This window comes from Vidua chalybeata, chromosome 13 (genome assembly GCF_026979565.1).
Source record: "Vidua chalybeata isolate OUT-0048 chromosome 13, bVidCha1 merged haplotype, whole genome shotgun sequence".
Taxonomy (NCBI): Eukaryota; Metazoa; Chordata; class Aves; order Passeriformes; family Viduidae; genus Vidua; species Vidua chalybeata.
Window position 1 is genome coordinate 11,298,250 of NC_071542.1, and position 576,716 is coordinate 11,874,965.

The 576,716-nt window shown below is 39.6% G+C and overlaps 7 protein-coding genes and 2 long non-coding RNA genes across 19 annotated transcripts; 5 read left to right on the plus strand and 4 right to left on the minus strand.

Moving 5' to 3' along the window:
* The first annotated feature begins 48,301 nt into the window (after window positions 1-48,301).
* Window positions 48,302-59,465, plus strand: LOC128794669 (uncharacterized). 5 transcript variants are annotated; one of them, XR_008433226.1, is made up of 6 exons: window positions 48,302-48,476; window positions 49,103-49,217; window positions 50,663-51,168; window positions 51,918-52,143; window positions 54,527-54,746; window positions 59,391-59,465. It is a non-coding gene; the product is annotated as an uncharacterized LOC128794669 (long non-coding RNA). The 5 variants fall into 5 exon arrangements; XR_008433225.1 differs by lacking the exon at window positions 59,391-59,465 and having other exon boundaries at window positions 54,527-54,821; XR_008433229.1 differs by lacking the exon at window positions 59,391-59,465 and having other exon boundaries at window positions 50,663-50,819; window positions 54,527-54,821.
* Window positions 59,466-79,605: 20,140 nt separating this feature from the next.
* Window positions 79,606-91,809, minus strand: LOC128794962 (uncharacterized). The gene is made up of 9 exons (XR_008433335.1): window positions 91,631-91,809; window positions 90,419-90,581; window positions 89,875-89,982; window positions 88,257-88,450; window positions 87,885-87,933; window positions 87,209-87,306; window positions 85,302-85,403; window positions 84,976-85,047; window positions 79,606-79,808 (listed from the first exon to the last, which is right to left on the minus strand). It is a non-coding gene; the product is annotated as an uncharacterized LOC128794962 (long non-coding RNA).
* Window positions 91,810-93,267: 1,458 nt separating this feature from the next.
* On the minus strand, window positions 93,268-94,002 carry LOC128794775 (basic proline-rich protein-like). Its single transcript, XM_053954977.1, has one exon. It carries the CDS (start codon window positions 94,000-94,002, stop codon window positions 93,268-93,270), a length of 735 nt encoding a protein of 244 aa, XP_053810952.1.
* On the plus strand, window positions 93,936-135,574 carry SH3GL3 (SH3 domain containing GRB2 like 3, endophilin A3). Of its 2 annotated transcripts, none has more exons than XM_053955304.1 (9): window positions 93,936-94,045; window positions 121,212-121,280; window positions 121,900-121,972; window positions 122,453-122,596; window positions 123,270-123,403; window positions 124,780-124,938; window positions 127,716-127,819; window positions 129,032-129,159; window positions 134,774-135,574. In XM_053955304.1, exons 1-9 carry the CDS (start codon window positions 94,001-94,003, stop codon window positions 134,977-134,979), a joined length of 1,062 nt encoding a protein of 353 aa, XP_053811279.1. In that variant the 5' UTR covers window positions 93,936-94,000; the 3' UTR covers window positions 134,980-135,574. The 2 variants fall into 2 exon arrangements, with proteins under 2 accessions (XP_053811279.1, XP_053811280.1); XM_053955305.1 differs by lacking the exon at window positions 93,936-94,045 and adding an exon at window positions 109,024-109,042.
* Window positions 135,575-137,335: 1,761 nt separating this feature from the next.
* On the minus strand, window positions 137,336-150,796 carry LOC128794960 (lamin-L(III)-like). 4 transcript variants are annotated; one of them, XM_053955299.1, is made up of 12 exons: window positions 150,417-150,796; window positions 146,255-146,411; window positions 145,397-145,522; window positions 144,325-144,495; window positions 143,281-143,406; window positions 142,945-143,165; window positions 142,059-142,284; window positions 141,132-141,239; window positions 140,173-140,289; window positions 139,975-140,076; window positions 139,774-139,844; window positions 137,336-137,961 (listed from the first exon to the last, which is right to left on the minus strand). In XM_053955299.1, the coding sequence occupies exons 1-11, from the start codon at window positions 150,779-150,781 to the stop codon at window positions 139,803-139,805; spliced, it is 1,761 nt and encodes a 586-aa protein (XP_053811274.1). In that variant the 5' UTR covers window positions 150,782-150,796; the 3' UTR covers window positions 137,336-137,961; window positions 139,774-139,802. The 4 variants fall into 4 exon arrangements, with proteins under 4 accessions (XP_053811274.1, XP_053811276.1, XP_053811277.1 ...); XM_053955301.1 differs by lacking the exon at window positions 150,417-150,796 and adding an exon at window positions 146,599-146,826; XM_053955302.1 differs by lacking the exon at window positions 150,417-150,796 and adding an exon at window positions 146,583-146,664.
* An 8,628-nt stretch (window positions 150,797-159,424) lies between these two features.
* On the plus strand, window positions 159,425-330,523 carry ADAMTSL3 (ADAMTS like 3). The gene is made up of 31 exons (XM_053955298.1): window positions 159,425-159,487; window positions 160,713-160,804; window positions 188,530-188,649; window positions 234,291-234,418; window positions 236,793-236,838; window positions 243,560-243,796; window positions 256,820-256,946; window positions 265,383-265,457; window positions 270,698-270,855; window positions 271,834-271,945; window positions 274,575-274,713; window positions 276,269-276,319; window positions 280,338-280,542; window positions 281,381-281,528; window positions 282,199-282,283; window positions 288,884-289,170; window positions 295,889-296,018; window positions 297,077-297,269; window positions 297,759-297,938; window positions 298,700-298,853; window positions 302,979-304,059; window positions 306,082-306,209; window positions 306,580-306,708; window positions 317,563-317,745; window positions 319,816-319,935; window positions 320,584-320,796; window positions 322,963-323,146; window positions 325,546-325,750; window positions 327,165-327,274; window positions 327,831-328,045; window positions 328,566-330,523. The coding sequence occupies exons 2-31, from the start codon at window positions 160,724-160,726 to the stop codon at window positions 328,673-328,675; spliced, it is 5,334 nt and encodes a 1,777-aa protein (XP_053811273.1). The 5' UTR covers window positions 159,425-159,487; window positions 160,713-160,723; the 3' UTR covers window positions 328,676-330,523.
* Window positions 330,524-333,381: 2,858 nt separating this feature from the next.
* SAXO2 (stabilizer of axonemal microtubules 2) lies at window positions 333,382-342,585 on the minus strand. The gene is made up of 4 exons (XM_053955240.1): window positions 342,502-342,585; window positions 336,585-336,764; window positions 335,284-335,486; window positions 333,382-334,546 (listed from the first exon to the last, which is right to left on the minus strand). Exons 1-4 carry the CDS (start codon window positions 342,540-342,542, stop codon window positions 333,573-333,575), a joined length of 1,398 nt encoding a protein of 465 aa, XP_053811215.1. The 5' UTR covers window positions 342,543-342,585; the 3' UTR covers window positions 333,382-333,572.
* Window positions 342,586-342,653: 68 nt separating this feature from the next.
* EFL1 (elongation factor like GTPase 1) lies at window positions 342,654-407,437 on the plus strand. Of its 2 annotated transcripts, XM_053955122.1 has the most exons (20): window positions 342,654-342,711; window positions 342,978-343,232; window positions 343,862-343,929; window positions 344,124-344,208; window positions 344,737-344,870; window positions 345,467-345,604; window positions 346,316-346,530; window positions 348,404-348,527; window positions 349,343-349,419; window positions 349,556-349,692; window positions 350,485-350,607; window positions 352,004-352,103; window positions 360,525-360,676; window positions 361,385-361,563; window positions 362,221-362,356; window positions 386,584-386,715; window positions 389,145-389,292; window positions 392,968-393,971; window positions 396,481-396,665; window positions 406,886-407,437. In XM_053955122.1, the coding sequence occupies exons 2-20, from the start codon at window positions 343,142-343,144 to the stop codon at window positions 407,072-407,074; spliced, it is 3,417 nt and encodes a 1,138-aa protein (XP_053811097.1). In that variant the 5' UTR covers window positions 342,654-342,711; window positions 342,978-343,141; the 3' UTR covers window positions 407,075-407,437. The 2 variants fall into 2 exon arrangements, with proteins under 2 accessions (XP_053811097.1, XP_053811096.1); XM_053955121.1 differs by lacking the exon at window positions 342,654-342,711 and having other exon boundaries at window positions 342,823-343,232.
* A 37,918-nt stretch (window positions 407,438-445,355) lies between these two features.
* MEX3B (mex-3 RNA binding family member B) lies at window positions 445,356-450,055 on the plus strand. 2 transcript variants are annotated; one of them, XM_053955159.1, is made up of 3 exons: window positions 445,356-445,523; window positions 446,321-446,557; window positions 447,523-450,055. In XM_053955159.1, exons 2-3 carry the CDS (start codon window positions 446,323-446,325, stop codon window positions 448,935-448,937), a joined length of 1,650 nt encoding a protein of 549 aa, XP_053811134.1. In that variant the 5' UTR covers window positions 445,356-445,523; window positions 446,321-446,322; the 3' UTR covers window positions 448,938-450,055. The 2 variants fall into 2 exon arrangements, with proteins under 2 accessions (XP_053811134.1, XP_053811133.1); XM_053955158.1 differs by lacking the exon at window positions 445,356-445,523 and having other exon boundaries at window positions 445,723-446,557.
* Window positions 450,056-576,716: the final 126,661 nt, after the last annotated feature.

The following is a 576,716-nucleotide window of genomic DNA, read 5'->3' on the forward strand; positions in this document are numbered from 1 at the left end:
CTCCAAATTAGGTTTATTAAATAGTTTTGGAGAGTATGCACTAAAGGACTCTTTTTGCTTTGCTCCTTCCTCCCACTACCCTCCACCCTGGGCTGAGATAGAAAACCAGCTAACTATTGGTTCTGTTCTCTACAGTTCTAAACATTTTTACCTACAATGACATGCAGCTTCTGTCTAAGCAGATGGCAAAAGACTGCATCATTTTTCCATATACAATGTCATATACATGTACATCTACACCCAGCTAGAAATAGGGCTATAAAGAGTGAGATGGGAATGCTGCACCAAGAACACCCCCAAAGGTTCCCGGCAGCTCTGCCCACCCTTCTTTGCACAATCAGTCTAGTTTGGGGTGGGTTTGCATGAAAGTGCTAGCAAAAAATAATAATTTGCAAAGTTTAGTTCTTTGAGAACTTCCCAAAGATGAGAAAGGCATTAGCAAGCAAAACACAGTTCTCCAATTTTATCCCATAACCAAATAATAATGGGAGTTGAAGTTTTTCACTGCCAGGGATTAAGGTGGGTGCTGTATTGGCTACACATGTCCCTTTCTGCACAAGTCTACCAACTGCCCTCTAATCTTGCAAGTCCTGTGAAGAGTTTAAAACATTTAATTGCTAACTCTGTTATTAAGGCATCTACCCTGTCAGAATGCAGCTCCTAACAACGTTAAGTCTCTTAGAGCAAATCAGTTTTGATACTGATGTTTCTCAGAGGTGCAGCATTTAATCCTCAAATTACAACACAAGTTTTAACAGGCAGTTTCTGCCTTTCACCAAGATTTAGTAATTGACAAAAAAATTCAAACCCTTTTCTAACACTAATGGTTTATCAAAAGAATACCAGTAATTTCAGTCAAGCCATTCTGATGAACCAGGCAGAAATACAATGGGGAGACAGACATGTTTATGCTATCTGATTGAAAGGGCTGAGACAGAATTCCAGAGACTTGGTGTTGTCATAAGAGGAACAGTCAGGAACCACCACTGTGCCCTGGGGCCAAAGGGTGTGACATTGGGCCAGAGGTGTGTCAAAGACAGAATAAAATGCCTGCCATAAAACTGGTACCCACTCATATTCACATGGTTAAAGAAAGGAGAGTTGGCAATATAATACCTGAAACAGTAATGTTCTTTGTTCCCTTTTTTCCCCAAAGATGATGAATCCTACCAATACAGGAGATCCTTCACCTACTCTATGGAGCTTTGTATTTATTTTCACAGCCTCCAGCCTCTTCCTTCCTTTTGGTTATGGCTTTGTTTTTTATTTTCTCCTCTTTTTTTTCTGTCCTTCTTGTTCTGTAATACCAGGTAGTGGTTTTTAACCGTTTAAACCATGGCATATAATAACTGATGAGTAACACAGCAGTAATACCAGTGGTGGCAATTTTGCTTTGTTTCATGGGAGTGTTAGAGTATTAGAGAGATGACTAGGACATGTCTCAGTGGCAGACTGATAAAATGAAAGATGAATTTTCCCTGCCTACAACTCTTGCCAAGTTTTAATCATAAACATCAAACAAGTTACAGGACATGTTTTTCCCAGGCAATGAAATAAAAAGCAAATAGTCTGTATTTTTAAAACAAATGTTGGATGAAGAATTAGTGCAAAAAATGTACTAATTTATCTACTGAAGATTCTTTCATAAGCTACACATTTCTGACCAAATGGTTGAGTTTCACAACTATACTTAAAGTATTGTCACTTCTTTGACAATCAATGCTTGTCATAGAGGCTTATTTACCAGGTCTCCCACTCTGCTGAAGACTTTTCTTACAGCTTCATGCTTTAACCAAAACCTTAATTCTCAGTTCTCTCCCCATCTAAATACTCTTCTAATTGATTGGGGGAAAATTTCAGTTTTAGAGTGACATTCTAAAAAAGCTTCCTTGAAAGCATCACCCATCCTCCATTAGTAGATTTCTTCAAAGCTGCCTCTTTTACTTACTCCAGACATGTGCCTGTTCTTTTTAGGTCTAGAATATGTGTTAAACTTCTGAAGTTTACCCAGGAGTGAAAGCAGGGCATAGCAATGTCCTGGAGTAGCATCTGACTACCCCCTCCGACCGGGATAGCACATCAATACCAGGACGGTTTGCAGTGAGCTGTTTTTAATGGACAGCTCCCAGGTGACAGCAGACACTGCTGCAGCAGCAGCCGCAATATCATACATCCTTGATTGAACTTTGATTAATTTTCCAGACTTTCAGAGCCTGTGGCAAAAGGATCCACAGCGGTAGCCGCAGCCATTAACTCCATCTTTTGTGATTTCTCCTTCTTCATTATGTTTGGGTCTTGATTGAACTTTGTTCCAAGTTAGTAGCTTTTGGCTATGGACAAGGGAGATAAGACTTCAGAAACAGAGTGCACAAGGATAATATGTGAGAAACCTGCAGTGAAAGCTGCCTGGCTGCTTGGTGGTAGCTTTGGACATACCTTGGTGATGTGAGTGGCATTAACAAAGATGTTGGAAATCTGGCTACAACAAAGCATCACTTTATGCAGTCACAGTCCAAATGTCTTCCAACACTCGTGCATAGCAGATGCTATTTTATTAAGCTGAACAAGTTCAAAATTACTGTGTTCACATATTGAATAAAATTACCATTCGTGGTCAAAGCTATAACTTTACAGAAGCACTTGTTAAAATAAATTAACAGTTCCAGTAGCCTCCAAATATTATTTACAGAGTTTGCTGCTAAATTGTGCAAGCAACTATCCCATTATTGGTATGTTCAATAGAACAACTCTATACTGTACAGTCAACCTAGTGTCTGTAAGATTATCATATCCAAAAAAACAGCTTAGCAACAAACAGCTAGGATAATTCCTACTATTACTGGGGAAAAAACAAAACTGACAATACTTAACTGAAAATATTACACCAAGTTTTTCCAAAAGATCCTTCAGTGTTTTCAAGACATTTCTGCCTCCTTCATTTTTGGTCACAGAATGTCTAAATACTTTGCTAGCAAAGGGACATTTCACTTCTAAGATTACATCACAAAAAAAGAAAAATTCTCATTTTCCTACTCTTTTTACAGTTACTATTCAAATCTACCACTGTGATACATCTTCAGAATCACTTATATCTAGTTTTTTGCCTACTGTTGGTATTTGCCAATGGTGGTATATAGAAATTGTATGCAAAGGTGGCTGTAGTGATCTACAGAAATTTTTGCCTGAACCTAGAAAAGTCCTTTCAAAGCCCCTTTCAAAACATGAAAACTGAAACTTACTGATGGTAAAAAATATTAAACTATTAAGGGTGATTCAAAATCCTCTATAAATCAAAGATACACATGATGTTTCCATAACATCTGACACAATGGGGCTTTGTCCCTACAAGAGGCCTCTGGGCATTCCTGTGATATAAGCTATAATAGATTTGTCTCTGTGAAGCTTTGAGTTATTGTGGCACCTCCAATAGAGGCAGCATCTGAAATAATTTAAAATCTGGACATAAGAGAAAACTTTTAAAAATAAAATACATATATACATATACATACACACACATATATAAATAAATAAACGTTTCCTTGCTTTAAGCTTTATATTCGACGCCAAGAATAGCTGGCTGAGGAATTGGCATCTGCCATGAGCTCTCATTTATTTTCCGATGCTGCCTTGCCCCATTGCCCAGGCAGCCTCCGCAGTTCCCCTCCTCTCATCTCCTCACCACTTTGCCTTCCTCTGAACCCAGAGCAGAGTTCCAGCACAGAGCCCTTCTCTGCTTACAGGCTTTCCAGCCCCCTTCCTCCTTTTTCCAATCCCTGTTTCAGCTTTCTGACAGGACACTGTACAGAAAAAACAGAACCTCTCCTACCCGGTATTTAGGCAGTATTAAAAACAGACTTGCATACTAGAAATTATCAGCTTAAATGTGTTCAGACTAGAGCTAAACCGTCAGCTCAAGCTGTATCTATCTGGGTGATCTGGACACTTGACTTGGTTAAAGTGGCTGGGATACCACAGACAGCTAGCAACTTTGGGAAGTAAATAACTTGTGGGAATGTTTGAGTGGTGCAACAGAGAAAAGCAATTCAAGAAACACAAAGCTGATGTGAATGAAATATTGTATTGGCTACTGAGTCCCTTAAATTTTATCACTGATGCTTCTTGAAATGCACTTGAGCAAGCACAAACCTATTTTAGGGTGAAACCAGAGCTGCCCTGTTAATAGCTTTGAAGCCCTGGACTGGTTACCTGGGCTTTCCTTCCATTAATACTGTGGTTTAAAATAATAGGGAAGTATGCATAGCATGAAAAGTGGAAAAGAAGAAAAGTGCTTAATGACCAACCAACTTTTTAGTGCACGTTTGGGAACTGCTTGGAGGAGTGCCAGGGCTAGAACAAGGTGTGAAATCATACAATCATAAGAAGGGTGGCAGGTGTAAAACAGAAGTCTCTTATGGAGCAGTGGTTTGGGGTAAAATATCTGCAGGAAGCTGACCGCCAGACCGACACAGAAGTGATTGAAGGAGGAGGCCTGGCAGGATTAGCACAAGGAAGTAACGAGCCTTCAGGTACACTAAACACACACACCGTTTGTGTGTCTTTTCACAAACCTCCTTTTCTCTTTTATGTTGTCCCAGTATTAAAATAAACCATACAGTGGCAGTAAGAAGGAGCCTGGGGCTCCTAGAGAGATTTTGTCGCTGAATGGTCACTGCCCTATAGGATGTAAAGGCCGCTAACCCTGCAACAGCCCATGCTGGAGCAGCAGGGGGTTAATGGCAGATCAGGATTACTTTTGATGCCATTTTCAATGGCTGGGACAGGTGTCCCCTCCTGCTGAGGGTGTCCACAAGCTGAAAGACTTTATCCTGCCTTTGCACAGCCATCGTGACTTGTGTCGCTCGCTTCCAGGGAAGCGGGACCAAGCCCTCCAGCAGTAACTGTGAGACGTTTTTATTAGTCCAGCCACATACTTTGCTCCAATGCCCCCAGCTTGTCATAAATTTTTCTGTGTTAAACTCTTCACCCAGATATGGCTCTAACATAAGCTCCTTGTCCAACAGAATATTTAGAGACTATTATTTTTGAACTGTCTCTTCCACAAACAGGAGATGCAGCTGACATCCAGCGTCTGTGACTTCTGATTAAAGGAGCACTAAAACTCCACAGACAAAAACCTGAAGAGGGAAGAAACACTAAATTCAGCCTGAGCATTTAGCACTATCTTCTTCTCAAATCCCTCATGGTAAAATGAAGCTGTGGTATTGTCAGCAAAACCTCGATTAAAAAACTGTTGCAATTTCAAATAGAAATTAAATACTTGGTGTGATCTTTAGTTTTCCCTAGAGTAAAGAAGGACTACTAAAAAGGCACCCTTTTATACTCTGAATACATTAAAATTCTCATTGCTATAAATCTGTTTAGTTCCCAGAAATACAATTTATACCAGATCTGTAATAAACTCCATATACCTCTGGCACCTTTCTTTTCAAGTAATTTCAACACATTTTATTAAAAAAAACCCACAAATAAAACATCACAACCCTCATTGAAACCATTATCTCCCTTGATCAATCTGGTAAATTTGTAATTTACCCAAAATTATACAGTAAACCTGGGACAGAGACAGCCTGTCATTCAGTCAGTTTTGTGGCTTCATCCTCTTCCCCAAGAACAGCACTTTCTCCTGAGCTCCATTTTAGGACGCGAGTGGCAACTGCTGCTTATAAAACCAGCAGAGTACAGTACAGTCCCAATTACCTTTACAAACTCTTCCTCTATACACTTAGAAAAAGATGTCTTTGTGCTGAACCATCATTTTATACTGGCCAGTAAAGAGAAATAGAAGAGCCTTTGCAATAGGTCTATTTAAAAAAATAGGCTTCTTTAGAAAGCTCTAAAAACTCATTTCTAGCCATAGAAATTTCATATTCTGTTTATCAAGATACTTTCTCCAAACTACACTGCCTGGGATGACATTCATTGTGAAGCATCTGCCTCACAGAATGAGAAACACATGTTTGCAAGCTACATTCATACACAGATTTTGTGATGTAAATAAGTAGCTGGAAAGCCATTTTGTGACAATGCCAGTATTTGGAGCTTCTTTAGTCTAATTAGAAACTGCTCTATATATAGTCCAGCCATTAGCAGTGGAACACGCTGCTTATTTTATGTACCAATTAAAGTGCTGCATCACACCTAGCCAGTTATAATCAGAAAAACTGGCCCAAGGAGCCTATGTAAAGAACATTGGTGACAAGGAGTACAGCAAATACCTGCTTTATTATCTCTCTACTAAATAAATGTAGTTTGAAACATGTGTTTACCAAAGAGCTGCAGTTTGCAAATCTCAGGTGTCTAACAATCATATCCAGGACTGGAAATTACCAAGCTCTGAACACTCAGCTGAACTTTGAAACACGACTGACAAATGAATGAGCCAATAAAGGAACCATGATCTTGGGCAAAGAAAGACATCCACAGTAAAGAGCATTTGCTCCTCCTCTCTGAAGTCAAACACTTCTTCACCAGGAAGCACAAGCATCACTCAAGCACACGTGTAGAGAACATGGAGGGGACACCAGGTCCAGCATCCTGCTGTGCTGCCTTAGGCAAAACCACACCAAATTAGCAATGCCAGTACCTGGCCCCAAGCAGCTGTGGCAGGAGTGGCATGAGCACTGATCTCCTTTTAACTAGCCTATCAGCATTTCAGAATTTTAAAATACATATATGTAATAATTGTGTTTTTAAGAACAATGAACTAGACTTTCACTTAATATTAACAGCAAAAACATGGACAAGTTATTTTTCAATTACAGTTTGGAAAAAGTATTTGAGCAGCTCTTCACAAATTTATTTTGGTTCAAACTGCTTAGTCCTTGTCAAAAATATTTTATTTCAGATTCAAATGGTTTCTTTGAAGTTAAATTTAAGCATAAACAGATTGTTAACATTTTTTAAATACTTAAGTGATTTGTGTGCCACTTTTAAACTTTTTTCACTTTACAGAAAACTGCACGAAGGATGCCACTTAATCTGCAATTAAAACCCAGCTGAACGAACCTGAATCATATGAAATCTTCCTCTATTCCTTACGAAAAATTCTCTGGCTACTCATACGACAAAATCCACAGGGCCTATGATAGCACAAGCAGATAATTAAAATTATGTCTTATTTTAGCTATTGAGAAAAGGCATCACACAGACACCTGAGGGGCCTGCACACAGTGTGTGCTTTCCCACCCTGTCCCATCAACCACCCAAATCTAGCCCTGGAGAAATCAATTGCAGAAAAACATGTTTTCTTTTCACAGTTCACTCAAATCCTTGCTTTCCATGATCCTGTTGAATATGATTCCATTTATCAGGAAAAAAAATACAAAGAAAAGATGCCAGTTTTAGCGATGTGAGAACTAAACTGAATCCATATGGGAACTAAACTGAGACCAGCCATCATTACTGAGGTTAAAGCAAGGCAGTAATCCATCCCATTTTAGAGTCACCTGCACTATGTTTTTGCAAAATTCATTCTGCTGTGCAATGATCTCATGCAGAAGAGTGATGAGCCACAGGTTCTCTGTGGAACGACAATGGTTCTTATTTGAAGAAGATATATTTCATCTCTATGTATTGCAGCACCAATACGCTATTGGAACAACTGTTTCATGGTTGTACACTAATATAGCCATGCAAGTGATTTTAGGCACTTCTTTCTATTACACCTGGATTGCCAATAATCTATAAAGAATAGGTGAGAACAACAGGAGGGTGAACTTGAAAGTGAAGCAAGGCAGGTTTTGATGAACATTTGTGCTTGTGCTCACTCACTTTACTGTCAGTGAAATACTCCCATCAGTAACATGGTGAGAACATCAGCTCTTTAATGTCTGGGGACAATAACTGACACTGAGTAGAGAAGTACACTGGAAAAGAGACACAAAGCACTGAAGGAAAGGAATTACACCAGTGATGAATTTGACTTGCAAGTTTGCCTCATTTATTTGGGGGGTTTATTTCTTGGGGTTTTTTTGGTAGTTCACTTCCTGGATGCCTCAGCCCAAGCTCTTTTTGGTTTTATGTATATGCAAAACCACACACAGACAGACAGACACACACACACTCTCCTTTTAAAATGGATGTATGTGCTCCAAAGCCCACCCCTGGGCAGCTGTTTGTACCCCAGCAGAGCCTGCATTCCTCTGACCTCCCTATAGTGTCTGTTAAAGGCTACTGGAAGGTGTGGGCACCTATTTTGATCTCCAGTGTCACGTTAACAGACAGAAAATGTGCAACCACAGATCCATTCCTCAGTGCCTGACAAGGACAGGGGACTTGATGAAACAATCTGACTGCGACTCGTTTCAGGTTAGCCAGAAGAGATTGGGGTTTTTGGCTGGAGAAGTATTTGGAGGATGAGCAGGAGCAGTGCCTGCTATACATATGTACTGCCTATTCTTGGCTTGAGGGTTTATATACAGCAGTGCTCATCCAGAGAGCTGCCTGTGCATGGCTGGGGAAGAGACCCTGCCGATTCACCTTGCCTTGGTCACCTCTGTACAAGATTAATGCAGTGCATTCCTCTGAGCTGGGCTGAAAGTAGAGCAGGTGCAGAAAAGCATCTGTTTTCCCCGGAGCAGAGAGAACCTCTGTGAGCAGGCAACACCTGCACGCTGCCCGGTTGCCGGGCTCGGGTGGCTTCCTGGAGCCATTCACTGTGTTACAAAAGTTTCTTCCAAGTCCCGGGTAGTCCTAGACTCGCTCCTAAGTGATATCCTCGCACTCAAAGTACTGTCACAGCTATTAAGATCTGCCAGGAAGCTCTTGCTCTAAGACTGAGGTAAGACCTCCTGGGACTGGCAGGCTCTCAGCTAATAGTCTCGGTCTTTGAAATTCATTCCCTTTGGCAGCTTCCCAAAGCCAGATGCTAATGACCTTAGGCATGATGCAAGACCTTTTTATTGGTGCAATTTAAATTTTTTTCTTTTTATTAGTTTCTGAAGCAGCAATGAATCTAGACATGTCTTCTTTTTTGAGCAAATGTCCATTTTAGTACTGCAAGTAACCACCTAACTTTTGCAGAAACATTGTCTGAATCCATCTTACATGTGAAAATGTAATTCAGCTCAGCAGCAGTCAACTACAAAATTTTGGAATGTTTCTCTACATAAAAAGGGAAGAATTTCTAATGCAAGTTTAAGCTCAAATACCTTTGGATTTATATCTATTTATTAGATAGTTTTCCAAAGAATTTGGCCTAATGGGCTGAATGCTGACTTTGGACCATATTCCTAACCTTCTGCCAGGCAACTGTGTGACTACAGGCAGGGATACCTCTCTCTCCACCTTACTGCCTGTGCAGGGATCTGCCCTATTGCAGAAGCAAGAAATACCTTGGGCTGCACTAAGAGCTCTTTCAGAGCCAGCCAGCCTCGTGCTGTTGTGCCATTACTTAACTGCTTGTCAAGTTTTGAAAAGTATACATTCAAATGAATGCAACTTGAGTAAGCTTTTTTTAGGACAACATTTCCTGACTTCTTTAGCAATTAGTAAGCATCAGCAGAGAATATTCTGAAAGTTTATTCTGTCCAGGCTTCCTCTGTCTTCAGGGCAGAGGGAGAGGCTCCTTCTCTGGGTGTTTCAAAGCAGGAGCCTAAAGCAGATATTCTGCCTAGTTCTGCACAGGACTACAGAAATGTTGATACATGGAGACTAGGAAGATTAGCTTCAGTAAGCATCATCTTTTCTCCCTTCCTTCTCTCTTGCCTCCAGACATACTGAAGAAAACACTACCAGATCAAGACAATAGCATAAAACTTCAGATTCCTTAAAGTCCCTTTCAAAATTATTTAAAATTAGCTCCAAGTATGTTATCAGTGGTAAAAGCAGCAAGAGTGACTGCGCACCTGCACAAAGACACAGTAAGTAATAATAAGACAGTGTTATTTTGTGGTAAATTTTAGTTTGAGACTTAAATCCTGACTGTTTTCTTGGGTGGGTATTTTATATCAAGTCCACAAATGCTATAAACCTTAGAAATGAGTTCTATCTCTGCATTTAAATCAACTGCCATAAATGTAACAAAAGCACATGACTCACTTTCACAAGAAAACAGGCACAATAAACAGTTTTTTTCTCCTATTGCAGGGACTTCCAGCTTCTAAACAGACTGACCACCAAGCTAATGTAGAATAGACAATGAAAGACTCGCCTATGTCTAAAACAACTCTGCAATTCTAATCAGAAATAAATTCAGACATTTTGCTTTAAGTTTAAAACTGAAGAACAGCAAATTATTATTTTTGGGGTTCTTTGTTTAGCTTAAACATCTCAGCACTAGGTCATCAGTACACAAACACTCAGTGGCAGAGTTACAAAGATGCTGCAGCGCTAATAGGTGAGCACAGGCAAGAGGAGTGCTGCACACTGCTCCTGCAATCAGGAAATCACTTTCAAGACCAAAGGGGAGGAATAAAATATGTTTACAAAGCTTCATCTTTAGAGATTTGCACCTGTTGACAAATCTGTGGTTTTCTTTTTTGAATAGGCAAATAATTCATTCAGCAACTTCTCTCTAAAATTCAGTGGGCTGAATCTGCTCCTCTCCTCCAGGAACCTACACAGGTACCAACATTGGAAAAACAGCCACCACATTAGCTGTTATCTGGAAATGAGGTAAGATCACGAGCTCTGCAGCTGGAGCCAAAGGATGGAGCCTCCCGCTGCATTCCAGCAGCAGGCTCATGATCTCTGTGCATTAAAGAAATGTAACCTCAGCTGAGCACTGGGGTTATACTGGACTTCCTGTACTTGACTATGAGAAGTACCCGGCACAGTTTGCCACACTAATGGTATTTAAGCTCTTTGCAGAGGTTGGTCCCCAAAGACATGACCGGGGACTTTTCCCACCCTGCTTTTATGCTGGCTGGAGGAGCTGATGTTGCAGAGGAAGGCAAGCACTCGCTGTTAAATATTCTCTCCCTGACAGGCGCTGCTGCAGCACTCAGTAGGATTCTGATCAGTCACACTGCTTTTACAGTTCAGTTGTGGATACTTTCAGAGTATTTCTAATGATCTATTATTAATTGCCAAGAATTACATTCCAGTCTTAAATTCAGAGAACGTGCAACTTTCAGCTGTCAAGGACAGTAATTCAGAACTTAAATTGAAAGTGTCAAAAGCTGTAAGTGGACTGATTTATACTAATTTGAACAACCTTGTTCATCTAGATGAAATACTGAAACAAAAGCAAGGAAAAGGCATTTGAGTAACTGATGTCACTAAACCAGCATGCAAGTGACTAACACAATGAAGTGTGCTGGTGTCAGTATTTTAGTGAGAAGTCAGGGTTACAAGCTAACCACAAAGTGTAAAGAAAATGTATTTAGAAACAGTCAAATAAAGGGAAAAATACAGATTTAAAAGCCAGATCCTTAGTACACCTCAGAGTGATATAATACTACTGAAGTTAGTTAAACCATGCTGTTTCCCACTGAGTGGAGGTTTTGTCCTGCGTTTGTGCAAAAGAAAATGACAATGTCAACTAATTTGTAGAGTAAAACCCTGGCAGATCTGCAAAACACTCTGCTGCTTGACTCTTTGGGTAGGGTATGTATTCCACGGCTGTATAAAGAAAAGGGGAAAAAAAAGGAAAGGAGAAAAAAAAAAAGAGGACTGGAAACTCCACCTGGATGCTATCAGTCTTGCCCAAGTAAACAGTACTGACATTAGTGCTAGCCTGCTGAGTGGTACAGGTTAGAAAGGGTCACAAAGGCAAAATGGTGACCAAACGTGCCTTGAGGTAGAGATGCTCTGGAATCTGTCACAAAAGGAGAGAGCTGAAAGCTCATTTTATCTAGAAGTCATTTCATTTTAGAGTTCAAAACAATTAAAAGACATTGAAAGAATTGTACAAACATGGATTATAGCAAGACAGAAACAATCTCCTTTTTCATATAAACATGCCCTCAACTACACACATACAATGTGATGTGTATTGTTCTTGAGATAACAGTGCAGCACACCATAAAATAACAAGGGAATGGGTAAGAGGGATAGCAAAAAAAAAAAAAATTGTAAATAGTTTTCCTCATAATATTAAACAAATACTCATACCCATAACATAATTAAAAGATTTTGTCTAAAGGAAAGAAAAGAAAGCAAGCAAATGCCGAAGAATTTATTTGTGATGTCCCAATGAAGTTTTTTGCTGAAGTCCCTTGAAATAAACTTTTCGATACTCAACTTGTTAAGTTGCAACTAAATTTGCAAACCAGAGAAATATCTATTAGTATATAATAATCAATGAGTTGTAATAACTATTTCATGAGGATTTTTTTCATGTAGCTTTAAATTCACTTCAAAATGTTAAGGGAAACAACCTACAATAATTACTTGAATTTTCTAGTTTGTTTTCTTTCTCTTTTGTCTGCAAAAGCAACCCTGAAACCACATCTGGAAGTCCCAACTCCTGAAAAATAGATTTTACCAGTAATATTTTTGTAAGAAAAGCTACATAAATGAAGGATTTTTTTTAAGGTCACTTCCAGTTATCTCTCAATGTTTTAGTCCATACCAAGGAAACAGAACAAAGCATGAGAGATATTTTCACATGGCATTAAGCAACAAGACTTAGCGTTCACAGATTTTGACAACTGTCCAAGTCTACAACCAGGCTGAGAGGCTATGGCACACTCAGAAATGAAATGGTTAATAAATCTTAAACGCTGATCCTTTTCCAGGCATGTTCAAATAGCACAGGAAAAAAAAAAAAGCCGCAACAGAAAAGTGAAGTTCTGAACTAATTTTACTTCTCCTACAGCATGCCAGGAAGTGTATTACATGCCATTGGCGAGATACCAAACCTGTGACTCTGGGGGGATGACTGAAGGAATCCTCACAATTCTACATCTTGGAAATAAATTCTGTGCTAGAAGGAAAAGCTCTGTAACGCATGCCATCTGGTACCCTTTGCCTTCTTTTTATGAAAAGGGAGAGAAGAGAGAAAGGCTGCTTCCTCATGTATAGACCAAGACACAGTGGGCCAAAATCAGCTTGTGGTAAGAGCAGCAGAAACAGCAACTCAGCAGGTGCTGTTCTCTCCCTGCTGCATCTCTGCAGAACATAGCATTTCCATAAGTCTCAGTATCAATCTCAGTTATCTCCGATTCATATCGGGAAGTTTATTATAGTAAGTGGGAGTATCATTTGGCCCATTAATTGTGGGAGAATAGCACCTAATTGCATTGTAAATGCAAATGGTTATGCTGAAGCCACTATACTGCACTGAACTCAGCTCTCAACTATTGCATGATTTGTCCTTTAAAATATAATTTGTAATGTGTCTTAAGCAAAACCCAAAACTATGCTCAAAATTTAAAATCAACTATTTTATTTAATCATAGAATAAATAAATAAAAGCTCAACTGAAATCAACATTATATCATATTCTGAGAATCCAGATGAAGAGAAATTACTGCTTCAGGATTAAATTACCAAAAGGATAGTTCAGTAATTCTTTGAGAAAAACTTTCTTTAAGTAGCAGAGAAAAATTCAAATACAGGCAAGACTCATATCCAGACAGGTAAAGAACTGTCTACCATTAATTCTCAGTGCCCCAATAAGCTGTTCTAACTCTTCTTTACCCTGCTAGGAGTTAAAGTAGAAATGGCTATGAGCCAGTGTGAGTTAGCCCCAAGGGAATTCCTGCAGAGTAGCAGGAGGCATACTGGGGACTGGCTTGAGCATTTCTGCATTCCAGCTCTCTCCAGTGGCTGGAATGACCCAGCGGGGCCATCTGCAGCCACAATTCAGTTTGGGCAACACCCAGGCTGCTCGAACCTGGGGAATGGGCTGAAGTACCTCATCTGGCTGAGGAAACAGGCACCGAAGGGATACAAAGCTCCTTTCCATGTATATGAACTCTGCACTGATAGAGTGATTTATTTGGGTCATTCATTAAACTCTTGTAGGACTTGTCCCATATAAGTTAAAGTTAGTGTTCAAATCTCATGAGACAAAGAATGTGGTAGGAAATCACCAGCATAATAAAAATCAATGTATATTGTAAGAACTTGCAATACTATTGTAACAGTTTGTTGCACAATAAGGCAGTAAAAGCTATTAAACAAACAGTGCTTATTTATATTATGTAATATAAGCAGTTTGTATCATATCTGGGGTCTATTTTCTTCTGAGTGCAAATATTTAACTCCCATTAATGTTAACAAGAGGTTACCTAGCATGTATTTTGGCAAGAGAATAAAACCTGATTTTTAACATTAATCTTAAGCAAGCTTTCAACTTGAAAGAATCTTGCGAGTACCTTGTATTAACACTATCTTAATTGCCCTGAAATCTGGATTTTGCGAGAAGCATATAGACAGATAAAACTAACTTGTGTTAACTTTAAATTGCACATTTTGGGATAATGGGAAATAACTGTGTCACCTTTCTGTAAACTGCATAGCTTGCACTGTGAAGGCACTGTTAGCAGAGACAGTGATAACATCTTTGAAGAATTCTCTCCATTTCAAAGAACATTTTTTCCCTAGCAGAAAATTAACTCACACTATTTTTCACAGTAAGAATAGTAGGGGGAATTCCTACTACATTTTCTAATGAAACAATTTTTCGGCATTCTCTGTTTACAGTTTGGGGAATCTCCTTGTTCACATTCACACTCTCAGTGAGGACAGTGAAGTAGCAGAGATACATAGCACAAGTAGAATCTGGCCCTTTTCATTTTGTGAAACTGCTTTGATCATGATTCTCGCAAGACATTATTTTAAACTCGAATGCAATTGACCGCTATTGCACCATATGTTCCTTATGTGTGAGCTCTGTCTTGTTCATTAATTTTTATGCCACTACTGTTGGAATTCAGCCAGTGTAATGTGGAGGCAATTAGCAATGTCAGAGTGTTCATGCCAGCATATAATGAGAGAGAGAAAGAGAGAAACGGGGAGATTATGCTTCCTGCTACAGGCAAGGGTACTTTTCAGAGGTTTTTTTAAAAAAATGTTATTTGAAAACTAAAATATCTAATAGAAGCAAGTGACAAGAAATAAAAGTCTTGTTACAGAAGTAAAATTTACTCACTTATAAAAACTCTCCTTCAACTTTTTAATATGTTCACCTATTTTCAGAGGATGAAACTGAAGATGCCCTGTGGCCTGATGACCTTGTCTTTTAATCTTACAAACACTGTGGCCTGCTAAAGCTCTGTATCAAAATGTTCAATGTTAGCCTGCAAAAAAAGATGCATGCATATACTAGAACAGAAGTGTGCATTAAATAATATGTGTTCCAATGACATGACCAAATCTGTGGCTTCTTGTTTTCTTACAAAACCCCTACTACTGCAAATCTTGCAATCTGAGATTTATGCCATTTCCCATTCTTGTTGCTATTTGTGTTCTTGAAGCTTACAAGACAAAAAAGTATGACATACGTCTGAAGTTCCACGGAGTACTGGAGACCTTGCTGAAGTGGCCACCTCATCCCATCCTCAGTGTCACACACACAGACACCCCCAACTTTCCTTCCAGTGGGCCAGTTTCAGAATACAGTTTTTGTCTGATCTCAGAATACAAATGCAGCTAACAAAAACTACAAAAACTCTGCAGCATTAGAAATCTTGGGCCCATACATCCAGAAGAAGGACTCCACTAGAATTCTCTCTCACAATAACTTCCCATTGAACTTCATATTATTCTTCCATGAAAGCAATGATAAAAACCACTATATACACAGAAGCCCCTTTATAGTGCAAGACTTGATGGAAACTTGTTGTTCTTGTGTAAGCATCTACAGGTATATATTTACAAAGCAAATAACTCAAAAACCTGACTAATCAGGAGAATGCTCAAGTTAAAATCTAGACTCATATTCTCTAATGGTTCCTTCCACTTCACATTGTGATTCAGACCCAGGCTTGGCTTTTACAGTCCATTAGGAAGACAGACAACTTTGAAGTTCACTAGGGACATGGTTCTTGGTTCTATAGCGTTTAATGGTTTAATTATCTATTTGCATGTGAAGTCATTAAGCAGCTCATACTAATATGGTTATTAAGAGGCATGTCCCACTGAAATAATTTAAAAAACAGTTACAGTAGCATGGTGCTGCATGTGGTAAGGGTCTTGTGGCTTAGTGGCAGCCTTTCACTTCTGAAAGCTTGGCAACTGTATAAAGGTAGTTTGACTAATCCACCTTAATTCGTCCCAGATATTTACCCTCATCACAAAAATCACAGCATCTGGCCAGCTTCGTAGTGTACAGCCATCTTTACAGAACCCCATTCAGAGTTTTGCAAAGGCTTTGCTGCCCTGAATTAAGACACATAAAGAGCCTGCTCCAAAGCCCACGGAGGTCCAAGTCACAGCTTATTGGGCTCAGAAGACATTTATGCCATTTGGCAACATGGCCTGCCTAGGATCCAGCTACTGTCATTTGTTCAAACTTCATGAGCAATAGAATTCTGTAATTTAGAATTACAGAAACTTTTCAGTAAGTTTCTAAAGCAGGTCACAGAAGTAACAAAAACTTTCTAAACGGCAAGAATTTTAGTGGAACTTAGTCTAAACCAAATGTTTTAGCAGCATGACATCAGGCAGCCTTATTGAAAAGTTAGAATTAATCACTTAGCTTGAATGGAAGTTTTGTTTTGAAAGCCCCTTTTCTCCCCCAGTTAATTTGGACTTTTAACTTATATATTATATTTCATTCTGAGAAATAATTGTGGCAGAAACCTGGAAACTTCCAGAAAGGAAAGATTTCTGTAGCTTAGCAGCTTCCACATACCTGTTTGTGTCTTCAGTAGATGTAGCAAAGAGACCTGCATGGCTATTTAGAACAAGAGCAAGCCACATCTTTATGTCAGTGACAAACAAAATTAGATCTATTCATTACTAAGCCTTTATCAATTCTACTAGTAAGAGGAAAAAAAACGTGCTATCATAAGTTCAATGAAGTCAACTAAATTATCAAAGCAATACAGTTCAGTTAACAGGAGTGAGCAAAGCAGTGACATTTGAAAAGTAGGTTCTTCTCTTACTTCCATGTTATTTACAGTAATAATACAGGAGAGTTTAATTGCATGTTAAGAATAGAAAAGGAAGGGGAAAGCTTAGAGAGCAGTCATGAGGCAATAGGATTAAGAAACAAACCCAAGCACTACTGAATAGCAGGGTAATTCTTCAGTCAAATGTTATTAGAACAATTCATGGAGTCCCTCTACTGCAAACTAATCCAGTGATTTCAGTTTCCTCTGTTAAGATTTTTTAAGTTGGTATGCTTACATGTTGCATGCAAGACCAATTTAGACAAAAAAAAACTTTTATAGCTTCACAGCAATCTCACATTAGTAGCTAAATTTAACTGATATATCATATTCGCCAATGGTGTGTCTCAGGCATGTCCACCACAGTCTTAACAAGGTGTCCTCCAAGAGGAGCAACAGCTAACTCTGCTCACAAGGCTGTGCAGCTGTGTGCCTGTGGCTTTCCCTCTCTGGCACTCGCTGCCAAAGCCCTCCTCCCCTCAGTGTTCCTAATGTGCTAAGACACCCGGGATGCAGGGAGAGGCTGTGCATTCAGCACATGGCATGACAGAAATGCCAGCTACAGTCACAAACTTGCCCCAACCAATTCTGCTTCCGATACAAATTGTGCAGCAGACACAGAGTTGGCAGAAGGCAGTTTCATAGGGAAATGGCAACAAGGACAGCAGAATTTTATTTCTGAAGCAAATCTCTATTTCTTCCTGTATTTGTGAATTCTTTGGCTTTGGAAAGAGGTCTAGACACAGGATGAAAGACAAACTCCAGTTTTTTTGCTTCAAAATCTAAGGAATGTGCTGCATGCTGCAAAACTGCAAGTGAGCAGAAATGGTGCAAAGCGTCTCTGTTTTGTGGAGACCCAGGCACAGATAACATTTGGTTGTTGAAAAGACACCTCCTAACACGTAATGTATAATCCTCCCAAAACATGCATACAACGTGACCCTGGCACTTAAAGTTGGGACAGTAGAGTCTTCCCAAGCTCATCCTTATGGGTATTTGATACTTAACTGAGGATTCCTTTCTAGCTGTAGATTTGTCAGCAGGGCCTCCTTTGTCCTTTCTGAGAGCTGGACTCACACAGGCACAGCAGATACAGGGTATCTGTTCAGACAGGCTGCCTGAATTCTGGCCACTTCTTCCCACTGCTGGATTTCGTAAATCAAGCCCTCAGTAGCACTGGACACTGCCAGCAGCACACTGAGCAGTGCAGGTATGTTCCAGGGCTACTGCCTATGAATCGCTGCTATGGAAACTACCATGCCTTCCAAATCTATACTCAGGATGCATTTTCAAACTTTCCCCCTCAAAGCAAAGACCAGAAGGACACTCAATTCAGAATATGAGCTGAAATTCAGAGATAATCAATCAATTTCAAAAGAAGTACAAGGCACAAACGGATCTAGTTGCACCTTAATGTGATTCACGGAAGCAGCTGGCAGAAGAAAAGAAATCCAGAAGTCATCCTTTTGCCCACGGATTTCAGAGGAAGGAACTGTGGTATTTACCTTCTATCTTAGTTCTGAAATTCATCTGCTATGCACTTTTGAGCACACCATCTAAAATTTCCATACTTTCCTTTTCTCATATCAAAAATAATAGATATTACCTATCACTGATCAGGTTGGATTTATTTTTTGTGGAGAACTTCAGATCCTTTGGGATAAAGTACTGTATATGTGAAAACTATTACTACTCTATTCTTGTAATAGCTCCAGGACAGGTAAGGGAGTCAAACAGCACAGCTGTCCCACTAAACACAAAAACAGCTTCACAAGAAGTAAAATTTAAAATAATAAAATCTGGACATTCAGGAGAATTAAATAAGAGACCAGCTTGTAGTTTTCAAGTGCAGTCATCTGAGTCAGCTCTCTAAGGAGTGCCAAGGGCTAAATTCATCCCTGAGCTATGCTGGCTTCTGCCAATGTAAACCAGGACACGCGGCCTCTGCCAGCAAAGCAGGGAGAGGCAGCAGCAGTGGAAAGCACCCAGTGCCTTCCTCTTTGTTGGGGGTCTAAATGCAGTGGCAGCAGCACCAGGAGAGGCCTGGCAAGGCAGGTTCACAGCTGTGGCAGCCTGAGGTGTCATGGTGTGCACGTGGGAACGTCTTTTACTCTGGGCTCTGTTACAGAGGTTTAAGGAGATTTTAAAGCAGTCTTTGGCAGAGCCTACTGTATCCAAACCTTTTGCAAATCAAGGCAGCGGCTTATAAGGGAAGTGTCACTGACACAAAGAAGAGTAGACCCTTCAGAGGAATGGGATTTTGTCCATCTTCAGATTCCTCTGTGCAGTTTGTATCAATGGACAAGTTTGCCAGTCTGTGTTGCATAACATAACTTAATGTACAGTGAGATTGAGTCTGTGATTTAACTGGGAAACAGCTGTATGACTCAGATGTTTTAAGGGAAAGGCAGAATACTGTGTACAGAAAACTGTCCTCATTCCCCCGTGAACAAAGAGTGGCAAAAACACAGGCAGTTCCACTATGCCAGCTGCAGTGTAGCAGTCCTCACTTGGCAAGATATAAAAAAGAAGATTAACAAGTATAATAGCATTTTACTGTGCTCTTTAGAGTGAAAAATCATTTGTATGTTACCACTACTGATGGTCCAAAACCACAATGCTGAAACTAAACAGAGAATACAGATTTGAACCTTCATCCAAACCCCACCCTCAGTTCTTTGTTAGATCCAAGACTGGAAGGTACCTATTTTCTCTCTTCTGAGAGGCTGGTGTTTTGCAAGGCCCCAAATTCATATGCTTCACAGCTGAAAACCTTGAGAGAATCTCAATTTTGATAGCCACAAACCAGACTTGCCAACCTAACTGGTAAGCCCCAAACTAAGCCTCAACCCAAAGCATTCACCACTGCCCAGTCTCTCCCAGGCTGGAGCTTTGCCAGCAGATGAGGCCAGAAGCCGCCCAGGTATACCTTACATTATGAGGATGGCTCCAAGTATAATCCAGGGGAATACACAAAGATTTGGCTTTCTGTAAAGGCTAAGTTGTGACTGAGTGTCTCATCTTGGTCCCCGTTGGAGCGGAGCCCAAAACCACCACACGCTTTGGCACTGTTTGTTGTACTTGGCAATCCTCGCTCAAGCTAGGTGGGTGCATTGGCAGCACTTGTGAGGAACCCCTCCTCTTTAATTGGTGGGAATGTACCTGTAAGGCTGAGCTGTGTTTGGTAAGGCTAAGTGTTCCCGCAAGGGAAAACGACTTGAGACAATGCAGTTGGTGTTTAGAGTAACAAGACAGAGGATGACTGAGGCACTCTTTCATGTTACCTGGAGGGCCCTGTTAAGCTCTTACTGCTTTCTGTTGTTTCACCAAGAAACCGTGTCCCTTGCTTTAGTTAAAGGGAAAGCTGATGAAATAGTGAGACAGGCCAAAAGAGTTTTTCCCCAGTAATTGAGAGAGGCCTGGATCACATTTAGCTTCAGTCACTATTTTGTTCCATGTCAGAGGTTAAAAAAAACAAATACAGTTTTTGTCTTGAACTGTCTAAAGCAAAGAAATTAAGAGTTACAACTGCTCCTCTTTTTAATTTATTAAAATAATTTCTTACAAACTGAAACATTACATGAAAATTAAACTATGTTCTACTTGCAGGCTGCCTAGCACTTTGTTTTGGCTTATTCTATGTAAAAAAAGTTGGTGACATTTCCTAAAGCTAGGCATACATTGCGTGCATTGACTTGAGAGCTATTAATTCGACATGTGCAGGGTATAAGGAGTTTAAAAGGTGTTGCGATTTGAACAGCAGTAGGAGTGTTTTCTCCAGCTCCACGCCTTTGCATTACATGACAGAAGGCTGTATATCACTTCCTGCAAAAAATTAAAGATGTCCAGAAGTACGTGACCTCTACTGTCTGTTCTAATGGAGGCTCAGACACCTCAAGACTGAAATTATTACAGAAGCAGAGAGCTGAAAAACCATCTCTCGTATTCTATTCAGTAGAGGGCAGCGGCAGATAAAAGCCATGTACCTATTAACCTGTGTAAAGTCCTGTCTCCAAGCTAGTTGGCTGCCATGAATCTAATGGCAGCAAACACACCAGGCAGGCAGAAAGAAAATGGTGGATTCAGTGCTTTTGGTCACGATCCTTCACTCAATTCTCTCCCATCTCCCCCCTGCCCTCATCCTCTCCACTTTTTTTTTTCCATTCTGCAATGAGTGTTATCATCACGGCCAAATGCCTTCTACAAGGTGTTCCCCCTGAAAAGCCAGCAGGAAATAAAAATGCTCAGAACCTTACGGGATCAAGTTCTTAATGGCTCTAAATGAGAGTAAAATAAACACATGCACATGTGCATGCATGCACACACACACCCAGCACCTATTTGTCAGACCTTTTTAGCAGACAAGAGCACAAGCTGGAAAAAGACTGTTGCCTAGTGGCAAAGGCACTCAGAGACATGGGGGAGTATGTTTTAGCACAGTCCTTGCACTTAGCATATTAATCAATTCATTGTTATGGTTACAATTAAATACAACTGCCAAGAAATACGGCAAGAATGTTACATTTTGCTCCATTACCTCACAATTACACATCCACAAACACTCATTTCTCAACCTGTGCAACTGAGTAAGAAAAAGAAGCATACATTCATTGTTAATAGCATGTGGTGTTGGACATCTAAATTTACACACATGAATATATATGAAAAACTGTATATATCCCAACTTTCCTAATCTAAAGTACCTTACCTTGACCATCTTAAAGCATACAAGAAAAGAAGGAAAGCCCTGTTGCATAACAGAGATTTCAAGTTTTGAATGTAAGACCAAAAAAACAGAAGCTGGTCAGGAACACCGGAACAACTCTATTTGTTTTCAGAGAAAAAAGTGCAGTTCTATTTCTTTTATTTCAGGCTGGAACAATTCTGCCACAATGGAGTATATCTCTATGACTTACTACAATTATCTCAAACAGAATTACTGTTGAATGAATGCAAGAAGCACAGTGCTTGTACATCTTTACATTCTTGTGTAAGCTGCTAAATGCTGACTGGCAAAAAATACTGACTCATTTAAAAAAAATTCCCCTGCACCATAACTGGTGGGGGAGGGGGGAAGGCAATTACTACTATATGGACAGACTGCCATAAGTGCAAGTCACTGCAGCATTTCTAAAGATCAAACAGTTTTACCTGCCTGGCTGCAGAGTGGACAAGAGAGGCAAGTGGCACTCGAGTCAGACTGCCAAGTGCTGTCCTGTCAGGCTTTGCCTCAGCATGCCTGCACCTGCATCCCCTCCTGGGCTCCCTCTGGCCTACAGCCTTTGCAGAGACCTATCTGCAACTGCCAGCCTTTCCAACTGCCGAATGACACTTCCTATCAGCAGCTACTTAATGAAAGAGGCTTTCCAAGAGAAGGATCAAGTGTCAGCCAACTTCATCCTTCTCTTCTGGAAAACCATACAAGTCGAAATGAGAGCCTCTTTAGCTGCCCTGCCACAGGACTCTACCACAGTGCTTTACATGTGGCCCAGTTGCATCACTGGGCCATTAACTCTTCAGATGGAATGGATTTGCTGGGGGAAAGCACAACAGCCTTTCCTCCCACCCCACAGCACTGCTGAGGGCACTGCTTGCATTTGGGCTGTCGTGGAAAAGTCACAGCTAAGTAGCTCTGCCAACCCCTATCCAAATGATGGTTGCATCTAGTCCTGCTCTTCAGGGCTAGATGCCCCATCCCAATGCCTTCACCAACAGAGTTTATGAATCAGAAACATGTTTGGGAAAAATCCCAAGTGTGTAATGACTTCCTGAAAAAAAAAAAAAAAAAAAAAAAAAAGGCAGATTGTGTTTCACTATCCAAACAGTGAAGTACAGCTTTATTCTGTTCTCATTTCAAGCATTCAATATTTTGAGCTAAATTTAGCTGCAGAACTTTATTTGCATTGAGAAACAAACCCCATATTTATTATGCTGAATGATGCCATTCTTACATATGTACTTGTATATAAGCAATAACATCATTCACTTTTTATCTCCAATAGGCTTTGAAAGAAAAAAAATCACAAAATGAACAAATGCACACTGGTGCAATCTACTGAAGCATACACTGAAATAAAGTCCCTGTGAGATAGGTAAAGAGATAAAAAGGCATGAAAACAACACTGAACAAGTAAAATTAAACCTTTGGGTTTTAGCAAGGTATGACCATCAGAGCCCTTTCTCTTTAGCAAGCTGGGCAAGTTGGCAGGATTTGAAGTATTATATCCTGATTAAATTGATAGCTGGTATTCATTGCAATCATCTGAGGATACCTTAGAATCCTATGCAATTTTAATTTCTCCATAAAAATATCTGTAAGGAAGCCTTTCAGGCTAACATTGACTCAGCTACTTGGTGACCAGCTGCTTTGCTGTGGTAGCAGTAAACTACAAAGTCTTGTACTTACAGAACACACTAAACACCAAACCTTTGTTAAGTGCAGAAACAACACACTCAGCAACTATGTATTTGCTACCTTGTCTCTCTGGGAAAAGCCCTGCAACTTTCTCATAGCCTGCCTAGCAAAAGCTCTGCATGGACTTTGTTCTACATGACACATGGGAACCTACTGCTTTCTCAGGAAAAGCCATCACCCAGATTTGTACATCCAGACATGGGGCTGGGGCTTGGCAGTGGTCAGTAGGCAAAATGCTCCCACACGCCTAACCTCAGGGGGAAAATTCATAGAGAATCCACCCTGTGTAGCCAGCAGAGGCAAAGCACAGCTGTCTGCAACCATCCAACCGTCTCAGCCTTGGTCATCTTGATCTTTTTAATGACCCTGCGTATCAGCAGAACACAGGCATCTGTTCAAAAGAACCTCGCAGCTCCTGACAGAGCAGAGCACACATCAAAGTCGAGTGGGTCAGATTCTGCCCTCACTAGATAGATTAATTCAGAATAACTCAAATGAAATCAACAGAATTACTCATCATTAACACTACAGTAACCAATAACTAAATTTGCATTGTTGTCTTTGTATTGTAACTTACACAGATGTGCTAGTTTTTGTACTTCAAATTAGCTATATGCTTTTTAGCCTAAGTATTTTTCACTTTCTTCTGGCAAAATTAAGTGTAGTTTCTAAAGAAGACAAGAGACTGATGATATTTCTATAAGAACTTTTTGTTGCTGGCAATACTGAAATGGCAGCAAATGCAACAGATCTGTAACACATCTCAGGGTACAAAGAGTTAATCTCCTTTCTTACAGATCATCTGTATCAGTCCAGATGCTTGGTTGGAAGCAAATATAACCCAAGTGCCTGGTCCAGTACAGCAGACTAAAGAATAAAAATATTTTTATGTTCTGTGCTTATAAAATATTCTATTTGCTGTGTAGTACCAGTTATGTTTAGAACCTTCCTTCAAAGATTTTCTTTTCATATTGAGAAAAATAGATCCATACACTCCTTGTTAAAAAACACCTCTGCCTAAATGTCTAACCTCCACTGTGAAAACTGATCCTTTGGTGTTGGTCTGCATCTTTACTCTGCTTTCAAACTTAAATGTTAAAATAAAACCAAGACAATAGAAATCACAGTAAAGTGCCACTTAAAGTCAATGTAAAGTTTATAATCCTATGCAGTCCATTCTTCTATTATGCTGATGACAAGTTAATTTGGCTGGTAAAAGGCAAACAAAAGCAAGGAAGTAATCCTGTTTTACAGAATATTATTCAAACAATAATAACTTCCTTTGCATAACACTTATTTCATTCCATCATTACTACTATTATTACTGCTATCTTAAGCTATGACAGATTGTGAAGGGTCAGAGATAATTTTTATCAATCAGCCTCCCTTTGTCTTTGGCAGGTTTAATCATGTCACTTGGAATGTAGCATGAGGGGCCTGATGAAATTGGAAAAGCATGTGAAGATAAAAATCACTCTCAGATGAATTCAGACACTTCCTGCCACTCTGCAGATGCCACAGTGCTGCAAGCCACCCTCCCAGGAGAGATGATTCACCTGGAAGGAGGGCCAGGCTCTGCCAGATGTGTAGGAGGCTGCCTGAGACCCACATGCTAACACTGTCTCAATTGTATGAAGCATATGCTTTCAGTCAAGGGTGAAAAATGCAGGCACCAGCACATGCCAAAAGTCTTTCAAGCATGGCCCACCAGTCAGCCTGAAGCTTAATGCACTGATCCATCGAGTCAGCAGATGTGTGTCACCACAGTACAAGTTGAAGCTGGTTAAAGCTATAAAAGAGTGAAGTGACCTAATCCAGACATTCAAATCTCACAAAGAAAACCATATTGTTGTCACTTTGGGGGCCTTAATGTGGGACTTTAAGCACAAACACTGAAAGCCTTCTTGGAGTAAAAAGGTATGTTGCTGCAAAAACATAAATCCCAACCCTAAGCTACACTTGTACTGATTTCAAGTTGATCTGATAAAAGCATAGCACAGCTTTCCTTTTTAGTACTGCACATACAAAAAGGAACATCTGCAGAATTTTATTGCTAGAGCTATAAATGCTCCTTATCCACTTGGTTTGAGGCAGAAGTCCAAAAATACCTTGATAGAAAGTTTATTTGCAGAGTACCACGACGTACTTGGTAGAGCCAGTGAGTTATACAACATATTCTTCCACTCCTGGCTAAGTGCTGTCGGTGTCAGCTAGGAGTCCAGCTGTAGAACCTGGCTCCATATTGCCTGGGAACTCCTGCCTCCTTTCCATTTAATAATCATTTAGTGGGTACAGTATTTCCCTACACACTCAAAGTCAAAGCACACTTTACAAAAATATTCACCTTGTTCACATGCAGAATGATTTGTTTAAAGAAACCAGATCTCCTTAGCACTCAGAGATCAACCCAACACTGGATGTGTGCAAACCCACTTCACTGTCAACACAGTTGCTTCAAACAGCTTGTTCAGAGGTGGGTGATAAGATGCAGTTCTCACTGGGCAAACACAATTAGGCAGACAAAGATTTTTCTTGAAGTCTTTTCTGTCTATCAACTGCAATCCAGTCTACAGATCTTTCTTAAGTATTCCTGTCTGTAACAGCCAGGTCTCTGGAAGAATACTGATGTTTCACAATGACCTCATTGTGCTTTGACATAGCTTTCCTGAGCTGTGGCCTGTGGCAAACACACACCTGCTCTATTTATGCCCAAGAGGCCAAAAAAAAAACCAACCCAACTTCAAATAATATTCAAGTTCAAACAACAAGCAGGGTTCTTCTGCCTCAAGAAAAGTCCACCTTGCAATCCACTCTGCAAAACATGATAGCTGGTCATTTAAAAGTTAACTCTTAGGAACCACTATAGATAAGAGCTACGAAAACTCATGCTAGCTTAAAGGGGGCAAACACCCACAGTGCATCTGAAGTTTTGTCATGTCCCCACCATTTCTCCATTTACAAGTGTTGATTATTACCACTGATTCATAGCAGAGGCTTCCCATAACCTAAGATCAGAACTAAGCCTGAGACTGCACCAGGATCAAATATCTGCATCACAAAACCAAGGTCACAAAACCAAAATCTATGTAAGTACAGGATGAAAGGCAACAAGAGAGACAGGACACAGATAGCAATGCCAGGAACAGAAGTAAAAAGCAAAAAAAAAAAAAAAAAAAAAAAAAAAAACCACCATAAATACACACACACATACTTATGCCCCCTGTATTGATCCTACACAGATAATGAAAAATGTTTTAAATTATGTTTATAAAAAAGGTTTTTAATTAATTGGGTTGGGGTTTGGGGTTCTTTCAGTTTCCTGATTTTTTCATTGCCATGCTCACCTGGAAGTTACACTGAGCTAAAAAAGACTTCTGGCAACTAACCTTACACCAAATACCTTCTGCATGTCAGCTTTGCAATAATACTTTGCATCATCCATAGCCTTCATTAGCAAATTTGCCCTTTCACCTCAATAGCACCCATCTGACATTTCCACAGCTTCAGAGGCTTTTCTTCCTCCACACAAAGCACATTTTGGAGTGGTTTCAGGGCAAATTCTTTGATTCTAGTGCTAGAGCATTAGTAAGAAAAAAAAAGTAAAATAGGAGAGAACAGTTGAATGTTCCAAGACAAAATGAATAAGACAAAAGCAGAGCTCCAGAACGACAGTTTTTCACAACTCCTTTTCTGATGCCTTTGTAAAAAAATTGCTGAATGCTAGTTTCCCTACTCAAAAAGCTTTTATTCCTCAGAGGAATAAATAATGTGCTATGACTCCTATGGAAGAGTAACTAGACACTAATAAGAGGAATGAAAGTGAAGGGTGCTCAAGACATCCCTGGTGGTGCTTGAAGGTTTTGCCTTTGGCTGTTGGGGTAAGACTGGACTCCACAGGAGCCAAAATAACAATATCAATACTTGTGCAACCTAACAAAAGTGTAAACAGAGGAAGGAAAAGACAGCAGTGAAACAACAAAACACAAAGAAATAGCAGCTATCAAGCTGAGTTTTCTTTTAGTCTAAGACAAACTATACTTCTGCACCTAAATACCACTGAAAGCTCACATGATAGCATTTGTTTTCATGGTTTATATAAAACCATGCATGCTGCCTCTTATAAAGCATATTAAACCATATTAAAACCCCATATAAAATCATATTTTAAAACCCACATAAAACCATATAAAGCCATGTAAAACCATATTCTACCTTCAGTATTAGCCAGGGTAAAATTAACTTATTATTCATTCATAATCTATTCATAGCTTTTCTGTACTATGTGCTGTCGCAACAGCCACTACTCATTTCTTTTTTGGTGCTAATATGGAGAGAATAAACTAGAGCTCTTCAGGCTTTACCACTTCTTTCTTCCCAGGTGAGTGAGCACCACAGATGTACTGCTATGACCCTGCTATCAGCTCATGCTCCTGAAGAGCTTAAGAAAGAAATTCTACAGAACAAAAAAAGTGTATTGATTGAGATATTTTCATGCTTTTTTTTTTCCAAAATGACTGTTATTAAAGAGTTAAGCCACTCTATGTGTGGGCGAACCACTTTTTGTAATTGCTATCTACCTACAGATCTTGAGAGAGATGTTGATCTTCTGAAATGAAGGGTGCAGACGCAAGTCTTTTTAAACCAATAAAAATACCAACATTTAAGTGTTTTTTTTTTTTTTTTTTGGCCATAGATCCTTTGTATGCAAATCATGCATATCAGATAGATAGAGAATTAAAGACTTCTCCTTGGACAAAACATTGTCATTTGAACTTGGGAAAATAGATGGCTGCCAAAAGAAATCTAAACTGTATTTGACAAAGTTCTTCACTTTCCCATCACAGTTTCACTATATGATTTTTATTTGCAATGTACACATATTAATATAAAAAAATAATCACGGCTATAATTTTTCTGCTTCTTCAGAATAAGCCATTCTGTAGAACTCTGTATGTTATATCCACCACCAAAATCCTCTAGCTCTGCAGTGCAAGAAACTTCTCTCCATCCATCAGAAAAAAAGAGTCCTTTCAAAACTTGTTCTCTTGCATCCCAGTCAAAACCTGGTGATATGTGTACACAACTCTGCATTATTTCAGAGGGCTCTGAAATATACCAAAAAACTATTTTTAAGAGCCTGTCCCACTTGTGGATGTAAAACAGTATTTCTACATGGCAATGGAACAGCTATGTAGAAAGAGGTTAAAGATTGAAATTAGACGCAACTGCTGCCAGTGTTGGAACCTCTCAGTGCTCTGTTTTCTGGAGCTTTCCTTCTGTAATGCCATATTCATTTAGTGTAATACATACACCCTTCGTAGCTTACATTCAGCGTGACCACACATTTTCCTGGTTTTGGGCTTGATCCTGCCACGTCTTCTTCCATGAGTAACCTCTGCTCACAAAAGGCGTATCATGGAGGTCTGCACTCACACAGGAACAATGCTTCTGAGGATGGAATTAGAGCACAAGTGTCAAGCAAACAGCTGGTGGGATTACTCCTGCAAAATAGCTCCTGGCCCACGGTCTCCACATAAATGTTGGCTCATGTCAAAAGTGCATAGCAGTGCACGGGGCAGACTGCTGACTCACACAGCAAGATTTCACAGAGCTCTGCAGACCTTTCTGCAGGTATCAGTTGAAGCCTGGAAGCAGTAAAGTCACATTTGCATTGAGTCTTCCTCATAGGGTTTAAGCCAGGACAAAACTATGCAAGGGTAGCTATGCCACTTCCCCAAAGCAAATCAGCCCCAAACTGGTTCAGGCAGCGCCAAATATCAAGGAGCAGTATATTGGTATTCAAATTAAGATTTTATCTATATATAACTGTGCAGAATTTTGTAACTTTGCTGCAAGTGGTCCTTCTACATGCCAGAACATAAAGTAGATTTGGCATCTTTGGATATAGACTGGTGCCTGCAGCTTGCAATTCCACAGTTTGCTTTGAAGCTTCAGCTTTTTCCCTTGCAGTGGTTTGACAATGGTCACGATTCAGCATATTCAATATGCTTAGATCAAGATGGCTTTTCCTTTAACATTTGGAACGGAAAGGAAACAACAAGGACTTTTTTTATGTCCTTGTCACATTAACGGACCAGTTACGATTTTACAGCCCTTGCACTCTTCTGAGGACACAAACTAATTCCTGCTCCTTCCTTGCAGCCCAAGAGGAGTGGCACAATCAGATGATAAATACATCTAATTTTTCATCCCACCAGAACTACAAAAGTAGACTGAAGATGGAGCAACACTTGTGCTTCCCAGGAATGTCAGACAGTATTCAAACAACACTCAGCAGAACCACCCTGAGGTGCTTTGCTCCATATTGTTCCCAGCACCAGACAGGCCCCCAAATGAACTGTGATCCATTATTTCATTCAATGTGACCATGAGGTCAGTGGGAGTTGTCAGGACCAGCCTTCCTACATTTGTGGAAGGAAATATTTCCTTTTCTTTAATACTTCTTATCTATCTTACCTGTATACATAACATCTGTAACAGGATCAATTAATTAATTAGAGTATTTATCTTAAAACGCACATTAACTCACTGACTGGAATTTACTGATTTTCCAAATACTTTACATGTTACTCTTTAGATTTTAATGTGTGTTACTGTTTAGATTTTTTTATTCCTGCACAATGATCTGGATGTGCTTTGTAGTTTTCTGACAATAATTCACTCAACATAGGGCACACTCTCTCAGAGTGTGATTAATGACGACTTGATTTGTGTGCAAATAGTCTACTACAGACTATTGGATTCTTTCACTTCCAACAGTCACAACTACAAAGAAGATGAACACACTGCATATTTCAGAAAGGACTGTTTACACCACAGTACATAAGTTGCATTAATTCCTATGAAAGAAGCTGTGACCTCACAAGGTTATTTTAGGGGAACCTTCTACACTTGTGAATGCGAGGGCTGCACTTAGGCCCAATATATATATTCCAGTATTTCTAATAAATTATTTGCCTCCTTATATACATACTGCTCGCTCAGAAGGTCAGAATTGCATTTTAGGCAACAAGAAACTGTCCTGCTGCCTTAGACGTGCTCTTGTAACTAGAAAGAATCTATGGAAGGAAACAAATGGAGTAGATAATGGTTTGGGGGCTCTTACAGTGGCCTTAGGGATCAGTGTTTCAGTTTGACTTGCATTTCACTTAAGCCTTTGCAGTGTCCTTCATGACCCAAGCGCAAACTGAGTCCTCACATTTACACTGGTCCCACAGCCAAGTAAGCTATCTCAGCTTTGAGAGAAAAGTCATTTTTTCCTCACATACATGATGAGGTACAAGTTTTGAAGTCAAAGCATTATTACAGAGATGCCAAAATTGACTTCACTCCCAGCTGAATGCCGACCCTCCAGGTACATTCAGCAACTGCTATAACTAAATGCAACTGGCCACAGTTGGCATGCCCTGATACTGCATTTGTTCAAACAGATATTCCACATAGACTGATGCCAGAACTCATGCGTGTTCCAACAGTGAAGGCTGTGAAACATCAGGTTGTGACAGCTGGCTTTAAAATAAAAACTGTCCAATGAAATATATGAAAACATAAACAAGAGGACTCTTGTTAGCCCAGGGAATTCAGTCATTTTCTCAAGACTAGCTTTAAATTTACTACATTTATCAAATGTATGCTTTTAATGCATACATAGTTCCACCTACTTATAAAGTGAACAGCTGAATACAAAATGAGGAGTACCTTTTGTGCAGAGAAATAAAAGATAGCATCTCTCAGCTTCCTCATTACTTTAACCACTATAACCTGCAGAAAGCAAGTAAGAGGTCATCATAATGCTGTGGCAGTGCTCCATTTTCATGTTGCAAATTCAGAATCAGGAACTTCAAGGTCAAAGTGTTTGCTGTATTTTGGCTTTTCTCATAGATATCTCCTTGCACAAACCAGAGAAAGTACAAGACGTACAGTCATCTACAATTTTAGAACCACAAGACACTAAGGCAGCAATTAAGAGTTGCAATTTCTAGAAACAGATCACCTGCAGACAACCTAGAGTGTAACTGCTCCTCTGATGCAGAAGGATCCACAAGTCCAGTTGCTTTCACTCTAGAAACCTCTTCTATTTACTAATCAGAAGAAGGCAGATAGGTTGAAAGTTCTGCCAGAGCAATCATGACTACAGTTAGGAAACCCATGACACTGCTTCAAAGCTCTTTAGGAAAAGAGGGCTCCAGTTTTCCAAGGATCTCATTTCAGCCTCTGACAATGAATTGGGTCCTTCCAGGGGATACCTACACAGCATTTCTTAATTTTGAAGTATCTTCCTTGGTATTTAATAATTCAGAATCACTTTAAAAGTAAGGCTCTAATTTCCATTTGATGCCAAAACCACTTTAAAGTTTTTCTCTGTAACATAATATTTCCTGTGCACCTTGTAAACCATTGAGTGCTGTAAAAATCGCCAAACATGCTCTTCCCTGGGGTGTAAAAAACCAAAGGGAAAAAACCCACCAAATATCCTTTCCTCTTAGAATTAATAATAATTGCAAAATGACACGCTTAGGTTTATGAGGAACAGTAGATTCAAGGGATAATTTTATATAAATTACAGTCTTTTAATGATTATTTTTGTCTAAAGGTGGAGCTCCTCTAGCAAGGAGGATTCGTTAAACGAATCAGGTGATCATTAAAGGAAGAATTGAGAGAAAACTCTGCATAACCACTTTTTCTGTCTTATAAGCCCCTTTAGTACTCATTTTTCCAGTCATGAAATGTCTATTTGATCTTTTTTTCATGTGACATGCAAGAGTGCTTTTTCTTGCCTAACAGCATCATTCTAAATAAACCACCAACCACTATTTGATTTTTCACCTTAAACAAGAAACATCTGCATCTCAGACTTCTTCAGCCTACCAACAAAACCTCATCACATAGTATCCTGCTAAAGTTGATCCAGAGAAAGTCAGTATCTCCTGTCTTGTCCCATGTCAGTTATTGCTACTTCCCTACTGTCATCTCCTCCACTTATATTCTGAAAACAAATATCTAGTTTAGGAGCCTTTTTTTTTTTTTTTTTTTTTGGTAGAGAATCTTGAGAGAAAACTTCAGGAGGAACCTAAAAGGAAAACCTATTGCTTGTGAGTTTTAATAAGGTTCAGTCACACAAACTCTCAGTTTGAAGCATATAAATGGTTTAGATTTTTGGAAGGAAACAAAGAAGGAAACAAACCCATTATGTCCTAAGAAACAGTTTACTGAATGAATTGATCTGAAATTATGATATTTTCATTAAGTGTTAAAATTTCTTCAAATATAAATTTTACTAGATTGCAAACTCTGTTTTGTATACACAGTCAAGTGTTACACCTGTATCCTGTAGGTACAATAGTCTACTGGAAAATATGCAGGTTATGGTTAGAAAGATACAGGTTATGGTTCCTTCCCAGAGAAAAATGCACCTGCAACTCTGACTGTACTGGGGGGTATGAACAGGGTAAATGGTCAGGGTTAACTTATCCACTTAATAGACTTGAGGGCAAATGTTTTCTGTTTGGTCCAAGCCTACAACAGGTTGTTTTCACTGGCAAAGTGGACTGCTCTGGATCAGTTGTAAGAGGGACTGAGGCAGGCTGCTAAGCTGCCCTTCCCTTTCGGGTGCTAAAGTCACCTGGAAAGGCACATAGAGCAGAGGAGGGATGCAATATTGCCTGAGGAATACTGCAGCCCACAGAAAGCCCTGTGTGAGGCATCCAGGTGGTAAGAGTCCCCTACAGAGTCCCCTTCTACAGCTGCAAAAGATTTAGTCCACATCTGAAAAGCCTTCACTGCAATGAAGCACTGGGATACAGCAATCCCTATCCCTGATTTACATCAATACAGCTTTGATGACAATGGAGATACTTGGGCTTCAAAACTGAGTGCTTTGACACAAGACCTCTACTAGAAGCACTAAGATAGATTTTATGTATGTTTTATGCTCTTCTGTACAGCACATTCACTAAACAGTACACTTAGAAAACCTAGTTCAAAAAAGGCTTTTCTAACTTTGTAGTACCAATTACACCATAAAAATGTACTTATGTTACAAACTGTAATAATTTTTTAGACAATATTTGTTAATATGTATTTTAGAATAGCCAATATTTTTATAAATATTTAAATTACATCAGACATCACACAGTCCTTACATTTTATGCTTTGAACTGCACAGCCATGGAATGCTTTTGTCATTGTTACAGCAGAGTGAGTCTGGTATTTCAGATCAAACATGGTATGTAGTCCAGATGTGCTAGCTGTCACTCTGTGAGTAAACATGTCTGATGGACAGTGTGTTAACAACAGATTATTACTCATGATGTTGCATGATGGTCACAAAAAGTTAGCCTGAGTGTCAGAGATAACACCAGTGAGAACTGCTGGTGGAAGTGATGCAGACTGGTATGTTTACAGTCATTTTTGTCATGTGCATCTCTCATTTACTCTTCAAGGGAGAACCAAATATGGTTTGAGCAATTCCCCATGGGGACTCTGGGTAAATACAGAGCTATTTGATCTGAGGGGCAGGACTCTTACTGCATAACTATCAAGAATGTTAAGCAATGCAATATAAAATTCATAATTGTACAATTAAACTATTAAATACATGCAGATTTGCCCGAAGTGCTAAGCACATTAATTTATATTGTCATTTACGTGCCCTTTTAAGAGGATACTTGCAGGGTGTCTTAGAGTGACAGATGTTAAATGACAAAATGTTTATCAGTCCCTATAACAAAAGTAGTACAAGCAATAGTATCTGCAATTTAAGTTTCTCTTTGCACAGGCAGACCTCAGTCTGGGTCAAAAGAGACTCCTCCAAGTCAGGGTCACCATTTATCTTCTAAAACACTCACCCATCAGCTTCCCTTCTGTCACAGGGAGAAGGGGTGTCCAACTGCTAACACAGTATTGTGCCTTTGTGTCTCTGGCACAGCTCTGGAAAAACAGGAAGGATGGTTGGGACATGGCCTGGAGAGCTGCACATTGCAGCAACTGTGCAGTGGGCACCTCCTGCCGTGCCCTTACAGCCTGAACACAGCCAGCTCTGCTGGACCTGTGCTGCCTTCACGTGGGGCCAGGCTGGGAGCGTCTGCACCTTCTCCTCACACTGGACCAGTGGCAGCACAAGTTTGCTGGCAGGGGCAAAGAAGGTTTATAGTGACAGAAGTGCAAGGCAAAGTTCAGTAACCCTGGAAAGGTGTGAAACGTGTTTTTTCTAGTCTGGTTAGACCTCAGCTAATTGAGAACTGTTAGCAGAGATCCCTAAATTGTCCTCACAGCCGTGACTTCTGGCTGTAGAGCTGAACACAAGCCATTTCAAAGTACTTTTTCATCCTCCCACTTGTTAAGATATGACTGTTTTGATACTCTGCTCCACTTGTCACTCCTGACAACTGAAAGTAACAGGCAGTATCTAATGGGCAATTATGTGCCTGCCAAGGACCTGGAGTCCCAAGGCTAGATGTGTTACACCACAGAGAATTACAGGTGATTATATAAAGAATTGCACATTCATATGCTAACAAGTATTATGAGACATGCATGAGAAGAGAAGATGACACTGGTCTGTTCTCCTCACCCAAATCTGTCACTATACAATGCAAAATGTTACTGGCAGGATATCATGTCCTTGGGACCACCCAGCAGCTCAGGCCCCTTAGGTCTGATGTAAGATTACAGAACATTTTTATTTTTCTTCAACAATTCACAGAAAGGATAAGTTGTGCATGAAATGTGGTTAAGGAAGCAGCTCTTTTTTTTACTGAAAACATGTTTCCTAGTACAAAATGTGACTGGAAATTTCAAGACACTTTCAGTATTATTGTACACAAAAAAAAGTCCCCAAAACATATAAAAATACTCAGCTATTCCACCTGAGAAAACACAAGCTTCCTACATGTTACACACTTTTAAAATTTATTATGCTACTCTGTCACCTCAGGCTAATCTACACAGTATCACTGCCTCCAATTGAATCACACTGCCTTATGCCAATTGTAGGTAGTCCATCCTCAATGCAACAATTCGTAATTTTCAGATTTCTCTAAAATTGCAGAAAAATGCAGGAAGCATAAAGTCCACTGCCTAACATACTAGGGCTTATTTTTATTCTTAAAAATGGTAGCAATATATGCTTTTAGTTGTGGAGGTGTGCCAGTAGTGCTACAATTAGGGTTTTGCTGTCACTTCAATTATAAACCTGACTTCCTGAGGGTTTACAAAAACTCCAGATTAAACAGAAAAGCTTGCTGCAGGCTGAAATATTTTGTATAAGATCTCAGCCAGGGGACAACTTGTTTCCAACATTCTGAAAAAATTAATCAGGTGCTTCAAATGTTAGAATTTAAATGTGCTTAAAGAAGCAAAATACTAAAAAAGAACATTTAGTTATGAATTCTCAGTGCAGAGCAAGTTGCTTCCCAGTTCCTATCAGAAATACTATGCAGAAGTACGTCTGCAGATTCGGCAAGTTGAGAAGATGAATGCAGAGAACAAAATCCCAAATGTTTGGAGGTGCTTTTGTACTGTTTGGGTTTTTCTTCTTTTTTTTTTAACAATCAACAAGCAACTGGGATTAGCTTGATCAAAAAGAGACTGATCTATGCAATTTTAAGGATGGAGGTAAAACCTTTTAGAAATGAAAAGTAGGACGAGGACCACAAGGACAACACAGGCTTCCCTCAGTGGAATGAGGGATGAGACACAGGTGTGACAGTTCTCACACGTGCACACTGCAATTGGCAGTGAGTGTCAACACTCCTCAGACTAGGCTTAAACCAAAAATAACATAGTGGAAGATGCACAAAGCTGAGTGTGGGCTGCAAAATTCAAGTGAGCAGGCAGATTTATAGTGACAAGATTATCTTGCCATGACTATCTGAAAACATTTTATCTGTGTAATGCAGTTCTTTAAAGCCATCCCTGTTAAATTTGCATCCCTGCTCTCGACTGCAGTCAGGGCACACTGTCCCAGGCTGAAGGCCGTTAGTTAAACACAAATGGTATCACACATTGCACAGTCGAGGTCTCCCCATGCTGCATTTGCTCTCTTCTACAAACACCTCTTACAGAGAAGGGATATCTTTTGCCCTGAAAATTTATTCCTTGATCTATCATGCTGGCAGGCTGGTGACACTGACACCTCTTTACTATTCAAGTACTATAAAACACATTCATGCAATACAAACAGACCCTTGTTTCTGCATCTCCTGCAGTTTAGAAAGTTCCAGGTCCCACACATTCATTTTTGCCAAATTGGCAGTTGCTAGGAAGCAAAAGAAAAATGCTGGCAATGGTTCTGTGGAACTGGGGAACATGCAGGCAGTTTTCCTGCAGCACAGGAAAACAGACACGAATTTTCAAGTGACTTCTCAGGCTTGAGACATCCAGGGATATCTACTAACAAGAAAAGCAAAGTAACTTCAAGGGATGATGGTAATGAGCTAAACAATAATCATGCAGGTTTTGTAATGAATTTAAATGAATTTAAATTGTACACTTGGATTCACTTACCTACTGTAGTTGAAGTGTCTATAGAGGCAGAGAAGTTACTTAAATACTAGCAGCCTGCACATTTACACTGCACAGCAGAAACAAGTTTTTGAATAGAAAGTAGTCAGCCAGAGCAGAAATACAAAAAGATAATTTGCAACCAATAACTTTAATTAAAGACTCTCTTAATAAATGAGAAACAGTATTAAAAATGTTCAGAAAATAAAGTAACACTACTGCTGCTATACTAACAGTAACTTCTCTTTTTAAAGAGTGTAAAAGTGGGACGAAGCAGAGACTGTTAGAAACCTGCAAGGTTAAAGGTATACCAATAAGTGGAGAGGTCAAAAACCTATTTTTACAGAGCATCATGCCTAGCTATTTATTGCTTTGTACTTTTGGGAGAGGGGGTTGTGAAAAAAAATAAAAATCTGATACCAAGACACAAGACCAAGTAACTGTATTGACTGCTTTCCCAAAATATTCTTTTCATACAATAATGAAAAATTGCATGGGCAACTGCACTGGGGAGCAAATGAAGTCCAATGGGTTTCTGCCCACTGAAGCTCACTGCAGTGTATCACAGAGGTGAAGTCTTGTAATTTAAAATATATGGCTTAAACATAGAAAAAATATTCTAAGTTCACATTACATATGCTGTATGTAATATACTTTTATCTTTGATCAGACCATAGAGTAATTTATTATACCCAGCCCTCTACCAGCGAGAGCCTTCATTCCAGCTGCTTGATTCTTGTAAGAAGGTCCATCAGAGCTTCACACTCTGCAACAGCTGAGATTTTGCTCAGGGTGTTTAAGGTCTGCAGAATTATTTTTTCCCCCGCTCCACTTCCTCCACAGTGCTCATTTATAGTAAAATAGGGAAAATGCTGTTGGCAAGAAGATATAAGAATGATTTCCTTCTCTTGCTACTTTGATGATTCCCCTTAGGGAACACAGAACAAAGAAAATCAACATTGGCGGTAGCGGGAAGATCCAAAAGTCTTTTAGGGCAAAGGACACAGGTTGTGAAACAGTTCCCTTCTTCTGGATCTATTCAATACAATCCAATTGTCAACTCCATGCACCTCCTTTTATGATGCCACAGTGCCTGATGCCTCATGCAACAGGGCACTACACAACCTCTACTTCTGACAGACAACACAAGAGAAAATAAAGAATACCCCCCACCCCCACAAGCAGAGTTAACTACAGAATTTGGGAATTTTCTTCCTTCAACAAATACCAGTATTTTCTTAAATTCAGGGATGTTTGCAGAAATTCACAAAGAATTGCTGTCTCCAGTGAAACTTTACATTTTAACACTGCAAGCATTGAGTATCTTTCTTAATCCAGGCTTAAACTGACTAGTATATACAAGTCATACAGGTCATTTTGCAAAAAGCAGCAAATATCTGAAGTGCACATTGTTTTCTTGTTAGTTCTTGACTAGAAGACACTGCCTAACACGTAACACATGGCAAGCTCATCAGGAAAGCAGAGTGATTCATGACACCTCCAATCTCAGAATTCTGGATTTGCCACACTTCAGGAAATCTACAGCCTGGAAGGTCAGGAAGACTGCCTGCTGGACTTTCAGCTCTGTGACCTGTATACAGAAATAGTGTACCACAGCTGACTTCTGAAACCTGTGATTATTTACTAGATACACTGCACAGCAACAAGCCCCTGACAAAAAGATAAGAAAAAAATAGTTTGTTAATTGTCAGCTATTTAATTTTGAGCACCAACACAACTCTCAATCAACCTGCACCAGGAAAAGCCAGGCTGAGGTGAATTATGCTGCACAGTTCCTGATTCCTTCTGGTCCTCAGTGTGATACCCTGGGGTAATTAAAACTGGGTCTTCATAAGGTCAAAAATGGGCAAAGTATTTCTTAATTTTCAAAATCAAAGATGCCTGATCCAAGACAAGTTTTGAGACAAAGCAAAGCTAACTGAAAATCTGATCGATACAACAGCATTGAGTCAGACACCCCACTTAATTTAGAGTGCTATAAACGCAGGATGAATAATTTAACTGGGAAACTCATGCCCTTATGTCTGTTTGTGTGCACACACGTATACACAAGCATGTTTACACACATCAAAAATGAGTCCAAGACATAGGGCTACTTGACAAACAAAAGAATATTCATGTTTTGGCAAAATACTACTTTGCTTTTACTGGCATGTAAACCCAGGCTGCACTAGGCATATTTTAGCAATAATGATCAAAGCAAAGGCTTTCCCTGAAGATTAATGACTGGCTAAGAGGATAGTTTGAGGTCTGTTTACCCCAGCTGGTCCTTAATTCCCAGGAAAAGCATCTGCAAGGCTTATTGTTGCTATAAACTTAAGATGGAGGGAGGGGTTATGCTGTTTCAAATGATATGTACAATGACTTTTTAGAGACTTAATGTCTTGCATATTAGCCAGAATGTTTAACCCATCTCTTAAAGAACTATTCATCTTGCAAGTAAATAACTTCAAACTTCCGTAGCAGCACACTTCATGTAAGCACTGCAAACTCCTCTACAAGCAATTCATTACCCCCCTGCCCGCCTCCATGGCAAGTGAGGGAAGAGATACACAAGGATCATTTCCCTCTCCATTGAAAAACAGCTACATCTGGGTGGAGAACCAGAGCTTTTTAACAGCAGACAGAACTCCTGTGTAATATTTAGGACAGAAAGCAAAGAATATCGCCTTTAAACCGAGGAGGATTTAGCTACAGAGAAAGCATTAGCTTCTGCTTGACCAAACAGAAGCTAATGTGTAACACTCTTGGAAAATATGCATGTGGTTTTTCAGACAGATTGTGAATCTCTTATCCACACTCCTGAACAGCTACTCAAAGGAATAATTTCCCTGATTTAATGGAGGAACAGTTCCAGTTTGAGTAAGTAGTTTCCAATCTGAATCATATTTATCACAGTGGTCATGAACATCATGGCTCACCAGAAGATCCCAAATGCCCGCACTTAAGTTCAAAGTGTTATTGCTTGAAATAACACTTGGAATTCTCAGTTATGGTGAAGTTGCATCTTAAAATACAAAACCCCCTAAAACCCAAAGATAATATGCTCACAAATTCACAGCACATTCTGTGCTGTGCACATTCTGGATTATTAATAGTAACTGGCCCAGGAAAGGTCTATGGATTTTAGGTTATTGTAATGTGGCAACTGACAGACAGGTTAGATTCAAATCTTGAAGGTGTTTCATTTCACTGTATATATGTTTGAAATCATGTTTAGACTTGAAGTAGGCTATATACTATACTTTCCTGTATACTTTCCCACAGACATACTCTAAACAACAACAAAACAAGTTGTTTTTAGCATCATTATGAAAAAAAAATAACTGGATGTTCCAAATTAACCATGTGATTCAAACAGTCTCTTTGAAAAAGGATGAATAAACCAAACAGGATTAATTTCTTAAGACTCAAATGATCGAAAGCCTATTCACAGCCAGCAATAATACTCATGATCTCGAATGGGATTTGCAGGAGAAAAACCTGTGGTCTAAAAAAAGTTACCTTTCCTTGCACAAATAAAGCTGCTTTGCTAAGTAGAGCAAAATTCAGAGATGTGTGCAATATTTTTGCAAATGAAAAACTCTTCTGAGATGCCATCCTTCTGAAGTTTTCTGTACGAAGATAGGTGCAAGAATTAAGACACCCTCACTTTAGGTTTGTAGAATCTTCATTACCAGTTTGTAAGACAGTGAATGGACTGAGTAAACAAAAACAACTCAGTGAAAGATGAAGCAAAAACGCATTTCTCATAATCTGAAACTAAGCTCTTAATAAATGCACAAAACTTCCTCAAGTGGTGTATTCACTTTGGAAACATGATTTTGAAAAGATCCAAAGACTTGGGAAACCTATTTCCAACATAATTGAATTTCTGTGTGTGCCTAGATCCTTTCCTATAATTAAAAGGGCTTTTCAAACCGTGAGCCCATGGACTTTCTGTACCGATTAAGAACAATCCTTCTCTCTATGACAACTTTTGGTTTGTTTCAACATATCTCCTAAATGAAGGCATCTGTAAGTGGAAAAGCAGCTGATCTCATTTTTGCAGGTAGGTACGATGCAAAACAGCAGAGAAGCCTGCTTGTTGGAAACCCATACCTGTATTTACCAGGAAAACTCTCTTTGGACATTAAACAGGGCAACTGACTGATTATGACAAGCCATGAGTAACAACTTGTGTCTGATACACAGTAGTGCCATTCATACAAAAAACTGTGGAGACAAGGAAGCAGAAGACTCTGCTGGTACAGGGTTTCTCAAACCTTTTACTTTCATGCAGACAGCAGGATATCAAAACTAAGGCTTTTGTTTCCGAAAAATGCCGATCTTCCTGTTTTTATCAACATCCTATGTTTATGAGGGATGCTGGGTAGGCTGACATTTATTAGCACATCTTTGTCTGATCTTACAGATCATAACTGTGTTCATTTCTTGGTTTATGCATATATAATGAATCCATGTAGCTGCCTTTTATATTTTCATTTAGCCTTGTATAGCTGAGCAATTTTCTCTGGCTTCAAACTCCCTCCAGATATCCTGACTAGTCCAAACATACATTATTTTGAGAGAATACCCGCAATTTTGTGATCCTACTTTTTTTGTTATTGGTTTTTCTTTTTTTTTTTAGTACCAGTATATTGTTCTAACAAAATCTTACTGGCTCCATATTCCACTATTCCAGACTTCTTTAGACAGTTACAGCTGATGAGGACAGATGGTACTACATGACAACACAAGAAGGCAAAGATAAGATTATACAAAGATCCCAACACTATAACTGAAACAAAATGACCTGGTAATCCAAACAAGATTCAGACTGCAGAGATATTCAGAAAGATAACCCACTGAGTAACACATATTTGATAGCTAAGTCTTCACTGTCCCTCAGCTTCTATTGCATCAGCTGTACCACCTAGATCTGTGCAAAGGTAATATAAAACAATGCCAAGACAGACTCCAATGTATAAAGGTATCAGAAAAGCAGCTACTTCCTGCTTTGAAGCAGGTTAATGTGGAATCCCAGTACAATTCCAGCTGTGGAACTTCTTAGGGAACATAATGTCAGCAATGTTTCAAACACAATCCTACTCCAAAACTCAGAAAATCTTGCAAATTTCTTAACACATTTGATAAAGCACATCTAAAACCAGCAGTTTCACATGTATTCCTGAATGTATAAACTGATCTGTAGTGTTTTCCTCATACATCCAGGTGCATTGTGATGAAAACAACTTCCCAGCTCTCTCTGGCAAAGACCCAACCAATTTAAAATACCTCATTAACAGCACAACACTACTTCTGTCCTTTAAAAAACTGCAAACTCAACAAATCAGATGACAAAACCCACAAACTACAAAAAAAAAAAAAGGAAAAAACCATAAATATGGCTTTAAACAACATATTGTTTTATATGTTACATGTAGTACTTTAAAAACCTAATTCATTTTTTCCTCAGTAGAAGTTTAGCACTGCTTTTGCTCCTCAGAACAAATACCCTCTATTCCTTTAGTCATTCACACCTGAATCCACCAAAATGCATCTCCAAATCTGGAACTTACTTATTATTAATTTCTGCATCAACTGGCTAAATTACAGCTTCTTCAAGCATAGATTTTACATTATGCTCTTAGAGACTTTTCAAGAAAGTGCTGTTTCAGAAACTGTATTGTAGAGAGCAGTTTAATTCAAAATTCACTACATTTATTGATAAAAATGGAATTATCATCCAACCAAATAATATGTGTATGTCCAAAAGAAAAGAACTTCACCCATGAGACTTTATATACATCACGCTGTATCAGAAAACATTTTACCCACTAGATATGATTAGTTGATACTTGTAAGTTGATACTTAAGTATTAATTAACAGCTTCTATGACTAAGATATCTGTATTCCACCATCATGAAAGCACAGTCCTATTCATCATTATGCTTTGATAAATTGAAAAACAAAAACAATTTTATGCAATAAACTCATTTCAGTTGGTTAACATTTATTATATTGGGATACTCTGACAAAAAAAATCCTCACTTTGATCCAACTACTGTAATTACAGAAAACTGTGTCAGGATAGAAGAAATTAAATAACAAAATCAATTTCATTATTTTAATTTCAAAAATCTGCATGTAAATTTATACTAAAACATAGCTTCTTATTGATGTCAGATTCAAAAACAGGCCAAACCATGAACACAGTATTCTTATATTTGAGCTCTATTAATTTATCAGTTACTTATCAAAAATGTCTTTACTAAAGACAGTTAATTGCTTGTTTTTTCATCTACTGTTCCCGTTATATTTATTTGCAAATGAAGGACCAGAAAGTACATTTATTTAAATGTTATTTACAAGCACCTTCAATGTGTTTCCAATGTAATATATCATCAGCGCAGCCTTTGATTTAATTGTTGCCGTCACTCATTTTTGTGCACTAACACATGTAGGAGTTCCAAAAGCCAAAATATTCTTGCCTTTCTTTTTTGTGCTACATACCAGATTTTGTAACCTGTGTCAAGCTACCTCCGATGCTTACAACTTGTGAACAGAGGCCAACAATGAGCCTCCCCAGACACTAAATCATAATCTTCATGTTTTTCGTATTTCACATTCTAGCCACAGTTTCAACATCCATACCCCGTGACATTAGGGAAGGATAAATCAAGGAGGATGACAGCTCCCTTGTAGAGACTGGTACGGCCCTGGGATCTGCCACACCCAACACCCACAGCTCCTGCCAGATGTCTCCAAGAGTCTTGCTGCATTAACCCCTTCAGGAGTAACTGAGGGCTTTGTGCTGAACCTTTTTAAAGTAATTGCTCTATTTTTTTTTTTTTTTTTTTTTAGAGGGGTGGGGGGTAGACGGACAGAAAAAATACAAGACACTCTTCTTCCAGAAACTTTGACTAACTAAAGCACAGACAGTGGGCTATCAGTGACAATTAGTAAATCCACCCTTGTATTTCCTTAAAGACAGGAATTAGAAGTTAAGGGTTAGCATCAGACAACATTTCTTTTTTCATACCATGCTATGGTCCCATACCTAAAATGACGCAGTAAAAACTACTTTACAGTTTTATGTTCATGTCTGCAGACCCAGGACACTGCTTTACCCTCTTGCAATCAGAACACCCATTAACTACCCTTCAGCCAAACAGACTATTCAGGCCTTAAATCAACAGGATTTCTAATCCAAAAGCCGTCCAGCAAACTCCACAACTCTTTCTCTGGGTCTGATCTGGCCCCAGGGACAAAAATTTGCATGCAACTTCTAAGTTTGTGAAGAGTCCCTGGGCTTAAAGTTGCACATGTGTTTAAGCACTTTGTTCAGTCTGAGTCTAAACCAGCTACTTTAAAATAAAAACAGCAGCCATTCAAAGAATAACATTGTTAAAAATATTTTTCCTCTGTAAATATGGTACCAAAGGAAAAAAAATGCAACAAAATAAACATACTGATTCCTAGAAGCACATACTGACCTAACAATAGTTAAACAGCAGCTAAAAAGCCATCAACAAATATAAATGCATGCCACTTCATACAAAAAGGCAAAATCAATTTTATTTCAAAAGAATAGCAGTAGTAGATGTGAAGTGTATCAAAGACTCTTTGTACACTATTGCAGGTAAAAGCATCTGTAGCTATAAACAGCAAGCAAATAGTCACAGCTCTTAGAGTAAGACTGGCCCCTATTCTTCACCAGGTTTATTTTGTGGATCTAAAAGCAGACATCTAGGCAATTTCGTTTGTTTCTCCGGTGCAAAATGTGTTCAAATTTCTAGTTTGTGTGTGGGTTTTCATAAAAAAGTAAAGCAGAAAAAAATAAGGCAAGGCTTGCACTATCAACAAATGTACTTATTAATATTGCACTTCCTAAAACTACTTCCAATTTGCTTTCCAGTAGGCTAGGATTCAAGTTGAGCATCAGGATTTTTTTAACAGTTTAAAGAAGACACTTTAGGTTTCCATCTGTGGAAGAAATCATACTGAAAGTAATACAGTTATTGCAGCTCTTGTTGAAAACAAACATACAATAATCAAGCTTGGACTTGGGCAGAAAGACACTAACATGCCTGCAACTATTTTTCATTCAGGGAACATGCCACTAATAACCTTAAAAACCTTGAAATAACTATCCACAGTTCACAAGAAAGAAATTCAGATGCAGTTTTTATAATTTAAATCAATTGCTCATACATACCAGCACTGATAGGCTGAGTGTTTGTTCTCATATACAACATCTCAAGATAGAGAATTACTATTTCTTCTTGAGAAGGATTTTTTTTTCCTTCAGTTTGTTCTTCATACACGTGCTCACTAAGTTAAAGGGTTAAGTAACCATTATATTCTAAAGAGCAAACTGTTTGCCTTAGGGCCATCTCCTCCTTACTCCTGATGAATTGCCTGACACTTCATGTATCATACATTACTTTTCACTAGGAAGCAGCATTTGTTTCCAGTCATGGTGTAAGAACTGACTTTGGAAGTATGAAGCAATGTGGGATAGACCAAAAAAACTGAATTACATCATCATCTACTAAATAGTCTATACCAAAATAGCGATACATATATTTACAAATATGCTTGTATTTAAAAAATAGGCACAGAAGTATATATAAAAAAATTCTATGCATACTAAGATGAATAAGAGACCAACTGTGAGAATCAATATTCTGAGTGACAAGACACTTTTCTGGACTAGAATGAAAGAAATGCAAATGTAATTGAGTGCTTTGCACTAGAAGTGTTTGTTAGATGTAAGCTGAAGACATAGTTCCAAGCCCCTGGCCCAGTTCCCTCTGTGATCTTAGAAAAAATTGTAAGACACCAGGGGTTTCATGTGCAGGTCCTGCCAGTGCTTCACACCTCTGAATCATCAGTGCACTTTCCTCCCTCTCTTCCCTGTGTGGGAAAATGAATGCCTCCTTACCACAGTGGTACAGCAAGGGTTAAGTCATAAACATTTATAAAGGAGTTGAGACTGCAGAAGCTCTGGACTGCTGGGTATGCTACAACTGAACATAAATTTTAATCAAAATACTTCTACTAGCTGAAGGAAACAGCCAGTGTAACAACAGGTACCAGAACAGAGAGGAGAATGAATGTCTTTACACAACGTATTCAAAACATTCAGATGGTGTCAAAGAAGAAAAATAAAATTCCTTCTGCAAGTTCCCACCTTCCTGGGGAACAGAGGACAAGAAACATACTTAGGTGACAGATTTGCAAGGAGATAGGAAGGACAAGAACAGATGGGGGCCAATGCAAAAGGGTAAAGAGCTCAGGAATAGAGATTTCTCAAACAAGTTGTCAGCAAACAGCTACAAAATCCATTTACAAAACAGAAGTCTGCTCTCTCCCCAGTTATCCTTTTAGTAGTCTGTTTTTTGTTACCAATAAGCCCAGTGAAACGAAGATCCAAAGTGTGATGTTCCTTCAACAGGCTCTGCCCTTTGAATCCTATCATATTGCCAAGGAGCATGGTTCTATGAGTTTTACTGAAGTTTTTTTGCTTGCATGAAAAATAACATCAAAATACATATTGAAAACCCCCCACAAAACAGGCTGCAAAATTGAACCTTCCCATTAAGAAATGCCAAGGGACTTGCATGTAAGTGTGTACCACAGTTCAGTTTTATGTCTTACAGTATGATTATCTGATTATTCCATTACAGAGAGCAAAAGACAAACCAAAGATCCCCAGTAAGTCAGCGTTATCCTTTTATGTGAGATGAGCAAACCATGTGCCTGGAAAAGCACGTAATGAGAAAACATTAAATGAATTCCATAATACACAAGGTAACAGACTCAAGATTGCCCAGGCAAACACCATTTCTAGCTTGAGAACTTGATTTTGTAGCCTTTTGCCTTCCCTCAAGCAAAACTTTCTGCATTAGCATGATGGTCACATATTTGGAATGGTCTGTGGCATTCAAAATGCTCAAAACTTACATCCAGTCTTCTATCCCACCTAAGAATTCCCTTCATTGAAGGCTTTCAAAGCTATCTTTGGCATTCTGACTTTGAAAAATGGAGTTTTGTGATTTATCTGTCATAGGTTCTTGTCCAGTTGTAAGTTTGCACATAAGGCTGTCAAACTGCTCTGTTACCTAAAATAATTAAATCCTGCACATGTTTGTATTTTTTGTTTGCTATCCCAACTGGAATGAATACCATCACTCTTTATCTAATTGCAATGGTTTAAAAATAACAAAAAATGAAAAAAAAAAAAATAGAATGAGGACAGCCATTATACACACCAACAGCTACTTAAATATATTTTAGGGTTTTCCCCCCTTATTTTAATGGAAGCATCCAGCATCCCTGAAGGCTTAAAAAAAAACACTATTTCAAAATTGTCCTTCAAAGCAAACACACAGCAACTGAAGAACTGTCCAACAGAAACACACGTCAAATGAAATGGTATAATTAAGACAATCTATTTCATAGATAAGCAGCTTATTTTTTTTTTGAAAGTAACATGTTACCCTCAACTGGACCACAAGTAGAATTACAGAGAACATTCTAAGAGCAAATGTATTAGGATGTAAAGGAAAAAAGGAGTTAACACATTTTTGTGCATCCTTTAGAGCTGCCTTTTTGTAGGCATCTTTATACACGAGAAAAAGTCACATTCACCTGTAAGTAATGAGCATTACAAGAATGCTTACTTTCAGCAGCTCTATTGTGTCCCTCTTGGTAGTTGAAAAACCAAAGGCACTGCCAAAACCCAAGCTGGTATGTTTGAATAGAGGAGGAAATCAACCTTAAAATGTTAACTCAAATGACATAAAAACACAGTTTGCGTAACTCACTTAAAATTCAAGAAACAAAGCTAAATGTGAGAATTTACCCTAAATAGCGGAACAAGTAAAATGAAACCAGAGGGTCTTCCAGGAGGCTTCAGAGGATGTTGTGATGCTGCTGTCAATTTCTCAGCGGTCTTGTAAACATACTTGTATATTTCAGTAAGTTATGACCACAGAAATACTTCCCCGACTGCTATCAAAAGCTTTACAAGGTAGCAATTAACCATCACCAAAACGCGCAACGCCCAAGCTTGCTAACAGAAAGGGCAAAAAATCGTGCCCTCTGGCCGGCACGAAGAAAAGCAAAAACACATACACACAAAAACAAGTCCAAAAGTTAAGGCCAAAAGCCGCCCCGTCCCTGCTGGGACTCGGGCAGGTGCCGTTCCCGTGAGGCGCCGCTCCCCGCGGTCACTCTCCCGGGGCCGGGGCCGCTCCGTGCCCGCCGCCCCGCGAAGCCTCCTCGGCGTCGGGCGCCGCCACGTGCGGCGGGCGGGGAGCGGGGAAGGCCGCGGGGCGCGGCCCGGTCCGGCCCTGCCGCACGGCCCCCCCTGGAGCCCGGCAGCGGGCGGCCTCCCGCAAGGCGCCGTTCCAGCCGCCGGCCCGGCCCCGAGGCTCCAGCGGGGCTGGCCCTCATCCCGACACCTCGTAACGCCGAGGTCCCGAAGCCGCCCGCCGGGAAGGTACTCACAGGTTCCATGTCTGACGGCACCACAGGCACGCGGCGCTGGGACCAGCCCTGAGGCGACCCGAACCGACGGCGGCGGCCCCTGCGCTGCGGGGAGGGCGGCTCTGCCCCCTCGCTATTTAACGCTCGCCGCCCCGGCCGGGGGCAGGTCCCAGGTGTGGCTGTCGCAGGTGTGGCTGTCGCAGGTGTGGCTGTCGCAGGTGGGGCTGTCTCAGGTGGGGCTGTCACAGGTGGGATGTCACCTGCCGGCTGTGACCCCACTCCGCGCTTTGCAGCGTCCCGGGTCCGCCCCGTCCCTCGGTGCCGCCCGCAGCGCCGGCTGAGGGGCAGGAGCCGGGCCCGGGGAGCCCCGCCAGGCTTGGGGAGCCGCGCCGCACATGGGCAGCGCTCCGGCCGTGGAGGAGGCCACAGCTCGGACACCGTGAGGAGCGCAGTCCTTGAGTGCTCCGAGAGGCCAAGAGGTGGCCTTTGCCGTCAGCCAGCATAGCAAGAGTTCGATGGAAAGTCTGAATTGGACTTCTGACACGGTGGAAAGGGGAAGTGATCCCACAGCAATGTGCAAAGCTACATCGGTGTACAGCTTGGGAAAGTGACAAGAAAATTTTCCTTCTCTTTTTCTAGAAGCTTCTACAACTAAGAAGAACTACCTGTGACAGAAACAAAAAACTGAATAGTTGTCTGAATTTGACTTATCTTCCCAAGAAGATAAACTCATTTAAAAAATAGTGACTCAAAGGTGGGGATCCTACGAATCACTGTATGAAAAAGAGAATATGGTGTATTCATTGTGCAACATACACAAGCTGTATTTGTGCATCTTGTATAGGCAGAACACAGGGGAAAAATACCTTAGCGCCTTTTTTGCCAAAATAACTAATTAATATCTTTTTACTCAGGCTAAAAGGTTGTTACACAGTTATGAAGATCAGTTTGAATAGGTGTGGTTACAGCTTTACAGTTCTTTTATTACCACTGTATATGATTTCATACAGCAACAAGCAAATACAATTTGATTCTTATATGATGTATAGAACTTAAACCCTTTAATCACTCTGTGCCCTTTGCAATCTCATTGAGTGTTAGTGGAAACAGTAACTAATGTCAACCAACTGTCCACACTTAATCACTTAAGAAACTGTGTACAGAACCAACTTATTAATCAGACAAAAATGTTCAAATAATTAAATGAAGCATATTACAGCAGGCAGTCTGAGAACATAGTATGAGGTTTTTGGTATGTATAATTTCTATGCTGAAATTCTTTAATGCCAAGTGTTATAACTCTTCAGAAAGGAAGCAGCTTGGGTAAAAAAAACATCATATTGATTTAATGCTATGCATGAACTTATTACCGATACTCTTTATTTGGTCTTGCAATAAAAATGTGGGAAATACAAACAGAAAAAGGTCTCTTAAATGGATCTTTTGTAAATGTGTAGCATACAATTACCAGAATATTGAAGTTCACTAAGCTGCTTCAAGTAAATGGATCTTTTCAAATTCAGAAGGTTGAAAATGCATGTGAATAATAGAGATCTTACAGACAACTCATTTTAGACACAGCTCTCCTGTTTTATGTCATGATCATCATGATTTTGAAACAGAATCAAAGAATCTTCAATTCCATAAACAGGAATTTAAAGACACATTACTTTCCTCTTTGAAATGCGTCGATGCTCTAAAAGCATAGTGCTGAAAGGCTGCCAAGCTAATAGGCCAGTGAGCACTAGGAAGAGATTAATTTTATACCTGGAATGAGTGTATACAGTTTCCATGCTATTTAGTGAAAGGGCTGGAATGTGAACTAGAGTTTCCTTCATGGTGCACGGTAATGTTAAACCCTGGAGTTACGAGCTTGCCTCTACAACAGAGAGTCTCAATTCAGCACTGGGACCACCTACAGATGTTAGTCCACAAGAAAGTAAATCAAAATGGGATGTTTGATATGCTTACTTGTATTTTTTTCCCCCAGTGTTCTGTTGAATACTGTTGCTCGTAGGCCAAAATCAGTGTGAATATTTGGGAATTCAAATATGTTATGAGCATTTCTGTTTATTTCAAAACATGCATATATTAAAATGGTGAGGTGTGTGCTAGCAACCACAATCCCCTCACTAGAGAGCTCTGCCTGAGGTGTAGTCACAGTTGGAATCTCAATCTTTGTTCTTTCTACTTTTCAAGGGATCCTGATGAATAAAAAGACACAAAGTGAAGGCAAGGCAATGGATTGACTTCCACAAGCTTCATTAGCCAGCAGTGATTAGGAGAGGACACTCAAGAATTCCAGACCAATTTTGAAAACTCTTTCTTTAAAGGTTTCCAGAAAAGTTGTATTAAGGTGGCTTTTGTTTTCCTGTAGCTCACTGTTGACTGTTCAGAATGGATTTCTGGAAAAGAAAAAAAAAAAAAAATGAAAGCAAGCAAGCAAACAAAACCCCGGCCTTTTTATTATTGATCACTTTAAGGTATTTGGTTCAGTATATTGGATGGTACTACCAGAATCTGTATATTGGGTCATCCTACTCGGATAATTCTGATTTATCATTCATTGTGAAGAGGATGACATCTCCATACCTTTTCTGGGGCAGCTGAAAAAGAAGCTAAAAACTTCTGGTGTGCCAGGTTCTTTCTAGATTACTAAGCAGGAAAAACAATGATGAAGGAGGAACTTTTTCCTAAGCAAAACTGTGAGTAAATTATATTCCTGAAAAAACGTCACTTCCTAACTGATGTTCTTAGTCAGAAGTAGCTGGCATGGGATACCGTGAATATTTGGAATGTGAAAGAATGGTTAGAAAGAGCACTATACAAGTTGTTCTTTTATGCTGCATGTCACGAGAGTTTGCTATTCCAGACAGAAACACACTGAATTAGGTGACCACACCTTGAATTCATGTGAGAAGGGGCATTGAGTCATCCATTTTGTCCAAGAAAATATCCACAGGCAACAGTTACAGCTGTTGATATAACATGGTCATACACCTAGAGACGTGCACAAGTAAACAGTTTGACTGCTAAATCAGTAAATTGGTAAGCCAAAGAAAGCCCATTTAAAATTATTTGAGAGAACAGCTGGGCCTAGCGGAGTGCTTAATATAACACTCAATATCAAATAAATAACCAAACTTCACGGTTCATTTTTATATTTGGCTGAGGAAGAAATGTGAGGAACTATACTCAAAGTTTCATCAATAATCACTTGGAACTTTTCTCAGTCATGTAGAGATTCAAATTACACAATACTAAATACAATCTTGGATAAAGTAATTCTTTATTTTTTGGGGTCTTTGAACTCTAAGTGTGACTAAATATGACTTTGAAGTACAAATACATAGATATATAAAACCTAGGCCAGACGTATCATTCGTTTGTATTGTTCGACTTCAAGAGCATTACCTTTTATTCTCACTCTTGTGTTTAATTCATTCATACTCAGCCACGGCAGACCCCAGCAGCCAAGGAAACCTTCTGGACCCTGGAACAGATAATTTTCTGACTCCCTTCAACCTCAGGTTATTTCCTGTTCTCCAGCTGTGATGATTTCACTCAATCATAGTCACTCAGACGCTATTGCCTACTACATATGGGAGAAGCAACATTTGTCCAGCAGTTCAGAACTGCTTTAGAAAAAAGAAGAGCTGTACTTCTCAGAAGAATAAAAGGTACAGGGAACTGTATCTGGTACTGATTCTGTTGGGAATCAGTTAGCCTTGTTATGTAATAATTACTGTATTGTAACTTTATTATGAAATTCAGCTATAGAATTTGATAAGCAAAGTTGTAAATTATTTGTGTTCTAGAATCTTTGGAAAATGCATTTAAAAGTAATCACAGTTCTAACCACTAGGGAAAAAAATCATGTGATGTGTGCCAGCTGCATGTTTTTGTTCAGCCACTGAAGAGTCTCCCTGAATGAATCTTTGGTTGAGGTTGGATTTTTATCATCTATCAGTATATAAATTCAAGAGAATGAACAGCATGTCTTTCTTTTTCTTCAGTAAAAAAATTGACTAATGCCACAGTGACCTCATACAGCTATGTTTTATGCTTTTGGCATTTTGGCTCAGCACAGTGAGAAGATAAGAAGGATACATGTCCAGCTGTAAAGAAATAAGCAATCTAATCATATTGCTGAAAATTATATAGTTCTGTTTCACTTCTGGTTCATCTTGTTTCCTCTTGTACTTCTGTTAAGGAGTGAACATGTCAGGCTATGATATCATTCATTAGGACGGCCATGCCAGCTACAGAGTCTCTGTCTTGAGCTAGCTGAGAGGTTCTTGTGGGGAGTGGCAGTGGTGAAATTGGAATTGCAGGAACACAAATTTTTGGTTTGTCATTCAGTGGTTGGCAGATGGAATACTGCATCCTACAGTGGACCATGTAAATTGCAGACAAAAGTTGGCATAACAAGAAAGTATGAATGAAGGGTACTTTTCATTAAGGTTTATGAATATATGCTTTTAAGTGATATTAATTTGATTTGGGTAATGTCAATAGTGTGTCAGTCCAGAGGAGCAGAAGGCATTTTGCATTTAAGCTGCTGACTCTACTGATCAGTTTGGGGGGAAACAGGTCCACGGCCCTTTTCCTTTCTAGTGGCTATCTCTGTAACAAATGTAGTGAAAAGGAGTACTCTGGAATACTGCTTTCTTCAAGTTATATAAAATAATTGAGATTCCTTGAGGGCTCCTCTCTGCCCAGGCAGTCAGAGGGCTCCTTTGAAGGTGGCTGGGAGTCATCGTAACTCCGGTGTTTAAAAAGACAGAAGAAAGTTTGAGTCATCATGACATGATAACTCAGGAAACACTTTCTGAGGCAAATGAGGACTTTTCTGACTATTACAGCTCCACAAGCAGTGTATGTCAAGCCCTCACAAATTTAATGCTCTTCCCTATTATTACTTTGTCTCACTTTGAGCTTTCTTTAATAAAGATCTTACCATGTGGCATTAGACCAGTTAGGCTAATTTCATGTGTAGGAATGACATTTGAAAGAATTTTAATAGATTAGGGGAAGGAGTATCTTGTAAAAGCATCCTTCAGCCTGATTAGTTGTATACACATGGTTTAGGAAAAAAAAAAAAAAAAAAGTCATGCTTCACTAGCCTTCTGGAACTCTTTGAAGATAACACTGCCAAGATAGGGTGTAGCATGGACATTATATTTTTAGATTTTCAGGAGTCATTTGACAATGTTTTACTCAAGAGATTAATGCTTAAAGAGAGGGGAGTTAAGGGGCAAGAGAAAAGTTTGCTCATTAAATTGAAAAGTAGCTCTAAGCAAGAGCAATGAGGAGCTAGAAGTGTCATTTTTACAGATGGGGAGAAGTAGAATTTGTAAGGTTGCAGCACTTCTGTGTATCAAATTAACTTATTTACATAAATGGTGTGGATGGATGTATTCTTCTGAAACTAAAACAGGCTCATTATTATTCATTTATTGCACTAAGAAACTCTTGAGTTTGGAATCCCAGTATGCTGAATGCTGTATTTTTTGAGACTATTTTTTGACCCTTCTAGACACTGTGGAACAAAAGCAGAAGGCAAGTGTTGTTTTCCTGATTACACAGAGGAGGTTCTGAGGCCTGGACCAAGTCTGTCCAGGAAGGAAAATCAGTAGATCTGGTGAGTGAATATGTTTTCTTAGTCATGAGATGAGATTTCTGAGTGGAAGAGGATACTTCACAGGAAACAACAGTAAATTCCAATAATCAGTGAAGTGCTGAAAAGCAAATATTGCCCGGTCAACAAATGTGAAATGCATCTCCAAATAAATATACACTCTAATTAGAAAAGAAATTTAACTTTTATTGTAAAATGTATCTTTTAGCATAACTTAGGTATCTGTAAGAAATACAATTTTATATAGAATTTACAATTTTATATAGAAATTACTTCAAAGAAGTAGTACTTAGAAGAGTTCGCTCTCCATGATTTATAAAAAAATCCTTTAAAAATGGTGCAACATTCCTTATTAAAATTTCTTTAGTTCAAATATAACATTCTAAATTGTTATCTTGTGTCTTAATTTCTATTTATTACAGAAAAAGAACTAAGCAGAAAGGAGCACTTATTTTGGCCCACACATGTATGTAATGGTGCGACGGTGACAAATGGAGTGTGAGCACCACGGTGTCTACAACTTGGGTTTGAAATAATAATCTTAGCAAGATGTGAACATGACCACACACATCAAAAGGATGTTCCAAGATGCTGCTTGCCTCTTTCTGTGCATCCACTTCCCAGCATGCTAAGCATAAAATTGTAAGTGATAGATGAAATTTTCGAAGGAACTACCTATACTGTAAAAAAATTAAAATTCTCTTTTTAGATTAGGAATGTGTCTTGCATTTTTATATGTCTTTCTCCAGGTTTAAATATCCTCTTTCAAAAAACCAAGACCCTACCCTTCCCTTCTGCTTTGTTTTTGAGTTCCTAGGAATCCTGCCTGACTACACTTCCAATACAAGATCTGAATTTACTCTTGCAAAGGAGGCTTCATAAGACTCCAGCATAGATAATACTAATTTACCCAGCTGTGAAATGGAACAGATTGAACTTTTAAGGACTTCATCTTAAAAATATCTCATCTCTCTTCCCATTCTGCTTATCTCCTTCAAACTTTACTGAGAGTTCTTGGAACTACTCAGGGCTCTTCTCTGTCTGTGTATAGACCCTTGCTTTGTGCATATACTTAACTAGACTAGACACTTAACTAGAATGTAGCTGTAGGAACAAATTCCTGTGAGGCAGGTTAGGGTAGTAGTTTGTATTATTTGATACTGCATTCTTAATAATTAGCAGATGTGCTTTTACATCTTGGTAAACATAAGGTAAGTTTAGGTACTTTGATGGTCAATGAAAGTGGGCTAATCAACCTTGTACCCACCACAGGAAAACAATGTGTGCATGAATAGCTGCCATGGATTATGTAATGCACTGTAATTTTTACCTCCTCTTACTTCACAGTTTATGCCTGGAAATAACTCGTTCTGGTTGCTGTATCTGACTTGTTGAATGACTGAGTGATTGTAGGAATTAATCCATGCATTACCTATAAAATCTCTTCCTTAGCTGGAGCTGTGCATGCTAAGGATCTTTATCTAAATAACAAAGACTCTAATCCCAGTTCCTTATCAATGTTATTAATGTAATTATGTATGTTTGCATATTCTTTGTGCAGGATGGCTGTGGTAGGGTATTTTATGCTAAAGCTCCAATACAGGCTTTACCCATGCCTAGGTTGGAAGTGCCACACCTCTTAGATGGCATAAAGAGGTATCTAAGTTAGAAAAGCTGCTCAGTGTGCTGTTATTGCTTGTGTTATGTCCTAAAGGAACATGAGTCAATCAATAATTAAGCCACAAAGTACTGCCTGTTGACATGGCAACATGTTCACAGATGTGACGTGAACTTAATGTCCTTCTTTCATGTCTCCTGTGAAAGTAAGAGTCTCCTAAACTCAGCAACAAAGAATTGGAGCAGACATTGCCAGGGGAAAAGAAGAAAATATAAAAAACTAGATGATTTATTTTATAAAAATGGATGCCTTGGAACCCTTTCTCTCTCAAATCTACTGTAATAAATGGTCTCTCTCTTTTTTTAGTACAAGGACCTTTTCCTGATCAAAAAATCCTCAATTGCTTATTGCCAAACCCTTTTAGAAGCATGAAATGAACTTCCTTATGGATCGCTTTCATGATTACTTCTTTCCCATGTATTTCACCCCACCCACATTTTTTAATGGAGCTGAAGTGAACACAGTCTTTTAGGTTACTGCTATTTAGGCAAGACCTGTCTAGCTCCAAGAATAACATTAACTGCTGCAGCACAGATTAAGGGTTGGCATGAAGGTCCAAATGTGACTTTGTCATCATTGGTTGGTGCCTGTTGTTCTGAAGACAAAAGAAGCACGAGCTTGTGTGACATCAGCTTCCGTACGTTGGGATCATTTTTCCTGGCTGTTTCTGCAGTTTCCCTGCACGTGCTCCCACTCTCACACTCTCTCTGCTTGCCAGTTACCCTATTCTCCGCTTGGCTTGTGTGTCTTTCTTCCAAGCTTTCTGCAGCAGATGTTAATGGGTCTCACCAACATGTTTTGTTTGCCACATGTGTTGCTACTTGTGTCACAATGGGAGAGGGTAATTTTTCTTTTTTTCCAGGGCATCTTTTTACTTCTGCCTGAGTTGGTCTCTTGATCTTTCACACATTAAAAGTTTACTGCACGTTCTTTCCTTTGGGAGCTTGGTGTCCTCCATGCAAAGGACATGTCCAGTCCAGCAGAAATACGCTTTTATAAGATTGCTTCAACACTGTTTGTGCAACCACTTTGCAGAACTTTGTTATTCATGATTTTATCTTGCCACTTGATATGCATAATAGCTTGAAGGTGCCGTTGATTAAATTTTTCCAATGCTTTGATGTACCAGTGCTAGCATTTCCATGTTTCTCAGCTCTAGAGTGAGGTAAAATTTAGAACACTACAGTAAAGCCAAGGTTTCATCTTATGTCTAATAATGTACTAATTCCAGATTTATTGGATGTAATTCTCCATCTCAATATACAAAGACTAATTGATGTATAAAAGCCAAATGTTTTGAAACTCACGTAAGGGAAAGACATTAGAAGCAGGGTTTAAAATTGTGTGTATTCCTTGCCGTTTAACAAATCAGGTAACAGTTTTGATAGCATAAATTTTATAAAAGTACAAATCTCAGCTGCAGACTACTGTGCAGCTGGGCAGTCTGAATGTTTGGTGGATCCTACACCCTTCAACAAATATTAATCCTAACCTTTCAGACATAAAATATGTGGAAAAGTTATACCTAAGTACAGTGATAAAAAGAGACAGACACGATTGCTGAGACAGCAGGGTGACCTCATACTTTATGAAATACATCCCTTCATTTCTCCTTGGCTGCTTATTTTAATGCTTTTCTTCAGCATCCTATGTGAGCTCAGATCTCTGAGCAGATGAAATTTTATTTTTAAACAAGAAACTTATTTTTACTTATATCACTTTTCAGATCAATTTTGATTAAAAAGTGTACTCTAGCAATGTATTTTGATAGGATGAGGAGCAATTCAAGAATTTAAGATCTGCAGCAGCATCTTTGTGTTTAGATTTGGGCAAAGTGTACAGCTGAATGACATGTTTGCTGTGCCCTTAATAAATAAATTGCTCACTGGCTGTGCTGCTTGCAAACAGACAGCCTTTGGGCAATGCCCATTTTTCCTTTGTAATATTTGAAAGGCAGGTTCAGTTGAGCTGGAGAAAGGGGCCCAAATCTCCATTTTAAAATACTGACATGCTATTTTCATTTACTGAAAAATAATACTCTAAGGCTCTTGACTTGGAATCCTTCTGTGAATTTTTAACACACAAATCAGTTCATAAGCCTTACGATACATATAATTTACAAACAAAAGCTAGACATTTAATGGGATTTCTGCAGGCACATTATAATTATACATGAACAATAGTCAACGGGGAAGGGAGTGATGGTAGCACCATTAGGAAAAGAGAAGGATGACTGCTACCTCTGCAAGACTTAACTTGATGGGAACTCAGCTATTCCCATGGCAATTCAAAACACTGAAATTATGCTGATTTAGTACCTGATGTGCATTTATGACACGGGGTTTTTTGGTTTTTTTTTTTGGTTTTTTTTTGGTTTTTTTTTTTAATCTTACCTTAAAAGTGTCACATTGATATAAGTGGGCCTCATCACACGCAATGAAATTCCACCCATTCAAAAGAAATTAATATGCACAATACCTTTGGTTCACTGTCCAGCACATGTACATGTTGGAAAAAAATACAGTAAATTATTGTACCATTGAATGCATTTGGATCTCTTTTAAGCTGTAAAGTATACTTTATTCTGACCTTTAGTACTCAGAGACTTTCATTAATTTTGCAAATTACAGTGTTTATCTGGTTCATTCCTGTGACTTTAATAGCCCCATCTGCTGGCTGAGCACCAGGTACGAGAACGAGCATGTACCTTTGAAAGCCTCTTGTTGTAACAGGGCTTCCATTAACTTGCTACTGAAATCTTCTGGTTTTTTCCTAAGTGAGACAAAAGAGAGAAAATTGGGAAACTGCATTTTATAGATGCATATTATCTCACAGTGCTGTGGAGTTAATTTTGTGTTTGCAAAGTTCTTCATTTCTGCCAGTGTCAGTCTGCTTTGCTAATGATAAAGATGGACTTTTGTTGTTGTAGGAACTTAATTTCCTAAAACAATTTACAGTTTGCTAAAATGAAAAGCTGTGAAACTGTTGAAACTGGAAGAAAACATAAGATTAAATGTAAACGGAAATGCTCACTGAGAAAGGAACTAAGCAATGATTTGCCCTCAGATGCAGGACATCAGTAGCATTGAGAATGTGTTGTGTTCTGGAGTTTGTCTCATTGCTACTCTTCCCTAGGCATCCATTTGTGTACAAGGTAGGATACAGGGCAGGAGAGACTCTTGATGTGGCTCAGTAGGCTCATTTTCATGTTCTAGTGTTCTTTTAATGGAAATAGATGTGACAGATCTCCCAGAAATAATGAGGGAGGCTTGATTCATCCCCTCATTTTTTAAATGGAACTACTCTGTACTGCTTTTTGAGGGAAAGCTTTTGATGTTATGTGTATAGCCATGGTACTACTTGTTCTACAGGGATATAAAGAAAAGTAGCTTACAAGATAGCTAAAGAATATTGAGCACATGTTTCTTGTACATCACTGAAACGGAACACATATTTGATGTTGCATTTGCAGATTGTCCTAAAAAAGTACTGTTACTATAAACCTGTGATTTATCTATTAATACGGCAAAATCCCTTTAATAAATTTCAATGATATTTTAAAATATCTTACATATAAAAATATATTCTCTACAAAATCTGTCAAACAGCCTTAGAAAGGAAAATCCTGAAAAAAACAATGTTGGGGGAGGATGCATGTTGGAGGAGTATACCAGACATCTGATTGTGGTCACTATGAAGAAACAAAAACTTGAGGAGGAAGGGAAAATGGCTAATGAAGGTACAGTGAATAAGAGCCTAAACTGTATTATAATTTGTGATGCTGTCCATTGCAATAAAGATCACCTTAATTCTTTTGCAACTTTCAGTAAAGAAAACTATGCTGAATAAGAAAGAGCACTTTGTCTTTTCCCAAAGTTTAATCCAGTCACTGAAGACAGAATGATTTAACAGAGCTTAAACAAGCACTAACAGAAAAATAAGTTACTACAGCTATCCTATTAATCAGTGAATTCTGATCTGATAAGATATTTGGGTGTTTTTTAGGGCAGTGAAATGTACAAGACAAGTCAAAATCACTTATTATATGGTGGTATCAGCAATACAGGAATTCAATTTTCTTATGACTGAAGACTTTCAGTAAGTCCTTGCAAGGAAATCACAGTGAAAGTATTACTGTCTTAGTAAATTAATGTTTACAAATCCTTGTGAACTCAAATTGTTAAGTAAAAGTTATCTTTGCTTATAGACTGGTCTAAAATACAGAGGGATTGAGTATCAAAAATAAGTCAAATATTTATTTTATAAAGATTAAGTACAGGATTGTGTTCATATTATTTTGAAAGCTTTTTCAAAACTCAGTTGGTGAAATTTTCAAAATATTTAAATATTGCAGGTGAGTTTTACTGAAAGTCAAAAGAGCTCATGGTCCTCATTCACATAATTGCTTGGGAAAATATCAGCTGCTATCCTAGTTCTATAATAAATAGCACATGGCTTAGGAGACCAAAGGAGAGCCTCCTGCTGAAGATCGTGCACAAATACTAGCATACCATGGAAACCTTTCTGGTGGCGTCAGTGCAGAAGATACAACACAGGATGCCTCTAAGTGCATTAAAAGAACACAGATGATTTTAAAAGGAAACCTGGGAAATACATTGATCATATGTTCAAGATCAACATTTTCCAGTTAGTAGGAGTGTTCCTGTAATATCTTTCTACTTGTGCTCTTTTGCCTTCCAAATGCATTTAGCACAGTGATCCAAGGAAATCCACCCTGCTGCAGCTTTCCCAGCCTCTGTTCTGCTCCTCTCCTGCAGAGGTGTTCTTTAATGAGCACATGTTTCTCGGTCACAGGTAGTCCACGTTATGCCTGACTGCATTTCTTTACAGCCTTTAAAACCCTAAGCCTGAAGGCACAAGTGCCATATGTACTCTGGGTGGAAGCCTGATCCTTCAGTGGACAGCTCAAGTGATTATTAATTACTCACTTGTGAAATCCTGGAGTGATATAAACAAAAGGACTGGTGAATCATTAAAAAAACCTGATTTCTGTCTTAAAAACAATTTAGTTCATTTAATAATAAAGTTTAAAAGTTAGCTGAAAGATTTCTAACCAGTTATCCTGTATACCATGAGAAAAAAAAATGTATATACAGAGCTTACATAAATAATTGTTACCTTTTAAGTACCACATAAAGACATGTAGAGAGGTAACCATCAAAGGAAGTGTTACAAACAGCAGACCCTAAACTTTGTTTTGGTAGGATTGGCAGCTAACACTGACTATTTCTGCTCAGCAAATATCTGGATTTGTCTTTTCCTAAGACCAGCTAATCCATCCTCTCTTCTTCAGGAACTACACTCACATCTTTTTGTATTCACTTGAAGAACAGGTGGCTCAGATCAGCCAAACCTTAATCCTAGCAGACCTTGAACTTACTGGAACACTATTGCTCTTCCAGTGGGCTTAGAAGTTTTCTTTTTTTTCCCTGCCATTACTATGATTAATAATGATCTTGACGCGCAGACACAGATACACTCATATATACACTAATAAACACAAATAGGAAACAGAATAGGTTAAGATGTTTAAACCAGAAAGCAGTCAGGAAGGCTGACCAGCAGGTTTTTTTTAATGTGACAGGGAAAAAAAATCATATTTTTATTAAACAAAAAATTAGTATTTTAGATAGTCTTACAAGTGAGAGACAAATGCTCTTCATTATCCATTGATTAAAGGAAAGGTGGTTTTCTATTCTACATTAATTTACTGAACAGCTGGACAAATCTCCAAAACTTAAAAAAGATTATTACCAAATGTTTCGAAGTATATTGTGCTTTGCCTGTCCTAAATCTGAATGTTGTACAGTTTGATGATCTGAGATAACCAATTTGTACTCAGAGTAGTACAGAGCCCATGACAGCACACCTCTTGTGATTGTCTGTACTTAGTAACCGTTTCTAAAATCCTAAAATGTCCACTGTGAGCTCGGAGTACTGAGACCACTTACAGACACTTTTCCAAATTATGACTCATTATGTTAAGCCTTCTTTTCATGAAACTCTGCTTAACTGTGCATGTGCTGATTGTTTTCTTTGTCATCTGACTTTCAGACTAGTTACTGATCTCCTTTGATATACTGTACATGACATCCTAACAAAACCAAGTCTTTAATCAAAATGATGAGGATTCAAATGTGTGCCACTGTCAGACAGCAGGGTAAGGCTAACATGCAGCAGATGTGTACTTGCAGGTCAGATGGAATGAATGGATTTAAGACATACAGTTGGTACAATCTTTAGTTTAACCCTAGATCTGATTTTAAAATCCAGGCAAAACATTTTCACAATGAGCTATGTTAGTTTGAACTGCCAGCTGGCACAAATATTTTATACATAGGATAGTCCTGACAAGCCCTGATTGTCACAATCTAGAAAGCAACAGGAATTCATTGCAGAGAAAGAGATCGATGACCCTTGATGACAAAAAACCACTTTATGACAAAAATCACTTACATTAGTAGTTCTGTGTCAATATTTTCTCTTTCATGCTAATAATCTACAAGATCAAGATGTAGAAAAGCAAAAGGCAGGTGATTACTTCTAACAGCTTTCATTAATGCAAACCTAAAACACTGAGATTGCATAAATGAAATCTGCAGCTGTGTATCAAAAATAACACTCAAGGATCAGGAAGCACAAAGAGCAAATATGTCAGAATATGATCTGCTTTAATACAGTCTAGAAAAGAGCCTGCAAATTTAAACATTTATTTTTGAGCTGAACTTTTTGAGCTGAACTTTTCTCAAGAAAACAATATATAAGCTGTGGGTGGGTTAGACTGATCTATTTTTCTCCTACACATACACAAAAGTTTTAAAACCGTGCCAGCCTTACTGAGCTCAGTGGGAGTTGTGGTGCTTCATACTTTGAGGAGATGCTTTTGCTGCAAACCAGTTCTGAAGTGACCAATGCCACTATTTTTAAAGCTATAGCATGATTAGTTTTCTCCAGTTTGCTACAGGCATTGAATTTATTGTAGTAAAGACTGTTGTGGGCACTGTTACTTATTAGGGAAAGTGTTACCAGATAATTATTATAGGAAAGTACAGTAAATATAACTTATTGGACTATAAAAAGAAACAGGTAGGTTATGCTTTTTGTTCTGCTCTGGAAAAATATAGATTTTTGTGCACTGTAGTGATATTTGTTTAATGTTGACTTTGAACTGTTCCCCATTGCTATTGGTATATGCCAAGATTTTGTGGATTCAAGCTGAGGACTGGTTAATTGTAAATTCACTGAAAGATCTGTGAGAAATGCTGATGGCAATAATAATGCTCAACTGAATAAGCAGTTAAGCACTTCTGAACAAGTTATCTTGTTGATGAACCCAGTAGAAATACTGAGATGGATAAATTAATCAGGGGCTAATTCCTGCTCAAGAGCCCTGAGCAGAATGTGCTGTTCCAGGGGTCCAAAGGACCAGAGAGTTTGTAGGTACCTCCAGATGTTGATTCCTCTTGTATAAGAATTTTTCCTATACTGCATTTCCAGCAGTGTCACTGCTGTGCATGGCTGTTGACCTCCAGCTGGAGCATCAGTCCTTTGATGGTTATAGGTAGAGGGATTGAATTCACAGCAACCCTAGCGGCACTCTAATATATACCAGACAATGAAATGGATTTTGTCAGCCACGACTTTGGGGAAATGTTACCATTTGTAGACTAATCTTTCACTGAGAATATTTTTTACTCTGAAAACAGAGGTGAATGAGTCCACTGAGGTTAATGAATTCGTGAACATGAGTCAGAGATGTAGATCAAAACTCCTGCCTTTATTCTCTTACCGTATGATGAAGTATTTGTACAGTCATTTCTTTACTTCTACATGGAGAAAATAGCACGATGACAACTTTTTTAAGTCATCATAAGAAAATTATCCCCATTGTTTAATCATGTAGTATAATGGGTCTACCAAAGTATGACGTGTATCAAAAATGTTTGTCAAGAGCACTCAGAGACTACAGCACCCAGTTTTGTACTTGGGTGCCCCACTCAAAATCAGTAGAACTATTTTCAGAAGAAACCCCGTGCACGACCATTTCCTTTATGATGGCTCTGTTCTTCATATTGCAGTTCATCTGCATCCCGAGATCTCTGGGCAAGGAAAAGAATACATTTCTAAAATTTTCCTTATTCTATTGGGAAACATTTTGTTGAAACTTTGGATGAGAAAGGGTAACAACTGTTCAGCACACTGAACACTAACTAGAGGTCATGATAAGAATATCCACAGTTGTCAGAGAATAAAGAATAATATGAACATGCACAGTGCTTTAATAGTTGAGGAGGGGAATTAATTTTTCTCTTTGTGACCCCTGTATTTAGTTTGTACAACAAATACCTTAATAAGTCACATATTGATGAAGAGCTATTATGTTCCATAGTGTTTATATCTATATTATCACAGAACATTATGGCTCTGTGATCTTCAGGTAGACTCTGTTTGATTCTCTTAAAATACCCGGATAGGTGGTTTACTGTAGCTTCAAGCATCTGTTTAACCTAGAAGGTAACTTATGCCACCTGTGTATATGATGTCCAACACAGTGAATGCCAGTGGAAAGTCCCTATTTTGCAGTTGCAAAATGTTCTAAACCCCAGTCCTGTTCTTGGTGACCTCTTTCCTGTGGTACAGTTTGTAACAGGGTTGACATAGCATGGCCAGTGCAGGATTTGCCTGTGAAGTGCAACATGGAAAATCCTGGTTTAGGCTATAAATGTTTTGTGGAGGGTATTGTCTTAGCTCTCACTCGTTCCATCTTTGGTTTCTGCAGTTGGATATTGATGCACTGACTTCTGACTGAGCATTTAACAGATCTGATTTTCAGATATGCATTCTTGTCTTAACAATCAAAAAGGAAGAGTTGCACGTTATTGATAAGCACCAACTACACACCTTCCTGGTGATGAGGAATGTTGTCATGAGTCAACGCCTACAGTTTTGTCTTTCAATCTTATGTGTCTGTAAGGCTGCACAATAGTAATGTCAGCTGCTTCCTCTCATGTACCTTATGATTCTTCTGTCCAGGACCTCAAATATTCCACCTGTGCTTTCTTGTCCTCTCTTGCTGTCCATACACAGTATCCTGAGGTCTCATTGCTGTACCTAATTATTTGCTGGGCAAGAGGCAGCATGTCCTGTGGCTGCTTGTGTGTTGATTGTCCAGCTGGTGAGCCAGACAAAACAGAACTTTTAAGTTCACGTTGCAGTTTTTCTCTTAATGAGGCCAGTCATCTATCTAGTCATCAGTTTTCATGTAGCTGGGTAGAACTTAATATCTCTGAGATCACTGCTCTTCTATCGAATTTATTTGAGATTGGCCAATAGATTCAAAAGTTAATGGGAAAGACAGAAAACACAGTTGCATAAGTTTGGGATGATCAAGTTAGGAACAAAGTAATGCTTTCTGAGTGCCAGACTAGACTAGTGCACTGTTTAGGTGTGTACTCACTAGACTGAAGGAGACAAACAGATTCAGAGATCAGATAGTTTCCTAAACGCTGTAAATAATGCTATCCCAGGAATGGGTCAAGGAGACCTGCTTGTGTCAGCATATTCACATTGCCTCTCCTTCCACATTCTGCATCATGGAAATAACTTTGAATCTGGAACAGTCTTTAAGGCTAATTACACCAGCATCCAGGGGAAAATTTTGACATTGTGGAGATGTGCAGTGGAATCCTTATAGGCAGATCACAAACTTGTAGGTGCTTATATTGAACTCATGGGAAGTCTCTGAGATTTCATGCATCTATTCCTTCAGTTTAGTTTATGTAGAGGCAAAATCATCCAAATTGTGTGAAATTTAGATTCAGAGTTCACAGACTGTCCTTTACAGAAGAAATACAATGAGATCTCTGAATAATCCAAGAAATCACACTTATTATAATTATGTTATCTATTATTATATTATAATAACCCAAATAATCATACTAGATTCAGGATGTGCTACTGCTACTGTATTCCTGCAGGACCAAACTCACTGGGCCATTAATTTTCATTTGCATCACTTCCTCAACACAAAGCAGGCTTGATGCTACATTAACTGGCAGCCCAGAGGTTCACAGTGTGCTGGGGAGTCCAGGTGGTGCAGCTCTGGAGAAAAGGCTCGTGTAGTCCCTGCCTTGCAGTTCTAGTGTAGATCTTGAGCAACAGAAGGTGGGCAAAAGCAGGAGCAGATGAACTTCTCAGTATAATTTTCTTCTTTAACTCACAGCTTCCAAAATTCTGTGGTTAGGTAAGAATCTCCGCTTTCATTTAAAAATTAAATTTCAGAAGCCATAAAGTAAATCAAAAGAAAAACAAACAGATATTAATCTTGTGATGTTTGATCCAATTTTGTGTTTTGGGAACTGTCTTCTGGTTTTTGAACACCTGGATTTGGCAAGGCTACTATCATGCCTGGAACAAGACTCACAAAGAGTTTTCTTACTATCACTATTCCCCTCCCACTCCCTTTCAGGCAAATGAACTAATTTGGACACAATATTTCAACACATTTTTTGCATTGAAGGTGGCTAATAGCCTGCTACAGAAGGAATATATCTAAAAGCTCAAATAAATAGATGAATAATGTGCAATTCATGAACCAAATGATGCAAATCTATAGTAAGCTAAAATATTAAAAATTAATTTCTCTACTTACATACCAAGCCTGAGTTTAGGATTAGTATTTCAAAAAATACAGGGGTAGCATAACTGCTATGCTAGGGGCTATGAGTTCTCCTACTTTAACGAGTATCTTGTCAACTTTAGGACATTTACATTAGAAATATTTTATATGGTAGTACAGATAACGTGGGAAAGAACTTAAGAGTTCATGATTTTGTACTATTTATCATCTTAAGGAAAGTAAAGAGCCGAGTGTATACATTTATTTAAATTAGTTAGGCTTTAAAGACCTCGAATTCCTAGATCTGTTAGAACTAAATCCTAAAATGTGTTCTGGCAATCAGCAGTTTAACTGAATTGAAGCATGCATTTGCAATTTCTTTGCTGGATCACTATCACATTAAAGGTATCCTGCAGATTTGAGTCCTTTCTGTCTAAATATCCTGCGACTTTACAACAGTTACTTACAATCCCAAAATAGAAAACAAAAATATTGCACAAGAACCTGAAATGGGGGAAAATAATTTAGAATTCCATTTTTGAATAATGGGATCCTATTTTGATATTTGCAAATGCACTTCATTAATGTCTTAGGATTTAAGAAAAAGAAATGTCTTTAAACTTTACAGCTTGTCTTGGTATGAGTTAATGAAGACTTTGAAATGCCTTTTCTTCTGTGAAATCTGTGAATCTTTTTTATTTACTGAGGCACTTTTGTGAAACTTTTTTATTTACTGAGCACACCAGAGTGACTCACTCAGAAAAGTTAGGGGCTATCAAGTAAAAACGTATTTAGGGATTCCTCTAAATGTCTGTTATTCATTCAACAGACTGGAGGTGCTTCTCTAGCATACTAATTCCTAGTTGACAGTTTTTTAGCTGTTTTGAATAAGAAGGTATCTATGTGCTGAAAATGCATGATCAGATTGTGAGTGGAAGAATTTCACTCACTGGCGTTTAATGTGGTCATATACCACACATGCATTTTACTGAAATACCTGGCTTCGTTTCCTGATTTTTTTTTTTTTTTTGATTTTTTTTTTGATTTTTTTTTTTTTTTTTTTTTTTTTTTTATTTAAAAACCTAAACACAGTGGTCAGAGCGACTGGAGAGCTCAGAATGTTAGTAATGAGATATGGAGCCCTTTTCTCCTAGGTCACTGGCATGAATTTGACCCTGGTTAGTAATAACTGAGAGTTGTTATCAGCTGGTGGCTGTTTGGTGGCCTAAGACACACAAGCTGGTGGTTTCACTTTGTGTAATGACCCATGGCTGCATACACAGACACACAACCTTCAGTTAAAACATGTGCAAATAGCTTGGGAAATACCATATAGCTCATGACTGAACTTCAGAACCCAGGCTGAAAGGTCGTCTGTAGTGGCAATTAAGAGTGACAGGCTTTATACCCTGTCAGCTACAGAGAACAAGGTGCTCACCAGTATTCACACAGGTCATTTGCTCCTGCTTGGACAGTAGAACTCACACATTTAAAGCAGAATAACACAAAATAATGGATAAGTACTAAATTAATTCTGTACAAGACAAAGTGACAAAGCAAAGTCCTTATAAGATCTGGAGTCTGCAAGCAAAAGGAGAGAAGCAGAAAATAAAGGGGAAGAAAACCTGAGGGGAAAAAAGTAGTGGAAAAGGGAAGATATGTATTATTAAAATAGAGAATGTAGAGAAATGACAGCAAATACAGTGATGGCCCATGCTTCACAGAACACCTCCTTTACAGAGTTAATCTACTTCCTGTGAAAAAATGGTTTGTTATATAAGATCAAAAATACAGCAGAGTATTTAGGCACATCCTTCACTTCTAGCATGTGCTGCTTGTTTCAGCAGAGTGCCTGTTGTTTCTTACAGTAGGTATTTGCTTATCTACCTTACCAAAGTGAAGGTTTATAATTAAGCTGTGTAGACTCAGCTAAAGGGTTTGGTTGTGATGATGGATGTCGCTTTACTACATCAGCAGCAAGGAGCATGATGACCAGGAAATTAGTAAGGAGTAACATAGAAATAAGATCTCCACTGATGTGACAGGAACTTCAGAGAGGGTTGGGAGGGCTTTTGGAGCAAATGCATGCTGGGTCAGGATTTTCCACAAACTTGTTCATCCATCTCTACAGTTACTGTTAAATATCTGTGACATACGTGTGTTGATTCAATGGTGAAAGGCTTAAAGATCAGGCTGGGTTGACATTTCTTCTTGTAAGGCTCAATATCATGAAAACATTTGAAGTGTAAAGAGCTGCAGAACTGGCTAGTTTCACATGTCATACTGATGCTGTGTGGCTTTGTAAAAGAACTGATACACTTTGACGCTCTAGGCCTGAAGCAAATACAAAGCATAGGACTTCTGAGCATGGCAAGAGACCGTGAAGCAGCAGCACAGAGCACCAGGTAAGATCAAATTCCTGGCTATCTTCCATTTCCCTGTCACACCATGTATGCTTAATAAACTGCTTTTACAATAGTGATAGGATCTGACTGCCACCTGCATGGTGTGTAATGTGTATCCTCTGCAGAAAGAACATTTTGCAGCTGCAAGAGGTAAGTACTTTGAGCCTAGAATACCTGAATGTTCTAAGGTGAGCTCACTGCTTTCTAAGCTGCAAAAATGCTTAATCCCTGTGTCACTTTATATTATTTTGTAGTTAATGTTGTCAGTAGGTTGACAAAGGCACATAACCAGGGGCAGAATCTGGCCTATCATATTTATTAGGATGTGATTCCTCAACTAGACACTACAGCCTCATAAGGGCACATCCTCTGCTTTGTTTTTACATCTGAAATGTGAGGGAGTAGAACTTGTGTTACAAAGCAATAATTGCCAACTCTGTGACAATTCTATGTGAACTGAGTGCTGATAACCTGCAGATGCTAAGACCAGTTTGATTTAAGAACTTTAAACAAACCCTACTGACCACTTAGCAATATATTTTTTGTCTGACTCTTTTGACTGACACTTAGACAGAAAGCTCTTTGGAGCAGGAAATCATCTCTTTATTTGATAATTATACGAGGCCCTGTTCCTAACTAACGTTCTACTGAAAATTTATTACAAAAACTCTTCACAGCTTATATTAAGTTCTGAGGCTTATTAATTGTTGTTTATAAATACCTTTCTTCTCTCTAATCCTCTTCTTGTCTATAGTCACTCTTCTTTCATCTTCAGTTATTTTGCCTCATTAACTTTTTCTTCTTTTGCAGAAGCAGTAGATTCTGCTCTGCTCAAAGGCAAAACTTTCTGGTGTAGTTAGCAGGGGACTGTTGGTATGTAGGTCTTCACTTCCTGCTCATTGTGTCTTTTGGTGCTTCTTGCAATAAACTAAGGATTATTATATTCTTTGGTCAACTTTGTTTTTGTCTTTTGCAGTCTATCATTGCTAAATAAGAAAGCCAAGATTCTTTCACAAGCTCAAGAAGCATATTGCTGCTTTCCAATAGGTAACCACAGATACTTCATACGTAACCATTGATTTTCTATCCAGGGATATGTAGGAAGTCTTACAAAGAGCATGAGTAAGGACGCATCTAATAACATGTCAGAATTTTCCTGTTTCCACACTTGAATGCTCAGTCCAGAATACTGATCCCCGCACCAGAGAACAACCACAGTTTACAAAGTCAATATATACTGTATGAAGTAGCTGTATAGTTATGATAGTTACCACAGGGAATGAAACCTAAAATTTTTAGATGCAAGCAGAGGGCATAGGCAGGATCTGACTTTTCTCTGAAGTAGGCTCAGCTAGAGGAAAAATATTGATTTTCACCACAGCCATCCTTCCTTCAGAAGTTATTTCATGTTTGAAAGGAATGCATGAGGCTATAGAGAAAAAGAAAAAGGGTGGTATTTTATCTTAATTTATAATTTTATTTTATTTACAGGGTTCAGTTATTTTATGTGTTTTCTTCCTGAAATAAAAGCAAATAAACCAGAAGATTTTCTTTAAATGCAGTGTTTGATGTATACTGCATTGGAAGTTATTAATTAGTATCAGTGCTCAGTCTTGACAATCATGATTTCTTCCAAGCAGGTAGTGCAGAACTCAAACAAAAAAAAGTAAAAAATAAATTAAACTTGAGACTTCTATTTGTGTAAGTACCCAAATGTTAACAAATTTCCCTGAACCAACTGCTGACTTAAATCTCTAAAGTCTGAAACCAGATTTTCTAAGACTGATGGAAACTGCCAGCTTCAGCTCAGGAGGTCTTTGCAGATTGAAATCAATTGCTTGGCTTCAAAACCCTGTAGTCAATACAGGCTTTTCTGGCTGCTGGGCTTGGTGGGACACTGCTCAGATGCACAAGGAGGTTGCTGTTGGGGTTGGGTGGGGTTTGGTAGAACAAATTTATGCTGAAATGCAGGTGCTCCTTTCAGATGGGTCAAAGGAAAAAGTGGAAGAGGGCACTGGGCAAGTAGACATACAGATTACATTCTCTAAGTCCCCTGAAAAATCGAGTTTTGCCTGTGTTCTTACACTCATTTTTTCAATGTACACAATTGACAGCTTGATCATCATGAGCAGTATGAAAAAAAACCCCCAAATCAGTTCTAAGCCAGTATTGTATGTTTTTCTCATGTTGTGGCATTTACTTGAGATAATTTTAATGAAAGCAGAATTGCACAGTGTACCCTAATGAAAATATACTTGCATTTCAGTACATACATATATGAACTCTGGTATTATTTAGATCCTTTTTAAAAACAACAAAAAAAAGGTAACTCTTTTTTAAAAGAAATTTAAAGTTTTCCTTCATGTTCTTTTTTCTCATTCTTCTGAAGAATTTCTGCCTGAAGCACAGGTACATTACACTCATAAAACATATCAAGGTATCAGCATTCTCCGGGACTGCAACCATTCCAATCACTGCTGTGTGAACAGCTGCAAGTGCATTTTTTTAATATTTGCAACTAAAAATACTTCTGTGCTTAAAAGTGTCTAGTGCTGCAAGCCTTTCTTGGCCAGGACACTTCTCAAATATTCAGTGAAATTCTAAACCCAGTAGGACTCCAGACTGAAAATCAAAATCTTGGGAATGTACTTAAGGGGGTAAAAAAACCAAGCAATAAATAAACTTTGAAAAAAAATTCCTTTTTGGTTAAGAAAGCAAAAAAACCCAAGTTCTTAAAAAAATGGACTCTCAAAACACAGCTCTGTATTTCTGAGAGAGTAATTCCTCATGCAGGAAATACCTGTGTAATTAACGTTTACTAAAGCAAAAGCTCAAACCTGCATTCTGCCCATTCCAAACTACTGCTGACTTCATGCAAACAAAGGTGTTCTAAAGTGTCCTACTTTCTTACAAAGAACAAATGTGGATTTTATAATACTGTAAGGAAGCATAAATCTTACTAATTCAATACTCATATAAAATTACTAATAATTGTGTTAGCATGGATAGTATGAAATAAGCAACAAAAGATATTAACAGAAATTCCAGTGTGATTGCATTGATGGACCATGGCACATTTTGCTAAAGATGTCTGGCTGCAAAGCCAAGGAGTCCAGCAGAGGCAATTAGGTGAACTTAAGGCAAGGTTATTCATTCCTCAGTGAAATAATTCTGCATGATCTGAATGTACCAGGGTTTTCAGTCACTGATACTTAGAACACTTAATATTTAAAATACTAAATATTTGCATGTTATTAGGTGAGTGAATAGTTTTCTGCTTATTCAGCTGCTAATAGTAATTACAGACCATTAGACACAAATATGCTACACCTATCAATAGAGGAATATATACTGAGATTGTAAGGCACAAAGCACTGTCACAGTATGAGGTACACAAAGCACTGTCACAGTATGAGGTACATAAATAGTGATTTGATACCTCAATTGTAATTTTGAGCATGGCAGTTTGTTAATCCTAAAATTGGGTAAAAATGAATGCAACAGTAAAGAGAATATCTAGATATTTAATTAACTCATAATTTGAAATGGTTTTTGTTATTATTAGTTCAATTTATAAAAGCACCACGTTTGAATTAGGTGGGTTTATGTGTAGTTCTTCTCTAGTTACTATACCTACTTAGTAACACAAGAGATTTTTAAAAGATAATGAGAACAAGGTTTCCCCTTCGTTCTCAGCTAATTTTGTTTTGGGATTACCATGGCAGTTTCGTTTGAACTGACAGGTTCATAGGTTGTAAGGTATGAGGTATAGAATGAGATTTTATATTTTCTACAGCACCCTACAGCCAATTAAAGCCCTAAATCGTTTATGAAAGAAAAGAACTCAGTTACTCTTGTCACAGCACATAGGGTAAAAAATTGGTTTGAAAATTTTTAGATCTTTGTATTTGTTTTCAGTTCTTGAGGCATTAATCTAGCCGGGTGCAAAAATGACAGGAGAATGAGCCTTTAAATTGAAGTCTTAATTCTTTGGAGAAGTTCACAATATTGTGATACATCAGCAACAGAGCCCAAGTGTGTGTTATTTCTTGTCTACTCAGTTATTCATTCCTCCAACAAATCTACGCCATTTCACTTGTTTCAGTAGCTCCAGTATTTAAGACAGACCAAAAGATGTAGTTATTCAGGGTTTTATAGTTCCATCCTGAAAATGGCTCACAAAACACCTCTGACTATGTCTCATCTATCAAACAGCAAACAATGAAAATCCACAGCATGAAATTGCACCTTGTGGAGCTTCTTGTTGAAGGCAAAGAACGATAAAAGGAGGGGAAACGAGCAGTTTCATTATCGAAACAATTGGAGTAACTAGTCTAAAGATACTCCGTCTACTCTTAAAATACTGTTTCTATTCCAGCATAAAATGTAACCCCCCCACTGCTCTAGGAGTAAATCTGTTCCAGATTCACATGGCAAGCAGTGCTGTGTTCAGTTGTAGAGTAGGTTTCTAAGCCACAGTAATTTCAATGCCACAAGGAGCACAGACTATTAAGTAAGTTGTAGAACCTGGCTAATTCACATCAGTAGTTCAAAGCACCAATGTCTATTACTAAAATTTGTAAATTAGTAAGTTATCAACCAGCATAGCCCATTTTCATGATTTTCCCATGAGCATTAATGATATTTGATGTTTTCCTAAAGTCTGCTCCTGCAGGCTAGTGAGTAGATGCAAACTTTAGCTTCCATCAAAAAAGAGTTCTCGCCTTTATGGTTAGAGATAAAACATGAAAACATGAGCCAGCTGAACCCTGGAGTATCAAAAACCAGAAGGCAAATAAGCAGAGCCCAAAATTTATTTATTTATTTTTTGAAGATTTGGCAAGCATAAGCTAATCTTTTGATATTTGATGGACCACTTTATGCTTTTTAAACACCTGTAGTTAGCAATATTGAACTGGCACAGTATGAAACAGAAGTTCTCTCCAAATACCATTGTACCAGGTCCTGATTTTGCAAGTCGATAAACACCATCCAGTGGGAGCTTACGGCACTGTGCAAGTTTGAACCTTTATTTAATAGATGCAGGTTAATATTAATTATTTATTAAAATATAGTGTAAAATATTCTTTTTTTCCTGTATAGAATTAAAGTAATCCTTGTAATATGAAACCTTAGCACAGCTCTCTAATTTAGCATAGCACATAATTATGGAGTTAAGCACGTGTGAAAACGCTGATTCAGCTTTCTTCTTCTGTGTGGTGCTGAGAACTAGTGAAGAATCTCCAATTATTTAAAGTTTTATTTTATTATTCATTTAAGAACAAAACATGACAAAAATGAAAAGGACATTGAAAGTATTGGAGGCACAAATCTTATGACTTACTTTCTTTCATGTGAGAGATGGTCAAGTACAGTCAAGCTCCTCTGAATGCATCCATGAACAAAATTATGAAATGTGTTTCTGTGTGTAGATTCCAATTTTTGCAAATGATGAAGTAATGTTTGTAACAGATTTGTCTTTCTGAGTCTTGTTGACCTAGTGGAATATGGCTCATTTTCCTTCAGGATCACTGCAGTAATCTCAGCTAAAACCTTACATCTGCCAGAATAGAGGATTAGACAAATTGGCAGGTGGTAATAGATTCAGAAGTTAAAAGGAAACAAACTGAGCAGCAGGATAAAATCATGGCAAGGTAATTAACATTCTGTTTATATTTTCAGAGAAGAAACAACAGGAAAAGAACAGATGCCGGTTCAGATTTGTGGACACTCCCAGGAATTTTTTGCTTTAGGTAAAACAGTAAGAACTGCCCAGAACCTGTGGGACTCAACTGGCCACTCTGGTGAAAGAGGTCAGATTGCGCTGTGACACAAGTCCCACAGAAGGGTGTCATTTAATACACATGGTTGCTTCCTGCACAGAACTGCTTCTCAGCTCCAGATGTGCTTGTGGGAAAAAAAAAGGTCACAAGGGAACAACTAGAATTTAGAAATTATAATATAAATTAAAAGTGATATCAGAGCTATTGGGAGTTTGTTTAAGGCAAATTTTAGTCTGGCATTGTACCATGGGTACCTTAACACACCTGAAGATATATAGCCCAAGAGCTACAAGGGAAAACAGAACAATCATGCAGCAATCAGTCATTTTTTAAAATACCACATGGGCATATGGCAGAGAACAAAGATTATTCTGTGCATAGTACCTACTGCCAATGCAGTATTCTTTGAGGGGCTGATTGAGAAGTCAGATGATGCAGAAGGGACTGGGTTTATATGAAAATATGTAAGGTTTTGAGGACCTTACCAAAGAAATGAGAAATCATAAAAATGCTGGCCCTGGTGAGGGCTATTATAAAATTCCCAGCTGCCCAAGGTGGATCAGATTGTTCAGTAATGATTGTGTCCCTGCAGCTTTGCAGAAGTTGAATACCTTCATTTTCACCCTGTTGGTCACAGACTTGATCTAGTTAGAGCTGAATTTTTATTAGTTTTTTTTTTTTTATAATCTCAGACTGCTTTAAAACATACACCCATCTGCAGCCTTTCACCTGTAGTGAGCAGAAGAACTACATGTGCATCTGATTTTCGTGTTTATACAAGCAACATTAAAATAATTTTACCAGTTTGTTTGAAATATATCAGTAGTTTTATTTAGGCCTGTAAGTATATAGTGGTTGTATCTGAATATCCAAGCAGAGGTGATTTCAAGCAGAGAGAAAGAGAAATTACTGCTTTTCTCCTGTGTAGCAATTTATATTGAAGTAGAATTTTCTTCCCTTCTAGGGAAAAGATAAAAAAAGTCTAAATATCAGTGAAAGGAATTTTGAGGCAAGATGCCTTACAAAATTGTATCTGAAGATTCAAAAAGTGAGAATTTTACCTGTGATTTCACATGTATTTAGGGTGAAACTCCCAACAAAACAGTACTGTGACACCCTGTCAGTGAGGTGTGGTCTGAACACCAGGCAGGGACAAAGCATTTGGCTAAGGCACAGCTGTGGAGTCTGAGAGAGGTGTTCAGTACCTGTTTCTGAAGAATTTTCTAGGTGAAACCCTTTAACCAGTCTGTATCTCAATCCCTTCACTGGTAAGATATGGATCATATTCCCCAACTACACGATGAGTTAAATACCACATCACCCTTAACACTTGTAGTGCTTGTAATCATTCACTGTGAGATCACAGAGTCTTGCAAGGTAAAACATAATCCAAATACAAGGTAATCCATGCCAAAGCCTTCCATGAAGTAGGAATACACAGTATTACTCATTGGGAATAAATTTCCATTCCAGCCTATTTCAAATGTCCTTGCAATGCTACTGTCATGCCATCTGAAATTTCTTATGGGAGTATGAATTTCTTTGCAATAGATTTTAGCATGGAGCTACAAGGAATTCTTGCCTAGAAGAGGCAACTTGTTGTTTTTCATTTCTATTAATCCAGTGTAGGACTCATTGCATGGGTTTATTTTACATGAACAGATTTGGTTAAGGCAGCAGGGTGTGTTTGCTGTTGTTTTTCTGTGTTGTTGTTTTATGTTAGGTGGTGAACCATAAAATATTTCAGGACTTTTAGCTATATATTTTAAAGTTTAACTGAATCTTTTATAGTAAGCTAATTTTTCTGTAAGATGTCATTACATTAATTTTTGAAGTCTTCAAATTTTCCTCTTTTTTTAATAAGAAACATAAAGGGAGATTAAAAGCAAATTTAATTTGTACTTTTTAAATGTATTGTTTCTCTGTAGTGCTCTTGCAGAGCCTAGATATATACATTTTGTATATTATGTCCTTGTAGAATTCCCACTGTATAGTACATAGAAGAAGTAGGGCATACAGGACAGATTTACATTCCTACCCCTTTATTTGCTAAGAATTTAACTTGCTTTTAGCTGCAGTGTGCATAACTCCATGCTATATAATATCAGAAACATATTATTGAAATCAAGTTCCTCTAGTTGTCTAGCATACTAAATTAGAAAGACAGTAATTTTTCTTTTGCTAACACAGTTCTTTCTAACCCAGTGACCCATATCCCAGTGAGTTTCCTTAAGCTCAGAAATATGATTTCACAGAACAGTCTGTACATTGGTACTAGTTCTACATTTTAAAATTGTATTCTTTATGGATGGTATTTTCATCTGTTTGGCTGTATATTCTTTCTGTTTGTTTCAAAGCAAAGCTAAGATAATAATAATTCCTAATTCATCAGCACAGTGCTGATTGATTTCTCATCATCCTTTTACTAAACTTTTCAAGTGAATTTAGAAATAAATTTGTTATTGAAAAGTGATTTCAGGGCATCATCCTACAGCATAAGAACTAGATTTAAAGGACATTTACCCAACTTAAATAAGCAGAATAACAACAGGCAGAAGATATTTCACTGTAAATTGGAAGGAAATCAGTAGGAACTAATTGATTTATAACATAAATGATTGGAATGGTTTTTAAATAAATTATGAGCAGGTATACTAGAGCTTATAAATAAACTCCATACCCCTCTAGATAGTTCCAACCGGCTAATCTTAGGAAACTAAGTATCAGTAAATCAGAGCAAGGATGCTGTAACTTACCAGATGTTATTTCATGTATGGAAACTAAATTTCGGCACAGAGAGCACTGCACTTTGCATATTGACAAAATGCTCAATGTGCCATTCCAAAAAGGATGTGTTTTTAGACTTCCAGGGAAACTGCAATAAGCCTCCCACTCGCTGGAGGTCAGGGAATCTAAAGCTCATGGAAGTGCTACAAGTTTTGTATTGAAGCATCTTTTCCAGAAAAGTTGGAACAGGAGGAGGTGTCAGGGAGATCTGAATAACCCCTTTAAATCAAATTCTACTGGATACATTTGCCAAACAAATTGTCACCAGTTTCTCTGGAATTCTGTGGATTGATTTGAGTTACGCTCCAGTAGATGTTCAACATGGCTTCAATGGCTGAGTGAGTTTACATTTAGGGTTGCTCAGTTTAGTAGCAGGCAGAGCTTCTAATCCCTGTGGAGCTGCTGTTAGCCATTGGTTGACCTGAAGTTCACAGGAGCTGGCTTTAATTCAGAGCCTGGTTTGCTCTGCCTGGTTTGCTGCTTTGGGTGGGTTTTGTTTCAATTTGGACCAGTCAGTTAAACTGCTTTATCCTGAGTTTTTCTTCTTACTCTTGAGAAAATCTGGTTTTAACCGTACTTTCAAGCACTCCTCCACGATCATGCTGTTTCTTGGGCTGATTGTCTTTAGGATTTGGCCAGAGCAGTAGGGAGGGCCAGGGACAAGAGGATGGGCAGGGGGAAGCAAGGGTGTGCTTTCAGTGTGGCCTCTAACATCAGCATGTTTTGTTCCTTGCCTAAGAGGAATACTCTGAGTGTCCAGGCAGTGTGCAATTAAATTCCAAAGGTACTGGAGGGAACATTCCATGTGTTTTTAATAAAGACCCATAGAAATTTAATGTGACCTTTTTTTGTAGTATCATTTGGGATCTGGCAGTCTAACTTTTGATTAGGTTGCAGAAGGGTTGCGTTTTGTATCAGAAAAAAAAAAATGTCTGTATTTGGCTTGCAGAAAAGTATTTGAAATCTGTGTGCAGTCCTCAGCAAAGAAAAGTTTTCTTTTATGAATGCAATGTTTAACAAGCAAATACATTTCATCTGCTTTTTAACAAGGAGAATATTGCTGTGATTTAAAAGTCTGAGATATTTTCTGGGAGTATTTCTCTATGTTCTTACTGCAGATTTCTCTGTATTTATCTTAGTGACAACTACTAGTTGATGGGACAAAATGTGATTGCAGGATCTTTTAGCTTTAGAAGGTCCTATTCAGTATTCTCCATGTGTGAAAATCTCACTAGCTGGCATTACAAGGGCAGAATCTTAATGCACTTCTTTGGGTTTGTTCTGTAGAGCGTTGGTTTGATGTGGCCTCTGCCTTTTCACTGGCTAATCGAGGTCCGCTGGGACTGGAGATGGGTAAGGAGCTATTTCACTTATCTTGTACATGTCCATATACAAAGATACATGGTTACTTACCACGGAGATGGACAGGAAATAACAGCGAGGGGGGAGATCTTTACCTCATTAGTAACATTACATTTCCTATAGTGCATATTTTTCATATATTAAAAGTTAATAAGATGGTGTTAGCTTACAAGACTTAAAGATAGACGTGATCATAGTAAATATGTCCAGAGCTTCAGAAAATATTACTAAGGTATTTTAAAGCATTTCCTTCATATTCTTTCTATGTCAAACAGTAGTATTTTTTTATTCCTTGTTTAAAGTTTATGCCTGCAGCTACCATAATAAAATTAATGTTTCATATTATGTTGGATATAACAGTTACAGTTTGAGCCCCCAATCTTGACTAGGGCTGTGGAGTAGCAGGGGTGGAGCAACACCTGTAGCAGGGTAGCTCCTCTAGAAGATATTGAAATGTGCCTGGACAAGACTCAGAGAAGTCCTGATGCATCCCTTTTATAGATAAGGAATTGATAGATTAAATTATACACTAAATTAATAACTAAGTTACAACAGAAGGGAACAAAATCTTTCTTTGGAGAAAGCTCTGTTTATCATTCCTATGGGTATTGTGTATGTTTTGCAGTGGGCACACTGTCAACCAAAGCTAAGTTTAACTCACACATAAAAGGTACTTTGCTGGCATCTTTTCATTGCCATTATATCAAAATTACTGTAGCTCAGATGCTGTGGCTTCAAATTGCATCTTCCATATATGAACAGAGAGCTGCTTGTAAGAACAGATAAGAACCAAGAATATAGTTGGCACTAAATAAATAATACTTAATATTTTCATCCTTTTATTTATAACTCCCTTGCATTCTTCTCTCAAGTTTACACACATACCTGGATGGGATTCTGTTTAACATAGATATTTTTTCCATTGTTTAGAGAAAAGATATCGAGGGGAGAACTTTTCAATTAAGTGCACATACTCCAAGAGTTAGAAAGGTCAGTCACTTCTCAGGAAGCTTTGGAACTCCTGTAATATGCTTCCATGTATTTAGGTATCTGAAAATATGAAGCAAAAAATAGATTAACAAAAATGTTGAGAAAGAGGATTACTCAGAGAGTAAAAATATAAGGAAAATCCCCATCATGGAAGTAACTGGCATCATCTCAAGCCTAGCTGGGCGTGGGAGACTCCCAGCCTTTGCACACCGACTGCATTGCTGATTCCCTTTGTGCAAAAGGTAATTTTTGAGGAAGTTTTGGAGAAAAATCCAGTAAGCTGCAATAGCCTTTGTGTTATATTCAGGGTATGAACAGCTAATACTGGTTATTTTTGTTAGTGCTTAGCATGAAGCACACTTCTTGAAACTACCTGGACTGAGCTCCTTGCCCAGCATCCAGCTGTGCAGTCAGCAGCTGGAATTGCTGTGAGGGTGGAGATGACACTACTCTCCTTACTGTCTCTCTTGCATAGAACATGGAGCACAGACTAAAATTCATCTCTAGTTTTGTGGGTGACTTTAGGTAGTTGGTCATAGAGGTGATAGAGCCAATTTCTGCAAAATTTCAGCAGGCAGAAAAGTCCCCTGATGAGATTTCTGATAAGATTTAAAATATCTTCTGTAGCCTGTAGAAATGCTACTTTCACAGTTCTGTGATAGATCTAGAAATTTTTGATTTTGCTGAAATGTTTTTAATACTGAACTGAAGAAAGCTCTAAACTGATTTACTGAAAAAATGCTTTCTTATGCAGTACCCATTAAATTTACAAGGACTCTAACTTAACCTTTTCTTCTTAGTGTTGACATTGTATCTTGCCTTATTTTTACACAGTTCAGTGGAAGTTATGCTTGCAGCAGAATGCAGGCTCTTTCTGCATGTCAGTTTTGAAACATTTTCAATAGGCAAAGCAGTTTGAGTCCCAAGAATAGGAGATATGGGCTCACTACCAGAGTAGTTTTACACAAACATTTAATTTGTTACTTTTCTGTTCTTTCTCTTTATTTTTTTAACTTCATTTATAGTCACTGTATTTGGTCTGCAGAAAAGTGCAGAAGTAATCAGAATGTTTATTTTATCACCAAGTTTGTATGACATTTGCTATAAACTAATTTTTTTAGGTTCCAAGAGAGTACAATTGATTAGATGCATATTTTCTGAATTATACAACAGATCACACCCAGCTGAACAGCTTTTCTCAGGTAAGTGAGCTATTATATATTCCCCTTTTTCCTCCCTTCCCCAACTTCCCTAATTAATAAGGAAAACCAGACATCTATCTGCATGAGGCTTGTTTTAAAGTCAGTACATACATCCATGGAAAATAAATATCTAGTTACTAGGATTTATCCACTGGGGCCAGCTCTAATAATGAATTTGAAATAGGATTTTCTTACTACAGAAAAAAAAAAAATCCTCAGACTCAAAGATAAATCAAAGGAAAGTGGCACCCCGGTGGACCAGACAACCCATTGGCAGCACAGTCACATGAAAGCCTCAGAGGTCACTACCTCAGTATCAGCCAAGCTATTTGTAGAGCTCACTGTGGAGTTTCACATCCTGGCTAAATCAGAATACTTAATAACCTGGCACCCAAATTTCACATGTTGCCAGCCTCAGTCCTTATGTGAGCCTTCCTTTCACTGCTTTGGAAGCTTCCCCTTTGAGCTGGAAAATATGGATACACAGTCCTATGTTTTGACAACTCAAAAAAAATTAATTTAGAACCAGCATTAAGAGACTTACTGTGTGGATGTACAGGTAGGTGAATTTTATTGCAAAAAGCATGCTGGCTATATCTACAGCAGATATGCTGAATTGAGAAAGACAAGATAACTCTAATGAAATTGTAGATATGTGCTTTTCTTCCAGTCTATGATACAACTAGGGCCATTACAGGATTTTCTTCAGAAGCCAGCATTTTTAGATCATTAACTGTTTATGAGTAAAGTATCTGCTTTGCATGGTTTTTTGGATTTTTTTTTTAAGATGTTTTGGTTTCTTTTGGGGGAATGGAAATGTAGGTCAGACCCTTGAAGCCATTCCCACACACATTCTCTTTTCTACCCATCCATTAATTTTGATTTTGAAAAGTTGCAATGGGATTTTCTGAAATTTCTGATTTTGTGTCTCATGTCCCTGTTCTAATGTAAGACGAGTCTCCCCATCCAACTTGTATCTCCCAGAAGCCAAAAATGCTGGAGTGATGGCCTGTCCTCACTTTGAAAAGAGACTGTGGTGCACTGCAGGAGATGTAGTTCGACAGGAATGTTCAATCTATACAGCAGATCAGGAGCCAAGAAATACTTGAACAGAGCTCCCACGGCTAAGCAGGGCTCTGAGCACCTCACTTAATCTGCAGTGTGACCACTCCCCACCTGTAAATTGACACACACTTCCTTGTTTCACAAAGGCTTCAAGAGGATAAAAATCTGTGAAAGTTATGAGATTCTCAGATACTGTGATAAGTCCCAGGATAAACAAATGTTGAATGCAAAACAGCAGCTTGCATGGTACATATTCAAGGGCATGTGGAATGAATTAGAAAGATGAAGAGAGGGAGCAAAAGCATGAGGATGGGAAGAAGCAGAAGGGAGGAAGGGTAGACAGAAACACTGCAAGTCAGGCAGTGTCACTGGAAGCAGTGGGAGAATTACACTGAGTCCTGCACACTTTGAGTTCAAACTGCAAATATTCTTGGAAGTGTATATAAAGCAAACTGAGCCAACAGCTTACTAAATGATGTTTTTTTGCAAAATTCCAATGTTGACATTTTTGTGAAGCGACCAAAGGTAACTCCCAAAGAAGGGGTCTTACTGTGTGCATTTAGAGCATGAGTAGAGATATTAAACCTAGGTTTTGTTTAATATCTCACAATAATCTTTTTTGGAGGGAGAAAAATAGAAGTGGGTTAAGATAATTAATTTTCCATACTGTGCCCTGCCAGTGGTGTGAGGGAAAAGGCAAGTTTGGATATAGACATTATAGACATGTGTGGATCTGTAAATAATAGGCAATAAGGCCATACACAATTCCTTAGCTGCCCTTTTTTTTTTTTTTTTTTGTTCAGAGTGCATATTGTGAAACTACATACTGGGAACAGATTATTGGATTATTTTTCAGACAATGGAATATAAAGATTAACCATTCACTCATTAAAAAAACAAATTCATTTTTAGAACTGCAAGTTTAGTAATATGACAAATCAGTTAGAGAAGCTGCTGCTGCTTGTCAAAGAACTGAAGAGGAAAAGCCATTTGGCATGGCAAGAAAGAGGTGACAAAACTCAGAGGAGAAAATGTAGGATTCATGTATAGAAAGCTTTAATGCAGTGATGCCATGTAGATGGTTTTATCTTAGTGGAAAGTGTGGAAAGCCTGCCATTAGGATGGGAAGTGTGTGTCCTTTTTGCTCCAGAACATACTGGATGTCATACATTCCTGTGCAGCAGGACAAAACCCCCAGCTAAGCTTTCCAAAAAGGATTTAGGCAATGCACAGTAATTTATGCTGGCTTTCTGCACTAGAGGTCAAAATTGCCACTGGTCATACTAATGACAAGCCTCTGCTCGACTGCAGTGAAACAACAGTGGCTGCAGATGAGCTGTGCTGATATTGCAAAACCTCTTTCAGCAGCAAGGAATGAACCTTAGTGTTGAATGGAAGGAGCTGAAACAGATAGCTGCTCGTGATTTGCTGAGGAATGTCTCAAAGTCACTCTAAGGTATCTAACGCTCATACCATTTACACTAGGCAGGGCTGCCTTAGAAGCAGATTTATATTTGGGTTTTTTTTTCTCTTTGCAGTGATTCACTTTGTACTAAAAACAATGGCTCTTAAGAAATAACTGGCTTAGGTACTTCTCTGTGTCCACTTTGCATATACATGCATTGGAGGCATCTTCAGCCTCGCAATACCCAAAATCTCCTTGATATTTATAAACTTCAGAAGCAGATTTTAAAATGCTATTTAGTGGTGTTTGAAATCCTATTAGGCTCCTCATCTGCATTTCTGTGTCTAGATTCCATTTAAAATCTGATGCTAGAAGCCCATGTGACACTTGAAACAGAACTTCAAAAATGTAGTTTTTATAGTCTGATCTTAATGAAAAGTATTATATTTTGAATTTCTTCAGGCAAAACTTTAAGATAAAAACAATCTACAACTGAAAATAGTGACTTTATGTTGTATTTTGAAGGTTCTCTCTGCCGGTCACCAAGCATGGTAGATTTTGTGAGGCAAGATCATAAGCCTAAAGAAATTAATAAAAACTCTTTGTTTTCAGTGATCTTCATATCACACCCTTCACTGAAGTATATCCAGATAAACATACACACTGTTTACTGCATTTTATTTGAATGAAAGTGAAAACTAGTGCAAGTGTCAAGAGAAAAACAGCTAAAAATTAAATGGGTAATAGAGCTGCTGAACAACTGATGAAGGAGGTAGCTAAGTACCCAGAGGGCTTTGGAAGGAAAACAGCAGGTATTATTTGAATAAACATGTTTAAAATTATGAAATGTGTCTAATGTGCGTACAAGAAGTCCAGAAAGCCAACAAAGGGTTTTAATGATAGATAAATTTCAAAACACAATATTCTGAAATTTGTTGTCAAAATCCTTTGGTACAGAAATTATAGATTCTAAATGGCCTGACACATCTTCTCGTCACGCGAATGAAATACAATAAGACATATACTTTCCCATACCTTATGACTTCTCTTCCTCACATCTGTTTTTCACAGTGGTTTTTAATTTTAGGATTTCACCACCACCATTCCCCCTTTCCTCCTGAAGCAGGCAGTGGGAGATCACTGCCATCTACAGATAGGAGATAGTATCACTAATATTAGAGCAAACTGTTGAACCAGTTTCATGCTGGAACATTTTTCTCTTTTTCCCTTGAGCACTTGTCTCCTCAATCCTGCCTTCCTCTTAAAAAACCCCCACAAAGTCACCCAACACACGCTGTCATTTCTTTGGCACCCTGACCATAATCACTCTCATTAAAGAAAAAGCATGGTACTTTAAGAATCTTAGAAGCCCTGTAATGTTTCAAGTCAAAGTTGAAAGAAAAAACCTAAAAAACAGGATTCACAAATGTGCTTTCCATTACTTATTATATTTGTCAAAATTTAGTATACATGTCAAAATTATAAATGACTTCTTTCTCAGAAGGCAGCTGAGAGAAATTCTGTGGATGTTTGTGTAGATGGATTAAGTGGGTACCTGCTTTCCACGTTCCACTGCCTGGGTCATAGTTTCAAAGTGACACATCAGGAAAGACAAGCAAGTATGGCACTGTAGGAACAGCAGAGATACAGCTTAATCTCAATTTAATCTCTGTCTTCTATTTTCTTCCTCCAAAGAAGGGATTAAGAAAATTTATAAAGCGTCATATTATTTTTATTATAGAAGAACCACACATCTGCAGCCTATCAAAACTCATTACAATTAATATAACTTTAAAAAGCAAAAAGAATAAAATCAGTGATTTCCATCCTGTATCTTCTGTATTTATATAGAAAGTTATTAATTGTAACAAAAATGCTTACCAAACATGTCAGATATCCATCACTAAGACACGACGGCATTCACCATTTTTTAACCTTTTCCAATAGGTGCTGTTCCACTGAATTCTTGAAATTACTGCCTATCTGAAAACATTAAAAAATATTAGAATCACAGATTTGGAAAATTAAAAGCAGTCCAGTGTCCCCATTAAGGGTAAGTGATTTGGCAGCTTGCATTTCCATTTCTGCCATGTTATACTTGACACAGTAAAGAAACTGATGGGCAGAACCAAAAAGAACCTATTTCCCTCTGAACTATCTAAATATAGGATTGGGCTCATAGAAATTATTTTTAACCTATGAACTTGAGAATTTAAGTCTGCAAGAGATCACATAGCTGTGAAAAAAGGCAGAAGCTAAATACAGTAGAGTTAATGTAATCTGTAATTGCAGGGGCTTTCATTTGCTGTCTGCCCAAATAGTCTCCTTCATGCACTGGAGAAATGCTTCTTATTTGCTTTTCAGGTGAGAGAATTTCCCTGGCTTGTTTGTCCTACTGTCTGTCCATCATCCTAGCAGCCAGAGTACAATTTTTTCTGCTTTGATTTGGGAGCCCATTGCAGCGTGATTACATGATTGCTTCAAGGAACATATTATTATACTAGCAACACCAAACAAGTGTATTTTTGGACAAGTTCAAGGTATAAAAGCAACAGTTAATCTGGTCTGATCATAGGGAAGGAGAGATCTCTGACTCTGAAAACCTTTACCATCATTGTTTTGCACAGCCAGTTTCCCTTTGATAATCCTGTGCCCACTGAATTGCAGAAGGTATGTCTGGTTTCCTTCAAAACTTCTGACAATTTGAACCCAGCTCATAAGAGCAACTTTCAAAAAATACAGGCTGAAAGTTTAGGCCCCACTGAAGTCAGAGGCAAAAGTCCTGTCAGCTTCAGTAAGGTCAGATTTTCATTTGTGATATTGATTCAGCTGCTACCTTTAAATACAACAGCTTTAAGGCTGTTTCTACAGAAAGTCAGTGTCAGGTGTGTTTATTATTTTAAGCCACACAATTTTTTTAGGAAAGTAAATATCTGAGTATCTTTACATTTCAACGAGCAAGTTAGGAAGTCTGACAGGAGGCATGCCTGTGTTTCACATATTTTTAACATCTATTTAATTGAAATGGTTTTATGGAAACTACAGAATGAAAGCTGCTTTTTTCCCCCCTCTCTCTCAAAGGGTGTTTCTATATGTAGCCAGGAGGTGGCATTCCTGGGTTACAGTTAAAGGAATTCGTATACACAATTTCTCTTTTGCATATGAGAGAGAAAAAGGTTTCTTACTATAGTGGTAGTTAGTCAATTAACTGAGGTTTAAACTAATGCAATAAATTTGCTTTATATATTCTTTGTTTTACGAGAAGTGGCAGAGTTATCCAGTAGTAGACATTAATCTTCATAATGAGACAGCAGGGATCTGGCAAGTTGCATCCATCTTCCTGTAAAGTATTTGATAGTAAAAGTCCTTGTCTTCAGTTCCGTCGTTTTGTTCCTCCAAATAAGCCAGTTTGCAATAATTAATTGACCACAATACTACCCACTATAATACTGTTATAAGAACAGTTAGGAAATCTGAGGGGGAAAAAAACCCAGTTGAATTTTATCCAGTCAATGAATCTTAATCAGATTTTTCAAAGTCTGATCATTGCCATTTGTGATCCAGTTGGTCTATGGAGTATTGCCATATTTAACATCTGTGTCACATCATGCCTTTCCTGTTGCCTCATTGATCAACAGACAACATGTGATGTTTCCCAGATGTTCAAACACGGCGGATCCCAAAAGACCTATTAAATTACACTGAAAGCAAAACAACATCTATGTTGTAGAGGTTTTGTTAAATTCATGTATGCCTGAATATTCACAAACTTGCTACAAGATACTTACTGATATTCAAATTGCTTTTACAAATCAGTCCAACTCTGAAATGTCCACATTGTGTATTATATAAGGACTCTGTCACAGAATTGATAAATTTTTCAGTTCTGCAATATAAAGCAAGTTAAAATAGAATTAAGCATCTACTTACACATGGAGAAGATAAACCACTGGATTTTTTACTTCATGTTACTATTTGTCTCTTCTCACTACAGGCAATCTGTGCCCTTGCAGATTTTTACTCAGATTTATTGATAATTATATATTTTTTCTCAGATGAAGCTGAATAAATAATGATTTTTAACAGCCTGTGCATTGCATTCGCTAAGCAAGTCAAGGCAGTATGTGCTATTCTTCAGTGTGGCCTTTTTCCACTGAAAAACATCATTATAAAGATCAAGACTTACAAAGATGTTACTTAAACCTTTGTTCTGTACCTGAATAACAGTGGCATGAAATTCTAGATGGGATTTCAGACAGCATATATGATCCAGCTTACACCAGCATGGTACAACAGCATGATACGGTAATTTTAACATTACTATGAATATCCTTCACACCTTTCTGAAGCTAGTGCTACTCTTATAGCAACATTTCAACTCCATATTTTGTGCTGGCATTTTCAGCCATGAGAGTCTCAGCATTTTCTGATGAACACAGGCAGTTGTGTGCAGAAAATCACTACCTTTATTTTGTTGCCTGCGAATCAGCAGCACAGAGAACTCAGGTGCAATCTGTTTAAAACAAAGCAACATATCTCCACATTACTACAATGACTCATCAAAAGTTTATTTTGCCTTACTCTTTAATAAGAAGGAACATAGCTACTTTAAAAGGCCATCTCAAAGAGAGGTGTTTCTTCTGTGCTTATTGATGATACCATCAACATTTGTTTTTCTCTTAAATCAAATAGGTTTTACAATAGGTTGCTTCTTCTTTCCCAGGAAAGAGGTGAAGAAATTTCAATTCAGAAATGGCCCTATATTTATTTTTGGTGTTTTCCAATAGAAAAAAGGGGTTTTTTTCCCAACCCAGCCTTTCCTGGTGGATTTGTTACCTTGCTGTAGCTCCACGAAGCAGCTCCCCCTGGACCCAGGTGCTCGGTTCCGCTGCTGTGCTCAGCCCGCGGCTCCCACGCTGCTCCGGAGCAGCGCCACGCAGGGATCTGCTCTGGGGGATGCAGGCCCTGGAGGCAGCACTTCCACAGAGGGATTAAGCAGCCAGAGCAGCTGCTCGTGGGAAGTGATGCTGCTGCACTGACAACAATGAGATTCAAAGTTTAAGTGATGTTTTTTTCCGATTTGGTCAGAAAATAGAAATGCTTCCATTTACGGAAACAGACTTATTCAAAAGAAAACATCTTACAATGGTTTGCCAAGTTGAAAACTCCAAGTTAGGAGGAAATAAAAATTAGTAATACTGGATTAGTAATATTCCAGTATTTTCAGGTTTGTCTCCACTGTGCAGTAATTTTGGACAGTCACATCTTTACTTCAATTTACACACATAGCTAATTTTTGGTGAGCAGTCTAGCTGCTTGTCTGAGAGCACTGAGTGCCCAGGTGTATGTTAATTACAAAACCTTTTTTGTTTTAGTGATACCAGGAGCAACATAGGCACCTAAAAGTTACAAGATCTCAAAGTTGGAGCTGTCCAGGAGTCTATCCACATGGTATAATTTGCAAGATTAGGACTGCTAATTTTCAGAGACTTCGGAATGACAGAGCTGCATACAAAAAAAAAGTAGGTTGTTGCGTTTTTAAAATTAGAGAATCTACTTATGGTATGGACATATGTAACTTAAAAAAATTCTCTGTTTAGATTTTGAACTCACCTGAATTGTTTATATCTCTTTTTAAAATAAACACATAATTAGAACCATCTTTATTAATGGCATAAGACCTAACAAACTTTTGTTTCGTTATTGACACTTGCAGAGCTCACCTGAATTGTTTATATGTCTTTTAAAAATAAACACATAATTAGAATCGTCTTTATTAATGGCATAAGACCTAACACACTTTTGTTTTGTTATTGACACTTGCAGAACAACAGCCAGAGATTTAGCAAAGTGCTGACAGAAGGTATGTGCAGTATCACGGAGAAGCATGTGGAATACAAACACAGGAAGGAGACAAGAAAAGCAAGGATCTGCATAATGGTAAAGCAACACATATGGAAAGTCAGCTTGAGAAGAACAGTCACATATGCCAAAAATAATTCACTAGCTACATTTAGTTAGAAGATCTGGGGAGCAAACATAAGCATCCTAAACAACTGCAGTAGGTTAGCCAGAGTGTCTGCTGGCCCCAGGGTCACATATTCCTGCTCTAACTGCCAGCAGCGTCCCTTTGGAATGAGGAGCTTTCCAAGTGCTGGCCAGTGCTGGCTGTGGAGGGAAAACTGTCTGTTCTTTTCCGTTTCTCATGATTTCTTATGAAATGTATACTGCAATGTAAAGCCCTTTCAGAAATACCTGAGCCAGTTGATCTGTGCAGAATGTGCTGATCTGCAGAATTGCTTGGTTATGTTCTAGAAACAAAAATGTAGTGTTGGCCTGCTCCTGCAGGATGAATGCATCTTTGTGTGACCAATTCTTTTTGTTTCATTATAAATAATTCTTTCATTTGAATATATAGAAAGGCTGCTAAAACAGCCACATGAGATAACCCTACCGTCCTGGCCATATTTTGCAGAAGGATTTTCTTCTGTTCTTGTTATTGGGGTAATTTGCTGTTGGCATTGCTTTCATATTGTCAGCTCCCAAGTTTGTTGTGTGACAGCTGTAAAATAATGAAATGGATGATATTTGGGACTGGTTTCACCGAGTGTTCTACTCCTTTGGATCTCACTCTGGAAGACTATGTTTTATATTACTTCATTTGCTTGGGTCAAAACTTAAGAATCGGTGTCACTTGAGTTTAGTAATCCCCTCTTTTTTCTAGAATTGTCAAACTAGGTGAATCTGAGCCTGCTTTATTTTGAAGGCTTTCTACAAGTTTGCTCTTGTAGAGTGGGTTATTGGCCAACTGTTCTTTCAAATGGCATCATTTTCCTAGAGGATCATCTTTTCCAAATGCTCATTTTCTAAGTAACAATTTTCAAGTATACTCTCTTCCTGTGACCAAAACCACAGCCTATTGCCACAATTTTGATGACTAACATGAAAACTGACTAGGTAATCTGCACTGTCATTACATACAGATAATCCTTACAGACCATTAATGGATATCACACCACGTCTGAGAGTCTTGGTCACTGTTGTTTGTAGTTGCTCTTGCCCTGGATCAGGTGAGTACATCCAAAGGCTCCTTCTAATGCCTTGTGTTGAAATGCATTGCATGATAAGCTGATGCACAGTAATTTATCTTTTCTTTAAGTTCTAAATATTAAAAAAAAAAAAAAGCTTTAATAATGTAGTCAGCATGACCCAGAATCAAATACAATAGAATTTCATTGGAAACTCATTTTTCCTCCCTTTTTTGATGTTTTCTTTTATGGCAGTAACCACCAAAGACCCAGACTATATTTCAATGACAGTTTTCATTATTTTTAAGAGACATTCAAATGAATGTGAATGTAGTTGGTTTCAAATACCAAGTAAATTCCAATGCTAAGGTGCCTCTATATAATTTAAAAAATACCTCTAGTTTTCATTTTGCTGGAAACCTAATACTTCACGTGGCTGCTACTGCAATTTCAGCTGTTACAAGTAGGATGATTTGTTCATTGAAAACCAATCACCTATGAGATTATTTGTCATATCTTTAGATTGAGTTTCTAATAACAGTGTTTTTCCCATAGTATTAGCCACACTGAAATGCAAGTGAATTACAAATTTAACCTTTTAGTCAAGATTCTCTCTTGTTTGAATTTCACAGGACCAATTTTCAAGCACAGTTCTCCCATGTGAGCAGGCAGTGCATATTTTCTAGTCACTACCTTGATCTGAGCCCAGTTAGGAGTTCTCAGTTTGTGCAAATTCCATTGTCCATTTTAGCACACCTGATTCAGTAACATGTTGGAGCCATTATGAATTCCTCTCATGCACTTTAATGTTTCCTGAGTAGTGGAAGTGTAATTGTTGTTTGAATACCCAGACATCTAGAACTTTTGCCCTGAAGGTCTCCTCTGTGAAGCATTTTTCACTCTGCCCTAGCCTGTCTTCCACTTCTAACAACTTTATTAGAAGCTTTTTTTCCATCATGTCAGCATTTACCTGAACCTCTTTCCAAATTTTTGGTAGTATTTCTCATTTCTCTCATTTTATAGACTAAACTAACTTTGCATAAATCTTAAGGATTATCACCCAGCAAATTACAATATTTTTTTTTCCCATGAGGTAAAACTATGTGATTATAAAGCCTTCTAGACATTCCTTAGCCACTGTGTATTGCTGGCTACAAGCTATAACTTTTACTTGTTACTGACCTGAATACCAGTGTCTTTCAGGGTGCCGCCACCAAGTCATCAGTACCTGGACTACACAGTTTGGCTCATTAAACAGGTTTTCACCTTGTCTGTATCACTGAGCAATTAGGCTATGAAGTGAAATTCCCACAGGGCATTTCCCACTTGCAAATTCTTGTACCCCTTCAGCAGAGACAACATGGCTGCTATCCTTGGGCTACAAAAAGGAGTTTAAAAAAAAAAAAAAAAGAAGTTGTAGACATGCAGCCTTACTAAAGTTCTTTATCTAATCCAATTTTACAGCTAACACCCACAGCAACTCCATAATCCATTCATTCCCCTCCACAGAGATTTATTTCAAGCTCCTTCCTTCTTTGCTCTGGTCCAGCCGTTCCTAAAGCTGAAGATTAGCCAAAGCTGCCTAGTCTCCCTAATTCCATAGTACAGTAAGAGCTTGCTTTAATTCCTTTTATGGAGCTCCAATATCCTAGTTTAGGCCTTATTTCCTCACCTGAGGTGTCTACAGACGTGTCACTAATTTAAGGCATAACTTATTTGGCCCTGACAGTTAACATCTTGCTGCCAGTGTCAATTAGGGAGGAGAAACAACTGCTGAAATCAGGTGTCTGTGGTGTAATCATGTTTACTCGTAAGGAGGCCAAAAATGCTCTTTCCCTAGACACAGGTGGCCCCAGATAACATGGTGATGGCAGGCTTGTTTCAAACATTTCCAAATCCCTGACGGACTTCCCCAAACAGTTTGTCTTCCAGAGTAAATGTTGATTGATGCTCTCCTCTTTGCTTTCTCTCCTGCCTCTCCTCTACAGAGAGTCCTTTGTCAAGTAACAGCCAGATCTTCAACTCATTAATGTGTTTGTCTTTACACTTTATTTCTTAGTCATATAATATTTTTTTCTAAGAAGTGGGAACAGCGATTCCTTTCTCCCAAATTGCAGTGTGACAACCAGTATGAAAGTTCTTGTATTTTTTCTTCTTTGCTATTCTAAAGAAGTAACTCTATCATACTCTGAAAATGTTTTTCTCTACTAACCCAAGCAAAATGCAGTGAGCATGACAGTGAGTAACACAGAGCTCTGCTGCAGCCAGCAAAGCTTATCTCTGAACTGCTCCCCATGTCTCTGCATAAGTTTCAGCTGAATCACAACTCCCAAGTATCCTTACAGCTGGGATCAAGCAGCATTATCACAGAGCTTATCTTCCCCAGAATGTAACCATCGCTTGGAATTGCTGTACCATAAAGGCAGAACCACATCTCTAATTTATATCAGCACATTCCTGATACACAGTCATATTTCAGTATATAATCTGTAAATCCCTCACATAACAACCAACCAAACAGCTAAAACATCCTTTCAGCAGAGCTCTTTTTAGTCTGTCTGCTCTTCTGAGTGAGAGACTGTGCCCTTTGGAACCCTGAGCAGCATCACTGCCGCTATGGAGTCACACTACCAAGTGGATTTTTTCTGGTGCACAGCACCAGCCAGGTGTGTTCTGGACTGCTGCAAGAGCTTTCATGTTTTAAGAGCTATAATTAAATTACCACCTACAATGATGGACCTGAGGTTAATGAGCTCAGACAGAGATGCTACGTTGAACCACAAGAAATGTGACAGACCCATAATGAGACATTTTCAGCCTTATTCGAAATAAGACAGATGAAACCAGGCAGCTGACTGGCCTTTTGGTGCCGGGGCTGTGCTCTCCACCAGCGGGTACCCAGGCGGTGCTCCCCGCGGACAGAGTGCTCTGTGGGTGCTCTGTGGGTGCTGTGTGGGTGCTGTGTGGGTGCCCGGGCGGTGCTCCCCGCAGGAGGGGTGCTCTGTGGGTGCTGTGTGGGTGCTGTGTGGGTGCCCGGGCGGTGCTCCCCGCAGGAGGGGTGCTCTGTGGGTGCTCTGTGGGTGCTGTGTGGGTGCTGTGTGGGTGCCCGGGCGGTGCTCCCCGCAGGCGGGGTGCTCTGTGGGTGCTGTGTGGGTGCTGTGTGGGTGCCCGGGCGGTGCTCCCCGCAGGAGGGGTGCTCTGTGGGTGCTGTGTGGGTGCCCGGGCGGTGCTCCCCGGCGCCGCCGTGCCCTCGCCGGCCCAGCGAAGCCCCCGCCCGGCTCCCGCCGCTGTCTCCATGCGACAGCGGAGCATGGGCGTCTCCCAGCGCTCTCATTTGCATAGCCCGGCGAACGGCCAATGGGCGGGCGGCGCTGCCGCCACATTTGCATGTGGCCGGGCGGCGGCCAATGGGGCGGCGGCGGCCGGGCGCGCGGAGGGCGATGCTCCCGGCGGCGCGCGGGCGGCGCTGCGCGAGGCCGGGCCGGGCGCGGGGACCTGCCGGGCGCGGGCGGCCCTGGGCCCGGGCGGCCGCGGGGCAGCGGCGGCGGGACCATGTCGGTGGCGGGGCTCAAGAAGCAGTTCCACAAAGCCAGCCAGGTATGGGGGCCGCGGCGGGGCCCGGGCGAGCTGTGCTGTTGATGAGCGGGTCGCCGAGCGCCCGCTCCCGCACGGGCGGCGGGTCTCTCCTCCGTCTGTGGCAGCATCACCCTGGCACCTCCGGGGAGTGTTTCCTTCAGCGTTACCTCCGGGCCCTGCGCTCGTGTTTCTGCCTGTCAGCTTCCTGTGCTGTTCTCACAGGAGAAGGTTGCCCCTTCCAATTCTTTTGCTTGGGGCTTCAGGTCTTTCCGTTAGTTATTAATATTTCTATTTGTTGGTGGATTCGGGTTCGTGTTTTGAGGCCTCAGTTAAAGCTACAGCCTGTATGGTAGCAGCTTTCCCCTGAAGAGTTCATTGTTTTGATATGCCGCGAATTGCTGGTTTATTTTCCTACCTGGAATGCCATGTATTTGTCCTGTAGAGGGTATCAGATGTTTCTAGAGTTTTCCCTCCTTTTCTAGATGCTGTACTCTTCTCTAAAGTGAATCTTCATCTTCTTCTGACCCCTTTATTTCTTCTCTCTTTTATATGTGCTTTATTTTAATAGTTTAGCTGGTTTCTTTAAAGAGAGGAGCACCTTTCTTCCAAGCAGGAAGACTGGTTGAATTCCATGGCAGGATGGTGCCAGTGCCAAACCCTGCATTGATGCAGGGGCTTCAGGATGTGGCTGTAGTGGGATTCTTCCACTGAGGGTTTTTGGTCTCGGCTGCTTTGCTTGCTCATTCCAAGTCAAAGAGATCTGTATTTCTGCTGGTTGTCATTAATGATAATGGTAATATTGAAATTAGTGTCTGTAACCTGTTCAGTAAAATCTGACAGCTGCTTTTGTCTTGGGGAGAAGTGAGGAACATAAAGGTTCATTGAGTGCTTGGCTGTCATCTTGCTAGGTCTTCCTTCAGCTATGTAGCTTGTCAGCAACCCAAGTACAGAATCTGCACTTTATTTGGATACAGAGATGCTAAATATTTGTATCTAATGTTTCAGTAGTGTGCTCTCTTTCATGGAATGTACTGATCCTGAAAAATGTTCTGAATTGGTATCTTTTAGTTAACTTTCACTGTTTCTTTGAGAAAATGCTGGACCTGTAGAGTAAACAAATCCAAGGACAATTTATTAAAGATTTTGGCTTGTTTTGCATCTGATATTCTGGTAAGTGGTGCAGCCTTTGCTGTAGTGAGCTTGTAACTCAGGAAGCTGAAGATACTTCAGTGAGGAAGTTTGAGAGGTAACCACAGGAAGAACTCTCTTGTCTAGCAATGGGTAACAGTGCAGGTTACTTAATCCTGCTCAGATGTCAGTAAACAAGCAAACAAAAGGATGGGTGGGATCTGATAAAGGTAGTAGTAATGGCAGAAAGGAGCTGTAAAATATATTGAATTTGACTGCATCTATTGGAAAGTTGTGGTATGACTTCCAATATTCAATACAGTAAGGAACTGCAATGCATAACTCATAAGAATATTCTTCTTCTCAGGGTGGGTCAAAGGTAAAAGTTTCAAGTTATTTTCAAATGAACTGAGGAAGAAACATTAAATCAGTTGATTGAAAAAGTCTGTAGTTATGGAAATGTATTTCCTAGGAAATTAAAGTTCAGGAATAAGATACTGGATTTTTTTTTTTTTTTTTGGTACTAAGGTAATAGGAGACACTTCTTAAAAGCTCATTCTGTAACAATTCAGGTAAGATGTTGGGCAAAATAGTAGTGAGAAAATAACAGAAGAAATAGCATATATATGTAGTGGATCAGAACAGCCATGTCTGAACAATGAAACTGCTTATCTCTGACACACAGAGACACAGTCATGCCTAGATGTATAAACTTGTTGAACTAACAAAAATAAGGTGGGACATGAAAAATGGAAATATTGAGATTCCATCTTTTAGAAGAATTATTTACAAAATGCTAAAACAAGCAAATGCAGAGCATGAGAGGTATTTCTCTACAGAAGGTTTGTTAAATTTCCAAGTACTGTGGGATCACTTAAGGAGACAGAGACCTTTGTGTATTGAGTGGATGAAAGATGCCAATGGTAACTGTTAACAGCAGAGACAGGCATTGCTTGGGGAAAGAATGAAATTAATTCCTTTAGTGTTCCCAAAGGAGAATGGGGGCAGATGACAAAAACTGGCAAATGTCCCAGAGGACATTGAGGAATACTGGAGGGAATGAGACTACTGTCAGGACATGTGATTAAGGAAAAATAATAATATTTGAAAGCTGACAGAACCTAAGGACAAAACATCTGAAGGCTGAAGCAAGTGTATTAAGACAATCTGTATTTAACAGTTCATTCAGAAATGTGAATAAATATCCAAAAAATGACAAGATCCATATATACTATTTCCATGCTGAAATAGACTTCTGTTGAATGGAAATAAATTACAATTCTAAATTAAATATAGAGTAGTATAGATACATAGTTATAAAAGTAAAATAAATAGAGTTATTCTAAATGCTGCTTGCTCTTATTGAACCACTGACTTTTTTGCAAAAAACTGCATTTCAGTTTTGTGCTTGTAAAAAGCCTGTGTGTCTTTATGTAAAGATTTTGTTGACTAGTGGTGATCACCTTTGTGTGTAGGCTTAAATTCTAAGTGCAGGAGTCCAGGAAAACAAAAATTACTTATGATTTTATACATGCAGTTGAGGTTTCTGGGATATTTGTCTGATGCTTGTCAGCTTGGTTTGTCTGAAGTTACACTTAAGTAAATGAGTGTTTGCTTTATGAAAGGTCAACAGCTAACTTTTTATGGTTACTAATGCCCTTGCCAAAATCAGGCATGACAAGCTATTGCAAACTTGGCTGGTGTAGTAAAAAGTCACCATGGGTCTGTCTGTAATCCAGTAATTCAGTGGAATTACTGGATTGTTTGGGTGGTTTTCCCTTAGAATTTCTTACCCAATTGTATTTTTTTTCCACTGAAAGTTGCATGTTTGTTGGTTTTCACTGAAGTGTCAGGCAGTGAGATCTAGACAGCTCTTGTGTTATGGTGTCAAAATTTACTGCAGTGAGGTCTGTACCCCAGAGGGAGTAGAGTTTTGCTGGTTTTCTGTACATTCCAATATATAAAGCTGCAGTGCTACTCCGTTATCTGTCCCCTAATGATTGCTTGCCCTGGTGTCATGGAATGGATAGACCTGAAGCTGGGATGGATCTCAAAATTTCGGTGTCTGTTACGAAGTGATAACGCCCTTCGTGTTATTTGAATTTTCTTTACTATGCCTTCTACTTAGGTTATAAGTTTATATTGAAGTTCTTTAATTGAAAGTGTACTGCAGTGAGGGTCTCTTTCATTCTCCTCATTAAATATCAGTGATGATTCCTTGAGTGTAACTCATTTAACTCATGAAATACTAAGCAGAACCTGTGAAGTGTCTTACCACCTCTCACTGGCTGATAAGCAAGGGCAGGTTCTTTCTCAGGGCTGATTAATTCATGTGCAACTCCCATGAAATTCAGCTTTTAAAAAAAAAATTATTATTCTATTTTTTAAAATTAAGTTTTGTGGAGTTTTATTTGCAGTGAGAGTTTGTGTCCTGTCGCTTTCAGCCTCTGCCAGATCGGATCTGTTTTGCTGTTTTCAGTTTGAAAGCTTTTGATGTAGGTGTGTTTATCTGCCTGCTGCTTCTGCAGGCCTGGTTCTTGTGGTGGTTGTGCATGTGGGATAACCCAGGTGGTGGGAGGACTGCATCTTCTGGTGTGTACTGGGAATATTTTTAGAGTTTAGAAAAGCAGGAAGCACTGAGACTGAATAAGAAAGCGTTAATATGTGTCAGATGCATTTCTAATTTCTGCTGTGCTCTAAAACCACAGCCAGGCTAGGATCCCTATGTAAAGATGTGTGATTTTTCAAAGTGTTTGGAGGCTGGTGAGCTCAGAACCTCACTTCCTTAAGGTGTTTTGAAATCTCAGCCATGGTACTGCCATAGGAAATCTGTTGATTTTGAATTCGCACTTTTTAAATGTAGTTTCTAAATTAATTGTAGCTGAAGGCTGTGTATGGAAGCACTTTCACTTTCTACAGCTTATTCGTGTTGTATTTCTTAGGCTTAGGTTCTCAGAGGTAGTGGAAAGTAATGCTTTTCTGAGGAAATACATCTGCCAATATTCACAATTATTGTCATATTTGTAAGGTGGTCATCAACAGCTACTGTAGCCTCTGCAGACTGAAGGTTCTTAAACCTTCTCCTATTGTCACTGAAGGAAGAGAGGCTCCAAGAGAGTGTGAACCAGGAGCTGGTTCTGTTGTCTATAGATAGAGCCTAAGGGGAAGCAGATTTCCTAACCAAAACAACCAAAATCTGTTACAGCTATTTTGCTTTCTGAAAGTGATTTAACCTAGTGTAATAAATATATAAATAATATGTTCTGTGTTTTAATTTCTTATGTATCCTGAATGGCATTTGTCTTTTCAAATACTGCAATTTTTTTAGCAATTTTTAAATGGCCTTTTACTAATTTTTAAATATTTTTTGAACTTTCAGCTATCACCAACAGTTGCAGGGATGCTGCTTCATATATCCCAGATTTCTTCTTCTTCTCCATTGATTTATGTGGCATTTTGATCCCATCTTTTGGAGTGAAGACCAAATCAGAATCAAGACCACCTTGTTCCCCAGACAGAATAAGTTGTGTGATTGGATTTTGTTGTTATTAGGGGTGATGGTGGTTTTGGTGATTTTTTTTTTTTTTTTTGTTCACTTGACTATTTTTCTTTTCTGTTATGTTGTAGATACTAGCCTAGACATAATATTTAAGCCTTTTTTAAATTCCATGTTGACATTGAGTTAATACGCAAAAAGCTTCAATTACACAAGTGCTTGATAGCAAAGGAAGTACTTTGGCAAACTTTATACAAAGACAGCCTGAACTTGACAGTGGGACATGAAAGGAAACTTTATTGCCTACATCCAGCTATATTTATTTCCTAGGACTATAAGCTGTTATCATACAGTCTGTTGGAGATACTATCCTTTCATATCCATTGTGAATTGGGCATGATAAATCCATGACAGTAGTGCAGAGAAAGCTTCTGTCCTCTTCCTAGTTTTTATGAGATAGTTGGATTTACTTTTCTTCAAATCTTACAGAATTGTGGAAGAAGGACAGTGGTGAAAAGGACAATAGAATTTAGTTTCTTGTCTGATACATTTTAAAATAAATAACTGTGCTTCTGCAGTTGTATCTATCAGCTGCTAAGGTAGCCTGGCAGTAAGGCAGAAGTGTAGCACAAGGAAGCTGTGAGTGCTTCAGCTGGCATAGTACAAGCTAGCAGAAGGTAGAGGTCATGTGCTCTGCAGCCTTTAACAATGCAGCTCCCAAAGCCTGCAAGAGGGGGATCATAATGCAGTAACTCAGAAATCCAGCAGAGATGCAGCTGCTATTTGGAAGCAGGTTATTTATATTTTTCACATAAAATATTTATATATAAAAGTCTAAATGGCATTGCAAAAGAATAGAGAGTGGCATAATAGAGGAGAGAGCTGAAGTTTCTCCTTGAATTCATCTCCTTTTATAGCTTGGCTTTGCTGTAGAGTTTTGCATAGGCATCCTGAAAGTTGGAGTGAGAGCTGGCACTCCATCCCAAGCTCCTGCTGCTGCCTGAGTCACTGCGGCACATGCTGGGTAATACATTGCAGTGCAGGCTCCTGGGAATCCTGCAATGCTGAGAAACCAACAGCCAAGTGAAGCCCAGCAGCAGCACTGCATTGGGATTTTCTTTAGCAGCACTTGGAGTTGCAGTGCACCTGCACTTTCTGTAAACATACATGTAAATAAAATATAAAATGCATCCCATTCTTCATAGCTTCTGTAAAAAGCATATAAAACCTAGACTTGGTTTTGTAATTATATTGTTAAGATCAAAGTGCTTCTGTTTATGTTGATCCCACTTTCACCCCAATTTATTGCCATAGTCTAATTCTATATTGTGCTGAGTTCTCAATGTTGGTCTCTTTTCTGTTCATGGAGAGGAAGGCCCTGCTGGAGTTTTATGACTAGTTGAGAGTTGAACCCGTAGGTTTTAACAATGCTTTTCAGAAATCAAAAAGAGCTATTCAAATGTAAGGTTGCACCTTCAATTTTATTTTCTAGAGCCCTAGTGTCCTTTCACTGTGTACATGTTTCTGTTATCAAAGTTACTAAGAGTTTTATGCATTGATAGGAGAATATACCAGTTAATTTCCTGCAGCATCTCAGACAGCAGCAGCTGTGCACGTGAAACACAAAAATAACTTGGCCATACATACTTGCTATTCAAAGGACAATGCCAAGCCTCTGAGGAGAATCAATTCTGTTTCCCTACCACCCTAATTAAGGTGTATTTTTGATACTGTACTTGTGTTTAATGAACTGTAATGACGACAATGGAATTAGTCTGGTTAAGAACTGAACATGACTTAAGAATCCAGGACTGAAAGGAAATTAAGGGGGTCTAAAATTCTGTTTTCTATGATTGCCAGTGTTTCTGTTCTTATGCAGTCAGGTTACAGACCTGCTGTTACTTACCTTTAAGATTAACTGTTTATCATTTTATGAATTTAGCTTCTGAATAATCCCTACTTGCTTTTTTTCCCCTCTATGTTGTAGCAACTACCAAGGATCCAAAAGGCCATATCTACTGCTTTGTTTTGTATGGAGAATGCAAGAATTATGGCGTTTTCATTGTGAGTTTGATGATTAAGAGTTTCCCTTCAGTGATCTCTTCAGCTGTGGTTAAAGGTTTCTGTTTCATGGGACTTGGCTTGTTTTGCTATTGATGGATGTACTGCCTTTTTTGTAGGAATTTCTTGCTGCAAAGCCATGTGCCCCCCCAGAGGAGGACAAAGCCTTTTGACCTCCTTTGCACTAGTGCTTTATAGCTCGTTGGGGAATTCTGGAGGGCTCTGTACTTGGAAATTATTTCAGTTTTCTCTGTCACTTGTTTAATTTGATAACAGTAGAAGTCAATTCTGTGTGAGTGCTGTGGGAAGTTTTTTTCAGTCCCATGGATGAAGTCAGTGGTGCATTTCTGCAGTGCTGCTCTTACTACTAGAAAGAATTGTGCCTTGAGGAGATTGAGGACAGTGTGTGTCTTTCTTAGAAAAGGAGCTGAGGAGCCCTATTATCCCCAATTGCATTTGAGTTTGTGGTGTTGTGTGTACCAATGTCTTGCTGCCTAAAACCACTGGCAGGTTTTGAAATAGAGTTACGAAAATAAGGCAAAAATGTACAGTGACTTCCTTTTCAAACTGATGAAATGATTGTGGGATTTTTCCTTCACTTTTCACTGTGATACATGGAGGTTTTCTATGAAGTGAATGAAAGGAGCATGGATTATTGCAAACTTTCTGATACAAGAAAGTGCTTGTGACTTGTTTGTTCCCGTTAGGTTTCCCAACTGATGATGAGCACAGGTTGCATTAGCAAAGAATAAGATCTTAAGTTCTTTCTTTTTTCCCATGGGTAGTGTTTCTAAGGGCCTCCATGGATCCTAGCTAAGTCAGCAGTGCTGCTAGGAGCACACTGATGGATTTTTCAAAATATTTGAGGAATGTGACTTTTAAGACCATTAAAAATTCAGTTGCATTTGTAGTAGATCCAAGAACTGGAAGCACATTACTTCACAGTGCTCTGATGCTGGATATGAACTTAGACTTGGGAAAGCTGTGAACTAAAATGCCTTAAAAAAAAAAAAAAAAGAATCAAACAAACAAGAAACCTCTCAAGTAGCACAGACAATATGCTTGCTGATTCATAGGGAATGTGTGCAATCCTTGTACAGCAGAACCAGGTAGATTGCCTTGAGTATCAAGAAGTGGGAGCTGACTGTGTGGCAGAAGAATGTGGGTGTTTCACACTGTACCAAAAGCACAGGAAGCTACAGGACTGGCAGCTCAGATAAGTAGGAATGATGCCATTTAAATCAAAATAATGTGCAGTAAAAAGTGAGGGTATGAGAAGGAGTTCTCAGTCCATTTTATAGTGATTTAAAATTCACACAGCTTGTCTTAAGTGCTAAAACATGTAAGCAGCAGTTTAATAACATTGAAGGACAAATTTCTAACTTGATAATGTGGAATGGGATTCTGTAAGAATTACTGTCTGGAAAATAGTTTCTGAAAGAGCAATAAACAGATTATTTGTCACTTTTCATGTGTGAAAAGTAGACTTGCTGATAAACATCCAGACGTGGTGATGAGAAAGAGCATGCTAATGTGAGGAGAAATTAATTCTAAAGCAATCAACTTAAAATTTTTGACTGTTGGTGTATCTGGCTGTGTACCGCTTCTGTTGACAGTCTTGTTCTGCTTCCTCTGCACAGCTTGCCTGGGGCTCTGTAGGGAATGATCTTGACCACATTTTTGCTGGTAATGGATTCACTAAAACTGTCACTTTAACCTATGGCCCTGCCAAGGAACTTTTTACTTTAGATAAATATGTAGTTGTATAGTAACTTTTAAAACTAATACTCCTAAGTATTTGCAACATATATTTTAGTGCTAGCAGCTCTTGAACTTTGACACATTTAAAAATATTTGGCTCAAATACATAAGCTTTGAGCTTAAAGCTGTAAGTTGCTGTTAAAAATGCCCACATCTTGTCTGTGTTATTTCTCCTGTAGTTAGTTTGTACTGGTGCTTAAAAGTATTTGCCAAGGAATTACTAAGATTCAAATAAACTGTTTTGGTGTTGAATGTGAATGAATAGGTGTGACTTCAGCAAAGGTTATGTGAATATATTCTGGCTTTACAGAAACTGCATTAGATTGTCCATGACATTTTCCTGCTCTTTGACAGGGCTCTCTGACATCAGTTGTGTGTAAGTGATCTTTCTAACTGTGCATGTGAGCATTGAAGATGTGTAAGTGCTTGGTGTCCTAATAAGGTGGCCCAAGGTAGCCTTAAAAAAAAAAAAATGAACTTTTAGATCAGCTGATTTGTATTTAAATGGATTTTCAGTAAAGCTGTCGAATAAGTAGAAATCTCTGGTGGTGAAAATGCAGGAGGGCAATTGGGTAGTCATGAATTATGCAGTGCAGTTACATGTTTTAAGAAGAAAAAATATTTACATGTTTTAAAGATTTTAATTTCTTGTTCTGCATATGCAGGCTATGATCTTTGTGTTGCTTGATCCTCTCCTATTTGACAAACTAGGACTTTTTTTTGTTTTGTTTTGAAAGGTGTAAAAGAAATACCAACATCAGCATGTTACTTTCACAGAAAAATGGTGCAATTGGCTGTTCTACAGCAATTCTAACCTAGTCAGACTTCATGCAGGACCCAGCTACAGGGTGCCACACTGGGTTATGGTTACAGTAAGGTGTAAAATCCTTGTACAGCTTTACAGCCATGGGTAGGTCTGTGACTCTTGACGTGCTGAAAGCTGGCTAGACCCTCCTGAGTTCAGGCCTGTGCTACAATCAGTGATATATTTAGAGTTAACTTTTGCACAAGCCAGTGGGAGCCATCTCCCTGAATAAGCTAGGTAGTTTAACCTGAGAAAAGAGTGAAGGGTCCAGTTTTTGGGTTTAATTCCAGGGCATTGTGCTGGAACTGGTCACATAATGTTCTGGGAACACGAAGTGTATTCAATTCCTCTTAGGAGCTATGAATCAGAGTAGTGCTCTCTTCCAGAACTGTGACTGACAATATGCCAACATTCCCTAGAAGAAGGCAGAGCATAGATTTTCACTACAGTGGTGGCAATTGCAGCTGTCATGAAGTGAGCAGAAATGAAGAGGTATTGAATGGTAAGGCAAAGTGTGCTTATTTGGGGCAGAGAGGTCATTAAAGAAGTCAGACCCCCTCACTGTACACACACCTCTGCACTGCATGTGCAGGAACAATGTTTGTGCAGTCACCTTTAACAGCTGCATGCTGTCAGATGCAGCATAAAATTCCATGGCAACTTGCATCACCCTAAATCTAGGCTGTGGTTGCCTTGCTCTGCCTTCAGGGTAAGGTCCTGTCCCATCTCCTTGAGTCAGCTCTGGATGCTTGTGTGATCACACACACTAAGCTGTTAGAGGCAGCTTATCCATCTCAAAATCAACCCAACTCCAGTGTGTGAGCAGCTTTCAGGTGGATTAACCCACTGAAGAGCTTGCAGCACACAAGAGTTGCTGCTACCAGTGTAAGGGAAATGGAGGGAATATCTCGATGGGGATGGAAAGGACTTAGAGAAGGCTAAGCAGCTGTGGAAAAGTACCTTAATGATTATTAGAATGTTTTGTTCAGAGAGTAGAATAAATTCTGCTTTGTGAGGGATTTGTATCTCACTGAAGTTCTGAATGATGAGCCCACAAGGAATCTCTGCTACCAGCTCACCCTGGGTTAATGGTGAATGTCGTGATTATGATAATATATCATGTGTGAGCAAAAAGATCTATCCCTAACCCAGCAAGCCTGGAATCCAAACAGGACAGTTGAGTGGTTTACGTGAAATGGTGATCAGCCTGGATGTAGGTAAAAGCAATTTTTCTGATGAAAGCAGCACCTCAGGCTATGTGAGGGCTTACACAGTGAGATCTGAGAGGCTTCAGCAGGACTCCAGCAAAAGACTGAGAATGCTGTTGAAGGAGAGAGGGAGCACATTTCCTAAGTGGAGGAAGGAGTGCCTTTATTTCAGTTGAGAGTAGAGTCTGGGGAAGGAAGTTCTCAGAGTAAGTACTAGTGGGGCAAATGGTATACAACAGAGACACAAGTTAGGATGATGTTGTTAAAGGCAGCAAGAGGCAAGATAATCAATAAAAAATGTGGTGTAACTTCTCCTGTTCTGTCAATACTCTGGGCAAAACAGAATGTTTTAAGGGACTTCTTTCACAGTTACTTATTAGCATTTGTAAAAGCAATTTTTAAATATAGTCATGAGAGACATCTAATATAGAGACATCTTAAATCACACAGATTACACAGGAGTAATAAGATAATATGAAAGGTTCTCATATTACTTGGAAAGGAAGTGTGTAAAGGGGTTATTTAAATCTCTGATTTCAAGGATTTTGTTTTATAGTACAATCACCCTTTCTCATCTTTGCAGTGGTAGGTCAAAAGGAAGCCACACCTTCCTTATAAGCACAGGGAACAACTTCAGAAAGGGGGATTGTTTTAAGGCCAAATCAGAATGGTATTACTGCCAAGTGAAATTTTGCACTTGGAACCTGTGGAGGGAGGAAGAAGTGTTAATGTGGTAAACAGCCCGTGGAATGCACGCAGTGTGTAACTTGTCATTCACAGCTCCAACTACTCTCCATGCAGAGGAAACAGAATGAAATATTGCCCAGTTGTACCTGAAACAAGATGCTGGAAGAGAGGTAGAAAATGGTTCTGACAGGCACTGAGGTGCTGCTTGTCCTGGTCACCCTGAGGAGGATGGGCTGTCTCTCTGGGATGCACCCACTAACTCTACTTGTCTGCAGTGCTCATGCTCATTCTGTCTCATTATGTAGGCTGGACAAGCAACTGCCAACATAATGAGACAGAAGACCCCCAAATTCTACTTTTCAAAGAAATTCAGAATGTTTTTTTAAGCATGAGTTTGGAACTAAGTGAGAAATCAGTGAAATTAAAAAGTGAGGAAGGATAATCACTATGAGTGTCTTTTTGCAGCCCTTTGATGGCTTTACATTTCTCTTTTTAGGGTATGCTCATTTTCACAAACAAGATTTCAAACAGATTAGGGAACAGTATTTTAGATTTGCGTAATGAAATATGGAAGTAAAAGTGTGGAGCATGGAGATTCATGGTTTCCGGTTCCTCATTGTTCTAAGCTATTTAAAGTCTTACATCAATAATTTAAATTACTGTCAGAGACTTTAATATAATCAGGTTTTCTCATTAAAAGCACCTGTATCTTTTCTTCTGAAAAGTGGGCAGTCTTGAGTCTGACACTGTTACATTTTTTTAAGTAGGCTTGCAGAGCAAATAATGTGTCTGTGTCCAAAAATTTAGATTGGTTAATTTATTACAGTTGAATTCTTACAAAGATGTTTTCCCTTAGAGATGTGTACAATAATGATGACTTTGAATTTCTAGATTTATAAATGCATATGTAAGCATCACTATTGAGTTCTTTAGGAAACAGTGGAGGTTTGTCAGGAAGAGTTCAAGGTTTTGCAGTACAAAGTAGTTTTTGTTGTACAATGCATGTGCTAAAGAATAGCTGTAGCAGACAAGTTGGACTAAAATGCTCAGTAATAGTGTGATGTGTCACTGCCTGGTGCGAAATTAGTCACTCTCTATAGAAATGCAAAATCACATTATAGAGTCTAGAGTCTTGTACTTTATTCATATATGGACAAGACTGTCCTTTGTCCATGATACTGGTTTTCTTCAATATCTGTGTGCATCTAATTTAAGCCCTTAGACAGCATTGCATTGGTGTATGTACCATCTCATGCTAATGACCTGTTTGATTGGTGCCACTTGCCTCCATTTTCTCAGGGTTTAGTATCTTACTCTTTTTTTCTATACTTTTTTAGATTTGATTAAAGACTAAGTACAGTTGTCAAACTGGAGTGGCTGTTTTGTCATATGTAGAAATACTGGCCTCAGAGCTGTATTCATTTGGGCTTGCTTCAGAACAACTTTTTATGTTCTGACTGAACAGTTGCAGTAAGTAGGAAAGATCATTTAGTGCTGCTTGGAAGAACCACCTTTGAAGTCATCACAGGGCAGTGGGAAATCTTTCTGTGCAGAGAATTGGAACAGGTCTGGAGAAAGCATGAGAGAGAGGTGCTGGAGCTCCATGGTTTATGCAATGGCATAGAGATGAAGGTTTTATTTAGGAATATTATTTTTGTTGCTGAAATGTGTCTTGATTTTGCCACAAATTGCATCTATAGGCAAGGAGGAGTAGATGTTGTGTAGGTAACTTGAAAAACTGAGTTTGCCATGAGGTGGACGCAGTTTCTGGAGGGTACTTCTCAGTGTTTTTGCTGCCTCCAAAGTTCAGTAGCTACCAAAGGCATCAAGTGTAAAAGCACTGTGGTTTAAAAGTGCCTTTGTGAAGCCTGTGTTTCTTACTTTTTCATCCCACTGCTGTGGTCAAACAGTTAAAGTGAAAATTGCAGTGTTAGTGGGTGCACTCAGAAGGCAAGCCAGTGTAGTTACCTGGGAAGGATGCCAAGTCTGATAGGTATTTCAAGTTTAAAGCATTTAAGACTTTAGACAATCACTATGTGTCTCAGAATTACAGACCTAGAAGCAGGGGCTCTGCCCCAGTTCAGCTGGTTTAAGATCCTATAGAACCCAGAGGTAAAAGTCCAATTTCAGGATAATGATATTGCTGCAGCAGATTGTCTGGGTAAGTTAATAACAAGTTCCATTAATCACTGGGTGGTCCAGCTCATTTGTAAAAAGACCATGGGGGAGCAGAGGGGAAGGAATTGTGCTTGAATTGTTCTTTATTGGAGCAAGCACTGGGCCACTGCCATTGAGGTGTTGTTCTAGGTCTCTGTGGCTGGCATTGAGTGTCTGCTTTGTGACAGCTGCTCTTCTTTCCCTTAAATGTACAACACATTTCCTTTCACATGGTTCAGTGGCTAATGTTTAAAGCACTTTGTGCTAGTGGTTAAAAAGAATAAGGAATGTGTGTATTAGGAAGTGGAGAAAGCTGCTCTGTGTTATGGGAAAGAAATAAAAAACACTTTTTACAACTACAGTTGAGGGTCCTGCCATAATTTTCTGCATGCGATTACTGATTGCTTAATATTTTTTCTATCAAAAAACTTTGTTAAGAAAATTATCTCAAAACAAATACTGTATGCATTATAAGAGAAAGAACTTAGCCTTTCCGGTTTATTAAGTGGTAGACTACATTCCTTTAAACATTTTCTGCTACAATTTTACATTAAACTTAACATTACCTGGTAGAGCTGTAGGCCTCACCTGAAACTTAAATCAAAAAGTGTTCTGTTGCTGACAGGTCTGAAGGTAGGAGGAGACTCAAGTCCCATTTAAAAAATGAAGGGTAAAACACATGCTGATGATATTTTGTCTTAGTGACAGATTTCCAGTCAAAAGCCTTTACTCTTGCAGGTGATTTAGAACCAAGGTGTACTGCATTTTTGAGCCTGGCACTCAGTCCTTTATAAGCCATTTGGACAGAGTTCACAGTCAGTGCAAGTGTGATGCTTATCTGTTGTGTTCTTAAGTTCAGGTGTCAGGGCATCTGAGGGAAAGTGCTGTTACAACTTAAAGCCAGAAGGTCAAATGTAATGAAATGTGGAGTCATAAAAGGTGCATATCTATGTCATAGGAAGCAAAGGTGATAAAAGGTGGGTTTTCAAGGAAAGGTTTCTTGCAACCCTCCTTGAAAGCAAAGGTAGTTTTTATCTCTTTCTGGCTGTTTTCTTCCTGCTCCTTTTGTTATTTTACGTTTCTCAAAATAACAGCAAGTACATGATCCTCTCTGGGCTGTTCTCTACAGTATTTCTGTCCTAGGAGTCTTTATTCTTTTAACCTTGAGTTGAAATTATAAGTTGCCAGGATAAACCAGTCTTGTACTTTGATAAAATAACTTGAGAGTGTACCAATAAATGACTCCTGAACAGAACACTGAAGAGAACATAAGTATATGCATCTCTTGATGGAAACAGAAAAGAGACACTAGCAGGAAAATGGGAAGGAGGAGCTGGCTTGTGAGAGAGAATATTTAGGATGGAAAGTTGAATGAATTTTTATCATCCTTAGATGCACAAAGTAACTGGTCATTCTAAAATGTTTCATTTCCTGCCTAAGTATCATTTCTCTGGACAATTTATCAAGCCACTGCTCCTAGCTGTGGGAACATGCTTTTTGACACTTATGTAACAAAAATGGAGCAACAGCTGAACAATTCTTGGTACCTCTGAGTTGGGCTGAGCATTGGATCGAACATCATGATTAGACCTTCTGGAAAAAGTGTGTGTGTGCATGAAGTTTGCTTTGGTTTTGAACAGGCCCTACATCCAGCAGAGGTGGAGAGAAGTGTTAGAACAAAATGGAAACTGAAAGAAACCTAAGGCAAAAAATAGGTAAGTGATAATGAGGGGTGAGGCAACTGAAAGAAAAACAAACTAAATGGAAGCAGTGCTAGTGAAAAGAGACTAAAAGAAAAAAAGACAGGTGCTAAGGTACCATGATGAGTAAATGAAGAGAAAATAACATTTCTCAGGATGCACAACCTCTCTGTGAGAGAGAAAACTTCAAAAGCTTAGTAGAAATACTCAAGAGATGGGTGAGAGTGACAGCCTTGCACTCCTGTGCTGCAGGGTGAGGTGAGCACACCCAGGGCACTGCCAGGAGAGCCTGGTGCAGGAGGTGAGTGCCTGAACAGAGCTGAGTGCCCTGGCACAGAGCTGTGGCTAATACAGTCAGTGTCAGTGGCAAAGTGATTTCCTTGCTCTACCCTTCCCTCCTTCTTGTTTCAGTTTTTGAGCACCGAGCCAAACTCTTTCTCAATCTCAGAGATGATTGATACCCTAACAAAGAGCAGGCTTTGTCCTGATAGTTGAACCTGTGGCATTGATTTAACCTTGATGGGACAGAGGAGCGTCACTATCGCTGCCTCTCTCCCAGGGAGGCAAGCAGTGTTTGTACTTCAGCCTTGTACAGGAACTTCAGCAGTCTAAATTGTCACTGGGACCCTGGGAACTCAGCTGGTAGTGGCTGCTTAGGGAATGCTCTGAATTGCTACATCCCTTCTTGCCAGGGGCATGTTCCATTCCTGCAGGTCTTCTCCAGTGTCTGAGCTGTGATGGTTGGTACAGCTTCAGGCCATCAGAGGCTCTGAAACTGGGATCCTCAGGCTAAAAGAAGAAATTGTAGAAAATCTCTTTATAGGAATTCAAAGTGCTAATGTTTTGAATAGGACTCAGAATTAAATTATTATGGAGCATTAAATATGCTGCCCTTTCAAAAGCAGTAATATCTGCCATGGTTTTCTTTAAAACTTCATTTTTGCAAACTCTGGCATTGGTCATACTTGTAAGAGAAGTGCCAGCTTGAACTAATTTTGCAATTGCAGAAAACTGGGATTTGAGAAATAAGAAAAGGAGGCATATAGTGGACTCCAGGAAGAAATCAGTGCATTCATTGCAGAAAAAAGAATACTGCAAAAATGGAACTTCTGTGTATAATTTAGTATTATTACATGTGCCTTTTGGATAGGTAGGATTGCCATTGCTTTGCAAATAATCATGCAGTGTTTCTTTGCAAAAGTTATCTTTTTATTTACACTGGCAGAGTGCTGCCAGGCCAGGAGCCATCAGTCTGAGCTTTGCTGTACAAGTCTGCCTTCTTTCTAGAGTATTCAACTTCTTGTGTACTTTTTAACCATTTAGATTATTTTTGTGAAGAAAGTATTTGCTGATGGTCAGAATTCTTAATCCTGTTTGAAATGTGTTAGGCCACAGTGCTGAGGATCTTGCCATATACTTTGTAGTTTGCAAGGAGGTGATGGGTCCAAACATGTACAGGTAACTCCACAGCAATAGTTTAAATATTGGCAATTTCTGTAGTGTTCTCTTTGTAATAACTGCTGACCATACACAGAGGCTGCCCCAAACTGCATGTGTCCTATGGCATACTGATGGCTCCATGATTTGGATGTATAGACTAAGAAAATACCCACAACCTATCTAGCAATTATTTTTGAATGTAAATAACAGAAGCATTTGCTCTGCTGTGCCAGATGAAACTCAAGGACAAAATATTTCCTCAAAAGAAGGCATTAAGTAACAGTAATGCAGTAGTAGTAATTTAGCTGCTCTCAGCTGTTTGTGACTAAAATCTGAAATGAAACAGAGCTCATATCTTGGCAGTGTTGAGTCCTGTGTGCTTCTCTGATGAGTCTCTTGGGTTAGACTCTTAAGAAGTATTTACATGCCTAGAGATTTAGATAAGCACTTGGTGGGGTGTTCAAAAGCATCCAGGTCTCTAATACCTCTTGGCTTACTTAAGGGAATGTGGGAGTGTGTATATGCACATGTGCGTGTGTGTAAAAGCTGTTGATTAATTCTATTATTTTGAAGAAAAATCATATAAAATTCAACAGGAAATAGCATTCCAGCCACTGAGTTATTTCACAAATACAACTATGCTTGTATCTTTTTTTTCCTGTAATTTTCTTGTTTTATTCTTGTTTTTTGCTATTTGCCTCTATTTGTTGAAGCAAAAACAAAAAAAAAGTTGTTAATCCTTGGGCCTTCTGATCTGCATGGAAAAAAATGTCCTTTGTGTCCTTTGACACATCATATTGCAGAATTTAATGTTATCACTCAAAATTTGAAAACTTGAAACCATCTAGTCATAGCTATTTTAACATGAAAAATAGATATAAACACTTTTCTACAGACTCTGTACAGTAAAATCTCTTGTGTAGATTGTACATTCATCTCCTAATTTTTGCAACAAAATCTGGAATTACATTCTCATAATAAATAAATTGTATTCCAATAATAAATAAATTGTGCAACTCACAATTTGTGTCCCATAAACATAACTTCCCCTTGTTTTGCCTGCTCAGAAATACAGATAGAATATTTTATTTAAGACTGCATTCCTCAGGGCAGATAGTGAAGGTCTGGGACTCTGGCATTCTCATTTCAAAGTTAACAGTTGTTTACTGTGTGGCCAAGGACAAGTCAGTTTAACCCAAATTCAAGCATTTAGTCTTGTAGTTCCTCCCCTGCATTCATGTTGGAGCTTGGATGTGTGGTTTCAGCCTGTATGAATTTGTTCCCCATGTTTTCTGAAGCATCTAAAGGGCTAAAGAGTAGCTCTTGCTGAAAGCAGAAAGTCTGGAATCCAGACATGTGGAAAAGCAACATGGGTAGCATGGGCTTGCTTTTAATGAGACACTCGAGACCTTTGGAGTGTCACAGAAAGGGTAAAACTGTCCATTACATCGTGAGGATAAAATATTCTGAAATATGCTAAGACCTTTCAAAGGACATGCTTGCTTAGAGCAAGAGACAGCACCCTTCTCAATGTGCAGACTTTCTTTGTAAGTCTAGATTACACAGTCTGTATTTACACATACTTTGGCTGGATTTGGTTAATAAGGTTAATTTAAAAGGCTGCATGATTGTGTGCAGACTAGATCAGCTGGGTACAGGATTTTGAGTGTTGACTACGGAACATCAAGGGCCCAGCATTCCTGACCCTACTTAAAATTCTCTTTCTGGCATAGACTTACTTGTAGAACAACTTCAAGCGGTATCAGAGCTAGAATTCAATGTCTGATGTTTCTGTTAATAAATTAATTAAAAAAAAAAAAAACACCCAAGCCAAGCCATATCTAATTTTGTGCTTAATTCTTGCAAAAGATTACATCCAAGAAATACACTAGGAAGAGCACAGGAATCATATGTGGTAAGTTCTCAGATCACTGTCAAAGAAACGAGATTAATTTTTTTTTAAACAGATGTAGCAAATGTCAAACTAATTAATAAATCTTTCACTAGGTGTTATTTACTTTCTTAAAATGCAGGACCATATCTGGCATATTGGCCTGTTTTTACAGATGACTAGTTGTTTAATGCCAGATACTTCATCTTACCTAATCAATTGTAGACCTTTCCTGAGACCAAGAGGTGTTACTGTATCTTTTGCTGCTTTCTTGAGAGATGATGAGATTCTAAAGCACATGCACAGAATTTTTCAATCTCTTAAGACCTTTAATATACTCGGGTCTGTTTCCTTTTTGTTTTCTTTCTTTTTCTTGAAAAAGCAGGAATCAAAAACTATTTGATGCATCCTGGAGTTCCTGTCAGCAGAAAGAATTGCAAAGATGCTGGGAACTGGGAGCTCTGGTCAGACACCCACTCACAGACATTGTGTAGCAGATCTTTGTGTAAAACCCTCATTAGTGTGGTTAAAATGGCTCCCTTCTCCCTAGAAAAATTTCTGTTGTGATAATCTTCCCACATGGCAGAATCTTTTGTTTAGACTACATGAAATCAGGCTGTTCGACAAATAACACTCTATCTTCTTATGTCTTTTTTTTTTGGATTGTGTAAGTCCTTCCTCAAGAAAAGGCACAGTCCTCAACCAGTAACCTCATTTGTCATGTTCTTGGGCTTTGTGCCTTTTCCGTTTTCTTTGATGGGGTTTCCCAAGCAAAGGCTGTTAAGTTGATTAAATACATTGACACATACCCGGGTGTCTTCTGCAGTCCTTATTTATAGAAGTTGATCTAAGTTAGGAGAGTCCACACTAAATGGTACAGCACAACTGTTTATAAAAGAGTTGAAAGCAGCAACTTGTCTGCATAGGTGTGAGTATCTCACACAATCAGTGGGAAAGCAGAACCTCCAGCTGATGGGTTGGTGGGGGAATTTTGCATCTTGGATTGTGAGGTGTATCTGGATTGCCTGCTGAAACTCCTCCATCAGTGGGGAGTGCTGTCATCGCTCAGTCTCCCTAGGTGTACCAGTGCTTGTCAGGGCTTTCTCGATCCCAGAACACGTGGATTGCACTATTGGAGCTTCCTTTCTGAGCAGAACTAAGCTGCCACTTGTGAGCTTTTGCCAGAGCTGTGCTGTGGCACTCGACAGCTGCGGCTGTTCATGGATTCCACACGGGAGCTGCAGGCCTGATGCTCCCTGTGTCCATGAGCACTTCTCTCTGCAGGAGCACATGGGGAGCTTTGATGGACTGGGTCTATTCCTGTTGACTGTAGAGGTCTCAGCTGATTGCCTGGCTGGGCTTCTCTACACTTTGGGTCGTGCTCAGCTGTGAAGAGTTTGCTCCATGTGTAAACTGGAGCGAAGTAGATTGGATAATAATGCTTGGCATAGATCTGCACGGGACCTTTCAACAGTGACGTGCTCAATGCTGAGCTCGTGTTCCCCTGGCAGCTCCCAGAACATCTCCACATGGGAAAGAGCTGTTTGGGGGTACCCTTGGATCCCCCTTCCCAGGCAAGCCGTGTCACAAACACCTTTCTCTTCTATTCCTCTCTAGGGGGCATATCCTTGTGTAACTCAGTTCATCTGTCTTCCTAAAAATAATCTTCTGTGATCTTGTTGCTCCTGTTTGCCTGAGAAGTTACAAGTAATAAAGTAGTGGGTTCATAAATATTAGTGAGACAGGAATGTTCTTCATGAATATAAACACTGTGGCGGTACTCTCATGCATTTTTTTAACTTTGTTTGTATGATTCAGAGATCTCTTGGTAGAAAAGGTATGTTTTCCTTCTTGGAAAACAGGCCCTTGAGATTGAGATTCCTGGTGTCCTTTAGATGGCCTGGGGGTTTTTTGGGTTTGTATTTTTTGGTTTTTTTTGTGTGTGTAAAGGAATTTCCTACCAGAAACTGGGCTTTGAAAAATTAGATGGGGCTCAGATTTTATATTTCATAAGTTGTATGAAATTTTTAACATTAGAAAATATTAAAAAAAAATTAATATTAATCTTGGTGTGTCTTTAAATGTAGCACATTTTTCTACATATATTTTAAATCCTTCATATTTTACAAAAATAGTAATATTTTTGGTATTTTTGTTTTGTTGGCTGCAGGGACAAGATTTGCTACTGGGTCCATCAGAAATCCCTAAGGAAGTTGATATTGTGAGCATAGTCATGATTTGTCTTTGAAGTACAAGCATGTCCTACGGTTCTTTATGTTTCTACTTTAAATATCTGAGAATAGACATCTTCAGTGAAACATTAGGATGTGAATTCCTCTAGCCATGGATGTAGTTTTCTGGAGTTCTGGTTCAGCTGCTTGTTGTAGGTAGTGAAAGATGGGTGAATCATCCAATTTTATGAAGTACTTCTTTGTTTCCATGAATTTCTGTAGAGGTGTACTCTGCCATGGGTACTGACAGAATGCTGCTTGAATTTTGTATCCTCAATGTGATTATAATTTTTAATGTGTTCATGTCTCACATAAATTTCAATATGTTATTATGTTTTATAATTATGTATGAACCGTTACCAAAAGAGAAAACTGCACTTTCTTAAATACCTTTGTACATGCATTGTTAAATTCAGAGATATTTTATAGCACTTATGCAGCCATGGGAGTAATAACAAGTATTTGACTTCTAGGGCACAGCTTCTTGCACACCATAATTTTGATTAAATAGCAGTAGAACCCAATTCAGCTGCTTGATTAATTAAAAAAAAAAACAAACCAGTTCCTGCTGCTGCTGTCAGAAATCATTTCTACCATTTCACCAAATGCTTTGGGGAAATCTGTGCCACTGTTAGCTGAAAGTTTAGTTGAAGAAAAGGTTACAAAATGCTTCATGTAAAGGTGATGACCCCCTGAGCTTGACACTGTGAGGTGCTGAGCACTCAGGGCTCCATCCAGAAAAGCACTTTAGCACCTACTGAGGATGAACTTAAATGATTTGCTGGGGGTGAGCCAGAGTGCTCTGTATCTGTGTGACAGAAACATCTGCACTTTGTAGTAGACCCTCGATTTATTTTGGAGGGTAGAATAAATCTTTTTTCTTTGAAGTACATCAGAGCAAGAGAATTTTTGTTTCCTTTGAAAACACAAGGTACTGAGGTGACTCCAGAGTTCCTGCCGTTGTTGAGTGCTTAACGTCTAAAATGAGGGATTTGTATTTTCTCCAAAGCATTAGGATAGAATGAGCTATTCAGCTCAATTAAAAGAAGAGGTCCAAGTATCAGTACACTTGCATAGTTTGGTTTTTTCTTTATTGTTGTATTTTAGGAGAAAATATCTATTTAGGTATATATTACCATTTTCATTTGCAGATGATTTTGTACCCAAGAGACAAGTACTGTGTTTCTTTAGTCTTTTGTTTAGATCTGAATTTGAGAATGTGCATCTTAGTTCAGTTCCTCAGCATGGGGCACTGCTTTTTCTTCTGAGCATCCAGACCTTTAGAAAATCTCTAGAAATCAATCACAGGGATGCCTAATAGCTGCCCAATCACCTAGTTAGTAAAGAAGAATATTTTATTCTTTTTTCAAGGAATATTTTTCTATCATGGTGGTAAGCTTTGTGGAGCTGGCTCTGCCAGTGTGCATTCCTTTAAATGTTTACTAAGTTGCAAGACATTAAACTGTGTTGTAGGTCAAGATCTTGGTGGTCTGCAATACATGAACTAGTGGTAACCTTTTTTTTTTTTTTTTTGAGTGTGGGAGATAGCAGTTTATATGAAATACAACAATCAGGAAAGAAGAAAAACAAGTAATATGCATAGCATTGTAGTAGAACTTGGAAGCACAAAACAGGGAATTACAGATATTTGAGGTTAAACTACTTTTGATCTAGAAAGGAGGCTGGAATCTGTCTCTAATCTGATAGAGCATACTGGAAGAGGACAAAGAAGAAAATCTCTCCCTCCCCTCAGGATCTGAATACTGCAAGGAGATTTGACTTTGTCCTGCCAGCCACCTTATTCTTCTCTTTGTTTATTACAGGCTTAAATAAGATCCTTGAGAAAGCTGTTAGTATTGTCACATTGCATTAAACCAAATCAAACACTTACATGGCTGCAGGGAAATCGCTGGAACTTTGGATGATTTATTAAGAGGAGCATAACTATTGTGTGTTAACCATACTGGAATGTAGTATTTTGTACTAAGTACTGTATTTAAAATGTATTTAATGCATTTGTGCAGTTTGGCCCAGTTCTGTTTCTATGGGAAATGTAGCCATGCAGTTACATTATTTCCTGGCTCTCTGTGTGTTAACTTTGGGATGAATCTATCCATTTTCCCAGTTGATTGCTTGCTTCCTTTTTAGAGAGAGAGGGAAATAAATTTAAAATCTTTTCATAGCCTTGGCTTTTTTGTCAGAATAAAAAAAAAAAATCTAGGTTTTGCCTCATGGGTTTGACAGTGTGCATATTTATGACAAATGTAGGAATTTTCTATCCATTAAAATTTCAACAGATAATTTCAGCAGCTAGTCCTTCAGAACAAAATAAATGCTGTAACTTGGTAAAGAGTCATTAAAAGCTCTTAAGCCTTTAATAGAATATGATACCTTTTGTTCAGCCTTTAAATAGCATGAGCTGATTTCTTGGCCAGGTATGTACAAGAGAGTTTTGCTGGCCAGCCACTTCTTTCAACAGTAGCTGAATAACAACAAAAGAACTGTGATGGTTCAATCCTAGTTAGAGTGTTGCAAAAGAAGGGCAAAACAAGTGAAACAGAAGGTCAGAGCATGTGTGCGAGTATTGGTGGAAGAATCCCACTGACTTGTATTATAAAATACCCAGTGGATATATTAAAAAAAAAATAGGGTAATTGTTTTGAGAGTTTTATCAGCTCTCTGTAGATCTGGGATATTTTTGGCAGCTTCTTATATTCAGTAACCTTCTACAGTGGAATATGAAAACCTAGTGTAATTCAGTGGATATGCTGTACAAAACATTAGTAAGATATGGCATTTTTCTGAAGCTTGTTTGTATATAATCCATATAACAATGGGGAAATGTACTATTCTGTGCAATAGGGATAAATCTTAATATTTTTAACATAATTTTTCAGTATTTTTATTTTATATCTTGTGATGTTTTTAGTTTAGAGTTTTGGTGAGCTGTAGATTTTACTTTAAAGTATGGATAGCTCATGTGCTGTGTTCATGAAATCATAGAGTGGCAAGGGGCTGGAATGGACCTTAAAGATCATCCAGTCCCAAAACCCCCTGCCACGGACAGGGATACTTCCTCCTAGACCAGATTACTCAAGGCCTTCTCCAGGTTTTGAACTCTGCCAGGGTTGAGGCAATGCTTCATCATAACAAAGCACATCAAGCAGAAAATTATATTACCTGAAAAAAAAAATAGAATAACAAAGAAGTATCCTGAGAAAAAGAATCTGAATATTAGATTTTTAGAAAAATCTTTTTCTCAGAGAATTTATTGGAATATAAATGCCTTATCAGATAAATATTTAGTCTTTTAAGAATGTAACGAAATTGCAGGTTGCATTTGGAATTGTAGCTGGATATACATAACTAAAACAGAAATCGTAATATCTGGAGGGGTTTCTTTCAAAGCCTATTTGTTTTATTGCACTTTTTTTTTCATATAAAATTCTACATAAGCTCACCAGAGACTTTCAGATTGTTTATAATACAGCGTCATATTTAATTTTTCAATTTAAAAAAACCAGTAGGATCTAGCAAGAAGTAACAAACAAGGAGCATTTGTGTACAAACTGCAATGTTTCTTCAGGCAAAAAGGTCTTATATAGAGCATCCACGTTTTACCATTGAAGGTAGTTTGCTATCATGTGTAACTTCAAATGAGAGGTGATAATACAAATGGCTGATTTGAAAGTATTTTCGTGTTCATAATTAAGCTTTGTTGCTTTTTTTCTTTCTCTCACTATAACTCTAACATATGTGATGGAGGGAGTTGAACAGACACCAGAGAGGAAGAAATCTTTCCTAATGCAGAGCTGTTCTCTGAGTGTAGGTTTTGATCCAGAGGAAGGCTAGTTATCTTCACCAGAAACAGGACTAATGAAAGGCTTTGGCTTCTGACCTGCAGTGGAGCAGTCAAGGGGTGCTGGCTTCCCTGGTGGGAGCTGGTTTTTTTCACAGACATGAATTGTGGTCCTGTCTAGTCAAATGGTGCTGAATCCATGTTGCCCAGGTTCTGAATTTGGAGGTGAAGGATTCTTCCTGTAGAAGAAATTCCAAGCTCCCTCGGAGTACATGCCTTGTGTGATGGCAGCAGTTCTGTCTTTGATGAGGTGGCTCGTAAAGCCTGATAGATATTGCCATGTACCTACACAGCCTCTCAGCTGGGCATCCTCTATTTATGTTCAAAGCATTTTGCAGCTTGATATAAAGCATGTAAATGATGCTCAGCAAATAGTCAGGGAACTAAAACTCAGCAGCTATCTCCTTTGTGCATCCATTTTCAATAATTAATTGGGTATCCTGTGACTTTTAATTGTGAGAAGGGTGATGCTAGTTTTACAACTCCTAAATTCAGTATGATCAGAACAAAAGCTTTTTTGTCCCTAAATGGGAGAGTAGTACAGCTATTCCCAATTATACTAATATGAAATAAACTGTAGAGATGTAAAATTTAATTACAACCATTAGAACTTTATACCAGTTTTTACAGACTTTAAGGAATCATTCTTTATGGAGTGTCGTTTTTCAAAGGCTATTAGAGCTCAGGGTAAATACCACTGAAGAAGTGTGTCCTTGGGCTACAAATTGCAGTATCATTAATGTCTGAATAGAACTGGGAAAGCTTTTTAACAAAATTGTTTTTCTTATGATCAGTACTTTTTTCCCCAGGTGTAGGTGTGTATTAGGTTGTCTTCAGAGTCTATATGAAACAGTGTCTGCAGATCCCATGGCTGGCTCTGAGGAGTTGCGTCCACAAGTCACTATAAAATAGTAAAGTAAAATAGATTTAGTAAAATATATATATATTGATTACACTTTGACAGTCAAACAATCATGTTACTTCATTAGGTTTATTTTTCACCAGCATATAAATGGATTATCTGTAATGGGACAGCTATGGGCTGCTACTGAATGTGGGTTTTGCAACTTAAGCCTGAGAAGGGTAATTCCCCCACTGTACTCAGCCTTTGAAAAGGGTTTTTGGAAATCACAGATCTCTTCCTTGCCTGCTGGAGACAAAAGACATGTGTGAGGCTGTGGAAAATGGCATTGATTATTTCTGGAATTAACAGTGAAAGGTGACAGAAACTGTTATTGTGGAGGAGCTGCAGAACTCCTGAGAGGAATTGTTGCTTTTCATGCAGCCTTGTCATGTACCTTTCTCTGTCTGCTCAAGGACTCAGACATTCCTGCAGAGACCAGGGCAGTGTCCTGCTCTGTGTGTAACCTCAGGTCACTCCTCTGCTGTCATGTCTTACAGCAGCAAGATGATGACCTACAGGAACTCACTGGTACTTGGGCTTTTCCATCTGTTTTGTCTGCTTTTGTGTTTGTTCTGTCAGTGCTCTGGAAGAGAAATGATCCTGACAAGTGTGTGTGCTGCTTGGCATATTAAGCATGAAGATTGCGAGTGCTGCTGTAAAGCCAGTAGAAATAATTAGCTGTGTGTCTCTCTTTGAACTCATATTTTCCCTTAAGCAGGACTGCTCTCTGTGTGGTAGCAGTGATATTGATGCAAGGTCAGCCACTGCTGAGCTCCCAGCTCTGCTTTATCAGCTCCTTGCTGGTTTTTGGCAGGGCAGTGTCCTCCCCCCACACCTGTGCCGTGCAGGCAGTGACCGAGAACAGGGAACCATTGCACTGCTGAGAGCCCTGACCCATTTTCAGGTTATGCAAGTCCCCAAGGCCCTTCTAATTCAGTGAGATGAATTCCGTTTTAGAAGGCGCTGAGGACAAACAAAACACTTTACTGGGGACAGGTTTGGGGACCAGCAGCAGTCAGTGAGCTAGGCCTGGATTTCATATTATGCTGTTACAGTTTCAGTAATAAAAGGTAATTAAAACAGAGAACTGTTAGGTATTTTAGAAGGAATTTAATGTTGAATATGTGTTAAATCACTGTCGTAGTGGAGGGATGCTTTCAAAAGCTGTTTCACACTGGGTGAGGATCTGGCTTTCCTGGCCATGATTTACTCAGTGAGGACCACAGTCAGGTGTGACAGCCTGGAGATTTTAGACAAAAGTTGGTTAACTTTTAGCTTTTCAGAAGGTTTACTGAAATAGATCTGAAACTGCTGCTTTGAGTTTTTGAAGGACACCTGGCATTCTTGTTTTGATCATAAAGGTGCTCAGTCTCACAGGTGAGTCACAGTGAAGCATTTTTCACAAGTCTGTTCCTTCCACAGAATTGCACACAACTCCAGCAGCAGGAATGGGAGTTACATCCCTGAACTGACTGGCACACAGGGCCAGAAGGCACTCAGAAGTACAGAGCTGCAGAGACACACTTGAAAAGGTTACTGTGGATTTACCTGCAGTCAGACTCTGGTCCCTGTGCTGAAATCTGCAGTGTAGGTCATGCCTGTGGAGTACAAACTCTTCAAGCATGAGAAACTATTTCTTTGTTTGCTTGTTCTAAACTTGTCTCTCTTGAAAGGAGGGCTTCATTTCTAAGACTGTTCAATTTTGTCCTGCATAGTCACCTCAAATGGATGCTGGCTATTTTCTGATCTGGAGTAAATTCCTGTAACTCTCAGGGTAACAAGTAAATTCCTGTAACAAGTCAATTCCTGTAATTAAATAGCGATACCTTTTTTTGTGTATTAAATTTATCTTTTTACAGCTATTCAGTGAAAAAATAAGTGGAGCAGAAGGAACAAAATTAGATGAGGAATTTCAAGAGATGGAAAGGGTAAGAAAAGTCACATTATGTTTTTCAATATTAAGTTACTGCAGAATCAAAAATATTTCATGTTTCAAGTGGTTGAATGGTATTGTCGATTTACCTGGGGGAGGAAACCCTATAATGTGCTTCCAAACAGAAAGATAAAAGGATAAATGCAAATTTGTCCTTGAGCCTTGTCAGCTCAGCCAAGGGAGAAGAGACATCCACAAAGGCTGTTTGAGCAGAGGATCAGGTTCCACTGACACCTCTCGACAGTGAAGAGAAATTACTCCAAGAAGGGTGCAGAGCATCAGGAGGAGCCTTCCCCTGGCTGTGTGGGAGTTTAGAGAAGTCTGTGGTGTTAGTGAGGCTTTTCACAAAGCCTTTGTATCTGATAAAATTAATGATAAAAATCTGTCTACTTGGGCCATATTTTCTCCTGGTAAAAGATTATATCTTTTAGTTTAAATCCATGTTCTGAAATGTACATGAAATTGACATGTTTGCTATCCATGGATGAGTTGTGTTGCAAATCAATGTTTGTGCCAGTTTCTGCTTTTACAATTGGTATGTGGGGTTTCTTTAATTGCCCTTGTCTTTCTGTGTATTTTTTAATGTTCATAGTAGACTTACTTTTCTTTTTCAGAAAATTGATGTTACTAATAAAGCTGTAACAGAGCTTCTGTCCAAATCCACAGAGTATCTTCAGCCAAATCCAGGTAGGATAGGAACAATAGGTGTTGGATTTTGATGAACGTTGTTTTATTACTTGGAAATTAATTTTAGGTAAATAAAAGCTAATTAGTTCATCATTGTGAGGTTTCTGTGTGGAGTTCTGAAAAGTTCTTCTAAGCAAGAGGGAGAGGCTTTGGCTGTGTTTGTATCCTGCATTTGCTTTCTGCAGTATTTCGAATCAAGGCGCTCACAACCAGGACTATTCAAAGGAATGTGAGTGTTGGTGAATATTTGCCTGGGAAATGACACTTTTTTAGTTGGGAATAAAAACTAGTTTCATATGACCCATATTGTTGAATGGAATCTTATTTCAACTTTGAACTATGAGGTACTGACAATACAAAAATCACCAGTCTGAGATGAGCTTCGTGGCTTTGCTTGTGAAATAATTTATTGCTTTAAATAGTTTAAAAACCGATTTTATCAATCTTTAAATTTTTTTTCTTTTTCTATGTCCCTCTTAGCATACAGGGCCAAGCTGGGAATGCTGAACACTATGTCAAAGATCAGAGGACAAGTTAAAACCACAGGCTACCCCCAGACAGAGGGACTCCTGGGAGACTGCATGATACGGTATGGCAGAGAGCTGGGCGATGATTCTATGTTTGGTGAGTTGGTGCATCTCCTCTGCCAATATTTCAGCATAAAGTCCTTTGCAAAGTATTACTCACTGACATAACCTGTGTAGTTGGCCACTGCAGGTAAGAGGGAAGGTTAAATGCAGGCATCCAGGGGATGGTTGATACAGCTCAGAAACAGAATGCTCCTGCACATTTGTCTGCCTCTGTTGCAGGTGGGTTTGGTAACACTGTTACTGATGCTGTCTGATCATCCTTATTATTAAGCATTTTAGTTCTTAGTCAACAAACCTAAATAATTTAGGATGATCCTTAAAGGCAGTTTATTGTTTTTAACTTTTATATAAAGATGGCTCTAATCAATTTGAGAAGTAAACTAAGGGAAAAATTCTTGTAGAAAGAAATAAACAGTAACACTGGATGATTTTTTTTTTTTTTTAGTAATGACCTATGTACAGTAGGGAGAAAAAAAATTTCCCCCTGATATCTGTTGGGGAAAAACAAAAACCCAAAATGTAATTCAGAGCAAAAATTTTCTAGTTCCAGTTTTGTATAGAGAACAAGCATAACTTGCATTATTTTCTTTTTTGCTCTTCAGGGGACTGCAGCAGATACAAAGATACCTATTTGAAATGTCTGGTTTAAAAGACAAATTTTCTGCTTTTACATATCTTGAGATATAAGAGCCTATTCTTTACCGCAGGTCTTGCACTACTGGATGCTGGTGAGAGCATGAAGCAAATGGCAGAAGTGAAGGACTCTCTTGATATTAATGTCAAACAAAATTTTATTGATCCTCTACAGTTATTGCAGGACAAAGATTTAAAAGAGATTGGGGTAAGTTTTCCAGGGTAGAGCTTCACTTAGCAATAATCAGAGTCAAATCAACCCTAGTTCCCTGAGATATTTTTATTGAAAGCAATAGGGTAAATAAATTTTGTTGTAATAGATTTTCTCTCCAGCAAAACAGTGACAAAATCTGCTTAGAATCAATGCCAGACTATTTCTCCCTTGTCTAACTTACTCAATTTGCTATATTGCTTGTACAGTCGGTACAAGCATAGTGAAGAGAAATATATTCTTTATTTTTCTGCTGTTTTATTTTAGTGAACATTTTTATTAATGCTTATGAACATGTGAGTGGGCTGTGATTTACTGCTATGATTATCCTATCTTACCATCTCTGTCAGCCTAAAGCTGTTTATAATGGAGAATGAATATAGCTGTTAAAAAAGGGCAAGCACAGAATGATCTGAATAGCATCATAAAATGTTGAAGTGTCATATGCCACTATAGGAAAAAATACAGGACACTAAGGAACACATTTTTAACCTTTAGTGTTAAGTTTTTCAGTGTTTTTGTTTACAATGTGACAATTCAAAGAAATCCAGGCAGTCTTTGTCTGAGTTTGTCGATTTCAATGGGTTTGGGTAATAAGCAAGTTAAAACCCTGATGAAATGCAGAAATGAAAGTTATTTTATTTGTTTACACATAAATGAATGTGGAAAGCATAGCAAAGAGATAGCAGTAATGTCTGTGGCTGTCTCCTTTGAAGCATAGCTGTTTTCACTTGTGTTCTTCTGAGTTGATGAAAGGAAATTGTTTGATGTTAGTTTTAATGAGCATTTTGTACTGTCACTTTGAGTCCATTCTGTGAGTCTGTCAGTCCCAGGATTTTTGGCAACAGAAAAGCTTGTGTAGATTTATCAGCTAGAAGTGTCAAGTTGATACCTAACAAGGACAGGAAGAATACAGGATTTGTTGGAGCACTGCTTTATGAGGGGAATAGAGCCCTTTAACTTTTAGTTGTCATATTGCAGATAATTCAAGATGTAAAATTGAATTACATGTAGAATATGGTGACACACAAATATTTAAGTTGGATCCTGCTTCTCTCCACAGCTCAGAGAATCAGTACTGTTGCATATTTAGTGAAGTCCATGAGGTGGGTGTCTAAAATAGGCAAATCAAGGCTGCCAGTACCCCAAGTGCTACCAAAGGCCTCTTTATTTAAAATTTCATTCATTTATGTGGCCCTACACTTACCTGGTGCTGCCTTGGGTCAAAAGGATGGACTGTACAAGTCTCTGAGCCTTGTATTGCTTTAAGTCTGCATATATTTGCATCCATCACTGATATTTCCTGAGATCACAATGTGTTTGTTTGGGCATATCCCATTTGGTCCTTTTCATAAATGTTCTGTCTCTTTTAGCATCACTTGAAGAAACTGGAAGGGCGCCGCTTGGATTATGATTATAAAAAGAAGCGTTTTGGAAAGATACCGGATGAAGAAGTTAAACAAGCAGTAGAAAAATTTGAAGAGTCAAAGGAACTGGCTGAAAGAAGCATGTTCAATTTCTTAGAAAATGATGTAAGTCTGTGCTGCATCTTTGTTTGCTGCAGTACATCCTTAAGGGGCAAATGTGTGGGATTGGTTAAAGCCAGTCCCATGCTTGACAGGAGGTAAGGTCTGAAAGCAGAAACTCTGCCTCTTCACACTTTTAAATCCCCTGTCAGAGATGAACATAATGCACAGCAGAGAATGGGATAACTCAGGAATTTCTTTTGGAGATACAGTGACTGAGACAAGATGGCCACAGAGTAGCCAAGCAGGACTAGGTGAGAGTAAAATGCAGTTTGGTCAGTGAGAGGGTGAAGGTTGGGAAATAGGTGTAGTCGAGACCTGCTGCTGAAAATATAAGCAAGGGCATGTACTCTCTGAGGTTTCTGAATTTTAGCTCACTTACAGTCAAAACTTCCCTGCTGGTGTGGAGTCTCTGAATGATTTTACCTCGGAAAATCATTACTATTACTCTTTGGCTCTGCAAAGTCCATAGAGTGAGTCTGTGGCTTGAGCTCAGATATGTGGACTTTGGCTCAGAGTCCAAGTCCATCATGAAATTATGTCTAAATAAGGAGCAGCTGTGGCCAGTCAGGATAATCCTCTCTTCTGTCCACACACAGAGGAATAGCGGGATGTGCTTTCTCCTGTGTAATCATGGAAATGTAAGAAAAGAGAGCTGGACCTATTTGGGTCTATTCCACAGTTTTGTCTTCTCCTGTAGATGCAGCATCACAGAAAAGACACAGAGTAAAAAAGTGTGCTGTCTTCTGTGAGCAAACTACAACAGTGGGGAGCTGTGAAGTGGGAAGATTTAACTGCAAGCAACTTGTCTCTCTATGCACACCCAGTTATAAACCAGCCTGTAGCTCCTGAACTGTTTGTAAGTGGGACACGTTTGTTACAGCAGTGTATAGTGTAAGGCAGTTACACCTCTTGCTGTTTTACCAGTGTAAGTTAATGAGGGCAGCAAAAGCTGGAAGATGCTCTTATCAGCAATTTCAGCACTGTTCCACTGTTGGCTCTACCAGTTGCCTGGTTGCAGTGGATGTGTGTTTAGTAATTCTGTCTTGCATGGGCAGCTGAGAAGTGTTTCAGGTACTGTTTATCATTAGTCAGAGCACCAAACTAAAGATAAAAGAGTGCAGGAATTCAACTGGTTTAGCTCAGCCGCTAGAAAACAGATGAATTATGCATTCTAGTGTAAGTAATTCTGCCTTTGGGAGAGGGTGAACTGGATATCCTTCTGAAGTTTTTTTTGGTACCCATTTCCTGTTTTTTCTGTTTAAATAAAACTGTGCTTTTCCCCTTCCAGACCCAGTCTGTCTGTCCTCCCAAAACTTCTCATTACAGCCTTGTTGTCTAGCCCCAAATGGTCTCACTGTGTTTGTGGAGATCTTAGCTTTGCAATCACTTCCTTCTGATCCTTTCCAGTTCCCCACGTCTCCCTCTCTTGGTCTTCTTGCCCTGAAGTCTGTTCTCTGAGCTCTGGTTCCCAGCCATCTTGCCAGGTGCCTTTCCCAGGCTCAATCCTGATCCCCACCTTTCTCAGGTTTTTGCACAGCCAGCTCCAGACCTCCCACATTGACACTGTTGCATGCACTTCTTATCAGATCCATTCCCACACAGCCAGTCCCAGGTTCATCTTCCTAAGCAGCTTTTAGTCTTTAAGTTTCTCTGGCTCTTTCCCAGTCTCTCTTTCTCTTCTCCTAATCCACAGCTCCATATTTCTCCGAGCTCTTAGTTGTCTTGTTTGGACAGTCCTTTATTCTCTGACCACGCATCCAGACCCCAGGCACTTTGTGTGTTGTCCTCAGCTGTTTATATTACTCTCTTCTGACTGTGGTGGGATTGTCTCAGCTGATGGTTTGGTTCTTTGCATTTCATTTCTTTGTGCTGTGTGACAGTGTTTGGCTCTCTTGTAGTCCTGGCAAAATTTTTAATGATCTTTTTAGCTGAGTAAAAGCAGACAAAGTATAACACAAAACTGCCATGGGTCCATAAAACATTTGTAGAAAGTTTACTCAGATATTTTCTTATGATCCAATGTCTGAAGACATCATGATGGAATGGAAAGATGTCAGACTTCTTGGGGTCTGGCTTCTTAATGTTGTCTTGAATAAGACAAATATATGTTACTGCTCCATACCCCATACAGCTTGAACTTTTCAGCTTGTGTTAGGGGAATGAGATTATTTGTTACTTCATGAATAAAAATATTTTTTCTTTCTTTCTCCTTCACATTCTCCCTTTCCTCATCATTCATATTTTTGAATGATTGGCTAATATGTTTTAAATCCAAGTAGATAAATCATTTTTCATTTATCAGTTTATAAATGCTGCCATCTAGTGAGGTAAATCCAGATAATTTCAGAACTGCACTTTGTAAACATTGATAATAAACACTAATGGGTCTGAGTCATCAGAGCTGTCACAGGGTAATTTCTTCCAACATTGATCAGAAAAGCTCCACTTTCACCTGCTGAGGGGTCATGTCCTATTAAATGGTTTGTGCTTGGGTGTTGACAGACAGCTGGCTTGGAAGTTGAAAGCAGAAGGGATTTGCACATTGTGAAAGGAAATGACTCAAGGACCCAGCCCTGAGTTAGTGAACTGAAGTTACACCTCAGTTTTTTCAGTTTCCAACTGGCAATTTCTTTGATAGAATCATATGTGCTCTTTTCCAATAACCTCTACAAGGTACTGTGGTCTTTTGAGATACCAGCTCTGTTTTTAATGATCTATTTGTTTATCCTTCTGCTGAATGTACTGCAGAGCCCTTACAACTATTTTCCTCTGTCTTTCAGGTAGAACAAGTCAGCCAGTTGGCCGTGTTTGTAGAAGCAGCACTAGATTACCATAAACAATCCACAGAAATTTTGGAGGACCTGCAGAGCAAGCTGCAAAACCGGTAAGACAGAACCCCTCAGAAAATGCTGAACCTCTTTTGCAGCCGAGGTTCAACGTTGGAAAGTCACTGAAGCAAGAGATCTTGTTAGCACCACCTCCCAGATGCACATTTGCTGTGCTTTGTGCCAGACTGAGCTCCATGGCTTTAAACCCCTGCCACCTGGCAGCTTCTTGCTGTGCTGGGAGACTTTAATGTAACACAGGATCTGCCCAGGGAGCTCCGAGTGTGTGCAGTCTCTCCCATCTGTGGTGGTTAATGGGGACAGCCTCCCTTTGTTTAGAGGTTTATTTCAACTTGCATACTTTGAGTTGTGTTTTGGAGGATTTGCTTGGAAGTTGGCCTGTTTTTATTGAGATTGAGGGATATAACAAATTTCTACAGCACAGTAAGGAGCCAGCCAGCTGGCCAGGAACAGAGCTGTGCTTAACACACGTGTGAAAGGCCCAGGTACTTTGTGTCAGCCTAAGGAAAGGGAGAAGTGCTGCTGTCACTGAGTCACTAAAGAACCAGAGCCCTGAGTGACTCTCTGGTGTAGGCAGGGTCAGGAGAACTGCTTGGGGCTTTCAGCTCAGGGTGGCTGTGGGGGCTGTGAGCATTGCCATGAGGGCAGCTGTGTCTGCAGACACCCTGTGCCATCCCAGCTGGAGGGGCCAGGGGGACAAGGAGCTCTTAGCTGGGGCACACACAGCAAGAGGTACTAGACAGTTTTGCTGGTGAAATGTTTTTTTCCTGTATTCCCTAATAAAAAGGCCATGTGTGAGATGCAGTCCCTGGGCCTCTGTCCTGGATGTGTTTCTCCATATGTCATTTGTAGCTGAGCTCCTATCTTTCTGCAACTTGTGCTGAACTCAGTGGCAGCTGTGGGTGCTCATCACTTCTCAAACTCAGGCTGTTAAGCTTTATGCCTTTGTCAGCAGGACCCAAAGTATTAAATAAATTAGGGATTTGTTGAAATTCAGGTATTGCATGAGAATTGAGCAGCTTTTAGTAAAAACACACACTCCCCCCAAAACAAACCAACCAACCAAAAAACCCAACACCGTAAAACCAAAACCCAAACCAACCAAAAGAAGCCTAAAACCAGAACCAACAGAAGATTTTCTTACTTCACCTTTCAAACAGCAGAGCACTTAACCTGAGCTTAACTTCTCTAAGTATTTCTTCCTTCTTTCTTCCTAAGTAAATCTCTTGCTGCTCCTCTCTGTGTTACAGAATAAATGTAGCATCTAGTCGGCCTAAGCGTGAATTTAAGCCAAAGCCTGTAATAACTACAACTCTGGAAATTGGTGATAATCAGCAGCACAATGGGATTGCCTATAGTTCTTCCATAAAATCATCAGGTGAGTCTGTCACCACAGAATTAACGTGTCTCTAGATGTTTTGCCAGACTGTTGCTTGAGATATTTCTTGTATCATGAGAACAATGGATCCATCAGGCGTCAGTATCTGTGCATCTGACTCCAGATTGTTTCCCACATTTCAAAACAGAACTGTGAATCAGGGTTCCTCTCAACAGACTCTTATCCATCTGAAATTTAGGTGTGGCATTCTCCTTGGTCTTTTAGGTCTCTGAATTGCCACTGAGGATGGGAGGAGAGAGAGGGAGAGGCACTTGCAGAAAACAGTTCATTTCTTGCAATGACAGATGCCTACAGTGGGTGTGTTTGATCACAGTCTGGAGTATCTCCAGGTGCTATTTTTTCTCTGCAGTCTCAGAGCATAAATGATCTGTTCAGGATCTCAAATATTAGCTCTGTGAAATCCAGAGAGATGACTCCCACCCTTCTGGTTTTAAGATCTTCTAACTTTACTGTCCCCTAAATTATGTACCAAAGTATGAACTGAAGTCCTTTAGGTACCTGGTGGTGGGGGCTTAGGACCCTTTCCTTTGATAAGACCCTGATTTCACAAAAAAAGACAGCTTTTGAAAGTTGTGTGAATAGTAATAATCAGTAATGTTACACATTGAAATAGCTTTTCCTCATCTCATGAATAAAATTTTGTCCTATCTCCTTAATAACTACATTGTATGATGAGATGAGCCCATTAAAAAAAACAAACTAATAAAACCCCAAACAAAACCCAAATGACAATATGCAAAGAAATGAGAATTAAAAAGCCTGAGATTTTTCTATAGACATTATTTGAAAGGAAAATAGAGAAGTAGTAAGCCAAAGGTTCCTTTCTCTACTTGGCATGGCATCCAGGATCTTCTCCTGAAGGTTTGTTGGTTTGGTTTTTATTTCCTGACTGTCCAATTTCTTCTTCCCTCCAGTCTTGTTCCTTTTTAAAGGTTGTTGGGAGAGAAATAAGAGAACTAAAAGTGAAAGAATAAAGCTTGGAGCTGTAACTTCATGCTCCTTCTAATGTCTCTTTAATTTTCTTGCACTGTGCTACAAGAGGAAACCATTATGCAATGCACACTGAAGGGGATTTGCAGCAGTTTGGCAGCATAAATCCACCCAGCGAGATCTGATTCCTCAATTTGTTTGAAGCTCCTTGTGCTGCCTGAATGCTGAGTTTTTGTGTTGCTGTAAATTGTGGGATGGAGGGAGACAACCCGCTCTGTGCATTATCTCAGGTTCCTAAGACCTGTGATACAAAGACATATTTCATGCAAAGTACTGGAGGTGTTTGCAGGGATCTGTAACTTCCCTTGTATTTTCACAGCACATCTGGATGAAAGTAGCAAAAACATAGCAACTTTATTAAAAATCACCATAAAATGTTTTGGCAATATCAGCTACTTACCAAGTCATATAGGATTTTTTTTTTTTTTTTTGCCTGTTTTGCATGTGCAGGAGAGAAAGGAGATTCAGATTCAGCATCTATATATAAGCTAGTGTGTCAAACTGCATTACAGTGGTTTATCATTGCCATCCAGCAGTTGTTCCAAGATGTCCTTTAAGGATAATCAATCCTGCCTTTGGGAGAAAGACAGATGATGACTTCTCCAGGTTGTTTCCAGTGCACTTAGTTAAAGAAAAATCTCAGTTTTAATGAGCTGAAATTCAGTGAAAACTGGAAAATAAATGACCTCTGATCACTAAGACAGGGAAGGAGTGAGGCACTTCCATTCACTGACTCCATCCATGGGTTGTTGCACCAACTGTTTGCATATCACTGCATGAGGAGTTGTCATTCCTTCACTTGCTTAGTGCTGTCAGAATGGAATGAAATAAAACCACCATAAAAGAGGAGAAATAGGATATATGAGATAATTGTTGCCATACTTATCTGCTAATAACATTAGAAAGACCATGTATGCTGGTTTTTTCCTCCTGAAGAAGCTGTGGATGCTGTGCTTACCTCCCCAGCAGGTACAAATTGTCACTGAAATATCTGTTCATTCTCTTTTGTTTTCCTATTCCTACTCAAACGTTGTGTATGGAGTTCTGTGAACTGCAGTGGGCTCAATATGCCCTGCTTATAAATGGGAAAGCCTTTCTGTCCCTTTTTAAAATTGGAATCATGAAACAGATAAGATTTTTTTATGATCTGTGATTTAGAAATGAGAACCAGGCAGTTCTAAGCAAAACTAATAAATGTCTTAAAGTCTCCATGAGATGGGGAAATAGTTTCCTAAACAAAAAGAAGGTGATTACAATGCTGGCCTCCCCATCCTACTCCAACAAGTCCTTCCATGATTCATTTTCCCCACTTCCATATTGATAGGATGTTCCATATCCTATCAAAATGCAGATCTTTAATTTCTCTGGTACTGTCCCTCAGGGTAAGTAGTGTCTTGGTATTCAGCGAAGCCATGGAGATCTGCAGGGCAGTTCAGAGTGATGTGACACATCCAGCACAGCTGCCATGGTACAGTTCTGAGCATGGAAATGACTTTTCCCATGTTCCACATTAGTTTTTCAACTATAAGCTTATTGGAGCAGAAATACTGTTTTCCTATGTATAGTCTCTTAACATGTGAGGATTATTTACTACTTATGACTTGCACACTTTTGCAGGGCTAGATTCACATAAACTTAATTTTTATGTTGCTGTGAGTTATTTGGCTGCTTTGAGTAAATGCAGATAAAAAAATCTCTAGTTCTAATTCATTGTTATCCTCATTAATGAGCTGCAGCTGTGAGCATCATCTGACTCATTTTAGAGCTCTTTAATTGCTGTATTACATCATGCCTTTCACTCAGTTTGTTTATCAAGTTTGACTATGATATGAAATATATGGATCTGGTTGCCACATGCTGGAATTTAACATAAGCATCTAAGTGTTTATTCACTTCAGCTATGAGGGAGACTGGGATTAATTATTTTAGCAAGGTGCCAGTTTGTGATTATAAAAGTACAGTGTTGCTACCTGATGTATACAGCATGGTGTAGAAGGCAGAGTAGATGCAAGTACAGGTAGTAAGACCCTCCCATAGGGGACAACAAACAAAAAAACCAAACCATCATTGAAAGGCATTTTGGTTTCATCCTATAGCACTCCAGGAATCACAGACAGCTTCTTGCTTACCCTGATTTTGTGCTGTCCAGATCTGAGTGGTCTGGAAATTAATGACTGTTCTTTTTTAACTGTGACAGGGATGTAAACTGGAGAAATTAAAGAGGTGCATATGGAGTTGCAAATTAACATAAACCCTATTGGCAGAAATAGAAGAGTGCAATTTATTTAGTTGAAACCTCTGCAACATTTGTGCAAGTCAACAGCAAAAGGCTGGAGTGGTGCCAGCAGTTCTGTGATGTTAAGCAGTGTGTGTTGCAGAGTGTCAGGCAGTGCTGCCCGCTTACCTTTGTCAGGGAAGCTTTGTCTCACTGGATTATACAGTAGCAGCAGCTGCCTGACTCTAATGAAGACTTTGACTGATCCTACAGCCTGGAGTGAAACTAGTTGTGCTGTCTGTGGCCATTATTTAAAAACCTTTCCAGGCTGCCAGACGTTTCTTTGCAGTTCTTTGGAGCTTAAAATGAACCAAATGTGGTCCATCTCTGATCAGGTAGCTCACTGTCAGGAATTAACTGGCCTGCAGTAACAAATTAGCCCCGTTGGAGCAGCCGGTGAAGGTGAGGAATGCTGTCAATTACTGCGATCACCACCTTCTGCTGCTGACAGCTCCAGAGAGCTGGTACCTTGGCAAAAGCTGAAAATAACTCAGCTATTTTTAAACACAATCAGTCCATTTTTGGTTTTAAACATAAGTCCATTTTTGCTGGGCAACTGGCTCATCATCTCTTTCTGCATGGAGTCCTTCAGCAAATACATGACAAACAAGCTTTCAGCTGTACCAGTGTATTAGAGTAGCTCTAATTTAGTTGCTTCTTGTAGTACTTTGTCACTACCCTGAGCCTTCCGGAGGATGAGCCTGGCATCATGACAGTGCTGCTCTGGGAAGGTTTGCTTAGTCTCTGTTGGCACTTCTCTTCCATTGTTATAAATAAAAGCTCTCTTCTGTTGCTATCAAGGGTAAAATATACCCAAGAAAGAGAAAAGCAATTCCTACTTTCCAGTTTTAACACCAGGTATCGCCCCCAATTGTATTATTGTCAATTAAAAAGATGCTTTCACCTGTCTGTTTTCTCTGAGTGATCACCACTGGCTCTTAGCTGGTTTCCTTTAGAGACTTCTCTTAATTCCTTTACCTAGAAAATGCCCGAGCAGTTACTCTTTAATAGTTTCTTATGTGTTACCATGATTAACAGGTTAAAATGCATTTTTGCCATTTTAGCTGTTACATCTGTATTGCATTACCAGTTGTATGCAGGTTTACCCAGTAAAAAAGGATAGCTGGGAGACTCAAGACTGGAATATTTGAGTATTGCTGCAATGTTCCCAGTAAGACAACCTGAATAAGTTAAATATAAGTACTAGTGTTTTAGAGGTGTCATGTCCTTTACAAGGCAGCAGAATTAAGTCTTTTCTCCTATTCTTCATTTTTAAATGTATTTCAAATTACCAGACTTTTACTTGGATACATTACATATGTTGTTAAAAAATCTGTTATGGCTGAACTACAGTTGAACCATGGACTAGTCCTTGACCACAGAGTTGAGCTTTACAATTTGAACATAATTATTCTAATAAAATGTATTCTAATTATTCATAAATATGAATATTACATATATATTGGTACCACCAATCCAAGCTAATTAGTACTCCTCCATAAGAATATCTTTAAAAGAGATATTTACTGCATTAACAAGTTAACTTTTTTTTTAATGTTTAAGGGTGATTTGAAATGAAGATCTTTTTAGGATAAACATTGCAAATCATGAGAACAGCCAGATACTGTATCAGAAAACAGTTTTCATCCCTAAAGTAATTTGACAGGTGAGGTGCCTTTGTTCCTACCATAGCCTTTGCCTTAGCTCAGATGGAGGATGTGTAAAATAAAGGACTGGAGCACAGGAGCTCAGGGAGCAGTAACCCAGAACTGTCACTGCTCAGGTGAGGGTGGAACCTCACTCATGCCATGGCATGTGTGCTGTGAAAATCCAGGGGTCTGCCTCAGGCTGCAGGGCTGTGTTTGTAGGACAGACCAGGAGCCCCTGCCCCCTGGTAGGTGCTCCCACACGATCAGTGTGCTGCAGTGCCATTTGTTTAAAGGCTTTCTTGTCATTTCCCCTGTTGACTTTTCTGCTTCCTCAACTCCTGCCCTTCCGATTCCTCTGGCAGCTGCTCCACAGAGAGCACATGGCTTTTGACAACTGATTACTCAAACCCTCAGCTGGAGATAAACATCCTTTTGAGAGGGAAGGCAACTAGGAATGAAAGAGGAGTAGCATCTGAACTTAAGGAACAATTATGCTTTCAACTTATATCACTAATCTCATATTTTATATGTAGAAACACCAGATGTTAATGAATAAAAGCAATGGAAAAGCTGTTGCTGACAGCAGGGCTACATTTTTGACCCCTTGCTTTGTGCTTAGTGGCTGGTGGGATGCTGTGAAGCTCAATTAATGTGGTTGTTTTTTCTGTCACTGGGGCAGGTTCTTCAGTGCACATGGATCAGCCTTGCTGCCAAGCTCTCTATGACTTTGAGCCAGAAAATGAAGGCGAGCTTGGATTTAAGGAAGGGGACATCATAACTTTGACCAATCAGATTGATGAGAATTGGTATGAGGGGATGTTAAATGGAGAGTCTGGCTTCTTCCCCATTAATTATGTTGAAGTGATAGTTCCCTTGCCTCAGTGATTGTGTCATTCGAGCTGTGAACATGATTTCATGACTGAAATGGATTCACAAATGTTCTGTCAGTGTGGCATTCTGTGAAAGCCTTGCTATTTGACTGACTTACTGACTTTTGTATGCGTCTTTTTAAAATGTATTTATTTTATATTCAAAAAAATTTCACCTTCCCTGATTTGTCAACCTGCAAAAAAACCCATACCCAGTTTTTTTGCTTTGTGCCTTGAAGATCACTGTATGAAGTGTTTACTGGTAGCTCACTGTTGCTCCAAAAATGCATTTCCTTGCTATTATTGTATGTGGGTTTTTTTTTTATCTTTGGCTGCAATGATTTTACTATTGAAAACCATTTTAAAAAATACTGTTAGTGAAGCTAACTGTAACCAGTTCCTAAGTTACTGATGTCCTTGAGCTGTTTTCATCTATCACACCATAATTTATTGTGAACAAGTTAATTCATCTTTTGCATTGTATGTTGACAAAAGGCAAAGTGGTTGTTGTCAATATTAAGATGATGTTGTACTAAGTACAAGTTCTCAGCATTGAAAGTTGGTATAATTTACTGACCAAACTGAATAAATATTTCTGTGGGACAAGAAAAGTGGTTGCTGCTTCTGTACTGATGGTTCTGGCACTTGTTTGAGCAGGAATCCACTTTTGCTGAACAGATCAGCTTTCAGTGACAAAACCAAGGCATGAATAAAGAAGGTATTAGTTTTATGACACCACTGCACTGTAATTTTAATAATCTTGCTACTTCTCTGTTGGTTGTTTAGCATTTATGTCTGTTAAGATCTTTTTCTAGCAGAAGGAAAAGAGAGAAGTGCCTTGGAACTAAGTACAAACTGCTCCCAGTTCCATAGGGTTTGTATAGAGCTCCAGTGAGAGAAAGGGGTGAGTAGCACTGGTGCCTACTGCACACAAATGAGAAGTTAATACATTTCTCTTTCTTATATTTAGTTGAAAGGGATGGAAAGGAGGAGAAAGAGAATAGGCAGTGATGGAAAGACATGTAATAACTAAAAATATAACAAAAGCCTCAAAATTAAGGAAGAAGTCTGGCATCAGAAGTACTTACCTAAATGCAGATAGAATCACTTTTTTTTTGTCCATCTCCTGCTTTGCTTAGTAATGTAGTAGTGACCAAACAAAGTGAGTAGCCCTAGAGGAAGATGTAGTTTTTTGTCAGTTGCTCTCCATACAAGACAAATTTATGAGAAGAGAGCTGAATTCTTTACAGGGAAGCTGTCTACTGAAGATTCCTCTTCAGCTCGTAGCAGTTCAGCTCTAGTTGAAGTAAGTGATAAACAGGAGAGCAGAGTGCATTGCCTAAGCTTCCTCACTCTGCAGTCCCAAAAATCACCAGTTTTATTACTTCAAAATGTTTTGAACCACTCAACAGAAATCATTGAACAAACAGACCTTTATTATTTAATCTGCAAATATTTAAATCCAAGACTGCTTTTATATACATGAAAAATATCTTTAATAGTTAAAAAAGTTATAAGAAATAAAGATAAATACAGCAAAGTTAGAGCAGCATCTATTTCTATTGTTTGAGATGGAACAAGAATTTGGATCTGCTAAAATCCAAGTCTTAAACCAGCATCTACTCTTGATGTCTCAAAATTAGAATTTTTAAATAATGTAAGAGTTTAAGTTAGCGTAAGAAAACCTCACTTTAGCACCTGCATCCTAACACAAAGCAGGTCTTGAATTTGCAACTGAGCACTCTGGCAAGGTAAAAGATGGTGAAAACACTACTCCAGCATTGAGAGAAATCTGCAGGCTCAGCTGCTCTCCTCCCCTCCTGCTCTCAGGTGGAAGTTTACTTCATGTGGCTCAAAGCCCTTCCTTTCCCCCAGGGCCAGCAGGGGAGCAGTTTGGAGGAGAGACAGAGTGACTGCAGTGCCCTCGAGGCTGACTGTTCCCTCCTGAGGGTTACAGGACAGCATTCCATGGAGCACAGAGCTACCAGAGTGACAGGGAGCTGCACACTGGCCCATAACCAGTTTTCAGGCTGCAGCCTGAATGGAGATTAGAGATAAGGGCTCCAAGAGCAGTGACTTTGTTGTGTTTTTCACTACAGTTAGGGCTTTCTAGTTTTGATTTTTGACTTAGCATATTTTTCTCTCTAGCCCCTTAGAAAGCTGTTGGGACCAAACAAACAGTGCCAGCAGCACAGGTCACAGTATCTGCTCTGTCTGAATGAGATGCTTTTTCACATTTTCAGGATACAGTTGTCTAAGTTAAGGCTGGCACAGCTCTGCTGTGATACACTGTACCTAAGAACATACAATACTGAAATAGGGACTTCCAGGTGCTAGACTATAGAAACAGTACACTTAATAACAGGCAGGAATATTTTTGACAACTTGCTTTTAATTCTGAAGTGCTTCAACTCTAGGAACTGATCCAGACCAGTTTTATGTATCTCTGCATCAGGCTCTGAGCAGGAAACATTTCAGACCACTCATCACTCTTCAGGACAGTGTTTTACTGCAGACTTGCTCAAGGTGCAAGGGTGTGATCAGTCACATGTTTCCCGCTCAGGCTGGAAAGAGAAATTACCTTTGGAGAACTCCATGTCAGAATATTGAGAAAGTTGAGGCAGCCTCATGTTCATTGTCAAGTATTTAACATCCTTCTAGGGCACATGTTTAGAAGCTTTGTAAACTCTGTACCCTTCTCTGTTTCAGCAGGTCACAGAAACCAGATCCTTGCATAAAAGTAAAAAACTTCACATGGAGCTTGTATTCTACTTTGTATCAGTGAATCCAAGGCCAGGGTCCAGTACCAGAAGGGAGGAAATTCCATTGTGTTATGGACAGTGCTTCTCACAAAGACATCAGATGAAATACGTGAGTTCCAAATTCCAGATATGACAGAAGATAGCAACATAGATACAGTCTGTGTCACCTGGGACTGAGAGATGTTTTCAGATGATTGTCCACATTACATGACAGAACAGCTGGGATCTTCATTTTGCTGCAGAGAGAAAACATTAGGCTGATTACTTTGTGTACAAACTTAGTATTCCTTGCTGGTTACCTACTTGATCCTCATATAGGGTTTTTAGCACTTTGTAGATTTTGTTACTTATTAATAAAGCAAAGCAGAAGAGGCAGTACATGAACTGTGCTACACAAGTCTTAAATCCATGCAATACACAACTCTGTGCCTTCCTTAATGAAAGGCTGTCAAACTGCCCATCACTACCTCTCTTCCCAATCATCAGAAGCTACATGACGTGCAGATACATGCTGCTCTTGTTAGGATGGTAAAAGCAGAAGCAAAACATGGAAACACTGCCTTCCTTTAAAGCACAGCATGCATTCTTCCCATTATTTTACTGTGTGCAACCAGTGAACTTCTGTTTACTAAGCAGCCATTTCTGTACTACCAAGGCAGCAGAAGCATATAGGTACTAATGTCAAAAGTTTGACAGGAATTCAGCAAACAGGAATGACATTAAAATTTGATTGGAAGTATTAGAATTGATTCTTACCATAAATGGCACACAACTGTATTGTAAAGTTGCTGATAAAACAGATTAGAAGTGTAAGGAAAAAAGTTACTTTTGCTTTCTATCACTTATTGTTAAACAAGTGATATAAGTAAATTCAAAAAATGCCTTTTAAAATAAAAAGAAGCCATCCTTGAGGAGAGGCTCTACTGAGTATGAAAAGAAGCTTGCATCACTAAGAGCCCAAAGGGCAGAACAGCATTATAGACCTTCTCAATAGCCTATTTAACAGGGCCTCACCATCCTTCATTGAGACTGAAAATATTACAAGAACGTGCATGCAAGTCAGGAGATTGATTAACATCCTTTAAGCCAAATGATATTGTAGTAACAGATATATACCCAGATTTTCTGTTTGAAAGGACAAAAAAACCAAAATAAAAAACCTGCAGGCAGTAACTGCCTGTATAGGTACAATTTTTTTAGAAAGACAGTAGTAAGGTACTTTTAAGTTAGTTTTCAGACAGATACTTTTTGAAAATATCTAGGAATTGGTAGTGGGAGCTCTAACCTAGTGCAGTAAGATGCAACTCCTTGTAACTGTGTAGGATCAGTTTTAGGAAGAGCTGCAGTAGCTGAACATTTGCCAGCAGGAAGGAGAGGTTTTAGCTAAGCATCCCCTTGCTCTCAGGCTTTGAAGTTTGTACCATAGTACTGTTTCAGGTCAAGACACAAACTAACTTGAATCAAACACAGTCTATAACTGTTTGGTTAGGACCAACTTAAAGCGCTCAGTTGGTTTAGACTATTTCAGCAATTGAAGATAGCTAATAATATATCAAAGTACAGTAGGAGCATCCAAAATGTATCAGTTCAGACTTGTATTATGGTCAGTCAAGAGCCATTTGAAGGGGCTGGATAGTCTTGCACAGGATATTACACCATGCAAGTTGGTAGCCGAAAGTTTCTAAGTATTTTGACCTTAAGTTCACACTGAAATTGTCTTGAAAGCAATCTAGGAACGCTGGAGTGTCAAGTCACTTCATCCCACAGAAGTAGTTAGTGTTTGCATTCTGTTCTTGGGATAACAGCTTTAATTCACAGTCAGATATTTAGATGAAATGGACATTAAAGGTTGTATTTTCAGTGTGTCAGCAATAAGATAGCAAACAACTAATGCTACTGTTTGGTCATACTCAGAGAATAAGCAAAACTTCAGTTGCATTTCTGATGCAAAGCCATGCAAGCTACATCCTACACGGGACAAGAGACTGCAGCACTACTGATGAAGCAAGTTTTCTATGAGGTGACAAGCATGATTCTCACCATCTCACCTGCTTAAGGAAGCTCACAGGAACCACTATCATGAAACCAAACAACATTTCTTTTTTCTTCTTCTTTTGGTCTGACATCAAGAAAAACATTAAGAGTTGCAGGATATGAATACTTGAAGAAGTATTTTAATTTAGTAAGGAAAAGAAATTGCCATTGAATGACTCTGCGGACAGCATATATTTAAACTTTAGACAGCTTACCTGAGATGCAAACTCTGCTTCACTTCCAGTTATTTCTTCATAATCATCATCTTGCTCACTTTCTTCTCTGGGTACAAGCATTATCTTCCTCTCTGCAAGTTCCTACAATACAATTGAATTGCCACCAAGACCCCGCAGGAATTAAGCACAAACAAGTTTAGCATTAGGACAGTAGAAGCATTTTATTATTTCACTTACCTCACCATCATCTGTAATGAGTGTAACACCAATATTATCTCCAGTTCCCCAAGACTTTTGAGACTTCCAGACCAAATCACTAGGACCTGGGCTTACACCAGCAGCTGCACCCCAGATCTGCAACAGATTTACAGTGAGCATCTGAAGAATCTTTTTCTATAGTTAGATTATGATACTTAATAATTATATATGTTAGACTGTATTTTAATACCAAAGACATCCAGTAGGACAAACTGAACCACTGTAATCGCTGGCAAGTTAGTTCTTTTCAGGACTACCAAGAATGGTTGGTAAAGGCTGTTAACCTTTAACAGCAGAAAAGGCTGTTAACAGCTTCTAGCCAATGTAGAGGTAGCCCTGCTTGACCACTCAGAACATTTGAGTAACAGAGCCAAGCCACAGTCACAGACATGCTCAGGGCAGCAACTGTGTGTGCAAGAGCCTCTCGCCTGGAGTCACGTGCTGATCTGTTGAACAAACTCCTCCACAGTTTGGAGTAGCAAGTGCAGAGTTCAGCTCTTTGCTCACCATCTACATGTACTTAGACTATGGTTTTAGAGCTATTATTTCTCTTAGTACTACAAATCATGACCTTAGCATTGCTGACCCAGAGTAGGCTAAAGATTTTAGCAAGAGTCTGAGTCTCCGAACAACTTTAATCAAGTCACAGGAGTATGGGAAACACTAAAAATACCTAGAATACAATGATTCTGTTTACAATTAGAGCACACTCCAGTCTGAGATAATCCAAGTTCAGTCCAAGCTTTAAAGGAAATGTAATTAGCATTTCAGATCAAGTTGCTTCAAGGATTTTCCCCCTATCTATCTACACAGAAAATAAGAGCTTTAGTTCTTTAGACACTTGGAGTATCTATTTAGTTTTCCATATTACAGGAATCTCTACTGACATCTAACATAAGAACAGAGCTCTGAGGAAGTTTTACAAACCCAATACCTACTGTAACTTCTTGGCCTGCCTGAAGAGTGAACCTTGAAGGAAACTTGTAAGTAACATCTGCCACACTTCCAATACGTCGTCTCAACACCCAGCCATGTAGAGATTGATCCTGTGGGACAAGAAATTTCTCTCAGCATTACAGACCAACACCATATAATTCAAGCACAAGGTTCTTTCCAGACTCATGGGCCAGTTTTAATCCCACTCATGTAGCATACAAATATCTGACAATTTTGAGGAAGCAGCCACATTTCCATTAAAGCTTCCTTATGTTTTCTCACTGTACTTTAGGGTTAATCTTCATCAAGTTAAGCCACACCTGTTCTTACCTTCCATTAATGGGAGGGTCATGATAGTCTTTATCAGGGAGATTCTCATAAATGAAGTTTGCCATGGCCACCTACCAACTATATATATATATATATATATATAAACACCTTAAAACTTCATGGGTCATTCTGTATTTCAGGCTGAAATGGCTAAACTACAAGCTGTATGTTTGAAGTCCTGATGATGAATTCTAATAGTTCTGGATTTGTAAACTAAACTAGTGGAAGAACTAGCTAATTGGCCAGATAAACCCTCTGCATAGATTAGATATCACCAACTCTATTCAACCTTTTAGCTGTTTTAAGTATTTTCGACTAATGTGAAGCCATCTTTATCCAATTTACTAGAGCACCCTATTTAGTTCATCACGGGTGAGTAATACTTCTGGTAGTGCTACCCTGAATCTGATGACAAACAGCTGAAGGTGTTTGATTTCTGCATAATAGAGGCTCCTGCACCTCCACCCAAAAAGCACCTCCCAGACAGCCCTGGGAACAGAGCACCTGCAGTACCAAAAGGTCAGTCTCTAGTCTGTCACTAAGCTAAAGCCATCCCCGAGCAGTCATACATTGCAATGCAGACTCGAAAATGGAAGTACCTCATCAGAGTGGTTTTTAAGCCTGACAAATTTCCCATCTGCATCGATCTCTTCAATAGATATATTTCCAGTAGCGGAAACATGCTGAATAGTCTTAAGTGCAGCACTATGCTCCCTCTTTCTGGTTTCTTTGATTTTTCTTTTCTTCCCATGCAGGTATCGTCGCCCCTGACTTGCTGCTTGAGTTGCTGTGCTGTGTGAAGATGGACTGGGTGACAGCTTTAGCCTAGAAGAGAGTCAGATAACATTCACCTGAGCATCTAATGTGCTTTGTTTCTTCTCATGCCTACCCTCCCACTACATCCAAGCTTTCCATGGGGTCTTGCATACAAAATTTTACTTCTATTGGCAAGAGTAGCTAAGTGGTTTGTTTAGTTTGGAAGACAGCCCCAGAGTTCAGAGCAAGCTTATATTGATAAGAGAAGATTCACAACTGCACTAAGTATTCCTTTAAAGTCTCAACAGACAATCTTTAGTGAAAGTAATTTTAAGTTTTTGACCCTTCCTAGCATGTATTTGAGAGTTCATGTTCTCACCATGCATGCAAGATACCATGTCTGCATAGACAGGAGTTGATCCAAGTTCATTCATGGAACTTGAATGCTCTTTAAGATGTAGCACGAAACTTTGAGTGAGTTGAGGAATGATTAATAGACCTTTGAATTTTATCAGCTGGATTTATGACATTACTTCATCTTACTATACCACATGGTAGATGCAGGATATAAATGCCATTTACAGAAGATGATGCTTCAGTAACTGAATTACTATATTAATGACATGCTTAAAGTTTGTTTCTTGTCCCCCTGCATTTGAAGGATAAAGAGTTGGTGTAGAGGTCTTGAATGAAGCAAGTTCTCATAATGAAGATCTTGTCATAGCCTACCTCTGTTCCTCTCCTTCCAACATCTTTCTGTATGCATTTATTTCCAAGTCTAGAGCCAGTTTCACATCTAAGAGATGCTCATACTCTTCCAGCTGTGCTTGTGCCTGCTTCTGAGCTTGTGCCATTTCTTCCTCCTTTTCAGCCATACGCCTTCGATGGAGATCACGATCGTAATCCAGCAAATTCTGTAGCTCCATTATTCTGCTCTCCAAAGCAACATTCTAAAATTAAGGCGAGGGGGAAATAACAAAACCATAAGTGAAGATTACAGAGAAGAGAATTTTAAATTGAGAGTAAATTAAAATAATTATAAGGTTATACAAATAAAGACAGAACCTGGCTTTGATATTGATTAACTTGAGATATCAGAGTATCAACTCTCTTCTGTGTTTCCATCAGCTCCTCTCGAGCAGCATTGGCAAACTCACTGTTCCTTGCTGCAGTTAGCTGGGCATTCTCCACCTGTGGATAAGTCACTGTTAGTCCTGGGTTGCACATTAGCATGTATTATAAACAAGGAAGGAACACCAAATAATTTTCACCTGTTACACCTGGAAATAGTTATCTTTTATTAAAGTGTGCAGATACCAATAAAGTCCAGGTCAGAAAGTTCTGTATTGCTTTCCAGGGAGGTTAACACAAGTTTGACATTTATATCAGAAAAAGTCAGCGATAATCAGATAGTGAAAAATTCTGGATTAGGATATTTCAGTTAGTAATGTATGAATACTTTCTATGGATATTAAGTAAATTGATTCTCCAGAAGACCAATGGAGAATATGTTTAGGAGCGGCTTGTCAAAGCATAGAGCTGCAGGATATTGGGTATACAAATCAAACTATTATCACTCTTCCCCAAAAGGTCTGTTATTAAAGAGTTCCTGCATCTTTACAAGCAGCATTGAATTGCTCTACCGATACCTCAACCTTGAGATATCCCACGAAAGGATAAAGTGCTCCTTCAAGAGGCACTTACAGAATTTTCAGTGGAAACAAACACAGGCATCCAAAGGAATTTCCTGGCTTGGCATGCAAGTTGGTGTGTAGGAAAAGTTAGGTTTTATTCAAGACTGAAATTGCTTCATACAAACATGGTCCTGAACAAACCTTGGTCCTGAATCTGTCAGAAGCCTGAAATATGATCAACTTCTAATCCCTCCCTCTATTTATGCTTGAACCAGTTTTGTTTGGGATCAAATGTTTGCAGAAATCCTACTGTCAAATTTGACACTGCTTTGAAATTCCATAACTACTTATTCCAAGAAGCTGTGCAGTGAATGCAGGGGCTCCATCTATCAGCTGTCTTTGCCAGTGTGACCTTAATTATGTCAAGGTGCAGAGAACTTCAGTTTTGTTTTACTGTCTTCTTTTCCAAACTCACCTTTGCACTGAATGTTCGTTCCATCTCGTCTTTGTAGCCTTGAATTTGTTCTTCATGCTGTTTTCTGAGCCCCTGCAGAGCATCTGAGAGCTTACTCTCAAATTCTCTTTGACGGCCAGATTCTACTTCTGCTATCCTGCTCTCATGGACTCTTTTTGTCTCCTTGAGCTCCTAGAAGAAATTTCTCAGAGAATAAACAAGCCAATACAGTTTGAAACTGGATTTAGTGTTCCAGCTTCACAAATCCATCCCTGTTGAAGCAGATTTATCATTGAGTACACAGTAATTCATCTTTATGTGTATCTTACTCATCCATTAAGACTGCCACATCCACCTTGCTGCCTCACTATTTTTTTTCCCACCTCACTGCCAACATTGCTTAAACTAAAATGTAGTAAATATTTAATTTGCAAGACAAATTCTTTGAACTAGATAGATTCTGTTTGGTTTTTTTTTAACTTAAAATACATACATATACAGTTCAGTTTCTTTAAGCACTGTTATTTCACCTATTCTTGTTTTATTCAAAAAGTAACAGCAGTTAGAAAAATTAGAATTCTCTATCAAACCATACACTTTGAGATTCCTACCAATAGGAAGGAAGCTGGTTTACATTCATATATAAATTATTCATTTAGTTGTATGTACTGACTTCTCTCACAAAGGTTACCAGACACCTCTGAGAAGTGCTAAGAAAGTTGGGAACACAAGTTGCTTAAAGGAGATTTAACTTCTCTTACTTTAGGCTTCAAGTAAACATCTGGAATCATTTAACAGTAACTAATATATGCACTGTCACTTACACAAAGTAATATTTCAGATTTCAGTTCTCTTTAGAAGAGCAGCCTAAGAAATTTCTCATATCCCAGATACCTATTGGTACTATCCCAGTCAACACGAGGTTAAGTACTTTCTTGAGCCTTCCTATTTAGATGGAGGTTATGAGCTGATGGGCTGCCATAGGTTGCTAGTTACCTTTTTAGAGAAAAAAAGCAATGTTAAGATGGGCTTTAAGTGTATCCAAGGATCATGGACACCTAAAAAGATGCCTTGTTAATAAGCTAAAACATACATCTTCATGAAGGCGCTTCTGAAACGTCATTTCTTCCTGCAAAGTTTTCATATGGTTTTCTAGGTCCACCCTCCTCAACATTTCACTGTGGAGATGCTTTTTAGTATCCTCCAGTGACAGATTCAGCTAGAAAAGACAGACAACAGGGTTATCAAAATTAAGAGGTATTTTTTCAAATAAGGCAGCCAAATTGTTACAGGTCATTCAACTTAATTACTCCAGCAATCAAAACTGGTTGAGTGAAGTGGGTTACTCTGTGTAAGGTCTTATGTCAGTGGAATCCAAATATCAGCAACAGATAGAATCCTATTTAGTTTTTATGTAGACTAGATTTCCCACAAGGCAAATATAGAACAGCCCTTAATCCCACCAGCTAAATGTGACTCCTCAAAGTAGACTTCTGATGAATCAATTGTACTATCCATATATATTCTTCCCCTTTAAAACTGTAAATATTCCAAACTTCTTCCTACTAACATAATTTTTTGACACTTAATCCTCCAAATACAGCCTATGTTGACAAATTAATATACATTTTCAGTATTATACATTTCCCTCATGTGTCAGAGAAATCTCCAGGGACTATAGCAGAACATTTCATCTTGCTTTGACTTTGGAACAAGACACATTATATCCTATGGTCATAGAATTAAAGGTACCTACAACAGGTGGAAGTTTTAAGGAAACCACCATCAGTAGCATTTGCTGTCAGCAAGGGTGTAGAAATCTTTTTGTCTACCTGTCACTGTCATAGTTACCAGGCCTTCTCTGCTTTTAAATATCAAAAACTAATTGAGGAAAATGAAGCAAAAACTGCAGGAGCAAAAGCAAAGTTTAGATTCCAACAGCAAGCCTTACACTGAGTACTTGATCCTTTAATTCACGGAGCTCATTCTCCAGAGTCCGGTTCTCATTCAGGGCTGTCGCTAGATCAGCTTCCTTTGCATTTAGCTGGGCATCGAGGTCTCTCACACGAGCCTGGGCCAGGTTTAAATCACTTTCCTTTTTGGAATTCCTACAGGAGAGAGTTTTACACTGTTAAGTGCAGCTAGTGAGGGCAACTTTGTCCTCAACTTGTTTCCCTTCAGAGGGGCCTGTGGTTAAAAACAGGAAAGGTTTGTCAGGCTCACGGCGAGAGCAGAAAACAAACCAGACAGGGCCCTCCGACAAGCATCATCTGTTATACCGGAGAGATTCCTGACCCATTTTCCAGCTCGTTCAGTGCGAAGCCCAAGCGGAAGCCAGCTATTTTCCACGGCATTCCCAACGGGAGAGGGAAGGGACGGACGGCACAGGCCCCCGGCTCCACGGGGAGAGCTGGGCACGCTCAGCGACCGGGGCCGGACAATCCTTCAGGGACACCCCCGCAGCAAAGGCGGCCCCAGCCCCGCAGGAAGCGCCTCAGGGCCCCGGGCCCCGCAGTCCCCGGCCGGGCCGGGCCGTGAGGGCAGCTCGGGGCCGGCTGGTGCCGCGCGGGGCGGAGCGCGGCTGAGGCTGCCGGCGGTGCCGCTCCTCCTCCCGCAGCACACAGGCAGCTTTGTCCCCGGAGGCCACCGGCCAGCCCGGGGAGCGGCCCCGCCGGGGCTTTGCCTCCTGCAGCCCCTCAGCCACCGCCGCGAGGGACTCCCTCCCGTCCCTCACACCGCAGAGCAGGTACAGGGAGAGGGGAGCTTTGCTTTCAGAGAAGAGACCATGGTCCAGAGCAATGCCCAGGCGGTGGAACCGCAGGTACCACCTGGATGGCCAATACTCTTCAGCTGCCATCGGCACCACAGTGAAGTGTGAGAAGGGCCCACAACGAGCTCCTGTCAGGGAAGAACACTGTCATAATTCCCCACACTGCTCCAACTTTTAGAATCCTTCCAGTTGCCTGCCTACTATCCAGAGTCAGAGTCCCTGCTCAAAACTCGTATTTGAGATTACAAAGAGTAAAGGAAGTCCTCAATTTATTTTGGCAACACCAGTTCTGCCAAGTGGCAAAGTTGTGTCAACTCATACAATGAGTTTTCCAGTGGATAACTGAGAGCAGTTGGCAAAAGTCCAAAGTAATTCTGCAGGATTGATCAGCTTTAGAAAGCTTAAACTGCAAGGAAAGATTGGAAAATACTAAAGGTTGTTTAGTCTAGAGAAGAGAATAGTGACAAGAGACAGAACAATTTTTAAATACATGAAGAACCGTTACATAGAGTTAGGGAATCTGTTTTCCATGTCTATTGTGGAAAAGACAGGAAGCTCTGGGCTTAAATTGCAGGGAGAAATACGTGGGTTAGATGTTAGGGAGAGGAAACTGGCAGTTCACCACTGGAGCACACTGCCTGGGGGGATATTCTGGGATCTCCATCAGCTGGAATTTAAAATAAGGGTTACACAAAATCTGCTGGAAGAGATGCAGGTATGGTGGTTCCAGCACAGGCCTGGGGCATGTGGCTACATCAGGTGCTCGCTCAAGGCCTTTTCTAGCCCTGCTCTTCAGAGGCATTTGTTGACTGTGTTGTGCTAGAAGTTATTTACTCTTTACTCAGACTCTAGGAGAAACATAGCTCTACTAACAGTGAAAAATAAGATAACATGCTGTAGTTTCAGGTTTCTTTCTTTTCTAGGTATTAATTATTCACCTTCCTTTTGGGGTCTCTGCTACCACTACCACTTAATGTATTACATATGACATTAAGTATGTCAGTAAGTCAGTAACACTATGTAATACTGACTGTTTCATCCTACAAAAATATAAATTTCATTCTGCAATCAAAGTGTGTGCAAAACTGAAATTCTATTAGTATCTGCTTTAACAGTTCACTTTCCAATGTAAGCATCTGACAGCCAGGCTCAGGTTTTCTGGATTCTTTCCTGAAAATATTATTTTCAAAGAACCCTGGAGTGAGACATTTAATCTTTAAGAACAACAATTTAACAAGTCTGACTTTGACAAGAGCATTTACTACCCTTTTAATCCAAGTTTGGGGTTCAGAACACCACTTTCCACCCCTATGCAGCAAGCACTGACAGTTACAGTACTCTACAACATTCCAACTACCAACCATTCCAGAGCTAAGTGTGGCCTACAGACTATCAATTACAAGCAAAAACTTTGAGGCACTGCCAATCACATTTCTTATAAATCAGGATGTCACATAGGCTTGATCTGGAGAATTTAAATAATTTTACCAAAAGATTTCAGGTGTGTTTGAAACAGACTCCAGTTTGTCAAGACCAGATGATGTTAGCAGCAGGTACAGAATTCATTCTTACAACCTCACCTGCTACACTGTGTTTATTCAGGAGCAAAACGCACATCCATATTCTCTGGTGCAGAAAGGAACTGCTCTTGTCTTTCTCTGCTGTTTTTCTGCAGTTGCTTTGACCTTCCTGAGGCTCTGAATTCAACCAATATGCTTATCTACAATTCCTCCTCCCCAAACATCTTTGGCCTGCTTCCAGTCACCATTGTTTAAGTAGCAAGAAAAAACCAAATGGAATCAATTTATTGTTGTCAAAAACCTTGAGTCTCTTAATCAGTGAATAATGCTGTTGGGAAATTATCTGGTGACATTTCATTCTATAAGAGTTAAACAGCCACCAGGTTATTTAAAGGGTGTATATATCTAAGGACACGATACCCTCAAAGTTTGTTCCAAGTCATCTGAGACATTTGCAGTTAGGCAGCCCAGATACAACACACATTAATATTAGGACTCCAGTCTAGTCCCTTCAAAAACCAATATGCACCACGTATCATTTCCCACGGGCTGTAAATTTAACCACTTCTAAGACCTAGTTACTGTAAAGGGAAAAAACCCAACCCAACAGTCTAGAGAACTGCATATCTGCCAAGTCTAAAGCTTTACAAACAAAACTAGAGTTCTACAAACACAAAGAGCAGCAGAAAAATCTTAGAACAGGCATTACCCCTCTCCTCACTGTCCATTCAAGCAGCTGGTCAGATTTATGAAACAGATCTGTGAGCCAAAACCCAGCATGACAGAGACAAGCCCAACAACTATGGAGCTGAAAACAGAAGCTTACAGTAAAAACATGTTTTATTCCCAACTAGAACAGCTACTTGAATCCTACTGAGTCTATGAGGAGGCAATACTTCCTCTAGGCATTAAAAGAAGAAGCTGGTGCCTAAATTTGCTCTGATACAGGTTTATAACAAGATCTAAGGTGACTGTGGACATTCAAATTATTACAAGTCTATAACTGATATGGGGGTACAACAGGCATTACAGTAACTAGCTAGCAGGCTGCATATTTCTATAGAGGAAGCTTTTTGGGATTGGACACTTGTTCACACACCTCTTCCTCTTCCTGGAGGATGGGACAGCATTTATATTACCTTTGTTCAGGCTTGGTGAGCCTAGTTCAAGATGATGATTCCAGTCTCAGGATACACAGCTTACAAGAAAGTCAAGCTAAAACAGCAGGCAGCTCATCTCAGACTTAAAAGCAACTAGGAAAACTTTTAAGCAGAACCAACCTGGTCCAGGTAAGCCATACTGCTCCCAAAACTATCTTCTACCTGTATTCCCCTCTGGGCAAAGTCTGAGCTAAACAGCCCAAAAAAGATGCGCTCTGACTCCATACAAACACTCCTTCCACTGCTCCATAACTTTCTAGATACCTGCCCTCATTTTCAGTGTTTGTAAACAGGTATAGTGCCAAACCCAAGCAGCTATGCATTCATAGCCCAGAAGGGCAGCCAGCACCCCACGTTCTGCAGGAGCCCCATGCCCATCTCAGGCAGGTGCTGATGTGACCCCACAGCACCAGAGGTACCAGCAGCGTCGCCCCAGCACGCCTTCGGAACAGGCATCCAGACGTCTCCTAACCCCAGAGCACAACACCTTCGGGATTATCACGCCTGCACGACCTGGACATGAACCATCACCGCGCACTCCTCCCACAACCCACGGGCTGCTGCCAGAAGCATCCCCTTCCCCTCATCCCGCAGGAGCCCCGAAGAGGCGGCTCACCGGGGTGTCCCCGCGCAGGGAGGCCTGCTCGGGGCCGGAGCACCGACCTGACGTGCAGTTGCCGGTGCTCCTCGCCAATCTTGCCCAGCTCCACCTGCAGCGTGGCCCGCTCGATGGCGATGTCGTCCAGCGCCCGGCGGGCGTCGGCCAGCTCCGTCTCATAGCGGAGCCGCAGGCAGCCCAGCTCCCGGTCGCTGCCCGCCTGGTGCTCGCTCAGCCGCTGCTGCAGCGCCGACTTGTCGGCCTCCAGCGCCCGCACCCGCTCGATGTAGGCGGCCAGGCGGTCATTGAGCTGCCGCAGCTCCTCCTTCTCCTGCAGCCGGCTCAGCCGCGCCGGGCTCAGCGGGGACTCGGCGGCGCGGCTGACGGAGCGGCTCCCGCCGGCCGGCGTGGGGGGCAGCGCCGTGGCCATGGCAGCCTCCGCTCCGGGCCCCGCCGCCGCCGGGACCGCCCCGCGCAGGACACCCAGCGCCCGCCGCCGCCCCGGTATAAATAGCCTCCAGCTGCCGCCGGCCCGCGCCGAGGGTGGGCAGCTTAAAGGGCTCAGGCTGCGCCCTGCGGCCGCCCTGGCCCGGCCGAGCCCTGTAGAAAACTTTTTTTTCTTCTCCCCCCCCTCCCCCGCGCTTTATCTTTCACATGTGCCTTGCTGCATTTTATCAATCCGATGGTGCTGCCCGGAGAAGGCGGGGAAGGAAAAACCTACCGCAGTCCTGCGTTCTCACAGATCGGTGCAAGGGGTCGGGACGAAACCAAAATCCCAGCTTTAGGAAGATGCATGACAGCTGCAGTGATGCTCACACTCCAGCATGCTGCTGCGTCAGTGCTCTGCCTGTTGTGTCTGGGATTCTTTTTGCAAATTGTTCAGCTGATGAAAATAACCGTTCTGCTCTTTGTGGGCGTTTTAGCTTTCCTGTCAGCCATCCCACTTATATAGTGTTCTGCTTAAAAGCTGATGCGTGAGCAAAAGGAAGAACGGATGTAGAATGAGACCCTGCATGAAGACAAACGTGTGAAGCAGTCTGTAAACTTTTCACTAATTATATTTAATAAAAATCAGTGTTTAGTAAGAAGGTTGCTTCAGCCCTCCTTTAGTAGTGATGAGAACAGTGATAATTGTCAGTTTTCCCCCCCAGCTAATTAATTTACCCTTTTTTACTTCCACTTTTGAGAGCAGATGCTGTAGGAAACTCACTCAGTATGAGCATAAATATCTCTGAACATTACTATAACTGTAAATTACAGTGTTTGTTGTAGCAGTTACAAGAAATGTCAATTAAGATCTTAGTTTAAGCTGTTATTTTCTATGCAGAAAAATAATCCTGGCATCCTCTCAGAATTCTTTAAATATAGATTTTTATGAAGAGTGTAGGCATAAATTCAAACTCATGTTTATAGGTGGACAGGCAGGTAACATAGGAGAACAACACAGTTTGCCCCAAGAGTGTAGCTGGGGAGCTTGGGATTAAGTCACTTACACCTATGGATATGAAGGTACAGTACAGATAAGGACACAGATGAAGGTGTGAATCCACAACAAGGATTTTTTTTCTTTCTGAGCATCTTTACACGTTTTTATAAAAACCCAAAACATAATTTCAAGATTTGAAAACTATGTACAGCATGGGAGTGACATAGAGCCAGATTAAGCTCCTCTGCTTCTTGTCTGAGCAACACTACCAGGAAATTCTTTCCTGCAGAGCTGTTCCAGCATTTTATTTTGATATAATGAGTACTTGTTTGTTCTTCATTGCCAATAGAGAGTTCAATTCAAGAAAAAGAAAAAGGGTAGTTTTAATCTGAACATCTACCTCTAAGACCAAGATGTGTACATCTGAGGGTTTATTTCAGCTTTGAAACCTCAGTCCTCTACAAAGAACACTGTGATCGTGTGTCATTGCCATACTTGATCATTGCATGTTACTGGCCAGCTGTTCAAATACATTGTACAGTTTTGGAACAGATGCAGGACAAAGCAAGAAATCTGCTATTCTAAGAATATTTTTCCTTTTATGCCAAGGCTTTGTAATAATGCAAACAAAAACAGCTGAAAGAAACAGTTCAAAAATAGTCCAGTTAGTTTTATCGTTTGTATTCTTTACCTACTCTCCCTGTGCGAGACCAGAAGGAGGCAGCTTAAGAAAAGCATAATGGAAGTCTGTTGCTGATTCTTTTCTTTGTGTAATTTTTTTTCTGACTTCTTCTTTGATAGTCTGTATTGCTTTGACCACAAATATAGCTGAGGAATTCCTGCAGAGATAAGCCTGTGCCATCCTTTCCTACTGTTTCAAGTTTAAAGATATTAGGAATGTTCCAGGATTAAGAGATGAGGGGGGAGGGGGGGTGGAAGGGGGGAGGAACTATGAGAAAAGGAAAATACACATCCCAGACTAAATCACAGCAAAAATATTATACAAATAGTCCTTTTACAGTAAAATATAGATATGGGAGATTTGGATGGTATTAGCAGATGTAATAAAAGTTGGAATAAAAAACATTGTGGATTTTTTCAAGTATCTTAATAAGCCCTTGATCTTGAGTTGGTAAAATTAGGTGAAAAAAAGAAAACAGCACTGAAGTAATACAATAAAAAGGAGGAAGGGAAAAAAAATCAAGTAAACTTTTTGTTATCCTTTTCTATAGGTATCTTCTAACAAATTCCAGCCAGGTGTAAGCAATGTGTGTTTGTCCCAAAATGTTGTCAGGGCTCCTGGTGCACTAACAGCCATCGTGACCTTGACCAGCCTCAGCTGAGGCTTCTGCCCACGCTGTGCCCAGGGCTGCTGGAGCTCCATTTAAGCTCTGGCCTGGCCCTCAACCCCACCTTTTATTCTCTCTTGTGGTTTTGCTGAGCTGTGAGCTCTGCTGGCCCGTGGACTGATTTTCTGGCCTGGTTTGTGCCTGCCTGGTTATTGTAACTTTGCCTGTGCTCTCTGCACACCTGGCTGTTCCCTTACCCCCTGCATATCTCACCCAGGAGCAATGGGAGAGGGCCACAGCCTGTGTGGCTCCTGCCCACCTGTCTGGGCTACTCCTTGGATGAAAGTTTGTTAGAGCCATGTCTGCTGCATACTTTTGGTAAGGTGAAGTTTCTTGATAATAATATCTCTTTTTAGAATTCATTTTTTGTGACCCAATAGAAAATGCTTGAATTCATATCTACTTTTCAAGGGTTAAACTCAGTCCAGGCTGTACATAGAAAGCAGTCAGGCTTGACTATTGTGACAATTTTGTGCTGAAAATTATAGGTATAAACGCAGAATCAGCATAAACAATGGAAAATTGTGTAGCATTTTGGTGTTCTTCTCTGGATGTTATTCTGCTCTGTAATTTACCGGAGTCTTTTCCTAAATGCCCCCTGGAAATAAATGAACGTATCACTGGACAGTGTAACACCTTAAGGAGCTGCTATGCATAGCAGTTATACTGTTTCAAAGGATATTGCTCTGAGGTGTTGGACTGTAGCAATAAATGTCTTCCAAAGCAGTCTGTTACAGAGAGCTGTTAGTGACTCCCACGTGACCAGAGCTAATGAGGACAAATTGGGTTTTGTTGGCCTGATAATGGTTGCTACAATACCAGAGGAGGTACTTTTCCCTGAGAAAAATAGAGATCCGCCTCCAGAAAGGTTAAAGGGCTGTTTCCGTGTCATTGGTGGTAGTACACAGAGATGGGAAGGGCCTTTGAAGAACACATCACTGCACAAGTGATCCTCCTCTGCAGGACTCCAGCCTATGCCTCTATTTGTATGGTTAAATTAAGCAGTACAAGTCAGTTGGCTTATAGTGGCTTTTGTCTGCTATGGAAGAACAGCCTTCTAGAAATTGGTAACAGGGGAAAAAATAATTTTTTTGTGACCTTACCAGATACAGAAGTAAACAATAGATTTTGTTTGGTAGAATATGAAATGTAGGCAATACACCAAATAATAGCCTTTTGTAGGTGACACCGGGCAAGTTCCTTGTTTAGGTGTCCTGGTTTCCAGGTGTCAGTGATCAAACCCTGCTCTCAGCTGCACACACAGAAGCTGTTGCTGTGCATAGTCTGTACTGGCACTGTTGTGCCCAGCACCTGGCTCGCTGTGTGAAGGCGCACGGTAAAGTGCGTATTCATCTCCTCTTTTCGTAGCCTCACTCTGTGTGTCACTGGTATTCATCCCAATGATGTATCGTGTTTCTTCCAACCCTTTAATTTTTTTATTCCTTCTCCCTGTTTGCTCCTTCTTATGTTCTCTACCATTTCCATATTGGTGTGCTTCGTGGTGGATGCTCATGCAGTGACATGCACAAGTCATCTTGTGGCACACAGGCTGCCTGCTTTGCTCTTGCTCTTCCCCAGTGAGCCATTACAGCAAGGGCAGGTCCTGCTGACCTTTGTCCATTGCTCATGACTTGCAATATAATTGATTTCCTCAGAGCCCCTGTTTATTCACCAAATACTGCCTCTTCCACATAGCTCTCAATAACATCTTGTTTTGCACAATCACAGAAGTGAGGGCCATCGCAGAATGAGGAAACCAGGTCGCTGTTGCATGAGAAGAAAATGGTAGACAAGCTCAGGAATTCAATATGCCATATCCATAGTCTCAGTGGGGATATGTTATTTTGCAAGCTAGAAAGACTATCTGTTAACACATAGCTATGTGTAGATAAACTGAAACTATTTTACCTCTGCAATGAATTTTTCATTTTGCTTTATCTGCATTCAGCCTTTATCAATACAAATTCATATTTTCTAATTATGCTCAACATAATCACCTAAATCCTTTCTAAAATATATTTTGCAAACCCACAAAATGATCATATAAGTATGTTATAAGTTTATCTCAAAATGTTTATTATAACATTTATTATTTAAGGCTGTGAACTGTGAGCTAGGATAACAAGTTTGTACCATTTGAGTGTTTGTTTTGCTCTTACTGTATAGGATCATAAATATGAAAATGAGCTGTAAGTTGTTTTGCTTAAGAACCAAAAGGAATTTGAAAGACAAGAAAGGACAAATATTTCTTCAAATACTTGAAATAGTGACCATTTGACTATATTGTTTAGGTAATTCTAGAGTCCTTTGAACACAAAGTGAGAGGAAGACAGTAGTTTTCTTCTACAGTGTTTAGGTCTTTACATAAGCAGTTTTTCTTTCTGAAAGCCTCAATTTTTTTTTTTTCTACTTACTGTTTTGATGGAGCTGTTTCCAAAGCCCAGGATGATGATCTACATGGAAGGCAATGGGTTCCATAACACTGTGACATGAAAGACAGAGTGCTGTGGCTGACCTTTGTACCTTTTTACTAATAGAGGCTTTACTCTTGATAGGGTATAACATACTTGTGAAGGGTGACAGTGTGTGACTGTTCTCTGCCCTGGAGGGCTTGTTATTTCAGAGTAAACAAGAACCCTGTGCATATACAGTGCAGGGCCAAAGAACTGATTAGACTGTGTCAGGGTTCTCATTACCCTAGCTACAGGAAATTTAACATTTTGCTTTCATTAATCAATCAGGTGCAGCTCTGTTACTGATAACTTTGAGATGTTGAACCAAAATGCAGTTTCTGCATGGGGCCTCTGCAGGATACTTCCAATTTTGCTATATGTTATTCAGAATACTGATTTACGAGCCAAATGTTGTTCTGCACTGTTTCAATGGATTTTAAATTTGTAGTTTAGCCAAACATATTTTCTCTTGAGTAGTAAAGACTTCTGTTGTGATGAAAGAATGGCCTCCATGATCATCAGATTTGTGTAGTTGAACTTGGTTTGGGGAAATAATTATATATAAGTGGAATCTGTTGAAGAGGTATGTCTACCTTCATTTCAGGACAAAGATAAGTAGAGAAGTGTTGCGTTTCTTATTTAAATATGACTGTTTTCATTAATGTTCAAAGAGTGAAATTTGGTGGTTATCATGTGATTTAACAAAGGGGTTTTTTTTGCCAGACCAGAGATTGAAGTTTTTTTCAGTTTGGCCATTTGGCAGCTATATCTTGCAGAATCTTTTTTTCTCTGCTACATATTCCAATTTCAACTGTAAGTTGAAATTTTCTATTGCAATTGACCAAAAAACAAGAAATTACAAACTATTTCATAGTTATGTTTGATAGTGAAGACACATGGTCTTAAGTCTGTGTAAAATGAAGGATAAGACCATTGTATTTCCAACCCTCATCCTCATTAGAGCCCATGGCAGCTGTACGGATGGATGAGATTGCTGTTACGTGTTCAATGAAATAGTAAGTGCAAGCGTCCATATTTTGCAATTTTATGAACAGCAAAGGCTTTAGAATTGTCATTTTCCATGTAATTTAAATGATGTATATTTTAGAGACCAGGAAAAATGAAGCAAATGTGAAATAAAAAATGCTAAAAGCAAGAAACAAACACATCTCAACTGAGTATTAAAAGCATTGCTATAGTTGGTTACTCAAAAATCTTACACTGACTCTGCTGGGCTAATGTGGCATGAGTGGGAATTAAGACTGTGGTGAAAACTGCTACGAAGGTGATGCCTAAAGCACTTGACACTGGACTAGGGATGTGCAAACATAATGTAATAGGCAAAGAACAGAAGTTCTGCCTTGAAGAGTCTGCCATCTGTACAAAACAGGGTAAGTAAAAAGGAAGTCAAATACTTTTTAAGAGAATGATGTTTTATTTGAAACTCTAGTGGTTAATTAGCTTTTGCAAAATTGCTGACAAACTTCCCCAGGTGTGAAAATGAGGTGACCAGAACCTTTAATTGATGTCCCTTTTAACTTTAGGGTGTGTGTTAAGGAGTTTGCTATGGAACTGCAGGTGCTGTGGATTTTGAAGTGCTTGTTTTCAATCACCTCTTGCCTGGACACCTGAGTTTCATTCAGTTTTTGCTTGGCTCAGCAGAAGAGGTTATGAAGACCTCCAACAGGAGTCAAAATTTCAAAGCTTCCAGATTCACTTTGAGCTTAGAGAGAAAAGAGTAAAGTGGCAGGAGTGTGTAATGAGGTTGAGGTGAAGAAATTAAATTGGATAAATTGAGAACAAAAATCAGCATTCAGTGAGAATGAGATTCACATAGGAAAGTGCTGTCCAAAACCCTGTGTAGTTTCTAGTAGTGGGCTAAGGCTATTTTTATGCTTCAAATACTGTTATTTTCTGGGTGCTCATCTTCCTTGCAAAAAGGATGATTTCAATGTAATGTAACCAGAGCTATGGATTATGGGGGAGAATGGAATTAACAACACTTAAGTCATTTCAGCAGCTGGGGTAGGACCTTCCTGAGCTCTACTTTCCAACGCAGGTACCACAAGGTACTTGTGTTGTTTACTGTAATGCTGCTTTCTGAAATCTCCCTGGGGGCTAATGCTTGTGGGTGCTTATCTCCATTTTCTCCTGTGCTGTAAAAATTGAGACAGACAATGTCTAACCTGGGGCCAGGATCACGTGAGGAATTAGGTGTGTGTGTGTAAACAGCAGCCTGGCTTGAGTTGCTGAATCTGATGTGAGCTAATCTAGGCTGCTTTCTACTACACAATTTTTCTACACTTAAATTTATTGCAGATGAACAAATGTTTATAACACTTCCATATATTAATTATAAGAGAATAGATATTCTAAGTAAGGTTGGTGCCAGCTGGGAACATTCTAAGAAGATGGTAGGTCTTGAGGGTCAGCTTCATCTCCATGGTTTGGGCAAAGGAAAATGTACTTTCTACATTAGATGATCTAATGGCTAAATTCTGCCTTTAAAATCAAGTGGTCAAGTCTGAAGTGTTTGCTACCTGCATGGGTATATAATTTTGGAAGATAATAATTGCAGATTATAACTGATGTCATAGTGAAATGACTGTTTAAGTAACAGTGGCAACTGGAATGGATGGAAAGCCAGGCTTTCCCGGGAGCTGATACACTTTCAGCTGAGGGGTATTAGAAAAATGGGAGATTGGGTCCTTAGCAGCACTCTTGCCTTTTACACAGCCTATTATCATCACGTACAGACTGGGAAGAACAGCTTGCCTCAGGTGTCTGGGCTGAGACAGACCTGGAACAGAGCAGCCTGTGAGTTCCAGTGGCACGGAGGAGGCAGCCGGGCAGCGCTGGTGTCGCTGCGGGGTCCCCGTGCGGCTCTGCCGGCGGCTGCCGGTCCCGGGCTCTGCGGGCTGGTTTCAGCAGAGGGCACTCTGTTCCTAACGATAGAGGAGGCGCCTTCCCTTGCTGGTGAGAAACCTAAACAGATTGGAAAAGTTTCCAGTGCAACATATTTGAACAAACTCTTCATCGGTTATGTTTAGTTCACTGGAGCATATTTTTAACTTCAGTGGCAGGGATCAGAGCCCTTTCTCTACGTGCTGCTCTTAGCGGACTCGACGAAAGCTTGGAACATCAGTGGAAGCCGTAGCGTAAAGGTACAGGATTTTGGCGTTCCTGTTCAGCCGCTCGAAGCTCAGAGGGAGAACGAGAGCAAAGCTGTCGTACGAGACATATTCGCCAGATTTACAGTAGGAAACCTAAAATTATTGTAGAGGGCAGCATGATTAAAGACCTACTCGGTGTGCGAGCAGATTTGTAGCTGTATAGTGAGAGTTACTTGCAGATGAGACACAGGATGGTTGTGGTTTTGGAAGCTGCTTTGCATCAGATTCGGGGGCTGACTTCACGGTAGCTTTTGCCCCTCGGGGAAAGACGAACCACTTGGTCCCGGGCTGCCGGGGTCTCGGCCCCCGACATCGGAGCGTCGCCAGTGCCTCCGGGGGCGGAGCGGGGGGGTGGGGAACGGGTTCGCTTGGCCGCCCGCCCGCTCTCGCTGGCCGGGGAGGCAGAGGCTGCGCGGGGGGTGCCGAGCGAGCCGCGGAGCGGGAGCCGGGCCGGGCCGGGCCCCGCGCCGCAGGTGGAGGCGCCCGGGCGCCTCTGGCCGGGGCCGGGCTGCGGCGGGCGGGCGGGGGCGGCCCGCTGCCAGCAGCCTGTAGGACCTTGGCTGAGGCGCGGCGGTGGGCTGGAGCCCGGCGTGAGGGAGGGGCCGCCGCTCGCGGGGCAGGATGCTGCATCCCCGGTGCCGTGACAGGCGCTGCTCTCCCGTGCGCCGGCGGTGCCCGGCCCGCTCCCCGCCGCCCTCCCGGCCCCGCTGCGCGCTGCCCGGCGCGCCGCACCAGGTGGGTGAGCTCGGCGGCCGCCCGGGGCAGGGCAGGGCAGCCCCCGACCCTCTGCCCCGAGCGGGCTCCCTCGGCGAGGGGAGGGCGGCGGCCGCGGTGCTGGGCGAGGGGCGCTCCGGAGGAGTCTCCGGGAGGGCACGGCGGAGCGGGAGCTCCGGGAGCACAGCACCGGCACCTGGGAAATACCAGAGCCTGTGCGCTCGGCCGCTTGGGGCTCTCGGCAACGCCTGGACACGGGGGAAAAATAAGTCTTCTTTCTTTTATTGTCATAGCTGATACTTCTGAACGACAAAAGCATCCAGGAGTGCTAATGATTTTAGGACGGAGGGGAACTTTACGATGTTTTTGGAGGGAGGGAATAAAATGCTTCTTTCTGTAAGGAATCTTAATTATGTTCGGTTGAACAGGTGCAAGAGCTGTTTGGATAGATGGTTTTCCTTTGGGATGCCTGCTTTTTTAGAAAGGAGTACTTTATTTGAAGGAGAAGTTTGTAGTAACTGTGTGACTTGGCAAACCTGTGGGGTGGTGGCTGAGGGGAAGGAGGGCTGTTTGTGTGTGTATTGGGGGTACATAAAACTTGCACTGTTTTGGGATCACTCTGGTAGTGTATAGTCTAAGGCAAGAAGGTGCATTGGCACAAGAAATTAACAGAATCAGTAATATTACTGCATGATGCGGTTTTTGGCAATTTTAAATTGACAAGCCCATGCTGGCCTTGTAATTTTGATGATCACTAAATGGATGGATTTTTTTTTTTCCTGAACTCTTATTAAGCCCTGATTGTTCAGTCTCTGAGCTTTCAAAGGCAGTGCAAATGACTGCTGAAATCCCAGGGCTGGGCTTTCATCTTTGAATGGTGGAAGTGCTGGAAAGTACATCAGGAGTTCCATGCTCCTTGGATTTTACATTTGAGAGATGAAGGTGGGAGGGATTCCCAATTTGATAAATTCTCCTCCGTGCAGGAAATAATCAAGCTTGTCCACTGTTGCCAGCTTCCCCGACCCTCTCACTGTGGTCCTTTTCTGTGCCCTAATTGGAGCTGCCTCACCCTGCAGGCTGTGCTCATGGCATGTGCTGCGCGCCTGCCGCTCTGGCCAGCGCAGCGCTGCGGTGTTTGCATTGCACTGCTTCCAGCGGCCGGCCCGCTTTGCTTTGCTTTAGTCATTGAAATTCTGGCGGAGCCCACTTGATTTTGTTTGTAACTTGAAACAATTTCTCTCGGCAGAGCCCCAAGGCATGAGGATGGCCAGCCCTAAAGCCACTGGGCTGTCCTGGGAGATCACCTGGTTTGCTTTTGCTCTCTATGCTCACCTACAGGTAGGTAATGAACTTGTTGCTATTGTCATTTCTGGTCCTGTATCAGGTGATCTTGCTGCACACTTTGCATTACTGTTTTAAACCAGAAAACTGCTGAAGGAGCTGCTCTGTAATTAAAAGCTTCCCAATGAGATCATTTTCCTTTCACCAGTCTTTCAAAGATATTCATGTGGGAAATGAATATTCTCTCTCCTGCTTAATATACTCTAGCTGACTTTACCGAAGGGTGACCAAAGGGAGATCTGTCCAGATGTGTAATGCCATGGGTCTTTCTGTGCAGCACAGCTGTTCTTTGCCCCCAGGAGTTTAAGCAGCTGATAAATGTTAAGGTGCTGTAAGTGACAAGGGTTATAGAAATACCTTAGTAGAAACATCTAAAGCATTTGGAAGTGGGAAGGCAGGGAAGGTGGCCCAAAAAGGTCTTTGCTCCAAGTGTTCAATGAGTACCATGGAGGAAAAACCATAGCTATTATCTGATCTATTGCCTGACACGTGAGCCTAATCAGTTCCAAGAGGTGAGTATTTCAAGAAATATGGTGTGCTGCAGAGATGTTGTTACAGTATGTCATTCTCTATACTGATAGTTCCCACTGCACATTATATTTCAAGGATTTTTTCAATCATAAATACACATAAATCTAATAAATACAGAGAAAAAGATTACTAAATAAACAGAGAATTAATTTTTAATAATAAATAGGAACTTTTTGTTGAGGCATTGTAATAGTTTTCAACAAAAAAGTAAATTCATTAAATAAAATCAGTGTTGTTGTGCGCTGTTTGTACTATTGCAATACTGAGAAGTGGAACCTGATGTGCTGGGCAGTATATAAACATACATCCTGAAGGATTTTGAATTGAAGAACACTACAGCAGGCAAAAGTAATATCAAAAGGAGTATGAAGAACTGAGGAGACTGTATAAGACAGCTGAGTAAGCTGTGATCAGTTTGTGGTGGATGTTGAGGTTCAAGGTAGTGGGAATGGGGCTCCCCTGCATCCTCAGTAGCACTGCTGAGTGCTGTGAGTGACTTGGCAGGTGGTGAACACCTCCTCTCTGTGGATATGGTTGCAGCTAACCAGTGCACTGGTTACTTGAGTAAAGAACTTGCTATTAAAGTACAAATTTGCATCTGTATTAATTGTACAGTAAAACACAGTGTATTCAACACGTGTCTGAGCAGATAGGGCCACAGTGGGATCTGCTTTTTGCCTGCATGTTTCTTATGCAAGGACAAGTTACAGATTTGCTGTGCCTTGTTCAGCTTGTATTTTTGTGTGAAAGCAGTTGAGTGATGCTGTAATAACCAGCCCTATAAAACACTCAGGAAATAGTTCATGGAGTTCCATTAATAGTTCTGTTCAAGATAAGAATAGAAGCTCAGAGAAGGGACATGTTAATTTTGGTTTTGTGCCTTTTGGTTATGAAGGGACCATTTTTTGCTTTTAAAGTATTTTTCTTGTATTTTTTCTTCCACATTTTTCTTACTGCAGAGCTGGAACCAGTAGTGGCATAGTTTCCTCTTCTCCACAAATGGTTTGGCATAGCTTCAGTTGTCTCTTTATAATAAAAACAACCCAAACACATTGTAGTAATCAATTGGCTATTGTGAGTAGCTTTATGAACACTTCAATCCAGGTCAAATTTTATGGTCTTGATTGTCCTTTAAAATACTGTAATCTGTTTGGCGTATTTGAGTCATTAGCACTTAACCCCAATCTTGTAGGAGGCCTTTTTGCTCCTAAGTTTTACGTGTTTTATCACAATTTTAGGCACATTAAAGATATTTTATATTATTTAACTTAACATTTTTGGTATCCAATAACCATTAATTCTTTAATTGGTTGCTTGGGGCCATACTAAATGGACCACACACTGTCATTTTACCCTAATATTGTACCATAATTTCCACTTCTGTTATTTTTGGCTATTAAAGTGCTTATGTCTAGAGCTAATCAATTAGAAACAATTGGATGCTGGGCAAGGTCACAAGTCTATGTCATATCACTTATGTGCAATTGATTAGTTTCATCCTGCTTGAGGCAGGTACAGAATAAAAAAATGACCATTTAAAAAGAATGTGGTGGAAATGTGGTATGAATATAATGCAAAGAAAACTTTAACATGAGAAGTTGTGAAAAAGAGGTAGCTGTTCCTGAGAAGCAATGGAACTTAACTTTGGTTATAGGAGTCCTTTCTGATCCTTCACACCCTGGTAATAAGCAGTGTGGTGTTTAGCTGGGCTCCAAAATCATCTCTGCCCTTGCAGATGTGCTGTGTCTCAAATTTGACAAAATTATTTTGTCAATGGCAAATTAGTTGCTATGCTAGTAGGTAAATTAGGTTTCCTAGGATAACCCAGGGAACAGTTTACCCCTGAGCATTGTTGAGCTGCCTGATTGTTAAATCTGCTCCGTGACCAAGAGCAGTGACATAAATCACTCAGGAAAAGATCCCTTGTGGGTGAGGCTTGGCCATGTTCTTTTGCAAGTACAGAGTGACCTTTTCTTGTATGTGCCAATATAGATGAAATTAGTGGAAGTGCATTAATCTAAAGCCAGTGGTAATACAAGCAGATTACATATGTATGTTTTTCTTGAAAACAAACAAGACAACTTGTCTGTCAAATGGTAGCAGCAGCAGCATGGAATAACTCGTTGTTTCTAAAGATTTAAATGATGACTCTACCCAATGAAGTTACTGTATTCTACAGATTATGTGTATTTGGGAATGTTAACTACATCCCTAGCCTTGAATTTATTGCTAAATATTGTTTAAAAGGCTCCTAATTTTTCCTCACATTGTAGCAGGAGAGCTATTAATTCTACAGATTTTAGGAGAAGGTTAAGCTAACAAGGTAGAAGTGTCCAAGTCCAGTTCTGCTGTTTTGAAGTGATCTCTTGAGTACACATTGCTTCATATTGGTAATTGAAAAGGCAGGATGTTCAGTCTGGTAACCAACTCTTTCTTAACCTTGTGATGATATTTTATTACACCATTCAACTAGATGCTGTTTTGTTATGAAATGTATGTAGGACTGTATATCTTTATAGTCTTACTAATGGATTACTGGCAGGAAGAAACGATGGCTGTCAGATTTGTATGGGCAAATATATATCAAGAATTTTACACATGGATTCATTTTAGATTTATTCTCTGGTATGTTGTTTTCAAATTGGGAATGCACTGATATTTTCTTAGGTTCCTATAGTCCAAATTAAACCCTCTACAAGTCAGTACAGTTTGCCTCCAAAGACCATGGGGTTGGTAATGTGTGCAGAGGGAGTAACAGCAAAGACACCATGTCTGGATATTTAAGCAGCATTAAGTCTTGGTTTCTATGGAAGGGAAAGTTTCATAGGTCGTATATTCATTCAATAAACTGTTGGTTGCTTCCATGATTTATGTTCCTGCAATCCCTGCCTGCATTATGGTCTTTTCTAACTATCTGTGATATTTTGGAAATGAAGGATATACATACTGAAAACATTACTGTCTTCAAAATGATTCTGCCATAACCAATCTGCCAAAAACTACCAACATAGTAAATGTCTTTAAGGCTGAGCTGTGCAAGGCCAAAAATCTGATGTCCATTATATGACATAGTGGACTTGGAGACCATCTTTGTGGAAAACCTTTGGATTATTGTTTTACAGTCACTGAATGTGTTGCACACTGATGTCCAGAAAATAGATTATGAGCTACATGCCATACAACATTCTTAAGTCTCCAGTAACCTTGATCAGAAATATCAGGGTGAGATTGGGAAGTCCCAAGTTAAACCTGAAGCAGTTTTCTGTTTCTGTAGACAGGTGGCAATTCTGCACCCATCTGGAGTTTTGCCATCAGCCTCAAAAGGCCTGTGGTTTTATTCTTAGTGTGAAGATTGAGTTGCTGCTTCTAAAGACAAATAACACATCTGAGACTCTGTGCAAGTATTCTAACTTAAAATATTCATTGCTATTGACAAGGTTGCAACTTAGGGACTGCATTACCAGAAAACTTATGCTTAAGTTTCTGAACATGCTTTAAATTTATGACTGATAATGATTGCTCAGCCAGTGCTCATAGAATCTGAACTGCTGTTACCCCTAGTTTACAATCCAATAGTGGAATTGCCTGAACAGTTGATGTTTTTTGTGACTTGAGACACAAACTATGTATGAATACTTACATTTTAAAATGTGTCATAAAAATGAAAGTCAGCTATGGGAGAGGACCAAGACTACGGATGTCATCAGTGAAGGCACCCCTTTACTGTCTAAGTTATTAATGATGATGATAATTTCTCATGAAGTTACACTGAAAGTTGGATAGAAGTTCTCAGATCAGTTGTGTGTAGAGCTGCACATTTTTGTTTCCAAAACCAGGTATCCAAGAGTCTGGTACACTTAGAGAAGCCTCAAGAACAGGAATAATTTCTAACAACTGCCAGTAGCTTCTAATTTCTCTTGAAAGAGTAGTCAAGAAATGAAGGAATGGCTCTAGGATGATCTTTGGTTTAGAGGACACTTGAATGCTTAGTCACTGATAATTACTCATTCAGGTTTGCTTGGTGCAGCTGCACCCCTCATATTCCTTAACAAACTGAAGCATAAACAGCACTGAGGTGGTAGATTTGCACAGTGCACCAAATTCCCTTCCTGCATTTGCATCACAGAAAGTGTACATAATTGATTGTACTGATATTAAAGCTCTTACTCTTCATCCAGAATTCAAGATTTAGCCATCCAATATAATGCATTTTGCTTCCAAAGAACATACATTTGAAAATCAGAGTCCTTTTTATTTGCTGTTACTTCTATAACCTGTAGGTTCACATATTTGTCTTTATGTTCAGTTTTTGTGGTTGAAGCTTTTCTTTAAATATTTCTCCATGCTCGCCTGAATCCCCAGGAGCTCCAGTATGGCTTGCAATAAAGTAGTAAAGTGATAGTGGAAGCAGATTCATAATAATGCATCTATAGTTGTTGGCATTGTAAGTCTATGAAAGAAATCTCAGGTATAACTTCTATCATATTGTGCAAATGTTGTACTTTAGTCAAATCCATGTGTTAGTACAGTTTTATACAGTTAACAATACTGATGATAATTCTGTGGCTGTGCACAGTCCAACACAGTCACACCTGAACAATTCCAGTGCCATTCTTATTAGGTAAAATCTCTGCAAAACAGGGACAGTTTGTGCATGGTGAAAGAATGGGTTTGTTTTTGAAGTACAGTTTGATAGCGAGCACAACATTCCAGAGGGGACATTGGATATAGCCATGGCAATTCCAGAGAGAATACTGAGACCCACACAGGAACTGTACAGCACTGCAGTTCTGATGTGCTCCATGCACTCACTTTATTGTCAGTGATAGACAATAACTCCTTTAGGTTTTGAAATCATGCACATAACTTCCTTTCCTGTAAGGGGAGAACTTGATATTAGCTGAAGACTATAGACTGTCAAGTGCCCTTGCATTTAAGGGGCAGATTTTCAAAATTCCCTCACTTCAGCTTGTAGGAGGAAGGACAGTTCTATGAACTCCTTTTTGGGTGATGACAGTGATACAAGAGCGCTAAATTAATGCAAATAGAGCAGTGTTTCCAGAAGGGTTTGTGAAGTCTTTGTTTTGATGACTTTCAGTAAGACCTGAGATGTTAAACACAAACACTGTTAAGTACTCAATTGCACTGGTAAATGCTTAGCTGGATTTCTCAAAACAAGGTAAATTTCAACTAACCTAATGAGAGCCAGGCATTAGGTGCCTTAGGCACTTCTAAAAAGTCTGGCTTATTTTTCGTCATATTTAGCTGATTAAACCAAAATTTTCACCCTAAAAATTCTTTTGAAATAATAGGTTTCTGGTGTGTGAATTCTAGTACTCAAGTGCATATTTGATAATACTTGAGAAGTGCAAGTACAAGTGTCACGTGTTTATAAAGAGAGGGCAGTTTTTGAGAACTTGGCCTAATAAATCCCTTCCAGACAGCATATTACATAAAGTGTTTAGCAACAATGTTATTTCTGTTTCTAATTTTGTATTTATTAGATTTAACATCATTTCGGAGGGAAAATGAGAACAATGTTTTCAGACTGTTTTGAGAAATGTGGTTTCCAAGAATTGTCAGTTTGTCATGCTTCTGGATGCACTAGAAACACAGTGAATTCAAGTTAGCTCAACAAAATTGTGAAGCAATATTAAAATTGCATTTATGATTGCAGTTACGAGATTGTTGCTGTATCTTAATGGTTGTCATTGGTGTCCTGGTGGGAGGTCCCAACTGCTTAATGAGACTGATTTGTAGCATTAAATAAGTGGAACGTTTGTTTATATGTTGAAACATATATTTCTGTGTTTATGTAATGGTGTTTTTTTCTGTCATCGGGTGCTTTGCCAAAAAATTGAAGCTGCTTAAAATTTATAGGATGCAGTCTCCTGTTAGTGCATGCAAGCAAAACAGGGCAACATTTACAGTGTATTTATGAAAGGACCTATAGGGGCTCACTGCATGGTAAATCAAGGTGTAGAGGAGAGTTTTAGTTGCCTGATCTCCTCCCTTTTAGAAGCAATGAATAAGGTGACATGGACACACCTGCGCTGCTGCAGAATGTGAAGAGTGAGGGATTGTGTTTCCTCAGTCTCTGGCAATAAGTGTTTCCTGGCATGCACCTTGCTGAAGCTCTGAGAAGATTGCAGGAACTGGCTTTATTCCCAGCTGGCTGATTCAGCAAGAAATTAACTAACTCCAACCCCCCCTGTTTTTGTTGCAATTTCCCTGCTTATATACGTGGCTGTTCCAGGCTGTCTACTGGGATGGAGAAATGTGAAGGGACAGGTACTGGTTCTGATTAATTCAGATTTGCCTCTTCTGGTGGACATTTTCTTTTCTTTCTGACTACTGCAGCCTCTTATGGTGTAGCAGTGGTGTGGAAGCAGAAGGCTGAACAAGTTCAGTGCTCTCTGTGGATGTACAGCAAAAGAAATATGCTAATATATTATTTGTCTTCCTCTCCTGAGAGTCTTCTCTTATTAGATGTTTTCAAGGTCTCATTACCCGTTTGGTGTTTTGTTTTCTTGAGTCTTCAAATACTTTTAAATGATTCCCTGGTTGAGTAACATGGATGTTGGCTGAAAAACCCAACAGCACAGTAGTGTCGAGTATTGTCTGCCTGCTAGGCAATATCCTAGCTGTGAACTGCCAGGTACGTGTGGCACATTATGGATTCTTTCAGCTGATCTCATCAGCACTTCTGTTGAAAGCAGGACAGAGAATACATCTATCCCTGGAGAGATGGGCTGTGTGTGCTTTATGCTACATAGGGAATTTTGCCAAAGCCACTAACTGATAAGACTGCTTGAACAGGCCCTGGTTTTGTGCCCTGATTTTATAACTTTATTTGAACGAATATAAGGTGCTTTATGTGACTGAAAAATTACGTGTTTCCTTGAGACTGGTGATTCTCAGATAAGCCTTTTCACTTTTAACAGCAGTTAACAGTGCTAATTGAATGTTAGGAAATTATGTGGAAGGGAGGTGTAAGACAAAGCAAAGAGTGCCATCCTTTCACTGTAGGAATTGCTGGTTTGCCTGTGCTGGTGCACTGTATACAGCTCAAATCCCTTTATAAAGGGGGTGGAAAGGTTAGGCAGGAATCAGCTGGTAACTTTTTTCTTTCAGTGTAAGAACTGAGTGCCTTTAAGTAAAACGACAAGGTAGAGATTGAAAACAATGAAGTGTGGCTTTCTCCCATGTAATGATGATGATATTTGGCACTCCTTCCTATACTTTTTGAGTAGAAGGTTACATGGATGTTGGGGGAGATAGGATGAGTACGGGGAAGATCCACTTCAGTACTATACAGATGAACCCCAGCAGGCTGGGAAGGTGAGTCCAGGAAAGTATTGCAGCATTCTTGCTCTGGACATGCTTCTTTGGGTGTCCAGTTATGGGCTGCTGTTGGAAGCTGATAGACTGGATGGTTCCTTGGTCTGAATCAGTTCAGCTGTTCTTAGGTAATTTTGGTGTTCCTTGGGGCAACACTTGAGTGTCATTGAACTAGAACCAGCTCTAGATTTATGTCACTTATGAACATAATTTAAAAATTAACAAAGAAATACATGCTCCAAACTCCAGGAGTATCTGGACAATTATCCTGGACATCGGAACTTGCTCTAAACCTAAATGGGTGCCTCCATTCTGAGCTGCTTTGAGTCTGCTGAGAATATTTTTTTATTTTTATATTGTTATTAATTTTTTTCATGCAAACATTTTTAGGATGTTTCTGATATATTTTCAAATGCTAGAATTTTAGAATGATTTTTCAAGTACGCAAGGAAATTCAGACTTAATTACTGGAATAGCTTCTTGTTTTTAAACAAACACTAGTATTTTCTTGAGGAAGATAAATAAACAGCTTCTGATGGCTTAGCATAAGTTCCACTGCCTTTATGTGATCAGTCCTTCTGTAAAGCACAAATAGTCCAGACATTTTCCCTGCATGAGAGAGCACTTGCCTTCCCCTCAGTGTAAAACTGCACACCCAAATGCTTTTCCCGTTTCCTTTTCCACCCTCTTCCAGTTAAATTTGGAACACAATAGGTTGGTTAAAACTATAAGGAAAACCTCCAGAATGCTGTCTTAACATATGGGGTTTTACCATGCAGCTGTTTATCTTCTGCTAGGAGGGAACTATAAATGTATTTTTAATGCCAGGAGCTGGGCTTAAAATGCCATTAGTTATCTGGTGGGAATAGATTTGAAAATTAGTAAGCAATTAGATCAGTGGGCAAATACATTTTACTTAATGTTGTAAGTCTCATGGGCCTTTCCAATATCCTGTTAGCATCACCTGTTCTTAACACCCAACCTTTTAAAGCTTTTCCCTTATGCAATGTGACAATAAAAGGGAATATTTTGTTTAACTCATAAATAAAAATTGATAATTTAATTTTAATTAAAAAACCCCAACTTGCATGGTTTCTCCAAGGGAAACAGAGATGTTCTCAGAACACTAAGCTTTTCTTGGAGAAAAATTCTTCCTGTAGATAACCATCTTGAGAAGGGCCTTAGCTGGGATAACAAAACATGTGGGTTTTGTTCTGATCTTTTGAACTTGCTTGAATTATGTCCTTAGCAGACATCAGTGATGCATTTGTTTGCAATTGTTTTTTTTATTGCTGAATTTAGATCTCTGTGAGCCATCTGTAATGTGTCACATAGATGCCACTTTTTAGAAATGGGGGAAATGTAGGAATGATAAACTTTTTTTTACTATTTCAAATGTTAAGGCCAGTCTTTGACAATACTGAGGAAAAGACCTACTCCTCTTCACCTGTACTGTTGAGTGTATTATAAATCCTTGTCTGCCAAAAGCTCACTTTAAATCAGTGATAGTATGAGGGCTCTTGTACTCCATGCTCTACAAGATTTTGGTTCTGAAAAAGATCCTTCATGAGATTTCTGTGCCACAAGTGAGGCCTTATTTTGAAAATTCAGGCTTTCTACTTCAACAGTACAGCATTCTGTATTTGAGTAACAAGGGAAGTCTGCAGGCACTTTGCCTGAGACATCAGTGGGAGTTTTTCTGGAGGAGGACCTGCCCATAGGAAGCAAACTGAGGCTGATTTTTAGTAGTGCTAATTATTTTGCTATCATATTTCCTGTAGTGTGGTGTGAATCAGTCCATTTCTTCATCATATAACTGCTAAGGACAGATGGCATTTAAAAGTGGTGCCTGCAGCTGTTTTTTTTGGAAAAAAATGGCTGTATTTGTATCTCTGAAAAAAAAAAATCCCAGAAATAATAAAGATAATTTTCCTGTTGCTTATAAACCTTGCAAGAGTTGAAGTGACTTCCATTTTTTTTACAAGTCACTTTTTTATTTTGTGTCACTGAAACCATTTTATCAGGTTCCATCCCTGTTGGCAGGAGTTCCTCTGAACTGCTGTAGAGGCAAACATCAAAATTGATCCTTAGAGCATGTGCATTGTTTTTCAGGAGAACTGAAGCTGAATGTGGAAACTATTTTTTTAAAAATTAATGTGGCTCTTTGCCACAATTATTACCTCCAGAAGATGTCTCTGAACCTTTTAAGGGGTTGCAGTCTCCACTGCATGGTGCAGTTCTGGGAGTGAAAAGAGGGAGACACGGGTACAACACCAGTGAGGAAGACAGAGCTGATTTCTACATGTAGCAGCATTTTGTCTGTGCAGATGAAAATTGACATCATGGTGTAGGAATGTTGACAGTGTTTTGCATTTTGCTAGCTGCATTTACTGGAAAGCATGTGTTTCAAAGGGAGTTTTCAATTTTTATAAGTCTTTGCTTCCATATTAGCCCAGTCTTATTTTGAATGTAGACTTGAGCTATGAATAAAATTTAACTCATGGAGTAAGATTCCTCTGTGCATGAATAATGCAAATATTAAGTAGTGATGTGCATGTCTGGGTCAGAATAGTCAAAGCCAGGTTCCACTGTTACCACTCAACATTGTCTTACTCTGTTCAAGAATGTCTTACTCTGAGAGTAAGGGTGCTGAGTTTGGATGATCTTGTCTCAAGAAGAGCTCCACTAAGTGTGGAGAAAGCTTAGCTGGCTGCCCAAAATCAGCCCTTTGGTTGGGGGAAGTTTCCACTAAATGTGGTTTCTTAGTTCCAGATGGGCCTGTGAAAGAAGTGAGCCGAGAAGTGAAGAAAAAAGACTAACAGCAATGAAAAAGTGACACTAGCTCTTCATCTGGAGAGTAATCATTCAGATAAAATTGGCAAAATTCAATTAGATTATCTTTCAGTAATGGGATGGCCTCTATCTTTGATCTTCATAATCCAATTAATTTTCCCAGAGTTATATATTATGTAGAAAATTGGCAACCCAAGTTTCCCATGTCATCAACTCTATCCAGTCTCCTGAGAAAGAGTTTTTTTAAGTGCAACATCCTTGCACCTGCTAGTTCTTCCCCAGCTCTTCCCAAAATCAAGCTGCTCTGAACACCTTCATGGATTTATTCCACGTTACCAAAGCAATTTACTGGATTCAGTAATGGGACTCCCCAGCTGATAGGAGACAGGTCCAGTTTTATTAACCTGTTCTTGTAATGAAGGACACAATTCTTTTTTCAGTGGCTGGGATAGATGGATTTGAAAGAGTTAGACATCTGTATTCTGAGAAATTACATCTGCATCTTTAGGTGAATTCAAAAGCACTGAGTACTTGTCAAAGAGTCTATTCTTTTGCCTGCAGAGAAAAGTTAGCAAGTTTTTTCATGAGGAGCATTTAACAACCCTAGAAAAATACAACTCTCTGCTTCAGGTGTTCAATGTCTCAATTCTCTGCTGAAATTTTAAATTTTGTTCCTATGTGTATGTTCTATGGACATACATGCATGTGTAGCATGTGTGATTGCACTAACAAAGTCTCAGGAAAACTGAGATTGTCTTCAGCTGAATTTTAGTGTGAATTAAGTGTTAGAAAGCTGCAAGTTCCTGATGGACTCTTCCCTATAGAAAAGTTACAGTGCTGCTGCATAAAACAATGATTTACCCCAGAGTTATCTTTAGTTGAGAAATTAGACACAATCAGAGCTTTTTGCACAGCTGAATAAGATTGAGGTGAGAAAAATGAGGAATGATGCTTCATGTTGAAGAGTGATGCATTTTGCTAGCCTGAATACCTGCTCTGGCACTGGCAGTGGCATGATAGGTTTTGTAAAATAGAGGCCTGCTCGCATGATTTTGTGTTGGAATTGACTCTTTTAATAAAGTAGCTTAGGGGAAAAAAAATCCTGTTCAGAGCTGCGTAATTAGTGCCAGATAGGTCAGAAATAATGTATGGAGCACCTGAGAAGAAATAAAATTTGGATTTCTTGGGACATTCTTGATTCTAATGGATCTTGCTTCCAGCAACTCTTTACTCTGTGCAGGTATTTGTGTTGAAATTTGTCCAGTTCTCTTCACTGATACTTGTTCTGTTCAGCTTTTCAAATGCTGGTGTAGCTCACCTGTGTCTGCTGCTCTTTTTGGAGAGCTGCCCTAGCAGTGCAGTTTCTGTGGCTGTCAGGACCAGAGGATCTCTGCTGCAGAAGGGATTTTTCCCTCTGGATTTTCATGAGGGCTGGTGAGGGTCAGCTGTTCCCCCAGGCTCTGGAGCTGCACAGGGCTCTCAGTGGACTCAGTCCTGGCTGCTCTGAAGGGCACACAAGAGCTCCTGGTTTTCAGAGGCATGTAAGCTGAATTGCAAGGTTCTCACCTAGCTGGTATTTTCCTACATCTTGGTAATGTTTATTCCATATTTTTTATTTACCAACTGTAAAAAAATGTAATGATTAGTCTTAATATTTCATCAGAACATTTCCACACAACCAGCTGTATTTCAAATATATCTCAAGTGTTCAATTATTAATTGTCATGATACCTACCTATGACTTTTATTGTTTATTTCTAGAATCTGATTTCAAGTAGAGCAAGAACTGTACAAGCTTTATTGTTAGGGATGAAATTTAAACTTTATTGGGATTAAGTGTTTAATAGTATAATTTGCTGCATATGTTGCAAATACAAGCTGCTATGAATAGATCCTCTGTAAAAAAAAAAAAAGCATTTGATATGTTATGTATGGACTTAAATCCAATATGTTGTTATCTTTAACTGAAGGAAATTATAAGAAGAGATTTACAGAGGAGGGTTTATTCTATTAACTTTAATTTTTTTAAAACTTTCCTCAACTGTTGAATTTGATTTCTGTATTTTGACTTTGTCTAAAATGTGCTGTACATAACTTCCTCTGTTCCTTGACTATTATTCTGAAAATAGTACAAATTGGCTGTTTTTCATCTACATGAGAAGAGAAAAATATAATTAGTAGCAATAGGTGGATTATTTATGTAAGTGGGTGCCCTGATTTTCTATTTGTCCACTCACAGTAGACATGAGGATTTAAGCACAAGGTTTCCTGTTACATTACTAGATTTTTTTTAAGGTATAATTTCTATACCTTGTAAAGAACTGTGGGGGAGACCCTCCCTTTCCTACATGTCTTTGACCCCCAGCCTCCCAGGAAGTAGTGGTAAAGAACACACTGATTTAGAATAGGTATTAGTTTGGATTCTTATGACTTTTAGGTAATTTGGAATGACTCCATGTTTGTAAATGGCAGAAATGAAGAGTTTTGGACTATTTTGAGATTTAGAGACCATATTAAATCTTCTTGGCCTAGAACTTTTGAACTGGAGGCTTAATTATTGTCCCACACTTCCTTTTAAAGTGTGTAGCTGCTTCTTTGAGGGTTTTATATAAGTAGGTAATCAGGTTTTAAAAAAAAAAAAAGGTTGTATTTTTTATAGAATAATTTGCAGTCTGTACCTTTGTTATTAAAGCTGGAGCAATGCAAAATGTCGGAAATCACTGCTAGCATTATCTTAACTTGAAGAATGAAAAATCATATAGGGAAGGGATAAGTCTCATTCAGTCACTTTTGAATGGTTTTCTGCAAGAGGGCAAAAAATTTCAGACCTTCTGCAATGTGTAGGATTTCCTTCAGCCTTTCCACCAGGAACTATAAAAAGGTTGTATAAAGACACAGAATAATTACAGCCTGAGTCAGGCCAGCAAGTTGGCTTTTTTCACTATAATCACGATAAAAGAACATCTATCTTGGCCAAAAGAACTGGGCTCTGAAATAGAGATGTTCTGAACTGATAATTCCAAGTACAGCCAATCTTGCAGATAAATACACAGGTTAAGATTTATATGTGGATCTTGTTATTTAAAATGGTTGCTGTTTAGGCTTCTTATAATTGCATTTTACTCTGTGTAGGGTGCAGAGGAAACCAGGACTGTGAAACATGCAAATGAAAATAGGAGTACTGCCACAGATAACTCCAGCATGGCTTAACAGTGAGACTCTCATTGTTTTCAATTTGCAAAGCAGTGAAGAAAAGAATGTCAAGAAATGTATAATTATGCAGGATAAGAATAGATCAACTGAATCAGTAAGATCACAGTATTTCACACCACTGCAAGTTCACCAGATTGTGAAGGTTCCAGCTTCAGTAGTTTCTAGTGTTGTTGGTTGTCTTTAGTCTGAGAAGTTATAGATGTATAGGGCAAAAGGAATCTTCTGCAGTTAAATAAAAGGGCAGATGAATTTATTTCCCTCCCTTGCGCAGTCCATTGTTCTTGGATTCTGTCTGTATTTTGAAAAGTCTTAGAATGCTAAAGACAAACATATGAGAATCTGGAACCATGCTAAAGCTTTAGATACTGAGCTGTTAGGGTTGGCCTCCGAGCTCACATTAGCTTGTACTGGCAAACTAAGAGCTGACTGTGGATAAGAAAATTCAGGGGAGGTTATTGCCACAGATCCTTCCAAAAGTGCTCAGGAATAGTTGAAAAATATTCTGTAGGAATAGTGCCCCTCTGTAAATCTTTAAAATTAAACTATTCTGTCAAGAATTCTGTCTAACCTTAAGTGCAAATGGTAGTGGTGAAAGAGCAGCTGCTAGATACAAGAGTAGATGATCTTGTGCCACTGCTTAGACATGAGGCATGTACTGGGGACTCTACATTTCCCCTGGCCCTTGCTGACTTTAAAAGCAGTGAGCAGAGTATCCCATGTCCTACAAGAGACATGACAGTTCTTCAAAAGACAAGTTCGAGGGGAAAACCCAAGATTATGTGTGCTCTTTTAGAATTCAGTATATAAAAGCTACTTTTGAAAAGTTTTTCCTTAGTAGTCATCCTACTTCTGAGCAAAATGGTGATGTTTTCCACTTGGCTGGAGCAGGAGAAGCTGAATGAGTGGCCTTTAAAGGATGTCCATGGCACTTAGAGCTGATTGCTCATTTTGCATGCAAGGTAAATGTGTTAAGAGATTTGATTGTACCAGCAGCAACAATAAGAGTCAGTCCCTCCACAGCCTTTACTGTTCAATCAGGAGGATTTTTCAGTAGCTTAACTACAGTCTGTGCTTTGTATCCAGTTGTGGATCTCTAAGTTTCAGCTGCTGGTAAGTTCAGTGAAATGCCAGTAACTTGGTACCTGCTGAAAAGTTATCACTTCCTCAGTTAGCTTCTTCAAACTGCTGGTAAAGAGAAGGAAATGACCATTTATCCTACTATCCATCTGCTATGCCATCAGAAACTCCAGAGTGATATTCTGGAGTAAAATTATTCTGTTAAATTTCCTGTAGAAGGACAGTCGTAATTGGAAAGCAGTGCATGACTTATGACATGTCTCAGTTCATCTGTCCTGGGAACTATCCATTGTACATACACATCTGCTTCTGTACACCCACACAGGATGGGAAGATATTCCTCCACAGGAAGGTCTTCCGTTCCCTCAGAATGCAGGTGGTATGTATTGGCAAATCCGTGTTGTGGACGTGGGGGCCAAGTTCCCAGAGCAGTGCACACGGAGAGAGGGAATTCACTCAGCTGCTCGGATGAGAATACAAGATGGGTGAGCAGGAATACAATCACAGGGCCCATCTGTCCGTGCTCCTTCTGTGATAACTGTTTCACTCACTTCTACTTGCTGCATTTGAAATACTGACCATTAGAAGACTAAAATTACTATATAATGAGATCAGTCACAAGGAAGACACTTGGTGCTTAAAATATTTAAAGAAAATGCCGAGCATTTAATAGGGCATCATACATTTTTAAATTCTGAAACTAGACAATGTCTTGCCTTTGAATTATAGATGTTCCTGAGTGTTGTCCATTTTTTATCCTTTATTTGTTCATTGAATGCCTTTCTGTAATCACTTGGATCATTTTAAAATTGCTTAACAAAATTTTTTTGCTGGACATGGAAGATGGGTGATAAAGTTGTAGTGTTGAAACGATCCTGATTAGAGCAGGCACCCTGTTCTGAATTAGCAGTTTCTATTTTCATTTTATGTCTGACTTGCTCAGCTGTGTCTTTTAACATTTCAGCAATTTGGGTTTGTTCAGAGGATTTATTTCATTCTTTCCAGCAGCAGGGCCTGTGTTTATCTTTTCTCACCTCAGTAAGAGCCCTTTCCCCTTCACAGTATCAGTCCTCCAGCATTACTGTGCATACTGTAGAGGAGAATAAAAATGAGTCATTAAACTAATGACCATTAGTCTTAACAGTTGTCAGTGAACAGATGCCTGCAGTGCCTGTCATGTGAGCTTTTAATTGCTCTGGGGTTTGCTGCTAAAGCAGAGTAATCTAAGTAGTTGCTCATTAGTGAGCATACACATGAAATGCTGTCAGTTAATGCTGGTAAATGAGTTGTGACCAGGAAGGGAACAATCTTCAGATTAATGGTATGTCCTCTTACACAGTTGCATTATTTGGTTTTTGTTCAGTTATTGAACCTTTTTCTAGTTAGCATTTCATTTTTAATGCTGCATAGTGTCTGGCTCAGTACAACACACAGTTAAAACTTTGCTCTGCTTGAGATGCTTTCACTGGCAAGAGAGAAAGATGAAATATTCTTGAACAACCACCCTTTCTCCCTGGCAAAAAGGGAGAGGAAGCTGAAAAATGGATGGATCATAAATATCAAGACTGGCATCACTGGACTGAAGGAATAGTTAAGCTGAGATTTAAATGTAGCTAAATTAGAGTGCTTGGCGGAGTGAGTTGTAGTGTTTGAAGAGTGGGCCTCAGTCTGGGAAACCATTTCAGCAGTAGCACATCAGGTGGGAATGATGATGCTGGAAGTCACTGTCAATAGTGTCAAAGTGGCAGACAGATGGCAAGACAAAAGTAATTTCTCAGGGAAAAATGGTTTACTATGAAGTAGCATGGTTGGTGTATCAGAATTCCTGACACCAGTAAAGCACGAAAAGCTTAAAACCTTTAGAGTATTTGCAGAAATGTATTTGAGACTTAGAGAGTGCGTGCTATGAACAGTTTCTTTTGGGAATTTCTTTTTAAAATCGTGCTGAAACAGGTGTGCACACATGGAGGGCGCTTGGCTGAAAGGCATTCACCTCATGTGCCTTATTAATAGCCTTAAACCAACATTCCTACAGCAGAACCATGACCATTTAACTGCTTCCTTATTGTGAAAATGTGCCTGACCAACTCAATGTGCAAGGCTGCTCAGTCCATAAACCCTGCAAAGGGACTTATTGCAATGGAGAAAGAAGAGTAGACAAAGAACTGGGTTAATATCTCTAAAATTATCAGAAGTCGTGGAAAACTAACAGTGGAAAAATCACATTTTCCTCACCATATGTTAAATGCATTTGTGTGCTGAGCTGTTGGAAATCCTAAGTGAGCCTGGGAGTGAACATCTGGCTGTGGCATTTCTCTGCAGTCTGGTTTCTTCCAGGTGAGAGAGGATTCATCAGCTAGAGGTAACAGGGAGGAGAACCACTTTGAAAATTTACTCTTATTCAGGGTGGTCTGCCTTGTAAGTGGAATTTTGGGATACACCCCCTCTGCAGCCCCTCCTTAAAGAAATGTTGACAAGATGGTAGCAGGTGCTCCTGGTGCTCTGCTGAGAAAGGGGATGAAGAGCAGTGTTAGCCCAAGCCTCTCCTGTGGCACCCACAGGACTATTCAGTCATTGAGAAGCTTTTTGATGGCAGATATTGATTATCAGAAGCTTTCTATCTTCCTGATATGTCCAGGTTGCTTAGTTGCATGCTCTTTGGCTTCTCCTACTTGATTTTTGGGCTGTTTGATCTTAGAGTTGTGCAAAAGATGTATTTTCCTGCTGAGAAATTATTCCAGTTCTTGGTGGCTGAGAGTTTGCCTGTTTCCAGGTCAATTTCTATTATGAGAATTTGTACTCATTTACAGTAGCAGAGCAATTCCATCTACCTGTTTAGTTCATGATAAACACCCCACTGTTGCTAATGATAACAGAGTAGAAACAGTATGCAATGAAGAAAAATTACTAGTGCTAGGGCAGCCTTTTCTGGGGGCTGAATACTTGCCAATTTGTTCTTGCCACCTGAAGCAGATGTACAGAGAATGAGGGTGGGGAGAAAGCTCTCTGTCATGAGCAGTGAAAGGCTGGCAGTGCCCTGCAATATATGAGAGAGTCACTGTTTAGGTTTCCTCACATGACAAAAGTCTCTGGTTTTAATTGCACCCATGAACAACAAATTTAATGCCAAAATCTTCAGCATTTAGCTCTGAAGTGTATAGAGATTTAGGATTCTTTTTTTTCCCCCAAGTGCCGTGGTTTTAATACCATTCCATCACCCCACACATTTCCCTTCTTTGTGTTTTCATTATGCAATAGGAATTCTCTTAAAAATCTGGATCCGCCACTAGTTCTAGCAGGTGTTTGGCTTCTGAGTGCCAGAGCTTTTTTCTTCACACAGCTTATGGATGAGAATTTCACTGCCCTTAGGCACAATTTCAACTGAAGTATATGAAAAGAGTGTTACTGTGTCAGTTCAAATTATATCACTTTTAAAGAAAAAACTCAAAAGGAAATTAAATATAAATAATCATACTAACATAACATAACATTAATAACATTAAGGTTATAATTTAAATTAAAAGGAATTGGGAAAATCTGAGTCAGAAGTCCAGACTCTCCTGAGAGCAGCCATTGTAAATGAGGATATTGACAGGTTTGAATCACACAGTATGTCTTGATGAATAGTACAATAATACTGGATATATAAGAACTAAGTTTATTTTTTAGTTCTGCATAATATCCTCTGTGGGAGCTAAGTATTGTGTGCAGTCTTGCATTCACTCACCCTTATCCTGTTTATCTGATTGTGCTAACACTCTTTTGCTGTGCCCACAGTTGTCCTAGGTCCTATTTTGCTTGCATATAAATATACAAATTGCTGCCACCTGTATTGCCTTCCTTGGGATGTTGAGACCTGCATGAAGGAAAGTTGGTCATATGTAGTGGAAGGTATTTTTGCTTAAATCCTGAATCCTGCTGTCACACCAGTGTGGGCATGTCACTGTGGCCAGGTGAAAACAGAGGCATTTTACAAGTGCCATGCAGAATTATTAACAAAATGGTGCCATGATGTTTTACCTGCCCAGAATTTTTGCCTTATGTTAGTTTTTAGGAGGATTTTTGTTTAACTGCAACTTTTGGTTACCTGGGAGCATTCACACCTTTCTTGTAACCTTTCTTGAGCATTATTAGACTAGTCATCCAGTCTGGATACTGGGAAAGGCAATGAGGAGGAAGTAATTTATTAGAAAAGGCTGATGTTGGTCTTGCAAGCCAATCAGGTGCTGTTTATCTCACTAGGAAAAGAGTAGGCTTCTACAGCTTCTTGTTCTTGTTGTGAGGCTTCTATTCATCAATATTTTGTGGTGTTATTGAGTAATTCTGAGGTCTACGTTAATGTTTGGCCTGCCAAAGCTACTAGAGTGTCTTGGCCCTTCATGGTGGAGGCTTCTTCCGCCCATTAAGGAATGGCTCTGTATCCTTTCTTATTTCGTCTGGTTCTTTCCTTTATTCCTTAAGCAGTGTGAATCTTCATTCAGTGCATGTGCTGATTTGCTGAACTTTATAATCCAGCTGCTTCTGACAGCAATCCTGCATAGCCTTAAACTATTCTTTTTCCTTGCCTTTTGTAAAGAAATCTGCAGTTCCTCAAAGATGATGCTCCCAGTCTCCTCCAGTTTGTAACTGGACCTGTAACAGGGATCACAGACAAGCAGGGCTGTCAGATTCCTGCAAAGGAGTGCAGTTGTCAGCAGCTTGTCAGTTAAAAAACAAAAAAATCCTTCCCACGTGGTGTTCATGATAAAGGACACTAACAAAATGTCCTGGATTTGGCTGCAGGGAGTTAATTTTCCACCTGGTAGCTGGTGTAGCGCTGTATTATGGCTTTAGGATGAGAATAATGGTGTTTTGGTTGTTGCTGAGCAGTGCTTTCACTAAGTTGAGGACTTTCCATCTTCTTACACTGTCCTGCCAGGCAGGAGGCTGCACAAGAAATTGAGAGGGGGCACAGCCAGGACAGGTGAGTCCAAGTGGCCACTGGGATGTCCCATGCTGGGTGGGAGCAAACTGAATAATAAAACTGCAAAATTGACCGGGGTGGGTGGCTGATGCTCAGGGACTGGCTGGGCATCAGTCAGCAAATACAGAGCAGTTGCACTGGGCACCCCTTATTTTGTACATTTTTTTTATCATTATTATTGTTTTATTTTCTTTTTTTGTCCTGTTAAACTCTTTATCTCAGGAATTTTACCTTTTTCCTGATTCTTTCCCCCATCCTGCTATGAGGGGTGAGTGTCTGCGTGGTGTTTAGCTGCCTATCAGGTTAAACTCCAACACAAAACTTTAAAATAATATTACAGATTATCCCACCTTCTTTGCTGCGAATGCTCATAGTACTTTTGTAATGTATTTTTTCTGTGGGGATCATGAGAACCTTTAGAAACTGTCAGTGAATAAAAGGTAGAGTTTCATGAGAATATGCTCCAATAATACTGAAAGGACTTTCTTTATGACAAGAATTTACCAATTATTAGGTTACTAAATAAGGAATAAAAAGAAGGTTTTTTCTGGAATAATGGAACATATGGTGAAAGAGGTGAAAAAAAAAATCTTTTTAGACTTCAGTCACTTATGTGTGTCTTGCAAGATTTTTAGAAGGGGTTTAAGTGAAATAGTCTCATATTCCTTCCTTTCACTGTTTCATCACAGAGGAGAGTTGATAAAGGGGATTCCATCTTAAACAAAAAAGATTGAAAACATCCCCCAACCATTTCCATGCCCTCAAAGCACAAGCTTTGGGGAACATGCAGGTAGAATCTTCATTCACCTCTGCAGATCGCTTGATCTAGATGCTATAAAATTGCTTTTCTATTAGATCTAAACATAGCTGTGCCCCTTCCCCATTCCCCAAGGCTAAACTAAGGACTTGGGGAAATAATTGCATATTGTATATTTTGAAAGCAGGATCTGATCCACAGTCACTAACTTTCTGACAATAATTGGAAGTGAACTGCTCTGGGGTTATCCTCGTGCTGAATATCCCCCCTTGGCTCTTATTTATACAAAACTAGAGAGAACTGAGCAAGCAGTGCTGCTCACAGACCCACCAGTGCTATATTGCAAGGGATGCTGTCCTGCTGCAGCTGGATTTGGGCCCTGGTTCAGAGAGGGGCTCCCTGGGAACTTTGCCACTGATATCACTGGGAGCAGCTTCAGTCTGCTGGTGCTGCACTTTTTAGAGCAAATTTTAGGCACATCTGATCAATTCTTTGGAAAGAAGGCAGAGTCTGCCTAACACAGAGTTTAGAAGATGTAGGAAAATTTCAGGGTTCATATTTCTTTTAGAAATATAAAGTGAGGTTGATATTTAAGCTGGGTTTTGAAAGTAAATGAAGTTTTGGCTAAATACTACTGCAGCCTTTCAGTGAAATGTTTAATCTTTTAGCCAGAAAATAAGAAGAGAAAACATAAGTAATTGTTGATAAATATCCAAAAGCTTAATCATTAGTATAAATTTTAGAGGATGCAGAAAAAGATTTCAAAATGTGTTGATCTCAGCCTGCAGTCCAAGCTATGCCAAAGAAAATGTATTTACATTTAATCAAGAAAAATGGTGGTAAAAATGTCCTTTTGAAAAGACTGAAAGATGGGATCTTAATTAAAAAACTAAATGCTCTCCATTGTTCTTCCTGTTTCAGTGTTGGCTTAAGGCTGTACAAATAGAGAGCCTGAAGAAAGGTTTAGGCTGAGCCCTTTTGCTCTGGTGACGTGATCTTAAGCACATTCCAGTCACTGGAATGGCTCCGAGTCCTTGAATGGGCGCGGGGTGGTTTGAGCAGCAGGGATGATGTAGGCAGTTGCTTTCTTGCAGCTGTGAATATGATTATAGTTACAGCTTAGATTCAGTTTTCAGTGATAGACACTTCAAATAATACCTGAACTATCAGTTTCTAAGTTGCTTGCTGGCAGTGTTTTACTGTGTTGGAAAAGTGGTGGCTTATCCAAAATATTTAAGAATTGTCTTTTGCTTATCTTTGTATATATCTTCATCTCAGAGGCACATTTTCCCAAGCTTGTTTTATTTCTTCATGTTCAAGCAGGCCTAGAATGAGAGATGAGAGGAAAAATCATTAGATTTGGGTTTAAATCCGACATGTCTTAAGTCTGCTTTTAACTAATACAGAGCATGCAACATGGAAGAGCAATCCTTGAGTCTCCCACTCTAGTTCAGTCCCCAGCAGAGCTTTTGACTCAGTGTTTCAGATTGTCTCATTGTCCCAGTTATGACTTCCCTGATGAAATCTGACAGCCAAGTTTTCTTTCAGGATTCTTCTATGAAGAAGTGCTTGACTTCAGTTCAGCCAAGTCCTCTTTCATTTTTCTAAGAGAAATGACATTTATACTTTAATTCTGATTTGAAATGCTGGCCTCTTAGTTTAATATTGATAATTAAATAATTGGCCTGGTCTGCAGAAATGCTGAGCTGCTGGCAGCTTCTGTGGAAACTCAGTTCCCTTGCAGGGTCTTTAAATGTTTCAGAGTGTCTAGCATTAGGAAGCTGTTTCTGTAGATCTTGGCCATGACAAAAGCCAATCTGACTCTTACTAGATATTTATTCATCAGGACTTCTTGCTCTGAAGATAGCTGAAGTTCTGAACTGTTAGTGTGACATTGTTTATCTGGAAATACACTTTGTCATGTTGTGATGAAGCTGGAGTGCTGTGCTCTATCTAACATTTTTGTATTGGAGTCCTTGAAAATCCATTAAACTAAACTGCTACTTAGCTGGTATATTACTTCCCTGGGGCGTAAATCAAATGCTGCAGCAGCTCAGGAGACACATATTTAACTTGAATTAAATGGGAATACACACAATTTGGTATATGATTGGACTTGCTGTGCATATTAATCTGACAAACATGTATTTACAAGTCATTAAGAATGCAGATAGTTTTTCTCATTTTGCTTTTCGCATCTCTTTTTTTTTTTCCCCTAAAACAATGATTTTTGGAAATGAATGCTGCCCATTTTCCACTTCCAACAAGAACTAATAAAAGAGCCACAAAACTATGGAAAGCAAACTGCCTTCACTGTATTTCTCTTTTCTTTACAGAATTTACTTTGGGCAGGGTAGTGCACTTGTGCATAACTGTAAAGCTTTTGTTGATTGGACCTTTTATCTTTTGTCTGTGTTTCTTTTTAAAAGATATTGAAGCAGTTTCAGGAAGAACATGTTATTGTAATTTTCAGCATTTGAAATAGAAAATTTTGAAGCTTTCCTCTGCATTACTTCAGTTTATTCTCATTATGCTCCCAATTTTAGCAAGGGCACAGGCTTAATTAGGGAATGACTGATTTATTTAAGTCTAGGTAATGTTTCTATGTATTAAGTGTACATAAGAGGAAGAGTTCTTACTTTTCTCTGTCTATGGTTCTTGGTGCCAAGAAACTCTAAAATTAAAAATTCCTCTGTACCTGAAATACTAATGTTTTATTTCTAATTCTGTTCAAGTGATTTCTTTGAGACATTACACCTCTGTTTTCTCATTTTCTTGACCTTCACAGCTCAGATTTAATAGAAAGTTTTCTTTCTAAAACTGCTGCTGTATACATGTAAATATGGAACAATTTCTTTCAAGTCTCCTGGTGGCTGTGATTAAGTAGAATAGTAGCATGCTATTATGAGGTTTGGTTGAGCTTTGTCTTGGCCTTAGTAGCAAATGATCTCCAAGAGCTGTAGCCCATTGCATTGTGTGGTGGTTTCAGAATGTGGGATTCATTTTGGGTCAAATGAACCAGAAGTTGTGCCCCAGCAGCCCCTCCTGTGCTCAGTGTCTGGGAGAGGCTCAGCTCTGTGTGGGAGCTCAGTCCTTCCCAGCCTTGCTGCTTGCTAATGGCAGCATTGGCTGGGAAGCACTCAGTGACCATTCCTCTGACTCTCAACAATAAAATAAAATCAAATCCTTAAAGCCTCAACTCCAGCAGCTTCTAGTCAGTGTTCTACAGAGCAATGAAACTGGGAAGTGGCAGAAACAACGTGCAGCTTTTGGTGGAAAGAGATTTAAAAAGCAGAGCTTGGCTACAGGCAATTCTTTGTGTCTTGTGCAATTGAAAGTGGAAGAGTAATTTGGTCTTTCAGCACTCAGGTGGGGAGTGGTGAGTGAGGAAGCAATCACAGCCTGACATCAAAGCTGTGCTCCAGCATAAGGCTTGAATAAACCCAGTGCCTTTCACACTTCCCACTTCTGCTGATCAGGACAGCTCTCCTCCATCACATAGCTAGAAAGATGTAGCATGGAAGACCTTATTTTTTCAGTTTCTGACTAATAAGTTGCATGTCCTAATCAACTAGAAAAATTTTCAAACACTGATCTGTTTCCGATTTTATATTTGGTTTTTTTTTGTCAGTAGGTAATATATACTTCCTTGCTACATAATATATTAATGTCAATGAATTTTATGTAGTGATTGGTATTATATCTGCTTTGGATATGTTATCACCTTCTACTGTCTTAAAAGGTGGTTTAAAATGCCTGCTTTAAATCTTAAATGTACCTGTAACTTGACACATTTAATTTAAAGCTATTGGGATTAAACTGGCCGTTAAAGAGACCTAAAACACTAGCATGAAATGTAATTGTTTTCTGAAACTTGCACTTACAGTCTTTACTTTAAAACATGAATTTATATCAGATTAGCTAAGTCATTCAGAGATGATCTCAAATATACTATAAACCCACAGACTGTTGAAATTTGAATTATATTTAAGCCCAAGTGCCCATAGAAATATAAAAGGCTCATAAGGAGCATTGGTAGATTCCTCAGTGGGGAATAAAATGGACTAAGTGGAAACATTATATTTTGTGTTCAGTACAATATATGAATGAAAGTGCATTGGGAACATGCAGCTTATTTGGAGGTGCCTGCATCTAGGTGGTAAAAATGTTTTTCTGCTGCTTTGGTGAGTGGATACAAAATAGTTCTGTGAACACTTGAATATTTGATTTTTTAAAAATTAACTTCTCAGTTTGGGTTATCAGATGTAAGTCATTGGTTTCAATATCAGTTTGCCATGACAGCTGATAGTGTGTTCTTAGTGGGTTTTTTCTTCTGTTTTTAATTAATTGCTTGGTGGTATTCTTTCTTACTCGATTTATACCAGACAGGTAGCAGTACCTATTGCTGCAGCTGACAATCAGTTTCCATTGTAACCTTCTGCGTAACCTTATAAAATATCCATGTTTTACACTGAATTTTTCTGTGCTTGGAAGCCAGATTTTGCTTGCCTGAATCTAGTGAGCATTCCTCTGCTCCTCAAGTGCCTAGCTGCTCATTAGCTTTTCACAAGAAAATGGAATGTGTGTTAGAAACCCCTCATTTTTCTTGTTATGTTTATCAAATTGCTATTTCAGCTTCAAATATTGGCATGTTTTATATTCAAAGCATAACACTGATTAATGTCCAAAGACTTTATATTTTAAATGTTTAAATTACAAAGATGAATAATGCAAACAAGTTTATTGCTACATATCCTACTGACAAGTTTGTTTATGAGAGATTAGGCAACAGTGTGATATATACAATTAACTAAGAAGTATGGTGGGGTAATTTTGAGTCTCTTCTGCCTGTAAATTAGGCAAATCTTCCAAAAATATTGTTATAAATTGCTAGCACTTAACAGGATTACTTTCCAAAGTATTCTACATATATAAACTAAACTTCACAACATGCCATTAAGATAGGTCAGTAGGTGTTGTAATTGTTTTACACCTGGCAAAACTGAGGTAGAAATGATAAGTGCTTTAACCTAGGCCACTTGAGATTTAGAATGCATATCTCTTATCCATTAGCCCTGTGCTGAAATCATAGGATTACATCACTGCCATATTCCCTCACATAGGATCTATGGATAGCCCAGTGAAACCAGTGGGGAAAGATGCCAGATTATGTCAGCCCCTTTCATGTCTGGGTTGTGCTTCACATGTCAAGGCTTGCATCAGCTGCAGCCAGCTCGGATTCAGCAGGAAGCAGCACTGCAGCCCTCTTTTGGTGGCCTTATGGGGAAGCTGTTGTTACCAAGTGTAGATTTGTTCTCCATATTTTATTACTTAATTATGCATAAATAAGGTCAGTTGGCTAAAGTGTAGAAGGGAGATCTCTGCTGCGATAAGCTTTATAGAAATGTAATGATAATATGGTGTGAATGTGAATTACTCTTATGTATGATGAAAAATCCTGATGAAAAAAAATCCTCTTTACAATCTTGTTCAGTCTTGCATGCTGAAATATGACCTTTACCCTAGTCTAGACATGTCCTTTGCAAGCTATTTCTAGTTTATATGAAGACTGCTTGATTTAAACCAAGTATGTTAATCTGATGCTGTCATGACTGATGGGGTTTGCAGTCTGAGATGCTGACAGCTCTCAACAGAGTAAGCAAAAGCTCTGTAAGCTTCTCCAGACCATCCCAAAAATGCCATATGCTTTTTATGAGATAAATTGTGAGCTTCAGAAGGTGAACTTACTGCAAGAGAGAAAGTGCAGTAGGTCTTACCTTCCTTTTCCACCACAAACTGCTTTAAATTATGTTGATTGCTTTAGAAATCTCTAGTTAGCTGGCACCTCTGTTTGGTACAGTTCTAGCCAAGAGTCTAGAAACTGGATGATGGCAACTGCCAGCTTTCATGTGAAATTGCTGTGTAAATGTCAAAATATACAGTTTAATTACACCCCTATTTATTAAGTTTATTCATTGGTAAATGGCCAGCAGTAACTTGCATATTTCAGGCCTTTTTTTCTTCCCTGAAAGGTTTCAACCTTTTGGAAGGGAATGTTCATCTTCTTGCCCTGTCCTCACTACACAGCTGGACTCAATATTCTGCGTTCAAAAGTTGATTGCTTATTTTCTCTAGTATGCAAACCAGTTGGCTTCTCAGGGCAGTGTTAAATGCAGGAGGAATAAGGGCCGAAGAGTCTGTGAATAGCATTTGCATATCTGGCTTGCCTGAGCCCTCCAGTGCAGGGAGATGCTGTTGACTCAGGGCTGGGTGTGTTGAGCACTCCTCAGGTGTGTTGTGATGGCTGACCAGGCACAGATCCTCTAAGAAAAAGCTGTTTCTCTAATCGGGGCCCAGGTGTTAGACAGCTGAGCTGGAGATACCAGCTATGATTCTGACAAAATTAGCTCCTCTGTAGCTTGAAATGAGCCCTTTTCTTTCCCAGTGTGTTCTCAAATGCTCCAGTTGTGAATAGCATCCTGAACTAATATGGAGCACTGCCTGTGCCAGCTCCAGTCATTGCCACTCCCTATTTCTTCTTTGCAGTAATATCTTCCTGCAAGATAGGAAAGTAATTTGTAGTGGCATGGCTTCCTTTTGGACTAGATGAGCCCTCAAGATACTTTCTAAACTGAGTTAATCTATGATTCTGTCTTTGTTTCTTCCTGTAAAAACAAATATGTTGCATTCAACCAAAAGCCTGTTACCTGCAGCAGCTACTTCTCTAGTGAAGTGCATGAGGAAAAAGAAAATGTAACATTGCTTTTTGAATGTCTTTGAGCAGTGATGTTTGATAAGGCAGAGATGGTTTCCTATGGTTTAGTAGGTTATTCTGCAACTGAGGCATCTTGTTTTGGTTTGAACCTCTTTAGGTATTTAGCATGTCTCCATCACAGCAAAATATCCACCCAGAAATGCCTTAAAACACAACACTTTTTTTTTCCCCTCCAGAAGTTCATGCCTAGATTTTGTAATTATATGCATAGTTTTAAAAAAATTACCTTTGTTTGTAGTAGGTGTAACATGACCTTTCTGAATTTCTTACAGACAAGAGCAGAGCAGTCCCAAGGTGCATACTTCTTGCCTGAGTTTGCACTTTCTCCACAGGGGAGTTTTCTTGAGGATACCACGGGGGAACAGTTCCTCACTTACCGTTATGATGACCAGGTCAGTGTCCCATGTGTGAAAATGATAGAGATTAATTGATTCATGTAACTCTGACATAAAGATTACTGTGAAACAGGTTCAGAGAGCATGTCTTATCTTTTGAAAGCACATCAAATTTATAGCAAGTTGGATGATAACACACTGCACAAAATCCAAATTAAGGCACTTAGTTGCATAAGTAATAAGTGAAACCACTTTTGGAAAATATTAATAGGATGTAATGGAGACAAAAGCAGCAATATTTTAGTGATGTGTTAATAGATGTTTATAGTTACATCTGCAAAAGGTGTAGAATTAGAAGTGATTGACCTTTCTGTGAATTGTTTGACTTAACCTAATTTGTTTTATTTAATGGAAAAATCAGTGTTAGGCAGATTTTGCGTTTTCCAGCTTGCGAAAAGTCAGAATGTTGTATTAGTTAATGAAGTTTTTGTAAGGGAAGGTTGGGCAAATTATAAACAAATGGGAATAATGGATGGAACAGTGTTTAGAAAGAAACAATGGTTTTTTTTTAAGTTAAAAATTTTTAATGCCTTCTCCAGACCCATAGAAACATTATTTTAAACATGGAATATAGATATAAATGTAAAGAAAGCAACATGAAAGAAATGCTGTTAATCTTGGCAGAAGATCTGAAGTAAACCTAGGAAATGTGTGGCGTGCTGTGGAAATTTACTCATAACAAAATGTGTTCCAGGAGTCAGTTGAATTTCACATCAAAACTGTCTGAATTACATTCATAGACACTTACAGTACATTTCTTAATGTAAGAGGAGAGACTTTGTTAGGAAACACTCCCTACAGAAGAGAGAAGAGCCAAACTTCCCCTGCATCCCAAGGTGTGGTTCTGTCAGTGATGGGCAGATTTATTTTGAAGGATGGGCTCCTTGCAGGAGGTACTTGAAGAAAGCAGTTTGCTCATCACTATCCTAAAAGAGAAAACCGAGGTGAGTTTATTTAAGCTTTAAACTGACAATGTTTTTAGATAGACAAAAGGAAGAAGAAAAGCTACAATAGAAAGCATGCTGTGAGCCAATGTGAACTATTTGAATTTAGTTTAAATGTTTACAATAATTCATACTTTTGCTTCCCTAGAGGGTCTTGATTATCAACAGAGAAGGTTCTTGGATAAGACCTTCCTTGGACTAAACACCTGGGAAAGCAATAACTTATAGGACAGTAAAATGCAGCTGCAACTCAGGCTGCATTTAATGACAGTAGTTGAAAACACTATAAAGGTTATGCACTTTGATCAGAACAGTTTCCATTTAATGGAGCACGTTTTCAAGAAGATGATAAATCAAATATAACAGAGGCTTAGTCTGAGTCTTTGACTAGACTGTTTGGACTATGTGAATAATATAGCTGATTAAAAAACAAACAAAATGAATCCCTTGAAAAAGCCTCAAATACCAGCATAGCTCTATACAGAAGCCAGTTCAAAGCCCAGTTCTATTTGATGGAAAGAATTCCTTTTGCTGGAAAGTTTTCCATTAATTCCATTGAGATCTGAATTGGATCTAGGATATGGCCAGCTTCTGTTCTTTCATAAATGTGATTTAGTTTTGAAGCCTGCTCTTCCCAGACACTTAGTAGTATGAAATTTAGTTTGAATTCCTGGAACTGAAAGTGGTGCTGAAACATCAAAATGTTAAAAGTAAAAGCAACTGTATTAGCAGTAGTTTCTTTTGAAAGAAAGTTCAGTCCCTAAGCATTATTTATTAAAAGTTATCAATACATTGAATGCAGCTGTGAACTGATCTGCATCTCCAGCTTTACCTTCCTGCAAGTAAACAAGAATTTCTTTGCTGAATTTTCCACGATTTTCTGGGAAATTAATCATAAGTTTGTAATAATACACAGTTATAATTATACTTTTGCTGCAATGTTAATATAAAACTCAATTGTATCATGGTCAAACTGGGTAAGAAAACTCGATCTTTGTTTTCTGTGCTCCATTCAACTCTTATGACATTTACTGGTATGAATGGATGGAAGTCTTCATTGGGTAATCTCTTGAATTTTTATAAGCTGGGATGGATATGTTTGATACATGATAAATGTGATAAGAATACACAGGTGAATAAAAAGAGAGGAATATATATACATTGAAAGCCCATTTTAACCCATCCAACACAGAAATGGAATTGGTACTGGAAGGTTACCATATAAATAAAGAATACAGCAGCATCTTCTCACACACTTTAATTCCTTAATTTAGTTTTAGCAATTCATTTTCTGTCTTGTCCTACTGTGAAGAGCTGCTGGCCTTTGAGAAATACATTCCCTCCTTTTCCCTGATGTACAGAATTGTCCTCTGGGCATCCCTGCAGAGTCCTGGTGCATCCCAAGTTACACCTGAAAATTGGAAAATTGAAGTAACCTTGTGCACTTGACTCTAGTAAAACACAAGATCAGTCTGATCTGGTCTGCTGTGGAGGTCATCCCTCCTCTTGTGTCCATGGAAGGGAACAGAACAGATAAAAGGGGAGAGAGGTTCCTGAGACTGTGGTATGGAGGTGGAGAAGAGGGTGGCTCACAACCTCTGTTCTTTTGGCTAACCAGTCTTGAGACACTTGCAGGAAAACCATCTATCCCTATCTTCCCAAGTGTGCCCTTTCCCCCCTTGTAGTCTTCCTTTTCTCCAGGCCAGTAAAATTTCCAGTGAGAGATGGATAATATTTTTATATAGCAGCATCATCATCGTCATGATCCAAGATTAGTTTCCTTACATCCTCCAAACACAGGAATGTTTCAAAGGGGTTTTCTTTGGCTGTTGTGTGTGATATTTTTCAACCAGGGAGCCAGTTTAATCAGAATCATTCATTCCTTTGTTAGTAAGTAATCTCAGTAAAATAGAACTAGCTGTTACTTAAATATTCGAAAGTATTTGCTATCTGAAATGACAAGCTTACAGTTTGAAATGAAAGATGAGTAAATATTAATAGGAACACACTGTACTCTGCTCTAGCCCAGCAGAATTACACATGGATTCATGTTGTACATGCAAGATAGTACATTTTGTTCTGGTTTAATCTGGCAGGACTGTGCTCTCATTTTTGTACAGGACTGCACTAACCTCTTTGCATATTTTGTTGTTCTATGTGTATTTAAGAATTACATGCAGATGAAATTTTTTTGCTAGATATTTTCAAAATTCAGTGAATACCTTTTATACCACATCTATGACTCTAGAGGAAAATACCTTTAAAGATCTGATTAAATACTGACACTCTGATTCACTGGGGTGACATCTGCATACAGTGGAACATTTTAGTTTTGACACATTTATTGCTGTATCTTCAGGGAAAAACAGTGATTCAATGCAAATACTTCTGAGGGATCCCAAATGTAGAAATGTTTAATTTAAACATTTTCTAAAGGCTTCTGTGTTGTTCACCATGCAATGTCTTGTATCAGTGCATTGCATTCTTCATTTCTGAAATTTTAGTGAGTCAATGCAATTTAAACCTAACTTGGTACCAAATAGATTTTGATGCATAGCCAAAGACTTCAACTGCTGTTAGAAATTTGAGATTAGAAAAAATAGGCCCCCCCTTACCATTCATTAAAATAATTAAATAACTGAATAAATGTATGAAAATAAATTAAATTATGAAATGAATATACATGCAATAGCCCTTTCTCCAACCTTGAGATACATGTTGAACCTTGCCATAAGGAATAGTTTCCTAGTATTCTTTCTGATTTCTTTTGGCTTTTCACCTTTTAATCTACTACAAGGAATTTTTTTCTTTTCCAAAATACTAGTAGTACTGGAAAGCTTTCTTGCAGAAATAAAATGTTCTTGTTTTCTGACACTTAAGGTATTGCTTCCAAGTATTAAAACCTTTCCATATGACGGACCACCAAGAAGGACAGCAGTGAAAACTTGGTTGGGCTGAATGTGTTTGAAGTACATTTCCACTTTGATTGGCTGGCTGGCTGAGAGTTCTCTTGGGGGTGTGGGTAAAAAAAGGGAAGGAAAAAAATAAGTTTATCTTTAAAGAGAGAAAATGTTTGCTTGACCAGTTAGCTTTCTAGTTGACCTTGCTTCTTCTGAATTTTATGATGTTTACCAGTTTAAACTCACAATAAGGATAGCCTGATTCTGGAATGAGATATATGGCTCTAAGTAGTCCAATCTTGGCAAAGAAATCTAATGTTTCTAAACAAATATTAATTAAAATCTGCACTGTCAGGCTTGTGTTTAGCCACATGAGGTAAGGTAGAAACTGGTCAGTCTGTTTTCAACTAGATGTGCAAGCTGTAATACCCAGGCTGCAGCTGCTACAGTTCATTTAATAACTAGTCTTTCTTTGGGTTTGCTAGAAATGTGCCTTGTTATAAAGTGAATGCCAAAATCGGGAAAATATTCTCATTCAAGCCTTGTCTTTCTTCCACAAATAGAAATAGTCTGTCTTGGCTTCTGCTTTTTCACAGGGAAAAGGAGCATGACATTTAAAGTATTAATTTGAAAAAATACAGTGGAACTCAGGATCTGAATTACTTTAAAAATTAATATTGAAATGATCTGATGGAACCTATTACTCCACCTTTTTATTTGTAGTCCAGCAGCAACACCTGTTTGTGTTCTAAGTTTTTCATATTACACCAAGGAGAAACTCTTGTGTGGACAGAAGTTGTCTTATGGGTCCCACTGGGCTGACAGCCGTTTTTCCACAATTTCCTAAATCTTTCTCCATTCCACCTGCTGCTGATTGCCATCCTCCCTGCCCTGCCCCTGGAACGATACCCGAGCCACAGCCTGGCTTTGAGTATTAGCAGCTTGCTGGGTGCTGCTCCCAGGCTGAGCCTTTTTATTCCTTTGCCGGGTAGTTTGCATCTAAATCACCACAGAAATGGAACCACGCATTTTCAGGCTTGGAGATGAGTCACGTAAGGGACATTACTGCAAATTAACACATCAGTGAAGACAAGCTCTAATCCCGGGAAAGGAGGAAGATTTGTAGTTAGTGGCTCACTTGCTACCCATGCACATAAAGCTTCAGTACTCTGGATTTGAGAAGGAGCCTGAAACTTGTGTTTTTCTCTGACAAGCCATTTTTGTTGATATCCTAAAAAAGCATTCAGAACTATTAAAAAGACTTAACATATTGAATCTCAATGTCTAGCTCTTCATTTAGAGATTCTTTTTTTGAATAAACAAACTGTTTTCAAGTGGCCACCAACTATTTCAGGAATTCTTCTATAATGAAAACATTCCAGTATGGAACACTTGGTGGTTTCATTTGTGTATTTGGAGAATGAACCGATAAACTTAATTTTATCCAAGCACCAGAATTGCAACCACTAGTACGTGGCTGTGGGAATTTCAGCACTGTGTCAGAAATACTCCTTTGCTGCTATGTAGAGGACTGGCCTTGCAGTCCTCACTCAGCCAGTCTGCTGATATTAGAATTAATAACACTGATTTCACTGCCTTGAGTCCTGCGAGTCTTTCCATTCTCTTAGCTAGGACATCTTGTGTAAGTAACAAATTACTAGGTCAGGTTTGTGGTACTCCATACTGACCCTACAGATGTCCATAACAAGTTTTAAATTCATATTTAAGGAGTTTACAGCCATGTGTTTGTAAGGCTGTGTGAAGATAAAAGGCATAATTTGGTGTTTCTCTGAAAATTTAAATGAAGGTGATGTTAGGTGTTCCCTAATATTTTTAATTCTACTCAGTTTTTTATAGATACCTTTATTTTTTTTTTTTCACAGGCTTAATTTTGGTCTTTATTTTTAAGAGTATGTTTTTTGGTTGTGTTTTTTTGGGGTAAGGAAGTTAGCTCCATAATCAAGTGAAATGTGTTTCTGATTTGGAGTGGAAAAGAGGCAAGGATTAAGAGAAAATGAAAACCACTTACAATTTCAGGCAAAACTACTCTTAGAGAGACTGGTACTGCATAAGTCAGGCATGATCCTATTCAAACAATACTTTTGTTTAGGCTAATTGCTGGCTGGAAGTGTGTGAGCAGCATATGCACAAGTAATTATATAATTACTTGTGTGTGATAGGTTGCTTAGTGAACGGAAAAGTGTTTTTAAATACTTTTGTATATTGGCAAACTGAAGGGGAACTGGCACTTCTTAAAAGCACCAACTACCATTTTTAGTTCAGGGTTTTGTTGTTCAGAGAAAATAGTGGAACTGCTGTTTGCAGTCCATGTTTCTTTGTGCACTAAGAATTACAGACTTCCTTGTTTTCTATTACAGCCTCAGTCCCAGCCCTGCCAAGGGTCTCTGTGTGTAAATCATCCTTACAGAAGCCAGCAGGTCTTCACCTTGTGCAGTATAACAGCCTTCACAGGGAATCTGTAATAGCGCAGTTTCTGCTGAAAACACATTTTATATCATTTCAATTTGGATCAAATACATTCCAAGAGGCTGTAATCCTATTCCACCAAATTCTGTGGTGAAACTCACTGGCCTGGGTCCGTAGTCCTCCTGTGGCTGTGATGATACTGACCTCAGCAGCTGGCAGAGCATTCCCAGGTAGCAGAAGTGACCCCTCATTTGCAAGGTCATCCCCCAGAATGATTTCTAAAGGAAGAAAGGAGACTGAACCAAAACTTTTAGTAGTTTCTCTTATTCTTGCTCCCCTGGGTGCTGGACAGATTCTGAGGCTGCTCCAGTGGATGATAAAAGGCTATGCAGGGGCTACTGATTTTCTTCCTCTTTTCTTAGACATACTTTTGGGGCCACAAATTGATGTTTATTCAGTTTGAGGTTGAGCTACATAGAAAAACCCACTTTAATACTAAGTACCTTGCTTTGTTTGCAATTCTAAGTTTTCCTAAATATGTTTTTCAGTTTCTAGCAATAAATTAAAAGTATTTTTTTAAATTTATTTTTTTAACCTTTCATTCTCCAAGGAGCAGACAGAAGGATGTGTCCTTGGGCAAATATTCTACTCTAAAGTCTTTAACTTAATTCTTCTATACTGGATTAGTTAACAGGACACCTGATGAATTAACATTATACAGATAGGTGCTCATTTGACATTCTTTAGAGGAGCCCAATGATTAAATCATGAGAGATTGATACAATGCAGTGTGAATTTCCCACTGACCTCCTTGTGCCCCTAGTGAACCTCCAGAAGTTGGTACATGTTCTTATCCAAGAATTTTGACATTGATAAAGGCTTAGGTTCAGCCTTCTAAATTAAGACTGAAAGGTCTGGAGGTAACAGAAATAATCCCATGCTTACACAGCCCTGACGTAGTGCTGCTGCCATCTATCAATAAGAGTTCATTGAGATACAGTAGAGAAGTGCTTCTAAATCAAAAAGATATATTTCAAGTACTGTGGGAAATGCAGTCCTTGGAACTGGAAAGTCATTCTTCAGATATACATGGATGAGAGGATGTTTTAGGCTGATAAAGCCTGATGGTGCATTAATCACTTTGCTTATACAGCACAAACATTTTGAAACTATGTTTTTTTCTCTGATCTTAAACAAGGAAAGAGCAGATTGTATTTAGTTTTTTGATAATTAAGCTAGATTTATTGAACTTCTTGAGCTGTTTAAGCTCCTGTTAAATTTTGCACAAATGAGAAGATAAAATTGTTTTGCTTAATTGTTCATGAAGGATGAATGTGATCAATATGGATTTTATTTTCTTTCTGTGTTGTTTCTGCCACAGATAACATTTAAAGCCCTGTGAGAGTTCATAGCAGCTTCTTCCTTTTAACATGGAAAGCCTTAGTAAAAAATAGAAAGAAATTTCAGTTTATGCTGTCCCTAGAATAATGATTAGGAAAATGCTTGCTTGATAAAATGATTGATCCCATGTTAAGGTGTTTCTGATAGAATTACATTGTTTTGCAAGGCAGTGGGTAATTGAAACAGGATTTATATGGTTGAGGACGTGGATGATATCCCTCATGTCCTTAACAGTCATCCTTTCAGGCCTGTCCAGCATGGGAAAATTATTTATAGGAGAGACTGAATGTGACAATGACCCTTTTAGGAGAGATGTACTTGAACCTAAATTTCCTCTAATTTGTATGCTTCTACTGTAGAAGTTGAAGTGAAAAATATTCTTTTAAAAATCTGCATCTTTAGATTTTGTTTCTAGAAATAGTTAAAATGCTTCTTGATTTAATTAACATTTGCATAATGAACCAGGCTTGGGACAACCAAAGAACAATCTCTTTACCAATTCTAACAGTTATTTGTTTCAAAATAACTGTCAGCATTGCCAGTTAAACCTATCTTATTTCTACTAACTATTAGACTTCAAATGCTATTTTCTTACACAGAAGAAAATGACCTACATTAATTATCAAATTTGGCAATTACAGGAAAAATGGTAAATGCAGGTTCATTGAGAGGATCACCCCTGACAACTGTAGTTTTCATTTTCAGAGCTTAGAATGTGTTGCAGTACTGCAGGATCCAAGGCATTTTAATTCTCCTGATGTGCAACACCCTGGTGCTGTGTGTGTCAGGTGTAGGTGTTACTTCCCACCAGCACTTTTGCTGAGCCTTGGCTTGGGGGTACAGAGCATGTCCATGACTTTCAGAAACAAAACTGGGAGAGTTTGTATTTAAAGAAGAAGTATATGGACTTTGTTACTCATTTTTTCATGTTATGGAAGCTCTGATTTTTTTCTTCATTCTTCTTCTGTTTCATATAAAGCAGTTGCTTGCTTTATTGTTTGGACCACAAGCTATTGCTATTTACTAATCCCTTTAAATGATTTCCTCCAAGAAAACACTGAGACTTTGGGGGCTACTTCCAGCATGCAGGATGTCCTGTGAATGTCAATGGAGTTTTTTTGCATGTCTGAAACTGCAGAAATAAATGCTTGCATGGGGTTTGAGGCAATAGTTGAAGGTTGTCAGTGCTTGGTTGAGTGTTTAGCATGGTCTTTGGCAAAGAGTAATGCAGTATTGAGCATGAGCCTTGAGTACTGCAATGTATTTGTAACACAAATTGTAGGTCCCATGATTTGTGGAATGATTGGCAAATCAAACATTCCCTTTTATTCTCTGTGTTTTTCCCCCCACTTTCCTATAGACAAGCAATTGTTATGCTGATTCCTGGTCTGGAAGGAAAGGCAGTCAGACCTCTGAGAACTGGAAACAATCTGGACTTTTTAAAATACTCTTAAGACTATAAAACCTGACCTCTTTCCAGTAGAGCCTATGTAATCTAGCTTTATAAAATTATCTCATTGGTAGTCAATTTTTTGTTTGTGTTATAATGCTATAAGATATTTTTGTGCTTTGATGGTATAAGTCTTTATTCATTTAACATTTTTACTTTGCATAAGAGAAAAAGGACTTTTAAAATGGCACCAAACCCTTTAACTGATTTACAGGTTCATGAAGCAGACTAGGGTATTTGCACATGGGTGAGAAAAATTAGTAGTAATAGGCTGCTGTATGATGTGGGATGTTTTTGTAATTTTTTAAATAGCCCTTGGGAGATGGTTGCAATTGTAAATACAAGATATGTTCTCCTTTACCTGATTATTTAGGCTTTGCTCCAAAAATCATAGTAAATTCAATAGACCTTGGATCAGCCCTTCATTTTTTACTGCAAAAAGAGATTTGCCATTGATTTCAGGCAGATTGCATTCAGGTACCCCAAAAGAAATGCTATAGACTGTTTGATCAGGGAACTCTCGGAAAATGGGGTAGATCCTGCAAAGCACCAGCATCACTGCAGTTCTCTTCTGACAGACAAGTTCACTGGTGTGTGTTTCTTTCTGTCAAATCTGGTGTCCAAATGATGTGTGAAGATTTGTACAGTGAACTTTGTGTATTTTCTCCAGATTCTGGATATTGTGGGGATCACAGAATTTTCTGATTTATACAAGCAAACCTATTTAAACACATGAATGCTTAAATGAATCACGTGTTCAAAATATATGATCTGTTTCAGTAATTATGTTGTACTCAAATCACCTAAAAAAAGCTAACAAAATGTAGTTTCTTACTCCATTCTTATGCAAAGTCTTTGCTAAAAATACACATATTTGCTGATATGTGTAGTGTATAGGCCAGTGACCTTCCTTTGTCTAAGGAATATGGTTGTGTAAAGTATAAATCTGAAGAAACAAGCTGTGGTTTTTCAGGCAGCTCCCATAATGTCTCATAACATCAACACAACATATGGCAAAATACCTTTTTTTTACTGTTTATAAAAAAATACTTGGAATGCATCACCTTTACTTAAAAGAAATGTAGTGCATTGGCTTGAATATTTTTTGATATTATTAATAGATGAGATAAAATATGTTCAAATATCACACTATAAACCATGAAATTTTACCACCTTTGAGTGCTGGCTCCAGTGGCAACTATTCAGGGCAATATTGCATTCTAATGTATGAATCAGAATTATATCCTAAGTCTACTATTAAAATACTAGGGCTAAGTTTTAAACTTGTCCTGCCCTTTCTATTCCATTTGAAAAATATTTTTTTTTTTGCAGGTATTTTTATACTTTACAGTGAACTTGCCAGTTAATGTTCATTCTTCTCCTGCTTCTTCAATATTGAGGCTATAGGATAGTCTGTTTTTCTCATACTTTCAGCTCTGCATTCTAGTGAATGTGAGGCAAGGAAAAAGAGGGTGAAAATATTTCTTAAGAAAAGTCCTTTTTCAATGCAGTTAAGTGACTTTAATTGAAGACTGTTGCCCTGAAATTAATTTTAAAAGGAATATCTTTAGAGTGTCAAAAGAGATGATCATCCTTGTAAGGTGTAATTATAATGGAAATGATCTCCTGTACTTTGCTGACCAAAGTCTTGCATGCTGAGGGGAGGCTCTGCGGGCAGCACCACGAGGGCTTTGAGAATTGGTTCTGCATATGTTTGTTAATATTCTGGTGTGTGTGGACAGAAGATTTGGAACCCTGTCTAGAGCAGATAAAATAGATTACCTCTTGCACAGACCTTGGAGTCTGCAGCCCTTCTGCACATGCATAACTTAATTCTTGTGAGGACTCCCATGGACGTCAGAGCTACCCCGTAAGGGAAGGGGCACACGTTCCGAAGTGTCAGCAGGATCAGGACCTTGTTTCCAGCCCTGATCTTTGAAATTCCATGCTTAAACTCCTGTGAGGACCCCAAAGAGAGACAGCACCTCTTGGGAAGATCTGAACATCTCCTGCTCATATTGCAGTGAGTGGAAGTTGAAATAATTTGTTGTAATATGATGGGGCCAACAGGTCTTCCCCTTTCATAGTTCGGATTTGTACTGATTTAATAACTCCCATTACTCCAGCCTTGTCATAAAGCTTACCATGAATTGCAATCAATCTAGTTTACATTTTAACTATTATTTTTCTTAAATGAGGGACTCAAAACCATTTTTGCAGATTGACGACATCAGAAGATTTTCCAACTTAATAAAAAAATCCAAATGGTCACATAATATTTTAAAGAACAGACTGATGGAGACTGGCCTGTTGTCAGAAAAATAGTGTAAAAATTAACTCTTCTACATTGTGATTTAATTTAAAATTAACTTATGGTACTTTGACACCATTCATATTTCATAGAATAGGTGCAGGGTGCAAGTTTTCTGTATTTCCTACCATGAAGAAAAAAAAGAAAAAACATTAACTCTGACATCTGTTTTTAGCACTTTCCTTCATATTTTTGGATGAATGCCTGGCAAAAGCTGGAAAGTGACTAAGAGATCAACCAAAGATGGCCTAAGGGCCTGTTCCCAGCTGGTACGACATCTGGAATGTTATATATAGTGGATAAATTCAGAGTTGTAGTTTAATAAGATTGGTATTCAAGCATTCGGCCTACAGCAAAGGAAAGGACAGTGAAGCTGACAGCATGTATGGTGCATAATATGTTAAGGTGTCTGAAATATAATTTGCTGGGTTTTCACTTTCATTTTGGCAGATCCCTTATGCTTACATATAAACTTTCATCCAGTATTGTTTCGAACCCTTAAAAAATAAAAGGTGAAGTCATATTGGTATTATATCCAGAGTCTTATCTTTTCACTAAGCTTAGAGTATGTCTGGGTTTCTTTCTTTCTTCTTAGGAAAAAAGTGCTAAAGACAGATTTTTATGAGCTGACTAGAAATAACTTAAGCTGCTACCTTTGCAAATTTCAAGTATATGCAGTCTTTTATAGTGAAGATTTTACAGAATAATAAACTATTCAGGAATCTGGACTTGTGCTCTATGGAACCATATTTGCAAGATTTATGTCTCAGAAGGCCTGGGTTTTTTTCTATTTAGTGTTTAGTTAATCTTTGGTCATCTAATCTGCAAACTGTAATTGAATGTGTTGCTAGACAGGCCCAACAGAGTTGCAGGCAGGGATCAGGACAGAGCCACCTGCTTCGAGCAGCCCTGGGCATGGTAAAAGGTCTGAAAATGAGCTGGAGGTGAGTTCTGTTTGCAGCCCTGTGACTGCACCAGTCCCACAGAGTGCTTGCCAGTCCCTCTGCCTTCGGGCTGCCTTTGTGTCCCAAAGTAAGGCTAAAGCCTGTGTGCTCTGCAGGGCAGCCCAGAGGCTGCGTGCCCTGTCCTGCAGTTCAGCTGGCTGGGACAGGCCATGCTGGGGGCCTGCAGCTGGGACACCGTTTGCTGAATCCTGTCTGTGCGGGGCTCTGCTGCTCTGCACGTGTTCCCTTTCTGTTCTGGGACACTGTGGGCTTCTCTCTCTGATCTGCCTCTTTCCTGTGGGATGCTGGAGCAGGGGGAGGGTGAGAAGCTGCACTTCTAACTGGGAGTGACAGCGTGGGCAAGGGAGTGTGCCGTGGAGGATGTAGGGTGTGAATTGTGACTGGGCTGGAATTGATGGAGAGGGGTGTCATCAAAGGTCTTATTCCTCCATTTTTTTTTTTTAAGAAAGGGCTTGGTAATTCCTCAGCACATTGTGGTCATTTCTATATTATTTATTGCTATGCAAAATCTTGTAGGTGAAGACAAGCAACTTGAATATGACTTGGCAGGAGGCCAACAGAATTCAGGAGAAGATGGGCCTAGAGAGGGAGGAGAGATGACTCCTGCAGCTGCTTTTTGGTAGCAGTTTGGATTTGGAGGTGGAAAGGCCAGATCTGAAATGACTGCAGCTGACAAGAAGGAAGCTGATTTGTCTGCAGGGTAGTGCCACTAATTGTTGTTCAGCTGGTGGGAGTGACAACAAAATCTTACTATAAAGTTGTGTGTGTGGTGCAGGTGTCTGCATGTGGTGCAACTGAAGCTTAAGAGGCTGAGATCACACAGAACAGCAGCAGCATAACCTGTTCATTCCTTGATAGCACTAACAGTATAGAAATATTTGTAATAAATGGAACAGGAAAAAAGAATTGATTGCCTTGCAAATCTTATGACTGTGTCCTTCTTACCTTGCCTTGTGCTCAGCTAAACTCAGCGTGCCTTAGTGAGCTTGGGGATGGCCAGTGAAATCCCTGCTGCTATCTACTGCTTTACTCTGGTATGCAAAATACTAGTAAAAAAATCTAAATCTAGGTAGTACTTAAAAAGTTAACATAATTGACCAGATATTCTTGTGAGAGGAACTTAGTACCTCTTGTCACAGGATGTGATTTTTTTCTACTTTTGTCATTCCCCTTTGGTTTGATTCCACTTCTGTGGTGTCTGCCATTAAAATACTTTCTAGCAGTGCTCTGAAGAGGTTCAGAATCTCGACGGGTTGTTAGCCAACATGCTCACTTCCACTTCTCTCCCTATATATAGGTTATAGGATATTAACAGTTAACTCAAAGTCCTTCAGACTGAATTTCTTGAATACTGCTTTGCCTTTGGAGTTGTTGCCATTGTCTGGTTTGATCTTAGTTCTTCCCTGACTCTTCTTCCCAGCTCGTGCCAGTATTTCGCAGGCAAGTCCCCAACCACTCCAGCAGCCTAATGGGTCTCCCCAGTCACAGACAGCTGTGTTCCTACTAGAATAATTTTCACTTTTTCCAGGCTGTAAGTGATGCATATTTACAACAACAAAGTGTCCACCTAAAGCTAACATGTTAAAGTGAAACGTGGTGTTAGCACCACAGTCTTGGGTGATTTGCACAGTTACATGTTGCCCAGTCTCACATTGCTGTGAATTTAAAACTGGAATATGATGGAAACAAGCAAGCAAAAATATAGTGGGATTTAAAAAGGGAGAGGGGGGTCCAACTGACAAATCTTTACACCTTAGTTTATGCAGACAGTTAGCAGTCTACTGCATATTTGGGGTCTGATCGATCCTGTGCTTGTCCTGCAGACTGAAATTGCTCTGTACCTGTTATCTGTACAGTTAGAGATTATGTGAATTCAGTTAAACCATATGCAGTATTTACTCTTTCACAAGTACTGTTGTCTTTGGGAGCTGGTTATTCTAAAAAAGAGAAATGTGATGCTGTCACAAATCTGTATTTGGAGCCTCAGGAGCTCCATTCCTGAACTTAATTTTTTGGAATACCAGTTGTAGGAAGATATCTGCCATGCTGGTCACACTCACATACTTGAATTGTTTAACACATTGGCAGTCAGAAATGGTATCATCAATGTTTAACTAGTTTTTGCATGTTAATTTGTGTGCTTTAATAAATATTTATTAAAGTAATATATGAAATTATAGTGGATTCAGGGACATATCTAACCTGTATTACTTGCTGAAGTATTTGTGCATTGCTCATTTGGCTTTTTTTTCCTTGTTACAATTATTTTTCTTAGCAATTCTTACAGTTGTTAACCTATTTGTTTGAAATAAAATTCCTTCCCTTAACCCAGCATTTCATGGGTGACATGCATAGATGAAAAAAATGTCCAGCCATTTTTTTGCCAATGAGCTGGAATGCAAATGCATCCATATACTGTTCAAGTTGGTTTGGCAATAGTTCTGTAACTTTATAGGTTTATATGCTTACACTAGGATGGTTCCTGCTGTTTTAAGTATTGTCCAGAGGATATAATTTCTTAAATGAAAATTGCTTGAAGCCATTCATTTTTTGTATGACAAGTGAAGGTATCAATTACTTTCTCTTATTCCCTGTATAGAATAGGAAATGTTAATAAAACTCAACTTCTGAACCTCCTGATTGGTAAATTTTTGACAACCATGTTGAAAGATCATTATGGATCAAGGAAATGCTTATTTTACTCTTTAAAGGTTACACACAGGACACAAAAACGGATGAGCAATAAAAAGGAGACATAGAGACTCTGAGAATACATATAATTTATTAAAATCTGATTCCAGTTTTCATTAAGCATGGTATTATGCAGATCTACCCACTCCTTCCTTTTGTCCATCTCTGTTGTTTTGTTTGGCCTTATGTTTTCTGCCAAACTACTGAAAGCAAAAGCATTGGGATGTCAGTGTGGAAATTCTTCTGGTGACTTCAATGAGTCTCATTTAACCCATGAAGCAGTTTTCCCTTTCTTTACATACAGGTGTGGTGTTTTATAGCTCACAATTTGAAAGCTCTTGCACAGCAACTTTGATTGTGCAGTGATTACAGGACCGTGCCCTTAGGAAAAGCAGAGGGTTGAGTTGACTCAGTTCTTCCTCTGAGACTGGATGCTGAAGAGTGGGGCACTACTGATTTCCACTTCAATTAGATTCTGTTTTACACATTAAACTTTTTGAAGGGTCTGCTTGGTGCCATGAAAGGTTATGTCAGGTATAAACTGCATACATTAAATCTTCTGCCCCCATGTACTGTACGTTTGAACTTCACTTTTCCCTTGGGCCTAGGGTTTTTATCCAGAGGACTTCCAGGCTTGTTTTTGTCTTTCTGAGGTGCAGTTAAGCACCAGGTTTCAGGCAGGAGGGTGACAGTTCATAGCCATGAGACATTCAAGCTTAGCTGTGTGTCAGCTGAATCTGACTTTTTGTGAAGAGTGATTAAAAGTGTTCAAATATTTTTGCTGAGTTGAACTTGCTTGGAGCATGGGCAATAGCTTTTTCTCCTAGAAAAAGCCTTTTGTTCTTACTTTGGAGACAAATTTTGAACAGATTTTCTGAGGTGGAGGAGGTCCTTGATAACACTGCAGGGAGACAGCATTAGGCATTCATTCAGAATTACCAGACAGGTATGTCCTGTGCCTGAGTTGTTCCCTTTACTTCACCTGGCAGTATTTTGGCCTAAAATCATAAGATAAAAGATAGCATGGAAGCAAAAGAGTTTTGTTTGTCTTAGATGTATTGCCAGCGAATTGCTCTCATATAATTCTGACTAGTTAAAGGAGTGATTTTGGTATTCTACATATCTGCCAAGCAAAGTATCATATGAAAATAAACAATTTTTACTATTCCTAATGCTTTTATATAACTCTATAGTTGTTAACACTTGTATTTTTTTAAACTGGAAGTACTTATATTGTTGTATCATTTATTAATTAACTCAGAAACTTAATGACATGTGCAACATTCACCTTCAGAAGAAAAAGGGATGATCCACTTGGCACAAGTAGCAGAACTCCTCTGCTTAGAAATCTTCACTTAGTAGATAAGGTCATTTGAGGATACTCTGTGGTTACTCACATTTGAGCAGAAATCACTATTGAGACAGAATTGAGATAAGAGATTGCCAGCCATAAAATGAATGGTTTAAAAATTGGCCAGCTATTATGACTATGTTTTATCTGTGGCCTGAAGAAGGAGTAGGTTTGAGACATCCTCTGTGTGTTTTCACATAAATGCCTAGGACTTTCATAGGTGGTGGCTCTGAATGAGCAAATTAGATGGTGCCACTTTGCTATTTGGGTCTGGGTGACTTCTCTGGCTCTGTGTCTCACTGCTGAGATCCTTTTTGAATCTGGACTCTTACCAAGGCTTAAGTTTCCCTCAGTTATTCAGCATGACCCATCTCATGTGTCGATGCAGAGCTTTGAGGGTTGGACTCCATGCTATGTGATAAATGCTAAGCTTTCCAAATTTAAACTCAGACAATAGTAAACTGTACTCTGCATGTTTTATTCCTGCAGGACTTCAGGGTTGGGGGGGATTTGTTAATCTCTATCTCCTCTCTGTAATTAGATAGTGCCTTTGTAAAGTGCTGTGGGATCCTGGGCTGGGTGAGGCATCACAAAGTTAATGGATCTCTTTTATCACAGAATATGTAAACCATCCTCTTAACACTGCCCTTTGAAGACTTCCAGAGGTGTATGCCCCATTAAACAAAAATAAAGACAATGGAACTGGTTTCTGTATATTTGTTATTTTGGCATTATTTTAAGATTTTTAGTGGTTATATCATGAGAGTAAAACCATCAGTGTATATTCCTTATTATAAATCTGGAAGTGCTGTGGTTTTGAAATGGCAGGGTAAAGGAGTTGGGAGGTCTTTAAGTTTTCTGAAACTGATATTTTAAAAGCTTCAAATGTATTTGTTGGAAATTTTAATGAAATATATCAGATTGGTACTAGATGTCAGTTAGAAACAGATGAGGCACTAAACACACCCCCTCTTGCCAAGGTATGGTCTGATAACCAAAGAGTTCAGGTAAAACTGAAAGGAATTTATGTCAATCTACTTGGGTGCTAAGTTCATTTCAGGTGTGTGTTAGGAGTCCTTGATGGAAGACCAGAGGCAACGTATATGTGCATGTGTGTTTTTAGGGATTTGCAGCCATTTCAATGACAAATGTTTTTGTGCTGCTTTTTGAAATGACCTTTTTTTAGGGCACATCTAGAAATGTAACCCATTGGCTGATCTCTGGGTAGCTTTTTATAGCTACCTTCCTTTCTTGCCAGGTTATCAGTTCATGGCAAAATTAAATGGGGGTATCTTTTGTTGCTTCTGTGCTTTCATAAGTAGCAGCCCTTTATTGCATACGTGGGATTCTTGGGTAAGCTTTTGGGCTTTTTTAATGCTGTGTTGTGAAGAGAATATATAATTGTTCATGATTCCTTTTTAAACAGCACATTTCTCTTATCTCTGTAATTTATTTTTAAAACTATCACCTGGAGATAGTCTGGCTTCACTGGAAAATAAGGATTGACTTCAAGGCAATAGTTGTTCATATATTTGTTCAAAGCCACTCACTAATGGGCTTCAGTTTGATTTATAAACCAGCTCTCTCTTATCGTACAAACTTTAATAGTTAGCTTTTATTCATGGAGAACTGAGTGAGTGAAGTCAGTTTTCACTGAGACAACACTACTGAAATAACAAAATGAACAAGCTATGACTGAAAAGAGCCTTAAATATAAATGTTGTGATTGTGACAGGGCTAATGTTTGAATTTATAAAGGAATTTAGATAAGCAATATGATGTAATGCTTTCAGAATTTAAAAGAAAATAATTTTCTTTTTATACCAAAGGGTTCTGAATAATTGGTTTGAATATGTGAATAAGAATATACAAAGTTTGAAAGAACTGTAGAACCCCAATTTGAATTTTAAATGATTGGGGAAGTAGTATATGCAGGCTCAGGAATTCCATACTTGAAGAATTCTGCAGCCTTTGGGACTTTGATGGTCATTGTGCATTTCTGGATGTTATTTTCCTGCTTGGTTTTCACTTGCAGTGGTTTTCAGGAGCCTGGCTGTGTTGTGCATGGGTATAGAGTGCATGGAAGGTTCCAGGCTGACAGTTTGTTGAGTAGTCTAAAGTCCATGGTCAAAGGTTTGTAGAGGGAGATTGCAGTAGGCATCAGCTCTGATCCAGCAGAGATCAGCTGCTGTGGGCTGTACTGAATTTGGTGTGTTAAGGACCTGGGGGTTTCAGTGGAGAGCTCTCCATTGCTTTTTTTGCTTTGAAAAGTGGCTTGAAGCTTGGAGATAATCTCTGGATTAACTGGATTCACTGGATGATCCTATCAGCTTGAGTAGATGCATAAAATTTGCATACATACATGGCATATGTGGGTATCAAACCCCCACAAATAACATCTAAGATAGTTGCTATTTTTCTGCCTTAATAAGGAACAACTGAACAATGAAATCCTTGGCAGTAACCTTTGGAAAATCTCCTTGGTTGATTGTGAAAGTACTTTAAATTGCAATGTTGACACAATAATAGTGTTGTCAAACTGGTCCTGGTATTTCCAGAGATATTAAAGTATTTCTGCAAGCTTCTAATTCAGTTGTAATTTCTCGGTATAGCACAGGATGTTACCAAAGACTTCGGAGGGAAAGGAAGGCATGGATCTTTGAGTGCTGGGGACTCTATTTTTAGAATAATTGAAATTGTATGCAGCTATCCCCATTTGGTCCAAGAAGAGGTTGAGTCCTTGCTCCTTGCAAACACAATGCTTTTATCTACATTTCTGCTTAAGTAGGTGCTGAAATAAAGATTAATACAAGCAGGATGGAAATGTACTGTATGTGGCACGTCTTCCTGTAGGACAGGAACAGTGCTCCAGCAGGACGAGGGACTGATACCAGGGTTCTCAGCCTAAAGGCTGGGTGCTGCTGCTTCTGAGAGAACAAAAATAGCCATTGAAATTAGTGGGAGCTCATATAAAGATTGTAGGATACAGATCTATATGTTTTGATTCAGAAGGGTGATAGGGTTTCCTGTAATACGAGAAGAAAGATGAAACTTTCTCTCTCAAAGACTATGGAGCTTGGAGAGCTGTGGCTCTAGTTCACTTATAAAAAAACATTGCAGGGAAATGAATCAAGATGTAATCTTTAAAACATGAGTAGGTTTTTGTGGTACCTTTCAAAGGGACGGTGGAACAGACTGACAGGGGAAAAATCCAAACCAGGTATTGCACCTAACTGCTGAAAAATGTGGGATGGGGTGACTCATAGTGATAGGGATTAGGGTTTTTTATTTCAGAACTATTGGTTCAAAGTGAGTAGAGATACTGTACTTCCCTGAAAGAATTGGAGGAGAATGAGATAGTGATTTCTATCCCCTTAGATGCTAGAAAGGAGAATCAGTACTAAATGTTTTATGTCACCTTAGAGTTTGTAGACCTCTAAGTTAAAAGTAATACACGTAAATAAGTATTCTGTTTGAAACTTGAATTTGCCAAGTTTCTTTAGGATCCTTTTCTCTTTTTATATTTTCCTCGTTTATGGTGAAGGGTGAGGTAACATAATTGACTTCAGTTTATGGCATCAAAATTTTCTCATCTTATCTTTCCCTTTGGAGCTGAGTTTATAGTTTGTGTCTTAGACTCACAGACATAAAAATGCAGTAATGCTTTTGGTTCACTTCACAGAGCACGTGCACTAACAGGCACACCCTTACTCTGACAGATATCTAGATCAGATTCCCACTCTGGCTGCTGATTGCCACTAGGCACAGGGATAGAGACTGGTGCACCCACAGTGGTACATGTAACAACAGAGCAGAAAGAAGGCAAAAGAGCTTCTCACATCAGGTGATTCTGTGCATAGTGTGGAAAATTCTTGAGTATTTTTACTGCATGGAGTAAGGGTCCTTCACTGCTATTCTCTCCTGGCTTACTGGAGTATCTCTGTTAAGAGGCCTGGCACTAGGCAGGGCTGAATGCCTTCTCCAAATTCAGAGATGAAATGCACTCATGTTTCACTCCTGCTTTATTTTTATATATGATGTTATGTGGCTTCATAGGAGAAAACAAAACATGAACATCCCTCAAAATATTTTTTCATTTTTAAATAAACTTCATCCATGACATCACATTTCACTTCTTGGGGGTGGGGATAGAATTTAAAAATAAGACTACCTTTAAAATTCCTCATGTGTGAGCAGTGATGTAACAAGTGCATAGGGTTTTTAAAATAATTTATCATGCAGTAATTGTCATTATTCCCATGCTTCATTTTTTCTCTATAAGATTAGGAAGCAGTGGCATTCTTTATGCTTAATGGCACAAACAATTATAGTACTGACTTGGCACTGGTTTGCTGCTTTGGCTGGCTCTGATGCTGCTGGTTTTTAAATTGGCTGCAGAGCAGCCTGTGGGACCGATGTATAATCAGTTGTCTGTTGGCACGTGGTTCTGGACAGCGTTTTTCCTTTGACTCATCTCTGATTGCAGGGAATCTGCTATTGGCTGGAGCATATTGGAGGGGATGGCTGTATGCAAGTTCCTTAGGAGCTATATGCAAAGTCCCTTTTATGGCAAAAGCAAATAGTTTCACATATAACAGGAAAATATGCACCATCCCAATTTACTTTTTCATTGCTCCTTGGGCTTTCTTTCTGAATTTAATATTATAAATTCTTTCTAGTGTTCCAAGTTCAAAGTCTGTGTGACTGGGTTTTGCCAAATAGTGCTTATAATGTGCTTAGACATTAGGCTGCAGAAGTTGAGGCTGTACCAAACTGAGCATCCTTGCAGTATTCTTCTGTGGCTGAAATGACTTAACCTCTGGAAGTGTTTCTTGGGGAGCATAGTAAGAGCCCAAGCAAGGAAATAGGAGGAGATAGGCCAGATCATTAGTATTGTGGTGCCTTCCTTTGTAGTATATTTATGGTTCCCCTTAGGCAGAGACCTTTGGGAGTTGGAGATTCCATCAGGTTTGGCAATCACATTGACTTGAAAATGGAGATAGTTGCTGAAGGATTTATAGAGAAGTTCAGTGTTCCTATTTGACCATCTCAGAATGTCAGTGCTGCTCCCTGAAGTGGGCATAGCTTTGTAAATTTCTGCTGTACCAACATTTATACCCTTGAACTGTGTGTGTGTGATTACAAGACACATCTGGCTATCACATCTGTGCAAAGCATAGTGCAAATAATTACGTGTAGTAATACTTAAAGCACAGTGAAAAATGCTATTTATTCCTGTGCTGGAGGTATGAAGGGTTTACCTGTAAGATGTAGGGCTGAAATCGGGGAATAGTGCACAGTGGCTTCAAGAGCAGCATTCACATAGTATTTTCTGAGGGAAAACTCAAAAATTTTGTGCAGAATTGGAAAACAAAAAATGAAGTAAAGAGGACAGTAGAGGCACAAAGCTATCTGTACAGCCAATATTCATAATGTCTTTTCACTTGTCATTTTGTTACTGTGCACATTGACTCCTGTGCCTTGATATCTCCTGCCTGAACATGTGTGAAACTGTCTGACTTCATCTGAGAGGCAAAACCTGTGCACACCTAATGATGTTCCAGGAAAAAAACACCTCCTCTTCTGTTTTTGTGATCATCAACTCCAGTCCAGTCTTCAAAACCTTTAAAGAGCTGTTAATATGGGAAAGATGGCCTTTTAGTTGTACTCACTAACTTATCAGCTTCTCCAAATATATACCCACTTTTCCCTTTCGGAATTTTTGTTTGCCCTGATAACAGTGCTCTGCATTGATGCTGGGCTTACCAATGTCTGGTTTCATTTTTTTTCTCTTGCTGTCTGACTTCTGCTCTATTTAAAAATACCTTTTCAACAGTTTTAGGTGTTGATTTCTGTCAACTTAATTTTAATGAGTCTTGTGTCAATATATTGTGTCATTTTTTGAAACTTGTACAGGTGGTTGTAGTGAATGTTTACACAGATACAATTAATCCCAAGCAAGCAAAACCCTTTCAAATTTGAAGGATTATATACTATTAATTATTTTCCAAGTCAATAACACTAAATATTATTTTATGTTTGGAATAGCCTGATTGGTATTACAGAATGAAAGTGGTTGAATTAATGGTATATTGCAGTGTGTTTAGGCAGCCACACAATGGCTGAGGAGGGTCTGTGGGGTTTGTTGCATCCAGAACTCTGTTTAGGCTCTTTGCACAGGGATGATTGTATTGAGCCATAATGATTCCAAAGCTGCAATTACTGCAAAATGAAAACATAGCCCTTTAAAGTTATTTGGGTGGATACTTGTGGTAGGTGCTCTGTGGACTGAGCTGTTACTACAGCCTGGAAGTTGTAACATGCACCAGTGTTTAAACCATGCTGTGTATTAACCAGCTTATTGCTTCCATTTTCTCCCAAGGGCAAGAGAAGCCAAGAAAACTTTCATTAAAGAAATGATCCTGCTAATTTAAGGTGGAATGAACTAGTGTGAAGTAATAATTTGGCTCTGGTTTGCTTTACAGTAGTACCTCCTAGAATGACCTGCTGTCAGGTTGTGCAGGAGCTGGAGCTGCCCGGTGACATGTGAGAAGCACTTTTTTATAACTGAGTGGCAACGACAGTGTTCCTAATGGACAACACTTATTATTCTAACTCTCCAAGTGCCTTCCAGCACATGGACTGTTTCTGCTGCTGTCACTCTGCCCATTAGAGCAACAGCTCTTTAATAGTATGAGCAGAAATCATTCTGCCTGCTTGGTGCCAGAGGAGATCCTGTTCAACGCTGCTGTCTTATCACTCTCTGACGTGGTGGAACAATACTTCACCCCAGTCAGGGATGTCTAAGATTTGAATAAGGTCAGGAAAGTCTTGAAAGTGAAATGCAGGAAACCTTAATTTTTGTTTTGAGACCAGAGATCAGATTTCAGATTTCTCTTCTAAAATGAATGTGCCTGAAGCATATTGTTGTAGTTGTTTTCATGTTAGTAAATGATGGTATTTTCAGAAGACCACAAAATACTGAGGATACTGGAGGGGGGAGCCCTAGTTCACATAAAATTTATTCCCAGTTAAGTGCTTCTTCCTGCTAGCTGCCCCTAGCTCTGTCCCCAGGTTGAGGCACAAACTGCATGTGAGTGGAATAGCTGTGCACCACATCTTTTCTGCAAACACCTCCTGTAAGCTACCACTGGTAGCTGCTGAAACAGCTGGAGTAAAAGCTGCATCACTGCTGTGCTCAGGAAACCCTTGTTCCTTCTAGTGACCCTCATATTGCTCTTATTGTAGAATTGAGCCTATATTTCTGTTTTTCCTTTCATCTGAACTGTTTTCATCTTCTATTGATGAAATGGGCTATAGCTGAAACTGTATTTCTGTCTGGAATGCTGTTTAATTAGAATAAATGATCCAGTGTGTATGTAAGGTTATTTTTCTTTAATAAATCTTTTCTCCATGTGTATATTCAATGACAAAACTAATTAGGAATGACAAACATGTAATTCAATAGGTTAGAGGGAAAGATTTGTAATGCCTCTTGTACTGCTTTTCATAGCCAAATTGTGGACACTGTGGGTTCTTTGTTTGCTCTGTCACCTTGAAGTTCAGCTTACCAAATTTAGCTCGGCATTCTTGTGTTTTTGTAATTTGTGCTGTTGGCCATCTCAGGGTTCTTATTTCAATTACATTTTTATCTCACTGGTTCTTTTTTATTAAGTTACCCTCCTTATAAAAGTTAATTTTAATTAACTCTAGTAATAAAGAAGTTATGGAAGCTGTAACTGAGATACGGTAACATAAATTTTCACTAAAATGTGCATTTAAAAGAAGAATGGAAAGTTTATTTCTTTTTCTATTTAATTAAAAGTTAAGAATCAGATGTGCAAGCTGAAGGGAAAAATATAACATGCTTAATAGAGTTGAAATGAAATATTCTGTACTGTCTTCATAGTTTTTTGGTTGATGTGTTTCTTTTTGTTGGGTTTTTTTGTTTTGTTTTGTTTTCTTCAAGTTATATAACTTTCCCCATCAGGTTTTTCATTCTTTTCTGTCTGAAGTGATGCATCACACCTGCTTCTGATGCCCAGGGACAGCTGTTTCTCATTTTTTTTTCCTTTTAAGAAACCAATGTTGTTGTCATTGGAGTCAGTTGTGAAACTTGTAGGGACTTTCTGGTATAGGTTTAGGCTTTTGGGAGTCTCAACCTGGCAATACTATAATTTTCCTGGGCCCTTCGTTATTCCTGCGAGCTGTAACACTCACTGCCCTGCTGGGACATACTCTGACCCAGACACTCCTCTGGCTCTTCTCTACACAGCAAAGAGCTGTTCTTGTTTACTATTTTAAACATCTGCGTTCTTTTCCATCTTCTCACCACTCACAATGGAAGAGAGTTCAGCTTTTTATATAATACCCCAATTTCCTTCTCTGTTCCCCCATGTCAAGCACAGTTAATGACGAGAATGACACTGGAGGTGCCACTGCTGGCCCACATTTTCCAGCAGACACCTATGGTGTAGCGCTGAATGAGCAGGAGGAGCCTGGTGCTGTAGAAGATGCTCTTTCTGCTCTGAAAGCAGCATTAGGCCAGAAGAGTTGCTTTGTCCTTGGGCCAGGACTGACAGCCTTCCCTCTCCTGTAGTTTCTTCAAGCCTTTCTTCCATGTGCCAAGAGCACCTTTGTACATTCCCCTGCAAGCACAGTTCTTAGGATGAGACCAAGATAGCTTTCATGTTTGTGTCTAAGTTGGACCTACCTTAAAATCTCCTGCAGGTAGTAAATCAGTTCAGCTACCCCAGTAAATTTCTCTGGAGAGAAGCCAAGGGAAGGAATCAACATGGTTTATAAACTTTCAAAATACATAGTAAGTACTTTTTCCCTTAACTTGGTGATTTACTTCTATTCATTGTTAATAAGTTAATGTGGAGAAACATTGGGTTTGGTGCCAAAAATCATCAGGAACATAACCCAGAGCAATTTTTAAGGGCACAGCTTTTAAACAAGCTTCTGGAAGAAGCATTATTTGACAGTACAAAAGTGAAATAACCCAGTTTGTTATTTTAATCTCGTATCTCCACTTCTGGTGTTCTGTCTTGTGGATGATTTGCATTCAGCTGAGGCTTTGGCTGATGGGTTACCATAAATGGCTCAAAAACAGATTGTTCCACTTACATACAGCAATTTTTGTGTGTAATTAGAATAAAGCCAGGCAACTTTCTGAAATACCTCTTTTCACCTGATTAAACTTGGAGTCATTGTTCCTGAAATAAAACAGTTGGCTTTTTAGAAGTCCATGGGCTTTTTTCCTCCATGAAAGATAGGAGTCACTGTTCTTTGAAAAAGGCATTTCTTGAATAAGAATACTTTTTAAAAATTTAGATGAACTCTTGTAGGTGGGAATTTGAAATGAACTGGTTTTGTATATTTATTAACTGTATATTATTTAATTGGTTTTGTATATTTTATATATTTTAAAACTATTCAATCCCAAATATGCTTTGAAGAGCAGTGATGGTCTTTATAAAATGGAAAAAAAAAAATAAGATTTTGCTTTTGCTTACTTTGAAAGTGAAATGCAGGAAACCTTAATTTTTGCTTTTGAGACCAGAGATCAGTTGGTCTCTGGTTGGACAAGGGAGAGACTTTGTAGGCAATAGTACAACTGATTTTTCATGGAGAACCAAACACCATTCTTGTACTATTTAGCCCGTGAATGAAGACAAATTAGTAGCAACCTTGGTAATTGACTCAGAAGTTCAGCTGAAGTTTGGGAAGACTAAGCTAATATATTCTGGGTGTATGTAGAGCAAGAAAGCAAACAGCTTTCTGGAGTAGTTTATTTACCCTTGTCAGATGGAAACGAACTCAACAGTGTCGTCCCTGATGTGTGGCTCACAGCACAAGCACAGGAAGGATTATTAGAGGCTTTCCTCACTGAGCCTTTCCCAGACTAAGTGTCACTAGGGTATTACAGCCCCCACCTCACACATGGAGAGAACACTTGTTGTTTTCACCATCTTGCCAGACAGCCGTGGTGCTCTATTCTTCACCAGTTTGCCCCAAGATGTGCTGCTTGCCAAGGCCTCCAGGGGGGTTAAGCACCATGGTCTGAGAGGCTGCAAATCTCTCTCACCTCATTACTATTGCAGGGAAGATGTGGATGATGGAGAGCAGACATAGCTAACCTTTGAGTATGTTGTTTGAGAAATCTCCTTTTTTGGGCTAGGATAGGGTCTTCTCCTGACCCAGCAGCATAAGTTAGTTAAGACTGAAAACCAGAACAGACAGGACTTGTAAAAGGGATTCTACTGTCTACTTGTTTTTCTACCATTCTGGTGAGGCCTCGCAGCAAAGTTAGTGACAACTGCTTGTGTGCCAACCCTCGTTTATGGGTATTGTATCACTGTATAAACTCTTAGAAGAGTCTTCACAGCCCAGCAGCTCTGCTCTGGGACTGTGTGAGCTCGCTCATGGTGGCTGCAGGGTAGCCGTCCATGATTGGAGTGCTGAAAAACAAATGGCAGAATAATTCATTTCCAGAAAATGCAAATTAATCCAAAGTAAATCAAGTTCGTAGAACAGAAATCTAGGTAGCAGATAACTGATAGAAATTTCCTGTGGGATTCCTGTCTCTGTGGGAGGTTGCTGTACATTATAGAAACATAAATGTTTGGTTTTTTTCAAAAAAGCACATAAAAAAGAAGGTTGAAAACAGTTTAAAGAAAATAAGAAACATCTGTCTTTCTCCTCACCCTTTTTTGTGTAGGTTATTAGCCACTTCCCTGCTAAAACAGATTGTCATATTTTACTCTTTTTTGTGTGTGTGTGAGGCTTTAATATGGAAAAGCACTGGCCAACTGCAAGCTGTTACTGCATTTTGATTTTTGTGTGTGATAACATTTGGAGAGAAAAAATGAAGACAAGAGCTTACTCTTTTAAGTTTATAACCAAACTCCAAATCTCCAACTAGGTTACTTATAACAGCTTTCTTCAGATTTCTTCTCCAGCCATATTCTTATTGACCATTTCAGCTGCAGTTAAATGTTTCCCTTTAGCTGATGGTCATCCTGGAACAGGCAGAGGATGTTGCTGGAACATGTCTGAAGGCACAAGAGATGAGCAATGAGGCCATTCTACCCTGGGCAACTCTCCAAAGGAAGTATTACACACTTGGCTTTCATGCCCTGATATGTGAGACCTTGTGATTTGACTACTTGAAGTGGTAAAACTCCAAGTATGATTTGAAGTGCGGTTGGTTTTGTATTGTGCACCACTGGACTGTCAGTGTTAGCTGTAAAGGGTATATTGCAGTAATATTATTTAGTGTCTAATTAGCATCTTCTCTCAAAGGTTATTAACTGGACTATCTCCAGCTTTCTCTTTACTTAGTTGAGTGTTACATCCACATCAACTTTTGAAACAAAAATCTGCCTTGTGTGGGGTCAGGATTAGTTGCACATAATCTCACTTATTGTTGGGGAAACTGAGTCAGGAACTTATTTATCCAAACGCTTGTAGCTGCTCCTCATCAGGCATCAGAGGAGGTGCCTGGACCCCAGATCTTCTGTCCTGAACACTTGTCCATGCTGCACGTGTGCTGTCACCTAAAGGCAGCTTCCCTTCACCGGGATATTTGAGCTTTACTATGCTTCGATGCCCTCTGCTGCTCCGTTAAAATACTGCTGTCTCCTTGCTGTCTGTGGAACATGGATGATTTTGTTCTACACTTTTTTCCCCCTATAAATTAATTGGCCCTGGTGAGAAGTTGTTAGTAACAAGGATAAGAGTAAGGGACATAGACTGTACTGAAAATTATTTTCTTTGAAGACATTTTTTCACTTCTGAAATTCTGACATGGTTCAGACTAAGATAATGGGGTTTTCTTGTTTTATGGCAAGGGGAGATTATATATATATGTGCATACAAGTAGGTTTTATTGCTGTTTTCTTAAGTTTCTGCCTATACAATGTATAGGATCTGATATTCAAGAGAGAGATTTCAGATTCCTGAAATCAGGAGCTATAAATTTTGACTTGGGAGCTTGAAGTCATCTATGAATTGCATTGTAGGTGCTTATTTTTTTCCTGTGGTTTTGTTTTGATTTTTTTTGATATTCCCCTCCTTTCCTCTAAGATTTTTTGTTTTATATCAGTTAGTTTGGTAGATCCATCCTCTGGTTACTCCTGTTCTCTAGAAAGAAGCTTTAAGGCTGTAATCCATTAACCTACACATTTTGCTGTGTTGGGGGCCTGTTGTTGCTGTATGGTTCCAGCTGCAGTGATCTTTGTGTTAAAAATGTGTGGGTTAAGATTCCTTCCTGCAGCTTCAGTTTCTTCAGTGGTTCTTTCTAGCTGTCAGGAACACCCATAATAAAATGTTACATTAGACTTGGTTTTCCATACTATTAAGATAGTGACAGAAATTGAAAGGAAAAGTACAATTAGGTGATGTTTGTGACCTTATGGATATTCAATTAATCCAGTTTACCTTTGCCTCAAGCCAAGCAATTGTTCTTTGTGCTTTGTGTGAGAATTGTGTGCCCAGTGTCTCATTTGAATTTGTCCAATCTCAGCTACCAATGGCTGGTTTGTTATACTGTCCGACAGTTCATAGATATAAATAAACTTCTAATACCTGTGATCTGCTCATGGGAAGATGTTTGCAATACTGTAATCCTGTGTTTATTAAGGTCCATAGGTAAGACATTGTCTTGGCCCTTGGGCCATTTTTATTATTACTTTTTGGACCTTCAGCTTTTCAAAACCTTATAAAAATATAACAACCAAAATTGTGGAGGGCTTTTAAAAACAAGTTTTTAAAAATCACCATTTGTAAGTGCAGTTGTAACAATTTTCTTATTCTTACTGACTACTGAGCATTCGCCTTAGCTGTTTTTATTTATTAATTAGGAATTGTACAGACTTCCTAATTCCCTTTGTTGAGTCCTTATTGAGAGTTACTTGAAATCTGCCACTCATTTACACTCATTTATCATATGAATGATTGATTATGTAAATCTTGGTTTTAAAGCTATGCCTACCAGATCAAATGCTCTGCAAAAGTTAAACAGTTTTATAATTACCACTAAGCCTCCCAGCCACAGCTGATATCAGAGTATGGCATCAGGTTTATTTTTACAGGACTGCTTCTCTGTTGGTGTGCACAGCAAGGTTTTCTTGGTTCTCTGCTTATGCTCTTCTGTTTATGAGAAGCTCATGATTTCCCTTATCTGTACGGAGCCATTACCTTGGCACAGAAAGTGAAGGCAATTTATAATTCTGTTTTTAAGATAGGCTGTCAGCAAATCCTGTCCTGACCACTCTTGAGAGTATCTTATACAAAAAAATAATTGTTCCTATATTGGTGATTGATGTAGCAGAACTGATAAAAGTTACATTGTTTAAAAGTGTTTATAAATCACCCTGTCCATATGTTCATTTCCTGTAATCTGTCATTATGGTTTCAAACATAATTGTGAGAGACACAAAACTGGCTTCATAGCACTCAGGAATGAGGTTTGCTTCCATTTGGTCTACGTTGAAAGGTGGCTCAAAGCAAAAACTATAATCCTGGAATACCATGTACGTTACAACAGGATATCTTTGCTCTGTGGTTTTGAATTACTGAAGGGCGTAGTCCGTCTTCAGAGTTTTTTCCCTAGCATTGCTGGGATTTATGCAAAGTAACTGGGCCAGTTAAAGGGATTGCTTGGCAGAGAGGACCATGTTTTTTTTAATACAATTCTTTTTCTCACTTGGGAGGTTAACATTATGACAAGCTGGGTTTACAGTCAGTGTTGAGTGGGGATTTTGGCTCCGTCTGACACAGATGGACTACTCGAGCACTGTGTGGTACAATCACGGCACAGAGCTCTCTGCTCTGTTCCTGAAGATGCTTCCCAGTTTCTCAGCTAGACCCAGAAGCTGAATGAGGGAACAGCTATTGCAGCAAGAGTGAAATCTGAAACACTCTCTTCATGCACAGGTTTTTGCATTGCAAGGGATGGAAAAACGGTTTTGGAGAAGCAGTCTAACTTTTACTATCTTTTATTTCTTTGTCAAACTCAGCCAGGAGGCAGAGGTTTACTCTGTTACAGAGTGCCCCTACTCCAGGGTCTTGCTAAAACAGGAGAATAGGTAGAGCACAAACCTTTTGTAAACTGTCTTTGTCCCTTGGGTACCCACACATGACTGGCAGCGAGGTTACTGGCCTTCAAACTGTATATATTTTCTTCCAGGTAAAGATTATTCCTTTAAAGAGGTAAAATAATGCACACAATATTGTCCTCTAAAGCTGCAACACATTCCTCCAGAAGTATTATTAACTGTCTCCACATCCTATCCAATTTTCCTTAATCATGAGTCTTCTTAAGGAATCTGTCCTTTGCCAGGCTCCATCAAACTACAGGAGCCTCCTGTTCTGCATAGTGGACAAGAACAACATTTAAGTATTGTAAAATCATGAAAGGAGTTTTTTTTTCTTTTCTTTCTGCCTATTTTTAGTACTTCACTAATGTCTGGGTAAATTTTCAGCTCTCTCACTTTGTATAAGGGGTTTGTACTGACAGACTGAGATGTTTTACTGACATCTGTATCAGTTATGTAAAACATTTCCTTATTGCAAACTTGTTTGGAAGGAGCAGATTTGAATGAGTTCATAAATGCAAAAAAATGTGTCATTTAAGAGACATGCAAATTGTCTGTACTGGGAGATTTGATTTTATGAACTGAAGAACTAAGGGATAGCTTGAGCTCTGAATTAGGATTTGGGGGTATAATAAAAATTGTTAGCTATGCAATTGAAAAGTATCCCTTAAGTCCAGCTCAGAATGTGCTTCTTTCTCTCCATTTGACAAATTGGAAAGAAAGGGCATATTTGAGTTGTGTTGCTCAGTAAAGCAGGAAGAGTAAATTCTATTGCTGATGTTATAAGAGGTCAGAGTATATGATCAGCTCATCTTTCTTCCCAAGTAGCAAATCAGTGCTTTATTCCTGTTTTCCAACAGAGAATTTATTAGCTGCTTCAGGTATTATGTTCATGCATTGTATCAAAATTGGTGTGATGGTACATTTCACTGTGCTTTTATTTGTCAATCCTTTTATTAGCATTTTATAATTATAATTTCAGAAGAGATTTCCTTTAAAAAAATGATCAGTTTTACTGTTAACTGAGGAGCTTTCTCTTACTTGGGAAAATTGTTGATAGTGTCTGAACAGTTATATGTTAGCAAAATTGGATTTTTGTATTTTCCCTCAATGCGTCTCTGACTTAGATTTGTATTCACTTTGTATGTATGCAGACACACTTGAAATCTGCTTTTAATTACTGTATAGGATTGACAAATCAGAAATACAAACACAAGCACACAGCTTTTTAATCATATGTAAGTCACCTTTCAAAAAGTGTCAAAGAATCATATTTTTAGAAGCCTATTATTTGTATAGACACAAGTAATGCAATAGCTTAGTCTTTGAGATTATGAACATGGTTATGATGAGAATATTCTTGGCATAAGTCAGGAGTATTATATAATAAGGAAACAATGTCTTTTTATACTTTTCTTCCAAAACATTCCCTAGTGAGAACTAGGCAAAAAATCCCCATAGGATTGCCTATGAATAGATCCCCTTGCAACATGATAACTTCAGCCAAATTACACAAAGTAGATTTAAAATCCTTCTCATGTTTTCATAGTTATGTTTTAAAACCCTCTATTGGCATCTAATATGAATTCTGATTGTATAACTGTAAGACCCAGGCAAACAATGTATAGATGGTACTAAACCATCCCTCTAGCAGTGTGGATGCCTAAAAGGTAGGAGACCACGTTGTCAAAAGCAATAAACTATTTGAGTGAGGTAAAATAAAAGCAGTGGGATTAATCTGGATTTACCCAGAAGGAACAGAAAAGCAGTGCTGAGGCTGAGGAAAATGTCTTTGGCTCAGTACTGCTATAGGTTTATGATTGTGTACACCACGAATGTAAAGCCTCATTTAAGGTCAGATCCTCTGTAAGGCAGCCTTCAGAAGGTCAGTGACCTGCTGTAACAAGAGGTGTCAGAAGGGCAGGAGAGGGACTGGCCCCTACAAGAGTTCAGATTCAGAACATAGATGAGTGATAGGTTGTTACCCTCCTCACTCTCTTTGCTTCCCCTGGGACTTTTGTCGCTCTCCAATATCACACAGAATGCAGCTCAATATCTTCCACATGGCCTTGTGCAAATGCTGAGAGCTGAGGTGAAGCAAAGTGAAGATGAAAGTGGATATAGCAGCTGTTGTCTGTGTTTATGATGTTTCCTAGTGTTTCATGAGTAGTTTCTAAAGAAAGCTGTTAATCCACGGTGGCCAAGAGAATGAGAAAATATATTGATACAATAGGTGGTATTTATAGTGCAGATGAGGATTTGGGAGTTCAGTTAATGATCTAAATTGGGCAGGAACTGTTCATCAGCAAGCTTAAAAGCCCCAAAAGAGACGTAGCTTTTGGGTGTGCAATATATCTGTTTCCAGACAGACATCTGGGAATAGGTATGTATAGCCAGCCTCCAGAAGACAGAAGACTTGATTCATCCAGGCTGCTTTTATATTAAATAAGAAACATAAAGTTGATTTGTGATAAAAGAGTAGAGCAAAACAGTAGTTAGATGATTTGAAGGATGCTGCTTAAAGTGGGAAATATATTGTGAGATAACGTGTTTTGGAAGAGGCCTCCCTCTGGCAGGCCTAAGCCAGGCCACACATCTTGGGAAGATGTGAGTGCTGGACCTTGTCTCCGAGCCAAATACGAGACATTGCAAGGCCTGTGGATTAAAACAGTGTTTTGTTTTAATCCTTTTGTTACTTTTGTGCTCTGAATCCTGATTGCTTCTTCAGAGTAGCTGTCCCTTAGTCCTTCTCCCCCACCACAGTATCTGGTACAGATCAAAGGGAGAATGGCTCTGGAAGACACTGTGGTGTATCCTTGGCTCCCAGGCAGGATCAAATCCAAGTGAACTGTTCCTGGTGGATATTTGCCTAGCTTGTTTCTAAATCTATTTGTTGACCAGGCTTGCAAAGCCTTCCAAACCCAGCTTTTCCTTATTGTTGTAGTTAGCTTCCCTTACTGTTTGTTGTTCTTATCTAGCTGCTGCTGTGGCTTTGAGCATACAAAGGGGAAAGGAGAATGATATCACAAACCAAATTTATACTTTTACCATTAGCTATTTGTCATCTCTACAAAGGCTAAGAAGCTTGTTCTTTATTTTTCAGCCCTCGAGTTGCTACTCAGATAATTTTTAATAGAGTTGAATGATGTGTATGGAAAAACTATGGAATTTATAGATGTAGTACAGCAGGGAGGAAAAATATGGGTGCTTATCTGCCTTTGTGTTCAGCGAGATAAATATGATAAACTAATTATGTTGTGGTCTTTGAGTTGACTGATAAATGGTGAACAAGATCTTTTCTTGAGGAAAAAAAGGCCTCTTTTGAGGATCTATTTTAAGAAGAGAAATAAGTAATGCCATAAAATGTAGAACATTTAAAAGTGTTTGAAATTTGACAGTGGGTAAACTTGCATAAAACCTGTTAACTGTGTGTTGTGGACTGCACAGCTCATTGATCTCCTAGCTTTCTGGAAAGCTTCACTTAATTAATTTAGCTTTATATATTTCAGTGGAAAAAATGTGTGCAACCAAGCAGGAAGTTGTTTCAGGCTTTCAAAATGAATTTGTATATGGAATATGGGAAAAGACATAAAAGATATCTCCCTCTTCCATGCCAAAAAAGGGAACTTTGCTATGCTAAAGATGTTGGAAAAAACACCATTTAAAAACTATGTGTGTGTGTGTAAAAATGTATTCTTAGGTGGATCTTTTTAAAGGATATTTGAAGAAGCATAATTCTAAAGTCTAAACAAATACTTTATAGCTAGGGGAGACTGGTAAAAGAAATTAAGTTGAGAAAAGTATGCAGGAGATTTTTCCCCTCTTCTTTGATCTTTATCTGCCCATATGTGTAAGAAATCACATCCCTGTCTGTAGTTTGGCTGTATCTGACATGGAATTCAGGGGTTCTTGTAGGTCCTATACCAAACCCAACAAAGTGAGTGAGATACTTTCCATCAGATTCAATGGCTTTTATATCAGGCTTTATTCACTAGGTGCCTGACAGTGATAGTTTGGTTATCTTTCATTTACCAGAGTATATAGCAGAATTAAAAACAAAAAGGGAATTTATTGGTTAAGTTATTTACACAAATTTCCCTTAAGTCCAAATGCTAATGATAAAACCCACAAAATTCCCCCAAATGCCTCCCTTCTCCAAACCCTTCAAATACAAGCAACCAGGGAATTTTATAAATAGATATTCTTACCTTTACTACAAAAAATTTGTGCGGAAGTCCTATCTTGGAATAAGCTATTCATTAGTTGGCTTGGCAGAAGGAACATAATCCAAATGAATGAGCTGCCAAGAGTATTTTTAGTGGTTTTATGTGTTGCCCATTCAAATCTTGGAAAATTTCTTCAGAAAATTGGACAAACTGACCACTCATTTTTACGGGCTTTCACAAGATCTAAAAGTGAAAAACAACTATTGTATTTAGCATCTGTTAATGGAGGTTTCAGGCTACAGAACTTGAGAAGGTACTGCTGGGAAGCTAATACAATAACCATAAAAAATTGGACTGATAATAGGAAACACTGGCACTGAACAGATATGGAAAGAGTCATGCTAATATTCCATATCCAGGCCTGCTGCCCTGTGCCGAGTGCTAAAGATACTGTGGTGAAACACACACAGTAGTAGAGATCTGGAACGAAATCAGAGTCAACTCAAGATAGATGAAATTGTCTTTTTCTCCCATGAATGCTATTCATTGGATAATTCTGTCTTTGGAGAATTAAAAGCCAGGAACTTGGACACAGAAGAGAAAGCAAGTTGTGCTAACATTTTTCCAAATGGGGAAATATATGTCTTTACCCCACATGTGTAATTAAGCCTTCATCTTCCTTTATTTGAAGTCAGTGGCTTTTTCTTTTTCTCCTGCTTCTTTGGGAATTGGACCTAGACCTGTGCTGCCATTGTAACTGTTCCCTAGACAGGTTTTTTTCTCCCCAAGCTGGAAGCTAGACAATCAATAAAAGGAAAACTATTCACCAGATATCAAATGAGTTTCAGTGGATTATATTTTATTTGACTTAAAGTGGAAAGGAATGACAAGAGAATATTACATTTTTAATCCCACATAAAATACATTTCTGGGAAACTGTTCTCCGCACATGGACCCTTTTTTTTTTCAGCAACAGTTTTTTTTAACCTGTACATAAGTTATATCCAAAAGCTGCCCTCAGAACTTCTGAATATTGGGGTCTTCTGCAAGGTGAGATTTAGGCAGGAGATTTTAATGTTTGGGGTTTTGTTTTTTTTTTTGTTGGATTTTTGGATATTTTTTTAATTAGCTAAAAAGCCCCCAAACCCTTGCTGACAAATGTATTTTGCTGTTTGTGAGGCAACATAGCTGGAGGAACCTTGAGATTCCAGAATTGGTACAAGCTTTTGACTGTGAGTAAGCAGAGATCAAACAAAATTTGCACCTCTGGAAGAGCAGAAGCACCTTAAGGACCCGTTTGACTGGTGCAGGTGCCCACCAAGGAAGGTTCCCAACATCTTCAAGACAGGCTGCCCTTGTGTAAAACAACCCCTTCCAGGCAATGAATGAAACTGTTCTTCAAAGGCAGGAAATCAGCTGGAGCCAGTGGAGCTGAGCAAGCTTAAAAATTAAATTTGTCTCTAAGTTAAGATGAATAATAAAAAGAAACACTGAAATTTTGATTTTGGATCAGTTATGCCATTGCTTAATATCACCCAAAGATCAGCTCATGGTTAAAGAGGCAAGAACAGCTTTCTCTGAGAAGAAAACTCATCTGGCTAATTTTGATTTATGCCACAGTAAAGAGGCACCAGGATCAGGCTGACAAGTTCTAGAGTTACTTTGGGCAGAATTTCAGTCAGACTGCTTTTCAGTTACAGATTTAGTAAATCTTCTCCTTCAGTATATTAATTTAAAATGGCTCTTCAAAAAGCAATATCTACCTTAAAAATCAGGGGTAAAAAGATATTAATATAAAATAATTCCTTTGAAATTCAAAAGCTTTGAATTTGTCTCCATTTATAGAAATAGAAATTGGGATTCGTATAATTGCTGTCATCTAACAATATGGATTTAATATTTTTCCTTTTGACATTTGTTCTGTTGCCAGGCTGTATCTGCTTATGGTCTGTGATCTGTTTTGCATTATGTTTATAGAAATATTACCATTAAAAGTGCTACATGTAGTATTAAATAGCAGGGTGAGGCAGGAGGCATGAGTGGAATCACTTGTTCACAAAGGAGGAGTTTGGATGCCGTGTCTCTGTGATAGGGTATACATACCTATAATCAAATTACTGGCCTGGCACTGTGGATAATACTGGTATGAAACTGAGGCAGGCAGGAGTGCAATATCCTAATATCCAGGGTTATGAATATTGCAGATTATGGATAGACAAAATGCACAAGAAAGACTTTCCTATACTGGCTGCTCTTGCTACAGTTTATTCTTCTGTCAGTATTTCCCCTATAAACTCCTTTTATTCATAGGCTTGGCAGTTAGCCATAAAATTTTGCTTCTAGTAGGAACTTGGCAGACAGTGTCTCGAGTTAGGAAAATTATTTTAAACAAATTTTTAAAATGTATGTATTGGGGCTCTTTTAAAAGTTAGAGATGCAGTAATTATTTTCTGAGAAAAAGGATTGGTTTCAGTGGGGTTTTTTCATTGTAAATTCTCAAAACATTTTCCTAAAAACAAAACAAAAGTTGTAACCAAATAGTGAAAACATGTCTTTTCTTTCAAAAGCATGTGTATGAAGGTACTGTACATAAGTGTCAATGACTTGTGTATTTCTCAGTGATGGTTTTTAGGGTACTGCTTTAAGTCAAATGACTCATGTGTCACTGTGATGGAATAAAGCTTGTTTATGATGCTATAAACTGTTAGGAAAATAGCATGCACAATATGTAATTTTAAATGCCCACACTCCCTCTTGATTTGCTTTTCCATAACATGCATGTAAGTTTTATACACAAGAGTCTTGGAAAATCAGCCCTTCAACAAGTTCAGCATGATACAATAATTAATAAGGTTGTGTGAGCAAGTGGTGCCATTATGTCAATCTGTACACTCAGGTTGTGTGAGCATTCATGGGAGCAGGACAGCCTTTCCCATACTTCAGTTTGCAGTGGTAATTTGGGCAAAGGCCACCTGGACCACCACAAATCAGCAGGAGAGATTTTGATGGTGATTGTGGTCCTTGCAGCTCACCTGTAGGCTGAGAAACAAGTGCCCCCCCGTCACTGTTCTCCTACAGTGAACTGGAAGTTTGCTGCCTTATTGATTTTAATCTAGAGGTTCAGTGGTTGAGAGCATTCCTGCCATAGCTCTCCTTAGCCTGGAATGATTTCCTCAAATACTGTCAAGTGGGTCTCCATCAAATGAACACATCAAGAAGGACATGAGAAGTCCTAAACCAGCACAGGAATTTTATCAAAAGGAGATGGGTCTATGGTAGCTGCCTGACCCTCAGGAGATATGCATAGGATTTCTTTTTGTTTTTATTGGTTTTTTTACATGGAAAGCATTATTTAAAAGTATTGAAAAATATTTAATCACAGAAGTAGGATTGCAATTTCATATGATATCAGAATATGGAAAATAACCTTAAAAAAACAAGCCTCAACAGGAAAGATTTTTGTATTTGACAGTGGCACCAATGTGCCCTGGTGTGATTTTTGAAAGCTGATGCTCCTCTCCTTTCACAGACATAATGTCCTCACTTCCATCTCTGTTACTCTTGATTTTCCACTGCATGCACTGAAGTGAGACCAGTTGTAAAAATTGCATGGTAAAGCATTTAAACGAACCCTCATTTGGATGTTTGCAAATACATTTAATAAGTTAATTCAAAAAAATAATGCCAGATATACTTCCCAGAAATTGGAATCTCTTTTTCTATTGTGCACCTGAGGCATTCTGCATGTTGGACTCTGGCTGACCTGTCACACTGTTTGTGCTGGATGGGGAACATGTGGTGTGCTGTGTGAAGGTGGAAAAACCCACTGTATCCAGGTGCAAAATTTGAATATGCATTCAGTAAAGCTTTCATGCATTATTACTGTTTTATGAACTCCAGGAAATATATGGACTGGTGTTAATGCAAATTTTTAAGTAGGCCCAGAGATAATTAACATATCCAAATGTCTTGAAGATTGTCTTCCCCTTCACACTTTGTACCTACTGTACATACCCATATCTGAAAGGGCAATGTTTAGAGCTGCAAAACAGGAGGTGGAAGAGCTCTACAAGGTGCATGAAAATCTGCCTTTGGGCACTGAGGTAAAATTCTCAGCTGTGCTACTCTCACAAAGCACTTCATCCTTCTTCCTGAGGTCAGATTTTCATCCCTAAAATGGACATAATACATAACCTTAAGAAGCTCTTGTTATGTCTGTGCCAAGTTTTCTTTGCACAACTACATGCAAGGGCCGAGTATTTAAATACCATATTGTGGAGAATGTTTTCTAATTCTTGATAATGTATATATTTTTTTTTTACATTCTAGGATTTAACTTTTAAGTTCTTCATTGGGAATGTTAATATAATCAGTGATTTTTTTTTTTAAAGTCATGCTTCTAACAAATATTATAGAGCATTCCATTCTGTCTTTTTTGCCCATTTTAAAATTCTGCCTTTATCTCTCTCGCAAGCTCTGGCAAGTGTTTGCCTCAGGCTGGCTACTGAGAAAGTGGGCAGAGTGTGCTACAATTTCTATTGGTTTATTGGTTATGTTTCCTTTCAATACCTCTGTGTGTTCTCCAGGGTCTGGGACTTCTGAGCTATTTGCCAGCCACACGTGCAAATCTTCAAGTTCTAATTCTCCAGACCACTTAAAAAAGGAGGGAATTGGAGTGATGCTGAGCATTTCTCAGTGTAGTTTCCATTTCAGATGTGGCAGATTCAGAGGAATGGATATGTATTGAGAGTTCAGATTTATATCTTTCCATCTATGTAGTCACATGTACTTTTTAATCCTGGAAGGCAATTAAATACTGGAAACTCAGGGAAAAGTTATTCATATTTTTCATCCTGAGCAGCAGTCCTGAATGGTTGGACAAAAGCTGATTAGAGACTTGTTCTGCCTCTCTGACTATCACCAAGGATAGTGAATAGCCTTCCTCCCTGTTCTCAGGAGAGTATCTTTATGTTCCAATGCTAGTGAATGTGGGACAATATTTACCAGTGCAGATAAGCAGATACAGGGCTTATATGGCTCTGATTGGGCAAGTGAGAATGTAAACCTGGGCAACTAAGTCTAGATTTTCAGGTGCATTGCCAGTGATGTAATGCACCAGTATTTGCAAGATGTGCTTATCAGGGTTTCATAAAGGGTTTCTCTCTTTTCTAGAGGTTTTTTTGTCAAAATAGTAATTTATGGAATATCACCCAAGAAAATAAGCCAGTTTGCTGTTCTTCAGAGAGGCCAGAGGCAAGTGCTTCTCTTGTCAAAGTCAGCAAGGGAAGGAAAAGGTACCCTGGAACTCTGGTGTAGGTCATCACATCTGTCAACAGCGAGTAAAATAGAATTTGTGTGGAGTTTTTGTGAACCCATCTGAACAATGTAATTAACTCAAATTGAAAAATAGCAACTTAATTATGCCTTAAGTACTTCAATACTGATTCCTTCTAGCAGGAACATGTAGGTGCTGTCCTTAGCAGTTAGATGCAGAAGGAGCTGTAGGTGTCAGGTATTGTAGTGCAGTTGCTTTCTGCTTGGGCTAGTTAGGGAGGGATCCACAATTTCTTCTCCATGCCCACAAATTCCATGTTCCCTCTGTTGCTGCTCACAAAGAAGGAAGGAGGGGATACAGACTCTTTTCAGTGCCAAAAGCCTCAACTAGCTCATATGTGCCAAACAGCCAAGCAACATTTCATCCCTTCCTGGATGCCAAAAGCCTCAAGTATCCCTGCTCCACCTGCCAAAACCTCCAAATCTGTCCTGACAACTCCTGCAGAGCAGGCCTGTGCTGTCAATATGAAATTTTGCAACACTCTGACAGCAGAAAAAATCTGGATGCAGTATAACACTGAAAAACACGCTGAGATTCGCCTTCAGTTTAGTATGAAAATGAATTATGCTGTAAATATTTCCTGTGTGTGACACTTGTGCATGCTTTATTCTCCAAAATTTGAATTTATTCAAAACTTCTGTAGAATGAAAATATGGTGCAGAATTCAACACTGAGGGGTCTAAAGTCCATCTGAGCCCCCAGATGTATTTTTTCATGTAGCTCAATAAGTCCATCATCTGCCTTTTGGCTGATTCCTTGCTGGTGATTCACCTTGTACTGAGCTTTACCAGCTTGTGTTTCTGAAATGTTCTTGTTATTATGGGGCACAGCTTCCATTTTGCAGTGAGTTTGCAGTGCTGAGGCCAAGTGCAAGGAATAGGTAGTGTAACAATTTAAATGTTAACAATGTTAACAATTTAAAAACTAAATAATTCTAAACATCTGCTTAAAATAGCTGCATTTACTCCCAGGTGTTTTTTATCAATCTAAAATAATGATGCATTGTTTTTTCTCCAGGATTTTAAAATTCCAGATAGGTTCTTTTTAACATACAGAGTAAAACATAATTTACTTTGGTACATAGAAGTAAAAGATTTATTAAACTCAATGACATATACAGTGCACAATTAGGTAATATATAATGCACTCAGCAATAGTAGAATTATACCAGGAAATGTCTTGAAATCTGTTTTAAGGAAACAAGAGGAGTTTTTAAGCTAAAACCAGGTAATGCAGGATCCTTTATTAATAATTCTTATTTGTCTGGAAATATGTTTTGGCTGTTCTATTTAGTCGCTGCCACAAGTGAAATAGTTTTTCCTAGATCTGTAATCTGCATTCTCCACCTCACTTAGAATACAAAATAGAGGTGTAAATCATTTTTGTATGTGACCTAGCAGTGAAAGAGATTTCTAGTGTAGCTTGTTTCAAAGCTTTAGACATAACAGCCAGAGTTAAAAGTGAAGCACACGGTGCTGAGGCTGAATAGCACATCCAGCGATTATCTGCAGGTAAATTCTTGTTCTTTCCTGCTCACAGATACAGTCATCAGTGCAATTTGATACCTCTTCCCCCAAGTGTAGTGTCTGCAAACAAGAATCTGGGAAATGCATCACAGAGCTACTCAGGCAGGATATGTTCCCTTCAGTGCCATAATTCCTCATGCTACCTCTGTTTGGAGCTGTTGTAGGTAAGAGGAGAAGCAAATGGCACAGAGCAGTGCTGCAGATGAAGATTAGTGAAGAGCAAAATAGCCTTGTGCTTTGGAAGACTCTGAAAGTCAGGACAGTGTTAATAGTATTTATGGGTTGTGAGAGTGGGAAGAAGCAAAGAAAAGGAAATGCTTCATCTCTTTTCAAAACACCATCAAGGATGAAATTCACTCCTGGGAGAAGGGCCAGGACTGAGCTTTGGGTATTGCTTAATTTAGGTCTTCAGTGGTACAGAAGTGGTGTTTATACTCTTCAACAGGTTCCTTCCCTTGGATGAGTTTAATCTGAAGAACCTAAATTCTGTATTTAATTATAAGAAATATATTATTAAATAGCAATATGTTATACCTGTGCCAGTGTAACTGTTTTTGGTGATTTTCTTTTAGAATTTGGCAAGCCTTAGCGAATTAATACAAACCAGTTTAGTAAGCAGCTGTGAGAAAAACAAAAGCACAGCCACCCAGAGAGCTGCAGTGACATTGGCATAATAGGTGTATTGGTAAATATTCCTCCATATCCAGGTCCTTACATGAAATGACAGAGTTATTTTCTGAGCCACATCACTTTAACCTGTTTCAATAGAGCATTTCTGTGTATCCATCCAGTCCCAGGGGCAAATCTCTCCTAGGACCTGACAGAGCTGGGCACCTTGCCCTGGGGAGGTGTTTAGGGGCTGTCACAGGGCAGGATTTGTGCTGATGTGTGCATGGCACAGGGACTGTCACCTGGGGGCTCTGGCAGAAGAATCTGTGTGCCAGGTCTCTGCGTTTCTTTCACTGCACATACTGCTGCTGTAACTCTCGTGTCGAATACTTGTGTTTGTGTTTAAAGAAAAATTGTATGCTAAAAGCTCTGTAAAAACAAACATTTCAGGTATCAGGGCATTTCTGTTGAGAAGCTGAATTTTTGTTACACTGAATGCTAAACATTTACATATCCAAGCCTTATGTAATAGTTGTCTGAATAATAATAAAAAACTGCATAAACTGACCTTCGTTCTCTGGCACCACTTCTCCTTTGAAGTCTGCATGACCAAATTCAAGACAATTATGTCATCCTTCATAACAGCCAAACAAAAGTTTGGCCAAATAATCTTTTTTTTCTCCATCTGACAGCACTGTGTTTGATTTTTGTAATGTGTATCAATGTAGCTGTTGTTATTTACTGGGTGCTACAAGTGACAGTAAAAATCCCCTTGTTTTGGAGCAATGATCAGCCCTGTGAACATCTGGATTTAATTTATTTTACCTTAGGGCCTATTTCTGCTATACTGGGTTACTTTGGGTAGTAGGTTGCAAGGGGAATATGGCCTGAGAACTCATGCACATCAATAATTTGCAGAACATGGTGGTCCAGTATGTGCCCATATGTGACAGAAGCAAAAACAGAGCCCTGGGAAGAAGAAGGGAAACTGGCACTAACACTTTTCCCTCGGTTCAAACCTACCAGTGCCACACTCCAGTAAAATTCTCTGTGGACAGCAGTGTCTCGGTCACTTAAGGGTTGTCAGCACAGAGCTCAGATTGCACATCACTGGGCCTCAGACCTCGAGAAAGCCTTGGCAAACTGTCACCTCAGTCTTTGAGTCTATGTCATCAAGTGCTACAAAACTCAAGAGTTTATTTTCCCTTACCCCCTGATTCAAATAATCATTGTGCAGGTCCATGTTTAGTGTTGTGACTTTTTTGCTTTCAAAATGAGTTAGATTGGGATGAAATATTTTGAGTCTACCTTTATCATATACACTGGATTTCTGCAGAAACTTTGTATAGATTGTTAGCTATTGCTCTGACTGCAATATTTGCATCTAACCCTGCGTTCACATGTGGTACAACTCTTCCAGTGACGTGTTTTCCCATCCAGCTCTACGTAAAGAGCAGCAATCTAGGTTGTGTTTATAGCTGGTTTAAGTTATTTTATCTGGATTCACTGCAGCACTTGTGACTTCACCGTGTAACATCATGGGTGCACATGTGCATGTCTATGCACCCATTTACGTTAGTGCTGGTACATAAATATTTCCACAATGAATATGCAAAATATGTATTGCGCTTTGTCTGTTGCAAAATTAAGGCACTAAAGGAAAAACTATTCTAATATGGTCCAGTGTCTCCCTGCTGAACCATGTTAGAATTATGACTGAAGTCAATAAAGACAAGAAAAGCTGAAGTCAAGCAAGCTGGGAATGCACTCCTGATGTACAATAATATCCTTCTGTGTCCAATTGCAATTAGCTCTCAATTTAATTCCTAAATGAGTTTCCAAGGCTTTGTTGGTGTAAATCATGATGGTGATATTTTCTTTATTTTGCTTCAATTTAGTACCATGGTGAAGACAAATGTAATGTGTAGAGTTTATGAAACCAGACAGCTAGTAAATCAATATTATTTTGGTAGTAAATTACTAAGTCAGTGCAAGCTGCTTTTAACTCTTTCCCATGGGACAAATAGCTTGAACTAGCTGGAGCTTAAATCAACACTGTGGGCACTGAATTAGTCAATGATTCTAAAGAAGGCTTTGTTGGCATAAAGTTCTGCTTTGATCGTCATAGTATTTACAGCTTTTTAATTAGATACAGTTCAGAACAATGGCTTTTATCAAAGCAATTTGGGAAGTGAACAACTGGACTTTGTTTAGAGCTTTAGATGACACTCTGTCTGTTAATATCATGTGGCTGGTATTAATACAATGATGAAGTTAGGATTATTTTAGGCATTGTCAGTGCTTTGTCAAAAGAAACTAGCTGTTCTAAAAAACAGTGGCATGTGTTCATTTTTTACTATCACAAGTTTAGTCATTTCTCAACATGCTAAAACCCAGTCATTTGCTTTGGGCTTGCAGGGAACAAACTAATTTTGCACCCATAAATTTGAAAGAAGTGACTCTTTTGTTCATCTTGATTTATTTTCATGTGCTGAGTGACTTGTTGGGAAGTACTGAGCTTTTTTTTTTTGTCAAGACTGAAGGCAGTTGGTTCCATTTTCAGTGTCAGACATTTCAGACTTGGCTTCTGATTTAAAGTTAACCCAACAGCAGTGTGAATATTCCTCAGGGATCTTGGTGGAGCTGGGATCTATAGTTTTTGGAATGGTAGGCTGGCCTAAGAGTGCTTTTGTAAAATTTGTAAATTTATAAGAGCAAGAAAGTTAAGAAGCCACTGATGTTTTTAGACCAACTTCAGCAATTCAGTTCTCAAATAGTGATGCTTATCCTCTAATAAACAAATTTTTTTTTTTTTTTGACAAGCTGACCACTGAAGTCAATGAGAATTAAAAAAAATGGCTGGAAATAGTTGTTTTATTAAAGACTGAGTTAAATTTTCATGTTCTTTCAGTTGTGATTTTTGGGGCAGAATAAATATTGGTCAATATTCTCTGCCACCTGAGAAAAATTACTCATTACCTCACTTTTATCCCCAGTCTGACTTTCATAATGATGCCAAAAGCTATTACTTTATGTTAGTGGTATTTTTATGTGCAAACTATCACTATGGTGGTTTGAGAAATTGGTGTTTTAATCTTAAACTGGGTGTAATATAGGATTCTAAAAATCTTAGTTTCATTTTAACAGGCCCATCAGGTGTTTGAAGATGATGCCTTGTCTGTGTGCTCGAGACTTTAGCTCCTACACAGCAAGTTGGGCATAGAGGAGTTGGGAACAACAGCATGTTTGGACACAGCACTGCTTTGGCAGGAGGCAACACATCATCTGCACTGGATCTTCAAAGGCTCTGCTTTCCCCCCATATAATTATTATGCATTAAAATAGTAGATTTGAAATATGGTAAATAAGCAGCAAAGTACCATAATTGGTACTATTACTGCCAAGCAGTAAAACGTACTCCAAACAATTTTTTTTCCCTCCTTTCTGTGTTTTCCTTTAGAACTCCAGAACGACCCGCTCAGATGAAGACAAGGATGATTCCTGGGATGCCTGGGGGGCCTGGAGTGATTGCTCACGGACCTGTGGAGGGGGAGCCTCCTACTCTCTGAGGAGATGCTTAAATGGCAGGTAAGCCACATGCTGGTGTGTAGGGGGTTCTTCTGCAGCTCTGGCACATTTCCAATCCTCTCTGGTTGCTCCTGTTTCTGAGAACAAGTGCTGTGTAAGATAGATCAAGTGTTATAAAATACTGCTTTTAATACATGTTTGTAATAGACAAATAAGTTAGGCTTTAACTCTGAACTTTAACGTGTTATGTAATTGTGGAAGAGCAGGAGTTTTTTATTTGGTATGGTCAAATAGAGAGGGGAGTCCCTTTCACTGTAATACAGATCAAAGGGTCAGTCACCTGTGTACAAATCAGCCTGCACTTGGACATGACTTGGCATAATGTTCAAGTGCCTGCTGCTCCTATGGAAGTATCAAATACTGCTTTCTGTTAGGGAAGGAAGGACAAGAGGCTGTAGTCTCAAATTGCCCCAGGGGAGGTTCGGGTTAGATGTTAGGAGGAATTTCTTCTCAGAAAGGTGATTGGGCACTGGAATGGACTCTCCAGGTAGGCAGTGCAGTTGCTGTCCCTGGAAGTGTTTAAGGAAGGACTGAACCTGGCACTCAGTGCCATGGTCTAAAGTGATATGGTGGCACTGGGTCACAGGTTGGACTCAATGATCTCAGAGATCTTTTTCAACCAAATTGATTCGCTGATTCTTCCCTGCCAGTTCCTCCTATGCAGTGGTCCTGGTAGCCATATGTTTTCATGTATCACTCTTAGTGTGACTTGAAGAGAAGAATACATGCAGTGAAAGCCTTTTACCCCAATGTAAAACTGGGGTTTAAAAATGTAGGACTTGTTGGTACAATCCTTAAAGTAGGAGTAATGCACTAGGCCTGAAGTCAGGCAAGAAAAGATCCCAGCCAGCTTTGAGGCATCTGTGCTGGCATCCAGAATTGCCTGTTTTACTTGAATTATTCTTAAACATTTTTAAAACTGATGATTGTGCTTACATTTTTTAGTTGAATGCAAGTATCAGCCAGGAAGTCACTTTTTTTTGAAGAAGGCTTGGAGTGTGATGTGCTACTTAAGGGCAAACTGTATGAAATACAGAGCTAAATGTGATTGATTAAAGGACTGCATGTTTTTTTTATTGAAAAATGCACAAAGATCTTAGAGAAAAGTAATAGTTCCAGCAAGAAGCCTTGATATTCTACCAATGTGTTAGGGACTGTGAAACAAGCTCAATAAATTGTAGCAGTATAAATTCCACTGTGGTTTTATTAATATTTTTAATGTGTTCCCCCGTGAAAAACATGTGTTTTCCATACCTTGACAAATGCATAGTTTAAAAGGTTTTTTCTATGTTTGATTTTTGTAGTAATGTCCGGGAAACGTACAATTGTGAAACAAAGTTTTCACATGTGTGTGAATCATAAACATTTTTAATTTACATGTTGTGATGCAGTAAGTCTTGCAAAAGATTGGAAATTTGAGACTTGAAATACCTTGAGCTTTAACAGTTGTACCTTCAGCTGAGCTGAGCTCTTGCTTCAGGCATCCATTTTTTTTTTTCCCTTTAAAATGCTCTTTTTCAGTCCCTTTCAGACATTATAAAAAAATTGTTATTTTCATGCAAGAAGAAGAAAATTTAATCAAAGAGATGTAAATTGTCAGTTGCATGTTCACACATTCTTTAATGTAAGGCACATCTTTTTGGTATGAAGGAATTATTCCAAAACATGGTTCTTGATTTTAGAGAAATCACTAATTATAATTTCTTGTCCAGTCATTTGAAATATGTTTTAAGTTCTTTCAAAGTCTTGATATTGCCATTTTAACATAGAAGAATATCTTACACTGTGCAAAAGTGCTGGTTCGTTAGTGAGAAGTTTGGCAGAGTATATCTTTAAAAGAAGTGTGAAACCCAACCTCCCCGGATTTATGAGACCACAATAAATAACCATGACTCTATTACATGCCTTTTATTTCAGCTACTAACAACAGACTGAGGATCTGAATTGCTTGGATGTCAGGATTCACATGCATTGGGCACATTTGCATGCAGTCCATGAGAATTCTGTTTAATTTAAAATTATGAATCAGATACTCTAATCTTCTAGGTCACATCACATTTTTTAGAAATAACTTGCTTGCAATCAGCATAGAGCAGGCTTAGAGATGTCTTTTTCACAAAATGAATGTGGTTTTCATAAGGTTTGCAGTAAATTGGACTTACAGGGCAAGTCACACGTTCTTTGCTGAGGAGAGACAGCAGTGTAAAGCTGAATACCCAGATCCCCTTTGTATTTAAACCTTGTATTTTGACTCCAGATTATGGTAGGGCAGTAGCAATAAAAGTCTAATTTTTGGAGAATAACTAGCTGTAAAACAGGCAAGGTTGTGTTTTGCTATTATACACTTGTAACCATTTTTACTTTTTTTTTTTAGGAACTGTGAAGGTCGGAATATTCGATACAAAACCTGCAGTAGTAATGTGAGTCTGGCCTTTAATCCTGTTTTACTCATTCAAAAAATGTGTTAAAGTTTAAGAAATGCTGCTTCTTATTTAAAACCTTATGGTGCATAATTTTCTTTCCATCATTATTACCATTTTTAAACAGTTCAGTCTGCATGACACCATGAGGTCTCAAATTTAGACTTCCCAAATGGACATTTTCTTCTGAAATTATAGTGCCAATTGTGATTCAGAATGTTTTATATCACTTATTAGGAGAGTTACACATTTTGAAGGATTAACAGATCAATTCTCATCTTAAACTAGCAAGTGTTTTTCCTGGGGGTGCTGTCTTGTAGATGGAGCATTAAACTGAGCTCAGGATCATTTGTGATCGTTAGTGGTACAGTGACTCTCCTCATGTGAACAAAGAGTGCCTGGTCCCTTTCAGATCTTAAATAGGATAATTACTCCTTATATTCCCTCTGTTTGCCTAAACCCAGATCTTTATATGTCTGTATGCAAGAACATGCACATTTAGGTGCACTGGCACAGATGATGTCCATGAGTGTGAAGCTGGAGGTTTGACCCTGCAGTTGCTGTTGCTGTGATGCAATCACATTTCATTTTTATAGCCACGTTTTATGAAAACCATTCACGTCCAGCAAAGCTCATGACTTGTGTTCCACTGACTTGTAGCTGTGCTTTGTGCTGTTTAAACAACTGCTGCCCTTCAGCCCAGGTCTAGGCTGTCCAAGGTGAGCAGCTCAGGCAGGACTTTGTGGTACCACGGGTACTTTTCCTATGGGTTGAGTTGTGCCCAAAGGCGTGTAAGCTCAAGTGATACTCGGTCATTACCAATCCCATGATTTTTGCCAGCAGCAGGCAGCTGTGGAGTGTGACATGTTCTCCTTAAGACGCCTGACATTGGAAGTTGCCCAGTAAATACTGAATCAGTGCATCTCCTAGGAGAGCTGACCATTCCTGCTTTTCAGTTTGCCACACCTACAGTGTCTGCTGTGCCAGTTGGCTCCTGCCCTCCTTGAGAACAAGGCTTGCTCACACCTTGAGTAGCTCTGCACTCCACTGCTCAGTGTTGGATGGATTTCCCACCACAGCAGCTCACAGCCGAAGTTCCTGCTGGCAGAAGCAAGTGGAAGTGATAAATGAATCAGTCCCAGTGCACGCAGAAATCAGATTCTGGAGACAAACCCTTTCAGAAGAAAAGGCCCAGCAGCTTGGTGCACAAGCTCATAAATAAAAATGCTACCTGCAAAAATGCCCTGATGTTTAAAAGCTGTGTGATAACTTGCTAACTTGCAGTCAGGATGTAAGCAAGGAACAAACTGTCCCTGAGTGCTCCACTGCTTATCTAAATGTGTGTTTGTATGCACTGTATACAGTAACAGCCCTCTGAGTGCTGGATCCTGTGCACTGCAGCTTCCTGCAGGAGTACAGAGAGATCATCCCAGTGCACCTTGTTCCTCCAGCACCAGGCCTGGGGAACTGCCCAGTGCACGGAGAAGGGAGGATGGTGAGGTCAATGTGGGCATGGTTCCTGCTGTCATGCACAGCTCTGTATGCTTTTAGGATGTCTGTTGTATTTTAATATAGCTGTGGATGCTGTTCATTTTAAGATTTATGCAGTAGAAATCTAATGGAAATGACAGTGCTTTGTGCTTCATCATAGAGAAAATTAAGATGATTCTCATATCCTCTCTGAACTCCCAGAGAATTTATCTGAAGTCACTGGAGCCTGTTTTTTAACTTTAGGACTTATTTTAAAGCGATAAGTGGCAGGCACCTTGTATGTGAATCTGTTTGAATTTATGATGATTCAGATGTTAATTTCCAGACAGGAAACTGCCTTTACAGTTCTGCTTTTGGGGCATGTCTGAAAGGGATCGGGTTCCCATTTCAGTTCAGATACAGTCAGAATTTCTCAGGAATGGTTTTTCCTAGATTATGGGTTAGATAATGAAGAACTCCTGAGAAAAATATATTTAATGAAATTTCCACTGTTAATACAGTTGATCTCTGAAACTGGCATCACTGAATTCAAACCCCATGTCAGATCTGAGTTAACCTTGAAACAGGACCTTACACCTAATGTAAATCTGAGACTACTAGGCCAGTTTAGTTTCAAATGATATAATTTTCCCAAAAGCATTATTCCTAATCAAGGCTTCTCACTTTAGGAGTGAAATTGTAGTTTGAAAATTAAGAGTTTAAACTAGCTTCTTTCCATATTAGTAGGTATTACTGGTAACCACATGAGACATTTGGTATAAATACACAGTGTAAAGCTGTCTGCAAATGTAATTTTGCTACATGATACATTACACCACTAACATCTATATTGGGGAGTACAAATGAAGCACAACTTAATATGTGTGTCATTCTAATGAAAAGAACAAGAATCATTTTACCAGAAAATTGGTTTCATGTGGATTTGTAATGGAATAGTAGTAAGTTCATTGAACTCCAGCATAGTTCCAGAATAATATTAGTGATATTTCAATCAAAAAATTAATTCAAGGTCTTAACAACAAAATAACTGCTAAGATTAAGGCATATGTATAGCCTGCTTATCTGTCTGTCATAACTGAGATGCCAGGTGCATGATTTCCTAAAACTGCATGTGTGCTTTCAGCCTTCCATAGAGATATTTTAGAGAAATAAACTATCCATTGTATGTTGTTCAATGAGATTTTCAGTCTTTCTTGCACCCCTTTTTTAAATTTCAGTTTTTCTATATAGTGTTACATTCTAATGCTATGATGTGCACTATGTGGAAGTGTTTAAGTTAATCCTTTAGGGTCCTATTCACAGAACAAGTTATTTGGGCCATTTCCCCATAAATTTCACATTCTTGTGTGCCAAAAAGTCGCTTATATTTTTGCCAGAGTGATTCTTCCACAGTCAGAAAAAACACTATTTTGTAAAAGACAGCCCCATGTTTAATTCCACTGTAAACTTTTATTATATGCAGATAATGCTCACATTTGTTCAATACATTTATCTATAACTGTTCCAGCATCCACTTAACCAGCTAATTTATCCAATTCAGAAAATCTTGGCTGTATTGTGTCTACTTTAGACTATAATATTTCACCTTGAGTTACATAGTTTCTCTCTAATCTGTTCATTTATTTAGTTTATATTTACAATGCTGATGCACCATAAGGCTCCCTTGGCTGGGGTGCTTTCCAGCTCAGGTACCTTGATTCTGCTTAGAAGTGGCCTGAAAATTGTGTAGGAAAAACATAGAACCTGAGGCTAATTTCAAAAAGAAAACAAAACAATGACTTCATCAGTTTTGGCTGGGTTTCAACAAAATGAGATTCAAAGAATAAAACTAGACAAAGGGCTAGACTTTCTTTGGTGTCATCATTTTTACTGGGAAGTTTCTTGCCTTCTCTTTTGTGCTTTTTTCAGTAGAGTAATTGTTGGCAAGAGTCACAGGGTCTGATGCAACCTTCATATTTTGTACATGAACATTGCCTACAAAGCTACAGGTTTCCCAGGTCAGCTTTGTTTTCAAAGGTTGAGAGCTCTCATTGCCAAAAGTCAAAGATACATTTCATAAGAAGCCAGCCCTTGGATGCAGTAGTTTTTAATTGTGTGTCACAAAAAAAAAAAAAAAAAAAAAAAAGAAAAAAAGGGAAAATATATATATATGTCTGTGTGTGTCTGTGTTTAATCTTCATGGTAGTCATGTCTAAAGCATCTTTTTCAGATCTGTCTAATATGTTCATAAGTCATGTCATAAATACATTTCATTCCACTGCAAGGTCTGGGTGTGATTACTTTTGCCAGCATTGTCATGTATTAGACCTCATAGATATGTCTTCAGCTCCTTATGCAGTGTATGACCCTACAAATGGCCTGGCCATGGTTCAGTGGATTGAGTGTGATAGAAAAGCTATTGCTGAAATTAAGAAATTGGAGAAATCCTGAAATTAGTAGCAAAAAAATTTAACAAGTAAGAAAAAATGTGAAATATTGAGAGGGAAGAGAGATTGGTGGAATGAAGTGATGTCTGAAATAGATTAAAACCAGAGACACACAAACAGGATGAGGGCTGGGTCCCCCATATCATTGTCTGATATGATGACCCTGCCCACTTCCTGAACATAGTTCACCCTTGCCTGCCATTCACATCTTTGCCCTGCCTTTTCCTTTCTATTTTTTAAACTCCCTTTCACTTTTCCAAACCACTCTAATGGAAGTAAACTGATGTTTACAAGTCCTCTTGTTGTCTTGATTGCATTCATTTTGTGCTTAGTTGTGTTTCTCTTTAAACTCCTTTCTTTACACAAATATTTATTGTTCCCTGGAAGACTGGGATCTGGACTTGGTTGCTGTCCAAACTCTGATATAATGCAAATGATAATAATTTCAGGTCTTTGATATCCCCCTGTGATGCTCCTTTTATGCTCCTGCTTTTGCACAGAGCTCAAACATAAAGCAGGTGGAGCTGCCATGTGAATCGAGCTGCCAGAATCACTTTGGGTTCTTTGAAGGTGCCAAAAGAGAATAGGGAGATGAGGATTCACTTGCTCTGAAGCAGCCAGGAGGCGAGTGGAAGGCAGGAGCTGCATTGTGTCGAATCAATGAGAAACATACAGTAACCATGGGCTTGACATCCTGACTTTGTGGTGTTTGTGTCTTGGCATCGCATCAAGGCCCAGTGATAATGGACTGTAACAGCAGCCTGTCAGAGCTCAGCTGAAGGCCATCACTCTGCCTGCTTGACAGATTACCCTAATTCTTTGTGATGAAAATGTAGCTGTGCATGGCTGAGTGACACTGCTCCCCAGTGCTGCTTCTAACTTTACCTGAATCTAATGTCCACTTACTATTTTTTGATCCTTAGTTGCTCCCCTGTTTGCATTGGTGGGAGGGAAGCATATGGTATCCATATGAAACTCCGAAGTCCTCTCTGCTTTTTAGCCTTGCTATTGTGGAAAATGAGAGGTGACAGATAAGTCAGAGCCAAAATTCTGCTCTCATTTACACCAGTGCAAACTTGGTGAATTTCTGGGGAGTACTGGGGAGTACACATATCCACTGCAGTGAATATGTGTGGCTTCTCACAGTATTTACTTGATGCTCGTAGAAACTCCCACTGGAGGGATTCTGTAGAGCTAAAATACTCCCTGTGTCTTATTCCATCATTTCAAAAAACATGGCTCAAGCTAGAATCATCCAGATTAAAAATAATACAAAATGCATTAGTATCATTCTAAATTATTGTCACTGTAAGGTGTAGCATTAGACAGAGCTGAAAATTTTTGCTGGGAAAGTTCAGTAACTTGCTCAGTGCTCAGCTGCAAAAACTCCGTATGTTGGGCAGTGGATAGAATACTGATTTTTAGGAGGTATTTTTTTTAGTTTGCAACCAGTTCAGAGACAGTTCTAGGCTACTGTTTGCCACGGTGAAAAAAACTCCAGACTGAGTGCAATATAGTTGGGGGCATTGGACTGAAATTCAAAACTTTCTCCTGTATATTTTACTCTCCAGTCCTGTATAATGCACTTGCTATTTTGTCAGATTTATTCAGAGAAGGTTCAGTTCACTGATAAGGTTGAAGCTGTGCTTGGGATCAGTATTGTTAACTAATACTTACTAATAAGTTCCATGAGTTTGCCTGACACATCACAATCTTTCAGTCTTCCATCCAATGAAAACAAACTTTACTAAAATCAGCCCCACATCTGGCTTAGATGTGCAGTTGGAATTCTTGGAAGAATATCCTTTCAGTCTGGCATATGAACTCTTTGACACTGGACATACTTTCAGATGAAGTCTGCAGTGAGGAATTGTTTGACACAGTAACTCCTTTGCCAGTACTTTACCAAAATTATTTTCAAATCAATCAGTATTCATCTCCATTCCTGTCACTATAGTTTAATATTAACATCATTGTTTGGGTGCAATGCATGATGTAGAAAAAAATATTTTAGAATGTTTTATATCAAGCAGTTCTCATACTGAACTGAACAGGTCTTTCAGCTGTATATGCTGAGGCACTGTGTGGGAGAAGGTAGGCAACTGTCTCATTAGAACTGGAAATACAGGAACAATTGTTACCAAATTGAAGTTTATTTTATTCCAACAAAATAAGCCTTACTGCTTACATGAGTTGAAGGTGCTTTTGTAATTAGACTAAAGGACTAAGCACTGACATGTCTGGTGTTTCCTCCTAAATCTTGTGCTTTTTTCAAGCAGTACTGAACAATTAATTACACAAATTATTTTCTTTTTGTTTATAGGTAGCATTAATATATCTTTCATTACTCTGACGTATGAATTGATGAATGAGCGTAGAGGCCTCAGAAATCCTTTAGTGGGAAAAGCTACTGAAAAGAGAAATACTAAATATCAGACATCATCTTGTAGTTACTTGAAATATATAGATTAGATAGAAGCTAATTCTTACTATAGAACCAGACTTTAACTGTACTACTTAGTGTTGCAAAAATTAGAATTTTTAATTATCTTCTCATATCAGTTATGTTGTTATTGCTGGAATATGCATGATATTCTGTACTTGCACTCCAAGCAATGGATTAAGCAACATAAATTCTTTTAATACACACAGTAAAACTTTGTAGTGTGGTGTATTTGTCAAAGCAGATCAGTTCTTGAACAAAACCTGCCTGAAGATCATCTGTGTTATTCATAAGATAACTTTACTGCAAATGCAAAGTATTCCCTAGTTTAAAAAAAATGTATTTTTTGGTTTGTTTTCAGGACTGCCCTTCAGATGTTGGTGACTTTAGGGCACAGCAGTGCTCTGCCTACAATGATGTCAAATACCAGGGACACTTTTACGAGTGGGTCCCTGTGTATAATGATCCTACTGCACCTTGTGCCCTGAAATGTCAGGCTCTAGGAAAGAACTTGGTTGTGGAGCTTGCCCCAAAAGTGCTAGATGGTACTCGCTGCAACACTGAATCCTTGGATATGTGCATCAGTGGAATTTGCCAGGTATGTTCATGGTGGGACTCTAAATGGGGCCTTTGTTGAGAGGCCCTTTGCCCTTCATTGGGTGCTTTGGGACTGTTTTTAATTCTATTTATCAGTTTAGATGTATCTGCAATTGCTGCTGAGTAGACTGTAGATAAATTACCTTCTCAGGAAGACATGGAACTTCCTGACTGCCTTAGCCATGGATATTTATATAGACAAAAGGTCAATAAAATTCATTCACTCTTCTAATTATGCATGCAAAAATTAATGAACCGAGGTATTGTAGCTATAGCTTTCCAAAATTTAGTATATCTGTGAGGATGTGATGAAATTGCAGAGCCTTCCATTTCATTTTATGTTTTGACTCTCATATAATCTCTGTTAAGGAGAAAATTGGACATTTTATGGGATCCAGCCCATAATGGCAGGTGTGAGTATGTAGGTCTGTCTTGTTGTATGGATGAGTGACTGTGGATGTTGTGTCTGCATGAACTGATTGTTTGAGTCTTTAAATGGCAATTTACATTTCTAGATATATTTATTTATTAGTTATGCTATTGACTTTATACAGTTGGTGTAAAAGCAGAGAGTTACAATATTTGAGGCTTGCTAGCCTTGCCCATGTCTCATTAAGAAAGCAATATTGCAAACTTGTTTTATGAACAGAGCAGTTTATAGAGAATGGACATGTTATTGCAATTAGTTTTCTTTCTCTGCAAGTGGCTGTTGCTCTGCTAAATGTCTAAAATGTGTGTGACTCAAAAATGCAGGATATGGCCCAGTGAGAAAAATAGCTCTATTATAGAGGAAAATTTGACACATTTGGCAGAAGACTGGTGCATGGATTATAGCAACATTAATATATGATCTGGACCTTGCTGTGGGTTTTATGTGGCTTCTGTGTATGCTGCAGTTCCGATGCCAGTCGTGTCAACACACGGTGCATCTGCTGCCTCTGGAGCAGAATTCCTCACAGAGAGGCTTCATTTGTCAGTGGTGCTTCACTGTGGGATGCAGCAGTGTTTGTTACCCTCTGTTGGAAATAGGATGTACCTCCAGAAACTCTGGGAGCACTTGCCAAATAATGTATTTCTTGTGCCATGTTCTTAGTGGTGCTTCCTATCCCAATAAAAAGGCTTTTCCCCAGGAGGGTTGCCCAGCCTTTTCCAGGAGGTGCCTCTAGAGCAGCCTTTGCTGCCTGTGCCCATTGCAGCCTGAGTGCAAGGCTGGATTTAGGCAGCTCTTTAAGGGCTTGTGCTCAGGGCGCTGTGGGGGTGCCAGTGTCTCCCACAGCGACTTCAAACACCTCCTTCCATCTTTCATACATGGCATAAAATTCTCTTTGCCCAGAGTGGATCCAGTTTTGTGAAGAACAGTTGGGAGGTATATTTAAAAGGGCTGCTTTTACTGTTTCTTCTTAGCATTTTGTAATGTTCATGTGTATATATGATAGAAAATGCTTGGAAATGTAATAATACATTTTAGAATAAATGAAGTGGTGGAGAAGAAATTAATCATTCCAGAAGCAGGAACTGGAACTCACGCTGTTGATGAGAATCAATTTCTTTTCTCTGTCTCCTATTTTTATTTTTTTAATTATTTCTTCCAATTTCACAAAATATTTTTCAGTGTGAGTTAACATCTTCAGGAAAAAAAGCCTGGAACAAACATGTTTAGAATGTTCTGTGCTGTAACTTATTCATTTTTAAAAAATTATTGCTGATACTCATAAAGAATTAACTGTTTTAACTTTATTTTCTTGAAGTCACTTGCTATCCCTGAGGTATTTTTGAACAAATTGAAAATTTTTGCTTTTTAAAGTATATATTTGATAATTTAGTGTTGGATAATTTTATTAAGATAAAAAAAAAAACCTGCAGTAGAATTCAATTAAATTAAATGAAGATTCATTTAAATAATCTTTTCCTCTTTTGGGGGAAGAGTGAAAGGTTTCTTACTTGTGAAAGGGGCTGTGGGAGGAGGGGTCTTCCTCAGAAACCAACACAGAGCTTTGTGCTACTCCTGTTTGAGCAGGAAAAGAAAACAAATTGACGCCTAATCTTTCCCAGAAAAACATGGTTATTTAGTCAACTGCTCTTAAGAGAGACAGCACAGTTGTGATTCTCCACAATTGTTGCTGTAAGATCTGTCTGGTGGGTTCTGACATGTAATTGGCACAACCAGCAAATTGCTTGGCAAGGGTTTTTACAGCTAAGCCATCTAAATGAGCACATCACACTGCTGATGTGGGGATCTTCACTTCTGTGCCTGGGAGCACCAAAGACTTTCTGTAAAGGAGGTTGGTGCTGGTTTTGCTCATTTATTATCTCAAAGTTGACTCAACTTCCCCTCTTCCCCAACATGATTTCACTTTTGTCTGTGTTCTGGTTCCTGCTATGGTGGGCTGCATCACTAATTCTGCCTCTTGTTCAAGCTCTCACCTTGGCAGCAGTTGAATTTCCAAAGATGGTGAATTTTTGTACTCCAGCTTCAGTTCTGATCCTTTGTACTTCCCTTACCAAGCAAATCAGGCTAAATTAGCTCTGTCAAAGAAAACTGAGATGACAAAGCTGCACTTTGAATAGGAGTGCTATAGGAGCCTGATGAGGCTTTACAGGAGGTGAAATCTAAAGATAGCGGGACAGGGAAAGGTTTATTGGGAAAATTAGTAAGATATTTTGGGGTTGCTTAAGGTTTAACTCTGTCAAACCATTTGATCATGTTTTAGTTTGCTACTGCCCTGCTTCAGTTATCAACCCAAATATCTGGGGCTGTTGTGTTAAATGGGGACAGGTCAAAACTTCACTTGCAGGATTTTCACACTTCTGATATTTTTTCTAGTCTCTGCATAACTCCCCAAACATTTTTTCATATAATGTGTTCCTGCTGTGCCCATCTGGCTGTGGGTGGAGACATTTAAAAACATCTGCATGTCAGACACATATGTGGGCAACATTTACCCAGTCACTCCGCCTGCTTTGGGGCCCTGCCTCTTCTTGGGTTTTGTTTTTAATTTGTGCAGACCTACTTTTTTTCTACCAGAATGCAGAATGGGGTGTTACTTGTGCCAGCACCTGAAATGGTTACAGTGATAATTTTCCTAATATGGAGTAATATGTTTGGACAACAAATACACGCATCACCCAAAAAATCTGGAGTCCTGAGGAGCAGCCTGACTAGTTCTGTCCTAGGCTGTCACAATTAGGTCAAGGATGATGTAAATCCTGCAGTGAACTTTCCATTTAGTGTCAGCAAGTTGTTTGTGTTCCAAAAAAGGCAGACACTACACTGTGCCTTGTAGCATATGGCATAAATTTAGCTGACATCAGAACACATCCCACATGTCAAGGGGAGCGCCATCAACTTCTGCCATGCTCGCTCTCCTCTGCCACATTCATCTTATGGCGAGTAGGTATCACTCCCCACCAAAGCACTCTTGTGCTGGATGTAAATGTCTGTCAGAGTTTTCATTGAAAACAGTTTCTGTAAGCTCTTGGAAGACTCTTGCACTTCTTTTTTTTTATAAACTTTGTTTGTATTTTAAACTTAAAATTGTAGCAGATTATATTTTTTTTCTGAATCTTGACTCCTTTTATCCTGAGAGTTGCTTTCTCAAACTGTTTATTTTGTGTACTTTCTCTTTTGGTTCCTGCACATACATTTCTTTTTTGCCTGTAAATATGTTTAAGGACTGTTCAAGATGCACAGGAGGTTTGGTGCGCAGAGACTCAGAAAGGAAGGTTTCCTTTCCATGCTGTGTTACTGCAGACATGTTTCTAACACACGTTAGTCTGAGTAGTTAATTCTTGAATAGCTGTTAAAAAGCACCTTTTTTTTTCCAAAATTAATACTTACTTTTGATCCTTTTTTAAAAAATATTTAAAAATTACAAAAAAAAAGGCTGTGTTGCCTTTTTCTTCTTTTTAGCCTTTGAGTGATTCATAGGAAGAATTGATTTTGAGGTAGCTCTGTGTCAAGCCAGCTGTTACAGTGTACTAAACCTGGCATTCTTTCCTGGGTACCACTAATTAGCAAATGCACAGAGTAAAGTGCATTTTGGAGCATGAAGGTGTAGATGCCTGCACTCTGTCTACCTGTTACTGCACCAGAGCTGGCAAGTTGGACCCTGCCCAGAAAGACTGGCAGTCACTCAGGGAGATCCAACAAAACTTTCTGGCTCTCAGAGCTACATATAAATAATTCCATGTGACTGCACACGTGTGACAGGGGGCATAAAACTGGGAGTGGGGAGCTCCAGCTGCAGCTCAGCTGGGAGATGTTGGTGGCTCTCCAGGAGCCCCACTGGAGGATGGGGCTGAGCTAAGCAGGGGCTGCCACATCCTACTGACCTGTCAGTGTCACCCTCCCTAGCCTCAGGGGGTTGGTTTCTCATCCATGGAAGCTCTTGGCACTGCCCAGGCCAGCAGATCATGGAACCACCCTTCAAGGGCTGCACTTGTCCCCTTTGAATGTCACTGCCCACCTTGGTGTAGTGGTTCCCTTGTGATGACATTGTTGGCAACTTGGTGGTGGGCTTTTATAAATAAATAATAATAACAAGATGCTCTCAGACACTGAAAAGGTTTTTGGGATCACTTGTTTTTATTTTGCAGTTTCCCACTTCTGCTAGAAACTGGTGTTTCTTGTCAGGTCTTATCTTATTCTCTCTCCTACTGTTTCTTATGGACAATGCTCTCCATAGGGATTTCTTACTGTGGAAGTTTATCCTTTCTTGTCAGATGAGTAGTGGGTTTTTTTCTGATCTCCAGTGTCTTATCTATACTTCTTTGTTCATAAGTGATTCACTGCCAAGTTTTGTTTTGTTTTAGTGAGCTGAGTGCAAATGTGACTTTACTTCCCAGCCTAGCAAAGACCTAAATCATGTGAGCAGTGATAGCAGAAAAACTCATGATTTGGGTGTCATCTTGAAGTAGAGCCTTAGTAACCTTCAAATCCCCCAGGGCTAACTTCACCAAGCAAGGCAGATTTGACTGAACCCAGCCAGAAAAGGAGCAAAGTAATTTGATTTCATGTACTGATTTCTTTTCTGAAAGTGTTCTCACAAACAAGAAGCTCACTGGAGTTTGTGTCCTATCCTCTGGCTGTGTATATGTGTGTTTTTTTAAATGGAGACCATGTGGGAAAGGGTACTTGCTCCTGCTGGGTGGTCCTATAATATCTCAGCTCCTCTAGCATGTGACAGATCCTATAGTAAGAGTTAAAGGTTTTGGAAGCAGTTTGTTTTATTTGATGGAAGTGGATTTACAGAGTTGTGGAACACTCTTTAGCCTCTTGCCTTCAGATATAAAGTGTCAGCAGAAATATGTGGAAAGTCTTTTTAGGAGCCCTTTAGTATGCAGTGAATTTTATGTACTGTATTTTTTTATTTTCTGGGTTATTTTTTATTGCTTTACATTCTTTTCCTCGGTATGGATGGCTCGGGAATTTGAGCATCATGGAGACGCTCCATGGAAGCTCTTCTGACTTATTTTACACCTCGGTTCTGAGGTTTGCATTTTGACACACTTTGCCTGATTTCTTACCTGTGAGGAACTGGAAATCCTCAAAGAGAGGAAGTTTTCCTCCTCCCAGCACAGCTGCTGCCCATTCACCTTGGCAGCTGGGACTGCAGCTTCGTGGGCTGGGAGGAGACGGGCTGGGAAGGTCACTGTTGGCCTGAGCCTGGAGGGGCTTTATTCTGTTAATTAGCACATGCTGAAGCCTGTGTCAGCTTGTCTGGGCTGCTGCTGTCCTGGGCTGGTTTGATTCCAGAGATGTGAGAACCCGTGCTACAATCAGGCCTTTGTTAGCTCAGACATAACTGAAGAGTTGTGAGACAGGACCATGTGAGAAGAAAATCATGACTCAGATAAAATCATCAGACTTCAGACCAAGATAAATCCTCAGTGAGGATAAACTAGGGTTTGAAAGTGCTGCTTGAAAGCTAAGATTCCACACTACTTTTAAAGTAAATGAAAAAAAAAAAAAAAAAGAAATAACTTGCTTAATTGGAGGGATGTTCTGGTATCTCTCCCTCTGCTTGTCAGAATCAATTACTTGTGGATGATGAGCATGGGAAAGAGACAGTGGGAGCTTTTTTCTTTATGTTCTCTCGGGGACATATTTTATCTGTGTAGGAATAAAGTGCAGGCTGAAGCTATCATGAAGTGAAGGATGTGAGCAGAGATTGCAAAGTCCATGAATAGATGGACTTTGAATGACAGCAAGGTTTTACTGCAGGGCAAAGAGACATGGAAAATATTGACCAAGGGAGAGCAGGATTTTCACATGACAGTTTTTTCATTCATTTTTATTACAATGAATTCCCATAGCCATATTTAAAATTAGTTATTTGTTGTGTGGATACAGTCAGTCCTGACATCTGCCTGTGCTGGATTCTGTGCTAAGACAAGTAGAGCAGGGGAAAATGCAGCAAATAGCTGACATTGACGCAATGAGATCTCTGTACTCTCATAGAACATGCAACTGTGCAATGAAGCACAACCTTAATTTCTCTGAGTTTTGGATTTTGTGAGTGTCTGTGTTTTTGGAAATAGAAATCCCTTTTCTCTGAGCAAGACGCAGAGGATTTTAATTTTCCCTGCTGAGTGATTCTAATAAACTGCAATAGAGATTTGTCTTTTTAAGCATGTTAGAGTTTTTCACTGTTTTCTTCCTTTACTAGTAAATACTGAAATAAAACATGTCCTTTCTTAGTCAAGTCACAAAACTTGGAAAAGGCATTTTTGTCAGAAGTAATTTGGAGGTTATATTGTATTTTGGGCAATGCTGACAACCTTTATAAGTATGTAGATGTTCTGATTCCATTTTTATCTTAGTTCTCAACTCTTGTAAGCCTGAAATAAATAATTTGGTTTATAGAAGTCCAAATGCTGCTGTCCTGGTGGCTGGGCAGTCAGATCACTAAGTTGGATATACTTGGTGTAACAGTTTATTTTCACACTATATTTTGCAAATCTTGACAAATTTTAAAGGCAGTGGAAGGCACTTGCACCTGGGACACAAAGCCTTTGCCACCTTTCAGATCTGCTGGTGGCCAATTTTAAAATAAAAACCACTGGACGACATGTACTGAGATAATTACAGACTGTTCAGCCCTTGAAGGGAAGGATCTCCTGTGCAGTAACTCTTATCACATTCTTGTGAGAAGTACAATTATCATCTCCATTTGTGCATTCTGCAGTGCAGTTCCTTGCTCAGCAGAAATACTGTACCTCTTTGACATGTTAAGCACATTGGGCACCTCCCCATAAATGATTTGGTGGGTTTTCTGCTTCAGCTGAATTTCACTAAATGCCATCTGGAGGTTTGAGTTGAAATTCCACTTGCAGGTTGGTGCTGGAGTACACGTTTTGTGCATCCCTTGAAACAGCCTGGCCACTGGAAGCACATGAATAGAGATGTATCCAGAGTAGCCTCCAGCTGGGTTTTCCTGGCAGCTGGGGGTTTGCTCAGCAGCTGTAGGGGGATAGTAATTATGTCATACTGAGATATAGTTGAATTGATTTTCTGTTTTCATTTTGTTAAACCAAATCACATTAATAAAAAGGCATTACTCCCTGACACTGAGTTGCCAGTCCCTCAAGCAAACATAGAACACTACAAAACAGAAGCTTACCTAAAAATTTTAATGGAATCACTGATAAATGAGAGCCTGAATCAATAATAAATTTCTTAGTCAAAGTAGGAAATTATTTAGTATTTAACAAACATATTGCTGAATATTTAAATGGTGTGTCTGCTAAAGAGCTTAGTCTAAGACAGTAGATAGAAAAATAATGGCACTAGTGCAGCTTCAGTTTTAATGTTTTATAGAATTTATGTATCTGTCACAAATAAAAATAGCAGTGATTTATTCTTTTGTGACTGCTTCTATTAGGAGAATCTAGAATATTTGTTTTTTCTGGCTATACCTGGATCTTTGGCTCCAGAGGACCCTAGAAGGGGGAAATCTCACTTTGAAAGAGAAATATTATTTAAAATTATCTATATTGCTGGATATGATTTCATGCTTTTGATAGTAATAATGACAACACTGACATGATGCTTGTTATGCAGAGATGTCTGGTTTTACTCATCTCTGAAATAAATATTTTAATCTTATAAAGTGTAGGTGTGTATTCAACTTATTTATTTCAAGTATATAATCTTGAGTCATTGACATTCCAGAAAACTTTTTGAATAATTGAAATTGAATTTAGAAGGGCTAAAGCAATGGTGTAACAAGCAAATCTTGAAATTTTGAAACTTAATTCTGTATCACATTCTGCACTGGCAATTCCAGTCCATGTTTGTGTTTATACTTATTAAGAGAAGTCTCTGAAAGGAGGGAGGGAAGGGTGTGGGTGGGGTTTGCCTTGTTTTTCACTATGGTGCTTTTTTACCATATTGGAATTTCAGTTAAAATTCTGTCACCTTGCAGTCCTGTCAGTTTTCTTATCATACTTAATTATAAACATCTCAACAAAGGAAGCTTTTTGAATATAACAGATTATTCTTGGACCTTCACAAATCAAAATTAATGTGCTACATGAATTTCTTTAAGTCCAATTCCTCAGTTGAAACACTACTAATCGAATAAGACCTAAAGAAACAGCTTTACATGAACTTCTGAGTGATTTTTGGATTCATATTTGCAAAAATATTTTTAATATTCCATAGCCACTTTCACATATCAGCAGTGATTTCATTCTTCTCTTTCATCTATATTACTGTATTTTATATCCTGACCTTTTGCTCTTCCTTTGCCTTTCTGAACCTACACGAACTATTCTAAGCATGCTCCAAAGTATTTAACACCCTTCAGGGTTGTCTTTCACCACAGCACTGCCATGCTAAGGTTTGTTGAAGCAGATGAGTGGTTTTGTTCAGTGCTTAACCAGATGCTTTCTATCTGAGCTGTGTGTGAGAAAAATCTATATAATTCTGTGAACTATATAATTCTTTTTCATGTTTCTTTTTTTTTTTTTCCCTTTGTAAGAACAGACAAGTAATGTATTCAAGTTCTGTCCAAAAATAGTAATGGATTGGAGACCTGTTTCTGAAAATAATCCTGCCACATACAAATTTATTGATACCCCACCATGGACAATTTTATAAATTCACAAACTGCTAATTTCCTCAATATTCTTCTTATATTAAATTTCTACTTGCTGTTTGTTTTATTAAATATTGTTGAATATTCTCCCTGCTGTCTGAGGATCTCAATTACAACCTGGTCATTAAAATACCTGTATTGTTTTTTGGAATGATGATATTTATGATTACAAATTTCTTAAATTCATTGGGTCCCAACCCTTCCTTTACACAGTTTGTGTTATCACTTGTTTCATTTATTCAGCCTATGTTAAAATCACCTAATATTATTTCTGACTATGCCCTAAAAGCCTGCAGATGTTTTCCCAGTCTGCCTGTAATATTTACAGCTGATCCCTTTGCTCTGTAAACAACAAGCAATGTAGGGTAAATTAATCCCACAAAATGCTGTAATTGTGAAAATCATCAGCTTCTTTGGCTGGCTGAGGTGCAGCGTGAGCTGAGGAAGGCTGTTGCCATTTTTCATTTTCTTGTCCTCGTTGCAGCTTTATTTGCAAATAACCAAATTTACTGTCTACAAAATGTTTCATCACTCTTTTTTTCCCTCCAGTAGTTAATGGATAAAATATGAATACCTTAAATTCATAATATTTTGTGTCACAACGCCATGTGCTTTTGAGACCCAGTTTCCAAGGCTGTACCTTACAGCTTCCTCTTCTGGTGATATCTGTGGCTGTTCAGCTCACCTGAGACATACCTGATCAAGGGTTTACAAACAGATAAAAAAGGTTGGCTCTAGACTCTGAGCTTTGAAATATGTCCCATCCCAGTGTTCACTCATTAAGATTCCTGCTTGAATTAGCTCTAAATTTGTGGCTTGTCACTTAAAAACCTGTGAAATTTTTGGGTCCTTCACGTTAAACAAAATCTGAGATTCTATGCTCACTGCAAGTCAAAATTGTGATTATAATTTGAGTTGTTTTCTAAATTGTGTTCCCAGATATCATTGCTTGATATTCATATTTGTAACAGCTGATGTAAACATCATCTGGGAAGGAAATCTGCAGAGGGTGAATGCATCTAGCTGAACACACCACCTTTGCTGCCAGGGGAGCTGTAAACCTTTTCCCACATCCAAATCCCTTGCAGCTAGCACTCCTGTTTTATTTCTGTGGCATTTGTGTATTATTAAAAAATAAGCAATTATACTATATGAAACAGTCCTCTAAAGTATGCTGCTGTGCTGATTATCTTTTTGTGCATTCCATGTAGGACACAATAATGCCTTGTGTTTGCACAGTTGTGTGATTTTTGTTACACCCAGTGGGTGTTTGTGTTCACAGGGGCTGTGTGTGAGAGCCCAGTCTGGATGTTTGTTATTGTCATGTTGGGCCCTAATGGGCTGCTCTTGCTCTGCTTGCTCAGTGCCCTCCTCCCACTAAAGACTTGCAGCATCTGTAGCCTACAAATATGCAAGAGCTTAAACTAAGAAAAAAATCACTTTTCCACACAGGGTATCACAATGTGGAGCTTATTTTTCCCTTTGAAATTAATTGATGAGTGAATAAACAGTTTTTTAATATTTAAAGAAGGAGATTACAGTATGAAATGGAGATGCATTTGAGACATCTGTGGGGAGATTACACTTGCAGTGATACAATTTACCTCCATGTTCTAGTAGTAGCTTTATGTGAGTAAGGGCAGGAGAATCAGTGGAGAGCAGTAAGAACTTTAAAAGTCTTCCAAATATAGACTCAGATGCTGTTATGGTCTCCATCACTGCACCATCTGCATGCTTCACAAACTTTAGAAGATTAATTCATGCAACATCTCTCTCAGCTGGGGAACTGCAGTTAGACACCTTCCATGGATTGGAATGGAAAAGCACAGGGGTTTTCAAAGGTCAGAAAAGAAAATCTGCTGTGGAGCTGGGAACTGAAAGAGTTGTCAATGCTGAGGCAAATATGTCGAGCACTGTATTATTATGTGCCATGAAATTTCATTTGCTTTCTGATTCAGAGTGGCCCGATCAGTTTCTGTTTCTTAAATGGTGTTTTCATTAATTTCTCAATGTTAATTGTTTATAAAGTGTGAAGATAGACTTGTTTATAGTCATTTGTTTGCAACCTTTTTCTTTTTATGTTTTTCTGAGCCTCAGTGATGAACCCAGAGCTAATGCTAAAGACAACTTCAAGTGCAAATACTTTAATCTGTAATCCATGCCTAAATTACAGTACAGTGTTCCCACATGCCTTCTGTGTGGTAAATAAACACCTGTTCTGAGATGGGCTGAGTTCACACGTGTGTACATTTGTTTTGTTTTTGCAACCAAGTTTTTGTTAAAACTGAAATGGTTTACTGTTAGTGTTAAGTGGCTTATTTATTTTTAAAATTAATTCCTTGCTGGGCTAGAATTAAGGTCCCCTTCAATTGCAGGAATAAAATGATTTCCTGCTGCTAATGTAGGTTTCTCTGGTGAATCTGAAGCCCTTAGGGAGGAGATACTTTCCCTGCAGGTCTCTCAAGTGAAGGATTGTAAACTGCCCCCATTAATGCCCTCCTCTAAAGGGAATTCAGGCTGTAGGAAATTGGGAAAATAAGGGAAAGGGGCTGAAGAGGGAGGTGGGGCTACTTTGTTTTCTTTTCCACAGACATGTGAAACTTTGAGATTGCATTTCTCCGTGTTTGGCAGTGGATGTGTGTGATTTGTGTGTTGACTCAGACTGGAGGACCCAGCCCTGCCTCTTACGTGTGGACTGGATCCTCACCTCTCCAAGGGGATCGTGTGTCAGTTCTGGCACGGCACAGATGCAGTGGATCTTGGCAGCTGACACTGCCCCTTCCAAGCATTTTTATATAGGAAGAGGTGTGTGCTGGCCAGTTTCAGAATTCTAGCACTGCTTTTACCTCTGAGTTTCCAGAGGGTTTTCTATCCATTTGTCAGTTTGGATTTTCGTTAAATATATACACCCATGACAAATTAGCTGCCCTTCTCAGGGATATGTGAATGTAAGAGGCAGGTAGGCTGACTTGAGAAAACGTGAAGCTGGAGATCAGCTTTTTACCACATTGTTGAGCACGTGGTACTCTCTGGAAAATTCTTCTATGAAATGGTGAAGAGTAAGATAGTTGAGGCCAAATATTTATCTTCCATTCACCAAGGTACTTTTAGTCAATTTTGTCTATTATTTGTTTTTCCATTCTCACTCCCATCTTTCTTGTGGAGTTGACTGATATGCAGAAAAGGAAAAAAGTGGAAAAATGTTTTCATTATAATTTGGAGGGTTTTCAGTTGACAGGGTCTTTTCTTTAAATTGCTTTTTGAATTTTTGGCAGTGTTTAAGTTTGGGTATTTTATAATAATCTTTGGAAAGTTTTATAGAATGGGTCTTATATTCATAAACCAGAAAAAATCCGAAGGTGAGAAGTGAATCGTCCAAGTTTTTTAAAAGCTGATTAGCAAATGTGTATATAATTGACATTGATGTAAATGGCAAATAGATCTACACAAGTGCCAGTTAAATTCTGAATAGCCAAGACACTAGAACGTTAGCACTGCCTTCAGCTCCCTGTCTATGGAGCTGAAGGCTGAGTGCCCTTTAAATTTTTAACTTGGATTATTTAATTGCATTTATCCTTTCTCAGACATAATTAAACAGGTGATGAAAACCAAATTGTAAATAACATAGTTATGCCTTGTCTTGGAAAGAATAATGCTCAATGGTATTCATTCACATAAATAGTGGGAAACAGATTCATGTATTTCCTATGCTTGAATAGCTTAATATATCAGTTGTTGTGGTTCATCATTAAAATCATGGAAATGACAGCATGCTTTTAAAAGCCTAAATGGCAAGATATGCTTTGATAGAATGAGGCCAACTCATAAAATCAAAAGGATAACATAATAAATAAAATTCCAGAAACCTGAGCATGTCTACTACAGCTTTGCCCTCCTTCTGACTGTGGTGTTGATGTTGGCAGGCAGTAGGCTGTGATCGACAACTTGGGAGCAATGCCAAGGAAGACAACTGTGGAATCTGTGCAGGAGATGGCTCAACATGCAGGCTTGTGAGGGGACAAGCTAAGGCACATGTCTCACCAGAAAAAAGTAGGTTGCAAATTGATCCTATGGTAATTTGTCCTTGACTGTGTTTTCTGTTTGTAAATTAGCATGCCTCTTGCAGTGACCTTTTAGCCATATACTTGTTTGCAGTTTTACAAAGCTACTTATTCTAAAGTCTGTGCTAGATTAGTCTACTGAAATTCCGAGAGGGATACCACACATTAGGGTATAGCTAGGAAAGAATTTGAGATATGCATTTTTTTAATAGAGCAACTCAATTCATTCTATCAGGAATAACCATCAAGATGCACATCTTATTTTAGAGGGTATCCTCATGTTGCAGTATATGTGATGCTGCAGCAATGTTTTTAATCCATGGAAATATCTTATAGATGGTTTTATGGAAATAGTGGTCTGTGCTTGTAAGTACCTGGTTTTCAAATTAACTTTGATTTTTTTGGCGGGGGGGGGGGGGTTTGGTTTTTTGTGGTGTCTGATGACAGTTGAACTTCAGGGGCAAGTTATTACTTGTATGGTACAAAAAGCACAAAGTGAAAGGGATTAATACTTCCATCTTAACATCTTACTGGGTGTAACTCTGTAGGTCTCAGTAATATTGAAAATATAAAATATGAAAGAGAAAGGGTATTGGAAATAGACCCTTTACTGGAGCCTGAAGAGTCTGTCTGTTTTGATATGCAGGCAGGGTTTTCCAAACAAAGACTCCCCTCTGACACTGGTGCTCTCCACCCTCACAGATGATGCTCCCTGGAATGTCACAGAACATGTCCCATGTGTTTATCATATGAATAGTTGCCTCACATAATTTTTTCTTTTTCTGAACTCACAGTGTGTATTTGTCATGAGCATTTGTCACATGGACATGAGGCCTTTGGGGTTAATTACCTTCCTGCAAAGTCACCAGATAGAAGGGTGCTCTTAAAGTCAGTGCTCAAAGTTCAAATGCAACCAGCTTTTCTTTTTAATGGATGAAGCACCTGCCTGTGGCAGCTGCCTATGTTTTAATACTGCTGTATTTCAGCCTGCAAAGATTTCACTTGTGCTCTGATTTTGAATGAGCTTTGTATATTGAATCATGCTAAAATCTTATTGCAATATATATAACTATTCCCATGGGTTTTTTTATGCCACTGTTTGCAGTATGCTTCAGTTTGGATGTAACTTGGAGTAGTTTATTTGTTATCTCAATGCTCATTGCTTTGCAGTGTGGTGTCCTGTAAGGGTGTTGGGTACCACTGTGCAGGAGCATAATTTCTGTAATTCAATACACATGTATAGCTAAGACAATCTACATTAAAAAGTGTCTGGTTGTGGGCCAGCAGCTTGTAAAGTCACAGGATAATTTTCCACAAGTCAAAGAGCCTTTTTTACATATTAGATGGTTTATCACTGTTATCTTTTGCCTTGCTTTGACTAAAAGTCTTTTTTATAGATGGGAGAGTATAGTTCAGTAATTTATAGATGAAAGAGTGAGAAAATGTCTTGAATGGTTACAATGAGCTGAAAAAGAATTTTTATGGGGGGCCACGTTTTATGCATTTGCCATATCAAAGACTCAGAGCTTCTGGTCAGCATAGAGCAAGCCCTTGTAAAGCAAATACTTTTGTAGTGTCTCCAAGTTGTATTTGTTTTGTGTCTATATATAGATAGATACAGATATTTAGGGATATATATGCACAAAATAGCTCTTTCCCTTTCTAATGTGAAGGTCAGCTGGAATTGAAGGGATTTGTGTTGTCTATTCCAGCTTTACAGCACCAGAGATTCTCCTGGAGAAGTATGATTCCTGGGCACACCATAGCTGGTTCTAAGGCAGCCCAAATAAACTTTTTGGATTGGTGACTCTGATTGGATAGTTCATGAAAACGTTTCACAATTAATTGCTGCTTAGAATAGAAGTACAGTAAAGACCAAGTGGTAAAAGGGATATGGTTTTGAAACTGTCATTTTGTGACAGAAACTATTAATTTCACTTGTGGTATTCTGGCTCAGGTAAGAGCTGACATCACTTGGTGGAAGGTCTCCCATTGCCTTGAAGGCTCTGAAGAATGCCCATGGTTCATTGTTTCCTCTGTCATAACTCAGTGTCTCCTTAAGAGTCCCTTAAAATTAAAGACCAAGAAAGACTATTCTGAGGAGAGATGTCAGTTTTGCCAAGTTTTGGGTTTATCTTGCACTGCAGTAGGCTGGATGATATGAATGAATTACCACTGGCATAAGCAAAACAGTACACATGCTACTAAATTCAGAACTCGATGTTTTTCTTGGTTATTGTGATGGTGCCAAAATATATTTTGGGTCAAATTGTTCAACACTATGCAATGAGTTCCATATAATCATCCTGTGTGTGAATGAAATGTGGAAATAAAGCCATCCTTTCATTGTGGTAAAATATCAGTGAAGGGAGGCACATCATCTTCCAAAGAGTCATTTGGAAGCTTTCAGAACTAGTGTTGAGAAAATACCGACGCATGACAGAAATGTATTTAAGAGGGAGCTTAAGGCTGTGAGCAGGATGTAAATTTTACTGTTCAATGAAGCAAATTAAAGAACTGGAAGGAAAGCAAGAGCCAAAGATTTTAGTATAAAAAAGATGCATAAGGGAAAATAAAGTGCTTGGTTATCTCAGGCTTTATTTTAAAACAAAGGAATTTAGGCATTGATAGCAAATGATTTCTCATGAAGGACTAATTTTGTTTTATTATCTTTTTTTATATGTTTTTACATTAAGTTAATGTCTTTGATCAGAAAGTTAAACAGCAGTGAAAGAGAGCTTGCTGTTTTGCAAATATGAAAGGAACAATTATTTCAAAGGTTTATTTTTTCCACTAACACTTAATTGCCTTTGAAAGACAAAGTAAGTTAAACTTCTGTCAGCAAGCCAGATTCTAACATTCTGGTAAAATGATTAAAGGTTTGACTAACGATATTCAAACAAAAAGTGTAATAGGTTGTAAAATGTACCATCCCACTGGGAAATGAGATATCATGGGCCTGAAGTTCCTAGTACTAAATGCATGGAACTCCCATTAACTCTACTGCACTTTGTGCACATGGAAAAATTGTAGGATTGGGCCCTCATATCTCCTTTCTGCACCACTGTTAGCCAGAAATGGTCAAAAATATTCTGATTTGGATACCAACAAAGAAGAGAAGATGCTGGTTCAACGGGGGGTGAAGTTGAAGACATGGGCTTGTCCCAGTCTGGTTTCAATTGATTCCCAAACTGCAAGATACTTGCAAGTTTTGCTTTTCTTAATGTTTTGCTAAAGAGCTTCTTATAAAAGCTTTCACTGGGGATGGCTTTGTAACTGTTTGATTTTCCTTTTGCCATGTGCTTTATTTCCTATGGCACTTGTGTAATATACCATTGGCCACTTCTTCTCACATGATGTATGCTGTCATCCCCAAGCATGCTTAACCAAAAACCCAATTTCACTTTGGTCATTCATCTAAACAGAGGCCTTTGGCAGAGCTCCCTCTTCTGTGACATCAGCCAGCTCAACTTTGTGACAACTTCTTGCCTCACGTTTTTTTCCCTCTTTGAAATAAATATACATGGAGCTAGCAATTGTCAAGGTTGCCTGATACTTCATTTTGTATGAAGGATTATTTGCCAAAATTAGACAGTTGTGTCAGTAACTTCTCATGCCAGGTACTATGTGTTTTGGAGAAAATTCAGCCAAAACAGCTCAGCATATTCCAAGGACACAGAAGAGAAAAAACATGTTGTTTCCCACTGTCAAAACATTCTTGAAACCTTTTATTTAATATGTCTTAAAATCCCCCCATTGTTGGACTTGATCACAGATCAGGGATTTGAAATTTGGCAGGCAATGATCTTCTGGTCATGGATAATTCTTTTGCAATGTCTGTGAACATCAACACATATTTTACTACAACCTTTACAAAAATCCCCAACCTTTTCCTTCAGTTTCAGTGGAATCTTCTTGGATGTTAACAGCTGAAATTTCTGAAAACTTATCCTTTTAAATGTTCTCTAGCTTGTTACAAGTTCTGACTGCAAACAGATTGCATGTTTGTAGCCTTCTTAGAATACATTAACATGTTGCTCTTCCAGAAATAAGCTCTTAAAATGTTTCCTTGAGGTTGCTCTTGCTTTCTGCTTTACTGCAATGTGGACCAGGCGCCATGGGATGAACTCTGTCATGCCTCCTACCTCACATTCAGGCATTCAGAAGAGGTTTTGTGGAGAGCTTCCAATCTCCTGAGCTTCAGACTTATGACAGGGAGTGATGAGCTCACATGAGGAGAGGGAAAGATGAGCTGAACTGAAAAATTTGCCATTAGTCAATGCAGTGAAGGAAAGGCAGCTGTGAGAAGGTGGGTGGAGGTTGTGGGACTGGCTGTACAGACACACTGAGTCAAAGAAAAGAGGAAGAGAAGACTGAGATTAGATAAGGAATCTGGGTTGGGAGATGGAGTCAAAAACACTTGGAGAGGAAGGGGGAAAATCAGCTATCTGTAGAGCCAGAAGAGGGAATTGGGACTGGTTTGGCAGGACAACTGTGTGTGGGGAGGGATGGATGCCAGTGCAATACTGTCCCAGTATGGATAAGGAGCATGTTTTTTGGAGCAAATTTCATCACGGCCCTAACATACTGTTCATCAGTTCACATCAGAGTGGTCTTGCAGAGCATAAACTGGATTTTTTTGGATGAAGCTAAACCAGAAGATGCATCCCAGAAAAGCACCTGATGTTCTCCAGCAGCTACAGGATATCCAATCCAGGGGATCAGACTGGAATTAGTCCCAACGAGACACCTGCAATTTTGTAGTGTGGATGCTGGGCCTTCAGCACCAACTGTTCCAGTCTAGACATCCCTTTATTTTGGTTGGTTTACCTGGGGCTGTTACAGGTAGTATGAAGCTTCCTTCTGTAATTTCATGGTCCCTTTTGTCTTGAAGAAATTTCCTTGTAAGGACATTGGCTATTTCATTTCTTATTTTGTACTGCGTTTTCTTAAGACCCATTCTCTTGAGGGGCTGTTTACTGCATGTCTTTTATGTTTTCTCCAGTGCATGTATTTGGCTTTGCTTTCATTAGGCAGGTCAGCACAAAGCCCAGCAGCAGTGCCTGCTGGAATTATGCCTGATGCCAGAGTGGATGAGGGAAGCCACTGCAATAAAGTTCCAATTATTTTGAGATTTTTAGTTCCTGTGTGCTGTAGTTGTTCCTGGATTATTGTTTGTACTTTGAGATACAGGGAACCAGCAAATAAGTTCTGAGCAAATACATAGAAAGAAACACTTTTTATAGACCTGAAACAAACCCTCTGGCCTGCTATAAGAGGAGAGAGGGGAAAATCCCAACTGGCCCATATGTGAAACAGTAAATGGGTCCACCATGGCCCACATGGAAAAATAAATAAAACCTGCTGAATTGGATTGAGTTTAGGAATGTGGCTCCTTTATTTTGATCCTGGGGATTAGCTCCCAGTCTTACCATAGCAGGGAGTCTGATCTTGCTCTCATTGAGATCCAAAATCTAAATCCACATTAACACCATAGAAACAGGATCAAACCTTGACATCTAAAGTAAAAGTAATCCGGGAGCTTAATCAGCAAGTGCTGTGTTGTGTGCACATATTTGCTGAGAGTGTCTCTGGGTGAGAGTGGAGGGAGATGACTCCACGTGCTGCTGGGAATCCCTATCCTGAAAGCAGTGTTAGAATAGAGAGACAATACCTCACCTGTTTCTCAGTTTTTAAGGTGAGCCTTAATCTGAGCTCAGATATTAGAGTTTAATGTTTCTGCATGTTCCAGATGAATTTGGGCTAATTTGTTTTCATCTTTAGACAAAGGTCAGCAATTAACTTTCAAAGAAATACTGTAAAGGGGAAAAAGAAAGGTAATTGAAAATTCTCGGTATGAATTTCAGGGTAGCAATTTCCCCTTATGTTTTTGTAAGAGTTCACTGCTTTTAGCAGTGTGGACCCTACTGATTTAATGGGAAATGTACAGCATAACCATTTCATAACCACTTTAAATGGGTTTACAGAGCCTTGTGTTTCTTTAAGAATATGAATTACATTCAACTGAGAACCAGAGACCTTTGGAATATATAGTTTTGGAGCCAGACCTGGACAACCTTAACTATTGTGTCAAAGCTGTCCCTAAGACAAGGAGGAGTCCCTTATGGTCAGTTCTGTCCCATTTCTTCCAAACCCTCATCTCTGTTCAGAAGTCCAAAAATCTCACATTTATTTTTTCCTGTAACTAACTTCATCTCAAGGAGAGACTGCCCTAGGTCATAATAATCTCAGTCAGGTTACAAAAATCTCCTGCTGTCAGACTTCTTGACAGGTCTGGGGGCTGCAGAGGTTGCCTGCTGCTGCGGCGGTGAGCTTAGTCATCTCTAATGCAAATAAAACACTTTCTGGTAATATTGTCTCTGCCGCAGAGAAACACCAAATTTAGCACCCCCATGAGACTTTTGGACCATATCAGAGAGTGCTTTGGTGAGGGTGGAATGTCTGTAGTACTGCTAAAGGAATGTGAGGCATCCTGAAAAGGGATCTGCAGGGTCTGCCGGGGCCAGCGGAGCTGCCTGTGGGGAGGTGCAGGAAGCTCAGCAGGACGACCCTGGTTGTTCTCCAGAGGAGCAGCCCTGCACATGTGTGCACATCTGCAAACCTGGGCTGCCCTCGGTTCCTTTGAGAGCAGCAGGCCGTGCATTCTGAGCTGGTCATCATCTGACTTTTACTCGAGGTGTTGTGCTGTGACTGACCATTGGTTGTTACCAGGGTGGGATTCAATTCCTGACCAAGTAAGGACAGATGGGCCCCTCAAACCTGCTTTCTCTCAAATACTGTCGAGCACATGTGAATTCAGTAGTTATTTCCTTACTTTAAAGATATACACACCCACTACCTCCTGGCTATCTTTAGCAATTCCTCTGATGAAAAACCAAGATGCAAAAAGATATTAAGTGGTTCAGTAGTTAATGTTTTTTCCAGGACTCCTTAGTTGTATTATTGTTTTACTGTAGTATTTTTCACTTTGGTGGAATACACAAGAATGAAATTAATAAAGCTCATATTTTATTACATCCAAAATAAATTGTTATATTTAAATGTCCTTCCTAGAAATTGACGATATAAAAACTGTAACATAAGAAGGTGTTTATTTCAGAAAAAATAATTGCAGTATTTGCTTGAAGTATTTTGAACATTTGGCAGGAAATCATACTTATGCTAAGGAGATGTAAACCAGAAGCTGATAATTTAGCATCTACTATAAAGGGGTCCGGTTTAAAGTGGAAAGAAACCTTTTTAAACTATTTTTTTTAGTTAAAACTAAACTCAACTATTCTTCCTCTAAATATTTTACGGGTAATTCTGGAGCCAGTGCATCACTGACTTTCAACACATATTACTTTCTGAATCTGCAAAAGGAACTTCCTCTGCACCAGCCACTGAATGTGCATTAGTTTCATCACCAAACGAAGCATCTTGTACAGGGTGCAGCTGCAGAGGGCACGTGTGGCAGGGCCTGCCTTACAGAAGATATGCACTTGGGCCATGATGGAAATGGGTGACAGCTCCTTGGATGCTTCTCTCTTCCTTTTGTGGTATCCTCTGGATATCCTTTCCTGAGAGCAGCGCTTTTGTTGGCATAAGCATCTCTAGCCTGTTGATTTGCCTGGTAATTCAGTTTGCTCGGGCAAATCACAGATTTCCTACATTTGAAATGAGAAGTAATAACTTTCTGCCTTTGTAAAATGCACTGAAGTAAGTGTGTTGCACATTTATATACGAAGAGGCCTTTCAGGCAGCCAAAAGCTGTTTTGTATTGATATGTCCTGTTGGGGGCTGGTTTGGTTTATAGTTCATTTTAAATTGAGCCTCTTACTGGAAGAAATGATCTTATATGGTAAGTTAGATGCAGACACCATTATAACATATACCTTATAGCTATTATATATTTGCTCTTAACTGGTCTGTAATTGGTTAAGGGTTAGTGTTAAGTAGATGATTTATTTCCTGTAAGTCCTGCCACTTATTAAAGTTGTGACCTGCAGCAGGAAATGAGGTGTGGGCAAAATGAGACTGAACAGCTGCAGATTTTTGTAAGGGGGAAGGACTACTTAGCAGATTCCTTATGTCAATTCAGTGATTAGAAAATAAAACTCGGACAACAGAGTGCAAATATGTTCCTAATACACTACTGACATTTCAGTTGTTATTGTTAATACCAAATTATTTTCCAATAGAAAGCAAGATTTATAAGTCCATTTGTAGGTCTTAATAGTTGCATGACATAGCAAACAGACTCAGTACACTGTACTTAATAAAGTAACGTATTATTTTTAATAGAAAAATTGTGAAAGCTGTGAAATATTTTCTTAGACACATTTGACGGTTTTCAGTCTAATTATGTGATGTAAAAAATCCCTGATGAAAGGTAACTTCTAAAACAGTTGTTTAATGTTTGTAGGAGAAGAAACTGTGATTGCTGTACCACATGGGAGTCGCAGTGTGAGAATTACCCTGAAAGGACCAGCACACCTTGGTATGACTGAGCTGTTTTATGTATTTATACATAGGCAGAAGATAAAAACAGAACCTTGTATCTGAACTCATCCAAACTTTGGAAAATATGGGTAAGATCATGACCTCGATACCTTGATTCCTCTTCCCATCTTTAATATCCAGCCTGGAGATAGTCCTAGAGAACACTGGAAAGTTTACTTGGTAAAAGGAAATAGAACATATAGTGGTGGTTTCTATTCCTTCCATTTAAACCAATATAAGGCATCTCAAATACATTACACTCTTAAACAACATGCAAAAAAAAAAAAAAAAAAAAATACTTCCAGAGGATTATGTGTGGAACCAACAACCCTTGCATAACTCAGCACCAGATTTCTGTTGAAGCCTTTGACAAGTGATCTAGGAACAAATGATTAGGGTGAATGACTACAGAAGTCCTGTTTCCATGTAAATCTTTTAGTCATTACATACCACCAATGAGAAACAGTTTGTTATTCTGTTTTCCAATTTTTCTTATAAGGCTGATGGCAGTATTTATGGCAATTTCTTTATCCACAGGCCTAGTTTGCCTAGAGAATTGATGGCTTCAATGATAAGTGGTACTGCTATACCAAGCAATGAGATAAAATATTCATTTAACTTTAAACAATTTTTTATTTGTATAAGTGTCAGATGTAGTCTGGATCATAGAAATAAAAACAACTTCAGCTCTGAGATATGTAAACAGAAGTTTTAAAAAGCATTTTATTTGAAAATTGCTCATCAGTTTGTTTGCTTTCAAAAATATATTGTCACATCCTTTCAAAGAAAAAAAACTGAAATAAAACTCCCTCTTCAGAACAGCTCCAGAGTGACAATAACTTCTAGATATACTACTTCTATAAAAAAACTACAAAGCTGAATTTATATTGAAATAAATAATATTCCTTTAAAACTGTTGCAGGAGATGTGTGAAGGAGTGATCCTGACCAGTTCAGGTCAGGACTCTTGGACTTTCTTAAGTAGTTCTGCAGAAGAAAGTTGTTGTTTCAGCTTTGTATGAGGAAAAAGTACTAGATTGAGTGGCTCTTGGGGGATTTCTGGAAAGCTCCTGAGGAATGCAGCAGCAACTCAGTAACTAAGTACAGAGTGCTCCTGGCTTCCTACCCAGGGTGTTTCTGTAAAGAAGCTGTGGCTTGGCATTACCTTTGTTAGTTCACTCTCTAGCTGGACAGGAATTGTGAAATGTTCCTTTAACCACTTCCACCAGCACATCTGTTTGCAAATCTGCAAGGATTTAGACATTTTTTACCTAAAACTAAAATTGCAGAGGTAAAAAAACAACTGAGAGCTGTTGTGGGGAGAGAGGTGACAATTGCTTCTGACTTCATAGCCAGGTCTCCAAGAGCTGATGCTCCAGAGGTCCTTCTCCACCTTCCCACTCCACCTTCTCCACCTTTCCTTCTCCACCTTCTGTCACACAGCAGAAGATACCAAATGATCTTTTGCTGCAACTTCATCAACTTCAGTGTGGGTGTGCTGGTATAATTAAAGCCAGAATTTAAAAAAAAACCATCACCTGTTATTACAGGTTCCATTTGTCAGAGATGTTTTTCCTGGCGTGCAAGGAGTTCAATTTAACAGGTGAAGTGGGGAGTACTTATTGTTAAAATTTTATACTGCCTCCTGTTGCCAGTATATATTGGTCCTTCAAGTAGAGTCAGCAGCAACAGCAAAAACTTGAAGAGCACTATGGAGTGTCTGGCTCTTTTCCCTTTATCTTCTGTTCTGTGGGGCTTCATCCTGGGTTTATGATCTGGTCTTGTTCCAGGAAAGCACAGCTGCTGGACTAATCAAAAATGGAAATGTGGTTGGAGATGTAGCACATAACAGATTTGAAGAAAATGCTCTGAGCATTGTTTTGCAACCTGCAGTTAGTGTTTGAGCAAGAACGGCGTTTCTTTGTAGCTGGTTAGAATAAGTACTTTGTTTGTGCCTCTGGGCACTTACAGACAGGCAGCAGATTCATCAAGATGTTACTTTGTGTTTTTAACAAATATGGCCCCTCTGTACTTCTGCCTGCTAGGGTTTGGTGAAAGATTTGGTGGAAAATAACCAAGTAATTAGCACAAAAATGGGTCTGAATAAAATGTTTCATTGTGTTGGCTTTGTTTTTGATTTGGACTGTATCATGGCTTTTCTAGTAGTTGTTTTAAGAGCGTTAGAATCAAAAGTAAGACTGAAAGTTCCCTGAAATTAATCCTCCAGCAGAAGAAACAGGAAAACCAGAAGCTAATATTTTTACAAGTGGCTAATGCTAGATAACTGAGTTCGTGAACTTAGGGAGGATAAACGTTACTGAAAGGAACTGAAATGTTTTTCTTTTTGTCAATTTTTTCTCTGCTCACAGTGATTTGCATCATGTGACAGCCTTTAGCTGTGGGTTTGTGCACTGCTCTGTCTTTGACAGATGCTCAGAGGAGCACGGTGTTGCTTGCATTTTGAGAAGAATGTTTTGTATTGTGCTACCTACAAATGAATCACAGAAAAGAAGCAGCTTTTGGGCAGCACCATACTTGCTCTTTATTGCACTGGGAGCAGGAGCTGTTTCCCTGGGAACTCTTCCATGCATCTCTCTACACAGGGAGGTACCTGCAGTGAGTTTCCTGTGCCACACTGCCCTGCTCCTTCCTGCCACCAAGAGAATGGGAGGCTTCAGCCATGGGCCTTCTGTCCACAGCTGGGCAAGGCATTTGCCATTTTTGTCAAGGGGGGGGAAGTAACTAAACATGGATAGTTACAGGTCTTGGCACTGGTGGTTGTCATGGTGATTAGGCACAGAAACAGGTGAGCCCTGAAGAGAATTCCCTGTCCATGTGACTCTTCACATCTGGAGTCTCAAGGAATTGATTTAGGATGGGGAAGCTTACTCCTGAAGTCAAACTTCCCAGGTCTTTAGTATAACAGACTCTGCAGAACAAAGAGATATTTGGTAAATTCTTTTCTTGTCATGAAACCAGTTGATCAAACCTATGTTCTCAGTTACTTCTCTGAAATCAATAAATGAACAGTTTTTGAGGGAGGAATAGCTCCCCAATAAGCATCATTGTTATGTATGTGTTAAATACACCAAATGTTTGGTGTCTCTCTGTTTTAAAAACCTGTGATGACAAGCACTAGGTACTACTGAGCATTGCATCAGAGGTTATCCATTGTGCTGTGGAATAGCTCCTCATCTCCCTGTGTGACACAGGAAAAATCTGAGCAGCTGTTCTGGGCTCCAGTGGTGTGACCTCCAGAGACACAGCCCATGGCTCCATAGCCGGACCTTGCAAATAAACACATGATTTGCATCCACATCCAGTGTAGCTCTAATGTAAACATGTCAGCTCTCTGGGATTTACTGTCTTGTTAGTTGCTGAATTATATTCTTGGTTTCTGCTTAGAAAAACATAAAAAATATTATTTATTAAAAAAATAGTAAAAAGACTGTTCAGAAATGCAGCTGAGGTCACCAAATAAACATTTTCATCATCTTTTTGCACCAGCTGGATTGTAATGCCTTGCAATCTTAAATGCTAGTTTCAAAAGGGTCCTGTACTCCTGAGGATCTTACTGAATTTGAGTTGGAAGTACTTAAGATTTGATTTTACTCTTATTTTTAAAAATGAGACAATAACAGGCACCATGCATTATTACTTACTTTTAATCGGCGTTTGTGATCAAGCAGTAAGTTTGTGATTAAGCATGAAGTTTGGGATCAAGGCTTGCAGAACTTAATCCAGGAATTCTGAGTTCCATATGTTTTAAAGGGTTATTTTGTAATGCAATCAAGAAAGGACACTTCCATAAAGTGACAAACAGAAATATGTAGTAATCATCTCAACACTTGTTTTTTTCTGGGATTAGTTTATATCTATTTGTTCCTAATGGAAATGTGTTTCACAGTGGGGCAAACTGATTCCCAGAGATTTATTTTTTTCTCTTTGACAAAGTACATGTTATTCACCACTAGATTCATACCCTGTGATTAACATAAAGTCATTTCCTAGAAACAAATCCTTCCTGAAACTTCCTTCCAGCCATGTATGTGATCTTTGTTATACCTATAAGCACAGTGGAACCTAATGCTTAGAAGCTTGGGATAATGGTGGTATGTTTTCAAGGAATTTAATTAATTCTATAATTTCTTTATTCTCTTTGTTGGGGTGCTCCAGAATGCATATTTGTTTAAAAAATACAAAGGAAGAAAACAGTTAATGATGGATTGCAGCATTCAGAGTACATTTTCAGTGCAGGTAAAACCAGATGCTTTTAACCTAAACGGTCTAGCCTGACTTAGGTAACTTTGTTTAAAGTACCAAAAAAGGCAAGGTAGTGGCAGAAAGAGGGTATTTATAGCTCATCAAAGGATTCCTTTTAGCTTGCCCTGAGCTCATCTGAGATTCATGCTTTTCTCATGCAGTGCTCTGGTAGATTGTAACCAGACCAGTGTATTTCAAGTCATGCATTTTGCTGTGCCTCTGTGCTGTACTGCACAGAGCCCAAAATTCTACCTTCATTATGAATATCTTCCTTTAGCTTTGTCCACTTACGGTTCAGTCAGTTTTCTGGAAGTGATTTAATCTTAAAATGCTTCATCTGTCTTCTGGAGGTTGTGGGCTGTTAGTTTAATCTGTTTCCAAGGAGTAGAGAACAATTCAGAAAGGGTTTTCATCACCAGCTGTTCTGGGAAAGGGCCGTCCCCTGCAGCTGCCCACCTCCTGGCCCTGCTTTTTCCTCACAAGGGAAATACTCAAAGCTGAGTTAAGGATCTTGGTGCAGTGATTCAGGTATTGAGGTGAGTGTCAGGTGGGTTTGGCACCGTTCAGGCTTCTCTGGAGACTGATTGCTCAGATTGCTTGGCTTTTGAGTTACGTGGAAGTATGAGGTATTTTTCTCTATATTGATTCTATAAACTTGGAGTTTCTTTCAGCTTTTCCTGCTCAGGCTATTGCTAATATCAAGTGTTACAGAGCACTTGGTGTAGGAAAAGCTGTCCCAGAAGTGCTTCTGGTATGAAAGAATAGTGTGTTCAGACAGCTATTCCTGTGTTGACTTGTCTTGCAATTATCTATCAGCCTATAATCTGAAACAGTTAATATTCTCACAGATTCTCTGGTGTGTTTTTACTGCACATATGCAGCTGGTACTTGCAAGGCAAAGTTGTAAACATTACTTTCTGACTTTCTTGAAAACAAAAACCTGTTTATGTTTATTAATTGCATGTTTCTTCTTTAGTTATAGAGTCAAAAACACTACAAGGAGAAAAGGGAGAGCACAGTTTCAATGCTCCTGGAACATTTGTCATTGAAAATACAACTGTTGAATTTCAGAAGAGCACAGACAGGGAAATCATAAAGATCCAGGGGCCTCTTGGAGCAGATTTCATTATCAAGGTGGGGTGTGTGAATGTACAAATCTACAAAGTTATTGCAAGTACGTGCAACACAGTGGTGGCTGTCCATCAGCTTGTAGCAATACAACAAAATCTTTTAGCTAGCAAGTAAGAAATCCTAATTACAGTCCAAAGATTATTTATGCCAAGAAAATCCAAACAAATTAAAATGTTATGTGATTAATGACTTTCCTGTGGTGGAAAGTACCACAGGATCTTTAATGGTAAAAATGGCCAGGATTTTTGTTTTAAATACTGCTGGAAGAATAGCAGTGTGACCCTGTGCAGTGGATTGAGCTAATCCAATTGCAGACTGCCACCTACTGAACCTGAGCACTGCTTCCAGCAGCACCCTACAATCTCCCTCAGACATTGCTAATGACCACTGACCATTTCCAATCCTTTTAAATTTCTCTTCTATCCAGAACACATACCAGTGGCTCGCATCACACATCAAGATATTTCTAAGTAGGAACAGATCTACATTTGACTGCCAAAGGAAGGCACTCATACAGTTTGCCACTGGAAGTGACAGAAGTTTCAGTATTATCAGACTGCCTGGCTTTACCTGTCACACTGTAGAAATAGAATTTCAGTAGTTTTCCTTTTGCATCTCCAGTATCATGTGCAGCTAGACTTGCCTGACAGTGTGCTTGGATCACTTTTAGACTTCTTTCTGCAGCAGATTTTAAAATTTTTGCTAACAAAGACATAAACCAAAAGAATACAGTTAAGAACTTTGCTATTTGAGGATAGATAAGCAAATGGTCACATTAATGCCTTGAATAATTTGAAAAACAAAGTGCATTCAAATGTTTGACTATTGGGAGCCTAAATTTCATGGCTACTCTAGACTTTCTAGGAGTTTTATGTCTGTTATCCTCTTACTCTGCACTGCTATTGTGTATGAACTCTGTTTTGAAATGGCATGAGCAGTTGAGTACAGTGTACATGTGTGTTGTAATGGAAATTTCTTCAGACCAGGTACTCTGGATCAAAAGAGAGTGTGGTTCAGTTCTTCTTCTATCAACCCATCAGTCATCAGTGGAGACAAACAGAGTTCTTCCCCTGCACAGTGACGTGTGGAGGAGGTAAGTAATGTCAATTCTTCAGGAGTGATAACAGCTAAAGATTAAAAGGAGCTGATTTACAACCTTTGTTCTGCATTTTTAGTGATTAGATGTTTGTGTTTCTCTGCACACTGGTAATTCCTCAGCAAAATAAATGACAGAGCAGCAGCTAAGCAGGCTGGTTAAGCTGGTACCAGCATTGGGGTTTTTACATGTTGTCACTGGAAGTCATGTTTTCTCCATAGCTGATGTTCATTTGAGTAAGAGCATTGACTAAGAAGTAAAAATACGACATTCAAAATGGAAAATTGCAACTCTTAGTGGATATTTGGGGAAAGTAAGCAAAGAAACATGGTGAGATTTTAAAATAAGAATAATCAAGAGGTGAAGAAGTATTTCTGGCCTCAGTAGTATACATGAGGGAGAATTTTAGAACATTTAGTTGAGGAATTAGTTATACAGAAAGCAGAATAGGTAAATAGAATTTAAAGAACATCTGCTGTCAGTATCTTTGGCTGTCTGGTCGTAGACATTTAGTCCTGATGGTGGCTAGAGCAGCACATGTGGTATTGTAGATCTACTCCTGGTTTAAGCACTGCTGCTTAGATGAAGTGTAGCTTCTCTCTGCTGCAGCTTATCCAGCCCAGCCCACTGCTTGTCATGTCTGGTTCTGCAAAAAAATTGTGGGCTCATGGTAGGAGGAGTGTTTGACACTGCAGATAGCAGTTTCCCTTCAGCTAGCATTTCCCAGGGCACCTGGAAAACAGACCAGGATGCTGGTGATACTGATACAGGGATTTTCTGGAGAGTGCAAATGTGGTTTAAATAGTTACTTGGGGCATGAATAAAGAGAGTGAGAGATGTTTAAAGTACAAGCAGAGTCTGGGGATCTTTTGAAGGACCATCCGTTTTGGCATTTGCACCTCCCTGTGATCTGAAATGCAGACAATATGTGAGTCTGATATGTAGTCCCACAGGAAACTACTGTATCTTACAAGACACTTGGCCTCATGAAGAGTGATCCTTGCTGGAGCTGTGAGTGGCAATGCATATCCTCTGATGATTCCATCACACTGTGTTTATAACTTTTTTTCCTTAACTTGTCTGACAAGGGAAGAAGTATAAAGCATCACAGTTACTTTTGAGGACTGCATGTAAACACTGGATAGCTCAAGGGACATATTTACCTTCAAAGGTATTGGCTCAAATCCAGCCTTATTCAGACTGCTGTTATGGCTTGAAAATTATAGCTACATGTCAATCTCTTTGAAACCATCCAGGGTGTTCAAAGCCCTGCTTTGTCTACAATACAAAACTGGTACCTTTATCAGAGGGGCTTGGCAGTCCTCAGGGAGGGCAGGAACTGAAGAAGCACAAAAACTGAGCTGCTTGGTCATGACAGTAGTATTGTTAAGAACAGCATGCAGGGAAGTTGTATTGCAGATGCCTGGCTTTAACTTGTTGTCTTAGAGTGGATTTAGTGTCCACATTGTCTGTTTGGCATCTGGTGCTGGCAGTAAAAGAAAAGCTTCCTCACAACAGAGATTTGGAATTAGTGCTTTGCCATTCCTCACTTGGATGCTGCTTCTGTCTTTAATTCTGTAATCTACATGTATTGGAAGGGGCATCTCAGAAAGCACAGTCAAGCTTGAATGAACAAGAGTGTTTAAAAATTGTTTCTCTTGTTTGCAAGTGACATTTCTTCTGAGTCCTTTCAGTACTTACAAGAACTGAAACGTAGATGCTGTGAGCACTGGAACTGCTTAGTTCTTTATGGTTATCACTCTCATGCATGATGACACTTTGGATCAGCCAAGAGACACACAACTGAAGCCACTGATACATGATACTTAGCATTTTCAGTAGGCACAGGGACTTGTGCTGTTAGTTTGTTGACTCGGTTTGATTTTAATTCTTGTGGTCTAAAACTTTTTTTCTTTGCACATACCAGAACATCCTCCTCTCCTCAGTTTAAGTCCGAGTAAGCTTTTTTGAATGAGTCTTTTTTTCTTAGCCAAAAAATAACCTAGTGGTTTATAAAACTCAGATCCCTTCTTGCAACCAGTCTCCACATGTATTTTATTATTTGTTTTTCACCAAGTAGTTAGTTCAAGTCTTCTTTTGTTGGCTCTTCAACTCGGAATGTTCTTGAATCTATTTCTTGGTTTTCTACAGTTCCTTAGCAATGTTTTTGGATCCCATCTTCAATTCCTCTGGCTTTCTTTCTCAAGTATTTATTTCTTTTAGCATGAATGACTGTTTAATATAGCTCTCCAACATGCTGGTAACTCCTCCTTGGAGAAGGGCAGTTATACATTGTGGAACATGTGCTAGAGCCATATGGCTTCATAGTTTTGCTTTCTGACAGGTGAGCTGGTGCAGTACAGGTATTCCTGCATCAGAAGGAAAGATGTGTGCCTCTACTCTTAGAATATTAGTAGAATAAAGAGCTGGAAGCTCATCTAGTGTTAAGACAGGTTAATATAATTGCTGTGCTGAATTGCCTTAAATGAAGGTCTGGTTGTGCATTTCCTGTTTCCTTGTTTAAAAGCAAACCAAAATAGAGTAAGACAGAAAATTAATTCTGTGGGGGGAAAAGGCTGTTTTACTTTATCTCCATTAACAAAATTTAACTTTGCTTCTGCCCTAGGTTATCAGCTCAATTCAGCTGAGTGTGTGGACATTCGTCTGAAGCGTGTTGTTCCTGACCACTACTGTCATTATCATCCAGAAAACAAGAAACCAAAGCCCAAGCTGAAAGAATGCAACATGGATCCCTGCCCTTCCAGGTCTGCATGGCAAATAAGTTTGTGACACAGGCACTTACTAAGGAAGAAGGAGTTGTATTTACTTAATTTAAATTCTTTTTATATTGAAGGCTACTTAGTCTTGTTTGATTGTTGTGTGTGTTAAAGGCTGATACCTCTGCCTGTAGATGCGTTGCACTTCTTCAGTGTTGCAGAAATGAAGATTTTGCTTATACAGAGATATTGTAAACATTGTTTGCTAAAGGGCTAATTCTGCTTTGTCTATTGCTGAGTAGTACAGCACTAGTGTGAGGCTCTTGTGAGGTTATGTGAGGAGGACAGAAGGTTTGCCTACTTTTGGATTTATTGATGCTGCCATTCAGAACATCTCAACAGCCAGACAGAAGCTCCAGTCGGTGCACGTTTTACATATAGTTTAACTTGCTTTATTCATTTGCCTACCATAAAAGTTTGATTCTTCATTGGTAATGTAGTGTTGACAATTTAATAATTCAAGCTTGGGTCTATTTGTTTGGGTTTTTTAAAACTAGGCATTAAAAAAAAATCATTCCAAGTAAATATCCTTTGGTACAAACGCCACAGGATATTAGTGCCAAATTGTAAAGGCTATAGTACACATAAATTGTATTGAATTGCACTACAGTATTTCAAACTAACTTTTGGATTGTCTGGTGAGGTTTCCTGGCTGTGCTAAAGAATCTTAAAATAACATCACAGTATCAAGTCCCAGAACCTCACATTAATATGCCAGCTGGCTGAGCTAGAGTTATATGCAAGAAAAGGAAACACTCTCAATGGATTTCATTTCCTATAGCTAAACTGTCCATTTCCTTTCATTCCTGTTGAACATAATCGTTGATAGTGACCTCTAACAGTTATAGATGTGCAGACTTTCAAGAGTTTTTCCTGGAGAGTTGATCACTGTATGAAGCAGAAAGACTTCAGTAATGCTTGATGGCAATGGGTGCCAAATGTTCCAAAGCTGGAATGGGAAAATTAGGGGAAAGAAAGGGTGTAATTATATTTTACTTTGCAAATTTAGTTTATGCAGCCAGGAAAAGGAAAGTACTACTGGATATTATACCATGTTTCCTAGCATTGGAAGTAAGGCTTTGTGCCTGCTCTATGCTATGCAGTTCAAAGAAACAGTTCTAGAAGAGTCCTAAGCAGCATTCAGAACCTATCTAGGATTAATCTTGTGATGTATTTATTTCACTGACATGTCCCTCAGCAGTCTTTGCTACAGATAGAAGTATGTGAATATTTTTTTGTTAATGAAGTAACACAGACCTAAAGGGTCACTGATAATAAATTTCTCTGCTGGAGGCTTGCTCATTTAATATTTAATGGTGGTATGAAATAGAGAAGCTGTATGGTGAATAGTTCTTTATCCATGCAGAAAAGGTAAGATTATACAAGTCATAAGGTTTGCCATAAGGCTTATGTGTAATGAAGTAAGATTCCTGCATTTCACATTGGGGCTTGCTTACTTCAAGCATGATCACATAAAAGTATGCACTTGATGTACAGTCTTGGGTATGAGAAATAATGATGCAATATTTATTTTTTTTGACAGTGATGGATTTAAAGAAATCATGCCCTATGATCACTTCCAGCCACTTCCTCGGTATGTATAACCAGGATAGCATATGTGTCAGCTTTAGCACAATTTCACTGCACATATACTACTTCAGTACTTAGATAATGGAACATATTTTGATTTTTTTTTCTATACAGGAGGATAAGTTTACAAGAGTCCTGTAAACATCTCTGAATCTTGTGATTTATTTTAGTATACTCTGGATGATTAGCTTAACAGTCAGAGGTTAATATGCTCTTCTTGAAAATACCAATGTGAAGTCTTTAAAATAAACAGTTGTCCCCCTTGGCCGCCTCTGGCTGTAGTGCTGAGAAGAGCATCATCTTTAAACTGCATGTATGAATTCTTGTCTTGAAAGGTTTTCCTTTTGACAGTGTATGAGATTTTATAGAACAGATCTCGCTATGTACAGGATTCTGGAAATTCTTTTTCTCTTGAGAGGTCTGATCCTTCTTCTCTTTAGATCTACAGTCTATTTATTGACATCAAAGATGACATGTCACTTTCAAGATACCAAATATCTGTTTCCTTAAATTAGGGAATTAGGGCAGTTTGTTACTTTTTTTTTCTTTTTAACACCTGAATCAATTACAAGGATTTAAAACTTCTCAGGAACCCTTAGATGTTTTATAAAGAATGTTAGGATTAAACAATATTGAGTCACATTTGCTTTTAATGTAAAGAATTATAGTTGAGTTAGTTGCACATTTATCTGAGTTGAACCTCTGCTTTATTATGTCATGCAATGAATAATGTGTATTTTTCTAAAGAAGTAAAGATATGAAATAATAAGAATGAAATCATAGACTTGCACAGCTTAGAGGAGCTACTGATTACAGCTGATATAACTGTCATAGTTTATTTCTGTAGCAATTTGTCCTTGTGGATCTGCTGTCCTGTGATGTACTTTGGCTTTCATGCATAGATGGGGATTTTTTTCCTCTATAGCTTTATCCTGTAGAGTTCTCTAATTATATTCTGTGTCTCTCCCTTTCCATATCTTCTGCCAATGCCTTTGTACTTCAGATCTCTCCTGGAACTCAGCTTAATGTATTTACAGGAGTATTTCATCTTCTGAACCACTTAGGGCTAGGAGACCACTTGGAAGAGAAATTTAATCCCCCTTTCTCTGCTTTACTGTGCTCAGCACGTTTGCATGACACTGTGGTGAGATAGATTATGTCTGTGATAAAGCTGTGGGCAGGATCTCTTATTTCAAACACTAAGAACTACAGACAGAGGCCCACCTCATTTCAGCACCTCGGTGTGCTCTGTCAGAAAGCATCATGGTCTTCCTGGGTGATGCTTCAGAGGAAGGACTGTAAAATAGCAGGCGGCCAAGCAGGGCTCAGAGTTGGTGCCAGCAGGAAGGAGAGAGGAAATGGGCTGTATTGTACTGGGAGGGCTCCTAAGGAAACACCACAAAGGCATAGAAACACCTTTTCTTGCAGGAATTGCTGAAAGAAAACAGCAGCTGAAAGTTTGTTTGCCTGCATGAGGAGAGGACTCTGGTCCAGTGTGGATGCACGTGTTGCTTCAGTGCAGCAGCATTTGTCTGTTCTGCTGCCTGGCAAGGAGCTGAAATGCATTACCCTGTGCTGGCTCTGCTTTCATTTCTTTTCTTCTCTTACCTGTTACTTGCATGCTGACCCAGGATTGTTCTTGCAAAGCGGGCAGAAAACCAAAGTCCTGGATACATACTGGAGCAAAGCTGTGCAGACTGCTTCACCTCCACCAGCAGTCCTACCTCACACCTCCTACATAACACCAGGGCCATGTGGAGGCTGCCTTGCAGTCCTGTGGTGTGCACCACTGCTTTCCCATTGACACGAGGAAGTTGTGGGAAAGTCGTGGTGCACACCACAAGATCTTGAAAGAGTTCTCCTGTGGCTAGAGTTGTAAATGCCCCACTGAAATATTTTTACAGATGGAGAATTCTTTTGAAATAAATAGAAAAATTTCCCAGGATGAAAATTTTCTTTTAAAGCTTTTGGAATGCCTCCATTTATTTCAGACTTGTTGGACTGTTGAGGATCCCTTGACAGCTGTGGGTTCTGGAAAGTATCTCCTTGACTGCTTGCCCAAGACCCCCCTTTTCCCCAGTAGCCATGGACCTCACTCCATCTTGAAAATGCTTGTGGGAGTATAGGATCTGGAGTGTGTTTGAAACTGATGAGATAAAGAAAAACAACTATAAAATTTCACGCTATAAACACTTGCAAGCCTTATATTACATACAGCACAGTGAGCCTTGCATCTGTAAATCCATGAGCTGCTAATTCATTAAACAGCTAATTGCTCTTTAGTTCCTGATTTTTAAAAAGAAAATTAGTTAACACTGGCCATTCACTTAAGTCAAAGAAGAGTGTAACTCTTGCTCTTCAAATACATTTTGTTATTGTGATATGACATGAGTATCTCATCATTTATTCAGAATGCTTTTGAGTGTATACTTCATTGTTGATGTCCCATGGCTTGCTCTGTGTTTCATACTCATTCTTCTGTTGAGCTTAAGCATGATTAATATGTTTTTGTAGGCAGCTTAATGAATTGCCTAAAATAGGAAGTGTCCTTGATTTACCTGCTGCATCATAAAAAGTATATTGCTTAAATTTACCTTTGATTTATCGGCCTTTGCTTCATTGAGTCTGATAGTATGACTTCTTCATGATAGCCAAGTTGATTACTCTTGATTAATTGATTTTGGTGGGATATTGTAGTCCTTGCTGAGTCCATTGTTCAGAACAGATACAATTCTTTTCATGGTCCTTTCTGAGCCTCTGCAGTAACAGAGATAAGGTTTAACTAACAAGACATTGATGGGCCTTAAGATGTACTTCAGGACTCAATCATTTCCAAGGGCTTGGCTTTGATTCATGAGGGTGATGGAAGGAAAGCAAGAGATAGGAGGTAAAGGGTGAGGAGATAGTGTGTGGGGGTCATTGGAACCCACAGACAAACACTTTGATAGAAGCTTGTTATGTCTAAATGTGACAGGAGTAGGACATCATTGAAGTTAGGTTTTTTTGAGAGGTAATTGTTTAAATATGCATACATACTAAGAGGTGAATGAAACTGAGTTTGTAGCCTAAAAACCTCCATCTCATTCTCACTTCAGATGGTGCAACAGTTCCCATCTTTATTGTAGTTAGGTCTAAGATTGTGAATAGATGTCTATTTTGAAGCTATTTCTTCCCAGCGGATTGTTTATCATCTCTCTGTTGGAGGCTACTACCCCAGAGCTCTGCTGATTCACAGGCTTTTCTTAATCCTAAATTTTCCTTAATCTGTGCATTGCCCTGCTGCAGGAGCAATCAGCTGAGCTAGCCAAAGCAGCTGAGATGGACAAGCAGCTGCCTTTTGCTTGAAGCAAGCTGGAAAGTGTGAATACAAGGTCATTCAATGGCATTTTAATGAGAATGGGAAACTCTTGCAGAGCTGCAGTCATGACCAGCCAAATGGTACCTGCCACAATTTAATTTCATCACAGTCCTTATGGATGAAGGCATTTCGGTATGAAATGGCTGGGTTGACCCAAAGTATTAGAAATCCCAACAGATGTTCAAGGGCAGTCTGAATGATGAGAGCAGTGATGAACCTGTAAGTAATAACACCCTCAATCAGGGCAACCAGATTTGTCTTTGCCTTTCAGACTTCATAGGATCTTAAATACAAGGGCTTCTTGGTCTCTGACAATGGTAATAAGTCTCTAGGTGATCATGCAAATTAATTGTCAAAAGCATTCAATTTAGATAATTTAGACTATTTGAAAGTAAATTTATTCCAGTAATCAAACTCAGTATATTCCGTTTCTAACTTATGTATGAGAATAAAAGTTGAAATATACTTACATTTGCAGTTCTACTTCTGATTTTGCACATGAACTTAAACCTTGACTAATGCAAGTCAATGTATTTGTATAATAAAGAATCCAGCAACCAAACTACCAGTAAGCTTTGATTTGCACTAAGGCTGGACTCCATATTTTGCATTTTTAGTAGAGGTTAGTGGAATAAGAAAGAGACTTATGAGGATTTTTTTCCAGGTGGGAACATAACCCATGGACTGCATGTTCAGTTTCCTGTGGAGGTGGTATTCAGAGGAGAAGTTTTGTGTGTGTAGAGGAGACCATCCATGGAGAGATACTGCAAGTGGAGGAATGGAAATGCATGTATGCCCCAAAGCCCAAAGTCATTCAGACCTGCAATCTGTTTGATTGTCCAAAATGGGTGGCAATGGAGTGGTCTCAAGTAAGTTGAGAAGTAATTTGGACCTTCAGTCTTGTTTTCTAAAGAAAGCCTCTGGTCTTGTGTTACAATGTATTTATTAGCACAGGACTATTAGAAAAGTATAGCCCTGAAAGATAATCAATAGTACTGGGAAAAGTTTGCTCTAAGCAGTTTTGCCTGATAATCAAAACGTTGATGTGTCTGTGTGGAGCAAAATGCAAATATAGAATTCCTTGTGCTTCTTGAGTTCCTGCTTTGCATGGAGGAGAAGTTAGAGGTCAGGCCCCTTTGCAATCAGGTCATTTATGTCTCAGTTCTTGATAAATGTAGTATTTCACTGGCTGTAATAGTTAAAGGTATGTCTGTCTCAGGGGCTGGCAAGTTTGCAAGGGTGATTTTCCAGCATTCTTACCTTTCATTACAGTAACAATAGCCTAAGCCAGCTTGTCCTGGCTGTAGTTATCTGATACAGTCAGGTCAGCACTCCTGTAATTCCTTAGTTCATCCAGATGACATCAGTGACACGAGAGTGTAGAAAACGCAGCTCCCCTCACCCAGCCTCGACCGAAAATCACCACTGTGAGAGAGTGCACTCTCAGTGCATAGCCACTTCTATTTCAGCCTGCTGCCAATCAGATAAGCTTCACAGAACCCCAAGAAATCACTTACATTCCCAAAACTTAGACTTTTTCCCCCCAGCATCGACCTTTCCCTTATTCACCCTAGCAATGCAGGGACAAATTCTTACATCTCTGTGGGAAAACTTCAGCGAACCCCTCCTTGCACTGCATCCTTCTGAGCAGCGTGTGCAAGCGCAGCCCTGGGGGCAGCAGGCTGAGCTGCTTTGCTGTCTCCCCAGTGCACGGTGACCTGCGGCCGGGGGCTGCGCTACCGCGTCGTGCTGTGCATCGACCACCGCGGGCAGCACGTCGGGGGCTGCAACCCGCAGCTCAAACTGCACATAAAGGAGGAGTGCATCGTGCCAATACCCTGCTACAAGCCAAAAGGTAACTGGAATTTGGTCTGCGCCTGTTATCGTTTTACATTTTTGTCCAGAGAATTAAAAGCCCCTGGTAACCTTTCTTCAGAAATGCCAGAAGCTGGAATTTACTAGGATTTTTTTTTTTTTTTTTTTCAGTTTTGGCAGAAACAAGCATTTTAATTACTGGTGCTAGGAAAAGTCCCCTGCTGATATTTTTTGCTGATAATGTGGCCAGACTGTCATGAGGTGAACGTGCCAACTAAATCTATATAGTCTGGTCAAATTGGGAAAACCAGAATTAATGAGCTTAACACAGGGAGGAGGAGTTGTTCAATAATACTTGAAATGGGAATGAAACTCCATGTGTATCACCTGGGATGTTCTTGTTTGCTTTAAATTAAATGTGTTGTCCTAGTGTCAACATTCTCAGTGTGACTCAGCAGCTCATTAAGTTATACTCAAACTACTTGCCTTTTTCCTTCTCTATTTCTGCATATTTAAAACAAAGAATGGAGATCAAACACCATGACAAAGTTTTCTAGTAAATTTTGTGTTATTATCCTGTATAGCTACAAAAGCATTAGATCAATAAGCAATGCAAACCGTGAAATTCTGAGGTGATTAATGCTGACATCTACATATTGCTTTGATTTTGGAGAAATTACTCAATGTTTTGGGTTTTTGTCCTCTACCAGAAAAAAGTCCCGTGGAAGCAAAATTGCCATGGTTTAAACAGGCCCATGAAATGGAAGAGACCATCACAGTCTCAGAAGAGCCGACGTAAGTACACTGCCTTTTACAGTGAAGAAACATTTCCAGTGTGTTTTACAGATCTCTGGAATGATTGTTGCTGCGCAGTTTGCTTTGACAGTTGGCCCTCCATGGGAGATGAGTCCTGTGGTGAGCTGTTCCTAATTTTGTATCACAGTAAATTTGCTTCTGGAGCTCCTGTTCTGGATGCTACAGAGCTGCACTATTACAGTGCCCCTGCATCATTCAGGAATTCAAAGGATCTTGATTTAGCCTATTTAAGCTCTAATTAATGCATGTGGAGATGCTTTGGCAGAAATAAATTTAAAAACTTTAGTTTTATCCTGGTCGTAGCTGTTACCTCAAGAATGTAGTGGTGGTATTAAAACTTAAGAGGTACTTTGTAGGGTTGCCAGGATTTCCTTGGGGGGTGACACCAATGCATAAAGTGAGAAAAACCTGCTGATCTCTGTGCTTAGCTGCATCTATGGGGGTAAGTTGTGCTATTTTACATGTGTGTATGTGTGAAATAACATCTGGATTTTGTGAGTCCTCTTAAAAACTGATGAGGTTAAGCCTTGCAAGTCCTGCAGATGAAAGCATAACTTAAATCCAGCTACACTTGTTCCTGACCCTTGTATGTTAGGGCATCCACACAATTCCTTATATCCCCTGTGTACATTTCATACACACACACATTTATTTATATGTGTAATATATTCAATATATAGGCATTAAAGTATTTAAATTTCTAAAAAGTATTAGCTTTGTATATGGTGAGATTTTGAACAGGATTTTATTGTGCTGTGTTGAATTCTGCACTCTTTTGTAGTAATGTCAGTTTGAAATAATTTAGATAAGCTTAATGAAGTTGCTTTGGATTTATATTGCTCTGATAGCAGAGTGTACCTTATGCTTATTTTACTTCCTCCATCAAGCTATTCCTGATTTTTGGCACACATGCAGCAACAGGTGTGACCATGAGTAATAAAATCTTTACACCTGCAATGACTCACAGAAGAAACCTCTTGCCAAACAGGTGTTTATATAGTTATGGAGACTGTAGTTTAAACTTTTCACTGCTCCAGCCTCTTAAGTCAAGTGTCAACCTACTGTGAGTGGTTATTTCACTCTCCAAATCAGTGGCCCTGAATTCAGGCAGGGTAGTAGCAAAGATAATAAAAATAAAGTGTGATTGTCAAAGGGGGATGATGCAATCAAGTGTGCTTTTAAAGTGTCAGGATAGCAGAACGAAGGTATATGAGGTCACTTCTAGAGAGGATTCAGCATGAAGCTATAAAGAGAATTATCTCTAGTATTACAAATTCCTGCTGTGGCAACCATGAGCTAATGCAGTTTCTGTGTTTTTAGGATCCTTCAGCATCAGTCTGACAGAGCAATCAGGGAGGACTGGCAGGGACACAGCATTGCTGGTTCAGAGGAGATGTAGAATGTAACAGAGCTGAGCTGGAAACTGTCGTGGGCTGCCTTGTGCCTTGTCCTGACAATGACAGCATTTATTCATCCTTCCTAGCTGTGACCCATATATTCCACTGTGGCCTTTTTCTTCTCCACTTACTCTGGAGACTTAGATGGTTTTCCTCTTTCATTCATGAGCCTCATCCTGTCCTTAGTCTTTCCTTCACAATTTCCAGAAGCATCTTCACCTGAAAGATTTCTCCAGCCACCTCTTGCTGACTCCTCTCACCACCCCCTCTGTGCTGGGGTGCTCTGAGGCACTGTGCACCCCACTCTGGGCTCTCCTGGGACCCAGCTCTAACACTGTGGCCAGATTCCCCATGAGTTACATTTTGCTGTCTTCTGCTGCCAACTGCCCACTGTTTAGTCTTCTAAGGAAGTTGGCAGGTAAGGAGAGATGAGAAATAGCTGATGCCTGACTTCATTCCTTTTTGCAGATTGTCTGTGGGTCATGTGGACAGTAATGGTTTGCAACCACAGAATTTCTCCATCAATGCTTTAAACATTGCGCCCAAACTGTTCTGGTCCTTTCCAGCCAGAGTCAGATTTTTGGGGCAGGGATTAAGGTTTAAAAAGAAACTGTGACAATAAATTGCTTCTTCTCCCAGAATAAATTATAACAAGATTTCCCTCTGGTTCAGATCTCTTTAACTTTGTTTTCTGTAATTTAGACATGGCACAGTGATAACTCACAGCCCACCTCTGCCTAGCAGGAGACTTATGATTTCCTTGGTAAAATGCAATCACTTCTAATTTTAGTTGTTCTCTTGTCATCCAAATTTAAACCACAATATGAAGTCTCAACTTCTAGTCCATCCTTTTATGACAACTTTCTCTCTATGCTTTTGTGTGATGTTTTCGTTGATAATGAATAAGAGAATAAATGCAGCTGTGTTTTAGAACCCACAAGTGATGGATATGCCAAAAGTAGCTTGTGGAAGATAAATACTTCTGCCTCTGTGGTCTACCACGGCTGGTGTCCTGAATTTACATAGAGGGGGAATGTTCAAAAGCTTCTTTTTTTTTTATTATTAGCAAAATAAAAAATGACTGTCCTTAAAGTGAGGCCAAGAAAAATGTAGGTCTGACCTTTTTAGTTTTCAGTTGTGGAATGTGATGACAGTTGATACCAATCATTATTTTAAATGCTCTTCCCTCGAGCCTTCTTAGTTACAGTGGGATTCGCAGAGAAGCTCCAGCAAGTTTCTGCATCCTTTTTATTACTCGTAAGTTAAAGAAATAGACACCTCAGCTGCCTTTCTCTGTCATTGCTTAGGGAAAAACTAAAATGCTTTCAAAAGCTGATATATTTTTTCAGCAGTATGAACTCAAAAGTGATGTGAAATGCAGTGTTTCTCATAAAGGTTCCCACTTGTTGCATTGGAGTCATTTTCACAGACATGCCCCCACTGTGCCTTTGGTGATAGAGAATTACTCATTTCTCACAGCTCCTTCTCTGAAAATGGGCTGGTGATTTTGTCCAACACATTACCCTTGAGGCTGATAAAACCAGCAGTGTGACTCTGTTCAGAGCAGGCAAGGGTGGTGATGCAGGGAGTGGTAGGGTGCCAGCACCATGGAAGTTCTGCTCAGTAGCCAGCATTGTAGATGCTTCTTTAGACTTATCCAGGACCCTTGGCGCACCAGGATTGGACTGGAAATATTGTTAGAGCAGCCTTTTTTCCTCATTATTTAGGCAGTTCCTCCTGTCTTAGCTGAAAGCAAGAACTATAGTCATGAGGAAAATAAAAAATTAAGAGACACCATGTTTTCCAAATCTTCAGTAAGCTGCAGAGGGCTGTGCTGAGTTCAGTTTTCAGTTTAGATTTGATTTGGTTGAGTTGGACTGCTCTGTCCCAGTTCAATCACCATTAGTTTAGGTCACTGCTTCATTTCTCAGGTCATCCTACAGTTGCTTTTACAGCATGTGCCAGGTGAATGCACGTTTCCATTAGTGCTAGACTGATAACACTGCAGCATGGACATGCCCTCCACTGCATCTGAAGTGTCTTCATTATTTATACCTGCTCAGATGGGTATAGGAGAAATTTAGTTCAATGGAGCATTGGGAAGAATGACTGGGTAAAAAAAGCTGATTATAAAAAGTTGTACCTGCTCAAACTTGCATTTTTCTATTTTCTTTTTTCTTAATAAAAAGAGGAGTCTCATCTGAAGATCTCAGCAAATTTCCAGGCACCACTATCCTGTCCATTATAAATTGCTGATGATCTACAAGGCATTGTAGTACAAGCACTCTGATGCTCCTTAATCCTGACCTGAGATGACTCTGAGTGTGTGCCCACTGGAGGCAGACTGAGTTTTCTTCAGGGAAGTATTGTGTCCAAAGCATTTAATGTGTATGCTGGGAATGCCAAAATGCCTCACATCTGAGGCTGGTAGAGGTTGCTTTAATGACCTGTCACAGGCTTTGCTTTTGCATGTTCAAGATAAAGGAAAAAATTAAAAAAGCCCCATCTGCCTGAACTCAAAAGTCACATAAAAATCAGCTCTCTGTGTTCAGTCAGTTCCTTGCTCTGCTTTCACATTAGCAGTCTCCATTGACATCTGTTGAAGGTACTTAGTGTGACTTGAACATGATCATCCTTGGAGAAGTTTTATAGTTTAGGATTTCAATAGGTAAATAGTCACATGACTAGTTTAGCAAATGCCAAGGTACAATAAAAAGTATTTTGTGTGTTCATTTTTTATCTTGCGCTTCACTGAAAAAATACCAAACACTAATATTCAACACGAAAAGTTCAATTTTAATATAGGCTTATTATAAGATAAGGAAAAAGGTGTTTAGAATTTTCTGAGTTTCTTTATACATCCGTTGATTGCTGAGTGAAATGGTTGCTGTGGTTCAAAATTTCCTTTAATTTATACAGGATTTCAAAACAATGTTTTTGGAATACATTAGTTTTAGAATGTTTAAATGCACTCAACTAACAGTACACAAAACTAACACTAATTCCTGGTATGCCACTGTCATGCTTTTACCAAAAGAAGTTATTTCTTTCAGACTATAAACTTAGGTATGATTAGAAGACCAACTATTTTCAACTATAAATGTCCATCAATTTTATTTTTCCAATTAGATACGTAAGTATAAATGGACCTATTTTTTTTTTCACTGAAGGACAAGAAAGTAATCATTCTGTTAAGCCTGTGCACACTGGCCTTGATCCAATAAAGCACTTAAGCACAAGTTTCCCTCTGAACACATTGTCATCCTGTTGACTTCAAAGCACAGCTAATATGCTTAAGTTAGGCTCATGCTTAGGCATTTCATTGGATGAGGGTGATTTTGCCACCCTAGGTAGTTTGCATGGCTGTCTTTGAAAAGACTTTGAGATCTGATGTTCCAGGATTAAGGTGATTCTGTCTGTTGGGGTAAGAGAAAGCCTTCCTTTGCAGCTTTTCCCTCAGAACAGTCATTAGAATTTATACCAGAGGCATCTGGACGTTGATCCCACCCCAGCTGTGCCACCGGACTCAGTGGGCTCTTGGGCTGTTCCTAACCTGGCATTTGCTCAGATTTGATCGCTGTAGGACAGAGCCATGCACTGTTTTGATAGCATCCTTCCAATAAACATCAATCTGGCCTTCTTGGAAGGTGCTCAGACCTGTGAAGGGATGAGTACTGGGAATTTCTGGTGTCAAGAGGAGCTGGGAATAGTGTGCCTTTTCCTGAAGGCTGGTTAGGACCAGTGAGCTCTAACAAAAATTCTGAGACAGCTCAAGGAAATGTTGATGGGTTTAGATATATTTACCTTTGTAGCAGAGCCGTAAAGCTATTTCATTAACATCTCCTTAAAGAATAACCAGTTAATCTTTTAACCTCTGTTGGAAATGGGAATAGTCTTTTCCACAGGAAAAAGCCTCTTCTGGGGTCTGTCCCAGTCACAGCCTGGGTGACTATCCCAAAGACTGACTTGGAGTATCCTTACAGGTTATCCAGCCATCTGTTCTCCTTTCTTCTATTTGAGTCTCCCTCTGTGTATACTGGCAATAAATTATTGGCAAGATGATAAACTGTGCACAGAATCAAACCACACTGTTGACATTTTTCTGTGCTTACTGTGTATGTAGAGTGTAAATACTCATTTTTGTCTTACACAAGTGTTCTTATGTTTGTAAGGGCAGCTTTCCTGCAGTAAGGGAAAGATAATTTATGCAAGCTAAGGGCCAAATCTTTGAATCCTAATTTGGATCTTTCTTTCCAAATACATTTTTAACATTGGTCAAATTATCCTCCTATATCTCCCACTGGTGTTATGATTATCAGCTACATTTGGACACATAATAAAGAGCAACTGCAGCCTTTTCATGGGGAAAAAAAGTTCTAGGAAATTCTGTATTTGACTTCTTATAAAGTACACCCCAGGGCCACCCAGGATAACTTTATTAATGAAATCCAAGCCCTTGTCTCTAGTGCCATTTGGAAAATGACTATCAGATATTAATGTGACCCTCAAAGTCAGAGAATATTATAACAAATTCATGACCTGTAAAACAAGATTTTATTGTAGTTCATCAGGGCCATAAATGCTTTCTAATAAAAATGATGGACTGTAGACAGGTTAGACCTCTGTATTGAAGATGAGAGGCTGCTTGCAAGATTGAATCTGAAGAGCCTGCAGTGGTGTGCACGGGAAATGGCTCTATTTGAAAAGTGCTTCTCTTCTCTCTGGTTGCTGATTATTAGTATGACATAAGGTGAGGACCTCTCAGATTTAGGCAGATTGCAAATATATTTTTGGCCTATGCCCAAGTCTGTGTATCTGGGGAGTTATTTTATATTGTACAGATGAATCTTCCTGGAGTTTCTCTTTTTTTCCCTGCTGAAGGAGACTAAGAAAAGATTTAGGTGTTCTCCCTTTTCCTCAGCAAGGATACAGCTTTCTCTGTTCCTCATGATTCTTTCTCCTCTTTTCCTACATCTTCTTGTGTGAATTTTGGTAAATGGTCTGGGATGTGAGAGTCAAGTGAGAGGCTTAAGATACTTGATTATGCATTCTATTTAAGCATCAGTATTATGTATGTCTGCTCTGTGTATAAACACCCATTTATGTGTGTTGGCTGTGTTTTAGCTGTGCACACACAGGCACAATTACATGGAATAAATGACAGTGCTGTGATGATCTGCAGGTTTATTCCTGAGCCCTGGTCTCCATGCAGTGCCACGTGTGGCAGTGGCATCCAGGTGCGAGACGTGAAGTGCCGGATCCTTCTCGCCTTTACTCAGACCGAGGTTGAGCTGCCTGAGGAGGAATGTGAGGATGAGAGGCCACCAACAGAACGAGTCTGTCACCAGGCATCCTGTGACAGTGATCCTGTCCCCTACACGCCAGAATTTCCTCATGCTGAAGATGGCAGTGTGATTTATGACTGGGAATATATTGGGTTCACTCCATGTTCAGCCACGTGTCTTGGAGGTACCTTATTTTTTCTTAATTTATCCTGAGTTGTAAGAATTTGGCATTGTTTGGTATTGTTCCATCTCCTTTAGTGTTACCTTACAGTAACTATGCTGATTTGTATTAAAACCTGCAGCTACAAGCTTTAACAAATTTTTGGTTATCAATAGAGTATTTCAAATGACTTTCTTTCCTTCAGCAAACACTTATTGGGTAAAGTAAGGTGCAGGAAGTTGATACAGCAACTTACTTTAGTCTTGCTGCTGCAGGAGTGTCAGCTGCCAGGCCCTCTGGTACCGCTATGTCTGATGCATCAGTGGTGGAAATGTTTAGATGATCCACCTTTTCCTAGGAACCAAAAGTGTATGGTTTCAGAGTAAAAATTCCCATGTTTATTCCTTTTCTTCCAAAAAGCTGCCATTTTCTGCAGAACAGTAGGAATACAGGGCTGTAATTAGGGAGACTTGCTTCCAGCCTGGCCGGCGTGAGGATCAAACGGGAGCTGGTTTGGGTCTCGGTGCACTGTATCACTGCCTGGGAGCTCTGTGCCATACATCTGTCTGCAAGTAGTTAGGCACATTCCTGCTTGGATGTAATCGAATCTCCCTGTCGTCGTTAGTACATGTTACCAGACAAGGCTGCTGGTGTTGCTACTACTTACTGTACTTTGGGACTGAACACAAGTGAGTTATGAAGTGTTAAGTGGAGGCAGTGGAATTGTGAACACACCTATATATGACAGGACTGCTGACATCAGTGGGAAGTGAAGACAGTTGTACCCATAGAAGAAATAAAAAATGTAGAAAAAGGGGAAACAGAAACAATTAGAAGTGGGGAGCGAGATAGAGCTCACAGACAGCAGCCTCCTTTGTGCTGCTCACCAGCTCAAAGCTGGAAGACACAAGCTGGAAGAGATGCCCCAGAATGGGATCAGCAGCATGGTAAGTGACTGATAGTGCCTCCTTTATCATTTAACACTGCTGCTTACTGAGGGGGTTGATCCATAGGAATAACAGCACCTGTGATCACAAAAGCTGGAACATCCCATTCCCTGCACTACCTGCAGTGGGCATCATGACTGGCTAGGGAGGAGAGACTGGAGTCCAAGTATGTTTGTAGAAGCATGAGATGGTAGTGACAGCTACTGTGGGTGAGTGACTCTGTTTCATATTTTAATAAGAGAAATATTTTTAGAAATAAGGAGATTGTACTGTAAAGCAGAAGTAAACAATTCATTAATTCTAAATTTGTGGTTCTGGTATCTCAACTGATTTTTGTAACATACAACCATTTTCTTGCCATCTTAAATCCACTTTACTGCTTTTTAGGCAATGTCTTTGCCAGAGGTGTTCTGAAACTCCAAGGTTTTCAAACTTTGAGGGTATCATCAGATATGTAGGGTGAAATAACCTCTAGTCTTTGCACATGTGTGTGTTTGCATTCTGCATCTTCAAGGGTGAGTTTGTCCTTGCAAAAGCATCCCCATAAAAACTTGCACTTGGTGTGCAGGTTGATGGTAATTTAAGGAGCAGTTTCATTGGAAGGAACTTCAAAATGATTGATGAGCAGAATCTTGTGTTCAGCTTAAATTTTGTTCCTGAGGGAGCCGACTATGAACTCTGTTGTTGACTTCTGACCCTTTCATGAATTTGTGAGATTCCCTGACCCAGAATTGTTCTGTAGGTGTTCATAGTAATCTAACAATTTGTTTGCTATGCAGTAGAAATGACTCACTTGAAGAAGTTTGAAAGACAATATCTTGTTTGTGTTTTTAAGACTTCTGTGGTATCACTGGTACTGTGTCTAGACATTTTCCTTATGTGATGCTCCTGGGAAATGTGGGAAGTTGTCAGGGTGTTTTATCAATGAGCAGCTTCAGAAGCCCCCATGTTGCTGTGCTAGTTAGGTGATTTTTCCTTTCTATCAGCTCTGGTCTTCTGGCTGCCTTGGCAAAGGCTTTCAAACAGACCAAAAATTACCTGCCGATAAATAGTTTTCAGGGAACCAGACATCTCTTCTGTTTCCAACTCACTGCAATGTACTAGCTAATGATCTCACTGTCTACTATTTTTCCATTGTGTAGTTCAAAGGAGCTGATCCATTTCTGCTAAGTTTTATGTTCAAATCTCATTTCAATTAGATGAACTCTTTCGTTATAAGAAATAAATGTTGTCTGAGTTTGGAATAACCCAGTGTAATGTAAATTATATTGGGTACTTTTTCTCTAGTATGTATGCATCTAGCAGTGGCTATTAAAACAAATTCCTGTGGATTTCTGTATCCTCGGAACTCCCTGCCCCCGTTTCTTGGTACTTAACTCTTTCTGAATGAGGGAACATTCTGCAGGCTCTAAGTAGGCTGGAAGCTTTTATAGCAAATATTTGAGCAAAGTCCGAATCTCTCTTTCAGAGCTTGTCACTTGCACCTTTTTTTTAATCCTCACACAGACTAGACTTGTAATTCAGTCTCCTCTGGTCCCTCTGCAAAGCAGATGAAAAAATGCAGATGGAAACATTGGGGTTTTTGGGTATTAGACTTACAGAGAGTGATTTGCAAGGTGTTATCAAACATCATCTTTCCAGTTCTAGAGCAACAATCACCCCAGTCTCGGGTCACTTGTGCACTTTCTGCACCAAACCTGTGGCTTCTCACACAGCATGTGAAGAGCCAAACAAGTTGAGGTTTTGAGAGCAGCTAAGTTGTTTTATGCATCTTAGCATAATTAATGCTTCCTTCATCAGTCTTTCCATGAGTGTAAATAAAAGTTGTCGAGGCCTGTTAGTCATAGGCAGATATCACCTTTAATACCCGTAGGAAGCTCTGTAACCAGTCTGAAATCTAAAGATCTGGTTTTTTATTCAGCGCCTGAAGAAATCCTAAACTGAAAATAAGCCAGCTGTGTGCTTGGGGATCTCAAAATTTGCCTTCATTTTCCCTGAATTTTTTTTTTTTTTTTTTTTTTTTGTGTTTCTTTGGTTTTGTTTTTGTGTTCTTTTCAATCTGAAGAACTTTGGCCATGATATGAGACTCCCAGATGTAAGCTTAATTTACATAATATAATCAGTAGGGAATTAATAATCATTGTGAGAATAAAGAATATTCCTCAAGAAAAATGTTTTTGTTGTAATCTATAGCATTTCTTTGTTGTCAATCATTTACTACTCAACAATATTTTAAAGGGATGTTTTTCATTTTAAAAATCTCTGAACATTTTCTTGTTTAAATATACCTTTAATTGCAAGAGGCAGATTTTGGTGGCTAAATGTAATTATTATTATTATTTATACTCCATATGCTTCAAAAACTGTTATTTGGGCCACCTAAAGTCATTACATTGGCCTAAAAATAATGAGATTAAGCAATAAATAACATGCACTTCCTGTTATTTCCTCTATAGCCTCTGCGGCTTTGGTAACTTCAGAATGCAGTCAGGTTGTGTTTTCAGGCTTTTGTCTGGACCATAAGGGCTAAAGGTTTACCATTTTATTTATGAGAAACCTGAGATTCTTAGAATATTAATGGATTCTAGCCAAATTTAAGGGCTCTAAGAAAAACAATGGCCGTTCAGAGACTCACATATAAAGCTGAGAGAATTTGCTCTCAGCTTGTGTTGGAGTCACCTTGATACCTGGTCACTCATTTGTTTCATTAGCTGCAGATGTTGTTTACTCTCTTACAGAACTATAAAATAGATGCACAGAGAGGCTCAAGGATATGTAGAATTCGGCATCTCTTCTGAGTTATTTTCAGCTTAGTACATACCCGGTACTTATTTTTAAGAAGCCACCAAACTGAGAGTATCTGATGTAAATAAATGTCTTTCCTCTTCCAGGTATAGAGAACAGACCCACCTTTTTAACGTTTGCACAGCAGCTTGCCACCCCCATTTTCTTTGTACTTTAAAAATGCAGGAAGAGAAACTCTGGGCTTAATTCAAGCATTTTGATCTTTTAAAACAGCTTCAAGCACTGTATATTTCATCGCACAGAAAAGATTGTAGAAGAATGTAAATGTATGTGGTTTGAATGCTGGGTTAAAATAGAAAATATTCTGTTTCACTGAATAGTAGGGTAATTACTACAATAGTGCATCAGATTACTGTAAAAATACTTAATGGTCCCTGCTGCATACATAATGTTTTAGTTAAATTATCTACTCTGTTTATATTATAAGCCAAGAAAGTCATATATATAAAACTTTGCTTGTTTGAATAATAGATTTTTCCATTTTCCAATCGACATAGAATAAGTTTATCAGTGATTGAAGTTCCCAACTAATGGAAAATTATAGTTTGGGGTGAGAAATCTGATTAATTGTGAAGACATTTTGACAGTTATGTTCAAGCAAATTTAACATCAATTACATGCAGTTATTTATTGAATGTAGTTCTTGAACTGCGAAAGAAGGAACAGGAAGGGACTTCGTGGTGGGTTTTTAACAACTCTTTAGTATCCATTTTGTACTTAGAGCATCAAAAGAGGGTGCGAGTTTTCTTTCATTGAGGCCCCGGTGGGGAAGAATTGCTAATGCAGTTTGTGCTCTGTACTTCAGTCAAATGCAAAACACACCACATATCAACATTTTCTTCTCTTAATGTGATTAAAGCTCCACAGGTCCTGCTGCAAGGCAGGAACGCCTTAATGAACTCCAGGTGGCAATTTGTAGACAGACCCCATCACCTGGTATGACATGCCTTTTGTCCATTTGGCTGGCCAGTTTAGTTTATATAACACCAAGATAAAAATTTCCCATGACATTATTGCCAATTTAGATGGTCTGAGGGGAATTTCATTTCATTCCCCTCCTTTGTGTGAGATATTAACACAATTCTATGTGTTGCAACCTGTTCCAGAGCAGAAGCACCGCTTTGGAGCACGATTTTCTCACAGCAACACAGGGAGGTCAGCAAAGCTAAAGCTTGGTAGCATAGAGTAGATTATGACCTAAAATATAGATTATATGGATGCTTGGCATGGACTTGATTACTTGTCTGGTAAGACAAATCTGCTTCTGTCAGAACCCAACTCTAAATGCTTCCTTCTCTCCTGTAGACAGTCAAATATGAATTTCCTATGTAAGGGGAAAGGGAAGCTGCTCCTGTTAAACAAAATATTGAGGACTGACTGGAAAAAAAGCCTTTTATTCTCCTACGTCTATGCCAAAAATTGTGTTTATTGTTTTGTCATCTTTGGGCATTTTCATGCCTGTATTACAGTCATGGTATTTGTTGTTTAATATTTATTCTCAGCCTGACTAGTAAAGTAGTTTTACCACAATGTGTGTGCTCTACGTTAACAGAATTATCAATACTTTGATACAAGGGAACTGAATAGGTTGTCAATCATATTTAAGGTCAGGTCTTTTGCTCTATAAAAATTCATCACTTTGTAGATGTAGTCAAAACATTTATATAACAAGGTCTATCTGAACTGCAAATGAGTCCCAGAGGGGATCTGGAGGTGTACCAGAGAGCCTGCAAGAAACTGGAATTTGTGTTGTTCTGAAAATTGCTACTGGTTTACCCCTGCTGAGATGTCTGAAGTAGTTGGACTGCCTCAAGTGGGACTAATACACTGGACTGAATCAAAATTGTTTATAGATGGAGGGAACATCTTTGGTTTATGAAAAAATGACAGTGCTTGTGTACAGGAGAGAAATAGTGGCCTGGGGTGGAACTTCCTGTGTCAGGCATTCCAGCCCTCTGGAATCAGAATGGCTGGTGGTCAGCAGTGTCCTTACAAAATCACTGAAGATAAGAAGGAAAAGAATTTAAATTGAAACAGACTCTTCAAAAGCCATTTTTACCTGGAATCAATATAGGTATTTTATGATTTCAGCTCTTTTGTTCCATAGGATTTGGATCATTAGCATTGCTTGTATAGAACAACCCAGATACACAGAACCCCCCAGGCACATCACAACCATCTTGTATTTTATGTGCATGTGAGTGAGCTTTGAAATTGAGCAAGGCTTTCATACTAAAAAATATGATATATAAAATTGGATAATTGCATAAGTTTAAAATAGAAGTAGTTCACTGAATGTGTATTCACTAAGCCGTCTTGTTCTAAAGGAAACTTACGTTACGTTTCATTTTGCTCATAGAAACTTGAGCATTAGTAATCTTCCATGCTTTAGTAATAAGATCCAGGTAGCAAGAGCTGCAGATCAGAAGGTGCCAAGAATGGTAACTAGTCAGGAAAGCTCTAGGCTGGGTCAGATTTGCTGCCTTCAGCAAAACCATTGCATCTCTTGGCCACTGAGAATGGCTGACTAAACATAGAACGTTTCTCCTGACTATAGCTTTGCAAGTTTTCTGCATTTTTATACCAATTTTTGCAGATCTTTAGCTTTTTATTAAAGGCAAGGTAAGTGAGAAGGGATCACTTTCACCTCAGTTTTGGCAATGGAGGTAGAAGCTGGTTTAGGATCATTACAGAACCAGTAGATGCAGCCTCTGCTAGTAGCTTGACAGAAAAACCTGAGGTTTAATTGGTTTTCAGAGCAGCAGAATGTCAAGTCAAGACTTTTAAATATCACAGAAGTAAAGTTAAGATATAATTCACAAATATCTTCTGAGTAGTAAATAAGTAAACTGTCTCTGCATTCCTTTTTGCTTGAGATGTTACTTTTAAGCCTGCTATCTAATCCAGTGCTTTTTTACTGATTATTTTTCAAGAGCAAGCTTTACAGAAATTTCTTCCATCTTTCACGGGTGTTTTCCTTCCAAATGCAGGCACACAGGAAGCCATTGCCATGTGTCTGCACGTAGACACAAAGCAAGGTGTCAGTGAAACCCTGTGTGACAATTCCACGAGGCCACCCCCGATGACTCGGACCTGCAACACGAAGCTCTGCCCCCCGAGGTACCCTCTAATAATGGAATTATGTGGTGGCAAAGGAAGGGTTAATGGGACTTGAATAAACATTGGCTTTCTCAGAAAGGGTTCAGATTGCAGGACTGTGGTCATGCTTTTGGGATGGAATTTCACTACTTCCGTTTTCAACAAGGTTTTGGGATTGGGGTGTTTTTTTGGTCTTGTTCACTCCTTTTCCACTCTTCATATCTCCCTGATGAAATAGGGGACATTTTCTGAAATAAATCTCTTCCATGTTGAATATCTGCCAGAGCTGGAAAAAGAGCCTTAACTCTCCTAGTAGTAGAAGGAAAATTTTGACGATATTTCACAAAAGAAAAGCTGAGGATATTCACTTTTTATCTTTACTGAATTAAAAAAATTACGAAATTATGATTTAAAGGCACATTAATTTAATGCTTCTTTAGTAGCCCCATGTAGTTCTTATGTTTCTTTGGAGATTCTGGGGAAAGAACAAATCCAGTCTAAATCCAAGAAAACCTCTAGGCCATTTGATCACTTGAAAGGGCCGTATATGAAATTTTGATGTGTGCTGACTTACTTACCCATTTCTGATCTCTGACATCCCAAATCCTTTGCAAATTGTTTCTATGTGTTTGCAGAGACCTGCTCTTGCTAAAAGTAGGGAAGAAGTTAACAGGAACAGGATGTTTTATAGAGAACATATATGCATTTAAAAGAAGTTTTGTAAATATAAGAAAGGTCTATTTACATATTTACATTTATCAATGTAAACATCAGCAGGTTGCCAACAGGCTGTTTTTAAGAGAAACACTGCAAAGGTAAATACTGGAGTAAAATTTGTCTGAAAATGACCGTTTATTACTTCATTGTTAATAAATTCTGCATTTGCTTGTTACCTGTAAGGTTTTATAAATCCAATTGCTACTTTTGTGCGCCAGCCAAACCAAAGGGGTGTTTTAGCCATTGATCAATAACCATGCCTGCAGCTGTGCTTTTTGCTGGGCTCTGTTTGGATGAGACTGTTCCTTCCCCAGTGTGAGGGGATTGCTAAAGCTGAGCTTCTGGCTGTGTTTTTGGGACAGGTGGCAGAGCGGCCCCTGGAGCCGCTGCTCGGCGACCTGCGGGGTGGGGATCCAGAGCCGGGCCGTGTCCTGCCAGCAGCCCGGGGAATCTGCTCCTGCTGCCCACCAGTGCAAAGACCCAAAGCCTCATTCTCTGCAAGCCTGTAACCAGATTGATTGTCCCCCTGCTTGGCACGCTGAGGAATGGCAGCAGGTATGGCTGGGTCACAGAAAGAGTCTAAATGGGGTCCTCTGGCCACGAAGGCAGCTCCCGACCTTCTGAGTGTGTTTCAACTTCCATCATGAGAACCAACTAACTCAAAGGCACTGCTTCAGACTCCTGTGCCCACGGGTAGTCACAGGATGAGGTGGAACTCCTTGTTAAGATTTCACCTTTTTTTCCATACATCATCTTTCTCCCTATGCTCTCTAAACACAATAACCTTTTTTTTTTTTAATGTATTAACATGTGAGGGACATAGATTTATGCATAAGATGCATGTTTTTCTCTAAGATTTCTACTACATCCATGCATTCAGGTGGTACGTTTGACATTTGAAGTCCAGTTCTCATCTCTGATATATTAATTATTTTAACATTGAATTTTCCATGCTGCTTGATTTCTCATTGAAAGTAGATGCCATTTTTCAAAAACACAGATGTCCGTGCAGGTGTAAATGCTGTATTTGATTCTCCTCCTTAGTGTTCACGTACCTGTGGAGGAGGGATTCAGACCCGCAGAGTGTCCTGTAAGCAGCTGCTGACAGATGGGAGTTTCCTGAAACACCCCGATGATACCTGCCAGGAGCCCAAACTGCCAACTAGTAAAGCATGTGCAAAAGTTGATTGTCCTCCTCAGCTGGTCTTTGGAGAATGGTCCAAGGTGAGCAAGCCTCAATAATGATGAACCAAAACCCTCCATTGCAACAAAAGCTCTGAAGATTTCTGCCTGGGTAAATGAGCTGTTTGGAGCTGCCAGGGCAGCTGGAGCTGTCACAAGGCCTGTCCTGAACTAAACTGTGCATCCCTGCCTGCAGCCAGACTGATCACAGTCCCCTTCCTGGGCAGTGCTTCAGTCACTGAAGGACATTTTGAGCTGTCAATAATTTCATGGTACAACTTCCAAAAAGCAAATCTTTGCATTATTCTGGAATACATCCTCCTCCTTTCCTGTTTAATGCAAGCTTGCTACCACTCCCCATTCAAAATGATTTAGAAAATTGAATTTAGAAGCTGCAATTACACTTTCATGCAATGCAACCTAAGAGAGAGGGTTGAGAGTCTTGCCAGAGACTGTTTAGAACCTGCTGAGTTGTTTCTCTCAGGTACCTGATCTCATTACTCTGTTTTGCCCATGTCTGGGCATAAACACTGTCATGTTATTTTAATTCATGACTTGCTTGCTGGAAAAACTGTCTGTCTTATATTCTTATTGCCTGGAAAAGTGGAGAGAGTTTAATAACTAATATAAGAGTCTGATAACTAGATAACACAAGGATTCCTATGAAGTAGAGTGTGTGTACTCTTTCAGAACTAAAAAATTTAAAAAAAAATTAAAACCACCACAAAACAAACTGCTTTAAAATTAGCATGTGTGGTGTGGGGCACCACAAGTTTAGCTTGACTGCATCCTTCCTTTCACAGTGCTCAGTAAGCTGTGGTGTTGGAATCCAGAGAAGGAAACTTGCCTGCCAAACCCTGACAGCAAAGGGCCAATATGTCGCATTAAATGGGTCGATGTGTAGTGCTCTGTCTCCTTCACTGCTTGTAAGGTCTTGTCAGATGAATGCCTGCAACAGTAAGTATGTCACTTTATCTGGTTCCTTGCTGATTTGGAATGATCTATTTATAAAGAGAAATCTGTATGCACATTAATTCACTCATATCCCTATACTATCACAACATAACTTGGCATAAACTGAGTGTCATAATTACTATACCAGTAATAACAGGATTGCTTTTACTTTTATTTCTACCACGCAAAAACAAAGGTTATGTCTCAAGAAGCAGTTTTTGAATATATATTATGGTGCATACCTCTCACCCTCACTCTTATGCACAATTTGATCTGATTTTTCCTTTATCATTTACACTATTCCAACTGGAAAAACAAAAAAAAAAAAAAGGAAAATCAATAAATTTAACATAAATTACAAAGGACATTAGAAAAGATAAGAATCCAGTTCTGCCTTGTCTTTTCTCTGTATGTTTGTATTACACTGGACATTTTGCTTAACGTGGTGGAATTAAAAACCTGAAACTCTGTGCCAGTGATAATTTTAGGTATAATTTCTATCCTTCCTTGTAAAAATTACAATACTGGCCTCATTAGCTGCACATGGAGTGGTGACAGTACAGACATTCTTTGAAAAATCTGATGTTTTATTACTGTCTACATAAGAATCTTTTCAGAAGGATTGTCTATGGCAATTGTACAATTTGGGCACAATTGGGTTATGATACTGATGAGAGTTGCACTAATTGTTTAACAGCAATGGGCAACGTCTCTGATACAGAGTGTGTTCAATTACATATGCTAATTTAGAATAGGCAGATCTAAATGCAGGCTCCTTAGGTCTGAACCTGTGCTCCCCTTCCTTTATAATGGAGAGCATTGGTTTGCAGATTTGGGGAGTGGGAGGCTGAGAAGACAGGGAAAAAAAAGAGCTTTTAGTTTTGAGCTGGGGGAAAACAAAAAGCCTTTATCAATGTCCTGGTTCTGATCACCAGTCAGACACAGCCATGTTTTGACTCAACTCACAGTGTTGTGAAGAAATAGCTACTTTATACATTTTGAAGCTTTGCTTTAAAAATTATTCACAAAACAACATAAGAAATAGAATAATTACTGATTCATACATAATATGAAACTTCTTTTCCTGGCCTGCATTTCAGATTAACATGCCAAAATCCTGAGGTTCAAAACTCCACTTAAATAAAGCCCTGTGGACTTTCAGGAATGTCCTTGGCATAAGGTTTAATAAAATATTTTGAGTTGCATATCTATCTGAATTTAATTAATTGTGGATAGTTGAATGGCAGTGGAGCTGGTTTGCAAATTGCTTAACTCAGATTGATATCCATGTTACCATGTCAGCTTCCAGCACAGTGCCTAGAGAGCAGCACACGGGGCTGCAGAGGGAACAACATCGGCCAGAATGGGTGCAGATCAAAGTCATAAAGAGAATCTCTGTCCTCTCCCTCCATTTGCACCACCTGGGGAGCACGGGAGCCTCTGCAGCTCAGATCTGCCCGGGGATTCTCTCGCAGCGCAGCAGGAGGGATGGGGAAGGTGTGAGCCTGCTCCACACCTGCAGTTCCTGTTTGGGTCTTGCAGGGCTGGGACAGCAGCAGGTTTTGGATTCCCAGGAACATGCAGGAGGCATCTCCTCTGTAGGACAAGGAATGATGTGGATGGATGAGGAGCAGTGTGGTGTGAGTGCTGTTGGGGGTTCTTGCCTTGGAGAGCAGTTTCTAAATCTCCCTCCTCAAGGTGATGCTTCTGTGGCTCACATAAGTGCCTTTTTTTACTGTCTCATGACAATGCTGAGTCATTTTAGACTTAATCTTTTGTCCTGAGACTGGTAATTGTAGCTGTTTTCTGGCTTAGTAGTGCTTATTAAGTAGAAACATTCCTGACTCCGGGCTCTGAGAAATAGGAAATAACGCCAGTCTAGCCCTGAGGTCACCAGGATCTGAAACCCAGCTGAAGCTGTTCAGGACCATTACAGGTCACAGATGGAGATGGATTTGTATCAGGTGATAATGAGGTCCAAAGGCTCCAGCACATATTCCTTAAGATTTACCTTTACCCTCCCAAACAGTCCATTACCTCAGCAGCTGCAAGATTGAATGACAGTAAGGACCTAGAGAATGCAAAGTTATGTGGCCTCATACATTCATATGACCTTATATATTTATATGGCCTGCCATCCACAACTCTGAACTTTGTTTCACTCTCAGCCTTGCTCACAAGTCACCAGTAAAAATACACACACCCTTTAGTGTTGAGCTGCTAATGAGAGTTAGTGTTCTGTCCTTTTTAAAGAAATGAAATGGATGAGACTTGTTAACATATTTATAAGTATGCACTGGGTTTAATTCGAAGTTGGAATAACGAGTGTAAACAGACCACAGCCTGAAGTATTTTAATTTGTGTGTTTAAAGTTACACTTACTGTGTCTGTAAGTTGGATTTTGGAAGTGGAAGATTTAATACTGGAACGCTTCCCTGAAAATAAATATTTGGGGCCCAATAACTTATTAAAAACAGGACGCTACTTTAATAATTTTAGTAAACTGAGTGCCTAAAACAATTGTTGTACCATGTGAAATGGTTGAGGGAACCTTGTATCTGGATAACAAATGCCGATTTAAAAGCTGTGCAATTATGAAACCATGATATCCCCACAGGTCTGAACTCATTACCCAAAACATTGAAAATAACCATTTTGTTTTATAAGCATAAGAACGCACTCCAGGGTGTAGTTCCTATAGTGTACACACTTATTGAATGCTTGAAGCATTTAGCTTTTCACCTATTTCTTCACAGCATATTTGGAGCACACGCAGATGCAGCTTTTCGGTAACATTTCTGTGCCATCAGTGTAGTTGTCTTTTTATTTAAGTACCTCCCAGGTGGAAAAGCAGTACTGATTTCAGATTCAGACGAGCTGAGAAGTGTTGTGATCCGCGTGTCCATGTCCTGGCTCACCGGCTCCTTCTGCGGGCTCTGAGCTTTGTCTCTGTCACATACCAAAGCGCTGGGTCACCAAACACAGCCGGGCTGTTTTCTAGCACCAACATCATTGTTTCCCGACTCTTCCCACGTGGCCCATTCGACCTGGCCTGGAAGGGCTCGGGGGTGCGTGGCCCTGCTCCTGCAGCGCTTTGTTCCTCCCTGCCCGGTGCTCTCAGCCAGACCCGTTCTGCTGATCAAAGCGGGCACGCCGCTGCCAGCAGCGAGTCAGCACAGCGGCATCCCAAACGCTGCAGTCCCCCTGTGCCTCCCCAGCCTGCTGGGAAAGCCTGCCCGTGGTGCTGTTCATCCAGGCAGCTCCCTAGAAACCTTCCAGCATCCAGGTGCCTGCAGTTCAGTGCAGGAGGAGCTTCATAATACCCAGTGTCTCTATACCCAGCCTGCATGAAGCTTTATGCTGTTATTGCCTGCTTTTGTAATTTATCTGATCACTATATTCAGCCTCTTTCTCTCTTTCCTCCCTTCCCTCCCTACTTTCTTGGCACAACACTGTCAGCAACTCACTTTTCAAGCCTAATGAATTACCCTCAGCCTGTGATTACAGGGTGGCTTTGCCTGTTTCATGTACTGTGTCTTCACTGACTGTTTCTTTCACCTCCTGCATTGCTATCAGCTTGGCTTGACTCAGGCAACCAGCACAGCCAGCCAACATTTTAAATAAGAGTCAAGGGGAGCCTTGCATTTTGGATAGATTTTGTTTTATTTAGGTCATTCTGCACTCAACAGTGCTCAAATGTGGGGAAAGTGATAATGTGTTCACATTTTTTTGAATTCAGTTTCTTCATTTCCATCATGCCTAGCCTTTCTGAGGCAGCAGTAGGAAATATAACTAGAATATGAACATATATATGGAGTAATATAGTATGTGTACATATCCTTTCATATATGTGTGCACTATCTACATCCTTCATATATGTTGCCTGTATCCTTTTATTGTTAGGAGACTTGGGGAAGAAGCAATAGAATTCTTGGCCAAAACAAGGGAATGTTATGGTTTCATGTTGTTCATATTTTTGCATTTTTGTGACTCAGATAAAAGCTCTGTGTGTTGCAGTCTGACTCGAACAAAGTCAGGAAAAGCTCTTTCAAGCATTCTGAGAAAAGCAGATTTTGTAAGCATGACTGCCAATGACTAGATGCTTTCCAACACGTTGTTTTCTTGCAGAGATCAAGCCCAAGCTTCCAGCAAAGTTTTCTGCCCATGGACCTCAGATTGTCAGCATTCACCGAGTTTATATTCAGACACGGCCAGAGAAGCGCATTAATTTTACCATAGGAAGCCGAGCCTACTTACTCCCAAAAACATCTGTGGTAATTAAGTGCCCCGTGCGAAGGTTCCAGAAGTCCCTTATCCGCTGGGAGAAAGATGGACAGCACTTACAAAACTCCAAAAGGCTTGGCATCACTAAGTCAGGCTCACTGAAAATCCACTGTCTGGAAGCCCGGGATATCGGTGTGTACCGGTGCATTGCGGGCTCTGCGCACGAAACCTTTGTGCTCAAGCTCATCGGGACTGACAACAGGCTCATCGAGCCCCCGCCCCCTCGAAAGCAGCCCGGCGAGACCAGCGACCCAGACCACAACGAGGCCAACAGCCTCGGGGCCAAATGGCACAAGATGAGCAAAATGTGGCAAATCTGGAGCAAGAAGAACGAGCTCTACCTGGGTGACAGGCAAGTCAGTGACCAACCATTCCTGCGAAACCTTGGAAGCTTTGGAAGTAATTCAGCAGAAGACTTCAGCTCTCGAGAGTTCAGGAACAAACGCCTGGAGGCTGCAGTTCTCCAGGGCGCCTACAGCATGGACACGGCGCAGTTCGAGGAGCTCATGAGCAACATGAGCCAGCTCATTGAAACTGGAGAAGTCAGCGATGACTTGGCCTCCCAGCTCATCTACCAGTTGATTGCTGAATTATCCAGGCGTCCACAACCAACTGCTGAAAAATGGAAGGGGGCCCAGGATGAGAAAGTTTCCTCAAAACTCACAAGCAAATTGCCAAACGAATCCGAGCGCTTCAGCACAAAAACGGCTGATAAGTTAATGTTTGACCAGAAGGTTCCAGTTATTATGAGGCAAAAGGAAGTTCCTCAAGTTTCCTTCAACAAAACAGTAACTGTACGAATTGGAAATACAGTTTTTCTGACCAAGAATACTCATGCTGTCAATCTACTGTGTGAAACAGCTGGTATTAGTGAAGTGAAATATACTTGGACAAAAGATGGCAAGACTTTAAAAGCCTCTGCAAAGTAAGTAAATAGTTTCTCTTTTACTTTTGAATGACTTATTATGTCACTGTCGATGGAAAAAATCCACCCTGCTGTGCAATATTAGAAAATACTGTTGTAAAAATGAGATAAGCATGGTCATTGGGCCTTCCATCTTTCTAGTTAAGTAATTTATTTTTATTCTTTCAAGTGTCTGTCACGTTGTTTGGCTTTACTGACATCCAAGTGTTTGGCCATTTCCAGGATACTACATAGGACGATTTAATATTTTTATAAGGTGAAGTGTTTTGGATGTCCTGGCTGTATTATTTGATCTACTTTAATCATTTCAGCTGTGTCAGAAAAAGAGCAGATTTAGCCTCAAATTAGAGAGGCTATTGGATTCATTCAGATACTAAATACAGTGGGAACAAATTAAAAACATCTGCCATGGTATAGATGAAAAGAAGTCTTAGCTCTTACTCATTTTAAGAAGGGAAAATATCAATAGTTCCCTCACCATTCTTCAACACCCTGTTTAGGTATTACTGGAGCTGCATAACTTCAGTTGAAAAAGAAAAATATGAGTTTTTATGGATGTTTTTCAATACTTTAAAATATTTCTGTTGAGGACAGTGAAATTCAGAATAATAAAGAACCTGTTTTACCATCACATTTGAGAGCTGACAAATGAGTACAGCAAGCTGTTACAATCAGATATTTGCACAAGACTGAGCAAATACTTCTACTTCAGTGCTGATAAATTAGAAGCTCACCTGGTAATATTAACATTAACTTTGTGTGTGAGCCTCTTGGAATTATAGCTACCTCTTGAGTAATAAAAAACTGGTTCTAAAATGATAAAGGTACTTTTGCGTATTTCTCAATATATTTAACGGATTAAATGCACTGCCAAGAAAAATACACTTCTGCAGGGCTATCAGCTAAAGCAAAGACACCCAAACTAAGCCATTTTAAAAACTGAAAATGTTTTTGGAACCATGTTGCTCCCAACAGTTATGTTTATTTTGTGAAATGTGCATAATTTTCCATTAATTTGTGGCAAGTGATAGTTCATGTTTTGTGGACATGATGGTGTTTTGTTTACTCACGAGTGTGTTTGCTTCCTAATTTTAGGCCAGAGTGATATTCTTGCACTTAAGGCATATATTAGCAAAGTAGGTTTATTTCCTAATTATTTTCCCACTAAGTTTTCTTATACACAGATTTACATATAAGTGCGTGGACCCAAAAGTGAGGTCAATAGCATTGTATCTGAAAGAGCGTGAGGAGTAAATGGTCTTTATCTGTCAGGTTTGTAAAGAGGGATGTACTTGAGCCATGCAAGAGGGGGCTTGTTTTGTTGAGACACAAGTATTTTTAATTTTTTTTTTTTTGTTAATCTATTGTGTAAATGTACTCAGTGTGGGAAAACACCAGCTGCAGGTTTTTGGGATGTGCAGAGTCATGTGTGGCAAGTCATGTAACTTAGTGCTGAGAAAGGTAACAGAGGAGAAAAGTTGTCATTTTCAGCCTCTTCCCCAGGCAGTGATTTCCTCAGAGGACAGGAAAGGTATTCAGGACACCTGTGAGGTTTTGGTGGAAGACTTTAGCTTCAGTGATGATATTTTCAAAAAGCCCCAACAACCCCAGCCCCACAGTAATTTGAAAGTCAGATCAGGCCATAGATTTGTGAATTCCCCAATCCTGCTGAAAACCAAGCTTGCTCCGGAGGGATCGATTTCTTGCCAAGCCTAATAGTTTTAATTGTGGTATTCTGATTTATTCACACTTTTGTGCCCAGGGGATCCTGGTTTGTGGTAGCAAATGCACTGCCCTTCCAAGGGCTGCAAGTGGGACACAGCCCTGTAGGAGAAGAAGATCTGAACAATCTTCCCTGTGTGTATCCCTGAGCTCTCCCCTTCTGCCACCAGAGAGGAGATTGCTCTGGATCTGCAAACTCCTAAAAAGGAGCTTTGCTGCTCTGTCTGTAACTCTTGCAAGGGGATTCAGCTGGGTTTGTCCCAGGGTAGTAACCCTTGAATTTCCTTGGTTTTTGTGCAGGGTGATCCTGGACACCACTGGAAAAGTGCAGATTCGGAATCCTACTCAAAAGGAGCTTGGTACCTATGGATGCCTGGTTGTTAATGACTCTGGTTTTGACATGGAAACATCACTGCTGTTGCGTGCAGGTAAAACAGTGGCATTCCACAAAACCAGGCTTTTAGACACACACACTCACATATATATACATGCACATAGACATATATGCGTATATAAATATATGCGTATAAACACCCATGCCCACTGCAATGTGAAATAGTTTCTTTTATTGGCAACCCATAAAACTCTGCCTGATTTAATAGGCAGCAGTAAGATGGTCTTGTTGCTCTAAAACCACAACAGGTGTGAACATATTCTGCCTATATCTGTCCCACCTGTCTTTTCTGGCTGCTGCTTTGCAGACTGAATTCTGTTCCAAACATGATGAATTTAAACACAAGATCTATTTTTAGAAGTTAAATAAAGCTTTTGAAACTTACTATCCCTTTAATTTCAAAGAGGTGCCTGTCATCTTCTCCTCTGTGTTAAATATGACAAATCTGGAAGCCAGCAGTTTCTCGACAGTTGTTGGAAGTACAGTCGTGGCAAGAATTGGAGCAAATATTTTGATTGAATGTCCAGTGAAAGGTAAGTAAGAACTGCACTGACGTTGCTTGTAATGTTAGAATCAGAAATTTACCTTATGTCTTGAAATAAATTATCATAGAAGCCTGAAAGTCATTCATCATTAGTGGTTTTTATTAGGCATGTCACCCACACCAGTCCTATTTATTTTCTGCCTGTCACTTCAATTTACATAGACATCTGTATGTTCAGGGTTTCCCTAAAATGGGCTTTCTTCCCAAGAAGTGGGCTAGGGCTCCAGTAGAGTGTGGGGCTATCTTGCTGCAATAGCGAGCATGGCCAGCTGACTTGCTCATCAAAGAACTTTCCTTATCCCTGTTGGAGATGCACATCTGTCTAGACTATTGTTAAAACTGAAAATGAAATCTCCAGCCGTGGCCTAATAGAACTTTAAACCTGATGGTGAAGTAAACTCACCTTTTAGATCCATCAGTCTGCAGCTGCAGTGAGGAAACAAAGGAAAGTGCCGAGCTATGAGAGAATACAGATATTTTCTAGCTCAACATCTGTGGATGAAGAGTAATATTAATCAGAATTAACATGCATTAAGCAGTCCACTGCTTCATTTTATTTTCTAACCCTTTGCTGGAAAGGTACCTATTTTCTTTTTAATCTTACCATTGCTATCTGTGAAGTTTGAAGTGTAATATTTCAGCCACAGCAGCAATATTCTGTCAAACATTTAATAAGCTGAGCTCAGCCTTTTGTGAAGATGATGTGTGAAAGTGCAAATAACCACGAACGTTGCAAGTGAGTGCAAAGAACGACCTCAGAGCAGCCAGTGTGCTGCTCACATTTATGTGCTGGGAAATGCATATCAGAGGGTGTTGATACTGAACCAGGGTAGTGATAGAAATATATATATGCAAATAGCTCTGCATACAATAGTGGCGCCAGGCTGACATATATTAGGACATGTGGCTCTGCTATTCACCATTGTACCAAGGCTAATTCTTTGATGAAGTAATATTTTCCAACTATAGTTTGGCAACTCCGTGTATAACTGACCTACATCTCAAATTCAGCAGAGAGTTCATGTCACACTGTTAATATTAATATTGTTAGGATGGGTAAGCAGTTAGCAATTTAAATATAAATTAATATTTTCACATGGGACTGTAGATTTCCAAATGCTTTAGAATTGTATATATTGGTGAGCCAAACTTTAGTTATGCTGAGACACCAGTGTTGACTTAGAAAATGATTTATCTAATTGCTTTATTTCCTGTCACTGCCAAGGAAGTAAGTATTACTGTTTGTGAATAAAATAGAGCTTGCATGTCTTAAAATGTCACTAAGTCTGGAAACAGAAAAACTTTTGCAATGATGTAAGCAGAGCTTTCCTGTTCTTCTTTCCTTAATGGAAAGTAATAAACCACTGACTTCGGAAAATTGAATTTAATAACACCTTAGGCTGATACGTTTGTCTGATAGGTGGGACCCAAAAATGTGTCCATTTGCAGTGTAGGAGGATGAGAACTTCATTGTGAATGCTGATAAAAGATGATGTGAATGATCAGACCTGCAAAATAATGATAAGAGAGCCCTTCTTGTAGAGTCAGGGAGACCTTGGCTGGATCTGCAGCACCTCTTCCTCGCTGCCCTTCCTCCTGACTGCTCTGCAGAGGATGTGTTTGCCCTGGGAGTTTCACTGAGTGAAGCATCACTGGATGAGCCTTTGTGTTCTCCATGTTCTGCCAGGAATTTATCCAGGATCCTTCTACACAGACATTACTCATGCAGATTTCTCACTGGTGTCACATCTGGTCTTTGGGACTCCTGCTAGCCCCCAAAATAGTTCTCCACAAGAAGAACCATCTAATGAATAAAGTGTCTGTGTGCGTGAAGAGTATTAGTGCCATGTCAGTAGTAGAATTATTACTTTTAAATTCTTGGCTGCAGTGACCTCTGAGGGTTTTTTTCTGTAGAATGAAAAACATAAAGGACATTTTTAGAGTTGTTCAATCCATAGTTTCTTCTGCAAAGAAATTGACCTATTGAAGATACAAACTTTAATATTTTGTGCAGCGTTGGCTTTTGGGTAGAAGCTTTTTTCCTTTTTCGTTGTTGCTAATTTGGTTCTTTTATCCTTTTGAAAGCCTTTCTCTCACACTCCAAAAATCATATTGAGATTGAGAAAAGCTCTTTGAATTCTTGAAGACCAGTGTGTCCTAGTGAACAAAAGAGCATCAAAGAACAGAATAAGAAAAGTTAGCTGAAGTGTACAAACTGATAGTTTCTCTTTCTTTTCTCTTTTTAGTTTATAACAATACTATTTTTCCACTAATTATAATAAACTCACTTTTATAGCTCCCACACGTGCATACATTAGAAGATATTCATACATTCTGGGTAGATTCATATTCCATTCTTACAGCCAAGAGCTTTTCAATCAACACACATGGTATAAATATCAATACTGATTGCTCCAAATTGCTTTTGGATAACATTTATTGTATTTGCAGAAAAAAACGTCTTGTGATTATTGCTAAAATAAACCAAAACTGTCAGACTCCATCTATTGTAACAACTTTGAAAGTTCTAAGTTGAAGTAGAATAGAGGGAAGAGTGGAAATACGAATAAAATGTGCGTTGTCTGCCGCTTGCTGGTGAGAGCAGGGAAGTGACACACACTGAGCTGAGGTTGTTTACACATCTCTTTGCAGCTCTGAAATACCTTGGCACACAGGCCTTGAAAAGTAGAATCTGCACCTTCATCCAAATTCTGCATTCCTATGAATACATTTTGGCTCCCTAATAATAACATACTGATAAAAAATTTTGAGAAATACACAAAGCCTGTTGTATCTTTTTGCACAGAATTTTCACAAAGGTGGACCAAGTATTTGCTGTCAGTGTTAGAACTTGAAACAGGTCCAGAAAAAATAAAGATTTTGATTTTTCCATCTGTTGCTTCATTTACCCACACTATTCCAAATGTAACTGTGATGCTGTTTTGTGTCCTCTATGCTTAACCCCTTTAGAAGATATCAGTGAAGAAATATAGAAGTTTAATACATAGGATTTTGGCTCCTTCTTTCTTTTAGTTTTTTTTTTGTATGTTCTAAAGGATATTGATAATAGATTTCAAAAGTTTAAAGGACTGTGTACAGATTTATTTTATGAGGAAGGAGTGACAGTATTTATAATTAGTATAATAGAAGGAAAATCTTTTGCTGCTATGCTTTTTACAGTAAGTGCATCTTCATTAGTATTTTTGTTGGGATCAGCCTTAAGCAGGAAGGACTGAAAGATGTTCAAAAGCTTAATTGTGCTTTGCTTTGTGTCTGGTAACAGTCTGGGAACATGAAAACGGAATCCCTTAGGATATAACTAAACTGAAGGGTGTGCCTGGGGACTATATATACTTTGCCAGTATTATGGGCAGTATGGCTGAGGGTCCAGGCAAGATTGACTGCATTGTCCAAAGCAACCCTCATCCAAACACACATTGGGTGTCTTTTGGGACACTGGTACCTGCTAGGTCTCTACAAGAACATTCCTGAGGCTTTCTGCTACTTTCGAGGCAGATAGAGCCTCGGGGAGGTGGGAGGAAATCCATAAATTGAAATTGTTTACAGCACTGATTTTTTTTTTTTTTCCTCTCACAGCTTTGCTGATTTGAAAAGAAATTTCCTTTAAATTCCTAATTCAGGAAGGGTTAAGATGGATTGTGTTAGAGGAAGGTAAAATTTCAAATACTTCCTACCTCAGTTTGCAAAAAGCTGTTGAGAGCCTTAACAAAGTTTAACAAATTCTAATTATGTAAAGGAAGAGGTTGCCTCAGTGGTTACCAACCTGCTTAAATGACTGAGAGGAACAAGTGGTTAAATTTAGTGAAGAGAGAGTAGGGTGCCCCAAAGGCTGTTTTGGGATCTTTGATGCTCAATATTTTTATAAAAGTTCTCATAAAGAATGTGGTCACTTAGTTGACTAAAACTGTGAAGAATGAAGATTTATAAAGGCTATTGTATCTAAAACTCCCTGCAAAGATTTGCAGCAGGATGTAACATTCAAAAGCTAGATGCACAAGTAGCACAAGTAACATTTAAAAGCTAGATGAGCTCAAAGTTGATATTTGCAGAATAAATACATATAGAACAGATAACCTTAAAGGCAGACAGGTGCATGTGGCTGTGCCTGAAGGTCTGACAGTCAGAGAAAGGTCTGTGCAGTGGTGGTTCTCAGCTCCATGGAACACCAGCACGCTTGCTGGGTGCTACCCAAACCAAAACTAATGGCAGAGGAATGGATGAAATAATAGAAAATATAAATTAGCCATTCTTTAAAGCTGTGGTGAATCCTGTTTGCAACTCGTTGACCTCATCTCAAAAATGATAGAGCTGGAAGAGGTAGAGAGAAGAGCAGTGGAGGAAACAGGCATGATCTAAAGGCTACTTCTGGTCCTGGAAGGTAGGAAGGTATGTTGAGGAAGGGTTATTCAATAAGTGCCATGATTTTTGTACTCTGCCTACACATGCCTAGGTGTCCATTGTTAGACAGAAAGTGCAGAGTTACATGGACTTCAGGTCTAACTAAGGATAGGAATTCTTGTATAGTGCTTTGATTTCTGATAAAATTATGTTTTTGAAGTCCATGTGTCTGTATCTACTTTATGATGTTGAATGTCTGATGATAAAGTGTGATCTCTGGTGATGCAGCACCATTATTCAGTGAAGTGAAAGTGTAATTATATAATTACCCCAGCTGGGTAAACCAGTCTCTGCTAACAGTGCTGAATTGTGGAAGTGCCCTAATGCACACCAACTGAGTCTTTGTTGGGGGTTCACTGCAGAATTCACTGTAGCAGTTGCTAAATAGAGTTGCCTTATTTTAAATGCCTGATTTTGAAAAATATTAGCCTTAAACTTCTACAGCTGGAAAAAAGATTAAGTTCTCTTTGACAGCCAGAGAGCTAAACAGAACCTGACAGAGCTGTGGCAAGAGTGGGGTGGGAAGGGGTCTTGCTTTGGGAACCCATCTAAGGAGGTCACCAGATGTTGGTAAGAATACCTAAATCCTGCCAGATGCTGCTACCACCTAGGAAGAGGAGCTGCTGCATGGCTGGTAGGGAGCAGGAGGGGTAAGGCTTTGAAAGATTGCCAGAGAAGGGGCAGTGTCAGAGGGCAGGCTGGGGATAACACTGAGTGCCAAAATGTCCCATGCTGGCTTATTCCTGGTGAAGCTGGCAAGATTCATGCAGGTAATTTCAGTAGCAGCAGGTTTAGGCTTTTTAGGGTTCACTGGAAATTGATTGCCCAAGCACAACTCAGATGAATATAAAGGCAGTTTGAGAATTCTGCTGGAGAAAATACAAAGGTGTAGCAGTGGAAGCAATTGCTGTGTGAGTTACACTCAGTGCACCAGAGGTGTTGGTGGGTGTAGGGTAAATAATAATCCGGTGACATTCATTGTGTGGGTGTAGCTGACCCAGAATTGTTTCCTCTGAAAGTGGACATGCAAATTTAGCCTCTGAAATAAGGTAAAGTTCTAGTGAAGTGCAGAAAAATGTACTTTGTGCCAGCACAGTTCTGCCTTGCTCTTGAATGGGAAACTCAGAATGCTTTATGAGATTCTACGTAGCTGGGGGGGAAATTTCTGAAGACGTATCCAGTGTTTTAGAGCAGGTAGTTAGTAGGCCAAGGTTTTTATGGTGTGTAATATTTCACAGGGCTTTCAAGGTGGAGGAAATTTGTTTTTGAACACTGAATATTTTAAGGGCACCCTATAGTGCAGATTCCTTTTTTCCTCTTTTTTTAAACACGTGTTTTGCAGTCCCATCCGGAGCTAGAGCTTTTTTTCCATAACATTTGCTGTCCCAGGGCCACTCATGGTAGAAAATGACTTTTTTCATGGAACATTGAGTATTGTAGAGCTGCTCCAGTGCAAGTGGAAAATAACCTATGTTTGAGGTCAGAAAAATAGATTAAACTAATTTTAAAGTTTTATAGCCACTTAGGTCTATGGAAGAACTTTTTAAGAGGATTTAGATCCGTTGCAAGAGTAAGATTTGCATTTTCAAGGTTTTTCTAAGACTAAGAAGGCCTGAGTTCAGGAATGCATCTTTGTTCATGAAGGACAATTACAGCCATCCTGAATTTTAAGTATGTGTTTAATTGTATTCCCTGATAGGGATGGATTTAGTCTCATGCCTTAGTGATTTCCTGACTTGGAGCTGTAGGATATAATTGTTTGATTCTGCTACTCTCTGGATCCAGTGAAAGATCTCCCATTTGAATCCCATTTGGCATCTTTACTTCGCTCGGGGATTCTGAGCCTTTGGCAGTTTGGGGGAGTTGAGTCTTTGGGCTCACCCTCAGCTGCATCTGCGTGGAGATGGGGTAGGAAGGAAACAAAGGTGGCTACAGGCCATCTCTTCCCTCTTCCTCCTTCCCCTTTTGGTACACTCTGGGATCAAACCAGGAATTATTCAGCTTGTAATTGTTCTTGCTTCAATTCTGTAATGAAAAAAGGCTCCTGAACACAATGTGGAAGTTATTTTTGTTTATTTAAAGTCCCTGTGTAAATCAATCTTTAAGTAAGTGAGAGTCAAGCATCTGCAGTAAAATTCAACCTTGTGCACAGGACAAAATTCTCCATGAAGTCCTACAAATATATCCCAAAGCTTGAGCAATTTCAGCTTCTTTAAGGGAAAAAAAAAAAGGCACCAACTTGGTTTTGGCTTATTTTTGCTTAGTTTCATTTCTACTTGAACGAGAAAACTGCTTAAAATACTTAGGTTTTTATTTACATGAGTTCTAAAGGGTAAAACAGAGGTTTTAGGCCTTAACTATTTGCTTACTAGGAAAAAAATTGAACTTTTTCTTGGTTTCAATGGTACACTTGAGCTCTGTCCTGCAGTTCCTGTGTAGGAAAATTGGTGCTTTTCACAGTGCAACTGGAAGAGCCTTGTCACAAGAGGAATGTGGGAATTGTGTATTTGCCTGCTCTTTCCCAAGAGCTCCTAGCTGAGACTCAGCTCAGTGTGCAGTGCTGCATACCAGTAGGGAAGGGAAATCTTATCTCAGGAGCAGTAAATATGGAGTCTAATTTCTAAAGAGGAAGCAGTGCAAATCTGCACAATGGAAGGTCTTGCACCTGAAATTTGCTAATACTGACTGCATGCTGGGGTTGTGATGGGCTATGAGATGGAGTTTTATGCAAGGTACTCCTAAGCAAAAAAATGTTCACCTAAAACTAGTTTTTCTAAGTGTCCTCTAACAGTAGGAGTTTCTCTTGATAGGAATTCCAGAAATGAAAATATAAACAAGAACCCTGTCTCTCATGAGATGTACAGCAGGAAAGGATTTTTCACTGGCAAAATGAACATACAGATAAAGTGAAGCTGTCCAGAAGAGCTTGAATTGCATATACTGCTTTGCCCAAGAATGTGAGGGAGCTGGATTATAGGGATGTCTTTTTCTCCAGCTTTATTTCTTTAATCTATTTCTAGCATGTCTATTAGGATATATCAGCCTTTTTTCTGAATGGCTTCTCTACTGTGTCTCTCTGGATGCCCAACTCTGAAAGCTTTTTATCACATTTTGCCCTCCACTTTTGGGTTCCCCTGAAAGGCAGGGTTAGAGGGCCTGAATTCTGGCATAGAGTTGTGTCCTGGCTGCAGAGTCCTCCTGTCTTCTCCTGTCTTCTCCTGTCTTCTCCTGTCTTCTCCTGTCTTCTCTTCTCCTCTCTTCTCCTCTCTTCTTCTCCTCTATTGTCCTCCTCTCTTCTCCTCTCTTCATGCTCTACTCCAGTCTGTAATAGGTCCCTGAATTCTCTAAAGCAATCTTTTTTTTTTTCCCCTTAGCTCAGGACTCAGTCTGAGCATTTGCCTTAATACTGTTAATGGCAGCCTAACCAAAAGCCAGTGAAGAGGTGAGAGAAGGAGCTTGATTACAAATACCAGTTGTTCTTAAGCACATAGTCCAATATTTCCCAGTCTCACTCTCACAGAGTGAATTGGTTTCCATATAATACTAAGGTGGGAAAAGAAATGGAACCACAAAATGCAAGAATCTTGAAGGGTCCTCCAAATGGTTGTGAAGAGGCCAGCTCAGAGGGGCTCAGCACACAGTTCACATAACAATCATTAACTCCTAGATAAAAATCTTACTCCTTGATAGTTTGGGGTAGAATACAGTGCAGGGGTGTTGTGATTATTCCCACTGCTGTTTTGAGCTCAAAGAGCTCCCCTGAATGGGTGCACCCTGAGGGTATCTGTGTAACATCAGCTGCTGGAAAACAGCAGTGTGCAAAGCACTGGTGCTGCTTTTCATGTGATCTATTTAACTGCTTGTTTTCCATGGATTCCCCCTCACACACTCTTTATCTCTGACTGCCAGCACCCCTAGGATGGCTTGGGTGGATTCCTGGTGCATGACAGCTGGACTGGCTGCTGGCCTGTGGTGCAGGGCTCTGTCTGCACTTCTCCTCAGACCTACAATTTATGTTTGTGTGCTCACATTATTCACTTGAGTAATGGTCTGATTTACTTGTGTGTGTGGTATTACTCACTTGTTTTCCCTAAAGAGGAACAAATACAGCTCTTTGGAGAAAGAAAGAGGAATCATTTGCTATAACTTGAGTTTAAGGTGTGTGACAGATACCCAGTTTTGAACTTAAAATGAGTGGCAAAGCTATTCTGCAGATGTCTTCTGCAAACTGAACTCCAGTTCACATTTTAAAAGGCTCTTCATGTCTCTGAATAAGGCACACATAGAAGAATAGAGACATGGCAATTTTTCTGGGACAGCTCTAGGATATAAAGTGTTTGGAAGAAAAATATTTGACTTTAGTTAAATCCTGGGAATGAGCTACATTTCTAAATGCTGTCATGAGAGCAGAGGGAGGACTATCATGAGGTGATACTGCACTGATGTTTGATAGAGGCTCAGGTTAAAAGTTTAAATTTGAGCCATTCCAAACGTTTTTGTGCTTCGTGGAATTTGACTTTAAACCTTTTTACTTCAGTCCCATCTCAGCTGTGCTGCTTCTGGCTTCTTTTTGCCTCTGATTGGCCTGCTGGGTTTTGGTGCCAGTGAGGGCAGTCTGGCTGCAAACCTCTAGGCCTTAGAGTAAAACAGCTCAGATCCTCACACCACCTCCTCAGCCCATCTGCAGAGTAAGTATATATGCCTGAATGGCTGTGGAAAGTACACTGTAAAGGAAAAATGTCTGAGAATTATACACTTTAGCCAGAAATCTAGGTAAAATGGAAAAAAGACCCTTAAAGCAAAACCTCATCCTAATTCCAGATGGATTTTTCAAAGTGGCATAAAGCTTCTTCTAGAAACTTGAAAAACAACCTGGTTTTCGGACCACTGTGCACTCTGCAGATCTTGTTTTAATCAGCTTTATTCAGTAAAACACAATTCTACATGAGTTTAAAAGCATGGAGCAGCTTCTAAATTGCCTAGAATAAAATCTGTGATTGCCCAGAGAGTGTTTCTCTTCACTGCCTTTCTAGACAAAATGGCGGGGGGAGCTTTTTCCTTCAGTGAAATAGCAGGTTCCAAAAAATATGTCTGGTTCCTATTACAGCAAAGGAAAAACTTGAGGTGTGCATTGGAAGTGCTAAGCCAGTGATTGAAATGTTAAAGTTGTTCCTAAAGGCCATTCCACATCATGAAGACATCATCTGTAAAGTAATACTGCACAATGATCTGTGAGGAGAGGAGGCTGAATTAGCATTCAGTCCGGCTGGAGCTTCCAAATGTCCCACACTGGGGTCAGCTCCTGCAGCAGAACCTACTTGAGGAGTCTTCAGTGAGCACTCACCGATTTATTTAGTGAAAAAAAAAAAGGTTCAGGTGAAAGATTTTATTCATCTGTGACCTGCCCCATCCCCGCACCTTTGTGCACGTCTGTGGCTGCTCAATGTGCCACGTGTGCCAACTTACCCAGTGCCTTCCCCGGGATTTTGGAACTTGGAAAGAGCATTTCTGCTGCAGCAGCTCAACCAGAGCACATCAATGAGGTGTCTGATTTGCCAACTTGCAAAATCTCTTTTTAAAGGCAAGTGTTTGAGGAAAATAGTTGAAGTCTTCCCACTGGTAGTGTGCCAGTGGAAAAATAATTTCATTAAAAATAAGCATTCAAAGTAATTTATTGATTAAAATTGAAAATGACAAGTTATCTGCAAGAGCTGAGGCTCTCAGAGTTCAAGCACTATAGCAGCATTGATGATAGACCTTTAGCTTCTGTGCCACAGTAACTGAGATTGCTTAACAAGAGAACCCCTCTTTTCATTATTAATAGCTCTTTCTGTTCCCTTCCCTTCACCCTCTGTCATTACAAGCTGTACAGATCACATCTGCAACTTGGAGAAGTTGTCACAAGTGTTTTGGCATAAATTGGCCGCATGTATTTTCTAATCTATTTTTTTCTTCAAGACAAATATTATTACCCCAATTTTTTTTTCCTAATTTTTGATTAAAAATTCAATATTCCTTCCTCCCTTCTGTCCTTCCTTCTTTGTGGGAGGCAGGCTGAATGAGAAGGTGCTGTGCAGATCTTTCCATCAGCTGGTTCCTCAAAGATGTGAGTGAGAAGGGTGAGCACATTGCTTTTGTAGGACTGGTAGCAGTTTGTAAAGCTGTCTTTGAGCTGGGCTTGCAGTATTTAACCTTTGAGCTTTATTTTTAGTGGCTTGCTGAATTATTAATAGGGGTCACAACTGAGAGGTTTTCTTGTGAGTGTGAAAACTGCTTCTTTTACTGCAATGTTGTTACTCAGGTTTTCCCACTCTGTGAAATGACAAAGGAGCTCAGGATTCTTGCATGCTGTGGTAGCAGTTAGCAACATAAACTTTATGGCTTATCTCTCACAATAAATGTTTTAATTATTTTCATTTTAAAGGCATTCCCAAACCAAATGTAACATGGCTGAAGAAGAAGGATGTTTTGCAAATCAATTCTTCCTTGGTTTTGAATGGGTCTTTATTTCTGAGGAATGTTTCCTATGGAGATGCAGGAACATACACTTGCAGAGCAACTAATGCTCTTGGAAAAGCTGAGGCTGCATCTGTTCTCCACATAACTGGTAAGTGCTAAATGAGAATTCCTTACTGATAACAAAAGCCAGTCAATTTATAATCAAAGTTTAACCATAAAATAGTTGGGGGCATATTTAACACTTTATTGGAAATTTGAAATTTTTGATTGCATCTGACTCCTGTTCTCTATTTTGATCTGTTCTCTATTTTGTGTTTCCTGTAATGTGGATCTAGGCACAGATGGTTTGACTTGTGACTTCAAGGTTGTTCCATCTTGCTTCCAGGCGACAAATAATCAGCCCTTAAACCACCTGACACATTAGGAATTAAATCCACTGTCATGTTACAGTGAGCCCAGTGCTTCTAACTAGAGACACAGGGCAGGCTTCAGTATTCAGAAAATCTTCAGGAAAATGCAGGAAAATGAAAGCAAAAGCTGGTTTTGGGCTTTGATGTTCAGGTTTTTTTTTTTGGTTTTTTTTTTTTTTTTTTTTTTTTTTTTTTTTTGTTTTTTTTTATTATTATAGAGGCTAATAAAATGTAGGGGAGTGGAAAAGAAAAAATTCTGGTTATGAACCCCAAACTCCCAGAATAGAAAATGTGAAGGAAAAACTCCATGTAAATACCTCTATACCTCTATAATTAATAATGTAATTCAGTATAATGCAATCATGCCTTGGAAATCACTGCAGTCGTTGGATCCTTTGGCTCTGGAGATGAGCTGTCTCACCCCTTTGCTGTGCAAAGTGCAGCACAGCTTTCTGTGACCAGTCCTGCTACAAAGATCCCTTTCTTGGGCGCACACCTAGGGCAGGTTGTGCATGTTTGGGTCTGTTGGCTGAAGAGGATGCTCTAGAGACACAATAGGAGCCTTTCTGTGAGGATGAGTGTAGACTGAAGCTCCCTTCCTGGTTTCAGTTTTCCTGGAGTACATCAAAACTTTGGATGTTCCAGAGAGGAATTTTATTATAATGACGTGACTGGAATATTGCTCACAAGAGTCTAAATTTTGTTTCAATTCCTGGTCATGTGACATTAGTTTAAATAAATCTGGAGTGGATAGGAGAGGGCCAAATTCTGCAAGTTTTTGGCTGTGCAAGACTGCAATGAAATGGGAGGACTTCTGCTGTCAGGACTTAGAGATTGCAGTGGCTCAGAGTTGTCTGAAAGATCCCAGCAGATTTTTGGCTTGGCTACAGGACTTGCTTGCCTGATCAGGGGCAGTCCAGCAGTAGCACAAAGTCTGTGCAGCCTTTCCAATAAAACTCCCTGAGGGCTGACAAGGCAACCAGTCCTTTGCCTGGGGAACTGGCCTCACTGTGGTTTTGTGGAGACTTTTTTTGTCCTGGTGTTTACAGACAGGGAGGAGGCTTTGTACAGAAATCGCACACTGAGGAAAAATGTTGAGCCAATGTAAAATGACCCAGAGAAGTTAGAATATAGCAAAAGATTTAAACCCTTCTGGAAGGAGAGACATAGATGTTTTGTACATTCATTAAAACAGAAATGTTGACTAAGTGGTAAGAACTGTGTGTTACTGACAGATTGCCCACATTTTTGGCAGTTATTCTGCCAGCATATGAGAAAAAGGAGGAGTTGCTATAGTGATGGGCACTTGACTCTGCATTCATTATGCTATCTCTATGCATAATGAGGTTTTAAAAGATGTTCTTTTTTCTATTATAACACTTTGTCATAATTCCACCTAATGGAACAGAGGAATTGGCCTGATTCCACTGAGAGAATTATTTTTCTTACAATTTCTGCATGCAATGAAATAATAAATAATGTTGTAATGAAAAACGGGAAATACATCCTCTAAGTCTTGTTTTTACTCTGTTACAGGCTTGTTTTTCTAACAAATTCAATAAATGTATTGATTTATTGAATTATTCAGAAAGTTGCATAAACATAAATAATTTCTGTTTCCCTGTACACATGTAGCTCATTTCTTAAACAGATAATTTAACTGCATAAATGAAGTTGATCCTAAAGAATTCCAAACTGCTATTATCTTTCTGCTTCATAACTAGCATGCTGGATGTTTTGATATGAAATGTTTTTTGGCATCATGATTTAATTCTTGCTCAGAAGAGATCTTATGCACTGTGTTACAGAACAAAGACTTACAGAGAATAGCACTCAGTTATTGAAGGGAAGCAGAAGAAAGCGTGTCCTGATGGCATCTGGGACTGGTACAAGTGTTAGTGTGGCACCTGGCGATCCACTAAGGATAGGTGTGTTGTCTTTTCTGCTTTTTCATTAATATTATATATTTTTTTTATTTTATTGAAATAGAAGGAGCCCCATGGAAAAAAAGTGAGTGCAATTGTGAGGTGAACCACCCTGACACTAAAGCCATGCAATTATTCTTTGAGCTTCACTTGAAAAAATGGAAGAGATTCAGCTGGGCTCTGTTTGTGTTTTTTCCTGTCTAAATGAATGCCTTTGTTTCCATCCCTGCCTGTGCCCTGTACAGTGAAAATGCAGCAATTTCATTTAATGTGTTTATGACTCCTTTCCCAAACAGATAGAAAGTCTTTAATTGCAGACCTATTTGCATATTGTAGTCTGGGATTAAATCTTTGTTCCATTTAAATCATTGCTCCCCCCTTCCACTTTGTTCCTATAGAAGTTAAGTTTATAAGGACTTACTGAAAGGGAAAGGATGGAGAAGTGTGGTAAGTACTCATCAGCTTACAGAGCTCATACCTCTCAAGGGCCAGTCAGGATTTTGTCCTAGCTTGGACTTCAGTGGATTTATGCATATTCTTGTTTTTATTTAGGATGGTAATGTCCTTTATGTCGAATCACACTTGTACATACTTGTTTACAAACGTTTCCATGTGCTGAGAAAAACCTGCTAAAATGCTGTTGATTTTTAGGTTGCCCAGTGCTGCCCAGTCACAGGAGTACAGTCCAGTGGCTCTTTGGAGACAGCCCAGTTGAGGAAGTTCAGACCTTGGAATACAGAACCCTGGTTGGGGGTCGTATCCTAGAGGTGAACACCAACTCTGGTCAATTTGCTGGACAATTCCAATGTCGGACTTCAGCTAGTGCAAAACTAATGTCAGTTTGGGTAAATGTCAAGAAGGAAGGTTTGTTGAAAGTTATATGACAAATTCTTGAATTTTAAAATATGTTCTTTTGCTCTGTAAAGACTTTCCTGATAACTAACCTTCTTTTCTGTGTTGAAAGTAATTCAGAAATATATAGCTTCACATATGGGAATGGTCTTATTTAAGCCAGTAGACATTGCCCATACTCAGAGTTGGATATGGTAATTAATGTGCATCCAAATATCCTGTGGGGGTTCTTACTGCTTGCCTGAGAATCTGAGAGAATGTGTCTTTCTGCTTAAACAGTTTTAAATCAGACAGGTTTTATCAACTTCCCCTTCAACAAACTTCTCCATGGTAGCCCTCCAAACTGAAACAATATTGACTTCAAGGTCATCTTTGGAAATATCTTCATTATAATAAAAATAATTTTAATGTAATTGTCATATTCCAGGGCCATCACAATTAATATGGTAATGATCTTACAGCAGACACCCTTAATCACATCAATATACTAGAGAACACTGCACACTCATGGATTTCAAAATTGATGAATTTTAAAAGAACCTTGTATATGCACCAGCAAGACAATCAGCTGTATCTGCAAACATTTTGTCAAGTTTTAAACATTTTAAGTGTTTAGAAAAGAATTATGCCTTCTTTTTCTATAATTCCTAATTATAACCAAATTATAATTAGGAATTCAGATTTAAAAACAAGCATCTGTTGACACTGTAAACTTTTCTATATGTTTTATCTCTTCACATATCAGTTTGATTTGGCTTATGACTGATCTGCAAGGGACTCAAGCAGTAGGATCAGATCCCCTGTGCTCTGTATGAGGATGTTCTCGGGGACTGTTCATGGGTGAGGAGGGCTCTGGAGTGCCTGAGGTTATGAAGGAAGTTACATTTGCAAAGGAATCTTACTGAGACACATCTATGATCAAAAACATTTACTTTTAAAAATCAAATGTAAATCAAAAAATACCCTAATAGAATTTTTCAAAAACTACATCCAGCCCTAGATCCTAATCTCATTACAGTTAGAATTTCTGCCAGTTATTTGAACTGTCCACCTGCAGTCTTCAGCTGCTCTGCCTTTTGGTTGCCCTCTCAAGTCAGGTTGGGCAGTATTTTGGGGTGATTCCGTTTTCTAGTTCTGAGCTTTAACTGTGATTGACACTTCAGTAAATGTTTCATCACTGCCATACCCATGCGTTTGTGAGGCTGTAAAACCCCCTTTGGTGGTTTTTGCACAGTAGGCATTTTGAGGGCACTTCTGAGCAGTGTCATCCTAGTTAAATAAGCAGTACAGTCTCTCCATCATAGCTGCAGTCAGTAAATTTAACTATTTCTACTTTGAAAAAGGCCCTTTTGTATTATTTTAAGAAATCCAGAAGTAATAAGGAAACATTGAAAAACAATAAGTTAAAGAATTCACTATGTGCTGCAAGAGTGAGTCTGTGGACACAGCTGGTAGCTATCAATTATTCTTGGTTATTATAGAAAAACCTGACTCCTTCTGTGATCACATAAAAATCTGTCAACATTGCATAGTACTTCATCTTTTACCAAGTGTCAAAAAAAATTGTGGAGGAAGGGGTAAGTGTGGAATTTTGACTAAATATAAAGGTAGTAATTGTTAGAGGTGATTGGTTTTTAATATAAAACGCCCTTTAGAACAAATTCCTTTTTCATCTTGCCAAATGCCTCACTGGCAAATTACTTTTGCATTAAATACTTCTCTGTAGTTTAGTACAGGACTTTCTTAAATCCTAAAATTATGTGAGGTGTCTGGAGTAAGATGAGTTTTGTTCAGGACAAACTTGCTGTAGAACAGCAGGAAACCTAGAGAGCCTGATTTACAATTTCCTCTTTTTAATGCTCATTGTATAAAAATGTTATGAAAGTTTTAAAGGAAGCTCATCAGTTCCTACTGTGAGCCAGGTTCTGCCCTTCATGTGCTGATCTCATTTGCCTTCTAGAGGGCTTCATGCTCATAGGTAAGGGCTGAACTTGAGGGGAAGCTGAGCAGAACTAAATTGTACTTTGGCCCAGCGTCCCTTTTCACAGTGCTGAAATATTTGCTTTTCTACAGAGGATGTCTGTCCAGCCTACAGAGCGTGCTGCCAAATCAATCAAAGTGTGACACAGTTCCAATGTACAGTGCCTCTCTCACACTGCTTCCAATTGTATTTCTTAGGTCACACCTGGGAATATGCTGAGTGGAGTCCTTGCTCTGCCACCTGTGGGCATTCAGGAACGCGCTTCAGGAGCCTGCAGTGCATGAACACAGAGAAACAGAAAGTAAATGAGTCCCAGTGCAGAGAGCTGCAAAAGCCAGGGATTGTTTACCAGCCCTGCAACAGAGAGGACTGCCCTCCCAGGTAAACTCCTGCTCTATTTCCATGAGCTCTTTGTGTATTAAAATGCACTCACCACCTCCTGAAATTGTTTCTGTGTTATGCTCTGAGTGTGGAATGTGGGGTTCATTTCATCATGAACCTTAAAGCATGAGAGATGTGGAAATGGATCACAAGCAAGTAAGGAAACGCTTGATTCAGCTGAATAAAGACCTGAGTGTGTCTCCATGCTGCTGCAGCAAGTCTTGCTGTGCTACCACACCACACCTCAAAAGCCAAGCTGGAGAGCTCCTCGAGACACTGGGATGTGCACTTTTGTGGAATCAGTGGCACCCCAGAGGGAAAACTTGTTGTGTTTAGAGTGGCCAGGGTAACTCTGTGTTCACCTGCTCTCTCAGTAAGATGTTTTCTGAGGAATGCCTCATTTCTCTCTAATGCCCCTCACCACAGGGCTCCTTGAATGTCCTTCCCTGGCAGTTTTCTCACTGGATCAACTGGGGATCACAGGGCTGAAAATATTTATATCACAGGCAAGTGTATCACAACATCTGATTCCAAAGGCCAAAACCATACCTCTAGACTATTTGAGTTGCACTGAACATTCCAGCTCAACAGGTTTTCAACAGGAAACCCCACAGAATCCTCAAAATAAGTGCTTTTTGTTGCTTTAAAGAATTGGCCATCACCATCAGCAAAACTCTGTGAGGGATACACACACTTTAGAGTTGTCCCTCACTGGAAAATGTTGGCAGGGAAGTGTTAGTACCTTAGCTGACATTGTGAGAGTGCATCTTGCCAGTATGTTCTAAATTCTGTTCTAAATGCAGAAAACATAGCCACAGATATGTATCAAGAGAAGTTGTTTATATTTCAATATTACCAGCCAAAAACCAGATTATCTTAAATTGTGATACTGAACTCCAGCCAGCCCAAAGAAAGCTAACATTTTGCCAGTAGAAAAATACTGAAATCAAACTAATAATTTGAAACACAGCTTCAGTTGCAGGTTTCCCTCTTAAGCTCCAGCACTGGGAGCAGATGACAGGAGGGTGCAAGAAGTCCTGGGGCTCCTCTGAGCAAGGTCATGCCTTTCAGTGGATTGCAGGGCATGACTGAATAATTTGATTATCAGCCTTGGGAGTATTCACCACATAAACAAACTGGTTCTTTCATGTGGCTAAAGGGAATGGGAACTGAATTGTCTTTTTATATGCTTAGATTTGTTCTGCTTTTAATTTGCCTTTATGCAATCACCAATGGAAGACAATTGTGTATATGCTAACATAATTAACTCTGCCTTGAGCCATACATGTATGCTAACATATTAATTGGTTTTCTTTTATGGAATATTCCATGCTTTCTCGACATGAAGAGCATCCCAGATGCCTGGAAAATAGCCCTGTGTCTGTTTCTTGGTGCCTTTAGCCTCTCTCCTTCCCTGTGATTTCTGACCTGGGAGGGAAGTGCAAAATGTCCATTCCATTTTCCCACTTACACTGATTTCTGCACAATCTTCTCACCTCAAGGCAGCTCTTTAGAAAGCATCCATAGAATTATAAAGACTTTAGATGTATGTTCAGTGGCACGGGACCTTAATTATTCAAAGTGTTTTGCATGTGTTTAGTCACTTCTCTCTGTCACAGTGGAGAGCTACAGTTAAGCAAATATAAGGCCTTGAGTACTTAACTTGTGCTTTGCTGTGCATGCACTGCATTAATGTTTGCAAAAGTACTTCAGCTTTAAAAGGGAGAAAAAGACAAAAGTGCAGACTGTAAAAGATTAGTCTTCCTTGAGTGGATTTAAGCTGTTTGAGTGTAAGAGAATGAAATAATTGCTGAAGAAAATAGATTTTTTTCCCCTATTATCACTGTTGTGGTACACATAAAGTCCATTTTATATTTCTAGCCTAGATTTATGTAAAGAGCAAGTCAGCTTGATTTTATTACCACCTGCTGCCTCCCCAGTATTGTTCCTAGCTGCCGAGACTGACTAAATATTTGCAACTTCTAATCAATAAACAACATATTCTGTTTGAGTTGTTGTCTGGTAAGATCTCAATGTAATAAATTTGGATGAATTATGGCAGCTGTCACTTTAGTACCAGAAAAATTGTTATCATCCATTTTATAGTAATGGAAAAGTACACTCTCCTTCCTCCTGGAATGTCACATCCAGCAGGATCTGCAGGGCTCACCTAGTAACAGATTCTGATAACAAACATTGTAACCGCTGTTAGCAAATATGCTGTCATTACTTAACCAGGTAAAGAAGACCTTGCTCAAGTGAAGAAGAAGCTGATTCTTACTATTCTCACATCTGAAACTTGCAAGGACAAGTTCTTTTGCATTTTCTTTGCAAACAGTTTCTGCCAGCTACCAGCAGGACTGCTATAATTGCTATAAATGTGTCTGTGCATCCTGTAGGTGGGTAGCTGGGCCCTGGTCCGAGTGCTCTGCATCTTGTGGCAGTGGATTTCGGCACCGACAGCTGTCCTGCCACCAAGCCACAGCCAATGGCAGTGCCCTGGCCCTGCTGCCAGGGGCCTGCACACCCAGGGACCGGCCTGCGGCAAGGAAACCCTGCCCGGGGCACCCCTGTCCCCTGGGGCCAGCACAGGCCACAACACAGGTAAGTGACAGCATTTGTCTGCAGCCTCCTTGCGTTGTGGAACTGGGACACTGCCATCGTCTGATGAACTGGCTGAACATCTGTCCTCTTGTACCTGAGCATCTGTCCTCTTGTGCCTGAACATCTGTCCTCTTGTACCTGAGCATCTGTCCTCTTGTGCATGAGCATCTGTCCTCTTGTGCTTGAACATCTGTCCTCTTGTACCTGAACATCTGTCCTCTTGTGCCTGAACATCTGTCCTTTTGCACAAGGCAGGAGCTCAGTGGCTGTAATTTCCTTTCAGACCAGACCATTAGAAATCTTGGGGTTTTTTTTCATTTTATGCTCTCTGAGCAACTTTTTTTTTTTTTTGTTGAAGGCATGTCCTGAAACCAGAGTATTAGCTTTGGTGTATTTTACAGGCTAAGCCATTATGATGTATTCCTATTGTAAATGTAGGTGAACCTGGTGGGAAGAAATGATAATGTTTGACTCTAGTTCAGAAGGCTGAATGATTTTTTTATTATAACTATACTAAAATACATTAACATACTATTTAAAGGAGGTACTAAAACTACAAACCTACTTGTTCTAACTATCATATCTAACTCACAACTCGTGACCCTCTCTCGAGAGTCCAGACATAGGTGGATTTGATTGGCCATCAGGCTCAAACAATCCTCACCAGAATCTAATCAAGCAATCACCCCAGGTAAACAATTCTCCAAACACATTCCACATGAGAAAATCAAGGAGCAGAAATTGAAATTGTTTTCTCTTTCTTTTCTCTGTGCTCCTCTATGAAAAATCTTGAGAGAGAGAAGAATGTGCTTGCCACATATTCAATTTTTCAAGCTAGTTTATTGCTTTTATTGCAGTCATATTAATACACAGTTTGTCTAGCTATACTTGTGAAGTCCCCAAAAAAGATATATGAATGTGCTTCAACAGCACATTGAAGAAATTGTTCAATTCACAGAATGCACAGAAGTCTTCTTTTCCTATATTTTCTGTTTCTTCCTTCATGCAGCAAACTTGTGTTCATCTTGGTAAGATTTGTATTTATTGTTCAGTGTGCAAAGTAATTCATTAGAATTGCTATTGCTGCATTCCCAATACAGGTTTTAGCAAGGCAAGTTTGTAATGGGCAGAGCTACAAAAAGAATTCTGTAGCAGTAGGGATGTGGCGCAATGGGAGAAGATAATGGATTTAGCTTTAGGAACAGGCAGGAAAGTCAGTCTTGGCAAAATTGCACAGAGAGAAGCAAAAATACATAGGCATTATCCAAACTGAGGTGTGACAGGGCTGAAGAAGGCAAGATGCAAAAAATCATGGCTGGGCTGTGTAGCTGGGTAACTCCAGGAGGATAATCCTGTTCTTACTAACTTGGCTGTTTCTTTTTCTCTCCCCTCACCCTTTTCTCTCAATTGTCAGTGTTCTGGTCGCTGTGTAGGAAACCCTGCAGGTTCACAGCACCGTGAGTTTATATGTCAGTTCCGGAATGGATCTTCAGTGCCAAACTCTTCTTGTGATGAAAGAAAGAGGTAAACAGTGGGAAGAAGTTACAAGTTAGATTCTTTAGATGATCATATTGAAGGTACAAGATTGTCACTGCAGTACAAGTAGGCGAATTCTTTTGTGTCAAACAAAGGAAAGGAGGTAGAGACAGTCATCCCTTTGTGGACACTGGATGAATTCAGGAACCCAGGAGAGGTTATGCCTGAAGAACACACAATATCCAGTATAGAGTGTTTCAGGGTCAGTTAAGTTTTCTTAAAGATAAAATACCTTTTCTATTCCAGGGTTAAGAAACTAGTTTAAAGACACTCATGTTTTCTCATGAGTGAGAAGGTGTGATGAGTGAGCACAAAATTAAATAAAGAGAATTCAACTTAAATATAAGAAAAAATGGAACAGGTTACCCAGAAAGTTGTGGTGGCTCCATCTTTGGAGATATTCAAAACACGGAAAATCTTGAGGATCCTGGTCTAGTTGTCTGGGCAATGAGCAGGGGTTTGGGGGCTGATCAGTTCTATTGTTGTGTGAATAAGGGTTTAGCACAAAAGCAAACATTTCACTGTCATTTATTTCTCTGTACAGCCCTCCTGCCAGAAGGAACTGTTCTTCAGAGGGGTGTGATGTGTACTGGCGGCCAGGCCCCTGGAGGCCCTGCAGTGTGGGCTGTGGCAGTGGGTTCCAGTCCAGACGAGTGTCCTGCGTGCACAGGCAGAGCAGCAAACCCGTGGCTGAGCAGTTCTGCAGAGGGAGGAAGAGACCAGTGACCTGGCAACACTGCAGTGTCACATCCTGTGGCAGTATGTAAATGTTTATTTAAATATGAGAATAGTAATAGTTTGTAGCAGTTATATTAGAAAATGACTCACAGTTGTACACGATTGATTCTACAAGCATTTGATTGTACATCAAAGGTAAAACTATCCTCTCCAAGGAGCACTTCGTAATCCTGGGGTTTCTTTTCTCTAACTAGGCCAGTTTGATATTAAAGCCTCAAAAGCACTTTTGGAAACAGGATATTTAGGAAGTTTTTTTGCAAACTTCCTTACATGACTGTGCCAGTTGTGACTCAAAATTCTCTGAGTGAGCTGTTAATGCATCCTGTATGGGGTTGTGTTCTGAAACAGACAATGAGTAAATGAGATCACACGTCTTACTTGTGCCCTTGTTTAGCTTTGAATCCACTGCTGCCAGAAATGCACACTAAAATGATTACAAAGCTAGCAGGAACCTATCAGTTGTTTACAATTAGTATGGCAAGTTCTGCTAATTCTCTTTTGCTCATTATAAAGCCTTGTAATGTTTAAATATATTTTTCAGAAGGCGAATGCAAGGATACAACTCACTACTGTACATTTGTAAAGCAACTAAAGTTATGCTTGATAGACACCTACAAACAAAGATGTTGTCAATCATGTCAAGAAATATAAGTCCTCTATGGCAAGTTCATGATGCTGCAGTGAAGAGATGAGAAGAGAGGTTCATTAAACTAACCTGTTTGAAGTATATTCTTGTAAATGAGACATTAGTTGTAACAGTTAAATGGCAACATGGGGCCAATGAAAACACAGTATTGTGGATTGATGTGCTGGATAAGGTATTGTTTCTGGGAGCTTTCATTTTGCATTCTTTGCAATGGAACTTCTAATGTTTTAAACATGTCTGGCTTAGCAAGATAATATCATGGCATATCATCTGTAAAATTTTACAGGCTATAATTTATAATTTTATCTGTGAAAAAAAAACATTACCTAAAAGAAGCAAATATTGGTTACTGTCCTTCACTTATGAGGAAGAGTCACAAAAATACTTCAAAAAATTTTGGAAATGCAACAACTATTTACTCCCAGGATTTTGGTTTCGTTTTTTTTTTTTTTTTTTTTTCATCATATTTAACACCATTTTTAAATTTACAGAAGCTGTGGCTTGTAGCTGTAAAATTTTGGCAACAGCTTCATTTTCATAAACAGCTTGAGCTTAAGGGTTGATCTCACAGGATATACTTTACGGATACTAGTTCTCAGATGGATACACAGAAGTACATTGAATTTTTCCTGCTTGTATTTCTGTGTATGCAGTAAGAAACTATAGATCCTAGGACAATTTTCAATGCAGCAATAGATCTCTTTTGAATAAATGAGGTGTCATTTTTTATTGTTTCTATTCTAATTCCAGTCTCTGAAGTACAATCAAAGTTCTGACATGATTATTATACTTTCGTACTGATAGTAAATGAGACAGAAGCTTCCTTGTCAGAGCTGTGAACAAATACTTGTGAGCACTGTTCTCTTGCACATCAAGTCAAATGAGGAGCCAGTAACTGGCCAAAATAGCTGTCAGATTTCTTGTCTTGAATAATCATTCTATTTTTCTCCATTAATGGGGAAAAATGTCCAAGGAAGAATTATTAATTGTGAAGATAGACAAGTGCAAGAAATCTATTTTGAGCATTTTTCCATCAAGATGATTTTTCCATCATGACCATTAACCATCTGAGTCGTTTGCAAGTTGATAAATTCTTACTGTAATATTCCTGGGTAAATTATCTTCCATATTGCAGATTGTCTGACTAGGGTTTTAAGCAGAGAGCTCCCCACAGGAGGCAGAAATTAGATGTTTTTTGCTTTTGTAGTTTCCAAACTACTGCTCATATTGGAGGCCTGAATGCTCACTTTGACTTGGCTCTGGTGTTCCATCTCTGACCTGTGTGACAGGCAGAGGGCTGGGAGCGCTGTGGGGCAGCTCAGACACAGCATCCTGCACAGAGGGTTTGCATTACTGAGAATTAGAGTAGCACTACTGTATAGAAAATGTTTAGGGTGGACTATCGTGTCCAAGGCTGACTGCAAGGAGAGGATATTCCTGATCATTACCTTTTTCATCAGCAATGGGTCTTGATTGTTTAAGCGGTTTTTTAAATTAAACATTTGTAAGATACTTTTGTAGATATTTATTGTCTGATTTAAAAGTGCAATATTTTTTTTTGTACAGTGTTTAATAAAGATTTTTGGACATATATTTTTTCTTATTACCAAAATTTCTTATTCATGTTTTCCCTTTATATTTAAAGTTTTCAAATGTTAACACATAGCATTTTTTGTTGCATTAACTTTGGTTAAGTATGCATGCTATACCAAAGCAGTGCTGTAAATGTTTGTGATGGCAATTGGCATGACATTCCTCTGTAGATTATTTTATTGCTTCTCCAGTACCTGAAGATTTTAGCTTCTTGAACGTAGTTTTAATTTTTCTGAAATAAAGTATAGTTTGATTATTCACCACTGTGATTACCCTGGGATTGTTTATTACCATGATTTGCATGGTAACTGTGCTTTCATTCTTTGTTATTTTCTCAACCTACTTGGTCCGTAATTCTGAGATGTTTTCAAAGCCGTGGATTAGTTCTTATTTTTAACAGTCAATCAGACATATTGTTAATTTTCACTGCAATCTGCTTTGCATTGCTATTAAGAGACAACATAGATGTAACCTGACTGAAAAAGTGGGAACATAATTTGCCAAGATCTAAATGTCAGCTCTGATTCACTGAAATCTAGGATCAGGATTCTTTAAAAGGTGGAATGAAATTGGATTTATTTTCTGGGCCTTCACCAAGCACAGTTCATTTAGACCTGTCAGAACAGCTCCATGCTTTGTATTTAGTGAGTGATGGGAATACCTCCTTGAAAAAGAAATTGTTTCAGAATATCCACTATGTGTAAATAGTCTTTAGAAAGAATAGTCTAAGAAATCATAAGAACAATAAAAGACTTAAATTTTTTTTATTAAATAGAAAATGAATGTATAACAATTTAATGGTGGTGTTTCAAGAGTTATCCTAGATAACAATATTGGCAAAGGCTTAATTTCCTTTTGAATTCCATTTGTGCAGTCTTTAAAAAAAGCAAAGGCTTTGTACAGCAGTGCTGTGGAGCCTGCTGCTGGATGGCAGAGTGCACAGAAAGCACTCAGAACAGCAACTGAATCCATGAATAACTTTGCTGCTTTTACATCTTGGTTTAGCATGACATCATAAAATGCTTTTTTAACAGCTGTTATTTTGGAAAAATATTAGTTTTCCAGCCGTCTCTTCACTTGGTCTGCATTTCAGTAATTTGTTGCTTATGAGAAGGTTGACGTCAGGTATTGAATAGTGTCTGAAGGTTTATAATATCATTCGATGCTTTTCCTGGAAGCACAGTGTGTTGGGGCTTTTTCAATTGTGAAGTAATAAAGGCTTCTCTCTTTCACTATTAAACTTAGGGGAAAACATTATGGACAAAATGAAAGAAAATATGCCCCTCCACCCTAAAAAAGCCTTCAAACACATCTGCAGAGGAACTGTTAAATGTATCTGAATATGCCCTCCACTTCCCTTCCTCTCAAAATGTTTGTACCGGGCTGGTAGGTGGCAGCAGATGACTTTCCATAACTTAAGGGAGGGAAGTGATTTCAGAACTGAAAAAACAGCTGTGAAAATTTAAAAAAGCATCTGGGCTCCCTCACAGTCCCAGCAGAAGAGCCATTATGAGCAGAATATGCAGGCACATGGAACTTCATGAATTCAGACTGCATTTCTCCCTCCCTAGAGAGGAGAGCTGGAGGGCATTGGGATCTTCTGAAAATGGCTCCAGAGGTACCAGGACTGTGTATAACATGAGGACCTGGGTAGGTGTGACTGTGCAAAGTTTTGGCTTTGTTTCCTCAGTTGTGGCATGACAGAGAATGAGTCAGTAAGAGTGTATTTTTTCTTTTGTGGTACAGAAAGATGACAACAATTGGACTTTTAGGATCTCAGATTTACATTGTCCTTGTTCATTTACAATCTGAGGGAGGTGAATAATTTTCAGACAGAAAAGTAAAACTGATTTGCCATGTCATTAACAGAGTGAGTGATACTACAAAATCACAGTACAAAGACAAAAGTTCTGTAAAAGTGACTGATGCTCTAATAATATCTGGATGCATCTCATGCAATGCTTTTGTGCACAGCTGATTTGCTCAGTTCAGCTTTCTTGCTTTCATATGACCAATTTCCTGCTTTAAAAATGTTCCCATCGTTGATCTTAGCCCTTTAATAAATGACTTTGTTTGTGAAGTACAGCCACATGATTCTGCAGAACCCAAATACTGTTCTACACCAATGGGTACAAGATATGCAATACTGAGAAAAAAAATCATACTGGAGTAGTGTGGTAGAGCATGACAATACAGTTAATTATAGAACTATTAATTGCTACTTGCTTAAATCATGACTGCAATAAAACTAAAATTGATTCATCTGGATTTTTCAAAATCAGCTAAATATACATAGAGAAAATATGAACTATTTCATACAGAAGCAATTTCATAAAAAAATTCTGTTAAAAAAATGGTGCTTGTGTATTTGGAACAAGCAATTCTTTGAAAAGCAAACAGACTGAAGCCAGGCTGCCCACAGATTTCTCCATCTCAGCTGGTATTTCTTTTTTTACCTGAGTTTAGTCTATTTTCTGTAAATCTATGCAGTCTCATCATGAGATTTGACTGAATTTGCACAATGCCTTTAAAGATGATTCAGCTGGGAAGGACACATGCACTAAGTCTGTCAGTGTGTCCAAGGTGCATCAGTTTTGTTTCCTTTGGAAGTAAGGCTGAAAGAGCATGATCAGGGAAATTAGGAAACAGAGTCTAATGACCTGCTTTTGGTGGTTGAGTGGTTTCAACTACGTGACCAGAAAAAGAGTGAGCTTACCACCTGTTAATTGCTACCAGAAATTACAGTGGCACCTTTATACTCACTTCAGATGTGAATGAAGTTAAAGTAGTGATGACTAAAGCTAAAACCAGGTTTTTAGAAATGCCTGGGTGTCATGGCATGCTATCTTGTGATCTGGGCAGTAAAATATAAAGGAAAAAAATCTTACCAATTACTGACGTTATTACTGATTTCTAAGATTATTGTAAATAGCATTATTTGCTTACTGTGTAAAATATTTTATCAGCAAAAGATATTTGTTATTTCACAAATACAATCATCTGAAAATATCAAAGAATTAAATATGTTATAAAGATGCTTGAGATGGAGCATGAGAAATCTGGGGAGTCAAGGAAGTTAGAATGCACAATCAGAAAAAGCACAGATGCCATGTAGGGAGTAGTGCTCCTTCAGCATTTGGCAAAACTTTATTAGTCTTGTAATAAACTTTGGTTTGGCTTTGGTTTTCTTCAAATTTCTAAAAGCAAAATGTGGAGTATTTAATTTGCTTTCAGTGCTATTTAAAGAGAAAATGAACAGGTTGGTTTCCAATTATTTTTCTATGGTGCTTGAAATATTGCATGTAAGTATTATGACACAGCAGGCACTTCCTCTGGAATAGGACTACAGTTTGACCCAGAACGTTCTGGGGACACCTGGCGGTAGAATCTGTGACCCTGAGAATCTGTGTTTACATAGACATAACCCAGAGCATCTGGATTAAGTCCTGGGCAGACCTCTTTCTTCTTTGGCGTATATTCAGTGCGATACAAAGTTTCATCTTTAAAAGGAACTCCAGTAGCTACAGCGTGTACAGGTTTGAAACTTGGAGGTGGATTGGCCTGATGTGGTATGTAATGGGACCTGAATGTAGTTAAACTAGCAAATTTTCCTGTGGGCTTTTGAATTTCCTCTTCTTTCTTAATAAGCCCTTGTGGACACACTCTCCAGGGTTGATAGTCTTCTTTTGTAGTAGTCTTCCCTTGAAAAGGGCCAGTACTTTTTCTGCCAGGAGCTGGTTTTATGGGGGCTCTGGGAGCAACCTTGTGTTTAATGTAATCAAGACGGTTTGAAGACTTGAGGTCCATCTTGTCTGTGGGTGGAACGTATTCTCTTGGTTTGCGGAAATCGGGTGCAGTGACCAAATATGGCTGATAGCGATCCTGGAATTCAGTGGTTCCTTTAAAAGGATCATCAGATCCATGTTTTCTACTTTCAGGCTTGCAACTTTTTGCTTGTTCCCCAGGTATCCCTTTAAAATCTCTCTGGTGGGTTGTGAGATCTTCAAAGGGCTGGTCGCTTGGCTTGTACTCTTCCCTTGGCCTCACGAACAAGGGCTCCAGCTCATGGACAACGTACGCGGTGCGATGGATGGTGTTGCCATCAAAAGGCCCCTCTGGCAGCTTGCTATCACAAGGTTTACAGCTTGGGGGGGGATTGGGCTGCCTAGGGATGTAGTCATCTTGAAACGTGGAAGGATTTCCAAACCTCTCCGAAGGTGGCTCGTAGTCACGCTCCACCTTACAGGATTCTGTTCTTTGACTTTCCCATAACCTATAGTGATCTGCAAGGCAAAACCAAAATTCCACCACACAGGTGTTATTACTTAAAACCAGTCCTTTAAAATTAAGACAAAGTCTTCTGGTATTAAATCTTGCAAAACAAAGAAAATGGATGTAAGTGAAAATGATAATTTTATCTGCATGTTTGTGATCTGACAAAACTGTCTTCTATTATAGTGTGTGATAAAAACAGACCCCCAAAATGGTACCTGATGCCCCATTTTGATTTTTGCTCAACAGAAACTGTACAGGGAATAGCTTTATACATGCTTTAAATACTTAAAAGATTTAGCACCTTTGCACTGACCATCATAATAGAATAATTTGTGTCAAAACAGATCATTACTAGGATGATGTATATGTAAGCTATACCATACACAAGCAGAAGCCTAAACTCCACTTTTGACTTACTCTGTGGAAAAATAAGTGACATGAACTAAAACTACCTGAAAAATACACTGCACCTTAATTTCCATTGAGTTTTACCTGAGATAGCCCAACCAAGTGCATGTTGGAATTTCCTTGTAGCAAAGCAAACCTCAGAGAGAGCTTTTAATTTAGAAGCAATAGGTTTCCCTTCAACAACTGAGGTGCTGAATGTTTTAGGGCATCCTCACCTGCTTCCTAGTATGTTTTACTCCCTGTCCCAAACCAACAAATCCAGTTTCTAACATAGGTAATTCCAAATGCTACCTTCATCTTGGTTGTTTCTCTTTCTGTAGGGGGCACCTGTTATTACCTCGGTAGGTTGGGATGGTATCCACTTTTGCATCTGAAGTGTGTTTCCTCTCTCGAGGCCTTACTAATGTCACTGGTCCTACTTTATGGGGATTGTAATCTCTCTGGTAAATGGTTCCCAGGTCAATCTTCCCTGACTTTGGTCTATATTCTGTTTGTGGCCGAAAAGGTCTCGTAACAATTTCATATGGTAAATAATCAGATCTGCATTGGGGGAGAGAAAACAGTGGTCAAAAAATCTTTTCTTCCTTCTGAAGCCACTTCTGTATTTTTTGCACTATTTGGAAAAATAATAAAATGTTTACTGTCAAAAATCTATCAGACACCATTATGATGGAGGGATAGCACAAAGGAGAGAAAACCATAGTACATAAATCTAGGGTCTCTCATGCATTATACAGTCTTTGTTAAAAGGTAGATGGTTTTTTAACACTCCCAGTCCCATTCACAGTTTAACAATATTATTTAAAGTGTCTAAAAAGAGACTTACAAAGTTGCTATAATTTTGCAAAGGAACTATCAGAAAGCAGAAGCAGAGCAAAGCTCAAATTACTACAAGTGGTAGCATTTACTGATTGCATGAGGAGAATGGAATATAATCAGAAACAGCATTTCACTCTTTTTGTATGGGCACATTACATTAAAAGGATGTATATATATAAAAGTTGATGCCGCTGTCACATCACTGACAATGAAGGGGTGATATTTTTCTCTAATTCTTTGAAAGATGCTCTTTAATTCTGTAAGCTTAAAATCAGAGTGTGTGCACAGAGAGGACAGATACACTGAACCCTTTTACAGTTTGCTTTCTTAAAACTAATAATTTTCTTAAAACTAATAATCTGAATATTAAAAAATCAGTAAAAGAATTCATGTTCTTTTTTTCTTAAGATTTCATTTTCCCACAATCTTGGATTCTACGTATGTATTACAGAAAGTTCTCCAGCTTGCCAGGTTTTCTATAAAATCTAAATTTCCTAACAGGCTGAAAACAAGACAAAAAGTTCTGATTCTCTTTACAGGTTAAAGGCTGCTGTAAAGAATGCAAATCTTGCTGTATGCATGCTTTGCTATTTTTTACAACCTTTTTGTGGTAACTGTATTTCTATACTCAACACTTACACTTTAAATATGCAAAAAGTGCAAAGGATGCAACGACTGCATTTTGAGAAGATTGCAATACAATGTTTAGCCCCAGCTTAGAAAAACAAAGAATGAAAAAATAATTATAATATAATTAGTATTAGAGTCTAATTAGTATACATATAGACTAATTATAAAACATCGTTTGACAATATCTACTTGAACGTTGTGGTGCCGTCCATTCTCGCCCGATTCTCTTGGAGCTCTGGCTTTGGCTTACAGCTCTCGGGAGGGCAGATGTTGCCATAGCCAGGGTACTTCTCCAAATACTCCGTTTTGTGGCTCGGCTGCACTCCATCATCATAAATCTTTGTGGGTCTGTGGCAGCAGCGGTGGCGTCTGGGTCAAACACATCAGAGCAGAGAATTTTGAATCGTTTCATTTAAGAGGAAAACCCATACTCTGTCTACTGGGAGTGAGCAACAAATGGGAAAGATTGAACAATGTCAGTAGTTTTTGTTGAAAATCTTTTCTGAGTGATAAAACCACAAAATATTGTGCTGATGGCACAGGTCCCAGAGCACATCATACTAATACAGCAATAAAAGCAGTATCAGCTGGGAGTTAGTCCTTGGTGCAGAATACAAAGGAGGGACAGAGTTGATCTCAGTTCTCTAAATTAGACTACCACCAAGATGCACTTTCCTCTTGTCTGTAATGTTTAATGAAATTACTCGTTTTATTTGGAAAAGTAACTAACTATGCTTCATTTCCTGTCTCATATTGTCTCTTTTTTGCTGCTATTACTGTATCACTTGTCTTTTTATTTCAGTACTCCTCACCTATTTTCACTGCTACTGATTAACACTTTTTGATTAAAATTTGAGTGGTATGGAATCTCATGTGCACTCCTAGTGCTCTGCAGGCCATTTATGACTTTTCAACTCTTTTTTTCCTCCATAGACTGACTAAATTCTCTATCCAAAACACATATTTATTTGAAAGTAATGACATCTCTTTTTCTTAATAGGTTTTATTTCAATTCCTCCTGCTTCTCGTTAATGCCTATATCAATGATACCATTGTGCAAAAAGGTGTTGGGAGGTATATAATGACAATTTCTTATTTATACCTTGCTGTTTTCAATTAATGATCCATGAAATTAAAATTTAAATGTTGCTATTGTTTTGAAAATCTTGCTATATTAATTCTAATTTGCACAATGCACATCTCTGGCTGACCTCAAGGAAATATATAATGACAGGTTTTCCTCCTACTTACAGCTGACAACTTGCAATGCAAAGGGAAAAAAACAATAAATAATTTTTCAAATGAACAAGTATTGTAAAATTCTGGTGAAAAGCAAAAATATCTAAACCCCAAGAAGAGGAAAAATGCACAGCTTTTAGTAAGTACAAATAAATTCAAGTTTCAGGAAGCTAGATATCCAAAGAACATTTCAAAGGTCTGCAGAGAATTTTAGCTAGCACTGAATACCATAAAGGAAAATAATAAATTAAAACAAGGTAAGATAGAATACAGAAACAGACATGAAGGACTCCTGCTGGGAAAATGAAAAAAAAACACTGAAAGAAGTTATTGGATTGGAGACTAGAGATCCTAACGCTTGTATTAGTTTCTGCTGCCTGATTTTGCCAGCTCAGTAGTTAAAAAAATGAGAAATGAAGTAGCTCTGTCTAAGAATCCAGATCCTTTCAAAGCCTCAGGTGTTTACTCCTTTTCAATCAAGTCAATCAACAGTTGAGAGACCTTTTCAAAACATAGCAGGGAAAGGAAAAAGGAAGAAGAGGGAAAGAACAGGAAAGGTAAGAAAACAAGGAGGTAAGTGTGCTATTTCTCACTACAGTGTTTGCCTGTCATTACATTTGTCATGAAATTCACTTTCACCTTAGTAATCTTTTTTCAGCAAGTACAAACAACACATGCTGTGTCACGTACCATCTAAAAGTAACAGCTAAGCAGAAACAAAAGACATTGAACGGATGGTTTGAAAGCTGGTTGGAATACAGGTTATCAATTTGTAATGTTCTTCATGTATTTTTTTGGCATACAATTCAAAGGAGTTGGAAACAAACATTACTCATCTGCAAAAGCTTCACTTTGACAATCTTCAGTTTGCCATAAGCTGGTCTGGAAGACCAACCACCAAACAAATCACCTTCTGTGTTCTGGGGTCAGCATTCTTTAAGGACTAAATTCTGAATATTTTTAAGCAATGTTGTGAGTATATCCCATTGCTGAATGGACATGCTACAAACTGAAACAGACACTAGAAAAATAATTACTGCAGAGTGAGCCTGTAGTTCTTGGTAAATACAAAACAGAGGTGACAGCCATCTACTCTTATCTTTTCAAGGAAAGAGATGGTTGGAATTTTATTAGAATTCATTGTTGATCCAAAAATATTCTTCAAACCACTCATTTCTAGTGTATAAAATAATTCTGAACACACTCTAGCTGTGCACAAAATTACTTGGAATCAGATGATATTGTTGAGGAAGTTCCTACATCCTACTCTGTGTTGTGGAAGTGCTTTCAGTCAGCCTGAAGGGTAATGTAAAATTACCTCATGAGTTTGACTTAGAGAAGAGATTGGGGATTTTTTGGTTAACTGATAAATCTGCTTTAGAACGCTGTCAAATTTAGAATGTTGTCCAATTGCTAAACCAAAATTTTTCATTTAGATAATAAATTTATAAAATTGATCATATAAGGCATCACAATGCTAGAAATCATCAGAGAATACAGATGACAGCTCTGATAAATTAAATATGTTGCTTAGACTTTGGCCTGCACTCTTTGAGACATTGTTTATTTTTAACTTTTTCCTTGTATTTATCTTTATTTCCACCCCAGAGTTACTGATAATTCAAATGAATTTGGTGAGAATATCCCTTTTCCCATGCCTGACTAGCACTTGCTTTGATGGATTATTATTCTTTCCCTTCTTTGAGGGAGACTATCTTGTGTTTTGCATAAGGTTTGAACAGAATCTCAGCTAAATAAAAGTGACAGTACATCAGCTCTCTTGTGCCAAATGCTCTTGTTCTGGTTATTTTAACAGAATGCTGATGATTTTAACTTATTTAAAGCCTGGCATACATACTTTTTTTTTTTTAGTACAATGCTCGCAAGGCCCTTGAAATTCTACCACAAAGCATTTTCCTCCCAGAGAACTAGACTAATAATGAGAAAAACTTAATATTTGTCATAATAGAAAACTTACTACCCCTCCACAAACACAGCTCAAAGCTTTTATTTTTAATTTCTTTTTTATTTTGCCAATGCACACACTATGGTCTGGAAGACAGAAATGATGGATGGACACGGTTTTTGAGAGTCATCTACTTTCCTGTTCTTGACAGGAATGCTGGTAGTTTTTACTGGGTTTGTATTTATATGTGGTCAGTATGATGGCTTAAGTAGCCCATATTTTAGAGAAATCTTTCCTTGTAACTTACATTTATTCAGGAATATAGATTCTTATGATAATGATAACAAAAGGGCATGAAATGGGGGAAGGCTGACAAACTGAGAAGGAGATAAAGCAGTAGTTTATTTTTGTGTCTCAGAACAATTTTTATGCTTTTGTAGGCTGTGATTATATTTATAGCAGAGAAATACTATTCTTGAGTGCAGAAAGTTCATCTACCACACAGGCTTTATTCTCTTTGGAAGCCAGATTTAACATCCTGTATTTGAGAAAGCAGAATGAAGTTCTGCCTTACTGGCTTTGCTCCCCTGTAAGTTTTTTCAGTGTTTTTAAAATTCTGTTGATAGGGGAGATTGTTTCCATCTATTTTATTATTTAGAATTAAGCAGTAATTATCCCGCCATAAAATTTCCTGCAGATAGCTAAATGATAATGTCTACAACACATTAGATATTTATAGTTGCTTTGAAGTTAAGCTGCATTCCAGTGTCCAGGTAACACTGCCAAGTGACCAAGCAGCCTTCCCCTGAAAACAGAAACTCTGTGTACACTGAAGCAAACACAGTGTGCTGCCTAAACCAACAATGGCTTAAGATTTTATTGAGTGTAAAAACTTCAGTGAGGTTTATTTTAAACCACGAACTTTATGAATATTTAATTATTATTCATATTATTGAACTCAAGTTTTTGGATTGAGAATTTTTGGTTGAGTTGAAGCTCATTTTGTGCTGCCTCATTGTGTTATCTCATCATCTTTGTACTTGAGCCCAAGCCAGCTTTGTTATTTCATCATGAAAACAATGTGTTCCAACTCTTCATCAATCTAGGACTTAAGAAACAAATTTATGGGGCAAAATTCACCACAGGCTTGGCCAAAAAGAACATGAGGAGCTTTACTCATGCCTGCCTCATACCTCTGTCTACAGATGAAAAAAAAAGTGGCTGATGAACAGATAGACAGACTTCCCACATAGAAACACATAGAGGGGGCCTGTTCTGCAGACCTTGATATGAAACTTGTGGGTCATGGTGCACTTTGCAACCATAGGGTTTGGTATTGGTATACTTCCAAAAAACATTGAGCACATCTCTGGGATCTTATGATGACCGTTCTTGTATGTAGTTGTTAGATATTTTTTAGTATGAAGTGAATTTTTGAATCCTAGAGTGATTTTTTTGTGATTTTTTTAAAAAGTAGACAGAGAAGAAATTGAAAATATTAACAGTTGTGATTCCAACCTGTAAATTTATATCTGAATTTTGAAAGGTCCAAGTCCCTTATTATTTTGGGACACCTGATTTGTGTACTTTTCTTCCACCTATGGCATTGATAGTATTGCTTATAGACCTGTAACAGTAATTTTCCATTAAAAATTGCCTACTGTACCTTCTTGTACCAGCCTCCCTGGGTCAAAGAGGCTACAGGACAATGATGAACTGTTTGTCTCTCTGTGGGATCATGGAACGTAAAGCAAAGTGATGAGTGCTACTGGATGTGATGGCAGAAGGGCAGATAGATTAAATCTCTTTCAAGGGCTGCAGTGCTTGCACTGGTTTCTGACTTGGTTGCCAGAACTCTTCTGAAGGTTCTTTGGTGCAGTCCTTCAATGGGAGCTGGCTCTGGTTTCTGGAAAAGCCTGATTCTGATTTAGTCTGGGTGGCTTTTAAAGACTCTCTCCATTCTGTTCTATTTTAATCTGTTTAAGACCTTCTTTTACCCTTAGCTGATTTAAATGTACACTACTTCACATTTACTGAGAACATGCTCATACTTGGGTGCCACTCCCCAGAGGCCCAGGGTGCTGCTCATGTTATCAGTGAGGTTGGGAAAGGCCTCTGAGATTATCAAATCCAACCTGTGACCAAACTCCACCATGACAACCAGACCATGGCACTGAGTGCCACATCCAGTCTGAAACACCCTAAGGGACAGTGACTGCACCACCTCCCCGGGCAGCCAATTCCAATGCCCAATCACCCTTTCTGTGAAGAAATTATTTCTAATGTCCAACCTAAAGCTCTTCTGGTGCAGCTGGAGACTGCGTCCTCTTGTCCTGCCACTGGTTGTCTGGGAGAAGAGGCTGAGCCCCACCTGGCTGTGATCTCCTGCAGGGAGTGAAGAAGCCTCCTTTTCTCCAGGCTGAACACCCCCGGCTCCCTCAGCCACTCCTTACAGCACTTGTGCTCCAGACCCTTCCCCAGCTCTGTTTCCCTTCTCTGGACACGCTCCAGCCCCTCAGTGACCCTCCTGAACTGAGAAGCCCAGAACTGGACACAGCACTGGAGGTGTGGCCGCACCAGCGCTGAGCGCAGGGGGATGGCCACTGCCCCGGCCCTGCTGGCCACACGGCTCCTGACACAGGCCCGGTGCCACCGGCATTCCTGGCACTCGCTGGTCACGTTCAGCTGCTGCTGACCAGCACCCCGGGCCCTTTTCTGCTGGGCACTGTCCAGCCCCAGCCTGTAAAGCTGTGTGGGGTTGTTGTGACCCAAGGGCAGCACCCGGCCCTTGGCCTTGTTGAACCTTACACCACTGGCATCACTCCATGGATCCAGCCTGTCCAGGTCCCTCTGCAGAGCCTTCCTACCCTGCCGCAGACCGGTCCTGGCACCAGCTCGGTGTGCCGGCCGAGCGTGCCGAGGGAGGGCGGCGCTGGCTCGCTCGGTGCCCGCCTCACTCACCCGCAGGAGCAGATCTGGCAGATGCAGCGCGGCGGCCCCATGCCCGGCCCGCTCGGCCGCCCGGCCGGTAACCAGGGACGCCGCCGCGCGCGGCACCAGCGGCGCCCGGCCCGCCCCGGCCAGGCTTCCGTCCGGCGTCACGGGGCGGGCTCGGCAGCGGCGGAGCGGGGCGGGCGCGGCTTTCCGGGAGCGGCGGCGGAGCGGGCGCAGGTGCGTGCGTGTGCCCCCGCGCAGAGGGCTCGGCCCCGGCGCGGCCTTCGCCCCGCGGGCGAGCGAGAGGGCAGCGCCGCGCCCCTCCTGGGGCCGCCCCGGGCAGCGCGGCCGTGCGCGCTCGGGGCGGCGGCAGGGGAAGGCGAACCGGGGCCGGGCGGAACCGTGGGATTTGTGCCGCTCGGTGCCCGCTGCCAGCCCGAGCTGCGCCCGGCCGCGCTCCTGAGCCGCGTTCAAAGTGCAGACACGGCCCTGGTTTCTTGCAGGTGTCCCCGCGGAGCGGAGGGTTCGTGACGCGCTCCACGTGTCGCGGAGGTTTCCCTGAGGAGCGGCTCTAATCGCAGTTTGCGTCATTAAAAACCAAAGCCTTTCCTCAAGCTGACTGACACCTCAGTGAAACACTTCGCTCCGCTCGCAGAATTAGCCAGCCATGGTGCTCACGAGCGTGGGAAAGATGGTTGGCCTCCAGAAGAAGGCGTCCGGCATCAGGAATATCTGTATATTGGCCCACGTGGATCACGGTAAGGCAGGGGTTGGTGTCCGCTCCTCTTGCGTCTGTCTGAATGGTGGTGACGTACTTTGTTCTGAAGTAGTAGGATTTTGTCTATTTAGCTTTAAGTTGTCTTGAATGTGATTCAGAAATCTCCTTTATGTACTTTTTCTTGGCCTGATTCAGCTTGTCTTACATAAAAAAGTATCAATTTCAATAATTTGAAATTGAATGAATAGTTGAAATTGAGTGTTTGTTATGATTGTGAATGTTGGTGTGAATTTAATAGAAGTTTGAGAGGCAGACTAATATTTTTCCATGTTTTCTTAATAGAACAAGTTTGTTATGCAGGTAGAAATAGTAAGCACCCTTTTTAGAACACAAATGCTTTGTCTAATTGCATGTTATAATGAGGTCCTGATGTACTGTTTGTTATTTCAACTGCTCTTCTGGTCATGACAGGTAAATTTGCATCCAGTCTTCAAAAATAAATCTGTGTGCATGTAACAGGAGTAATTTGATTTGTTTTTTGAAAGCTAATTTGTACTTTTCCTGGCGTTTTATAGTCTTTATTAATGTTGATATCTTAGAATACTATACGTTGTCTCTTTTGCTATCGTTTGTATTCATTTAGTCCAAGTAATTTATTTTTCTTTTCAGGCAAAACCACTCTAGCAGATTGCCTTATATCTAGCAATGGAATAATCTCCAGCCGCTTGGCAGGAAAGGTAGAGTTACACTGTCACTTTTAATAGAATTCTGGTCTGCATGTGCTGGGGTTGTAAATTCTTGATCATGAAGGAAATTCCATCTGTATTCTTGCTAAACCTCATTTTCTCACCATCATACTCTGACAATTGATAAGTAAATTGTGAAGATGTTTCTGCAGACTTACCATTTTTACTTTTGTTTCTGTACTCAGCTGAGGTACCTTGACAGTAGGGAAGATGAGCAGATCCGAGGAATAACAATGAAATCTAGTGCAATTTCACTGCACTTTGTGAAAAGTAAGTTGTTGATGCTGGCATGTATAAATTTTAATATATATTTCTGTTAATTTTCCCCGTCTCTTCGTTGTTGCTGTTGTGATCTTTGTGTACAACTTTTACTTTTTTGTTTCTCAGTGTTAGGCTGTAATTCTGCAGAGACTTAGGCAAGTAAGCCAGCCAAAATAATTGAGTTCCATCTCAGGGTCAGGAAAAACATATCTCCAAGTGGAGGCCATGAGAGAGCAGTTACCTCATCTTTTATTTTAGATATAAATATGTATATTTTGATCTTAAGTCTTGAATGAATGTCACTTAAAGGCAAGACTTCCTTTCAAAAAAACTCAAGTTTTAGTACAGTTGAGGTACCTGTTGCACCAAAACACCTGTTATACCAAAACTCAAGTTCTGTTGAAGTACCTGTTACACTCTACTGTAAGGGTTTTTAAAGTGTAGTTAGTGTCAGGACATTAAAAAATAGTAGCTGATGGGTGGCTGGAAGAAATATCTCTGAAAACTGTTCTGAAATATTAATTTGTTTGATCCTAGGTGATCAGGAGTATCTGATTAATTTAATAGACTCCCCAGGGCACGTGGATTTTTCTTCAGAAGTATCTACTGCTGTCCGACTCTGTGATGGTTGCATTATAGTGGTGGATGCTGTTGAAGGAGTCTGTCCACAGGTGAAATAAAATATATTAAGTAGAGAAAGAGGGGAGTAAGCAAAGTCTGAAGTGGGTTACATAGAAATAAAAGACGAGCTGTTTAAGAAGCTTTACAGAATTTTTAATAAATGACAATATAGTTGAGCTGTGAAAGTGAGTAGTAAGAATCATAGTTGTGCTGAAAAACTGAACAGTGCTGGTGAATGGGTGTAGAGAAGCAGGGTTGAAACAGTGGGTATCCCATTTTTCAGGTAATGTAATATTTTGATAGAGAAAAGTCTTAAGGGAAATAATTTTGTATACTTATGTGGGCTTTCAGGGTTTGGAAAAGGATACACAAAATAATGAGAGTGCTTTTTTTCATGGCTTTTCTAAATAGTTTGTTTTTCGTTATTTTGGGTGTTTTTGCCATGAAATCCCACCATTCTGCAGAATTCTTCAATAACTAACACTGTACATCGTGGGAGTCAAACTTCTGCTTTGAGCATCAGCCTGTCCTTTACTATACGTTTATTAAATTCTAGAATTGTATTTGATTTTTTTTTTAACATTCTGTATTTTTGGTGCTATCAGGCTTTCTGTAATGTTTTTTTTTTAAACTCTTTCTGTCTCAGACTCAGGCAGTCCTGCGGCAGGCATGGCTGGAAAATATCCGTCCCGTCCTGGTGATTAACAAAATCGACCGCTTGATTGTGGAGCTGAAGCTCACCCCTCAGGAAGCATATTTGCACCTTAAAAATATCTTGGAACAGGTATTCGTGCTGAGGTGTCATTTCACACAGCAGATTTTGTGACCCTGTATAGCATCCAGTCTGATTTTTAACATTGAGGTGCATCTTATTCCTGATAGGTTTTGAGGTTTATTCAGAATGCCTGTGATGGAGAAAAGGGTGGTAAATGCCTCTTGACAGGTCATCAGGAAAAGTCTTCATTTTTAGAAGTAATATGCTGAACATTTTGTTCTTCTCTTAAATTGCTTAAATTTACTGGAGGTAGACTGTTCCTGATATTGATGGATTTATGTAGGAATAATGTTGTTTCATCTTTTGAACTGTAGTTTAAGTTGCCTTCAAAACTTCTTTCCCCCCCAGGCTCACTTGGGAGCATCTATATGCCTGGTTTCCCTTTGCCCTTTGTTGTTGTTTGCTTTGTTGGCAGAAACAACTTCCTATTTCACCATTCCTTGCTCTGAGAGGCAAAGTGTGTTACATGTGATACTTTGATTCTGTTCTGGTGTGGCTGATTTGGAAACTTGAGGGTGTTTATGTCAAAACATAAACTCCTGTGGTCTTCAAATATGTAAAATTGGGTGTGTTTTAATTGCCAAATGAATCACAGGCATGCTAGCTTGTTAACACAACTTCTCTTTTTATGTTTTTGGGGGTGGGAAAATTACATTTTAATTGCAAGGGTTGTGAAAGAGTGAATGAATCTTGAGGGTGTTTTTACATATCTTTCTCTAGATCAATGCAGTCACTGGAACACTTTTTACCTCCAAAGTGTTAGAAGAAAGAGCTGAAAAAGAAACAGAAAGTGAAACCCTTTCAGATGCATCACCAGGAGATCAAATTTATGACTGGAGTACTGGATTGGAAGACACTGATGATTCACATCTTTATTTTTCACCAGAACATGGAAATGTGGTGTTTGCCAGTGCAATTGATGGCTGGGGTTTTGGGTAAGATTGAGATTTAATTAGTGACCTTTTTTTACAAATTGATTACTGCCATTAATCTTAAAGTATTTCAGTTGCTTCTTATTTCTAAAGATGTTGGTTAGATTTTTCTGTGATATGTTGCTATGTGTAAATTACCTAAGTGACAGGGATCCCCGTTTTATTTAGGAGCTTCTGAGCCCACAGTGGGGTCCAGCCTAGCCTGGTAAACATTATTTTCTTACCTGCTGCTACTGGCTAGACTGTAGCAGACAAGGGCAGAAGCTGCAAGCCCGGCAGGAGCTGGGTGCTCCTGCAAGCCAGGCAGGTTCAGGGTGCTGTGGTGTGCAGGGCAGCAGGTGTGGGAGCAGTGCCCTGTTCTGGTCGCTGGCCACGAGGTGGAGGCGTTGTCTTCATGCTGAAACTGTAATTACAGGGATACGCTGGGTGGTGACGCAGGGAATGTCTTGAGTACTGCAGAGCCCTTACAGAAAATCATCCTTTTTTATGGATTTTTAAATCCAAGTCAGACTGTAAATAAGGTACCATGTGCAGTTTGTTGTTCAACACCAACAGCTCTTGTCCCTTAAGAGAGAAGGGAAAATAAAATGGGCTATTTTAGGTTATTGTCTTTCAAGACTGTTTTGTTTCTTCTGATGAACTGTCAGGCCCTGGCTCTGACAAATCATATAATGGAGAGGGTAAAAAAGAACATTTTTCTTAATTACTTCAAAGAGGTTCTTCTGGACTGCCAGCTACAGTACTGTGTGCTGAAATATGGATCAGTGGAGCTTTTTCTTAATCATGGAAAGTCTTGACTGCTGTTTCTTGGTTGTGGGTTCATTTCCTGAAGGTATTAGCAGAAAAAAATTAACTTATTAGGCAGTGTCAGCCTTATCCAATGTGGTAAGTACATATGCTTTTCTCACAATTCTCAAGTGTTGAAAAATGCCATTAATATATATGCAGGAGCTGCTGGCACAAGAATCTTGAAAGGTCTCCCTGAATTGAGAATTTAGGTAGTTATTTGAAAATAAATGTCTTTGGGCTTAGTTCACAGCTTATGTGTTGCTGACATGGATAGGTCCTTTTTTTTGCTGTCTAAAAACTTAAGAATTCTGAATTTCAAAGAAAAGATTGTCAAAAGCACTGTTATGTAAACAGGATTGTTACGATTATAACTGTGTGCTTTTTTTCTGCATGCACAGGGACGAAATATGTGGAAAGATTTTTTATTACTGCTCACTGAACATTTTCAGCAAGGAAACCATAGCATGCTCAGGACTCCCTCTCTGGGCTAAGCAGGCTGCTTTTGTTAACTCATGGGGTCTGCTGAACAACAGAATTGGCTTTACAACATAGTTATGGCATTACAGTTCTGTATCATTTTCTGGGGTTTACTCATTATTAAAGTAATGATTCAAACAACAAGAATTTTCATCAGTTGTTAATTAAAAATAATTACCACCATGTGATGGCTCAAGTGTGACTCAAAAGAATGCTTGGTTTTTAACATCTAATGTTCTGGTCCTAGACCATAGTTAAATGTGTCATGGGAAGTCTTTCAAAGAATAAGTTAAAGAGTCATCACTAATGTATTTATTTGTATTATGCTTTTGAGTTTTTGATGAGGGGATAGGACACAAATGTTTATTTCAAGTAAAGCCTTGAAGCTGACTTGAAACAGAATGAAGCCATTCAGATACTGTTGATGTTTTTTATCTGTTATGACTAAATATTTTTGCAGGTGTAAATGTTAAACAATGTGAACTAATGTGAAGACAATTGGAAAAGTGGGAGTAAAACAAGGATTTGAGATTTTTGTCTGATTTTCACATAAGCTGTTGCTGTAAAAAAACATTACAGTTCCATCAAAATATGTTTTCTTTGCTTTCAGAATTGAACATTTTGCCAAACTGTATAGCCAAAAAATTGGAATCAAACCTGCAGTACTTCTGAAGACTTTATGGGGAGATTATTATCTAAATACAAAAGCAAAGAAGATAATGAAAGGTGATCAGGTATGGAGGGTGTCAAAAATATAACCTGATTTTTATTTTGGAGCTCAATTTTTTTCTTCCCTAATTCTGTTCCTTGTAGTGTATTCTGAAACTTGACCTCAGTGCCTGTTGACTCGGGTTTACTGGAGATATAAAGTCACCAGGACAGCCTTGCAACAACTCTTGGAGCACAGAACATTCCAAAATCGACCACTCAAATGCTGCATGAAGGAAATCTCATCTACCAGTGCTCACTAAATAAGGGACATTGCAGCTTCAAGGTTTCAGCATCAAGTGAAACACACAAGATGAAAGGAAGATTAAGAGTGTAGAAACAAGAGTAGTGACTCTCCTCTGTGAAGAGCTCTTTCGCAGCCAGTGGTTTAGGATATTCACATTTAGCTTGAGATTTAGGATTTAAAATAACTTTTTTTGCTGTAGGGAATTTCCATTGAAGCCCTGATCTGAAAACTGCACTTCCCTAGCATTAAGCATTTCCACCATTAAAAGTTAAGGGAGGAGAGAGTAGTTTCCTTATTTTCATGTAATCACGATTTTTTTGCTGTTTACATAGGTGATGATTAAAAGTTATAAAAGGGGTGATAATCAGGCTCAAGGTATCATTTGCCATATTTATCAGGTTGTTTTTCTGAAATTGAAACTCTTGTCCTCCACTTTTTAAATTTCACATTTATTTTGTGCCTTGTACCATTCTTATAAGACAGACTTCTTGATTCTGAATAAAGGTTTTACATGTTCCTAATGAAAAGTGCAGTCTTAAGCCTATTGAAAAAGTGAGGAATTGCTGGTAATGAACTGTTTTTATCTTCTACCAGTCAAAAGGAAAGAAACCTTTGTTTGTACAGCTGGTGCTGGACAATATTTGGAGTCTGTATGAGGCTGTTATGAAAAGGTGAGAGCATCTATAAAGTTCTCATGGCATCTCTTTCCATGTGCTTTGGTGATTTTTTTTAAATACTCAAAAATAATAGATACTGATGATATATTGCTTCTGTGGATTTTTAATCTATTTATTATTTGCCTTACAGAGACAAAGAAAAAATAGAAAAGATAGTTACCTCTTTGGGATTGAGAATTGGTGCCCGGGAGTCACGGCATGCAGACCCAAAAGTTCATCTAAATGCCATTTGTAGCCAGTGGCTGCCAATATCTGATGCAGTCCTCTGTATCCTTGGAAAAGATACTTTTTTTTTTTCTATTGGCAGTTCTCAGACTTCTGAGTGTGCTCACATATTTCACTGTGTGATTTGGTATAATTTGGTTTTGTTTGTATTAATGTATGTGCCTAAGCTAGCTGGACTTATCTTCTTGCTTATAACATTACGAATTACGTATCTATCCTTAATTTTTACATTTCTGCCAACTTTGTGCTTTTGCACATCTTGTTTTTAGGAGACAAAGTTATGAAACTGGAGGTAATTCAACAATATACCTTCTTCATTTAGTTCTGTATTCAAGTTTTAGTGGTTTTCCTGAGGTAGGAACTGATCTCCTGTTTATAGCAGTGTTATAGGTCTTCCATCCCTGAAGTTCTGTACTATATGGTGTTATGTTATAGGCATAAAATTTCTTAATTCAAAATCAGCCTTTGCTGTTTGTCAGCTGTGCCTATTATGTATAATATGATATATCTTATATTACGGTAGATGTGCACAAATTATTGATGCATCAATACTAATTACTTCTGTAAATCTTGCCCCACTTGTGCTGTTTTTGGCTTCCCAGCTGTTCTTAGGGTGGGCCACCCCTCCTTAACTCTGCCCCTGATAAATGGCAAAGAATTGTTGCTGACTTGAGAGGGACCTGAGTGCACTGTGACAGCAGAGCTGGATTTTGGATCTGCTGCTGCTGGCAATTAGTGCATGGGGCTCAATTAAAGAAGCATTGAAAGTATTCATGTTATTGGTTGCATTCAATAAGAAAATTAGAAATATGTATCCTTAACAATGTGTTTTAGCCATGGTGTGTAATAAAATTCCCAGTCCTCTGGACATCACGGCAGAGAGAGTGGAAAAGCTGATGTGTGTTGGAGCAAGAACATTTGATTCTTTGCCACCAGAAACTCAGGACCTGAAAAATGGTGAGTAGCTATTCTCCCATTAACATGAAGGTTGTTTCTGTCCTGGTGGTTTTGTTTGTCTTTGGATTGTAAGATGTGTAGTAATCTGTATGTAAATTTAGTAAATACTCTACTTCCAGTAAACTTTGTTGATATTTATCATTGACATGTCATAATTTTATGGCCGTGCATTTTTCTTCCATCCCATATATTCCTGGGTTTTAGACAACTTAAGCTGCAGATGATGTAAAGTCCAGGACTCTGAAACTGAGAGTTCTACAAGAATACAAGGTTAATACTTGCTTTTAGTTCTGAACTGTAGAAGTCATTATGTAATTGAGAATTGAATATTTTGCTAACTAGTGTATAAAAATCATTAATTTTTAGCCAGCAGTGGTTTGAATTTGGATTTAATTTTTGCAAGTGTATTGATTAGCTTTTAGTAATTAATTATTAATCATAGCACAGTGTTTTGAGGAGAGCTTAAAGAAATCTAAGAGGATGAGATATAAAATGTCAATTAAAAAAGAAATGTGAACATCAAATTGACAGGCTGTTAGGAATTGTTTCCCTGGTTAACAAAACTGGCTTTTCATCCTTTATTGAACATTTAAAAACATGGTATTCTCCAGACAGTATTCAACACTGTATTAGGGTAAGTTAATTGGAAGAAATTTGCCTCTGTAAACTTGGATCTTACTGCTCTTGGTTATGAACAAGTAGTGGACTTCCACATTGAGTATTTTGCTAATTTTTAGTAGTAGTCTTGTGCTTCTGTTTGCCTTAGTTCTGTGGTCTTTTTATATTTCAGATAAACGGGAGAAGTGTAGGAGAAGGTGATTTAGTTTCTGTGTTAGAAGTTTTGCACGGTATTGTCTGGTTTGAATTTCATATATTTCAAATTGGATAAAAAAATGGTTAATGGGAATTTTCTACATATTGAACGAGTTTTGTGTGAATCTTTCACCTTTTGAGGAATATCTGTGAAGTTAGGGCACTGTGAAGAAGTGAGCATGTGGACATTTGCAGGACTTCCTCCTTTAGTTTGAAAGGAAAGAGAATACTTTGAGGTACTGAATAAATAGTGTTCAGTCTGAATCCTGTGCTGCTCTCTGGTTTCCATTGTGATCTAAATCAGCCTGTAGACTCAAGTTGTTTAATTGGGGTATATGTACTTTTTTATCAAGAGTTCTGTTTTTGAAGTCTTGGTCATTTTATTGTGAAGATAGAGGCAATGTTATCAAATTACTAGACCAGAGAAATTTTCTACTTCTTCCTGTTGATTTGTTCTTGGCATATTATCTATTGAAACTGGGACTAAACAGTAGTTCCTACTAAATTAATGTAAAGTCATAGCTTCGTCCATACTTTCAGGGGAAAAAATGTGAAAATGACTTGTGTTTATGTTTTGTTTCAGCTTTTATGAAATGCAGTAGTGAAGGAACAGCCCCAGTTATTGTCTTTGTTTCCAAAATGTTTCCTGTTGATGCAAAGGCATTGCCACAGAATAAACCAAGGTAGGAAAATGTGACATTTAATTTCTGGTCTGTGTTAGTTACTTCTGGGGGAAAAAAAATTTTGTTGAAGGCATGGATAAGTTAGTTTAGACCTAAGAAAATAATTGATGAATTCTTGAAATGCAATAAAGTCTTTTCTGCTAGTATAGATTTCCTGGATGAGTTCAGGAGTGATTTGTTTAATCATAGTAGTTTAAGAAGATATAGCAATTCTGTTGGAGAATAGTACTGTTGTCCAAAGGTATCATCCTAATGTGTGCAGTGTAAGCAGTTTCAGGATGTCTGGTGGAAATGATGGAGTTGTAAAAGTTTCTTGATTTGTAAAAAAGATGAAAGTTTTAAAACTTTCAGCAAGGCTGTGTTGGCATGATCGTAGCAGCTTGTGTTTGTACCAAGGAATACTTCCCATCAAACTGGGGATAACAGCTCAGTGATCATCCTGTCCATTGCAACAGCAAAATAAAATGGGTTGATTAAAGTAGTCCAAATCTTGACTGACTTTTTACAGAGATCTGAAGGGCATTAATGCACTTCCAAGAATTTTTTTTTTCTGGGAGGATTGGAAGATTTTTTTGTTACAGCGTTTTGTTTTTTAATAGCCATCCTGTTATCTTTGAGGAGTAGATCCTTCTAGATCTCATTTTCCTGGCACACTTAAATGTACTACTTTAACCACCAGCTTTTGTGCAGAAGAAATATACTTTTCTGATTACTTCATGAGAATGAGGTTCATCTTAACCTTTCATCCCTCCAAGCCTCTGGAGCATTTTCAGTGGGCAACTTCTATGTTAACTGGCCTTTTTACGTTTTTGGGGGAATTGTTACTGTACAGCAAAGTAATATAGAAAATGATAATTTTCCTGCTAAATTAGACTGTTTAATCTTTATGTGAAAAGCAATTCGGCTACTGTAGTAATATTTGAAAGCTGTACTACTACCTTAGCTTTTTCTAGATTTATCTCAATTCTTTCTTACTGCTATGAGTCTTCCAGCAGAAATCTTCCTTGCACTGTTTGCACTCAAGGAGAAGATGCTCCGCGTGCATGGGCTGAGCAGACACTAGATGGTGCAGTTTTGCTTCGAGTGCTGTCCTGAAGTGTCTCTAGCACAGGAGCTCTCGCTCAGGTGTGGCACAGCAGCGCCATTCCTGCTTTGTCTCCTTTCCTGGGGATGGGCTCCAGTTATCAGAGGCTGCTGCACTGAGGCCATCACTTCTTGGCTGTTCTGTCACTGATAATGACCTGGTTTTTTATTTCTTGGGAGAATCAAAAGTCTTTGAGGTTATGAGTACGTGAAATAGGGGCACAGGTGGCTTTTACATACGCCAGAAATTTTTAGCATTATAGTTGTTCTTTCTCCCTGTTTATTCAGTGCATTGAAAATTTTAATGTCTTGCTCTGTAGTTTTTGTGAAAAGTATCTATTGCTGGCCTTTGTATTAAATAATTCAATTACTTACTAATTAGCTAATATTAAAATGAAATCATATGTGTGTTTTTCTTGGAGAGAATCAGTCATTATTAGTACTATGTGATTTTTGCTAATTAAATAATGTTTAAGAAGTGTTTTGAAGTGACAGTTGGCTTCCATTAATTGAAAAACAGCAGTGGAGCTAAATGTGTGTTTCTCAATACCTGATTTGTTAAGATTCTACGGGTAAGCAGTTCTTGAAGAAATTGGAAAAGGAGGTTAGTTCTAATGAAGGAAAGTAGTCTCAAAAATTCAGGAATTTTAAAAACACAGCATTTTGTGCTGTGGTTCTTGAGCATATTTTTAATTGTATAGGTCATTGTGTGCTACTTACAGTTACTCAGTGAAGATTGTGCTTCATGAAATAGAGTGATGGTTGAGTGAAGCATGTGAGATGCAGTATTTAAACTAGCATTCCATGAAGGTGCTCCATAAGAATGTCTGAACATGGGGAGAAACAGAGAATATCTACACTATGTCTATTACCAGTTATTTCACATTTTCCTATTGAAGAGCATAAATCCATGTTGTGTGTTTCACCTACATGTTAATTTTGAGGAGCCATAACTGTGCTCTTGTGCATCTTGATGTTTGACTGCTGGACTGACCTAAGGTTATTTGCATCCCTTGGGAGTGGGGAAGTACTAATTTTAAGCATGTTAAAGCATGTAAAAAAATCTAAGAGTTTTCTTCAGATTTTTTTTTGCAAGACTTGTCTTCTACTTCCAGAGGGAAAAAATGTAGATCTATGCTATATTTTTCCTTTTGTGAGGCAGTATTGGGTAAGGTTACCTTTTTGTAACTTTGTTAGAAGATTCAAACTGACTTTGTAATTTTTGATAGTCTGCCTTATTTCTGCCATCTGCTTGTAATACTTAGTAAGCATAAGTTGGGAAAAGCAAAAATCTCTTTTAAGTCCAGGGTGTACAGTAAATGATAACAAAGGATGGATTTTTAATTAAAACAATCTCCTTTGAGACTGCTGTTGGCAACTAATATCTCCTTGAAGGTCACCCTAAAATTAATAGATTCTATACTAAAGCTGGTATGATTTTGCTTTTGCTGTTTAAATAGCAGAATACATGGGAAAATTGTTTGTTGTCAAGTTAAAGCAGGTTGTCAGCTTATATTTATCTTTCCTTAGAAAGATTTGTAAATTGACTTTTTGCATGGTACCACTATGTCATTCGTTTTTGCCAGGTTTTGTAAAGAAATGAGAATTGCAAGTGTTTTGTCTTCCAATTTCTTCTGTCTGATCTTCTGAAATTATTGCTAATTCCTACCAAGTCAGGCAAAAATGTAAATTGTTGGTTGGGCAGAGAAGATGAACAGATTAGGGCCTCTCCTCCACTTGCTTTATGTAATGGTTATTTGATGATGCCTGTGGTTATTTATTCTAAAGTATTGCTGTGTGCAATATGAGTGTTCATTCAGCATATGCTGTTTCTTTCCCTCTTTTCTACTGGTGTGTGACTTTGAACCCAGGTCTAACACAGAATGCTCGAGTGTAGGTGTAGGAATAAAAGCCAAGCTTGGCATTTAGGTACAGGGTATATAAATGTGCCAGTTTGCTTTTCTTGAGATTCAGAGTTCTGTCTTCATATAACCCAACGTAAAAGTGAAATATCTAGTAGTTAATTGAATTGCTTCCAACTAATTGCTAGGGGTATTTAATGTAGAATGTTAAGAAAATATAAACTGAATATCTTATGTTTGTTATGATGAAATCATCTACTTACTTAGTAAAGCTTTATGTGTAAATCTTGCAGTGGTGTAACGCCACGTGAGCAATAGGAAGCAAACCTTTTATGTTACCTCAAGTCCATCTTATAATCCTGAATAATATAAATAAATAAACTGTACTGAAGAAATTCTATTTCTACTTTCCAGTGGTAATAAAGAAAAGTCTATTGACCAGATAGGGTAGTGCACTAAAATTATATTTCTTTACTGCCTGGGGGGTATAAAACCTATAATACCTCTGTTTTCCTCCAGATAATATAAAAGGTTCTTCTTTCTCCTCAGTCAGCTTGAAATCAGGGATTGTTTTTTCCTTAGGTGTCACCCTGAAAGACACTTCTCCATACAATTCTGCATGAAATTACGGTGATAGTTGTTTCTTTGTTTTGTGGTACAGCTTGTTTGCATCTCCTAAACAGATTGTAGTGTGCTTCATTTATTTTCTTTCTAATGTTTTATTAAAAGTGTATTGGGAAAAAATAAATCCCGTGATTTTTGCAGATCTTCAGCTGAAATGACATTGATCAAAATGAGAACCTGTATAAAGCTTCAAGCTCTGTAAGAAATTACTATCTATTTGCAAGTAAATTAATTTCTATGTTCAAGGCAATATGACTTGCATCAGCTTCAGTTGATCAACACCCGTCATCTGTTTTCATTAGTAGTTTGTTCTGAATTGTAGTTTGTGCATTAGAGATGAATAGGACATGTATCATCAGAATGAGCTGCCAGATTTACAGGTTAGCATCTGAATTAGGCATCTATTTGCATAACTAATAAATGCTTTTCAAAAATTAAAACCCCTGTTGTGGTTAGCATGAAATAGATTTCAGTAATAGTATACATTTGAATCTGGCTAAGGCTTTGGCAACTGATCCAAGAAAGAAATACAGAGTAATGGTTGAAATTTGAATCTCTGGACATACTGTAGTTTGTGTAATGGTGATCTTAAGTGAGTAAAGCTTGTAATGTTGGGGAAAGTTTTGCTTCAAGTTTCTTTTTTCCTTTTTGTACATTCAGCATGTGAGATAAATCAGAGGTTGCTCTATCAGTCTGGAGTGTTTTTCCAGACAGAGTGTGACAGCTTGGGATTGATACCATATTTCATTACGTGTCTCAGATTGAATGATAACTGCTATACAATGTGATACAAACACTAGAGTATTCCCTGTTGAAAGAGTCCTGTAAGACTATTGCATGAATTTTTGTGTAAGTTGTGATTTGGATAATTTTCAGTTGCTCCTTTTGTGTTAATACATTTATTTCTACTGTAAATTGTGTACCAGTCTCAGTAGAACTGATAGTAGATGATCTTAGTGCATGTACATTAGTTTGTGAATGGAAATTGTTCCATAGACATTAAGTAGTTTAATCCAGAAATTAATGAGCTTCTAAAGAATTGGGGAGACCACTGGACATACAGTGTGCTGAAATGTAGCAAACTGCACTGGACCAAGCTGTTCCTAGAGATGTTGCTGACAGGATTCTTTGAGTGCCAGATGAGCAGAGCAGCAGCCAATGATTTCACTAGAGCTTAATTCTGAAGAGCAGAGTCATAAATAGGATTCTCTATTAATTACATGGATTTAAAGATGTTATCAGAAATTATTCCATCCACACCTTGTAAAGTCAAACATCTGTCCATGGGCTCATGCAGTTTAAACTGGAAAAAGCTGTATGGAGAGAAAGCATTCTCAGAGCTTAGAAACCACTGTTCATGGCATGAGAGATGCATCACAGACATTTGGTGGCAGTACTATTAGTCTTTCAGAAATCAGTTGATGTTTTGACTGTGGTGTTTCCTTTTTAAAATGGTCTGGAGGTTAAAAACATAAACCTAACACTTCAATAATCAAAGACAAATTTATCTTTGGCAGTTCTGTTCTGATTATTCACTCTTTTTAAGTGAATTTTTGAAGTCTAGTTCACATTGAAGTTCACATTTAATAATGTGAAAGAGTAGAAACCTGTTATGTTCAGAGGATTGATTGCATAAGGAAGTTTAGTTTGAACTAAATGTGTTATCCTGGGGGAATGTGGGAATCAGAGAAGTAGTCAGCAGGAGCTTGTATACATTACCTGAAATTTAATGCCCTTAATCAGCAATCTATTAAATGTCAATAGCATGTACATGATACCCTTTCCCATATTATTATTTCCATTTGTTTACCACATGTTTGAGTTTAAGATGAGTTGGTAATGATGTGGTCACCCTTCTGTGCCAGCTCCATTTCATTACTTGTGCCAGGCTCCCATGTCTGGGTGATGTAGCATTTCTCTGGAGTCAGGGGATCTCTCTCTTTTCTTCTACAGAATTTTTATTTGCTGGTTTTTGTGTGACTGCATGTTGCCATTTTTTCTTTCTGCCAATATTATGAGGCTGTTGTTCCTTTCTAATGGAACAAAAAAGGGGAAGGGGGGAAGAAGAAGAACCAAGCTTTCTTTTGGTGTGGGCAGCTTTTGTTCAAAATTTATTTTACTTCTGATTGGTTTTGCCAACTGGAGAAGTTGAATAATTCAGGGTATAATTTGAAACTGATTTTGTTGCAGATCCAGTGCTTTATGTGCATTAATCTTGTTCTGTGTTCTGCTTGATTGTGTTACAACTCTATGTAAGGATTTATTTGGCAACATTATCTTTTTGTCATTTCTAATGATAGTACTGGGAGTGATTAATTTTATAGAAATTGATGGTGACAGAAACCAGGATGGAAGTCTAGGTTGTACCTGCAGTAAAAGTCCCACCTACACTCAATCTGCTTTTTTATCAAAATGAGAATGTTATTAAGTGTGTTTATACATATTGCAACTCTGACCAGTGCATTCAGAATCTTAAGGTGCCTTTGATAATTGTGGTTAGGGCTATTTGACACCTAAATATACTGATATTGAAAAATACCATATAAAGTGGAAAAAAGCAAACTTTTCTCTTTTGCTCTCAGGATTATTTACAGAAATGAAAGGTATTTTTGGACAATCAGATGTGTTGGAATGCATATGTAGTCCCTTTATGTATATACTATGCCATCATATATAGACTGTGTTTATGACACCCCTGATGGTCTGATCTGTACTTTCCCTATCAATCTATCTCCTCTAAAAATTTTTCTGACATTCCAAACCTTTAAATAACTTTGAACAGCTGCCTTCAGGAAAAAAAAAATCATAAAAAAGTTTTCTTCTCCACCATCTGTTTTGCATTTTGTATTGTTAAGCCTTGCTCTCTTCAGCAGTAAAATAAACAAGCCTAGCAGAAATATCACAGTATTTGAAATTTTAGAGATACATATTCTTAATTCTGTCATGACTATTTAAGAGACAATTTTTTCCTTTTTTATTAAAAAAAAAAAAAATAAGTTGCCAAGAAGTTTGAAGTGGTGATTTTATCTTGCATTCTTCTTTTCTATACCATGCAATGTGTCTGTCCCAGATCCTGTGTTCTAAAAGTCTGTGCTTCAATTTCTGACATTTTATCCCAGGGGCCTCTCTTAGGTAATTTTTATAGAGATTTAAAACTTTTATATAGTTTTCTTACTCTTTCAAATTGAACCTTTGGTTTCAGGATAAGTGTGATAACTGTTTCAAGTGATTTCTTCAAGTTCTTTGAAGAATTTTGATCAATGAAGTGTCTCATTTTTTAAATTGCAGAAGGTATTATGCAGAAAACAATCCTGATTATGATATAAATAAAAACCTTACTGGCAGTGAGTTGGTCTCAGCCATGTAATCTCTTCAAGACTTCCTGCCCCTAATTAATCCAGTTAAGAGCTGCACATAAAACCTTTGACCTGTGATTAATAGGGTTTTTCCCTATTTCAAAGCGTGCAATAGTTGATACAGCAAAGTGAGTCCATTTTTTAATGCTTTTTAAAAGTAGAGATCATATTTATATGGTTTTTCTGTAAACAAAAATGACTGTACTGCTGTAGTGCTTCCTGTGGTTTTCTTCCCCTTATCATTCATTACTGCTGTTGCTGTTCAGGAAATCTTGACCTGTGTTTCTAAGTGTGGAGGTTGAAGAGGGGAAGTAACTTGTCCAAGGCTACTCAACAAGCTAAAACTACGAATGGGGCATTTCTTGTTTTAATGCTGTGTGCTTGATGCAGTTGATTGAAAAAATCCTAAACCATCTTAACACTAAGGACTTGGTTTTGTCTCCATCATGTGAGCAAATGCAGGACAAATCATGTGGGTGAGGTTTTGCTGTGGGATTATTTTCACCTTCTTCAGTTGAAGTCATGGTCCAAGACTTGGGATTAGTTTGTCCAGTTGTGTTGTAGAAATGCATCTTTTATGCATCTACATAACTTCATTATTTCTTCTGCTTTTAAGTTACAGCGCTAAAGATTATTTTTTAATGTAGGCACATAACAGCACATTACTTCAGAATTTGTTGATACTGAAATTAGTGAACAGAATAGATTATTCATAGAAGTATCTGTAATGATTAGGTTTCCCTTGTTTACATGGGAAATTAATGGAAAGAGTAATAATGGAAAAGAGAAGATGACTAGTGTCTGAATTTATTTTCATTTCTTAAAAGCATTAAATAGAAGATAATATCATATAACTTATTTTTATTTAGGACCAGATCTAAAAATCAAATGGGAATTTTTGGGTAATGCTCTTGGATTTCATATGTGTGTAATGAATGTCACTTTGCTGTTGAATCTGCTTGCATTGACAAACAAGTCTCTTTATATTGCCTTACGTAAGAATGTTGATTATATTCTTTATCTTTTATTATTTATTGCTCTAAATCATACTTTGAAGCACTTTGCTTTAAGGCAGGGTGTATCAGTGAGTAGATGGATGCATCAGACTATTAAATTATTTTTTGTTGCTGTTGTCGGTTTTAAATCTTTTGCCTTAATGGGCTTAATAACTTTATGAAAGGGAGCTTTAACAAGCAAAGACTTTTCCTTGCATTTGAGCACTTGCTGTAAAGATTACCTTAAGGTAATAAAGATAACATGAGTAATTAAAAATGACAGTATTTGATCTCTATGAATTTGGAAGAAAAATGAAAGTCTAAATATGGTAGAGGAAGAGTTTGCTAATTTTAGCTGACTTAAAAGTGTTGTATTGGGGGACAAAAGGCATTCTGCATGAGTTTTTACTTATGTCAAATATAGTATTCTAATTACTGTTACTGAATTTATTTTAAAATAAATGGCATTACCAAATACTGATGTTTTAAAATACAATGTAGGCCATTAACTCAAGAAGAAATTGCTCATCGGCGCGAACTTGCCAAACGAAGGCACGCGGAAAAGTTGGCAGCAAGTCAAGGGAAAGAGGTGTCAGAAAAAACCCCAAGTGAAGAGTCACCTGAAGTAACTGGGAACACTGGTGATACAAAAGGTGTGTGGTACCTGAATACCTGATTTTCAAGGAAAATGTTAATAGTGTTGCAAAGGGGCACCTTACAAATCCATATTGTGAGCCATCCACATGCCAGTCCAAAGTGCAATACATGGAGCTGAACCAAGAGAGAGGAGGGATTTGTGAGAAAGCTGACAGGTCATAAATGGTGAAATAGTGCCATAGATTGGTGTTCCTTAGCCTGAGAATGTGCTTTGAGTCATTGAAGGGAGATGATGCTTCAAGGAGATGCTCTGCTAAAAACTGAGTCACTTTCAACACCAAACAGCCAAAATTGGTACAAAAGCAGGATGTGAACAACCAGACTGGATTATGGGTAGCAGTTGTGGGGGGTTGGTCTGTTCTCCCACGTAACAAATGGTAGGACAAGAGGAAATGTCCTCAGGTTGCACCAGAGAAGGTTTAGAGGAAAATTTTCTTTACCAGAAGTATAAAGCATTAGAAGGGGCTGCCCAGGTCATTGAGTCACTATCCCTGGGGGTATTTAAAACATGTTACACTAAAGAACATGGGTTTGTAGTGGATTTGGCAGTGCTGGGTTGGAGTTCAGGATCTTAAAGGTCTGTTTTAACTGGAACAGTTCTGTGATTTGTCACATATGACAATATAATATATATATTTTTTTTTCTCCAGATGATGGGGCAGAAAGTGTTTGTATGCTTAATGTATTTTTTTCTGACTGGTTAGGTGAAGAGCAACAGCTCCCTGCTCAAGAAGATAGTGTGACCTCAAAGGCAGTGAAACAGGAAGCAGACAACAAGGAGTATTTCATTGCTTTTGCCAGAGTGTTCAGTGGAGTGGTGAAAAGAGGGCAGAAAATCTTTGTTTTAGGACCAAAATATGATCCTGCTGAGTCTTTGCATAAGGTAAGAGCTGACTGTGAACTGTCACAGTAACTTGAGATTCTTTTGAAAAACTGATGACTTCTTACACCTGACTCACTCAAAGGAGAGAAAAAAAGTGCAAGTTAATAATTGCAAAAAGTATCAAAGTAATTTGGGTAATTGTGCCAATAGCTGATTGTGTCTGCAAACTCATTATAAACCGTAACACTGTACTTTAAGTACAGTGTTTTATTAGCTAACCATAAATCCAATATGTGTTTATTTCTTAAAAAAATAAAAAGAAAGAAAAAAGCAATTTTTTTAGGGAAGAAAAGGTCCACAATAGTATTGGAAAAAACTGGTGTTAAATGTTTTGAGATTCTGAACAAAGAAGTTAACTACTTTTGAATTTACTTCAAAACATTTGTTCTTTTAGTGATAATGAAAAGTGAGGTAGAAGTAGTACACACCTAAAATTTGCCAAAGAAAGCATTAATTTTTATCTTCTTGGTAACATTCACATGTTTGCCTCAAGCCTGGATTTTTGGGAGTGTACGTTAGTTTCTGACATTTGAGGTTTGAGATGAAAATGCTTTGGATTGTATTATTAAGCTTTGGAATGCAAGGAGGTTTTGTGGAAGAAGTTTTTATCAGAGCTAAGTGATGAATGTCCAAATGCTGCTTTTGTGCTCTGTGTAGCTGTCATCCCAGTGCTCTGCCACTGATGATCTGCCAGCAATCCCTCACATGACGTGCTGCACTTTGGAGAACCTCTACTTACTTATGGGAAGAGAGCTTGAAGATCTTGAGGAAGTGCCTGCAGGAAATGTTCTGGGTAAGAACTAGGATTTACTTTCCTAGAGCCTGAATCCTTATGTCATGTAAAATACACTGAAATTGGTTTAATGTGATTAATAAATAAGAAACCTTAAATCCATGAATATTTCTAAGCATGTTGTATGTGCAAAAAAGGAAGGCAATCTAATTAAATTGGGATTTCTGTACACTTTGAATAGGAGAAGAGTACAGATTACATTAGCCTGTTATCTTCAGGTTGGACGATTGCCAGCCAGGTAAGCATTGCTGCCAGGAATTGCCAAAGGCAGTAGTAAATTTTCATATTTCATAGATTGTAAGGATTATTTATAATATTTTCCCGACAGTGGAAATTCTTTAATGTGCCTTTACTAGTGATGTGGATGAGTGTAGTTTTATTTATGACTTTGTTTGAACCCTGGTGCTAAAAATTGTTTCTTTTATGGCTGTGGCAATTTTTTCACTTTCTCTATGGACAAAGTTATAAAAGTCAACCTAATAATTGAATTATGCTCTTTTGTGCCAGATTCTGAGCTGCTTTGCTCTAGAATGAGTACTGCCTAATTTTTTGAAATTTATGGTGTTTATATACAGTAAATGAAAAATAGGTGTATTCTGTAAGGATTGAAATATTTTCATTTAGGCAGCTAACCATGCTTTGTCTCTTTTATCATGGGTCTAGCATGCAGAACATAAGCAGCTGCTGAATTACTTTTATTTGGAAACTTAATATTTTTAAATTCTGAATTATACCTTACTGAAGCGTGATTCTATTTGACCATTTGCAGTATGAAAACAGTGAGTGAGTGTGTAACTGTGTGATTGTGAGAAAATATATTAAGTATATGGTCTGTTTACTTCAAAAAATGATCAAGAGTTTAGAAAAAAATAGGGAAACACAATCCAAAACACTTTGCAGTAAAGATAAAAGGATGTGGTCTTTGTGCATAGCAAATGGTAAATATTCTTAGAGCTGCCTCCAGCAGAGAAAAAATATATTTTGAGGGTTTGTTGTGTCTTTGGTGTTACGAGTTGGACCAAATTCTAAGAAAGGTTTTTGTAACCATCAGATTCTGCCAGAATTTGTTGGTAGTCTAGTGCTGAAGGCTGCTCTTCAGTGAGGTCTAACTTTTCCATAAAGAAAAGCAGTTTACTTGAGTAGTAGGAGTTCTAAATGGGCATATTTGGAAGAACTCATTAGAATTTTAAGGTCAGAATTCACAGTCAATCTTAGCCAGACTATGTTTGGTATTTCATCTTTTATCATTGCATCATTGTAAAGTGATCAAACAAAGCAAGTTTTCATTTTTACCTGAAGCATGTAGGCTCAAGTCTGTACGTTGGGTTTTTAAACCTAATGTAATTTTAAAGATTTTTTTTTAGACTAAAAATATTAAATGCCTTTCCTTTATTTCTCCCATTTCCCTGTAAGGCTGCACTGTTAATTTACATAAATTCAGTAAGCTGTTTAATGATTTGATGATGATCTATCACACTCAGAAGAATATGCAATGCATTTATATGAAAGCAATGTGTAAAAATGGTGATGCAAGACTTTTATTATTCCAGTTAGCAACAGTGATTTCTGTTTGTGAGGCCATTTGTCTTGCAGCTTTAGTGCACACAGCAGTGATTTCTCTCCAGCCATATAAGGAAATTGCTTGTGGATTATCCAGTAAATTAAGGGAGCTTTTCTGAAAGCTCTGTGGTTTCACTCTGTATAATTAAGTTATTGCTATAAGGAATACACAGTTAATCATGACTGCCTATTTCCACTTTAAGACTCATGTTATAGATTTTTTCAGATTTTTTCACCAGGGTTTGTGGGGTTTTGCTATTATTTATTTGTTGTTTCTTACAAGGGAGGATCTGCTTGGTCCTTTATGCTGGCTTATGGAAAGGTTTAGTGATCAAAGACAAAGCTTGATACAGAGGTCATTTTACTGAAGATGGGAAGATTTAATCCCTTATTCCTTCTGCTCAATTAAAAGGAGACTAATATTAATATTTCCTTAAAATACTACTCTCCTTTTAATTGATGAAAATCTGAGATTGCAAAACACCCCAAGGAGAAAGGGCAATGAAGCATAGTGTGTTTGAACAGCAAAGCTGTGACAAACAGAATTAAAGTTGGAAAGAGATATTATGTCCTTGTATAATATGTGTAGCCATTGTGGAAACTTTGGGAAGTTACTTTCTGGTATTATTTTGAGTTCCTGGAAGTTAGGAGAGACAAAATGTTTTGCATTGGTTAATTTGTGCTGCAAGTTTGCAGCTGGAATGTTTTGCTAAAAGTATTTGTCAAAAAGCTTTAAGCAGTATGTCATTTTCAAGTAATATGGCAAATACAAAATAAACCCACTTCCATAAAGCTGTTTCTAATTCAGAATTTTTCTTTGCAAACTTGTGACTATTGTGCATTTTTGTAGGCCCTGAGTAGAAGGTGAAATATGATTGAAAACAAAAATTTCTTGGGGACCAAGGGTAATAAAGTCTTTGTTATAAATCTTCTTTTAAAAATTGTCAGACTATTCTATGAAAATAATAAAATCCTTGTCTTAGACAAATAAACCCAGTTTGTAGAATCTGTAGTTTAGAAGGACTGTTGATTTCTCTGGCAAGTAAAAAGGTGTATGTGAGCAAAGTACCCTCTGGGAAGAGAGTACTCTCTTACTTTTCAGCTTTTTATTTGTCACCTTTTTCCCCACCAGCACCTCTGCGAGATGTCCTGTGCCAGCAGACAGGATATTTTACTTTTTAACTGGCACTGCAAGGGTGTGTTTTGTGCTCCTTTGAATGAACAGAGACCTTGCAGGAGGAGAATCTAGTTACTGAGGCAGCAGATAAGGTTATACTAGATTAGGCATGTGCCCTGGGCTTCCAAATGGCACTTGTATTGAGTTGGAACTGCTGAATGAAAAACATGAGAGTCATTGGAATGGGCCTTGGAGGTATCTTCAGGCTGAATTGGGAAAAATGTTGAACTGCTGGTCCAAAAATCCATTGTGTGCTTTGGTGCAGTGTTTCAGGAATGGCTTATTTTCCTGTCACATCGCATGCCTTTCCAAGGTGTGCAGCTGCTGAATTGGGACCTCCCTGTGGGCATCAGCTCTGAGAGTTCTGGCAGTGAGACCCTGCTCTTGCCAATGGCCCACCTGCATGTCCTGGTGGCAGTGCTGGCTGTCTCTGTGGCACTCTGTCCTGACTTCAGGGCCATATCAGCTTCACATGGGCTGAGGCCTTGTTATCTTAACAGAAAGTGCTCTGCTCTCTGGATTCTAACTAGGTATACCAGAACCCTGCTTAAATTCCAAATAGAGGAAATTCCAATGTCTTCTTGCAGACATTAAATGCAACAATTATGTGTGCCACCCAAATCCCTATATCAAAATCAATTGGGTTTTGATTCGAAGACATCTTGGGGGCACATTTTGTGCTCCCTTTTTAGAAATCTGCCTGAATACCCATTGGAAAGAAAGTCCAGTATCATAAACACGATATGTGCTCTTTTGATAATACTGTGCTTCTGGAACTTTTAGGAAAGAAATTATACTTAAATATTATTATTGTCATTAAATATTATATTCGAAAGACTGCTTGACTCATGTATGTTTTTAGAGACACTGGCACTGGCCTTTGTTTCCATAATATCATCTGTGCAAATAGCAAGCTAACTGTCCCATGCTCCTTAAAGGCTTGTCCTTCTTTCCTACAGCAAAAATATAACAGAGGAAGGAGCTTGATGTAGACAATCATCTGGCTATCCAGAGGTTTTGGCTTCTTCAGTTTAGTGAGTGTTACAGTAGCTTAGGTTCTTGCTGGGACACTTCCCTTGGGAATATCAATGGCACTGGAGGTTCCTGGTGCCATGCAGGCATCTCCAGAGGGGGTGTATTTGACAGGAGGTGAGCCCTGGCTGTAGCCTGAAATCCACTGCTCTCTAATTTGATTATCATAGCTGTTCTTGCTAGTGCTTGTTTTCTATTCTAAAAGGAAAATTAGGAATGGTCCAGTTAGAATACATTCATTAATTTAGTTTGAATGTTGTATGTAAGACCTTCTGTTTGCTAAGTAATGTTGGATATTGTTTAACAAGCTATAGTGACTGATAATGCAGGCACAAAAATAGAAGAATTTACACTACCATAAACAATTTTTCTTCTTTTTTTTTTTTTTTATAATTAAAGTTGTGGGGAAGCAGCACTTACTAGGTCTTTCCATGAAAGAAAAAAATGTTGCTTGTTTACCAGGAGGCAAAACAATAACTTAAATGAAACAGTGTTGAAAGCTCCACAAAGGAGATTATTATATGCAAGTTTTAAATAATTTCAATTATATTTCTATGTTAAGAATATTTAGTCTAAATTAAAACTGTCTCACACCAGTAAGTGTCTTGTACTATTAATAAGTCTGAATTATGGGCAATGCAAGAAGATGGGATGGTTGATTTGCTTGTTCCCATGCAAGACTCTTTCTCCCTTTATGTATATGAATGCATTTATTTATGTATTTATTTACTTTATTTATTTGCTTGAACCAGCCAAAGAAAAATAACAATTACAGGAAAAGCATCACTTGGCAACAATTGTTGTGAAATTCTTGTGGTTGAAAACTATAAAAAGAACTGAGTGATCCCCAAAGTGACAAAGGAATAATCATGAGGCAGTATGTGAGAAAAAAGTAATTTGGGCTCATAAGTAAAGATTTAACAAGTGCATGCCCTCCAGATGTACAGAATAATAGCTTCTTTTTTTCTCCCTCCCTTATTTAATTTTTTTCTTGTTTCTGTCCTATAATTGAAAACAAAATACCTTTTTTGTTCTCTGCAAAAAAAGGGTTGTTGGAGGTAGTGTAAAGAAGTATTTAAAAAAAAGGGAAAAGAGGCAGTGTTTTTTTTGTGATCATATTATGCACAGATGAAGGGCTTAGGATTCCCATGCTGGATATTGATTACCATTTCTAAGAAATGTAAACAAGTGCTGATGTAAAAAAAACCACATCTATTTGAAAACACTGGTTTAGATACCTGTGTAAGTGAATAATCATGTGTGATTTTTTTTAAATTGGCTCAGTCTCATGTTTTTTCCTGAATGAATAACCAAAGGATCATTCAGTGATATATTTTTGTTAATTGGAGTTCAGTTCATCTCAAGGTATGTTGTTCATAATGACATGCACCTGAAATTATTGATCTGTGTGCTGCTTTTTATCCACAAGTACCAGAGCAATGGACTTGTGTTTGCTAGTGTACAAAACCTAGATTTTCTTAGAGCTGCCTATATGACTATTGAAGTGCTTTTTGTCTTGTTGAAGCAGAGCTTTTCCCTTGCCACTAGATTTGTAGTGCTTTAGTGTAGGGCTCATAGGAGGTTAGATGATTTTCTGAATGTTTTCAAATGCGTGCAAATGTTTTCAATAGCTATGTGGATATCAAGAGTTCTACCAAATTAGGAGCATTTAGGTTTTTAACTTACCAAATGACATTGTTAAAAGCAGCAATCTGGAAGTCCCTCCTGTTGCCAGCTCACTTTCAGACTTCCTACATGACACACTCTTGTGTACCTTGGTGTTTCCATTTTTAAAATGCCAGTTTTCCCATACAGTATTCTTTCATGTTTTAATTATTTATCAAGCACTTATAGGATTCTTGACATGGGAACAATGTGGTGCAGGAAATGTGGGTGATGATGGATTAATTTCTCCAGATTTTTTGGTGCCTTTCTGAAGATAGGTGCCATAGAACTGCAGTAGCATGAAGAGCTGGTGTGAAGGAGTAGAGATAACCTCATTACAAGGTGTCTAACAAGCATTTTATTCCTTTAGGACTTCACTGAACAATTTAGGAGCTTTTAATAAGCAGCCTCTGTTAAGAGCAAAGAGCAGCTGCAAGCAGCAATGCCATTTTAAAGGCCCAGAATGGCTTTCTAGGCCTGATGCCAGCTAGCAGGCATTGCCACCTTCTGTGAGAGCACTAGGAACAGGCCTGCTGTTCACCAGCCTTGTATTTCTGTGCAAACATTTGGTGGGCTAATTTCACTCTCTGAATCAGTAATGTGATTATTAAAAAAAAAAAATTAAATAAATAAAATCGTCAGCTTGAAGTGATTCCAGCTGCAGGGGCTGTCTCAGCCCAGCCTGCTGTGGTGGTGAACACAGGAGGGCAGTCTTCCTCCAGAATATTACTGAACTTAGCCCAAAATACTGAATGAAACAAAGAAAACTCAAACCTTTGTCTTCCGTTTTGGAATACTTACAATTTTTATCTCTAACTGCCATCTTATAATGTCTATAAAATAGCCTTTTAAGGCTAAAAATAGCCTTTTAATACTTGTTTTTAGTAATCCAGCGCTGTTGAGGAAAAGGTATATAATTGAATGGATTTTGTTGTTGAATGATGTTTGATTTCCATGGGCTCTTGCGTTTACCTGACACCATAGTATTTATATTATTTTCCTACCCAGTTAGTGTTTTATTAATAGTTAAACTGTTGAAAAAATTGAATGTGTTCAAGTTGTTTCTTTGAGCTAAAGACATAATAGTTAATCTGTTGCTTGGCCTCTTTCAGAGCTGGAAACTGAAACCATTTTCTTTAACTCTATTTTTGCTGTACTGGATTTAGTCCCTTTGCAGTTCCTGCTCTTTGCTGTGTGTGCTTCTAATAAGTGAGGCAGAGAAATTTGTATTGCTTAGAGGGCAATGTAACATGACATAGTGCACAGCTAATGAACTAGCACCAAATGAAATCAGAAGTGTATTTTGCTGATCATCTGCTGAGATTCCTGTGCCCTGTTTGCTTTACCATTTCATGTGGCTTGTTTGGGGGCTTTGACTTCACAAACTTTATTGCAAAAGAAATAAGTGATTCATTACCATGTTTTCAAATCAATATCAAGATATCACTTGAGAGGAAAAAAATATGCCATGTCTTAGGTCAGAGTTATAGCACTGACATGTGTCTTTATTAACTCAGCTAAATTTTTTTTGGAAGCATACTTTGAATGGTTAATAGTTTCCTTATAAAGCCCATTTTGTTTAGTGGTCTTTTGGTGGGTCTTTTTGATTGGGTTTTGGTTTTTTTTTTTTTTTTTTGAGAATTTAAATTGCTTTTTGAGTATCTGTATTTCTTCTGTTTTTCTAACTGAAGCTTCTTAAGACTATAAAAGGAAGTCATAGGTGTAGTAATCCTTTGTGAGGAAAAACACTTACAAATTCTCTAGTGCTTCTGGAATGTTCTCTGCTCTAATTTTTGGGAGTTAATTATGAGATCTTACAAATGTTTTTAATCTTGCCACTAATATACAAGGGGCTTATGAATCATATTTAAAAATTTGAACTGTATAAAACTATTTAAGCTAAAGTCATAATGCATTCATTTACCAAAGAATGCATGTAAATTTGCTCTTGACTACTGCTGGATTATAATGTCAAAAAATGCAAATGATTAAGTTTTTGAGGAAAGGGGAGAATGCCATGAAACATTCTGTGTCAGTTTTATAGCAACTTTTAATTTTTATAATCTGTAAAAACTGAGCTTTTGTGTGAGTGGAAATTAGATTTCTATATAATTTCCTGAATGCAAGGCAAGCACTCCTGATTCTTTGGGGTTTGTATGCAGACAGCTACTTGCTGCTGCTTGAGGTTTCTCAAATAATACCAGAAAGAAAACTGCCCAGACTTGTCGGTGTTGGTTGTTGCTGCCTGTGTGCCTGTGGGCAGCAGTGGGACTAACAAGAATCAAGACAATTTCATAGCACTGCTGCTTGAAGGAGCTGAGCACAGCAGCAGGCACATGCTCTGCAGCTCCTTAATATAAACATCTAGAAATAGAGTGGGCACAGGGTCTGAGGTGCAGGCAGTTGTCTATCACCCCGGGGTTTATTGCAAAAATAAATGATTCTTGGTCACGAGACTACAAATTTGTCCAATGCCTATTCTCACACTGCTGTTCATTGTTCACAATTCAGGGCCAGTGGTAGAGGGGCCTGTCTCCTCTTGTGTCAGAGTGCACAATTGACTTCTGTAGTCCCTGCCCCTGGGCAGGTGTTACCCAGCCTTTCAGTAGCTAACTGCGGCTTTAGGGCACAGGTACTGCCTGGCTTATCTCCAAAATCTCCAAATCTTCTCAGAGTGGTTGGATGGGTGTGATTTTGCAAGTCTCTTTAAAATGAAAAGACAGGGATTTCCCCCAGTATTTCACACCTTCCTGTCTTTAAGTCAGCATCAGTGTATTATTTTCAGTCTCTCCCTCTGTGAAAGTGCATGTAAAAATAAAGGGAGAACAGTTATCTGCAGAAATAGTCATATTTTATTATATGGCTAATGAATCTCTTTTCCAATACTGTATAAATAGAAGAAGTTAAAGTAGTTAATGTAATCTATGTAAAATGGTAAGAGAAATCTTAAGGTGAAGTTTTGGGATTATTTGCTGAGCTCACATCTCCAGTGTTGCATTTGAGATTTTTTTACAGCACACTGAGATACCTCAGTGATCATTTGGGGAAATGACCTCATGTTTTCATTTGAAGAGCCTGAATGCTATTGCCCCTCAGTCTGCTTATAAAAATTGCTTGGAGCATGCTTTTTTTCTTTGGTGTGTTGTATTTTTTTTAAGCCAGTATCCTCTTTAAAACTAGAATGTCAGCATTTTTTAGTAGGTGTCTGTAGTGTAGCTGTTTGCTCCCTCCTTTCCTCTGATGTGGTTCTAAGGGAAACCATCCAACTTGCCTTGATTGGTGGAAAATCTTTAAAGAGACTTTAGTATCCATTACTAAATGAGGATCTATAATAGGGGAACCACAGTGGCTTCAGTCTTGTACTCAAAGTTAATAGCATTCCATTTCTAAGAAAATCCTGCCTGTTAGTGCAGCTATGAAGTGGTGTATCAAGAGTGGGAAACATCAGTTTGGGACATCAGGGCATTAGAAGAAATGTCTGAGAGATTCAGCAAACAGGCCTCACTGAGGAGGTAGCGTTTGAGGCTCAGTTTTTAACAGAGGTGTACATTATCTGATTTAACAAGGCTCTGTATTTAGACTATATAATTGAAACTTGTTTCCCCCGATCAAAATGGCATTAGGATTTTCTTCCTTCTGAATTAAATATGCTAGAGAATTGCCTTTCCAGAAGTTGTTGCTGTAGAACTCAAACTTTCAGAAACCTGTTTTGAAGGAACATTTCCTTTATTTAATGTGAGCATGGTTTTCTAAAATTCAAACAGAGCATTCAGTGTCATTTCAGAAAGAGGTGTAAAATAATTGCTTTAAGCACAAATGGGTTTGAAAATACATGCCTTTCTGCATGTAAATTCATGTATAGTCATTCAGACATGAAAAGGACACCATAAATCAAATCTCTTTAGGAATGTGTCCAATTACCAATGCAGAAAAGTTCTATACTAAAAGGATTTGGGCCTTTGCAGTGTTATTTATGGAAAATGCATCTCTCTTGCTACTGTGATGGTGTACATGAATTGAATCCTGAAATCTTTGAAAAGATGTGTGTACTTTTAATCATCTGGCTATTCCTTTATCTGTTTTTGGCAGATAAGAGTTCAATTTCTATCAGATGAATTAAGTTGCAGCTCCATTGCACAGGTAGTCAATTCATATACTAAAAGGTAGTTGTGAAATGTAGACGTTTGTCAGTATCAAGTCATAGTACACTTGGGAGCAGGTAACTAAATGAATTTATAACTGGAATACTGCCTTGTAGGTGTCATTTAAGGTGGCCTTTTACTCAAATGTGCAGTTGCAAAGATACAGAAGGCTGTAAAAAATGACATTAAATCATAAAGATATCGACATGAATGATCATTGTTTTCTGTATTGTAGAGGTGTTTTCCATATGTGTGTGCACCTCTGTTGCTAACACAGCTTCTCTTGCCAGGCCTCAAATGCAGTCCTGCTTCTGTATTCTTTGCAGTCTCAAGCACTGTGTTTTTCCCAACACAACCTAAATAACTCAAATAATTGTATTAAAGATAGAAAATATTCTCATTCCTGGTGTTTATCTCTGCTGAAATTTACCATGTGTAACACTTTGGGCAGGGGAGGAGAAACTTGAATCTAGAAGTTAGTTTAGTTGTCTCAAAATGTTATCCTCTCTGTGCCCTCAAGTGATGGATAAATAAACATGTTTTTTTTAGGCAGCGTAGGCTTTGTTAGTTACATCTAGTTTGTCACTACTTTTGCATAGTTCTTCACTTCTGAGTATTTTCTTTTAAGTCTTCCATTTTTCACCTTTAAGACACCAGGAAGTTGCTCTCTGTATGTGTTTTTAGCAATAAAAGATTTACAATTCTCTTGAATATCTAATCTTCTCTGTTTCTGTATAAAATCTTTTCTGAGGTTCTGCAAATTTGAAACTTCTTTATGTGGATTTGATTGAATAAGGCTTTTTCCCATCTTTAAAGAAGTATTCTGTGAACAAAATAGTTTTAAAGAACAAATTTAGTGGTCTGTTTTTCACTGAGTTTCAGTTTCTTGAAACACATGTACAACCGTCTGATAAGGATTATATTTTAATTTGTATATTAAATATCTCAATATTCAGGGCATCTGAGTTATGATGATTCCTTGACAAATTAGGGTAATTAGAGAATTGTCATGTAATTTTCCGTGTTTCTTTACAAGAACTGGCTATAGGAACCAGTTACCTTGTTTTATTCTTATACTGTTTTCTTACTTCTATTTAATGTGAAGCCAGAGGGCAGTGTTTTTCATACTATACAAAAAGTGCTGCTATTTCCACTTTGGATGAAGGTCTCTCATGGATTCACAGTACTGTCAGTGTAGTGAAAACTTTGGATTGTGGTTTTTAATATACATTTCTTCATGCAGAAAATCTACAAATGTTTTGACTCTAAATTAAATTAATCTCACCAAGTAGTCTGAGAGCCAAAAGTCTGCAATCAGCATGGCTCCTATTTATTAGCTCAGCTTGGAAATGTACAGGTTTCAGAGGCAGTGTAGTGTTAAGTAGAGCCACTGCCATGAAAACGTCTTGTTCAGCTTCTTTTTTTTGACACTTTCTTTGTCCTAAGAAAAGCTACTGTTTTATAGAAAAGGAGCTCCTCTCTGAATGTTTCTTTAACTTTCATGGCTACACTAATTGGCTTCTGCTCAGGTTAATAGCCGGACTGTAGAAATTAGGCTGGACCTCCCTCAGCTGTTTTTGGAGTGTTAACGTGGCTCTGAAGTTGACCCTTTTCCCCCTAAGCTCCCAGCCCAAATCTTCCTGTTAACCTCTTCTGTTCCACCTTTCTCTCTGTATTTCTGTTTTTCTACCTCTACTTTTAATTTGTATTACCTTAGTTATCCCATGTCAATAACGTAAGACTGTATGAGAATATTTTAGTTAACCACAGCCTAAGCAAACGAAAAAGCTCTTCTTTTAACTGGCATTGGTTATGCAAAACCACTAATCTGTGAGGGCAATTTACTTGAATGTGTTCGAAATTCCTGCTGGAGCACTTCCTAATGTGAAGTGTAAGGGGGAGAGGAGCAGGATTCCTGCTTTCACACCTGGTGTGGAGAAGTGTTCCTCTTACTGTGTAGTAGCCCTGGTGCCTGTAATGCACAGCATCCTTACAATAAATAAATACCATCTGTGGCTGTGAAATGCCTCTACTTCTACACTCGGACTAGCCACAGAAGCCTTCATTTATTCCTTTGGATGTGTCTGCTTTGCTTCCATTGTCTGTTGTTACCAGAGCTTCTTCGAGGAGTTCAGAAAAAGCAGTGAGGGGTTGCACTGAGGGCACGGGAGTCGGAGTGGGGAAGACCAGTTTGGAGTCATTTTTGCACATAACACCCCTGAAGGGACCTGATTCACAGAGAATCACAATAGCAAGGTTAAAAAGTCAAGAGACTGTTAACAAAGGCTGTGTTTCAGTGACTTATTTTCTAAATATTATCCCAGATTGTGATGTTGTTTCGTGTCCCAGCTGAAATTGCAGAAGTGTTGTGAGGGTTGTTTGGCCTGTGTCAGGCTGTGACTCATGGAGCTGGCTTTGTCTGGGCTCTGAACTGTGGGGGGGACTTAAGGCAGAGCTATATTTAGGATTATCAACTGATGTCAAACCATGGAGCACTGCTAAACAGCACTGTTAAAGGGGCAGCACTGGATAGTTTAGGCTCAAAGTTTAGATTGTTTTGTAGTGCTTTCTGATTTAGTAAATAATTGAGAAAGCTGATATTTACTAGAAGTATTCTGCAAACCAAGCAATGTAAGTTTCAATTCCATTTATATTTAGCTAGTAAAAACGATTGTAATTTCATGGTCAAAGTGGTATGATTTGAAAAGAGCAAGCCTAGATAGTACACTAGGTTTACATGTTTCAGAATCTGAATGAGTACATCTCAGTATCTGAATGATACATTATGTATAAAGAATTATTAAATTCCAGTCATAGACAAGAAATAATATTTGAAGGGCTGTTAACATTGAGTTTATGACTTAAGATGCAAAACACCGGCTCACCTTACTTGATTGTATTTTAAATTTTGTCATTAATGCCTGGAACCTTTTTGCATCTAGTTAAGACTAAAAGAAGTAGGGTTCTTTTCTAAACTTTCTTGATCCTTACTACCTAATTCCCTCCAGTGAGATCTGTTATGTATAGGGGCAAAATTCAAGAGTGATTTTTAAAAATTATTAGTTCCATTTTCCAAGGCTGCTCCTCTGTCGTGACTGTCATGGACTGTAGCTAATGTTTTTTCTGGGGTTTTACATTGGTAACCTTCCTTTTAGATGCATGTTTTGGTAGATAATTCACCTAATTTGGTGGAGAGTATTTCACATTGGAGTCTTTGCTTCTGGTCTGTGTCTGTGTGAAAACAGTGAGATTGCAGTAGGAAAACTGCAGTGAGTATAAGGACCCCAGCTGTGATGTGAATCAAATATGTTGTGACAGAATAGAGGTCATTTCTGCCATCCTGATAAATTTGAAGTCAGGAAGTTTTCTAAGACTCTAGATGTTGGTTTAAGTGCACTATTACTGACTTGAATGTAGCCAGACCTGTGCTGAGATAGTGTACTGATGGGAAAATAGAAAAACTCCACTCTGGGTGTGTAATTTTAGCAGTTGTTTAAGTTAATGTATGGGACATAAGTCAGTTTATCTGTTACTGACATTTTAAACTTCAGTGAAATGCCAGTTTTGATACAAGACTGTTTCAGTGCCTAACTGCATTTCTGAAACATAATACTGAGCAACTAATTCTTGTCCAAAGGCTTGATGTTTTCCAAGTGTCATATGTTAAGATTTGTACAGTATTGAAGTATTGGGTCACCAACTGGTGTGAGCTGCATGGCTGTGAACTTGTTACTGTAAATGAAAATGCAACCTGCTGGTAGTTTTTGTTCCTTCAGTTACTGCACTTACATAAAGACATTCATGCCCATTCCCCACTCTTTAGCCTGCTGGAGCTGATGAGGACCGGGCAGTTGAAAGCACACATGATTGAGAAGCTCTCAAAACAGGATGTAAAATGTCTGGAATCCTGATGGTTCTATTTTTTGGAGCTTTTGCACAAAAGAATAATTGTTTTGTGATGTTCAAAGAGAAAGTTCTCTGAGCAGTGTTACTAACAAAGCCTGGATTCCTGTGGACTGATGTCCTTAAAATCCTCAGCTCCCCTCTCTGCTGCAGTTGTGTCCCAGTTGGCCGCCGGGATGCGCGTGCTGGTCGCCAGGCAGCTGCTCCAGGCAGGATATATAATGGTCGTGTTTTGCCTGCCCTTTCTTCAGTGAGATCACCAATTTTGGTCTCCCTTCAGTACTTAGCCAATGATTTTACATAACTTGTGGAAACTTAATTACACCTGAACCCTCTGCTCTCTCTCGCTGGTGAACTTAGTGGAAGTTGACAACATGTTTAAAAGTTGTTGAGGGGAGCCTGTGTGATTACAGGAGTTGCGTTTACTTTGGAAATGGGACTAAAAACATGCTCCATTTTTAACAGATTCTTTTGTGTCCTCAGTGCCATCGGGAAGTATGACATACTGTGTTGAAAGCCTTGCCTCTCAACCAAAAAGAGTCATTTCACTGCTTAGGCATTTTTAGCAGAAATGCCTCTCATTTTTAGTAAAAAAGGTTTATCTATCTGGAACTCTTCCAAAGTATTTAAAGCTGATACAGAGCAGAGGCAAATGGCCACGTTTCTTCTGTTCAGAAAAGCAGCTGACTTTTTTTTTTTTTTGTGTGTTTTAAGATTTTGCTTTGTCTTGAAGCAGCAACCGAGCCACTGCTGTTGCTTGTGGGTGATACCAGATACCTCATCTGTGGGCTTTGCTGCTTAGGCAGCACAATGACAGCCAGCCCGGCCTCCTTTGGGAGGGCACAGAGGTGGGGCATGGACACAAATGAACCTTTTTCACAACCTGGAGGTGTTAACTGCTCCCTCTACGTAGATGGGAAAGAGGGAAAAGGTCTCTCAGCTAGTTTTTGGAGATGCTGGTGGTTTAACCTGGTGTTGTGGTTGGTGTCATCGTGCCATTGGGGTTTCACTAGGATTAATATGTTGAGTTGCCTGTTCTTGGACAAAATGTCAGAAGCACCCTCTTAACGGGTGGATAGTTGAGCGAGTGCAAATTGGGTGAGAGGGAAAGTTACTTTTTATTAGATTAGTTTTACTCTGTTTATTTAGTATCCTCAATTGTCTCACCCAGAGTCTGAGAAATGCTGGTGCTGGGGAGCCAGAAGTGGAGACAGGTTTGGTTTTTCAGGGGACAGCTGGCTGTAGGTCATCCCAGGAGTATTTGAGATGGTGTTCTCAGATTGCCTTTTGGAGTGGGGTCTCTTTTCCTTTTATCCTTGAATGCAAATGAATGTGACTGGTGATATTCCTGTAAGAAAGGGAATTAAAACACAGGGTTTCCCAGATGTGGAGGTGTTAAAGCTCCAAGCTCCCTCCCTGGAATCTTTTGTCACTGTGAGGTTCGTGCCTGTTTGTACCAAATGAAGACAGCAGTCTTGGGGATGTTCGCAATGCATATAGACTCGTGTGATGTAAATAAAATTAAATCTTATTAGTTGTTGTGTTGGGTTTTGGGTTTTTTAGCAACAAGGCATTAAAAATCAAGATCAGTTCTATTTAATATCTTCATTTTAAAATAGAGGAATGTTTTAAAGCTCAGTTTAATTATGTGGTCCTCTGCACTAGTCCTAAGAATTCTCATACCTTTGGAATGATCTATGTATTTCTTTCCCCTTTTTTTCTTGTTCTAGAGCTAATGGAAGTTAATATGTTGCAATATTTTAGGAAGTCAAAATTATGCAGACTGCAAATTACAGTAATAACTCTCGATGATACATTAACTGAAGTAATCAGAAATTAGGGCGAAAATTACAGCCTTCTTTCCTTTGGGGGAAAAGGGTTTGGAGGGATAAGGAGGATAAATAGCATTCCTAACTTTTAGGGTTTTTTTGCATTTTAAATATACGTGATTTTGGTATGCTTAGTTTACTCAGAGGCAGACTGGCAGTGCTACTTAAAGTGAATCTGACTTTTAAAATCCATTAGTTAAATAGAATTTTGTGGAAAAATAAGAATTCTTTTCAATCTGAGGTCAGTATTAATGGCTCTGTAACAGGTTTTCATGTGGCAGCAACTTTTTTCATTCCTTTTTTTTACCATTTGAGTGCATTTTCTGTTTATTTTTTAATTAGTTTAGCTATTAAACTGGAACCTGTGATAAATAACTCATTATCAATAACTTCCTAGGCTGCTGATATAACAAGTGTATTTAAGACATCCCTGTTCCCTCTAATGCCATCTGTTTTACTCATTATGTCAAATAGTCCAAATCTGAGACATTTGAAAGGTGCTTTATTTGGTTAGAATCCTTCTGATTAATTATTTCCCAAAATATTATTGCTTGTGTAACTATAAATGAGCTACTTAAAGGTTTCTTTTAGCTTGAAGTGAAATTTTATATTCTTCTTTATCCATCTTGAAAATTCCTATATTTAAAGTAAACATCAATTTCTGTATAATGCAGACTAAAGCAGTCCATTATTCATGGTGCTTTGGAAGACTCTAAGCCATATTTCCCAAGGCAGCAAAATCAGGCAGCATAAATCACTTATAGACAGATGTGTTGGGGGGTGGGGAGGTTGCCTTTAAAAGAGAGCATTAGGCATTGGGTCAGGTCTTGGAAAATTGAATTTTAATTAGTTACTTGCATGTCTTACAAGTTAACAGGGTAAACGGTCAATGGCTCAGGCATTTCCCCCAGGATATGGTACACATTTGGTAGTCAGTGTGCTGCTTCTGCCTGTGCTATCTGGAATATCCTCATAAATGCTTAGTCTGTATTTGCATTTATCTATTTATGTATTAAATGATGAAGGCCTTATGTTCTTTCTTTAAGTAATGAAATATAAATCACGTATATTGGGATTCTACAGTTAAACATAAATCAGCGCATGGATGGACGACATTTAATGAGCTCTTGAACTAACTGCCACTGTCCTTTGTAATTGACACTTCTAGTAGTAGATTTTAAATTCCCTGTGTACCTGGGATATGTAATGCAGGATTTATAGGAATATGTTCATGTAGCTTTTCCTAGGCAAACATGACAAAACTTCCAAGACTTCTACAGATCAAAATTAATTCTTTGCAAGATCAGTGCCTGAAGGCTTAATTAATTTTAACATCTTATAATTGATTCTGGGAAATAACAGATGATAGTTATATTTTACAATCTTCTTAAATCTGCTGTTTAAGAAAACCATGTATACATGAAGTCTGCCCATTTTCAGGAGACATTACTAGAACTGAATAAAGCCTAAAATGGCATTTGCTCTTTAGGTGGTTTGGATCTATGCTATAACTAGTCTGATTTATGAAGAAATCATTTGATGTTATTCATCTGTTAGCTGATGTTAGTTATTTTGCTCTGTTATGGGAAGCATTTGATCAAGAAATTAGAAAGAATTAAGTTTTCTATTGTGCTGAAACCCCTAACGAATTTTAGATCCTTGTTCATTTGTGTCTTGCCTCTAGTACTCTCATAAAAATAGTAAAATACTGTATGGGGGTTTATGTCTTCCCATTTTCTACTTAGAAATAAATATCGAACTTTGCTATATGTTCAGGCAGAAAGGCTTTGCCTCCATCTCCTGTCTTTTAATGTTAAACAGTTTTCATGCTCAGTGGGATAGAGCACAACTGATGCCAAGCTTCCCTTCTCAGCCTCAGGCTGCTGCCTCCCTCTGCTCTGCCTTCTGAACATCCATACCTTCCAATGTAGGTGAAATATTTTAAAATAATGTTGAAATAAATTGAGAAGTGATTGTTTTGATTAATACTTCTGATATCTGTTATCTTCGTGGTCCCATAACATGCAGTCCTCTTTTAATAGATTTCTGGAACTGAGTATGTGTGCACAGCTAATGTTTTGATGGTGGTCCTGCAAAATATTGTTCTAATGTAACTAGCCAGAGAAGTTGGTTTTTAAATAACTTTGTCTCCTTTTTAAAGTCCAAAATAACAATATCAAATGTGTCTTTGCTAGGTGGCTGCTAGATTTGTGTTTTTCTTCTGCTAGCTTGAGGGAAGAAATTTGGATCTTTTGGTATATGTTCCTTTTACAAACTTAGATATTCATATCAAGCCTAAGTCTAAAGTATTTTACCAAACACTTCAATGTTTTCTTGAGTTTTGTTCATGGATGAGAGTGTTGTTGTTGGGGGTTTTGGTGTTTTAAGTTTTTTTTGCTTAATAGTTTTCTCATTTTACCAGTAGGAACCAGCAGTGGATGGCCAACATGTGTGAGCAATGCAGGGAGGCCTCCAGAGCTACACCTGAAACATTTCTCATCTTCTCAGAAAGATACAGAGAGTCTTCAGAGAGTGCAGTTAAAGCTATGTTGACTAGAAGACTTTCTTTTTTCTTAGAGGATTGCTGGGCAATTTTTTTCCCTGCATAGGATGCTTCATAGGAATTCAGCTGATCTGTTTTCCAGTACAACATGCAATTTCATTTGTTTATTTATAAAAGCACATTTACTATTACTAAATAAAAACCCTCAACAACAAATCAGCCTTTCAAAAGACTTGTAGATTATCAAAGTAAATATGTTGAACAACTATTCCTAAATTCCATGTGTTTGGGACAGCAACCATTCTGAACTGGTGCTAAAGTTCTGGTAGTAATTTTTTTAAAAATTAAGTAAATTCAGATGTGTTGCTGTCGGGTCAAATTAAAATAATCTATTTAAAGTAATTATAAATCTAAAATTTGGTTTGTGTTTCAGAAACCCTTGCAGAGTTTTCTATGGCACTAAATGCTTCCCACATGCAGTAATGGAAGCATTAATTTGACATACAAGCTGTAACTGAAGTGACTTCCAGTGCCTGTGTGGTCACATTGCACAGAGACCTGTCCACATATTTACTGTTGTTCAGGATTGCTGCTTTCAAGCGATGTCAAGTTGAGCTGGTGTATGGAAAGGAATTTTAATGTGTGGGCTAAGGCAAAATACATTACATATATACTGCTGAGGACAGCTACTGACCATTTTATAAAACCACAAAAGGTGCTGTTCAGTGCCTCTATCAAGAATGCTTTACAGTTAAAAGGTTAAAGTAGTTTTAATTGGAATAAAGATTTTTTTTCCTTTTTTCTTTTTTTTTCCATGGAGCTACAAGTGCATTGATTTCATAATACATAAAGATGGATGGGGGCCTGTTACAGATCTAAGTATGAAATTCCTAGGTTTCTGTGCTAAAATGACACTTAAACATAAATGTTGGAAAATTGGAATAATTTTCTTCAGTCTAAGCTCCAAAACTTAGTATGGCATGATAAATGAAGTAATTGTGTACTGTAAGAAGAACATGATTATTTGAAATACTTTCTTCTTCTGTAGTTGTTGGTCTCATTAAGCAGCTTAAGGAAATCAATATTTCATCTTGACTACGACAGTTTGTAAATCCAGAAGTCAGATTTGGAATGTTAACAGATTTTGGTTTAATTCTGTTTACTTTAAAGTAAATTTGTATTTTAGCAAGCAAATTTCTGACTCAGCTTTGATGTCAGCTTTGTCACACTGATTGCAGGTAGATCTCAAGCCATTCACTGTAACATTTTAAAGATGTTACTGTTTAATGTAAAGGATTTTTTTTTTTACAGTTTCCTTGAAATTGTTTGTAGTGTCATCTGAAGAAGTATAGGAATGTTCATAATTAGAATTGTCAGCTCAATCAACACTTAGGGAAATGTGTGTTATGGTGCAGTCTAAGGGCCTAATGAAATACATTTTTTTCCCCGAAGATACTCAGCAGAAGATAAATGAGGCTGGTTTACTCATTATGTGTGTTTGCAATCCTTCTAGAAACTATAATCTAATCTAGTAAGAGGATATTTTAGTGGAACTTGCTCTTAGACTGTATTCTTGCTCTCCTTGCAGCTCTGAAAGCAGACAGCTTTGTTCTTTGAACTGCTGTTTTTTTCCTGAAAGAACTCAGTGGGGTGCTCCAGCACTGTTTCATCTTCCACTTCCTGAAGATTCAGTAGTGAAGTACTGAGTTGTTTCTTGTGTCAAAAGCTGCTTATTGCATTCAGTGTCTTACCACAATTGTGCCCCTTGGGAGAGGGAGTTTTGTTGTAACATTATTTGTAATATGGCTGAGTTTACTCCCATCTGATCAGAAAGTTAGGCTCAATTTGCCCGCAACTGCTGTGAACCGAAAAATAAAATTATATATTAAAATTACACCTGAACACCTTGGTATTGAGAAACTGAACTCATGTTAATCTCCAGTGCATACTCAGGTAGAACTTGTGTTTTTGAAACTCAGGAAGAAACTGGGACAAATGATTCTAGAGTCTGTTGGATACTGGTGATTTTTAGAGATTCAGCTCAAGGGAAAAAATTGGGAAATCAGAGAATGTTTAATTAACTTTTCTGTAAAATTATTGGAACTGAGAGCAGCTGAAACCATGCACGTACCTTACAAGATTGGTTTTTCCATACAAACAGTCTCACTTGCCTAGAAACAAGTAAGAATTTAGGGGGAAGTGCACAATTAGAGATGAGGAGGCTCAACAGCAATCTGTGCTAACATGTGGTGTATATTATGGAAAAAGTTGATGAAATCTCAACTAGAATGTGGTCTGTGTCTTGACTTACATTCCCTTCTCTTCTAGAAACAGTTTCTAATATAGAAAGGTCAAATTCTGCCCTCAGATGTCTCTCTGGAGTGCCCATGAGACACAAGAGAAACATGCTTAAAATCTGAGGTGATAAATGTATAATACAAGTTATTCTTAAGCCATAGTAGCTACTTGTCCCTACAGTTACAGTCATACAATCTCAGTGATTAGCAAAACCTTCTAAGATTCCTCAAATGTAAAAGGCATACTAGTGTAACTGAGTTTAATCCTACCAAAAGATTTTCCTTACAAAATCCCTCCTTTCCTTTTTTTTTTTTTTTTTTCTTAAATTAGAGACAGTAATGAAAGGCTGGAGGCTGATGCTTGAAGTTTATCTGGCTACAGTGAACCAATGTTAATCACCCTATAGGTACCAGTGTGCTAATGGTAGATTTGTAGCCTTAAGCTATATACTGTGAAAAGGAGAATTATTTGCATGGATTTGAGGAAGAATGATGATTGATATAGAAGCATTTTCCTTGATTTTTTTTATTATTTTGATATTATTTGGAAAATATAGTTTGTTCTTCTTCTTAGTTTGTTTTGGTTGGCCTTCAGCCTATTTACTTCAAGAATGAACTGTAGGCATCTAAAGCCAATCATACTTTTAAGGTGTATTTGTGAATTTTCTTATACATATTTTTTAAATCACTTCCTAAAGATGTTTCTTTTTAAATGGCTCTTACAGGGCACAATAAAAGTGTTTGTATTACTGCTCAAAGAAAATTATAGAGGTGTTATTGTGTTTGTACAGCCCCGTTGAAACAACAGGCACGTGCTCACTTTGAGATTTCAGATTGTGTAGATTTACAAAAGTTTGGCTCACACATACATAATTCCCACGAATTATGGAGGAGCTTGCGTGGTCTTCAGTGATCCAAAGTGAAGTGCATGGAGCGTTTAAACCAGGAGGCTTTACATAATGTAAGGTCCTAATCTTTCTAAGGAGGCATCATTGATAAGAAATGATAGATTTCAGTGGAGACAGAGCCTTACTGGGAAGATTAACATCAGCTCTCTGCTTTACTTAGCTCCTTACCCTGTTAGTCCAAAGCCTGACAAGTCTCCATTCCCAAGCAGCCCGGGATTCTTAAGTGGTGATATCATCAGTGAGAGAAGATAAAGATCGACTGAACTAATGTGCTGAGGCTAGTAACAATGTGGCAGAAGTTAAAATTTAAACAGCTTTCATTCTTCTTTGTTTGATTTTTCACACTGCAAACTAAATTATTCCCTTATCTGATTGAAAAACTTTAGTGTGGTGGTGGTGTCTGCCTCATTTTTTTTGCAGCTTGAAAGAACGTTAAATGCCTAAATCTTTCTACATCAAGAGAAACTAATTACATATACCTTGAAGTTGATCTTTTATGTGATCAGATCTTTATAGCTGAATTGAGGTGGAAAATTATTGTGTAAGGTGTAATGGTTACCAGCAAGACATAGAAGTGAAAAGTAAAATGAGACTTGTCTTAAAACTCCTACTCCTTTTGAAAATTTCAGTCATGATGTTCTTATCTCTTTTTACCATTTAGCTTCTATCGTATGCTAATATCTGGTGATATAGGTAGGTATATACTTGATTTAGTATTCTTATCTTCTAGGGCAAGTCAGAGAAGGGACTCAATAAAAGAACCTTTGTAAATCTCATAATTCACCACCTCTGTAATAATTCTCCCTGAACCATCATTTGGTCTACTTTTAAAAGCACAAACCACCAACCTCTTACTATTATCTCACAGGCTTTTTTTAAGGCTTAATTTTTGAGTGATTTTTCTAAGACCTTTCAAGTGGCATATTGATACACATCTGAGATCTGTGATCTCAAGTAGTATGTGCAAATTTCAGTGGTCTGGACAATAACTGAGTTTAAGATTTGTGTATCATCATAATTAGTGGAATTCTTCCATTGATATGTCATGTGGTATTAGTTATGTTACCTCTTCCTCTAAAATTATTCAGAAAACACATTAGCAGTTACTTAGTAATCACAGTATGCAAAAAGTGTATCCAAGAATCTTTACTGATTTTTTTCCAACATTTGTTTATAAGAATTTTTAAATTAAATAGATTCAATATGACTGGACACAGCTCTCTGCTAGCTCACACACTTCATCAGTTAAAACACTCAGGTTGTAAGCCTAACAGATTTTGATGAAAACTGACCATTTTTTTATTTTTAGTGTTTTACTGATGCCAGACTCTTATATTTCATATATTTCTGCCTTCAAATGTGAAACAGAAGAGCAAAAAGCTTCAACTTTTCTTTATGACAGTAAAAGTACAGGAACGTGTTAAGAAAAGAGTGAGTCTGTCTGAAGTAAGATTTTGTAACTTTATTTCTCTGGTTCACATTACACTGTGCAAAGAAGCTGTTCGCCTCCCATTCTAAATCATTTTCATTTTACCAGCTGGACAAGATCAGAATAAAATGGACCCATCCCTTTTCTCAGTCCCTGGTGGTGATGATGATCTAGCATTTGTTTTTCATTCAAACCACATGTTGAATAAGTGAAAAAGAGGAAATACATGCTGGTCATAGGTCAGGTGCAACACAGAGTTTATACAGATTTATTTTCTTTGTAGCATCTGCAATCCTGCATTTAAAGCCATTGAATGTTGTTCTGCTTCCAGTTATTTTGAGGCAGGTTTTCTGATATAATGACATTTTGGGTTTTGGATTACTCTGCTGGCCAGGCATCCAGCCTGAGAGCTGGAGGAACAGCCTCATTCTGCAGCTGAATCTGCAGCAGAACTCAAACTCCAGAGCTCAAACTCCTGCATGATCTCATAGGGTGGAAGCTGACCCTCTTTGTTTCTGGCCTGAAATGAAGAAAGCTAAGCCAAAAAAAAAAAAAAAAAAAAAAAAAAAAAAAAAAAAAAAAAAAAAACTGGAAAAAGTATTAGGGTGATAATGGGGAGTTGGAGTGAAGAACTCCCTGGGCATGTAGGAGAGAATAAGGAGGAAGGAGCACAAATATACTACAGTCTACAATGTGAATTTAATTTTTAAGAAGATACAGATTATGAGCTGAAGGTTTCAGTTTTCTCATAGCATTACAAGTTACATGCTCATTTAATTTATACTCCATTAGAACTGCAAAGCTCATTGCTTATGATTGAAGGAGCATCAGGAAAAGTGATTGTATAAATTGATATCAACTTTATTTGTTGTCTTTATTATTCACACACTTCTAGTCATGTTTTAATAGCTTTGAATTAAATTATGAATGATGTGCAGTTGGTTAGGAATTTGAAGGCAATAATTTCACATTCTCTTAAATGTGCCAGCCAGCCAAAAATCAGTATGCATTTACAGCAGCTATTTTGCAGATTTATAGCTAATATTTTTTTCTATATTTTCTCTTATCACTACAATTTAATCTCACTTTTCTTCAACTTGTCAGCATTATAATGTATAATAGAATGAGAATTAATAGCTTACAATGGGATGAATTAATTTTTACAAGAATCAAGTTGGACAAAAAGTGAATCCCAAATGGGCTTGAGGGGATGGGAAGGGAAAAAAAAAGCATTCTTCACAATAATAATAATGATGGAACACTGGAGGAGGTTGCCAGCAGAGGCTGTGCAGTCTCTACTGTGAAAACCTTGAGAAGAAGGTCCTGAGCAACTTGATCTAGTTGTGAAGTTTGCTCTGCTTTGGCCTGGATATTGGACTGGATGACCATTGCAGACCTCGTGCAATCTAAATTTTTCTAAATTTAAACCACCAGAATTAAATCTGAGCTGTACAAAGGCTTGGACATATTAGAAGGGAAAAAATTCCTCATGTCCTTTCTGTTCTTCAGAGCTATAAACATGCCTTTTAAAATACTGAGGGAATGCAATGGGAACTGTGAGACTAAATATCAAATGTCATCCAGAGACTTAAGAACCCAGTTTATGGACAAGTATCTTAACAGATACTTTATATGAACAGTGAAGAATTCTTGAATCCTCCTTTTGTAATTAGAATGATTTTACCTGTTTTAACTTAATGGTCATGTTTTTAGTCTCATTTAATATGACAGTTGGTGATCTTCTTCTGTTGCTTTGCCTTTTTTTTCCCCAATTTCTATTAGGAATAGGAGGCCTGCAAGATTTTGTGCTGAAGTCTGCAACACTGTCAACGTCACCTGCTTGTCCACCGTTTACACCTCTCAACTTCGAAGCTACCCCGATTGTGCGAGTAGCAGTTGAACCCAAACATCCAAGTAAGCTTCCAGGAGAATGGGGATGGTAACACCAGCTCAGTGTGGCAGCAGTGCAGCTTCCAGCCCTCAGTGATTTGGCTAGTTTATGAATTAGCCACTGAATCAGAGACTTGCCCAGTAGAAAATAAACCTGTAGGTTGCCCAGAGGGCAGTGTGAGTTGTTCCAGGTGCCTCGCTCCTGTCTCGGTAGGTGAGGAGACACAGGAGAAGCTGTTGTGCCCTTTTGTGACAGCTGTTCACAAGTCAGACACTGCATGGGCTAACAGTTCAGTGAAGGTGAGCAGATCTGTGGGTTCTGTCTGCTGCCCTTCTTTTATGGATGTCAGTAAGCTTATAGTACTACTTCTCCCTGATGCCCCCACCCCACTTCCTGCAAAACAGAGTGGGATACCTCTGGCTTTATTTGAATTTCAGCCCAATTTCCATTTGTTGTTGTAGTGTTGGTAGAACCAAAATAACTGGCTTTATGTTCAGTTGCACAATACTCTTAACAGTGAGATTACATGTTTTTTTAGAGAGCTCTTGGACAGCTTTGCAGCTCTTTGTTTCATGTGTTTGAATAACAGATAATCATATATTGTGCATCCTACACTTGTTAAAGCAGTTTTGAAAGTACTGAAATTATGGGTTCTGCAGATTGTAGCATTAAATTCAGAATATTAAAGGAATGTAATTCTAGAACTACTGACCAGTTTGGGGGTAATTTTTGTTCCTTAAGAAATGAAGCTGGATCATTCTTGCACCATTACTTAGTTTCTCCTCCTCAGTAGCTTCTGAGTTTATGATCTGAATTAAATTTTTTAGGGGGACAAAAGCCTGAGAGGTGGTTATACGTGCAGAAGTTTCTTGAAAATCCACTGTTGCTCGCAGTAACAGGAAGACAAGCAAAATGTGGCCACTGCAGTTGCCCAGAGAGCTGTGTGTAGTCTTGAGGTGGTCCTCACACATTGTCACTTGTGTGCATTGCACTGCCACATCAGACCTGCTTCAAAACTACACCTGCTTATGTTGAAAAATGACTCATATAAATTATTTCCCTACGTACATTTTATAAAATTACTGCATGTCTTCACACTCAAGTCAAAATCTTCCTGTATGCCTGCCATAAGCTCTGAAGGAAAAAAAACCTACTCATCACTCTGTGACCTTAAATGCAGAGACAAAGTTGAAAGTCTTTGTTCAACTCTGTTGGCCATGTGAAATAATACTGCAGTTTTTCCACTTTTGGTTTATTTTTTTGTTTATTTTTCAAGGATATTTTTCTATTACACACTTACAAGCTGAGCAGTAAATAAACAATATCATATTTCTTTTAATAGTCTCCAAGTGAATGACAACTTTAATGTCACTCTTCCTTCTGAATATGGATATACATTCCTGGAAACCCCTGGGGTATTCTCTACTGCCTGTGTGAAATAAAAAAAAAGAATTCATAATTAATTTCTTTAAATTGTGTTCATTATGAAAGGCTGCTGACATGAGGTGTTTATGTGTGGCTTTGATGTAATCTAGCCAAATTTGACTCAGCTGTGCTTGTTCATTCTCCATTAACTTTAAGACAGCTCATTTTAAACACCTTCATTTTAAGGACAGCTGTGATTTGTTTCACTGAAAAGCTCTCACATTCCTGATTTTTCCTCTTTTCAGATTTTAATTACTTTAAAGCCTTCTAGTGGCTTACAGCTACTTCAGAATCCTGCCTGTGCTTTATTTGCAATTATGCCTTCTAAGTAATCCATGTAGAATACTTCTATTTTAGTAAAGTTAATATTATTATTTATTTATTTGGAGCATTTTAAGCATTAGCAATTTAGAAGTTGCTACACTTAGTTATAAAAGATTGCAAGGAAATGAAATTATTTACTGACAGATTACTTTTAAAAGTTGTACTAGATAAGAAAGGTTATAATTCGATAATTTGTGAAAATGAGGAGTGAAGTCCTGAATTTTTTAATCACTTCATTTCGATAAAATCAGGGGTTTTATTGGATATGAGCTGTTCATAAGCTGTATCTGAAGTTAATTGTTTATAGGAAGCAATATAGCACAGTCATAGTCAATAGGTGACTTGTTCTGAATAGGTGACTGAACCTGCTGTAAAGCTGTGTAAACAAAAAATGTGCAATCCATTGAAGTGTGGTGTTATATGGTTATATTTGTATGATGTGAATTTTGTCATCAGTACATAAATTGTTGGTGACAAATGCTGAGTGCAGCTTATGTTTTCAGTTGGTGCTCTTAAACCACGCTGCTCTCTGTGACTCATAAGCAGAAAATTGCCCACTGAAAGTTTTTGAGTATTCCTAAAATACCTATTTGTGTTCAGGCTTCCATAAAAATGAGTGTTACTACTTCTCAGTTTAAGTCTATCCTATTTTGGTTATTTTTTTCCCACTATTCCTTTGTTAATAATACCCTAATTTTGCCAGGTGATATGCCTCAGCTTGTCAGAGGGATGAAACTTTTAAACCAAGCTGATCCATGCGTGGAAGTTCTGATCCAGGAGACAGGAGAACATGTGCTGGTGACAGCAGGAGAAGTTCATCTTCAGCGCTGCTTGGATGACCTGAAAGAAAGGTTAGAGGGGCAAGGAGGAAGAAATATTTTTAGTTCAGTAGGAGTCTGTTGTATTTCTCTGTCAGATGGATATCTTTGATTTATATTCTGGTAAAATAGAGCTTTATCCACAAACAGTCTACGATTGAGTCATAAATGTACCTTTTTGGAGCTATAAAATTATCTGCAGTTTGGCAGAAGGCATTAGTTTATCACTTCTATACATCTAACACAGACTTGGGGCACTTTCTAGAAAGTACAAATTGCAGTACTTTCAAGAGTCTAATTAAGAACGTAATGTGGCATTTATACAAAATAAAAACTGAGGAGAATTATGTCTGATAAGTGAACTCTGAAAAATCATAAAGCACCAAGACCAAAATTGTATGTGCACACTCTATCCTGTGCCTTTTCTCACTGATTTTTTTTTTGCAAATGTTAATCTGTTCTTATTCATGAGTAGTATTTTTTGCAAGCACACATGCACATCTTTAGTATCCTCTAATGTTTCTTCAAATGGCAGAAGAACAGATGTCTGAAACAATCCCTTCCTGTAACTTCATTTACTAAAACATTTCTGATACTTCTGCCACATACATTTACTGGCATTTTCTTCCTAAACCAAAGAGCAAACCTGATGAATGGTTGAATGTTTGTCTTACTGTACCCATACTTATTTTAGTTAATATCAGAGAACTGTAGTTTCTTATGAAAATTAGGCTGGATCACTTGTAAAACTGGATGTATATTTTAATGGTTATTCTCATTACAATTTAGTGCAATGTATTTTTACTGCTTCTAAAAATGTAGTATTATTTATTGATACATTTTGTTCAAATGTGATGCCTTTAAGCAAAACTGGTTGTGCCTATCTTTAGCTGCAGTTTGCATAGCAGGACTGTATTATTGGCAATGGTCCAAATCTGAAAAAAAGAAAGTTAAAATAATACTCCATGACAGGGTAATAGGGTTATAGTGAGCAGCCAGTAGGACTTACTTACATACATTTATGTACATTTGCATCCCTAAACTTCTGTTTCAAGGACATGATTTTGGAGGTTTTTATGAGTTGTCATCTAATTTGTCTTTTGTTAAGAGAATGATAGCCTGTCAAAAGTGACCTTTTTGTACCCCTGTGCTTGTGGCATTGTGAGCAGAAACAAGAAACACCTGGACACACAGATGAGCAGGGCTCCCACCATTGTCCTGCCTGACTGTGGTTCATGATTTCTCAGTTGGGTACCAGCTCCCAAAAGAAGTTTGGAGCAGGTGTGTTCACTATGGAGCTCATGCTCCTTCTAAATCTCTCGGGATTTGGCATATTTTAGTTGCCATCCCTCACACACCAGCTTGTGGTGATGCCTTGAGAGGCTGCCTAGAACAGGGGCTAGACAGTATTAAAGAAATAAAGTAGGTATTTATTGAAAAGGCCTTCAAAGCATACCCCTTGGGCAGTACTGGAGCCTGGCCAAGGCTACACCCAAGATGGACTCTGAGTCATGAGTTTTCACACTTTTGTAAGTTTTGGTCCATTTCCATACTGGGGTTAATCATCCAGTTACAGCTTCAGGTAATGAAATCCTCCCAGACTGCTCTCCTCAACTCGCTGTTGTTTGTATTTTTTGGGCCTGAAGCTGCAGCAGTGTCCTTGGTTCTCAGGCTGGAAAAGGATTGTTTTGTCTAACTAAACTGTGAGGAGAACTTGCTAACACTTTATATGAAGTTCAGAGTTACATACTAATGCAGTACAGAATATGGAAAATATGAAAGCTAAAACTTAAGGCATTAGTGGGACAAGAATGGTCCCTTCCTTCTCTCCTCCTTTTGTAGAAGAAAAATTCCAGAATGGGATTCTTGTCTTGCTCCATTCTTTGTGGATTCTGTGTTAATTCTGACAGTGGTAAAGTGGCACTACTTAACTATTGAAGTGTGAAGAGGAGAAGTTGTGCTCTGAAATGTTAGTTCTAATTAGCTCTCTTTGTTTCTGCATAAATGTTTAACTTTTTCTAAATGCACATAATTCGGAAAAGCAAATGGTGAACTTGGGATCAAGACAGCATATAATAACCTTAAAATGTGACCCACAAGTTTTTCCTCCAAAATATTGGCACAGGTTATTCAAGATGGTTGAGTCACACTTGAAGTAAGGGGGCAGGTCCTGATATTGGCATCTACCACAATTGCATCAACTGGGTTTTGCAGATTTGATGCTTTTGAACTCGTTACAGCAGCTGGGGAGGTTCTGCTAAATTCAAACTACATTGCATTGTCAAGATTTTATTCAGACTTTTTTGAAGACTCATATTTAATTTTAGCTTTCCCACTGTATTTAGAAGATTATGTTCAAGTAACACTTATTGTCAGAGATGTGGAGAGACGTGGAAACAACTAAGAGATTAGTCATCTGTGTTCATCTAAATGATTAAATATGAATGTTCTGCTTGATTTCACAAAATTTATATTTTTTCTTCTCAATTAGTTCTTTTTGAATGGAGTAAGAAATTAGACCTTGTAACTTTCAACATTTTATTTTCTGCATTGTACAATAGAAATTTTTAGAAATTTCTTTCCCAGGAGCATTGCAGATACTAAGCATGGGGAACATTAAGTTACCCTTTTCAGAATGAAAAACAAAGAGAATTAAGGTACTGGTGACATGTGGGTGGGTTTGTGTTTGGTTTTTTGGTATAATGCAAATTCTTGAAAGAACTGCAAAAGAGATAAATCTCCTGGTTCTGAGTCCCATGGAAATAAATCTTACAATTGTATTTGCTTTTCTTCTGCAACTTTGTTTATCACTGCCAAAATTTACCGGAACATGGGAAATTTTGGTTAGTCCTTCCATTGTCATTTAATGAACCTGCTCAGAACTCATGGATGGTTAAGAAAGATACGCAGCTCTGATCTTTAAGTCTGTCAGATAATTAATAATTCTTCCTTTTTCCTTGCCGTCATTCACATTTGACATACCTAAAATGTTGCACCTGACTTCGAAGCATCACTTTATAGCATCGAGCTTTAATAATAGTGATTATCAGACAGAGCTCTGTTAAGCTTTCCCAGTGCTTCATCTTCTCTGGGCATCTCCCTGTGTGAGCAGATGTGCTGGCTCACACCAAGTGTCCATCTCTGTACTGTGTCTGTGCAGTGCGGCCAACAGCAGGGATAGGAGGAGTAAAACTGGAGTAACTGTGATGCTTTCCCAGGCCTCTGTCATTTTCAGTCCAGGGCCCTTTGTGGTTTGGTTGTCAGTTAATCCTGGTTGGCCTTTCCCATACCCCACGTGGTTTTGTAGGTCTCTGTTGCACCCTTGGAACATCTGAAGACTTCTTGTGCTTGCGTTCCTTTGATCATCTTTATTCTCAGTTTTTTTCTAGTTCTCTCTCGTTTGAGGGCAGAGAACAGTACATGCTTTCCATGATGTGGGTGAACCAGTGATTTATGCAAAGGCATAGCAGTGCTTTTTGCTTTTGTTTTCTTGAGTTTCTTTCCAAATATTTCTGAAGACATAAAAGGCAGTGCTTCTTTTTTGAAGTACGTAAAATTTGGGTTTGAAATGCATTACCTAGTATTCTGTGTTGCAATCAGATTTCTTCATGAACATCTGTTCATGTTAAGGCCATCGCCCTACCTCCCACCCCCAAGTTTAGAACTATTTTCAAAATTTTAAACTAATTCTTAAACTTCATTTTGCAGGTTTGCAAAGGTGCAGATCAGTGTATCTGCTCCTATTATACCCTTCCGAGAGACCATAACAAGACCTCCCAAAGTCGATATGGTGAATGAAGAAATAGGCAAACAGCAGAAAGTTGCTGTCATACACCAAACAAAAGAGGACCAAAATAAAATTCCTGAGGGAATTCAGGTTGATTCAGATGGGCTTGTTACAATTAATACTCCAAATAAGCAAGCTACTCTCAGTGTGAGAGCAATGCCACTCCCTGAGGAGGTAACTCGACTTCTTGAAGAAAACAGTGACTTAATTCGAACTATGGAACAACTCAACACATCTCTGAATGAAGATAAAAAAACACATGAGATAAATCAGAAGACTCTTGATAGAATCAAAGAATTCAAGCAAAAGTTGGAGAAAAGTCTTCAGGGAAGAAAGTGGAGAAATGCTGTTGATCAGATCTGGTCATTTGGACCACGGAAGTGTGGGCCTAATATTTTGTTACATAATTTTGGGGGCTATAAAAGATGTGTGTGGCAGTGCCTTGGGAACTCTGTGAAAGAAGTAGGTAAATACAGAGACTTTGACAATAGCATAGTAAGTGGATTTCAGCTGGCTACGCTTTCAGGTCCCATGTGTGAAGAGCCTCTCATGGGTGTTTGCTTTTCAGTGGAAAAATGGGAAATAAATAAAGCTGGAGATACTCTGTCAAATAATAGGCAGGACTCAGGGGAACTTGATACCACAGAACATCAGCAAAATGAAGATAATACTCTAGCAAGCAGTTGCACTGATGAAGGTCCCAGTGCCAGTGAACACCAGGACAGGAACCAAAGTGGCACAGACTCACCTGAGAAAATGAGTAAACACAAAGGAGAATTACCACTTGCAGATTGTTATGGCCCTTTCTCTGGACAGCTGATTGCCACCATGAAGGAAGCCTGTCGTTATGCTTTGCAGGCAAAGCCACAGAGACTCATGGCAGCAATGTACACGTGTGAAATCATGGCTACTGCAGAAGTTTTAGGTAAGACTGAGAAAATAAACCTTTGCCAAGTATTTGCTGTCTGATTTCCAAGGTGAGGTTTTATAAATGAGACTGAATCAGAAGGTATAACTTCATTAAAGGTTTTGTCAGGAGTCTTTTATAGTTCTCCAGTAGATTTCTAATGCCTGTAATATTTACACCGTTCTGAATGAGAAATTAGAATTCTTCTTGCTTATCTGAACCCTAGGCATACAGAACAATGCTGCACCTTTTTGAAATGCAAGATACGAAATGTTGCCTTTCTATGAAGTTTTTTAAGACTAGCTTCAGTACCCGTGAATATCAACACTGTGTCTTGTAATTAGCATAAGTTCCATGAAGAGAAGGGAAGCCTCTCCTATTTATTAAGGGAGTGCAAGATCTTAGCAAATGCCATATCAAGATATTTTAATACAATAGTACAAAAATTTAATCAGGAAAAGGAATATTACATTATTGTTGCAGTCCAGTTAGTAGTTTTTTGTTCTTAAGTAGCATCTGTATCCTTCTGGTATGCAAGTTGCTCAACCCAGTGCATGCCAAATGGTGTCACTTATATTACCTTACCACTTACACCTACTTAAACTTGTTTTTATGACCTACTTATGACACCACTTAACTGTATTTGTTCTTGGAGTTTTCCATGGTAATTGCTTGCACACTGAATCTGATCCAAAGCACTGAGATTTTCTTTAAAATGGACTTCCAATGCATTTAAGCTATCAGCAATTTTACTTTGACTGTAATAATCATGGCACAAATTACAGCATATCCCATGTACAATAATTAAATACTTGGTTACTTGTAAAAAAATATCAGCTGTTGTGCACACAATCATACTGATAGCAGTCCAAAGACCAAAAATTACAGTTGTAATGAAAATAAATGCCTTTGAGTGAGCAACTGTTTTGTGCAGATGCATGATCCTGTTCTTTGCTGGAGATACCCTGTACTAGGCCTGGTAACGGGTGTGCTGCCATGGGCTTATGGGCACATTACCCTAAATATCCCCTATGACAGGGAACTTTGGCATTTCAAACTCTTCTAATGTGTAAGATTACTAATAGCTGTCAAAACTGGACTGTGTATTGCTCCATGTTGATGTACCAGAAGCACATTCTGAGTCTCCATATCAAGCTATAAGCAAGGTACCAATTTTTAAATCTGAAAAACACTGTATAAATTGCTGTTTTCCAAACTACTCAGTATCCAAAAAGCATGGTTGTTTACACTGAAGTAATAAACATGCATTGGCTTATTGTGCCATAAACCCAAATGGAAACATGGCTTTTTAATGCATATATATATATATTTAATGAGTGTAATTTAGGACTCAGACATGCAAACGAATTAGTACAGTCTAATGAATGTGAATTGTGTTGTAATAGCCATGGGCATGCACTTAGTTCATTACAAATTCATGGGTTTAATTTTTATTGTGGAAACTTCAGCTAATAAATTGCATCCTCATTAGGAGGAGTGAAAAGCAGGCCTTCAATGCACTCAGGCTTGGCAGTTGACATGTGTCAAACCACTGGCTTTGTATCTTTATTCTTTCCTTTGGCATTCCATACACTGATACCCTGGGAAGTTTAATATATCTCCATATTGATCTGCTTGTTTCTAAGATGGTAGCTTCTGCAAAAGTGAGGTCTTCTGTGTTCTCAGAATATAAAACTTTTTCCATCAAACTTTTCTGACAATATGTAACTTGAACTGTAGCTGAGGAGAGGAACAGGACAGGGGGATGCAGTGTTTTTAAGTGTTTTTCTTGTGTGCTTATGATCTTGATCAACACAAATGTATTTGTTAGTTTTTGTCTGTAAAATACTTTCAAAAATATGATGCCTACTATGAAGTCAAACATGGGCATTTTCACAGCTACTTTCATGAAATATACACCATATTTCAATAGATTAAATATTAACTTGGGAAAGAAAATTGAAATTATCCATGACTAACTTAAGACTGAATTTATTAACAAACCAACTGAACTCATTAAACATAATAAATACGTAGTATTTCAGATAAACTAGTTTTTTGTGACTAGAATAGCTCTGCACTATCTGGGACAAGTACCATGTAGGGATATGGTGATCCAAGCAAATTTCTACCAGTAGCTTAAATACAATTCCTGAAACACAATAATATTTCTTAGTAATGATCCTCAAATATTTGGTTATAAGAAAAAAGCAAGTTAGGCACATAATCTGGCAAAGTGCCTTTTTGAAACAGTAATATGTTTGTATGAAATGGACATAGATGGATTCATCCAGCAGTAATAATGTATTAGATGTTACTCAGATGGTTCTGCACATTGTATGGCAGGCTATGTTGTTTGAATTTAATGTGTCCATTTAATTGCCTTACAAAAAAGAATTTTAGCCAAAAAAAGTTATGCATTTTACTTAAAGGTGAACTTTCCTGAACAAATATTGATGTATTTCTCTTCATGGCGTATTCAGGATGTGAATATGTTGGTAAGCTGATGGGAATTGTGTCTCTGCAGGTCGTGTGTATGCTGTGCTGTCCAAAAGGGAAGGCAGAGTGCTCCAGGAGGAGATGAAAGAGGGGACGGATGTGTTTATTATTAAGGCAGTCCTGCCAGTAGCAGAAAGCTTTGGCTTTGCTGATGAAATCAGGAAGAGAACCAGTGGCCTGGCCAGTCCACAGCTGGTGTTCAGCCACTGGGAGGTAAAAATATCTATTCATTCCATCTGTTTTGGTGATCTATTTCCTGTAGATGTGGCAGACTAGAATAATAAGCAGAAAAGGTTAAGTTTTGGTCAAGACATTTGATTAATTCCTTTTTGAAATGAAGAAAAAAGCCTTATATTATTTCTTTTTGTAGACATGCTGTTCAGAAATGTATTTATATTTTGTTTAGATGGGATGCTTTTTTATTTCAGTAGCAAGTAAGTCTTTCATAAATGAAACTGTTTCTTTTTAGATGTGTTTTCCTGTATTTATGTGCCCTTTTTCATGAGTTCTCTGGTAAACTTGTTTGGGGAATGGGAAAAAAATCAAAACCACAAAACAGCCCCAACCTACCACTAACAGAAAATAAATGTGTCAGCAAATCTAAGGCACATGAAAGTTAACCTCTTATGATCTAGCAGGCATCTTCCATATTCCAAGCCAATATAAATTTTCCTGCTTAAAAGGCAAATCGAATAGATTTCATTCTCTCAAAATTAAATATCTTGATAGTAAGTAGTGGTGCCCTCAAAATCATTCCTTTTGGTCATCCTGGTCACTTAAAGAAATGAAGAGTTGAGTGTGAAGGTGTAAATCAAGTAGGAAGTGGGAAAACTGGTCAGGAATGTCATCAGCTGAAAGTACTGTGTAGTTTGTTCCTATGATGTGGAGAGTAGATATTCAGGGGGAAAAATAAAAGCTGTATATCAGAGCTCCCTTGTTCAAGGCAAACACACCTGCATTGTCAGGCTTCTCAGAAGACTCCACTGGAGAGGCTAAAAATGGCTTCAAGGGCAAAAGTCAGTGGGTATAAACTTTTCACCTTAAATTTTTAAAATAACTTCAAAGTCCAGGTTTTTCTGGATTTGGTTGGGGGTGTTTGTTTGTTTGTTTTGATCAAGCCTTCCTTTATTTGGTGTTAGAAGACAATAGAATCTTTTGTAAATGGATGAAAAAAATCTTTGTTTGATCCTTGATTTATTTTGTCACCTCAAATGTCAAGTCTCTGAGTACAGCCAACTGTAGATTTTTGAGGTCAGTGACACTCCCTGCAGTTCCCAGCTATGGGCTGCTTACCAGTGTTTCTCTGAAGTATGTGCTACTTTTTCACATGGTGTGGATTCTTCATCCACAGCTAAATTGTACCCCTAGGTGGTATCTGTAAAATCTCCACTAACTGTCTTTCTTTTAACTGTGTCAGAAATGTAATATGGATGATAATGGAAAAGGAGGACCTCTGCAAACTGACCACATGCTAGCAAAAGAGTTGGGAAGAGTATTTGAAAGAGTACTTGAAACAGTACACTTGGAAAAGTACATTTTGTCTTGCTTGGCAGTGGTGCCTTACTGGTGTTAGTAAATGCAGGCACCAAGGACTTAGCTCTCCTCCCTTATATTGATTTATTTAATCTTCTTGTAACTAAGTCCACCTGCACATAGAACCACAAAAGGAAAGACAGCTGCACGGAATGCAGAAAATAAAAAAAAAAAAAGGATAACCCTTCTCAGATGATGTACACACATACACAAAAATAGATAAACTGCATCTTTTGAGTATAGGGGTTTTGGTTACAGCCAGTTACAGATCAGGTACCTCAAACCAGTGAGTGCTGGCTGTACTGTGTACAGTAATCTTGTCAGTTCTGGATGGTCTCCTCTGAAGTGCAGCTGGTGAGGTTTTGTGGCTTTAGTGGTCTTTTGTCTGAGCCTCTGACATCAGTGCCCTAAAGGAATATCAGCCAGGAGGACATCAATTCCAGCTAACCAAGTCTAATGCCAGCTTCTTTAGGATTTGTAGCTCCTGTGCTCCAGCACTAAGCAAAAACATGAGCCCTGTGGCTCTCAGGCCTCCCCTTCTATCCCCAAGCCTTGGTGTGTGCATTCACTCTCAGATGTGATGAATTTCACATAAGAAAATATTCACACATGATTGTAGATACTCATAGGACAGAGGGATTTGAACAACTGGCAGCATATTCTAAAACTGATCTCTGAGAGAGATTATAATTGCAGCTTGTATGTTAAATGCATTAGTAGTAGGAAAATCACTACTAGTGTAATCAGTCACCTTTCCACCTGGGAAATCTGTCAGTGGGGGAGGATTGGGTTTTTTATCTCCATGAAAACCATGCTCACGTATTTTTGGGATAAAATAAGCCTTTTACTAATCTACTAGTAATGTTATCTCTGTGCAGTGATGGCAGGAGTGCACGTTACTCTTACACCATCAAGGCAATTTCTAAATAAATGCAATTTTCAGACTTTCTAGTGTTAGTATGACAGAGAAACCATGAGAATTGTATCTCAGCTCCTGTTTCTTCTTCTCTTTGAATTCTTCACAAAGTTGCACCAGGTGTTGGGCATGACATTGACATTATCACTTTACTGGTGAATTATGGTATATGTATGTACCTGAGAATCACCAGCATTTTATTTGAATCCCAAATTTACTGCATCATTGTGTAAGATAATATGATGTGAACTTTGTGAAATCTTACACTATTTGTTCCTTAGTGTTAGAACTGTGTTACTGAGAATGTGGCTGCTGCTTTAATTGCACACTCTCCAAACCCTTCCATGGCATTCTGAATGTTCTCTGTGCTGCTGCTGTTTTCTCAGTGTGCTCAGCTCATTAGCTGAGTGCCTGGGACATGTATTTGTCTACACAAATTCCTTCTAATGTGTTATTAACCCCCATTTTACACAAAGTGAAATAGACAGTTTGGGGGATTTCTAAACTTCCAAACACTTGGTCCCATGGAAATCACATGCATATAGTGTGTTAAAAGAATTGAGGTTTGAGTTCACTCTTTTATTATATTTCTTTACCATAATTTGTAGACTCTGACCACAGGAAAGTCAGTGATAGAGCCTACATTTAAATGAAGCCAATTTGGTCTCTGTGGAAATGATATTGCCATTTTTTTTTAATTCAGTTAATGAATGGGTTTTGTGTAGTTCAGATTGTTCCAGCCCCAAGGGATGGAGCAATACATATATCGAGGTCTGTCTTGTCCAGATACTCCTTTTTTATTAATTTCTTCTGGCATGCTTATGCAATTTATTCCTGCCTGTAAAGGACAGCACCAAGGAACCTTGAGGTCAGTGACATTAATGGGAGCTTTCAGTTTGGTCCCAGCTTAAAAAACCTAATTTTAAAAGTTAGGCAAATATTAGGTGTGTTGGGTTTACTTGGCAGTACTTTCTTAGATTTCAATATCAATTTTCTTAATTAATTGTTAGTTTAAAATATTTAACTTTTGGATAATTACAAACTAGATGTATTTTTTTAAACTTTGAATTAATACTACACCTTCAGTTAATGTATGTTTTTGTTTGAGCCTTTTTCTTTTGTTCTCAATTCTTTGCAGTTAAATCTTTTACTCAGTCATGTTATTTTATCTTAATCATAAGATTTTGGACAAGAAGATATTTGTGATTGCACAATCCTTAGAATAATTGAACTCTCATCCCATTTGGGAAATCTGTGTTAAAAGTAAAAAGAAATAATGCATGTGGCTCTATTCAGATGCTGATTGAATTTTCAGCAAGAATTGTCAAAGACATCTACTAGTTGTAAAGTTGTGAAATGTATAGTATTCCTGTTAAATCACATACTTTCAATTGCATGAAGATTAACTATTAAACATACTTTTCTTCTTGAGGGGGCATGAGTGAACTGTAAACACATTTAATCAGAATTCTTTGTCATTATCCCTTCTAAGTAGAATAGTGCCTAGAACGTGCCTCAGGGCTCTGGAGAAAGGTAAGAGAAGGGCTGTGTGTAATAATTGCTAGGAATATGAGACTTGTGAATGTGAAAGTTTTATATTCTGAATTTCAATTCATGCCTTTCGAATTGGAAGTCATTTTACAGCTCAGAAGATGGGGCTTAATATAGAAGTTGCTGGATGAGATTGTTAGGCTTGCATTAAACAGGAAGCAGGCTGAGGTAATGAGAGAGAATCTATTCTAGGTTTGAACTGTAATTTTACATACATTATTGCACCAGTGACAGTTTGGGCACATAAATGAATTCGAGGAGTAACCTGGAACCTTTCAAATATAAAAAGCTCATTGTTTTGGCAGGAACATCTGAAGCTAATTGAAACAGTAAATAAGAGTGGTAGGGGTGTGGCTTTAATTCTCTTTCTCAATACATGTTTTTTAAGTAACAGGAAAAAATGCAGCAGTAGAGTCACACATCTCCTTTTTTTTATTTCCAGTTACCAAATTCCCATTAACAGCTCCTGACTGAAGTCAAGGATAAAGCTTAGCTGTCTCTGTTTGAGACACAAACAAGGATGATGCTCCTGAGCCAATATAAACTTGTATGAGTTTATTTTATAGCTAACTGTGTAAATGTTCATTATTACAATATTTCTTGGAAGAGGAGTTCTTGTATATAACCAGGCATTTTCAGGCCTTGGCAGCAGTCCCCATTATATTGTGAGTGGCAGCTCTGAATTACGGGATAGTTTTGGATGCTTCTTTTATTTGCAGGATATCCACATCCAGCACATTCATGTGGGGTATTCTCTGTTCTGGAACCACACTGCCAGTACCCAAGTGGCCTTGAATTTGCTTGTGCTCAGTGCAGAACCACTTGTGCAGCATTACCCAGCATTATTACATATGGTTTTCTTGAAAAACAGTAGGTAAATATTCACAGACATCTCTGTATTCTTTGTTTCTCAAGGCTACTTCAGATGTCTCAGATTCTCATGTCAGCTGTACCTTTCTCAGTTGCATAGTATGTGTCCATGTCATTGGCATTACTAGGTGATGGACACCACTTGAACTGTAAATGCTCTTGAAATACCTTTCTGCCATCAAATTTTCAAAGGTAGAGAGGATTCTGATCCACTGGAAATTGAAATTGTGCATAATAGTTACTTCGATTTTTTTTTTTTTTTTTAGACAAGAAAGAACTTCTGGCATAATGTTTTTCCTGGCTTGCTGATGGCTGCTGTGCCCAGTCAACACTGAATTTAGTGTTTCTTGGGATTTCTTATTGAGCAGTTCACAAAGGCCATAATGTTGCTTGCTGGTCTTAAAATCTCCATCAGACAGTGTAACACTGCTCTTTCTATTCATGGTCCAGCTAAGGTATTTTCCACATTGATGATATTTGGCTCAAAAGAAATTTTCTGTCTTCATCAGTCAGAAAGGACCAGTAAGGGAAATGCTACCAGGAGCATGGCTGTATTCCCAAATCTGCCTGACCTTTTGGATGAACTAGGCAGATCCCTTCTGTTTGCTTCTGGTGCTTCTCTCAACCTTGTTTTGCATAATTAGGCTGCCTTAGGCAGAAGCTGTTTCTTACCATCATTTTGTGAAATACACTAGACAATGGGATCAGGATCACTATTGGAGCCATCTGGGTGACACTGAAATGCAAATAATAAATCATCCTCAAATTAAGCCTTAAAATTCCAAGTCCTCTTGAATTGCAAGTGGTCTGCTCTAACTCGTGTCTTACTGAAAAGCTTGATTAGCTTACATAATAATTTGCAAGATTAGTGCACACTCTATCATTTATCAGCATTGACATAGTGTGCTCATAGTATCTCTATTTTTATTGATTATTATTACAGGTATTCAGATTATGTCTCTCATAGAGATACAAGCATTTATAGCTTGAATAGTTAATGTGTCATTGCTAAGCTAAAAGAGAGTGACATCTGTTTTGCCTGTGCTACTCTGCATGCTCTTACTAAACAAGTCTTAGAAGATTTCATTGTTTGGGTGTGTTAGTTTGAATAGTTGTTATATTTAATAAAACATCTTGCTTTAGAATGGTTTCTTCTTCTGAAGAATACTCTTCGCTTACAACATTTGAAGTAATCTATTCACTTCTTTTGAAATACCTCATCTCAGCTGACTTCATTGTAAACAGTTTTATTTATACCTAGAGTGGGTTCTGCAGTGAGTGATGGGACACACTTCATGTATTTGACTGGGAGCTTTTCTTTAAAGCATAGTGGAATTCTACAGGTGTGCTTATAGTCATACTTTAAACAAATTATATCACTCAAGACTTCTAGAAAATAAATCAGTGAAGATTAATTTTAAATGTTCCTTAATTTCAATGCTCCTTTAATAGGAATATTTCCCTCACTTAGGCATTGTGTTTACAATAACAGATTTAAGAACTGTATCAGCTGCTGTGCATTGATTCATTTTCCTGTGTTGCCTTGTATATGGGCTCATTTAGAGAAAATGCTTGTTTTCTAATAGAATAAATGCTGGTCCAGTGATCCACTGCATGGATCTTGATTTATAGCTCACTTTTTAAAATAAATGTCTTTCAGAAGAGCCTTCCAGATGTATAGAAAAACTTGGTTGTGTTAAGGAGGAAGCACTTTGTTGTGTACACTTGAAGGAGTAATCGTGTGTGTGCTGGGCTGTTTACAGTTAAGGCTGATGCTGTCCCTGTCAGAGAATTCTGATGTTGAGTAATAAATAAGCACAGGCCACTGGCTAGTTCATGCTGTTAAAAAGAAAAATTCCCAAGTCCTAGAAAAATTCCTGGAGAAAAGGTATGCTGAATTTGCCAGTTACCAAGTCATGCACAGTATGGTGGTATTTGAACTTTATTTGTACTTTATCATAATGCTAACAATATCATCATATCATTGGTTTTGCAGAGTCTTATTCCTAATATTAGTGCCACTTGATCTCTTCTGTCTATTATATTGGGGCATAATATTTGCCTGTGGTAATTTTCTTTTCCCCCATGCTCAGTGGTTCCCAGACACACAACACACTGACAGAGAGAGAGGCAGACCATTGATAGAAGGTTAACTGAATTGCTTCAGCCCCTTAAAGATTTTTCATCTGTGGAAGGCATATTATTTTGAATGTCTGGTTCTCTTTTGATTGACGGTTTTGTTTAGGAATGTAACTTTTTGAAAAGGTGTTGTCAAGATGCTTGAAAAGGTGTTGTCAAGATGCTTGCACATTTCTGATTTTAAGGGGAATCTTAGGTTATATGTTTTAGTTTTGTACTGAAAAAGTAGTATATGGAAACATTTAAATAATTTTAAATTAAAAGTGGCATACAACAATAATGTTTCTGGACGTCTGCTCTACTTTGATCTTATGGATTTTTCAGGATCCAAAGTAAATGCCCTCTGTGAAATAACTATACCATATTCCAGAATGAATGGTCCATTTAGAATCTAATTCATCACTGAGGGCTTCATCCAGACAAAAAAACTCAATTCCTGTTACAAATTCCAGAACCATCCCTGTGTGGTTCCCATGAATACAAACAATAGCTCAGGACCTAAAAAGCTTCTTAGGTCTGATTCCAGGAAACCCAGACCCACCATTCTGACAGTTCCCATTGTAAGGAAATTGATGACAATGCTTTGGGACTGTTCTCCTTTTGCATGCTTGCACTGTATTAACAGAGCAGGGGAATGATGGATTCCACCTGCTGGGAGCATTTGCCTCGATGCATTAATGTGATATGAATAAAGAGGAATAGGCTGGTTTGTGCCTTTGCCTTCACTCACAGATTCAGAACTTTCAAAAAAGAAAAACTTCCTAAATCTTTGTTTGGGTCACTGTGTCAGTAACACCCCTGTGTGTCATAATAGAGTTACAGTGACTTCTTAAAGCTGATGGCCCAGGTTCCTCTTTCCCATTGCTTACCATGGCATGGTAACACGTGTGCTGATTAATTTATCTTTTATAGTGTATCTGTACCATTTAGGTAGGTGTAGTCCTCTAACAGAAATTTTCTGATAGCACCAGATCTTGCTCTAGAAGAAGGGTACAGTGGCTGAATTATTTAGACAGGTTGATGAGCCAAGCTAACTCCTGAGGTAGTTCTTTGAAACCTAATTAACCTCTTTACTGCACTGCTCTGCATCATGTAGCAGTACAAGGTTCACCCAGGATTCTGTAACCCTGTGCTGAAATAGCTTTACCCTTGCTGGCTAATAAATACTGAATAGTACATTTAAACCTGCTGTTATGCTGACTTCCCTGAGACCTGTTGAAGCATAAATAATTCTTGTCAGTGGAAGAAATATCCAGTGCAAAACTTCGGTAGAGCAAGTCTTTCATCAGTTCTTGAAAGAGCCAGTCTGTTAAACCTGGGGATTTTCTTAAACATCCATCACTACAGTATCTAAATATTTACAGGTAGATTAGATCTGTAAGTTCGGTTTTGTATACTTTGGGACCCCTCTGTTGTATTCATTCTTCAAGAACTGCTCTCTCACTGCTTTTCTCTGGACGTAATTTCTGGGCGTTACATTTCTTGCCAATTAAAAAAAAATGTCATCAAAGGGCATAGTGGCAGTCTTGAACTTATCAGTTTGTAGCTGTATAACCTCCCTCAGTCTGAAGCAAATCCATTGAGCATCAATCACCTTTTCTTCTTCATCTGTTCTTAGACTTGGAATTTTTTGTTTGTTCAGCTCTTTAGGCAGATCATGAAAGGGAAAGGCCCTTGTAGCTTTTCATCATTAAGATGTTCAGAATGAGCATCACTACAGCTTTTTCAAGTCAGCATGCAATCTTCACTGTCCTTTCTCTCTCTTTCTAGTGCATAAAGTAACGGTGAAACTCTCATAGAGGGGGGACCATTCTTTTTTTATTGATGTAAGCTGTCAAGGAATCACCTTTAAGTTTCTATGCATTGGTTATAAGGCCCTGTGCAAGACATCAGAGTGAGTATGACTCAAGCAGATTCTTCTGTGGTTAGACAGTCCTTACGTTTATGGTGAAAAATAAACACAGAAAAATTTGGAAAGCTGAGTTTCAGACTGTTTATTTCTGAGCTCTACTTGCTTTTGGTTTTCAGCCAGACAACCCTGTGCAGAGTGATTTCCCATGTAAATAATTGAGATTGGCTGTCACTTTCAGCACGAGTAATACCCACTTAATTTAACAAGCCTGTGCATGTGCTTAACTGTAGCAAACTAGAACTATTTTTGTTGGTTTAGCTTTACATCCCATTTTTGCAAGATTAAACCTACAGTGTTGCCTAATACAAATTAGGCTGCCACAGTCATTCTCCTAACTCCCCATAAAGTGTAATTTGTGTGGTTGTGTTGGGAGTTATTTAACGTGGGGTATTAAATTAGGACTCCACACTTGTCAGTGTTTTTGGGGAAAATCATCCATCTTCAGTCATCATTTTTTAATTCCTCTTCTTGCTAGTTTGTGTAACCTGAGCTTTAGGTTATTTTGCTTAGGTTGAAGTACCATATGGCAATTGAAAGGATTTGTCAGAAGAAAAAGTTTGCAATGGTAGAAAAGGCTTATAGCATTAAGCCAAAATTGGTAATTTAGGAAAATTTGTTATCTCCTTGTCAGTTATTAGTGCTAGTGCTAATATTTCAGAAATTATTATTGTTACAACTATTGTGATTCTTGCAGTAACTAATACTTGTCTGGACTGCTTTTTCCATGAGGATTTTGTTTAAGAAATTAATACAGTATTACATTTGGGTTTTTTTTTTTTTTTTTTAGTGAAAGTCTATTACCTGTAACTGCCTCTTGTGAGGAAATCTACAATCAAGAAAATTAGTATTTTTGAAATCTGCAGAATGATTTCCCTCCTTGAAATCTCCCTTCCTAATGTTTGTATTTAGGGTTCTCTGTAATACCCTCTATGGTAGTCCCACAAGTGTGGGGTATAGAGGATGAACTGGAAATAAAGATATGTCCAGTTATTCTCTGATCATGTTAGATCTAAAATCTAGAGAAGGGCTACAAAGCTGCAAGAACAGCTCTGCTAAATGTGTTAGAACCAGAAACAGTGATTTTCAAGCCATCTGTCCAACTCAGGATTGGGATTGGAAAACATAGGGCACAGAAATGAGCAGAAATCTTCAGTTCTGATAAATTCTAATACAGTTGTTGTGTGATAATATTCTAAATAAGGAGTTCACTCTTGAAAGTTGAGAGTTTTCTGAACATTATTGGCACTATTTGCTGATAGACAATTGAAATTGCTTTTAGAAAAACGTGTGCAGGTAATTGCAGCTGAATTTGAAAAGTTACTGTGGGCTTCTTAGGGCAAGAGCTGCAGAGTGTGTCTTAACTCTTGTTTTCTGCTTCCATAGCTAATTGCAGGCTTTCCAGACAACCTGATCTGCTCTACTTTGGTTTCTCGCCTTCAACAGTTATTACTTGAAATATGCTAATAAACTTCTGTACTACTTTACTCTTCCTTTGTTTGTTTCCTTTTGTAGATCATTTCAAGTGACCCGTTCTGGGTCCCAACGACGGAGGAGGAGTATTTGCACTTTGGGGAGAAGGCAGACTCGGAGAACCAGGCCCGCAAGTACATGAATGCAGTGAGAAAGAGAAAGGGGCTCTATGTGGAAGAAAAAATCGTGGAGCACGCTGAGAAGCAAAGAACTCTGAGCAGAAATAAGTAGCTGTGTCTGCCCCCTTTCTCTCCTGATGTGTGGGTGGAGTATTTTATATGCAGCAGATGCAAAATTTCATCTGGACTTTGTTCTTTGATACCATTTTTCTTACATGCTTTGTCTGTGGCTTATGTTTTAATAAACTTAAGCCTTTCCAACTTTTGTACAGAGAAAATAGTTTATTTATTGAAATAAAATAGAAGCGTATTCACTGCAATTGGTCTCAATTTTTAAAATTTAATGCCCTATTGAACATCCTGTCACAAGGATTAGGAACACCCAATTCAATTTGTTTCTTTCTGATTTTTCAGATGTAATTACAGTAAGAGCTGGTTAGCTAGCTTCTCGCAAATAAACCATGCACTGAATTTAGCTCTTTAATGGTTTTGACTGTTTTTTAAATTAATTTCTGTAGTGTATTTGTTTCTTACCCGTACCTTTCATAGTTACCTGTATGTAAATAGATGTAAGCCTATTAGGAATTTCTAAACTTTTTGGCTTACTCCATTCCTCATGTAAGCAGTTATTAAAGCAGTAATATATCTTTATATCTTATATCTTTTAATGTATCTTTAAATCAGAGGGCAAAAATAGCATATGTGGAAGACAGCACTGCAGAAAGCTGAGCAAGATTTGTCTTGTTTTCCCTCCTTAGAACACACCTTATTAAAAACTTCAGTTTCCACAGACTAGGTGAGGGGAGTGAGTATCTCCAGTATAAATGAGAAACTGGACATCAATTTTCTTCCCATACTTTATGCAGAAAGTAAAGTACATTGTACTTGAAAACTCTGGAAGTAAAACAGCACTCTTGATTAGAGAGGGCTTCCTCAGATATATCTGTCTGAAACGTTTTTTCATATTTAAACCTAGTGCCAGACAAGTACCATTTACAGATGGGACTAGAAGCTTGCAGGTCTGCTTAAAACCTCCCACAGTGTGACTTGGCAGCAGAACTCGAATTGGGAGCTCATGTGACTTTTCTCCTGGCCCTGATCATATCAACCTAAATTCTTCAGGGAAGGTATCTGATAGTTTTGCTTCTTCTATTAGGCTTTCTCCTTTCTAACTTCAGTTTGGTTCACAATGCTGTGTAAATTTTTCTGTGCTTCTTGCTAGTTTCCTTTGGAAGCAGAAACAGAAGAGCACATGGAGGAGAGGATGTGAATGAGCTGGACTATTTTGTCAGCACCATTTTTTTTAATGCATAATTTGAATTCTCACATAGCTTCTGATTCATTTTGGTTCTTGATCATACCAGACTGCCTGTGAAAACCCAAGAGTTGAAACTAGGCAAGAGAGTGTAGTTTTCTTTGTTGAGTCATGTATAGGAGAGGGACAGTCATGAAAACAGGGATCAGGGCTTTTTAGTACCTGCTGTAGTGTTGGCATGTTGTCCTTTGGTATTCATAAAATGTTTTGAAATTGGTCCTTGGAGTAGAATCTCTTATTTTAAACCATACATAGATATGTTGGAATAGTGATAAAAAGTGTGTACTTTTCTTATTGTGTTATTCTTCACCAGTTTTACTTGTCAAATCTGCAGTATCTATGATGTGCTGCTTCAGTACAGCCCTGAGAAAGAAAACACTTCCAGAGCTAACATGAGTTGTCTGTGTAGGCTTTGCTGATCTTACTGGTGTTGAGACAAATAGTTTACATGCAAGATAAAATATTTACATGTAAATACCAATTTGATTTAGCAGCATGTCTGAAGTTTGGGCTCTTATCTACTTGATGTGGCTTAGTCATATCCTCTGTTGTGAGAGTGTGCTTTTTGATTTGTTTTGTGCTACTTTGGATCTACTCAAAAGTAGATAAGATAAAAATTAGTATTTATTTTTATAGCATCTATTAATAAACTGAAAAGGTTTTGGTTTTTTACAGCTGCATCATTCCATGGTCATAAAACTCCTGCAAACCATGACTAACGGGGAGAAAAAATAGATACCATGAAATAATGTGGTTTGGGCTGTTTGACAGATATTTTCTATTTCAACAGATGCTGTTTTCCTGCAGGAGCTTTATTATTTATTTATTTGTTTGTTTGTTAATTTATCCTTTCTTCTCCTCATCCCTCCTCCCTCATTTCCTGTTTTAGCAAAGATTAACTGTATAACACCCCACTGGTTCTTTAGAGGAATATTTTTATTATCATCTTACTTCTTTTTACTGAAACTGCTTATCTTTGTAAAGACTTGCTGATTCTGGAATTTGGAAAAAAAAAAGCAAAATTCAGTAGTGTTTTCCTGTTAACATTTTCATGGCCTTGTAAAAGCCTTGTCCTTCACCCTTAGAAAGTGACATGTCTTACTGTTCTCCAGTGAAACATCTGGAAGCATTTTTTCTCCCAGAAAAGCTGCTGGTGTAAAAGGGTAACAATAAATAATAACTTTAGTCAGAAGCCCAGCATTTCCTATGTGCTCACACAGGTTTGCTACCCCCTGAGGAGGAGGGGAATTCAGTACTATTACAAGAGTTTTTTCTGAAGTGGCCACAGAGCACAGCTAAAATCTGCATCTTCTCAGGTGGAATTCCAAATGGAAGGCAGATTGTTCATCATCACCAGTTCAGTGCTGGCCTTTTCCCATCTGTGGAGAGTCTTTCCAGACTTTTTCATATGGTACTTTTACACTGTAATAAGTAAGGTAATGAATAAATCACTGTTATATCACTGCTTTCAGAATGATTTATGCCAGTGAGAACTGCTACCCTGGAGTATTTTGTCTCTTTTTTTTTTTTTGGTTTTTTTTTTTGTTTTTTTTTTTTTTTTGGTTTTTTTTTTTTTGGTTTTTTTTTTTGTTTTGTTTTGTTTTTTTTTTTTTGTTATAGCAGAGGCCTCAGAGTTAGAGACAAGCCTTAAGAAACTTCTGGGCTTTAGTGATGATTCCATGACAGTTAGATGGGTCATTATCCCCTCTGCCATATTTTCATGAAAACAGTAATTCTGGATTATAACTTTCTTAAAATAGAAGAAAAAGCCCACACTGTTTATCTAAAAAGATGGCTGTGGAGTAAGCAATAGGCTTTTCAGAGGAGTAGTACAAAATGATCCCTGGCCTTTTTAATTCAGTGTGATATTTTTATGGCATTTGGAAAACAATATCCAGTGGTCTTTTCATTGTAGGATTCAAGAAAATAGTTTGGAGTGGCCATCATGCAAGGCTGCCTAAATGCTGTCTTTGTGGATCTGTAAGAAGGTTGATCATGAGGAAGAGACACGTTTAATTATGCTTAAAGGCCTTGACAAAGTCCATGACAGCTTCAGGAATTCTAATCCTTTGCTGCATCTGAAGGCAGTGTATCTTTTTGGCTAGGCTTATCTCCTGAGCACTCTGAGATATTATTCCAGCTTTGTTCCAAGGGGAGGATGCAAAGTCAAGGTCAGTCATGTGGGAGTTAGAGACTAAGATGACAAAAATCCCTCAAGAAAATTTTATGGCAGGACTTATACAGCCTTTTAATAGTGGTTTTTGGTTGCCTCTAATACATGTGTGTGACTGTAAGTCCTGGGGTTTTTTTCTTAAATCTTTCTAAGGCTCCCTTAAATGATGATTTTATAACAATCAGCCTAATTTCAGAGGCTGCTTCATTTGCTAGGGGATACAGATACATCAAAAGCCAACTGGTGCTGAAATACAGTAGCAGGCATGCTATGGATCATTTTCTGCCTTTCATCTCTTGTCGTGGCAGCATTTACCTTTAGGAGACCAAGAGCAGGGCTCCTCAGTAGGACAGCCTGGCCCTGCTGCTGTGAGTGAGCGACAGCAGGAGCTGTGCACGCGGCAGCTGGGGCTGCGCTTCCCGCGAGGCTCGGCACAGAGTGTTCATGGCAAGTGCTGCTGCCACTGCTCTGAGGATTGAAAGCTGATCCTATTTATGAATCCATGTCTTCTCCTTGTAATGTTGCTGTCTTGCAGTATGAACAGCTTAGGAAGGTTCTTTTAAATTAACCTTCCTGTGTTAAAACAATGTCTAGTCTGTTCCTATCACATCCAACATTGTAAGCATCAAGGCCAGCGAGTAGCTCGACTCCAGCTGGTGTGAAAGGGGAAGGCTGGAAGAGTAATGTAAAAATGTTGTGGGAAAAAACCCATTACACTTGCATAGATGCCTTTATAGGAGCTGTTTTCATTGCATAATGGGATTGCTTTATGCTCTAGAAGTGTTCAATAATAGATAATGTAGAAGTGTGCTCCATGGAAGATAGGCTGCCTTGGCAGGCAGAGTGTATTACCAGTCAGAGCAGACTGGTAATAGTGTACCAGTGTACACTGTGTAGCCTTGCTTGTGCAAAGGACTGTGTGAAGAAACAAGTCTCTGTCTCCTTTGCTGTCCTGCAATTTCAATAAAAAGACTGTGGCAGGCTCATCATTTTGGGAGCTTGTTGGAAGGGAGTTGTGCATCCCCAGCAGCAGCAATTCCCCAGCTACCAGTTCACTGACTACGGAAAGCAGCTCTAAATAACCTTTTTAAATCCCTTTTCTGCCAGGACCTCCCACTGTCCTGGGGCTTCTGTTGAATCTGGGATAGATGGAGCCTGCAGAACTGATGGAAGTGTATTTTGCAGGGTTGGTGTTCTGAGATCCACTGGGGATGCAGTTCTGAGATTGCCTGAAGGTGGGAGGCCCAACTTCATGAAATTACAGAGCTTACTCTTTCTCAAGGAAAAGACTATTGTAAGGGGAATTCCTGATTTTTTTTGTTCTTGTGATTCTTGGTTGAGCACCCCAGAGCACATGAAGAAGCCTCTGCTAACGTGGGCTGGCAGAGTTGGGTTGTAGAAAATGGAAATACAGTAACCATCTTGCTCTCTGATAGCTGTCACTGTTACTTGAGTTTATCAGCATCATTTTTTCCAAAGAGAAAATACTAAAACTGTGATTAACATCACTGTGTCACAGTTACTAAACTGTGTAGACAAAGAGTTGGTGGCTGACAAGCTGAGCTCTGCTTTTGCTCTGGAGCTTGCAGGCAACACATTTCTCTGGTCAGAAAGAATTAAGCTATGCATTTCTTCATAGGTAACTAAAAAAAACTCAAACAGCTACATCTTCTAAATGTGTCTGAAAGGTTTCCTTTCTTTTGTGTATAAACAGATTTCATATTGATATTAGGAGTTAGGACTTGAGCAATGTCTTTGTCATATTATGTGTGAATCACTCTAAGGCAATCAAAAAAAGAGGCACATTCCCCAGTCCACGCTGTGGGGTTGTGCTAACCCCCAGAGGGTGTCCTGTGAGCAGGCAGCCACAGGAACACAGGAGCCAGAAGGGTTGGAGGTGGATATTAACTTAAACCTCAGCTTGTAAGGAACAAAGGGGCTGTTCAGTGAAGGAAGTTAGTGACAGAGTCACTGCAGAGTATGAAAATGACATGTACAGTGTCAGAGACACCCCTCAGTGAGCCTGGTGTGGCACAGGGGCCCCCTGGACATAGAAAGGAATGTACATCCCTCCCTTTGCTGCCCATTTCATGGAAGTGCCCTTTGTAATACAGCCAAGCCTTTGATTCTTAGAACTTTAGGATTTTTTACAGAGTTTTAGGACCAGAATCTCATTTTATGTAATTTTTTATGTGACTGCAGTTGTATCCTGTTTGATTTCTGCCAGATGAGGAGCTGGGTTTTGTGCCATTTTCATTTTGTTCTTAACTTAAAACGTGACAGTTATCTGTGGTAATTGTTGCTGAGCCCTTTTTCTTCCTAGGTTTGTTACTGGAGAGCAGAAATATGTCTGCAGACTTGTGAGTGCACCTATAAATAGCAGGCTACTGTACATAAGATAGTTACTGTTGCCAACCCTGTGTTTTGTTACGACAAATCTTGTGATACTTTGTTTTTCCTAAAAACCACAGGTCTTGTATTTCATCAGAGTCTTGGTTTTCATTTTTAAAAAAGCTTCCATTTGATGTTGGCACCAAATTAGAGAAAAACATGAAAATGTTTGCAGCTTCACCATGATGGCAGAAAAAACAAATGCATACAAGAACCCCCAAATATAGTATTTTACTTTAAAAACAACAAACAAAAAATCCCAAACCATCGAGTAAATGAAAGACCTGTGGTTTTGAGGGACAGACTCTTAATGTCTGTGTTGTGGTCTTTTACTGTAACTGTAAAATGACTTTTGTAATACTTTTTATAAAGTGGTGGTGTGTTTTTTTCATTGCAGATAAGCTTCTTGCAAAATCCTTATTGAAAAAGAAAAGATGTTGCATCCTTTGGAAACATTGGTCACTTCATAAAACAAAGAGCTGCTAATAGTCCCTGAACAGATGCCTTTTTCCCTAGATCTGATTCTTGATCTGAGTCTGCATGATCCAAAGCAGAAGGGCTGGAGGCTGACAGTAAATCTGCTAAAATATCGAGCTGTTGTGGAGGGAAATGCCAGTCTTGGGTCTTCCCTCTTTGCTCAACGTATGCTGAGTTTCCCCTGCTTTTCATCAGAGTAAATGTTTAAGGAAAAATTTGTTCTATTTTCGTTTTTAGACCTTGGATTTCACTTTTTTAAGATTTTCTCATGATACAGCCCTCCCTTAGCCCCCAGTCTGACTCAGCAAACCCCAGTGTGTGCGTGCTGTGCTTTCACTGTCTCAAGTCATCACTTCCTTGAAGTGCTCAGGCTGAATCTCTGGGTCTGGGCAAAGGATGGGGCTGCAAACTGAACTGGAGCTCTCCTCCTCGCACCCTCTCCTGTGAATTGACCATTCTTCTTTTCACAGAGAGAAAGATTAAATGTTTAAGTCTTGCATAACATAATTATTCAGCACTCCAACAAAAGGGAGAAAAGTGGCAAGTGGTTGTGTTTGATATTTCAGATGTAAAAATCAATTTGAAATTACTCCAGATCAGATTTAATCATCCTGAATAAGTAATGAAAGGGCAAAAAAAGTCATTGAATAAGCTTTTCACTCTGCTTTTGTTGACAATAAATGCTGTTGCAGATGAAGCACTTACCAGGGCTGAAGAGAGAAAGATGATTATGGATAAATGGGCAAACTTCACTTTTGGGAGTTGTGGAACCAGAGGTAAGATTATAGAAGAGAAAATAAGAATTGGGTAAGTTCAAAGGCCTTTTTGCTACAAGAAACATTATTTTGGAAAGGTTAATGGAGTTGTTGCAAAGGATGTTAGCAGAAATAATGATTATCTGATACTTAAGAGATTGTCATTTTGCAACATTTGTTAATTTTGAAATCAAAAGGAATTTTCCATGACTTTGAGCTATGTTGGTTTTACGTTGTTATAACTCTAAAAAGCTTGTTTTTGGAATTATAGGAAAGTAAGGGGAGATAGTTTATTTTCTATCCCTTTTACTCCATGGATTTAACCAAATCTTATTAATTATAGGTATATTTTCAAGGCAAACATGTCGTGCCATGTTTCCTTTTCTGATTGTCCTCTGTCAAACTTCTTGGTGATGATATTCATCACTGACTTCCAGTGACACTCTCAAAGAGCATGCTGCTTTTCTCTGGAGATAGAAAAACAGGGGAGAACATCCCAGGAACTCACCAAGTCAGTAAAAAATGTATTTTCTCATTCTGCCCTGACAAATATCTTTCAGAACACTACATATTTTGCTGTACAATGTTTAAAAAATGAAACATGTACTTGGGGGAAGCGCATGATTCGTGACTCGTGTAGCAGTGGAGGAGCTGGTGGCAGAATCTGGGGTGTTTTTTCTGTGCTGATTGCTCAGGGATGTATTATATTATCTAATCAGAAGTCATTACCGGTCTGCAGCATTAATTCATGCAGCCTTCCATACATACCCTCTGTTTGGTCCCTCAGGGCAGGATGGTTCTCTAATGGATCACATTCCCGAGATCAGCTGATAGGGCTGCAGCACTGCCCTCACCCACACAGATGAGCTGCAGAGTGAGCACACATTGAACTACCCAGGGAAGAGTCCCAGACTGATTTTCTACACTCACATTTCAGCTAAAGAAACAACCTTGAGTTTTCTTTGCTTGTTTAAAAGAAAATAAATTATCCTGGTGTCTGGAAGCCACACCAGGAATCAGCAGGTTTCGTAGATGATGGTTGCCTCATGATGGTTGTTCTTCCAGCACACCTGTATTACTGTGATTTTACAAACTCAGGATTTCTGTGCTGGGATATGTGATGGCTTCAGGTGGGCTTAGGTGTGAAGTGTGTCTGCCACCCATCACTCACCCTGAGCTCTGTGTGCCATGGATTTGCCAGGCAGAAGTGTTGGAGTTCTGGGACAGGGCAAACAGGAGCATGAGGGTTGCTGCTAAGAAAACATGGGGGTTCAGAGGTGGGGCTGATTTTATTGATGTGTATAAAAAGAAAGAAATAAGTTAATAATTCCTCTTTTTAAGAATAATGTTTTGAATACTGAGAAAATGGTTCTCCACAGCTGTAACATGCATTTAAATCACCCAGTGGAAGCGCTGATCTATATTCATGTAAATGTGTTTTGATGTCCTCTTAAAAGTTTAAATGAAACACCCACGTCCAGGAAGCTGCTTCTCTCATGTGGGAGCACAATTGCAATTCTTCCTTAAGTGTACTGATAGGACATCTTTTTCACTTCAGAAGCACTGAACTTTGTCAATTTATATTTATTTGAGATGAAAGAGGCGAGCTAACAACTTGACACCACTTCTAAATAAGAGGAGACCTTGGTTACAAATTCATTTTAAGCATACTTAATTTTTGATGAATTGCTCATTCCTATTGCAGATGATTAGCAGCACTCTCTGTTCTGTAAAGACAGATTTTCTTTTTACCACAGCACAACAACTTCTACCCCCCACATCCACAGGAAAATATTGCAGAAGGTAGAACAATAAAAATGTGGATGTTTTCTCAGGTAGTATAAACTTGTGTAATTTTCTTGTCTTGGTAGCTAACATTAGTTAGCCATTGTTGCAGCTCTCGTAGATCAGGGAATTTTAAGTATTTATTCTGGTTGAGGGTCTTTGGGGGACTTTATTCTTGGTGCAGATTGGGATCTTGAGCAGCCTGTAGAATTTCAGTACAGGGAAAAGCTGTGTATTAAACCTTACATGAAAGGTCAAAGGCAAACTCCTTTTTTAATGAGCCCCTTTATTTAGGTCTGTGCAGGTATCAGTGCTTCTATTTTAAATGGAACCAGTTTTTTTATTCACATGTGTGTATAAAATTTTCTATGTAATGTTTGGGGGGGGGGGGGAAGGGATTGAGACCCTTGCAGAGTAAGCTTTTGTATGAGTGAAGCTCAGAACAAAATCTACAATATTGTGCTGTATTACCTTGGGAAAGTACTGCCTCTGTAGCTTTTATCTAATGCTCAGCCTAGGCTGTACATGTAGGTCTGTTTGATTATTGCCCCTTGGAGCAGATAAGTGCAAGCAATGATCTCACTCTGTTGTTACGATAATTTCTCTTTGGGGATTCTGACCTTCTTCATATTTCAGTGACATCATCCTTTTTGCAGACTGTAAATCACTAATGTTGACTCCTGACCTTGCTAATGAAACCTGCAGAAATACAGTATGGAATAACAGAATGCTTATATTGATATTGTGAGATGTGTAGCTAGCTTTTAGCTGCTCAAAACTACTTTTTAAAGGTAGTAAACTTGGATAATTAGAGATAAACTTGAATACATAACCTTGAATAATCATTTTTTGTTCCTAACATTTCTGTTCTATGCCAACCCACGTAGTATGCACATGTGCATCTACCTCAGATGTAACTTCAGTGTTTCCTTTTAATTCTGTGATCTAAATACCTTTATTAATTAGCCTGAAACACAACAGCAAGGGGAAACACTTTCCACAGTGACTAACTTTTAAATTGCAGAAACACTGTAAAAAATAGAAATACCACTTTACCCACAGCAAAATGTCCTTAATTTATAGAAAAGGCCAATTTTTGCATGAACCAACAAAGACAATTTTCTCACTTAAAACAGCAGGGTTTTAATGGATGCAAAATTGCTTTCAAATACCTCAGAATGGTGCCTATCAGTTTCTCTAGTAAATACCTTCATGTAGGCATCCAGGGTATTGCATGGGGTGCAAGATTGTGGGAGCTGCAGAGAGCCTGAAGAATTGAATATTCTTGCTGTGGTTTATTGCTGGATTGAAGCAGAGAAAACCTCTTTCCTTTGTCAGTCCTTCCACGTGTTGATTTTTGTGCATTTTACCTTTTGAGCAATCCAGGTCTTCTGCGTTACTGGTATTGATTTTCAATGCCTCATATAATGACAATAAAATAACCAAATCAGGGCAGTGTTTTCACGTGATTTGTGTGTCTGAGATCAATTTGTGTACAGTCACTTTCAGTATTTCTCCTGCATGTTCAGACAATTTCCTGTTATGTTTCTGTGCCTTTTCACAGGCAAGAAGAAGAGAAAAGTTCCTAAGACAACAGGATTACAAAGTACACACACTGGATAGTTTGGGAGCTAGTTGGAAGGATGCAGAAATTACTTTTTAATGGGTTTTATTTTATTCTAGGCTGGCACATGTCCTTTTTGGCTTGTTAATGTGGTCTGTGTCCTATCCTAACTAAAGGGCTAATGGACAAAAATTGAAGCTGCTTGGCAGTAGCTGTCAATCTGTACAGTGATGTGCAAATACAATTTCTGTGAAGCTCCTATCTCTGGGATGCGTTTGCACAGGAAAAGCATAATTTCACAAGCCCTGCACTTGTAATTGCTAATCATAATTTTAATAACTGCATCTCCCCTTTGAGTCATGTGTCAGCTCCAGGTCCCCAGTGGTACCATAAATGTTTTAAAAAACTTGACTGGAATAGTGAAATCCAAGTGAAAGAGATGAAGTTTGGTCCCTTCCCCTTCCCTCCCTCTTTTCCCCTTTGCCCATTCTCCTTTGCTCCTTGTTTTCTTGGGAAGCTCCATAGCTATAGAATATAACTCAGAAGACCAGCAAGATTGCATGTGCCAGTGTACCCTGGATTGATTTCTTTTCAATACTCTCCCCAAGCTAAAATGGACCTGAAATCATCATTCTACTATTTTTATTTTTAATGTCATTCTTTCTGTTTGTTGTTCTGTGGGACATATTTGCCACTTTTAACTTCTTTTAATGTTTTTTAAGGAAATACTGATAACAGCCTATCTTTGTCTAAAAAGATTGAAAGGAAAGAAACTGATTTTTTTTTTCCTCATAAGTTGACATTTCCGTTCAGAATTACATTTCACCTCATAGATATATTTAAAATGGTCTGGGAAGTTTGTCTTTATTTCCTTTGTGTTCAGAATTATGTGCTGTAGACAGTGACTTCAGGGCCTCTTAGAGCTGCAATCAGAAGGCAAATGGGAGAGAAATATTCTGAAAAAGGAACCAGACTGGAGTCTGTCGTGCTCTTTATGTACTTTCCAGCTGGTTTTGCTTCTAACGTTCAGTATTCCTCATGGGACACTGATGCAAATCTGCATTCACATTTTTCCCCTCTTTGTGTGTAACGCACAAGACCCTAAAGTAAAGCAGTGATTTGCAGTATTAGGAAATGAGGCTCGGTGTCCCTGTCCCCAGTGTGAACGTGCACATTTAAATATGAATGAAAGTGGGCCAGAACCCCCTTGAAGCCTGGAGTTGATGCACAGACTGCCTGTTCTTTCCGGTTTAAGTACTGTACTTTTTTTTTTTTTTTTCCTTTGCTGAACAACAGCTACCATATGGGCTGAGCTTCAGCCAGTCAACTGCTAAATTACAAACACTCTTTTGACTGCAAATTGAATGGAAAAGGATGTCAGTTATCGCTTTCCTCCCGTGGCCACACCACAAGAGCACCTGCAGTAAAAAACTGGCATTCATGCTCTGAAAGGCACCACATGCTGCTATTGTGAGCTGAACAGGATCTAACCTTGGCTTTGCTTACCCTGTTCCTATCGCAGCGAGGAGATGGCAGAGATAAGAGCCTCGCTTCTGAATGTGAATTCACTCAGAACATGTCCCAGCACTTATCCACCCTATTTTGCTTCACTAAAGGAAGTAAAAATCTACTTAGGAAGATGGCTATCTGTGCTATCCTTCTGAGAGCAGTCTTTGACTTGGGCACGTGTTTACCGTATTGATTTTGAAGTTTGTTATGAAATTATAAATGCTCTCTCTCAGAAAGCTCCTCAGTGTGACCAGTTCAGCTCACTCACAGGATTACCTGGTCTCCAGCCTGAATGCCAGAACAAAACTACTCTGGTTTCTCACCTGAGCAGAGATGGGCTGGAACAGGACCATCCCTCCATGCCCAGGGCACACTGGAACCATAAACAGCACCAATGTGTGCAAGGAGAATTTGAGCAGGGAGAAAGAAGCTGCTGATGTCTGGAACAGTGAACTGGGCAGTCCAGTACAAGAGACAGCTGCTGGGCCAGGAGAGGTTCCTGTGCTGGGACATGTGTCCTGACATGAAATGTGGCAGCTGAGCAAGGCTGCAGCTGCTGCTGGCAAGGGCCTGCCAGCCCTGGGGTTCCAGGAGGGCCAGGGAAAGTCCATCATCTGCTGTGTCCATTAACTCTTCTCTTCCTGGACAGGTAAAAGTCATTACTGAACCAGCCCAAATGGTTATTCACTCTGTGATTCAAAATTACTGGGAAGAACGGGCAGTTTAATATTTAGGGTATTTCCTTACATCTGCTGGAGCCTACAGCTGCATGACTGGCTAAAGGATTAGTGTTTCTGTTGAGCTCCCTGCTTATGGGGATAATGTTAGATGCATTATCTAGCTGTCTTATGGCTTTTGCTCAAAGAATCCTTAAAGTTCAGCACCTACAAACATAAACCCCACTCTGGAGTCACTAAGGGTAGTCATTAGGTCAAGGCTCAGTGTACTGAAAAAAGTATTACAGTGCTAAAGAATTTACGGGGCAACCAAATAACATTCACAGTGTTAATTTACAATTTTTTGGAGGTTGGAGACCTTGAGCATTTCTGCCAGTGTTAAAACTCACAATGCTTGAACACAAACAAATAATTCTAGCATTAAGCTAGCTTTGTGATTCTGGTAATTATTTGGTAGCATATAACATAAAAGAGATTATGTATTTTTATATATCATAATGTGTAGTTGCCCTTCTCCCCAGAAGTGGGTGAAAGATGCTATTGCTGTTTGAATAATCTCAAAACCAAGATGCTGATGTTGAAAAGTTGTTTTTAGAACATGCTCTGTATCTTTGGAGGTTTTTAAAATGCTTTATTTTGAGATAGTAGATGACACCTTATATAATGAATACCATCAGATGTTTCATCCTTGGTTCCTCCCCTAGCTCTGGGCCAAAGCTCTAGCTTTTAGCATTCATGCATATTATGACTACTTTAACATTATAATACATTTCTTAAGCTTAATTTAAATGTCATTTATGCTGGTTTTTGGATATCTATTAGTGCCCTTTTTTCCTACCATCTGTGCAGTGCTGCAGATTAACAGCCCACATTCCCACTACCTGTAACATTTATTAATGTTTAGCCTTCATTCTTTCTTTCTTTCTGATTAGAATAGTTTTGTACATAAATCAGGCATATGTATAATATTTGTTAATTTTAAATAGAACCTGTAAGGTTTTTTGTGTGTGATTCAAAGAAAGACTGGGGAGATGCTATAGCACAGCTGGCAAGTGGAAATCTTGTAGCTCTTTCACAGTCAAGGTTGCATCTTGTCTCTTGCCTTGATGAGCTTGTTTTTCACAACATTCCTAGATTCTTAAAAAATAAATATAGGCTGTCTTCTAGGAAAGCAAGTCCAGGTTTGGGAGAGGTACACTAATTTTAAGCAGCATGTCTATTGCTGGCTTTTCAGCATTTCCTTCCTGACAGTCTCCCCATGGGTATCTCCAAAATGTCTTGAGTGACAAAATTCCAACTGATTTTTCTTTGCTTTCCATGTCTGTGTGGAAACTCCTGATGAATTGTTGCAAAGTTGTCTTCAGGGTTCACCTACATGGTAAACACCAGAGCATGGATATCAGAGCAGGGAATACTGGGGAAAAGAGGTACAGGACTGCACAGAGGCAAATGAGGACAGGAGAGTGTGAAAAAATGTCAGTGTGGGTAAAATGCATTGTCTCCATGTCTGCTGTCCTCTGTCACCCACAGTCCTGGGCTCATACCCAGGGAATCAGAGAGTGGTTGTGGCTGGAAGGGAGCTCTGGATGTGACCTTGTCCAACCCCCTGCTCAGGCAGGTCACCTGGAGCAGGCTGCCCGTGTCAGGACCATCCACAGTCAGGTTTTGAATCCCTGCAAGGATATCTCCAAAGCAGCTCCTTGCATTTGCATTTATGCCCTTGGCAGACAGCCAGAATCCTTCAGAAGGGAGATTTCTCCGGAGAGGCTTTGTAAGACCCATTGGACCACACAAAGGCCTGGATGCCTGTCCTAACTGAGGGTTGGAAGGGAGCAGAATTCCTAAATAAACATGAGAAAAAATGCATGTGAGCAGGAAAGTGAAGAAAGTAGGTGCAAATGTGCAGATCTGTTAGGTCTGGTTGTACCTTCAAAGAAGTTTCTCCTGTTAACAAGAATTCTCAGACCTTGGAAAGTCTCTGAAACAAACAAGTTGAATTCAGAAATTCCTGTAGCTACTGGAGTCAGAGGCAGGAAGTGTGCTATTTGCTTCTTAACTGTGCTCTAGAAACAATATTAGGAGAGATGACAACTGTTCCTATCCAATGTCTTTTGATAAGGTCACTCTGAGCTTATTCTGAATTTGCTTTTTCTGAGAAGTATTTTGAAGTTCTCAAAATTTGGGTTTTATGTGTGGCCATCACTTTCCTTAAGTCAAGCAGCTGCTTTTATATCCTGTTTTTCTGTCTCTTGCTAGCTCTGTGCTTGGTATGGGACATCTTGCTGCAATCCTTCTGCTTTGGATGTGCCAGTTGTGTAAACAGAGAGTGGGGATAGGTGTAGCTTCCTCTGGACTGAAAGTGGTGCTGGCAGCAGAGAAAGAGTTGGGCTGAAGTTACTTCCTTTCATTGGAATAAAAATCTGAAAATAAAAGTCTGAACTGCATCTAGAGGTAAGCTGACTGTTTCTTTCAAAGTCTCAAGTATGGATCCTTCCTCCTTCCCTCCCCAGAATTCAAGAAAATGTGATTTGTCTTTGAAAATGGATGGGTTGAGTTTTTTTTAAAGCAAATATTTTTAAATGGGTGGTTTCTTTGGTATGCTGAAAGAAAACAAATACATTCAAAAGGGCTGAGACTTTAACCCCAGGGAAGTGCTAAAGGAAAGCCAGACAAATTCCTGTGCTGCCTGCACAGCCCTTGGAGTGGCAGGTTCAGCACCGTTTGCTCAGTGCCGCCGAGAGCCATCACAAGGCTCTTTGGGCTTTTCCCAGGGCTGTTCTGTGGAGCAGGCAGAGCAGAGCCCGACTGAGCTGGAAGTCAGAACACCCTGATTCAGGCTCTACTGCCACAAGAGGAGGGGAAAAGCCAAGCCTCTGACAAGTTACACCTATGCCAGCAGATCCCACAAGGCTTTGCTTTTGCTTCTGCTTGCTCTCAGGGAGGCCCTTCCTGCCTTTCAGTCGTCAGCCCCTGAACATTTTTCCTCTCTGGCCTCTCCAGCTACCCCAGGGGATTCTAGCAAGTGAGTGAACAGCCTGCCCTGCAAGGGCCCCTTGCCAGGCAAACCCTCTGGCATTTGAACCAGATGTTACCTACATCTCCCTACTCACAATAAGTGTTTCCCCTTTTGTTTTCTTTTTTAAGCATAAAATACAAAAGTGGAAGAAACACTAAACAATTAATGAAATAATTTGATTTTTAGTCTCTGCTTTGTGATGTGCAACTCGTGTTGTCTTTAACTTAATGCTTTAAACAGGCTTATATATAGCTTTTCTTACAAAACAGACACCTAGCCTTGGAAAGAATAAAAGAGGTGATTATGGTGGCATGGGAGGCTCTAAACTTCCATGTTTCCTATTATGACATCATTGTTTCCTCAAATCTCTTCCCTTTGTGTTTACAATATTTCTCCTGACTGCTGAGAAGAAAAGTTTCCAAGGGCTCAAGGGTTTTTTTCAGCAGCACCCAGAAGTCTGGCACCTTACCCTAACCTTGTAAGTCTGCAAAACTGGCCTGGAAATTAAATGGAAACAGACTCTCTCTTGGGAGTCCAGCTCCCTCCTACTTCTGATTGGTCCAGAAACACTGTGAGAACAGACAGATTTTCTAGCAGTATCCTGGCACTTTCTTACCCATTTCTGGCCAAAACCAGAAAGTGTTTAAAAAAAAAAAAAAATAAATATATATATATATATATATATATATATATATATGAAGTGGGAGGAGAGGAAAGCACTGTATATTTTTAAAGCACAAATCTCATCTGAGTTTTGAGAAGAGAGTTTTGGGTCAGTTATTTTGTCTGACTGGTTCATCTACCCCCTCTCCTAATCCCTGTGTTTACTGCAGAGCTTTGTGGTTTCCTTCCTCTGGTCCCCTTGGTTATCTGCGCTGGCACAGAGCCTGGCTTCTGCTTCCCTTCCTCCCTGCACACCTTGTGTCCCCAGCCAGTGGATCCTGAAAAGGCAAGTCTTGACTCCTCACACTTCATTTTTGTGATTTGCAGCTACTCGGGGGCGCCCTTTGCAGGCTGTTGTGCTCAGCCCTCACTGCTTTGCCTTCAGCTTGGCCCGTGGTTTTTGGTTTCCTCCCTTTTTTGTTGTTTTTTGTTTTTATGGCTGCTCGGAAGTGCTCAAAGAGCTGCTGACAGCCCATGGAAAACGCAGCAAACATTCCACGCAGACCACTTGCTTGCCTTTACCATCCTTTCCTGGGCCATGTTCATTTTTACTGGGGATAGTTGAGAAACCAGGACTTTCAGGCTTTGGCTGATCTGCTTGTGCTGCTCTCAGACAACATGCAGGTCTGGACCTAGCTGCTCTTGCTGCAGCAGAGGCCAGCTGGAACAGCATTTCTGCTGCATCTAGCCCAGCCTTTTAGTCCTGTGACTGCTTCCATTGGTTCCTCATCAGGAACCTGCCCTTCAATCAGCTGTACCAGCCTAGTCCAGCTGCTTCCAGCTTTCTCTGGTTCTCGTTTTCACCCGGGTTATCTAGGCAGCTAATCCCTCTCTTTAAGTTCAGCTGCTTCATTTTTATGGTTCCCACTGTCTAATTTGTTCCTTTTGTCCCTTGTTTTGAGAGGTCTGGCAGCAGAGCCTCAGATATTTCAACACTCGGGCGATTGAGGATTTTACCTGGTAGGAAAGTCATGATTTTGTAGGGAGGTGAGGGGGCATCTTCTAACATGAGCATGGCTTGGTCCTTGCCCAGCTTGTCAGTGCTGCACCACTCCTAGGTAGTGTTAAGCACTTTACTGTAAACCACAGTTACAGGATTTTGCAGCTCAGAAAAAAGTGATCTGAAAAGTTGCTATCTCAGGCTGCCTTGTGTGACAAGCCAGGAGAGGGGGCTTCTTCCCTTATTAAGGAATTTCAGAAACTCATCTTTAATTAGGAAGTTTTGCTAAGTTCTCTTTATCTGCAGTTGTCACAAGCAGCTCAATGTGGCCTCAGGCAAAGACAGCATGTGAACAACAGAGCCCATCTCTTTTCAAATCCTCCCAAATACCCTGGGAGGTCATTTTCAAGAGCTTGCTCAGCATGTGTTGAGTAGAGTGAGGTCAGCAATCTCGAGGTTTTGGAAATCTTGCCCTTGATTTCTTGGAGCCACACCAGCTGCAGGTACTTCTGGATGCTTGTTTTGGCCACACAGCTGTGAATCCCTGAGGTACCTTGTTTTAAGGTGCAGAGATGTCCCTTTATGTCACTTCCATGTTAGCACAAAAATAGCCTGAAGCACAAGAAGCCAGTGTAAAGGTGCACTGGCAATGATTTCAGAAGTAATTATCAAAATGAGGAGTACTTTTTTTGAAAGCCGGTGGGTCCTCTAGATACCAAACTCAGAAGCAGGTGGCTGTCTCTACATTTCTTTCTACCTCACAATATCTTCTTCATGTGCTGGAACTGTGCTCTTCAGACCTTTAGTGCAATGGTAGAACTGGCTTGATTCCATCATTAATAACTGCATTGGATTTTATTTTGAAAATGTTTTCTGTATGTGCTCCCATCTCTCAGATTTTATTCCAAAGCAGCTTTAAGGATTGCAACCCCTGCAGGAGTCCCTACAAATCTTATGACTGAGTCTCATGACAACATCCTCTTCAGTGTTGTTGATTAATCTTTGTTCTCTTGAAGGTTAGGACATTTGCACAAATAAGAAAACCCTCTCTATTACTCAATAACCAGCCCAACTTACATCCTGACACTTCAGTGGAAAATCAGACTGTTGTGGGCCAGAAGAATCTAACCGTGTTACCAAAGGTCTTATGCAAGACTAAATGAAGTTTCATTTTCTTCAGACTATTCAACTCTCTGCATAATTCACATAGTATTTTAATCATCTTTTGAGGAGTCCTTACTTTGTGAAAGGTCAGAAGTAGCCTAAAAATAGTTACTATCATCTGATGGCTGCTTTGCTGGATATGAGCATTGATTCCCAGTGGACAAGATTTTCACGTCATAAACCCAGAGTTATCCTGGCAGTAATTAGCATCCTTGCAGACGGGCTGGTCCCGAAATGCAAAGCTTCACTCTGAGCTCTTTGCTTGCAGAAAGTGCTATTTATATGGAAAGCTCTTTGGGTTAGGGACTGTCTCGTGTCCTGAATGCTTCATACAACTGAATCTTGAATTGGTTGAGGCCTGAAGGCACAAATGTAATTCCAAGAATAGTCTGATTGAGTGGCTGTGGAGACTGAGCAACTTTCTCAGTTCTAGACATGACGTCAGAACAAGATTGAGGTGGAAGTGGGAGAACTTGTACTGTGCAGGGTATCTGCTCCTTGGATGGGAACAGGACTTCATTCTCTGGGCTTGTCAATGGGTCTCTGTTAGTGAGTACTCCCAGTTCACTTCAACTTTAAGATCTCTCTGAGTACAGAAATTGCTCTTAAGATCTCAAAACAGTCTATTTCCTTTTTTTAAAATACCAATGAGAGAAACCTTTTCCTTGCTTTGATTCTGCAGTGGTTGCTGCTGGCTGTTGGTAGTGAGGATACATGCAATAACAACTGCGAAGCTTTAAGGTCACTGTAATCCTAGGATTAAGACATGAGAAGACACTAAGTGAGTCAGATCTGTTCAGGAAATGAAGAACTTTTTTCTATACTTGTTTTGACTAAGAGAATAAAATCCAATCTTACAGAACTCTTTGTTCCTTGATCAAGACATGTAGGAGAAATTAAGATAGACCTGGCAGGCAACCTTATGAACATTAATCTTAAGGGTTGAATGTTCAGATGTGAACTGGATCCAGAAAACTGATAAGTATCTTCCTGCTTTAAATCTGAAAGTTATTTCTATTGATCAAGGTCTTACTGTTCACCCACTACTAGGCAGAGTAGAGCATTAATTATGAGGAGCTAAGGTAGCCACAAACTAGAAAGGCCTCTTGGGCTCCCACTACCATCCTGCTCAGTCTCCTGCAGAAATGCACCTCAATATCTTATTCTTTGAAGACCTTTGCTTATGTCCTCACAGGCTGGAAGTTGTAATCAAGTTTCTGTTATTTATTACCTAATCTCATTGTAAAGATGCTATTTCCTTCCCTTTCTCTTCCTTTGCACTCAGCTTCCAGTGTGTGGTGGGAGGAAATCAGGAAAGCCACCTAACATGTTTTTAACCCTGGCCAGATAGGAAAATGAACACCCTGGCTCTGGCAGCTGACCTGTTTGGTTCAGAATCCTGGTCTGACAGTTATGCTGCAAACACCCAGTGGGAAAGGCACCTTTGAGCAGGGCAAGCAGCTGTGCCTGCAGGCAGTGTGGGAAGAGAGACTGAGGCTGCTCACAGCCCTCTGCTCCACCAGCCCAGCTGTACCAGGACAGCCACAGGTCTGCCTGGACCAGCACCTTCTTTCTGATGGAGGACAACCACTTTTATATATATATATTTTTTATATATATATATAAAAGAGTTCCTGGAGTCAGGCAGAATTTTCCCATCTGCCCATGATTTCTATACATATAAGTATATATTAAAAAATGTTTTAAAAAATATAAAAAGAGAGCCAGTTTCCTAGCTCTTGTGTCTCTTTTGTGTCTTCTTAGGAGAAGGAGGAGGAAAGGAAGATGAACTCAACCAAATACTAAATGAGGACATACAACCAGAAGGAGGTTTTTAGCCATAGATGAGTTGTTTATGAAGTTTGGGTTGTTGCTGTGGGGAGCTGCCAGCACTGGTGGTGACACAGCTCTAACAGAGACATCACCAGCCAGCAGGAGTAGCTGTAGGGAGGTAGTTTGACCATATTGGGACAGATATTTGTTACTGAGAATGTGTCTCTAGTACAGTGTGTACATCCTTGAAATAGGAATAAATAAGTTTGTGTCTGGATTTGGAAAAATAACGTGTGTGTGTTTATGGCAGGAAGTTTGGCCTGGCTCCATCTCCTGCTCACCTACACATACAGCTTCTTGTACCTGTTCAGTGTCTCTTATTGCTGCCACAGGCTTTATTAGAGCCACAGTGTGGACATTTTCTGTACTCTGACTCTGTAAAATGGGTCATGTTTCAAAATGTATTAGTACCTGTGGGTTAATGAGCCTCCTCTCTTCTTTCCAGCTGTTTTCTGCTTTGAAACTCATGCTTTTTAGCACTTTTGAAAAATCTCTGCCTACACCTGTCTCTTGGCTCCCCTCCTTTCTCAGGCAGATCACAGTACTTCTAACACAGCTGAAATAGCAGTACATTGGGCATAAAATTGGGTTTAATGCTGTGTTTGCTTCCATGTTTGGTTGTGACCTCTTCTAGTCTGGATGAGACTGCAGTGAGAATGGAGCTTAATAATAAAGTGAAATTACAGGCAGATAGAGAAGATGCCACTGTAGGTAATTTTTGTGCTATGCTTTCATCTGGGCAGGACTGAATATAACTGATTCCTATTCCTGACAGCCTGTTTGACATTTCTGTCTCCTGCAGCAGTTAGACTGGTCTGTACTCACACATTTTGCAATAGCTACTGCTTGGTTTAAAAGGAAAGGAAAGAATGGATAGGAGTCCTTGATATGCATCTAAGCAATAGCTTCCTCTTGAAGGCAAACCTCCTTGGCATAGGTCACTAGTCCACACTCAGTGTTGGCTCTTGTACATGAGCAGCATTTAAAATTTACACAGCTTTTCCTATGCCCTGAGCTAGCCAGTTTTCAATGACATTCATGCCTGCACCTTCTCCTTGATATGCAGTGGTTAACCCTTGTGGCAGAGTCCCACAGTGCCACCTATGCCAGTGCTGCTGGGCACTGCCAGGAGCAGATCTGCTGACACTTCCCAGGGCAGGAAGTCAGCCATGCACTCAGCTGTTTGCTTTTTCCTTGTTACTGTTTTAATTGCCATTAGTGAAGCACAAAAATATTTTTTTCATGGGATTTGTCATGGTTTAGGGTACAGGGAGATGGTTTTTTTCCCCCTCTGCTCTACAGCCATGCATGAATGGTGTGTGGGTATGTCCCATTTCTCCTGGAACCATCCTATGGAAGGGAACTGTCAGTACCTCTCTGGGCACTGGTGCCAGCTGGTAGTATATGGCCATATTTATCTTCATTTGATGCCACTTTCACCCCGCCCATCCTGTGGTTTTTGCTTGTTTCCTTGTGAAAAAGAGCCATTCCACAGTCTTGGAGGTTCTGCTGTTGCTGTTGTTTGGCAGTGTAAGGAGTTAGAAGGGTCTGCAGAAGAGGTTGTCAGAGGAGTTAAGCTAATGATCCCCTAGTAATGATCCCTGGCAATCTTGACTCGGTTTGGCAGAGGAAGCAATTTAGGGAGTGAACTGCTTATTACAATGACCTTTACTGCATGTGTGTGTACTCAGTAATTGATACAGATTATCCAGGAGTTAGTGTAGCATTTTATAACAGATTAATCCTGGAAAGCTGAATTATTTTTTTTCTTGGGGGCAGCTCAGAACAAGTCTGTGGTTGCTGCAGGCTTCTGTGTTCTCTGTCCTCTGCAACATCCCCTTAGACCCACTCCTTGAGGGATCAGTGCATACAAAATCTCTGCAGGAGACATGCACTACTGTGCAGTTGGAATGGTACCTTTTAGCAGAAAATGCCCTCAAAACAGAGGCATAAAGCAACCTAATGGTTTCAAGGGCAGAACAGCTGTGTAGTTTAGAATAAAAGGGGATTTTAATTTAATTTCATTCTATATTTCACGTGTAAGCACACCAGGACAGGCACACACACGATGTCCAAGGGCAAGAGCAGCTCTCTATGTAAGACTATTCCATTTATGAGTGCTGATGTTCCTCGGAGTGCATGCATGTACCAGCAGAGGGCACGCAGACTTCATTAAATGGGGACACGTGCTAATTAATAACTCTCAGAAGCAGGTAGGAATCTACCTGCATCTGTGTCATTCCCAGACAAAGTGCTCATTCAGCTGTGCAGAAACTGCCCATTCCAACAGACTGGCGTTATCTGAAACAGGCAGGAAGTGAGGGGGCATAAAGCATATGTTTGAAATTACATAATCCGTAGTCAAACTGTGATCATGTTTCATGTTCATGCTTAGTCAGACTGTGGCAGTGATTAGGGTTGACTAAACAGTTACTGTAGCTCCCATTTTTTTCCATTTTGTGGCATCTGCTAGCTCTGTTCATCGTTAAAGTCTCAATCCAGGCAAGTGACACGGAGTGTGGATCAGCCATAATGAACTAGAGAAAGTCAGGGAGAGAGAGTCAGCAGGTTTTGTAATATATTAGCACAGGATTATTGGGAAATGTGAATTTAAAAGGAAGGCTATCTGCATTTTAGAAACTGAATCAAAGCTAAACTGTACAGTAGACTCCTCTGTTCTATCCTGCCTATGCACTTGCAGTACATTCATAATCTTCATAAAGGAGAAAATGAATTGGTGAAATAGGCTGTTTTATGATAATATCCCATATGTTATCAGATTCATGCAGGCAGAATCACACTAATGAAGAGAAATTGCAGTTTATGTAGGGCTTGCAGGCCTCGCTGAGGCAGATTAACAGAGGCGAGGGTGAGAGGCAGCACAGTGCCTTGGCAGGCTGCCCGAGAGCTAATCAATGCAGATGGAGTCAAAGGGACTGCCAGCCTGATTCCCAACAGTTTCATCTGGGAGCAGGAATGACTGTATCCATCAGTGCTCCTTGATAAGACAGCCTTTAAGCTTGTGGTAAGAATGAACCCATTTGGGGAGGCAGAGGCTGAGCAATACCAAAAGCGATGACTCCACATGCGGTGCAGGGGAGAGGTGGGTGTTTAATTTTAGCTGCTGACCTGATTTCATGCTGAATGACAAGTATCTATAGGAATCCTCAAGGGCCAATCAGTTGCTATGCTAGTGAAGCTTTTGGAGAAATGCATTTAATTTTATTCAAGTGATGCCTTTAAGGAAGCAATTATGATTTTACCTCTCAGAAGTTTGGACTCCTTCAGGTTGATTTCAGTTAGTGCTAAGCTGAACTTCTTTCATGTTTCATGTTGCTGAAACTGAAGTCAAACTCAGTTGTTTATTTAACATGGCACACACTAATGATCTGAAATATCCCAGTTTTCCTGTGCTGTTCAATCTTTTTCACCAATATAAGAGCAAACTTGATGCAGAATCAAAACAATTGATGTCCTTCTGCCATTTGCGTGCACATCCTGAAGTGAGGCTTAGAAAATCAAGGAACAACAGGGCTTTAACACCAAAGAACTCCTTTGCAGAGTGTTCTTTGTGCCTTTGTTGCTTGAGGAAAATGTACTTGTGGTAACCCAGGACAGGGCTTTCATTTTTTAACAGGAAGACTGGCAAAGATCTCAGTCCACATATCATGAAGTCCCTTGTCATAGAAGACACTCATGAAAAAAATATGAGAGTTGGGCCTACACGTGGGGCAGATGCTTCACTTTGCACTGGTGATAGAATCCTGGCCACTAGGAACATTAGTCACTTGGAGCCCTTCCCTTGGGGTAGTGTGTTTCTGATCAAAAATTAAGGCTGCAGTCAGCCACAAGCTTAGACTCAAATTGTTCAGTATCACTGAATGTGTCGATATTAAGTATTAGGGCTTTTAATACTGTTAATAATGTGGTAGGAGCTCTGTTGTTATGTTCATACTCTGTTCTGCTGCTGTTACTGGCTTATGTAGGTAGGGTATGGATCCAGGTTTGGTCATGCCCATCTTTCCACAGTCATACTGATTGATTTGAAAGTTCCTGTTTGGAGATGACTTTGCATTATTCCCTCCCCAGTTTTGACTTCAGTGAAAAATGGCTGGGCCCAAATGCCAGGCTTTGTGGATGGGATCTGTTTGTTTTCTGTGGCTAGTTGCTGACTGGAACCTCATTTGCATGTTTGTGTTGGCTTTTTATTTTCGCTTGTCTCTGAATCTGTCCAGTGATTAGTTTGTTGACAGATGGCTTTTCCCTCGAATAAGATACAGTGAGTAGATGTTCTGAATGTCCCAGAAAGGCTCTGGCATTTGTCCTCAGGACAATGAAAAACACCTTGGCATTTTCTGCCTTCTCTGAATTTGCCTTTCATTTGTGTATTGTATAGATTCCTCTAAGGATAAGGAAAGAAAAATGTTAAAATGTGGTTATGACAGGCAAAGTGACAGGTCAAAAAAGCCTTTTCCTCAGTATAAGGAAAAGGATTTTCTTGCAGTTTCTGTGTATTGCAGTTCACACTTCCTTGCTTCAGTGAATAAATGTGGGGTTTACCAGTTTTTGAAGTAACACAGCTAAAAGAAAGATAGGTTTGATTCCACTTGCCTTGTTCTGACTGAGTTCCCATCCCTTGCACCCATGCAAATGGTTTGAGGCTCTGAGTTTACACAAGCAGTGCAGGCAGTGCAGTGGGAAGACATCAGGGTTTTCACATGCATATAGTGGGAGCTGTGGGACATTTCCTTGGTGATGTGCAGGGAGAAAAGAACTTAATCCAACTCTCTCCAGTTTGAGATTGGAGATGCAGAGTTGGCATCTAAGGGAGAGGAGGAGCCCTCTCCCTGTTGTCTCTATGTTGCCCAGTCTTGAAATGGAACTGCTGAAATGCAGTCACTGAAACACCCTGAAACCAGGCATCCTGTGATGCTGGGACTGGTCCCTTCTCCCAAAGGAAGAGGATTTCAAAATTATAATACTTTATATAATCTCTTGATCACAGCTTTTGTGAAACAAAAGCCTCCCAAGAGCATCCTTCCTTCAACAGTTACAGATGAAAAAGCCTCATCTGAGCAATGCACTTGCTGAACCCCTGTGCTGCTGCAGCTGGGTGCTAGGGACAAGCTCACCCTTTTCCCCACGACAGGGATGTGCAGAAATCCACAAACCCAGCCTCTGCTTTTTCTTTTCCCCTGCACCAAATTCTTCAGTTTTATAGCATGTGAGTCAACTTGTAAAAATGACTCACGAGCTCATTCCAGCCTTCTGAATTGGGAGCCCAATTAAAATACTACTTGAAAATGCATATATTGAAGAGAATGAAAAGTGTCTGTTCTGGGTGTCAGGCATTAGCACAGTATATTTGAAGGCCTGTCTTGAGCTAGTCTGATACTTGCCAGCAGGAAACCTGGTGAATAATTAAGATTCAGCTAACAGAAAAAAAAAATTGAAAATCAACTGAGGTTTAAAAAAAAAAAACTAATTATAAATTGTATTAATTGTAAATGCATACAAATTTATTAATTTCAAAATGCTGGTTTATTTATATGCCTACAATGCCATTGTAGGATGGATAGAATGGTTTATTTCTCAGATGCTGAAAAGGTGGTTTTCCTGCAGGGCTGCAACAGCTGGCAATGAGCTTCTCCTGTTGCTGGTTTGACTTCTGAGTAGGCATTGTCTGGGGTTTAACCTGGTGTTGTGTGGGCAGGTGCCCATAGAACTGCAGGGACAATTCTTCTCAATCTCTATCTTTGGCCTTCAGGGATTGTTCACATCAGGGCCAGCCAGTCTTTCTGACATTGCCACCCACGTACCAAAGTCCTCTCTGGAAGCTGATCTCATGCAAGAAATGAGAGCAGCAGGGCTGAGATCAAGTGCACAGCAGGTCAGAGCGTGACTCAGTGGAGTCAGGCCTGGCTTTCCTGGCACATTTTCTTTTTGGTGAGGTGAGGGCTCAGTCAGGCTGCACATTGACATAGTCCCAGCATCAGATTTATATTCTGAATGATGTGCAAAATTAGGCATCATCCACAGCAGCACCACCTCAGCAATCATGCAGAGATCTCCACTGAGGGCATGGAGGTGAAAAACGTCACCGCAGCTCAGCCAGGGTGATGTGTGTGCTGTGCACACGAGGGCCTTTAACTAACACACAAATCTGGCATATAAATCACAGCACTTCTACCTCCAGGATGTTTCTGTGGCATTACTGTGAACTTTAGGGCAAGAAGGTGAGAACTGCAGCAAAAGGCAGGGAATCACCCAAGGAAAAGATGTTTCAGAGTGTCATCTTTCCTTCGTGTTAGCTCCTCAATCCAGGCAAGGTCCTCCTTTTCCCAGGCTGCTGTGTGACTGGGGCAGAAGAGTGCTTGCATCCAGGAGCAGCACTTGCCCCAGGTTTCCTCCCTGGTCTCATACCACCACTGTAATAATTAATGCCCTATTTCCAGGACAGTGGGTGTGAAAGAACCCAGGGAAGATCTGTAAGCCTGGTGGGACCATGTTACCAACTTATGGATGAGCCAAAAATCCCCCATATTACATTACTGGCAAAAGCAACCACCTTAAATGGGAAGTGTTTCACTAAACAGCTATTCTGATTTAAGTTCTTTTTGAAAAGAAAACAATAACTAGTCACATGCTGTGGGAACTACATCCACAGGAATATATTTTTCTTCAAGTCTAGTAATTGTAAAGAAGAATGATCTTTGTTCTAGCAAAGTTCATGCAAATCAAATGTGCACATATTGTTGCCACTTATCAGTATATAAATAACACATATGAATAATTGCCAGTAGGTGGTAGTGTGTATTTTTCAGATAAGTTTGTGACTTAGTACTGCAAGTGTTTCATGTTTGAGGTGACTTAGAAAGATCCTGTCATCTTTAATGTATGATCTCAAACCATCATTGCTTTGAATTTAGTCCCTGGTTTCCCTGATTTGATAGTTCTGTTTCACAAACATCAGCCCATCTCAGAGAGACATATTTTGATTTTTCTTTTTACACTTATGGACAAACCTAACTGGAAACATTTTGAAAAGTGCCAATTAGTGTGAGCCCAGAGAATTCAAATGCATGTCTTCATTGGAATGATTGGATTGCTCTCTAGTGTTTCATTTTAGGAGAAAAGCTTGTGATAAATAAGTGCATTATTTTAGTGATTTATAATTTTAGAATTGCTCTGTCATAGAAAATGTCTTGAGAATTCCTGAAAGAGCTCACTGGAAAAGGAGCAGTTCAGTTACTGGACATCAGATTCTCTTCAATGCCTCATTGTGCTTTGTAGAGAAAGGAAAGAAGTGACCATTTAGACAAGGGGTTTTGTTGGAACTTATCACTTCCTTGGCTCCTGTATTATTCCTTTCTGAGAGCAATCAATACAAAATCAGTGCTGTTCCCCCAGTTCCTCACACAGGGAGAGATGCCCACGCTCCCTCCTGTGAGTGTGTGCCTGGGCTGACACTCGTCCTTCCCCAGGTGAAGACCAGACCGCTCCTGCAGCCTGTCTGCTCTCCTTGCCTGCCTTTGCAGAGCTCTGGGAAGGGACTGCTTTCTTGTTTGGCAGAAGAAGGGGATGCCAGTGGTAAAGATTCTTTCTGTGGTGTTGCCTGCCAGGAAGCAAGGCAGAGGTCGGGAAAGGCGCTATAAATATTTCTGCAGTAACTCAAAGGCAGTGAGTGTTTTGGTTGATTTGTTTTTCCTGGGGTGTGTGAGACTGCTCTCCTCTGTGCAGGTGTCTGATTCATGTGAGGCTTCCTTTTTCTTTCTTTTCCTACTTGTTTCCTGCCTCTGCAATTGTTGCTTGCACTTGCAGCACTTTTACTCAGCCCAGCAATCCCAGAGAATGCAATTAGGTTATTTGTGCAAATGCTTTTCATCATGAATACGGTCTGCAGAGTCAGACCTTTTGCTTCTTCCTTCTGCTTCTAACCTGTCCCTCCCAAGTTTCCTTTCTCATTGTTTTTCCTTTCACTTATGTCTGCTTGCTGTTAGAGCAAGCTAGCAGAGAAGGAAGTGGGGGAGGGCTGTTTCTGCAGGGGTTTCAGTGCAAATAGCTGCATGGCTTATAATTTCTTGAGCAGATTAGGCTGTTCTTGGCATGCACTCAGGCTGAGAGAGATCTGCTTATTGCCAGGTGAAGTTACTGTGTTTGTGCCAGTGTCCATGAGCTGCACTGGCAGGAATTCCAGTGAATGTAAGGAATGGATCAGTACTTGGCCCTTGCCAGGAGCAGAACTGGTGATCCCAGAGGAGCTGTGCAGACAAGATCTGTGTCTGAGGTCAAACAGATCCCCACTGAGCTTAGGGAGCTGTCGTTGTCCTGTGTGTAGAGGAAGGCTTGGGCATACTCATGGCCAAACCTCCAAATCAGAAAGCTTCCATCTCTAAATGAGTCCTGGTCCCACTTTATTGCAGCTTGTTTTGTATTTACTTCTTTACTTTTTTTTTTTTTTTTTTTTTTTTTTTTTTTGTTTTGTTTGGTTTGGTTTGTTGGTTTTTTTTTTTGGTTTTTTTTTTTTTTTTTGTTTGTTTTTTTTTTTTTGTCTCAAAGTAATGCTTATCTCCAGTAATGAAAGAAAATGCAAAGTGATAGAAATAGGTGTTGGAGGTGATCACACAAGCTTGCAGCCATGTACAACTGCTCTAGGACAGAGGTGAAATGTAGCTAACCTGCCTTGTTTGCCTTTCTGTGTTATCTGTTCTTAACCTGCTCCCTTGAGATCTAAGTTGACTGTGTAAAAGGTGGGATAAAATCTGATTTTTGGGAAGAAATAATTTTTATTGACTGGAAGTGAATGATATCAAGTAAGCCATCCAAAGCTGGAGCCCATTTGGAAAATGCTGAGCTTAATATTTCTGTTCTGCTTTCAGTGGTTTAAATGGCAACTGCCAGAGGCAAACTCAAGTGAGAGACATGCATACTACCCACATGTATGTCCTCCCTAATTTATAAATATACCTGTGAGTATACTGATAACAGAAAACAGATTAGTGAGAGTTGGTTTCATGCTTGGAGATTGAGTTTCATGAGAAATGTAGATTGAAGGGAGGAAATCTCGGGGTCGGAAGCTGGTTGTATCGTGTGGAAGGCAAGAAACCACAAACTCGGTAGTAGAGAAGCGCTGCAGAAATGAGAATAGAGATGTTAATTTAGCAACTGAAATCAGACATGCCAGAGACTTTTAAATTGTTTTTTATAGAAACAAATAGTCCACCCTGGAGCAACAGGGTCTCTGGACCCCGAATATTTGTTTCTTCTTACTGGGTGCACTGGTGACAGCACCGTGTGTGGTCATAGGTCCCAAAATTCCTTTGAGTTTTCTGTTTGGAATGAAGGAGAGGAGTGGGAGGCAGCTTTACCTAAGTGCTCACAGTATATAATCTATGAATGAATACAGAATGAGAGCTAGATGGGACATTGTTCATTGCTCCATGACATTGTGTAGAATAAGACCAACACATCCATGCATCAGTACTCTAAAGACATAATCCTTCTCAAACTACATGTAACAGGGGCTTGTGCTTAGAGATGTACCATATCCCAAACTTCTTTTCTTTTCTTCCCATCTTCTTTTCAACATTTTCTTTCTGCTAGGAAGCAGGAAAAGCATGAGGATGACATACTTCAGTTCACACTCTCACTCCAGCTGCAAGAGCTGTAGAAGCTGGGGGCTTTGACAAGGCAGATGTGGTGAGGCTGGACTGGGACTTGTTCCATTACAACTTTCCACTACAGCTGTGGGGAAAATCCTGACTGGGGAGCCTTCAACACTGATGATGTGCAAGTCAGAAGGATGTGAACAAACCTCCAGCTCACTGGCTGGAAGAAGGAAAAATAGTTCTAGAAATCCCATCAACTTCCACCAGAGACCTTTGCTTTCTGGCGTAGACAGTGCAAGTTAAAAGTACAGTTGAGGGTTTGGGTTCCTTATCTAAAGTACAATTTTGACTGGGAATTACTAAAAGGCAGTAAAAATGGAAGCATATTATGCTTTTTTCAGAGTCCCTTCTTGATGATTGTCATTTGAGGGATGAGAATGTCGAATTTGCCACGTTGCACAAAGTTATGGCAGCTGTTCCATATTGCTAGATTGGAAATTAAAATGGAGATCTATTCAAATTGTCTGACACTACCAGCAAGCTTGAAAGCAATGCTTTAAAACATAACAGAACTCTAATCTGGTCCTGAGGGGTAGTCAGTAACATTAAAAGCAAATGTCTTTTTCCAAATGGCCTTTAACTACTTTGTGTCTTTTCCTTTTTGTTGCTCAATTCTGCTTTTCATGGCAACCATTTGATGAAGTGAACAGAATTTCTGAGAATGTCAAAGACCAAATCCTAAGTGAGAACATTTCAGCAGGTCTAGTCTGTTATGATAATAAATATTTTCAGGAATGTTTAAGCTATGCTAACCTTTAAAAAAGAATGGATCACATTTCTATTTTCTTTCTTCATAAATGTCCGGTGCCTGAAACTTCTTAACAGTTTCTTCATCTAAAGATAAGATTGGGTTTATCTCTACCTGTGAAAGGTAATGCAATCTCTTAGTTTAGGAATTTCTAGAACCTTTGCCTGTCAACACACATTCAAATCCAACTTTTGATCCCAGAGCAGCTGCTTTAGCAACACCAATTTTATATAGACTAGAAAAACTCATAATATAGGAAATTGTTCTTTGAATCACGTGTAATTCCAGACCTGTGCTTCAGAACTCAGAATTACCCAGTTTGATTTGTTGTCACCATGAAATATTGGTTAAAAGCATTCATGTTTTTATCCAATAATTCTTAATCCACAGAAAGTATGCACTGTTGACATCTCTGCAATTTTTTGTTGTCCTGAGTATGCCAGTTTATCTCACTCACACTGAGCATTAATCACTGAATGTAGCATTTTGTGTGTTCAGGAAATATTTGAGGAGGCTTTATAAAGTTACACCATTAAAAAAGAAACAAACAAGACCAAGTAGATTGTGTTGTTCCTTGTGGGTGAAATTCACCTGCCTAAAGCTGAAATAAATATGTGACAGACTTGTGCTATGGCACCTCCAATTCCACTGCTCCCTGTGTTCTGTTTTGCTTCCCACACATCCTGTAATGACAAAGGTACTCTCTTCTAAAATACCATTTGCATTTCCAGGGGGGCATACTGGAAAGTATGAAGGGCACAGCAGACCCTGGAAAGAGCAATGTGCTATTGATTAATCTGTCCTCTGGATGAACCCTGGTAAAAACCTGCGTTTCCAAAATTCTGAAATAATCTGCATACAAATAATGGCAGGATGAGTTCTCTCTGGGATTATATGACTACATAAATAAGCAGTTCTTCAGTGCAGCATGTGGTTTTCTAATTTCCAGTAAAATGGAATGAGTCACACATGACAACAGCATTGCCACTAACCAGTGTGGCGTGGCATCTGAAAAAGATAGCACTGGAAGGGTGTGAACTGCAGAGCAGATGATGGGGCTTGAAACATCTTGTTTGCTTTGGCAGGGCAACCAAAATCTTGATGCTTTCCCACAATCTGCTCCAAGGATATAGGTTTTGCTGTGCTGTATCAGATTATTACCCTGGGAATTTGTGTGTCCTGCCTTTGCCAATGGACAGCTCTTGATGCTTCAGATAAAGATAAATGTCCAGACTCCCCACAGGGGAATTCCAAAGTTGGATGGTGTGTCTTCAAGTAGGATTTACATTATTGCAGATTACCAGGGGAGGGTTTTTCTCTCTGGTACCAAATCTACTCAGGCAAAAAAAGGCCCAAGACAGCTCCCAAGTGCAGGCTCACATACCATACATATTATTTATATGTAGGTACATGTGTTGGTATGGCCCTTAGGCTGGGTTCACTCCAGAGGGAGAGTTAGCCATAGTCATATCTTAGCACAGCCCCAGGATTTTCTTCCTTATGTCTGGAGAGTTTCTGCTTGGCAGAACAGCTGCACAGGAGCAAAGCATCCCGTGGCTGCTGCTGCCATTGGACTCTGAGTCTGAGAGGAGGTCATGCAGAGTCTCAAAAGATGAAGGCCCAAATTAAAGAGATTGAAAGCAAAGCCCTTCCCTTTATTTCTGCACCTCTAGAATTGGGGATCAAATCTTCTGGTGCTAATAAATTAGAAACTCAGAAAATTTTCAGTTCAAAAGCAAGATAGAAATGGAAATGACCTAGTACTTGGTCACTGTTACAGGGCATTAAGGTGGTCAACTTTGTAGTCATGAGTGACTTCTGCCTTTTTGGATCTATTATATCCAAAGTGGTGTCAGACACTTTTTCCTTTGAATGTTTCTCTGAAGGAATACTTGTTAAAGGAGGGGTGGGAGGAGGATGCAAGTAATTCCTTTTCTGCTCCTGACATATCCCCAACACAGCCATAATTAGGCAAAGTTAAGGGTGATGTTCTAGGTGCCCAACATTACATTTTCATTGGTTTATGCTGCCTCCTCCCTGTCAGTATTGTCCACACGAAGGGCTCAGGGAGCACAGTAGTTTAAGCTGCAGTTTAATTCCCTGTAGATAGAGATTTGCTGTGACAGAAATGCCTGCTGTCCTGGCAGTCTCTCACGTCTGCTGGAGGCAAGAGAGTATGTCAAACAATAACTCGGCCAGCAGATGTGGTTCTGTGGGGACAGTAGTGTCTGTGGTACGAAAATTCCCTCCCAAAATACAGATCTGTGGGGACAGTAAGCGTCTGTGTCACTGACAACTTTATAGCATCTGCTGGGACAGTAATGCCTGTGATACGTAAATGCATCTCTGCATCTGCTGGGTCAGTCAGAGAGAGATGTATTGTATATACCCAGTTTTACATGTGAAAATCTCCTCTTTACTTCAGGGGATTTGTTTGATTCCCTTTCCCACAGAGTTAATAAGAACGATTTTATGTAAGAAGAGCTGAAGGTATTTGTGAGTCTTTTGCACGTAGGACAGACATTGCCACATTTCAGCTGCCAAGAAATACTGCTACATTTTCTCCTACCATGGTATTAATCATTAATGGCTTTGTTCTCAATGAACAGCCTGAGTATCTTCAATGATGCTCTTGTGAGTGCTAATGCTTTGTGGTTGCAGTGAGAGCATCACATGAGAAATGTGTTTGTTCAGAGAGGAGGAGATGCATCACAAACACATCGTTCTGACCCAGACCAGATTTCAAATATTCCTAAGGACAGGTGTGCACAGATAAAGATTTTTAATTTGGCCTCATCTCTAGGCTAAGCACTGGACCCACCTTAGGAAGGATAGCACTGGGGATAGTCAATTTTCCAGCAGCAGCAACTCCATTCAGATGTCAGGGTATTTTGCTACAACAAAGGCTGATGTTGACATTTTTTCTTGGATAGAGACAGATGCAAGAGCTTCTGCCTCAAGGTTATCCATTATACTGTATATTAACTAGATGTTTTAAAACAGGCCTTCCTGCAGAGACAGCAGTGAATGATGATTAATACTTATCAATTAAAATCTAATCTTTTTCCCATGTGTATTTATATGCTGAACTTCAACCTACAAGGCAATTCTGTGACAGGAATTAGATATTCTTTTGTTGGAGTGCACTGGAATTATGGTCAGGGAGGTATTATTCACTCGTCTATTAGGAGTATTGTGTTTGTGCCTGTTTTTTGCCTAGGCATTGTATATAAACATAGCCTCTATGAAAAGGAGTTTATAAACAATTACCATTAAAGGGACAATTATTTTCTCTTTCTTCATGTAGCAACTCTGAGTAGGAGGTGAGGGATGGAGGAGAGAGGAAGCAAAGGTTGTACATGTTTTATGACCATAATTATAATTAACTATTTGAGATATTAAAATGATATTAAATTTTAATTATAATTTACTATTTCAGAGATTAAAACTGATTAAAAAAGACTCAAGGTTATGAGGTACCTCACCGATCTATGAGTTATCTAGCTCAGCCTAAACATACAGATATAAATCTTTCTTTCTTTTGTTGTTTTTTTTTTTTTTTTTTTTCCTTTTTAACCCAGCCCGGTTGAACGGGCAGTGCTCACGGGTGCGGTAGGTGCCCCCAGCCCCGCAGCCAGCGCTGCATGGCAGCCGCGGCGCTGCCCCACGGGCCGTGGTAACAAAGAGCTCCAACCCCGCAGCCGCGGAGCGGGGAGCGCTCCACTGCGGGAGAGGGAGACAGGGAGAGAGGGAGAGCTGCTCGCGGGAGCAGACGGGAAGGATGGACTCCAAACACGTCGTGTGAGAGCAAGGGAGAGGCAGAAGGGATTTTCATTTCGAACTCTGCTTGGCACAGTTGTTAAACACCACTCAATTCAGATGCACCGTGCGATAACCCTGGTTCAGAGCGAGAGGCAGGGCGGAACAATGACTGAAGGAGGCCACTCACAACCCTGGTGGAGAGTCTTAAAGTGGGCAGGTGATCTGGCTGGTTAGTTCCGATTTATTACAAAGGCATCTTTATGCTTTTTGAATTCCCTTCCATCACTCATGTTAAACAAAACTGCATTCTTATAAGGCACTTCATCCCCTCCATGCATGAACACGCTCATTGCTCATGTCACACTACCAGCAAAGGCAGATGAAGGAAGTGCAGTTATGTGATGCCTATTACAAAAATATTTTTTGCTTTATTATACCAGAAACTAGCACTTCAGTAAAGCTGCTAGGAATTGGTTCATTTTTATGGTACTGTATCAACATTATCAGAGACTGATAGTGACTGTTAAAGGTGCAAGACTTTTTCTGGTTTGCAGCAAAATTGCTTTTCACAACTTGTCCCAGATCTTTGTTTTTAAAAAAATATTTTGCAAATGAATTTTGTAGCAGGGAGAGGTGTGGAATTATGGGAATGAAAGTGCATGTGGAAACATCATCTTCCCGTTTTGTATTTTTTGATGTGACATTCCTTATCACAAGGGAAAGAGGCACTTTACAGCTTCCCTACCCCTGAGCCTCCTACCAGCTCAGAGAGGCATCACAAAGCCACTCACTACTCAATCTCCATTTCATTTCTTGTCATTTATTAACACAACCACACTGTTTTGAGAGGTCGTCCCATCCCTTAGTAAAAGCATTCAAAGTGGCTAGAACAAGTGGTGAAAAAATGATCAACGTTTTCAGCTGAAATTGGTCAGATTATGGATGAGTTGTTTATAAACATCTCATCTAGAACTGTCAAGAGGTGGAGCTGACATCATTGAAAGATGATAAATTCTGACACAGTGCTCTGAGATTTCACTGCCACTGAATGTAGGTTAATATGGGATTCAATAGGAAATCTGGCTTGTGTATTGCTGCATATTACAGGAAACGAAGGAACTTGTCATTTGTCTGCAGATTGCTAATTGCAGTTTATTGCACATGCAAAAGGTTAATTTGGGTATGTTATCACAGTAATCACATGCACTGCCTCAGATTAAACCATACCCCTACACTAACTGATGAGTTGGCCTATGGGATTTGGGACCTTATTTTGTAATATTATGGCAAATAAGAATTTTGAGTAAATGCTGTAAGAGTGGGCAGCAGTGTCATTAAGTGCAAAAAACCAGGGTTACAAGTCTCTGGTATGAAATACTTTCCCTTAACCCTTAATTTAATTGTTCCCTGAGATGCATGTAATTTATTCTTTGTGATAATTGAAAACAGAAGACTCATCTATTCTAAATGAAAATTATATCCTATTCTTATTATTGTTAATGCTTTGTATTTAGAGGAGTATTTAAAGAGCTGAGATGAATTCATGACCTCTTCATGCTAGGTGCTGTATATATACACACAGTAAGCTCACTGCCCCAAAGACCTTACACTTTAATTAAATAAAGGTTGGAGGAAGGAAGTTTTATTACTTCTGTCACAAATGGGAAATGATAACAGAGAGAAACTAAAAGGACTGAGAATTACACTCCTCCTGCAATGAGTCCTGTATTTGCCTGTAATATATCCTCCCTTCCTGCTTTTGTTAAGTTGCTGTAAATTGCTAGGTAGATGGTTGGTCTCTCCCTCAGAGATGGAGTTTAATTCTGTGCATGTTTCAAGGTTTTATGGAACGAAAGGCGTTCTGTAGATAGATAACACTTTAATTTAGACCTGATTAAGTTATTCTGAAGCAATATTTAGTGGAGGGAGTAGAATTGTACCAATCTGGTTGCTTGTTGCCATATGAACATACTGCTGCATAGCTGCTGTGCTCCCCGCGGGCTGTGCTCTTGGTGCATGGGGGTTTTAAGGTACACCAGTATAACTTTTTAATTGTTATTATTCCCTCTCGTTTGCTCTTAAATGTCTTCCAAAATAGTAAAAAAGTAATAGTGCTTGAGATGTAGGAGCATTCCACAGGCTCTTGGAACACCACACCAGTGCAGGCTTAGTCTCCCAGAAATGGATCTTCTTCTCCCCCTGCTCCCTGGAAGTACTGCGCTCATTCTGAAATGCATTTTAAGCATTTTTAATTGGAGCTTCTAGCTTTGCATTAAAAATAAAGCCAGCTCTGCCTGGAATCTTGCTTTGGGAAATTTTTCTATAGAGGAACATAAACCTGAAGATAACTTGTTTCCCTTTTTCTGCTTGTTCGGTACCGTACAGTGATCTGTTTAAGCAGATAGGGTGGGAAGGGGAAGGAAGAAAAAAATGGACAAGTCAGGTGAAGAAACAAAACAAAGAACAGGTAAAATCCAAGCACAACCCAACCACTCTCCTCATATCTTTGCATTTCAGTATTTATGACTCTCACTGTTGGGACTCCAATAACACTAATTCCCTGCACTCATGTGCATCTTTCCCTCATCTCATCTCTGGTCTGTCTTGCCCCTGTCTGGTAAATCAGTACACTGATGTTCTGTCTCACAGATTTTAGACTCATTGAATTAAAAATATTGCAAAGAATCAAACTTCAAAAAATTATTTTATTTAATAAGAAAGAGTATTATTTTGTTGTTGTAAGTTTTATGGATCCTTGAGCACTTATTCTTGTTTACCCTATGAAAACCAGCACTGCTGCCTATGGAAGTAAATCTGTAGAATAAGTAATCTTTTAAATATGAAACTTCAGTTTCCTTAGCTGATGGGACAAGCTCAGCACTTAGGATGGCACATCACCAGTGTATACCCTTGCTAGAAAACAATCCACTGGAGCTTTGTTACACAACATTCAAACATCCTGGCGAAGTGACAGTAATTTGCAATAAACACTGCATGTAAACAATTACCTGTGACTTGTTACACTTGTTTGTACAGGCAGCTGGCTAAACAGATCTGGGTGCACTTGTAAACGTCTGTCCCTGTCACACCTGATACTGGAAAACAATTGTTTATTATATGATTACTCTGAAAAAATCAGGGTTTTGTACCTGACAGCTGGCAAGGACTGAGTATAGATGCTTACAGAGGTACGGAAAAGAGCCAGAGAAATCAAATGTGATGGTGGTGTTTTTATGACAACGGTGAGGGCACTTTCATGTCTAATCCTCCCATTAAGTGAGGTCTTTGTGACAGAGTACTTGATAAAAAAAAAAAAAACACTTTTGCGGTTTGAAGGGTCCTGTGGTGGTAGAGGTGAAAGAAAGTCATTTGGTCATACAAGGTCCAAGGAAGAGGCAGAGGTGATTTATTTTCCAGCGGTTTAGCAAGGCGCTGTAAGGTGCTGGTGACACCACGCTGGAGCAGCTGTGCGGGAGGCGCTCCCACCCTTCGGGCTCTTTATGAGCGGCAACGCGGGGAGCTGGGACCGAGGTGTTCCGCGCTCCAGCCCCGGGGCACGGCTGCGCTCGGGTCACGGCCGTCACCCCGCGCCCGGGGCGCGCCGGGCCGGGCAGGGCGGGGCCGCGGCTCCCACCGGCTCAGACCCCGCGCCCGCCGGGGCTGCAGCGCCCGCAGGGCGGGCCGGGAGGCGCCTCCCCCGCCGCAGCACGGGCCCGGGCGGAGCGGGCCGAGGGCCAGGGCGGAGCGGGCCGAGGGCCCGGGCGGAGCGGGCCGAGGGCCCGTCCCGGCCCGCCCCGCCCCGCCCCGGCCGCGGCCCCGGCCCCGCGCGGGCGCACTGCGCGCGCCGGGGGAGGGAGGGGCGCGCAGGCGCGGGGCGCGCGCCGGGCGGGGCCGCGCGGGAGCCGGCGGGGGGTTCCGCGCGCCCGCGGCCGCCGCCCGCGGGGCCGGTGAAGGGGCGGCGGCGCTGCCGGCGCGGGGCCGGGGACGGTGCGGGGGCGGTGCCGGGGGCTCTGCCGCTCCCGAACCCGACGGCGCACAAAGGGCACCCCCCCCACACCCCGAACCGACCCCCCCCGCCGCAAAAACGCACCCCAAGCGCGGCCCCCTCCGCCGGCGCTCAGGTGGGGCTGGCGGCGGGCGCTCGGGGGCGCGGGGCGGGGAGGGGAGCGGCGACCGGCGGGCCGGGGCCCGGCATTGTTCGGCAGCCGACAACAAAGAGCGGGGCCGGGCCGGGCCGGGCCGGGCCGGGGGGGCAGCGCCGGCCCCTCCGCGCCGCCCCGGCCAATCGCGGCGCGCGGCGGCGGCGCGCGGTGACAGCGAGCGGCGCTTACGCTGCGGCGCCCGGCGCGGCCCCCGCTCCCCGCCCCGCGCCCGCCCGCCTCTCCAGAGCCGTCTGGCTGCAGCAGAGCCTCAGACAGAGGAGGGGAGAGGAGGAAAAAAAAAACGCTGAGTGAGTGGAGTGGAGCCTGGGAGGGGCTCCTTAAAGAAACGCTGCCGCCGCTTGGCATTGTGGCCGGCGAGGAACTCGAGGGGGGGAAGCCATCGGAGCTCCTCTCGCTTATCCTCTTCCCACCCCCCCCACCCCACCCCCAGCCGACAAAAAAAAAAAAAAAAGGAAAAAAAAAAAAAGCCAACCGAAAAAAAACCTCGGGGGGGAGTCGTGGGGGGGGGGTCCTGAGAACATCTTATAAACCGGATTGCACTGAGAGGAGGAAAAAAAAAAGCAAAAAAAGATACAAAATATACAAGCAAAAGGCAACAATTCCCCGGTCTCCAGCAGTCGCCCACCCTCCCTTCCCTTCTCTCCTGCTGGCCATCTGCCTTGGGTTCTCCTTTGTGTCTGATCTCTTACTACTGAGCCGAGCGCAGGCGGAGGGTGCACCACACACAGGGACTATGCCCAGCTCGCTTTTTGCAGACATGGAGAGGAACGGGAGCGGCGGCGGCGGCGGTGGTGGTGGTGGTGGCGGGGGAGAGACCCTGGATGACCAAAGAGCCCTTCAGATCGCCCTGGATCAGCTCTCCCTGCTGGGGCTGGACAACGACGAGACGGGCTCCATTTACGACAACGAACCTCGGAAAAAGAGCGTGAACATGACTGAATGCGTCCCGGTGCCCAGCTCGGAACATGTCGCTGAGATAGTGGGGAGACAAGGTGGGTGCCTGCATGCGAGGGGGTGTGGGGGCGCGGGTCTCCCCTCCGCGCTGCCGGGCGGGCGGCTCAGATGCGACACTGGCCGTTCACAGGAACGCTGCAGCCGTGCGGCGGTGGCCAGTGCCGGCTTCCCCCAGACAAAGAAAGTGCAGCAGCAGACGTGATGTTTCCGAGGAGTGTTATGCATCAGTTTCGAGATGCACTTTCAGCTGCCGGGTTGGGGGAAAAAAATCACGAAAATAATACAAATCTGTCCTTTCCTCCGGCTGCAAAAGTTAAGATTTGCAAGAGGAAACGGGAGGAAAATGGGATCCTCGGTGCTTTTCCCCTCTCCACCACCCCAAAGTTAGAAATCGTGGATTATTTTTAAGGAAGAGAAATGGAGTGGAGAAGTGGAACAATGGGGTTGGAATAAAGCATCCGCAGTGGGGAATATGGCTCATTCGGTACAGCCTCTGCTCCTCACCTTAAGAACTGATTTTATTTTTCCAAAAGGAAAGTGCTGAGCAGGAATGTGGACTGGCGGGTGTGTTGATTTGTGAGGGCTGCTTGCATTTTATTTTTTTTCTGGCGGTGCAGTTTTCCTGCACGCTTTTTTTTTTTTTTTAATTTTTTTTTTTGTCGCTCTCTTTTTTAAATTTTTTTTCCCCTTGTCTTACCGACCCTGTGAACTGCACGTTGGTAGTTTTGGGGCAGTTTGCATGGCAGATGTGCCGGTGGCGACTTGCGATGCCTTTGGGCGTGTGCCAGGGCTGTGGGCTGACATTACTTTACACCGTGACCGAGGCTCCCGGACGAGATGCCAGCGATCACCTGGGGCTGGGGGCAATGTGTTTCGGGTGGGTGTGTATTTTTTTTTTCCCCTCCCTAGCTGCACCCAAACAATGGATTGTAACCGGTTCTCCCCCACCACCTCCCCTTCCTCCCCCTCCCCTTCGCCCTCCATCTCCGCATCTCGTTCCCAGGTTGTAAAATCAAAGCTCTGCGGGCAAAGACCAACACCTACATCAAGACCCCGGTTCGCGGGGAGGAGCCGCTCTTTGTTGTGACGGGCAGAAAGGAAGATGTGGCCATGGCCCGCAGGGAGATCATCTCTGCGGCCGAGCACTTCTCCATGATCCGAGCCTCGCGGAACAAGAACACAGCCCTGAACGGCACCGTTCCCGGCCCCCCGAACCTGCCCGGCCAAACCACCATCCAGGTGCGGGTGCCTTATCGCGTGGTGGGCTTGGTCGTGGGGCCCAAGGGGGCGACCATCAAGCGCATCCAGCAGCAGACGCACACGTACATCGTGACCCCGAGCCGGGACAAGGAGCCGGTCTTTGAGGTGACAGGCATGCCAGAGAACGTGGACCGGGCCCGGGAGGAGATCGAGGCACACATCGCCATGCGCACCGGCGGCATCATCGAGCTGACGGACGAGAACGACTTCCACGCCAACGGCACGGACGTGGGCTTCGAGCTGAACGGCACGGGCAGCCTCTGGAGCAAGCCCACGCCGCCCAGCATCACCCCCACCCCGGGCCGCAAGCCCTTCTGCAACTACCGCAACGACAGCTCCAGCTCGCTGGGCAGCGCCTCCACCGACTCCTACTTCGGGGGCGGCACCGGAGGGGGCGGCAGCGCCCGCCTGGCCGACTACAGCCCCCCGAGCCCGGCGCTGAGCTTCTCGCACAACGGCAACAACAACAACAACAGCGCCAACGGCTACGTGTACGGCGGGGGCGGCGGCGACGTCCTCTCCTCCCCGGACTGCTGCTCCGAGCTGCCCTTCGACTCGCCGCCCGGCTTCGACCTGGCGCCCGCCCCGCCGCCCGGGGCCGCCCTCCTCTGGCCGCAGTTCGAGCGCGGCCCCGCCGCGCCGCCCTCGCCCGCGCCCTCGCCCGCTGCCGCCGCCGCCTTCCCGGGCGCCGCGCCCGCCAATGCCAACCTGGCGCTGCTGGTGAGCGGCCCCCGGCGCGGCGCCGCCCCGCCCCCGGCGCGGCTCTCCCCGCCCCTGCACGGCAGCGCGGCCGGCACCGAGCACCCGCTGGCGCGGCGGGTGCGCAGCGACCCCGGCGGGCGGCTGCTGGCCGCCTCCTACCCGCTGTACGCCAACGGGCTGGGCGCCCACCTGCCCGGGCTGCCCTCCGACTCCTCCGCCTCCTCCTCCTCCTCCTCCAGCTCCTCGTCCAGCTCCTCCTGCTCCTCCTCTGGCGTGCGGCGGAAGGGCAGCCGCGATTGCTCGGTGTGCTTCGAGAGCGAGGTGATCGCGGCGCTGGTGCCCTGCGGCCACAACCTCTTCTGCATGGAGTGCGCCAACCGCATCTGCGAGAAGACGGAGCCGCAGTGCCCCGTGTGCCACAGCGCCGTCACCCAGGCCATCCGCATCTTCTCCTGAGCGCCGCGGGGCGGGGGGCACGAACCGGGGGGGCCGGCGGGGCCGGGGCCGCCGCCCGCCGAGGGGTGCGGGCTGCGGCCGAGGGAGGGCTGGGGGGTGGTGTGACAGCGGGTGCATGCTATAAATAATAACGGGCGACTCCATTCTAGTGCTAGGCTAGTTTTTACACTGTACTTTAATACGAAGCTTCCAAAACTCCCCTTTTTTATAAACAAACAAACAAACAGAAAAAAAAAAACAGAAAAAAAAATTTGAAAGTAGAAGATGCTTATGATGATGACAATGGTGTGTGGACTGTTAGTAAAACGTGCTGGTAGTTCTAGGATGCTTATTACAAAATAATTAAATCTATGGGTGGATACTTTTCTGAATGTTCTTGAAAGGGCAAGAAGTTCCTGTGAAAAACCATGATACTGCAGCTTTATCAGACTTTAAAAAAGAAAAAAGAAAAAAAAAACCAACAAAACTGTAACATATCTCTTATATATATTAAAAACGTTTAAAGGTTTTAAAGATAAATTGCATTAATACAGATTGAAGTATTTTATTCTTTTTTGACTTGAAAAATTATATTTCATATTGCAAAGATGTTTACAAGTATTTTAATTTAAGTTCAGTGAACTTTTTGTAGCTGGGTTAAATCTTTTTTATTTTAGTATGGCCTTATGGCAAAGAACACTGTATTATTTTAATATCACACAATTGTGAACGGAATTACAAACCATAAAATGTGTAATGCTTTGAACAGTATTCTGTTGGGATGGAGATTTTATAGGTTCAGAAAAAATCTTTTAAATCTGCTTCACCCAGCATATTTTCTATTCAGTGATATAAAGCATATTTTATTCTATATTATTACAAAAATGGAAATGTATAAACATATGTCAAAAGGAACTGTTGAAGCTTTCTAACATTTGTATAAATAGAATTCAGTGGAAATTACAAAAATTCTGTTGCACCACTATAGTTTTAGTATTTCTATTTTAATACATTTGTTTACCACTTGTTTATGTATATGTAGGTGACGTTACTTGAGCTTAAATGTACTTTACTGAGCAAAGTTTAAAAACAAAGTATATTTTATTTTATGATAAAGGGCCTTTAACCTCATGGTCAAATACTAATATTATATTTGCTGAGACAAGATTTGAAATTGTATCAAGAGTTTTATTTTTCTGACATTTAAAGTTCTACATAATAAAAGTAAAACTTAAGTAATGGTGCTACTTCATGTTTTTTTAAGTATTTCTATATAAATAAAATAAAATATTACAGAAAAAAAAAAAAAGGTACTCTGTGTGGTGATTTGATTTCATGTGCTGAGAGTTTTTTCTGGAATTTTTGTTTCCTGCTTGTATCAGTGAAACACGTTGGGAGTTTGAACTGTGTCATGCTAATGTTCCTGGAACTTGTACAGGCTTCCAGAATAATCCTGCCAGCTATCATACCTTTATAGCATGTTATTAATGAAACAAAATTTGAGTTTTTTTAATATGTGTTATATTGCTGGGGTTTTCCACAGCACAAAATACTATTTTTTAAATGATCTTTAGTCATGAAAAGTACTTGGGTTTGTGTGAATTGTTACTTTTGGCAGACAAAACATAGGGAATAGGAAACTGAAAAGGAGCTAAAGAGGGAGCAGGGGAGGCTCCTTTGTTGCACTGTGCTGATGGAGGCTCCTGGCTCTGCCTTGCCCAGGGACCTCATCCCAAACTTGGCACTTCTGGAGTGGAGCAAGGGCTGCAGTTGCCTCCTTGACAGTGCTTCTTGGTATTTGGCAGTTGTGGCTGGGGTAATTGGTGTTGACAAGCTCATTTGAATAAAATATTTATTGCCGTGTAAAGTTGGCTTGGCGTTGCCGGTGGCTGAGTGGCGATGGGGCGAGGGAAGCTGAGCCGAGCCCACGGACACACCGGGCAAGCCCCGCAGGACTTGTGCTGCTCGGTGGAGTCCGTGGGAACTGTGGCTGTTGGCTGATGTGTGTTAGAGGAGATTGCAGAAGGTGCTGCACATCCCTAAATGTTTCTCTTTGAGCTTGCCATTGCCCTTTTCAGTGGGTGAGTGAAAACAACAAAGGAAACGCAGAGTGCGTAGCGTATTTCATATGCTTTACTTTGTGCTTAGCAGTGTATGGGCAGAGCTGCTCTGCTCCGATCTCCTTTATGGACTCCAGAGCTGCTGGTTGGGTGGGAAGGGGGAGGAGGGAAGATGCGGCAGGGGATGATGGGATCTCTTTGTTTGATTTGATTTGATTTTTGCTTCTTTCATTGAACTGTGGTTGTGGTATCATCTGATTTATAGAGCTGAAATCCCTCACTGAGTGTTGAATCTATCTCAGGAATCTTGAAGGTTTTGATGAGGGGCAGAAACCCCCCACCCCAAGGCTGTGGAAAAGAATCCAGAGAGTGGCAGAGAAGATGTGTTTAAATGCATAAGCGGTACAGACACTGAAAAAACCCTTGGCAAAATCAGTTACTTCAGAGATGAGGAATTTTAAGTCCATGTGTATATTTTCTTGGTGATGGGTGTTTAGGAAAAGCTCTCAAGATGCGTCAATCAATTTCTCATGTCTATATAAACATCCTGTGGAGTTTTCAGGGAGAAGTTGTGAAAATGACTATAAATAAAAAAGTGAATTTGATCACTTTGCTTGGTTTTGAAGCTTAGTGAAACCAAAAGGTAAATAAGATGAACAAAAAGTGAAAACTTAAGTCTCCTTCTTTTCTTCCCTGTGATGTACAATCCTGCTGTGTCCCCCGTGGTGGCAGTGGTGTTATGGATGGCTGTGAGCAGCCTCTGGAGAACAGCCACTGGCCAGCAGCTCGGGGAATGCCCTGGCCTGGGCTGCCCAGCCTGTCAACTGGCCAACTGGCCTCGTTGTCCATGGTCATCTTTGCAGGACTTGCTGTTTCTTTACCAGGCTGTGGTGGAAACAAAGGCAATGCTCTCTTGGTCCATGGCTCTGGCTGCCTTTTCAGCCTCTGCACGCTGTTTCAGACCCTTTACATGCTCCATGTGCCTGTTGTCTTGAGATGGAAAGATGAGCTGTAGTACCTTAAAAACTGGTTATGTTCACTCCTCCTTGGGAATTATTTTGCCTGCAGAGGGAACCAGTCTGGATTACTCTTGCTTTGTCATCCAATGAGTGCCTTTTTCCCAGCCTTCCAAACGTGATGCCCTGTGGTGGTGGCAGAGCCAGGGGGCTCAGCAGCATTCACCCACCTGAGGCACCTCCACTGCCTGGACCCTCCACTGCTGGCAGGGCTGGTGCATCCCCCTCTCTGTTGGAGGGTGTTTCAGGGTGTACTGGCACACGTGGTGTCCATTGTGCTGGATCTCATTGCTTGCTGGGTTGCCCTGGTGTGCCCTGAGCCCAGATCTGCTCTCAGTGTGGGCTGTAAATCCCCCATCCTCGGCTGGCAGGGACGAGTGCACGGGAGCAGGGACAGTGTGGGGAGGAACGTGCAGGCTGCCCATGAGCTCTGCCCCCTGGATTTATGCCATAGGTCAGTCCCTCGGACTGCAGAGGCCATAAATCAGTGCAGAATTTGTCCCAGGGTCGGGAGCCATATGGTGTGCGGGAGCAGGAGAGGAAGAGGGATGCCCACACCAAAGGAGAATAAAGGCCTGTGTTGGAGGCCGGACTATTTCAAAGCCTGAGAAAGGGGCAAAGTTCAGTTTCTAATTGAGTGCTTTGAAATATATAGATGTATATGGTCAATGTTTATCTTCCAGAACAAAGCTCACTCTGTTTGTCCAGTGTTTGTGTCGCTGCTGGGAGCTCTTCCTGGGGGTGTCCAGCTCAGAGCTCCTCGAGGCTCTGGGGCTGCTGGGGGTGTGGGTGCCCCTGGCACGTGCCTGCTGGAGGCACTGGTGAGGACCTGCACATTTGTGGGAGTTTCCCGGCTTTCCCAACACATTTGTATGGTTCCCAGCACATGTACACATCATTATCTCAAAGCAGGGTACATTTACATATGTAAGAATTATTATAGACAAAGTCCCTAAGCTTAATTATTCCTCTGTCCATATCTTGTACTTCACAGAATTTGCATAACAATCAGACATCAAAGCCAGAACACTTTACTGGAAGAAATGTCTTTCTGCTATATTATTTTAATAAAATAAATTATAATGATCAATTAAACCTAAATTTACTCTTTAGATTTCTTCCTGTGAATCCACTGAAATGAGAGTTAAAAGAAAACTTTAAATTTAGCAATAAGAATCTAACACACTAAGGCATTCAAATTGCTTTTTGTTTGATATTTCTCACTCCTCTCTGCCAACCTCTTCACCCATCTTTTTTCCTCCATTCTCCTTGTCTTGCCATTTTGGAAATTGAAATGATGCTTTGCTGTCACTGAAGTGAATGTGGATTCTGCTGCTGGAAGGGCATGCTGGTGAATATTGCATTTAATTGATCTAGAAATAGCAAAAAGGAATTATTCACCCTGCCTCTGCTTATTTGTGTTTCCTGTAACTCGAGTTGTCTCTCGAGTAACAATGATTTAATTAGAGAACAAAGACTATTTTAAATCGAAGGTAGGCAAGGGAGGCTTCAGTCTGTGTAATCATTTGCATTTCTGGTTTACCTGTTTATGACAGTCAACCTGGCAAGCGCCGAAGGGCCCAAGTTTGCAGGTGAATATGCACTCTGCCCAGCGGTGAGTGATGTGGGAAGACACTCCTGTGTTCTCTTGCTTCATACTCAGGAAACATATAGAGTTATATATAAATGTGATCACAGATCTAATATGTACTTGTGTACACAACTGCCTGCATAGAATCATCCAGAGAAATCACCAAATAGAAAGTCTTTCCCTTTTTAGTGCATTGGTGTTAAGAGAAACTTGCTGTAATTACGGAAAAACTTTTATTGTGGTTTTATTACTTAATAGTAAGGTTTTTAATGAAGCTTTCACAGTTGGATATATGAAATAATTATATCTCATCCAAGTTTTAACTTTGATTAAAAAGCAAAAAGCTTATTTGGTCTTAGTGAGATAGGCTCTATCGGGACGTGCTTCTCCTGTGATGAAGCTGTATCAAAATTATCCAGGCCCTTGGTGTATGGATTATTCTTTAATGTTATCTGTGCAGGTAGAGCACAGCAGCTCTGACTGTGCCCCAGGTATGTACATGCATACATGTACAATACTGGGAGCACCACAGAGCCCTGATCCTTTAAGATTTGTGCAGTCTTGAGAAATAGCATCTATCATGAGAAATTGAATTTGTGGCCTTAAGGAATATCAGGTGGGGATGTGGCTACAGAAGCCACAAGTATCTGTCCTGGGTTGCATTTTTCTGAGTTTAGGGCTCCATGAAATAGTAGGATTTAGTTCCCCTCATAAAGTAAACTGGCAAGTAAGGTTTGTTTGCATATATACACTTATCCAGGGCACACAGGCAGTATTTCTCCCTAATGTGAGTTCTTTTTGTTAGAGCATTTTTTTTTGCCCTGTCTTTTGTAACTACTTACAGCTCTCCATTGTTGATTATTGTTTAACAAAATTAGTCAGTTAAATACTTTCATATTAAATGCATCTTTTACCTCCGCCATGACCAATGTGATTGATTAGCTGTCTTGAGAAATTTATAACCTTTGATAAGATTGCACCAAGAGAAGTGCTTTGTTAGTTTTCAGTGGAGAATGGAAAGAGATTTTTGATGTTCCTCATTACTGGTTTTCCACTTGTGATGGAGATAAAATACAGTAAAGTGCTTTTTTCTCTTATGTACAAGGGCTCTTCTGCCTTTCATACCTGGTAGAATTGTGTGGTCCACTTTGTATTAGTATGAATGCAATTGCCTTGTAAATGTGATGGCCATTAATGGGTGAATAGTCTGTCATCTCTTATTTTGTCCTTTGTCTTTATGTTTTATTCACTTTTACCCTCTATAAAAGAGCTTTAATTTAGACCTCAGACAACAGTAGCAGAGCTCCAGTTCATTATAGATCTAGTGGCAGTTTTATTTCATTTTGATGTTCTTTATATTTTGATGGGTGTACTAAACAGTAGAAGCCGTTTTAATCAAAAGAAAATTTCAATGAGAGCATGACCTGTAAACAGTGGTTTTGTAAGAGTCACAAAAGTTTCTGTTACACATTTGGAAATTATATCCATGATTTAACTGCAAAGGGCAAGTAAATCACCTCCCTCTAAGAGTTAGAAAAATGAGTGTTTTTCAGGATCTTTAGTTCTGTTAACTGACTCATTGTATCATCTTGGCTAATTAAATTCACCTTTTCTGTGCTTCAGGATTTCCATCTGTGAATGAACTAATGACACCTACTTACAGGCAGTATTGTGAAGATTAATGAATTGACATTATTGAAGTATCCTCAGGTAGAAGTCCTGATGTAAGTACAAAGTACTATTACTGATGCTTCCTAATTAATCAGTCCACAATCCAGCATGTGGAATCACATTGGTCTAGAGCAAACAAACACTGGATTATATTTGCAATCTGTGGGGGTGGTTTTTTCCCCCAGATTTCTGGTTTTAAATATTATTTGAACCATCTTTTTTGGTGAGTATAAGAATCTCCCATCCTCCCATGGCACTTAGAGGTGAGATGGGCTTGACTTAGAAGAAATAGGTGATCCCAGTGATACATGAATCGTCCTGGCAGGCTTTACTGTGGATACAGAAAGGCAACTTCAGCCTGTGATTTTCTTGCCTCCTCTGGTGTAACATTAGTAACACTTTAAATGCGCTGCCCTTTTAAATGGGGATGAAAATGTTAGTGCTACCAGGAACATCCAAGGGGACCCAGAATCCCAGCAGGGGCTGGATGTTCCTGCAGGTGAAGGTGGGTGGGAGGAGTGATATTGTACACCAGGAAATGTCAGAAGGGAATTGATGTTGTGAAATTGTTCGCAATTTATGCAGATAACAAGGTCCATTCTTATGCCTCATGGCTGCGCTGCTGTTTCTGTAAAGATACAGCTACAACTGTGCAGGTCTTACACTACATGTTTAAAAATGGAAAAATAATTTTAAAAAAATCTGGAAACAATTGAATTTGTCTGAGCCTTGCTTTAATTAAGTAGTATGAAACATAATAATTTTGAGTACATAGTTGACAAAAGAGGTGAATGCAGTTGCTGCCTCTATCAATTTCCAGAGACCAGTCACATTCCTAAATGTCTTGATACACTTCTTGCTGGAAACTGAAGTCACAAGATATTTTTTTGAGTTATTTGTAACTGCTACAAAGTGCAGACAGGGAGGTTTAAAGTTTCACAAACATTTGTATTTCTTTCTACTTATGCCACTTCTTTAAAAAGAAGAGTCTATCACGTGCAGTTATGAAACTGCTTCATGTTTGACACAGTTGAAGATGTCTTCAGGCCACAAAAATGAAATTTTCTATGACTAATTTAAATTAAAACCCCACTCTGGCAGAACATGTCCTCAGTCTTTGGAGTCACATGGTTCTTGGAAAGCTCTTCCTTGGCTGTGCAGGGGGTCAGACTTTTAAGGAGAGAGCCTGTGCACAAATGTGCAGCGCTGCTGATGAGAGGAATTTCACACTTCTCTCCTTTGCCTCAAGCTCTGTGTTCATCCTGCTGGCTGCTGCCTCGGAAGCCTTTGGAATTAGATGTTATAATGAGTGCTGGGCCATCACTGGGACAGTGCAGCCACATGCTGGAACTCTAGCTGGGGACATGGCTTCCAGAAGGTAGGGTCACCCACTCTGCAAAAACAAGTAGTACTTGAAAGTGGGGTCTCCTGTTTGTTTCTGAGAGCATCCCAGCTCTGTGGCTGCCCTTCCTCTCCCCAGTGGTGATTTTCAAGCCAAACTGCCCTTTCATCATTGCTCTGGCTTAGCAGCAAAGTTGTCTGTTGATAATAGCAGGCTTCACTTCTTCCCCAGCTAACTGGTAGTCAGGCAGCCAAAGAATGGCCTATCCAAAATTAGGATATGCTCAATGCACCATCCGCTGGTGTTGTTCCCATCAGCCTAATTACATGACTTTTGGGTCAGACAATGTCTCATTGTGTGGCCCTTGGCAGCCAGGGGATGCCTAATGCTGCATGAATGTCTAATGTGGAGTTTGATGGCTATGACCGAGGCTGCAGTTCCACACTGGAATTGAAAACATCCGTGTAGTTTCCATAGAAAATCAGGTCAATGGTGCTTCCATATAGGATTAGCCCCAGGGAAAGCCATTGCTTGCTTGTTGCCTGTACAAATCTGTGCAGGGTGGGCAGTTTATGGTGCATTTCTCTTTCAGGTAAATGACAATTAAGGAGTCAGATTGATTTAGTCTTTAGTGACCTAATTCAGAATCCTAATTTATGGCAAGCACCATCTCTCATCCATTTATCTCTATCTTTTCTTCTATTTTGTGCATTTAAGGACACTTGTGAAGTATCTTATGAACGCTGCAAGCATAATGAAGGTGGCTTTGTACATATTGGTTAAAGAAAAACATTTAATGTTTTTTTGACTGCAAAAATTTTAGGTAGAACTACCCTATCTTTATGCTTCCTGTAAAACCTGCCTTTTTTACAGGCAAAAGCAAGGTATGAATGTAAAATGCAATTCATTGTAGATGAAGGCTGTAATATGCTTGTTCATTTCAAAGAAGAATGTATAACTAATTACATTTTAATTGAATCTCTAACGTCAACAGCTGTTTTTAAAGGATCTTTTAAAGCTACATTTATTTTTAGTATTAGATCATCTTTCTTTGCACACATCTCTCTTCATGCATTATTGCCCTTTAGAAAGTTTTCCTTCTTTTAAAGTATCAGTTAACACTAGCATACATTAAAGACTAAGCTGGTAAAACTTGGTTTTAAGATGCTTGGTAGGACTTTTCTGTGTCGAGAGGGAAAAAAATAAGACATCATCAAAATGCCCTTTGTTCTCTTTTTCTCCCAGAAGTAAGAGGTTCCAGTTGCAGCCCAGAGTGCCAAGGCCAGTTCTCAGCTGCTGGTGGTCTGTGTTGGCTGGCTGTTATCAGTTCCTCCTCAAGGCAGCTGCTAATTACAGTAAATAGCACAACCGTCTCTTGAGAAGGTGAGCTATACAGCATCTGTGAGTATCCTTTAACTTAGAGGGATTAAAAACCAACTAACTGCTGTTCACATGAAGAAAACTTTGTTAAACTTAGGGTTTCACGTATCAGGCCTTGGTTCTGTTGATTTCCTGGGACACGAGTTGAAGTTAAACCCACCCTCCACCACCTTCTCTCTGCTCTCACCAGAGGGGTTGGTTCATGTCCCAGTGGGTTTGCAGGAAACCTGTGTCTGGCTGGTGATGAGCAGCTCTTTCCCTACACACGCTGGGATTCCTGCAGCTATGGAATTTACTCAGACAGAAGATACCCTCCTCTGCCTCTTCATCACCTCTCTTCTGGAGAACTGGATGGTTTTTTATGTTTCAGGGTCTTAAGCACTCCAGAAATGGAGGGAATTATCTGAGAGATGATTGCTGTATTGCTGTGCAGGAATATGTAGCTAATATCAGTTTACTGTTTTCTGTATAATTCCACAAATTCTGCTCTATTTTTCTGTAAACATCAAAGCCTAGTAATCACAAGAGCCCTGTGTTGGTTTTGGAAGGTAGTTTCATTAGAGATTGAAATGGCAGTGTGGTTGCTAAAATTTCATAAGCAATAAATAAAAATTCATTATCTCTTGCAGAAAACTAGGCAGTAGGCTCAGAAAGACTTGACATCTGAGGCTAGGATAGTAATGGATGTAGCGGCAGTAAAATAATTGCAAATCAGAAAAAACAGTGAATCTTCTAGTTAACACCTGCAAATGCATGGTGATTATGCTTTCACCAATAAATGGAGATTTGTGAGACCCATGATTTGCAAGAGAAGAGTTGACCCCTAGTATTTTCATGTTAAATCTCTCTTCTCTCCTTATAAGTGCTCTGCTTCTAATTTTGATTATGTTAGGCAAGTGTAAATCACAGTTAACACTGGCGACATTGCTGTAATTGCAAATATCTGGAGTCAGTGTATTTGAGAGAAAATCAGACCACTTTGGTCAGATTCTTTGGAGGGAGAATCTCTGAAAGCAGAGTAAATTTGTGAGCATGATAGGAGCTGTCCCTATCCTGATGCTGCTGTAGATGAGAGCTGAATCTGACCAGCTTAGCACCACAGCTTAAGTAGGATTTTTAATGAAGCATGCAACAGCTCTCACAGAAAAAGAGCTGCTTTTGTTTCAATAGTGTAAAGCAGACAGAAATACTAAGATGTGTGGTGTTCCTTCAGCACTCCAATGTTCACTTCTAGTGTATGGGTCAGCTATTCCTGGAGCAGCTCAAACCATTTTAACGCACTGGTGGGGCAAATGAGACTAAAAATAATCCCTGGGGAGTTTGATTCAGCTCTTAGATAGTCTTAGCTTGATGTATTAGGGTGCTGTGAAGATAAGTTAACTGCCATTAAAACATGTTTAAAATTCTGGATTGGAGAGCTCAATAAAAATGTGAAGCATCTTGTTGTGCTAGATGCTGTGGAATTAGCACCATGGTTTATCCTAGCATTCAACAGTCATTTCTCTGTGCTGGGGCAGAAAAACAGATCCAGTAAGAAATGAGCCACAGCTGGGCTGATGGAGGCTGCAGTGAAACAGCATTTTGATTTGTTATGTTCTCAGAACTTTGCTTAATGTGTTACTATTTCTTCTTGTTAGAACTGATTGAATCACATAAAACTGAATTCCAGGAGCTGAATAGCTGCATGGCTTTGTACTAGGAGACATACCCATCACTCCAGGACTGCTTTCGTGGTGTCAACAGCCTGTGCTGAATACCAGCAGCACCCAGGGAAGTTCTTCTGTATGGCTGGGAAAATGCACAACACTTTCTGCAAAATAAACCTGTCTTGCATGCCGAGTTGTTGGACAGTTGTGTAACTTGACTGGTGTCATTTTCAGTAATATTTATTAGTGGACTCTATATACTGACTCTCATACCTACTGCCATGTTGGATTACCATTTCTATCAGATAATGCAGTTTTTATTTGTTTGTGTGTGTGTGTTTTCATAGGTAACACTTGTTTAGCTCCTGCATGGTGTTTTATCTCTCTCCTTTCACCTCTCAGCTCAGGGTTGTGTGCAGATGAGCTGCAGCAGATGGGCTGTGCAGAGAGACAGTGAGGATTTGCCCTGCTGCACTGAAACTCTTGAAGTATCAAAAGTCACCCCAAGGTACCTGAACCAAGACATGCTTTCTCTCTGATCTCAGTGGATCCAGGGTTTTCCTGCCATGTACATTTGCTGCCTGGACAGCAAGGAATGTTTTGTTGCCTGTGTGCTCACACAATGAGGATACATGGAGCAGGTATGTTGTGTGTGGCTAAGAATGCAGGCAATACGTGTTGCCCCTGTCAGAAACATGCTTTTCCTGCTCTGAGGGCTATTCAGGTTATCTGTGTATAATATCATGAGCTGGAAGAGAAAAGGGGATTTGTGCCCTTTGAAGAAACTCCTCCAGTTTTTCTTCTGTCTCTTCAATGTAATACCACTATTTACATTTTTTTTTATTCACCTTTTTCCCCTACCCTTCTCTTGCTCCAATCTTTCGGGCAGTTAGAGTTTGGCTTTGGGCTTACTGGGGGTTGCAACTTTTCATTTCAATGTGTTACTGGATTTTTTGGCTCTGGAGCAGAAGCCAGCCTGTCTCACAATGGCTCCTCTTTGCATTAGACACTGCCAGGTTAATAAGCTCACTGATGTACTTATTAAAAGCTTGGTTATTTATTCATTTCCTCTATACTATCTTTAGGTATACACCTGGACTTGGAAATGGTCAGTCATGTTTTTTCATGTTGCCTTGCTCTTTCTATTCTCTTATATCAGCATGGAAAACCATGGTGTTGGTACTGGAAACCACTGTTTCCAACCCATTTATCTGTATGAGTTGTCTTTCTGGATTATCTTCTCTGCTTTTCCAGTGAAAGCCTTGAAGATTCCACAGCCTTTCTTTTTTTTCCTTCCCAACTCACAAAGATATAGCAAAACTTTCCCAAACCTGGCAAGCAGCTACCTGAGTGTGTCGAGCACTTGCAGGCACAAAGTGAGAAGCGAGAGTCAGGGAACTGGGTGGAATAAAATTTTTGATTCCAGACCTTCCAGTCACACAGTGAGATGTGTTTTATTTCAGAGAAATGAGCATTTGCAATCACCTGAATAATTTGCTGGTACCTATTTAAACAGGTGTTGCTAAACCTCCTAAATTCAAATTGTTTAATTTTGAGGGAAAAGCTACTGGTACAAACCAGTCTGGAGCCACTCTTCTGCATGCAAATGGGAGAAGGGAAGGCTTGTTTAGAAATACTAATGTAACAGACAGAGGAAAAAGGGGGAAAGGGAAGAAAGGCTGGAAAAGCCAAGTGTTGGGTAAAAAGCCTTCCTTGGAGAATTCATATCATTGTAGTGACTGCACTGAGGACCACCAGCACTGCCCTCTAAAAGCTGCTTCGTTATTGGAAATGAATGGGAAATCCTCTATCAGATCAGTTGGTGCTTTAGATGGCACAAAACTAGGCACTTTCCATGCTGTAAATTTAATTTGCCTTTTTTTAGCATAAAATTTGATTAGACTCCAGGAAATTCCTTAGAATTTCAAGAGAAGGGATGTGATGCACTGCTGGGGCATGGCCAAGATGCATTTTCACAGGTGCTCTGATCATTAATGAGGGGCTGTTCATGATACAGGTTATCACCTGGTGAGATAAATGTGATCTGAATCAAGAGGCAGTGCAATCACACTTCTGTCAAATTAGCCCAGATGAATGATGCAAAGTTTATGCAGCTTTATGTTTTCAGATCAGTTTTATGCCTGCTGTGGGAGGACAGCTGACAGTGAGCCAGGCAAGGTTAGCAGCTGATTTGGTGTAAAGTCTTCCAGTACAGAGACACCCCAATAATTTTTTTTTTTAAATAAGTTAGCAAAGGCAAAGTGCATTTGCATTGGCTCAGTGCTCTCCATCCAGTGGTTACAACGTAGTGTAATACCATAAAAGCAGATTTAGCTTCTCTTTAGGTTACCAGCACATCTCCCTGAGGTACAATTTTCTAGACCTAAGCAGGGGCTTAGGTGACCCCAGGCTGAGCTGAGCACATCGAGGGGCAGCCTGGCAGGTACCATAAATACATGTGTGTGCAGAGCCTCATACTGCATCCTAATAGTGATGCTTTTTTAGAAGACTTCATGCAAGTTGTAATTCTGAAAAGCTACCTGCAGATGTTTCCTGCAGGTACAGCAAGCTGGAGAAGAATGAGCTCCCCTGAAATGGCAGATTAAATCTGAGTTTCAATGCTTCAAACCAGTATCAATGCTGGTTGCATTCCCTGGAGCCAGCTGTTAAAATCTCTGCTGATTTCCAAATGAATGTTAAAGACTTCCTCTACCCAGCTCCATCTTCCCTCTGTGCCTCCTCCAAGAAAGCTGTGGCTCCAAAAGGGGCCCAGAGTTGAGGGACTGGATATCCCATGTGGGATCACTGAGTCCAGCGTGTTATTCTTTATTCTCTCAAAGATTGAAAGTCATTAAAAGTAAAGATGATGGATAAGTGGTGTTTAATCGAGAGCTGTCTTTAAGTGGGTTCAATTGTGAAGTGGCAAAGGGTTAGAGAGGCTAATTTCCTTGTTATAAATGGGTCCACTTAAATTTAATCATTGGAAAGGGTAATCCAGGTTTTGTGGAATAAGGAAATATCACTGCTAAAAAAGCAGACCATCATTTTTCAGTGGTTTTGCCCAATTTTAATATTTTTGTCAGGACGGGTATGTCTCCTTTATGCGTGAAAGACAATTTGAAACAAATAGAGAACCTGTAAATATTGGTACAGCATTTTAACCTCTCTGAGTGTGGCCCTGGTGCCAGGTTTGTCTGTGGCTTCTCCCCTCAGTGCTCTGACAGGATCTGACAGGAGCATGAGCTGCTGTGATCACCCAGTGCTGCACCAGGGCTTGCTGGGCTCCTCGGAGAAAGGGGCTGTTCTGGAATTGCACCTGAGGTACTTCCCATGGTGTTCATGCTCATTACTGATAGGAGTAACTGAAGAAACTTCACAATCTTCTGTTGTGCAGCTTTGGTCAAATAGTTCCCTATGTCATTGGGTTAAAAGATGTTTCACACAAGGTTTGGGGCATTCCTTCCCCCACCTCAAAAAAAAAAAAAAATTGAATAACTGCAAGAGAAATTTCTCCCTACAGTTTCTCCTAGGAAAGCTTACCCAGATGTGTTTTTGTCACATGGCTGCTCTTGTTCAAACCTGTAGAGGAAAAGGGGAAATTGTGGCCATGGACACACCTGCTTGGAGTTGCCAGTCTTTTCTCTTGGTTAGCTGAGAGCTGGGGGGGACTCCTGGTGACTCCTTTCTCTTGCTTTCCTCATCTTCATGTCACAAGAAACAACTGCAGACATTGTTACAGCAGATCTCAGCCATGTGTTGTCTCAGTTCAGGGCAGTGTTGGCTTCCAAATTGTCTTTTTTTCCCAGAACATACAGTGATCATTGGTGACAATAGCTGAGCTGTATGGAAGACAGCTCCTTCCAGCTGTCAGCTGAGGAGTACCTTGTTCCATGGAGCTGTTCTGCCTGTTCTTCAGAGTCTACATGGCATCAGTGAAGTTTTCAGCCATGCTGGATGAAAATGGATTCTGTAAGAACAAAGTAGGCTCACCTATAGATAAGCTGATGATTACACCTCATTTTCTGCTTTCTTTGAAGTGAAAGGAAATCATCCAAATAAGATATTTGAATTGATTCAGTTGTGTTTTCATTTTATTTGTGATAAATGTAACTTTCCCTCTCTGGAGAATGCCTGTCCCTCCCCCCATTGGAGTGAGGCAGCACTGGCATCTGTGCAAACCTCCTTGCTCGGGTTTCCCCACTGGGAGTTTTCCACCCTTGCTGCCCACACTGGCTCTCTAGAAACCACCTTTCTTTCAAAATCCCTCAATTAACTGTGAATGGTGCCAGGAAAGAGGCTGACCCCGTTATACTTTCTCTGTGCCAGACCTGGTTGCTGGCGGAGGAACTCTCCATATGGTTCAGCTTTTGCCATTTTTCCTGTTCCTCCCAGATAAGCTGACTGACCTGGGAGTCCACTTGGCCCTGGCACAACTGAAGCTGTACATAATCACACGAGGAAAGTAGAAGTGAAAAGGCAGTAACAGTGTGGTTTCTGGGCCAGGCATTAATTGGGCTGTGGCAGAGCTGATTTCAGCTCCCAGATCTGCTGCAGGCATGGTCTGTAATTTTAGGAGGGTCACTTAATGCCTCCGTGTCTGCCTTCCTGCTCTGGCCAAGCAGAGGGAGCAGCGCTCCTGCTCGGTCCCACAGCTTTCTGCCATCCACCCTTTGGGGCAGGGCTGCTCTTTGTGCAAGGGCTGCCCAGCATGATGGGGATCTGATCTTGCTTGAGGTCTGTGCAGTCTCCAGTAATAGTAACACAGACAATCAGTTAACTGACTCAGAAACAAGTACTCCAACAATATGCCCGTGAGCTTTCTCTCTTCATTGGATTTTATTATGATGTGTTCTTTGTTTGATTCGCTCTATACCTCTAGGAACATTTATTTAGCTTATTTATGACATTATGGTTTTCTTAGAAAACCAGGGCATGGTTCTGAGTAGTCAGATGGATAATGCCTTTATTCATGTTGTTTCTCATGTAATAATTTTAGCCTTTGCAAATACCTACTTCGGGCACTGAATGTATTAAAATTCTTGCAGTAATCTTCCCTCTCTCAGATAGGATGGAATAACCTCCTTCTGCTGGCTGAAGACAGCCACGTTATTCCACACTCAGTGCCACTGTGATTGCCAGACTTCCAGCATGAGTAAGAGAACCTGGTTAATAGCAATTGTATGCACTTTATTTTTCCCTTTCAGAGGTTATATCTGGTTACTGTGTGACTGGAACAATGAGACTAACCTCAGTTTTACTGTAACAAAGCAGCTATGAGCTTTCTGGGTAAAGTATATTTTGACTGACATACAAGTAGCTGTAGCTTTGCTGCACAATGGAGAAAATGACTTCATTTAACAGCTTTCTGTGCCAAGAAAGAAATAAAACAGTTCTGAGAATGTTGAAGATTTTTTTCCTGTTTTAATTTTAAACCTAAAAGAAAAAGCTGTTGCCATATAAGTCCAACTCAATGGAATGTATAAATCTTTAAAAATGTTTCATAAAGAAATAATGATTTTAGTATACGTACCAAATGAGATTAAAGAGCTACATTTGGTTCTAATACAGAGTTTCACATTCAAAAGGACCATCAGTTTCCTGTTTAAAATCTACTTATATTGAACTGAATGGAGTTCAAACATAATGCCATTGCATTTCAGACATTTATCTTAATTTAAAACAGCTGAAAAGCATTAATAATAGAGCAAGGAGATGCAGAGGTATAGGTGTTCCTCCCTCCCTTCTCTGCTTTTTAAAATAATGAACTCAGATGTAACATGGCCCTGCTCCTGCTGTTCTGCCAGTCTGCAGAGCACAAGGAGCAGGGTGCCAGCCCCCTGAAACCATAACAGGAACATTCCTTTGGAAGGGCTGAAGGACATGAGGGAATGTTCCTTCACCAAGCATCCCTTTCCAAACAGGGTGGGTCAAACAACAATTTATTGGAGCACTTTTTACCTGAGAATTTTCAGGAGGCATTTGCAGTACAGGCACAGCAAACTGGAACTCACCAGCCTGAACTTTCCCACCTTGTGCTTTGCTCCCAGTCTCCTCCTTCCCATTGAAAATTCTCCCTCTGCCATGACTGCCTTTAAGCATATAACGTAGCAAATCATGCCACTGTGCATTTTACATGCCCTCTGTATGAATTTCATCTTATCTGCTGTAATTCCACACAGGACTGCTAATTCTGTGCCAGTCGGGCTGTTCAGAATTGTTCAACATCTTAGAGCTCTGAATCATTGTCAATAAAAATCAAAGCTGATTTCTGTTTTCCTACTTGGTGTTGTTTCCCAGGAGGAGATGGTGAGTGAATAAAATGAATGATAAGGGCATGAGAGGTCAGTTTTAGCACACCTACTTCAAAAATGCTAATGGGGGCTGGGTCGGTCTTGTTTCAGGTGCTGTAACAGGGACAGAGAGGAGCCAAGTGCTGCCTCTGAAGGTCTGTAACATAAATAAACTTTACAATAATTTTCCAGTGAGTTTTCACATTAGAATAAATTACCTTGAAACCCCTTCAGAATGATAAAGGAATTATCCAGTTTGATGTTCCACTTTCGTGGGAACACCTTTTCCCCAAAGATGCCTGATATCCCACCAATCACCGTATCTGTCTAGTGGAATAATGTGAGAATGTAGTTTTTATTATCAGGCTCTTCCCAGGGAGCCTGGGCTACTTTGTAGTGCTATATTCTTTGCAGTTCTCAGAATCATGTGCATTAAAGGTTGCTTAACAGCTGGTGAGTCACACAGCTTGTTCTTTGAGCTCAAATGCTCCATTAGGGCACATCCACTAGAGGTATTTTAACCTTTGAAAAAATCAATACAAGTGGCTTAAGCATTCTAGGTTTTAAGGGGAAAAAAAAAGCAAAACAAACCAACAAAACAGAAGACTCTAAATAACAACAAACTGCCTGCATGATGTTTAAGAAATTAATCTCTCTCAGTGGATGTGTCTTAGGGGTGTAGCATTTGCTAGAGATCAGCACAGTTCTTGTCTAAAAAGTCTTGCTTGTCTAAAAGTCTTGTCTAAAAGTGCTTGGGCATCAGACAAAGCTGAGTCTGAAGGGAGTAAAATGTCTTCTGAGTTATAAAAATCTTTAGTTCATTTTCTCAACATTGCAATGGGGGACAGACAAGGCACTTGGAAGTGTACTCCCTAATTTCACAGGGGAGTTGGTCTTTTTCTTAAACCATGAACTGTATTTACTGCAGATAATTGCAAATATGGCTTATGTATAGCAATCCACAGTGCTTGACTAAGGAGTCAGAATGAGAGAGGAATTCTGTGGGCAGTGTGTATTTCCCTCGTGTTTAAATGTACCTGATGTTAAACGAGTTAAACCAGTCCTGCTTTAGCCAAACTTCTTGAGGAAATGAAGCATATGTTCCCACTTCCCTGGTCAGTGCTGGGGCTTCTCCTCTGTGATATAACTTGGTGGAGAAACATTGATTTGAATCAGATTTGACTGTGAGATGACGGGCTGAAGGATATTGCAGTCCTCCAGATTTCATAAGGTGAAGCAGTCCAGCAGAGGGAAAACAAATCAGTGCTTCCTTTAGGGAACACAGAGCAGAGTTTGCTCAGTTGATTATTAGGCTCCTGAGGATCCAACCCTTTGCCATCCACACACATGGCACAACCGAACAAAAACCAGATTTCTGAAGTGGTGCCTGTGGAATGAATCCTTTGCATAAAAGGGCAGTGGTTTGATTTTTCTCTTATGGTCTAACCTCAGTGATTTTATTTCTCATTATGCCCTCTTGGGATAAATAACCTGGCTGCATAATCACCAGCCCCCTCTCAGAACTCCTGCATTGCTTCTGCTTTGGGCTCTTTGGCATCAATTTTATCCTCAGTATGAGGTGGAGAAGTCTCCCTGTGCATCCCACCCTCCGAGCCAGGCAGGCTGGGCTGTGGGCACAGCTCTTCTCCTTGAGTGTGGCTGAGGATGGGTTGGTGGCAGGGCTGGCTGGGAGCAGCTCAGGGTCAGCAGCCCTGCTGTGGGCAGGGTACAGCCCAGCAGGGAAACCCGAGCCACGCCGGGCTGGCTTTGGGATCCGGCCACAGCCTCTGCGTGGTGGGCAAAGCCAGTGACAAACCCAGACCGTGCCAAGCTGCTCCTTTTCAGGCCGTGGTCCCAGGCTGCCCAGCAGGCTCAGTGTCCCAGGCCCAGCAGGGATGGCCTCTCCCTGCTGGGAGCAGAGCCTGGGCTGGTGCAGGAAGAGCCATTTGGCTCTGCTGGAGAAGGGCTGTGGAGTGGGCCAGAGCACTGGGAGAGGAGAATGTTCTGGTGCTTCATGCCACCAGCGTGTCAGAAGAGTTAATGGCAGATGTGGTTGTGAAAATGTTCTGTATTTTTAGACAACCTTTAATTAAGACACTTTGTATGTAGCAGCGACCAAATAATATGCTGCCACTTGAAAGCTGTCAGGAGGGGAAAACTGTACAAAGCTTCCTGATGCAGCCCTCTTTATTTTTATCTGAAAGTGAATTAGGAAACCTTTCCAGTAACAATAACTGTCCTTTCACATGAAATGATTTATTTAATGCACACTGTAAATACTTTGGGCATCTATATGGATTTATACTTAACCCCTTTCACTTCACATTGTTTAATCTAGCCTCATATTAAAAAGATTACATCTGAAGCTGAATGGGTTTTGTGATCCCAGCCTTTTCTTCTGAGACTAATGTTTTATATAATTATTTTGATACAGCAGATTTTTTTTCATCCTTTTGTTAACCTTTGTGAGGGGTGAATAGGCCTTTCAGGGATTTCATTTGGATTAAATGAAGAGAAAAGAACTGTACAGGGTACAATTCTATTTCAAAGTTAAAAATGCCTTCATTAATAGCATATTTATTTGTCTATAGGGTTAGAAAGATGTAAGATGATAGAGGATTCTCTAACAGACCACTAGTTCTTGCTTTGATATCACAGAGATAAAGTTTGTTACATAAAACTAGCTTTGATAGAAAGCAGTGAGGTTTCAGTAAATCAAGATATAAGAAATCTGAAAAAAACTTTATAAACATCATTTTGACATTCCTAGAATTTTGATACCCATCACTGTTCAGATAATCCCACTGTAAGTAGTAATTAGATTATTATTTAGTCAAGATATTGTGCACACTCACAGAATTAAATTGGTTAATATATGTAAACTGCTCCCAGCCTGCCTCCCAAGCTCTGCAGAAGGATGACCAAAACCCACTCAGGCTGGGAGTGGAAGACAGTCTTAAAAATTGCAACAGCATTAAATCTTTGTGCAGGTGGATGTTCATTTACAGACTTGCTTTGTCACCTGTGGAATTGCAAAAGCCCCACAAGGCAGAATCAGGCCCAATTTTACTTCTGCAGGGCAGCTTATGTTCAGCTGGAAGTGCACCCGAGTGGAAATGCTGGCAGGTGTGCTTATTTGCTGGCTTTTCCATTCAGTTTCAGCGTGTCTCCTTCATTCTTGTGTTTTGTTAATTTTATTGTCGGTAGATGCTTTGATATGCTAATGTACAAGGAGAATTTGCCAGCAGTTGCACAGAGGGAGGCAATGCCTAAGCCTGGAAGGCTGATCAGGATGTTCCTGCAAGTCCACATTATTCTACATCACAGCTAGCAAATGCCATCCTGCTCTCTGCTGTCTCCCCAAGTCACTGCTGCCTTCTGTAACACCCCCATCCTTACTGAAATTATGCAAAGCATCTAGATAACACCATTAATATATATTCTATGGCAATGCAAGTAAAGAATGCTAAGGATATCTGTAGTCAGCAGTAACGCTCAGAGAAATTTATTTTAGGTTTTTCAGATTCTTGCTCTTCTGGGCTCTTCAGGTGCAAAAGCTCAATGAAGTGTCCTCCAAATGAGGGAAGGATGGTAGGAAAAGAGGTAAGTGTGGCAGGTTTTTGAAAACCGAGGGGCTGAGGTATGTGCAGGTCAGTTGTCCCTTGTGCATATGGGTATGCAGTGGTTTTTGGAGTGTCCTGCACGTAAAGAACACCAGAAAAAACCCAAAAAGCAGCAGAAGTACATGTCCTATTGCTAAAAACACAAAATCATTATTATTTTTTAATTCAAAAACTCTCTGTGGTTTTGTAAGCTTTTTTTACTTCTCAAACCCTTATATGTTTGTCAGGCAAAGGACAAATTACCTGATTATCCTGTTTCCACAAGTGATTTCTAACATACCAGTTCTTTGCAGTGGATCAAAAACCAGAAGAGAAAGAAAATGGAGGATTCATTTCTCATGCTATTTTTTAGAGAATCTTCTCTAATATCTCTGGGAATGGTGCCACATATCACAAATATCAGCATCTGAACCAAATCTGATATTGTTGCTCACACTAAATAGCACTCATTTCTGGAGTAGACCTACAATAACACTTGAAAGGTGTTAGCCACAATAATGCTACCTCCTAAAATAGTTCTTCAGGCAGTGATATACTAGAGGCAGAAACCAATGAGATAAATAGCAGTGCAGGTGATAATAATTGTTTCCAGACATGAGAATTTGACCCTGAAAGGCTCCTTTTTGAGCACCCTGTACTGGTGGTTAACAGAGTTTAAGTGAATATTATTTCAGAAAGACACATTTTGCACAGAAGACCATTATCTTTTCTTGGACTGGCTCCTACAGAAAAGCCCATGGTCACCGCTGTAGGCACACAAGCCCTTCTTCAGGGCTGATGCTTGAGCCCCAAGAAGAATCAGTTTATAAAGTATGGTACTTTTCTTTCAGTGGCAAAATACCCAAACTGTCCTCAGCAGTTGGTGGGCCTGGACTCAGAACATGCTGGTTCCCTGTGCCACCCAAACTCAGTCAAAATCCATCCTGGAAGAACAACTGGCATATGGAAAGGAGAGGAAAGATACAGACACATCAAACACTGGAACAAAGGGACACTGTCCCTGCCAATTTTGGTAAAAATAAAACAATAGAGCTGTCAGTGTCCTGGGTTGCTAATGAGTTGTGATGGATTGAGAGACCTTCATTAATTTTCTGTGGAGGTGAATAGCAGAGACCAGCTCCTGATGGGTGATTTCTGTGTAACCAAGGGGTGTTGCCTGTGCCTCAGACACATAGTAATGAGCTTTATTAGATATTTTGGTGAGTTTGCTGCAGCTGTAAAATCTCCTCAAGGAGCTGGCTAAAAACTTGCCTTTTGTGAAGCTGCCACCATCGGGCTCAGAGCTGGCTGTGATAACATCAGGGGCAGCTGGGTGTGCAGTTGTTGCACCTTGCTAAGCTCTTACCAGCTGTGCCTGAGTCCCCACACCATGACTAAGGCATGCATTTCTCCTGTTGCCACCTGAGCTGTGAGAGCAGAGCTGAAGGAAAGAGGTGTTAGTTGGTCACGTTGTGTTTTGGCTTCCCTAGCCAGCAGAGAGTCAAACAGCTTCTTAGAAGGTAGCATCTGCTCTAACAGCCTCAATTACCTAGTTAAAAATGACTTGCAAGCTTGCAGGCAACTTCAGTACTGAATAAAAAAAGCTATTTATGCTTTTTTTCAGTATTTGTTCGATATCACAGAGTGCTCAGGTTTGACTCTAATGGCGTTTCTCTGCAGCTGGATATCAAGGGGCTTTGTGGCAGCTGAAGGTGATCTCTAGAGGGCCAAAGGCTTCATGTGCTTCAGTTGTGGGATGAGCCTGTACAGGGACCCCTAGAAGCTGAAGTGCTTGCTGGGTGAGGGGTAGAGGTGTGGGGTGGGGTTGGGTTAGGTTAGTTTTCCTTCTTTCCTTCCCCACTTCCACCTCCTTTCATTTTCTTCGTCCTTCCTTGCAGGGCTGTATGATTCAGCTGGGTTTAAAAGTAATTTGCCATGTTCTTACTGCCTTTATCCAGGCTGCAGTATTCCTCTGAGGATGTGCTTTTTAGTTGCTCTTTATTCTTATCTCCAGGAATATTTTTCCTCAAAGAGAGGCTGCAGTGATTTTTCTGGCAGGATGCTGCTGTTGTAGCAGCAGAGGGCTGTGGGTCCTCACCAGAAATGTCAGCCCTTTGCCATGAGGCAGTGAGTCTGCATCTGCAGTGCTTCTGATGTGAGCTAGCATGGCTTGGGGAGGAGATTTTGACAGGAGACAGCACTTTAGAGGGTGAGTTAAAAGCATTATGCACTTGCTTCACTAAACTGGAAACACACTTTTACTTAGAGTAGCTGCTAACAAAGAATTGCAATGACTAATCTTCATTTAGAGGCTTCAGTCTGACACTGCACACAGCCTGGCATTTGAGATGTGTCCAGAGAGCCTGGCTGTGCCCAGTGAGCCCCTGCATGGTGCCACCCTGGCGCTCAGGGATGGTGTCTGTGACCCTGGGAGCATCACAGGGTGCTCACACTGCCTCCAAAAGTGTCACCTGCTCGTGCCACACTGCCCTGGGGCAGGGGGTGTTCTGCTGGGTCACAGTCAGCTGAGCTGCTCTTTGTTAGAGGCTGCTGGGCTGTGTTTGGGGCTGGTCCTTGCTGAGCACAGCTTTGGTCTCTGGCTGCTTTTGGGCTGGTGAACCAGGCTAAAATTTGAGACTTTGGTTGACAAGTACCAGGGATCTATGTCTTTTGGTTATTCCCACTGTTGCTATTGTCTCTTCCACATTAAACTTTTGAAATTCCCTCTAATGCCTGCCCTGTCCCAGGGTCTCTTCCAGTAAACCTGAGAGGCCTTGGAAACCAGTTCCATTAGGCTTTCCCTTACCCAGGTGGGTGGAACACACCTTATTTCCATGTGGAAATTAGCAGACCTTTGCTGAGCCAGGGGAGATGCCTTTTAGCTTTCTAGGGAAGCAACCACCAGGAAACAGCAGAGTATCTACCTGGAACTGGAGGTATCTTTATCACAGCTGGGTATTCTCTGTGTGGTTTTGGGGAATATGAGGTTGCCCATGTCTGCCCAAGGGATGGTGCATACGTGGTGAGTAGGGGACAGTCAGTGTAGCCTGTTCTTTATCTTTGCTCTTCAATTTCCTTTGTGTCTGCATCTAGTCAGCAATGTTTTCTCTCACCTTTTCACCCTTTCAGTGATCGCTTTATTCTGTTCAGGCTGCATTTTTAAAAAGTTGTTTTGATTCTCTGGTCTCCTTCTGCCCCATTGCCCACATGGATAAATGGTTAAGAATAGTTTGCATGATGCTGAACTGAACTTCTCCGCTTGCTGCTTGCACAGGGGCTCCCCTCCAGCCTCCAAACACTGTGGTTACAAGCACTGCCACCCTCCTCTATTGCTGTACTGAGTACCTTTGTGCTGTGAGCTCCTTGCAGCAGAGAAGATTTTTTGTCCTGATTTACCTGTCTGCTGCGAGCTGATGTTCACACCGTGTGCTGTAAATCCTTCTGCTAGCCTGGCTCACAGAATGGGACGTGCCATACTCCACACAGTGACACATGCTCTTCCATCAGCATGGAATCCATGAGGTCACCATCAGGGAGACAGAGATTGGCACTGCTCAGTGCCCGAGGAGAGGAGCTGAGCTGCAGCCTGAGCTCTGTGCTCCGCTCTGCGGAGGAGGGAGCAGCCAGCCAGTGAGTGTGGCTCCCTCCCTGCACTGGCTGGCAGCTGTTGGGCTGTCATCTTCCACTTTCCTCTTCAGAAATGCAGCCTTGGAAAGGAATTCCCATTAATTTTTTTTTTGTTTAATTGATTTTTAAAAATTTTATTTATTTTTTTAAAATCACATTTGGCGAGTGGTTAGTAGCCAGATCCCTGAGACTGCCTCTCCAAACAAATGAAACCAGATTTACTGGTGCATTTTTCTTTTTTTTTGCTGCTTCTTCTTCATTTGATATGTACTTACTTTAATTTTTTAAGAAAAGAAAAATCATATATTTGTTTATTTTTAAATTTTCCCTATTTTTTGGCAGTGCCTGTACACCCCACACATGGATCTGTTTTCCTCTGTGCTGTAAAGACAGGTAATAGTGCAGCTTGGAAGGACTTCCAAGATAAAATGATATCTGCTACACCTTTCCTAACCTGAAATGAGCTTTTTAGGGCTGAAGCTTCTTTCTTCTGTTCATTTATCGGCGCTGGCTGCAGTGGGACCTCAAGCCTGTGTTTTACAGGAGCTACTGAATATACATCACAGTTCTGTATTGTTTCATGGGTCTCTTGACACATGAATTGCTGATTAAGACTTTTCAAATTGTTTGAAAGAGCTCTTAGTGCTGTGTTATCTATTTATGTGACCTTTCTACTTGCAGGCAAAATATCTGTTATCTCCTTTTTAAAAAAGCATCAATTAGGCAGTTAGGATTTTTAAAAGAATTTTAATTTTTCAGCTGCAAAATTCTCCTTTAAGGATAGTCAGGAAATAGGTATCTAATCAGAGGGCTTGGGAAATGCCAGCATTCTATGGCTTATGGCCACCAAATGGGTTCTGTAGGAACCACAAGTGTGGAATAGGCTGGGTTTGACTTTCAAGCCTGGGAAGGACATTTGCAATAAGGTTTTTGTTCTGGGAGGTCTCAGTGATCTTTGAGAGGTTACCATTGATGTAACTAATTAGAAATTTGGTGTTGCTTGGGGATGCTAAATGAAAATAGATTATTAAACAGGTTTTACTGGAAACAATTTATGAATAATTATCTCCTGAATAATCAGAAACATTAAACTGAAAAGAATAGATATGTCATTAAAAAGAGAGAGAGAGATGGGATCAAAAGGGATCTGGAATTAGCATTCCTCATTATTTTAATGTCAGAACATGCTTCTGTATTATTAATAGATGTTAAAGCTGCTGCAGATTTTTCTGACTGCATTTCTACAGCTTGAAGAATCATAATCATCCTAGGGCTGAATACCCTTTCTTAATAATGACACCTGTTTTACCTTCCTTAGTTTCCCTCTGAGAACAAAGAAGGTCCTGTAAGGTCACTTTTGACTCAATCCATAAGCAGGGCATTTTTCTGTAGTTTACTCATCACAGTGCAGGCAGACAAGCTCTGAAATCTTTTGAAAATTGAATAGTCAGATTATATTTTTCCCTCTCTTATAAGCATTTCACAATACAGCATTTTATTTCTTACCTCTTTTAATGGTATTTCCTTCCAAATGCATTTTTCTCCCTATGTAACATGTCATTAAACTACAGAGCATTTCAGCCTGGACTTTCCCCAAGTGTTACGGCCTATTCCCAGCCAGCCCTGTGAAGTCGACTATTATTCCTCATAGCAGGGTTTAAAAATAATTGCCCAGCTCCCTTCAGAAAAAGGCAGTTAGATAATGATTTAGTCCAAAAGGTGTATTTATCTCTTTCAGAGCTGGGTAATAATCAAGATTTATTTGCCTATCAGGTCACCACTGTGAGTGTGATTATTTCTGTGTGTTGGAGGGACTGGCAGCACACCCAGCACACCCAGGGGTGCTGAGTGGGGGCACTGGGGGTGCCCATGCCCAGCCCTGCCCTGGCACAGGCAGCTGGCACAGGTGAGCCCTGTGAGCTGGGGGTTCAGGTGGTGCTTGAGCAGCAGGGCTGAAGGCTGGGTGCAGTCACGGACACACGGACACACAAGGTAATGCCTTGTGGAGTGCTTTTGGGAAGGGGCATTCCTGGGGATGCACTCCTGAAAACCTCGCCAAAGAATGATGAAAAGGCTGGGGAAAGCAGCACTCAGCTGTGTGAATGCTCTTGGGGTTTTTCTGGGTTGCTGTTTAACAGCTCTATTTTATTTGAAAGAAATGCCAGCAGTTTGGATCTGATATAAAGTCCATTGAAGATGAAGGGAAGGCTAATGTTGCATTCAGTGAGCTTTGCTAATGGTTATTTTAGATGCCTTTTTTTTTCCCTTTTGGTTTATAAATTAATTCTCTTGGTTTTCTTTTTAATCGGTGAGACAGAAATTCGATGGGCTGAGTGGCACTAAATCATTCAGAAGATATTTAAAAACTGTGTTTTCATGGAGAGGTGGGAGATACTATCCTTTCTTAGTGCACCGAACTAATCCTGGAAAAATAACAGAAATTAATGTAATAGGAAGACATAACCAGGCAGCCACAGTTGAGAGCAGGTTGTTTTACTTACTTGCCTTGCGATTCTGTGGTAGAAATATGGGATCAGGTAATAAAACCAGAACACACTCCCACTTAAATGAATGGAGCCATTCATTTCAAGGACAGCTTCAGGCTTTTTAAGCTAGCAATGTAACTGACTGAATTCCCTACAGGCAGATGAACCAGTGAAGGAAAAATGTACAGAATAAGGATTTCAGGTTACAAGCTTTAGTCTGTTGATTTGGTATGTTTGTTTTGTTTTGGGTTTTTTCCGTTTCTCCTTAAATGCTGAGGCTAATTACTCTGGTGGGGGTGGGGAGGTGGTGGAAAGGGCAGAGTTTGTTAGAGAGGATGGTCTTTGTGACCACATCCTTCAGTCTGCAGAAGCAACTGCACCACTAGAGCTCTGCAGTTCTGAAATTAACCTATATCCAGTAAAATGTAGACTGCCTTTTTCTAGGCGTGTGGTTGATCCAACAAGAAACTTCTGAGAGTGAGACCAAAGGTCTTGCAATAGAAACAATGGGACTATATTATTATGCTTTACTATAATAATATTTTAGGAAAACAATAATGAGCTGGTTTCCCTGCTGGAGGCAGGTCATAAAGATAAGGGTTTCTGGAGCACTTCACTTCCAAGTGCTGCTTTGTGAACAGTAGCATCTGTGATGCTGAAGGCAGATACAGAGGGCTCTTAACTTCTGCTATTTCTGCAGGAGGCTGGTCTTGACTGTGGGAAGACTCCCACTAAAGACTAGAAGAGGCTTCACGTGACCCTTTCCCCATTCAGGATAGTGGTGTTTTTCTCAACAGGTTTTGAAAGGAGGTGAGAACACATTGTCAAAATAGACCATTGCAGGAAAATAAAGGTATTTCAGATAAGCACATCTGAACGAAGTGACTCTCCTGTGGGAAAGTCAACAGTAGTACAGAAAAATGGCATTATCCTTTAAAAGCCCAAAATGCAAGCAGTGCATCATCCTCCACACCCTTTAGGACCTTACTTGAATTTGCTTTTGTTCGTGGTTGTGGGGAGTGGTGGATAAGTGGATACTGCTTCACATTTTTGTCTGAGTCACTCGGTCTGTCCCCTTCAACAAGGGAGAGCAGAGGGAGCTGGCAGGGTGTTTTTTTTTGATCATCTACAATGTGAATCAGGGAGAAGGCATCCCACTTCTTTTTCCTGGAGGAAAAGAAAAATTATCTCGTGCAGTGGAGGCAGAGAACAGGAGGTATCAGATGGGCTCTCTCCTGCTATTAGATATCACTGCTGCTTCACCAGGCAAGGGAAACACTTGGAGGCTCAGCAGTATTTATTTTTTTCTCCCCACACACCGTAAACTCTCAGTGTTTCTAGCTCTGGTTATCTCATGTGCTCACTTTGTCCTCACTGAAGGGGTAGAAAGGGTCCCTTCACAAGTGAAAGGGATTGTGTGGGACATCAGCCCTGCCTAACGTGTCACAGGTCTGTTCCAGGGCTTAGCAAAGGCTTTCCTCCCACTGGTGCTGCTATCATCCCGTGTCCCTTCTGCCTGCCCATCCCTTTGTAGAGCTGTCTTCCATGCTTGTGCGCTGCATGATCTAATGTGGACTTGTGGCATCTTTGGAATTTTCCAGGAAATTCAGTTTGGACTTTGGTAACTACTTGACTTTTTACATGAAGCTGGAAAACCTGTGGGTTTTTCCCCTCTTCTGGGCACATTTCATTGTGTCTGTGATCCCTCTTCACTGAGAACCCTAGAGAGGTATCATTACAAAAATGAGTGAGAGCATGGGGAAAGAGGTGCTTTCACTTCTGAGTGAGCTTAATCATGCTCATTTTGTACCTCCAGGCATTGTGGAAGAGCAGTGATCCCACCCAAAACTGAGACAGAGGTGACACTCCTGGAACCAGAAGAGTGGGAGAGCAGTTGCAAGGGCAAGGAGCTCAGCCTCCAGCTCCAGCCAGAGTCACTAAGTCAGGCCTAATGAAGGTTCAATGTGTTTTTGAAGCCATCCAATGCTGGTGTCACTCCAGCTTTCTCAGCAGCCTGTCCCTGAGTTTCCCCATCCTTATGTCCATAAAACTTATTTCTATAATATCTTATTTTTTTTTCTGCAGTATGAGCCCATTACTCTTTGTTTTATCTGCTGCACATGTGGTGGAAAGATTCTCCCCTTCCTTTTGGAAACGTAAAAATTGTATGTACTTATTCCTATCAGTTTCTTCTCATTAACCTCCCTGTTCTCAGCCTTTTTTATGTCCCTCCTTTCATTTTCCTTTGTCTCTTGAAAACTAAAGTCCTCTTTTCATCAAAAAGCAAAACCAACTGGAGGAAAGAACCCTCTGAATGCCAGATGAGTTTTGCAAACCTCCGCGCAGCGTCGCAGCCCTTTGTCTGTCTCCTCTGTTTAGACAGCAAGCTCTTCAGAGGAGGGGCTCCTTTCCTGTGTTTGTACAAGTGCTTAGCAGGCTGAGGCCCTGATAGAGCTGGGCTCCTTGGGGGCTATCGTAATGCACAATAATAATGAACCATATGTTGGGTTAGTCAGGAAAATACTCAGGCAGCAGGCAGATTTTTTCCTTAATGAACCAGGTATTGCTGAGACAATGCAGACCATTTCCCCTCCTATCCCACTAATAATACATTTCACCTCTAGAGGAAGTAGTCCTAGGGATAGTGACGTGTTTTAAGCTTTGTGGGCCTTATTGTTAGTTCCTAAATGTCTACAAAATATTTAGAAGAATGTTTCTGGAGTATTTTGCAAAGCAGGTGCTCAGGAGTTATCTGTCATACCCCTCATGGGGCAGAAATTGTGTGGGGACAGCCCTGCTCTCAAACCTGGCCAAAGTGGTGGAAATATCTTGCCTTGGGCTCAGCATCCTGCCAAGATTTGATTACTTTTGGTTTGGCTCAGTGGCTGAGCAAGTTTTTGTCAGTCTGTGAAGAGCTGCACAGGGTGATCAACCCACTTCATGTATGGAGCAGCCTTGAAGTGATCAGCCTGTTTTAGAGGGATCTGTCAGGTGTCAGCAGAATTGGCTGGTTTTGCAACTAGATGGAAACTCTGATTTTTAAACTTTTTTCTTTCTTTCAGATCCAGAGAGATATTATCACCATGTTTTATCTCACTCTTACCAGTTCTGTCTTATTATCATCAAAATATTTTGAGCAAAATTTTAGGTGTGTAACAACACTTAGAAATGTTGACATCAAGATGAAGCATTTAGACTTTTAATTTTTTGGAAAGAAAAAGCTTGGAATTTTAATTTCATAAATGTTTTTCAAATTGTCCTGAGTTAAAAGCCAAAGGGATACAAGGTCATGTTTAAAAAGGTCATGCTTAAAAGTATTGGAAAGGATACCAAGATGGTGCCTTAAGTTTTAGCTCTCATATTTTTCAGATTCTGTACTGCATTAGTATACAACTCTGAAAGAGTGTTAGCAAGTTCTCTTCACAGCTTAGTCAGTCAAAACAATCCTTTTCCAGCCTGAGAACCAAGGTCCTCATAGCAGCTTCAGGCCCAAGAAAGTACAAAAAACAGCGAATTGTGGGGAGCAAACTGGGAGGATGGGACTTCATTACCTGAAGCTGTAACTGGACAATTAACTCCAATGTGTAAATGGACCAAAACTTATAAAAGTGTGAAAATGTGTGACCTGTTGTCCATCTTGGGTTTATCCTTGGCCAAGGTGTATCATTTGAAGGCTTTTTTAATAAATACCTACTTTATTTCTTTACTCTGCCTAGCCTCTGTTCTAGGTAGCCTCTCAAGGCATCAAAGACGACCCAGCTTTGAGCCAGAGGCCTTGTAGGACACTTGAAGTTCCTCACTAGCTCAGGGTGAGCCTGGCAAAGTAATGGTTGATGCTGATGTGGTCACCACAGCCACCCTGCCCTGGTCTGGCTCTACTGGGACAGGGGCGTAAACCTGCTGGAGCTGCCTGGGGCTGCACCTCTCTGCTGCCAGAGCTCACTTCAGCAGGAATCACTGGGAATGGGGGGAGGGAAATCGAGGATTTGCTGCTTGGTAAATCCTCCCACTTCCCTCCTCCCAGTGGAGACATTTGTGATAGTCATGGAGAGCGCTACCACTTCAGCAGCAATAACAGGCACGGCGCAGCGCTGCGCCGTAATTGCCTGGTGCCCAGGGGAGGCACAGCGCTGCTTGCCTCTCATCATTGTCTTCGGCGCTGGGCTCGGGTGGTGCCTTCTTCTGTCACTTAAACATTGCTCCTTATCATCATCTTGATTTCCCTCACCAAGCAACACATGGGGTTATTTTTAGGTGGGAGAAGGGATGTGCAGGGCGCCATGAGATGCTGGGGTCGATATTTATGAGTAAATTCAAACAAAGTGTGATCGGCACGGTCTTGTAAAGTGCAGATCTGTCTGAATCGAGAGAACTATTTTAGTGAATTTATTGTTGCCTTTGATATGCTTTCTATATGTTCTTGTCAGAAGCTGAATTAAAAAGAAAAAAAAAGTGCTGCAGTTCAGTGTTAGGCTGTAAAAACATAAAAATCTGGCAGAGAAAGACCTGTCATCATAACTTTCATCATGTTTCAAATCCTTACTTTGCCACATCTGCTCATTACATGCGACGGGCAAGAATTCAGAGCAGCTGAGCTTTGAGAAATTCAGTTACAGAAGGTAACAACTGATTAAAAGGTCAGGAGATGGCTTCAAAAATATTCCTATGACCTCTTAGCTTCATGAATTTCATAAGTGGGATGCTGGTAGACCGCATTGCTGCATGTGCTTAGATACAGATTAGGCTGAGGAACGAATTAGAGTGAGGTGTAAAATAACTGAAATGTAAGCTGTGCAGCAAATGTACTTTTAAAAATGGTTGGTGTTTTTGTACAATAAAACTAGAAAAAAAGATCATGGCCGTTTTGGGAGCACAGTGGGTGAGATCAAGCATGGAAGGGTAAAGTTAATGATGCTGTGGCGGTTCATCTTCGCTGATGACCCTGCCTGTGGGCTTTAACTCTGTTACTTGGTCAACAAATGCAATTGTCATTATTATGTTTAAGAGAAGCTATGGATTTTCAGTCAGAATGATCTTTGTTTTTGTTTTTACTATTATTCCTTTTCCATCTGAAATACAGTCTTGCTGCAAAAGTACTGTTGGGCTGCATCTCCCATCTGCTGCAAGTGGCCTCTGGAGGCAGCAGGGCAGTCCCCGAGGAGGTGGGTGGGTTCCCCCCTGTGCAGCTGTGCTCCCTCTGGATGCTGCTCCCAGGAGCAGCGAGACAGGCAAAGGGCTGCCTCCCTTCTACTGCTCTGCCTGAGCAGCCTTGCCTGGTGCTGGAGGCTTGTAAAGTCCCTGCAAAGATTCTGAGATTAGAAGAATGTTAATTTTAGTTTGATGTATAATTTTCTCTCTTAAAGAGGTTTTAAGCAAAAGAAAAGAGGTAACATAATCCAAGGAATCCAGAAGATGGGGATTTAAAGAAATAAAAGTCTCAAGCGTTGTGCTATTGGCTAGTTACCATAACAAAGAAAGCAAGGTGATGGTTGTGTATTTGTTTAGTCAGATGATTTCATAGGCACAGAGGGAAAAGCCTTTCTTCAAGGCAGTTTGATGGCTGGATTTTTAGGTCTAGCCTGAGTTACCTGGACAAGTAACTTGACAGCTGGATGGTGTCAAGGCCACTTACAGCCCCCCTGTAGCTGTTGGGTTTTAAGTAGTGCTGTACATAGTCCTGTGTTGCAGTATCCCCTAATAGATAATATTTAAAATGTATAAAGATACATTTGGTATAAATATAGCTTACAGCATGAGGCACTGAATAAAACATTTCTCTTCACTCATCGGGGAGGTTCATGCATAACTTACTCTTGGATCTGCTTCATCATTCAGGCATTGGAGAGTCACCCCTAATTTGTGAAAACATATGGCTTATTCCACCATTCCACACTGAGAATTCATTTGAGGCATGCTTGCCTGCAGTCTTGTGTTCACCATCTGGATCAACCTTCTGCAAGTCGAGGTAATTGGGAGTTACGGCAAGGGGGAGCAGGGAAGTGAGTTCCTCCTCCTCCTCTGCTAAAACAGGAGGACATCTCTTCTGAATCTTGGCTTCATTACAGCCTGATAGACTGAATCTCAGAAAAAAATCACAGACCAGGCAAATAGCCAGGTTACTGAAAACACATTTTAGCCAATAACTATGAACTAACAAATAATTTGACTTTTTTCAGACTACATCTTGATTAACTTCCTAGCAACAGTGAGTGAGGGAAGACTTGCTGTGGATCCAGTAAGAAACTGTTTGGTATGTCACAGATGTATTGCCTGTCATACATCATACCTCTGGTGGATGGAAGCTTTGAGCTCCCATTGCTCCTGTTCATATTTGATGGAATAGGCAAATCTTAGACTACATATGCCACAGTTAGACAGGAGTCTTTCTTGGAAAAGCAGTGTGTGGCTTGTTCAGGTTTTCCCACTTGTTCTAATGCTGGACACATAGTTCTGTCTCCTGGAGGGAGCCTGGGCATGTGGTCAGAGCCCTCCTGGGTGTGTGTTGCATTCCTAGAGCATCCCTCAGGCTGGGCAACCCACAGAGACCTCTGATGGGAATCATCATTGCAAACCACCAAAGTTTTGCTCAGTTTTACTGGAGTCCTTTTACTGGTGCCCTTGTTGAACTAGTAGCTCATTCTGGCTTGGAATGCAGAGTCTGAAATGCTCAGTTCTGCTCTGAGGTGCTTAGTAATGCTGGTGTTTTCTCACTCTACCATGGACCTGACTGTGTCCTAGTATATTCTCAAGCAGAGAAGAAAGTTATTATTGGCTTAAGTCATCCTTATGCCATGGGAACTGGTTGCATGCTGTGTTAGTAGCAATGATAACCATTAAAGCATTTTTTTTAGAAAACCAATTGCAGCTTTATCCTACGCTGTTGTACTGGTACAGAGCCTTTGTGACACAATCTCTGTTTCTTTCTATAACCATAACTTCATCCAGTTTCTAAAAAAAGATTTAAGTTAGTCCTGGGTACAGAACTATATGTCCATCAAAATTTAAAATGAAAAAGCTTTCCTATGATGTTGTAAGCCCCTAATGGTCCATTTATTGTCTCTGCGTACAGCACAGAGTCTGCTGTTAAAGCTATTTTCTGTGTCCAGCTTCTCCAACCTGTGTAGTTTTATCACCTGGAATTACCAGCAGCCCTTCTCATCTGCCACTCAGGTGGTAGAACAGTGTTCATCCAAACAGTCTGCATGGGAGTTAAACTGGGGTTTGCCCATTGCTTATGGATCCAGCCAGAATACTGAAGCAGGAAATGGGTCAAACAGGGCTAAACTGGGGTTGGAGTTTGCATGTGATTGCTTTCAGGTAGGTGAATTCCTGTTTTTTTATGTTGTAAAGAGTAGTGTTGTGTTGCACAGAGTTCTCTGTGGCCACGTGCATGTCATGATTTGTCAAGATCTATCAGATACACGAAAGTGGCCAATTTAACCCCACAGGTCCCTCTGGGGCAGTGCCTCTGGTTCCCTCTTCACCACAGTTGAAAGAGTTTGTGTGGATGAAGCCTGTCCTGGAGGCCATTGCTGTGGGCTTACTTTGAAGACATTCTGTTGCATTTTTTGGGCAAGATTTCACTACTGCTGCCTAAAGCTCCAGGCAGGTTTTGCTCTTTCAGGGCTGGCTTTCAGGTCCTTCTGGGTCTGGGAACATTGAAACAAGTGATATCTTACGTCATGTATGTTCAAAGTTGAGAGGGATATAAAAATACTCTGCACTGGCAATGCCTCTGAATAGCTTTCACAATTTCCTCTCCTCACCACCCCCTCGTATTCCGTCTCTCCTGTGCCTTTCTGCAGGAATGCTGTGCAGCCTTTTGCGTTGGCTGCAGTCGGCTGTGTCCTCCAGCACCCAGCTCCTCCTGCACACCACTGTGTGTCCCAGGGAATCACCCAGCACAGCCTGAGCTGCAGGCTGGGAGAGGGAGGTGAGTGGAAATATTTGGTGCCTCAGGACAGTGAGATGTTTCTTACTGCTCTGGGGATACTTGTATTTGAGCACAGTTTCAGCCTGGGATCAGTTAAGGGTATGTATGACAGGACTGTGCCTGTCCTGGTCTACCCTCTTAATTTACTTCTCTTTTAATCACAGTGTTTGAAATTATTAAGAGAGATTAAAATGCAAGCTAGCACCATACGCGAGCAGAATGTAATAGATGGTTTTCATGAAATAGCATTAAAATAAAAGATAAATAATTTATGAGTAAGTCTCTCATCAGCTTTGGATGGCCATAAACCAGCACTAACGAGCTACTGCCCAAACTTCAGGAATTAGTGCAGCCAGTTCTCCTCTCCAGGCCCCAAACCTGTCCCAAATGACAAGATGTTTCATATGCTGTTCTTAGACCATTTTATCTTACAATTTTTATGTGTAGAGTTTCAAAGTTTAAAATAGCCTCATTTATATGAATCTGAAGATTTACAGGGTACTGAAAATGTTCATTATTTTGCAAATGTAAGTTTTTATTAATGAACAATTCTCACAAGCCACCTACATGCCTGGTTAGTCATACCCTTGGTTTATAGAGAGATACATCGGGGGAACAAAAGGTCATGCAAAGTAGGAAGGAGGACTGACTCTGGCTTGGCTACAGCCCAGGTTACCAAACACACAGATTCTGGATTATTGGTATTTCTGAAAGGCTTTGACACTAGCATTTTCAATACTTGCAGAATACCTCTGAGACAGGTAGGTCATAGCAATTTTAAGTTGTTGGATTTTTTTTTTTAAGTTTAATTGAGCTGTAAATAAGCATCTGTACCTCCAACATAGAAACGGAACCGAATAGTTTTGATGAGCCTGATGAATATCATCTCTAAAATGGTATGGGTATGTTCATATATGCAAATTTCATAGGCTGAATAGCCTGAGAATACTCCAAGAATGCTTGGAGAAGCTTCTCTCTGTTGAGATTATCAAGTTTTCTCTCCATATGGATGGGTGTAAATGGAGATTGATGGGAGGAGCTGTTATTGTACCCATTAGGATGGTTCCTTTGTTTCAGTATGTAGATTGCATTTTGAAGATGTCAAGCTAGTTTAACCAAAATGAGATGTATAGATTTTTTATGCTCTCCTTTCTCGTCAGCTTCTGCTCAGCCCCATGTAATTTTTCAGGAAGAGGTTAGTAGTTTGCAGGCATTACAGCACATATTGGTGCTGAAGAAAATTTCAGTCTTCACCCACGTTTTGAATGGAAACAGCAACATCTGACAAAAATATATTTACTGAGAGGGGTGATAGTTTGAAGAGTGTATTTTGATTTGAAACCTTTGGTTGGCTTTGTCAGGCAGTGGCACTGCTCTGGGGCCCAGGTGGGAAGGCCACAGCTCCCTGCGCTGTTCCAGGTGCTCGGCAGGGTGTGAGTGCAGCTCTTCCCTGCCCTCCCTCCTGCTGCTCACACGGAGGGAGGTTCACTTCTCAAACACATTTGGTGAGGGAAGGTTTTATGAATTGGCCAAGGCAGTCGATCAGATTCAGTTTTACTCCTATGGGTGGTGTCCTGTACAAAACAATATTCTGGACATTCAGTTGAAACGGGGGAAGTTAGATTTTTTTTTCCCCCCCTCACTAGACATCTTATTTGCTTCAATCTGCATGCTATTTATATTTGTAAAGTTAAGTGTTTGTGATCTGTTTACTTTCTGACTCCAGCTCATTTGCAAGCTGACACAGGATGTTGCATTCTAACTTGGGAAGCAATTTAATTTTGATACAAAAGGTCGATCGATTGTAATTCTCTGGATGAGAGCAAGGTCACTAATTCTATTGGATATCTCAGAGTCATTTCTTGGTAGTGAAACGCTGTATCTTTTCTGCCACAGTAAATTCCATACATTTTAAGGTCTACACCTTACTGTTCAGGTTTTTTAAATTTTATTTTTGCCTCTTAAAAATTCTTTGAAAAATACTGATGTCTCTGTTGGAGCACACCAATCAGTGCTAGATTTCTTGGCAGTGAAATGTTATTCATGCTGTGTACATAAGCTCCACATTGTCTTAAAGATTTTGCAGGTAGATGGGAAAGACAAGACAGGCATTTGTCTTGTGAAAAAGCTTCCTGTGTGATTTCAGCTGAGCTCTAGGTTTTGGAGCCAACTTAGCATTTAAAGGCTAGGCACACTTAAAAGAAATCTAATTAATATTTAGAATAAACGGTAGCATTAATTGCAGTCAGTTCTCTATAAAAGGAATGAATTACCACTTAATTGCATTTAAATACAATTATACAAGAAGATACAAAAAAGTATCTTGATTAGAGAAAGAAATAGTTCAGGTTAATTCTTTTCTTTGGTAATGAGAGAAATTTATACAGAAAAATTGCGTTATCCTGTGGAGCTGTCATTGGCTTCTTCCTGTGGTTGCTTCTCAGTCTTGAAATAGATATTCAAACACCCGTCTGTCATTTCAGCTTGGAATATTTTTCCTTCTCAGACAATAATTCTCTGCACCCAAAGTTGAAAGCCTTCCAGCTTTATGCTATCTGTGGTCTGTGGGGGTGCAGGTAGGAAGCAACTGTATAAGTTGGCAAGTATATTTCTTCATGGTATAGTTTGCAATCAAGTGAAAATGAAACTATTTCAGTTTTGGTTTGTTTTTATTTTTCTTTTTTACAAATGGTTCAAACCTTTGCTAAAAAAAAATTCCAAGTGCTAATCCAGGAGGGGGCATGAAAGAAAGGACATGTCCCAAATCCCTGTTAGGGAATGAAAGGTGCTGAACAGAATTATTTTCTGAAAGATTGAAACCTGGTGTGTTGTGTGAAGTCTAATTTTAGACCACATTATGCTGCAATATGGTATCAGACTCAAAGAGCAGCAGGTGTCAGAGAATCTGCTAGCTGACACTCCATGTTACAGCAGAAAAGCTTTATTAAATTCATTTTCTAAGCTGCAAATAGGACTCTGACATGGTGTGAAATTCAGCTAAACTGAACTTCTTCAGCTCCTGCTCTAGCATGTCATGGATTTTCTGTAATCGCCCACTGTGATCTGGCTGGCCCAAGTTTAGAAATGCTGGCTATTAGCCTTAGCAGAAAAATGCTTTGCTTTTAAGCACTGTGTGCTTCCCACCCAAAACCTAATGAATCCTCAAGGGGGTCTGAAATGAGACAAAACCCAATCCTGAACCAAGTGAGAACAGGAAAATCTATTTCATGCCATTCCCACAGGAGATGGGTCTAATTCACTGAGAAATATTTGGTGCTGTGGCCAGGATTACCTGGATGAAACAGCTATTTTTATTTAGAATATCTGAAATATGGCTATATGCTAATTTCAGTGGATGAGACGTTTTCTTGAAAATTTAAAAGCTTTTTCAGGGTAGAGAGAGAAAATATGTGGACACAACAATGGCAAAGTTTTTTGTTTGTTTGTTTGTTTTTAATGTTTTCTATATCAGTGCTGTGAACAGCAAAGCCCCCCTGGCACGGGAAGGGCTCTGTCACCTTTGTGCTGCTGCCTCTCCTGCCCCAAAGGGGCTGTGGGTGCTGGGTGGTTTTGGCAGCCAGAGCTCCGTCTCGCGCCTCCGCGGCGCTTGCCCTGCAGTTCTGCACTCCTGCTTAAGAACAGGCAGCAGAGAGTTGGCTTGGTGGCACACAGGCTCACAACGTCTTCCAGAGCTGGATGGAAAGGAAGTGGGGAAAAAAAATACTTGCAGTGCTCCTAATTTTGTCCTGATTTACCTGTGGCTGTTGTGTAAGGGGAACTCAGTGCCCACACCAATAGGGACAGTGTTATCAGAAGAGTTGCCATTCATTCTGAACTGTTCTGACTGGGTTTAAGCATCCTTGAAAGAGTTGAGAAGCAGCAGAGAAGATAAAAAAAGAACTGTCAAAGCTCTGAGCCTGTGGAATTAATTTAGAGAGCTCCCCTCAGACAAAACAGTGTCAGGTAAAGATGGTGTTTTATACAGATCAGATGTGATCAGCTGGGCATTTCTTGCTGGCCATCTCAGGGAGCAGCAGAACACAATAAAAGGGAGATGTTCAGGCTGTGAGCTGAAGTTCTTTCTTTATTTTTTGGGAGGGGAGGATTCTGAACTACCTCCCTTTTGAAGATGATTCCATGTCTAATCTCATCAGGAGTAAAGATATAAATAGATAAATAATTTCTAGGGGTTTATGATTGATGTGTTTTCTATTCATAGTTTGGGTCCTAGTCCTTGTTGGGAGTCTGAACTGTCTTTAGCCTGTCAGGCTGCTTTGCTCAGAAAGCAGCAAAGGAATGTGGAATAAAAAATTATGCAGGGAACAACTGGAAAATTTAGGGTTTGCATACAGACCCCCTTCACAGTCTGGGTGGCTGGTTTTTCTATAAATTGTGGGAGACGATGCAAGGCTTTGCTTTCTGTTATGTCATTCAAGTTCTCACCCAATAGCCTGATGATGCAAGTTGTACACTCACTGATTGCCAGAGCTAAAACAAAAACAACCCCCAAACCCCTCCACATAATTTTCAAATACAGTAGTTGATTCAGAAATGCTTGTCATGATGCATAGGAGGTGCAGCCAAGCAATGATCTGATGTAGGCTGAAAATCAGCTCATGGGTGGGCAGGAGCACCGGGACACCAAAAAGGTGTCTTTGGCTTTGTAAGTGGTACAGGGACAGGAGCTGAGCTGTCTGGGGCCTGAACAGTTTGGATTCTGTTCCAGTGTGGAAGTAGGACCAAGTGGCCTTGTCCGTTTGTGGGCAAACACAAGCAGTAAGTTTATATGAGTGCAAAAGCAATAAGATTGTAATAGTTCAAACCATTCAGCAAGATTTTGAGGCTACTTTCAGTGTAACTAAAGTAGCTGTGTTGCTCCATGTGAATTACTGAATTTCTTTCTTTAAATGAACATGAAAATCTAACCAAATCCTCAACTGAAGCTTTAAATATGAAATTAAGAACAATATTTCTGGGTGAATCCTTCAAATTGCTTTTTTTCTGTATCTTCGTGGGGCTTCTGCTACAAAATGCATCGGGGTACTTGCAAGAAGTAGTAGCCAAAAATGCCATGCAAGGGACTGTGGTACCACTTGATGTGTGCTGATAGGAAGGGTATCTGCTGGACTAAGAGCAATAGCTGTATTTTATTCCAAAAGGTAGAACCCCTTGTATTTGGGACAGGATTTTTTATTTTATTCATATTTTTTTACAAGAAAGCAAGACTTTGGACTGGACGCTTCCAACAGTATTTTGGAGAAGGACAGCCCTAATTTAATTTCTGGCACTGCTGGTTTGAAAAGAAACCATCAATATCATAATAATGTATTGTCAGACCATATTATGTTGAGGAAATCTGTGACTTCATCTCAAAGGTGACCTGTTAAGGAAACTTTAAAATTAGCTTCTACCACTCCTTTTTATTTTGTTTTTTTCCCTTTGGGTCTTAAAATATTGTACAAAGGTCTGGGAAGCTTTGAATATTCCCAGATTTCTACTTGGAGATTTTTTTGTTATATTTAAAAATAACACTAAGTCTGCTGTTACTCTACCCCTCCCCCTTTTTTCCCTAGACAACTCCTTGGGGATTTCAAGGATAGGAAAGTGAAACATGGCTCAGCAAGTCAGAGGCATTTAATTTTTAGAAGAATCTTTTTCCAAGCATTTGGATTCAACAGGTGTTAGTGCAAAAAGCAGGATATTGGACCTGGACCAGTCTGGCTTGACATTTCTTCTTTCATCTTCTTTTGCAGCTATAATTGTATGAGTTTTCATAGGTTTGGGTTTGAGTTTTTTTTAGGATAGACAAATTATTAACTTTTTAATATAAAAATATTTCCCCTCCTCTATAATTTATTTAGTTCTTTTACAAGTTTTTTTATGCATCACAGATAAGAGAAAAAACTAATTATTAAAAAAAAAAAAATAAGAGAAGCCTCTAGAAGCTCTAGGTTAAGAGCAAAAGTGAAAGGAGCAGAAAATCCACAACCTCCAGAATAAATGCAGATATTTGTGGCTTCCCAAGCTATGCCCCAGGTGTTATGCAGGATCCAGTCCTGGGCAGCCATGCTGCAGAAGGAAACCATCACTGTGTGACTGACAGGCCTAAGGAAAGTTGGTTGTTTACATTTACAGCAGGAACTTTAGATTTAAAATCATGGTGGCTTAACATGCAAATGTAGAGAAGTGAAAGCCATTTGTTGTGCCCAAGTGTCACAGCAGCGAGGAGCAGTGGATCCCAGTTACTCCTTGATTTTGGATCAGGCCAGCGGGGTGTGCACAGGAGGCTCCTGCTGCTCTCCATCTGCAGCAGTGTTTGAGGTGCCTGCTGAAAAGGTGCTGCCTGGGAGGTGTGTGTGAACAGAAATGCTCAGCTGGCTCAGAGCCTGCTTTCTGCTCATGCCTTGAGGGACTGATGGAGAAAATGATGTCTGGGAGGAGACTGACATGCAAAACCCGTGGGTCATACCTGGCGGTCCCTCTGTGTTCTCTTAGCTGCCTGCTTGAGATGCTAACATAATGAATTTTAATTGAAAAAAAAAATCTTTTGGTGGAAGCATATTCTCAGATGGGGGAAGGATAAATTACAGAATAATTCATGGACTATTTGCAGCTCTTGAGAATTCAGCGGATCTAAATAATGCATGTTTATACATACAAATTGTGTGTGTGTGTCCCTGCATATTTTAAATGTTTGATTGTTTCACATTAAGGAACAAGTGCTTACTGTAGAATACTGGAACACTTGCCATTTTGGTTTTAATTTTTTGCTATTATTATGAATCTCACACAGATATTCCTTGGGATATTTTTCATACCTGCAATTATTGCTGACCTAAAACCATGCAGGCATGGCAGGCAGACAGCATCTATTTAAATCCTGAAGAGCACCAGCAGAGACAGGGCAGCCATCATCCCCCAGCTAATTAGGGATAAGACGAGGTAGAAGAGCTAGTGCTGCCTCCTTCTCTGCCTGCCTGTCTGGTGGGCTTGCTCCAGTGCAGGCTGAGCTGCTGGTCCCTCACAGAGAATTAAGTGGCATGATGGATTTGCAGTGCCTGCTGCTCTGGCTGCACTAATGACAGCCTGGTCCCAGCGTGCTGGCACAGCCACAGCACAGCCCAGCTGCCTGGCAGCAGGGGCCCCTTTCCAGCTCGTGCAGACCTTGGCCTCTGAAATATGCCTTCTGGTAGGTAAGGGAAGAGCTGCTCTCAGCTAGAAGAACAGAAAATTAAGTGGTGTGCTCTGCAATGCATGTGCACATGCGTGCAAATGTCATAAGAATCGCCCACTGCTTTAAACCTAGCATGGGCAAGAGTTAAGCAGATGACAGCAAGTGTTTGGACACGTAACTGAGCTCCTGGATGGTGAGAATCCAGTCACTGGGAGGCCCAAGCTCTAATGGTTTGCTTTTAGGGGTTTTTTAAACTTCAGGCTGTCATTGACTCTGAAGGAACCCCTGACGGTGCAAGAGGATTTCACTGTACAGTCAGGCCAGAGGATTCCAGAGGCTGCTGCTGCTGCTGCTGTGTGAGCCCTCAGCCCTGTCTTCCAGTGCTGCCTGGCCTGGGCTGTGCTCATCCCTGTTCTGATCAGGGAGGACAGCACATTGCTCCACAACCATACCTACTGGGTTGCTCTGATAGGGTATCCAAGTAGAATATGTAATGAGTTTAAGAAAAATCATGAATTAATTGAAATTAATTGGAAAATCTGAAATAGGTGTGAAATGAGATCAGGTGTTCTTTACGAGTACCTGCAGGTTACATGTGCAGGTACATTCATTGCATACATTCATTCTCTGGGAAGGCCTGAATGGAGCAATGATAAAGGATGAGCAGCAGGTAGGGAGCTCCCTCGTGTAGGGAAGCTGCACATCTCGCTGCCCCAAGAACATGAACAGGGAAAGCTGCACCATGCACTGAGCCTGAGGAGGCCAGAGCTGCAATGCAGGGGCAGAAACACCCGTGGGGGATTCAGGCTGCCTTTGGATGATTTGGGAAGAGCCCTGCAACTGCTACAGTGGTTTTGCTTGGCCAGTGTTATAGGGATTCACAATTTATTGCACAGATTGAAGACAAAATGCACTTCTAGTGCAAAACACTGGGGTGAAGTGTGAGAACAGGGAGGCAGATTTCTGAGGTGTATTTCAGGTTTGATATTTTACAATGGTTTTGTTGGAGAAGGAGTCCACATTTAGGTTAATTTACTTCCATGTCAGGATAGCATCTACTCCTAACTGTAAGGAGTGAGTGAAGATGGGTTCTGGAGAGACCCCGCTGGCAGGGCACGGGCAGGTGACAGCTGTTGGTGCTGGTGTGGATCTCCTGCAGTGCCCAGCTGGGACATGCCACGCATGAAGTACAGTAGAGCAGGATGGACAGAACAAACTGACCCTTGGGGGAGCTGGGGGGAGAAGTGGGACTTGTTTGAAGAAACTAGTTTCAGGTAATTTCAGACTCAAGCATATGGGGTGAGGGTGACAGGCTCACAGGTGTGTGTCCTGGGTGCTGAGGTGGTGGAATGACACAACTTCTCTGAGGACAGCCACAGAGATGGACCTCAGCCCTGTGGCAAGGTGTTCAAGCCCCAGAGAGGCTGTACCTGTGAGCTCAGGGTGCTCATGTCACCGAGCATCCTTGCACAGTGACTGCTTTTGGTCATTACTGATTTGAGCCAGATTCAAAGCAACAGCCTAAAAGCAATAGCTGTGATTTTTATAGGGCATGATGGCTTATTTAAATGCAAAATTCTGGCAATAATGCCTTCATCTTAGCTCAGTAAACTATCAATAGCTGCCTCTTAAATAGCCTTGTATTTTAAACAAGATATTACTAGTAACCAGCATTTACTATTAAGTGTAAACAAGTCCCAGAAGCACTGCCAGATCTGTATTTTTTTCTAATCTGCATAGCTATTAAAACTCTTTTTTTGCAGCGCTGGCTAGCTACATTTTAGGGTTATATTTCTGTCACCACTGCTGCTCCTCGCAGGTGCAGAGTTGCTTCCCAGAGAGATGGGTTTGCCACAGCACCCCTTGTGTTGGCCTACCTGGTACCAGCCCTGCCAGGGTCCCACGAGGTCCCAGTTTGAGTGCTGGCTGTGGCTGCCTGCAGATTGCACACAGAGTTCAACTACCAGATGGGGGACACTAAATCTGCTTTGTCTAGCCAAGAGCTGGCAGACAGAGCACCACTGCTGCTGTCAGCCAGAGAAATACTGAAAATTGCTCAATCAACATAATTCATGGAGCTCTGTGGCAGGTCTGCAGCCCTGCTGGGCAGTGGGGAGTGCCAGGTCAGCCATGGAGCCGTGCAAGCCCCTGGCCCTGCTCCCTTGCTTGGAGGACACACAGCTGCCTGCTGCTGCCCAAGTGTGGTGGCTCTTGCAGAGGACTTTCAAGGGGAAAATGCTGTGAATGACACTATTGCTCGGTAATTCCTGCTTTGTTTGCAGAGAGGGGTCATGGCTAAGAGCTCTGTCCCTGATCCCTTTTATGATGCCTTAAAGCACTCTGGGCTACCCCCACCCTTCCTACCATCCCTGCTTGCCATAAACTACAGACTCAAGGTGAGGGAGAAATAGCAAACAAGTCTAAATCTTTATGGGCAGAGCTGGGCAAATACTCTGGCAAGTCTCAATCATTCTTTCAAACAGAGAGAGGTTTAATCTGTGGTATTGTATTTCCAGCCCTTATTTGCTCTTCATGCTCTGTAGCAGTGGGGTTTCCAACAAGAGAGCCTTGAGCAAATGGAGCCTTCAAAGGTCCTGGCAGCAGTGAGCAGTGCTGCAAGCTGTGGAAATGGGCTGATTCATGGTGCTGAGCAAAGTGGGCACTTGTGTGGTGTGCTCGAGTGCCCAGCTGAAACATCCTCTTTGGTCAAAAAGTGGAATAAGGGGCTGACTCTGAAGAGCAAGCTCCTGGTGTGCAAAGGGGAGCAGCTCACCAGGACCAGTGACATGGTCAAATATGTGCAGACCAAACCTTGAATCAATTTAAAATAATTAAAATTGTACTTTCCAATCAGTAAGTGGTAGTATACTGTACTTTTGTACCAGTCTGCCTGGTATTTTTTGTCTTAAGCTGTAAATTATGTAACCAGGTAGCTCCTCCTCTAGTCCTGAATCCTCCTGGAGATATGTATCCAGCATATAAGTGTAGGGGTGTCAGTGTTTGTAAACATGCAGGTAAATCTGCATATATGTGTTTGCATTTCTGTGCAGCCCTGCTAATGGCTAGCAAAACTGCTTTTTAGTATACTGTATGGAATATGTCTTGCAAATACCCTTAAAGGTTCAATTACAGAGTCAATTCAGTAGCTATTAGTAATGAAACATAAATGCAACTTCACATTTTTGCCAGCTGGCTCAGGTAACGTGCTCTCATCATCTACAGAAGCACAGCATTTTTCAATTCTCTGGCTGAATATTAAAATCCAAAATTAGACTATAATTACCAAAGGGTTTGATGGCAGTCTGTAGCCAGACCAAAGAGTGCTCCTCCCTCCTGTGTGTCCTGCAGGAGCTCTGTTCCTGAAGCCCAGATCTGCAGCTCATCACATCTGCTCAGGTGGGGCAGACAGCTGTCAAGAAATCTGTGTTTTTGCAGTACCAGCAGGAAACTGGTCAGGAGATTTCATCAGCTGCTTGATTTATATGAATGAATGCAGATTTCTGTGCCTTAGGTCATGGCAATAGTTTTGAATCCATTTTGACATTTTTTGCACTTCTGTCAATGGCAGCAACTACTGTTTTTGACTGTATCTATATTACTAGACCTTGTGGGGATATAATATTTTCATCTGGTCCTGTGTCCATTCCCAAAACCAGTGTGGTTTTCTCTCTTTCTGTCACCTACATGTCATACTAATGTTTTCCATAGTGTAATCCTCTGCTTGATGCCATAACAGAGGAACACAGTGATGTTCTGTAAGTAGCAGTCCAGAGAACAATAGACTACTGCTATGCTAATAGAGTATTTCAGTGAATAGAGTGCTAGTACAGTGTATTTTATGAGGTGATTTGTTTCTGTTAATGGCCACTGGGTGGAGAAAAAACTGAAAAAGCTAAGAGCAGGAGCACAGCCTAAAGTGTCCTGATTTCCAGGGCATTCAGGGCACCTGCAAGTCCTCCTGTACTGCTGACAATGCACAGCAGCTCCTGAAAAATCAGAGGACTTCTTTAGGTGCCTGATTTTGAAATATGGGACTGGGCTTGTGATAATTCCAAGGTGCAGTTTAGCAAAAAGGTCAAGAAATAGTAAGTGGTGACTGAGCGAGTGAAGCTTGGGCAGTATGAAGTTGGCATGCTGAGCCAGCACCAGTGGGAGCAGGCTGGGAAGGGAGCTCTTCTGGAGGTGCTTGCTCAGAAAAGGCAACACTTATGCTTGCTTTTTCTTCATAATTCTCTTCCCTATCATTTTAAGATCGAGGGAGCAGAGGATTTGCAAAAGCCAGTGGGAATGTAACTTGGCCGTACAAATACATTTGCTGACTGCGGGATGTATTGCATCTAGAAATTAACTGTGGGCACAATAATTTAAAATCCTGTTCCTTTTGATCCCTCCTGTTGTATGTTAATCTGAGGTTATATGCAAGAAATTACTGTTTCTAACCTAGTTTCCTCACTCTCCTGCAGGCTGGGGATGAGACTAGCCCCTTAAGTTGCTGCTAACACTCCTGCAGCATGGGCTTAAAATGAAAATGAAGCAGTTGCTTGGAAACCCTCCTCCTCTTTGTGCCACTTATTTTACTTTCTCAAGATGTCTTTTTCCAGACTATTAATTGTAAGTGGCAAAAATATTACAGGCGGAGCTGCTGGTGTCTCTTACTGTGAAGATTGTGTAACAAGCCCCTGGTTTGATTGGCATTTGCTTTCCTAGACTTGAACCCTTTTGAACAAGATTCGGAGGGAATTTGCTGTGCTAAGTAACTCGCTAAACTCTTTAGAAAGATTTAATCCAAACTGATGCCTGAGAATAGATGTAGAGAACAATACATTGGCAAAAAAATGGGGTGAACCTTGAAAAGGTAAAATATCTCAGTGCTTTGAAGCAAGGATCTGAAATTTGGTGGGGAAGGATTGTCTGGCTCTTGACTCAGGGATATTTTTCTTGCCATTTCTGATCTATGAACATTTGGTTAAATTGTAGGCATTTCCTTAACTTATAATTTGCACGTGTTGCATAGGGACAGCTTTGGTGTATTTAGCAGCTAAAACCAGAACCAATTTCAGCCACACTCTGGACTGAGCTGAAGTCAGCCCTCCAGGGGTTATACCTTATTGAAGGGATATGCAGAGAGTGCATAAACTATGTGCCAAGAAATCCTAATTCTAGCATCTCTGAAACTGTGAGTACTTCACTTTGCAACCTTAATGTTCTTACTGGGTAGTTTTCTTGTGCAAAGTATATATTTTTAAATTGGGCAATTTAAGCATCAACTGCACATATCTTAAAATTTCTGCAGTATGAGAATCTAATTTTTTCCACACAATTTTGTTACTGTCAGTCTGTTGGGAATTCCAATGGGCATGGGATCCTATATCTTTAATAAGAGGGATGTCAGTGCCAAAGGCTGTGTGTAAAATTTAAAGTGTATGGATCCACAAAATGCCTCAGGGTTATCCCTACTATCTGTAGGAAACAGTCCTACAGAGAATACTCTGGGACTGGATAATACTGGGAAGGCAGTTTTCCTGACACTGGATCAATGATTTATTTTATTTTGGAAGTCTCTTCTGAGCAGTAGGGTGGGGGCAAGATAACTCTGGAGGGTTTAGCAGCATGAGATCTCTTATGCAACTAAGCAAATAGCTGGGCAGTCTGGTTACACAGAGTTTCAAAATACACCAAGCATACAAACATTTTTTTGAGTAAAATAGTAAAATGCTTTTTGTTTCAGTGGCATGCAGAATACAATACACACCGTAAAATTTTTAAGTGGGGAAAAAGTATTGGTGGGAAACCCTGGGTTGTGGGAATTGTTTGCCTCTATATTTTTGGATGTTGCTACAAACCATGTTGCCTGTCCATGTGTTAGTGCTAGTGCAGTGTAATTAGGTGTTTGGAGGCACAGAAGGATTATTTTATGTTCAGCAGACTCTTGAGTCTTGCTGGGTTTTGTATTTCTTAAAAAAGGGGAGGCTGATGGGTATGTGTAGGCTAATGGGGCCACAAGACATCATTTGGATAGAACCAAGAGGGGGGTGGGGCAGAAAAATGATCATACACATTTGGGTTTTTTTTTTTTTTTTTTTTTTGAGTGTGAACCCTGGTTTAAAATGGATTTATTGCTTTGTAGTCCATGAAGGACTACCACCCACCTGAGCTGCCTGGACCTTCTTTTTTTCACCTGAAAATTTAGTGTGGAATTTGAAGACTTGGGTGATTTTTGAAGTTTTTAAGCATCTGGAAATCCTGGAGATGCAGTACCTTGCATGGACTGTGTGCCCAGGCAGCTCTACGTGGCCTGAGACCCATCTGGCTGAGGCTGCTCTGCTCGGAGCACCTGGACCTGCTCCTCCCCAGGATGTCCTGGTAAGAGGGGCTGCAGCCCAGGCCTTCCAGCCTGAACTCACACAGATGCTACGGCTCAAATTTCCATATCACAGAAAGCTGGCAGGACTGCACATCAGCAGTGCTAAAATATGGCTGGAAGCTGTGTGCATCCATGGGGCTCTGTGTGCTAGCGTTCCCTCGCTCAGCAGGGGTGTGATGAGTTCTTCATTAATATTAGCTCTGGAAGGAGCAGATGGTGCCAAGATCTTGCACCTCAGAGCCAGAATTACAGTTTGGAGCCAGCTGCATCGTTTTCATTAGCTCAAGTTTCACATGCCCCTTCTAGCCTTCATTTACCTTTGTAAGTGGGATGAGAGTGCCAGCTCAATGAACTGATGTGTTAAACATGAATAACATGTTGAATGATTATCCTAAGCAGCAGTACTGACTGATGAGGTAGTGCCACGTTCCCAGCCTCTCTCTAGCTGATGGCATATGTTGCTTTCACCAATAAAATCTGTAGACTCTAGAAAACTGGCTCTCAAGTTGCCTGGAGAAAGCCATAAGCAGCAGCAGGAATGTACAAGGGCTGAATGGCAAGGAAACCTCTGGCAGCTCTGCATAGTTGCTACTTGGATGGTGAAACTCTTCAGAAGAGGTAATGGAGAGGCAACTGGGAAGAATGGATGAGATCAATATTTGGTACTTGTATTTTTGTGTATTTGGTGGATGCTGCATCGGCACAGACAGGTTTCATGACACCATGATAGTAGAACAGAAGCATTTTTTAATGCTGTAAAGGTCAGTGATAAAGTGAAGATGTCTAAATGAAGGTAAAGACACTGTGGTGATCCAGCACAGTGGAATCCTTACAGGTAGTGCAGAGAAGAAGATGAGAAATCAGAGGATCTTGATGAAAATTACTTAAAGGCTGCTAAAATAGAAATCACAGCTTCAGGTTGCAGTGGTGTGGTAGGGATTCCATAGACTGATTCAATTAACTTTGCTCTGCTTAAGCTCACCAGGAATGTGCTCAGACACATGACTGAAGATTCAGTGTGTGTAGCTTGCACCAATAGCAAATGGAATTTTGAACATTTGGCTTAAATAATGCAGCGTGTCATTTGCTTCCCAACGCACTCTAATCTGCTTTAAAACACAGATGGGTCATCTCAATACAAACTTGAAATGTCCTGTTCATGGCAAAATAATTTAACTCTGAGAAAGGATATCTCCGCTTCGTGTACGTTCATTTGTCTAATTGTTCCAACTCTGGCACAGAGCTCCTCTTTTCCAGGATCTGATCTGCATACAGAAGTCAATGGGAACATTGCTTTCAGCTTGGCAGGGGCTGTAAGCGGTACTGACAGAGATTATTGCTCTTGCTACACTGTAAATTTGGACCAGCTAGCTAAACAGTGCAGTCTTTTAAGTGGATGATTGTGAAAGGTTTTTAAATCTTGTCTATTGTCCGCTAATGACTTTCCCCTGTTTGTTTTTTCTTGTTGATCCAGTTGGTTTGATGCAAATGCAGTGAAACCATCCAGGAATACAAAAAAGTATCGGAAAATAACTTTCAGAACACTTAAAAAGGACTCTCTAAGACTTCAGCTAGATATAAAGGGTTGGTAGCATTTATTTTTTTAAAAAAGAGACTTGTTGATTATTACTGTGCCTGGATTTAGCAGAGTGTAATTTATTCCTTTCCCTAACAACTAGCAATTAAACACAAAAGGTGAAATACATCCCACCAAAGCGAAGGGCAAAACTCCCACTGTCTTTGGTGCGACCAAGAATTCACCCAAAGTGTTCATGGAGAAATACTTTGAACACAATGTTATAAGCTATGCTTTGTGGTAGTAAAGAGCTTTTATTAAGCTCACAGCTCCAGATATTCACATGATGCATCTGCATGGTCTTTGCTGCACTGCTGTTTTCCTGACTACTAAAGGACACCTACAACTCATAGTAAAAGGGGAGTTGATGGCTCTGTGTACATATTTCTTTCAGGCAACAGGTACTCCAGGTACCAGCCTGTGTCTGGTGTAAGGTGGAGAATATACCCCTCTGGTGAGAGAGGAAAATCTCCTCTCAGCCTGTGTTTCTTTTCCTGGGCCAAGGGAAGGCTTAGAATCGGCTCCATCAGGTTTCTGCTCCAGCATTAGTCACTAGGATTAACTGACACTGGGACCACCTTAACCAGGAGGGGCAGTGAATCCATGGATCCAGACTGGCTGGTACCTCCCCACCAGATAGTTACTCACCGCCCAGCAAGACAAGTTACTCTGATAGTCACTTAAAAAAGCAACTCCCCAGCCACATCACTTCTTGCTTGCTGGGGCTTCATTCAGAAAAGAACAATTAACCTCATTAGTAAACAAAAAAATGTCTGGAAACATAAAAAATATAATTTTTGGGATGAGAGGGAGGAGGACCTGAGGCAATTATTATTTTGGTTCAAGCTCTTCTCTGATAGCAAAGAGCCTCATAGAACTCCACCATGTTTGCCTGCTGCAGGGGCTGCCAGGAGGTTTTTAGCCATGAAGGTCTTAGGAGGAGGGAAGGAGAACAAAAGAATTCACTAGAATAAAATAAAGCACAGTTGAGCAGGAGCAGCACAACCACTGCTGCTAGAACATGGGAGCTCTGGGGATCTCTTGGCTGGTCACTCACAGAGATGTTGCTTATTATGGAAGTAGAGTTAGCCAGTAAAGAGAAAAAGAAATGTTTAGCAGCAACGAAGCTGAACACACTCATTTCACCCCAGAGTTGTACTGTAGCCTCCTTCTCAAGAAATAAAAGAGCGTGATGAATGCAAAACCTGCCTGTACAGATCCCCTCCTGAAGGGCATTATGCACTGCACGGGGAAGGTGTTCACATCTTTAAGCACTGATCCTTGTCCAGTGTGCTGTAGTTCCAGCCGACGAAACCCACAAAAACAGCTTCTGCTGGATCTCACCAAATAAGCCAGATAGTTTTGTGGCTGGCTGGGGAAAGCAATGTTTGCCTGTGTGCTTTGCATAAACAAAGGAGGGTCCAAAAGGGAGAAATTACAGATTTCTGTTGATGCTTCTCCTAAGGGGACCTTTCCTCTCAGGTTCAAATGCCAGTAACTTGGAAGTCCTTTCTTTGCTCCATCTGACAGAGTGAAATGAAACCCCCCAGTGGTATGAATGAGTGTGTGGGGCTGTTCCTGGAAACCACACACCCCATATCATGCCTGCATGCAGGTGAAGGGATGCTCATGGGCCAGAATGACCTTCTCCCCCTGGTATGTTGTGTGCCTTGTTGACTCTTAAAGAAATTCAGGTTTAATATTCATTCACACTACAGCTGCATGCAGGCTATGGTGGCATGGGGGCTCAGGCTCTGTGGCTTTGGCCTTTTTCTTTTCCATGTAATTGACTTGAAGAGCTTCTTCTGGCAGAAGCCAGAGGATCACTGAACACACACTGCAGCTTTTTGTGTTTAAAGGTAGATTTGCTTCATGAAACCCACATAAAGAAGTCACCATTTAGAGAGGAGTATTAACAAAGGTTTTTTGTGTTTCCAAATCATACCCTATATAGTGAACACTGTGGCTGTTTAAGAGATTTCCTGTAGGGTAAGGGTAGGGTACACGTTGTGAGCTGGCCCTGGCTGGATGGCACCAGAGCTGCTCTATCACTCCCCTCCTCAGCTGGACAGGGGAGAGAAAATAGAGCAGAAGGATCGTGGACCAAGCTAAGGGCAGTAACTGGGAGAGATAACAGGCAAAACATCCAGTAGACAATTTTACAGAGCAGAATGGTTATGGGCAGTTGTTGGTGTTCTAATTGTGGTGGAGGGATGAGTTGTGTGTCACTTGCCCACTTTCATTCTGTGTTACATCATTTTGATTTTGGTGTAGGAAATCCTTTTTTGTTGATTTGAGTGAAGGTTGTGTGATGAATGTGGATTTCAGTGGTAATTCTTAATATTTTACAGAGGTGAGGGGTGGAATGTGTTTGGTCTGTGTGATTTTGTGGTGGGGGGCTACAGGAGTGGCTTCTGCCAGAAGGGAGGGGTGGGGGAAGGTGACTTTATGATTTCATTTTATTTCTCATATACTACTCTGATTTGATTGGTAATAAATTAATTTTTCCTCAAGTTGAGTCCATCTTGGTTATGATGGTAATTGTGGAGTGATCTCCCTGTTCTTGTGTCAGCCCAGGAGCCTTTAGTTGTATTTTCTCTCCCCTGTGCAGCTGAGGAGGGGAGTGACAGTGTGGCTTTAGTGGGCACCCAGGGTCCAGACAGAGTCAACCCCCACAGACAGGAACAGGTTTTTCATTTAGTATATATTAAAAGCATACAGTATGGTTGTACAGAGCTGAAAAATGGTGTTTTTGTGATATAGTGAAGGGAGTAAAATAGGGAGAAAATATATTTTCATCTAGCAAGATTTGAAATATGCATCCACTTCAGGTTTTGTTAATAATGTTCTTAATTTGCAGTGTGTCATAGGAGGGCAGCATCAGTTATTATAATGCTGTATTTATGATGTTATCAGTAGCAGAGCTGCAATACAGTTTTCACCACAGAGCAGAACTCAGATTACTGGGGATTTAACATGGAAGTTCAATAACAATAATTTAAGATGTACTATGTACAATCAGAGTGATAGTTTTTTTTTTCTTTCAGCAGGAAATAATTGTGTTGGATCATTAAGCCCTGTTCTCCTATCCTGTTCCCTATTTAGAAAATAATTACATGTAGAGGTCCATATAATTCTGTGGTTTCATTCTATGCAGTTACATTGGCTTTAGTGTTGTGACACTGATTTAGGTCACGAAAGCATCGAGCCCAGCTGTCAAAGACACTATCTTTATGTGGCCATAAAAGTCATGGGAGAAATCATATCAGCATATCAAAGGTATTGACTGTATTTTAATATATTTTGGCAAAAATGGAAACTGGAGGATTGCAGGTAAAATGTATTTACTTTTTGGTCTTTGACTACTAACTTCTAGTTCAGTGCAAACTGTCAGAGACCAAAATTTCCCTGACTTCTGGAACTTTTTCCAAATGAATTTATTGCTCCTGATATGTGCTGGATTAACAGCCTGGAGACTGACGCCTTTTAATTTGGGTGGATTTCAAGGTTCCCACACAGAGCTTGATTGTTTCCATTTTTGGGAAGGGATTCTCTCTCTTTGTCCCTTGTACCGTCCCAGGCTTGCTGCTGATGCTCAATAAATAATCATAAATAACAAAAAAGCTAATGGGATCTGTGCACTGTCTTGGACAGGGCTTGGGGGAGGAGACCCACCCTGTGCTGGGTCCCAGTGCTGCTGCACCGTTGTAAAATGCAGGCGAACCCAATGGGAAGAAATGATGATGTCCAACTCCATTTCAGAAGGCTGAATGATTTCTTTATTATAACTATGCTATAATACTTTAATATACTATATAAAGGAGGATACTAAAAGTACATGCTACTTTCTCTAACTACCAGATCTAACTACTAACAACTCGTGACCCTGTTCGTGAGAGTCCTGGCACAGGTGGATCCGACTGGCCACCAGACCCAACAATTCTCACCAGAATCCAATCAAGCAATCACCCCAGGTAAACAATTCTACAAACACATTCCACACAGGAAAAACAAGGAGCAGAAATAGAAATTGTTTTCTCTTTCTTTCTCTCTGTGCACCTTTATGAAAAATCCTGAGAGAGAAATGTGCTTGCCACACTGCACCTCTCCTGGCTGCTCACCCTGCACGTTCTGCCCATGGACCACCAGAGCAGCTGCTGGCCCATGCCTGCTCCTATCAGAACTTTGCAGCCTGCTCCCTTTTTCTTTTCTCTGACAGATTTAGGAATCTGCGTCCTAAAGGAAGGAGTGGCTTTCAGCCTGATGCTAAAAGCAATCTTTAATCATCCCTTCTGGGGTCATGCAGCTTATTCTACACCTGGAGCTGGATGGATTTTGATCACAGAGCTGCCACCACAGGTACTTGTCCAAATACTTGACATGAACTAAAGAAAGAAGGAATTGCAAGGTGGAAAATTTCTCAAGCTCAGTATGACATAACAAATTTGAGCTGTTAGGAGTCAGGAAAGTTTCCCATCTAGTTTCCACGTAGACTTAAGGATCAGCCCTGGGCTGGTTGGTGAGCCTGGGTAAAAGCACCAGGGAATACTCAGCTCCTGTGAGGTGTCAGCCCAAATGCTGATACCTGGTGTCACCATAGGATGGTAGTACCTTGCAGGAAACACACACATCTTGCAGGATTGATCTGCCAAGTGTTTCTTTCCCCACCCAGTAAATTCTCTGGATGTAGTCAGTGAGTAGAGCAACCATCTTCAAGTGCCTTATATAGAAGATTAATGTTGGCACTGGGCTGAGCTGTATGGCTTTGCTTTTAATACTAAAGTCAGGATGTGGGAGAAATGTGAAAAAGCTGAGCCAGGGTTTTGCCCTTTGAAGACAGGGAAAGGTCTGTGCAATAAGCTACCCTTTATACCAGGCTAAAAAGAAATCATTCTTTCTCATTGTTGTCAAATTGGCCCAAAGTATCACAGTGAATACATCTAGCTGTTTCCAGCTGCCTTTAACTGAGCTAGATATTGAATATTTGGGTTCTTTATAAACACAAGATGAAATTATCATGATTTTCCAGAAGGCTCACAATACAGTATAGACAATTCAACTGAAGTAATGTATTTATTAATAATCTCTGAAACACTGTAAAGATTATTTCCTTGTCTGGAGCTACAAAATGCCACAGTATCTGCCTTCACAAGAGCAATCCATTCCTGGCTCACAGGCACTTCCTATGGGAAGGCAAAGGGCTGTTCCTCACAGCATTCAGTATTCAGTGTCTGCTGGTTCTGGGGATGGTGATTTGTGATTGCTGTTCATGTCTGTTGGGATCTTGTTTATCAATGGCCAGGAAAACAGACATCAAACTTTCAAGTCCATTAGTAGGACTTGGGCTCGTGTGCTGAACTGATTGATGCTGCTGCATTATTAGAGTTGGTGTTCTTCAGATAAAATAAGGGAGAATTTTTTGACTCGCTTCGATTACACCTCCACCTGCAAAGAATTGCCCTGTTTCTCTATTATTAATGAAGTTCCAGATTACTTTTTTCTCATTTTCTCCCCTCTGTCCCCTCAAACTCACACCCATTTCCCTGCCAGCTCAGCATACTTTTGATTAAAAGGAAAAGATTTTATCTGTCTCTAATGTTAAGCTGGTCTGTCTCTTTGCCCTTCTGGGAATCTTGTGGGAATGAAAAAATCCAGTGGCATTAAAAAAGAAACCATGAAGACTCCTAATGTCATCCTGTTCAGCATTCCCCTTCTTAGTAAAACAAGCTTTAATATTCAGGACATTGAATAAGCTGTAGGAAGTGCCAAATTCTTGCTTGTATACTTGTTGCATTGCCAAAGTCTCTTTGGCTCTCCAGCAGGGATGCACAATAGTAAAAATGAGTGAAGTGGAATGCCAGATCCAGCTCTGATCAAACTCTGGAGGAGTTTTTATTTAGATTTGAACTTTCTCACACCCATTGCTATGCAATAGTTGCTGGTGCTTGGTGGCTTGCCACAGCCTGAATATCATATATTGAAATGTGCTTAGCTTTAGAGGATTACCTGGGAAAAAAAGTCTTTCCAGTTGTAATGCTTTAAAAGGTCTGTTTCAACTCCATCTTCCCTCACCCCTCCTCCCTCGCCTTTTAACACCTGCATGTGAATATAATAAAGTGCAGATTGAAGCTGGTCATTTACAGAGAAGGAAGAGCCCTGGCGTGGTAATTGAGATGTTACTGCCTGCCTCCATGGCACATATTAGCTGAATAAAACATGCAGTCAATAAAGTGAAACAAAACAATAAAACTAAGCCCTTTGGTGCTCTATTATAGGGTGTTATGGAACATAGAAACCTGCAGTCATAAAACTGAGAATGAGAGAAACCTTACACTTTCAAGAACAAAGGCATCCAAGCATCAAGTTGGAAACAGCACTAAACTTCCACTCTCTCTGCACCTGGAAGCAGTTAGTTTTAAAAGCCATACTGGTTTATACTGTTCTCTTCCAATTTAAATAGGGCCTTCATGTGTTCTTGCTAGATGCTTATACAGAAACATGATTTTAATTAAGGCATGCATTGATCCAAGTCCAAAGGATACATTTATTTCAGAAGATAAATTTGTTAGCCATAGGCATAAAGAGCTGGTGCTCTTACTGAGATGATTCCAGCCTTGGGAACGATGTTCTGTATCCTTTCTAAGTGTATAGTGTGCCATGCAGCTCTGGTTTGCATAACATCAATCAAATATACTCTATCCTTAAGCTGTTTGGCATAGTTAGTTTTGAGAAATAAAGGAAAGCTGAAAGAAAATTAAGATGTATAAGCATGGGAGGACAGATGTTTTCAGCTGTCAGATTTCACTAGCATTTATCAGTAATTTATGTGTGATACTTAGCTATGGAAAATAAATCCTGATGAATAATTTATTGAAATATATGAGAAGTAAATTGCCCAGACACAGTAGCAAGTTTTCTGAATGTCTTTGTAGGTATTTATAGATTAAAGATATTTTTTCAACACTTCTTGGGGTGTAAATGAGAAACCCCTCAGGGATGTGATGAATCTCTCAGCAGATGGGCATAACTTGCTCCCTGGTCCTAAAAGTCAAAAAATATGTAATATTCTTCGCAGCTCTTAGTTTGTTAAAATTTATTCCCCCCAAATATTGTCCCATGTGTATTCCTGAAACTTCTGGGGGCTTATGGAAAGCATAAAATAAAAAATGTTGTGCAAATCAAAATGATTGTCTATGACCACCTCTTGACAGTGGTAAATGATTAAAATGTTTATATAATTTATATAGTTAATGTAACCATTTGAAAAGAAAAGTTGCAAAACTGTAATGGAAAAAATTAGCAAGAGTCAGATATTTGGGAAAATTATGTTTTCTGCCTTGTTTTCTCTGTCTTCCTCTTTTAGATAAAATTTTCTCTAATATGTAATACATAATTGAGTTAGATGCTCGGAGTGGTGCACCACTTTCTGACAAATGCTCTGGTAAAGTCTGGCCTTTTTCCATGAACTCCTTAGGTTTGAAACGATTTTAGGCAAATCTATTCTTGACTATCTTCATTCACAGGAAAGGCCCCATCTGACTCCTGACCACTTTCATGCCTGATGTTCTTTATGGGCCCCGTTTAGTGCCGGGGCACATGACAGATGTGACATCGGTGAACTTTGGACGTGGCACCGCGGGTTCAAACGCTCACAGGCCCTGGGTCATTACTGTGCCATCTGCTTTCCATGGGGCTGCAGGACAGACCTTATTGTACCATTTAAAGGGACTTGACTGCATGATCAGAAGTGCTGCTTGGTGACATATATCTCCTCTTTGATCGTACTGTACTGAGCTAAAGAAAAGAGTGCTTTTTCCACTTTATTACTGCTCGGGTTGTGTGACTGCACCTCGTTATCCGCACCCTTTCTAAACGTGGAGTTAAATAGTCAATGTTGCTTTGTGTTTCTTGCTCTGTATAAAACTACTGGACACTTTGCATCTCCTAAATCTGTGGAGTTTGAGCAGTTCAGCACCAAGATTTTAGCCACAAAACACTGAAGAGGTCAATGACTCTCTGGGTATCTTTTCACAGGTATCTGTGAATGCAGCTGTCACGGGGCTGGATAAATGCTTGAACCCAAAACATTGAGTTGGTCTTTGTAACATTGATTAATCCCATGACCGGAAACCTGGTGACATAAATTTTTTGTGTCAATTACCTTGCTGGTTCATTTGATATTTTGGTTTTATATTTTGAAGGACACTAAAGAAAATATAAGCTTCTGTTTAGGAGATATTTTCCGTGTTGTCCCATTATTGACATCCTTACAGCTATTTTATGTTCAAGTGACTCTTCATGCTCTTTTCTCCCTGAAAATTAGTCTCTCAATTAGTATAGATACAAACACAGTACATACAGTATACATTCATGTTCAGCTAGCCATGCCCATGTAAATGAAGGTTACACAAGGTGAACTAAAGGACACTATGTAAAATGTAAAATCGAATAATTTGAATAGTTTTCCAAGATTTATTTTTAAGATCTCAACAGCACACAATTTACTGAATATTACAGAAAAATTTTATAGACTAAGTAATGGTTATTCATGTACTTAAGTGCCAGCATGCAGATTTACTGTGGTGAACTGCAGCATTTCTTCCTTAGAGAAAAACATAGCCTTGGTCAACATCCTCCAGTAAAATAAGCATTTTTAAAGGCCTGAAGTTACAGTATAATTTATAGTTATCATTTTAAGCACTGAATTTTCAGACCATTTCCCTCTGTTTTCTCACTGGTGAGGAATGCTCAAGGACCGTAATATCAGCATGTCTCCTATTACAAAGTTAAACTCCAGAAACATTTAACAAGGTGAAAGTTCTAAAATTAGCCCATTTTTTCCAGCCCACACATCACACACCTGTGGGAGAACGTGTACAATATATTCTACACTTTCTTTTCTCATTACAAATCAAAACACTCTAACCTAGCATGCAAAACATGCATTGCCTATTTTCATTAAGTCAAGAGACCTATTAATTCCAGATGTAAGCCATTCCACTTATCCTTCTTAAAGCTGGAAAGGGCATTTTCCTCTACCCGTGTCTGGCTTTCAGCATGTGAACCTGTTCTTCCACATTTCCTGGCTGCACAGTGCACCCCTGAAGCTTTGTTGCTGCAGTTGTGCATGGCTGTGTGTGAGGGGCTCAGAGAGTTCAAAGCTTTTACCTTCCTCCAGCGTGCTTTCAACATATTTGGTCAGTCTGATAGCCCAGCTTGGGGCTAAAAGCCCCTCTTTGTCAGTGACTGTTTTCAAGACATACATGACAGTGGTAACAAGGCTAAGAAAAAGAGAGGTTATTATTACTGGATGGTACTGGGTCTGTGTTAGAGCTAGAAAACACTTGGATGTTCACAAATGGAGAAGGGTAGAGAACCACTGGCTCAGATGATTTGTTTTCGAAGTGAGGATCAGCTTAATCCTTTTGTGTGTTTGTGGATCTAGCTAATTTCTTAGAAAGTGTGTTTAATGGTGGTTTTTTGCCGCTTTTTACCAGGTCTTTTGGTGGGAATGTCTTTGTGAGTTAAGATAATTTCCCAGGAATTTTAGCTACAGCTAAAAGAGTTTGGGGTGCAGGAGATTTGTCCATAGTAGTAACTAACAAAAATGACCACACTGCTTTGTGCACTGATTATTTTTTTTTCACAATTAATTTAAAAGTTTTTTTCAAGCACTGATGTGGTGGAAGCAATGATCCTTTAGTCAGTTAAGAATGGGTGGATTTGAATAACTGAATGGCAACTGACAGTAAATTTATCTGTGGTAAAATGTCCATGGAAGAAGATTCTAGTCATAGTCCTTCTGACTCAAGAGGAAGAGAGAATGCTGGTCTTTTGTGGAATGGGCACTGGGTGTGCCTTGGCAGCCCTCAGAAAAACTTCCTAACTCTGCTGGTACCTGACTGAGCAGCAGGCACAGTAAATATATGGCTGCTGCTGCTGAAATTTTATACCTGTGTTGATCTGCACAACAGGAAAAAATTGATTTTGCTCCTAACATTAAAAAAGGGACACAGAATTGCGAATATATGGATAAACTCATAAACAGCTGGTCTTGGGTATGAATTTTTACAGGAGGATTTTTCAGGTCAGGGATTGCTGCTTTGATGTGTGTTGGCATTGTGAGGAACACAAGGGGTGGCAATCTGTGCCTGGGGCTCCTAAGTGCCATGGTAAGACAAACAACTGCTAAATTGCCCTGCTGCTGCTAGGTTTGTGATATATCTGAGTATGTAAGTGCTTATAAAAATTATTTACTCCATATCTTTGCTTTCCTGCTATTTCAGGAGAGTGCTTACATGAGACAGAGAAGTAGGCTTGTGAACAGCCAAGTGGAATAAAATTGTCACTGTGTTGCTGGCAGGCTTTTCAGTTAAAGTGCCATGTAATTTTTTTTCCCTGTTTTTCTTTAAACAAGAAAAAAAATTTAAGTGTGTTTATGGAATAAGTTAAGTTGAAAATTATTCTTTTTGTCAGAAACATGCTGGAAAATAGAAAATTAGAGACTGATGAGTCACATGATTCTTATGTACGGACCCAGAGTATGAAGCTGGGAATGGACTTTTGCCATTACAGCTTGGAAGTCCTTTGAATTTTTTTAAGTGTTTCATTTGGCACACTGAAGTAAAACTAATAGAGGGAAGCAATTTTTTTCAAGTCTACTGTATACATAGTTTGGAGATAGTAATCTACAAATATTTCCAGTAAGAACTTCAGTTGTGTTGCTTTGGGCCTCATAAAATGTGAGGATTTTATCGCATTTTCCAGCTATCTGTTCTCCAGTGGACCTTAAATGCAAAGACTGGAAAAAAAACATCTCTCTTCAAAAGTTATTTGTTGCCATTGAAGCACTGAGTGTTAATAAATTAAAACAAACATTTATTATAGAATTTTGATTGGATTTCTTTCAAAGATGGAGTGTGGTGCTTGCAATAGGACCTTTTTATTTTTTTAACTTGCATGGCTTGCAATGAAAAGAGGCATCATGTTACTCAGATACAACAGGAGATGGGAGATAACAGGGCTAACATTTTCCCCTGTGTTACTGTAATAGTGTAAATGGGGAAAATCCAAGCTGTTGTTCATTAGGAGCATTTCTTGCTACAGGCTGTCACTGAACATTCCCATCCAGTGGTGCCTGTGAAGAGTGGGATTAAAAATAACCAGTGGGGAAACAATAGGATGAGAGGGAGGTGGAGGATGATGAAGATGTCTTGGGAGCAAATTCCATCTGCATGGTGCTCTTGAAGAGCTGTGGCCTACACACAGTGTATTAGCATGTTAAAGTGCCCTGGAGAGGAGCCTTAAAGCAGGAAACTGGCTTGCTGATAGCTACATGAACTGGATAAAGGTTTGGAGGGTCCAAGCACTGTGCCCCTACACAGCTGGTGTTGGATGCCAGTGCTCAGAAATCTTCATGCTACTTTTGAGCAACAAGCGAATCTCTACTTTGAATATGAATGAGTGAAGTCAACTGCCCCTTAATTTATACACATTGCCAGAGACTGTCCCAGGGTTTGGAATTAAATACTCCAGCACAAATCTCTTTAAACCTCTACTAAATAAGAAATTATGCTAAAGCTCTTTAGTAAGGAGGTTCTCCCCCCTGTTGAAATAAAAATCAATTATGTTTGCTCTGCTGTGAACAATGTCGCTCCGTAGCCTTGCTTTCTAATTGGGTAATGCCTTAATGACCTGCTGGGAGGCTGTGATGCATTGCTTTGGACCCTCTCTGCAGGCTCTTAGACTACCAGTCAGATGTCAATGAAGCTTGGCTCAATAGGGGTTCTTTTTCTAAAATTCCATTATTCATCAGGGTTTATGCACTAAAATGATCACAAAATAAAACCTTCACATCAAGCAGAGTTAAATAGAATTATGGATGCTTTACCTCATTGTTAGACTTTGAGATTGTCGCTGGATTAAAATTAGGTTCTTTTTTATTTGTTAAATTTGATGAAAACATTTTCTCACTTTGGGGTTTTTCTGTTAAGAAGCATTGAAAGAAGCAACTTTAAAGGTGGTGGATTTTTTTTTTAATAAGGAGGTGTATATGTATTTTAAATAAGTCTTATCTGTTCTTGTTTATTTTAAACCATGAAACAAATGTTTAAAAAAGTCTTATTCACTGTCAGTGAGTGATAAGTATCAAACCATTGACTTCATTTAATAGCTGTGTTGAATCATTCTGATTTTCTATCAGAACTGGGATAAATAAGATTTTAAAAAATCATACATTTGCTTTATATTTTCTTCCTAACATCTAAAGGAGACCAGTGAAGTGGAATCTTAAAGACTGTTATTACAAAGCTGGTGTTTGAAGAGGAGAATGGCTGGTTCTGCAGGACTTCTCTTCCAGTACAAGAACAAGGATTTCTTTCCTTTGCCTGAGAAGATGCTTTCTTTCCTTGATGACAGCCTGAAGCTACATAGCTATAAAAAAGGTAAAATTAAGCTGGGAAAGCATCTTTCCTATTAAATATGTCCATATCTGCACACATGTACATGTATGCAATTCGAAAAGTAAAAGCAAATGACATTTGTGTGATTTTGTAGCAGCCTCAGGGAAAGTTTTCTAGCTATTTAAACACAAATCTGTTATGCAGTGACAAATTAGGAGTTACCAGGGCAACTGCAGGTAACAATTTATTCATACTACCTCTGGAACACATCCACCTTCCTAACGTGACTGGCTGATGTGTTGTGTGCAATGCATGTATTTCCAAATTAGTAAGTCAGTCAGTCATATAATTACCATAAAATTGCAACTTTCCCTCAAGTTTATAAGGCTAGGGAAATCTACAAAAATACCATGAGAAATAAGTAAAATGTATAAATAAGTGAAAACTTTAATTTGCTTTACTTTTTCAGGTCCATATCTTCTGGAAAATTCTCTGGTTTCTAAGCTTTAACCTTCTGGTTTTAAAACAAGGCCAGAATCAGTATCTCTTAGGATCTGCATCACCGAGACATTAATTTTTCATCAGAACCCTCCCTCTTCAGAAAGATGTGAGATTTTCTGCAGATGCTTCACCTGCATCTCCCACACTGAACTCACATTTTCAACAATCCAGTCCTTTCTGTCAGAGCTTCCATATCTTTGTCTCCTGGTTATTACCATCACCTTTACTTTTAACAATTATTAATTGTACACTTTGTGTACTTGTCCAGCATATAGGCACATTCTGTCATTTGCAACCTATCAGTTGTAACATATAGATCTTCTCATCTAACTGATTATCTGTCAGACAGTTGATGCTTCCTTCCACACAGAAAGGAGATTGACACAATTGTTTTCCTAAGACCTTGGAAAGCTGCATGAAAACCATGATCCCAGTCATTCAGACAATACATCTTACTGCAGTATTTTAAATGTTTTCATGTTTACAAACATTTCATCAACATCTGCATCTCTTCAGTTGTGAACTAGGTCATGAGATGCAGTCCTAAGTAGAGTCTCCTGCTAGCAACCTCTTAAAAAGCCCCTTTTCTCCTCTGCTTTTCATTGTTTAAACAGTCTGCCCAAAACACTGCATTAATTTGACTCCAGGGACAAACACCCACCACAGTCACCACTGACTACACAGGTTTTTCAGCCCAATGTTACCCAGAACCCAACTCTGGTCTATCTCTACACCCAGTTGTAATAAGAAGTGTTGAAATCTCAGAAATTTGCAGTTTCCTAACACAAAAAGCCTGTAATCCTCACATGATGGATTGCACCTTGTCAAGAAAAACCGTGTATTAGGAATAACTGGAGACTTCATAGTTTAGTATTGATCAATTACTCAAGCTGAGAGCATGAGCTGGAAATTTGGACTGCTACAGGCTCACCAAAGGTTGTTTTTAGGAATTTAGAGAGGCTTGTTATGGGTTCAGCCCTCATATTTGATCTGTAAATGCTAAAAAGCTGTTCTGTGTTATAACACCATGGCCCCACCCCTATCATGAGAGAGCCATTCTCTGCACATCTAATTCTAATCAGTAAAGTAAATAAACTTGAACTTGGAATACTCTCAAGACCACTTGCTCATGTTTTCATAAACACTTAGGAAAGAACCCAAGTTTCTCATAACTAATATTAAAGCCTTAGCTGAAATACTCCTTCCAGCCACCCCAAACTGGAGTTTCCTCCAGCACACACTTGGAGAATTGCAGGGCTCTGGAAGGTGACATGACACTCCAGAGGAAGCCATGAAGTGTTCTGGTCCTGGCACACAGAACTGCAAAACTCATTAATTACTTTATTCATAATCCTTCTGGAGGTCCCTTTTCTTCTTTCCTCTTTTCTCCCTCCACCCCCTGCCCCAAATATCTCTTTGGTCATTGGCCTCAAACAGTTGTATTTGCATGTTTTATCCGGCACAACAGGAGAAAAGCCTGGCTTCTATTTGAAATGGCACAAACTAACTACAAAAATCACCCTACAAATTACATGATTGCCTGGTACTGAGCTACGGTTTTAATGATTATAAAAAATTAGTGGGTCACCTCACAGTGCAGACCTATCTCCTCCCCAGGGAACGAAGAATTAAATTTAATTTTGGTTTGCCCAAATTTTATGGAAGGATACTCTCTTGCTAATGGTTGAAGTAACAGCAGCTGTTTGACAAAGCCAGACTTAAGACTTGGGGTCAGATCAAATCTTGACACAGGGAGATTTTTGCTTCCTTCAATGTTTCTGGGTGTTGTTTTTTTAAATGTCACAAAATGTCTTTTTTTAATGCCTGAGAATTTATCTTCTGAAACAGTAAAACTCTGAGGGAAATCAATGTTTGAGATTCTTCTGAACTTGTTCAGTACTGAATTTCTTAAAATAGTACTTAAGTGATATCTGAGCCTGGTGCTGTCTTCTTTGCAAGGAGATGGGTCACCATGAAGGACCAGATTCTTAACCTGAATGAAGAAAAAAAAATTATGATTCAGACAGCTTTGTATCTACCTGCGGAGCACTCCTTAGAAGTTTCCAAAGAAAGAAAAATAAGTTTTAATGAGAAAATCTGTCAAATTCTAGCTTAATTTTAAACAGGCACTATTTCTATCTTTTAGTCTGGTTTTGACTCTTCCATTTACCAATGACAAGAAGTGAGATCTACCAAAATAAAAGCACTGTTGTGCATTTTCAGCATTTACATGGCTTCCATCCCTTTTGTTCCACAGTCCCACAGGCTGTGAAATAGCAAAGAGAAGTGTCCTCAAGTGGCAACTTTTTCTCTTCTGAGCAGGGAGGTTGGAACAGATGATGGAAAGCACTGTGGTCCTTTCCAACCTCACCCAGTCTGGGACTCTGTGATCAGTTTTTACACGTTGTAGAAGATGGGGTTTAGATATTTAGTAGTATGAGGCTTTCATGATTTGCGTGCTGAGCCATAATCAAACTCCTTGGATTTCTGAGCTGTCAGGGATTGTTTCCTCTACAGCCTGACTGCTGCACTCTGCTCCCCTCTGATGTCCTGGGGGTCATCTGTGAACAGCAGGGCTGTGCTACAGCAATACCCACCATGGTGTGTCCCATTAGGTCTAGACTGGAAATTTTGGATGTAGCTAAAATGTCTGTGATGTCTCACCCATTTGATCTCAGATTTATATCAGGATTTCAGCTGGTAATTTTGCAGACTTCTGCAAACTTCTCTAATGTCTGAAAAATATCATCTTTTGTATTAGACTGGGCTGGGACAGAAATGTTTTGGCTTGGAGCTGAATGACAACTTCTTTTCATCTTTACTCTTCTTTGCTTGCAGAAATGTTGACGTTATTAGCATATGGCTCCAAAGGATTTTTAGTTTTCAATTAGTGGATTTGTAATGAATAGTTTGCATATGACATCACAGTTTGTTCCAGGCCAAGACACTACTGTATGAAGTCATAGTAAAAATCCTAAGCTGAATTCATGGTTACTATGTTAACTCTCAAAAGAACATTTATAGGAAAATTACAGTTTCCCATTAAAGTGCTGGCATTTCGTTTGTCTCAGCTCAGTATTTGGTTTTGCAGTCTCTCTACCAAGTAAAACTCTTGTTGATATGTTTGATGCAAGGTGGTTTACTATGAAAATATTGTCTAATATCACCTAAAAGAGACTGGGATGTCTGTGTACTAACACAGGAAATATCAATTCCTGCCTTGACCAGGAAACTATTGTGAAGAAACGTAAGTTCAGTGATTTCACAAACTTTCTGCTGTGTCCTTCCTGTTTTCTTTCAATTCTTCTTGTAAGTGGCTTTCTTTTGTTGCTTTTAATTTCAGGAACTGTTTGTGATTTGATGGTATTTCCTGATGTTACCATGAGATGCCCTATGCTATGGCTACATGAAGACATAAATCAGTGCAGTAATTGAAGATCAGTTACTGAAGAAGTTGGTGCTGAGGCTTCTGATCCACACATGTTCTATGAAGATTTTTCTTCAGAATAAATTCAGTCTGGTCTCCTGAACTAAATGTCTACATCCCAGACATGGTGTAGCTGTCCCAAGAAGCAGCTATTGCTTCAAATCCTTATGGTTAGCACTTGAAAATGAAATTCCAGTTCAGTCCTCTTCAGATAAAATTTTTCAAATAAAGTGATTTTTCTGGGAAATAAAACATTGAAATATTTTTAAAAAAATTAAATTTGGATAATTATTTCAACCAAAAGATAGAATTAGGATGACATTTTAACATATAAAAATATTTTATTTATAGATGGAAACTTCCAAAATATGTTCCAAATTATTTCACCCTGGGTTAAAAGATGTAGCTGACCTTTGTTTTGATTTGGTTTTGATTGTTTTGTTTGTTATTTTTGAATTCATCCAAACAGCCAGCAGCTTCTGTTTCAGATCAATTTTTTCCTGATTTCTTTTTTTTCTAAACCTCCAAATAGGAAAATCAGTTTATTCACTTGCTGTTTCTCATATGTTTAATTAATTTCAGATGCTAGATCCTAAATTCTAATTTTCAACAGAGTAAAGCTGTGTCAAAATTTTCTGTAAAGCAGTTTTGGTAAGTCAAAGCATTACATAAATAAAAGTAATAAAGCTCAGACCATAATTGCTTCACTGTTCTCATTGCCAGCAGATTCTGCTGTATTTTAAAAGAATTCTTATGCTCTGCTTGTACTTCCAGCCCAAACCAAGAATTTCAGACACTTGACAAATGTGCAGAGAAGTGAAGTGGAAGTGCATGCTCGTGCTCCATGTGAAGCAGTTCCCCAGTTCTGCAATGAGGATCTGCTCTGGGTCTGCTCCTGCATGGGCAGAGCCTCGGGGGGAGCCCAGGGCTCTGTGAAGGAGTTTGGGTGGCAGCACCACCAGGCTTGGCTGTTTGCTACATGCTGCCCCTTCTGCCCTTCCTGGGACCCCTTGGCCCTGCAAGGAGGGGCTCCCCTTCTGCCTGGGACTCAGCCTCTGTCCCAGGGCATCCCGTTTGCTTTGGCAGCTCCTGCTAAAATGTCACTTCTGGAAAAGCTGAGCTGCTCCTGCTGCGTGGCTCTGGAGGTGGGCACAGGGCAGGGCTCAGCTGCTGGTGGCCTTCTCAGGACTCTGTCTGGCAGAGCTTGGATACTGGCAGCCTTAGTTCAAGCATATGAGTGCTTCTTTTTGCATCTGCAGTCTCTCTTTTGGTATGTTATTTTGGAAAGGTTATTCTGTAATTTACTGTACAAAGTATTGGAATATTTAACAAGGAGCAGCTCCTGTGCTGTTAACTTGCAATCCCTGAACTGGAAATAAATCTAAAAGCTAATTCTCCCTGGTCCTTTAATATCTTCTACACTAAGAACAAACTCCATCGTTAAAGGATATTGAAGTGCTTTGCCAGGGGGATGCTTCCTTTCTGAGGTATTACACAGATTTCGGTTTGAGAAGGTTGACTGATTTATCCAATATCACAGTTTGGTGGCAAAATTTAGTTCCCAACCCCAGGTCCAGCTGATAGTCCTTGCTATCTCTCTCAGGGATTAGTTGATTTAAGTAAAGTGTCATAAAGCTGCATTATTTGAATGAGCTAATAATTCTGAACCACCCTGGAGTAGCTGGCAAATCTGCAGCAAAAAAGAAACAAAGGAAAAACAGTTGTCATAATTTTGCATCTGAAAAGAGACAGGGCAAACTGCACCAAGCTGATGAAATGGATAAAATGGTCCTACAGCAGATTTTTACTGTGCAATCCTGTTCCACATAATCAGTGCTCTTGGATTTTGTGGGAGCTGTTCCTGGATTTCATCTGCCTATGAGGAGACAGAAATGCTCTGCCCTAGGGAGAACAATTGAGGGGGGAAAAGTGTTTCTTAAAATCCACAGTAAAAACCTCTCTGCTTTATCTAGAGCTCATTAGAGAGTTTAAAGAAAACTCAATGCCGTGTTTAAATGCTTTTCCCCCCTCAGTTTTATAGATGGTTAAATGGCACACAGGTTGTGCTGTCTCAGCCATCAAAAGCTAAGAAAGGAGGTTAAAAGACCCCAGGGATCCTTCACATTAATTACTACCACTGTCAGTTGGTGTGAAACCATGTTTGGGCCTTTTAGAAAGGAAGAGTGTAATTTGTGCTTTCAGTTAGGGCTGAAACAAATCCTGCAGACACTGATGGTATATACTCACGTGCAAAAATGACTAATTTGTTTCCGCTGAATTCTTGTAGTTAATCTGGGAAAAATTTATGGGAAAACCCCTCACCCTACCCCAATAACTCCAACTGAATTTTAGCAACCTGAATTGGCAGTCTGTAAAAATGGCTTGAATTAATTGGAAGCCTAATCCACGGAAATTAGCTAAAAAATGCATTATTCACTCCAGTGTAGCAGCAGGGAGGAGAAATGAAAGAAGCAGAGAGGAAAAGCAGAAGCAGCACCTAAGGCAAAGGGCTGTCATTTGAATTTCATAATCGAGGGTGAGACAAAGACACCTCTTTGTCCAAGTAAGCTACCTTCTGAAAGGGGAAATCTGAAGAAAACACAGAACTATGCAGTCTGAGCATTGGGGCTGGCTGGACTCTGCATCTCCCATCATTTACAGCGGTGCACAAGAACAACCAAAGGGAAATGAAGTTTCTATAGCACAGCAGCACAGTGTATGGGTTGCATTTGCCACTCAGTGTAGTCCAGTGTAGTCAGCCTGCTGAGAGAGACACACACTAAATAAAAAACTGGGGTGCACCACAGCAACAGAAAGGCTGGTTTGAAATCCCTTTCCACACCTGCATCCTGCCCCATGTGGTGGCAAACCGAGAGACATTATAAGTGAGTTACACCTGGGTGTGTGCAGAGAAATGGCAAAGAGTGAAAAGATAGAAATTTTCTAGAGGACATAATGACAATTAGCGTGACAACTGGTAATTATCTGGTGCTACCTAACGAGTATAGCTCAGAAGGCCTGAGGAGTTTGAAGCAGTTTCATTGAATGGCCCAGACCCTGAGCAGGGCAGTGCTGCTAGAACTGGCACAGCAAGGTGGGACGAGGGCTGGCTGCAGGCTGAGACAGCAGAACTGGCTCTGGGCTGGGACAAGCTCCAGGGCTGAGGGCAGCAAGGGGACTGGACCACACTGCTGGGCAGAGAGGGAAGGGTTAACCCTTTTGGTAGCAGTGAATTGTTAGATCAGCCCAGGTGTCATCTGAATCCCCATCTTAACGTGCCCTGCCCTTGCAGTTTCACTTGGTTGCTCATCCTAAAGTCTTTTGCTGCTATGTTGCACAGTGCTCATGCTTTCTTAAAAGCTGTCTACCCCAGGAAGGTGCATGCTTTGCCTGTGAGAGTTTGGCACATAGATACATGTTTAGCTCAGAAATCCACTGTTTCAAAAAAAGGAAATCTCAGAGGTGAGGAAACCTAGAACAGAGTGGTTCACAGAAACACGAAGTCTGATTTTCACACTTCTCAGCAGCAGCACAGAGAAAGTTAAAGCATGGTGCTGCCTTATTATTTTTAATTAGTATTGCATCCCCAACACACTATGGCCTGCTTTTTGCTTTGCCACATATGTGTTCCATGATGTGTAACCTCTCAGTGTCTGTCTAATTAATCCAGGTTTGACTGCTACAACCTATGAGTTGTTCACCAGCTTTGTACGTGATATAACTCTTGGATATTTTTAAGCTATCTAGATCCAATTGCTAAGGCAAGATTGAAATTCTGTTTTGGTTTTGATTGTTGGCTTGGGTTTTTTTAATTGCTTAATGTGCTTGGGAAAATGAAGAACAGATTTTTGGGTGCCTTTCTGGTTAGAAATTGTAATTAGGAAAACCTTTGCTATCTCCCAGAAGCAGCCTGCTAGTTACTGATATTGGAGTGTGTGGCATTTGTACTCTGATTTAATGAGAAAGCACGTGCCAAATTCTGTATTAGTTACTTGGTTTAAACTTAACTGAAGTTTCGTGTAGAATTTCCCATTCCAAGGGGAAATGATACCACAATAGGATTTAATGAATTGTGTACCTACAAGAGCAATATAGCTCCCAAAATGCTTGGTCAACTGAACTGCTCTTCCTGTAAATGCAGCAATAAAAGCTCTGCTGCTCCTCCTTTCCTAAGCATGGCCAGAACCTGCAAATCACTTTTCACAGTGAAAAGGTGACATCAGACATAAATGGGAAACATGTGCAATTGTGTTAGATTGCAATTTTGGAATGCCTAGCTGTGATCCCATGGCTTTTGCATTAGTTTTGTTCATTTCAAGTCTATCAGTGACTTCCCTGGTACAGGATCAGACCCTAATTACTAAAACAGTGAGCTTAGCATGGCACTTGGAGATATGCTTCCAGCTTGCTGAGAAAGAACCTTGTCTGCTGTTTGATTTTAAGTTCTGCTGGACAGTAAGATTAGCTCGTGATGCTAAGCTAAGCAAGTGGTTCATTCATCATTTATTTATATCTGTGTTCATAGCTTGAATCTGGGTTTTTGGGGCTTGTACTGCAGGTTCTCTCTCATTCTCTCTCAGTTTTCCAACCATCTGCATCTGGCACTTAGGGCTGGGGAGCAAAGCAGAGGGGGGTGGTGGTGGTGTGTCCCAGCAGTGCTGCTCTGTACTGCAAATAAAAACACCAGAGATGAATATGAGGGAAGGGCTGCTAATATGGGTGATCTTGTGGGACTTCCCTTGTACCCCAGGAAAAAATGGAGCCCTTTTTTCGGGATGATCTGCAGAATAAACATCAAGATTTCTTGTCTCTGTAAGAAAGTAACAGCAGTGACAAAGCACAGCTAATAAGGGGAACAAAAAGAGATAAGGAAAGGTGAAGTAGTGAAACAGGAAAAAAGAAGGTTGAAAGACAAAAGGTGAAAAGGGAGAGAAAGGTATCAGATTTCTTTTGGCATTCACATGCTCTGTATATAGAGTTTGAATATATTTTCCAGAATAGGATTTCCCCTTGAATTTGCAATTCAAAGCTTCTAGCAAATTCCACTGTTTCCCTTGGCATTTCTTCAGCCTCTGTGGATTTTCCAGTTCTGCTTTTTAGATGCAGTGCAATTGTCAAATTCTGCAGCTTTTTTTTTTTTTCTTCCCTGAAGTAAAATGTGGCTTAAGGTGTATTGTGGCATTCCTTAAGTTTTTGGTTCAAAAATTGAAAAAGTGCAGGGACCTTGTTCCCTTCTCTTTATAGTTTAATTCATGGATGATCTTTAGGACTACTTGGATATTTGACAGTGTTTCCTGTCTTTATTCCCTTGCATGAATAAGTGGATAAAAAGATTTGGGATTTTCCATAGTATGGGTAGATATGCAGCTATTATGTTCAAGGAAAATACCAGTCATGGGGTGGCTGAGACATGCTCATAAAGATAAATACTATCAAAGGGGATGATGTACTTGGGATCATATGTAAAAAAACAGAGACTTGCTGCATTGCTGTCCTGGGAGCAAAAAGACTCCTACCCCACTTTGCAGCTAATTCCATCTGCCCTGTGTGCCTATACAAAATATTGGTTTTATCCAGTCAGTTTGAGATCACATCAATAAGAGGATAACAAATATTGCCTAATGAAGAGTACAGATGGTTGATTGCTTTATTTTTACTTCTCCTAGTGTATAAAATTAATGATTTTTAACAGAGCTTTGCTTTGCATGCACGCTGTTAGCAAGCTGAAAAATTTCATATTTGTCAAAGCAGGACTGCAAAATAAAACTCTGATCACTAAAGCCTGAATATCTGGAGAGAATCTTTATGGTGGAGAGCAGAGAAGTAACTAACATGTGGCTCTTCAAAAGCCCACATGCAGTGAAGATGTGTTAAGAAAGTGAAAATTGTTTCAACTTGTTCTCAGGTGAAGTAGGATGCTGCTAATGGATCCATTACAGACAAGCAATAAGGGTTTTCCTAATCATTGCTGGGATGGGCTGGTGAAAGTATTTGGGATAAGCTGCAGTAATAGCTAATTGTATATAGAGGCCCAGCAGCTCCACCAGGCAAAGGGTTTCAAAGGGCTGCATGGGAGAATTCACTTCACAAGAGGCCCCTTTCAGACACTCTCCAGGTTTGGAGCTCTTTTCCTTTTAATACTTATTCTGGGAAAGCACTTTTATAATCCTCCTTTAGAGTTATTGCGAGCGAATGTGGTGATGGTTCAATGAAAAAGCATGAAAACAGTAATGGAATTTCTTTTATTTTTTCTTCTTTTTTTTTTCTTTCTTTCCTAATAGGCCCTTTAGAAAGTCAGACCATATGTGTGGAAGCCTTATTAACTAGAGGCCAGGTTTGGAAAGAACAATTTACCAATGACTTGGTAAATTACCAAGATGAATTTGAAAATAAACCTAGAAAACACAAATTTGAGTTCTAAATTAGTACTTTAAAAAAAAAAAATCAGACCTATAATTGCTTGGTGTCTTACAACATTTCAAATAATGTGTAGTGTAATTCTTATAAGACTGAAACTTATTAGGCAGAAAAAAATGCAAGGAAATTATTAGAATGCTGCATATTTCACTTTGAAATTTCACTCTCTCCTAAGCTTTCTTAGGAGAGAATTGTAGTTTTACATTCTCTGTATTTTAATACATTTATTGCAGAAAATGATTTTTGGTAGACTATGTAAGTGTTTTGGATGATCTACATGTGAAATACATAAAAGCATTAAACTGTTTCATGTAGCTGAAACTTAGAGGAAGCTGGGGGTGGAGGGAGAAGGCATTACTTCTCCCTCAATGCAGAAGGACTTTTTAAAAATGATTTGAAAATGTACTTGGCTTGAAAAATTTTTTCTGTTTATACTTGTTACAGGCATGTGCATTGTAGGGCTATATTTTGGGTTGGTTATTTTTTATTTTTTCCTAACAAGTAGAAAGGATAAATAACTCGGAGAAACAATGGAAAAATCTTATGAAGAGTTTTATTCCCAGTTCAAATAAAGGACTCTGTTCAGATATGATCTTAATTTCCTGTGGATCAAATGACTTCTGTTCAAAGGTCTCAAACCTATAATTTTCACCTTCTCATTCATCAGCTGATCCCCCTGTGGAAGAGGGAAGAGTAGAGCTGTTAATTCCCTATTTAGATCACGTGGATGATTATATCATAATCCTGAGTGTAAATGTCGTGTATTTCAGAACAAGTGTGCAACTGCATGTGGTTGTGTCCTTTGGAAAGATCATATTTATTGTTTTCCTCCCCAAACTGCTGTTAGTTACAGCATGGTCCAGCTGGTTGAAGCAACACCTTTTCTTTATTTTCCATTAATAACCTTTTCAGATTTGCCTGTGAACCTGAAAACGCTTTTGACAGAAAACCTACATAACGAAGTTTGCAGAACTGAAGTGTATCTTTAATAAAAAAACCTTGAGTTTTTAAATTCATTACTGAATAAAATATCACTGTTATTACTGACATCTCTTGGAAATTGCCAAATAGACCATGTTTATGGAAAGTAATTTGAGAATTATGAAGAAGGGTAGGAGAATTTTGCATATTATACAACTTCTCTTAGATACTATAAAATGCATGCTAGTCTTCTAGGTTACAAAATCCTTACACTTTCCATTTTTAATTTTTAATTCTGATTCTCATGTTATGGTTTTTTAGCTGGCTGCAGAAGGGTGATGTTGGCTGTCACATTTACATGTAATGCATATATTACTCGTACACATGTCCCAGTAGGTCAGTGTGGAACAACTTTGTCCTGTTTGGGATTTAGATTTTCTGACTATTCCTGCAGATAATTATTAAGAATTTGAAATGTTTTTGATAAACATGTCTAAGATGGCACATAATATCTGTGGGTTTTTTTGGTTTTTTTTTTTTTTTTTTTTTGGGAGTGGCCCTTAATACTTGGACTGGTGGCCTTTCAGGCTGAGAGGGACCCTGTCACTGTTTCACTCCATGTGAAACAGCAGCCTTGTAGTAATAAAGGATTCTTCTTTAGCATCCTTATCTTGGAATGCATCTGAGTCCAAATATCCTAAATTACAGAAGATGACAACCTTTCAGTGGATAAATTAAATTTAGGTGTGTATTTTTTTGCTGTAATAAAGAGCAATGTTTATATAGAAATGTATTTTTCCCTATCTTTTATAGTTTACTGGTCATGCTAATTGAGCACAGCTCTGTTTCTTGTGGCATCACACAAATTAGTTAGAAATTCTACTGTGAATTAACACAGATTTGGCTACAGATGGAATGGCAGGCAAGCCATCATCATTGTTTAAACCTATTAATGTTTACAACTGTTGTTTTAAATCACATTTGTTTTTAAATAGGATGATTGCAATAATCCTTTTGTGTTTCAGAGATGAAAGAAAATGAGTGAAGAGTCAGCTGTGGCATGATTTAAAAAAAAATAATAACAATGAAAGATTGCCATATAGAATCTCTGCTCTAAGATTTCAGAGATGCTTGTGGAAAAAAGATTACTTTTTGTAGAATTTTTCGTGAAAATCCCAGTAGTAACTATTGCTCGAGCTGCTGGAAAATGGATGGATTGAGTTGTTTGTTAGCTGTGGACTATAGTAAACTCATAGTGAAAAAGTCATTTGCTTTCTCAATTACTTCCAGCTTATCTTAATCAGGACACTGATTATTGAGCTCCCAATTCAGTCTGAATATCTACTTTTTGCTCTCTCCTTGATGTGACTGAATCCTATTGTAACAATTTATTTTCTTCAAGAAAAGTCTGATTAGAAGTGTGGGCTAAGGAGCACGTTCAAAAGCTAGGCAGGCATTGGAAACTGGGGGTTTTGGAGTCTCATGTGTTTTGCTGCTGGTGAGATAATGTCACATTTAGCAAACAGCTGAACACAGCAGGAAGTGAGGTTTGGCCTTTGCACAGGTATCAGATGATGAAATTGTACAAAGCCCCAGCATTCTGAGCATTAACATGTACATTAACTTCTGCACTCTATTTTTTTTCATGGGCTCAATAGAAATTCTCCTCAGTGCTGGTCTTGTATTTTACAAGAAGCAGATAAATGACTGTTGGAAAAAATAAACAAAAAAAAAATCCCCCAGGCTATAGCTCCCAAAGAGATTCTTTTTTTCTGAAGAGGGGGTTTAATGAAGGGTAGCACTTTGTGTATGAAATGAATTTTTGCTTTCTAATTAGAGCTCCGATTAATTGGCAGAATTGTAATTTTTTTTGCCTACTGGGCAGAGCTTTGCTTATATGTTGGACACTTAAATTATTTTCCTTTTTTCAACTATGAAATTCCATCCTCTGAAGTGGAATATTGATAAAGTGAGAGGGGTTACTCACAGATCAAGTACATCTCAGCAGGCTGTCCATGCTTTCTATAAGCTTTGATTTGGGAGTGATTAGTGCTATGTCTGGCAAACTAATGCTAATTTAAAACCCCTTCTGTTCTTGACCCCAGTTCTTAAGAGTTCATGGAAGGTACCTGTTGCAACAACTGTGTTTGTAGTGCAGGCACACACGTTTAGAAAAAATTCTGAGCACCAATCAGCAAGTAAACAACTTCTGGTCTTGTCTGATTGTTGCCCATAAAGAGGTTTATAAAGAAGAAAGAAATGAGGCTTCTGAGAAGCGTTGGTTGATTAAGAGCTCTGTTCTTTGTATAACAGCAGTAAATACAGGACTGCTTAAAATTAGTCACTTAACTAGTCATAGTGCTGGCATGTGAAACTTTAGGACACTTTGAGGTCAGGCTTCAAAGGTGATGCATTTGGTAAATATAACTGGTGTTCAGTCTTAAAATGTTAGAAATGTAATAATGAAACAACAGGACAGGGTATCCTGGACTTGATGGGATTAGCTACTACATATAGGTTACATGTGAATCCCTTCCTTTTATTGTTTTAGGGACTAAAGTCCTGTTTGACAGTTTTGCTTCTGGAAGGGTTTTTTTCATTATGAATCTCTAACATCTGCCATTCAACTTGTTTCTGCCTGGCCAAGAAATTGCTAGAAATTCTGCTGTGTTAGAGTAGTTACATCACTGCAGAGGGAAGACTGCTGAACTTGCAAGCTACTTGTTTCTGCTGTGCAAGCATTCAATATTTTGCATGATAACTTAATAAATTTTGTTTCTGTTTAGAGAGATGAGCCTAATAATGAAAGAGATATTTAAAAGTTATTTTTAGTGAACATTTAATATGACAGGGGCAAGTTTCAGGCAGGTTAGTAGGAGGTGAGAAGTTTGCAATGTCCTGAGGCATCCACTTCTACTGATCTTTCATATGTGATTAAATTGCTGTTTCTAGATGTACATCTTGCCAAATAGCTGCTGGCTTTTTTATATAAATTACACAGATGTAACAGGGCAGAATAAACCTGATAAGCTGTATGAAGGCAAAGTGCAAGTTGCTTATGCTCTTCTCTTGGCTAATTGCTTCTATTCACTGCTTAGCAAGAGCTCTCTCCTGTCTTTTTACTGCTGTGAATTGCTTTGCACATAAGCAGCTAGAGCTTAAAGAATATTTTTTGGAAGAAGATGCAGCAAAACACTTTTGCTTCTATTCTTTGTCCTGTTTTTATTTATTTTTAAATGCAAGACAGAATTCCGTCCTGTTCCTTAATCATGGGGTTCCTCTTCTGCTAGGCAGTCTTGGCTGATGGGTGGATTCATGGTCTCACTTGTGAGACTGTGGAATAGAAAATAGCAGTGTAGAGCAGGTAGCAATGTCAAATGACAAGCAGTTTAAGCAGGAGGGTCAGAAAAGCTGGAGAAGAAATGGAGCTGCTGTGCTGCATCCTGCTGTGTAGGAAATGTGGTGACACAGGAGTGAGTGGACAAGTACATCACCTTTCTGCAGAATCTTGCTGTGTGAGTGCTTTTGCCTGTGACCTTCTTCCTGCCATTTCTTTGGAGGGGTACAGAAAGGGACAGTGGGGATGGGGCAGAAAGAAAGAGCTATTCTCTCTGGTATGGAAGTCTGTAATTACTTCCTTCCCCGTGATGGTGGTGTATTTTTAAAGGTAGCTTCTCCCCTCTGGGAAACAGAATTAAATGTCCAGCTTGGTAGTTTTTTGGAGGTGATCTTGGAATGTATGGCAGCTCTGAGACCAGACATTGTGTGCTGAAACTATTTAGTCATTATGTCCTGTAATCAGAGGTAATTGCCTTGGGTGCTGTAGTAGGGCCATGTGAAACTGGGTAAACACAAACCAGCCTAATAGGACTTAAGTTAGTATGAATAATTAAAACATAAGAAGAATGCATTCATGGCAACTTTCTAAGTCTTCCACTCTGCCTTTTCACCTCTGTCTTGTTGCTCAGTGCTCTGAGGAGGGCAGCTCCCTTGTCCTGTTTGCCTTCCCCCTTCCTTGTGAGGTCAGGAGGAAATGGCAGCTGCTCTTCCTCTTGGGGCTCCCAAAATGTAATGGCAATGAATGCTGCCAATCCTCTCAGGAGGTGATTCTGAGAGCAGACTTGTACAGGTGACAAGCCATGGCTCCTTTCCATACCTAGGGAGCTGTACACAAGCTTCCTGCAGTTTTCAGGCTCATTCAGCAGCAATGTGAGGCAGGGGGACTGTGGCAGCACTTGTGGCCACTAAGCAGCTGGCTTGGGACTGCAGTTTGCAGCTTCTGCTTGCAGGAGTTTGCATCAGGACTCCACCTTAAACATTCCACCAAGACCAAAGTGACAAGTTTGAACCCACAGACAGCAGTGAGGCTTTGCTTTGTGCCTTCCTCCTTTATTATAGCCTCTTACCTGTATCCTCTCTGGGACATGGGTGTCATTACCAATTTTGAAACATTTTCAATTGTCAAAACAGGTCTTGCTGTCTATATATATATATATATTTTTTTTTTAATCTTTGGTGCTGTTGTGTTACACAGTATTTGTTTTTACTAGCATTCACATCACTTGGGTCTGAAAATGAATCTGAAAGTAATTCAAGTCTGTGCCAGTTTGGGGTGTGTGTCTTGCTGCTCTGTACCCCAGCACAGCTCTCCCAGTGATAGCCCTTATTTCTCTCCAGGGCACTTTTTAAAGGCACATGTCCCATGAGGTCACACTTGCCAAGCCAATCTTCCTGCTCCATACTGCAGCTGTGATTGGAAAGAGGGGTTGAACTTGGCTGGTGTTGTGTGCAGGTGACACCAGCAGCCCGCAAACTCTGGCTCCAGGCTCTGTGGTCTTTACAGCCCCAGGGAATAGCACAGGCAGGAAGGGCAGCCCAGAGTGAGAACTGACTGAACTGAGAGGTTGGTGTGGGAGAAATATGGAGCTTTAAACATGGCTGGAGCATGCATGTCTCTGCACAGACCCTGAACTCTGTGTTTTCCTGCTGAAACACGTCTGGGGATTGGAATGTGTGTGTGAATAAACACTCTGATCTGTGTTATTTCTTTTTAATGTGAGCCACTTCTTAGAGTGATCTGGGAGACAAAGGCACACTTACAGAGGTGCTCTCTGCTGTACCTTTTGAAGAAAAAGTTTCCATGTCCTGCCCTCCTTTATCCCCAAGAATAAACTCAGGTGAAAAAGTCTTTAGTTGCTATAAAGTCCTATCACAACCTTATAGAACAAAACCCTAAGGCCCTTCTGTTATCATCTCATTAGAGGCTTAAATGAAAGGAAATTGAGAGTTAAGGTTGTATCTGGCTGAGTCAATGTCTCAGACTTATATACATGCAAGCAAATGTGGAATACTATGTGTTTAAGGATTGAATCCTCTGAGCAATTTTATTATTCAGTTCTTAAAGGCATATAGGAAATACCTCTATGGTCAATATTTATTATTGTAACATAGCCTTGTGGTGGAGGTGCCAATAGCCCTATATTTATCCTATTGCCAATGTAGTTTCTAATGCAATAACCATCACAGGAACTCTATAGCTATTCAATATTCCTACTGAAATAAGTTCTGTTTAATTATAGCTGAATTCTGGTCTTCCTCAGTCTCATGAATGTTCATGCTTTCTAGAGGGTGGGTTTCAGTTACATTCTCTCACCAAAGATATTAAATAAGTATTTTAAACTGGCTATGGTGTAAGATGAGCCTCCAAGTGCAATGTGATAAAGAATTAATGGAGAACACAAAACCCCACAACCTCCTTTCTGGTATAGGGAGTGATAAGGCTTTCCCTGAGCCTTCTTTTATCCTGCCAGTGTGGGTTAGGAGAATTTGTATGTAACCCTTAACTTTTAATCTGGTTGACTCTGTACACCTTAGAGATGACAGTCTGAAGGAGTCTGATGTGCTTTTGCCTGTGTTTATTTTAGGGAAAATGTACATTTTACTTGGGCTACACTTACACACTGATTGTGTGTGGCAATTTCAGTTTAAAAGATTGAGATTATGCAAAATCAGCCCCTTTTTTTGTGGCCTAATTGAGTTGCATGAGGTTCCTTGACAGAAAAACTGAGAGTTGCCAGTATATTGCTTTTCATTGCTGTTGGCCTGTACTTGGGGAATAATATGTTTATGAAAACTAGGAAGAAAAGAGGCATCCCACACAATCATCACATCTCAAAACTGATCTTCCTGCAGTTTCCCATTATCTTCATGCACCAAGCTCTTACATTACAAGCAGATACTGCTGAGGAAGGGTGAAAAAACATGGAAACCACAAGGATGCCAACACCTGGAAGCAAGTTCAGGTTTGGCAGCCTGGTGTTTTAGGATACTGTGCAACCAACTTTTCCCATTTCTGTGCTCCTATACCTGGGAGTGTGGTCTGAGCCCCTGCAAAAGAGGGGTTTGGGATTCCTGTCCCCCCTCCAAAGTCCCCCAGGGAAAATGCCTGTCCCCATTCCCAGTACCTGCACAGGAGGTGGGAAGCTGATGGGGATTTTTGTGTGCACTGCAGAGTGTCTGTGCTTCTATTTCTGACTGACATCCTAGGTGGATTATTAGAATTTCTTGTGTAAGAAAGTGCAGATTACTTTGTGTGCAAATGGGACATAAACTGCCTTAATTAAATCCCAAGAACTGATTTATTTAGAAGAAACCCCAAAAATGCTGAAATTTGCAGGGTCATAGTCATAAGGAAAAAATGTGTGATTTGTTTAAAAAAAGTACACCAAACAAAACCCCAATTGTTTTCCCTAAATTGATTGCAAATGTGCAAGTATAAGTAACATTTGGGTTTCTTTAACAAACTCCCAAGTGATTCAGCAGTTGCCAAGGTAACAGTGCTACTTTTAATAACAATAAAGATAGCATATAAAACTTCCACACTTTTCATTGTCTTAGATAATGCTGCACTGATTCTGTAATAACATTATTAGCATGTACTTTCTTTTACTCATTGAGAAGCATGTCTGGTTCATAAATTGGCTGTACAGTAGCTTCTACCACAGTGGGGTCTGGGCTCATCAGGGCTCCAGGATACTGCAGTGATGTGAAGAAATAAAAAAATTTTTTTTGCTCCAAATCCATTTTTTAGAATGACCTTGTTGACTTTTGCTTTTTGAGGCTGTCATTGTAGCTTGTAGTTGCCCTTTATTAGTTAGCTGAGTATTACTGATCTCTTTAATGCAAAAGTATCAGTATTATCAAGTCCTGCAGATAGTCTTCAAGACTAAGCTATATCTCATAAAACATTGAGGGTACTCTTTTATAATTCATGGGAAGTTGTGGTTACTAAAGAAAATTCAGGTTTTAGTACTAAAATTTTGTTGCTCTTGCATGCTTTAGAACTGCCCTGCTCAAGTTTAAATGGATGTCTTCTGTTGTGCTTTTTTTTTTTTGTCCCCTCCCTCCCCTCCCCCCCCCCCCAGCTTGAAATTTGAGCTTCTAGAGAACTTTGGCAGACACCTCAATGTGGTTACTCTGCATATAAACTCTTAGGTCTGGGTGGATTATTTGCCTTCTGAATATTTGACCTCATGTTTCATTCTCACTGAGTTTTCCACCTCTGTATCAAGATTTTGGCACTTCACAAATGAGACAAACCTGTTTCCCTACTTATTTCTGCAATCAAATCTGTGATTTTTTGAAGATAATTTTTCTTCTGGTCTCTGTAGTTGGGGCAATAATGAGTCTTTTAATAAATGAGCAGAAAAAAGATTCAAAAGCCCTTCACTGGACTTGTGGACTATGTTTTCTTTTTAAAAAGCAACCCTCTTACAGCTTTTTAATATTTTAATTTTGAGGAAATTGCATGAGTAGTTATAGTCGACTGTGTGCCTCCATCTGGGGTTCTGGTTGCACTGTAGGTACTAAAGTTCAAAGCATGTTAATGCTATGTTAGTCTATCCTAAATTAAAATTTATCCTAAATTAGAAACAAGCAAACAAACAAAAAACCCCAAAAAAGCAAACAACTCCCCCTCAGAAGACATGAGATGTGGAAGGAGGAATCACTTGCCCGTTTATCATCTTTGCTGGTACTGACTCCCTTGGCTGGTCACTCTCACCAACACTTAATGACCTCAGGGGAGGTTCATTGAAGGATTAAATGACAGTTTCTGTCATCTACAGAGGTGTCAAGTTCAATGCAAAATATATTTTTGAATCTAGCAGTTAGTGAGAATTGTGGAGTGCTCCCAGTAAATGTAAGTTATTTCCAGGACCTCTGCCATAGCTGCTGACTGAGGCCTCCAAACCAACCCTGATGTGCATTCGGGCTCTGGACCAGTGTCCCCTGCTCAGCTGGAGACATTCTGAAGGCCTTGAATAGATCTTGGAGCACCCAGAGGAGGGCATGGGTTTTGATGCACATCCTGAGATGTCACAGAACACGTTATAGAGCTGAGCATGATGTCCTAATCAATGCTGCTGCCAGAACTCTGTCGTGCTGCAGATGTGAGATCATTAGTACCAACTCTCTCTGATTTTCTTGTGCAACAGAGGTGGAGTCTGTAATGGAAAGATAGGATATTTCAGCATTAAAGCTGTGTGTTTAAATTTGTATTTTTGACTTTGTCTAGTGGTTTCCATTACATGATATAAGAGTCTGCTCTATCTCATATAATTTTATGAGCATATTTTATCCATGACAGCATTCATTATTCAACATTTACCTTAGATTAGCTATGTTAGAGAGCAACTTATCCTAGGGCAGAGAGTTTGCTGAAGATCTTTTGACCCAGTGAAATTTTCCTTTTATTTGGCCTATATGCAGGAGTCTGCTCCAACTTGATTTTGTCAGTCAGATTCTTTTTTGCTTACAGGAAGGTACTTTGGGGCAGGGATTCTTTTGTGGTTTGCTTGCACAGTACTTAGGACAGTGTAGTCCTTGTCCCTTGTTGGGCCATCTAAGCCATGTTGTAAAGCAGCCAATGGGTTACTCCAATTGAGAAGCATATCTCAGGAGCTTATTTACTTATTTTTAAAGAATCATATTTCCAGGCAGGTAAAGGAAGAGCAGAGCAGTGGTGACCATTAATCATTATTATTTTGTCCATGCTGCTCCAGTCTATAAGAACAGACTGGAGCAGAGACTATAACTGACACAATTTACTGACTGAAATACAGCAATACCAATTTAATCTCTGGACAAGATAAAGAGTTTATTCATCTTTTCACCTTTGTTCTGTCAAAACTTATTTTTAGGATAAGTATCTGGTGGGCTGTATTTTAAGAAGTGCAGAGCAGCTTTTTCTTCACAACAGGCTTCATTCCTTAGGATTACAGTAGAGAGTACTTGTGCTTTAAAAAAAGCCTCAACAAAACACTCTCTAAAACAAAACTGTATCACATTCTGCCTCTCTGCCCAGGCATGCATATACCAAAAGTGAAAATCTGCTATTTCCAGATAAATTGGTTGGTTGTTACTGGCCAAAGACTGATGTAATAACAGACTGATGAATTCAAGATGTAATTTTCCCCATCTTTATGACTTTAATGTTTGGCTGGGATTCATCCTCCTGTTATCTGGTTTTACCTCAGTGCAAATATTGATAATATTCCTTGTATAAGTGAGTCAGTCTGTGGTCTTCCATTCTTCCTTTATTTCACTGCAGTTGCTGTTGGGTGTGTTAACACAATGAAGTCTGTGGCTTGGTCCTAGCCTGCAGCAAAAAAGAAAATGTGTTTTCGCTTATTTTTTCCTTTGGCATTTATTGGTAAGGAAACAAGTATTTTAAAGTATTTTGAATTGTCTGATTCTCCTTTATCAATTTGCAATGTGCAATTCCGGTGCTCAGCACTCACCTTCTGAGCAATGGTCTGATCCTTTCCTGTTCTTTGCTGAACACATCTGGGAGTTGATCTGCTAAGGAGGTGTCACTGGGTATTTTATCTCCTAATGTTTATGCCGGTGATCAGCACCCTGTCTGCCCCGGGCAGGCACTCCACATCTCACTTTGAAATGCAATGCAATGTCTGGACCCAATCAAGTGATGCTGGAAAGAAACCTCAAACAATGGCTTGGAGAAAAAGGGGCTTGGAGGGCTAAGAGGGAAAGGTTTAAATTAGTGTCAAATGGTTCTGAGTTTTGCTTGGATTGATGGGCTTCTGCAGATTCATTAGTGGATCTGCCAGCAGGATGCTGCTACATTAAAACACAGGCCTGCCCAGCCTCGGATGGAAAAGCAGAAAGTAGCCTAAATCCAGTTAAGGACTGAGTTATCACAAACTTTTGTCTTTGCCTAATTAGGAGTAGCACTGGACTAGTAACCTGGAATATACAGACTATGGATATGTTTAAGCCTTTCTTGTAAAACTCTATGCTCAGCAGGAAAAAAATACTGGGAATTACTATTATTTTAAATTATAGTTAGCTGTGAATGGAGCACTGATACTATTTAGATGTTTTATTACTGTAGTAACATACTTACATTCAAAAGACGCTTAGGTGACATTTTGATCAAGTTTCAAAGATGATACTGTTTGGGATCAGAGCTGGAAAATGCTGTCCTTTTATTTTTAAATTCAAATAAATTTGCTACTCTCATAGCTGCTGTGCACTGCTTAAGTCACGTTTTGTTTATTTTCAACATAAGCTACTTGCTAATTGTTCTCTTCTGCCGTCTACCCTTTGTGGTGGATGACTTTTCACTTGGCTCACAGTCTATGATTTATTTCTGGATGGATGGCAGAGGTTTTCTTCTTTACTGCTTGATTATTTTTCCTGAATGAGCAGTCACAAATAGATCATTCAAGCCATTTTAAGTTAACTTTGAATAAATCCTGCATCTTGTGGCATACTGATATCTGTAGAACTGTTCTTGTTTGGAAATCCTTCAAATACCTCATCACCACCTTACCAATTAGTAACAAAAAGCAGCACAAACCAATGCTTGTATCATTGAAAGCACTTGCTAACAATTGATTCTGGAGTTTGATCAGCTCTATCAAGCAAATAAAATTTGCACAGATCAGTGGAAGATAGTTGTTTTTATTAAAAAGTTTCAATTGACTCTTAACCAGGCTAAGCTGTTGTGTGCTGAAGAGATTTAGAGTCTCATCACGAAAGCTTGAAAGGGCTGATTATGACAGCAGCAACCCCTTGTACCTGAAAAGTTAATTGGAAAACAGGATGAACTGGTCACAGGGTCTAGACCTCTGTTGGGAGCAGGAAGTTAAAGTAATTCAGCTTTCATGGTGTTGGAATATGGAAAGAGGATGGTGCTGAGAGGTGCTTAGTATGTGTAGACAACAAACTACTTAAGGCTGCAAAGTATTCAGGAGCAAAGATAGGGTTGAAAAAAACTGTCTAGCAAGTTAAGATGTCTGAGGTTCATTATTGCTGTCACTGAGTGGTTCTGTCCTGTTTTTCCAGGTTTCTTAGAAAATATTGTCTATGGCATGCCATGCATGGTCATGCCAATTGCCTTAGAGAGAGCTTGTGACTGCAATATGTAGAGTTGGGAATTTTGTCTGATCATAAATCACTTCACTAAACATGGCGTGGCAGTTATTGACGAAGATCAAAGATCTTTGGCAACTGTGTGTTGTTTCTGCCAGTAGGTTTTTTTTAGTTATGTTATAAATTACCTTTTAAAAAATCGAAAAGAAATTAAGGATAACCATTCCTAGTGATTCTCAGAACACCATTTTCTCTTTAACTTGGTAGTAATTTAAAAACCATTGTACAGGCATTTAAGAATGCAACTTATCCAAGGAAATTGTTCAGAAAAACGTTCCTTTTAATTACTTAAATATGATAAATCTAGGTAACTAGAGATTTTTGTTACAAAAGTGGTCATGATTGGGGTAATACTGTTACTATTATTTTTTGTTAATGGTTGAAAAGGCAGCTTTGAAACATTAAACTTTGGGAGCAAGTAGATTAATTCAAAAGAAGTCTGAGATTTAGAACAGAGCTGAAAATCTGGCTTGATTTATAAATCTTACTCAGGAAATGGGAACTATATGACATTAGTATGTGCCATGCAAGATAACTGCATTTTCTGGAAAATAAGGTAATGCACGAACAACATCTGTGGTAAGACCCTTTGCTGTACCTGTTATGGTCTCCCTTGCATTATAGGTAAAGAATTTGAATGCCAGTGCTGAACTTCAAGTAAATTAAAAAAAAAAAAAAAATAGCAACCCCTTGGCTAAGTGGAAGGCTGTCTTTTCTCCAGTGGCCTCTCTGAGACCGCTGAAGGCAGGAGGCCAAGGTAGCTGCTCTGATTTCAAGGTGCCTTTTCTAGCTGTGATGGACAGCTGCTTGACTTTGGCTTGGGATGTTTTCTCTAAGGAATGAATGGACAGATAACCTGGAAAGAGGGGGAAAAGTGATCTGCTGAGTGCAGTCAGAGGAGAGGTTTTTGGAATGTGGTACATGGTGGGTAAGGAGTGGCAGAAGAGGGAGCTTAAGAGTGAGGAGCTTGTGCATAGAGCAGGGTTCTCTCAGCCAAGCCTCAGGCATTAGAGGAAAGGCATTTGAAGGATTAGAGTGTGCTGGGGAGAACTTAGTGCAACTCAGATTATGTTGCTTGCTTTGAAATGTAGGAAACAGCAAGAAAACTTTTTTTTTTTTTAATATTGTCACTTTAAAATTCAGTTTTGCTTTTTTGGTGGATTTTTGTGCTGATGACATGGAAAAATGTTGCATTGCTTGTTCTTTCTTTGTGTGACCCTTTGTGAAAGTGTGTCTATGTTTTTTTCTTTGAGTGTTATCTTTTGCAAGCAGTGTTGTCAAGCCAGCTTGTCATGTTGTTAGGGAATTTTGGACTGGATGGTGGATCATACTGGTAATACTTCTGGCTTAAAACCCTCGGGATCTGACAGAATTAAAACATGTTCCTCTCCATTTTCCTGCTCAGTCTACAATTATTTGCGTCGTGCTTTGACTTATTTCTTTGTGTGTGTGTTTTGACTTCTTTCTTTATTTTTTTTTTTTCCCTTTTGCTTAGGAGCCCCCTGGGTACCAAAGAGATTGCCACAGACGTAAAGTGTGCTCTGTGGCTGTCTTCAGCCTGGGATGTTTTCCCCAGTCTGGAGAGCAAGGCAGTGTCCCTGCATTGCACTTCTGGCAGGGCTGAGTCTTGCTGGTGTTTCACAGATGAAAAACCATTCTTTGTCCTTTATTCTGAACTCAAGAGATTTGGTTTGGTTTTTTTTTTTTCCCTTTAAGAAGAGAGTTAAACAAGCCCTCAATGTACCTGAACTCCAAGATGGTGACAATTTTCCTTCCTAGGTGTGGTTGAATTTGGCATTCAGGTTTTTTCTCCAGTATTTATTCCCCAATAAAGTACTTGCCCTTAAAAGGCTGCATATTCTATTGGAGAGCTGGTTTCTTCTAGGCAAAGAGTGAAATGAATTTATACAGAAAACCAGTAAAAAGCTTTGAAGTGTTTATAATGAAGTGTATCAAAGATGTGTTTTTACTTACACTTTAAGTAAGCCAGATTTGAACTTTAACTTTCTGCTTTTTGTTTATGACATTCAGATCAGAAGGACAGTAGATTACACCTAAATACTTTTGTGTATTTGTTATTCCAATGTTTCTTGAAAGACTTGTACTGTCAAGTGTATTTGTGTGTGAACAGTTTTGCTTTTTTTTTCACTTGAATGGAGGCTTTTGTTTCAAAGGCCAGCACAAGTAGGTCTTGGGTATGCTTTGGTAAAGCATTATTGTAACTAAAATTTTTTTAGGAAACAGCATGTCTTATTTTAATTTTCTGTAAATAAAATTGCCAGGCTACAGGAAGAAAAATCTGGGCTTTCAGTTTAAAGAGGTCTTTATTGCCATAAAACTGTACACCTATAATTATCAGCCAGGGTTGTAGCTGTTCAAGCTTTTATGACTAAAATGTTCATGCCTTGATTATCTGACTTACAGTTGCAGAACAGGCTATTTAAATCATTGTGATAAAATGAATTGAGCATCGTGGCACTCAAACCTCTTAAATACTAACGGATTTAAAGCACAGACTTTTTGAAATGGTGCCCACTCATCCTCATGCTATTCATCATGCTTCTCTGGCTCCTTCTCCTCTAACCACTGATAGTACTGCTCAAACATCTGGTCGTTGAAAAAACAAGAGTGAAAACACAAGTATTTGATTTAAGTGATGTGTGCAGTGTTCTCTGTGATGAGAGGAATGCCAGAAGGATGTAGCACAGTGTTATTTGCTCGAGATACTTAAGGCTCTCCTGGAAAATTAATTTAGTAGCCAGTTTTGAGGAGGGGTGTGTTTTAAAGGGGGCCTGAGCAGTGGGGGAGTTTCTCTTATTTACTACCCTTTGAAAATCTTTAGCTGCTGATAAATGCAAGGCTGTTGATCTCTGTAAGATTGCTGCTTTGCAATACTCAGCTCTCCGCTGCCACTCTGCTCATGCCTGGGAGCAGATTGCATTTGAATTTTCAGAAAAATTGCATTGTATTGGTAGGATGGGCACAGCTGCTGCTTCAGTAATTCTCCAGAGTAACACTTGGTTTGCAGGGAGTTATCTGCAAATTTAATGATGAAAATATAACCACATACACCTTCTAATAATATAAGTGACTCAAGTAGCTTCATTGTTTGAGATGATTACTGTAAATAGGACTAGGAACCAATATTTACTTTTGCTTTAATCTCTTCCTTATGATTCATAGGAGCTGGCAAAATTAGGGAATAATTAGAATCTTATTCCAGTATAAGGAAAATTCTATTACTTAGCATGTGGTGTTTCTCTGGTTAGTAGGAAGAGTCTGGTTTAAGAAAACGCTTCATCCTCACCTCTTGGTGAAAATGAAATATTACTTCTGACTTTGGTGTGGCTACATCTGCTGGAGAGTATGTATGAATAGGTAAATTATGCTGGATGCATGGCCTATAAAGTGGTTTTGGGATCACAGGATAAAAGCTGCTGTATGAATGTGAATTAAGTTATCTGATAAACCACAGCTCTAGGGCAGGGATGAGGGTTTTTGGCTAAGGCAGTTTATTACACACCTCCTCTAGGCACTAGAGCACTGTATATCCAGTTCTTCCTTGCTGATTGACTGACCTGGGTGATCTAAGAGCTCTGTCCTGCTGTGTGACAGGCACTTCCTTGGGCACATGTCACTTAAGGGATACCCTTTCAATGACAGCTAATAGGTTTAGATTTTTGTGAGAATGAGTATTGTGGTCTTGACTAAAAAAGACTAAATGATAAATAAAATGGGGTGAAATACTTAAAGGCCTTCCAAACCCCTGATTCCAAGTGCTCTTGCAGGGTGGCTCAGAGGTAGGAAGGTACAGAGCCAGAAGCAAATATTGCTGAATGATGGAGCCACAGTACCTTTTCTCCTGTGGAAACCCTCTTTCACTTACTCCTAGGATGCAGGGTTTCTCCTGGGGGGTGATTTCTATACTAATGCTTTCTTATTTTCTATCCTGTTCTCTCTAGCATTGCCACTCTTCCTTGTTTTAGTCTCCCCTCAAAGAATTTATCCATTCTCCTTTGGAACATGAATCTCAATTTTCCCCCTCTTCTCCTTTATCCCTTGTTTTCCTCTAAATATCTTTATTTCAATCCTTTAGTCTTCCCTTGCCCTTAAAGGTCCTATGACAATAAGTTTCATGGAAAATCTAGATTCCAACTCATGATCTGGGCATACACAGGAAAGAAGAGCTGCTTTGGTAACTGGAAGCTCTCTGTGTGCTGTGCTCTAGGGAGATGATACACATGAAAAACATGCCAAGAAAAGATTAGTCAAGGTCAGGGGCAACCTAGCCTGGACTTGCCTGGGTCAGAACATGAGTCTTATTTCTAAGTACAAGCAAAATATCCATTTGTAATGTTTTTCTAAGGCAAGGACATTTTGATTTGCATTGTTGCAAAGCTTTTTTTGGCCTTGGGTAGAGGTAGACTCTTCTGATCAGATTCTGCTCCATAAAGATGGCAGATAGGAATCTCTTGGGCGATGCAATTAAAATGCACCTCCAGCCTCCTTCCTGTATCTGCCAGCAAGCCAGTGGCATCATGAGCAGCTGATTCTTGGGACTGTGTGATGAGTAACCCTTATGATTGATTTCCTTCTATTTTTGTGGAAGGCTGAGGTATGAAATTTGTCAGTTTGGGATCCCTGGAGCTATGAACGTGTTTGATCACATCTGCTGGCAAGCAGAGCCCAGTGGGGTGTGTAAGTAAGAGTCTGGCCATGGGTTCAGGTGACTGCTTTCCACAGTGATTTTCTCTGGCACTGCCTGAGATGAGAAAGTGGGGAATTTCTGAAAACTTGTTTTGCTCAGTCTGCAAGGCAAGGGCATTCCCTCCCACTCTTCCTTTCCTTCCTCTGACAGTCCCCACCTTGCCTTAGGGCTAAAAGGGGTCTGGAGAAGAGAAAATTAAGCACCAGAAGAAGAGTGAAGCTGTTTGTGGGGATAGGCAGAAATTAAAGCGGGATTATCTGGAGGGTGGAAAAGAAAGAGCAAAACTGTTCTCGTTACCCCAGTTTTGGTTTTTATTAACTCCATCTATGCATTCAAAAAGCAGGAACCCTGCAGATCTTACCTTTGAGCTCCTGTGCTGTTCAATGGGTCACTAATTGAGGCCTGTGAAGGTTTGTCAGTCAAGGCTCTTGTCTACTTGGAACAGCATAAAGACATTTTGAAAGAAGAATGTGTTGTTGGTCAGTTTTCCTTTGCAACCTGGGCCCTCTCCTGGGTGTCTAAACATGGAGCCTGTTACAACTGCAAAGATCTAGCACTGTGGCTCAAGGAACAACAGCCAATTTTGATAAAATTATTAACATCCAAAGAAAAATGAGCAGGAAATAATTTATTTATGGACTTATAACCTTATTGTCTTGTTGATAACTGCAGATAATTTGTAATTTGTTTGATGCTAACTAAAATCTACAGAGACTTGTATGCCTCTCTTGCTTGGACAGGTATATACAGAGTTAGCTGGTCACATTGAAATGGAATATTAGCTTTCACTTTATAAGACATAAAAATCGTGGTTTTTTTGGTTTTCCCTAAAAGTGTTCTGATCTGATAATGTTTTTTTGCCATTAAACTCATCAACTGGATTATTCCTGGAAGATGAACAAAATAGTTTATAAAATCTTTATGTAAATGACTTCCTTTAATTTGAGTGGTTTTGCATGAAACATTTTTTTTTTTTTTTGGGTGGTATTTTAACCAAAAACTAGCTGCTTGCCAAGCTCCACCTTGACCGCTGTTTACCTTTGAGGGCAGCCAGCTTCTCTATTCATCATTTTATGCATTGAAATTAATGGGTTCTGGCTGGTTCAGCAGAAAATGTCTAGTTTCCTGAAAAGCACCCTGAGAGGTTGTTTTTACAGTGCCCTTTGTGCTTGAACAGACCTGGTAAGTACTAGAAAGTCTCACTCAAGCTGTTCCCTTGGGTCTTCCAGCTCTGCTTTGCAGACAAATGAATTTTCTGAACTTTTGGGTTCCTATCCTCACTGAATCTCTGAACCTCTTTTGAAGCCTGCCTTGTTCTTACAAGAAACCTTAGTAGAGAGGAGGTTTGTTTATGAAAGGATATATTAGACTCCTTCATTTGAAGCCAACAAAAGCAGCTCTCTTTTCCTGGCTGTTCTAATTGATTTTTATTTTTTATTTATTGTTTTGAAGTTAAAGAAGTCATAGATTAAATCCCCTTCAACCTACGCCTCTAGATATTTTTACCACATAGTAAAAATACAAGCACCACTGCAAAGAAAAAGCAAACCACTGAAGCTTGGAGTGTAATATTCCTGCAGATGCTTAGGCTGTGCCTACTTAAATTGTTCATGACTGCAGCTCCTCCTGGGCTCTGCTGCCATTTCCCTGGTTTGGGATGTTGGAACCAGCAGTGGCAGCCTCAGTTCACACGAAGGTGGCAGCCAGGTAAGAAATGTAAAACTTGTGCTGGTGCAGCTGTGAGTATCTGATGGAATGTAAAAAACCCAAAAGATTATATTTCAATGGGCTTCATCTAGAGTTCTACAGGAGGAGTTAAAGGAAGAATACACTGTCATGGCTCAGAACAAACAGATAACTCCACTTTTGACCCCAATTCCTAAACCTAGAGAAAAATGACAAACAAAAACCCTGTTAAAAACCTAAAGCTTTGAATTTCCTCTTAAATGTCAGCATAAGCTAATCCTTGTAGTGTTTTCAATTTGGTTAGACCTTAGTTAATTGTTGGTCTTTCCTTTGTCCTTCTATTTCAAGACTGCTGGTAGCATTTAATGAATTTTTAAATTAGGTCAGGTCACTTAATAGAGTATGAAATGTTTTGATGGGAGAAGAAGCTTTTTCTAGAGTCACATCAAAGCCATCAGAAAAAAAAAGTGACTTATTTTGTCATTTATTTTGGGCTGCAACACTCCTGTAGAACATAACTAAGTTTGAATCTGTAGCAAATACACAGTTTGATCTGTGTACATTTACAGGCCTCTTCACTCATGTGCCAGGCTCCAGATCTTGTTCAGCAAAGCAATGAAGAGAATGATCTTGTGCTGAGCAGAGTGATTAGGGCTGGTTCCTTAGAAGGTTCTTGTGTCCCTCTGGCCAACCCAGTCCTGGCCCTGGGTCTCTCTTCCCCATAACCTTCATGCCAAGGTCATCACTCACCTCCTGACTGCCTTCCCCCAGTGTAGGGGGACACAGAGCTGCTGCATCTGTCCATCTGCTTGGCATTCTTCAGAAATATCAATGGGTCAGAGCCAAAGCTAGGTGAACCCACTGACATTGGGTCTGTATTTATTCCTTATTTATAAAAGAAACTACATTTAGGAGCTAAAGGTGGGAAGAAGCTGTAGATCTTCATGAGGAGACTGGAACAGAAGGCTGATCATGAAAATGGAGTTATTGTGCGTGTAGAGACTTCTTTCTGAACAGATAACATTTTCTTAATTTCTTGGAGCCCATAAATTTATGCATAATCTTGGCATAGAGGAATATGGGGTTTTTTTGGTTGTTTTTTTTTTTTTTTTTGTTCACAATGAAAGTTGTTTAATTTATGACTAAGGAGATAACTTTTGTTTATATGCCAAGAAGCTGTCTTTGGAAATTATACAGTTGTCTGCATTTGGTGTTGCTAGATAATGGGATTATGTGAAATTTAAAATATACCCATCACTATTGAATATGAGTGGTGAGTGCATATGCCGTGAGATTTATGGGGTATGCTACAGTTTCTGTACTGTCATGGCCATTTCTGTGGTATTTAACTAGCAGTTGCTTGGCTGAGTATCTCAAAAAGCATAAAGTAGGGGTGTTGGGGAGAAGTTGCTCTACCTAAATGTTATTTGGATTTCCTAACACCTAATGCTTTATGGAGGTCTTGTGTCACACACCACACCACACCACACACATGCCTTCCCCCAAGCACTCCCCCCGTAATGTGTGAGGAATATCTACTTACAGGAGTCTGGTAGATGGCTACACTTTCTGAAGGAACTCATAAGAATTAAAATTGATAAGAAGTGTAATCTGAGTTAGTTCTGCTGTAAAAACTGAATCAGTCATTAGCTGAGGACAGAGCACTTCGAAACAGTCCATTAAGGCAAGAGATTGCCCAATTAGATATTCACGTGGCTGTTAAAATTGCATCAGAATGTTAACCACTTCCAATTTTTAGTCAAATGCCTTTTAAAACTTTGACTGAAATGTTCTTAGTTCTTGCTGCATGGCAAGAGTGAAAAAAGTGCTTGAAATACTTGTTAAAAATAACCAAAGCCCCACATCCAGATTAATTTCATGCTAAGTTGTTCTTTATGTAATTTGAAAGGGCTGTGATGTTCAGCTGCAAGTATTGAGAAACTTAAAGGGAATATTAATATGCCCTTATAATATTCCCATATGAGGTAAAATGATGCAAAGATTTCCCTTGTAACATGAGCTGTGAACAAATGTTTTGAACAAACCAATCTTCAAAATTTTTGATGCTTTCCAAAATTTGGGGTATTTTTTTTTTATTCTTAAGGCAAGGGAAAGAAACTGTAGTTAGGCATTCCAGTTTAATTAACCTTATTTTAAATAAATTTACATGCTATTTGTAATTCTCTTGAAGAAATTACAGCAATCACTTGAGGAGGGTGGGTCTTCACATTATGGTCTACAAATGCTGTTAAATTCAGTCTCCTGAGAACTCTTGCATTTGTCTGTGTTTTGGTTTTCTCTTTTTTTCTGTCTTCTGGTTGTTTTTTTCCTGTTTTAAATATTGCTTCAGTAAACAGACAGCTGAAAAGTACCTTGGGCAACTGGAGCCATGGATTCTCCAGGGGGACATATCAGTAGAGTAGTAGTTTTCAGTAAGGTTACTAAGAATAAATTAAACATTATAATTCTAGAGCCAGATATTTGCAATTGTCTAGTGAAAACAAGACAATAAAGGCACAGGTGAAATTTCCTGGAAGTCTGCATTTGTGCTCTGTGCTCCTGTATCTGCCACACAAACACAGTGTCAAGGATATTAGAGTAATTCCTTCAGGAATGACAAGAAATGCTGTAATTCTGAGGCTGTTCTAAGAGATGAATGCTTGCAGGGAAAGCTATTTTATTTTAACAAAAATGCCAGGGCTGTTGGTTTTAGGAGCTGATCAGCATCTACGAAAACTCTTAGAATTATAATCCCAGCATTGCCATCAGGACTATGTTTAGAAAAGTTGATTCTAAATGTTAATAGGAATACTCAGAATTAGTTAAGTTGAATAATCTTGAAAGTTTAGTTCTGCAAAGGATAACCCTGAGAATGGTCTTACCTCAAATGTGGGGGTTTTTTTTGGGTGGGGGTTGACATGAAAGTGGACTGAACTCCTTTTTGCAGGCAGTCAATATGTTGATGTTGACTGATTGTGTAACATTTAATGATATTTAGACACAGATGCTTGCTAGGGTAAGGCAGGCCTTCAATGACTGACATTGTGGAACATGCATATTTTGTTTGGGTTTGGCCTTTATGTGTCAGAATTTAATAAGAAAAAATGAACAAAATAGGCTGTAACAACACTCTTTGTGCTTATTCTGGCAAATGAGGTTACTGTTCTTGCTTGAAAAGTCATAAGGAGAACTGGGTGGGAAAGAACTGGGGATAAGTGTTGTCATTATTTTATGTCTAGTAGAAACAAAACTGATTTGTCCCTTTACTGACATGGGTGCTCTGATCTCGTGTTCTGTTTGCAAGTGTACAGAGCATTATTCCTTTCTAGAGTACTGTGGCATAAGCCAACCAGTATCCGTGGGTCTGTGTGGTGTTGTGGGAATTCATAGAGAAAATGTGGTCAGTAGCCTTGTTCAGCCCTTCTGTCCCACACCTTTATCCCCAGGCTAAAATGGTGTAAATTACCCCTCTGTGTGCTGCTTTTAATGAAACTGAAAATGGAGAATCTGTGCAGTGCTTGGCTTCACCTATTTTATCAACCTCATCTAATGCCATGTATCTGTGTTATTCTCTCACTTGAGCAGAGAACTTAAAAATCAGCCTCTCATAATTTAAATCCTCTGTTGCTTTAAAAAGTGGGCAATGCTCCCTTTACCTAAGAGATCTAAAGAAAGTGCAGCTCAGTGGAAAATGGCAAGTGTAGTGTTACTTTTTTTATACTTTTCAGTAAAAGACTGGAATGCTATTAAGCTCTTTCACATTTGCATGTGGTATCTTATGAATTAAAGGCCAAATTGTTGGGGTGAGCAGAGGTTTGATGATATTTCAATTTTGTCTGTGATAGTATGAATGGAAGCATTAGGCTGAACATCAGAGAAGAAAAATAGTACACCAAGTTAGGATCTGTAAAAATAAATATTCATAAGCTCTTGTGATGTCTGACTTTAAATATTTTATTTTTTCACTTTATAAAATAAACAAAACTTGGGGAAAAATTTCCCTATAACAGAGCTGAAAAAAGCATTCAGTATATGGTTTCAATCTAATCACTGCTAAAACAATCTAATATAAACTGTGAATGCTATTAGATTGTGGCACTAAGGGAGTCCTTCACTGGGCTATCTATGGAAGTCAAATAACATTCTGGTTACTTTAGATTTAAAAATGCCAACTGTAGTGCAAGGCACTCTAGTAACTCCTTCAGTGAGAAAGCAATGTTTGAAAAATATGGGAAAATCATTCAGACTTATGATGAAAGATTTTCAGGTGCAGTAATTGTATGCTAGAAGTGCAAAGATGTCTTTTAGTCCTCATTCAGATATGTTTCTACCAGAAAAGCAACACAGGAATTGTTTTAAGATAATAGAAATGGTAAGTAGTATGTGGCAAACATAACTTGTATCTACCAGTATTGGATGGGGAAATGGAGATTAAAAGCTTTAAGCAGACTTCAAAACAAATAAATAAAACCTTGAAGTTTAAGAGATTCCTGAGGTCTAGAATGTGACTAACATATAACGCCTGCATTTGAGGGGTCAAGTAACATACTGGAAAACTTTAGACTGCACTGTTTGATGTCATTCAAGTGGAAAGTCTTAGAAGCTGTTTTAAAGTTTAAATGAATTTTAATGGCCCAAATGAGAAAACACTTGGAAAAAATGTCATATGATTAACTCTTTGCTCCCTGAATTCCAAACTAGTCCCGTTAGCAGGATGCAAACCAGTATGAAAAGCCAAAGAGATCCCTCCAGAATCAGGAAATCTCAGAGGAAAGTTGTATAGAGATGATGCTGGGCATTACAAAGTGCTGGCACCTCTTCTGTTATCAGTGTCTTGCTGCTCTCAATAGAAGCCAGATGACAAAAATTCTATATTGAACATGCCCAAAGTCTTTAAAGATATTAAGAAAATGGGGTATTGGTTTCATTAAAAAAAACCCAAATCTCCACAAATGAAAAAACTCAATATACTTGGTGGGAAGGGGAGGAAGGAAAGGACTTGGGGCCAACTTCAGAAAGGAAATTGGAACCATCAGTAAGCCTTACAGGTTCTGAAGGGTCTCTGTAGTGTGAGATTTTAGGATCTATGGTGGAATCCAGGCTTTACACGTGTACCATAATTGCCTCTGACAATGCTGTACAAAGCAAGGATTTTGAGGCTAGAAATCAATGAAAAGGCACAACAAATGCTGCGGCCTCCCTCGCTGCAATTAGATACAGGAGATTCAGATCATTTAAGTTTCTGCTCATAAATTGCAGAACAGTCAGTTAGGAAGCTATAAAAGGTGGGAGCCAGTTGAAAGTGTTGTATATAATGGGTAAAATTCCAGAGCGTGCTGCCCAGGAAAGACACTTTCAAGTGAACATAAAAACCCTTGAAGTGCTGATCCCAACGTGCACAGCTGCAGCAAAGAAGGCAAACAGTGTTCCTGCCCCTGGACTGCAGTGTAAATAAGGGAGCTGCCATTCTCGTTATCTGCGGGTTAGAGCACGAGCACAGGGTCTGCTCAGTGTATCTTGACAGGAAATAGCCACTCTTAATGGGATATGAGGGAGATGAATCCAACTGGCACCATAAATCTAGGAGGTGTTAGTAAGCATAAGGCAATTAGGATCCTTTTCACTGCAGAGAGGAGACAGTTTTATTACTTCTTTTAAAGTGTATTTCTTTCCTAAGTGATATAGGTGCCTATTTTGAAACCGTTTCATTTAAATACAAGAATGAGTGAGGGAATGTAATCTGAACAGGATAAGCAATCTGAGGTTTTGAGTCAGCTATTTTACACAAACATGATCCAAGCCAGCTGCATGATAGTTTGAAATAATTTAGAGTTTGGTGTGTTCACCCTTAGTGCAGAGTGCAAATTCAGGCTTCAGTGGCAAAAGATTTTCTTGGTAGACAGTAATTAACAGCTCCAAACAGTGCTTTCCCTCTTCCCCTGCTAATCTTGGCCTCCAGCATATCTCACTTGCCAAATCCAGTGAAAATCTCTTGGATTAAGTGCTCCATGGCTCTCCAGGCATCACAGAATGGTGGTGGAAGAGAAGGTGGGTGGAAAGGGGAAGGATATGTGCACCAGCTTTTGAAAACACTGGCAGAGCTCACATCTGCATTGAGCTTGGAAAAACTTGGTTTCCAAGCTTCAAACTCCCCTCCCTCCCTCTGCTGGCCCAAGGATGATGAAATGGCCAAAGTCAAGTCAAAAGCTCTAATTAACAAGGCAGATAAGGTGCTCTGAAGGACCAATCTAGACACCTTCTGTGGCGAGAGATGCCTTTCCTGGGGCTGTTTTGGTGTTTCTTGGTTGTTTTTTTAAACAAGCTAGGTCCAGGCCCATTTGATGGACAGTTCTGCTAGAACCCTTTACTACATAAGCTGGTACTCATTCTTTGTTTTATAACATGCTCATCACCATGGTATCTGAGAACTTTGTTCTGCAATGGTAACTTATGAGTGTCTGTAAATGCACACAATCATGGATTTTTCCATTACTTTTCCCAAAAGGCCATTACCTATTTTCCTGCACCAGCTGTAGACTTCACTAAAGATTTAACTCCCATCCTCTGCCCTACACCCCAGCTGGAGGAGATGGTTTATTCAGTTTTCTCTCTTTCAGAACTGTGCAAAGTCCTCAATAAATGGGCTGTCACACTCGTACAGCATGCAACAAAGTGTTTTTTTGTTCATATATCCAGACTATAAACATATCGCTATCTGCAAATTGTTTAAATTCTTCATGCCCTGCCTTTGGAAAGTCTATTTTAAGGCTGTTTTATATGAGGTCTGTGGTATGGTTCTTAGTTTTTTCCCACCCTCTGTAAAGCTTTACATGCAACCCAGATGCTGAACTATTATGGATATTTAGTCATATATCAGTGGAAGAGCAATTTAGTGTGGGATGCTGAGGATTTCGTATTGCTGATTCTTGATCAGATTTTCCTGAGGCTAAGAATAAAAAGGATTTTTCCTACAGTGCAAGAGCTTCAAATTCTCCTGAATCTGAAAAACATTTATTTTCTTATTCACATTGCTAGTAGTGATTTCAGTAATTCCACTCTGATCTTCACAGCACTTGTTCTTACTCTGTTGCCTATGGATTTCTGTTCCTTACTGCACCATCCTAAACACTGATACAAACAATAATGGGGGGGACCTATCCCTCTGAGCATGCCTGTAGGTATTGGAGATGTGTTTTTAATGAGGCAGCTTGTGAAAATATTAGGACAATTTATCAGGAAAAAGAAGTTTCTTATATCCACAGGACTGCACTGTGTAAATCAGCTATTTTCATTTGCTGAAGTTGCTTGGAATGATCATACTGACAGTTCATTTGGCTGGTCTCTGGTCCTGAGATCCTCACAGGATCTTGTAGCATGGTCAGCGAACAGAGCTTTGAGCTGTTCCCTACACCCTTCCTCACATCTGATTAGGGCTCTCCCCCTGAGAAAACCAGGGTTATAAAACTCTTGGTTAAACAGGAGTTTTACAAACCAGAAATGGAGAAATCTGAGTAATAGAAGACTGACACCAAATTCCCCTATAACTTCAGGGAATCTCTGAGTGGAAAAATTCCAGAAGCCAGGGGTATCTGGCTTATGGTATTTTTATATTTTTTTTTTTTTTTTAGATGAAGAAATTAAAAGTTGCACTTAGGAAATGGAAGATTCAGAATACAGTAATACAGACTTTGGGAAATGATCAAATGGAAACTTGTCTGCAACAAATTGCTTTAATGATCAGCATAAATGTGTTTTAATTTGGATTAATTACAGCCTGGGAAGACTTTGCTCCTAAATAAACTTCAGGAAAATGTCATCCATAATGAATATACTAAATAAACTTCAGTATAAATAAATGGGTCATGGCTCTCCTACCCACTGAAGACTTGCTGTGTTTATAAAATGTACACAAAGCCCTGCATATATACTGTACCTTAAGGTATTTACGTAATGACAAAAGATCACTTTTTCATTTTCCAACCATCACCAAGGGATTGCAAAGCAATCAAACTTTAACAGCCAATTAATCTCTCTAGATGATGTTTGTGTAGCACTTAACCAGTTTCAGTAAATTAGATCCCTGTGGGCTGGGCTGTTACATTGATAGAAATGTTACTGCTAGCTGGAGGCATTCATTTACTAGTTTGTAAGAACAGCAGTATTGAGAAATCCTGAGCATATGGAAACAAACTCTCTGCACCTTTTAAAAAGAAATGCTGTTTGTAAAGAATAGGAGGTTCTGGGACTCGCCCAGCATGGAGCCTCACTAAACTAAAGCAGCTTGTCAGTTCTGTTGGATTGGAGAGACTGCTGTTAAATTCCCTGTAAGAAACAGAAGAAATCCATTGGGAGGCAGCTGTGACTAAAGAAAGATAATTCACAGCAATAGCATCCACTTAAGCAAACAGTTAAAGGAGCAGGTTTAAAGTATTTCTCCTGTGCATGTAGGCAAAATTACACGGAAACAGTTTTGGGAAAAAACCTCCAGGAGTGCAAATTTTTTGGTGTATGTAAGATAAAAATCTATTGGAAGAATATAATCTTGAAATTAAGCTGGAAACTTTTTCCATGTGTTGGTTCAAGGCATCTGCAGCAGCTCTCAGGCTCGCTGTGTGCTGGTTGAAGCCCACAAAGCACAGCTGCAAAGTTCCAAGGGGAGAGCTGCATGACTGATGCCTGTGTACCCGTGGCAATACAGCTGCAGTTGTGGGGTACGGGGTTCTCTGTGTGCTCCTCAAGGATTTAATTACTTCAGGATTGCTGCACTAGGTTAATGTTAGGGTTCCCTTGTCCATTATGGCTCCAGAGAAGGGTTCTCCGAGTTCAGCTCTGCTCCTTGCTGTAGACAAATACAGCTGGAAGCAAGGCAGATGAATGGTTCTTGCTTGCAGCTGCACTCGTGTTGCATTCAGGATGCAAACCGGGAGAAAAGGACATGACTGCAAGTGTTTAATTAACAGTTTCTGAGCCACAGAAATGTCAGGAGGGCTTGAGGGAGAAATTAATTCCTGGCAGGATGTAGGGATTTGGTGAAAGTCACAGTCTAGCTTGTTGCCCTTGAAGCAGGTGTGTGGAGTCAGTGACATATGGCTGGCATCGCACACTGAAGTCAGCATAGGGGATGTGGAAATTCTGTGCCTTTTCTGATAAGGGTCAGGAAGCTTGTGATAAAAACTTGGTGATACCTGGGAGATGTCAGCCCAGAAGTTCATGGCCAGTTGAAGTTGGCTTATATATATTTTAATGGCTGATGGATGTGCTCAGTGTAACAGGATGCTTGCCTTGGAAAGGACAGACTGCCCAAGCCCTACTCAAGCCTGCAGTGGTACTTTGGTTCCCAAAATTTATTTGCTGCAAGGTGTGTGTGAGTATTTGAAGTCTATAAAAGCTGATCACCATTCTACGGGTGTTTGCTGAGGAAAATCAGGGCTATGAGCACCTGCTGAGAAAGGCAGCAAATAGGAGCTGACCTTTTGGACTTGACCTTCTGCTTTGTTCCTTCTGATAACTTAAATTGTCATGCAGTGGCTCATGATGTGGCCTGACCACATCATGGTGTTTAGCAGGAAAAAAGTTTAATTAGATTGTTAGACAGGTAGTAAATTGTTAGACAGTTACAAGACCAAAGTGATGATAAAGGAGGTCTGATCCTGTATCAGCAATGTTGCCATTGCTGAATTTGCTAATAATGGCCTGGAAACTGAGGAATGGTTCAGGTACCTTCAGAGATCATCTAACTCAAGACCTCTTTGCTCTCTTATTTATAATTGACCCTTATTCTACTGACCTCTTGTAGGTGTTACTGTTCCAGTGCCTTCCAAGCACTGCTCAGGACATCTAATGAATACAGAGGCATGATAAGTTTTATCTACACTTTTAGGTTTTTTCTTTGGCAACTGAAGGATCCTGGGGAAATGCCAGGCATTGGTCAACTTAACACAGCAGCTTTCATAGCAGGAATGAGAGGGCTGTTAACCAGGGAAGCAGAAAGCAGCATAGACCATGTGGATATAGTAAGAGCAAATATACATTTGCTGGTATAGGCTCTGTCTTCCAGCATTTTAGCAGGACTTATGCTGCAAATGTGTATGTTTAGAAATTTTAGTTGGAAGCAAAATAGGAATTTCACTTTACACTGTAATAATTGTGTGATATGCAAGAGTGGACAGGAAGGCTTTTGAGTGTGGGTATAGTGGTCAAAACATAGTTTAGAACATAAGTAAGCTGTAGTATAAATGTGCTATTCATTACAATTTTTCAACAAAGATGTGGTCTGAATGGCTGGTAATGAAGTGCTTTTCCTTACTGTTTAGATGCACAAGTTTGGATAGAGGCTCTTTTTTTTTTTTTTTTCTTTTTTTTTTTTTTTTTGGAACAGAGAAATTACTTTGTGTATATTGAGTAAAATTACAACTTCCTAAAATGACTTGCTGAGAAAATAAATGTATCTAAGTGATACTTGGCTCTAGGGGTGAAATGAAAGAACAGAACTACAAGACTTTCTCCAGCCAAGTGAAGTTCTGACAAGGTCATATAACAAAAGCATAATAATATCACTCTGGGTTTCTAGCTATCATTTCAGTATGTGCTCTGACCAGTGAAAGCATTGCTAATTTTGTTTTCCACAGCTGTCCTCCATGTCATGACTTTGTATTTCTATATTGTTGGATCTTGCTCCCTTCCAGATATGCCTGTTTTTGGTTTCTTCCACAGTAATGGATAATTTTGAGACTGTTAAAATAATTCTCTCAGTGTTTCTGCTAGAAGCAGTCAACAGAATATTTCTTTGCAATTTAATATCTGGATATAACTTTGGAAGGTTATACCATGTAACTGCTAAATATTTTCACACTGCACTGCAGGCAGGCAAATGCATTTGATTTTTTTACACCATAGGTTATAATCAAGCACTGTCAAAACAGTAGTGAGTGATGTAAAGATTCAGGAGGTGATGCTTCCTCCTGTGCAGACAGTAGACTTTGCCGGGCATGTTAATGGGGTGTGAAACTGCAGAGGGAAAACCCTGTGACAGACACTTCACCGACTCTGGGAGGTCAGTGGCTTGGGAGATTGCCAGCCAGGAGAGCAAAGCTGACCCACTGCTTCAGTCACCTATGAGCCGCTTCTCATCTTCATCCCTGCAATTCCCCCCCAACCCAAACCTCAAATTTATTAAATGTCATGACATGTGGAAACCTTTAACAGCCTATTGTTCCCCAAGGCAGGGCAGCAGGTGTCTCCTGGACAAGGTCAGACGTAAAAAATCCAGGTGTACAGTGCAGGATGCCTTAGGGACAGCTCAACTTATGCTGAAGTTTGATCTGCAGGACCAGTCCTGGAGCAATGGGCTGGTAATGTCAAGCAACCCTTAGGCTATCCTCCTCAGTGCTTGAATTAGAAAAGAAATGTTGTACCAGTATTTGAAGCACTTCCTTTCCATTTTCTTTGGACTGGTATATTACAACACAGAGTCTTAGAGCTGATTCTCCCATGAACTAGATCTCAGATAACAATTGCCATGCTCACACTGATGTCATTTAGGTTTTGCCTTTTTTTCTATGTTCCCTGTATTCTTCACACACATATTCTCTGTAGTCTATTGTATTAATGACTAGTTTTCCCTGTACTATTCCATGGCCTTTTCTTAAGCAGACAGACAAAACAAATTCCAGAGCTCCAAGCCCCAGAAGGTACAAGGCTCTGTGCTATCTTGGTTCTCGCCGGGAACCAAGGCTGAGAACAACTCTTCCAGATCCATTGTCATGGACAAAGTACAGCTAGTGCCAAGGGGGGGACTCCAGAGAAGGGGCTCACCTTGCGGGGGAATTGCATCACCACTTGTCCCCCTAATTGGTCCTTTTTATCAATTATGCTAATTTCATAAAGCCTATAAAAATATACTCATCCGGGGGGGAGGGGGGGGTAGGATTTTGTGATTTTGTGGATATCTTTCCATGATTGCCTCTTGAAGCCTCCAAATAAAGATCACCTTTTATATTACCTCCTTACTAAAATTATCTTGAGTTTCGTTTCCAGGTTGAGGCAAAAGCTACGACACACTCTGCTCCTTTTCTTTATAACAGAGCAGAGAATTCAATTCAGTATTAGTTTGTTTCTGGTGGGGTGTGTGCTTCCTTCATGGTCAGTGCTCTTACACCAGTGGACACAGGCTTTGGTCTCTGTCTACAATAACTTTGTGATACAAAGGCCTGAGAGAAAGCTGGGATCACCATGCCCAAAGACAGCCACACAGAAAGGTGCAGGATTAAAATTCGAGGTTTGGTGTTGTACTAGAGCTGCGGAGGGGAGAGCACAGCTGCTTGTATCAGGGCCTTGTGGGGTTGGGTGGCCAAGTCTCCTTTTTGGTGAAAAATACTGGACGGTTTCTGGCAGAAATTCTTGGTTTTAAATTTCAAAGAATGAAATGCTCTCTTTCCATCATCTTACTTATATGCAAAGCCTTCTACAATGGGTTAGGCCACATTATAGGAAAATATTGATTGTGTTACTTCTGGGCTGCATTTGTAAGCCTGGTCTTGATGAGACTTGCTTGAAAGTATGAAAACACATGTTCATCTTGGGTTGAATCTTCTGCCTAAGGCAGTGGAAGGAGTTAAATTCATTAAAAAAGAGTTTTTCAAGAAGGCATAAATTTTTCTCATTCTCTTCTCTTCAGTCTACACGGTATCTACAGAGGAGGGGAGTGAGAAAATACCCAACAGCCCTGTTTTATGGAATAAGAATTCTGCACTAGGAAAAAACACGTTCAATCTCTTGTGCATGTATGTGTGAACAAGCAGCAGAATTCTTTGCCCCTGGGACTGGCTCCCATCCAGAGGCTTGCTTACACTGCAAGGGGGAGCAGGTGGTGTCTTTGCACAATCTCCCATTTCAGATTGCAGGTTATCTTGGGGGCAGCTTCAGCTTCTAGCCAGTGCTCCGTGGGAGCCTCTTGGCACACACCATCTGGTAGGAACACTGAATCAGCCTGGGCTGGTCCTGTCCTTTGGCTGAGGTGGTGGTGGTGGTGAAAACACTGTACAATTCTTTTCTTGACTGCTGTGTGCCACTTCAAATGACCTTTTGGCTGGGGGCTCTGAGGGATTTGCCCATAACAATCTGGATCTGAATTGGGTCTTCAGAGTTGTGCTTTGAATAAGTGTTCTAGCACTGAAAAGTGTTTTAAAATCAAAAACTCTGCTGTGATAGTTTATTCCCATCTAAATCCCTTTTTTTCCAGTCTGAAAGAGTATAATATTTCTAGTCTCTTTCAGTGTTGATGACATTTTCTATCCATAATTGTCATTCTTTTTCTAGAATGTTCTTGTCCCCAGTGTTCTTTTGGGATAAGAAGCAAAGAATACAGTTTAAAAAAGTGGAACAAAACTTGAATTCCACCATCCAAGTTTGTAGTGACAGACACACGAAAGTGTGTTGGATTTCATTCTCTTTTCCTTGGAGGATTGTTCCTCTGACTCATTTTTCCTTTGTTGATGAACACTGAGCTGACACTTCCACGGGCAGGTTCACAGGTTTCTTTTCTGAGTGGCAATAGCTGATCTAAAAACTGTGTATCACAGTTGGATTGATTTCCCCACCATGCCTGCAGAGCATGACTTTGAAGTTACTGATGTTGAATTCCATCAGATAAGGCCTCCTGGTCTCAGGAAGAACCTTTGAGGACTGGCCAAGGAAACTTAGAAGTCACAAGTCAGGGAATAGAGTTATTTAGTATTTTGAGTTGTTGGCTCTTGCTGTATTGCTTTCATCTCTTCACACCTTTGGGTTATTAAAGGACTTGTTGAGAAGGAGTGGGGGGCAGACTAGATTAAACAGTGTTAGCTGTTCACTCCTTGGGGCCTCTAGGTGTGACTGTATTGGTGAAAAATTATAATTTTAGCTCCTAAGCTCAGAGGAGGTCTGAGGATGTAGTAGTTTAGGGTAGTGTTCCACCACTAGGACTTAGGGGAGAGAAAATGGGCTTCCAGCTGGGAAAGAAGATAGATCAAATACCACTATCTTGGCACTGACCCTCTTAGAAAAGCCTGACTTGCTCTACACAAGTGAAGAAAATGAAATCATTGCATAAGTCTAATGACTTCACTAGGTCTCACTGAAAATATAAGACAAAACAGCAAGAAGCTAAAAATTGCTATTACTGCTAATATATTTTTAGAAGTTCTTAAATTTGTTGTGCTTTCTCATTGAGTGTGGTACCTTGCCAACCCAGTGCCACAGGCTAAGATACTCATTAGTATTCCTATTTATCTTCAGTAAAAATTAGTTACATTTGAAAAAGCATGTGCACAGGATACATATAAACTGTGTCCTGGTGTTGGCAATTCTGTTGTTCATGCTTATTAACTTTACTGTAGCCTTAGGGCTCTCATGCTGACTCTGTTAAGCATAAAGCACTGTAACTCAGAGTACTGTTTATGTGTTAGGCTTTTAAACCTATTTTTACAAATATTTCTACTAGTTATACTGTGTTCTCTACCTTGCAGCAGTTCTAAGTGTTCAAACTCTGTAACTAACACTCCCTCATTTCATCCTTTTTCCCAGTCTTCCTCTCTTCCTTAAATTTTAATAAAGCAATGGGAAACAGATCAAAAAGGAAGAGGTCTTATACAAGGACAGTGAAGTTGGTAATACCCATGTGTAAATTGTTTCTGCAGTTCAGTCTAGGATGGGGGAGGGAGACAAGTATTAGAAATAGGACAAATCTGTTATGGTGTATCACAGGTCCAGGAAGAGAAACTGGATCTGCTTCACTTCATTTCAGCAATGCAGGTCTTAGGAGAAAATCCAAACTCAACCCCTGTTGAATGTATTTAGACAATTTGTGTCGATTCTAAAATGAAAGAGCATCAGTAACAGAAGCCTAACTAGAGTTTATTTGGGTCAGCTGTAAGGTGGACAGTTCAGCACAATTTATGTCCTTCCATGCGGGTTTGTGGGAGCTGTGGATCCAAGGGTTCAGTAAATCTAAAAGCATCTTGCTGTGGTTATTGTGGCTCAGCTCTTGCAGGATACTTCCAACACAGTGCTGCTGCACACACTGCTGCTGCTTGCTCTGCATCACCGAGGCAGCGCTGGGATCTGCAGTCAGGGCAGAGGGCAAGGAAGGAACATGGATGTGGGCAGGAAGTGAAAGATTTTGTGGTGGGCTGGGAGAATAGGCCTGTGGTGTTAGGAACAGAGGAAAAGGGATGTGGTGTTGAGGCCCTGATTGGGGAAGGCAAGATATGCCATCTGGGAAAGGAAGAGGCTGGAGCTCAAGTTTGAGGATGAGGTTTGAGCAGACAGACCCAGAGCTGAATAGAAATAGTAGAGAGACAGAGGGCACTTCTGCTTCTCTGCTCAATTTATGGCCTTTAATCTAAGACCAGTTCTGTTTCCAAATCTGTCATACTAATCTCTAGATAATAATAGAAATAAAATATCACTATAGCTGATGGACTTTATTACTGTTTGTATACTCATCAGGAAGTTTTAGGGATTCTTTTATGGCCTAAATTTGCAGCACCCTGTGTTATACTGCATCTTCTGGAAGCTGATGTCAAAATGTCTTAGTGAACAGATTTGGTGCTACCCTGTGGGTATACAGGTTTTGCTACTGGCACACTCCAGGACATTCAGCAACAGTGACTGAGGTGGAAATCTTTGTTACTTGAATATTCAACTTTGACTTGGCTAACAGTTGTGATTTGAAGGATTAATTTAAAAAAAAATCACCATCAACACCACTTTTCCTCTCCCCTGCCTTAATAGAAACAATGCTTGGTAAGCCACCTTAGGAGGGACAGACAGTGACTGGGACTCATGTCATCAGTTGATTTTTGAAAGCCCTGATTCCTAGTTCCTAAACTGACACTGAGTAAGTGAAATGCCAAACAAAAATGAAAATGTCTGTCAGAAATATTGCAGCTTCCCCCTGTAGGAGGATGTTTTAAATGTGAAACTTCTCCTTTAAACATTCTGCATGAAAGCTGCTTAAAAAAGAAAATGTTGAGGTAATATTGCTGTCTATTTTGAACATTTTTTAGCCTTTCAGCTCTTGGTATGCTGTTATCTGTGTGTGAGATCTGCACTGTCTCGGAGAACGATGGTGGAAGGCTGAACATGTGTCCATTTCTATGCATCTAAGGATTTAGTCACAGGCAGCACAGACAGTTATGTAAAATATATCCTGAGGAAAAGTACTATGGTGTAACTCCTCTCATGATGAAATTCTTTAAATAAAAATTTAAAATGTTTAGTTGAATCTTTCTGGTGATAGTGAGTTCTGCACCTCTTTCCATGAACTCCAGAATCCTTTAATCTTTTGCATTTGCTGCATTTGCACCTACTTCAAAGCATTGCTGCAGGCGTTGGGAAGGATCCTGGCACTCGGTGGGAATAGGGCGGGGATGTGAAATTCTGTCATCACTTGGAAACTGCAGCCATTTCTGAAGTGCCAGTGTGATCTATCTTTACAAAAGGGCAGCAGCATTATGCAACTAATTTGGGAATGTAAGGAAACGTGTCAGTATTGGCTGTAGTTGTGGAATGTTTTTTTAAAAAAACCCAACTCTTTATACTGAGCAGTACTTGCCAATATAAGGAGAGAGCTGAATATGGTGTGGTAATGGTTGCTGGGCATCTGTAAGGGTAAATGCTAATTTACCGTGTGGTTTTGAAACCAGCTGTAAGATGATGAACCCTGGTCGCAATCCAGCCACTGATGTGAGGGTCTGGTGGCACTGGAATGTAACAGAGGGTACAGGAGATGAGCTGAAGAAGAGGGGGTGAAAGTGTTAATTTGAAGAGAGGACTGTGTTATTTTTAATAAAGAAGGTAGTCTGAGTTTTAGCTGTTATCACTTGTCTCTCAACTGGTATTTTAAGAAATAAAATCTACTTTAGGACATGTTGTTTTAGGTGGGCTGACTTAGCATGGTGGAAGCTGAGGGTGGTGATGCTTTACAAGAACCACTCTTATACTCCTGACACCTGTACCCCAAACTGTACCCCAAACCTCCTGCTGACTGCTGTGGGAATGATCAAATGTGCAATGAAAACATTTGTCCTGTTTCAAAACCGATATATCTGTATGAATACCCTCAAAGAGCATGTAATTCACAGATATCTTGGTTTCATATTGCTTTATATTCGGAAAAAAAGTTCAGTCATAAGTCTCAATCATTAATGGCATCTGATTACTCTGAATTGTGCTTTAGCATATACATCTGCTGCTTTGACTTGCAAAACTGCAAGTCATTTCATTCAAAGAATTTAATTGTGTAAGAAGCTGCAAGGTTTTTATGATACTTAGATTATGTCTTATTTTAAAGGCCATATTAAGAGCATGCTACAATTAAGTTTCAAAAAGATTAGACACTATAATGTTTTTGAAGCTGCTGCTATGGTAAAGAATTGCAATTCTTGGGTTATAAAAGGTGACTAAACTGCTCCTAAAAGTGAAATCCAAGTGCAGTAAAGCTTTTTGTTTTGCTGTGCACTTAAGTGATGAATTCACATGATACTGGGAACAGAAGGCAATTTCCAAGGCTGGAGAAATATATTTGGTTTTTTATACCTAATGAGTTTTCAAATAACCTGTACCGCCAATCTCCCAGTACAGCTGAATTAGTTGGAAGAATGTATTTTGAGGAGAAAATGCATTTGAAAATTATTGAACCTCTAAGTTTTTACTGTATTACTGCAGTAGTTTTGTTAGCTCTTAACATGGTGCTATGTGTCCACTCTTGCAATTAACAAACACCCTAATGCCAGAGGAGGAACAGGAATCTCCAAGTAAAAGCTGGGAGAAATATGGGTCATAGTATCCTGAAGTTGTGTTTTTAAATTGGAATGGCACATGCAGTGATTGCAACAATAACCTATATATCTCAAAATAATTTTCTCTAGAAATTTACCTCCAGTCTTTAATTGCTGTTGGAAGGGGAAGAGCTAGGTTGCACTTTGATCTGTAGTTAATAAACTTGATCTTGGTTTACACTTCCTTCAGTTATGGAAGATCAAAGGACAGTTAAAGCTGAGACCTTGGATTTTGCATGTGTAATGTGATGTTATTTTGTGTTTGGTGTTGGAGGCAGCGCCGTTTCCTCAAGGCGATAAGCTGGGAAGAGGTGGCTGCTGTGGAGTCTTTGTGATAACCACTCTGTTCACGTTAGAGATGCCCAAACAGAATATAATGTATTCATACCTTGTGAATTCTCTTATTCCAGTTAGTTGGCAAAGATCAAACAAAAAAATGACAAAAAACCTAGCAGAAAACCAACTTACATATTGCCCAATGTTTTATTTTTATAAAATCTCTCTACAGCTATTGTAAAGTCAACAATCTATAGTACTTGCAATCAAAAAATTGTACATCCTTTCCCAAAAAAAAAAAAAAAAAGGAAAAATCATGACACAACATGGCCCATGCTGACATGAGTTAATTTACATATAGTACTAGACATGGCATCATTCATGAGGAACACGTGTTCCTTCTAATTAATCTTGAATGTTGCACACACTTTGACTTGCCCAGGCAAGAACAGATTGAGAATTATTGTACACTTGTACAGTGAGAGATCAGAATACCATATTCATTCCAGTCTTCTAGCTTTCTGCACAGATGCATTTTAAAAGTATTGTAATTGCAGTATTACTGTAGACTTTTTAATTGCATGATTAAAATTGGATTTTGATCAGCAAACTTTATTCCACAGACGTTCTGCTGGGTAACTATATACAACATAACCATGTTTTTGTTGCATGGCTGTATGAGACATGGAATTAATAAGTGAAGAATTCTATAAGCAACAAAAAGGGCATGGGAGAATCAGTGCATGCAAAAATCAAATTGAGTTCCTAGATCATATATATATATATATATATATATATATATATATATATATACACCATCTCTAGTTTTTAACTCTACTTAGTACATGCACATCGTCCTCAATTATTTTGACTCTGCATATCCACAGTTTAGAATTTTTTTAGCATCTGTTTGTTTAATATTTAATATTTCCTGCATATATCACTTTGTCTGGTATGATGAGTTGGTTGGAGATGGCTGCTGTACTACATTATTAGAGGAGAAGATTGGAAATACAATTTTACCACCTGTTCATATCTGGTTTTTCCTTTTCTGTTTTAATTTCCCAGATTGCTGTACCTTGGTAAGAATTGCTTGCTTTCTTTCCTGCAAGCTGCAAAAGCTGATCTTGTTGGACTGTAAGCAGAGCATTGGAAGAATCCAAGAAACATCAGTGTTGTAGGATTTGCTGGTTTTACACCGTGCCATGCCTTGTGGTGGGTGCAGCAACCCCAAAGCAGGAAAGGTTTGGCTGTGTTTGGCCTGGGAATCCTGGGCACTGTAGGCACAAACCAAGGGGCCAAGATCAAACCCTTGGCAAATATTCCACCACAGATGCTGAACGAGCAGAAAGGCTTCTTTTGGTGCCATTGCCACCACTGAGCTGGCAGAGGGGCAAGACACCCAAAAACCAGCACTTCCTGCAGTGGGAGCTTTCCGTAGATCTGTGCTGAGCACATCCAGGAAGCAGTAATTAGTGTGGCCTCTTGTGGGGTTAATGACTCCATGTATTCTCTGTCCATGAAAGTAAAAATGTTTTGAGGAAAGTCATAAAATTCCCATATTTCTTTGTCTCATGAGGCAATGTAGGAACAGCTGCTACAAGGACATGGAGAAATGTGAATCCTCTGGCTGAGAATAAAAGACTGGAACTTTGGGTTTTGCCAGTTCCAGCTTAATGAGTGGTTTTGAAGCAGAATTGTTCTGGGGAAGGGCTAATATTATAAAAATATATCTGGTAGGTTGGTTTGGTTTTGCTGTAAATTTATAGTAGGAAAAAGAAATGTTAGCACTGTGGGACTGCTGGGAGTCAAATTTTCTGTCTCTTGACTATCTTAGCAATTTGAACAAATACTCTCTTCTGAATGTCTGGTATTCCTAATTATTGCTGTAGCTAATTTGTCTTGTCTTTTTCATATTATTTTATTACTTTGTCTAATAAAGTGTATTCTTGTGTTTGAAAATAGTGATGTGTAGCTTTTCATAATTTACTTTTTAATGACATGTTTTGCAGATTTACCTGGTGATTAGTGCCAAGCAAAATAATTTTTCTCAGCCATTTTCCTGGTTAGGTGGTATCTCTCCTCTCTGGGTACTTTATGAGCTCAGGAGATCTTAATTGTTGTCTCAGAAGATCTGGAAGGCAAAGATTAAATTTCACTAAGGTCTAATCAGATCTTCATAAAGTTGAGCCAGAAAATGAGATTGCTTGTGTCTCCATCTCTGACCGGTTTGCTCGTTATTTTTTTAAATTGCATCTCTGACTCCCTGCTCTGGTGATCACACACCAGGGTCACAACATTGCCTCCTCAAGAGAGAGGAAAGCTGCAGGGAGGACAGCTGAGGAGCTCAATGCACTGGCAGAGTTCTTGCTCCTGCTCTGATATTTTTGTGGCACCTTTCCACGTTGGAATGGGAAGAGCAGGGAATAGGAGTTCTTGCCTGCTGTTGCTGATCTTCCTGGTATAACTTTGGCAATGCCCTGTGAACATCTCTGAAGAAAACCAGTGTCACAGTAGAAAGGGAAAGTGAGCAGAGCTGTGTGAAGCCCTCTCAGTGAGCCCAGGCAGGCACAGCCCTGCAGGGGAGTTCTGCAGCCCTGCACCATGCATTGCAGCTGCTCTGGGCTCAGCACCTGCAGCCCTGCACCATGCATTGCAGCTGCTCTGGGCTCAGCACCTGCAGCCCTGCACCATGCATTGCAGCTGCTCTGGGCTCAGCACCTGCAGCACTATGAGCTCTGTGCTCTGGGAGAGTTCTGAGTGTGAGTCCAAAGCACAAGTCCTCAGTGCTGGTTGGAAGCTGCTGCTCTCCAGCGTGAACTTACTTGACTGTGTGGGGAACTCATTTGTTGATTTCCCACTGGAAATGCTTTAGGTTTTCCAATTTGCTTCAGTCCTACTCTTTGGAACTGAGATAACAGATAAGAAGTGTGAGGTGCTGCTTTTCTGGTATCCATGGCACAACTCCTACCTCCTTCAACAGAGCTAAGTTCTCTCTCTTCCCTGTCCTTCTGTTTTTCCACTTGTTTTTCTTGGATTTCTCCCCTGCTTTCTGCTGAAGGATTTTTCCAATGCAGGCAGAAAAGGGCTGGTGGTTGTGTATTTTCTCAGGGTATTTATTAGGTGCCACAATGATGAATAAAATGGTCATGGGAGCCAAATATGTAATAAATAAATTCTATTACACTTTTGACCAGCTGTTTAGCTACATAGGATTTTGGGTGGACAGATGAAAGGGATATGCAACAGGAGCAGAGGGTGGAGGTGGGAGAAGAAACCAACATCTATTTTCAAAGACTATTCTTGCCCTGCTGATTTATGGAAAAGTAAATCAATAGAATAAGTTTGTCACTAAGTCTACAACCGTCCTTAAAGGCAATCATATCTAACTATAAGGGGGAAGTATTTAAAGATGTCTCTTATGATGCTGAGGTCAAAATCCACCTGTATGCTATGTGCTGAATTATTTGCCCTCTTGATATATGAGGGCCAAATTTTCTTTACAGACTTTTACCCATTTAAACCCAAGAACCATTAGCTTTTCTGGGATGAGTTTTCACATCTGCGCACTTGGGTGACAAGTGTGTCACCCAGCAGGCTGCTTGTGATAGCTGTCCTGTCCAGGAAAGCTGTGTGATGCCCTACAGCAGGCAGGCAGCACTGCAGGGGCACAGCTGCTGTGATGTGAGACCTGTGTGCTCCTAACACCCCTCCTGCTTTCCACTGCGTGCGTCCCTGGCAGCAGCTTGTGTGGGTAACTGACCTGCATCTTCCTGTTTGTTTCCATCCTCTCTCTTCAAACACTGCAGAATTAAAATTATGAACAAACCCGCCTGGCAAACTTGGCAGATTCTCACTTTATTCATGAAGGCAGATCTAATGTTCCCTGACAAATTGTTCCAGAGAAACTGTCTTGTAAAATACAGGATCTGCCAGTTCCTTCATACCAAACCATATTTCTATTAGGACACAGTGTTAATGGTTCACTGGAGAGTACAATGCTTGGTGCAGAGTGAATCTGAAATCATTTAGCATACTTGATTGTTAACTGAGCTAACTGTCCTGTGAGTGCATCGGCTGCCATCTGTCCATTCACTTGACAGCCTTGGAGGGGGGATAATCTGAGAGCTGGCACCGCTCCAGTTTGCCGCAGGTCTGCTTTCTAGTGTTTTTGTAGCAGATGTTGTGCCACATGCCCAAAGCTGCTGCCTGTAAGCTGCTGTGTGCTCAAATTTTTAATTTTGGGGGGTGTCTGACTGTCTTTGACAGAAGATTTGCATTTGTCTTAGCAGCTCCTTATGGAGTGCCTTTGTTATAAATGATAATTTAAAAGATGAAAAAGCCAGAGTCAAAACCTTGAGGCCTCTGTCACAGGATTTTTGATGGTTCCAATGGACACTGGATTGGACCCTGACTTGCCAGTTGCTAATGTATTTTTTTATCCTTTCAATGGTGTGTATTTGAAAGTGTGGCGCTTAGAAAACATTTAGTATGGAATTAAGGAGCCCTCAAGTTTGCACTGTGCTTTTAAGGAATTCAATAGTCCTTGCTTATCTAAGATGCTCCAAAACTGTTTATATACATAGATCCTTGCACATTATGCACAAGGAAACTAGAAGTTCCACCAAATTTTTCCTCCTCTGTTATCTTCCATAGATAACATTATTCCACTGAAAGCCAGTTGATCCTAAATTAATGTAAATCAGCCAAGGTAAGGTGAAGCTTTAGGAACTGCTGCATTTTTCAATCCCGTGATTAAAATGCTCTGCTCTTCCTGTGCAGCTTGGTGCTTGTCAGCAGAGTAGCAGGAGGGAATTATCATCTTGCTGCAGCAATCCCTGCTGCTGCTGATAGGGAAGATTTCTTCTTCTCTCATTCCTTGCTTTTCATTAAGAAAAAGCAAAAGGGGAAAAAAGTCAATTAGGCAATACAACATGATGGATCTCAGTGCATTTTCTACATGTCATCCATTTCGAGAGGTTTGCTATATGAAATTTATCCAAAGCATCTTTCTTCCATCCTGGTCTATATTTCCACTTGATGACTTTGTTTTGGACTGCCTGGATGAGTTCTTGGAGGATGACCAATGATATGACTGTGCCTGTTCAGCTCTAAAGCAACTGCCCATAGATTTGCATCTGACTGTGTATGTAAATAAAATATAGTACAAGAGATGACCTATTTTATGTGTTAGGCATGGGAAACTTCCCAGTCTCAGTAATTAATTTATCACACTTCAGAGGAAAACTTGTAGGTTGTTTTTTCAGCATGTGGCTTAATTTGCCTTTCTACAGTGTCCACGCTTCTTTGAGCTTAAAATGTTTGGTTCAGAGTCTCAGCTTCTGAAAGCATTAAAGGTGCATAAAATAAAAATGTGATTACAACACTCAATCTTCTTAATTAGTTTCTATTGTTTAGTCTGTTAAATGCCATTTGCCTGTCAGGAAAATGCATCCCATGTGCAGGGAACACTGGTGGAGTGCTGCAGAAGTGATAGGTTTTGAATATCTTGAGTTTTGGGAAAGGCCTTCATAATATCTCTAACAAGAATGCTGACTATGTAGTTAATCATAATCTAGGATTTCAGAGCTCCTAGTTCATGCCGTGTGTGCAGACATCTGTTACTCAGCAACAAATGTCACTCTCTTTCCAGATGAGTTATTAACAAATGTTAAAAAGACAGGTATACAGTAAAAGTTTAATGCCTATGAAATGACCTGTGAGGCTGCAAATGCCTTAGCATATGGAATATAATGCTGAGTAATAAAGAGATGAGCATTCCGGAGTATTTATGATGATTAAAAAGAAAAAAAAGAAGAATAATACTGCTGCCCCATAAAAATGAATCAAAGAATTCAATTTACTGTTCCAACAATGCATGCTTTACAAATGTACATGCTATAGTTTATGGAGGCATTTAGCTGAACAAGGCAACAAATGTTTTCTGGGAAATAATATAAGGCAATGTATTTGTCTACAGCTGAAAATGTGTAGTTGCTTTCCTAAGAAGCAATCTTGCTAAAGCAGAACAAGAAACTTTTACAATATCAAGATGCCAGTAGAGAGTGGACAGAAAAACTTCATTTAAGTAAGGTGAAGATATGACATTTATTGATCTTACAAGATAAACTACTTCACTTTTCTGTAACTACCAGCATAAGAATAGTGTTAGAGCAAGCATTAGCTAGCACAAGTATTTTATTTCCCATACACTGCATAATTTAAGTTACATAAAAACAAGTATCTGCAGTATTTCTCTAAAACATAGACATTAAATTCTTTAGTATTTGCATCAGGAAAGCTTCTCCTGTTCTTACCTGTTAAATCCAGAGACAGATGTTGGCAGGTCTGGTGCTCAAGTGTTTGTGCCAGTGCTCCAGGATGCAGCACCTCTCTTTGTGCTGGGTGTGCATTGGGATAGATAATGAATGAGACCTGATTAATCAGAGTACAGGTAGTTTGGAAAACAGGCAATAAAAACAAAGAACTTGAAAGTTTTTCTAAATAAAGCTATGCAGAAGCCTTACTTTATCTTCTATCCATCCTCCTGATCCTAAAGTCAGGCACCCTCCCTTTCCCTCATCTTTTCTCCATTGCTTAGCAACACTCATGGGTGAACTTACTTAAAGCAGAGCTTTGTTCCCAGATGTGATTTCAGTAATATTTGCAGGCTAAACAGTTCTGAGATGTGAAAATCAGCCCCCTTCCTCCACAACACCATTAACCTACTTCACTAAACAGTCTGTCTTGTTCTCTCCTGCACCCCAGGCATGTTTCAGTTTTTGTCTCTACTGTTTTGATCTAACTAAGAGAGTTGTGGAAAGAGGGGGGAGGTTCAAATAAAGCTTTAATTATGGAGGACACACATACAATGTGCACAGCAAAGCTGCGTGTTGGGAATAGAATTGTAGTGTAAATGCAGAATGGTCAAGAAAAGAACTGTTATTTCTCTCGACTCAATTTGATTTTTTTTTGAAGTTGAGATTGAATAAATGGCATGCATTTACATACTGAATTGGTGTGACCAACCACATATTACAATATAGGCTTGAACAATCATTTTAAGTAGGGAGAAGCTACAGTAGCTAATTGCTTCCTACACAATTTTTCTAATTTTGGCAATACAGTGACATATCAGCACTTCCTAGAAATGTTCAGTTTGCCAGGCTAATCTGCATCTGTATTTAGTCCTGTTTCTGGAGGATGATCTGGTTTATCCATTCTGTTTCCTCTTGTTTTCCCTGGCTGCTTTTCTGTAGTTCACTACACTTTGAGTTATGGGTGGGTTCTGTGTGTGTTTTCTTGTGCAAGCCAGAAGATGTTAATGCACATTTCTTTGATCTTAGAGACAAGCTAGATCACTCACCAAGGAGACTTGTGTTGAAATGCAAACATTTCCATTGAAGTCTCTCTCAATTTATGTGCAGAACACTATATGTAAAAGCTGGTGGTGAGCCTTCAAGGGTTCTATTGCTTCACCAGTGCCATAACCACCTTGCTGATATTCCACTGAAAAGTTCCTGTGTTTTGAAATGGAAGACTTCCTAGGCATGGAAAACCTTGGAGCTTTTGCCAGGCAGAATGATCTTAAGTCTTTTATGTTGAGGCCTCTCTCATGGATTTTGAGGTTGACACTCCAGCTGAATTACCAGCCTTGTGAAATCAATAATTTTGGAGGGGTTGCCCAGAGGGGATGAAGTGCACACTCATGTGGTCCCTCAGCTCTAAGACAGCTGATGAAATAAGCTACTTAAAAAAGCATGTAAGCTGCAGTAGTAAATCCTCTAGCATTTTTTTAAGATAATCACAAAACAGATTCTGGGAAAAGGCTGCAGATTTTTTCTTTGACTTAGAGAATTGTAATTATTCTGTAATCTGTTTGATTCAATTTATTTGGATAGAAATCAAATGAAATTCCAAGTTATTGTACATTCTCTCAGTGTCTCATGTCACAGAGCTTTGCTGTAGGATCCTGTCCTTTCAACAGGAGGATGAATTAATAAAGGCCTATGTTATCCCTACGTGAAGTATTTATAAAATAACAGGATGCCTGAAAGCATTTATGACAAGAGTACTGCAGAACTTTGTAATTCTTTACTCTGGCTCCCGTGTGCTAGTTAGTGTGTTCCTACTGCTGCACCTTGTTTCTCCAAGGAAAGTGTGCTATTCCCTTTATTATCTTTCATGGTAGCTGTGTGTTTTTTTTTTTTTTTTTTTTTTTAATGTTGGTTTTTATGAGGAAAATCCAAACAAAAAAAGGGAAAATAAAAAGGACTGAGAAGGTGACTTGATTCTTTTGTCTGAGAAAAGCAAGAAAGCAAGTCAGCTCTGACTCATTCTTAATATGTCAAATTTTTACAAATACACTTTTTTGGTTGATATGTTAGTTGTTTAAATGTGTGCCTAGGAGTTGTTCCAGACTGTGAGGTTCTTCAGGTGTGTTCTCTGTTACCACAGGTGGTGGTTCAAACATTTGCCAGGTGTTGTATTTGCACAGGATGTCTGCTATGGGGGTACCCTCGTAGTTCCAGTCTCTTTCCCTATGTTTGCTTTCACCCCCAAGTTTCTGTGTTGCTGACAGAATATTACTTTTCTTTGTGCAGTTCTCTGTATTGCATGCTTAAGGCAAGGTGTCCTTCTTCCCCAGATCATTACCAACACCTCCCCATGCCCACCCACCAAAAAGAAAGGCACAAAAAATCCCCAAAGCTTGAGGGATGTGTTTTTAAACAGCATAATAAAACAGCAGGCCCATTTCTTGGTGTAATATGAGATTAGTGTGATGGTTACTAGTGCAAAATGCTCACTTCCTCAAAGTGCAGAAAGGTGCATGGGGCTGGCAGCTCTATGTGCTGTACTTTTCTTGAGTATTGAGGCATTTTGATGCACTGCAGAACTGAGTTGAGTTTTCCTATCCTTTTGTCTTAGAGTATGTAGTTGGAATCCAGAGGTGATAGCCTGAATGAAGAAAAATCATGCATTTTTTTTAATACAGTGTAATTGTACCACATTTCTGATCATTGAATGTGCAGTCGGACACAGAATGTCTGAATCTTTCTCTCTTGTCATCCTTTTAACTGAAGTCTGTTTTTTCAAGAGTTAATTGAAGACTGAAGATACCACTTGCTATGTATTTGTACTGTTGTCCAAATTTGGTATAACAAATTTGGTATAATTTTGGATAAAGAAAGTAGTTACTCTGTGTTGTTCTCACGCTCTTTTGGTAGAAGTGGATTTTAAAGGGAGATGTTAAAAATTCTTTGGATTACAGTGTCCTCTAATCTACTTAAACTGCTGTAGGAGTTACAATGTTTGTACATGAAACCTCATAAAGCCAAGAGAACCTGTTAATTGCTTGGGTGCTGTCACAGATGCTGATGCTTTGAAAGTGACAATCGCTATTACTGTTAATGGTTTGTAAATTTTTTTTTTCATTAGGTACTGATTTACCTTTTAGCCAGAACACATTAGGAATTGCACAGCTGGGCTGATGTAAATGAAGAGTAGAACATTTGTACAAATATCTACCCAGCAATCAATTGTTACTTGCTTGAAAGCAGATAAAGGGGTTGGGGTGCTGCTGGAACCAGCTCTCCCTTGTTACAGCCCAGTGGAAGAGCAGAAGTACACCAGCTGCCTTGCACCGTTAGGTGGAATAAGGCATTGTGGTGGTGATGAGGCTGAAGATAAAACAATTAAGTTATGCTTTTCATGTTCAAAGCACTTTAAAGACAGTATAAAATTAATCTGTACCACAGCCTGATTAAATATTCCAAGTGGTTCTCTAGCTTGGTTGCTGTTATTATCAGAACTTTCCAGATGATGGGATACTTTGCCTTTACTCTTTAAATTCCTGCTGCACTTTGTCAAAATCCTGCTGACTTTGCCATTCTGGCAAAAACCCTGAAAAACACCTTTTATCTGGAATAAAATTAAATGCTTGGCTTTGAGCATGTGTAAAAAAAGGTGTAGAAAACCAGGGCTGGAAAAGTAAGTGGGGAAACTTGAATACTGCTGTCTGAGTGAAACCTTGAGGATTGCAGTGGAGTACCCCTTGTATCTCTTCTGTTCTTTGTACGAAGGGCCTGGATTAAGTTAATGGTAATTGTAAACCAAGATTATTCAGCTTTTTGGGGAAGGATCCTAAACACCTGGACTGTAAACCGTGGTTGTCATACTGGGTGTTTCCAAAATATGTTTGTGTGTGTGTGTTGTGTGTCCCATCATCTTATCCCTGCCCCCCCCACTTTTTTTTTTTTTTTTTTTGTATGAAAAATTATTCTGTGAATTTGCAAATTGGTTTGAAAAGTCAAAGACATGGAGTTGGTTTGTTTGGTTTATTTTCTTTTTCTCCAGAGAAGGCATTATGCATCTGGAACATTTTGCTGCACATGAGGCTGTCATGTTGTTAACTATCCAACTCTCTGACCCTCATGACTTCAGTATGTTTCATATCTTGCCTTATCTCTGTTGTTGGACTTGATGGGAGAAAAGTGTGTGTAATGCTTGTGTGCAGCTGAGGACAGAGGGTGGGCTTGGACTGAGTGCAGGCTTAAATGCTGTTCAGTTGTAAACAATGTATAACAATTGCAAAGCAGAATTGCTCTTTGACATCAGCCTTGGTGCTGCACTCAGAAAGTCTCTTGGATGACATCTAAAGGGGGAATGTCACCTTGCTTTTGCAGGCAGTTATAGGTAAAGGCAGGCAAGGACACTAATCTTTGCTGTGATTTAAAACTGAAGAACCAATTAGTATGAAATTCTTCAATAAGTTGCTTCTGTGATTCACTGCAGTGAAAACTTTTAAACCCTTTCTCAACGGAGCTTTTGTGTGCTGTTCAAACAGCCTTGCTTAGGCGGCTGTGTCATTTCCAGTCGGAGCCAGCCCCGTTTGGTGCCGGGCTGTGGCACAGCAGCGGGCTGGGAGCGCCGGTGCAGCCCTCCTGTGGCTCCTTGGGTGTGTGTGCCTTCCCGGGAATGGGCTGCCACTGCCCCATGTCCTGGGATCCTGCTCAGATCACACCCCGTAACACCTCGTTATAAAGGTATTGCACAATTTGGATCGTTTCCCTGTTAGGAAGTTAGTGTCCTAACCAATTCTGCATCTTTGTGTGTGCTTTACTTCTGTTACACTTAACCTACTCCTTGTAGCTCTAAGGAGGCAGGTAGAGAAAAGCAACACTAAAAACTCAACTAACAGTTTGGGTTCCGATCCTACAAGCTCTTGACAAACTTTATTTGTAGACAGTTGTATTTATCCTGTTCTGCAAACTAGATTTTGTAGCTAAGAATTCCTAAAAATTAGGGCTTGAAGGGATGTTGTACTGTAATAGATGGTTTTGTCAGTCTTCAGTGCAAACACGAGTTAAATCTAAACAGGTGAGAGGTTTTTTTCCTAAAATGGTTGTTGTAATAAGGACATATTGTTTCATCAATTTTTAAGCTAAACTCCCTATAGAAATCAAAGAAGTGTTCTGAAAAATCAATTGTACATTCTGACCCATGGTTACTGCCTGTCAAATGAGACTGAACTGTTGTCTTTGTAATATGGCCTCCATCACCCTCTTTTTCTAAATTATTTTTATATGAGAGCAAAGCCTGTGAATCTCTTTGGAACATGCACTGAGGTAAAGTTATCTGATGGCTGAAACTGCTTCATTTCCTATGGCTGTGGAGGATAAGTTAGCTCCCTGTGAAGCTTTACCTCCTGCAGACATCAGAATAGTATGTGAAATATTTAACATTTTAATTGTGTGAGGCTTCATTGAAAACCTTATTTTCCTTGCTATGTGTCATTTAGAGAGGCAGTCTGAACTACTGCTGAAAATGGAAGCCCTGACAGACAAGGGAGTATGGTGCTTGTTTAACAAAGAACAGCATGCAGACTCCATAATGCTTAAGGCTATATAATTCCATTTTCTTCTGTAGATTCTGTTTCATTGCTTTAGTGTCTGCAACACACAAGATTTTAGTATTCAAGAAAAAAAATTCAAAGCCTGCCTTGTGCAATGTCATGTGCACAATAACTTAGGTTTTGCATAATAGATGTTTATTTTTATAATATGTGGTACACAAAGCATAGAGAACTCTTAAACTCCCCTCAAACCCCAATATACTAAACCCCTTCAGTTGTCATGTTTCACATTATCACTGTTTGTATAAAAAAGTATGTATTCAAGGGTTTGATACTGTTTTTTTTAATAATTTCTAACTCAGAAAAAATTATCTGTCCACACAAAACCTGCTATAAGTTCAATATCTGATGTTTTTTGTGACAGAGTGAGAAAAATGCATCCTCCAGGCAAAATAATTCATTTTTGCTTAATCACCATATTGGGAAAATTTGACTCTTTTGCATGGGTGAAAAATGACTTTTCATGGCAAATGCGTATTTTGTACTCCAATTTTGTACTCCACCCTCTATTTTAGTAACAAAAAATTTGTTAGGAAAAAAAGATCTTTATTCTTTGTGTAAATTAAATTTTGCATTGCTCCAGCTAATAGCTCATATCAGGTGTCTCAAGAGCATTCATCCATATGAAAATCTACAATAGCTTAATTATCCAAAAATGTGGATTCATGGGAGGTTTTGCCTCATAATTTACTCTCCATGCCAACCCTCCAGCCCTTTGAGTCCCCCAATCTATGGTTGGGTTCTCATTCTTTGCAGGGACCATTGCATACTACAGTTATGTGTTTTAGGTAAATAAACCCTGGTATGTTGAGCGTGAAATTAGCACATGGCTTCTCTATCCCAAATCCAAAATGTTTCTGTAACTTTCCTTTTTTTTTTTTTTTTTTTCCCTGGGTCTTACACTTTCAGCTTCAGCAGTGATTAGAAGAAGAAATATCAAAAATCTAAATGAGATTCCTGGTATTTCTCACCTGGATGGAATGCTAAGAGTAGGGTTGAGACTGACAGTTCACCCCAATTTTAGATCCATGTGGTTTTGTATAAAGCTCAAATAAGGCCCTTTGTGAATTTAACTTGAAGCTCTTCTGAGATTCAGCCATCATCACTAATTCCCTTTCATACTTTGACATGCTTATAATTCATTTTGTATCCTGTACACTTTATAAGTGCAAGCCTCTTAACTCATTCTGACTAGGTAGAAATTACAGGGTAAAAATAAACTTTACCTGTGTTCCAGCAAGAAAAATAATGCAGCATTTATGAATGAGAATGTCAGCCTATATCCATTACTGATAGGAATTTTCTCCAGTGATGACTTGTGCATAGCTGTAAACTATACAAAAAATACATGTAAGGTCCACAGCTAAGGTTGAATGTTCTAGAAAATACTCCAAGTTCAAAATTGTTCTTTACAGTGTTTTGGAACAGATTGGGCCAACTTGTTTGGTGTGAGCACTTCAAAATAAATTTTTTACCCCTTTCCTGGGATGTCAATAACTAAGTATGTTCCTTTCTAGTCAAATAATCCAAAATATACTTTATTTTCCTGCTGTAAGTAATCTTTGAGGCTGACTACAGGTAAGCTCAGTGGTGTGGGGAAAAGAACAATTCTGTGTCTGTGCAAAAACCCAGTTATGGTCCCTCTGACTCTGGTTAAACTAAGAGAAATCAAGCATCCAAGTAAATTGGAATCTTAAAGCAGTCCATGAGGCGTGCCAAATGCAGATTTCTATTTAAAAGAATAGGTAAATATCTACAGGTGAGGATGGTGGGGTTTTTTGGGTTGGTTTGTTTGTTTGTTTTGGTTTTCTTTAAAGGAAAAGGAATATTCAGAAAGCACCAAGAAATGTGTTAATACTCCTCGAGAAGGAAAGGCCTCAGGTGCAGTCCATGCAGCAAAATTCTTGTCAGTGTAGTCAAAACACACCAGAATACCCTTGTTATAGACTCCTGCTGTTCATAAGAGCTCTGTTATCCATGGGTGCACAGCTTCACCTGCCTTCCCCTGGAACTGGACAGAACTTGCACAAACACTGTCACATCCATTGGTGCTGGAGGAATTAATCATCAGAGCTGTGGTCATGGCTGGCAGCCTGAGGACACTGCACCTTCTGTTCATGCTCCCTTCCTCTCTGGCTGAGGATCTGCATGGGGGCTGAGATGCACCCTGAGCATCAGGCTGCACCTCTCTCGTACTAAAAGAACCCATGTGGGGTTTTATTTTCTTTGTTTATTCAAGGAAGTGGAGAGCAACCAGGGGAAAACATGTTAAGTACTTCAAGTATTTAAAATGGTTTTGTGTGAAACAGGACATTGCAAGAAAGGTTTTGTCTACTTTCAGGTTAGTGCCCACTGCTGTTGTCATGTGGTAGCTTTGTCCAAACAGGTTCTGTGGACTGGGACTGCCAGCTTAGCTCCTCTGAGGTAGATTTTGGGCTAAGTAATGAAAATTTTGAACTGCAGTTTTCATAATTATGAGGTTTTTAATCCAACAAGTCTCTTAACCAGCATTAGAGGAAAGAGGCTGCAAGTGGGCAGCAAGTGACCTTTGTGTCTCTGCTGTCGTGTTACCAAACATAACCAGGATGTTCAGGGATCTCATGATGAAGATCAGGCTGACAATTACCCTCATGAAGTTCAAGACTTTCTATTTTGTATTATTATCTCAGTGACTTATTTCCATCCCCTCATCCTGATAAGCACATATCTTAGGAGAAAAAGAAAAGTCCTAGCTCTTTTGTAGCCTTTTAAGTCCTTCTCCTTGTCCTTTTGTGGTAATGTAACAATGGGACTGTCATACTGTGTACCAGGCTCTTATTCCTGGAGCAAGTTATGCAAAGTTCTTCAAATTACTATATAGTTCCAGTCATTCCTAATGTGTCAGGTTTTATGCTATGATGAGAGTGGTAACATAAAAAGAAATCAAAGGCATTTATTGTTTTTGAAACAATAAAGTTAGAAATGGTTTTCAGATATGAAGTGTTACTCAGTTAAAAAACCCCAAAAACTAGTCAGGAGTTCCAGAAGGGTTTGGATGACACTTTCAGGCACATTGTTTGACATTTGTTGGGGTGTTCTGTGCCAGGGGAGCCAGGAGTTGGACTGGGTTATCCTTGGATGGGTCCCTTCAAGCTCAGCATATTCTATGATTTCTATAATTTCACTTTCTGGTCATCAGTAGTTCAGTAACTTATTTTCACCCTGTTCGGTGTATGTATTTTGGTTTTGACCCTGCAAATGGTCCTGGGGTTACTGCTACTTTTGTTAATCTCTTCTACCATGAAACTCTATATACTGGTGATCTTTGGTTGATAAAATATTTTTGTAGTCCCAGATGACTGATGTGATCCAGCTTGCATTTTGGTTGAGCACATGAGTCTAGAGTAGGGTCTGGTTTCAGCAGCTGAAGGGGCAGAATGCACATTGCAGTCAGTAGAGGCTGATGGGATTGGGACTTCTGAAAATTAGGCAGCTCCTTTTTTTTTTTGCATATCTACTTTAGTGACTTGTCAGACATGCTCGTTTTAAAAAGTGTTGGTTGTTTTTTCAAACAAGTTGGTTGTTTTTTCAAACAAGTTATCTCTGTGTGAAAAGATTGCAAGAAGTTAGGGAAACAGGAGCAGAGATATTATTGTTACTAATAAACAAATACATTAGCAAAGCACCTTTGGGTAGAGAAAGTTGGCAGGACTGAAATAGATGTAAAGATTAGTCTTTTGCACAATGTGGTTAGAAGTGAAATGCCTGTAGAAGCATATCAGGATAACAAAGCATTGATAATAACCTGGAGAGATCACAGCATTTTATAGGGAAACCACCTTCCTGGTTTGGAGGACAAGGGGAGAAAGAACTTGTCAGGAGAGGAAGTGAGACTCAAAAGGAAAATAATTTGTGGAACTGAAAGACATTAATCCAAAGAGTTTAAGTATTGATAAAAAAAAAAAAACAAAATCCTTTTCTCTCACTGCTTAGTAGTTTTCTGCTTTGTCTGAAATAATCTCTGTGATAGTATCTTTGAATACCATGAAAGGTTTGTGTGTAGTAACCAGCTAGCTTCTGGAATTCCCAGGATGACTGGAAGTAATCTCCCAGTGGTGGCATAAATATCCATGTTAGATGAGGTGCCTTATCAGCTGACATGGGTGAGGAGGTTCACACTGTGTAGCCTACAGCAACGAGCCCTAGTGCCTTGCCTTGCCAGAACCTTCTAGAGTGTGAACTGTGTAGTTGTGTACCAATAAGTGTGCAGCATCCCCACCTTCCAGTGAGGAGATGATTTGATTTGTGATTGACACGAGTTGTAACAGCGATAACTGGAACAGGAGCTCAGAAGAGTTTATGCATAGATGTATACACTTCAAACATGCAAATCAAAGAGTAATTACCCTAACACTTTGGAAACAGAAGAGAGAGCTCCATATAACACATTAATGCACATGTTTCAGCAAGATGTGTAAAACATCTGCAATTATGAATGAATGGACTCGTTATTCTACCATGTGCTCACTGTGCTGTACAGAAAGTAAAAATAAATCTTTGAGACATTGCTATCATTTCCTTTCTCGTCAAGAATTTACATCTGGAATCCTCATGGGATCTTTCAGAATACCCAGCGATGTAAAATGATCTGCCTGACTAATACAGCTATTACATTACACTGGTCATGGCTTTCTTATGGTTTAATTGTTGTAGCCTCTGAAATGTTAGCCCATGGAATGGGGAGATACTGATCTCTGTCAGGTGACAGATATTAACCTTTTGTTAACCTGGATCCTTGTCTTCTAAAGAAAGTCCTTTCTTTTAAATAAGTGAGGCTTCTGTTACCAAAGATCTCAGATTGATGTATTTTTGACTTTTTGTTTTTTAGCTAACAAATTATACGGATTTATGGTTTTGTGTATTAAGTACTCCTGAAAAAACATAAAGGTGTTATGTTATTTTACAGATCTGCTACATTTTCATCTTGAAATCCTGTTTAACTTTGAGCCACATGGATAATCCTGAAATAGCTTTCTTTGCTTCCTGTCAGACACATGCTTTCATTCTGCAGAAAGCAGCAGGAGGCTTTTTGCTTGTTTTGAGTAGTGCTCATAAATATAAAATTGAACTGTACACTGGAGTTTCAGAACGAAGGATGAATGTTAATAGATCACACACAAATTGGTCTCTGGAAGCAACAGAGTCCATAGCATGAGGTCTGCCAATTGCCAGGCAAAGAGCTGTACCATGGTGTAAGGTTGTTTTGGCAATGTAGATGTTTCATGCAAGTGTAGTACTAAGAAAAAGTTTCCAAAGTTGATGACAAATTGGTGGGTAGGTTCTTCCACAGAATGAAGGGCTTATCTTGAGATTTAAGACTGTAGTGCTTATTTGTTCAGTACTTTGTATTGAGATCTCAGCAAGGGTTTGAATAATTCCTTCATGTTACTCAATCTGGTATGTCTTAAAAAAAAATACATTTATTTCAGTATTGAGACTCGTGATATGCAGACTTACCAGGGGTTGAACTGTAGGTACTGATTTGAACTTGTGTTTTGAAAATCAAGATAAAGTTCATATATTGAAAGCAAATTACATCTTTTGCTATTTCTCAGTTTGAAGAACTGTGTGTGTTGAGCATTGTGGCAGAGACCCTATGAAGTTTACCAGATGACTGTTATGCTCATAAAAAAATATTAGATGTTGTTTCCTTCATTTTTTCAACCTGAAAACTTCCTTGTCTGATAGTGAAAAGTCTGGTGTGATAGAGCTGGTATTCTTTATTATTTTGAAGTAATTATTTTAATCTTAAGAACAGCTTTCTTTTACAACTGCAATATACAACTTCAAAGATGCTGTGGTTTAGAATCTGAAAACACTTATGCATATTGTCACTATTCACTGAAGTGTCTTGTTTATGTTCTTCCAATGTCTTTTTGTATATGTATCATTTCACTAAGATGTGAGGACTTTAGGCTTTTTAACAACATAGATATTTTCATGATCTTGTCTTTGTGGCAAATGTTTAATAAGTTTGAGAGTAAGAAGGTTTCTTCCAAAAATGTGGCAGGAGTTAAAAAAAGAATAGTTCTATGGATGAAAGATCTTTCGGGGTAATTGAATTTTGTGGTAGTTCAAAATAAACTATGCAGTAATCTGGAGAGAAAAAGAGAACTCTTCATGCAGGTCCATCTGAAAGACCAGTAGGAACAGCAAGACCTGCATGTCTGAGCTCCCTGATTCTCAGCAGAAAAAAACATTCAGCAAAGGCCTCACCTAAAGTCTGCTAATTCAGTTAAAAGATTCCTGATAATTAAAACTTGTAACAGATGGTGGATACTGAGGAAAGGTGAAGGAAGCAAATATGACTGCAGGCCAGATTTGTGGTCCCAAATGCTGAAACTGAGGATTGATCCGGCCTGTTTGCTGACACAGGATAGATGTGTCTGACATGTGCACAGCTGTCTCTGACCACAACAGACACAGAAGACATGTATTTTGCGGGAATTTTTGGCTTAGTCTGGAGCTTTTTCTCC

Excerpts from the sequence above, each read along its gene's own strand:
- SH3GL3 (XM_053955304.1), top strand. The coding sequence starts at position 94,001 with ATGTCGGTGGCGGGGCTCAAGAAGCAGTTCCACAAAGCCAGCCAG. Across the intron at positions 123,404-124,779 it reads AAGATTTAAAAGAGATTGGG|CATCACTTGAAGAAACTGGA; the intron begins GTAAGTTTTCCA and ends TGTCTCTTTTAG. Across the intron at positions 124,939-127,715 it reads TCAATTTCTTAGAAAATGAT|GTAGAACAAGTCAGCCAGTT; the intron begins GTAAGTCTGTGC and ends TCTGTCTTTCAG.
- LOC128794775 (XM_053954977.1), bottom strand. The coding sequence starts at position 94,002 with ATGGTCCCGCCGCCGCTGCCCCGCGGCCGCCCGGGCCCAGGGCCGCCC.
- LOC128794960 (XM_053955299.1), bottom strand. The coding sequence starts at position 150,781 with ATGGCCACGGCGCTGCCCCCCACGCCGGCCGGCGGGAGCCGCTCCGTC. Across the intron at positions 146,412-150,416 it reads CACCGGCAACTGCACGTCAG|GAATTCCAAAAAGGAAAGTG; the intron begins GTCGGTGCTCCG and ends TCTCTCCTGTAG. Across the intron at positions 140,077-140,172 it reads TCATTACAGATGATGGTGAG|GAACTTGCAGAGAGGAAGAT; the intron begins GTAAGTGAAATA and ends ATTGTATTGTAG.
- ADAMTSL3 (XM_053955298.1), top strand. The coding sequence starts at position 160,724 with ATGAGGATGGCCAGCCCTAAAGCCACTGGGCTGTCCTGGGAGATCACC. Across the intron at positions 276,320-280,337 it reads CACTTCCAGCCACTTCCTCG|GTGGGAACATAACCCATGGA; the intron begins GTATGTATAACC and ends ATTTTTTTCCAG. Across the intron at positions 327,275-327,830 it reads TCTTGTGATGAAAGAAAGAG|CCCTCCTGCCAGAAGGAACT; the intron begins GTAAACAGTGGG and ends TTCTCTGTACAG.
- SAXO2 (XM_053955240.1), bottom strand. The coding sequence starts at position 342,542 with ATGGGGCCGCCGCGCTGCATCTGCCAGATCTGCTCCTGCGG. Across the intron at positions 335,487-336,584 it reads GACGGCACCACAACGTTCAA|ATCTGATTATTTACCATATG; the intron begins GTAGATATTGTC and ends CCCCCAATGCAG. Across the intron at positions 334,547-335,283 it reads TACCATCCCAACCTACCGAG|ATCACTATAGGTTATGGGAA; the intron begins GTAATAACAGGT and ends TTTGCCTTGCAG.
- EFL1 (XM_053955122.1), top strand. The coding sequence starts at position 343,142 with ATGGTGCTCACGAGCGTGGGAAAGATGGTTGGCCTCCAGAAGAAGGCG. Across the intron at positions 346,531-348,403 it reads ATTGATGGCTGGGGTTTTGG|AATTGAACATTTTGCCAAAC; the intron begins GTAAGATTGAGA and ends CTTTGCTTTCAG. Across the intron at positions 389,293-392,967 it reads TTGGATGACCTGAAAGAAAG|GTTTGCAAAGGTGCAGATCA; the intron begins GTTAGAGGGGCA and ends TTCATTTTGCAG.
- MEX3B (XM_053955158.1), top strand. The coding sequence starts at position 446,299 with ATGCCCAGCTCGCTTTTTGCAGACATGGAGAGGAACGGGAGCGGCGGC. Across the intron at positions 446,558-447,522 it reads TGAGATAGTGGGGAGACAAG|GTTGTAAAATCAAAGCTCTG; the intron begins GTGGGTGCCTGC and ends TCTCGTTCCCAG.